The sequence below is a fragment of the Mobula hypostoma genome, chromosome 13, assembly GCF_963921235.1.
Source record: "Mobula hypostoma chromosome 13, sMobHyp1.1, whole genome shotgun sequence".
Taxonomy (NCBI): Eukaryota; Metazoa; Chordata; class Chondrichthyes; order Myliobatiformes; family Myliobatidae; genus Mobula; species Mobula hypostoma.
In genome coordinates, this window is record NC_086109.1 from 55037057 (window position 1) to 55613772 (window position 576716).

The following is a 576716-nucleotide window of genomic DNA, read 5'->3' on the forward strand; positions in this document are numbered from 1 at the left end:
CATAACTACAATTTCTCATGGTCAGTTCTCACCAGAGTCCAGTAACAAGCCCTGCAGTGCTCAGGACTAGTTATAGTGCTGAGGAAATGGCTTTTGGCCCATCTGACACTCTCTCCATCCGACAAAGTACTTCTTAAACAACTGCAGGTGCTAGGCATCTGAAAGAAAAACAGAAAATGCTAAAAATACTCAGTAGTCAGGCAGCACTTGTGGGGGGAGAAACAGTTTTAATCTTCCAAGTGAAAGACCCTTCATCAAAACTTCCACTTGAAACACTGATTGTTATTCCATCTTCCATGGATGTTGCCTGGCCTGCTGAATGCTATCAACATTCCCTTATGTTTCTACATTGGTGAGATCCGGCGCAGCTTGGAGTATGCATCATTAAGCACCTTCACTCTGTACACTGCAAATAGTGGGATTTCCCAGTGGCTACCCATTTCAACTGATTTCCTTTCCCATGTTTGTCCATGGCCACCTCCACTGCCACAATGAGACCAAATGCAGGTTGGAGACAACATGTCATATTTCATCTGGGTAGTCTTCAACTGGTGGTGCCGGTGATGGTGCAGCTGGTGCAGCAGGCTGGGCCAGTGCGTCTTCCGGCCGCCGCGGTGTGGGGAGGCGCGATGCTGCCTCTTGGTGAGGCCGGGGCCCGGCCCCGGGCCGCCTGCCGCCACCGCACCGTCAGCTGCCTGCAGCCAGTGTGATGCGGCGGCGGGTGGAGGGGGGCGAGGCCCGAGGCCTGGAGCTGGCCTGCCGCTCGTCGTGACCGCCGCCACCCGCCCCCACCGCCTAGTACGGCCAGCGCAGCGGCGAGCTGCAAGCCCACTTCCATAGGCCAGTAACCAAGGTGATCATCCCAACGGCGGAGCAGGCGGAAGAGGAGACATCTCCCAACGGCTGCAAAGGCGGATGAGGATGCCCAACAATGGGTAGGGAGGCTTGCGAGCACGCCGCAAGAACTGCCGTAGACCCACAACACTCAGGGCTTGTCTACCTAGCATGTGAAGCCCAGATATGGCGGACTGCGCGAAAGAAACCATCACTGGTTCAACGGGCAGAAAGGCGATTCTCAGCAATGTGTCGTGGAGCGCTAAGAGGGCACAGTGAGACACACAGAACACTGCTGGCCGTCCACTGCATCCTGACCTATCTCCAGCTGTTTCGACCATGTCTTGCCACTGGGTCCAGATAGGCCGGGACAAGAGAGTGAGGCTGACGACCTGCGCAACTCTCCCTCACTTTAATCCAAGTCAAGCGCAAGTCATGACTTCAAACGCAACGCGCAACCTAAAGTCCTGTGGCGATGGGGGAGTGGCGAAGCAGCAGGTACGGATACACTGGAAGCTGTAGTCACAAACCTGCACACAGGCGGCCCAGGGCATAGGGTCGCTCTCCACTGGACCGAGGCAACAGTTGAGTTCGGCAGCCCCCTGGGTATCTGAGCAGCCCTCTTTAGGATCGCTCTGCTCACCTCCATGGAGGAAGGGGCTGGAAAAGGTGACTCAAACATAGTCTGCTTCACTTCACCCTGGCCAGCTTACCGCGGCTGGTGGGAATCCCTCATAGCGGTCGACCTACAACAGTGAAGAAGAAAGTGATGGTGCTCAACCTTGGCACATGGAACGTGAGAACTCTGCGAGATAACATCAAGGCAGACAGACCAGAGAGAAGAACTGCACTGGTTGCAAAAGAGCTAGCTCACTACAACGTGGACATAGCAGCTCTCAGTGAAACGCGCCTAGCAGACAAGGGCCAGCTGACAGAACGTAGTGGTGGATACACATTCTTCTGGAGCGGTTGCAGCAGCGCTGAACGATGAGAAGCAGGCGTGGGATTTGCCATCAATTCTAACCTCGCCCGTAAACTCACCAAGCACCCAGAGAGCATCAACGACCGCCTGATGACACTTCAGCTCCCACTTGCAAACAAGAAGAGTGCTACGCTGATTAGTGCCTACGCTCCCACCATGACTAACCCAGATGACATTAAAGACAAGTTCTATGAAGAACTCGACGCCCTCATCTCAGCAATCCCACAGTCAGAGAAGCTCATGGTTCTTGGGGACTTCAATGCCAGAGTAGGGACAGACTACCAAACCTGGGAAGGGATCATTGGAAGACACGGCACTGGCAAGTGTAACAACAACGGCCTTCTGCTCCTCAAGACATGTGCCACACACGACCTTGTCATCACCAACACCCTGTTCCGCCTACCCACCCGTAAGAAGACGTCATGCATGCACCCACGCTCGAAGCACTGGCATCTGATTGACTACATCATCACCAGGAAGAGGGACAGGATGGATGTCAGAGTGACGAGAGCCATGTGTGGTGCCGACTGCTGGACCGACCACCGCCTCATTGTGTCCAAGTTCAGGCTTTGTATTCTGCCCATGAGAAGACCCCAAGGGCAGAAGACTGCAAAAAGGTTGAATGTCTCCAAGCTGAAAAGCAGCAGGGTTGCAGATGAATTCGTCGATGACCTTGAAGGCAGACTGCCAGACACACCACAGGATGACAGGACCAGCGTTGAGGAACAGTGGACGACCTTCAGAGACGCTGTCTACACTACCGCCCTCGAACATCTCGGACCACAACCTGAAGAAACCAAGACTGGTTCGGTGAGAATGATGAAGAAATACAGGTACTACTAATGGAGAAACATCAACATTACAGAGTGCATCAGAACGACCCCACGTCACTAACCAAGAAAGATGCCTTTACCAACGCAAGAAGAAAGGTGCAGAAAAAACTTCGCGAGATGCAGGACAGCTGGTTCAGCAAGAAGGCCGATGAAATCCAGGGCTATGCAGACAGCCACGACATTAAGCACTTCTACGATGCACTTAAGGCTGTATACGGACCCCAGTCCTCCGGCTCCTCACCCCTCCTCAACACAGATGAGACGCAGCTGCTGACAGAGAAGAAGCAGATTCTGCATTGGTGGGCTGAGCACTTTAACAATGTCCTTAACCGCCCTGCCGACATCAGCGACGAGGCCATTGCCCGCCTGCCCCAGGTGGAGATCAACAAGAATCTCGACACCCTCCCCACAGTAGATGAAGTCAGGAAGGCAGTGAAGCAACTCTCCTGTGGCAAAGCGCCAGGACCCGATGCAATTCCTGCTGAGGTATACAAAGCAGGAGGCCCTGTCATGATGCAAAAGCTGACTGTACTCTTCCGGTCCACGTGGAAAAAGGGACACGTCCCGCAACAGCTGAAAGATGCCAGCATAGTCCACATCTACAAGAGGAAAGGCAACCGCCAGTCTTGCGACAACCTCCGAGGTATCTCCCTCTTGTCCATTGCAGGGAAGATTCTGGCCCGCGTCCTGCTCAACCGCCTTCTCCAACATCTTGAGCAAGGTCTGCTCTCAGAAAGCCAGTGCGGCTTCCGTGCTGAACGTGGGACCACGGACATGATTTTTGCTGTGCGCCAACTCCAGGAAAAATGCCAGGAGCAACACAGCGACCTCTTCGTGACCTTTGTCGATCTAACCAAGGCTTTCGATACGGTCAGCAGAGAAGGCTTGTGGAAGATCATGGAGAAGTTTGGCTGCCCCAGCAAGTTCATCACAATCGTCCGGCAGTTCCACGATGGTATGATGGTGAAAGTTCTGGATGACGGCGATGAGTCGGAGGCCTTCCCGGTGACAAATGGAGTCAAACAAGGCTGCGTTCTTGCCCCGACTCTGTTCAGTATGGTATTCTGTGCCATGCTGACAGATGCCTTCCGTAACTACGAAGAAGGAATCCACGTCAGGTACAGGACTGATGGCAGGTTGTTCAACCTTAGGCAGTTACAAAGGTGCAAGAGACTGTCATCAGAGACTTCTTGTTTGCTGATGACTGTGCACTCAACGCCAGCACAGAGCAGGAGATGCAGCGTGAAATGGACTGCTTCTCACAAGCCTACGACAACTTCGGTCTCATTATCAGCACCAAAAAGACCGAAGTTATGTACCAGCCTGCCCCAGGAAAGCCATACCAGGAGCCGCGCATCACGGTGAAGGGCCAGAACCTCCAGGCAGTCGACAACTTCACCTACCTGGGCAACATACTCTCTCGCACAGTGAACATAGATGCTGAGGTGAACAACAGGATTGCCAAAGCCAGCGCCGCCTTTGGGAGACTCCGTGACAACGTCTGGGAGCGGAGAGGACTCAACCTTACCACCAAGCTGAAGGTCTACTGTGCAGTGGTCCTTACCACCCTCCTTTACGCCAGCGAGACCTGGACTGTCTACAGCAGACACGCCAAACAGCTCAACCACTTTCACCTGAGCTGTCTCCTCAGACTCCTCCACATCAGGTGGCAGGACAAAGTCCCCGACACGGAAATCCTGGAACAAGCTGGGCTCTACAGCGTCTACACCCTCCTGCTGAAAGCCCATGCCAGGTGGGCTGGACATGTGGTCAGAATGCCAGACAGCCGATTGCCTAAGCAGCTGCTATACGGAGAACTGTGTCAGGGCAAGCGCTCAGTCGGGGGGCAGAAGAAACGTTACAAAGACTGCCTGAAAGCGTCCCTCAAAGGCCTGGGTGTCGACATCAACACGTGGGAGACGCTTGCCCTTGACCGTCCAGCTTGGTGGAGCAAGATCACCACAGGAGCCCGTGCAGCTGAAGTCAGGCGCATCATCGAGGTGCAACGAAAGCGTGCTGTGCGCAAGGCCCGAGCAGCATCCACTGCCACGACAGCACCCACCCACTTCTGTCCCACATGTGGGCGAGCCTTCAGGGCCCGGATTGGCCTCATCAGTCACCTCCGGACCCACAGCCACCAATCTCCCATTTGACTTTGAAGCCATGGTCATCTTCGACTACGAAGGACGAACAACAACAACAACAACATGTCTGAAATGCAGTCACAGATGTCAGCTGACAACATGCGGGCCATATCGAAGGTGGTGACAAATCAGCATACAGGAGGGAGATTAAAGATTTGTTAAGAGGTGTCATAACAACAACCTCTCAGTCAATGTTGGCATTGTAACCAAAGAATTAACTGCAGACTTCAGGAGAGGGAAACCAGAGATCAATGAGCCAATCCTCATCGAAGGTAGAGTAGGTCAGTAACTTTAAATTACTGGGTGTCACTATCTCAGAGAATCTGTCCTGGACTCATCATATAAATGTAATTGCAAAGAAATCACAACAGCACCTCTGCTTCCTTAAAGGGCTACAGAGATTCGACATGACAACAAAATCCTTGAGAAACCTTTAGTGGAAAGTGTATTGACTAGCTGCATTACGGCTTGGTATGGGAGCATTTGAATGGAAAATCCTACAAAAGTAATGGATTTGGCCCAGTATATAACAGATAAAGCCCCCCCAACCATTGAGCACATCCATCATCAAAGATCCTCACTACCCAGGCCATACTCTTTTCTCACTGCTGCCATCAGGTAGAAGGAACAAGAGCCTCAGGACTTGCGCCAACAGGTTCAAGAACAGTTACTACCCCTCAACCATCAGGCTTTTGAACAAAAGAGGATGGCTGAACTCATCTATTGAGATGTTCCCACAACCAGTGATCTCACTTTAAGAACTCATTATTTTGTTATTTCATGCCCTCGTTATTTATTGCTATTTATTTATAGTTGCATTTCAAAGGTTAGATTATGATGACACGCAGTCCTCTTTTATTGTCATTTAGTAAGGCCTGCATTAAGAAATGATACAATATCTCCTCCGGTGTGATATCACAAAACACAGTTCAGACCAAGACTGAAAAAACTGACAAAACCACATAACTATAACATATAGTTACAACAGTGCAACAATACCATAACTTGATGAAGAAGTCCATGAGCACAGTAAAAGTTCAAAGGCTCTCAAATGTCCCACATTTCACGCAGACAGGAGAAGGAAGAACTCTCCCTGCCATGCCAACCACAGTCCGACTCTGAGTCATCCGAAAACTTCGAGCACTGATCAGCTCTCTGACACCAATTACTGAGCACCATCTCTGTCCGAACGATTCGACCTCAATCTCGGTTGCCAGCAGCAGGCAAAGCCGGGGATTTTGAGGCCTACCCTCCAAAAGATTCCCGACCATGCAGTAACAACAGCAGCAAACAAGCGTTTCAGAAATTTCTCCAGATGTTCCTCTGTATTTTCACGTCCCTCTCCATCAAATCAAAATTGTCCACGGCCCCTATTTAACAGATACGATATCATTTTTCACCGGAGGGCTGCGCATGCGTGGTACGCTGCTCTCTCTCCTCCCATTTGTTTTCTTCTATGTCCTTGCTCTTTCATTGATCCTATTTACAGTTACTATTTCTATAGATTTGCTGTGTATGCCCGCAGGAAAAAGAATCTCAGGATTGTATGTGGTGGCATGTGTGTATTCTGATAACAAGTTTTACTTTGAACAAACAGTGACGTGACATGGTTTTGATATTTTGTTTGAAGGATTCACATTGGCCCAGGAAATAGTTAAGACCACCCCACTTTCCAAAATAGTGCCATTGAATCTTTTCTGCTGTCAGATAGGCTTCAGTTTAACACCTCATCTGAAAGTTGTATTGCGATATCTAGAACATCTCACCCATTTCCACTTTCTGCCTTGCAGGGTTCAGATGAGTTGCATCTTTTAATTGAACATTTACTTTCTAGATGGTGATCTAAAAGTTGCTGGTTTTGTCTTGTCCTTAGTGTTACTCTGTGTCATTTTTAACCAATTTAGAATAGACACACATTGGATTTCTATAATGTGCTGATCTAGGTATGTTCTGCCAACAGTGGGGGATATAGTTAGACCGTGTTCTCACTGACCTCCACCTGATGACAACCAAAAACGGAATACAACACTTCAAAAACTCAGTTTAGCATAAAATTGGGTGAAATTGTGGTGCCTCTATTTGTTAATGATCTCTCCATCGCAGTCCCACTAATTTTCTTCAATTCTTTCTTATTGCCATCCATGCACTATTGCTTCCATTATCCTCTTTGAATATCGCAGTGCCAGTCATCACTGGTTGCGGTTCCATTCTTGCCGCTGCTTGTAAGGAGGTTGTACGTTGTCCCTGTGACCACATGCAAAAGGAGTTTGTATGTTCTCCCTGTGACCACATGCAAAAGGAGTTTGTACGTTCTCCCTGTGACCACATGTAAAAGGAGTTTGTACGTTGACCCTGTGACCACATGTAAAAGGAATTTGTACGTTCTCCCTGTGACCACATGTAAAAGGAGTTTGTACGTTGTCCCTGTGACCACATGTAAAAGGGGTTTGTACGTTCTCCCTGTGACCACATGTAAAAGGAGTTTGTACGTTGTCCCTGTGACCACATGTAAAAGGAGTTTGTACGTTGACCCTGTGACCACATGTAAAAGGAGTTTGTACGTTCTCCCTGTGACCACATGTAAAAGTTTGTACGTTCTCCCTGTGACCACATGGGTTTTCTCCGGGTGATCCGGTTTCCTCCCACAGTCCAGAGAGTACAGTCAGGGTTAGTGAGTTGCGGGCATCCTCTGTTGGCGACAGTTGCGGGCTGTGTAGCACAATTGACGCAGACGGCGCATTTTACGGTGTACACATGACAAATTAATCTTTATCATTTTGTTTACTGGATATTTGTCTGCGTAGGCATCTGAACACAGGAGAAGAGATACAAAACTAGTGGGGAAATGGAAAAAGAGGATGAAGGGTTCGTGGCAAAGGAACAAAGTCAGCCAAATGATCACAAATATAGCATAATGAAATACAATTAAAATACCAATAAAAAACATGAATTCAATTGCTCAGTTCATGTATTTGTGAACATTTGCAACCATTAAGGTTATCAGTGCTGGTAAGTGGTTCTCCTTTGAGCTATTCAGTGACAGGACCAGATCTTCCCGAGTGAAGTATTCTTTAGCTCGGTGGTATCGACTTAACCCCAGAAAGAACTTCCTACTCCAGACTTGTAAATTTTTACACTTTCTACACTAGCTATCCTTGTGATTTCTCCTGAGGGTGACAATTTGTGCCAAATTGCAGACAATTTTATAGTGTGGGTCTGCACCCAAAAGGAACCAGGTTGATTTTGCCCAGGATTTAGTAAACATAGAAGGTTCCATCCTATTACTGTTCAATAGGTAGAAACCCATGCTGTCCAGGGGTCAAAGTACAGCAGCCCAGTTACATCATTGATCAAAAAGAAAGAATAAAAGAATTGGATTGAAGTGTGGTTGTGTTGCAATTTTAATCCTGAAGTAGAAGCTAGTTACTTTTGGAATGGATTTAAATGCTGAGTATTGCTAGATAATTGGTAAGGTGCTTACTTATTGAGTTCATGTAGTCAGATAATAATACATACAGCCTCTCTAAGAAGTATTTGACGTTGACCACACCTTCAATCCGGTACGAAAAATGACAGTTGTAGAAATTTGGAGTGGAAAAGAATTACCAAGTAAGAAGATAGAACATATATTTCTTAGCAAGTGAAAAAATATCATGAAACTACAAGATTTATTGCATCAAAAAGCAATAAGTATAACGTTTGAATGGGGACATACATGGAAAAAACTGGCAAAAGATCCAAAGGCAACAGGGGAAGAAAATGAATTCTAATGCAAATTTACAGAAAATCTTCACTACTCAACAACTCCAAGATATAGGGAGCAGCTTTTCAGCTACTGGGAGGAGGTTGCTGAAACGAACTCTGGCAGATAAACCATAGGGAACCCCTGTGTAGTTATCACAGTTGGACAAGTCTCATTTCCTGAAGATGGACACAATTATGGCACTTTTCTAGTACTTGCTACACCCTCATATAGAAGAGTACGGCATGGCAAGTCTATTTGGCCACAATATCTGGGCTGGGCATTTTGCCAAAATAACTGAACTCAACAGTATTCAGGGATTCATCTTCAAGTCTGAATGAATATGCTACAGTTGTCAGTAACTTCATTAAAGCCTATGTGGATGAGTGTGTGCCTACAAAAGTATACCGTACATACTTAAATTAAAAACTGTACATGAACCAGGAGATTTGTAGTTTGCTGAGGGCTAGATCTGTGGCATTCAAGTCTGGTGATTGAGGACTGTACAAGAAGGCCAGGTACAACTTTCAGAGGGCTAGCTCAAGACCAAAAGCACAGTGACAAGTCTGGCAGGGTTTGCAGGCCATTGCTTCCTATAAAGCCAACTCTAACATCATGAATGACTGGGTTGTGTCACTCCCAGGTGAGTTTAACGCCTTTTATGCACGCTTTGAAAGGGAGAATAAAACTAGAGCTATGAGGATCCTAGCAGAATCCAGTGACTCTCTGATCTCCATCTCAGAGGCCGACATCAGAATGTCTTTCAATAGGGTGAACTCTCACAAGACGACAGACCCTGATGATATACCTGGTAGGGCTCTGAAAACCTGTGCCAACAACTGGCTGGGTTGTTCAAAGACATTTTCAATCTCTCGTTGCTACAGTCACAATTTCCAACCTGTTTCAAAAAGGCAAAATTCATACCAGTGTCCAAGAACAGTAGGGTAAGCTCCTTAACGACTCGTCCAGTAGCATTCACATCTACGGTGGTGAAATGCTTTGAGAGGGTGGTTATGGCTAGAATCAACTCCTGCCTAAGCAAGGACCTGGACTCACTTAATTTGCCCATCTTCACAATAAGTCTACAGTGAATGCGATCTCATTGGCTCTTCATACAGCCTGGACAATACTAATGCTTACGTCCAGCTGCTGTTTATTGACTAAAGCTCAGCATTTAACATAAAAAGCTCCAAAACCTGGGCCCCTGTACCTCCCTCTGCAACCAGATCCTTGACTTTTTCATCAGGAGGCCATAGTCTGTGAGAATTGGAAATAACATGCCCATCTTGCTGATGATCAACACCGGCGCACCTCCAGGACATGTGTTTTGCCCACTGGTCTATTCTTTCTACACCTATGACTGTGTGGTTAACAGCTCAATTTCCACCTATTAATTTTTCTGATGACCCATCTATTGTTGGCAGAATCTTAGGTGGTGACAAGAAGGCAGACAGGAGCGAGATAGATCAGCTAGTTGAGTGGTGTCACAGCAACAACCTTGCACTCAACATCAGTAAGACCAAAGAATTGATGATGGACTTCAGAAAGGGTAAAACAAGGGAACACACACCAGTCCTCACAAGGGAACAGAAGTGGAAAGGATGATAAATTTCAAGTTCCTGGGTGTCAACATCTCTGAGGGCCTGTTCTGAGCTCAGCATATCAATGCAGTTACAAGGAAGGCACAATTGCGGCTATTCTTCATTAGGAGTTTGAGCAGATTAGATTAGATTAGATTATGAGGACACTCAGCCTCGTTTATTGTCATTTAGAAATGCGTGCATTAAGAAATGATACAATGTTCCTCCAGTATGATATCACAGAAACACAGGACAGACCAAGACTAAAACTGACAAAAACTACATAATTATAACATATAGTTACAACAGTGCAAAGCAATGCCGTAGTTTGATAAAGAGCAGACCATGGGCACGGTAAAAAAAGTCTCAAAGTCCCGATATAGCCCATCATCTCACACAGACGGTAGAAGGGAGAAACTCTCCCTGCCATGAACCTCCAGTGCCGCAAACTTGCCGATGCAGCACCCTGGAAGCACCCGACCACAGCCAACTCTGAGTCCATCCGAAAACTTCGAGCCTCTGACACCGAGCACCATCTCTGCCAAGCGCTTCGATCCCGCCCTGGCTGCCAAGCAACAAGCAAAGCCGAGGACTCGGGGTCTTCCCCTCCGGAGATTCTGGATCACACAGTAGCAGTGGCAGCGAAACAGGCATTTCGGAAGTTTCACCAGATGTTTCTCGGTGCTCTCATGTCTACCTCCATCAAATCAGGATTGTGCATGGCACCCTACTTGACAAATAACAGATATTCATCACCGGCGTGGCCGCTGCGTGTTGCGTCACGCTGCCATCTTCTCCTCTCCTGGGATGTCACCAAAGACACTTGCAAATTTCTACACATGTGCCATGGAGAGCATCATCACCATATAGTATGGGGAGGAGGCACTGCACAGAATCGAAATTAGCTGCAGAAAGTTGTAAACTCACTCAGCTCCATCATGGGCACTAGCCTCCCCAGCATCCAGGATATCTTCAGGAAGCAATGCCTTAAAAAGGCCACATTTATCATTAAGGACCCTAATCACCTAGGGCGTGCTCTCTTCTCCAATCAGGAAGGAAGTACAGGAGTCTGAAGACATACATTCAATGACTCAGCAATAGATTCCATCAGATTTTTGAATGGATATTGAACCCATGAACAATACCTCATTACTTTCTTGTCTCTTTTTGCACTACTTAATTATATTTAACTTGTATATTACCTGTAATTTACTGTTTTTTATCATTATGTATTGCCTCATAACAACAAATTTCAGAACATATGCCAATGAGATTAAACCTGATTCTCATTCTGATTGATATACCTCCATTCCTGCATTTTAATGTGCTTATCTCAAAGCCTTTTCAACACCATCAGAGTACCTGCTTCCTCCACAATCTGTGACAGCACACTCTGGGAAAATAACTTGCCTTGAACATCTCCATTTTAAACTGGGATTTAGAAGGATGAGAGGGGATCTCATTGAAACATATAAGATTATTAAGGGATTGGACATGCTGGAGGCAGGAAGCATGTTCCCACTGACGGGTGAGTCCAGAACCAGAGGCCACAGTTTAAGAATAAGGGGTAGGCCATTTAGAACGGAGTTGAGGAAAAACTTTTTCACCCAGAGAGTGGTGGATATGTGGAATGCTCTGCCCCAGAAAACAGTGGAGGCCAAGTCTCTGGATGCTTTCAAGAAAGAGATGGATAGAGCTCTTAAAGATAGTGGAATGAAAGGTTATGGAGGTAAGGCAGGAACTGGATATTGATTGTGGACGATCAGCCATGATCACAGTGAATGGTGGTGCTGGCTCGAAGGGCTGAATGGCTTACTCCTGCACCTATTGTCTATAAACTTTCCCCCCTCACCTTAAATCTATGCCCTCTGGGATCTGACCTTTCTACTATGGGAAGAAGATTCTGGATTTCTACCCTATCTTAGACTCTCAATTTTATACTGCATATTTCTATCAGGTCTCCCTGCAGCCTCTGCCACCTCAGAGGAAACAATCCAAGTCCACCCTTCCCTTGTAGCTAGTACCTCTAATCCAGGGAGCATCCTGGTAAACCTTTTCTGAACTTCTCCAAAGCCTTAATATCCTTCCTGTAATGGGGTAACAAGAACGGCACACAATGCTCCCAAGTGCTGCCTAACCAAAGTTTCATATAACTGCAACATAACTTCCTTGCTGTAGTATTTTATGCCCCTAGCAATAAAGGCAAGCATGCCATATGCCTTCCTTACCTCTCTATCTACTTGTATTTCAGGGAGCTATGGACTGGGACCCCAAGATCCCTCTGTACATTATGCTGTTGAGGGTCCTGCTATTAATTAGAATCAGGTTTAATATCAGTATGTCATGAAATTTGTTGTTTTGTAACAGCACTACAGTGCAATATGTAGAAAATACTATAAATTACAAGTAGAAATATACTGTATATAAAAAATTAAATTAAGTAGTGCAAAAAGAGAGCAAAAAATAGTGAGTGAGGCAGTGTTAAAGGATTGGCTCATTTTCCATTCAGAAATCTGATGGCAGAGGGAAAATGTTGAGTATGTGTTTTCAAGCTCCCGTAGCTCCTCTCTGATAGTAGTAATAAAAGGAGAGCATGTCCTGGTTGACAGGGGTCCTTAATTATAGAGGCTGCCTTGTTGAGGTATCACCTTTTGAAGATGTCCTCGAAGCTGAGGAGACTAGTGCTGGTAATAGAACTGGATGAGTTTGCAACTCTCTGTACTTTTTTCCGAACCTTTGCAATGGCCCCTCCATACTAGGTGATGATGCAACCAGTTAGAATGCTCTCCATGGTACATCTACAGAAATTTGTTAGTGTCTTTGGTGACATACCAAATCTTCTTAAATTCCTAATGGAATATAGCCACTGATATAATTACATCAAATGTTGGGCTTGGGATCAATCTTCAGAAATGTTGACACCCAGGGTGTTCCCCCATTCCACTGCTGACACCTCGATGAGGACTGGTATATGTTTACTTCCTGAAATCCACAATCAATTGTCTTACTGATGTCGAGAGTAAGGTTGTTGTTGCAACACCACTCAACCAGCAAATCCATCTCACTCCTGTACACTTCCTCATCACCATCCGAGATTCTGCCAACAACAGTTGTGTCATTAGCAAATTTATAGATGGCGTTTGAGCTGTGCCTAGCCACACTGTCATGGGTATGGAGAGAGTAGAGCAGCAGGGTAAGCATGAATCCTTGAGACACATTGATGTTGTCAGTGAGGAAGAGATGCTGTTTCTGATCTGCACTGACTCTGATCTCCCGATGAGGAAGTCAAGGATCCAGGTACAGAGGCTCAGTTTTTGAAGCATGTTGATTAGTACTGTGGGTATGATGGTGTTGAACACTGAGCTGTCATCAATGAACAGTAGCCTCACGTAGGTATTGCTGTTGTCTAGTTGATCGAAGGCCAAGTCAAGAGCCAGTGAGATTGAATCTGCTGTAGACCTATTGTGGTGATAGGCAAATTGCAACAGGTCCAGGTCCTTGCTTAGGCAGGAGTTAATTCTAGACATGAATAAAATAGAAGAAATGGTACCAGGTATCTATAAAAAATGGTGAATATTTCCAAATGGGTTATTTAGGTGAATCGTTCCAGAAGGTTCTTCCATACAATTTCAATATAATAACTGTGTATATGTTTGAGCTAGGCGCTTATCAGATGTTTAACTTAGATCACTTTGGATAAAATCTGCAAAATTGACATTACTTAATGTATTTTTTTCTATTGGCAGTATTTTGGAGTAATGAGACATTGTCCTTGACCTAAGGAAGCCATGATGGAGCAGACACAATGCCTAATTCAGCTCCTGTGCCATATGGTCTTATGACAAAACTCTCAAAGCAATTCATCACAGTAGATATGAGTACATCTAGGGGATAATCATCGTGTAACTCACCCAGCTCTTCTTGGGCACTAGTATAATTGATGCCCTTTTGAAGCAGGTGGGAACCTCTGACTGCAGCAGCAAGAGATTGAAGATGTCTTGAGGCAAATCAGAGTAGATAAATCCCCAAGACCTGACAGGGTATTCCCTTGGACCTTGAAGGAGACTAGTGTTGAAATTGCAGGGGCCCTGGCAGATATATTTAAAATGCTGGTACCTACAGGTGAGGTGCCGGAGGATTGGAGGATAGCTCATGTTGTTCCGTTGTTTAAAAAAGGCTCTAAAAGTAATCTGGGAATTTATAGGCCGGTAAGTTTGACGTCGGTAGTAGGTAAATTATTGGAAGGAGTATTGGGAGATAGGATCTACAAGTATTTGGATAGACAGGGACTCATTAGGGAGAGTCAACATGGCTTTGTGTGTGGTAGGTCATGTTTAACCAATCTATTAGAGTTTTTCAAGGAGGTTACCAGGAAAGTGGATGAAAGGAAGGCAGTGGATGTTGCCTACATGGACTTCAGTAAGGCCTTTGACAAGGTCCTGCATGGGAGGTTAGTTAGGAAGATTCAGTCACTAGGTATACATGGAGAGGTAGTAAGCTGGATTAGATATTGGCTCAGTGGAAGAAGCCAGAGAGTGGTAGTGGAGGATTGGTTCTCTGAGTGGAGGCCTGTGACGAGTGGTGTGCCACAGGGATCAGTGCTGGGTCCATTGTTATTTGTCATCTATATCAATGATCTGGATGATAATGTGGTAAATTGGATCAGCAAATACGAAGATTGGAGGTATAGTAGACAGTGAGGAAGGTTTTCAAAGCCTGCAGAGGGATTTGGACCAGCTGGAAAAATGGGCTCAAAAATGGCAGATGGAGTTTAATACAGACAAGTGTGAGGTATTGCACTTTGGAAGGACAAACCAAGGTAGAACATACAGGGTAAATGGTAAGGCACTGAGGAGTGCAGTAGAGCAGAGGGATCTGGGAATACAGATACAAAATTCCCTAAAAGTGGTGTCACAGGTAGTTAGGATCATAAAGAGAGCTTTTGGTACATTGGCCTTTATAAATCAAAGTACTGAGTATAAGAGTTGGCATGTTATGGTGAGGTTGTATAAGGCATTGGTGAGGCTGGATCTGGAGTATTGTGTTCAGTTTTGGTCACCAAATTACAGGAAGGATATTAATAAGGTTGAAAGAGTGCCGAGAAGGTTTACAAGGATGTTGCCAGGACTTGAGAAATTCAGTTACAGAGAAAGGTTGAATAGGTTAGGACTTTATTCCCTGGAGTGTAGAAGAGTGAGGGGAGATTTGATAGAGGTATATAAAATTATGTGGGTATGGATAGAGTGAATGCAAGCAGGCTTTTTCCACTGAGGCTAGGGAAGAAAAAAACCAGAGGACATGGGTTAAGGGTGAAGGTGGAAAAGTTCAAAGGGAACATTGTGGGGGGGGGCTTCTTCACACAGAGAGTGGTGGGAGTGTGGAATGAGCTGCCAGATGAAGTGGTAAATGCGGGCTCACTTTTAACATTTAAGAAAAACTTGGACAGGTACATGGATGAGAGGTGTATGGAGGGATATGGTCCAGGTGCAGGTCAGTGGGACTAGGCAGAAATATGATTTGGCACAGCCAAGAAGGGCCAAAAGGCCTGTTTCTGTGCTGTAATGTTCTATGGTTCTATGGTTCCAAGTCCTTGAGCACTCCACTCCAGCTATAATGGCTGTATCCTTTATTGAACTTCTTGAGTGGGCCCAATTCCACTATTTTTGTATCACCTGCAAATTACTAAGCAAACCAGCTACATTTTCATCCGAGTCATTTATGTATGTCACAAATAACAGGTTCCAGCACTGATCCCTCCAGAACACCACTGCTCACAGGCTTCTAGCCAGAATCACACCCTTCCACCACTACCCTCTGTCTTCTGTGGGCAAGCCAATTATGAACCTAAGCTAACAATTTACCATAGATCCTGTGCAACTTATTCTTCCTGATCAACCTACCATAAAGGACCTAGTCAAACACCTTACTAAATTCCATGTAAACAACATCTACTGTCTTACCCTCATTAAATAGCTCCGCAAAAATCTCAATCAAGTTGGTAAGACATGACTTGCCTGACACAAAGCCATGCTGACTGTTCCTAATTAGACCATCTTCTTCCAAATGAAAGTGTCATAGTCAGGTCTGTGAAGTCTGCATTCCGGTTCACGGTGAAGTCCATCGTTCCTTATTCCGGGTTTTCCAGTTTTCCCTTGTCCTGTTGTGTGCCTTAATTGAGGCACATGGTTCCCATTTTGGGCTGGCTACATAAACAGCTCCTGGGTTCAGCTTCAGTTGCGGGACTGTTCCCTCCCCTACCCCTTCCTTATGAAGCCTCGCCTGCTACCTTCGCCTGAAGCCTTGCCTGCTACCTTCGCCTGAAGCCTCGCCTGCTACCTCCACCTGTGTCCTCGCCTGTAATGCCATCAGGTTCAACCACCAGGGCAAGATCGGGGCTTTGCTGTGTCTAGATAAGGAACTGTCTTTCATTGTTTGGAACTGTCTCTTTGTGTCCTCACCTTCGTTAGGTAGGTCCAGTCATTTACCGCTACCTTGAGTTGCGAACTGTCTCTGTGTCCATGTCTTCGCTAGGTAGGTCTGGCTGTTTGCCACTACCTTGAGTTGAGAACCGTCTCTGTGTCCATGTCTTCGCTAGGTAGGTCCGGCTGTTTGCCACTACCTTGTGTTGGGAACCGTCTCTTTGTGCCCTCGCCTCCGCTGGGTAGGTCTGGCCCTTTGCAGCTACCTTCAGTGGAGATCTGTCTCTCAGTGTTCTGTGTATGAGTCCCGGCCCTACGTCCTGCTCCCAAGGAGGGGTCCTGGCTCTGTGTTCCATGTTCCTGTTCTTGCTCGACCAAGGCTCTGCGTTCCTGTTCTCCCTGGACCAAGTCAAGGCTTCGTGTTCTCATCCTGTCCATGTGCCTCGCCCAGCCCAGTGCTGGGATTCCCTCGTCCTGTCCAGGAGTCTCACGTCCAGTCCTGTTGCCACTCCTTATCCTGTAGCCACGTCTTGTCCTCACCAAGATCCAGGGTCCGAGCCCAAGTCAAGACCCAGGTTCTGGGTCCTTGTCCAGTCTCTGGCTCGGAGTCCTTGTCCAGGTTCCAAGTTCCTTGTTCCTCATCCAGGTCCCACTTCCCTAGTCTAGTCCTAGCCCAAGCCCTGTATCCTAGCCTCGTCCATAGCCTGTGTCTTGTCCAGCATTGTTTCTTCCCCACTTCCCTTGCTTGCTTGACTCATCTCATCCTGTTCCTAGTACTTCAATATCTGTGTCTTGCATTTGGGTCCGCTCCCAGTGCCCCTCGTATGATAGAGAGAAAATCCTATTCCTAAGTGTCCTCTCTAATAGTTTCCCAAACTCTGATGTGAGGCTCACTGGTCTATAATTTCCTGGATTATCCCTATTTACCTTCTTACACAACATTAGCTTCTCTCCAATCCTCTGGAACAGGACCTGCCACTAGTATGGATACAAAGCCCTAGCAATCTCCTCCGTTTTCTGTCTCACTAATGTGGGATAAATCTCATCAGGCTCTGGGAAGCTATCTACCTTATGCTGTTTGAGAGACCCAAAACCATCTCCTTCATCACAAATGAGAGAAAGTCTGCAGATGTTGAAAATTGAGCAACACACACAAAAATGCTGGAGAAACTCAGCAGATTTTCAATCCCACCCCCACCCCCATATGCTGATTTGTAACCAACTTTGATTTTGCTAACAACAGTGGTGTCATCAGCAAACTTGAATATAACATTGGATCTGTGCTTGGCCACACAGTCATAAGTGTAAAGAGCAGCAGATTAATTGCATAGCCTCGCAGTGCACGTGCTGATGGAGATTGTGTAGGAGCTGTTGTTGCCAATTTGAACTGACTGAGGTCTGCAAGTGAGAAATTCAAGGATCCAGTTCCACAAGGAGGTATTGAGGCCAAGGTCTTGAAGCTTATTGATCAGTTTTGAGAGGGTGAATGCCAAGCTGTAGTCAATAAAGAGCATCTTGGCTGTCCAGAATTTCCAAGGCTGAGTGAAGAGCCAATGAGATGGCATTCGTTTTGGATCTGTTGTGCTGGTAGGCAAATTGGAGCAGATCCAAGTCACTTCTCAGTCAGGAGTTGATAGGTTTCATCACCAACCTCTCAAAGTACTTCATCATGGTGGATGTAAGTAACTACTGGATGATAATCATTGAGACAGGTTACCACAGTCTTCTTGGGCACCAGTGTAATTGAAGCCTGTTTGAAGCAGGTGGGTACCTCAGACTGCCGAAGCAAGAGTTTAAAGATCTCAGTGAACAATCCAGCCAGTTGATCGGCACCGGTCTTTAGTATTTGGCAAGATATACCATCTGGGCCGGATGCTTTTCATGGGTTCACCCTCATGATGGATGCTCACACATCAGTCTGAGACTGAAATCACAGGATCATCAGGGGCTGTAGGAGTTTGTGATGGTTCCGAAATGTTTTGATGATCAAGGCGAGCATTGAGTTAATCTGGAAGTAAAGACCTGTTGTCACCTACGTCACTTGATTTTACTTTATTACAGGTGATACTATTCAAGTCCTGTCACAATTATCGAGCATCCTTCATTGATTCAAATTTAGTTTGGATAGATCCTACCTGGACCTCCTGTAATTTTCTTGGTCACCAGGTGATAGGTGAATCTTGGAGGGGGTGGGATGAAGCAAAGAACTAGGAAGTTGATTGGTGAAGGCCATGGAAGAAAGATGAAAGGTGGGGGAGCACCAGAGGGAGGCGATGGGTGGGTAAGGAGATAACATGAGAGATGGACAAGGGGATGGGAAATGGTGAAGGGGGGTGGTGGAGGCATTACTGGAAGTTTGAGAAATCAATGTTTATGCCATTAGGTTGGAGGCTACCCAAAAGGTGTTGTTCCTCCAACCTAAGTGTGGCCTTATCCCTACAGTGGAGGAGGCCATGGATGGACATATGGGAATGGGAAGTGGAATTTAAATGGGTGACCACTGGGAGATCCCACTTGTTGTGGCAGACGGATTGTAGATGCTTGGTGAAGCGATCTCCCAAATGATGTCAGGTCTCACTGATATACAGGAGACCACACCAGGAGCACTGGACACAGTAAGTGACCCCAACAGATTCACAGATGAAGAGTCACCTCACCAGGAGGGTCTGTTTGGGGCCCTGAATGGTAGTGAGGAAGGAAGTGTGGGAGCAGGTGAAGCACTTATTCGGCTTGCAAGGGTAAGTGCCAGGAGGGAGATCAGTGGGGAGGAATGAATGTTCAAGGGAGTTGCATAGGGAGCGATCCCTGTGAAAACCAGAAAGGGGGAAGGAAAGATGAGTTTGGTGGTGGAATCCAGTTGAAGGTGGCGGAGGTTTCGGACAATTATATGCTAGATTCAGAGGCTGGTGGGGTGGTAGCTGAAAACAAGAGGAACCCTGTGGTGGGAGGATAGGGTAAGAGCAGACGTGCGTGAAATGAAAGAGATGTGGTTGAGGGCAGCGTTGATGGTGGAGGAAGGGAATCCTCTTTCTTTGAAAAAGAAAGAGAATTTTTTCATTCTAGAATGAAAAGCCTCATCCTGAAAGCAGATGCAGTGGAGATGGAGGAATTGAGAGAAGGGGATGGCATTTTTACAAATAGCAGGGTGGGACGAGGTATAGTCCAGGTATCTATACTGTCGTCTCAGGATGAGGCTTTTCTGTCATAAGGAGGTGGCTGGGAACGGACCCAAGTGCAAGACACAGACACTGAAGTACTAGGGACAGGACTAGGATACAGGGTGAGGGCAAGGACATGGACATGAAAACCGGGAACCAGCAACAGGACTGGACAAGAGAGCTAGGAGCCCAGGCTTCGTCTCTGAGCCAGAGACTGGACAAGGACCCAGTACCTGGGTCTTGCCTCTGGCTCGGACCCCAGAATTAGGCAAGGACGAGGCTTGGCTGGCAGGCAGGATGAGACTGGAGTCTTCAGGCTAGAGGCTAGAGACTTGAGGCGAGGCTTGGCAGGAGGCAGGAGGCTGGAGCTTTCAGGCTTGAGGCTAGATGCTAGAGACTTGAGGCGAGGCTTGGCAGGAGGCTGGAGTCTTCAGGCTTGAGGCTAGAGGCTAGAGACTTGAGGCGAGGCTTGGTAGGAGGCAGGAGGCTGGAGGCTGGAGACTTGAGGCGAGGCAAGGCTGGAGGCTGGAGGCAGGAGACTGGAAGCTCCTCCTGGGCAGGGCACGGTACTCCACCCGACAGAGGCAAGCGACAGGAAGGGACAGAACTAACCGTAGGTAACGGCAATACGGCCTGGCTTACCCAACGGAGGCAAGAGACAGGAAGGGACAGAACCAACCGCAGGGTAATGGCAAGACGGCCTGACTTACCCGGCGGAGGCAAGGGACAGGAAGGGAGCTAGGTACGGGGTGGCTCCAGGACAAGACTGCAGGCGAGACGAGGCGAGAGTTACCAGCAAGACAAGGCAAGGCTTCAGGCAATGCAAGGCGAAACGAGAACTTCAGGCAAGGCGAGAGTTACCAGCAAGATAAGGCAAGACTTCAGGCGAGGAAACAGAAGGCAGAGGAAGGGATACAAGGAGTAAAGACTGGAACAATCCAGCAGCCACGCCCTGGTCTCTGAAGGTATTTATGCAGCCAGCCCCAACGAGCATCAGCTGCCTTAGTTAGAGCTCAACAAGAACAGAAACAGGGTAGACAGGAAAACCTGGAGCAAGGGTCGATGGACCGGACCGTGAACCGGAATACGGACTTCATGGACCAGACCATGACATTTTCAGTATTTGTATACGTTGCGCCATCTCCTTCATGATGTCAAATTGGTCTAGCATATTAGAATACCTAACACTGATCTTGCTATCCTCTATATCTTTTTATTAATGAAAACTGATGCCAAGTACTCATTCAGTACTTTGCTGGCATCCTTAAACTCCAAGCATAAATTCCCTCTGTTATCCGTCAGTAAGCCTAGCTTATCCCTAGTTACTCTTTTGTTTTTAATGCATGTAAAACATCTTTAGGTTCTCTTTAATCCTACCAGCCAAGGGCATTTCGTGTCCCATTTTGGGCCTCCTGATTCCTTTCTTGATTTCTTTTTCAACACACACAAAATGCTGGAGAAACTCAGCAGGCCAGGCAGCATCTATGGAAAAAAGTACAGTCGAGGTTTTGGGCCGAAACCCTTCAGTAAGCATTTTGCGTGTGTTCCTCAGATTTCTAGTATCAGCAGATATCCTCTTGTTGGTGTTGATGATTTCTTTTTTGCTTTCTTTATATTCCTCAAAGGCCCCATCCTTTATTTCAGATTTCTAAACCTTACAAAAGCTTCCTTTTTCTTTTTCCTTCCTTTGCAAATCTTATCACAGATAGATCAGGAATGGTGTCTGCTTTAGTCCTGAAGAACTGCCAATAAAGAGAAGCCAAGAGGCAGCGTCCTGATGATACTGGTATTTATGTGCAGCCAGAGGCTGAAGTCCAAGCCATTGTTAATTAGTTTAATGAGGCTTAAATGTGGATATGTCTTTCACACATCAGAGTCTTCACCAACCAAAAGCCCTGGATGAACCATGAGATCCATAATCTGCTGAAGGCCAGATCAGAGGCAATCAAGTCTGGTGACCAAGAAAATTACAGGGGGTCCAGGTAGGATCTATCCAGACTAAATTTGAATCAATGAAGGATGCTCGATAATTGTGACAGGGCTTGAATAGTATCACCTCTGATAAAGTAAAATCAAGTGACATAGGTGACAACAGGTCTTCGCTTCCAAATTAGCTCAATGCCTTCTATGCTCGCTTTGATCATCAAAACATTTCGGAACCATCACAAACTCCTACAGCCCCTGATGATCCTGTGATCTCAGTCTCAGACTGATGTGTGAGCATGCATCATGAGGGTGAACCCATGAAAAGCATCCGGCCCAGATGGTGCATCTTGCCAAGTACTAAAGACCGGTGCCGATCAACTGGCTGGATTGTTCACTGAGATCTTTAAACTCTTGCTTCGGCAGTCTGAGGTACCCACCTGCTTCAAACAGGCTTCAATTACACCGGTGCCCAAGAAGACTGTGGTAACCTGTCTCAATGATTATCATCCAGTAGTTACTTACATCCACCATGATGAAGTACTTTGAGAGGTTGGTGATGAAACCTATCAACTCCTGACTGAGAAGTGACTTGGATCTGCTCCAATTTGCCTACCAGCACAACAGATCCAAAACGAATGCCATCTCATTGGCTCTTCACTCAGCCTTGGAAATTCTGGACAGCCAAGATGCTCTTTATTCTCGGCATTCAATACCATCATCCCCTCAAAACTAATCAATAAGCTTCAAGACCTTGGCCTCAATACCTCTTTGTGCAACTGGATCCTTGATTTTCTCACTTGAAGCCTCAGTCAGTTCGGATTGGCAACAACATCTCCTACACAATCTCCATCAGCACAGGCTATGCAATTAACCTCCTGCTCTACGCATTATACTGTGTGGCCAAGCACAGATCCAATGCCATATTCAAGTTTGCTGATGACACCACTGTTGTTAGCGGAATCAGAAGTGGTGACAAATCAGCATATGGGGGGGGGGTGTGGGATTGAAATTCTGACTGAGTCGTACAACAACAACAACAACAACCTCTCTCTCAATGTCAGCAAGACCAAGGAGCTGATTATTGATTAGGAGGAGGAAACCAGATATCCATGAGCCAGTCCTCATCAGGGGATCAGAGGTGGAGAGGGTCAGCAACTTTAAATTCCTTGGTGTTGTCATTAAAGGACCTTTTCTGGGGCCAGCACATAAGTGCAATTACGAAGAAAGCACAGCATTTTCTCTACTTCCTTAGGAATTTGCAAAATATCCGCATGACATGTAAAACTTTGGCAAACCTCTATAGACTTCTGGTGGAGAGTATATTGACTGGCTGCATCACAGTCAGGTATGGAAAAATCGATGTCCTTGAATGGAAAATCCTATAAAAATTAGTGGGTTCATCCCAATCCATCACGAATAAAGCCCACCCCACTGTTGAGCACATCTGCACGAGCGTTGTCCCAGGAAATTAGCATCCATCATCAAGGATTCCCACTATCCAGGCCATGCTCTCTTCTCATTGCTGCCATCAGGAAGAAGGTACAGGAGTCTCAGGACTCACACCACCAGGTTTAGAAACAGTCAGTCTCAACCATCAGGGTCTTGAACTAAAGGTGGTAACTTCACTCAGTTTTACTTGCCTTATCACTGAAATGTTCCCACAGCCTCTGGAGTCACCCTCAAGGACTCTTCATCTCATATTCTCGATATTTTATTGCTTATTTATTTATTATTATTTCTTTCATTAGTATTTGCACACTGGCTTTATGCGCTGTTGGTGTGGACTTTCAATGATTCTGTTATGGTTGTTGGATTTATTGAGAATGCCTGCAAGAAACTGAATCTCAGGGTTGTATATGGTGACATGTACGTCTTTCAGAATCAGAATCAGGTTTATTATCACTGGCATGTAACATGAAATTTGTTAACTTAGCAGCAGCAGTTCAGCGCAATACATAATCTAGCAGAGAAAAAAATAATAAACAAGTAAATTAATTGTGTATATTTAATAGATTTTAAAAAGTGCAAAAACAGAAATACTGTATATTTTTTAAAAAGTTAGATAGTGTCCAAGGATTCAATGTCCATTTAGGAATTGGATGGCGGAGGGGAAGAAGCTGTTCCTGAATCACTGAGTGTGTGCCTTCAGGCTTCTATACCTCCTACCTGATGGTAACAGTGAGAAGCATGTCCTGGGTGCTGGAGGTCCTTAATAATGGACATTGCCTTTCCTAGACATTGCTCCCTAAAGATGTCCTGGGTACTTTGCAGGCTAGTACCCAAGATGGAGCTGACTAGATTTACAACCTTCTGCAGCTTCTTTCGGTCCTGTGCAGTAGCCCCTCCATACCAGAGAGTGATACAGCCGGTCAGAATGCTCTCCACAGTACAACTATAGAAGTTTTTGAGTGTATTTGTTGTCATGGCAAATCTCTTCAAACTCCTAATAAAGAATAGTTACTGTCTTGCCTTCATTATAACTACATCTATATGTTGGGACCAGGTAAGATCCTCAGATATCTTGACACCAAGGAACTTGAAACTGCTCACTCTCTCCACTTCTGATCCCTCTATGAGGATTGGTATGTATTCCTTCATCTTACCCTTCCTGAACTCCACAATCAGCTCTTTCACCTTACTGATGTTGAGTGCCAGGTTGTTGCTGTGGTATCCCTCCACTAGTTGGCATATCTCACTCCTGTACGTCCTCTCGTCACCACCTGATATTCTACCAACAATGTTTGTATCATCAGCAAATTGACAGATGGTATTTGAGCTATGCCCAGCCACACAGTCATGTGTATATAGAGAGTAGAGCAGTGGGCTAAGCACACACCTGTGAGGTGCGCCAGTGTTGATCGTCAGTGAGGAGGGTATGTTATCACCGATCCGCACAGACTGGTCTTCCGGTTAGGAAGTTGAGGGTCCACTTACAGAGGGGGGTACAGAGGCCCAGGTTCTGCAACTTCTCAATCAGGGTTGTGGGAATGATGGTATTAAATGCTGAGCTGTAGTTGATGAACAGCATCCTGACATAGGTGTTGGTGTTGTCCAGGTGGTCTAAAGCCGTGTGGAGAGCCATGGAGATTCCATCTGCCATTGACCTATTGTGGTGATAGGCAAATTGCAATGGGTTCAGGTCTTTGCTGAGGCAGGAGTTCAGTCTAGTCATGACCAACCTCTCAAGGCATTTCATCACTGTTGATGTGAGAGCTACTGGGCAGAAGTCATTAAGGCAGTTTACACTATTCTTTTCAGGCACTGGTATAATTGTTGCCTTTTTGAAGCAAGTGGGAACTTCCGCCCACTGCAGTGAGAGGTTGAAAATGTCTTTGAATACTCCCGCTAGTTGGTTGGCCACAGGCTTTCAGAGCCTTACCAGGTACTCCATCGGGACCTCCTGCCTTGCAAGGGTTCACTCCCTTTAATGACAGCCTAACACCGGCCTCTGAGATGGAGGTCACAGGGTCATCAGGTGCAGCAGGATCTTCACAGCTGTAGTTGTGTTCTCCCTTTCAAAGCATGCATAGAAGGCATTGAGTTCATCTGGTAGTGAAACATCACTGCCATTCATACTAACATCAAAGTTGCTGGTGAACGCAGCAGGCCAGGCAGCATCTCTAGGAAGAGGTACAGTTAGGCCGAGACCCTTCGTCAGGACTTCTTCGTCTTCGACTGTAGTCCTGACAAAGGGTCTCGGCCTGAAACGTTGACTAGAGATGCTGCCTGGCCTGCTGCGTTCACCAGCAACTTTGATGTATGTTGCTTGAATTTCCAGCATCTGCAGAATTCCTGTTGTTGGCTGCGTTTCATACTATTGGGTTTCACTTTGTAGGAAGTAATGTCTTGAAGACCCTGCCAGAGTTGCCGTTCATTCGATGTCTCCTCCAACCTCATTCAAAATTGTCTCCTCACCCTTGAAATAACCCTCCGCAAATCATACCTGGTTTTTTGGTACAGGCCTATGTCGCCAAATTTGAATGCCACAGATCTAGCCTTCAGCAGACGACATACCTCCTGGTTTATCCACGGCTTTTGGTTTGGGATTGTACAGAAAGTCTTTGTGGGCACACACTCATCCACACAGGTTTTAATGAAGTCAGTAACAACTGCAGCATACTCATCCAGATTCAAAGATGAATCCCAGAATACAGTCCAGTCCACCAATTCAAAGCAGTCCTGTAGGTGCTCCTGTGGTTCCCTTGTCCAAACCTTCTTGGTCCTCACTGCTAGTGCTGCAGTCGTCAGTCTCAAGGGGTAGAAGTACAGCTAGGTGATCAGACTTCCCAAAGTGAGGGCATGGAATAGCACGGTAGGCATTCTTAATGCTGGTGTAGCAATGGTCCAGTGTGTTGTTTCCTCTGGTATTGAAAGTGATATGTTGATGGTAGCTGTTTACTGATTTTTTCAGACTGGCCTGGTTAAATCTCCCAAAGTGATTGTGAAGGTGTTAGGGTGCGCTGTTTTGTGCATGTTGATCCCATTACTCAGGTCATCAAAAGCCTGCCTGACATTGGCCTGACGTGGAACGTAAACTGCTACCAAAATGACCCCAGAGAACATCTGTGGTAGGTAAAAAGGACGGCACTTTACTGCTAGATATTCCAGGTCTGGTGAGCAGAATTGGGACAGCACTGATATATTTGTGCACCAAGAGCTGATCATGAGGCATACTCCTCCATCTCTGCTTTTGAGAGACTCTATAGATCTATCTGATCGTGTATAGTAAACCCGTCGATCTGAATTGCTGCATCCTGTATGGAAGGGGTTAACCAGGATTCCGTGAAACAAAGGACACACGTGGTCCTAATGTCCTTCTGATTCAGCACCCTAGCTCTGAGATCATCGATTTTATTCACCAGAGACTGCTGCAAGTTGGTAAAGGAAGTTTAAAACCCCATTTCCTTAAACGGACTTGTGACCCAGACCTACACCTGCGCTTCCTCTGAGATGTCCTACGTGGGCACTTCCGACCACAATCGGTGTTGTTTCCGTCGGTTTTAAGCAGCGAGAGTTCACTTAAACGCATTAAGACATCTTTGTTAACTGTACTGACCTTGGAAGCAGTAGTGTTTTTCAGCTGTCTCAGGCTGAAACAGGAATATTTAATCGTATTCATTGAGAATACTGCTGCTACTCAAGTCGCATCTAGACGCCAACTTACTTTGAACCTCTGCCAACCTCCATCCACTGCAACACACACCATGAAACTTTGGAAAACATGGACCCTCTTATTTCAGAAAAGCCATCAGCAGCAGCAGCCAGGCCAGTGGCACTGTGGCCAGGTCTGGGACTCATCAGGGAAGGGTAAAGTCAGGCAGTGTGGTAGTGATAGGAGACTTAATAGTTTGAGGGATGTAGTAAACCATATATATGTTGTAACTGGGTTAACTGTCTGGACATGCCCCTCTGCTGACTGCCCCGTGGCTCCTCCCACAGATCCCTGAATAAAGGTGATTTTGCCTTGCCCCTTCCCCTCAGTCCGGGGGCAGACACTCACCATGGAAGTCGTATTGTACAGCGAATAAAAGCCTTTCAGTATTTACTCTACTTCAGTCTTTTGGAGTTATTGAAGGGGCTTCAGGGGACAGACAGGAGATTCTGTGGCTGCAAAAGAGACACCAGGATGGTTTGTTGCTTCCTGGGTGCTAGGGTCCAGGATGTATCGGAGCAGCTGCAGGATATTCTCAAGGGAGAGGGGGAACAGGCAGAGGTAATGATGCATATTGGTATCAATGACGTAGGCTAAAAAGGGGAAGAGATCTTACGCAGCGAGTATATAGGGTTCGGAAAGAGGCTGAAGAGAAGGACCTCCAAGGTAGTATCTCTGGATTACTCCCTGTGCCAGGGGCAAGTGCAGGTAGGAATGGGATGATAGCACGGATGAATGAGTGGCTGAAGAGATGGTGCAGGGGGCAGGGATTTAAGTTCTTGGATCATTGGAACCTTTTCCTGGAAGGGGTGACTCATACAAGAAGGACGGGCTGCACCTGAACTGGAGGGGAACCAATATCCTGGCCGAAAGCTTTGCTGATGCTGCTCGGGAGGGTTTAAACTAGTTTTCCAGGGGGCTGGGAACCAGAACACCAAATCAGTAAGTGAAGGATTGGACAGGAAGGTAGATATCAGGGAAAGTATTGAAAGGCAAAATCAAAATAACAGGTATGATGGGTTGGATAGATTGAAGTGTGTATATTTTAGCACTATGAGTATTATGGGTAAAGGTGATCAACTTAGGGCATGGATCAGGACATGGAACTATGATGTTGTGGCCATTAATGAAACTTGGTTGAGAGGGGGCAGGAATGGATGGTTAATGTACCAGGTTTTCAAAGTTCGAGACAAAAAAGAAAAGGAGGTAAATGGGGTTTGGGGGAGTTGCACTACTAATCAGGGACAATATCACAGCTGCTCATGATGGAGCTTTTAGACACTGAGCCCATTTGAGTGGAAATCAGGAATAGGAAGGGTGCAAAAGCACTGATGGGATTGTACTACAACCCTATCCCCCCAATAGCCACTGGGAAATTGAGGAACAGATGTGTAAACAGATTAAGAAAATGTGTAAAAATAATATGGTTGTTGTCATGGGAGATTTCAACTTCCCTAATAGAAACTGAGACCCTCTTCGTGCAGGGTGTTTAGATGGGGCAGAATTTGTTAAGTGTATTAAGGAAGATTTATTAAATTATATGTGGACAGTCCAACGAGAGGGAGGGCTATAGTGGATCTGGTGTTGGGTGATGAGCCTGGCCAGGTGACTGACCTTTCAGTGGCTGAACAGTTACAGAACAGATATGGTCCTTGCAGGAGAGCTTTACATTGGAGCAGGGCAAATTGCGAGGTTATTAGGCACCAGCGAAGAAGGGTTAATTGGGAACACTTTTTTTCAAGCATCTTCAATATCAGACATGTGGAAGATATTTAAAGACCAATTGCACAGAGTACAGGAAAGTTATGTTCCTGTTAGAAGGAAGGATAAGGGTGGAAAGATTAGAGAAACTTGGATGTCCAGCAAGGTGATGAATGATGAATTTAGTCAAGAAGAAAAAGGAAGGTATGGAAAGCTTCCAAAGTTAGGATCAAAAGTGGCATGTGAAGAATATAAAGAAGCCAGAAAAGAGCTAAAGAATGGAATGAGGAAAGCCAGGAGGGGCCATGAAAAATCCTTAGCAAGTAGGATTAAGGTGAATCCCAAGGCATTCTATAGACACATCAAGAGTAAGGGGTAACTATTGAGAGGGTGGAACCACTCAAGGATAAAGTGGGGGGAACATTGCTTGGAGCAGAGAATATGAGTGAGGTACTTAATGAGTATTTTGCTTCAGTATTTAGCAAGGAAAAGGACATGGAGGACCAAGAGATCTGTGCTGAGTTTATAAATATTTTAGGGTGTTTAGTGGTCAAGGAAGAGGAATTTTTGGGCCACCTAATGAGTATTAAGGTGATAGTCCCCAGGGCTTGATGGGATTTATTGAAGGGGGCAAGAGATGAGATTGCTGGGTCCTTAACTAGTATCTTCATGTCCTCTCTAGGCACAGGCCAGGTCCCGGAGGAGTGGCGACTGACTAATGTTGCACCTCTACTTAAGAAGGGAGCAAGGGAAAATCCTTGGAACCACAGACAGCTGGGGCTCATGTCAGTTGTAGGGAAATTGCTGGAAAAAATTCTTAGGGACAGGATATATGATTATTTGGAAATCCATGGCCTTGAGAGCCAGCATGGCTTTGTGGGGGGAAGCTCATGTCCTACCAAGTTGATTGAGTTTTTTGACAAGGTGACAAGAGAGATTGATGAGGGTAGGGCAGTAGATGTTGTCTACGTGGACTTCAGTAAGGTGTTTGACAAAGTCCTTTATGGGAGGCTAATCCAGAAGATTAAGATGCATGGGGTCTGTGGCAAATTGTCTGTTTGGATTCAGAACTGGCTTGCACATGGAAGACAGAGGGTAGTGGTCATGGAGACTTATTCGAGCAGGAGGTCTGTAATTAGTGGAGTTTTGCAGGGATCTGTGTTGGGACCTCTGCTGTTTGTGATGTATATAAATGACCTGGATGAAAATGTACTGTAGATGGGTGGGTTAGTAAGTTTGCGGATAATACCAAAATTGTTGGAGTTGTGGATAGTGTAGAAGACTGGTAAAGAATACAGTGCAATATAAATGCAGATATGGGCAGAGAAGTAGCAGATGGAGGTTAATCCAGATAATTGTGAGGTGCTGCACCTAGGTAGGGCAAATGCAAGCAGACACTTAGCAGTTTTGTGGAGCAGACAGCTCTTGGGAACCAAGTTCATGGCTCCATGAATGTGGCTGCACAAGTCGATAGGGTGGTTAAGAAGGCTTATAGGATGCTTACTTTTATTAGTTGAGGCATTGAGTTCGAAAGTCAAGAGGTTATATTGCAACTTTATAAAACTCTGGTCAGGCCACATCTGGAATATTGCATGCAGTTCTGGGTGCCTCACTATAGGAAGGAGAGAGGGCAGAAGAGGTTTATCAGGATGCTACCTGGTTTAAAGAGCATGTGCTATTATGAGAGTCTGGACAAACCTGGGATGTTTTCTTTGGAATGGTGGAGGTTGAGGGGAGATCTCATAGATGTTTATAAGATTTAAGATTTATAAGGTTTATAAGAACTACAATCAATTGGATTGCTTCACTGAAGAACTGGCATTGGCATGATAGGTTAAATAGCCGCCTTCTTCCTGTTTCATTCTATGACAAATGAAGACATTTTAAAACATAAGTTAACTTTGTTATTGCTGAATAGCAAAATAATATTTTAAGATTCACTTGATCAAGTAATTTCTGTTTTGAAGGAATTAGTTATTAAATCCTTTAATTAACTAATTCTACTCCTATATCTCATGGCCTTATTATGGTCTACTACCTGGCACATTGTTTATCTTCAACTACAATGAGTGTGTGAGTTCATTTTAACAATTTAAAAAATTATTTGACAAAGTGTCATGAAGTTCTGCACTGTATTTCTTTGGCTCCCAAAACATTAACTGTTTCTCTTCCCACAGATACTGCCCATCAATGAGTTTTTCAAAGATTTTTTGTTTTTATTTCAGATTTCCAACATTTGCAGCTTTTTTGTCATTTCTTTATGTGTAATGATGTAGAATTTGTCTCCTGTTTTGCTTTAGTTTCAGATTTAGAAGCAAAACTTTCATAATCCAGCACATTTAGGACTTTAGTGATGCCAGACTATCAGATTTTCTGGATGTTATTCCCATTAATACCGCAACACATCTTTAGCAACATACACAAATCCCTGGAGGACCTCAGCAAATGCTGAAGGAACACTTCTTTATTTTGTTTTATTAGATTTTACATGATATTATAATAATTTTCCAGTGCAAGTGGTAGGGTTACAAGGAGCAAGGAAACAGGACACTGATCATTTTAAAGACAGTGTTCTACTAATGCCCTGGTGAGTGCAGAGAATATCACCTGATTAACCAGATATTGAACCACAGGGATTTCTAAGTAGTCGGATAATGGATTATCATTTACTCTATTTTACTTTTGATTTGTAGGATTCCCATTGGTACTTTGGCCGAGCAGTTAACATACACCAGTGAGGGACTTGGAACCTCTAGATTTAAAAGGATTGGTAGTTCTCTATTACTGAAGGCAAATGAAAAACAAATATGCTGGAAGATCCCAGCAGATCAGGCTGCATCTGTGGAGGGAGAAATGTGGATTACTTTTCAGGTCAATAAAGAGGTGGAAGGAACAAACGGGAAGCTGGATGAGGGCCAGGAGAGAATGAACCCTGCAAGAGGGGGTGGTGCCTACTGAAAGAGGAATAAAGGCTCACGAAGAACAAGCATTTGTCTGCAAGTGGTGTACTAAGAAATCTGAAAATACCAGTAGAGAAAAAAACTCAAGTTTGGAGATAAGACCATAAGATATAGGAGCAGAATTAGGTCATTTGACCCATCGAGTCTACTCTGCCATTTTTCATCATGGCTGATCCATTTTTCCTCTCAGCCCCAATCTCCTGTCTTCTGTGCCCCCCCCCCCCGTATCCCTTCATGCCCTGACCAATCAAGAATCTATCAATCTCTGCCTTAAATGTACATAAAAACCTGGCCTCCACAGCAGCCTGTTGCAACGAAATCCACAGATTCACCACTCTCTATAGCTAAAGGAATTCCTCCTCTTCTCATTCTAAAGGATGCCGCTCTATTCTGAGGCTGTCCTCTGGTCTTAGACTCTCCCCCCACAGGAATCATCCTCTCCACATCCATTCCATCAAGGACTTTCACCATTTGGTAGGTTTCTATTAGGTCACTGCTCATTCTTCTAAATTCCAGCAAGTACAGGCCCAGAGCCATCAAACGCTCTTCATATGACAAACCATTCAATTTTGGAATCATTTTTATGAACCTCCTTTTAATCCTCTCCAGTTTTACCACATGCTTTCTAAGAGGTGGAGCCCAAAACTGCTGACAGTACTCCAAGTGAGGCCTCACCAGTGCTTTATAAAGTCTCAACATTATATCCTTGCTTTTATATACTCTAGTCCTCTTGAAATGAATGCTAACATCATATTTGCCTTTTTCACCACAGACTCGACATGCATATTAACCTTTGGGGAATCCTGCACAAGAACTCCCAAATCCCCTTGTGCCTCAGATGTTTGTATTTTCTCCCCATTTAGAAAACAGTCAAACTTTTCATTTCTTCTACCAAAGTGCATGACACTACTCTTCCTGACTATATTCCATCTGTCACTTCTTTGCCCATTCTCCTAATCTAAATCCTTCTGTAGCCTCCCTATTTCTTCAAGACTACTCCCCCCCAACCTATCTTTGTATTGTCTGAAAACTTTGCAACAAAGCCATCAGTTCCATCATCCAATTCATTGACATTTAACATAAGAAGAATCAGGCCCCACATAGACCCCTATGGAACACCGCTAGCCAGCGGCAACCAACCAGAAAAAGCTCCCTTTATTTGCACTGTTTGCTTCCTGCCAATCAGCCACTACTTTGTCCATGCCAGAATCTTTCCCGTAATACCATGGGTTCATAGCTTATTAAGCAGCCTTATGTGTGGCAACTTGTCAAAGGCCTTTTGAAAATCCAAGTACACAACATCAAGTGATTCTCCTTTGTCTATCCCGCTTGTTATTTCTTTAAAGAATTCCAACAGATCGTTAGGCAAGATTTGTCCTTGAGGAAACCATGCTGACAAACAAATTTTTAGAGTTCCAGAGTCCCACAAATTGATCGTTCTCGACAGTCCAGCCTGTAATTATACCGATTTACCTCGGGAGAGGTCACTGCTAACTGAGCCCGGACGCCATGCCTCAATGCAAGCCTGAACACTGAGGCCCGGTCCTAGCTTCAGCTGTTGCACCACCAAACAAGGGAAGTAGGCCTGCAGCAATCAATGTCCGATGGGGTTTTGTGATTGCAAAAGAAACGTCCAGGACAGTCACTCATGGTTTCACTACACACCGCCTTTGTGCCACCTTGAAGGCACCGACTGCGGAGCCTCCGAGTAGCAGGCAGCAGCATGGTCTGCACCCAGGTTAACTCTTCTGAACCCAGCCCGGCAGCCCAGCTCGAATTCCCCAGTCCAACCGCCCGGCTCAACATCCTCAGATCCGACGGCCCAATGGCCCAATAGCCCAATAGCCCACTAGCCCAATTGGACATCCCTGGCCTGACAGGCCAACTCACCTTGTCTGAACTGCCGGCTGGCTCTTACGATACCTCGGCCAGCTATCCAAACAATGAACAGCTTACTGGTGCAATGGACCTACTGTACAGGTAGTTATTGGAGTAAAGAATAGTCTCACTATCTATAAAAACTCAGACAACAGACTTTAGCTTCTCCTTCTCAACTTTCAGGGTGAATTCAATATTACGATCACTTTTCCCTAAGGGCTCTTTTATCTTCAACTCTCCAATCAATTCTAGTTCATTTCACAACATCCAATCCAGAATAGCCGATCCCCTAGTGGGCTCAACCATGAGCTGCTCTAAAAAGCCACCTCGTAGGCACTCTAAAAGATACCCCTCTTGGAATCCCGCATCAACCTGATTTTCCCAATTTACCCTTATATTGAAATCCCCCATGACTATTGTAATATTGCCCTATGGGCATTCATGTTCTATCTCTCATTGTAACTTGTAGACCACATCCTTACTACTGTTTGGGGATCTGTATATAACTTCCATCAGCGTCTTTTTACCATTGCAGTTCCTTAGCTGTATCCACAATGATTCAACACCTTCTGACACTACGTCACCTCTTTCTAATGATTTAATTTTATATTTTACCAACAGAGCCATGGCACCCCCTCTGCCTTCCTGCCTATGCTTTCAATATGATGTGCAACAACACACACAAAATGCTGGTGGAACTCAGCAGGCCAGGCAGCATCCATGGAAAATAGTACAGTCAACGTTTCAGTCCTGCCGAAGGGTCTCGGCCCGAAATGTCAACTGCACTTTTTTCCATAGATGCTGCCTATCCTGCTGAGTTCCTCCAGCATTTTGTGCGTGTTGCTTGGATTTCCAGCACCTGCAGATTTTCTCTTGTTTGTACTACGATGTGTATCCTTGGGCATTAAGCTCCCAGCTAAAATCTTCTTTCAGGCATGATTCATTGATACCTACAACATCACACATGCCAATCTGTAACTGTGCTACAAGTTTATCGACCTTATTCCGTATACTGCGCACTGTGTAAGTATAACACCTCTAGTCCTGTATTCACCTTTTTCGATTTTATCTGCCTTTTATATTGCGAATCATCCTGTTGATTGAAATTTTGACCCATCATCAGCATCTCCTTGCTAGGAGTCTCACTAAACATTGCCTCTGTTTCTCTGTTTGTAAACCAACTACCTCATCTTTACCACAATCACTCTGGTTCCCATCCCCCTGCCAAATTAGTTAAAACCCATCTGAACAACTCTAGCCAATTTGCCCATAAGGATATTGGACCCAGTTGGGTTCATCCCTTTCGTACAGATCATACCTTTCCCAGAAGAGATCTCAATGATCCATAAATTTGAACCCCCGCCCCCCTGCACCAGTTCCTCAGCCAGGCATTCACCTGCCAAATCATCCTATTCTTACCCTCACTGGCACATGGCACAGGCAGCAATCCTGAAATTACTACCCTGGAAGTCCTGTTTCTCTACTTTCTACCTAGCTCCTTAAAATCTCCCTTTTCAGGACTGCCCCACCTTGTCATTGTCACTGGTGCCAATATATACCAAGACTACTTCTGCTCACCCTTGCCCTTAAGAATGCCACGGACATGATCCAAGACATCCCTCATCCTGGCACCAGGAAGGCAACATACCATCTGGGTATCTCTATCGTGCCCACAGAACCTCATCTCTGTTCCTCTGACTAAGGAATCTGCTATCAACACTGCTGTCCTCTTCATCTCTCTGCTGAGCCGCAGCACCAGATTCGATGCCAGAGACCTGGTCACCGTGGTTCCCCCGATAGATCATCCCCCTCAATATTATCTAAAGTTGTATACTGTACTTATTATTGAGGGGAATGGCCACAGGTGTACTCTGCACAGGCTGTGCACTTCCCCTCCTTCTCCTGACAGTCATCCAGTTACCTTCTCCTGGAACCTAGGGGTGACTACCTCCCTGTAACTCCTGTCTATCACCTCCTCATTCTCCCATATGAGTCAAAGATCATCGAGCTGCAGTGCCAGTTCCTTAATATGTTCTCTCAGGAGCTGCAGCAAGCAGACTTCCCACATCCCACACACAGTACAGAACACTGCCCCAGGAGCCATTCTCACTATTCTAGGCACTAATAGATGAGGAATGAACAAATAAGAACAGAGAGAGAGTAACTTACAAGACAATTTACCTCACCCAAGCCTGATGAACCGAAGCCGCTCTAAAGACTGGCACACTCAAAATAATGGCCGCTCAAAGAATGTGAGGTGTGAGATACAAGGTTAGGAAAGCTGAATATCTGAAGTTGCCGAATTCAGTATTAAGGGTGTAAGATTTGAATTGCAGGACAAACAGGAATCCTACGATTGGCAGTGATGGTCTTGAGATCTTGCTCCTAAACATTGCACAGGGGCTACTGTTAGAAAAATCATCCATGGGGTTTTCAGGCTTGGGGCAATCGATGGAAGCTTCCTCATGAGGGAACTATTACTGTGTGTAATATTTTGTGTTAATCACAAAGCAATTTCACTCAAAATATATTGCTTCTAACAGCAAAGGTACTGTAGGAAAAAAATTGAACTAAAATTCTCACAATATTTATACTCTGTTAGAAAAATTACTAATAACCTACCAAGGAAAATTAAGAGCAAGTTTTTAGTGAAAAGGTCAACATTTTGATTCACTATTAGAATGAAAACATGTTTGTGAAATTGGTGACTTGCATCTTAAAACGCCAAGTAGCCTCGCCATTTTTAAAAACGCAAACAACAGGAATTCTGCAGATGCTGGAAATTCAAGCAACACACATCAAAGTTGCTGGTGAACACAGTAGGCCAGGCAGCATCTCTAGGAAGAGGTACAGTCAACGTTTCAGGCCGAGACCCTTCGTCAGGACTAACTGAAGGAAGAGTTAGTAAGAGATTTGAAAGTGGAAGGGGGAGGGGGAGATCCAAAATGATAGGAGAAGACAGGAGGGGGAGGGATGGAGCCAAGAGCTGGACAGGTGATTGGCAAAGGGGATATGAGAGGATCATGAGACAGGAGGCCCAGGGAGAAGGAGAAGTGGGGCATTAGCAGAAGTTAGAGAAGTCAATGTTCATGCCATCAGGTTGGAGGTGACCCAGATGGAATATAAGGTGTTGTTCCTCCAACCTGAGTGTGGCTTCAACTTCATCTGAAGATGCCCCACCTCCCCCTCGTACCCCATCTGTTATTTATTTTTATACACACATTCTTTCTCTCACTCTCCTTTTTCTCCCTCTGTCCCTCTGACTATACCCCTTGCCCATCCTCTGGGTTCCCCCCCCCTTGTCTTTCTCCCCGGACCTCCTGTCCCATGATCCTCTCATATCCCCCTTGCCAATCACCTGTCCAGCTCTTGGCTCCATCCCTCCCCCTCCTGTCTTCTCCTATCATTTTGGATCTCCCCCTCCCCCTCCCACTTTCAAATCTCTTACTAACTCTTCCTTCAGTTAGTCCTGATGAAGGGTCTCGGCCTGAAATGTCGACTGTACCTCTTCCTAGAGATGCTGCCTGGCCTGCTGCGTTCATCAGCAACTTTGATGTGTGTTGCTCGCCATTTTTATGTGGTTTTGGAGCTAGCAAAATTGTTGAGAAACCCACTAATGATATTTCCTGACTTTGCTGAGGTTTGTGTTGATTACCAACAAAGCCTCCAAAAGCAAGCAAGGCTAAACTGTTGTTTAATAGGTTGAAGTATCTGAAGTGGATCAAATGTCCTGCAGAAGAATGCATACAAAGTTCCAGGGACTCTGTCTATTCTTTGAGTCAGACTCAAATTACAGCAATATAAAATTAGCTTGATTTATTTTCACGCCAATTTCTGCAGAAGCTTGTCCTCAAACGAAAAGTAAATGCAATCTCTTAGGCCAGTACAAATCCTCAGATTCTCTGCTGTTCAAATCAACATTTCTGTAGCACATCCCAGACAAACTGCACAAAACCAGTGACATAGATATCCAATTAATGGACCAAGCATTACTGATAGAATAGTAACAGCCCAAATGTTCTTACAAGAGATAAAAACTATTCACACACCTTTTCTGTATCTACAACAATGCTTAGAGAATGATAAGGTTGTTTTCTGTTTAAAAAAGACCAATCAGATCAAGGAAATCCGCACTGATTTTGTAACAATGGTACAGTCTGATATTATGTATATGTGGAGAGAGAAAAACATCTTAGATCTTTCCAGATGAACGTTTTCATTTTATTAAACTTCTGAATTTGCTCTAACATCCCTGAGATAAACAACTTTAATACTATTCTTAGTTTTACAGTATTTACCTGTCATCATGTTGTGTCTTCAACCAGTCTTGTCGTTTCTTTAAGACTGAAGATAAAGAATACATGCTGGAAATGCATAGCAAATCAATTAGCATCAGCCAAAGTAACAAATAAAGCGTGCTTCAGATACGCACCCTTTCATTGCTTCTTTTTCTCTTTTCTCAACAAATGCTGATTGATTTACCATGTGACTTTTGTTTATGTTTAGGGTAATCCACGTTTCCAGTTTTTTTGATTTTCAATAGTTTATGATATAAGCTGATTATTCCTTGTTCAGCAATTAAGAGCACACTGCTCATAGCCTATCAGCTTACAGAACGACATAAAAGATGCATTATTACTGATAGGTGAAAATATACTGTATATGGAGTGTGTGGGTTGACCACTGACACCTTGCCCCTCAAAATCCATTTAGATAATAAGTATTCACAATCCTGACATAATAGATGAACCAGGTGTTGTCTTCACCCAGAATTAAGATACATATTTCCCAGAATGAATCACTGGATAACAACAACATCAACAACTTTTCTTTAAGTAGTATCTCTAATATAGCAAAATATTTCAAAACACCTCACAAGGACACAGGAGTTTAAGGAATAAGAACAATGAGGTTAGTTAGACTCTCAAGCATGTTTCATTCAGTAGAAGCATGGGTGATCCAATCTTGGCTGTATCACCTTCGTAACCCTGTCCCTGTTGGATCCTGATGTCTTTGATTCAAGGTTTTTTGGAAATCAAGACTGAGGCATGAAACTTGTTACTTACAATCATTTATTAAGTGTTACAAGAACAAAGAAGAAACGAGGTAAGGACAGATAGCAGGGAACATAAAAACCTTAGCAGCAGAGAAAGGAACAAAGACAAAAGACAAAGAGACCGATCCAATGTGATCTGCTCTTCTTAAAAACATGAGAAAGTCTGCAGATGTTAGAAATCCAAAGCAATACACACAACATGCTGGAGGAAGTCAGCACCTATGCAAATGAATAAACAGTTGACAGTTCGGGTGAGACCCTCACACCAGTTTGCTTATTCCATTGAATTTCCACAGTTAACAGTTAACCAATTCAAGTAACATGATGATACTAACCACGAAAACCAAGACATTTCCAGGGAAAAAAATACAGAGTAACTGTAACCACTAGAAAACCTACTGAACAATTACATAGGTAACTATATAAAAATACAAACAAGCATTAGTCAATTCATGTCAAATCAAGCTTATTGTCATTTAAACATGTACACGTACACCATCAAATGGGGCAACATTTCTCTGAACCAGGGTGTAAAGCACAGTTGTACACATAATATATATATATAACACACAATAATGTATGAAACTAAGGTTAAAATAAACAGATGAATTACACAAAGCTAAACAAAGTAAAGTACATAAATTAAATATTGTAGGATAAGGAACAGATTAACCGGTGACACTTAGAATGCGATGCGGCAGGGAGTTCAGAAGCCTAAAGGCCTGAGGGAAGAAACTGTTTCTCAAGGAAAATAACAATTATATATTCCAATCCAACAGCCCTCAAATCCCTTGTATGTTAAATGTCTGTCTGTCTCTGCCACAACCTCACATCTACAAACTCCAAAGGTTCTTAGAAGAGAAATTTCCCTTCATTTCCATGAGATATCTTATTTCCTATTCCAAAACAATGCCTGTTGTTAGATTTCCTCACTGAGGAAAACCTCTTCTGAGCATTCACCCTTTCAATCCTCTTCAGAATCTTATATGCTTCGATATGATTGCCGCTCATCCTTCTGTCCTCCAATGAGTATAGACCAATCCTGCTCACTCTTTCTTCATACACGTGTCACTTTATTCTAAGAATCAATCCAGTGGAACCTGTCTCCTCTACCTCTAATCCAAGTACATGCATCTCCAAGTGTGAAGACCAAAACTATGCTCAATCCCTTGGGTAAAGTCATAGAGTTATACAGCACAGAAACAGGCTCTTCCATACCTGCTCAAGCACATCAGAGATTATTGTGTTGCAAGACTCTCACTTCCTGATTCCTAAATCCTTATCTTGATCCTCAAGGCATATCAGGTGTGTGACAGAATATTTCCCACTGGCCTGGAGGAGTACAATTGCAACAACATTGAAAAAACTCAATACCTAAAGCAAATACAACCCAGCTCACTGTTTCCACCAAATATTAACATCTCTCTCCCTCAGTCTCCTGGGTGTTGTAGATGACCTAGAAGAAAGTAGGCTAAGACTTTTTGAACACATAGCAAACCTGAAATGTCTATAGCAGTAACTGCATGGATACACATCAACTACAAAATTGCTGGCAAAGCATACACCATTGCAACATTGCAAGATACCTCTGCCTTCTTTATCTCTATCAAAACTTTGCAGTTCCTGACCAAACAAAACTGTGAGAGTAGCTAGGCCTGATGCATTAGAAAAGGTGAAGAAGGAAGTTCTCTGACTGTTTTTAAGGTGAATTAGGGAAGACCAGTAAGTGCTAACTTGCCACCAGCACCCCATTCCATGACTAAGTACCAAGAGCTGTAAAATTCCCCCGACAACGTTAAATCCATCTTATTTTGGTTTCATCGCCAATCATACAAGTTTTCACTTGAGGGACACACACACACACACACACACACACACACACACACACACACACACGAGGGGTGATTGATAAATTTGTGAGTTTGTGGCCTCGGGTAGAAGGAGTCAACTTTAGAAAACCTAGCACATTTATTTTTCAACATAGTCCCCTCCTACATGTACACACTTAGTCCAGCGATCGTGGATCGATGAGCTATACAGCTCTCGTTATATGCACATGCAGTTCAACTCTTTGAGTGAAAATGCAGAAAGTTTGAAATTAATAATTCATCTCCTTCTGCCTTAGGCCATGAACTTATCAATCACCCCTGCTGTGGACCACTTCTGGAGGTCCAAGACGCCGACTTCTACAAAGAAGGGATCCGTATGCTCCACGACCGCTGGCCTAAGTGTGTAAATGTAGGAAAAATAAATGTGCTAGGTTTTCTAAAATTGACTCCTTCTACCTTAGTCCATGAACTTATCAATCACCCCTCATAGGTGAACATTGGGGTCACAAGCCAGACCAATAAGAATGAATAATGTTTGTGCTTACCCTTTGTGCCTGATTTCCACATACCATTGCCTGTTCCACTGCTCCTACACAGTGCTCCCCAAGGGACTGACAATAAGCCATGGAAAGACGGTTCCTTTAGAATGCGCATCTGCTATGGCTTAGGGTATCAGTGCTTAGATGGCAGAACTCACCATTAGTGGCTGTAATATAGTAAGAACTGAATGACAGGAAGAGCAAGAAGAATGCCATTGTTCAAAGAGAGGACAGCAGATTGGCTGGTCTTGTTTTCCATAGAAAGCAGGAGGCTGAGTGGTGACTTCCATAAGACAAAGGAGCAGAAGTTGGCCATTTGGCCCATCGAGTCTGTTCCGCTATTTTATCATGAGCTGATCCATTCTCCCATTTATCCCACTACCCCACTTTCTCACCATAACCTTTGATGCCCTGGCTACTCAGACACCTATCAATCTCTGCTTTAAATACACCCAATGACTTGACCTCCACTGCCACCCATTGCAACAAATTCCACAGATTCACCACCCTCTGGCAAAAAAAAATTCTTCGCATCTCTGTTCTGAATGGACACCTTTCAATCCTTAAGTCATGCCCTCTTGTACGAGACACCCCCACTATGGGAAACAACTTTGCCACATCCACTCTGTCTATGCCTTTCAACATTCAAAATGTTTCTATGAGGTCCCCCCTCATTCTTCTAAACTCCAAGGACTACAGTCCAAGAGCAGTCAGTGCGTGAGTGGGCCAGTAAAGGAGTAGCACTTTGAGGCTTTGACTCGAGAGATTCTGGCAGTTTTGGCAGTTGGACTGTGCAATCAAGTCAATCAAGATTTGAATAGCTCAGACTCAGCAGAAAGCCGTTGATTAGACAATCAAGATTTGAATAGCTCAGACTCAGCAGAAAGCAGCTGATTGGGCAGTCGGTCGAGGTCATGTGACCAAGTAGTTTGAAAAGCTCAAACAAATAAATAGAGGGGTAGCTCAAGCAGAGCAGCCTGTGAAGGAGTGGAGCTGTGAGTTGTGAGGCTTTGATGAGAAGAGGTGGAGAATGAGTTTATTCCCAGTTAGTCTTTACAATGCCTCCTGAGACGGTGATGTGCCTCTCATGTGAGATGTGGTGGTCTTGGGAGAATCTCCCCTCTCCCGCAGAGTCACATCTGCCAGAAGTGCATATGGCTGGGCGATCTGGAAGACCGTGTAAGGAATCTGGAGCAGCAGCTGGATGACCTTTGACTCATAAGGGAGAATGAGGCAGTCATAGATGAGAGCTACAGGGAGGTCGTCACACCTAGGCTGTCGGAAGCAGGTTGTTGGGTGACAGTCAGAGGGGGGAAAGCGAAGGTAAGCAGACAGGTAGTGTAGAGCACCCCTGTAGCCATTCCCCTGAATAATAAGTTTACTGTCCTGGATACTGTTGGTGGGGACAACTGACCAGGTGTGAGCCACGGTGGCAGGACCTCCGGCACTGAGTCTGACCCGGTGGTGCAGAAGGGTGGGACAGAGAAGAGGAGAGCCGTTGTCATTGGAGACTATAGTCAGGGAAGCAGACAGGAGATTTTCCGGATGTGAGAAGGACACCCGCATGATTTGTTGCCTCCTGGGTGCCAGGGTCTGGGATGTCTCTGACTGGGTGCACGACATCCTGGTACGAGAGGGAAAGCATCCAGAAGTCGTGATACATGTCGGCACCAATGACATAGGCAGGAAGAGGAATGAGGTCCTGAAGTGTGAGTTTTGGGAACTAGGCAGAAGGCTGAAGAACAGGACCTCAAGGGTGGCGTTCTCAGGATTGCTGCCAGTGCTACGTGATAGTGATGGTAAGAATTGGAAGAGATGGCAGTTGAATGTGTGGCTAAGGAGTTGGTGCAGGGAGCAGGGTTTTAGATTTTTGGATCATTGGGATCTCTTCTGGGAAGGTGGGACCTGTACAGATTGGATGGGTTGCACCTGAACTCGAGGGGGAGTAATATCCTTGCAGGTAGGTTTGCTAGCATGGTTTGGGAAGGTTTAAACTAATTTGCAAGGGGGATGGGACCCAGAGCGATAGAGCAGTGAAAGAAGTGCTTGGACTAAAGCCAGATCTAACATATAGAGAGGCTTTGAGGAAAGAGAAGCAGAATAAATGATGTAAAGGTAGTAAGGTAGAAGGGCTAAAGTGTGTGTACTTCAATGCAAGAAGTATCAGGAACAAAGGTGATGAACTGAGAGCTTGGATACATACATGGAATTGTGATGTAGTGGCCATTACAGAGAATTGGCTGGCACCAGGGCTGGAATGGATTCTCAATATTCCTGGATTTCAGTGCTTTAAAAGGGATTGGGGGGGGGGAACGGGGAGGGGGCTGGTCAGGGATACTATTACAGCTACAGAAAGGGTGGTAATGTAGCAGGATCCTCTTTTGAGTCAGTATGGACCTCTTTTGAAGTCCAGAACAGGAAGGGAGCAGTTACTCTATTGGGGGTATTCTATAGGCCCCCTGGTAGCAGCAGAGATACTGAGGAGCAAATTGGGAGGCAGATTTTGGAAAGGTGCAAAAATAACAGGGTTGTTATCATGGGTGACTTTAACTTCCCTAATATTGATTGGCACCTGATTAGTTCCAATGGTTTAGATGGGGCAGGGTTTAAGTGTGTCCAGCACGGATTCCTGTCACAGTATGTTGACAGACCGACTAGGGGGAATACCATACCAGATCTAGTATTAGGTAACAAACCTGGTCAGGTCACAGATCTCTCAGTGGGTGAGCATCTGGGGGACAGTGACCACTACTCCCTGGCCTTCTCCATTGTCATGGAAAAGGATAGAATCAGAGAGGACAGGAAAATTTAGTTGGGGAAGGGCAAATTATGAGGCTATAAGGCTAGAACTTGCTGGTGTGAATTGGGATGATGTTTTTGCAGGGAAATGTACTATGGACATGTGGTTGATGTTTAGCGATCTCTTGCAGGATGTTAGGGATACATTTGGCTCAGTGAGGAAGATAAAGAATGGTAGGGTGAAGGAACCATGGGTGACAAGTGAGGTGGAAAATCTAGTCAGGTGGAAGAAGGCAGCATACATGAGGTTTAGGAAGCAAGGATCAGATGGGTCTATTGAGGAATATAGGGTAGCAAGAAAGGAGCTTAAGAAGGGGCTGAGGAGAGCAAGAAGGGGGCATGAGAAAGCCTTAGTGAGTAGTGTAAAGGAAAACTCCAAGCCATTCTTCAATTATGTGAAGAACAAAAGGATGACAGGAGTGAAGATAGGACCGATTAGAGTTAAGATGGGAAGATGTGCCTGTAGGCTGTGGAAGTGAGCGAGGTCCTCAATGAATACTTCTCTTTGATATTCACTAATGAGCGGGAACTTGATGGTGGCGAGGACAATATGAGTGAGGTTGATGTTCTGGAGCATGTTGATATTAAGGGAGAGGAGGTGTTGGAGTTGTTAAAATACATTAGGACAGATAAGTCCCTGGGGCCTGAAGGAATATTCCCCAGGCTGCTCCACGAAGTGAGGGAAGAGATTGCTGAGCCTCTGGCTAGGATCTTTATACCCTCGTTGTCCACGGGAATGGTACCGGAGGATTGGAGGGAGGCGAATGTTGTCCCTTTGTTCAAAAAAGGTAGTAGGGATAGTCTGGTAATTATAGACCAGAGAGCCTTATGTCTGTGATGGGAAAGCTGTTGGAAAAGATCCTTAGAGATAGGATCTATAGGCGTTTAGAGAATCATGGTCTGATCAGGGACAATCAGCATGGCTTTGTGAAGGGCAGATCGTGTCTAACAAGCCTGATAGAGTTCTTTGAGGAGGTGACCAGGCATATAGATGAGGGTAGAGCAGTGGATGTGATCTATATGGATTTTAGTAAGGCATTTGACAAGGTTCCACATGGTAGGCTTATTCAGAAAGTCAGAAGGCATGGGATCCAGGGAAGTTTGGCCAGATGGATTCTGAATTGGCTTGCCTGCAGAAGGCAGAGGGTCGTGGTGGAGGGAGTACATTCGGATTGGAGAGTTGTGACTAGTGGTGTCCCACAAGGATCTGTTCTGGGACCTCTACTTCTCATGATTTTTATTAACAACCTGGATGTGGGGATAGAAGGGTGGGTTGGCAAGTTTGCAGACGACACAAAGGTTGACCGTGTTGTAAATAGTGTAGAGGATTGTCGAAGATTGCAGAGAGACATTGATAAGATGCAGAAGTGGGCTGAGAAGTGGCAGATGGAGTTCAACCCGGAGAAGTGTGAGGTGGTACGCTTTGGAAGGACAAATTCCAAGGCAGAGTACAAAGTAAATGGCAAGATACTTGGTAGTGTGGAGGAGCAGAGGGATCTGGGAGTGCATGTCTACAAATCCCTGAAAGTTGTCTCACAGCTACATAGGGTAGTTAAGAAAGCTTAAAGGGTGTTAGCTTTCGTAAGTCGAGGGATAGAGTTTAAGAGTTGCGAGGTAATGATGCAGCTCTATAAAACTCTGGTTAGGCCACACTTGGAGTATTATGTCCAGTTCTGGTCGCCTCACTATAGGAAGGATGTGGAAGCATTGGAAAGGTGACAGAGGAGATTTACCCGGATGCTGCCTGGTTTAGAGAGTATGCATTATGATCAGAGATTAAGGGAGCTAGGGCTTTACTCTTTGGAGAGAAGGAGGATGAGAGGAGACCTGATAGAGGTGTACAAGATATTAAGAGGAATAGATAGAGTGGATAGCCAGCGCCTCTTCCCCAGGGCACCACTGCTCAATACAAGAGGACATGGCTTTAAGGTAAGGGGTGGGAAGTTCAAGGAGGATATTAGAGGAAGGTTTTTTACTCAGAGTGGTTGGTGTGTGGAATGCACTGGCTGAGTCAGCGGTGGAGGCAGATACACTAGTGAAATTTAAGAGACTACTAGACAGGTATATGGAGGAATTTAAGGTGGGGGCTTATATGGGAGGCAGGGTTTGAGGGTTGGCACAACATAGTGGGCCAAAGGGCCTGTACAGTGCTGTACTATTGTATGTTCTAAGAGCGGTCAAATGGTCCTCATATGTTAACCCTCTCATTCCTGGATTCATTCTAGTGAATCTTCTCTGAACCCTCCCCAATGTCAGCACAACCTTTCTTAAATACGGAGCCCAAAACTGCACCCCTTCTTAGGGGTATATATAGTTATAAGAGGTGTAATAAGAATTATCTTAAAATTTGTTATGTATTTTTTTATTCAGCTGAGGATATTCACGTATTCATTCACAAACAAAGGAGACCCTGCATATGCATTCAAGGCCACAGGAAAACACTTTATTGGAAGGAACACAATTGCAATACAGAAAGAAAAGCAAAAGCTCAACTTTGGTTTCATCAGACCATAGAACCTTCTTCCAACTGACTTCAGAGTCTCCCACATGCCTTCTGGCTAACTCTAGGCAAGATTTCATGTGAGCTTTTTTCATCAGTGGCTTTCTCTATGCCACTCTTCCATAAAGCTGTGACTGGTAAAGCACCTGGGCAACAGTGGTTATATGCACAGTCTCTCCCATCTCAGCCACTGAAGCTTGTAACTCCTCCAGAGTTGTCATAGGTCTCTTGGTGGCCTCCCTCACTGGACCCCTTCTAGCATAGTCACTCAGTTTTTGAGGATGGCCTGCTCTAGGCAGATTTACAGCTGTTCCATATTCCTTCCAGTTCTTGATGATTGACTTGACTGTATTCCAGGGGATATTCAGTGACTTGTTTCTTGTATCCATTTCCTGACTTGTGTTTTTCAGTAAGCTTTTCGCAGAGTTGCTTGAAGTGTTCATTTGTCTTCATGGTATAATTTTTGCCAGGATACTGATTCGCCAGCAGTTGGACCTTCCAGATACAAGTATTTTTTTACCATAATCAATTGAAACACCTTGACTGCACACAGGTGATCTCCAGTTTACTAATTATGTGACTTCTAAAACCAATTGGCTGCACCAGTGATGATTTAGTGTGTCATATTAAAGGAGGTGAATACTTATGCAGTCAATCATTTTGTGTTTTATATTTGTAATTAATTTAGATCACTTCGTAGAGATCTGTTTTCACTTTGACACACATTAAATCCACTGTGATTCAATATTGTAAAACAATAAAATGTGAACACTTCCGGGGGGGAGGGGGTGAATACTTTTTATAAGGCACTGTATCATCCACTGGACAAGCCAATCTCAGTAATGTCAGAGGAGAGCCACAAATCCGACAATCTTACGCACAGCCTGTTTTCTCTCTCTCTATTTGGCTTGACATACTATAACTCTCTCGATATACTTGTCCCTATCTTCTGAGCGCTAACACCAGACCAAGCCCAAGACCAAAAATCTCCTACTGCACAGAGAAAGTGTTCCTTTTGATACCCATTTTATTCTGGCATGTACCAAGGAGGAATCGGTTAACTCTTTCCTTACAATAGGGTAGATAAAATTTCATCCAAGTAAGCTTCTAGTCAGCGATGACATCTCCCCAGCTCCAGGATGTTTATAGCATTAAAGCATTGGCTGTGGAAATTATTAGACTTCCACTTGTTACAGATGGATATTGCTTGGCACTTGTGTAATGCAGATGTCAGTTGACACGGGTAGACCAGGTGAAGCATGCTTATCTTCACCAGAGCACAAGAGTTCAGGCATCAGTACAAGATGTTGGTGAGAGCACAACTGGAATCTTTTGTTGCTGTACTACAGGAAGGATGTGATTAAGCTCAGGACTGTGCAGAAAAGGCTCAACAGAAGTTGCAGTAACTCAAGGACTTGAGTGATCAGGAGAGACTGGAAAGGCTGGAATTCTTTCCCAGGAGTGGAGGGTGCTAAGGGGTGACTTCAGAGGGGTTTATAAAATCATGCAGGACATAGATAAAGTGAATGGCCCTTTTCTCAGAACAGGGTATATAAAACTGGAAGGCATAGGTTTGGGGTGAAAGGGGAAAGATTTAGAAAGGAACTAAAGCGCAACTTTTTCTCACAATGGGTAAGGGTATGGCGGGGGAGGTGGGGAGACACATGGGATGAGTTACCAGAGGAAATGGTAGAGGCAGGTACATTTCAGAACCAGATCCAGCCCCCTCCCCACCCCCTGCAGCTGGCTCCTGACCGCCCAGGATGATCAGAATGGTGCAGGTGAAAATCTTCTTTCAAGGTGGAGTACAGGATGTCCCGTGAAAGAATCCAGCTTCTTCCTTCTGGGCCATATCTTCTCTCAATCTGCGAAGTAATGCTTTTTACCTCGGACAATGCGGATGTCCAAAAGTCACCAGAGGTATTCCCTCAACAATTCTGGGAGGTGGAGGAGGTTTGGGAACTGGAGCCAAGAGGTTGGCACTCACGGGAACGTGGGGAGAATCGGCACGGTCCTCGGGAAAAGTTAAGTATCTGGGTTGACACGTTGCAGGATTTTGAATTGACCAATGTAACAAGGGACCGGTTTTCTGGATTCAACCTGCATGGGGAAATTTCTGGTCGAGAGTCAGACCCACTGGCTGGGGAATAAAAAGTGCTGATCCCTGTCTTCTCCAGCAGTTGGCCAGGTTTCGTTGCTGCGAATTGGCCAACATCATCTCTTGCTTTAACCTATTTTTGGTGACATCTCTGCACCAGTTAGTCCACTGACAGAGCCCCCACCTCCATTTCTTGTTCTTGGAATGGCAGAGGATGTTACCCAAATTGGCATTCCAATAGACAAATGTTGAAGTGTGTTGTGAGCAAGACCTTCCCAGATCAGGTTGTCACCCTAGGTGGTAGGATTCCCCAAAGCTAGACATCTGAGTGTTCCCTAGGTCCTGGTTGACCCTCTCCATTTGCCCATCGGTCTGTGGATGGAACTCTGACAACAGAAGAACAGAGGCCCCAGAAGAGCTCACAAAAAGTCTTCAGAAACCTAGAGGCAAGCCAGGGGCCACAATTTGAGACGATATCCTGGGAAAAAGAGTGAATCCTGAAGACATGCTGTCACATGAGCTTGACGGTCTCTGAAGCCAGTAGTAGTTTGGGAATGGTTACGACATGACAGGCCTTGGAGAATCAGTCTACAACACCAGGGTTACTGAATTACCTCAAAATGCTGAAAGACGAGAGAAAAAATCCATAGAACTGTGGGACCAAGGGTGAGTGGGAGTGGGGAGAGGCTGAAGCAGACCCAGGCTCTGCTTAAGGTTCTTTATTCTGTGCACAGACATCACGTGCTAAGACATATTCATGGACACCTTTCATCATGCCTGACCACCAGTAACATCTCTTGATAAGCTCTGGGGTGCGAGCCACCCCAGATGCCCAGCCAGGTTTGAAGCATGTCCCCGGTTGAGCACCTCTGAACAAACTCGGGAATAAAGATACACCTGGCGTCATGGTCCGGTCCGTGAAGTCTGCATTCCGGTTCACGGTCCGGTCCGTGGTTCTAGGACTCCGGGTCTTCCAGCTGTCCCTTGTTTGAGTTAATCATAGTCACCTGATTCCCATTCTTTGGGCTTGCAATATAAGTAGCCTTGGGATTGGGTATGGGCTGCTGGTTTGTCTTGTCAGTCCCCCTTGGAGCAACTTGCTGATGGAAGGCTAGTGAAACCATTTGTGATCTCTAGATGTGGTTGTAGGACCACTGCTTCATGGAGCCTTGTTGCCACTCATTGGAGTAGTCTTTGTGGTATGGATTTGGCTGTTTCCTGGGCCAGCTGAGTGGCTGTCAGCCACTCTGAGCTAGGTGGGGATCTGGCTGTTTCTGTAGCCAGTGGAGGTTGCTGGTTGTAACTGTGACTCTGAGCAACCCGGAAGCAGAGATGGATCTGTCTGTCGTTCTTTGGTGTTTGTCTCTTGTCCTTGCCTCTGTGGGTAAGTCAGGCCATTTTGCTGTTGCCCTGTGGGGGGGGGGGGGTCATGTCTTGTCTTGTCCTCACCTCCATGGGGTAAGTCAGGATGTCTTGCTATTACCCTGCAGGGGGACATGTCTTGTCTTTGCCTCTGTTGGGTAAATCTGGCTGTCCTGCCTTTACCCAACAGGTGGACCTGTACCACCTTGGTGTGGAGAAGTTGAGTCCTGGCTTGTCTTAGGATAAGTCCCAGCTCTATGTCTCTGTTCTGTCCTGTCTCATGTTAGTGTCATGTTAAAGATGAGTCCCAGCTTGTCGAAGGATAAGTCCTGGCTCTATGTTGATGTTTGGTTCCCAGTCTCTGATCCCCAAGAACCCCAGCCTGGACGATCCCGCGGCCGAGCCCCAAGAACCCCAGCCTGGACGATCCCGCGGCCGAGCCCCAAGAACCCCAGCCTAGACGATCCCGTGGCCGAGCCCCAGACTCAAGAACCCAAGCCTCAAGAGCAAAGACCCCAGCCTGTCTCCAAGCTCAGGCCTCTGGACCCCAGCCACGTCCTGTCCTGAAGCCATGTCATGTCCTTGCCTGGTTCTGGGGTCCAAGCCTGAGGCAAGACCCAGGTTCTGGGTCCTTGTCCAGTCTTGGGCTCTGAGTCCGAGCCTTGTCTCCTAGTCCATGGTTCCTAGTCCTGGTCCCGCTTTCCCTAGCCCAAGTCTGTGTTCTTGTCCCTGCTCCTTGCCTGAATCCTGTCACGTCCCTACTCTAGTCAAGTCCTGTTCCTTGTACTTCAGTGTCTGTGTCTTGCATTTGGGTCCATTTCCAGCACCCCATTGTGACACCCAGGGGGATCATTACCCAGATCTGCCCCTTGTTACTCTTGGGCTCAGCCTACTATCAAGTCTATTTTGCAGTGGATGTGCCACCACTTTGGAGCTGGGAATTATAGTTGAAAGGTTCCCTTCCCCTTTAGGTGCTTCAATTGGTTGAGAGGCAGTATCTGGTTTTTGATTCTTTGATCCTGGGCAGAAAGGCACAAGGAAGTTGAACCCATTAAAGAATAAGGACCAACATGCCGCCTTAGAATTCAGCTTCATTGCATCCTGGATGTAGGCTCAGTTTTCAGGATCAGTCCATACCATAATTGGATTTTTGGACCCCTCCAACCACTGCCTCCTCTCCTCCAGTGCCAATCTAACAGCCAACAATTCCTGATGTCATAGGTTGTTTTGCAGGAGAAAGACATCTTGAATAGAAGGCACAGGGATGCAGTTTGTGGTCCAAGACAGGTCATTGGGACAAAATGTTCTCTACTCACATTTTCTACACATCAGCCTCCACTATGAAAGCCAAGTCCAATTCTAGTGGAACTAGTATAGGTGCAGATGTGAACCTTTGTTTTAGACTTGTACAAAAGCAGCCTTGGCTTCCAGTGTCCAGCAGAAGGGCCTGGTAGATTTCAAACAAAGATGTGGAGATATTTCTTCAGCTGGAGGGCGGTGAATTTGTGGAATTTATTGCCACAGGCAGCTGTGGAGGCCAGGTCACTGGGTGTATTTAAGGCAGAGATTGATAGGCTCTTGATTGGACACAGCATCAAAGGTTACAGGGAAAAGGCCAGGAACTGGCGCTAAGGATGGGGGAAAGAAAAAGGATCAGCCATGATTGAATAGCGAAGCAGCCTCGATGGCCCAAATGGCCTAATTCTGCTCCTATATCTTATGGTCTAATTATCTAGATTTCTTGGAAAGATTGAGTGGCACCAACACTGAACTCAATTTATGGATGAACCACCTGTAGAAGTTGGCAAAACCTAGAAACTGCTGGAATTGTTTCATGGAGGTGGGTTATGACCAATCCTGCATGGTCTGGGTCTTATCAGGGTCCATTTGTAGGGTGCCATTAGATATAACACACCCAAGGGAGGAGACTGTGGATACATGGAATTCTTTCTTCAAGCTTGACAGATGGTTTATTCTTGAGAAGCTGCCGAACATGGTGCATGTGTTGTTGAGTGGCCAAAGAGAAAACGAATACATCATCTAAATAGACAAAGGTGAACTGGTATAGCATCTCCCAGAACATGCCATTGATGAAGGCTTGAAATACCATTGGAGCATTTGCCAACCAGAAAGGGATGACCCATATTCATAGTAGCACATAGATATGTTAAATGCTTTTTCCAATCATCTCCCTCATAAATGCAGATTATGTTGTAGGCAATACAGAAATCTAATTTGGTAAATATTGTAGCTCCCTGGAAGATCTCAAAGACCATGTTCACGAGAAGAAGTGGGTACTGGCTTTTTAACAGTGATCTTATTTAGCCCCCTATAGTCAATGCAAGGCCTTAGTTCACCATACTACTTTGTGGCAAAGAAGAACCCAGCCCCAGTGGGAGATGTGGCCAGAGCTCTGTGGATGTAGTCCTCCATGGCACAAGCTGAGGAACTTTATCACAGATTCATGTCCTTCAGAGGGGTGATAGAACACCCCCAAAGTCTCTGAAAAGAGATCTGTATTGGCAAAACAGTTGAATTGTTCTCCCAGAGTGCAGTGGCCCAGGTAAGGGCTTGACCAATAAGGAGTGAGATGATAAAGGCTACCTTACTGCATTCCCATAAAAACGTAGATGGCTGTAACAGAGGCCAAGGAGCACTGTACCAGGAATCCTCAGCATACTTTGTGGTTACTCTCATACCATTCAGGAGCCAGTAACTGCAGCAATCCCTCATGAGTATTGACAGACTCCACAGCTTGAACATACCCAGAACTGCCAGCCACTCTGGCCAAACTCAGATCCTGTCTACCAGACACAGCAAGTTTCTGGAGAGTGGTGAGGATTTCCTGAAGCATATTGTCATGTCTGCCAGAGTTGGTTCCTTGTAAGCCAATGCAGTTTCCAGATCCATACTCTGCTGGGTTCAGATTGGCTCAATCATGCTGTAACATGCCACTAGTCGGCACATCTCACTCCTGTACACCCTCTCGTCACCACCTGAGATTCTACCAACAATGGTTGTATCATCAGCAAATTTGTAAATGGATGTGGATGTTTTCCTATTATTAGAATACTAAAAATGTGAAACCTTTTTGAGTTCCTTTGTGGAACATAAAAAAAAACACATGCATGGTCTGAATCATATATTCAGCCTGTTATAGTTGTTAAAATTACATGCCCATTTTGCTTCCTGCCCTCTACTCTAAGAAATTCCCTTGGGTCCCCTCCCTTCTCTTCTGGTTTACTGCAGTCTGGGAAGTATGGCAGGATGGAGATAAATTATGGTCCATTGTTACCTGAATTATTTCAGGGAAGTCCCATTGGTGAACTTTAGCTGGTGTATCTAATGCTCCTCAAATTGGATCTGTGCTCCTTGTATATTTGAGGATGACAGGATGTTGACCAGTGTCCTCCTACTTTTCGCATTCTGTTGTTGTAGCTAGGTCTTCAGAAGCATGAAAAAGATTGCCATACATGTTCCTGTTTCTTCGACAAAGGGCTTCCATGAGCTTAGGATCTCAGCTTCTTTAAGCACTCAGACAGCACAGTGTTCACACACATGGCAACATTTTAATCAGTCTCCACCTGTCCCACTAGGTATGCCACTAAACAGCAATAGGTGGAACATAAGGGTTGGGAATTGGGTCCTTCCTGCTGACCAGTCCAAACTTCCCAGGTGTGATTAACACAGTGTGTTATCTAGATCATCACAACAACTTAGCTGCATTGTTGCACAAGGATTGGTAACACTAACTGCTTACTCTTCACACTTCCTATGCTATGGTGCTAAACAATTTAGCCACTAGCCCATCACACTAGAAATATGTCTAGCTCCAAAAACATACTAGTGGTCCAATTTTGAAGCCACATTCCTTTTACGAAATCAGACAGTGAACCATAGGCAGAGTGTTTTTATTTCCATTAGTATCTTAAATGCCATTGATTATTGTGTGTGTATGTATATGTGCGCGCGCACACACACACACACACACACACACACACACACACACACACACACACACACACACACACACACACAGTACTTCTTTGATTCTATGTAGATCCACTGTGGCAAATCAAGCTTCCTAATGGAGGGAATTGGAACCAATGATATATGTCCTCATGAGTAATCTATCCACTTTAATCATGCTTTTTGAACAGGAGAACATTTAGCCCCACCAAGCTCCTCTTCCACTTTGATATACTGCCTAAATCAAGTGCCCCAACCTTTTACTGTGCCATGGACCACTACCATTAACCAAAGGGTCTGTGTTCCTCAGGTTGGGACTCCCTGGCCTAAACCTATCATTATCTTTTCCCCAATTTCTTCAAAGTTCAAAAGTTCACCACATACAATGTGGGCATACTTAGCAAATCTACAGAACAATAACTGTAAACAGGAATAATGAACAACAAACTGTGCAAATGCAGATATAAATAAAAATCAATAAATAATGAGTGTGAAATAACAAGATAGAGTTCTTAAAGTGAGACCAGTGGTTGTGGGAACACACAACTGAAAGTCATTGTTTAACAAAAATATAGGTATTTTATGTTTGAACTAAGCAGCTTGTTTAACATCAATTGTCATTTGTGATAGAGTTCCGAACTTCTAACCGCATTTGGCTGAAGCTGTGCTTCACACAGTTCTGATCGCCTCACTACAGGAAGGATGTTGAGGCTTTGGAGAGGGTGCAGAAGAGGTTTATCAGGCTGTTGCTGGGTTTAGGAGGCATGTGCTATCACGAAAGGCTGGATAAACTTGGGTTGTTTTCTCTGGAGCGTCGGAGGCTGAGTGAAGATCTAATTGAGCTTTACAAGATTATGAGAGCCATAGAGTAGACAGAGAGTATCTGTTTCCCAGGGTTGAAATGTCTAATACCAGGTGGCATGCACTGAAGGTGAGAGGAGGTAGTTTCAAGGGGGATGTGAGGGGTGAGTTCTTTACTCAGAGTGGTGGATGCCTGGAATGCACTGCCTGTTGTGGTGGTAGAGGCAAATATATTAGAGGCTTTTAAGAGATATTTGGATAGGCATACGGATGAAAGAAGGTGGAGGGATATGGACATGCTGTAGGCTGGAGTCTTGGTCCAAAACATTGACTGTACTCTTTTCCATAGATGCTCTCTAGCCTCCTGAGTTCCTGCAGAGTTTTGTGTGTGTTGCTTGGATTTCCAGCTTCTGTAGATTTTCTCTTGTTTGTGTGGGAAGGAGGAATTATTGTTTGGGTGTTTTTGATTTGTTTTTTAGCTGGTTTGGTGCCACATCGTGGGCTGACTGGCCTGTTCCTGTGCTGTACTCTTCTGTGTTCTATCTTCATAATTTCATTATTGAGTAGATTGGTTCTAATTTTTAAACTATGGTCCTATTCTTAAACTCACAGATTGGAGCAAATGGGTTTTTATTTGATCAATTATCTATCGTTAATTTAATTGATCCTCTAACCTTCTGTATTTATCACTGAGGCTTCAGCCTCAGGAAGAATCTGGACCCATTGCAATTTGCCTGTTGCCACAACAGGTTAACAGCAGATGCAATCGCAAAGGCTTCTTGCATGGCCTTAGACCCCCTGGACAACACAAGCACCTATGTCAGGATGCCGTCCATCGACTATAGCTCAGCATTTAACACCATCATTCCCACAATCCTGATTGAGAAGTTGCAGAATCTGGGCCTCTGTACCTCCCTCTGCAATCAGTTCCTCGACTTCCTAACCAGAAGACCACAATCTGTGTGGATCGATTATAATATCTCCTCCTCGCTGACGATCAACACTGGTACACCTCAGGGGTGTGTGCTTAGCCCACTGCTCTACTCTCTCTATACCCATGACTGTGTGGCTAGGCATAGCTCAAGTACCATCTATAAATTTGTTGATGATACAGCCATTGTTGGTAGAATCTCAGAGGGTGTACAGGAGTGAGATATGCCAACTAGTGGAGTGATGTCACAGCAACAACTTTGCACTCAACGTCGGTAAGATGAAAGAGCTGATTGTGGAGTTCAGGAAGGGTAAGATGAAGGAACACATACCAATCCTCATAGAGGGATCAGAAGTGGAGAGAGTGAGCAGCTTCAAGTTCCTGGGTGTCAAGATCTCTGAGGACCTAACCTGGTCCCAATATATCGATGCAGCTATAAAGAAGGCAAGACAGTGACTATACTTCATTAGCAGTTTGAAGAGATTTGGTATGTCAACAAATACACTCAAAAACTTCTGTAGATGTACCGTGGACAGCATTCTGACAGGCTGCATCACTGACTGGGGGTGGGGGGGCTACTGCACAGGACAGAAAGAAGCTACAGAGAGTTGTAAATTTAGTCAGCTCCATCTTGGGTACTAGCCAAAGTACCCAGGACATCTTCAAGGAGCGGTGTGTCAGAAAGGCAGTGTCCATTATTAAGGACCTCCAGCACCCAGAGCATGCCTTTTTCTCACTGTTACCATCACGTTGGAGGTACAGAAGCCTGAAAGCACACACTCAATGATTCAGAAACAGCTTCTTCCCCTCTGCCATCCGATTCCTAAATGGACACTGAACCCATGAACACTACCTCAGTTTTTAAATATATTATTTCTGTTTTTTGCACATTTAGTTTATTCAATATATGTATACTGTTATTTATTTATTGTTTTTTTCTTCTCTTTCTATAAAAATTATGAAAAATAGCACATTATCACAGGAATATTTAAATTATTATACAAATTGCTTAAACACAATAGAACTGTATTCAATGCTAGTGAAAAATACTGATTTCAGAATCAGAATCAGGTTTAATATCACTGGAGTAGGTCATGAAATGTGTTGATTTTGCAGCAGCAGTACAATGCAATACATGATAATATAACAAGAAGCTGCAAATTACCGTAAGTATATAGATATGAATATCATTGTTAAATTAAATAAGTAGTTCAAAAGCAGGAATAAAAATGTAGCGAGGCAGTGTTCATGGGTTCAATGTCCATTTAGAAATCGGATGGCTGAGAAGAAACTTCCTGAATCACTGAGTGTTTGCTTTCAACTTCCGTACCTCCTTCCTGACGTAACAGTGATGAAACAGCATGTCCTGGTAGGTGAGGTCCGCCTTTCTGAGGCATCACTCCTTGAAAATGTCTTGGACACCACGGAGGCAAGTACCCATGACTGAGCTGACTGACTTTACCACTCTCTGCAGCTTGCTTCGATCCTGTGTAGCCATCCCCATCTCCCCATACCAGATGGTGATGCAGCCAGCCAGAATGCTCTCCATGGTATATCTGTAGAAATTTTCATGTGTTTTTGGTGGCATTCCAAATCTCCTCAAGCTCCAGGTTAGGTGTTCAGAGATATTGACACCCAGGAACTTGAAATTGCTCAGTCTTTCCACTTCTCCCTCTGTTAAGGACTGGTGTCCGTTCCCTCGTCTTACCCTTTTTGAAGTCCACAATCAGCTCTTTGGTCTTACTGGCGTTGAGTGCAAGGTGGTTGCGACACCACTCCACTAGCTGGTACATCTTGCTCCTGTACACCCTCCCGTCACCATCAGAGATTCTGCCAACTATTATCAACAAATTTATAGGTGGCATTTGAGCTGTGCCTAGCCACATAGTCATGGGTTAGAGAGAATAGAGCAGTGGGTGAAGCACACATCCCTGAGGTGTGCAATTGTTGATTGTCAGCGAGATGGAGATGTTATTACCAATCCGCACAGATCATGGTCTTCCAGTAGGAAGTTGAGGATCCAATTGCAGAAGGAGGTAGAGCGCCCCAGGTTCTGTAGCTTTTCGATCAGGACTGTCGGAATGATTGTGTCCAATGCTGAGCTATTTTCCTTACATATTTCCTTCTTTGGCCTGACTTGTGGACCAAGTACCTCCTCCACATCCCCTTCCTGGAAATTGTCATGTTCTCAAACGGTCCCATTGTTGTCACTTTAGCATTTCTTTTTGCCCTACTGTCTTTGCTCTATTTCATTGTTTTATGTTCACCATTGTATTTATTGTTACCGTGCGTACCATTTACTCTGAGCTTAGAGTAAACAAGGAATTTCATTGCACCTTAATGTACAGATTATGCAGATAAACTTATCTGAATAGTACAGTCACATTTTAATTTTTTTTGGGATCAGGTACTGTATTTTGAAGCATACTAAGATGACTAGTGAAATGAGTTTGGACTGTCATATTGTGACCATCTTCTGACACCAGCTAGGTTGTGGATTTCATTCAGAAATAGTTCAATAGTCCAATAGTTTCACCTAATATCAGAGAACGCATGCTACGTACAACCTGAAGTTCTTGCTCTTTGCACTCATCCATGAAAACAGAAGATTGCTGACAGTAAAAACATTAGAACCTGAAAGCCCCCCCACTCTCCCCTCCTCCCCCGCACAAGCAGCAGCAAGGCATCAACCCTCCCCCTCCCCCACTTACTTCAGCAAAAAGCATCAGCACCCACCACCCACCAAAGCCCCCAAAGAGAGATCATGTCTGCAGTCCAACAAAAACTAATCGTTCACTCAACGATTCAACATGCCACAGACTCCATCTCTCCCAAACAGGGGAGACCAACAAAAACAGAACAACTCACTGATTGCGGTGTTAAAGTCTGCCACATCGCATTCTTACAAGTTCTACGACTTGAGAATCAACAGCAAAATCTTCCCCACCAACAAGAGAAAGGGGGGGGGGGGAAGAGAGAGAGAGAAAGCGATTCACCGAGTACTGAGACCTCCAACAGCTGATCCATTACTGATACTCCGTTTCCTCCCACAACGCTTCAGTCAGCGACACCGGCCAGGAATCGCTTGTCCACAGGGCCACAAAGCCTCAGCAAGGCGCACTTGTCTTCCAGGCCACGCCCTTGGGATGCCGAAAAACAGGTGGTGGCTGAGCCCCGGGAACAAGAACCATCACCGTAAAGAGCCACAGTTTGATTGCAGCTGCAGGTCAAGGGTGGATAGAATAGGGTCTTTTATCAGACTCTTAGGTGGGTATGTGGAGCTTAGAAAATGGAGGGCTATGTGGCAGGGTAATTATAGGCAGTTTCTAGAGTAGGTTACATGGTCGGCACAGCATTGTGGGCTGAAGGGCCTGTAATGTGCTGTAGATTTCTATGTTCTCTAAGGGCACTGACAGAACCCATCCACCTTGAAAAGGGAAAAAAAAAGAGACATTAAAGGTAGAAATTAAGCTGTTTCCACAGATGACCTCTCTAGTGCCATTGTAGCTCTGTCACTGTTGACTATTTGACTTGAATGCTAGAAATACCCCATTATATCACCTTCTTCTCTAAACTGAATTCTAATTTTTGACTAATTGTGTAAGCTATCAGTGCTTCAAGGGCACTCCCACAGATATCCCTTTGTCACATTACTTTCCACCAATGTGCCCACTGTCCAGGAGGTGCTAGATAGACAGCAGAGGCACATCATCCAGTTGGGTTATATCGATGGAACAAACAGTGCAGCCGATGGATATAAAACATATCCTTAGATTGCCTTTTCAAACAGCCTTGTGAACTGGCTCATTGTGAACATTATTCAATATGTGCCCCAAAGGAAATGCTTAAACACATGTTCAATAATACTAGAATCCCAAGATCATTTATTTAAATTTTCACAAAATTGGATAACATTTGTGGACTATGAAGTTTCCTAATGTGATTTACGGACTGGGTTACGTATTGTTTTAAATGCATGACCTTTTAATGGGCTTTTGATTAAAATATTGCATTCCACATTAGAGGGGTTGACATCACTGGTATCTTAAAACTTGTGTTATCCAACATCTCTCATGCAGCAACACGAAGGAGGATGTATTTCTATTGCATCCTTAAAAATTAAAAGCATTCCAAAGTGCTTCAAAGGGGAATAATCAGACAGAATTGTTATGAATATATATGCATGCTGTATGAAATGTTGAGCTCAAGGAGGGTCAGGACTTATGAATGGAGATTTTTCCATCCTTGGCTCTTAATAGCATTATGATTAATCCCAGGTCAGCTCCCTCTTCTCCAATTCAACAAATTAGCCTCATTCAAAAATTCAAAAAAAAATCTCCTTTGGTATGTTGCTGCAAATTGTTTTCATTCCTACAGCAGAGATTTGTTTTGTTCTTCCGAGTTAGATTGCCACAATTGGTTTGACTTAAATTTGCTTCGCATAGCAGCTAAACAGCCAGCAGAGAGAGGAGAGGTTTGGTAATTTCAGTCTAGGTTGGATCTGCTCATAGGTCACAGAGGTGAAAGGCCTGTGTGTTAACTTGCTGCATCAAGCGTTCATTAATTCTTTGCTACTTTGTATAATTTCCTTCTGGATCTGATGTATATTTTAGCATAAATTCTGGTGACACTGAAGATGATAATAGATAATGAATAGTTAGGTCAAAATTAAGCCCTTTAACTTAATTTGTTTCTCCACAAGTTAAGTAGTGTCTTGGTGTCCTGGTGACCAGAACTAATTCCCTCATCAGTAAGCCCTCACGCCTGCCCACAGAAAAATTCCATTGCAACTGTTTCCACAGACGCAGGTTATAATTACACTGCCTGCCACACCACTTAATCAACCAAGCATAGCGGCTTCAAAGTTGACTGGACAATTAAAGTGGAAACTTTAGAAACCACTCTGCACAGGTTTCAGGATTTTTAATTAACATTTGATAATTAACAATAAAAACATGCAGCAGCTGCACAATAACCTACAGCATTTAAAAGAGAACCCATTCAGGCTTTAAAGCTGATGTGTTCCCTTAAGTGACCATATGCAGTGTTGTTTCCTGGTGCCTTCAAGAGGCAGGTGGCTGAATAAGAATAAATGTTATTCTATTTTGAATAAGTTCTGGTAGCCCCACCACTTCAGAATTGTACATTTATTGTTTGCACTTAAGTGGAGTAGAATGTAGTTTGCTATTGAATTAAATCAGGGAAAAAGTCAGTGGAAACAGCTGTCCACTGCAGCAGGCTGCATTCAATGAACAGAAACTTTAACATTATCAATATATACAACTACTTTTCTCAAGTAACATTTCATTTAAAATACATATTCAGTGAAATCAATTCAAAGATTCAAATACATTGATGTTAAATACTACACAATATTTTAATAGGATTTTAGGTGTATTGAAAACAAAGATCTTACCTTAAATAGAATATTTAACTTTTTAAAGTTACAAATTAGAAGTATAGAATGACCTTTATTAAATACTGGGGTTATTTTACATCATTAATTATAGCTTTCAATTAATATATCCCTTCAGTTCTGCATGTCTTAAAACGGATGCAAGGAGCTTGAATCAAAAGTAATTTTAGTGTCAACATATGATTAAGTAGCTTGGACATCTGCAGAAGATATAGTGACAGAAGCTGCAGTTGGTTGAAGAGCCCCAGGAAATATTTAAGTGGAGTAATTTAAATGCTTTGTCCACTACTACTAGATTTAGCCATTTTAGGGTTATTACGGTTGAAGAGATTGAAGAGCACGTATTTTGCAACATTACTTCACTCTGTAAAATATATCTAGTTTCCACTTAATTACAAGATGAGGTATTTTTTCACATGAGGTGCTTTGTGTTAGAGTGATGGTGCTGTTTCTACAGGAACAGTCTAGGGCTTGAGATTTACAATGTGATTTTTTCCCCCCATTCCCTCTACCTCCAAGCTGTTCTCCTCAGAATCTTATCGTTAAAGCTAATAGCTAAAAGCATAATTTTAAGGTGTTTGAGGAAAGTATAGGAGGATAGCAGAAGTAAGTTTTTTTTTACACAGAGAGTGGTGGGTGTGTGGAACGCCCTGCCAGGGGTGGTGATAGAGGCAGATATATTAGGGACATTTAAGCAACTCTCAGATAGGCACAAAAAAAAAGGAGGGAAAGTTTAGATTGATCTTAGAGCAGGTCAAAAGGTCAGCACAACATGCTGTACTGTTCCCTATTCTAAAATTATGGCAAATCCTCTCACTTGACACAGATACTATAATACCACATTTTAGTACGTTATATAAGATGGTTCCTGTTGCCATTCTAACCACGAAGAATAAAAATTGAATATGAAAAAAGGTTAGTATTTACATGTCATTCTGTCATTTTATAGGCATCAAAATACTACCATCACTGTTGTAGAAAACAATTTTGCACATAGAAAGGACCACAAGCAGCAGTGTGATAACAACTAAATTATATATCTTATGATGTTGATAGAGGGATGAACGTTGGCTGGGACACTCCCCAATTTTTTACAACTGCGCTCTAAATTTTTTTTTGATCACTTTAGGGTCTCACATTAGGACATTAGTGAAGACTGAAGAGGGACTTGAACCCATAACCTTCAGAGCAGAGGAGAACTCGAAATCCACAACACCCAGTAAAACACTGGTCAGATAGTTGCAAGGAGTTGTATGGAGAGTCAGCTCAAACAATAGCTTGTGAATTTGTAGGATGTGCATCACAAGTTAGGGTCACTGCATTGAAATTGGATCACTAAACACACTTCACTTCAGCACTGCTTGATCCAAAAATCAATTGTAAGAAATTGCATAAACCATGAAACTGAATCAGGTACTGTCATGCAAGTTAGCACGCCAGTTGCTATCCTCACAACAGGTACATTCACAATTACATCAATAATCATACACTCCACATTTCAACCCAGAGAACTGCCAACATGTAACAGTATCAGGACAACTAAATTCTCATTTTCTTGACTGTAGAAGATCTCACCGAGTGCTTTGTGAAATGATTAAAAATTATTGAAACCATCAAAGTGTGTCTGTATCACTGCTTAGCTGCTGCATACTCATTCAAATAATACCCTAGATGTAACACCCGGGCCATGTCTTCTCCTGCTGAACAAGGCTGTGACAGTAGTTGATTTTATATTGACTGGGACTCCCATACTGTAAAAGGACTAGATGGGACAGGGTTTGTTAAGTGTGTTCAGGAAAGTTTCCTTAGTCGTACATAGAAGTCCCAATGAGAGACTGTGCAATACTTGATCTCCTATTAGGGAATGAGACAGGGCAGATGACAAAAGTTAATGTAGGGGAACTCTTTGCAATTAGTCCTTATGGAAAAGGATGGGTGTGGTCCTCTAAATTGGAGAAAGGCCTACTTTGATGGTATTAGAAACAATCAGGCAAGTGTGTATTGGGACAGTTTGCTGCCTTAAGGCAAATTAGGGCGGACAAATCCCCAGGGTCTGACAGATCCAGTGGGAGGCAAATGCTGAAAGTACAGGGGCCCAGGAGAGATATTTAAATCATCCTTAGCAGCAGGTGAGGTACTGGAAGATTGGAGTATAGCCAATGTTCTTCCACTTTTTAAGAAAGGCTCTAAGAATAAACCAGGAAATTATGGCCAGTGAACTTGACATCACTATTAGGGACTGGATTTATGAGTATTTAGATAGACAGGGATGGTCAGCATAGCTTTGTGCATAGTAGGTCACATCTAACCAATCTTACAGAGATTTTTGAGGAAGTTACCAGGAACGTTGATGATGTCAAGACAGTGAATGTTGTCTGCGTGGACTTCAGCAAGGCCTTTGACAAGGTCCTGCATGGAAGGGTAGTCAAGGAGATTCAGTAGCTTGGCATTCAAGGTGAGGTAGTTATTGAACTGAATTGACCTTATTACATGAGGAGTAAAAATCTTTACATATGTCTCCGTTTAAATGTGCAATTTATAGTAATTTGTAATAAATAGTATGTACAACAGGAAGTCAATAACATAGAAATACAATTGTATCAGCATGAATTAATCAGTCTGACAGCCTGGTGGAAGAAGCTGTTCCGGAGCCTGTTGGTCCTAGCTTTTATGCTGCCGTACCATTTCCCAGATGGTAGTAGTTGGAACAATTTGTGATTGAGGTGACTCGGGTCCCCAATGATCCTTCAGGCCCTTTTTACACACCTGTCTTTGTAAATGTCCTGAATAGTGGGAAGTTCACATCTACAGATGCACTGGGCTGTCCGCACCACTTTCTGCAGAGTCCTGCAATTGAGGGAAGTACAGTTCCCATACCAGGCAGTGATGCAGCCAATCAGGGTGCTCTCGATCGTGTCCCTGTAGAGAAAGTTCTTAGGATTTGGGGGTCTATACCAAACTTCAACCGTCTGAGGTGAGAGAGGCACTGTTGTGCTATTTTCACCACACAGCCATTATGTACAGACCACGTGAAATCCTCGATGATATTTATGCCGAGGAACCTAATCCCAGATCCATTGATATCAATAGGGGCTAGCCTGTCTCCATTCCTCCTGTAGTCCACAACCAGCTCCTTTGTTTTTGTGACATTGAGGGAGAGGTTGTTTTCTTGACACCACTGTGTCAGGGTGATGACTTCTTCTCTGTAGGCGGCCTCATTACTATTTGAGATTAGGCCAATTAATATAGTATGATCAGTGAATTTAATTAGCAGATTGGAGCTGTGAGTGATGACACAGTCATAGGTATACAGAGAGTAAAGGAGGGGGCTTAGGACAGAGCCCTGAGGGGCACCGGTGTTGAGAGTCAGAGGAGTAGAGGTGAGGGAGCCCACTCTTACCACCTGCTGACAATCTGACAGGATGTCCAGGATCCAGCTACACAAGGCAGGGTGAAGGCTGAGGTCTCAGCTTCTTGTCGAGCCTGGAGGGAATTATGGTGTTGAATGCTGAACTGTAGTCCAAGAACAACATGCTTACATAAGCATCCTTCTTCTCCAGATGTGTAAGGATGGTATGTAGAGCAGTGGCTACTGTGTCATCTGTTGATCAATTGTGTCAGTAGGTGAATTGTAGGGGGTCCAAACTGGATTAGACATTGGCTTTGTGGGAGAAGGCAGAGAGTGGTAGTAGAGGGTTGCCTCTCTGAATAGAGGCTTGTGACTAGTGGTGTGCCGCAGGGATCAGTGCTGGGTCCAATGTTGTAGGTCATCTATATCAACAATTGGATGATAATATGGTTAACTGGATCAGCAAATTTGCAGATGACACCAAGATTGGGGATAATGGATAGTGAAGAAGACTATCAAAGCTTGCAGTGGGATCTGAATCAGCTGGAAAAATGGGCTGGAAAATGGCAGATGGAATTTAATGCAGAGAACTGTGAGGTGTTGCACTTTGGGAGGACCGACCAGGGTAGGTTTTATGCAGTGAACAATAGGGCACTGAAGAGTATGGTAGAACAAAGGGATCTGGGAATACAGATCCATAATTCATTAAGAGTTGTGTCACAGGTTGTTTGGGTTGTAAAGAAAGCTTTTAGCACATTGGTCTTAAAAAATCAAAGTACTGAGTACAGGAGTTGAAATGTTATGTTGAAGTTGTATAAGACATTGATGAGGCCTGATTTGGAGTATTGTTTGTGCAGTTTTAGTCACTTATCTATAGGAAAGGTATAAATAAGATTGAAATAATACAGAGAAAATTTACGAGGATATTGCCAGGACTGGGGGACCTGAGTTATAAGGAAAGACTGAATAAGTTAGAACTTTATTCCCTGGAATGTAGAAGATTGAGAGGAGATTTGATAGAGATTTACAAAATAATGAGGGTATAAATAGAGTAAATGCAAGCAGGCTTTTTTTCCACTGAGGTTGGGCGAGACTATGACTAGAAGTTATGGGTTAAGGGTGAAAGGTGACATAATACCAGAGGGCATGCATTTGAGGTCAGAGGGGATAAGTTCAAAGGAGATGCGAGGAGTAAGTTTTTTTTTACACAGAGAGTGGTGGGTGCTTGGAAAGCACTGCCTGGGCTAGTGGTAAATGTAGATCCCTCTATCCCCCACCCACACACCTTCCCCTTACCTGGTTTCACTTATCAATCTCCTGCCAGCTTGCACTCCTTTCCCTCCCCCCCTCCCCCTCCTCCCCCCTCTCCCCTCCCCTCCCTCCCCCTATCATTTTATTCTGGTTTCTTCCCCCTTCCTTGGTCTCATCCCAAAATACTGATTCCCCTGGATGCTTCCTGACCTGCTGAGTTTCTCCAGCATTTTGTGTGTGTTGCTCTTGACAAATTGCTAATCCTCTACTGAAGTGTTCGTTTAGCCTCTTTGACACCTCAGCTGACAAGGAGTACCCTTTCCTCCAGCCTGCTGAAACATTACACTCAAGAAGCTCCCTTCCCATCCAGTTGGGCCTTCTCCTGTTCAGTGGTGTCTTTGCCTAAATGAAGAAGACAAAAAACAATGAGTCACCCTTTCATTATCCAATATTTGGCAGAGGGCTTGGGAAGGACAATGTAGGGGATAGATTGAGCAGAGCAGGCAGAGGCAGGTTAGAGAACTTGAGTGAGAGGGCTGGTAGGTTCAAATGCATTTACTTAATGCAAGGAACCCCATAGGTCAGTTAGGTGAAAAAGTAATAAAAATAAAAGACTAACACCCAATGCGCAAGGAAAGGGAAAAAACACAAATGGTTCAATTGTTTGCATGATTTGTGTTCTTCTTCTTTCTCTTGCAAATTGGGTGTGGTCTTTTATTTTAATTATTTTTTCTTTAATTGGGTCCTTTCAGGATTCCTGTTTTGTGGCTACCTGTAAGCAAACAAATCTCAAGATTGTAAAATTTATAGATTGTTTGATAATAAATGTACTGTACTTTGAATCTTTGAGATGAGTTTAGAGCATCATTTGCACGTAAGATTATATTTCAATCACACTGATATTGAGCCTAGGGTAGGGGTGGACCATCAGCTTAATGTTCCAGGGAATAGATGTTTCAGACATGACAGAGAGAAATGCAAAAGAGGAAGGAGAGTCACACTGCTGATTAGGAAGAACATAACAGCAGTACTTAGGAAATATTCTGGATGGATGATCCGTTGAAGCCATATGGAATAAGAGATCATTTTGCTGGGGTCATACAATAGCTTCCCACCAGTTAGCAGGAATTAGTAGAATAAATATGGAAGCAAATCACAGAAAGATTTCAGGGCAATAGGGTTATAACACAGGGGGATTTTAACTTTCCCAATATTGAGAAATCGGCGGAAGCAAAAGATTGGCTGTAGGATTGACTTCAACGGCACAAAACTACTGTGCCATGCCAATGGCTTTTGGGACTGCCTGGTGAAGGAAGCATTGAAATAAAACTGGAGAAAAAGAATTTTAATGAAGACGCTCTGATTAAGAACTGGAATTCAATTGGATGAGGACTAACCAATCAGGAGGGACAGATGTCAGGGGTATATATATATATATATATATACACACACATGTGTATGTGTGTGTGTGTGTATGTATGTATGTATGTATGTGTGTGTGTGTATATATATACACCACCAGACTAGACATGACCAGGCATCAACCCTGATGAAAGTGGCAGAGTTTGTCATTGAAACGTAAGTTAAAATCAATACCTGTGCATGGCTGGAAGCCCGGAAAGCACTAGATCCTTTTTCAAAATGTAGAGAGTTCTACTGGAATTGGAATTGAAATTGATTTATTATTGTCACATGTGCTAAAATACAATAAAAAGCTGGTCTTTATATTGCATACTGTTCACCTGATCAAATCATTACATAGTGCATTGCAGAGGTACAAGGTAAAACCAGAATCAGGTTTATTATCACCGTCATGTGTGATGAAATTTGCTAACTTAGCAGCAGCAGTTCAATGCAATACATGATAATATAGAGAGATAAAAAAATAAGTAAATCAATTGCAGTATGTAAATATATGTATATTGAATAGATTAAAATAGTGCAAAAACAAAAAAGTGAAGTAGTGTTCATCGGTACCAATGACATAGCAAGGAGAAGTGAGGAGGTCCTGGAGAGTGAGTATAGAGAGCTTGGTAGGAAGTTGAAAAGCAGGACCTCGAGGGTGGTAATCTCAGGATTGCTACCTGTGCTAGGTGCCAGTGAGGGTAGGAATAGGATGCTCTGGAGGATGAACAAATGGCTGAGGAACTGGTGTAGGGGGCAGGGTTTCAGATTTCAGGATCATTGGGACCTCTTCAGGGGCAGGTGGGACCTGTACAAGAGAGACGGGTTACCCTTGAACTACAGGGGGACCAATATCCTTTCAGGGAGGTTTGTTAGTGCTATTGGGGAGGCTTTAAACTAGATTTGCAGGGGGATGGGAACCAGAATGCCAGAGCTGACAGTGTGGCTGGGGTGAAAATAAATGATGTTAAAAGTTCAAGAAATCTGCTAATAGAAAGGTTGTGAGTGGTGGTAAAATCTTCAAAGGTGTATATATTTCAATGCTAGGAGTATTACGGGGAAGGCGGATGAGTTGAGGGCGTGGATTGAAACGTGGAATTGTTACGTTATAGCAATTAGTGAAACTTGGCTACAGGACGGGCAGGACTGGCAGCTTAATATTCCAGGGTTCTGATGTTTCAGATGTGATCGAGGCAGAGGAATGAAAGGTGGGGGAGTAGGGAAAATATTACAGCAGTGTTCAGGCAGGACAGATTAGAGGGCTTGTCTACTTGAGTCCTTATGGGTGGAGCTGAGAAACAGGAAAGGTATGGCCACATTAGTGGGATTGTATTACAGACCACCCAATAGAAAACGAGACTTGGAAGAGCAAATCTGCAGAGAGATAGCAGGCAACTGCAGGAAACATAAAGTTGTGGTGGTAGGGGATTTTAATTTTCCATATATTGATTGGGACTCCCATACTGTTAGGGGTCTAGATGGTTTAGAGTTTGTAAAATGTGTTCAGGAAGGTTTTCTAAATCAATATATAGAGGGACCAACTAGAGGGGATGCAATATTGGATCTCCTGTTAGGAAACGAGATAGGACAAGGATTGGAAGTCTGTGTAGGGGAGCACTTTGGTTCCAGTGATCGTAACACCATTAGTTTCAACTTGATCATGGACAAGGATAGATCTGGTCCTAGGGTTGAGGTTCTGAACTGGAAGAAGGCCAAATTTGGAGAAATGAGAAAGGATCTAAAGAGCGTGGATTGGGACAGGTTGTTCTCCGGCAAAGATGTGATTGGTAGGTGGGAAGCCTTCAAAGGAGAAATTTTGAGAGTGCAGAGTTTGTATGTTCCTGTCAGGATTAAAGGCAAGATGAATAGGAATAAGGAACCTTGGTTCTCAAGGGATATTGCAACTCTGATAAAGAAGAAGAGGGAGATGTATGAAATGTATAGGAAACAGGGAGTAAATCAGGTGCTTGAGGAGTATAAGAAGTGCAAGAAAATACTTAAGAAAGAAATCAGGAGGGCTAAAAGAAGACATGAGGTTGCCTTGGCAGTCAAAGTGAAGGATAATCCAAAGAGCTTTTACAGGTATATTAAGAGCAAAAGGATTGTAAGGGATAAAATTGGTCCTCTTGAAGATCAGAGTGGTCAGCTATGTGCGGAACCAAAGGAAATGGGGGAGATCTTAAATAGGTTTTTTGCATCTGTATTTACTAAGGAAACTGACATGAAGTCTATGGAATTAAGGGAATCAAGTAGTGAGATCATGGAAACTGTACAGATTGAAAAGGAGGAAGTGCTTGCTGTCTTAAGGAAAATTGAAGTGGATAAATCCCTGGGACCTGACAGGGTGTTCCCTCGGACCTTGAAGGAGACTAGTGTTGAAATTGCGGGGGCCCTGGCAGAAATATTTAAAATGTCGCTGTCTACAGGTGAGGTGCCGGAGGATTGGAGAGTGGCTCATGTTGTTCCATTGTTTAAAAAAGGATCGAAAAGTAATCCGGGAAATTATAGGCCAGTAAGTTTAATATCGATAGTAGGTAAGTTATTGGAGGGAGTACTAAGAGACAGAATCTACAAGCATTTGGATAGACAGGGACTTATTAGGGAGAGTCAACATGGCTTTGTGCGTGGTAGGTCATGTTTGACCAATCTATTGGAGTTTTTCGAGGAGGTTACCAGGAAAGTGGATGAAGGGAAGGCAGTGGATATTGTCTACATGGACTTCAGTAAGGCCTTTGACAAGGTCCCGCATGGGAGGTTAGTTAGGAAAATTCAGTCGCTAGGTATACATGGAGAGGTGGTAAATTGGATTAGACATTGGCTCAATGGAAGAAACCAAAGAGTGGTAGTAGAGAATTGCTTCTCTGAGTGGAGGCCTGTGACTAGTGGTGTGCCACAGGGATCAGTGCTGGGTCCATTGTTATTTGTCATCTATATCAATGATCTGGATGATAATGTGGTAAATTGGATCAGCAAATTTGCTGATGATACAAAGATTGGAGGTGTAGTAGACAGTGAGGAAGGTTTTCAAAGCCTGCAGAGGGACTTGGACCAGCTGGAAAAATGGGCTGAAAAATGGCAGATGGAGTTTAATACAGACAAGTGTGAGGTATTGCACGTTGGAAGGACAAACCAAGGTAGAACATACAGGGTTAATGGTAAGGCACTGAGGAGTGCAGTGGAACAGAGGGACCTGGGAGTACAGATACAAAATTCCCTAAAAGTGGCGTCACAGGTAGATAGGATCATAAAGAGAGCTTTTGGTACATTGGCCTTTATTAATCGAAGTATTGAGTATAAGAGCTGGAATGTTAGAATGAGGTTGTATAAAGCATTGGTGAGGCCGAATCTGGAGTATTGTGTTCAGTTTTGGTCACCAAATTACAGGAAGGATATAAATAAGGTTGGAAGAGTGCAGAGAATGTTTACAAGGATGTTGCCAGGACTTGAGAAACTCAGTTACAGAGAAAGGTTGAATAGGTTAGGACTTTATTCCCTGGAGCGTAGAAGAATGAGGGGAGATTTGATAGAGGTATATAAAATTATGATGGGTATAGACAGAGTGAATGCAAGCAGGCATTTTCCACTGAGGCAAGGGGAGAAAAAAACCAGAGGACATGGGTTAAGGGTGAGGGGGGAAAAGTTTAAAGGGAACATTGGGGGGGGCTTCTTCACACAGAGAGTGGTGGGAGTATGGAATGAGCTGCCAGATGAGGTGGTAAATGTGGGTTCTTTTTTAACATTTAAGAATAAATTGGACAGATACATGGATGGGAGGTGTATGGAGGGATATGGTCCGTGTGCAGGTCAGTGGGACTAGGCAGAAAATGGTTCGGCACAGCCAAGAAGGGCCAAAAGGCCTATTTCTGTGCTGTAGTTTCTATGGTTCTATGGTTCTATGGGTTCAATGTCCATTTGGGAATCATATGGCAGAGGGGAAGAAGCTGCTCCTCACAAGAGTGGATGAGTGGAACTACGATGGCACTCGACAGCAACTTCTTCAAGCTCATCTGCAGAAACAGCTTAATTTCTGGTTTTAATGTCTCTCTTTTTGCTTTTCAGGGTGGTTGGGGTTTTGTCCAAGACCCTGACCTAGAACCATACTCAAACTTCGGTTCTTTGAGACAGTGGGACCCGCTCCTGGGGATCATTGACCGGTTGTTTTTTGATATCCCAGGACGAGCACACCTTCGGGGTTCCAAGGTTTTGCAGCCGATTCTACGCTGATTGAAGCATCACGGGAGAAATCAAAACATCGGGAACAGCAGATCAGCTGTCGGGGGCTCTGTACTCAGTGAATCATGTGCTCTCTCTCTCTCTCTCTCTCTCTCTCATTGACCGGGGAAGAGTTTGTTGCTGATTCTCAAGTCGGAGAACTCAGAAAAAAAAGTGACACAGTAGACTTTAACACTGTTAATGAGTGAGTTAGTATCTCCTTGTACCGTGAAAGGGCGTTGCTTTATTAGGGGGAGAGAGAGAGAGGGAGTGAGAGAGAGAGAGAGAGAGAGAGAGAGAGAGTGAGCCTGTGGTATGTTGAATTGTCGGGTAAATGATTAGTTCTTGTCCTGCAGATTCTGGTCTTTCTTGGGGACTGTTATTGTTTGCTTGGTGGGTGGAGAGTGCTGATGCTTCTTTTTGCTGAAGTAAGTGGGGGAGGGGAAGGGTTGTTGTGTTGCTGCTGTTTGTGCATGGGAGAGAGAGTAGGAGGGCTTTGGGGTTCTAACATTTTTACTGTCACTTATTCTTTGGGGCACTTTTCTGTTTTTGTGGATGTCTGTGAAGAAGAAGAATGTTAGGTTGTATGCTATGTACATTTTCTGATATTAAATGGAAGTATTGAACTCTTGGTTGGACCAGGACAATGTATTGGCGAGGTCCACTCCTAGGAACTTGAAGTTCTCAACCTTCACAAGTTCAGTACCATTGACGTAGACAGGAGCATATGTACCACCCTCTTTCCTGAAGTCAATGACCATCTCTTTTGTTCTTCTGAAATTGTTGTGATGACACCATGTTACTTAGCTCTCAATCTCCTTTCTGTATTGCAACTCATTGTTATTGGAGATACGGATCACTACATTGGCATCGTCTGCAAATTTTAGAAGGAGTTAGAGCAGAATCTGACCACACAGTCATGAGTGTCTAGGGAGTAGAGTAAGGGGCTGACGATGCAAACTTGCAGAGCACCAGTGTTTAGAATGATAGTGGCAGGGGTGTTGCTGCTTATCCTCACTGACTGAGGTCAGGAAGTTGAGGGTCCAGTTGCAGAGGGAGGTGGCGACTTCCAGGTCTCGGGCCTTGGCGGAGTTTGCTTGGAAGAATAGTATTCAAGCAGAGCTCTAATGGATAAATAATAGTCTTATGTAGGTGTCTTTACTGTCCAGATGATCCAGAGGCAAGCGGTTCCAGAGGTGATGTTTCAGGTCGAAGGCCCTTTGTCAGAACTGGGAAGGAGACGAAAAGAAACTTGTGGTGGGTGAAAGAGAGTGAAACAAGGGTCTGACCTCCTGAGTACTTCCAGTAATTTCTGTTGTCATTTTAGATTTCCAGCATCTTCAGGTTTTTAAATCTGTAGCCTCTTCCATGTGGGAGGAGCAGAGGGTATACTGAGATAGTTTGCTGAGTAAGGCTCTCAGCTCTCGATCTGCGTTTCGGTGTGTGACTCAGGACTCCAGTCATCATCCAGCCTGTGCATCTCCAGAGGACTTTCAGGGAGGACACGGCCAACTGGAAGATGCATGTGCATGAGTTTTGTTAGGTAGGATGCCACTGTGCACTGCCAACCACATGATTTGAGGCTGGAGAATGAATCTGAATGTGCTGGTAGGGACACACCAAGACAACCAGGTGTTCATCCTCCTTTGCAGCCAGTGTGAAATGAGTATCTTCATCCACCTGTTCTGCTGTGGAGTGCTTGGGCCTGGATATCTGTCTGTTTGGTACATCCCTTTGAAGTGGTGTGAGGGGCACTGCATGAAGTGCTAGACTCCAAACTATATCTCAAGGATGTGATGCTCAGAGATGGTGAATAAGTGTTTCCGTACAAGACAGGCACACCTATATTTAGTTTTCTGCATCTTACCTTTCTATGAGGATATTCCTTGCAATACTGAGCTGTGATCTTCCCTCCTGGAGGAGACAACCAGATCCACCTTCAAGGCTCTTCCTGTGGTGGTCCTGGCAGTTCTCCTGGTGATCTTCCACATGCTTCCTCCGCTCCTGCTAAGGACACGGGACCTCGCTTCTTCGTATCTCACTCATGAGCTGTCCCCTGTCTCTCAATGTGAATTGCTGAGCTCTTTCTCTCTGTCTACAGCCTCTCTCTCCCCATGGCAGCCAATCTGCACTGATGCTGCCCAGCTGTCCCACGGCATGAGACTTTAAGGGATGATGCCTTTCTCTGATAGCTGTGTGAATGTACCACGGTCTTGTTGGGGTTGCACAGGGTGCACTTTAGCATTGTTTTTGTGGTTCTGAAACACACCGACATTTGTATGTGACCAATTTCAGATTCGGATATGGCATCTACACTAAACACATTTTAAACCTGACAGTGCAAACTTCAGTAGCCCACCAATAGGTGCAAGTCATGTCTTACCACACTTGGGCTGAAGTACAAACCCAGCTGTTTACATCAGACACGTTTTTACTAACATAAGCAATTCTGGAAATCCAGAGCAATACACACACAATGCTGGAGGAACTCAACAGGTCAGGCAGTATCCACGGAGAGGAAAAAGCTGAAAACATTTTGGGCTGAGATGTTTTGGTTGCAATGGTAATATTAAGAATTTGCACAAGATTATACACAAAATGTGATATTCAAGCCGAATTAACCTCAGTGGATATTGAAAGCTTCATTATCTATTTCACTTATTCACTTTTAAGATTTCTCCCATAGTGACTTAGAAGTCTAGAAGTGAGATTAATCTGTGTCCTTTTTTGTCTTATTTCTCACATTCCTGCCAGAAGTTAATTAGAGATTTAATCATGGGGTCATGGAGAGATACAGGACAGAAACAGGCCCTTCACCCGATTCCTCTTTGATAATCAACTACCTATTGCACTAATCCTATTTTAACCCATCTGATTCTCCCTGCATTCCCATCAACTACCCCCACCCCCGAGTCACCTGGGCTCAGGGCTCGGCCTCTCCATGTTTGTTGTGGTGCCCTGCTAGAACTTTAATCCTCCATTGCTCATGTGTTCTCTGACACCTAGTCTTGTAGAAGCAGCAGTTTCATACGCCTGAAAATTAGGAGCACCATTTCTAACATCAGGGATACATAAACCCCACTATCACAAACCTTGGTTGGTCTGTTTCTTGGACAGTACGAGAATGAGTTTCAGCCCATATTTTCACCAGTACAAATAGTGCCATTTCCATCTTCATAACACTGCCTGCCTCTTCTCTGCCCAGCCCATTTAAATTGAATTCTTTCTTCATCAACTTGTTTGTTACATCTGTGCACCCATTGCAGACCTGTCTGTCCAGACTTCTATCATCCACCTCAGATCAGTAACAATAGTTATTCAGAACACTGCTGTCCAGACTCACAATCAGCTTTATTATCACTGACATATGTCATGAAATTTGAAATTTGTTGTTTTCGGGGTGGCACAGAAGTGTAGAGGCTTTACAGAGCCAATGATCATCGATCGGGGTTTGATTGCCCTCACTATCTGTATATTCTCCCTGTGACCACATGGGACACGATCACACTTGTGAGCTGCTCTAGCAGAGTCCTCGGATTGTGTTGGTCATTGATGCAAAGCCTTGCATTTCACTATATAGTTTTGATGTACATGTGACAAATAAAATTACTGTTTTGTAGCAGCTGTACAGTAAAGATGTAAATGATTCCTTTAAGTTACAATAAAAATAACTAGATAAATAAAAGCAAACACGAGGAAATCTGCAGATGCTGGAATTTCAAGCAACACACATAAAAGTTGCTGGTGAACGCAGTAGGCCAGGCAGCATCTCTAGGAAGAGGTACAGTCGACGTTTCAGGCCGAGACCCTTCGTCAGGACTAACTGAAAGAAAAGCTAGTAAGAGATTTGAAAGTGGGAGGGGGGAGGGAAAAAATTTTCGGATCTCCCCCTCTGACTTTCAAATCTCTTATTAACTCTTCTTTCAGTTAGTCCTGACGAAGGGTCTTGGCCCGAAACATCGACTGTACCTCTTCCTAGAGATGCTGCCTGGCCTGCTGCATTCACCAGCAACTTTTGTGTGTGTTGCTAGATAAATAAATACTGTAAAAGAGGAATAATGAGCTAGTGTTCACAGGTTCATGGACCATTTAGAAATCTGACGATAACAGAGAAGAAAAAAACCATGCTTGAAACATTGAGTGTGGGTCTTCAAGCTCCTTCACTGCTTCCCTGTTGATAGTAACAGACATAACCCAAATGGTGAGGGTTTTTAATGATACATGCCACACCTTGGGACACTGCCTTTTGAAGATTTCCTTGATGGTGGGGTAGGTTGTGCCTGTGATGGAACTGACTGGGAACTTCTCAGTCAGTTCTGATCCTGTGCATTGCCACTTCCATAACAGATGGCAAGGAGACCAGTCACAATGCTCTCTATGGTACATCTCTCAAAACTCGCTAGAACCTTTTGTGACATATCAAATCTCCTCAAACTCCTAAAGAAATGAAGCAGCAAGAAGCATCGATATGTTAGGCTCAGGATAGATCCTTGAGATGTTGTTGCAAATTTGAAGCCTTTCCATCCTGAACTCAATGAAGACTGGTGTGTGTTCTCTTGATTTCTCCTCCCTGAGATCAATTCCTTGCGCTTGCTGATGTTGAATGCAAGTTTGTTACCATGACACCACTCAACCTGCTGATTTATCTTGCTCCTGCACGCCACCTCGTCACCATCTGAGATTCTGCTAACGGCAATGGCGTCATTGGCGAATTTATAGAGGATGTTTGAATTATGCCTAGTTACACAGTCATGAATGCAGAAAGACTAGAGCGTTGGGCAAACCATATATCCTTGAGGTGCGCCTGTGTTGTCAGTGAGGAGGAAATGTATTACTGATCCACAATCTTGCTTGTAAATCAATGTTATTCTCAGCAACCTACTTTGTCTACCACTTAGCCAATCAAATTTAAACAGTCACCATTTTGTGAGTCCATCCTCCCAATATCTATTAGTTTCCCCAGCTGTCCAATCTTACTCAAACGTTAGGCATTTCTTCATCTCAATTCATTGTGGCTATTTGTGCCTTCATCCTTCATGCCCCTGCATTTCTGAAACGTCTTCTCTCGAGTCCCGAGGCCTCTCCTCCTCTATGTAGTTCCTTCAGCCTAGCAACTATTCAATCATCCTATTAGGGCACAGAATCCGCTTTTAGTTTACGTCGCTGTGACATGTTTTGGTAAGTTTTCTTAACGTTAACTGCATTACATAAATGCACATTGTTGCTGAGGAAACTGTCAGTTACAAATGTTAATGAAGCTAATGACTCACATAGCTGGATGCCTGCCAGCTCCATCCATTTGAAATGCCTAAAACTATTTACACAAATGCCATGCCAACAGATTCAGTTGTATGAGGAAACTAAAAAGCTTTTCAGCAGAACAAGCCAAAGTGAACTCTGCAATAATAAAAAATAATAATTTGTCTCTGAAACCTTTCCTCCAACAGTCAGATCAGAACCACTGTGGACATTACAAAGACAATGTTTGACTATAATTTCTTGAAAATTTGCATTTAGGCTGCTTGGCAAAACATGAAGATAATTGTTCTTCTTGTGTCCTTTCTGAATGGATGTTTTCATTTGCAGATGAATTAACATGTAGTCACACTGGTGGATATTTCTTAAGCTCATTGAATGTTAGCAAAGAAAAAAGTTATTTACATTTCATGGCTGAGAGTGCTCCATAGCAATTTACCGTCATTGTAGGACTTCGGAATGTGATCATATTTACAAAAAAAAAGGAACACAAATGCCATTTTATACACGGTGTGGGTCTTTAATGAGAAAATGACCAACTAATCAAACTTTAGTGATGATAGTCGTGTAATAATTACCAGTCTAAAAACTGGGAAGAACTCACTGCTCTCTCATTTGTAGTATAACAGATTTCAAGAAGGTAGAAGCTGTATTGATTTAACATCTCACTCTGTAGAGGGCTCTCCGAGTTCTGTACTGAAAGGACAAACTCATTCATGTGCTGGATTTGAACACGTAGGCCACTGATTCCCTTCTGAGGAATGATATCACCATAGAGCCAAGGGTGACATCTCTTGTAGGTTTGAATGGGAGACAAATGGAATACAATTATCACCCATTTCCTTATGTAGCAGCATAATCATTCCTAATTTTGAGAAACAAATTACATTTATGTTGTTCCTTACATCATCTCTGTCCTTCACAGCCAATAAGAAACACTGAATGAAAACCAGAGGTGCTGGACAAACTCAGCAAATGTAGAAAGAGAAACCAGTTAACATTTATGCAATGATCTTTCCCCAGTGCTGAGGAGGGGGATCATTGATTCAAAATATTAGCTGGCTTCTACTTCCACAGATTCAGCTTGACTGGCTGACTTTCTCCAGCATTTCCTGTCTTTGTTTAAGATTCTAACATCTGCAGTTTTATTTCCCTTCAATAACTTGAATTATCATTACTTAAATCTGGAAAATTCAGAAACCAATTTACACACAGAAAGATCCCAAAATTACAGCATTGGTGACCGAATTTTCTTAGTCCTTTACAATCCCTGATTCAGATTGACCCACCTACCCCTTCTGTGCAATTTATTCTGCAGCCCTGCCTTAACCAGCCCCCTCTGGCAAACTTTCTGGCTCAGAGTTTCCAACCATTCAACACTAGCTGGGCAGTTAGGGGTAGACAATAAATGCACCGGCCAAAGTTGCTCATATACAAAGAAAGAACAAAATGAAGTGAGAATTATGCCTTGACATAATTGGACAATGCAGTGAATACCAATTTAATTGGTTAATCAGGGCAGCCACTTATTTGGGAACAAGAAACCAAAAACTAATTCAGAAAATAGCTGCGATTACCTTCATTTATTTGGGGCACTGTGCTGCCTAATTGGGACAGGAGGCTGGGCCCAGTTTCTAACTAGTGACAATCATGTGCACTTGTGTGGGCATTAGACACTACACTGTGCTTAGAACGAACAGTTTTTAAATAGCATCTCGTGCTTTTGTGTTCAAAATGCCATGATTTTTGTCACTGATATTTGGAGATAAATAAGCTGTATGACAATTCAGAGCTGTTTGATCACTATGGTTTCAAGCATTCAAGCTTGGTATGCCAATAATGTCTGAGAGTGCAGATGAAACTATTAAACTACCTCAGCAAGTTAGAAACTATGGAAAATTTGTAGGTTTCAACAATCATCTTGAATGTTACAATGAAAATGAAGATTTGTGTGATGCAGTCATTGAAAGCATTGTATGAAGGCTGTCCATTATCTGTACTGGGTGTCTGCACTGATTTTGTTCATTTACAGTCAATCAAAAGAACACGTACACTGGATGAATTCCTCTGTCAATAACTATTAGGAACTAATACACAGTTTGAGAGTACTGTATTGTAATGTTCTAATTTGTTCAGTGTTTCATTTAAATACATAATTTGTTACTCAGTTAACCTGTAGTTTATCTTTCTTATTCCCTTTTAACTATTTCCAGGAAACTTCGGCAAGTTGGGGCAGCCGCTTAATTAGACCAAAAAGTGTACTGGTCCTGATGTGGCCCAATTAACCGGAATCCACTGTAATTGTAATTATCTCTTCTTGATTGACGTGTGTCGACACAGGTGCACTGGTTCAGTCAGTCTAAGAATAGGAGAGTCTCAATGGCTCTCCCATGAACATTGTGGCAGGTTTTCCATCTGAGGGTCTGCAATTAGGAAAGTGGGGGGCGGGGGGGCATCTTTACTATAACACCTGGGTTGCAGTCCTGAGCCAGGCTATGAGATTTTTTGTCCTTAATAAGCTATTTAAGAAGTCTGGACTGTCAGGTTATACACTTATTTTGATTTGTAATTATTGCACAATAACTTCTGCTAATTGCTAATCTTTCTTTGTAAAATGGGGATATCTGAACATCCCTCGTGCTCAAAAAAGCCCTGTCTGAAATTACCATTTGTTAGCTGAATGAAAATATTTGGATAGGTACCTAGTCAGGATTCGAAAATTGGTGCTTGAGGAGAGGACACAATTGGATTTGACTCCAAAGCTGCAGCTTAGTTATAAGGTAACTTTTAAAAATATAATGTTTCAGTCTGTAAATTAAATTACTGTGGGGAAGCAGGAGTTGGCATGGAGGTAAAAATCAAAATGTAATTAATGTCAATTATCTGGATTACAAAATAGCTCCTGTGTTACTTATTCATGCCAAAAATTTTGAAAATATAGACTTCGTTTTCTTTGCAGGTATATAGGTTGCATTTCACTAATGAATCCTTTTTAAAAACTTTTTCCCTAACATACTGCAGAAGTTCAGCGACCTAGACTCGTCATTAAAAAGTTTCTGTACAAGTGCACTAGTGTGAGGGGATAAAAGCCAAGTCTATCCCTCAGCCAAAGCATGGGTTATTCCACAGGTGGAATCAGGAAATGGGAAGTCTCTAAAACCAAGGGGGTATATCATCAGGAATAAAGATCAGTCAGTTACAACTGAGAACAGGAGAAACATCTTTATGCAAAGGATTCTCTAACCCTGAGCATATTCAAAATTGAAGCAGAGGACTGTCGGTGATCTTTCTGAATGCCAAAGTTGACTCAATGACCATATATAAGATCTGTTCCTGATTCTTATTTAGCTGCTATCCTGTAAGGTTTTTCCTTTTCCTACTCTGGAAGATTCAATGATAGTTGTCACTGTGCTAGTCACTGCAGGCTCTGTGATCTGCTGGTGTGTAGAACTTAATCTCACTCTAAATGATATATTTGCCCTTTTAGTCACGGGGACACTTAGTAATTAAACACTTCTTAATGGCATTCTTTCTCATTCACGGTGATCCAATAGAATTTTTGAATAATGTATGGCTTCTTGTATGTTTTAAACAATTCAAAGCAGGCAATGGACTGCTTTACCATCTTTCATGCAATTAGACAGATCCCACATTCTGGCTGCTAATTTTGGGTCAATTAACAATTGAGCCTTCTATACAAACTGGAACTCCAATAAGAAACAGGTTTTAGAAAAGTTGTCCCTTTTTTCCAACACAAACAGGAATGGATTTAATCTTCCGCCTAAATATATACATTGATTGATGAGGTGTCAACATGGGATGGTATTGCTGTTTAACTTTAATACAGATGCCCTGTAAACCAACGAATGCCTCGTGTAATTTTATTGTTCATTTATAATAACCTGCTCCTGCCTTAACTATGTAATATGTAAAGCTTTTTGTACACTGGTCTGAATGGATTCCTGCTTTTCACAGAGTATAGAAGTGCCTTTGTTTTTATTTATAGATTGCCACTTCACTTGGCTTCTTCTGGTTTTGAGTGGCTCCTGCTGGCCACTTCTATTTTTGGACTTAAACTAAAAGTCTATTCATTCTTAATAAAAGTCCGTTTGTTGGTGACAGATCCCTTTTTCGACCAGCTGCAGATGAATATCTCTAGGGCTTTTCACAAATACGACACAAGAATAACTGAGTAAAGGCATTTAACATATTGATGTGAAAAACAATAGGTAACATAAAATGCAAATTTGAAGTATGCACTCACTCAAGCCAGTGCTCAAATTCTGACAATTACCTCAACTGTGTCTGCTTGTCCGTCAGGAAAAGGGCTCCCACGCTGATTAAATGCTCTAGGTTCAGAAGCCACGCCATTTAATCAAAGTGCAAACACAGCTGATTTAATGGAGAGGCTCATGAAATTAGTAAAATTATATCTAGCTTTCTTAAGTTTATAAAGAAATCTACAAACTATATTTAGAGGCCTTAAATCTTTCTGTTTCTTTATCAACAATAGACCCCACCAGTTCCTTTCTTGACAACAGACCCCACCAGTTCCTTTCTAACACCAGCCTCCTCCATCTGGCAGGAAGGAAGGAAGGAACGTCGACTCAGACCATGAGAGGATTGCATTGGGCATCTTCATGCCTTACAAGGAGCAGATTGGAAGTCTGTGTGGGGCGCCACTCCTCGCACAGACTAGAGCAATGTGTGGTTAAGTGCCTTGCTCAAGGACACAAACATACTGCCACAGCTGAGGCTCGAACCAGTGACCTTGAGATCACTAGACGAACGCCTTAACCACTTGGCCACTTGGCCACGTGCCCATCTGGCAGATTCAACCTCAAAAATTTCTCTTTTGGCTCCTTGCACTTTCTCCAAACTCCAAATCAAAACGTGTAGCCACAGGCACAGGTAACAATCCCCAACCCTTTCTCTGATACATTGACAGCTGCATTGGTGCTGCTTCCTGCACCCATGCTGTGCTCATTAATTTCCTCAACTTTGCCTCCAACTTCCATTCTGACCTCAACTTCATTTAGACCATCTGTAGAACTCTCTCCCGTTACTCAATCTCTCTGTCTCCATCTCCAGAGACAGATTATTCACCAACATTAACAGATTTGACATTGTGACCCCTGCCCATCCCCCACATGAGTCATCTGTTGTCAGCCCCCAACCAACACATATTCCACTTTCCCCTCCTACCCCTCCTCACAGTCCCCCACCCTGCTCTCATGACTATACCCCTCCCCCACACAAAACCACCACGGTGGGCTTCACGGCTGAACAGGTGAGAAGACAGCTGAAACGTCTCAACCCAAGCAAGGCTGCAGGACCGGATGGTGTCAATACCAAGGTGCTCAAAGCCTGTGCCCCTCAGCTATGTGGAGTACTTCGCCAGGCATTCAACCTGAGCCTGAGGCTCCAGAGGGTTCCTGTACTGTCCTGCCTCGTCCCTGTGCCGAAGACGCCGCGCCCCAGCGGCCTCAATGACTGCAGACCGGTGGCATTGACCTCCCACATCATGAAGACCCGGGAGAGACTTGTTCTGGAGCTGCTCCGGCCTATGGTCAGGCCACACTTAGTTCCCCTCCAGTTCGCCTACCAGCCCCAACTAGGAGTTGAGGATGCCATCGTCTACCTGCTGAACCGTGTCTACGCCCACCTGGACAAGCCAGCGAGCACTGTGAGGGTCATGTTTTTTGACTTCTCCAGTGCGTTCAACACCATCCGCCCTGCTCTGCTGGGGGAGAAGCTGACAGCGATGCAGGTGGATGCTTCCCTGGTATAATGGATTCTTGATTACCTGACTGAAAGACCACAGTATGTGTGCTTGCAACACTGTGTGTCCGACAGAGTGATCAGCAGCACTGGGGCTCCACAGGGGACTGTCTTGTCTCCCTTCCTCTTCGCCATTTACACCTCGGACTTCAACTACTGCACAGAGTCTTGTCATCTTCGAAAGTTTTTGGATGACTCTGCCATAGTTGGATGCATCAGCAAGGGAGATGAGGCTGAGTACAGGGCTACGGTAGGAAACTTTGTCACATGGTGTGAGCAGAATTATCTGCAGCTTCATGTGAAAAAGACTAAAGAGCTGGTGGTAGACCTGAGGAGAGCTAAGGTACCGGTGACTCCTGTTTCCATCCAGGGGGTCAGTATGGACATGGTAGATGATTACAGATACCTGGGGATACGAATTGACAATAAACTGGACTGGTCTAAGAACACTGAGGCTGTCTACAAGAAGGGTCAGAGCCGTCTCTATTTCCTGAGGAGACTGAGGTCCTTTAACATCTGCCGGTCGATGCTGAGGATGTTCTACGTGTCTGTGGTGACCAGTGCTATCATGTTTGCTGTTGTGTGCTGGGGCAGCAGGCTGAGGGTAGCAGACACCAACAGAATCAACAAACTCATTTGTAAGGCCAGTGATGTTGTGGGGATGGAACTGGACTCTCTCACGGTGGTGTCTGAAAAGAGGATGCTGTCTAAGTTGCATGCCATCTTGGACAATGTCTCCCATCCACTACATAATGTACTGGGTGGGCACAGGAGTACATTCAGTCAGAGACTCATTCCTCCGAGATGCAGCACAGAGCGTCATGGGAAGTCATTCCTGCCTGTGACCATCAAACTTTACAACTCCTCCCTTGGAGGGTCAGACACCCTGAGCCAATAGGCTGGTCCTGGACTTATTTCATAATTTATTGATGTAATTTACATATTACTATTTAACTATTTGTGGTTCTATTACTATTTATTATTTATGGTGCAACTGTAACGAAAACCAATTTCCCCCGGGATTAATAAAGTATGACTATGACTATCTTTTACAAACCCATTGACTCCCACAGCTAACTTGACTACACCTCTTGTCACTCTGTCACTTGTAAGGATAATACTCTGTTTTATCTTTTGTCGGGATGGGGCTTGCCACTCCAGGACACCCGAGATTAGGAGTATGGATAAAGTAAATGCAAGCAGGTTTTTTCCATTGAGGTTGAGTGAGACTAGAACAAGAGGTCATGGGTTAAAGGTAAAAGGTGAAATGTTTAAGGGAACATGGGGGGATCTTCACTGAGAGAATGGTGAGAGTGTGGAATGAGTATGGATGGAAGGATATGGAGGGCTATGGTTGAGGTGCAGGTCGATGGGACTAGGTAGAACGGCATTCTTTCATGGACTAACTGGGTCAAAAGGCCTATTTCGGAGCTGTAGTGATCTAAGACTCTATGGCCCTATGTCCTCATTTTTCAGAAGACATCCCCAGCCCTCAGCTGCATCTCCTCCATTTTCCACATATGTGCCCTCACCCCCTCCCCCTCCCCCTCCCACCGACATAACAGAGATAGGGTTCCTCTTGTCCTCAGCCTATAAACCTTCGCATGCAATGTATCATTATCTTCAATTTCCACCATCTAAAACAGGATCCCACCGCCAGGCACATCTTTCCCTCCGCTCTCACTTCCACTTTCTGCAGGGTTTACTCTTTCTATGACTCCCTCACCTGCTCATCTCTCCCCACCAATAGCCCTTTGGACACTCACCACAGCAACTGTGCTAAGTGTACGCCTGCCCCTATACCTCCTTCTTCACTGCCCTCAGGCCATATGGCTCATTAAGCTTGCTCCACCATTCCATCAAAGCCGATATATTATCCCTCTCAACCCCATGGTCCTGGCTTTTCCCCATAAATTTTGATGGCCTGACTAACCAAGACCTATCAAGCTCCGCTTTAAATATTCTTAATGACTAGGCCTCTACAGCTAACTGTGTCAATGAATTCCACAGAATCACTCCCTTAGCTGGCTAAAGAAATTCCTCCTCATCTCTATTGTAAATGTATGTCCCTCTTTTCTGAGGCTGTGCCCTCTGGTCCTAGACTCATCCACTATCGGGACCATTCTCCCCACATTCACTCCATCCAGACCTTTCAGTATTTGACAGGTTTCAAAGTGATTCCCCCTCATTCTTCTAAGCTCCAGTGAGTACACACCCAGAGTCATCAAACACTCCTCATATGTTAACTCTTTCATTCCTGGAATCATTCTCGTGAAATTCCTCTGGACCCTCTCCAATGCCAGAACATCCTTTCTTAGATAAGGGGCCCAAAACTGCTCACAATACTCCAAGTGCAGTCTGACCAATGTCTTATAAAGCCTCTGCATTACATCTTTGCTCTTATATTCTAGTTGTCTCAAAATGAATGCTAACATTGCATTTGCCTTCCTCACCAGCTGTTCAACCTGCAAATTAACCATTAGGGAATCCTGTTCAAGGACTCCCAAGTCTCCTAGCACCCCCGGTTTTTGAATTTTCTCCCCATTTAGAAAATACTCTACAACTTTACTCCTTCTACCAAAATGCATGACCATACACTTCCCTACACTATATTCCATCTGCCACTTCTTCACCCATTCTCCAAATCTAAGTCTTTCTGCAGTCTACCTGCCCCTCCACCTACCTTCATATCAGCCACAAACCTGGCCACAAAGCCATTAATTCCATTATCCAAATCATTGATATATAATGTGAAAAGATGTGGTTGTAACACCAGCCACTGCAAAACATCACTCGTCACCAGCAGCCAACCAGCAAAGGACTACTTTATTCCCACTCGCTGCCTCCTGCCAGTCAGCCAATCTTCTCTCCATTCTGGCATCTCTCCTGTAATATCATTGGCTCTTATGTTGTTAAGCAGTTTCATGTACAGCACCTTGTCGAAAGATTTCTGAAATTCCAAGTAAACGACATCCACTGACTCTCCTCTGTCGATCTTTCCTAATATTTCCTCAATGAATTCCAACAGATTTGTCAGGCAACTTTCCCTTAAGGAAACCATGCTGACTTTGGCCTTTTTTATCATGTACCTTCAAGTACCTCGAAACTTCAACCTTAATAATGGACTCTAATCTTCCCAACCACTGAAGTCAGGCTAACTTACTCCCTTCTTCTGTTTCCCTCCCCGCCCTTCTTAAAGAGTGGAAAGACATTTGCAATTTTCTAGTTACCTGAAACCTTTCTGGAATCTAGTGATTCTTGAAAGATCATTACCAATGTCTTCACAATCTCTTCAGCTACCTCTTTCAGAACCCTGAGGTGTAAACCATCTGGTCCAGGTGACTTATCTACCTTCAGACCTTTCAGCTTCCCAAGCACCCTATCCTTAGTAATAGCAACTACACTCACTTCTGCCCTCTGACACTCTCGAATTTCTGACATACTGCTAGTGTCTTCCACATTGAAACTGATGGAAAATACTTATTAAGTTCATCTGCCATTTCTTTGTCTCTCAATACTACTTCTACAGCATCATTTTCCAGTGGTTTGATATCCACTCTTGCCTCTATTTTAATCTTTACATATTTGAAAAAAATTTTTAGTATCCTCTTTTAAATTATTGACTAGCTTACCTTCATATTTAAACTCTTCTCTCCCTATGGCTTTTTAATTGCCTTCTTTTGGTTTTTTAAAGCTTCCCAATCCTTTAGCCATTTTTAGGATGTATCTATCCTGTACCTTCCAAATTACCCCCAGAAACTCTAGCCATTGTTGTTCTGAGACATCCCCACTAATGTCCCCTTTCAATCAACTTTGGCCAGCCCCTCTCTTGTGTCTTTCACTCCACTGTTACACTGATACATCTAACTTTATCTTATCCCTTTCTGACTGCATGGTGAATAATATCATACTATGATTACTGCCTTCTAACGTTCTTTTACCATAAGCTCCCGAATTAAATCTGGTTCATTACACAACACCCAATCCAGAAGTGCCTTTCCCCTAATGGACTCAACCACAAGCTGCTCTGAAAAGCATCTCATAGGCATTCTACAAATTCCTTCCCTTGAGATCCAGCACCAACCTGATTTTCCCAATCTACCTGCATATTGCATTCCCCTATTACTATCATAACACTGCTCTTTTTACATGTCTTTTCTACCTCCTGTTATAATTTGTACCCCACATCCTGGCTACTATTTGGAAGCCTGTGTATAACTTCCAATAGTGTCTACCCACAAGGATTCTACATCTTCTATGTCACCCCTTTCTAAGGATTTGATTACACTTTTTACCAGCAGAGCCACACCACCCTCACACCCCCCAAGCCTACCCGGTGTCCTTTCAATACACTGTGTAACCTTGGATGTTAAGCTCCTAACTATAACCATTAATCAATCACAACTCAGTGATGCCCACAACGTCATACCTACCAATTTCTAACTTCGCTACAAGATGATCTACCTTATTCCATAAACTGCGTGCATTCAAATAGAGCACCTTTAGTTCTGTATTCACAATTCTTTTTGATTTTCCCTCCATGTTATACTGCAACTCATCCCACTGACTGCAATTTTGCCCTTTCATACAGTGTCACTTCACAGTGCATCTACTTGTATAGCAACTGTCCATCTTCAGCCTTGTCACTCTGGTTCCCATCCCCCTGCCAAATTAGTTTAATCCTTCCCAAGAGCTCTAACAAACAAGGATATTGGTCCTCCTTGGGTTCATGTGCAATCTGTCCTTTTTGTACAGGCCATACCTTTTTCAGAAGAAGGTGATGAATGATCACTAATGATCGAGAATTTGAAACCCTGCCCCCTGAACTAAGTCCCCAGCCATGCATTCAACTGCCAAATCATCCTAGTCTTACCCTCACTGGTGTGTGGCACAGGCAGCATTCCAGAGATTACTACTCTGGAGGTCCTGCTTTTCAGCTTTCTTCTTAATTCCTTATATCATAGCAGAGATATCAAAATCACCCTTAGCAACAGGAGAGGTACCAGGGGATTGGAGTATAGCCAATGTTGTTCTGCTGTTTAAAAAAGGCTCTAAATATAAAGCAGGAAATTACAAGCCGGAGAGTCTGACATCAGCTGTGGGAAAGTTATTAGAAGGTATTCTAAGGGACCAGATATATAAATATTTGGATAGATGTGCACTGATTAAGGAAAGTCAGCATGGCATTATGCATGGTAGGTCATGTCTAACCAAACTTACAGAGATTTTTGAGGAAGTTAGCTGGAAAATGGATGAAGGCAAGGGGTTGGATGTTGTCTACATGGACTTTAGCAAGGCATTTGACAAGGTCCCACATGGGAGATTGGTCAAAAAGGCTCAGTCACTCGGCATTCAAGATGAGGTAGCAAATTGGATAAGACGTTGGCTTTGTTGGAGAAGCCAGAGAGTGGTAGTAGAGGGTTGCCTCTCTTATTGGAGGCTTGTGACTAGTGGTGTGTCACTAGGATCGATGCTGAGTCTATTGTTGTTTGTCATCGATATCAATGATTTGAGTGATAATATGATCAACTGGATAAGCAAATTTGTGAATGGCACCAAGATCGGGAGGTCTAGTGAACAACGAGATCGGCCATCATGGCTTACAGAGGGATCTGCATCAGCTGGAAAATTGGGCTGAAAAATGACAGCTAGAATCTAATGCAGACAAGTGGGAAATTTTGCACTTCAGTAGCAACAACCAGGGTAGGTCTTACACAGTGAAAGGTCGGGCACTTAAGAGTGTGGCAGAACACAAGGATCTGGGAATGCAGGTCCATAATTCATTGCAAATGGTATCACAGGCAGATAGGATTGTAAAGAAAGCTTTGGTACATTGGCCTTCATAAATCAAACTAGAATTGCTGGGGGTGGGGGTGGGAACCGAACTGAAGTGACAGAGGAAGAGGTGGTTGGCTCACAAATAGAGAAAGCTTGGAGACAGTGCGAGAGGGAGGATAGGCAGATGATAGAGAAGGGACGTACTCAGACTGATGATTTGAGATGTGTCTATTTTAACGCAAGGAGTATTATGAACAAAGCTTACAGTGTGGATCAGTACTTGGAGCTGTGATGTTGTGACCATTACAGAGACTTCGATGGCTCAGGGGCAGGAATAGCTACTTTGAGTGCCAGGCTTTAGATGTTTCAGAAAGGTGGGGGCGTGGCACTGTTGATCAGAGATAGTGACATGGCTGCAGAAAAGGAGGACATCATGGAGGGATTGTCTATGGAGTCTCTGTGGGTGGAAGCTAGGAACACGAAGGGGTCAATAACTCTACTAGGTGTTTTTTAAAGATCACCTAATAGTAACAGGGACATCGAGGAGCAGATAGGGAGGCATATTCTGGAAAGGTGTAATAATAACAGGATTGTTGTGGTGGGAGATTTTAATTTCCCAAATATTGACTGGCATCTCCCTAGAGTGAGGGGTTTAGATGGGGTAGAGTTTGTTCAGGAAGGTTTCTTGATGCAATATGTAGATAAGCCTAGAACAGGAGAGGCCGTACTTGATCTGGTATTGGGAAATGAACCTGGTCAGGTGTCAGATCTCTCAGTGGGAGAGCATTTTGGAGATAGTGATCACAATTCTATTTCCTTTACCATAGCATTGGAGAGGGATAGGAACAGACAAGTTAGGAAAGCGTTTAATTGGATTCAGGGGAAATATCAGGCTATCAGGCAGGAACTTGGAGCATAAATTGGAAACAGATGTTCTCAGGAAAATGTTTGGAAGAAATGTGGCAAATGTTCAGCGGATATTTGAGTGGGGTTCTGCGGAGATACGTTCTAATGAGACAGGGAAAGAATGGTAGGGTACTGGAGCCGTGGTGTACAAAGGCTGCTGTAGATCTAATCAAGAAGAAAAGAAGAGCTTATGAAAGGTCCTAAAAATCAGGTAATATAGAGATCTAGAAGATTATAAGGCTAGCAGGAAGGAGCTTAAGAATGAAATTAGGAGAGCCAGAAGGGGCCATGAGAAGGCCTTGGCGGACAGGATTAAGGAAAACCCCAAGGCATTCTACAAGTATGTGAAGAGCAAGAGTATAAGACATGAGAGAATAGGACCAATCAAGTGTGACAGTGGAAAAGTGTGTATGGAACCAGAGGAGATAGCAGAGGTACTTAATGAATACTTTGCTTCAGTATTCACTGTGGAAAGGGATCTTGGTGATTGTAGGAGTGGCTTACAGTTGACTGAAAAGCTTGAGCATGTAGATATTAAAGAAATGGATCTGCTGGAGCTTTTGGAAAGCATCAAGTTGGATAAGTCACCAGGACCAGAGGAGATGTACCCCAGGCTATTGTGGGAGGCAAGGGAGGAGATTTCTGAGCCTCTGGCGATGATCTTGGCATCATCAATGGGGGCAGGAGAGGTTCCAGAGGATAGGAAGGTTGCAGACGTTGTTCCCTTATTCAAAAAAGGGAGTAGATATAGCCCAGGAAATTATAGACTAGTGAGTCTTACTTCAGTGGTTGGTAAGTTGATGCAGAAGATCCTGAGAGACAGGATTTATGAACTTTTGGAGAGGCATAATATGATTAGGAATAGTCCACGTGGCTTTGTCAAAGGCAAGTCATGCCTTACGAGCCTGATTGAATTTTTTGAGGATGTGACTAAACACATTGATTGAAGGTAGAGCAGTAGATGTAGTGTATATGGACTTCAGCAAGGCATTTGATAAGGTACCCCATGCAAGGTCTAGTGAGAAAGTAAGGGGGCGTGGGATCCAAGGGGACATTGCTTTGTGGATCCAGAATTGGCTTGCCCACAGAGGGAAAACAGTGGTTGTAGATGGGTCATATTCTGCATGGAGGTTGGTAACCAGTGGTGTGCCTTAGGGATCTGTTCTGGGACCCCTTCACTTCGTGATTTTTATAACTGACCTGGATGAGGAAGTGAAGGAATGGGTTAGTAAATTTGCTGATGACACAAAGGTTGTGGGTGTTGTGGATAGTGTGGAGGGCTGTCAGAGGTTACAGCGGAACATTGATAGGATGCAAAACTGGGCTGAGAAGTGGCAGATGGAGTTCAACCAGATAAGTGTGAGGTGGTTCACTTTGGTAGGTCAAATATGATGGCAGAATATAGTACTAATGGTAAGACTCTTGGCAGTGTGGAGGATCAGAGGGATCTTGGGGTCCGAGTCCATTGGACACTCAAATCTGCTGTGCAGGTTGACTCTGTGGTTAAGAAGGCATACAGTGCATTAGCCTTCGTCAATTGTGAGGTAGAATTTAAGAGTTGAGAGGTAATGTTGCAGCTCTATAGGACCCTGGTCAGACCCCACCTGGAGTACTATGCTCAGTTCTGCTCACCTCACTACAGGAAGGATGTGGAAAGTAAAGGGTGCAGAGGAGATTTACAAGGATGTTGCCTGGATTTGGGAGACATTCCTCATGAGAATAGGTTGAGTGAACTCGGCCTTTTCTCCTTGGAGCAACAGAGGATGAGAGGTGACCTGATAGAGGTGTACAAGATGATGAGAGGCATTGACTGTGTGGATAGTCAGAGGCTTTTTCCCAGGGCTGAAATGGCTAGCAGGAGAGGGCACAGTTTTAAGGTGATTGGAAGTAGGTACAGAGGAGATGTCAGGGGTAGGTTTTTTACACAGACAGTAGTGAGTGCATAGAATGGGCTCCCAGTGATGGTGGTGGAGGTGGATACGATAGAGTCTTTTAAGAGACTCCTGGATAGGTACATAGAGCTTAGAAAAATAGAGGGCTATGGGTAACCCTAAGTAGTTTCTAAGGTAAGGACACGTTTGACACAGCATTGTGGGCCAAAGAGCCTGTATTGTGCTGTAAGTTTTCTATGTTTCTATTGAGTACAGGAAATGGGATGTTATGTTGTATAAAGTATTGATGAAACCTAATTTGGAGTATTGTGTGTCTAGTTTCGGTCACCTGCCTACAGGAAAGATGTAAACAAGGTTGAAAGAGTACAGAGAAAATTTACAAGGACCTGAGTTATAAGAAAAGATTGAAAGGGTTAGGACTGTATTCCTTTGAACGTAGGAGATTGAGAGGAAATTTGACAGAGGTATATAAAATTATGAAGGGTAAAGATAGGGTTATTGCGAGCAGGCTTTTTTCACTGAGGTTGGGTGGGATTACAACAAGAGGTCATGGGTTAAGGGTGAAAGGTGAAAAGTTTAAGGAGAACATGAGGGGAAACTTCATTGAGAGGGTCGTGAGAGTGTGGAATGAGCTGTCAGAACAGGTGGTGCATGTGAGCTCGATTTCAATGTTGAAGAGAAGTGTGCATACGTACATGGATTGTAGGGATATGGAGGCTGTGGTCCGGGTGCAGGTCGATTTGAGTAGGCAGTTTAAATGGTTTTGACATGGACTACATGGGCCAATGGGCCTGTTTCTGTGCTGGCCTTCTCTATGACTCTATTCCCTCCGCAAGAACTCCTCTCATTTCCTACCTATGTCATTGGTGCCAAAATGGACTCTACCTTCTGGCTGCACACCCACTCCCTTTAGAAAGCTGTGGACCTGATCTGAGAAATCCCTGGCCCTGGCCCTGGCACTTGGGAGGCGAAATACTAGCTGGGTGTCTCTTTTACATCCACAGAATCTCCTGTTAGTTCCTCTAACTATGACATCCCTTATGACTACTGTACTCCTCTTCTCCCCTCTTCCCTTCTGAGCCACAGAGCTAATTCTGCATTAGAGACCTGCTCAAGGCAGCTTCTTCCTGATAAGTCGTCTCATCCGTCCCCCCACCCTAACAGTATCGAAAGCAGTATAGTTATTATTGAGGGGACGGCTGCTGGGGTACTCTGCACTGACTGCCTATTCACTTTCCTTCTCCTGACAGTCACCCAGCTACTTGCCTCTTGTAACTCCGGGGTGACAACTTCCCTGTAGTTATCTATCACCTCCTCATTCACACAAAGGTCATCCAGCTACAGCCCCAGTTCCTTACCATGGTCTCTAGGGAGCTGCCACTTAATGCACTTCATGCACATATATTTATGAGGGAGACCTGGAATGTCTCAGAATTCCCACATCTCACACAATGCCACGAACTGTGGATACATTCTCAGTGAATTAACTATGTACTAATAGACAAAGAAAGAGAGAAAAAAGCATACTAGAAAACTTAGAACCTCCGCCTGTGCTTGTCCAGGCCTGTTTTTGCCCAAGATAAAGAGGAGAAGGCAGGAGAATGAGATTGAGAGTGATAATGCTACTTGTAATGCTATCGTGATACAGTAATTTCCTCTGGGATCAATAAAGTATTCATCACTTTATCTATCTATCTATCTAATAAATGGGATATGATAGACTTGATGTGCCACGTGGACTGTATCTGCTCCTTTGATTTATGGCCCCATCATCCATCAGTATCACTTATTGCACCCGGTGCTTCCGTTGTAGCTTTCTCTATATTGGTGACCTGCCACAGATTTGGGGACTGTTTCATCGAGCAGCTTCACTCCACCTGCCAAACTGCCAAGATCTCTCCGAAATCAACATCGATTTCTTTGACTTCCAAAAACCACTCAGCTCTGTTCTATTCCCCCCCCCTTTGTTTCCTTACCCCTCCTCTTTCTCCTCCCCCACCCTAACAACCTGCTTATCACCCACACTTGCCTTCTTCTGGTTCACCATCTCCTGCCCTTTATTCCATGCTCCACTGTCCTCTGCTATCAGATCCCAGATTCTTCAGCCTTTTGTCTCTTCCACCTGTCACCTCCCAGCTTCTCACATCATTTCCACTTTCCTTCTTCCCCTTTCTACCTACCTTCCCCCCTCACCTGAATTTACCTTTCACCTGCCAGCTTGTAATCCTCCCCCATCTTCCTTATCATTTTACTCTGGCTTCCGTCCCTGATGGGTCTAGGCCCAGAACATCGACTGTGCAATTCAATCCATAGATGCTGCCTGACCTGAGTTCTCCAGCTCCTTTTTTGTATTGCTCCTAATCTTAAATTGTTAATGTTAACCATTTATGGTCCATCTATGTCTACATGGATATAAGGTCCTTTAGCCCAAGTAGCCCAACATGAACCAGGTCCTTTAACCCAAATGGTCCATGTCAATCTAGATTTGCATCCAAGCCAGTCCCCTTTGTCCATTTGCTCCCTCAGCATTTGAGTGTGATGCTTTCTTTGTTTTTAACATTAAGGAAATAAATATCCAGATAATAACAGATAAGCATTAAATTCTGTTGTGGGTATAGCAAGTCCTATAAGGCAATCCACCTCCAGTCCAGTACTGTGGGTGTTGATGGGGCTAATGTGATATCTGAGAATGCTGCAGAGGAAGAAACTGGACAGAGAGGTGGGAGGAAGTGCACTCCTTTTAGCTGTACTCCTACATGTTTCTATCATTGCAAGTAGTCAATAACTTCCTAGAAGTCTGAAAGGGAGTTGCTTTTCACTCCCCAAAAAGCCTTTAAGAACATCTGAGCCCCTCCTCTGTCTGTTGCTGAGAACCTCTTCCTGTGATAGAGCTTGGGTTGTGTGCCTGACAGGAATCTGGTATGGGTCATGCTCACAATCTGATCCACCCATTAGAAACAGAGGTAAGTTTCAAAGTTTCAAAGTACATTTATTATCAAAGTATGTATTCGGTGTACAATCCATGTAATTGGAGCTTTACCTCTAGAAATGTTGTCCTGGTAAAAGACACTGAAGTTGACTTGCCAGTGGATTTGGAAGGTTTTGCAGAGAAAAATTTAGTGGCAACTCTTCAGTGCACTGAGGCGTGCTCATGTCTTTGAAGCACATCGGAGAGCAGGGCTTATTGCTGCCAGCACAGCCATGAGCTGTAATGGGTCTATGGATCTGATCTCCAATCATTCTTTTCTCCATACTGCCGTAAGTTGTGCTGAGGCACCAGTTCAGTTTCCATTATCATCACACTAATCTTCAGGCAAATGAGGTAACATTACAACTCTTCCCTTGACAGCCACTGTACAGGTAACATTACAACTCTTCCCATGACAACCACTGTACAGGTGCAGAAAAGGCCCCTGTTGTGAAGGAAAGCACTGGCCAGTCTGTATATACTCCAGCACTCAGCAAGCAGTTGTGTGGGCCAATCAGCTGTCAAGAGTCAATTGATATGTAATGAATAGGAAAAGGAGACATGACAATGTAGAGGAAAATTGGTAAAGACATTAGATTTCTGAGAACTTTCAGTGAAAATGTCTTAAAGTTGTTAGACTAGCTGCTCTGATTTGTCACCATTCTCTGTTTCTGAATGTGACAAACTCAGAGAGCTGCTTGGGAAGGTAGCCAGTTTGCTGGCATCCTGATATGTACATTCTTCTATCAGCCCTTGTTGGAGGAGGCAGCCAGTTCATTATCTGAATAGTTTTGGGAGGTGGCAATTGGAGAGAAATTTGGGCATGAGCGGAATTATGAAAGGATTTTGGCCTGAGGGCACAGAACAGGTGGTGCTCAAAGGGAGAGGTAGAAAGAGCTTTATTTAATATGGGAGCATTCATTAAATAATAGGTCATCTAACAGTGATGACCGGATTGAAGGGGAACAGATCAAAAACATTAACGGTGTCTCTCTCCATAGATGCTGCCTGACCTGTTGAGTTTACCAGCTTTTCCAGTTTTGTTGCGGGTGTCCAGCATCTGCAGTTTCTTCTGATTTTCATCCCTCGGTGATGTAGTCCTTCAAGAAACGACAGCCCACCCACACTGCAGACAAAGATCAGCAACAAACGTTTGTGATAAGTTTGCCATTGGGAGAGTCAAAGTAGCCTGTTCTCTGAAACATGCCAACCACTCAGGGTGCAGAGACAAGATGGGCACGGCAGATCATTAGGGTTGCAGGGGAATCAGTCAGGCACTTTCCAAGCAACACGTCAGTAGAAACAAAATCACTTTTTCAGAAAAAATCTCAAGAGAAGAAATAAAATGTTACTTTTGGAAAGATTTGCACACCAGCAGGAGACTGGTATAACTTGCGTATGTATATAATGCATCCCACTTCCTTATGTGATTCTAAGCTCCACCTTCCTTTCCTATCAGATTCCATCACCTGCAGTCCATTATCACCTCTCAACTTTGATCACTCTTCACTCCTCCATCTGCCTGTCACTTCTCTTCACCAACTGAATCCTATCTTTTTCTCCCCCACTTCCCTTTACCATTTTATACTGGACATCTCCCCTTATTTCTTGGTCTAGATGAAGAGTCTCAACCTGAAACGTCAGCAAACAACAGGAATTCTGCAGATGCTGGAAATTCAAGCAACATACATCAAAGTTGCTGGTGAACGCAGCAGGCCAAGCAGCATCTATAGGAAGAGACGCAGTCGACGTTTCAGGCCGAGACCCTTCGTCAGGACTAACTGAAGGAAGAGTGAGTAAGGGATTTGAAAGTTGGAGTGGGAGGGGGAGATGCAAAATGATAGGAGAAGACAGGAGGGGGAGGGATAGAGCCAAGAGCTGGACAGGTGATAGGCAAAAGGGGATACGAGAGGATCATGGGACAGGAGGTCCGGGAAGAAAGACAAGGGGGGGGGTGACCCAGAGGATGGGCAAGAGGTATATTCAGAGGGACAGAGGGAGAAAAAGGAGAGTGAGAGAAAGAATGTGTGCATAAAAATGAGTAACAGATGGGGTACGAGGGGGAGGTGGGGCCTTAGCGGAAGTTAGAGAAGTCAATGTTCATGCCATCAGTTTGGAGGCTACCCAGACGGAATATAAGGTGTTGTTCCTCCAACCTGAGTGTGGCTTCATCTTTACAGTAGAGGAGGCCGTGGATAGACATGTCAGAATGGGAATGGGATGTGGAATTAAAATGTGTGGCCACTGGGAGATCCTGCTTTCTCTGGCGGACAGAGCGTAGATGTTCAGCAAAGCGGTCTCCCAGTCTGCGTCGGGTCTCACCAATATATAAAAGGCCACATCGGGAGCACCAGACGCAGTATATCACCCCAGTCGACTCACAGGTGAAGTGATGCCTCACCTGGAAGGACTGTTTGGGGCCCTGAATGGTGGTAAGGGAGGAAGTGTAAGGGCATGTGTAGCACTTGTTCCGCTTACACGGATAAGTGCCAGGAGGGAGATCAGTGGGGAGGGATGGGGGGGACGAATGGACAAGGGAGTTGTGTAGGGAGCGATCCCTGCGGAATGCAGAGAGAGGGGGGAGGGAAAGATGTGCTTAGTGGTGGGATCCCGTTGGAGGTGGCGGAAGTTACGGAGAATAATATGTTGGACCCGGAGGCTGGTGGGGTGGTAGGTGAGCACCAGGGGAACCCTATTCCTAGTGGGGTGGTGGGAGGATGGAGTGAGAGCAGATGTACGTGAAATGGGGGAGATGCGTTTAAGAGCAGAGTTGACAGTGGAGGAAGGGAAGCCCCTTTCTTTAAAAAATGAAGACATCTCCCTCGTCCTAGAATGAAAAGCCTCATCCTGAGAGCAGATGCGGCGGAGACGGAGGAATTGCGAGAAGGGGATGGCGTTTTTGCAAGAGACAGGGTGAGAAGAGGAATAGTCCAGATAGCTGTGAGAGTCAGTAGGCTTATAGTAGACATCAGTGGATAAGCTGTCTCCAGAGACAGAGACAGAAAGATCTAGAAAGGGGAGGGAGGTGTCAGAAATGGACCAGGTAAACTTGAGGGCAGGGTGAAAGTTCCACAATCCAAGATCCACAAACCTGCCTGTCCTGGCCAACCTATTGTCTCAGCTTGCTGCTGCCCCACCGAACTCGTTTCTGCATACCTCGACACTGTTTTATCACCCCTTGTTCAATCCCTTCCGACCTATGTTCGTGACACTTCTCACGCTCTTAAACTTTTCGATGATTTTAAGTTCCCTGGCCCCCACCGCTTTATTTTCACCATGGATGTCCAGTCCTTATATACTTCCATCCCCCATCAGGAAGGTCTCAAAGCTCTACGCTTCTTTTTGGATTCCAGACCTAATCAGTTCCCCTCTACCACCACTCTGCTCCGTCTAGCGGAATTAGTCCTTACTCTTAATAATTTCTCCTTTTGCTCCTCCCATTTCCTCCAAACTAAAGGTGTAGCTATGGGCACCCGTATGGGTCCTAGCTATGCCTGCCTTTTTGTTGGGTTTGTGGAACAATCTATGTTCCGTGCCTATTCTGGTATCTGTCCCCCACTTTTCCTTCGCTACATCGACGACTGCATTGGCGCTGTTTCCTGCACGCATGCTGTACTCGTTGACTTTATTAACTTTGCCTCCAACTTTCACCCTGCCCTCAAGTTTACCTGGTCCATTTCCGACACCTCCCTCCCCTTTCTAGATCTTTCTGTCTCTGTCTCTGCAGACAGCTTATCCACTGATGTCTACTATAAGCCTACTGACTCTCACAGCTATCTGGACTATTCCTCTTCTCACCCTGTCTCTTGCAAAAACGCCATCCCCTTCTCGCAATTCCTCTGTCTCCACCGCATCTGCTCTCAGGATGAGGCTTTTCATTCTAGGACGAGGGAGATGTCTTCATTTTTTAAAGAAAGGGGCTTCCCTTCCTCCACTATCAACTCTGCTCTTAAACGCATCTCCCCCATTTCACGTACATCTGCTCTCACTCCATCCTCCCACCACCCCACTAGGAATAGGGTTCCCCTGGTGCTCACCTACCACCCCACCAGCCTCCGGGTCCAACATATTATTCTCCGTAACTTCCGCCACCTCCAACGGGATCCCACCACTAAGCACATCTTTCCCTCCCCCCCTCTCTCTGCATTCCGCAGGGATCGCTCCCTACACAACTCCCTTGTCCATTCGTCCCCCCCATCCCTCCCCACTGATCTCCCTCCTGGCACTTATCCGTGTAAGCGGAACAAGTGCTACACATGCCCTTACACTTCCTCCCTTACCACCATTCAGGGCCCCAAACAGTCCTTCCAGGTGAGGCATCACTTCACCTGTGAGTCGACTGGGGTGATATACTGCGTCTGGTGCTCCCGATGTGGCCTTTTATATATTGGTGAGACCCGACGCAGACTGGGAGACCGCTTTGCTGAACATCTACGCTCTGTCCGCCAGAGAAAGCAGGATCTCCCAGTGGCCACACATTTTAATTCCACATCCCATTCCCATTCTGACATGTCTATCCACGGCCTCCTCTACTGTAAAGATGAAGCCACACTCAGGTTGGAGGAACAACACCTTATATTCCGTCTGGGTAGCCTCCAACCTGATGGCATGAACATTGACTTCTCTAACTTCCGCTAAGGCCCCACCTCCCCCTCGTACCCCATCTGTTACTCATTTTTATGCACACATTCTTTCTCTCACTCTCCTTTTTCTCCCTCTGTCCCTCTGAATATACCTCTTGCCCATCCTCTGGGTCACCCCCCCCACCTTGTCTTTCTTCCCGGACCTCCTGTCTCATGATCCTCTCATATCCCCTTTTGCCTATCACCTGTCCAGCTCTCGGCTCTATCCCTCCCCCTCCTGTCTTCTCCTATCATTTTGCATCTCCCCCTCCCCCTCCAGCTTTCAAATCCCTTACTCACTCTTCCTTCAGTTAGTCCTGACGAAGGGTCTCGGCTTGAAACGTCGACTGCGCCTCTTCCTATAGATGCTGCTTGGCCTGCTGCGTTCACCAGCAACTTTGCTGAAACGTCAGCAGTCCATTTCCCTCCTCAGATGCTCACTGACCCACTGTTTCTTTAACATCTCTTTTTGCTTTGGATTCCAGCATCAGCTGACACTATTTAAAACCTCGCTCTTTCACCAAGTCTGGGCCACCTGCTCTAAAACCACTTTAAGTGGCTGGATTCCAGTTTTGTTTGATAATCTCTCTTGGATATTATCTTAAAGTACTACAGAAATGCCAGTGTTGTTGATTCTCCCCATAATGGATTATCTACCTGCCACATTATTATTGCAGTGATAATCCTTCACCTGCCAATCTCCATTCTGTCTTTTGATCTCCTAAACTGGAGTGCTTGAGAGTTTAGTATTCTCTGCAAGTGTGCCCAGTGATTTCGTGTTATTTACTCTGTCAAAGAGCTCTGAACAAAACCGGGTTACACAGGTTGGTATCATTTGGCTATCAAGATCACTGATAGAAGAAAAAAACAATATTTGTTTTCAGAATGAAAATTTTATATTCACATAATTCCTCTCAATTTCCAACTACTTGAATTTCTTTTCCTTGGAGCTGAGGCGATTGAGAGGGGATCTCACAAAGATACACAAAAATTTGAAGGACAAGGATAGTGGATAAAAGGAAACATTTCCCCATACCAGAGGGCGTAGAGTTGGGAAGGGGTAAGAAGTTTGCAGGGAATTTGAGGAATATTTTTTTTTATTCAGAGGGTTTTAAAAGTTAGAATGCTCTGCTTGGGTGGTAGGCATACTCCTAACATTGAAGAGTATCTAGACAAGACTTAAATCACTGAAGTTACAGACCATGTCCTGGTAAATAGAACAAATGTCCATACATTTTCATTGTAAAGGGCCTGTTTCTGACAAGTTCAGATATCCAAAACAGCTGAACACCACTTCAGAAAGATTAGATTCACCGTTCTGACAGTAAACAATTTCTCCAAAAAATGAGAAGTTGGTCAGTGTCCAGTGGAGAATATTAAATGAAGACCACCACCTTGTGGACATTTGAATTTGGTGCATCCTGAATGAATTATTTATATTCTGCTTTTGTTATAAAATTAAACTGATGATTTTTGAAAGCACTAAATTCCTAATTACATATGTATTTATTCTTTTACTCATTGTGTACCGTTCATTATTCTGCAGTTTTCATGCAAGACGATAAAATTTCACGGCACGTCCTGATACATTGCAGAAACAGGCCCTTCCACCTGCCGTGCCCCTGCTTTCTGCCGGCCTCTCAGACTCCTACACATGAAGGAATAATCCTAGCTTCTCCAGCCTCTCCCTATAACTCAATCCCTCTGGCAGCCTCCTTGTAAATCCTTTCTGCACTCTTTCCAGTTCAATAATGCTTTTCCTATAGCAGTTGAAAGCAAAACAGAACACAATACTCCAAGTGCAGCCTCACCATCTTCCTATGCAACTGCACCATGACCTCCCAATTTTATGCTCAAGCCCTGACTTACGAAGGCCAGTATGTCAAAAGCCTTCTTCACCACCCTGTCCACATGTAACTCCACTTTCATGAACCATGTACTTATACTCCAAGGTCCCTCTGTTCTATAACACTCCTCAGGACCTTATCATTCACGGTGAAAGTCCTACCCAGACTTTGCTTTCCATAATGCAACACCTCACATTTATTCGAATTAAACTCAACTTGCCTTTCCTTGGCCCACATACTCAGCTGATCAAGATCCCCTGTAATTTTTCATACCTTTTCATTGTCCACTATGCGAAATTTTTTAGTGTTACCTGCAAAGTTACTGACAATGTGTAACCCAGGTTAATTAAACCCAAAGTTGTAGTGTTAGAAAGTTCCCCCTGTGGAGAATGAAAACAAGGTTTACCAATTTAAAAAAAAGAGAATTTGAAAAAAAATGCTATGCGAGGGCGGGGCAGGCTGGACACAGGATGGACAAGAAGAGAAATGCAGCAACGACTGTTAAGAGTGGAATTAGTAGTGAGTATCTTTACCCTACTAACTTGAAACCCTCAGGGTGAAACCCCTGGAGGAGAGACAATAGTGATAAAAGATTTATTGAAGCTACGGCTATAACGAGACAATATCGGCAGAGACCAGTGTTCAAAATCCCTACCGTGTAGTCGGGATTAGTTCTGCAAAATCATACCAAGGCATTTGGTCAAGTTTTGTACAAGTTTGTGAATTGACTTTCCATGGATAATCAAGTATTTCATTCCAGTGAACCAAGATGGCAAGCCACCCAAGATGAAGAACCAGCGCGGGAACGAAATGTGCAATGACGCAGAGGACTTAATACAGTTGGATGGACAAGTTTATCTTCATTGGAAGAATCCGAATTTGATTTTCTGCAAGAACTGATTATTTTTGCAAAGACTTTGATGTTATTGAATGAGATTTACTTTGTTTAAGTGTTGTGATGTTGGAGAATTGTCGTGAAAGGTGTTAAAGTGTGTATATATCATTTTTGAATTTGAATATAAACTTGTAGATATACTGTCTGGAGCTGAAACTGAAGTTAACTCTAATACTTGAGAATAGGATTTATGTTTGGTTTTCTAACTAACTAGGGATAAGTAAAAAGGGAAGTTTAGTCTGTAAACTTTTAAATAGGGAATAACACTAGATCTAATTAGTTAGAGAAATTGGAGTAACAAAGGTTATTCTAATGAATATCACTGATACTAATTAAACAGGAATTTGGCTTTTGTTGAAGTCTAAGATTTGGAACCTAAACAGAATGTTTGAATTTTGAATTTTTCTTGTTCATGGAAATATGTTGTACATACTGCTTTTCTTATAAACAAAACCTTATTTCCAGAAGTGTGTGGTTTCATTGCCTCCTTCCAATACCTGGATTCTCCTGATGACCTATTAGCACCAAGTGTTATTTGATTTTCTCAAAACAGTGCAACGACTAGTTTCACACAATAAGACTGGTGCTACACAGGTGTTTTACTGGCCCTGTGCATTTTTATCGAACCCATAGATATCGACGACAAACAACAATGGGCTCAACACAGACTCCTGAAGCACACCATAAGTCACAGGCCTCCCATCTGAGAAATAACCTTCTACCATCAACATTTACTTTCAACCATTAAGCCAATTGTTGATCCAATTCATCAGTTCTCTCTACAGTAAATTCCATGCAACCTAACCTAAAAAAGGTAACGAAGCAAGGAAAAAGGAGATACAAGATGAAATATGAAGGTAAGCTATCCAATAATACAAAAGAGGATTCCAAAGTTTTTATCAGATATAAAGAGTAAAAGAGAGGTGAGAGTGGTCATTAGGCTGTTGAAAAATGATGCTGGAGAGATAGTAATGGGGAACAAAGAAATGGCAGATGAGTTAACGAAGTACTCTGCATCAGTCTTCACAGCGGAAGACACCATCAGCATGCCAGAAATTCAAGAGTGTCTAAGGAAGCTCCAAGATGGTGCCAAGCTGTGACTTCTGTTAAATCACAGCTCAGATTTACTTGTTTTTTAAAAAAATATGTAATTGTTTATTTCTAAATTGTTTTTCAGGTTCTTAAGAATGATTTTGGGGACAGGGAGGGTAGTTAGGGGCCAGGTTAGGGTTTAGGGATAGGGATGTGAGGGAGTTAAAGGTCACACCAGAGTACAAGTCTCCAGTTCGCATTCAAAAATATGTGGCTCCAACGTGGGACATCCGTGGTCGCATGTCAGTTGCCGGACCAGTAGAGTGTGGACGAGAGTTGTCGGCAGGTTTTGGAGTCAGAATTCCATCAGGCAGGAGGAACGCTTTCTGTTCATTTGGTGAGTCTCGAGTTCCAGGCCCAGTGTTTAGTAACTGGCAGGTCCTGGGACTGATGCCAAGGATTGTGGCCTGCAGGGTGAATCAGAAATATGGAAGTTGAGGCCCGTTGGACAGAGCTGAGTCTGCAGTTGACTGGGGAGGTCAAAGCCCAGTGTTTGTAGAACCAGGTCTGATGGAGGCTGGAGGCCTGCCTTGGGGTGAAAAGACTGTGAATTTGCGTAGGCAGAAGGGAAGAATGGAGCTTGTCTTTGCTGTTGTTGTTCTGTTATTTGTTGTTTTATGTTGGCAATGGTATGTGTGGGAGACATTTGTGGGCTGCTGCCAGCACACCCTCGGGTGTTTGTTGTTATGGTGAGCAATGCATTTCACTGTATGTCTCAACGTACATGTAAAAAATCATCCTGAATCTCCGGAGAAAGTAGTGTATTCTTTGAATCTTTGAATTAATTGCTATCATTAAGGAAAAGGTGCTTGAGAAGCTGAAAGGTCTGAAGGTAGATAAGTCAACTGGATCAGATGGACTATACATTGTGAAGGCTTTGGTAGTGATCTTGCAAGAATCATTAGGTTCATTTGTAATTTTCCAGTCCTCTTGAACCATTCAGGAATCGCTAGATTCTCGAGTGGCTCAGGAGCACTGGAAAATTGCAAATGTCACTCCACTCTTTGAGAAGGGAAGAGGCAAAAGAGGAATATATTGGCCAGTTAGCCTAAACTCAGTGGCTGGCAAAATGCTAGACTCCATTATTAAGGATAAGATTTTGGTGTACTTGGAGGCACACTATAAAATAGGCTGAAGACCACATATAAAAACCACATACTTAAGGGGAAATCTTGTCTGACAAGTCTGTTGGAATTTTTTGAGGAAATTCTTTGTGGAGGATCAGAGGGATCCTGGGGCCCAAGTCCATAGGACACTCAAAGCTGCTGCACAGGTTGACTCTGTGGTTAAGAAAGCAAACGGTGCATTGGCCTTCATTAATTGTGGGATTGAGTTTAGGAACAGAGAGGTAATGATGCAGCTATATAGGACCCTGGTCAGACCCCACTTGGGGTACTGTGCTCAGTTCTGGTCACCTCACTACAGGAAAGATGTAGAAACCAAAAAAAGAGTGCAGAGGAGATTTACAAGGATGCTGCCTGGATTGGGGAGCATGCCTTATGAGAATAGGTTAAGTGAACTCGGCCTTTTTTTCCTTGGAGTGGCGGAGGATGAGAGGTGACCTGATAGAGGTGTATAAGATGATGAGAGGCATTGTAAACCCAAAATAATCTGCAGATGCTGGAGTCAAAGCAACACTCACAACACGCTGGAGGAACTCAGCAGGTCGGGCAGCATCCGTGGAAAAGATCGGTCGACGTTTCGGGGTGGAACCCTTCGTCAGGACTGTAGAGGGAAGGGGCAGAGCCTTATAAAGAAGGTGGGGGGAGGGTGGGAAGGAGAAGGCTGGTAGGTTCCAGGTGAAAAACCAGTAAGAGGGAAGATAAAGGGGTGGGGGAGGGGAAGCAGCGGGGGGGGGGGATAGGCAGGAAAGGTGAAGAAAGAATAGGGGAAAACACAATGGGTAGTAGAAGGAGGCGGAACCAAGAGGGAGGTGGTAGGCAGCTGGGGGAGGGGACAGAGTGACATAGGGATAGAGGAAGGGAGGGGGAGGGAATTACCGGAAGTTGGAGGACTCTATGTTCATACCAAGGAGCTGGAGACTACCTAGACAGTATATGAGGTGTTCCTCCTCCAACCTGAGTTTAGCCTCATCATGGCAGTAGAGGAGGCCATATATGGACATATCTGAATGGGAGTGGGAAGCAGAGTTGAAGTGGGTGGCTACCGGGAGATCCTGTCTGTTGTGGCGGATGGAGTGGAGGTGCTCGATGAAGCGGTCCCCCAATCTGCGTTGGGTTTCACCGATGTAGAGGAGGCCGCACCGGGAGCACCGGATGCAATAAATGACCCCAACAGACTCACAAGTGAAGTGTTGCCTCACTTGGAAGTACTGTTTGGGGCTCTGAATAGTGACAAGAGAGGAGGTGTAGGGACAAGTGTAGCACTTGCGCTTACAGGGATAAGTGCCAGGTGGGAGATCCATGGGGGGGGGACGTGTGGACCCGGGAGTCGCGGAGGGACCGATCCCTGTGGAAGGCGGAGAGGGGTGGAAAGGGAAAGATGTGCTTAGTGGTGGGGTCCTGTTGAAGGTGGCGGAAGTTGCGGAGGATAATGTGTTGGATACGGAGGCTGGTGGGGTGGTAGGTAAGGACAAGGGGAACTCTGTCCCTGTTGTGGTGGCAGGAGGATGGGGTGAGGGCCGAAGTGCGGGAAATGGAGGAGATGCGGGTGAGGGCATCATTGATGACAGCAGAAGGGAAACCATGATCCTTAAAGAAAGAGGACATTTGAGATGTCCTGGAACGGAAAGCCTCATCCTCAGAGCAGATGCGGCGGAGACGGAGGAACTGAGAATAGGGAATGGCATTTTTGCATGTGGCGGGGTGGGAAGAGGTATAGTTGAGGTAGTTATGAGAGTCAGTGGGCTTGTAGAAGATGTCAGTGGACAGTCTGTCTCCAGAGATGGAGACCGAGAGATGAGAAAGGGGAGAGAAGTGTCCGAGATAGACCAAGTGAATTTGAGGGCTGGATGGAAGTTAGAAGTAAAGTCAATGAAATTGACGAGCTCAGCATGGGTGCAGGAAGCAGCACCAATATAGTCATCAATGTACCAAAGGAAAAGTTGGGGAGCAGTACCAGAATAGGTTTGGAGCACAGACTGTTCAACATAACCGACGAAGAGGCAGGCATAGCTGGGGCCCATGCGAGTTCCCACAGCTACACCCTTGGTCTGAAGAAAGTGGGAAGAGCCAAAAGAGAAGTTATTGAGTGTGAGAGCCAGTTCCACCAGCCGGAGGAGGGTAGCGGTGGTGGGGAACTGGTGAGGTCTATTATCCAGAAAGTAGCGGAGGGCTTTGAGGCCTTCTTCATGAGGAATGGAGGCATTGATTGTGTGGATAGTCAGAGGCTTTTTCCCAGGGCTGAAATGGCTAGCACGAGAGGGCACAGTTTTAAGGTGCTTGGAAGTAGATACAGAGGAGATGTCAGGCGAAAGTATTTTACGCAGAGAGTGGTGAGTGCATGGAATGGGCTGCTGGCGATGGTGGTGGAGGTGGATACAATAGGGTCTTTTAAGAGACTCCTGGACAAAGAGACAAGGAGCTCAGGAAAATAGAGGGCTGTGGGTAACCCTAGGTAATTTCTCAGGTAAGGGCATGTTCGGCACAGCTTTGTGGGCTGAAGGGCCTGCATTGTGTTGTAGGTTTTCTATATTTCTATGTTGTAAATAACAGGCAGGATAGATAGAGGAAAGTCAGTGGATGTTGTTTACTTGGATTTTCATTAGGCCTTTCATAAGCAAAACAAGAGCCTTAGTATATTTTCCATTCCAGAAAAGACACTAGCATGGACAGAAGATTGGCTGGCTGGCAGGAGGCAAAGAATGGAAACACAGTGGAGCTTCTCTGTCCACTAGTTTCACATTATGTAGTAATCGTCTAGAAGACAGAATTAATGGTTTTGTGGCCAAGTTTGAGGATGAATCAGAGATGAGTGGAGAAGCAGGCAGGATTGAGGGAGAAGTTCTCTGCAGGAGTACTTGGACAGATCAGGAGAATGGGCAAAGTGGCACATGGAATACAGTATAGAGAAATGTAAGGTCATGTACTTTGGTAGGAGGAATAAAGGCGCAGACTATTTCTAAGCAGGGAGAGGGTTCAGAAATTGGAAGTGCAAAGGGACTAGGGAGTCCTAATGCAAGATTCATAGAATATAAGCATAGAACATAGAACATTGAACAGTTCAGCCCAGTGACAGGCCCCTCAACTCACAATCTGGTGCCGAACCAGCAAAAAAGCAAATCAAAAACACCCAAACACCAATCCCTCCTACCTACACCATGTCCATATCCCTCCATCTTCTTTACATCTTTGTGCCTTTTGAACGTTCCTTAAGAGCCTCTAATGTGTTTGCCTCTACCACCACACCAGGCAGTACATTCCAGGCATCCACCATTCTCTGAGATAAAAACTTACCCCTCACATCCCCTTTGAACCTACCCCCTCTCACCTTCAATGCGTGCCAGTTCTACTCTGAAATAAGATACTCTCTGTCTTCTCTATCTCTGGCTCTCATAATCTTATAAACCTTCATCAGATCTCCCTTTAGCATCAATCACTCCAGAGAAAACAACCCAAGTTTATCCAGCCTCTTATGGCAGTACATGTCCTCTAAACCAGACAGCATCCTGGTGAACCTCTTCTGCACCCTCTCCAAAGCCTCAACATCCTTCCTATAGTTGGGCGACCAGAACTGTATGCAGTACTCCAGATGTTACAATGCCTTTAACTTGCCCTTAACAGTGTACTGTCTCTTTGCATCTTCCCTACTGAGGTGCAACATTTCACATTTATCTCAGTTAAACTCTATCTGCCATCTCTCTGCCAGTATCTTCAAATGATCTATATCATGCTGTATTCTTTGCCAGTCGTCTACACTATCCACACCTCCACCAATCTTGATATCATCTGCAAATTTACTAACCCATCCATCTACATTTTCATCCAGGTCATTTATATACAACACAAACAGCAGAGGTCCCAGCACAGATCCCTGTGGAACTCCACTAATTACAGACCTCCAGCTTGAATAAGTCCCTTCAACCAGTACCCTCTGTTTTCTATGAGACAGCCAGTTCTGAATCCAAACAGCCAACTGACCATGTATGTTAATCTTTTCTTGCTTCTTTATACTCCTCCTGAGCTTCGCTTGATCCTAACTTCCAAAACTTTACATACTTTCCCTTTATCTTCCTGACTGAATTCATCACCTCTCTGGACATCTAAGGTTCTCTTATCATGCCATCCCTGTCCTTCCTTCTACTCTGTGCAATTGATCTTTAAACAACCTCCACATGTCTGACATGGACTTGCCAGAAAATAAGTGTTCCAAATTAACACTTCTTAGTTCCTGCCTCATGCTGTTATAATTTGCTACTTTAATTTAAAACTCTCCATGAGGACCATATAGTCCTCAAGTATAACTAACCTAAAAGATAAAGCATTCTGGTCACTGCCTCTTAACTGTTCACCCACTGAAAGGTCAGTGACCCGACCAGGCTCATCACCCAACACCAGGTCCAGTACAGCCCCTCCTCTCATTAGACTGTCCACATATTGAATTAAGCAACCCTTCTGGATACACATAACAAATTTTGCCCCATCTAAATCCCCCAGTTCATTTTTGGGAATTTGAAATCCCCCATATTATTTTACACATTTCCTTAATCTATTTACCTATCTGTTTCTCAATGTCCCAGTGGCTGTTGGTGGGGGTGGGGGATTGGGGTCTATAGTACAATCCCATCAGTGTGCTTGCACCTGTCTTATTCCTGATCTCCACTCAAATGGACTCGGTGTCTGACCCCTCCACTATGTCTGTCCAAGTGCAGCTGTGATATTATCCTGATTAGTAGCAACTCCACCCCCTCTTTTACCTCCTCCTCTATCTCTTCTAAAACATTGAAAACCTGGTACATTAACCATCCATTCCTGCCCCCTCTCAACGAAGTTCCAGTAATGGCCACAGCATCATAGTTCTGTGTACTGATCCATGCTCTAAGTTCATCACCCTTGCCCATAATTCTCCTAGCATGAAAATATACACACTTGGAACTATTCGACCCAATGTACCTGTTATTTTGATTTTGCCTTTCAATACTTTCCCTGACATCTACCATCTGGTCTGATCCTTCCCTTACTGACCTGGGGCTCCAGTTCCCAGCCCTCTGCAAAACTATTTTAAACTCTCCAGAGTAACATCAGCAAACCTCTTGGCCCAGATATTGGTTCCCCTCCAGTTCAGGTGCAACCCATCCTTCTTGTATGGGTCACCCCTTCCCCAACAAAGGTTCCAAAAATCTAAGAACTTGAACCCCTGCCCCCTGTACCATCTCTGCAGCCATGCATTCATCCATGCTATCATTCCATTCCCATCTGCACCAGCCTGTGGTACAGCCTGCACGCAGCGATAAAGTGACGCCCTTTGGCCCAGAATCTTGTGCTGATGTTTTAACTTACTGCAAGATCAATCTATTTTGTCTATCATCCATGTGCCTGTTTATGATCTTAAATGTCCCTAATTAAATGGAATACACCACCAACCATGACAGCACTTTCCACGTACCCACCACTCCCTGTAAGAACCTACCTCTGACATCCCCTCTATACTTCTCTCCAGTCACCTTAAAATTACACCCTCTTGTATTAGTCATTTTTGACATGGGAAAAGTCACTTGCAGCCACTCTATCTCTGCCTCTTATCATCGTATACATTCTATCAAGTAACCTCTTATCACCCTTCACTCCTAAGAGAATATTCCTAGCTCGATCAACCTGGTAAATCTCCTTTGCACCCTCTCTAAGACTTCTGCATCCTTCCTATAATGAAGCAACCAGAACTGAACAGAATACAGTGTCTTTTGGTGTATAGAACCATGGGTTATTTGGGGCATCACCTTATTTGGGACAACTCTTAAAGATCAAAAACTAATTGACAAAATAGCCAGGATTCCATTCATTTACTTGGGACACTACGCCACTTAATTGGGACAGGAGGCTGGTGCCAAACAGTTGTGTGCACTTGTGTGGCCATTAGTCACGACACGATGCTTAGAGCAAACAATTTTTAAATAGCATCTGTTGTGAATTCTTGTGTTCAAAAGCAGAGAATTTTGTCACTGATTGTTGGCAAGAAATAAACAGTAAGACAATTGAGAACCATTTTGTTCACTGTAGTTTCAAGCATTCAGGCTTGGAGATGCCAGAAATGGCTGGGAGTGAAAGTGAAACAATTTCACTACTTCAGCAAGTTAGAAGCTATTAAGAATTTGAAGGTATAGACAAATATTTTGGATGTTACAATGATAATGAAGATTTGGAGGATACAATTGTTGAAAGCATTGTTTGAAAATGGTCTATTATCTGCACTGGGAATCTGCGCTGATTTTGTTCATTTATAGTCAATCAAAAGAACGTAGCAGCATACATTGGATTGAATTCCTCTGTAGATAACCATTAGGAACACAGTTTCATAGTACTATAGGAGTATTTGTAGTGTTCTGATTTTTTCTGTATTCAATTTAAATACATAATTTGTTACTCAGTTAACAGTAGTTAACTCGCGGATACCAACTCTTATTTACCCCTTGATCGTGACCCCACTAAGGAGTACCAGGCCATTGTCTCCAACACCATCACTGACTTTAATCGCTCAGGGGATCTCCCATCCATTGCTACCAACCTTATAGTTCCCACACCCTGCACTTTCCGTTTCTACCTCATACCCAAGATCCACAAACCTGCCTGTCCTGGCAGACCCATTGTCTCAGCTTGCTCCTGCCCCACCGAATTCATTTCTGCATACCTCAACACTGTTTTATCCCTTCCTACCTATGTTCATGACACTTCTCACGCTCTGAAACTTTTCGATGATTTTAAGTTCCCTGGCCCCCACCGCTTTATTTTCACCATGGATGTCCAGTCCCTATATACTTCCACCCCCATCAGGAACGTCTCAAAGCTCTCCGCTTCTTTTTGGATTCCAGATCTAATCAGTTCCCCTCTGCCATCACTCTGCTCCGTCTAGTGGAATTAGTCCTTACTCTTAATAATTTCTCCTTTGGCTCCTCCCACTTCCTCCAAACTAAAGGTGTAGCTATGGGCACCCGTATGGGTCCCAGCTATGCCTGCCTTTTTGTTGGCTTTGTGGAACAATCTATGTTCCAAACCTATTCTGGTATCTGACCCCACTTTTCCTTCGCTACATCGATGACTACATTGGCGCTGTTTTCTGCACGCATGCTGAGCTCGTTGACTTCATTAACTTTGCCTCCAGCTTTCACTCTGCCCTCAAGTTTACCTGGTCCATTTCCGACACCTCCCTCCCCTTTCTAGATCTTTCTGTCTCTATCTCTGGAGACAGCTTATCTACTGATGTCTACTATACGCCTACTGACTCTCACAGCTATCTGGACTATTCCTCTTCTCACCCTGTCTCTTGCAAAAATGCCATCCCCTTCTCGCAATTCCTCCGTCTCCACCGCATCTGCTCTTAGGATGAGGCTTTTCATTCCAGGATGAGGGAGATGTCCTACTTTTTTAAAGAAAGGGGCTTCCCTTCCTCCACTGTCAACTCCGCTCTCAAACGCATTTCCCCCATTTCACGCACATCTGCTCTCACTCCATCCTCCCTCCACCCCTTGTCCTCACCTACCACCCCACCAGCCTCCGGGTCCAACATATAATTTTCCGGAACTTCCGCCACCTCCAATGGGATCCCACCACTAGGCGCATCTTTCCCTCCCCCCCGCTTTCCGCAGGGATCGCTCCCTACGCGACTCCCTTGTCCATTTGTCCCCCCATCCCTCCCCACCGATCTCCCTCCTGGCACTTATCCTTGTAAGGGGAACAAGTGCTACACATGCCCTTACACTTCCTCCCTTACCACCATTCAGGGCCCGAGACAGTCCTTCCAGGTGAGGCGACACTTCACCTGTGAGTCGGCTGGGGTGATATACTGCGTCCGGTGCTCCCGATGTGGCCTTCTATATATTGGCGGGACCCGACGCAGACTGGGAGATAATTTCACTGAAAATCTATGCTCTGTCCACCAGAGAAAGCAGGATCTCCCAGTGGCCACATATTTTAATTCCACATCCCATTCCCATTCTGATATGTCTATTCATGGCCTCCTCTACTGTAAAGATGAAGCCACACTCAGGTTGGAGGAACAACACCTTATATTCCGTCTGGGTAGCCTCCAACCTGATGGCATGAACATTGACTTCTCTAACTTCCGCTAATGCCCCACCTCCCCCTCGTACCCCATTTGTTATTTATTTATTCATATACACACATTCTTTCTCTCTCTCTCCTTTTTCTCCCTCTGTCCCTCTCACTATACCCCTTGCCCATCCTCTGGGCTCCCCGCCCCCCTTTTCCTTCTCTCTGGGCCTCCTGTCCCATGATCCTCTCATATCCCTTTTGCCAATCACCTGTCCAGCTCTTGGCTCCATCCCTCCCCCTCCTGTCTTCTCCTATCAGACCCATGCACTTGCAGCTCGTAAACTCAGTTCTTTGAGTAATGAAGGTCAATACACTGTATGCATTTTTTAAAACTCTATCAACTTGTGTGGCAACTTTGAGGTATCTATGGACGTGGACCCCCCGGTTCCCTCTTTCCTCCACACTGCTAAGAATCCTGCCAATAACCTTGTACTTTGCCTTCAAATTCAACTTTTCAAAGTGAATCACTTCACACTTCAACAGGTTGAGCTCCATCTGCCACTTCTTAGTCCAGCTTTGCTTTTGTCAATGTCCCGTTATAACCTATGACAACCTTGTACACTATCCACAACTCTTCCAACCTTCATATCATCTGCAAACTTACTAGCTCACCCAAGCAATTCCTCATCTAAGTGATTTATAAAAGGCACAAAGAGCAGGGGTCTCAAAACAGATCCTTGCAGAACATCACTGCTCACTGACCACCAGGCAGGATATGATCCATCTACTACCACCCTCTGCCTTCTGTGACAATTTACACAGCCAAATTTTCCTGGATCCCATGCTTCCTGGCTTTCTGAATGAGCCTACTGTTGGGAATCTTATCAAATGCGTTACTAAAATCCATACACCCACTTCTCTACTTTCATCCATGTGCTTTGTCACCTCCTCAAATAATTCAATCAACTTGTGAGGCATGACCTGCCCTCACCAAGCTATGTTGACTATTCCTAATCTATGCTTCTCCCAATGCTCATAAATCCTGTCTCTAAGAATCCTCTACAATAGTTTGCCCACCACTAATGTAAAACTCACTGGTCGACATGAGTCATGTTGGGGCAGCCGCATTGCCTCGGTTGTGGCGAGAACTAAGCCTAGGGCAATACTGTGGGAAGGGTCTTGGCCTGAAACGTCAACTGCACCTCGTCCTAGAGATGCTGCCTGGCCTGCTGCGTTCACCAGCAACCTTGATGTGTGTTGCTTGAATTTCCAGCATCTGTAGAATTCCTGTTGTTGGGGTTACCCGTGGCAGTCACCCAGTTGAGGAGACACCGATGCAGTGCTGCCCTTCAGTGTTCACTTGGTGGAAGAACAAGCTGGACCAGATAACACATTAAGCCAGATATACCACACAGGGTTACATTTATTTTTCTCTTTGCGACTGCATGTTTCTTTCTGAAATTGTAACTATATGTGCTAATTGTGCTACGTGCAGAGTGCAGTGTGCTGTTGGTACTGTTTCATACCTTGACCCTGGAGGAATGCTGTTTCGTTTGGCTGTATTCATGTATGGTTGAATTAAAATTAAACTTGAACTTGCCTATAATTCCCATGATTATATTATCCCTATACTTTTCTCGAACAAAGGAAAAGCACTTTTTCTCTTGATTAGATGTTCCACATCTCTTGTCAACCATGGTTCTTTCACCCTACCTAACATCCTTATCCTGCCTCAATGGAACAAACCTATCCAGAAACCCATGCAAGTGCTCCTAAAGAACTTCCAGATTTCTGTTGTGCATCTCCCTGAGTACATCCATTCCCAATTTACACTCCCAAGCTCCTGCCTAATAGCATCATAAATCCTCCTCCCCCAATTAAATATTTTTCCATAACCTCTGCTCCTACAGCCATCCAAGGCAATGGTAAAGATCAAGTAGTTGTGGTCACTGTCTCTGAAATGCTCACTCACAAAATGCCCACTTGACCAGGTTCATTGGCTACTACCTGAATTTGTTTGGACACTCCTAACAAATTCTGCCCCATTAAGATTTTTGCATTAAGGAGGTGCCAATCAATATTAGTGAAGTTGAATTCACCCATGACAATGACCCTGTTACTTTTGTACTTTTCCACAATCCATCCCCTGATCTGCTCCTGGGTGTCTCTGTTATAATACTCCCAATAGAATGATTTTCCCTTCCGTTTTCTGACTTCCACACAGTTTCAGTGTCTCCACAATGTCCTCCCTTTCTGCAGCTGTAATAAAATCCCTAATTAGCAATGCCATTCCCCCACCTCTTTTACTTCCCTCCCTATCCCTTTTGAAACATCTAAAGCTTGACGCATCCAGCAGCCATTCCTGACCTTGTGACTGTCAAGTCTCTGTAATGGACACAAACGTCATGGTTCCACGTACTGACACATGCTCTAAATTCATCACTTTTGTTCCTGATACTTCTTGCATTGAAATACATTTTGACCCATCCAACTCACTGCATTTCAGGCCTATTCACTGTCTATCCTGCCTCACAGCAGACTGAGTCGGTAGTAAGGAAGGCAATTAGCATTTATTTTGTCAGGACTGGAATATAAAAAGAAGGATGTAATGTTGAGGATCTATAAGGCACTGGTCAGATCACATTTGCAGTATTGTAAACAGTGTTGGGTCTCATATCTAAGAAAGGATGTGCTGGCATTGGAGAGAGTTCAGAGGAGGTTCATGAGAATGATTCTGGAACCTGAACATGGAACGATGATGTTTTAGCCATTACTGAGACTTAGTTGAGAGAAGGACAGGATTGGATGCTTAATGTTTCAGGGTTTTAATGTTTTAGAAATGAAAGAGGGGGAGATAGAAAAGTTGGGAGCAGGACTGCTTCACTATTAATCAGGTACAAAATCCCAACTGCAATCAAAGGGGGCATAATGAGGGCTCATCCACTGAGTCTATATGGGCAGAAATTTAAAAGAAGGTGTTATCACTGATGGTGTTATACCAGTTCCCCCAATAGCCACCAGGACTTTGAGGAATAGATAAGTAGGCAGATTAGGCAAAGGTGTAAAAAGAACAAGGTGATTGTTATGAGTGACTTCAACTTTCTTAAGTGCAAGAGATTTAGAATTTGTTAGGTGCATCCAGGAGAGTTTCTTAAATCAGTAGTCCAATGAAAGGAGGGGCCATTCTGGACCAGGTGCTGCGTAAAGAGCCTGGCTGGGTAACTGACCTTTCAGTGGAAAACTACTCAGTGACCATAACTACATGTTCTACTGACTCCTCTTCCTGACATTCCTCACACAATCCTGTCTGGTGTTTCCCTATCATTTTCAATGTTTTGTTTAATGCACAGTGCCCCAGCCTTAACCTAGTCCACACAATTTCCTCTCTTCTGTTTCCATTACCTACCCTAGTACCTGCAACGCTCTTTTGTATTTGATATAAATGCCTCTCTTTCCCCTCCCTGTCCCATCTTTCTTGCCACATTTGGTTGATTTTTTCCCAGATTACACACTTAACCTCTGCTTTACATTTCTATATTTTCTTTAACACCCTCTTTGCCAACTCATCCACCCTCTCATTCCCCTTCACCCCTAAATGTGCTGGAACCCATAGAAATTTTACCTGACCTCCCTGATTTGCAATTCTTGTGACTGACTGAAGGACTTCATAAAGTATATCTTGCCGACTGTTTGAGTGAAAAGACCTTAAACTTGCTAGAACTGAGGATGAATCTGAGCATATCAACACTTTGACTTGTCTAGCTTTCTCCACCCATTGCAACGCAACCAACACTGCCCGCATCTCCACTGTAAACACCCTAACTTATCAGATGTTCTTCTGCTGATTCCAATTTCTTTTGCTGGTATAGCCACCCCAACCCCTATCACTCCTGTTTCAGGTTCCTTAGCACCATCCGTATAAATCTGAGTATACTCACTATACTTTTCCATCACATGACAGTTAAATGTACTTACCAAATCAGTTTTATATTTTCCTTTCCTTTTTACCTCTAACAAATGCCAGTCTATGTCAGGTCATACAAGCTTCCATGGAGCTACAACCGGATAAACTACTGAAGGACTTATCCTTAGAAGAAACTCTCCACATTCTTTAGCAATATCATTCCCTACCCGACTAAAGTTATCCCTCTGAAACCTCCCATTTTCCAAGCACTCCTGCAACATTCCTCCAGCAGGGTGAGAATCATTGTGCTCCTGCAAATTAGCCCAGTAGTTTGCCATTAATCGCATCCTTCTTAGTTCTAAAGGCATTACTCCTATTTCTACCTGTAGGGCTGATGCTGGTGATGTTTTAAAAGCCCCACTGCACACTCACAAAGCCTGAGCCTGAATCACATCCAGTTTCCTTATAAGAGACCTAGCTGCTGATCCATATGCTATATTTCCATGGTCCAACACAAATCTTACTAAAGCCACATACATTCTCTTCAATGCTGAACTACTTGCTCGCCATTCCCTACCAAACATCTCATCACACTTATTACTTTTTTACATTTCTCCTCAACTTTCCTGATATGATCTGCCCATGTTAATTGTGAATCAAATATAACACCCAGAAATTTAAATAATCCAACCCTTTCTAAATCAATCCCATACATCCTTAACTTCTTCCCTACCTCAATTCTTTTCCTGGTGAAAAATACAGTTTTGAGCTTTTTCTACTGAAAATCTATACCCAATCATAACCCCACTCCACCACTTCATCAATTGCTCCTTGTAGTTTCCTGATTATATGCTCCATGTTCCTGCCTCTTTTCCACAAGGCCCCATCATTGACATACATCATAAAAAGCAGCGGTCCCAACTCTGACCCCTGTGGAACTCCACTGGTAACCGGTACCCAGCCAGAATAGGATCCCTTTACTCCCAAACTCTGTTTTCTGCCGATAAGTCAATGCTCCACCCATGCTAGTCACTTCCCTGTAATTCCATGGCTCTTATCTTGCTAAACAGCTTCATGTGCGGCACCTTGTCAAAGGTCTTCTGAAAATCTAAGTACACCATATCTACTGCATCTCATTCGTCTACTCTGCTTGTAATTTCCTCAAAAAATTGCAGTAAGTTAGTCAGACAGGATTTTCCTTTCAGGAAACCATGCTGGTTTTGGCCTATCTTGTAATGTGCCTCCAGGTAATCCGTAATCTCATCCCTAACAAGCGATTCCAACAACTTCCCAACCACTGATGTCAGGCTAACAGCTCTATAGTTTCCTTTCTGCTGCCTCCCATTCTTCTTAAATAGCGGAGTAAAATTTGTAATTTTCCAGTCATCCGGTACAATGCCAGAATCTATCGATTCTTGAAAGATCATTGTTAATGCCTCCACAATCTCTCCAGCTACTTCCTTCAGAACCCAAGGGTGCATTCCATCAGGTCCAGGAGATTTATCCACCCTCAGACCATTAAGCTTCCTGAGCACCTTCTCAGTCGTAATTTTCACTGCACATACTTCACTTCCCTGACACTCTTGAATGTCCAGTATACTGTAGATGTCTTCCACTGTGAAGACTGATGTAAAATACGCATTCAGTTCCTCTGCCATCTCTGTGTCTCTCATTACAATATCTCCAGCATCATTTTCTATTGGTCTTATATCTACCCTCAACTCTCATTTACCCTTTATATACTTACGTTGTAAAAAAAATCACTCCTTATTTTGTACATAGTTTTCTTCTTTTGATTGTTCTTTCTTTCCATTGCTTTCTATAAGTGTATGCCTCAGATAAATATTATGTAGAGATTTGTATGATATATGATTATATGATATATATGTACAGTATTTGAAATACATCTTGTGGAAATTTTTGTTTGATGATGAACTTCAATAAAAGATAAATTACAAAAAAAGCTTTCAGTATCTCCTTTGATATTAGTTTCCAGCTTCCTTTCATAATTCATCTTTTCCTTCCTAATGACCTTCTTAGTTTCCTTCTGCAAGTTTTTAAAAGCTACCCACTAGCTTTGGCTTCCTTATATGCCCTCTCTTTTGCTTTTACTTTGGCTCTGACTTCACTTGTCAGCCACGATAGTGTCCTTCTTCTATTCGAAGATTTCTTCTTATTTGGAATATATCTGTCTTGCACTTCCCTCATTTTTTACAGAAACTCCAGCCATTGCTGCTCTGCTGTCCTTCCTGCTAATGTCCCTTTCCATTTCCCCTCTCAAGCCATTGTAATTTCCTTTATTCCACTGAAAGACCGACACATTGGAATTTAGTTTCTCCTTCTCACGTTTCAAAGTGAACTGGATCATATTGTGATCACTATTCCCTAAGGATTCCCTAGCTCTCTTATCACCTCTGGATCATTGCACAGCACCCAATCCAGCACAGCCGATCCCCTAGTGGGCTCAACAACAAGCTGTTCTAAAAAGTCATCCCTTAGACATTCTACAGGTTCTCTCTCTTGAGGTCGATCCTGGTCTGGTTTTCCCAATCCACTTTCATGTTAAAATCCGCAATGATTATCATGACATGGCCCTACTTGACACACCTTTTCTACATCCTGCTGTAATTTGTAATCCATATCCCAGCTGCTGTTTGGAGGCCTGTATACAACCAGTATTAGGGTCCTTTTACCCTTGTATTTCTTAACTCAACCCACAGCATCTCTATACCTCTCGATCCTATGTCATCCTTTTCTAATGATTTAACATTATTTCTTATACACAGAGCCACACCACCCCCTGTCAACTAACCTATCTTTCCGATACACCGTTTATCCTTTTGGATGTTCAACTCCCAATGGCAGCCACCCTTTAGCCAAGTTTCAGAGATGGCCACAACGTCATACTTGCCAATCTGTAGCTGAATTTCAAGATTGTCCTTTTTATTTCTTATGCTGCATGCATTCAAATATAACACTTTCAGTCCAATATTTGTTGTTTTCTGTTTTAACTGCACCACGCCTCTATTGCCCTGTAAATCATCCTACTGGCTATGATTATGCCTCATCTCCTGCCTGTCCTTCCTATCATCTCTGTTGCACCTAATTGAGTACCTTGCATCAGTGTTTACCGAGAAGGATGTGGAGGACAGTGATTATTAGCGTGGAATGCGGAATATCCTACAGCATTTTGAGTTAAAGGAAGAGGTAGTGTTGGGTTGGGTCGCTTAACGAAGATCAAGCTGGTTAAGTCCCAGGGCCTGATGGGATTTATGGGACTCATGGGATCCCAGGTTATTGAGAGAGGCATGTCTAGCCACACAGTCAAGTTCGTAGAGAGAGTAGAGAAGTGGGCTAAGCATGCATTTTTGAGGTGCACCAGTGTTAATTGTCACATTACGGGGAAGGCCATTCCAAAATTTTCACACTGTGGAGAAGGTCATTCCAAAGCTTCACATTATGGGGAAGGTTATTCCAAAGCTTTGCACTATGGGTAAGGTTCATGTTGGGTAAGTTGTAACCAAGTTGAAAGACTGATTGCAGCATCCTGTCCACAGGAAACTTCTGTTATGCAAACACAAGGATGATAAAGGGCAAACTAGATGAACCTTTCTCCCTTTTTTTTGGTAAAGGAATTCCTGTGTTTCAAATGCCTTTGATGGGGTTCCAGTGATGTCATCGTTCAGAATGGCAGCTTAAATCAACAGCTCCTCTGGAAAAATGCATATTTTGCCCTGTTAATCCATCAAGTATAAGATCTTTTGAAAATATCTGAATTGATAAGGGGGGCAAGAATGAGGAGAAAGAATGGAGATATAAAAAGCACCACTGCGGAGCCTATGGAAGAGAGAGGTACAGCGTGCGGCTCTCCTACACGTGCACGTGGCGGCGAGGCTGACGATGGGCCTCGTGCAGGCAAAGCGGCAAATATGATAAGGATTTTGGAAGAGATAAGGGAAGTCCAAAAAGATATAACTCAAAGATATAAAATCAGAGCTTGCCAACATCAATCAGAAAATAGCAGTGGCGGAGACTCGAATTGAGAAGGTGGAAGATCGTGTGCAAAACGTGGAACAGATACTAAGTAAGACGATAAAAATATTAGATCACCAGGGACGTAAATTGCTCGACCAGGAGGGAAGATCGTGACAGAAACATATCAGGATTTATAATGTTCCCAAAGGAGAACAGGGATTGTCAATGATGGACTTTGTAGACAAGCTGCTGGGGAAAGCGCTGGAGATACCCCAGACTATGGAGATTGAAACTGAGGGCACATCGTTCACTCGTCCCACAGCCTCCCGGAGACAGAGAAAGTAAACCGCGCTCAATAGTACTCAAATTCCTTCGATTCAAGAGCAAGACGGAGATTCTACGAAGGGCCTGGGGTAAGAAGAGGGTTTTTTGGAACGGAAAGTTAATATACTTCGATCATGATTACCCCCCGGCGGTCCTACAGAAACGGAAGGAATATTCTGAAGGAAAATGAATATTAAAGCAAGAAAAGATTAAATTCCAAATCCTGTACCCTGCTAAACTGAGGGTATTTTACCAAGAAGGGATGCGACTGTACCAGTTGGTGGAGGAGGCAACTACAGACATGAACAACAGAGAACTGCCCATTAGTGTGGTCAAACCAAGGGAAAGTCTGGCTGAGCAGTTGTCCCGAGCTGCTTGGGAAATAGTAAGAGAACCTAGAAAGCAAGGGACGGGAGCAGGACGAAAGAAGGATATTAGGAAGAGACTGTCAGTTCTCCGAGGGCAGCCCTCACCTCCTCCAGGAGAGCCATAAGGTTTGGCTAACTTTAAAAGTGCTGATAAACTAAACAGAAGCAAAAATAGACAGTGATATACCTAACGAAGGGTCTCGGCCTGAAACGTCAACTGCACCTCTTCCTAGAGATGCTGCCTGGCCTGCTGCGTTCACCAGCAACTTTCATGTGTGTTGAGTGATATACCTATCTCGAGAAATACGTGTTATAATGTGGATTTTATATTACTCAATTTTTAAAAATTCATTTATTCATTCCTTTTTCCGCACCTAAATGAGAATATATACATGGGAGGAATACACAGGGAACTCATTTCTGTGTAACACACATAGTTTTTTTTACTTACTTTTATGGGTACTGCAACGGGGGCCCTCAATCCACAGGTAGGAGGGGCTATCCCCCACGGCTAGACTTTTCTTCTAGCCCAACCCAGGGTCATCTAGAGACCCCAGCCTTGGAATCACACCTTCGTTACCTTTTTTTTATTATTCATGTTTCTTGGCTCTTATTTGTTCAGGGAGTAGATCGATTAAGTTATATTCTGCAAATTTCAATGATATACTAACAGATAAATGCACATGGCTAAGGACAAAGTAAAATTCATTTCTTTTAATATCAATGGGCTGTTGAATCCAGTCAAGCGCAGTAAAATTCTATCAAAAATGAAAAAAGACCAATCCCATGTAGTATATTTGCAGGAAACTCACTTAAGTGATAATGAGCATGGAAAATTAAAGAGAATAGGCTTCACTAGTTTGTTTTTCTCCTCATATAAATCAGGACATAGAAGAGGAGTTGATATTCTCATCCCAAGCAAGCTAAATTTTGAAAAAGTATTCGAAATGGGAGATAAGGAGGGCAGATATATTCTGGTAAGGGGGAATATAGATGGAAATCCAGTTACTTTATTGATACACGCACCCCCGGTAAGTGATAATACTTTCTTCCAGAAAATTACTAATATTATGGTAACGAAAACAGAAGATCTCTTGATATGTGGGGGAGACTTAAATTTACAATTACAACCAAAGTTAGACTCTTCCAATAGAAAAACTTATGAAAAAAAGTCCTTACATAAGAAGGTTAACTCTCTTTTTGAGGATGCTGGTCTAATTGATATATGGAGGGACCTTTTCCCCGACAGAAGGGATTACACTCATTATTCTCCCCCCCCCCCCCCATTCCGTATATACAAGAATAGACTATTTCATAACATTTGGAAAAGATAGGGAGACAAAATAATCACCTGTGGAATTGGGACAATAGATGTAAGTGACCATGCACCTATATATTTATCTATTGATTTTGACCTACAACCTAAGAATACTATTTGGAAACTAAATTCAAGTCTACTGAATGATCCCTATTTTAAGGAACAAATTAAAAAAGAAATTGGACTTTACTTAGAATTTAATGATAATGGAGCGGTTTCACCTCCCATTCTATGGGATACTCTGAAGGCTGTCTTAAGAGGGAAAATTATAGCGATATCTTCATATAAGAAAAAAATAAGGAATAGAACATTAGAGGAATTACAAAATAAGCTAAAGGAACAGAAAAAAACACAAATTGAGTTTGGCACAGGATACGCTAGAGGAAATTTAAAAAATTAGAAATGAATTAATAGTTTGGCTACACAAGAAATTAGAAAAAAATTAATGTTTCTGAAACAGAGACACTATGAAACTGGATCTAAATCTGTGAAAATACTGGTGCAGAAACTGAAACAGAAAATAGCAGAAAATACAATTCATAGAATAAGGGATCCAAGAACAAAAGTGATAAAAAAATAAGCGAAGTGAAATTCAAGAAGTTTTTGAAATGTTCTACAAAACTCTATATTCCAAAGTTCCAGGGGGAAGCATAACCCAAATTGACACCTTCCTGAATTCTTTAGTTACCCACTTTAAGCAAAGAACAAAATAGAACGATGACTGCTGACATAACTGAAGCTGAACTAAAAACTGCAATTAGTAGGCTTAAATTAAGCAAGTCACCAGGATCAGATGGATATACGGCAGAGTGGTATAAAGAGTTTAGAAGTGGGTTAATTCCTGTTTGACTCCCCACACTGAACTGGACCCTAAGAAAGCCACAAATGCCACCCAGCTGGAAGGAGGCGATAATCTCAGCTATACCGAAAGAAGACGAGGATAATATGGAATGTGGGTCATTTAGACCAATATCTATTTTTAATGTGGATTATAGAATATTTACATCCATCATGGCCAAACGATTAGAAGATTTTCTACCCACACTGATACATAATGATCAGACAGGTTTTATACAACACCAAACACTAGACAATATACGAAGGATACTTCACATTATGGATCATATTAAAAAAAATGAAATTGAAGCAATAGTGATAAGCGTGGACGCTGAAAAGGCATTTGATTCAGTTAATTGGAATTTTCTTTACGGAGTTTTACATAGATTTGGTCTACATGTCACAATTATTAAAACTATACAGGCACTATACGACAATCCTACTGCCAGGATTAAAATCAATGGATATTTATCTAATAGTTTTACCCTGGAAAGGGGCACGAGACAGGGTTGTGCATGGTCACCGCTACTCTTCGCATTATATCTGGAACCATTAGCTCAATACATCAGACAAAATGAAGATAACAGGGGAATTACTATTAGAGGGACAGAGCATAAATTGACCCGTTACACGGATGACATTTTGATCTATCTAGGGCAACCAACATACTCTTTACCTAAATTGATGCAATCCTTTGAACAATATGGCCAATTATCTGGATACAAGATCAACATAGATAAAACCCAACTACTTTCATATAACAACAGGAATTCTGCAGATGCTGGAAATTCAAGCAATACACATCAAAGTTGCTGGTGAACGCAGCAGGCCAGGCAGCATCTCTAGGAAGAGGTGCAGTTGACGTTTCAGGCCGAGACCCTTCGTCAGGACTTCCTGACGAAGGGTCTCGGCCTGAAACGTCGACTGCACCTCTTCCTACAGATGCTGCCTGGCCTGCTGCGTTCACCAGCAACTTTGATGTGTGTTACTTTCATATAACTATAGCCTACCAAGAGAAATTGAAAGTAGATATCCTTGGGCATGGCAAACACAGTCCGTCAAATACTTGGGCATCATTATGCCAAAAGATTTGGCAAAATTATCAAAATGCAATTATCAGCCTATATATAAAAAATTAAGGAAGATATAACAAGATGGAAACTAATTCCTTTTCTTAGTCTCAGTTCAAGGACTGAATCTATTAAAATGAATATACTGCCCAGACTACTATATCTCTTTTAGACCCTACCAATACAGATTAACCAAAATCAATTCAGTGAATGGAACAAGATGCTATCAAGATATATATGGCAGGGTAAAAGGCCTAGGGTTCGTCTCAAAACTTTGCAATTAGCCAAGGAAAAGGGGGGATGGGGCCTACCCTCTCTTAGAGATTATTTTGCAGCACAGTTGAGAGCTGTGATATGCTGGTGCAATCCATCATATGACGCTCAATGGAAAAACATTGAGGAGAGGATACTTTCCATCCCTATAAAGGCAATTTTGGCTGATAACAACCTACAAAGTTACATAAATAATATTGATAACCCGTGGGAGAAATGGACTCTTAAAATATGGAAAACTGTTATCAAAGAATATAGAGAGAGACATTGCAATTCTTAAACGCTGTGCATATGACTTGGATTTTATGCCAAATAAACTGGATGCTAGATTTAAGGACTGGACAGCTAAAGGAATAACAGCTATTGGCAATATACTGAAAGAAGGAACACTGTTCAGTTTTGAAATGCCTAAGGAGAAACACATTAAAAAAACAAGACTTTTACCGGTATTTACAGATGCACAGTATGTTAATAGGACGGTTAAAAATGTAACCAAGGCAAGTACATGTCTGATAGAGCTATTTAGAAAAGCATATAATTCAGACAATGGTAGCAGAATAATTTCAAGCGTTTATAAGGGTTTGTCAAATCTTAAAACACATTCGACTTCATACATTAAAACAAAATGGGAGAAGGAAGGAGGGATAATACTATCTGAGGAAGACTGGACAATAATATGGAGGTATCAATGGAAGTGTACCAGTTCACAGAAATAGAGGGAGTTCGGGTGGAAAAACTTGATAATAAATTTTATTACACCCTTTCAGAAATCCCATTATAATAGTAACTCCCCTGCTTGCTGGAGAAATTGTGGAAATCAAAATGCAAACCATTATAATATTTTCTGGGAATGCCCCGCTATCAAAGACTATTGGAGTGGGATACATAATGCCCTACAAGACATCATTAAATGTGAAATTCCCTTCGACAGTAAGACCATATATTTTGGGTATATACCTCAAGAATGGTTGAAAAGAGATAAATATTTAATGAATGTACTACTGGTGGCTGGTAAGAAGACCCTTACCAGGAAATGGTTATCACAGGAGAGCCCAACTTTAAATGTATGGATGGAAATTACAACGGATATTTACAAAATGGAGAAGGTAACAGTATCTGTAAATCATAAGTTGGAACAATTTTATTCATACTGGAAAAAAATGGTTTAACTACAGAACAACACCTCATAGGCCTGATTTTATTCTCACAAGTCAATGAATATGTTGTAAAAAAAAAATCACTCCCTACTCTGTACATAGTTTTCTTCTTTCGATTGTTCTTTCTTTCCTCTCCTTTCTATAAGTGTATACCTCAGATAAATATTATGTGGAGGTTTGTGACAAATATGATTATATGATATATATGTGTAGTATGTGAAATACATCTTATGAAAATGTTTGTTTGATGATGAAATTCAATAAAAAATAAATTACAAAAAAAAATCAAATGCCTTTGATGCATTAGTGGAAAGGATTCTCACTTTGCACTAACCTGGCTTCTGCATCATTCAGAAACATTCAAAAACAAAAAGAATGCAAGGAAATGGAAAGACATTTTCTCCAACCGTTAACATGATGAATACACGAATAGGGGAATGGGCTTCCTTCCCCCTAGTCCCTAAGACACCAAGTTTGAATACATCACCTCCATTACTACACAGATTTGGATTGAGTGTATTGGCTCTGCTTTTGTTTCCTTCTGTCCCCAAAAGTGTGATCCTGGAGTCCACTAGCAGTCACGTATGGCTGTACTCTGGTGGGGCACAGTCTATCATTGAGACATCGTTTCATGGCAGTATAGCACAGTTGAGGAATAGACCTACTAGGATTTGGTTCTGTAGAGATATGGACTGTTATAGTATAATTCTAATGGAGTGGGCACTGTTGAAGCACAGTTTTGAGGAGCTTGTAAGAAATCCTGCCCAAAAGACAATTCTTGCCAAACAAGTAATCCACATTTCTGCAGATTTCTAAAGTCACTTGTGTTTTCTTGTCAGCCTTAAAGGCATATCACAATGGTTAGAAGAGTATGACATTTTTTACATGAGCACTGAGCAGTCATGTGGTTTCTGGTAGTGATGCGGCCACAGTCACACAGGTTTAACAAGCTGCAGTTAGCATGCAAGTTGAGAAGTGTATCAGCAATGAGGGTTTGGTTGTCCTGTTGCTGAAGACTGAGGTGATTTGGACTCCAGTGTACAGAGAGAAGTATTCAAACAGAGCCCAGCACATGAGGATCCTTTAATGTTATAAACTGAAAAACTAGCTTCTACCTCCAATGACTTGAAAGACCGCATGATGAAAAGAATTTAAAAGTGTTTTATTATAAATAGACTTCATACATCAACTTCCACAGTGTTGTGCACAAAATCCATTTCCAACTGAATTCATTTCTTCGTAAGTACACAATGTATTTACAAAATTATTTCCATCAACTCTTCTTTCTTGTTTCAAATTCTACTCTAAATTCCAACCTTAAATACGAAAGATAATAATGCATGCATCATCTTTTTAATACAACTATAAAAGTTAGTGTATTATTTCCATAAGATATTTACAAATCGTAAGTGAATATATATTGTGCAGAACATAAATATAATTTATGTTAGATGTACAATCCGGAATCACTATGGTTTGTAATATATACACACATCCTATAATAAATGTCTTATACTCAAAAATTATAATTAAGAAGGGTAGCTTTAATAGTCATTGGTTATACCTGATGAAGAAATCTCTTCCATAAAGTCCACATTTAAGACAAGTTGTTAAACTATTCAATTAAATTTCCTGCATCCTGAAATGGCAGAAACAACATCTTTGTCATGATATCAGTGGTGAAACCAGCATTCCTCAAGAATTCTGATTGCCAACATCAATACTCTACCCTGTAATCAGCCTGATTTAGACACATTAATCCATGTAAAAAAATTCAAGTCCAGGCAATGGATCTGTACACCACTATACATCAGTACTTGCTTTTCTAAAAGTGAAGACTTGATTTGTCTTTTCATTCACAGGGATTATGCTTCATGCTTTTTCGATTTCAAGCATATTTTGTTTCAGCATAAACACAGGTTGCCTTTATCGACAAAGTCCAATTTACCGGCTGTAATCTGCACTGTTTAAAAGCAGCACAGAACACCACTTTCATGCATCGAACAATTTAGAGATTTCAACTTGGAGTCCTAAAACAGCCCTTCACTGAAATTTGTAAAACAGTAAGAGGGGGAAATTTAGAGAAGTGTTGAGTATGTTCCACTGAGTAAACATAGCACACCAGCAAATCTTCAGCTTCCTTCCTCTGCATACCAATAGAGACGAGCCACCAGAATTAAGTAAGCTTGCAAGCAGACGCTCTGCAAGCAACATCTGTTAAGTATTAAGTACAGCATCTGGAATCCTCAGAAAGGAAGATTAATGGTCAAGTGGAAAATACAAGATTGTTTTAGAAAGCATCAATAATTATACTCATATTAATCATAATCACATTTTCTGAAGGTACTATCAGAAGGATCAAAACAGGTTTCAGAAATAAACAGAGTTCAACCAAATCCATGTAGTGTCTGATCAAATTACACACCAAAACCTAAATTTGGCACCAGAGCTTCAACTATCCAACCTCCTTTCAGACTGAGGTTTACCTTTAGTATTCACAGTAATTTGCCCATTTATTTGGAGAGTTAAGGTTTCAGCTGTTTTTGCAGCTGTGTGACTAAAGGTCAGCAACTTTCAACTTACACAAAATTATCACTGGGCAAACTTAACATTAATGCTACATGTGTTAACTAAAGCTATGAGGTACCAAATCACATTTGGCACCACAGTGACCAAATTGTAATTACTAAACACTGCAACCATAGTAACGAAGACTGGGGAAAAGGTACATTTAACTGTAGGGGAGTAATTGACACTAACATAGGTTATTGAATCTTAATGAGTGCTGTACAGAATTAATCCTGAACATCATCAAGTGCCAGACACTACAGTGATTTGGACTATCATATCCTCACAAGTCTGTCAAAGCATCATTCAACAGTTAACAAAAAAAATCATAATTTCCAAGACAAAAGTTCAGGAAAGTGATGTCAATGCTTAGTAAACACTTAATCTGTTTGTTATTTATTAGTTTAATAAAAAGACATCTTTTCCTACATACATGAATTAACCTGGCAATTCCAGTGCTGGTTAATTAGCTTCACATTCCAGTCCATTTGTTGTATGATGTGACCAACCTATACCGACAGCTGTGGTCACTCAGTCCACACCGTCAAAACCCTCAGTGTTTTCTATCGCCAGGTGAAGCTTCTCTCGTAATTCCTCAAATGATTCATAAGGTGGCAGATCCAGGCGATTGAAACTGGAAGAAAGTTTAACAATCTGTATTTAATGTCATCTTAGACAATGAGGATTTTTTTTGTTAACCTTCATTGTTCTAGAGAGCGACACACACACACACACACACACACACACACACACACACCCACCCACCCACCCACCCACTTACCCTTGTCATTCTGCTGAGTGTGCACACTTCAATGCCTTCCCATTAATTCTAGTGATGGGTCCTAGAGGGTTTGGCTTCAGGGAGACATACATGGTGGAACATTTCATTTTTTTGGTAAGGGGGATGTGTAAGTGTGTATATATTGCTTGTATACCGAATTTAAGATGGGTAATTTTGTTTATTTCGTAATATATTTGTAACTGCATTGTGGGGTTCTAATTCATGTATAGTGTTGTTAACTTTGTGGGTAATTAAAAATGGTATGTCTTGGTGCCTAAAAAACACAGGGGGTGAGAGAGGGGGGGAGAGAGAGGGGGGAGAGAGAGGGGGGAGAGAGATAGATATGTCAGTAGTTCACACTGGACATAGTATGAAGCTATAATTGTGCTTTCTGGTAGATACCTTTTTGTAAATATAGGAAATTTTCTTTTCACTAATTTTGTAATTTTGATTTCACAGCAAATAAACACCTTTGCACAAAAGTGCTAAGTGACTCGAGCTATTTTTCTTCTATTGCAACCCACGATCTAACATGTGTGGCAGCGGTGGGATGGCTGGTTTCAGACGGCTGTTTAACTCGGAGAAAAGTGGAGTTGCAGTCTCAAATCAGGAAACTTCCTGAAGGAGGGAATGGTGCAGATGCTGGGACCTCAGAGGAGGAAGAACTTCAGCCCAGAGACAAACTCTCTGAACTCTCACTGGAAAATCTGTCCTGAAGCTTTGTTCGCTTTTAGGTAGGAACTCCAAAGTCTATGGAAGGGTCCCAAGATGTCGTATTATCAACAAGGTGACAGTGTTGTGAACTATCTCCCCAGGTTCAAGAGGATGGCCTGGGTATGGCAAAGGCTGGAGGAATAGTGCCACTACTGATGGGTAAAGCTCTCAAAGCCTACACAGCAATGAACGAAGAGAGGTCCAATGACTATCGTGAGGCCTTGCTGGCTAAATTTGATAGCTCAACAGAAACCTATCATCAACGTTTATAGTACAGTGTTCCACCACCAGGGAGTCATGGAGATGTATCATTCCATAAGGGATCTCTACCAGCAATGGATTTGACCAGAGCAGAAGTCCAAAGAGGAGATTGGTGAGGCCATTGTTCTGGAGTAGCTGCTGCAGGTTCTTCCCCGAGACACCAGAACATGACTTTGAGAGCTTGAGCCAGTGGATGGACTGACTCTAACCCAACTTGCCCTGCAGTACCTCAATGACCGCAAGGCCGTGCTCTCACGGCCATTATCCCAAAGCAACACAGACCCCAACCCTACAAGGGACTCTCAGGGTATCTCTGTGGAATTGGGGAGTGGGAGAAACAACAGCAAAGAACCTGTAGTAGTTTCTTGTAAGTCTTTTATTTGTTACCATTGTCAGCAGCCAGGTCATAAGTAATCTGGGTGTCCTCTCAAGAAGCCCAAACTGTCAGGTATGTGGTATGTACCAAGAATGGGGGAAAGTGATGATGGTGATAATGACTGTAATGATGCTAATAAAAAGCAAGCAAAATGTGAGGAGAAAAAGTCTATGTTTATAATAGTCAAGGTTAATGGAAAACTTGTTGAGGCTCTTTTAGATTCTGGTAGCTCACTGTCTTTTATTAAGAAAAGTTTTGCCCTTGCGGTTGGTGTTGACTCCACTCACCAAACACCTATCCAATGGGTCCATTGTTAATGGAAGTCTGAGTCACTGGCCAAATTCACTACTGAGCTGGATGACCACAAGTACTTGATGAAGATAGAGGTGCTGGAGAAACTGCCATTTGACATGATTCCGGGGAGAGATCTGCCTGTGTTACTGAGGAAGGGAAATAGCTAATCACATCCATCTATTAATCCAGGAATAGGTAATGCTGTTTCGTATTTTGGCATGACTCCTGCGACCAGGGCAATGGCCGGGTTAGAACTGAATGCTAGTCTTGCCTGACTTGAATGCTCGTCTGTACGATGGAGGAACCAAAAGGCTTAGGAAGTCATGCTGGTAACGGTGCTGTGGGAAATATGCTGGTTCTCCTGCTTCTGTTGATACTTGTACAGATGATGTGCCCTTTGATGATTACATTAAGGGACCTGGGAAGGTTGAGCTCTCCCATCTCGAGGGCTGCCAACCAGTAACTTTACACAGCTGTTGCAGCAGAGACCAGGACTGACAAAGGTCCTAAAGCATTCCATCAGGATCAGACCCAACTAGGGTTCAGTATGCCAACACTGCTACAGAGAGTCAGAGCGACTTGTGGGAGTCCTGAAGGATGAGATTCGGACTATGCTGGAGCTGGGAATCACTGAGCTTTCAAATAGTGAGTGAAGCAGTCCTATCATTATCGTCCCCAAGAAGGATGGCACCCTAAGGGTATGTATTGATTTCCAGAAGTTGAGTACCATTTCTTTTTTGATGCTTATTCTATGCCCCGTATTGATGACCTACTAGAAAGGATTGGACGGGCAACACTACTACATTACTACACTGGACCTCTGTAAAGGCTTATGGCAGGTTCCCCTGGATGACCAATCAAAGCACTCACTGCCTTCCACATACCCCTGGGTCTGTTTCAGTTCACCATGATGCCCTTTGTTCTTCCTGCTGCACCAGCAACCTTCCAGCAGCTGATGGACTGGGTGCTCCAAGGCTGTGAGGACTGCACTAGCTGATGTGGTCATCTACAGCCAGACATGGTCAGAGCACCTGGAACATCTGCGCAGGCTCCTGGGGAATACTCACCCTCAATCTACAAAATTCTGAGTGGGCAAAAAGGGAAACCAGATACCTTGGCTACCAGCTGGGACATGGAAATGTTCAATCACAGGTGGACAACGTGGAAGCGATCCACAACAGTCCCAGACCTTGCACCAAGAAGGAAGTGAAGTCTCTTCCAGGTCTGGTAGGGTGGTATCGCAGATTCATTCCCCAATACGCCACTTCTGCTGCACCTTTAACTAATCTTACTGGGAAGTTTGTAAGCAATCCAGTGACGTGGATGCGAGTGTGAGAACACTTCTCAAGCCCTTAAAGCCTACATGTGCTCTTCACCTAACCTTCAGAGCCCAGACTCTGACAAACAGTTCCTTGTCCAGGTGGATGCCTCGGGAACAGGCACTGGAGCAGTGCTGGCTCAAGGAGAACCTGAAGAAGAGTGATTTGTCCTTTACCTGAGCCAAAAGCACTTCCCAAGGGACACCAGGTATTTCACCGGTGAAAAGGAGTGTCTGCCCATTAAATGGGTCTTGACAGCCTCCGGTAGTACCTCCTCGGCAGAGAGTTTGACCTTTACACAGACCACAGAGCACTGACGTGGATTCAGACAATGAAGGACTGTAATGCCAGAGTGGCACGGTGGTACCTGGAGCTCCAACCCTTCAAATTCTGTGCCCACCATAACGCAGGGAAAGAAAATGTTACTGTAGACTACAGGTCTCGGCTGCCAAGCATCATTCATCATTGCTGCAGGACAGGAGGGTGGTAATGTGTGTGTAAATACATGTGTATTTACACACACACACACACACACACACACACTTGTCATTCTGCTGTTGTGCCAATTCATTGACTTCCCCCTGGTATATTCTAGTGATGGGTCCTAAAGGGTTTGGCTTTATGGTGCCTTCCCTGCCATACAAGGTGGAACATTCCATTTCTTTAGTAATGGGGATGTGTAAATGTGTACATACTGCTTGAATATTGTATTTAAGATAGATACTTCTGTTTATTTTGTAATATGATTGAAACTACATTGTGGGGTGTATCAAATTCTAATTCATGTGTAGTCTTAAGTTAACTTTGTGGGTAATTAAAAATGGTGTGTCCTGGTGCCCAGAAATAACAGGGCAGATTGCTCTCAGTAGGGGAGAGAGATCGTGCTGCCAGTAGTTCACACCGGACATACTATGAAGGTATAACTGTATTTTCTGCTAGATATCTTTTTGTAAATGTAACACCCTGGGAAAGGCTTCACTGCTAATGTAATGTTTTTTCTGTAGCAGCACTGTTTGGGTTGTGCCTAGAGATAACGGGGGCTTTGGAATGTGCGCCGTCCAGTGAAGGGAGTGTTTTTTTCTTCTTGTGTGTCTGCAACCGAGGTGATCTGGGTCTTTTGTTCAGCAGAGATGGAGAGAAAAGATGCCAGAACGGAGAGGTCGTAGACACCAGAAAGGAGTGGAACTGGAGTGGGGCCGGGAGATGACAAAGCCCGGGGAAATCGATGGAAGGGAAACCGTGAGCTCCAACATGTGCACATTAGACTGTTTCATTAAAATGGGCCCTTTTCTTTTTGTTTTACTTTACTAACCCTTTCGTCGAATTAAGAATTATAAAGCTAAATCGTCCAATTGCAGATGGTGTACTGTTTGTTATTTCATGGTGCTGATTTGTAACAGGGTGACACATCACACAGTATCCACACAAACTGGAGGTTTTGCACCTCAATCTCAGACGTCTGGTGGGGCCAGAGGTTGTCTTCCTTACTTACACAGCCAGCAGAACCGGAGGGTTACATAAATATTGGCAGTTGTCTTTTTACTATTTTCACTAATTTTTGCAAGTTTGATGCACTGTATAAACACCCTTACACAAAAGTGCTAAGCCGCTCCAGCCATTTTTCTTTGATTGTAACCCACAATCTAACGTTCATGTTCTTCAGCATCTCAGAATCAGCCAGTTTTCTGACACACATTTATAAAAGAAGATGCAAAGAAAGTTACCATGTATGAGCTCTTGGTAATTTCTCAGGAGTTCCCCACTGCTCAATGGTAAATAACTGTGGTCCATTTGATCCTAGAATAAAAAGACAAGAATGTAGCATTCCAAAATACAAACAAATCATTCACCCATTGAAAATTAATAACAGAATCAGACTTCTGGATTTATTCACCTTGGATCTTTGATAGCAAAAAAGTAACAAACTCACTCTGGAAAAGATACATTTTCATGCTCAACACTCTTACCATACAGTTCAGCAAATCCATTCATGGGCACTCGTGAGGTGCCAGTCACAAACTGCAGCAATCTAATGCGCTTCTCTGAATCCATCAACAGCACAGCCTGAAGACAAGAATTAAATATTTTTAATATAGGTTTCACTTCTGTTCCAAGTACATATTCTACATACTATGATCACATTTCTCCTCCTTTTCTTTTCTCTCCCTATTTTCTTGTCTAACACAATTATCAGAATACCCTTTAAGTATTTCTTTTAATTGCTTTTTTTACAAACACACAGCAATATTGTTGTTTAAAGTGGCTGAGCTAGGCACCTGACTGTATGTTGACAACATTAAAACTAGACAGATACTAGGCATAGACCAGGACACCCACTTCAGGAATGGTAGAAACTGTTCTGTCACAGTCAACCTAGCAAAGTTCTTCTCAATAACGAAGAAGGATTGGTGATTAAGTTGCGAGAGCTGTCCCAAAGTCCAAGGATCAACCTGACATGAAAGCACACCAGACAGTCAATGTTTACACTCTAATGTTACAGTCCTGGCTCTATCCTGACCCATCAGTAGGACAGACCCACCAGAGCTACGATGGAGTACAGGTGGGATGGAGTGGCCCTGGAAATCCTCAACATCCATTCCAGATCCCTGGAAATGTACTCCAGCCCAACCAATAATCTTAAAGCCATGTTTACTAGAAGGAGATCACCCAAATCCAGAAGATTAATCTTGGCCCAATGGGAAGTGCAGATGGCCATGATCATAATGTATGGCGGTGCAGGCTCGAAGGGCTGAATGGCCTACTCCTGCACCTATTTTCTATGTTTCTATGACAGAAGCAACAGCAAGCCTTGGAAAGGGGGTGCCAATCTGGCACAGTTGCACCACAGGACTGAATGCATGCTGAACAACAAACACAGCACATAACAGAGAGAGCCACAACCTCCAAACTTATTCAATGGTCTGCAGTACTGCCATATGGTAGGGGACCACTCCAAGGCCAACCAAGTGGGTGCAAAAAATGAGGATCACCTTCAGATTGCCTAATGGAGTATGGAAAATTTATAATGCAGGGAACCATTCAACCCATCATGCCCGAGAAAGAGTTACCCAACTTGCTCCAACCTCTTGGCACCAATTCCGGAGTACTCTGGGTCACAGCTCTTTAAACACAAACACTCAATAGTTCATTTAATATCAAGGAATGTATACAATATACAACTTGAAATTCTTACTCTCTATTGTAGCCATCACTGAGACCTGGCTAAAGGATGCATGTCTCTGGGAGCTGAACGTCCAAGGATACACGGTGTATCGGAAGGATAGGAAGGTAGTCAGAGCGGGAGGCATGGCTTTATTGGTAAGAAATGATATTAAATCATTAGAAAGAGGTGATATAGGATCAGAAGGTGTAGAATCTTTATGGGTTGAGCTAAGAAATTGCAGGGGTAAAAGGACCCTGATGGCAGTTATTTATAGGCCTCCAAATAGCTGCAGTGACGTGGACTACAAATTACAACAGGAAATAGAAAAGGCTTGTCAGAAGGGTAGTGTTATGATAATTGTGGGGGATTTTAACATGTGAGTGGATTGGGAAAATCAGGTTGGCACTGGATCTCAAGAGAGAGAATTTGTAGAATGTTTGCGAGATGGCTGTTTAGAGCAGCTTGTTGTTGAGCCCACTAGGGGATCGGCTGTACTGGATTCAGTATTGTGTAATGAACCAGAGGTGATTAGAGAGATTGAGGTGAAGGAACCCTTAGGAGGCAGTAATCATAACATGATTGAGTTCACTGTGAAATTTGAAAAAGAGAAGCCAAAATCTGATGTGTTGGTATTTCAGGGGAGTAAAGGAAATTACAGTGGCATGAGAGAGGAACTGGCCAAAGTTGACTGGAAAGGGACACTGGCGGGAAAGACGGCAGAGCAGCAGTGGCTGGAGTTTAGGCGAAAAGTGAGGAAGGTGCAAGGCAGGTATATTCCAAAAAAAAAAGAAATTTTCGAATAGAAAAAGGATGTAACCGTGGTTGACAAGAGAAGTCAAAGCCAGTTAAAGTAAAGGAGAGGGCATACAAGGAAGCAAAAACTAGTGGGAAGACAGAGGATTGGGAGGTTTTTAAAAGCTTACAAAAGGAAACTAAGAAGGTCATTAAGAGGGAAAAGATGAACTATGAAAGGAAGCTAGCAAATAATATCAAAGAGGATACTAAAAGCTTTTTCAAGTATATAAAGAGTAAAAGACAGGTGAGAGTAGATATAGGACCGATAGAAAATGATGTTAGAGAAATTGTAATGGGAGATAAGGAGATGGCGGAGGAACTGAACGAGTATTTTACATCAGTTTTCACTGAGGAAGGCATCAGCGTATACCAGACACTCAAGGGTGGCAGGGAAGAGAAGTGTGCGCAGTCACAATTACGACAGAGAAAGTACTCAGGAAGCTGAATAGTCTAAAGGTAGATCAATCTCCCGGACCAGATGGAATGCACCCTCATGTTCTGAAGGAAGTAGCTGTGGAGATTGCGGAGGCATTAGCGATGATCTTTCAAAAGTCGATAGATTCTGGCATGGTTCCGGAGGACTGGAAGATTGCAAATGTCACTCCACTATTTAAGAAGGGGGCAAGGAAGCAAAAAGGAAATTATAGACCTGTTAGCTTGACATCAGTGGTTGGGAAGTTGTTGGAGTCGATTGTCAAGGATGAGGTTACAGAGTACCTGGAGGCATATGACAAGATAGGCAGAACTCAGCATGGATTCCTTAAAGGAAAATCCTGCCTGACAAACCTATTACAATTTTTTGAGGAAATTACAAGTAGGCTAGACAAGGGAGATGCAGTGGATGTTGTATATTTGGATTTTCAGAAGGCCTTTGACAAGGTGCCACACATGAGACCACTTAACAAGATAAGAGCCCGTGGAATTATGGGAAAGTTACATACGTGGATAGAGCGTTGGCTGATTGGCAGGAAACAGAGAGTGGGAATAAAGGGATCCTATTCTGGTTGGCTGCCGGTACCAGTGGTATTCCACATGGGTCCGTGTTGGGGCCGCTTCTTTTTACATTGTATATCAATGATTTGGATTATGGAATAGATGGCTTTGTGGCTAAGTTTGCTGACGATACGAAGGTAGGTGGACGGGCCAGTAGTGCTGAGGAAACAGAGAGTCTGCAGAGAGACTTGGATAGATTGGAAGAACGGGCAAAGAAGTGGCAAATGAAATACTATGTTGGAAAGTGTATGGTTATGCACTTTGGCAGAAGAAATAAATGGGCAGACTATTATTTAAATGGGGAAAGAATTCAAAGTTCTGAGATGCAACGGGACTTGGGAGTCCTCGTACAGGATACCCTTAAAGTTAACCTTCAGGTTGAGTCGGTGGTGAAGAAAGCGAATGCAATGTTGGCATTCATTTCTAGAGGAATAGAGTATAGGAGCAGGGATGTGATGTTGAGGCTCTATAAGGCACTGGTAAGACCTCACTTGGAGTACTGTGGGCAGTTCTGGTCTCCTTATTTAAGAAAGGATGTGCTGACATTGGAGAGGGTACAGAGAAGATTCACTAGAATGATTCCGGGAATGAGAGGGTTAACATATGAGGAACGTTTGTCCGCTCTTGGACTGTATTCCTTGGAGTTTAGAAGAATGAGGGGAGACCTCATAGAAACATTTCAAATGTTGAAAGGCATGGACAGAGTGGATGTGGCAAAGTTGTTTCCCATGATGGGGGAGTCTAGTATGAGAGGGCATGACTTAAGGATGGAAGGGCGCCCATTCAGAACAGAAATGCAAAGAAATTTTTTTAGTCAGAGGGTGGTGAATCTATGGAATTTGTTGCCTCGGGCAGCAGTGGAGGCCAAGTCATTGGGTGTATTTAAGGCAGAGATTTAGGTATCTGAGTAGCCAGGGCATCAAAGGTTATGGTGAGAAGGTGGGGGAGTGGGACTAAATGGGAGAATGGATCAGCTCTTGATAAAATGGTGGAGCAGACTCGATGGGCCGAATGGCCAACTTCTGCTCCTTTGTCTTATGGTTCTTATGGAAACAGAAGAAAAACCCCCAAGAACGAATGACAGAAAGAAGATCTCCAAAGCCGCCTGCCCCCTCCCATGCACAAGCAGCAGCTGCATCAACCCTCTAATCAAACACTCATCCAAGTTTTAAATACAATGAGGGCTTTTACTTCAACCACCTTTTCAAATCAGATCCCTACCACCATTGTATGGGAAGAAACCATCTCTCTTCTAATCCCCTAAATTGATGTCCTCTATCACCAACCTTTTTGCCAAGGTAAGATTCATATTTATGCAGAACCAATCAAATCTCCTTGACGTTGCTTTGCTCAGAGACCAATTTATCTTAAGGTAGCTGTGTCTCGTTCATTGTTGCTAAATCTCATCTCCTTCTAGTAAAATTGGCCTTGGCAAAATTTAAAACCTTTACTCCTACAGTATTTTATCCTTGTCTTATAATGAAATCTAATTGAATTATAATGATATACCCTGAACCACCACTTCTGCCACCAACTCCTCTTATTGGGATTGCTATGTACTAGCAAAAATGCTTATGGAATGCAAGTTATAAATTCCATGTCCTGTAAGACCATATGACATTGGAGCAGAATTAGGCCATTCAGCCCATAGAGTTTGATCCACCAGTACATCTCAACCCCATTCTCCTGCTTTCTCTCCGTAACCTTTGATGCCTTTACTAATCAAGAACCTATGAACCTCTGCTTTAAATATACCCAATGACTTGGTCTCTACAGCTGTCTGTGGCAATGAATTCCACAGATTCACCACCCTTTGGCTAAAGAAATTCCTCTTCATTTCTCTTCTGAAGGGAAGTCCTTCTATTCTGAGGCTGTGGCCTCCGATCCTAGACTATACCACTATAGGAAACATCCTTTCCACATACACTCTAACCAGGCCTTTCAGCATTCAGTTGTTTTTAATGAGATGCCCCCCACCCCATCTTTCTAAACTCCAGTGAGTAAAGGCCCAGAGGTATCAAATGTTCCTCAGACATTAACCCTTTTATTCTTGGGATCATTCTTGTGAAACTCTTCTGGACCCTCTCCAATGCTAGCATATCCTTTCTTAGATAAGGTGCCCAAAATTGCTCACATTACTCCAAGTGTGGTCTGGCCAATGCCTTATAAAGCCTCATTTTTGCTTTTATATTCTAGTCCTTAGTCTAGTAAGTGGAAGGCCTTCAAAGGCGAAATTTTGAGAGTGCAGAGTTTGCATGTTCCTGCCAGGATTAAAGGCGAAGTTAACAGGCATACGGAACCTTGGTTTTCAAGGGATATTGGCGATCTGGTGAAGAAAAAGAGAGAGGTGTGTAGCAGTATAGGCAACTAGGAACAAATGAGGTACTCGAAGAGTATAGAAAATGTAAGAAAATACTAAAGAAGGAAATCAGGAAGGCAAAAAGAAGACATGAGGTTGCTTTGGCAGATAATGTGAAGGTAAACCTGAAGGGTTTCTACAAGTATATTAAAAGGATAGTGAGGGACAAAATTGGTCCCCTAGAAGATCAGGGTGGTTGTCTATGTGTGGAGCCTCACAAGATGGGGGAGATCTTAAACAGTTTTTTTTCATTAGTATTTACTCAGGAAACTGGCAGAGTGTATATGGAAGGAAGGGAAACAAGCAGTGGTGTTATGGAACATACAGAGATTAAAGAGGAGGAGGTGCTTGCTGCCTTACAGCGAATAAAGGTAGATATATCCCCCGGGCCTGACAGGATATTTCCTCAGACATTGAGAGAGACTAGTGTAGAAATTGCAGGGGCCCTGGCAGAAATATTTAAAATGTCCTTAGCCACTGGTGCGGTGCCGGAGGATTGGAGGGTGGCTCATGTTGTTCCATTGTTTAAAAAAGGCTCTAAAAGTAAACCAGGCAATTACAGACCAGTGAGCCTAACGTCAGTAGTAGGTGAATTATTGGAAGGTGTTCTGAGAGATCGGATATACAAGTATTTGGACAGCCAAGGGCTGATTAAGGGTAGTCAGCATGGCTTTGTGCGTGGCAGATCGTGTTTAATGAATCTTGTGGAGTTTTTTGAGGAGGTTACAAAGAAAGTAGATGAGGGACAGGTTGTGGATGTTGTCTACATAGACTTTAGTAAGGCCTTTGACAAGGTCCCACATGGGAGGTTAGTTCAGAAGGTTCAGACACTAGGTATCCTTGGAGAGGTTGTAAACTGGATTCGAAATTGGCTGTGTGGGAGAAGACAGAGAGTGGTAGTGGATGATTGCTTCTCAGACTGGAGGCCTGTGACTAGTGGTGTGCCTCAGGGATCTGTGCTGGGACTGTGCTAGACTGTGCATTGTCTATATCAATGATCAAGATGAAAATGTGGAAAATTGGATCAGCAAGTTTGCTGATGATACTAAGATTGGAGGCATTGTGGATGGTGAGGAAGGCTTTCAAGGCTTGCTGAGGGATCTGGGCCAGCTGGAAAACTGGGCTAGAAAATGGCAGATGGAATTTAATGCAGATAAGTGTGAGGTGTTGCATTTTGGAAGGACAAATCAAGGTAGAACATGCACAGTAAATGGCAGGGCTCTGAGGAGTGCGGAGGAACAAAGGGATCTGGGAGTTCAGACACATAATTCCCTGAAAGTGGCGTCACAGGTGGACAGGGTGGTAAAGAAGGCTTTTGGCATCCTGGCATTCATAAATCAAAGTATTGAGTATAGGAGTTGGGATGTTCTGGTGAGGTTGTATAAGACATTGGTGAGGTCAAATTTGGGATATTGTGTGCAGTTCTGGTCACCTAACTATAGGAAGGATATCAGTAAGATTGAAAGTATGCAGAGAAGATTTACTAGGATGTACAAGCCCACCTAGCCTCTCCCTGGAGCTCATGCACTCCCGCACCCCACTGATCACAGACCTCCAGTGCCACTCTGCAATTCCTTCCACTAAGCCAATTTTGTATCTAATTGGTTAGTTCATCTTGGATCCCATGTGCCTTAACTTTCCGATTAGTCAATTCTTGATCAGTAAGGGCTTAAGAGCTACAGGGAGAAGGCAGGAGAATGGGGTTGAAACAAAAAATAAATCAGCCATGACTGAATGCTGAAGCAGACACAATGGACTGAATGCTCTAATTCTGCTCCTATGATCCTCCACTCTAGCCTAATATGTGGACCCTTGTTAGGGTTCTTGCTAAAGTCCATGTTCTCAAGTTATGTTCCAAATTCATGTTTGATTATTTATTTCTCTGGGATCACAAGGGTTGGACAATAAGTGGTCAACTGCCACTGGCACCTATATCAAGAAAATATATCAACAAACCAAAGGATAAAGAGATTAATATTAGGAAAATTTCACACCAACAGTTAAGCGGCCAAGTGGCAGTGATATCTATTGGCCTGATTTAAATGTCTGCAGTTGTACATGATTTTCAGGTGCTGCACTACCTTCCAAAACCACTGGATGACAGGATGGTTTGCATTGTAGCCATTTTTGTACTTGGTGTTCTCCTTCCAGTCATTCACATCCACATCTCCAAGTCCACACATCAAAAGCTGAAAGACAATGGTCAAATGTCATCAAAGCAAGGAACAAAGTGTAGTATAACCTAGACTGGTAATCAAAGTAGGCAGGCTGCAAAAGGTTACCTCCAATTCGTTCTCATCAAATATCCTTATCAGATCTTGTGGAATCAGTTCAAAGAATCCCTGGGAAAAAACATCAGGATTCTGTCATGAGCATTTACAGCAAAAGTAGCACCATTTCATGCTTCTCATCTATGTTGTCTTGATAAAACATGACTTTTAAAACTTGCCATAACAGCCTTTGTTACTCTGAAGACCACATATATTGGAACCCTGTATCATGACTGCTAGAACAGGTACATTACTATTTTGCTGTGCTCCTCAAAGAATTTATAAAGTGCTAATATGCACTAGTTTATGGCCAAACATTGCCTTAATTTTAAATTTTCTTTCAGAAGAATCTCACCTTATAAAATGTGTGATCCCTCCAGCCTCTACATGTCCCTGGAATATTTATGCTTCTCCCATTTCCAGTCTCATGAGGATCCCCTGCATTGGTCTCCTTGTTTTCACCTCCCTTTTATTGTCTCTAAGGCATTGCCCTAAAGCTCTCTCTCATCTACTGTAAAATCTGATGTGGCCCAGTGTCACATTTGCATCATCTTAGGACATTTTACTATTTTCTTTCTTTTTTTTTAAATTTTATTTTTATTTGGATAAGGAGTTCACAATTATCATGTACCTTTTTCACACATATAACCTTTTCCATTTTTTTATATGTATAAAACTACAATTATTTATACATTCTTAAGTACACATTGAGATCAAATATGCAGGCTATTATTGTTGAATGCTGATATTTTCCTGTCTAGAATCTAACTTTTAAATAATTTAGTTACAGTTGTGATTTTAAATTTTATTCTTTAATTTTTCTATTTTTCCTCCTTTAATTCTATCTTTTGTTCTCTCTTATCTTTTAGCAAATAATTTAACATTAAGTTAAAAATTCAACCTGACCTTTTGTGGATCAGTCTCACTTTGTCTAATTAACAATGCTGCAATCTGATTAGTTAAAGATACACATGAGTGCTTGACCTGATCACCCAGGTTCTCATCCCCTAAAAGGAATGCACCAAAAATGACTTTGCAATCGTCAATCTCCTGCGCAAAACTTCACTTAGAAAGTCTGCAACAAAGACAAGTGTAACTGTCTGTGTACAGGTGGCTATGAAATTTGGTCACATAGAGGAGAGAGTCTATTGTTTTTCTAACATTTTACACAATATTGGGCTTAATTCAGATGAGATACAGTCCAAACTATGGCTTTGGTTTGGTGGCAGTACAGGACATGCTTTTCTTTCTAATTTGTTGTAACTCTGAAAGAGTAGACTAGCAAAGGTTTTCAGTACTAGCGTTAACCTTGCTAATCATCATTATAATCCAACAGAACAACTTATTTAACAGAGATTTTTTGTCCTCTTATTACCTCTTTAAAAGCATTCATTTGCTCCTGGATTCGATTGACAAACCTCCACTGCATCACAAGGCTAGGGAAAAAAAAAAGCAGAAAGTCCACAAAATGCTTCATTTACAGATCCCACACCACAGGTTTCCATAATTAGCACACAATAATTCTGTCTAATTAATTTGTTCTTCCTGGTCGCAATCTATACTTCCTCCATCCTCTGGGTCGGAGATATACAGCATAGAAACAGGCCCTTCAGCCCAATTCACCCATGTCTATCTATGCTAGCCCCAGTTGCCAGTGCTTGGTCTATAACCCTCTAAACTTTTCCCATCCATCCTAAACAACTTTAAAACGTTGGAATTATACTCACCTTCACATCTTCCTCCAGCAGCTCACTTCAATATACTCACTGTCTACTGCATGGAAATGTTCCCTCTTATGTCTCTTTTAAATCTTTCCCCTATCACCTTTAGTCTACATCCTCTAGGTTTACACTGCCCTACTGAAGGATCCTGTTGTTCAGAAATCCCTCCAGTATCTTTCCTACCATTGATGTCAGCTCACCAGCCTGTAAATCCCTTGCTTGTCCTTGCAGACACTATCTAGTTAAATAAACTGTACAGTTCCAACCCAGTTATCAGTTGCATCCTCTTCCTAGCACTAAGTTGCCTGTATTCCAGCAATGGTTGGGCATTACATATCATCTCACTCAGAAAAAGCACAGAGATAAGGAGAAATTGATGGACAGGAGTTTACAATTGGAGAAAATTTAAACGAGATTCACTCTGCAGCTGCCTCATGCTCCCTGCCAGTAGAACAAGCAAAGCACTGATAAAGGTATTTTAAACTAGAAGTTAGAATATCTAACTTCGCACATCTATGAAAAAAAACTGTGCACAAATAGAGCATATAATCCCAGAAATTCCAAAACTTACTGAATGTACTCCTTCTTGTTTTTGTTTGTAACCAAAATTTCTGATCCATTAGGTTTCAGCTCATGTTGTTGGGTCTGGTGGAAGGAAAAAATAATTCCAAGATTTATCCAAAACTGCAGAACCAGCAGAGGGCAGTTAGGACCATTGTTGGTCCGTATGTTGTACCACGTGTACTTCTGGACAATCCCATCAGTAAGTTGCTCGATAGTGACGGAGCTGGACTTATTGTGCTGTCACCTGGACTTGTTGCATACTGTTGTGCTGTGATTGTGTGCGGTGTGAATGATCACCTTTGATATTTTTATTAGGATCACAAGACCTTGTTGGACCTTTGTAATGTAGTATACTGCAAGTCTGGTTCACTGGTTCATTGGTGAGACCGATGGCAGGGTAGCTGTGCTGGTTTGGCTGTACCGAGGACAAGATTTAAGCTGTGGGCTTGCCTGTTGCAACTGTCCAGGTGAGGAGACACCAAGATTGTGTGAGAATCCTCTGTGGGGCATGCTAGAATCTGTATTCCAAAACTAATGAGCTGTCCTCCTTTGTCAAAGAAAGAGGCTTTCCTTCCTCCACCATCAATGCTGCCCCCACCCACATCTCTTCCATTTCATGCACGTCTACCCTCACCCCGTACTCCTGCCATCCCACCATGGATAGGGTTCCTCTTGTCCAAACCTACCCCACTAACCTCCATGTCTAGCACATAATTCTCTGTAACTTCCACCATCTCCAATGACATCCCACCACTATGCACATCTTTCCCTCCACCCACATTCTACTTTCCACAGGGATTGCTCCCTACGTGACTCCCTTGTCCCTTCATCCCTCCCCACTTATATTACCCTTCTGGTACTTATCCTTGCAAGCAGAACAAGTGCTACACCTGCCGTAACACCTCCTCCCTCACTACCATTCAAGGCCCAAACAGACCTTCCAGGTGAGGCAACACTTCAGCTGCAAGTCTATTGGAGTCATCTACTGTGTCCGGTGCTCCTGGTGTGGCCTCCTGTACATTGGTGAGACCCGACATAGATTGGGAGTCTGCACCTATGCTCTGTCCACCAGAAAAAATGCAATCTCCCGGTGGCCACCCATTTCAATTCTACGTCCCATTCCCATTCTGACATGTCAGTCCATGGCTTCCTCTACTGTCGCGATGAGGCCACACTCAGGTTAGAGGAGCAAAACCTTATATTCCATCTGGGTAGCCTCCAACCTGATGTCATGAACGTTGATTTCTTGAAGTTCTGGTAATTACCCCCTTCCTTTCTCCATTTCTGTTTCACTCTCTCACCTTATCTCCTTACCTGCCCATCACCTCCCTCTGGTGCTCCTACTCCTTCCCTTTCTTCCATGGTCTTCTGCCCTCTCCTATCAGATTCCCCCTTCTCCAGCCCCTTATTTCTTTCACCAATCAACTGCCCAGCTCTTTACTTCACCCCACTCACTTTCCCAGTTTCACCTATCACCTTGTACTTCATCCTCCCTTACACCGCCCCCCCCCCAACCTTCTTGCTCTAACTTCATCTTTTTCCCAGTCCTGATGAAGGGTCTTAGCCTGAAACGTCAACTGTTCACTCTTTTCCATAGATGCTGCCTGGCCTGCTGAGATCCTCCAGCATTTTGTGTGTGTTGCTTGGACTTCCAGCATCTGCAGATTTTCTCATCTTTATGCTGCAATAGGTCTTGGGTTGGGGCTGGGGCCTGGCCCCTCCCATCAGCACTGACCTTCCTTGGCAGAAGAACAAGATGGACCAGGACTACATATATGCCACACAGGGACTTGGGCTATATATATTTTTTTCTTTGTGATTAAGTTTTTCTGAAATTGTATGTGTATGTGCTATGTGCTGTTGGTAATGTGTGTTGCTCTTTGTCTCTGGAGGAAAACTGTTTTGTTTGGCTATATTCATGTATAGTTTAATGATAATTAAACTTGAACTTAATGTAAAACACTGCCAATGTGGCCAAAATAACTCTCTCTTTTTGCTTTTCAGTAAAATAAACCATTGTCACAATAATGCAAATTAAACACATGTAACAAATTTTATTTTCTGTAATAAACTGCAAGCTTAACTGTCTTATAATGCATTTCCCTAAGCAAATGAAATGAAATCTTAGCAGACTGATAAAACTGCATCATGCGTATTTTGTTTTTGGACCAAGTTGGGTGGAGGTTACAAAGGAATGCTAAGATTACGAGCCCACACCTCCACTAGTAAAGTTCAACATTCTTTCAAGCAACACATCTGATGCCAGGTCCTGATAAGGCCCACTTCTAAGAATTAATTATGTTACTGAGTACCTTCTATCATTTATATAATCATGCTTTAAAAAGGCCATTTCATACCTGTGTCAACCAGATAGACAAAAATCTTCTGTTAATTTACCCACTTATTTGCAAAAGTAGTAAATGATATTTAAACAATAAGGCCTTTTTTTTTGAAATCACCAAGGTCAAATGGTTCAGAAATTTCAATCTTCATATCTAATGGAGCATGAAGTATTATCTGTCAGCCACACCTTGATTTCAGACTTGCTGCCGCGTTAACTGGATTACTTGTTGTGTAACTAATAGAGGAATTTACTAATTCCCTAAGAAGGTGAACAAGGAAAGCAGAAATACATTTAAGTGTTCAGAAATGTTGGGTGGTAAAAACTCAGCTGTATTATTTGTCAAACAACAGAACGGTTGTCATGACCGCAGTATTGTAAATACACTAAGACAGTCGATTACTGCAATGAAAACACTGAGGGAAGGTGCTGAAATTAAACACTGGTTCCAGTACCATCAACAAAAAGTATCACACCAATAGGGACACTAAATATGGCATGGCTGCTACAACTTAACACAAAGGATATCAGTTTTAACTCATACTCTGCACTAACAAGATACAGAATGCAAAGTGAAAATCACTTTGCAGATGAATATATAAATGGAGCCACTGGAAGTCGATGTCGGAAGTTAACAAAATACGAGCTGGTGCTGAATATTGCTGTACTGCACTCAAAAGGTGGCTTTATTAAAGCTTATTTGGGGTCAATAAATTATAAATGTGGGTGGATTAAAACAATCAGCAAGCCATAGTATCTGTTAGCTACAATTTACTGATAACGTGCATGCATATGCATACCGACCTGACCAAATAGCTCTTCATCAACCACGAATCGAAGATCCAAATCAGTCGGATCATTTTCAAGAATCCACATCAGTGAATTGTAATACTCGCTGTCCTGAAATATTGAAAGTTAAAATTGACCTTATCCAGTTTTGGCCTCCCCTTTATAAATCTTATTGCAATGGCAAAGCTGACTCAGAGGTGTTGGAATCATTTCTGTTTTACAAACTGCTAATGCTGGAAAAAATACGAGGAACTTTTCCCAAATTACTTCAAAATTTACACTGAGGGGGAAAAAAAGTATGCTAGCATTTAAAACTTGGTTCCATTCCATCTCCTGTGTTCCAGTTTCTAGCAGACTAATACTGGATTCAGAACTATTTTGATTTTTTTTTTCTGGTCGAGGTTTTGACTGTTTTTATAAATCAGTTTGTTGAATGGGTTAGCCTAACTGAGCTCCATCCAATATCAAATGTGCTTGGCCATAATCAGAGTAAGCCAAGGACAAAACTGGGAGAAAAGCAGGGTTCTGGCTGGACCCATACACATGCTGAAAAGCTGAGGTTGCTTTTAAAAGGGCAAGTATTTGTAAAGAATGAGATTTTGGAAGTGCGAAAGGAAATTTCTTTGCTTGAACTACAGCAGTAGGATTATTGAAAATAGCTTTCTTTTTTGGCTGAAAATTTGCAGAGAGAAGGGCTGAATTGGGAATTTATGGCAGATCAGCTGGGAAAGTGAAAGACGCAGTTGCTTGTTTTTTTTTAAATGAGAAAAAGAAATATGATAACTTAATTTTGGTATACATAATATATTGTTATGATAACAGACATTCAGAATGTACAGCACACACAATCTTTTACAGAAATATATAACTCAGTTCTAGCTGAAGTAGCTGTTCTACGCGAAGAGTGCCTCCCTGTACAAGACAAAGCTGCTGATACACTCCCTGATTAAAAATATTTCCATGCTTCCAGACCGCTAGGTAGAATATTTATTGGCCTATTCCCCATCCTACAAAAGGTTCCTAGGATATAGGCTTCTTTCACTTTTCAGTTGCTGCTGTAATATTAAAATAATTCCTGGTCACTGCATTGATATTTTACCGTGTTCAATGAACTTTATAAATATTCCTTTTGCTTTAGCTATGCCTTGCAAACGTTCCTAGTGTCTCACCTGGCAGTTATTTACTTTGCCTCTGTTGCTACTGCATCCACTTATTCCCCAACCCCCCACATTTGTAAGTGATGTGGAAAGCTAAATTCCAAGGATGCAACTGAAGCTTTAAATGCACAAAATAATTTTCCTTAGCTAACCTCAATATAATAAACACCTTGTCATTTCTCATCTCTAAACCACCATCTGACATGAACCTGGTCATTTATTTAACTGCTATATGTTCAAGCTTGTTGCGTACAAAATGGTGTACATTGGCTGAACAAAACAAGCCCTGGAATATCCTGAAGCTACATCAATTTCATATGTTCGCCAAAAAATACACAAATGTTCATAAACCTTCATAAGCTATAACACTCCCATCCATCTAATTTTTGCAAGGATTTGCAATATGTTTTGTTCTTGAGGTCTCCAGCTTGATCTCATCCTCAAGGTTTGCGGAAAATTACATCATTTAATTAATCTGGAACACGATCTGTTGGCAAGAAATTAAGGCCACCTGCTCAAGCTAATGGAGAGGTTGTTAACAAGAGGATGATCTGGATTAGACTTCAAAGTTCTAATGTACTAATTTGAACAAGTAACCAGCATCACTATTAGAGTATCAGAGAAGCCTTTGTAGCTAATTTTATGGCTAAATTTTCAAGTGCATTTTCTCAGGTTTGTGATTAATCAGCTATTTATTCATCATGGGCATCACTCTGTGCTCTCTGCATTGAAATATTGGCATTCCCCAGTGCTAACAACTGAAAAGTGAACAGAGGATGGTCTATCAGATGATCTTCCCAATGTGCAGTTAAAAGCTGAAACACACTGCCTGAAGAGTTGGTGGAGGCAAGGATTCTCACAACATTTAGTATCTAGACATGCACTTGGATCACCATGGCATAGAAGGCTATGGGTCAGGTGTCCCTAGATGGATATTTGTTGGTTGGCACAGATAGGGAATGCAGAGGGGCCCGTTTCTGTGCTGTATAACTTTGTACTGTCCTTGCCTTTCATACAACACAGTAATCTGAACAAATCTACTCTGTTTAATTACAATATGGAAAACTTACCACTGACTCCATATCTTGCAGTGTTATTGGCTTCTGAAGCATCATCTTGTACAAAGGTCTGATAAAGAATCCTATATAATAAACAAATCTCATTTTGTTTATATGATCATAGAAATATTTTATCATCTGCAATTACACAGAATTTCTATCTTTGTGAAGGTTACAAAAATAATTTTATTTAAAATACAATAAATTGTATTCTAACAATGTCAGATCCATGTACCTACCGTCTAACAATTTCCCATGAAACACTGCCATCCCAGCTACGCGACCTATGAACTTGAAGTAAGATACATGCTCCTCATTGCATAGTCCAGAATTTGGGTTTATCTGTAAAGTGTAATTGTCCCTATAGGAGAAAGAAGATTATCTGATCAGGTTAGGCAATTAGCAGAATGACCAGAGTTAACATGTCACTAATGCAAAAGAATGCAATATCTATTCTACAAGTATTAAAATCCGACAGAAAATGGTTCTGATCAACATTGATCCAAGGGAATGATGGTTCCCTAGCAATGGGAATGCAGACAATGCTGAAGGACTCATGGAGAAACTGTGTAATGGTGGCTTTGTTAGACTATTGATATGCACTGGGTGGAGGTCGGCTGAAGGGAAACAGACAGGAGATGTGGTGGGCTAAAGGTCAGCAAACTAATATTGGCATTTAAGAGTTTGAAATATGAATTAAATGCTGGGGGGGTACTCAGGAAGCTGGTAAGTGGGTACGCAATAAAAAACAAAGATTCAGAACATCTCAAGAGAAGCAGTGGACAATCTGATTGCATCTTCATTAGCTCCATTTCACAGAGACACAGCAACAAAAATCCATTGCCTTTATACTGTTGGAAATAATGCAATGAAACAAGAATGCAACAGTAGTACAATTGTCAAAACTCCAATCATTTCAAACTTGAGCATTGTCATAAAAGTAGTTTTCTGAAGGTGAAAAGCATTGACATACGTGGCAGAATATTCAAACAACCCATAATATGGATTGAACATCTCCTTGGAAAGCAGGAAAAACCATTCCCTGGCAACACCACCATAATCCAATCCTTTCTCAGAATCAAACTCAATCCAGAGTCTGGCTTTGAGGAATTCTACTCTCTTTACAGACATTATTTTCCTGTAAGAGTCTTCCAAGATTGTGTTCCGACGTAACTTCATTTCAAATCGATTTGGACCATCAGTCTGCAAAGCAAAAAAAAAAGTTTGAGGATGCTATTTTGCTTACAATTTAATGATTTGATTTTAATTAATGTTCATACAGGCAGAAACAGAGAAGAATCACTAAATGGAACATAATTCTATCTACTTAACACTGCCTCGTTAAAGCAGCCCAGCCATTCTCTCTTCTCCCCTCTACCATTGGACAGAAGATACAAAGCATGTACCACCAGGCTCAAAGATAGCTTCTGCACTTTATTCTGCATTGTTACTATTTTACCTTGCTCTACCAAAATACATTGTGTCATGATCTGATCTGTATGTATAGTATGCAAGAGCAGCTTTCACTGTATCTTGGTACAAAAATAAACCATTTCCAATTTCACACTCAGAATATCACACAAATGCACGATTAGGACAGGTGACATTGAATCAACTCTCCTCCACACCCTGTAACGGAAGTTCTCTAATCCAGGTAACATCCTGGTGAATCTCCACTGCACTCTTCCATTGCAATTACATCCTTCCTATAGCATGCTGACCAGATCTGCATACCACACCTCAAGTGCAGTTGAACCAGTGTTTTGTAAAGTTGTAACATACGGTCCAAACTTTTATATTCTGTGCCATGATCTACAAAGGAAAGCATGCTATATGAATTCTACAGCACTCTATCTACAGGTATCTGTGATAGGGAACTCCAAGGTTCCTGTTCATTAGATTCTATCATTTACTTCATATGTCCTATTTGTATTCGACTTTACAAAGTACATCACCTTACACTTGCTGGGATTAATTGAATCAGCCGATATTCTGTCCAACCGTCTAACTATATCCTATTGTAGTTTTCGACAACCTTGCTTGATAATTCTCAACACCAAAAACATTTGAGTTATCAACAAAATTACTAATCATATCATTTGCATACATACCCAAGTTGTAAATATATATCATAAACACAAGTGTGGCAGCTCAGATTCTCGTGGTACACATTGGCTATAGACTTCCAATAGAAAAACATCCTACCACTGCTACTTTATGCTTCCTCTTACCAAGGCAATTTTAGATACAATGAGCCACCTCATCTTGGATCCCATGTGCCTTTACCTTATGAACCAGCCTATCTTCTAAGACATTGTCCAATACATTACTAAAGTACTTCAAGGCATAATTGATCACTTCCCTTCACTAACTTTCTCAATTACCTTCTCAAAACACTCAATCAAATTAATGAGACAGTATACTCTCCACGCAAAGCCTCACGGACCATCTTGGATCAGTCTGACCATACATTAATCATACCCCTTCAGGTATTGTTAAATGATTTCCCTACCATTGACACAAGTGTCTTACTGGCTTGTAGTTACCTGTACATCCCTCCTGTGCTTCTTAAATAAAGGAACATTAGCTATCCTCCATCTTTCTGCACATCATCTGTGGCTAATGAAGATATAAAAATCTGATTCAGCTCCCTAGCAATCTCCTCCCCCATATGGCCCTATGTCCCTATGTGTCTCATACATCTAACACCTCCTCCTCCTTAATTCTGACCTGTTCCAGATTAGCCATGTACCCCTTTCTTGAATTCACATGTCTCTTGTCCCTGTTGTTGGTGAATACAGATGAAAAGTATTTATTTTGGAGGTCACCCACATCATCTTGCTCTGTACACAGAGGAACCAAAGGGTTAATGGGGCCCCAATCTTTCCTAGCTACATACTGGGTCTTGATATACTTAGAAACTCCTGAGATTCTCCCTCATCTTATTTGCCAAGGATGTTTCATGGCCCTGTTTTACCCTATTAATTGTTTTAAGTTCTTTTCTACACATTATATTTCTCAAGAGACTCTCTCAATCTCAATCACCTTTTTTCGATTTAACCTGTAATTTCCTTCAGCATCCAAGGTGGACTATTCTTGCCATCTTTTCCTTTCACACTTTCCAGATTACACTGGCCATGAACTTTTATCAACTCACTTTTGAAAAAACTTGTCAAGCTGCTGCTTCATTTGTAAGCATCCATTCCCAATCTACTGTCACCAGATCCTCCCATGCTATTGAGATTAGTCTTCCTCGCAGTTCAAGAACTTAACTTTTCATAGCTACCTTGAAACAGATAACTATGGCCGTTTTTCCCAAAATATTCGCCCAGTTTACTACCTGCCCAGTTTCAATTACCAATATAAGGACTGGTACTACTCTTTCCCTTGTGGGGCAATTTACATTTTGTCTCAAAATGGACTGATCAAATTCCACCTCATCCAAGCCCCTTGCACTATGGCAATCCAGTTCAATACTGATAAAGTTAAGAACCCCTATCACTAAAACACTGTTGCTTCTTTCAGTGATTTGCTTTTATAGCTGTTCTTCTAATTCACACTTTCTAGAGTGAAACTGATAGTATAACCCCAATAAAGTAATTGCTTCTCTCTTATTCCTAAACTCTACCCATATCATCTCATTGGATCATCCCTGAAGATATCCCCTCCTAGTACTGCCGTGCTGTTCTCCCTGATCCGTAATACAACTCGCACCTCTTTTGCATTTTCCCTTATCACATTGGAAACTTCTAAAGCCCTGAATGTTAAGCTGCAGCTCCTGCCCTTCCCGCAATCATATTTCTGTAATTACACTAATATCATTCCATATGCCAACCCACGCTCTCAGCTCATCCTATTTGCCAACGAGGTTCCTTAGGTTAAAGTAAATGAAGTTGAGCCAACCCGCCTCTGTCAGCTCTGCCCACTGGTCAATTTAACCTCAACATTGTTCTTCCTTGATGCTGCACAGGGATTGTGCTTCCCAATCCCGCTGCCAAATTAGTTTCGGCCCTCCTGAGTAACCTGGGCAAACTTCCTTGCAAGGATTTTAATCTCCCTCCAGTGAGGATACAACATGCCCTTCAGGTATAGATTCCATCTAAACCAGAAGGTTCAATAGGCTCAACAGGTACATTTAATGTCAGAGAAATGTATACAATATACATCCTGAAATTCTTTTTCTTCGCAAACATCCACAAAAAACAGAGGAGTGCCACAAAGAATGAATGACAGTTAAACGTTAGAACCCCAAAGCACCAGCCCCCCGCTCCCCCTCCCACGCATAAGCAGCAGCAAGCAATGACCCCACTACCAGCGAAAAAGTATCGATGCCCTCCGCCAAGCACTCAAGCGTGCAGCAAGCATTAATAAAGACACAGACTTGCAGTACGCCAAAGACTACTCATTCACCCAGTAATTCAAAATAATCTGCAGATGCTGGGGTCAAAGCAACACTCACAACACACTAGAGGAACTCAGCAGCTCGGGCAGCATCCGTGGAAACGATCAGTCACCTGGAACCTACCAGCCTTCTCCTTCCCACCCTCCCCCCACCTTCTTTATGGGGCCTCTGCCCCTTCCCTCTACAGTCCTGACGGAGGGTTCCGGCTCAAAACGTCGACCGATCTTTTCCACGGATGCTGCCTGAGCTGCTGAGTTCCTCCAGCCTGTTGTGAGTGTTGCTTTCACCCGGTAATTCGACATACCACAGGCTCTCTCTCTCCCTAATATGGGGAAAAGAGGTGTCCCCGTTTCACAGTGCGAGGGAAGGCATAACAAACAACTTGCTGATTTATGATGTTAAAACTCTATTGTGTCGCTTTTTCCGAGTTCTGCACCCAGAGAGCTCAGTTCTCTGGACATACAGACAGCAGCTAACCCGCTGCTCCCGATGTTCCGTGTTCTCCTGCGACGCCTCAGTCAGGGGCACTGGCCTTGAATCAGCCCGTCTCCAGAGCCACGAAAATCCGGCACCCTAAAGTCCTCCAGTCCACGTCCTTGGGTTACAAGGGTGCCGAAAGATCCAAGTACCTCGTCCTTTCTCCTGCACTAATCACAATTCATCTCTCCTATTTCTACCCTCAACCATCATGTGGTACAGGGAGTAATTCTAAGATCATGGCCCTACAGTGCAAATATTTTCCTCTTATATCTCATCATTATACTGGCCCTTATATTTCAGTTATCAACAACTTATTTAATATTTATGTAAATGTGCTATCAGCACTGGAAATGAAACCAGTGGTGCTACGGAGGAAAATATTCCCCATTGTTTGATTTTATTACTCACCGGCTTCCGCAGCTTTTTCCTGAAGTAATCATACTTCTGTTTGTAGTCTCTTGAGTAAGGCACAGCCTGTAATTCAAAACAAGATGAAGATCACCACTTGTGTATATACTTTTGATCAATAACAGCTTCATATACTATTTATCACAGTCCTCAAAACATTGTAACATGGTTCTTCCAAGGTTAAACACAATTCAAAGACCGAAATGAAAATTTATCTTCCGATTGTAGATATTTACTCACAGGCCCAGTAATGGCTACATTCTGGAAACGAGGGTCCTCCCACTGGGTAGCTTTGGTATCTGTCCAAAAACAATTGACATGTTTCCTATATTTATGGCCATGAAACCCAATGTAGGGAACAGTAATAGGTAATGTTTATAATTGTGGAGATTCTAATAAAGTTGTTCCTGGCTGTATAAAACGTGATACTCACTGTGGTCTATGTAGAAAACTCGACCGTCGGAGTGGACACGTTCCTCCCAACCAGGCTGTAATAAAAAGGTAATTTTTAAAAAGCAGCTTTGAGACAAAACTTCAAAAATTTTCTCTCATTTATTTATTTCTCACAACCTGGGCATTTATTTCCCATCCCTGGTTCTTTAATGGCTGCACACCTACTGGTGAAAGTACTCCCACAGGAGGAAGTCCCAGGATTTGGACAAAGAGGGATCAGAGGTATATTTCTGAAGCAGGATGGTGTCTAACTTGGAGAGATAAACAGTTGCTGGTATTTTTGGCACTTTCTGTTCTTGTCTTTCTTGGTGGTGGAGGCTGCAGGTTTTGGAGGCACTATCAGGGTAGCCTAGGTGAGTAACTCCAGTGCACGTTGTAGATGGTACTGTACACTGATGTTGGTGGGCATGAATGATTAGGATGGTGGATGTGTATCAGTGAGTGAGCTGCTTTGTCCTCTATGTCAATGGTCCCCAACCACTGGGCCGCGGACCGGCACTGGGACGAAAAGCATGTGCCACCGGTCCGCGAGGAAACGATATGAGTCAGCTGCACCTTTCCTCATTCCCTGTCACTCACTGTTGAACTTGAACATAGGATTGCCAACTGTCCCGTATTTGCCAGGACATCCCATATATCGGGCTAAATTGGTTTGCCCCATACGGGACCACCCTTGTCCTGTATTTCCCCCGCTAAGGTAGATCGTTCCTATGAAACCTTTCGTGCCGAAATGACGTAAAGCAAAGAAGCAATTACCATTAATTTATATGGGAAACATGTTTGAGCGTTCCCAGACCCAAAAAATAACCTACCAAATCATACCAAATAACACATAAAACCTAAAATAACTCTAACATACAGTAAAAGCAGGAATGATATAATAAGTACACAGCCTATAAAAAGAAGAAATAATGTAGCACAGTGTAGTCCGGAAGATTAAGCCAAAACTGATTTGTGGGAAAAAATCATCACGTACGCACATGCGCACATCATGGATGCGCACATAGGTGCCCGCGCAAGGCTTCATGGTCACAGTAGTCTTTCCTGGGGAAAACTCAAGTGTCCCGGGATTTGACTGCTACTTTTGTCCCTTATCTGGGAGTGAGAAAGTTGGCAACCCTAACTGTAAAAGACATGTTCGGGTGATTTTCACCCTACTTGAACAACACCACCCTCCCCCCTCCCCACACCCCGGTCGGCCAGTCCGCAAGAATATTGTCAATATTAAACTGGTCTGCAGTGCAAAAAGGTTGGGGACCCCTGCCCTACAGAACTTGAATGCAACCATCAATTCCCAATGGTATATGTACAACAGAGCTGAAATTCAGCACTTCAGACAAACTTTCTCACACAGCGGCTCCATACTGAAGGATTTCCGGATTTTACTGCGCCCAGCTGTGCTCCAGAATTATAAGAACTAATTTTCCATTCTGCAAACAAACATGACGAGCTGGGCAAAAAGTGAAGTAAGTCCCTACCCGGGACCAAGAACAGCTCAGCGCGCCCTCCTCACACAGAGCAACTGGTGGGCCAGGGTACAGTTGATCTCAGTGTAAAACAGTTGTACCAGATAGAGAGGAGAAAATGAAAATACGATCACAGGAAGAAGCTTAATAACAAGCAGATCCGCGCTTCTAAAACCTTCTACAGCGCAGTTAAAGACATTCAGTAAGCTAAAGTCGGACTGGAGTCTCACTGAATACAAAGATAGCAGAAAATTGTTTAAACAGGTGATTAGAAAAGCCAAAAAGGGGACATAAAACGTCCTTGGTGAGCAGGATCATGGATAATCTCAAGGCATTTTACCCTTATTCCATGGAGCGTATGAGAATGAGGGGAGGTTTGATAGAGTTATGCAAAATTTTGAAGGGTATAGATAGGGTGAATGAATGCAGATATTGTATTGTGAGAAACGTGTTTGATCTTACAACTAACACAGGGAGATGGTTGCAGGCTGACCGGGAGAGGGACCCCAGTATTCGAACATTTTCAATGTTCCAGCACTGTCCCATGGACAGTCTGAAGACCGGATGCAAATGGAGGGGAGTTGGACATTCCAACACCAGCAACCCAATCCCACAAAAAAACCCAGAGCTACAGGAGCTCCAAAGACCTCATGATGTATCCACTATGAAGACTGGCTGCACCTGGAGAGAGCTAGAAAGACTGGTACAGGACGGAGGACTCGCGTCAGTGGTCTGTGCCCCAGTGAGCGTGATGTGCGAAACTGACCATCATCTGACTGAAACACATAGTCCATCAGATTCCTATTTCATCTCTGCCCGGTCACCATCTGGTGCCCTCTAGTTCCTGTTTCCACATTGCTGTTAAAAAGTCTTTGTGCATTCACACTATCTGTGACCTTTGTTGTTTCATACACCTCTATAATATTGCCTCTAATTCTCCCACATTCCAAGGAAAACAACCCTAAACTGCTCATGACTCAGTCATTTGTATCCCAACATTGACCTTGCCAATTTCCCTGCCTTATTTCCAGCTTAATAGCATCTTTTCCGTAACAGTGTGACAAATACTGAACACGATATTTCAATGTGACCCCACATCTTGTACAACTGCAACAGAACACCCCAACCTCTATCCTCAGGTGCCCGCGCAAGGCTTCATGGTCACAGTAGTCTTTACTGGGGTAAACACAAGTGTCCCGGGATTTGACTGCTACTTTTGTCCCTTATTTGGGAGTGAGCAAGTTGGCAACCCTAACTGTAAAAGACATGTTCGGGTGATTTTCACCCTACTTGAACAACACCATCCTCCCCCCCACCCCCAGTCAGCCAGTCCGCAAGAACATTGTCAAAATTAAACTGGTCCGCGGTGCGAGAAAGGTTGGAGACCCCTGCTCTATGTTGATCTTCTTCAAAACTGGAGCTGTGCTTAGCCAGCTGGAAACTATTCCATTATATTCCTGAACAACAGGAATTATGCAGATGCTGGAAATTCAAGCAACACACATCAAAGTTGCTGGTGAACGCAGAAAGCCAGGCAGCATCTGTAGGAAGAGGTGCAGTCGACGTTTCAGGCCGAGACCCTTCGTCTAACTGAAGGAAGAGTGAGTAAGGGATTTGAAAGTTGGAGGGGGAGGGGGAGATCCAAAATGATAGGAGAAGACAGGAGGGGGAGGGATAGAGCCAAGAGCTGGACAGGTGATAGGCAAAAGGGGATACGAGACTGGGAGACCGCTTTGCTGAACATCTACGCTCTGTCCGCCAGAGAAAGCAGGATCTCCCAGTGGCCACACATTTTAATTCCACATCCCATTCCCATTCTGACATGTCTATCCACGGCCTCCTCTACTGTAAAGATGAAGCCACACTCAGGTTGGAGGAACAACACCTTATATTCCGTCTGGGTAGCCTCCAACCTGATGGCATGAACATTGACTTCTCTAACTTCCGCTAGGCCCCACCTTCCCCTCGTACCCCATCTGTTACTTATTTTTATGCACACATTCTTTCTCTCACTCTCCTTTTTCTCCCTCTGTCCCTCTGAATATACCTCTTGCCCATCCTCTGGGTCCCCCCCCCCTTGTCTTTCTTCCCGGACCTCCTGTCCCATGATCCTCTCGTATCCTCTTTTGCCATCACCTGTCCAGCTCTCGGCTCCATCCCTCCCCCTCCTGTCTTCTCCTATCATTTTGCATCTCCCCCTCCCCCTCCAACTTTCAAATCCCTTACTCACTCTTCCTTCAGTTAGTCCTGACGAAGGGTCTCGGCCTGAAACGTCGACTGCACCTCTTCCTACAGATGCTGCCTGGCCTGCTGCGTTCACCAGCAACTTTGATGTGTGTTGCCATTATATTCCTGACCCTGTTTCTTGCAGATGGCAGAAAGGTGCTGGACTGTGAGGAGGTTAATCACTTGCTACAGGACACCCAGCTTCTGGCCTCCTCTTGCAGTCATAGCTTTCATGTAACGTTGAGTTTCTGGTCAAGAGTACCCCCATGATACTGATTTTGGGGGATTAGTTGGTCATATTGAATGTCAAGAACAGGAGCTTCTATTCTTATTGGAGATCAAGTGTTACTTCCCACTTAGTCCGTGCCTAAGTCACATCTTGGTCTTGCTGTATGTAAGCATAACGCTCCATTTTCTTAAGTGACAGTTAGTATTCTCAGTTCTGAACATGGAAGGAAAACAATCAATGATGCAATTGAAAATGGTAGGGATAAGGACACGGCCCAAACGAATTCTTTCAGTGATTCACTAGTGCTGAGATGATTAACTCCCAACTATTAAAACCTATTTCCTTTCTGTGAGGTATGATGGCAAACATTGTAAAAAGTCTCCCCTTTGATACCTACTGAACTGCCAAACCACACCAAATGCTATCTTGACATGCTACTCTTTGGTCTGTGGTTGACCCAAAATCACCTTGAGGTCTGGAGCTGAGTTCTCTCAGACTCAGCATCAGCGAGCAAGTTATTGGGAAATAAGCACTGTTGATGAAAACCTCTATCATTTTGCTGGTGATTGAAGGCCTGATTGGTTCATAATCAGCTGGATTGCAATTTTGAGTAATTCCCCATAGTTTCAGGTAAAGACAAAGATTAGCTTTATTTGTCACAACATACTAACCTTAACCTGTATGCCCTTGGAATGTGAGAGGACACTGAAGCACCTGGAGAAAGCCCACATGGTCACAGGGGGAACATACAAACTCTGATGGACAGCAGCGGGAACTGAACCTGGATCACTGGCACTGTAAAGCATTGTGCTAACCACTAAGTTACCATGCTGCCCCTTGTAGATACCAGCGGTGTAACTGTACTGAAACAGTTTACAAAGGCACAGCTAGTTCTTCAATACTAGAGCTGAGATACTGGTTCTATCATCTTTGTTCATCCAGTGCTCTTAATGTCACATGGAGTCAATCTGTTTGGCTGAAGACTTTTGACTTCTGTGACAGTGAGGACTTCAGCAGGAAGCTGAAATGAATCACATTTGTTACGTCTGTCTAAACATAGTTGAGAATGCCTCAGCCTTGTATTTAGCACTCAATTACTGGGCATAGCAATGGTCAAGACTGGGGATGTTTCTGGAGCATCTCCTACTAGCCATTTCATTGTCTACTATTTATGATCACATTTGGAAGGACTGTATAGGTTCAGCCGCAAGATTATTTCACTCCAATGATCAGCATGCACAGTTGCAAGAAAATGTTTGTGAACCTTTTGCAATTACACGTTCTTCTGCATTAATCACTCATAAAAAGTGGTCTGATCTTCATCTAAGTCATAGTAATAAACAAACACGATATGCCTCAACTAATAAGTCACAAACAGTTGTACTGCTTCTCATCGATACTGAATACACCACAGTCTAGGTTCAAAAAAGAATGTGAACCTTTGGGGTAATGCCTTCTACAAAAGCTATCTGGAGTCAGGCATTCTAATCAATGAAATGAGATAGGAGGTGTGGGCTGTAGAGGTAGCCCGCCCTATAAAAAAGACACAAAGTCAGGTAACTTTTCTCAAGAGAGATCTGTTTATGTGCTCCGTGCCTCAATCAAAACAACTTTCAGAGGAGCTCAGAAGAAGAATTGTAGAGATGCATGAAGCTGGAAAAGGCTACAAAAGCATTTCTAAAGACCTGAGTGTTCATTAGACCACAGTAAGAGAAATTGTCTACAAATGGATGAAATTCAGTACCGTTGCTCCTCTCCCTAGGAGTGGGCATCCTGCAAAGATCACACCAAAAGCACAACGTGCAATGCTAAAGGAAGTGAAAAAGAACCCAAGGGTAACAGCAGAAGACCTGCAAGAATCCCTTTGTTGTTTGCTCAGTCATTAAGTCGAGTCTGACTCTTCGTGACTTCAAGCCTTCTTGTTGGAAACTGCCTCTCTAAGATCCCCCAAGGTCATATGCATTGTCTGAGTAATACTATGTGTCCATTGTAGCCTCTGTCGTCCTCTCCTTCTTTTACCTTCTGTTTTACCTAACATGAGAGTCTTCTCCAAGGAATCCTGTCTTCTCATGATGTGGCCAAAATATTTGAGCTTTCGTCTCATAATCAAGCCTCCTAGTGAGCAGTCTGATCGTATTTCTTCAAGTATTGACTTGTTGGATCTTCTTACAGTCCAACGAACTCTTAACACTTTCCTTCAGCATCCAAGTTCAAAGGCGTTGACTCTTTTGTATTCTGCCTTACTAGTAGTCCAGCTCTCACAGCCGTACATCACAACTGGAAATACCATAGACCTGACTATACAGATCTTTGTAGACAATGTTATGTCTCTGCTCTTCAGTATTTTTGCCGTTGCTGCCTCCCCAGAAGTAAGTGCTGTTATTTTTGTGGCTGCAGTTACCATCTACAGAAATCTTTGAATCGAGGAAGACAAAGTCCGTCATTGCTTCCACTTTCTTTCCAGTTATTACCACGGAGATATTAGGGCTGGTCGACATAATCTTGGTTTTTTCTAATCTTGAGTAACAGGCCAGTTTTTGCACTTTCTTCTTTCACTTTGATTAGGAGCTTCCTCAGATCCTCCTCACTTTCAGCCATCAGAGTAGTATCATCTGCATATCTGAGGTTGTTAATCTTTCGTCCAGCAATTTTGATTCCAATATTTGAGTCAGCTAGACCGGCATTCCTCATGATGTGTTCAGCATAGAGATTAAATAAGTCAGGTGACAGTATGCAGCCTTGTCATACCCCTTTCCCAATCTTGGACCAGTTTGTTGTTCCGTGTTCAGTTCTAACTGTTGCTTCTTGATCTTTGTACAAGTTTCTCATAAAGTAGATCAGATGTCCATGTATCCCCATTTCTTTAAGGATTTGCCATAGTATATTATGGTCCACACTGTCGAAGGCTTTAGAGCAGTCAATAAAACATAGATAAATACTTTTCTGGAATTCCCTCGATGTCTCCGTTATCCGGTGTAGGTCAGCAATTTGGTCTCTGGTGCCCCTGCCTCTTCTAAAACCAGCTTGTACATCTGGCAGTTCTTGTTCCATATATTACTAGAGTCTTGCTTGCATGATCTTTAGCATTACCCTACTAGCATGTGAAATTAGTGAAGTTGTTTGGTAATTTGAATATTCCTTTACATTTCCCTTCTTGGGAACTGGAATATAAACTGATCTCTTCCAGTCTAAAGGCCATTGTTGGGTTTTCCACATCTGCTGGCAAATTGCATGCAACACTTTTACAGCATCACCTTTTAAACAATTCAACTGGAATCCTGTCACATCCTGCAGCCATATTAATGGCAATGTTTTCTATTGCCCATTCGACTTCACTTTCCAGAATGTCCAGCTCTAGATCGGTGGGGGAGTCAATGCAGGTGCCTTTGCTGTTGGGTCTTTCCTGGACAATTCTTCTACGCATTCTTGCCATCTCTTTTTGATGTCTTCTGCTTCTGTAAGGTCCTTCCCTTCTTTATCTTTTACTATACTCATTTTTGAATGAAATGTTCCTTTGATTTCTCTAATCTTCTTGAATAGATCTCTTGTTTTTCCTATTCTGTTGGCTTCTTCAGCTTTTTTGCATCGCTCTTTAAGTAAGTTTCCTTATCTTTCTTTGCTATCTTCTTGAACTTTGTGTTCAGTTGGGGGAACTTGCTAAAGTCTCTGTTCATGTGTCCATTATAAGAAAAACACTGAACAAGAATGGTGTTCATGGATGGACATCATGGAGGAAACCATTGCTCTCCGGAAAAAAAAATCATTGCTGCACACTTTAAGTTCGCAAAAGACCACCTGGATGTTCCACAATGCTTCTGGGACCAGGTTCTGTGGATAGATGAGACAAAAGTTGAACTTTTTGGCAGAAATGTATGCCACTATGTTTGGAGGGAAAAGGGCATTGCACACCTTTATCAAAACTTCTTCCCAACTGTGAAGTATGGTGGAATGTTTTGGGGCTGCTTTGCTACCTCAGGACCTGGACAGCTTGCAGTCACTGATGGGAACATGAATATAAAATTGTATGACATTTTACAGGAGAATGCCAGGCTAGGAATCCATCACCTGAAACTTGGATGATGCAACAAGACAATGATCTACAATACAAGAGTAAGTCAACAACAGAATGGTTTAAAAAGAAGAAAATTTGTGTTTTGAAATGGCTGAGATGCTGTGGCATGACCTGAAGAGGGCTGTTCATGCAAGAAACTCAGGAAACATTGATGAACTGAAACAGTTTTGTACAGAGGTTTGGTCTAAGATTCCTCCTCGCCACTGTGCAAGTCTGATCAGCAACTATAGGAAATGTTGGGTGGAGGTTATTGCTGCAAAAGGAGTTCTACCAGTTATTAGATACAAGAGTTCACACACTTTTTCCATCCTGAAATGGGAATGACTAAACAAAGTGTTCAATGAAAGCACAAAAAGTACAATTATTTGTGTGTTACTAGTTTAGGCAGATTGTGTTTGTCTATTATTGTGACTTAGATGAAGATCAGACCACATTTTATGTGATTAATATGAAGATAGAACATTGCTTCCACAAGAACAAGGAGTGACCACTTCTACAGTGGAAGAATACATCTGTCACAGATAAACTGATGAGGATGAGGTCCCGTAGACTTAGCCTTACTATGGGTTCACTCACTATCTCCTGCAAATAGGTCTGGCAGCTGTGTCCTTCAGGACACGGGCAGCTGTGTCCTTCAGGACACGGTCAGCTTGGTCAGTAGTCACCCTGGGCAAAGGTCATTGCAATCCCCACCAGTGGCCGTCCTGAGCCTTTCCTGCTTTCACTACTATTCGACGTGGTGTAGGACAGATTCATCAACTGAGCGAGCACAGTACATAATAATTAGGTGGAAGTTTCTTTAAATATACCAAGGGAAAACATAAGTCATTTACCCCCTAAGACACTGAACTGCCAAAGTAAGAAACAGGAGCTTAACTTACAGGAAGTGGTCCAAGATCTGAAGGATCTAATGGTGGTCGTTGCCTCATATGAACGGGAATCTTCAATCTTGGGTCCTCCTGGTTACGAAATTAAAGGACAGAATCGCTAAACAATACGCAACTAAATTAGAAGTTGTAAGAAATAGTTCCTTCACAAGTCTCACTTAAATCAAGTGATAAATTGACAAGTATACGTTTCTAACTTTAGTTCTCTGATTATACTTATAACCATATAACCATATAACAATTACAGCATGGAAACAGGCCATCTCAGCCCTTCTAGTCTGTGCTGAACTCTTACTCTCACCTAGTCCCACCGACCTGCACTCAGCCCATAACCCTCCATTCCTTTCCTGTCCATATAGCTATCCAATTTAACTTTAACCGACAACATTGAACCTGCCTCAACCACTTCTGCTGGAAGCTCGTTCCACACAGCTCTCTCGGAGTAAAGAAGTTCCCCCTCATGTTACCCCTAAACTTTTGCCCTTTAACTCTCAACTCATGTCCTCGTGTTTGAATCTCCCCTACTTTCAATGGAAAAAGCCTATCCACGTCAACTCTATCTATCCTCCTCATAATTTTAAACACCTCTATCAAGTCCCCTCTCAATCTTCTACGCTCCAAAGAATAAAGACCTAACTTGTTCAACCTTCCTCTGTAACTTAGGAGATGAAACCCAGGCAACATTTTAGTAAACCTCCTCTGTACTCTCTCAATTTTATTGACATCTTTCCTATAATTCGGTGACCAGAACTGTACACAATACTCCAAATTTGGCCTTACCAATGCCTTATACAATTTCAACATTACATCCCAACTCCTATACTCAATGCTCTGATTAATAAAGGCCAGCATACCAAAAGCTTTCTTTGAGGAAAAAGCTTTCTTTTATACTTATTTGAGAAATTAATACATGCTTGATCTGCAGCATGTAAAAGGAACATTTTTTTAAGAGGATCTACCCTCAAGCTCAAGATCATCCCTCAAGTCAATCTCTTTGACCAAGCTGTTGGTAATCCCTCAGCACCTCCGGTTCCCTAGTTCAGTTCTCCCTATCACAGCTCATTAGGAAAGCCCATGTTGCTTTGGTCATATTTTGTCATTTAATTCTTCACTTTACCTACTAATTTGGTAAAGCACCCCATTTCCTTGTCAGATATACATTTAAATTGGAGCAACAAACGGAATGCTGGAGGAATTCAGTGAGCCAGGCAGCAAAGACAAGTCTTCTCATTCTATGGTCACAGAGTATGTCAGTAGAAGCTGGTTTACTTGCAAAGATTTGAACCAGTGTAGATTTTAGGAACTGGTATTCAAATATCCTGTTGTGAGATGGCCATTAAAGCACATACAAATCCTAAACTCTGGAACTATGGGGATGAGAAACCATAGGGCCTTTGTATCCTGAAGCAGATCCAGTATATCACGTTGAGTTGCATTTTAAGTTCCTGCTATATTCAGATACAGATTTAATGTACATCTGTAAGTCATAGTGGCACTGCTTATAGTCAACTTGTATATGAAGGTATTTCAATATATGGATTATTAAACACACATTATCCACAACCCCAACAAAAGCCATAACTTACTCTTGACACACAAAAAAAGTCTCCTTACCCACGTTGTAGTTTTAGCGTTATGATCAATGAAGAATGGTCTACCATTGGCACCAGATCGGATTTCCCATCCAGGAGGCAGAAAGCCCACCTCGTTTTTTCGTTGATGGCCTGGAGAGTTTTCTGGAGAATCCTGAGGGGACGCTGAGTGAGGAACGTAAACACTGGGGTTTCGACTGGGTTTTGGCTGCACTGCTTCCCTGGTGGTCTGCACAGAAAGCACACAAAGACACTTACTGCTGTTGATTCAAATGCTGTTAAATGGGGACACAAGGCAGACTATTTCAAAAGAAACCCATGAAAGAGTGAAAGGGAAGAAATGCACAGTTACTTCAGTTTTTAGGCTTTGGTCTATTTTTGTAGAAAACTCATAAAATTGTGAGGTTTATAGGTATAAAGGAAAAGTTCTATCATCTATATCAAATATAGTTCTCTGAATCAATAGAGGTCTGATTCAAACCCTCAATCTACATCTAAATTTTACACAAAAACTGGATAATACTGTCTTGGCCAATATGTACAAAACGTTAGTAAAAAAGTGGGTAGTGGCAAGACAATTTTATTTGCTTATGCAATGACCCACTGAGCACTCAGGCATGATAAACTAATATAGGTGAAGGAAGCTTGAAGCAATTCGTTATGTCAAGCACTATTTAATTATATACCAGAATGAACCATGACACTCTGAAAAAAAAGTCTAGTAGCTATGGCACTCACATTTTGATGAAACAAACATACAATCTCATCATGTGTTTTCTGCCATTTGGAATATCGGCAATGCAAGCGATAAAATATCTATTGGAACTGGAGTGTTGAGAGGGTAACTCTAGTCTCTTGCTCCACATATTTGTTTACAGTAATTTCTGCAAACAGAAAACCTAAAAGGCACCTATTCAAGCTTCACCCTGCATGTAGAGAGTCCGAATTCAATGAACCCGGTAATCTGTGAGCTGGTATTGGAAAACAAAGTCAAGAAAGCAGCCAGATTGCTTTTAGAATTAATGTTTATAACTAATAATATTCAAGGAATGAAATTTGCCAGCTTTGTACATTTGACTGGCAAATAATTCAGATCGATAATACATGCCAGTCTCAGATGGTCCTTACAAGTGCTCAAATCATCCACAAAGGTACAGACCAGGAGTTCTCAACCTGGGTTCCATGGACCCTTTGCATACTCCATGGTACCTTTATGGATGACTTTATGGATGGTATAGATCCATAGCAAACCCCTGTATAGGAAATTAAAGAAACAATCTTGCCAACATTACTCAAAGAGGCTTTCTCAACTGAGGTTCCGCGGAACCCTAGGGTTGTGTGAGAGGTCGCTAGGGGTTCTGCAAGAGATCACGATAAAAAAAGTAAACATTGTTTTCTGAACTTTGTGCTAGCACTCACAGTGGTGGGCAGAGACCGAGCAGCCCTGTTAGCAATCTCATTTGAGATCTCCCAGCCCATCACAGCAGTGTGCAGTAGGAGTGTCTTCATTTGGTTGAGTCCATTCTCAGTTTTTGAGGTGAGTTAGAGGAGGCTGTTGATGATTGGTGAGCACTGTACTGCACTGTACTGCACGGAGGGGATGATGGTAGGCTGATGAGGAGCCTGAATTGCATTTTCCAAGCATTGAATGGACTCACCCAACTTGGGCCTCACCCTGCGGAAGTTTTCGTATTTTTTTGGTTTTCTCATTTAGTCTTTTATTATGCTATTCTTTTTTATATTTATTGACTGCTGTGTTTTACAGACATGTCTGATGGCCCAATGTGGTGATTGTTGAAGGGGAGGATTCTAGCCCTAGGCCAATTCTGATAAGGTTAATGAATATGAATTACAATCTTCAAAAGTCATTTCACTGCACTAGCGCAAGAATGGACACAAAAATATGTCAGTTTTTAAAATGAAAGCTACTTATCAATGGGTTTTACATGGACTGGTGATCCAAGTTACCCTATTCCATTGCACCTAGTCTGTGACAAACAAATTACAGATGTAACAATGGCTCCAGCGAAATTGAAAAGGCACCTAACTAAAAATCACAGGCATATGACACGTAAAAGTGCTGATTATTTTAAATGGCCATTGGAATCTCAAAACAGAGTAAAGCTTTTGTTAATAACGTCACAGTCAGTAAAAGAATCAGGAAGCAAGTTGTTTAGTAGCAAAATTTATTACCCAGAAAAGGAAAAGTCACACAGTTGGCGAGAACCTAATAATGTCAGCATGTAAAATTATAGTGGATAAAATACTAGGACAAGATAGAGTATGATAAATTGAAAAGGTTTCACTGTCAAACAGTCTGGTAAGTCAAAGTATTGATGACATGTCACATGATGCTGAAGAGGTTTTCTGTAATAAACTAAAAAACAACAGCTTCTCTATCCAGGTTGATGAGTCAACAGATTTCACCAATAAATGTCATATTGTTGCATTTGTAAGAATTGTAAATGATGGTGAAATTCAAGAAGACTTTTTCTGTTGCAAAGAGCTGCCCAAAACAAGCAAAGGCCAAGATATATTAAAAGCATCAGAAATAGGAGCAGGAGTAGGACATCTGGCCCGTCGAGCCTGCCCCACTATTCAATAAGATCATGGCTGATCTGACCATGGACTCACCTCCACCTCCCTTCCTTTTCCCCATAACCCTTAATTCCCCCACTATGCAAAAATCTAACCACCTTGTCTTAAATATATTTACCCTGGTAGCCTCCACTGTTTCATTGGGCAGAGAATTCCACAGATTCACCACTCTCTGAAGGTGAGTATAGAAAGTATTTCCTCCTCATCTCTGTCCTAAATCTACTCCCCTGAATCCTGAGGTTATGTTCCCTAGTTCTAGACTCAACTAGCAGCGGAAACAACTTTCCTACCTCTATCTTATGTATCCCTTTTATAGTTTCATATGTTTCCAAAAGATCTCCTCTCATTCTTCTGAATTCCAGTGAGTACAGTCCCAGGTGACTTAATCTCTCCTCACAGTCGAATGCCCTCACTTCTGGAATCAACCTGGTGAACCTTCTCTGCACCACCTCGAAAGCCAGTATATACCTCCTCGAGTAAGAAGACCAGAACTACACACATTACTCCAGGTGCGGCCTCAACAGTACCCTGTACAATTGTAGCATAACCTCCCTGTTCTTAAATTCAATCCCTCTAGCAATGAAGGCCAACATTCCATCTGCATTTTTGATAGCCTGCTGCACCTGCAAACCAAACTTTTGTGATTTACACACAAACACTCCCGTACCCCTGCACAACAGCATGCTGCAATTTTTTACCAATTAAATAATTATCAGCTCTTCTATTTTTCCTTTCAAAGTGGATGACATCGTATTTACCAACATTGTACTCCATCTGCCAGAACCTTGCCCATTCACTTAACCTATCTATATCTCTATGCAGATTCTCCGTATCTTCCAATCAGCAAACTTAGATTCACTACACTCGGTCCCCTCTTCCAGATTGTTAATGTATATTGTGAACAGCTATGGGCCCAGCACTGACCCCTGTAGCACACCACTCACCACTAATTTCCAGCTAGAGTAACACCGTGTATCCCAACTCTCTGCTTTCTATTAGTTAACCAATCCTCTATCCATGCTAGTACATCACCCCCAACTCTAGAAACATAGAAACATAGAAAATAGGTGCAGGAGTAGGCCATTCGGCCCTTCGAGCCTGCACCACCATTTATTATGATCATGGCTGATCAACCAACTCAGAACCCCGCCCTAGCCTTCCCTCCATACCCCCTGATCCCCGTAGCCACAAGGGCCATATCTAACTCCCTCTTAAATATAGCCAATGAACTGGCCTCAACTGTTTCCTGTGGCAGAGAATTCCACAGATTCACCACTCTCTGTGTGAAGAAGATTTTCCCTAATCTCGGTCCTAAAAGGCTTCCCCTTTATCCTCAAACAGTGACCCCTTGTTCTGGACTTCCCCAACATCGGGAACAATCTTCCTGCATCTAGCCTGTCCAATCCCTTTAGGATTTTATACGTTTCAATCAGATCCCCCCTCAATCTTCTAAATTCCAACGAGTACAAGCCCAGTTCATCCAGTCTTTCTTCATATGAAAGTCCTGCCATCCCAGGAATCAATCTGGTGAACCTTCTTTGTACTCCCTCTATGGCAAGGATGTCTTTCCTCAGATTAGGGGACCAAAACTGCACACAATACTCCAGGTGTGGTCTCACCAAGGCCTTGTACAACTGCAGCAGTACCTCCCTGCTCCTGTACTCGAATCCTCTCGCTATAAATGCCAGCATACCATTCGCCTTTTTCACCGCCTGCTGTACCTGCATGCCCACTTTCAATGACTGGTGTATAATGACACCCAGGTCTCGTTGCACCTCCCCTTTTCCTAATCGGCCACCATTCAGATAATAATCTGTTTTCCTATTTTTGCCACCAGAAAGTGGTTAACTTCACATTTATCCACATTAAATTGCATCTGCCATGAATTTGCCCACTCACCCAACCTATCCAAGTCACTCTGCATCCTCTTAGCATCCTCCTCACAGCTAACACTGCCACCCAGTTTCGTGTCATCCGCAAACTTGGAGATGCTGCATTTAATTCCCTCATCCAAGTCATTAATATATATTGTAAACAACTGGGGTCCCAGCACTGAGCCTTGTGGTACCCCACTAGTCACCGCCTGCCATTCTGAAAAGGTCCCGTTTATTCCCACTCTTTGCTTCCTGTCTGCTAACCAATTCTCCACCCACACCAATACCTTACCCCCAATACCGTGTGCTTTTAGTTTGCACACTAATCTCCTGTGTGGGACCTTGTCAAAAGCCTTTTGAAAATCCAAATATACCACATCCACTGGTTCTCCCCTATCCACTCTACTAGTTACATCCTCAAAAAATTCTATGAGATTCGTCAGACATGATTTTCCTTTCACAAATCCATGCTGACTTTGTCCGATGATTTCACCGCTTTCCAAATGTGCTGTTATCACATCTTTGATAACTGACTCCAGCAGTTTCCCCACCACCGACGTTAGGCTAACCGGTCTATAATTCCCCGGTTTCTCTCTCCCTCCTTTTTTAAAAAGTGGGGTTACATTAGCCACCCTCCAAACCTCAGGAACTAGTCCAGAATCTAACGAGTTTTGAAAAATTACCACTATTTCTTGGGCTACTTCCTTAAGCACTCTAGGATGCAGACAATCTGGCCCTGGGGATTTATCTGCCTTCAATCCCTTCAATTTACCTAACACCACTTCCCTACTAACATGTATTTCGCTCAGTTCCTCCATCTCACTGGACCCTCTGTCCCCTACTATTTCTGGAAGATTATTTATGTCCTCCTTAGTGAAGACAGAACCAAAGTAATTATTCAATTGGTCTGCCATGTCCTTGCTCCCCATAATACGCATCCTTATCTTATGGATAAGTCTTTAATGCAACACCCTATTGAATGCCTTCTGGAAATCCAAGTAAATAAGGTCCATCTGTTCCCCTCTATCCACTGTGCTCATTATATCCTCAAAGAACTCCAGTAAGTTTGTCAAACAGGACCTGCCTTTGCTGAATCCATGCTGTGTCTGCCTGATGGATCCATTTCTTTCCAGGTGCCTCACTATGTTTAATGTTTTGCCTTCGTATCTGGAAATAAAAGGTCAGTCTTGGAGGAACAGTGTTGGCATCTGTACTGATGGTACCCTATCGGTGGTTGGCTCCATGAGAGGTTTTGATTCCTTTGTAAAAAAAAAGGAAATCCTGACCTTGTCACAACACATTACTTACTTCATAGAGCTAATGTCAAAAATGCTTGGAGATGAAATGAAAAATGTTCTGGATGATGTTATAAAAATGGTTAACTTAATATAAAAAAAGGACAAGTTCACTCAAGAATGTTTAAAAAACTATATGACCTAGAATATATAATTTTAAAATCTTCATCAGTGGAACCATGGCCAAAAAATCATGCAAAATCATAATCTAAATGCAATTCTAGAATTTTAGATAATGTGATTAAGATGCTTAATATTTTTGCTTATTCTGTTGGAAAAATACAATGCTAAATCATTTATGGACTCTTTGTCAGACTTCCTTGAGGCTGTGATTAACCTCAATGCACAGCCAAGGTTCAAATAACAATTGTTCTTACTGTAGCTCTCAAAAATGATTAAGTAACTAAATCTTTCAGGTTGCTTGAGTGTGCTGTACTTCCATACAATTTAATAATAAATACAACTTACCTGCATAACAGGTCTTGTCCAACTGGTGGTTCTGTTATTGTGGTTGACGTAGTAAGTTCTTCCTTTGTCATCTTTCTTTTCTTCCCAGCCTGGTGGTAACCCAACTGAAGTAGGTAAAATCTACCGGATGCAGCAGATCAAACACAATGAGTTAACGAAGACTACCAGAACAAGTCATCAATAGAGATAAAAAGTTCTGTTAAACTTAGTCACATAACAAAAATCTTGATTCCTTGATTTGAACATACACATGCTTTAAAATATCAGTGTCTGAAAACAATCTTGCTTAAAAAAGTTCGACAGGACTTCTTAACTGCTATGATACAATTGTACAAAGAATGAACAGAATGGAGAATTGAACCTAACTACCTGACTAGGCCCTCAGCACAGGTTGCAGATTTGGGCTTGAAGGCATTGTAAGCCCCTCACAGTTGGGCTGGGCCAGCTCTGCATTTTAACACTGGTAATTGTGGTGATAGTGAACATATGCTGGGCACCCAGGATCACCCCCTGGACAATAACATTTCGGGTGATTGTCAGAATAGCTCAGGTATTGAGAGAATTACGTATGATTGGGCTTGAGTCAGTTTCGGATCGGCTTTGGTTCAGTAAGAGAAGTTTCTGGAGAGTGGTGGTTCCAAAAGTGGGCAATATTGCGCGCACCCCCCCCCCCCCGCCAGGGGTGGTGGAGTCCTAAGTGAGTGGTAAAGGTAAAAGGGGTGGCGGAGGGTGCCTGGTAGCAAGGGGGATAGCTGAGGGATTACAAGCTTAATTTAAGAAATGAATCCCCAGTGCCTCATAATCAATTATAATGATTACATAATCACCTCATCTCTTGCTAACCCACCATTCCCTTAGACTTTGTTCAAAGTGCATTATAGTTGTAGAAAAGGAATGTGACACTTCTGTATTTGAAGCAACACACATAAAATGCTGGAGGAACTCAGCAGGCCAGGCAGCATCTATGAAAAAGAGTGAACAGTTGGTGTTTTAGGCCGAGACCCTTCATCAGGACTGGGAAAAAGATGAGACGTCAGAGTAAGAAGGTGGGGGGAGAGGAGGAAGAAACACAAGGTAGTAGGTGATAGGTGAAATAGGGAGAGGGGGAAGTAAAGGGCTGCGAAGTCGAGATGGTGAAAGAGATAAAGGGCCGGAGGAGGGGGAATCTGATAGGTGAGGACAGAACACCATGGAGGAAAGGGAAGAGGAAGAAGCACCAGGGAGAAGTGATGGGCAGGTAGGGAGATAAACTGGGAGAGGGAAATGGGAATGGGGAATGGTGAAGGGGGGCATTAGCAGAAGCTGAGAAATCGATGTCCATGCCAGCAGGTTGGAGGCTACCCAGACAGAATATAAGGTGTTGATCCTCTAACCTGAGTGTGGCCTCATCATGGCCATAGAGGAGGCCATGGACTGACATGTGTTTCATTCAATAGACTGAAGAAATGCTGCTTGTTTTTCTGGGCTCACTGTGAACATTATTGCCGTTCACTAGTTTAGTACAGCGATGGCTAGTACAACTTCCATAGCCTAATCACACAGTGATGTAGTTTCTGTGAATTAGGGTGTGGTATTCAATAGGGTAAAGTTCAGAATTTGCCCTTTCAAATGGTTTTGACTGCATTTCTCCAGCCCATGGCCTGACTGATTTAGTGCCGCCCCACTTTCTGTACCTTCAGGTTTTAACCTGAGCTATAATGACATCATATTTCTCCCCTTTATTGACTGTAACACTTGAGCTTGGACTTAAGCAATCAGCGATTGTAATTATTTGCTACTGTTTTGAATTTGCAGTTCCTATTTTCTTTCGCTGTGCATTGTAAGTCAGAATCTCTTATAGTTTTTATGTAATGGCTGGAAAGGGAGAGTGGGGTGCTGGAGATGACATCCCACCCTCTCTGTTGCTTTTCACTCTCCGCAAGCAGAAACTCAATTCAAAGATGTCACCTCTCCAACACTGCCCTATTCACCCATCACCCTTCAGCACATGGACCTGTACTGGATCCCATTCCAGCCCGACCCCAGCTTGCTGTTCAAAGTCCTTTTGTGCTTAGAATTTTTTGATCTTTTCAACAACTGATCTCCTATGCAGCTTTAATTTCCACTGCCACATTCAACCAGGTTCTATATTCTAGAAGTCTTCCCTAAATCCAGTCAGAGTTGTACAGCACAAAAACAGCCCACCACATCTGCTGCTTGTTTTACCTATCTACACTAATCCCATTTTGCCCATGGCCTCCTGTGCCTCGGCATTTCAAGTATCTGTCTAAAGCAGTGGTCCCCAACCTCCGGGCCATGGACTGATACCAGGCCGCGGCCCAGAGGTTGGGGACCACTGGCCTAAAGGTTTAGAAGCTGCTTAGTGGCTTATCACTTTAAGGCTGTGTTGCATACTTACAACAGGCAACACGGGCTGTTCCTCCAGAGCAGTCTGTGAACTCCCACGTCTACTGGAATGACTCTAAAGAAGGAACAGCAAACGTGTTATATTTCTAATGAACTCTACTGAGTTTAGAACTTTAGCAAGGGTATTACTTAGCACAGTAGAATCTCAGAGGGTCCAAGATAGGAGTGAAGATGAGAAAGAACAAATGTCTTTTTGAAGAAATCAATTCAAACCCTACCAACAGGGCACTAAATGAGCATGGATAAATTAATGCCTAATCATACTGATTCTGTCTCAGTCATGGAATATCTAACAGTCAAATGTCCCCCATTTTGTCTGCCACCATCCTGGTAGCAGTGTACATTCCACTGCAGGCCACCATCAGGCAGGGACTGTGATCAGCAGTCACAAAACAACGCCCCCAGATCCTTTTTCAATCACTGCAGGGGATTACAACCAGGTCAACGAAGAAGTCTTAACAACTACCTCCAACTTATCCCCTGTGGAACCAGAGGTGCCAACACACTTGACTGCTGTTATACCATCATCAAGAATGCTTACTGTGCCATCCTGTGCCGAAGTTTGGAAAATTCGATCACCTGGCTGTACTTCCACTGGCAGAGACTAAAGACCACAGCACAAGTGGTGAGGGCCAAGAAGGTGGAAGAGTGCTTACAGGATTGCTTTTAGTTGAACAACTAGACAATATTCAGGGATTCATCTTCGAGTCGGAATGAATACTCCATAGTTGGCACCGGCTTCATCAAGACCTGTGTGGATGAGTGTGTGCCTTCAGCAGCATACAGGACATACCCAAATCAGAAGCTGTGGGTGTGGGTATGATGAACCACCATCATAGCCTGCTGAGGACTAGATCAAGCTCAAGTCCAAGTTTAATTGTCATTCAGCCATACACAAATATAAATAAACAAAACAGTGTTAATCTGGGGCGGAGGTGCAAAACACAGTACCAGCAGTCATTCATAGCACAAGGCACACATAGCACATATAAGACAGCAGTAAAATACACAAAAAATATGAATAGTCCAAGACCCCGAGTCCAAGAATGTTGCAGCGGTCTGCAGTCCAACACAATACGGCTTGTCTTCTGCAAAGCGAACACTGGAGGGCAGCACCGATTCCATCATGGATGCTGCACCACACCTCCTCGGGTGGAGTGCACCGGCTCCTACGCCTCTGCTCTGGGCAGCTGTCAGCAAGTAACAGCGCGGTTTGAGGCCTAATCCTTGGTACGACTGAGGCCACATAGCTCCACTGCCGTTCGCCAGTAGAACAGTGAATCGAATTTGCAGCATTCCACATTAGCAATGTCCAACAGGATCTTGTGAACAATGACTTTCTGTTAGGCTGCACTCTGCCTTTGCGCACCAACACCGTCTGATACAGACAGCAGCACAATCCGTATCAAGTGTTTTGGCACCAGGGTATTTGTGGCATTCAAGATCAGTGACACAGAACTATACAAGAAGTCCAGGTATGATTTACAGAGGCTATTTTAAGAGTGAAAAAACAATTCCAATTTAATTTAGAGGCAGAATTGGATGCACGTCAGCTCTGGCAGCATTTGTATGCCATTACTTCCTACAAGACAAAACCTAACACCCTGAGTGGCTGTGATGCTTCACTCCCAGATGAGCTGAATGTATTTTATGCACGCTTTGAAAGGGAGAATAAAACTACACCTGTGCAAATCCCTGCAGCATCTAGTGATCCTGTGGTCTTTGTCTGGAAACATTTTCCAGAGGGTGAACCCTCACAAGGGATCATGCCTTGATGGCGTACCTGGTAGGGCACTGAAAACCTGTGTCAACAAACTGGCAGGAGTGCTCAAACTCATCTTCAATCTCTCACTGTTGCTGTCAGAGGTTCCCACCAGCTTCAACAGGGCTCCAATCATACCAGTGCCCAAGAAGTGCAGGGTGAGCTGCCTCAATGACTATCACCCAGTTGCACCCACATCTACTCCGGTGAAGTGCCGTGAGAGGTTGGTCATGGCTAAAACCATCACCTTCCTAAGCAAGGACCTGGACAGCGGCAATTTGCCAATCACCACACTAGGTCTACAGAAGATGCAATCTCACTGGTCTCCACTCAGCTGTGGATCACCTGGATAATACCTATACCTACATTAGACTGCTGACAGGGTCTGACCTATGTCAGACCCTATTATACAGGAAAACATGCACCTGAAATTTCTACAAAGCTGAAACCAAACATTACCATGGGATTAAATCACAATGCTATTTAAAAATTCATCACTCTTCTCACCGAGCTGGTACTACGATGGTCCACAGCTGTACACCCAGACGCCTGAAATCGCCGATTAAGTTCTTCTGCAAGTTGACTTTGCAAGTCTAAGGTTGAATTTTGTCCAATAGGTGTATGAGGTGGTGGGGGTGAATGGGGATTGCAGCTGTTAAATGCAGTTTCGTCTTCAGTAATCAATTCCCAGCCCTGCAAAAAAAAATATTTAAGCAAAACACTAACCAAATATTGTTTTAGTGCAGAGTAATATGTAATTGAATTTGTTGGTAACATTGCAAAGTTAAATCATTTTGCTTGAGAACTTTGAATTAGGTTGGGCTTTATAGAAGCATAGTACACTATAGCATAGAAACAGGCCCTTTGGCCCATCAAGTGTGTGCTGAGCCATGAATCTGCATATCCCATCAACCTGCAATTAGACCATACCACTCCATTTCAAGTACCTATCCAAATTTCTCTTAGATGTTGTAATCGACCCTGCATCCATCACGTGGACTGGCAGCTTGTCCCACTCTTGCCAACCTGAGCGAAGAAGATCCCACTCATGTTCCTCTTAAGCATTTCAATTATACAGTTATAATCGCATCCATGTCCCTAAAATATCATACATCTTAGCAAGTTCTTTATAAATAGACTTTACTTTTTATAAAGGTTAAAGTATTAAACTTACATCTGGAGAATCTCTATTTTCAGGAGTGTCTGTTTCTTCTGAAATCTGTCTGCGTGTACTATATATACGCTGTGCCTCCAGCTGGATATTAGTTCGACAATGATTCGTGTCGGATGCATAATCTCTGTTGAGGAATAATAATTAGTTCTGTGTCAGACAACTGATGTATTTTCTTCCTACGTACATTAGCCTTTTTAATTCTAAAACTTTCAGGAGCTTATCTTTTAATAGCTTGTCTGTGTGTAAAAGATGAGATAAAACTTTAAAAATTAAGAGTGCTAAAGATTCTTCAATCATTGGAAAACATCTTCTCCTTTAATTTGAAAGTCAGACCCACATGCCATTTAATTTTCTGTCTGCTAATGTCTGTGAGTGGCACATCTCTCTATGCAAACAATGCTTGTATCAGCTGGCCACAAAATGCAGGTTTGATCTTGTCATCTGATCTCTCATCCTTCCCTGCCAAATCTCAATGCAATATTTAGATTCATCAAGTAAAACAGCATGGCCCAAGCACTCCATGCTGAAGAGCTACAGAGATTATTTATCGTTACCTCGAAAGATTTTTTTTTATATTCCATCCTTTGTAGTTACTTCATTTAAGATGCACAATAAGATCTAGACTTACTGGGAACTTGGTCGAATCCACTGTGTTGTTCTTGTTTCATGATTGACATAATAAGTTCTTCCCAGATTATCCTGCTTCTCTTCCCAGCCACTGGGCAATGCAGGTGGTGGTTGATTATGGACAGTCACCTCCTGTTGGTCCAGAATTTCCCAGCCAGGCTAAAGGAGCAGCAACATTTAACCATTAGAAAGACTTTCTTCAGAGACCAGATTCCTATGTTGTTTCGTTTTCAAGATTCTGAATATGTGCACTAATTAATTGCAGGATTTAAGATTGTGATAAATCCGATCTTTTGGATATGTTGTACATTTTAAAATAGTAATAAATTGCATAATTTTAAGTATTTACAATTAGTAAACCTCTCTTTGCTAGGTCCTAAAAGCACACAGACGAAGAGCTTGCCATCTCATTTGCACAAAGTATTCTGAAGACAAAGTGCATAACATCAAGTCATTCTAATGTAATCTGTATTTTGTGCTGGTTTATTTTGCTTACTTTCACTTGAGACTGTGTGACAGAGTGGCAAGATTTCTCTACACTGTAGGGTTTTAATATAGGTTGTGTGTTGTATATTTAATATTTAAGTAATATTGGAGTAATCTTGTATAGGTTAATTCAGCATTCTTGTTCATTTAAATAATTCTTTACAGGTTATATTTATAAATACATTAACTGAATACATCATCACACTGCCATATGATACGTGCATGCCTCACTTAAAGTAAACTCAAAGTTACGCCGCATTCCCAGATTCCCATATCTTCCTTTGAGTTATTTAATGTTTTGAAGTTACAAAACATAACAATGGCGATGAGGTATTTTTAAAACTTACTGGAGGTCCTTAAAACTAATCTGGAGGTCCATTATTAAGGACCTCCAGCACCCAGGGCATGCCCCTTTCTCACTGTTACATTAGGTAGGAGGTACAGAAGCCTGAAGGCACACACTCAGTGATTCAGGAACAGCTTCTTCCCCTCTGCCATCCGATTCCTAAATGGACATTGAAGTTTTGGCCACTACCTCACTTTTTTTTAAAAATACAGAGTATTTCTGTTTTTACACATTTTTAAAATCTATTCAATACACGTAATTGATTTACTTGTTTATTTATTATTATTACATTTTATATTTTTTTTCTCTCTGCTGGATTATGTATTGCATTGAACTGCTGCTGCTAAGTTAACAAATTTCACGTCACATGCCGGTGATAATAAACCTGATTCCAATTCTGAGACAGTGGCTGGGCTGTGCAAGTGCACAAGTGCAGCAAGGAATGCCAAAACAGAGCAGCGCATGTTCTTCATAGGGGAAGACATGATCAAGCTATTTAAAAAAGGCAGAAAACAGGAGAATTCACATGTTCATAAAGAATGAGTAGCACAGGGTGAAAATAATCATAGAAAAGCAGAAATGGCTAGCTACATAGGAAAGACAGACATATGTATACTGAGCTAACTCAACGATATTTTGAAGCAAATGAAATAGCCAATGAGAAACAAGTATCAATTTTGCTGAGTGTATTTGGTTTAAAAGCACAAGGTTTGCTTCGAAGTTTAACTGCTTCAGCAAAACCAACAGAAATTAGCTTTCCTGATATTGATAATGCAGGAATACTTAACAACCAAAATTATTATTGATTGCAGAATGTTTAGGCTTCATAAGCGGAATCAAAGGGAAGGGGAGAACATTTCAGTGTACATGGATGAATTGAAGAGATTGTCTGAGCATTGTCAGTTCGGTAATGGGATTTATGGTGCACTGAAAGGTCATTTAGTTTGTGGAATCTTACAAGAAAGCATTCAAAAACTGCTTCTAACTGAAGCACAACTTACATTTAAAAGTACAGTTGAAATCACTGTTTCAATGGAAACCGTAGACAGAGATGCAATGGAGTTGCAGTCAGGCATGAAACTGAGTGTGAACAAAATTGCAAAGTCTAAACAGAAACTGGCCAGGCCAAAGAAATTGTGTTACTGTTGTGACGAGGACTCACATTCACCAAATAAATGTGGGGTTATAGGCAAAACATGTAGCCAAGGTGACAAAGTAAGATACTTACAAAGAGAATGCTGGGTAGCCAAAAATAAATTAACTGCTCTGGGAAGAGAAAAAGCTAAAATATCAAGTTGCCATTTCAAAAAGAGCACTAATCGACACAGTATTGATGAAAAATCTGGTATTGATGAGTGTGATACAGGATTGTGTAGCCTTGAGATTTACAGTGTGAAAATTAACAATAGAGAAGCAATATTGCATTACACCAGAAGTGAATGACAAATTAGTTAAAATGGAATTAGACATTGGTTCAGCTCTTTCAGTCATTCCACAAAATGAGTTTGAGAAGCATTTCAAAGATACTAAACAGAAGCCCGAAGATATCCAACTAAGATCTTATACTAAGGAAAACATAACTCCTGTAGAAATGACATGTGTAACAGTAAAATACAACAATCAAATCACATTGAGCTTGTATGTGGTAAAAACAGGATGACCAGCAATGTGGGGGTATGATTGGCTGAGACTACAACCTGATTGGAGAGCTTTCCACAATTTGCACATCACATCCCCTGCAATGAAGCCATATGAAAGCAATTTAAGAAAGATACTGCATTATGCCACACTCACAAAGGGTTTTCAAGGATGGCATTGAAAAACTCAAACACATCAAGGGTAAAATAGTGTTAAATGAAAATGCCACGCCCAAAGACCATCCCACTCCTTATACCACCCATGTTAAGGTAGCCAGTGAGCTCAAATGCATGGAGGCTGAAAGAATTCTTTCCAATGCCAGTGGTCCCAGTAGCCAAGAAGAATGGGTCAAGGGTGATTTTAAGGTTACCATCAACCCTGTACTGAAAGTAGATCAAAACCCTCTGCCTGGGACAGAGGATATCTTTGCAAATCTTTCTGGAGGAAAACACTTTAGCAAAGTGGACTTACCTAAGGGCTACTTGCAGATGGAGATGGACTTTAGCAAAGTGGACTTACCTAAGGGCTACTTGCAGATGGAGATGGAAGAAGTGTTTCTCGCCATAAACACTCACAAAGGGCTTTATTGCTATAATAAGCTTATTTTTGGAGTAGCATCTGCACCTGCTCTCCAACATTAAGCTACAGACCAGGAGCTGCAAGGATGCCCAGGCACTCAAGTGTTATCTGGATGACATCACCATTACTGGTAAGGATGACAAGGAACATCTTCAAAATCTCAAGACAGTGTTAAAAGGATTAGAAGGTTATGGGTTCAGAGCATGATGCTACAAGTGTGAATTGTTTAAACTAAGCATCACTTACTGTGGTCACACGATTGATGCACAAGCATTACACAAGTGTGCTGAGAAAATTCAAGGAGTGGTGGATGTCCCAAGGCCAAAGGACATGTCACAGTAGTTATCTAATGTTACAGATTGCTGCCAAACCTGGCTGCTGTGCTCCATCCTTTGAACTCATTACTACTGATCAGGAAGAAATGGCAATGGACAAAGCAGTGTGAGGTGGCTTCCCAAAAGGCAAAGGAAATGGTGACATCAGACACTGTACTCACACATTATGATCCACACAATCCAGTGAAGTTTGCCTATGAAGCCTTGCCTTATGGCAAAAGTGCAGTCATATCACATGTGATGAGAGATAGAAGTGAATGCCCCATAGCCTTTACATCACGTTCCCTTACCACTGCAGAGAAAAGTTACGCAGAGATTGACAGAGAGGCCTTGAGTCTGGTTTGCAGTGTAAAGTGTTTCAACCCGTACTTGTACAGGTGAGTTTACCATCATTACTGATCATCAGCTACCGGTGTCCATTTTCCATCCACAGAAGGCTGTTCCACTAACAGCTAAAGCACAAATGCAGAGATGGCAGAGATGGGGTCTGTTTCTTGGAGGACACAATTATAAGATTGAAATCAAAAGGACAATTAGTTTTGGAAATGATGATGGATTGTCCCATTTACCCTTGGAAAAGGAAGTCTGGGAGAATTTACACAAAACAACATTCCTCTTGACATAATTCCTCTTAATGCAAATCAGAAGTCTCCCTATTATGCCAAAGATGATCCAAAGGGAAAGCAGAAAAGACCCCACACTGTCTCAGGTCTGTATGGCCACTCAAAATGGCTGGAATGAGCAGCAGAAACTCCAGCTCCCCATTATTACTGGCACCAAGATAAAATTGCTCTTGATGTAGGTTGCCATATGTGGGGATTGAGAGTTGTTGCACCATCCAAGCTAAGAGCTAAAGTGTTGGAGGAACTGCATGCTGGTTACGTAGGCCTGGTTAAAATGAAAGAATTGGCGCGAAGCTTTGTCTGGTGGCCTGGGATAGATCAGCAGATCGAGCAGTTTGCTATGCAGCCACAAAGTGGCCAGAAGTGTTCCCAATAGCCTCCATTATGGCTTCGCACATTGTTGATATACTGACAAGCCTCTTCACAAGGACTGGTGTTCCAGAACACTTAGTCAGTGCCAATGGACCACAGTTTGTGGGGAATAGTTTCAGTCATCCCAAAAAATGAATGGAATAAAACATATTACATCTGCACCGTACCACCCAGCTACAAATGTCTTGGTGGAAAGGTTTGTCCAGAGTCTAAAGAATACACTGCAAGCAACGTCAGCAGAAATAGTTTACACTAACACTGAACCAGAAGCTTGTCAGTTTCCACCTTGCATATCACAATGCAACACGCTCCACAACCAACAACCCACCAGCTGTGCTGTTCCTGGGTTGTCCCTTGTGCTCACAGTTGGATCTCCTCAAACTGAATCTCAGAAGGAGTATGCAAGACAAACAACTGAAACAAATTGAGGGTTCCTCAAGCAAGGAGGTTTGAAGTTTCATTGCTGGACAAGCAGTCCTGGCAAGGGACTGTAGAGGTGATCAAAAGTGGGTACTCAGAACTGGACTATTCTCTGCACAGTGGAGATTGTGTCCGATGTCATCTGGAGATGACAACATCAATCAGTTGATGAAAGTAGAGTCAATTGTTAGAGAAGGAATTGGATAGTGCTATCAGAACCACTTACTGCGATTTCAGAGTTAATTCCTACAACCACCATGGAGGAGGCCCCAGAACCTGAGATTGTTTCACAGCCACAAGTTTCACCTGCCAAGCAGAGTGACCCCTTGGCAGGCAAGATATTTTCCCACGGTGATTAAATCTTCAGGCCTGAATGGGACATTTTAAAATTTAATATGCTGTGGATGTTTGTATATCGCTACTGCTGAGGCCTACATTGGTCAGACTTGACCATGGATATAATGTCCTGGCTGTCTAGATACACAAGCCTGGTCAGTACGATATGGAGAGCAACCTGTTGCCCACGTAGTAAGCTCCCCTTCTTCATGCAGCTAATGAACCCAAACAAACGCAGAGCCTAATACGGTTTGGTATCAGCAGCATCACAGGAGTTGCCACTTAACATTGAACTCCATATAGGGCTGCCTTAGTGAATCCAGCTCCAGATTTTTCCCACGGCGTTTACAATTGAAGCCTTCCCCATGAGTAGGTATAGCCACAGGGCAGTGGGCGGGGGGGGGGGAGGTGGTTTGAGATCAGAGTTTTCCTTTTAGATGAACTGCCAACCATGGCTGACAAGCCCCATCTATCTGCACATCTGGACACTGGAACTTTTCCCCATTCTTCTTTACAAAACTGCTCAAGCTCTGTCAGATTGCATGGGGGTTGTGAGTGAACAGCACTTTTCAAGTCCAGCCACAAATTCTCAATGGATTGAGATCTGGACTCTAATTTGGCCACTCCAGGACATTAACTTTGTTCTTTTTAAGCCATTCCTGTGTAGCTTTTGCTTATGCTTGGGGTCATTGTCTTGCTGGAAAACAAGTCTTCTCCCAAGTTGCAGAGGAAGATTTTTTACTCAGAAAGTGGTTGGTGCGTGGAATGCACTGCCTGAGTTAGTGGTGGAGGCAGATACACTAGTGAAATTTAAGAGACTACTAGACAGGTATATGGAGGAATTTAAGGTGGAGGGTTATATGGGAGGCAGGGTTTAAGGGTTGGCACAATATTTTGGGCCGAAGGGCCTGTACTGTGCTGTACTATTCTATGTTCTATGTTCTCTTGCAGATTGCATCAGGTTTTCCTCCAGGATTTCCCTGCATTCTACCCTCTACCTTCACAAGCCTTCCAGGGCCTGCTGCAGTGAAGCATCCCTACAGCATGATGCAGTCACCACCATGCTTCATGGTAGGAATGGTGTGTTTTTGTTTATGTGCGGAGTTTGGCCTTCAGAAAACATAGCAATAGTCTGATGGCTAAAAAGCTCAATTTTGCTTTCCTCAGATTGTAGAACCTTCTTCCAGCTGACTTCAGAGTCTCCCATATGCTTTCTGACAAACACTATGTGAGATTTCATGTGAATTATTTTTTCCAATAGTGGCTTTCTCTTAGCCACTCTCCCATAAAGCTGTGACTGGTGAAGCACCCGGGCAACAGTTGTTGTAGGTGCAGTCTCTCCCATCTCAGCCACCAAAACTTGTAACTTCTCCAGAATTGTCCTAGGTCTCTTAGTGGCCTCCCTCACTAGTCCCCTTCTTGCACAGTCACTCAGTTTTTGAGGACAGCCTGTTCGCGGCAGATTTACAGCTGTGCCATATTCTTTCCATTTCTTGATGATTGACTTAACTGTACTCCAAGGGATATTCAGTGACTTTGTGAATTTTCTTGAATTCATCTCCTGACTTGTGTTTTTCAATAACTTTTTTGTGTAGCTGCTTCGAGTGTTTTTTTGTCTTCATGGTGCAGTTTTTGCCAGGATACCGACTCACCAGCAGTTGCACCTTCCAGGTAGAAGTGTATTAAGCACCTTGACTGCACACAGGTGATCTCCAATTAACTAATTATGTGACTTCTAAGACCAAATGGCTGCACCAGTGATGGTTTGGTGTGTCATATTAAGGGGGAGGGGATGAATACTTAAGCAATGAATTTTTTTGTGTTTTATATTTGTAATTAATTTAGATCACATTGTGGAGATCCTTTATTCACTTTGACACGGAAGTGTCTTTTTCTGTTGATCAGTGTCAAAAAAGCCAAATTAAATCCACGATGATTCAATGTTGTAAAATAATAAAACATGAAAACTTCTGGGGGGTGTGGATGAATACTTTTTATCAGCAGTGTAATATACTGTGTATATAACTGAGATGCATTATCTATTTAGTTGGAGTTTACAGCTAAGCAGGGACGAGTGTTGTGTATTTAATATCAAAGGTTCAAAGGTTCATTTATTATCTAAGTATACAACTCTGAAATCCTCTTTGGGTATATGTATGTATAGAGGGTGATTAAACCTTCTTGTTCATTTAAATGATTCCTTGCAGGTTATATGCATAGATAAGCGAATTGCATAAGTCAACACGCTACCACGTGATACGCGCACGACCCGCTTAAGGTAAACCCAAAGTTAGACCCGCATTCCAGGACTCCCGTGTCTTCCTTTGAATTAATTTAATGTTTTGGAGTTACACAGTAACTCCAACAAAGGAAAGAGATTTGAGTGATACAGCTTCCAAACAAGTTCTTTGAACCACAAGTCGGAGCTAACTATCAAACATTAATTCAGAAATACCTTTTGTATTATCTACTTTCCCAATAACACCTCCAAAATCTGACCATTCACACAGATCAACTTACAGTTCTCAATTAATTTATTAATTTGCACATCTTAGGGACACTTAAGGATCTACCAGTATGCTGTCTGGATAAGAAAGCATGTCTGAAAGGTTAACGGTTAAGTGAGTTAGGGCTCAATTTGGAGCAAAAGAGGATGAGAGGTGACTTGTTAGAAGTGTACAAGATGATAAGAGGTAGAGATGGAGTGGACAGCCAGAAACTTTCTTCCAGACCCAAAATGACTAATACAAGGGGACACAATTTTAAGGTGATTGGAGAAAAGTATTGCTGGAAGGGGGTATGTCAGAGGTAGTTTTTGTTTTACACAGGGAGTGGTGTAAGTGTGTATCTGCCAGGGGTGGTGGTAGTGGCAGATATATCATGGATATTTAAGAAATCCTTAGGTAGGCACATGGCTGAAAGAAAGATGGAGGACTATGTAGGAGGAAAGGGTTAGATTGATCTAAGTGTAGGTTGAAAGTTTGGCACAACACTGTGGGCTGAAGGATCTGTACTGTGCTGCACTGTTCTGTGTTTTATGAAACCAGAGCAACCACAGAAACCTACTGTCACAGGGAGAACAGGGAGAACATGCAAAGTTCACCGGAGCTCAGGATCGAACCTGGTTTCTAGCTGTGCCACTGTGCTGGCCCAAAAACAAGAGATGTCAAAATGGGCCTCAATAGAATGCATAAAATGTAGAAGTGGGGATAATGCAAAGAGCAGTTCATTCCAAGCTTTGGCACTGCTCAAGCATAGCCTGTTCAGCTCTAGGCTTTTATTCTCAAACATGAATGAAAAAAAGGACTAAGTCTTAAATAAATAGCTTTCAGTGATAAAACATAAGTACTCCTTTATATCTGTGCACAAATTTAATGTTTTATTTTTTTTAAAATTGCCAAAAATAATCTATACTGCAACCAAAAACTTACTTATTACTTATAATAAAGGATGTATTATCCTTACCTCCATTTCATCAGTTTGCTCTGTAACATCATCCTCAGAGACATTACTTTTAGGCAGATAAGTCATCTTTAATCGAAGATGACCTTTAACCCTGGATTTATGGCTGGGGAAAACACAGTGATTAAAAGTAATGCAAGATCCTAAGATCTGCTATTTTTTCACCCCTCTTTTTTCTCCCACGATTAATTAAATAAATTAAAATAGAAGTATACATAGTAACCAATTTTAGTGGCTAGAGTTACGATAATGATTACAAACCATTGTAGGCAAGCACTGCAAAAATGGTGCAAACGGTAGGAAGGAAGATAAACAAATTAGAAGTGAACCGTAAGCTGACATCAATGTGAAAACTTCTGCAAAGGAACCAAGCCACTCTAGCTCAATGCCACATACAACCAGAAGAATGAAAGTTATTTTGTAGTGTTGGACCTTTTCACAAAGGCCGCAGAGATCCAATGGAACAGCCTGCACTGAGTCAGATTATCACACAGGAGGCAGTGCATGAAGCTGTCATTGAATTGACAGAACAAGCCTGGCTCCCGCTTTCACTGTTATACAGCAACTTCTACTGAATGAGGGATACAAACATAATACAAGCTAAAGTTCAACTGCAATTCACTCAAAGGAAATATAATCACAGGATCCAATCAATAACATTCGTGAGTTTGCACTATTCAGTTTAGTAACTAACCTTTATCCCCTCAATATGGATTTTTATACTAAAACCCTCAAATATTTTGATTAACATTATTACCCTTATAATTTAAAAATTAAAAACTTACTTAACGTCAACTAGAATTTAAGAAAGAGTTTCAAACTTCTAAAGACCTCTGTCATGTATGGGTTTCCAAACTTCACTCATGAAAGACTTGGTTCTACTCTTCTGAATATGATCCTTACATCAACATTTTCAAACCCACAGAAATGGTGTTTTTTCATTCTATTAGTCATAAAATGGTTTCAATAACTTTCATTAAATGACACATACACTTTTAATTTGAGGCAACACTTGTTTAGTTTGAGTAATTTCTCCCAAGGCTGCATAACCGGAACACCTCAGTGTGCTCCAGTTGTGATCTAACCAGGGCTGAGCATGACTGAGGCATAACTTCCATTTTCTTATATCCCTTAGCATTTAAATAGTAATATTTCATGGTATTGGGGATTTCAACTATCTCAGTCCATGGTATTGGGGATTTCAATGATCTCAAACCATGGTATTGAGGATCTCAATGATTTCAATCCATGGTGTTGGGGATTTCAGTGATTTCAATCCATGGTTTTGGGGATTTCAATGATTTCAATCCATGGCTTTGGGGATTTTAATTATCTCAGTCCATGGTTTTGGGGATTGCAATTATCTCACTCCATGGTTTTGGGGATTGCAATGATCTCACTCCATGGTTTTGGGATTGCAATGATCTCAGTCCATGGTTTTGGGGATTGCAATGATCTCACTCCATAGTTTGGGGGATTGCAATGATCTCAGTCCATGGTTTTGGGGATTGCAATGATCTCACTCCATAGTTTGGGGGATTGCAATGATCTCACTCCATGGTTTTGGGATTGCAATTATCTCACTCCATGGTTTTGGTGATTGCAATGATCTCACTCCATGGCTTTGGGATTGCAATTAACTCAGTCTATGGTTTTGGGGATTTCAATGATCTCAGTCCATGGTTTTGGAGATTGCAATGATTTCACTCCATGGTTTTGGGATTGCAATGATCTCAGTCCATGGTTTTGGGGATTGCAATGATCTCACTCCATAGTTTGGGGGATTGCAATGATCTCACTCCATGGTTTTGGGATTGCAATGATCTCACTCCATGGTTTTGGGATTGCAATGATCTCAGTCCATGGTTTTGGGGATTGCAATGATCTCACTCCATAGTTTGGGGGATTGCAATGATCTCACTCCATGGTTTTGGGATTGCAATTATCTCATTCCACAGTTTTGGGGGTTGCAATTATCTCACTCCATAGTTTTGGGGATTGCAATTATCTCAGTCCATGGTATTGGGGATTTCAATGATCTCAGTCCATAGTTTTGGAGATTGCAATTATCTCACTCCACGGTTTTGGTGATTGCAATGAGCTCAGTCCATGGTATTGGGGATTTCAATTATCTCAATCCATGGGCCCCTCATCCACTGGAAGCCTCCACTAGTTCCAACTTAGTAAGATTTAGAAACTCTTTTGGTCTATCTGTACTAAATCAGAATGACCTAACATTTTCATTCACTAAAGTCTATTTGCCATGCTTTTGTCATTTCACTTAATCTATTAGTTTTTCTTCATAACTTAGTCTTTCCTGTTTCATTGCTCCACACTTTCCAGCGCATATAATGTCACTTATCTTAGTGTCAAACCTGGATGTGTCTCCTCCTACCCCATCATCCATCATTAAAAATATTACACTAATATTTCACACTACTAGTTAAGAGAACTAGCCATTATTCCTAATCTCCAACTCCTGTTGGTCATCAATTCCACAACCAAGTCAAAAATATTTGTTGGATTTCATGATCTTTAATTTCAGCTAACACTGTTTTTTAGCCCTTTGGGAGACTCCACAGACTGCATTTTGAAAGCCCATACCAAAAAAAACATCCATAGGTATTTGATACAGTTGAACAGCTTGCTGTTACCACAGAAACCCACCCCATGAAAAAATAACCACTTAAATGAGGTATAAGTGGGTATCTGGTATCTCAAGGGGCACACGTCTGAAATAAGGTAACCTTTCAGGTTGAGAGCAGAGAAAGTGCCAGATTTCAAGTTTCTCATTCAAAGTCATTTAATTCAAGCTATCTGACATTTCATACTTCTAGTCATTAAAAGGTCACCATGTTTAATGTTGAACTGGTCATTAGGTCACTCAAATGTTTCAGTGCAAAGAGAGGAATTGAAATTAATTTCTTTAGCATTAGACAGTTTAAAACTCTGAAATACATTTTCCAGTGGACTATGAAGAGGGATCATATTTTCTGTTCTATTGATGGATAGCTGTTTAATGGTTAAGCACCAAGTATTCTTTAACCTCTCTGGCTAGACGACGTACTTGTGAAATTCAAATTGATTTGATTCAGCACTGAACACTGCTAACCCAATGATCCAAATCAATTGAATTTCTATAGATCAGCCTTTCATAATAGACATCGATACATTTGATGATGAGGGGCAAAACAGAAGAAATTAAAAATATACAAACAGGGATAATGGAAACGCAGTTCATTCTCAACAACACAATTCACCAAAACACTACTTGAGACATTTTTTAATGCTGTGGTATGACAAACTTTACAGAGAACCCAGTGAGTTTCAGAGGAGCCACATGCCGAAACATTGTTATTTACCGAAGTTTTACTGTATCTAGATAAATTGCTAGGCCCATGTGAAATTTATTTTAGAAATGAAGTGAGGAGGACATGCTTTTAAGGTTAGAGGGGTTAATTTCAAAGTTGATGTGAGGGGCACTATTTTTACACAGAGACTGGTGGGTGACTGCAATGTGCTCTCTGGGATGGTTGGAAGGGCAGATACATTACAGACTTTTAAACTTTACATTAGAGAGGTACATGGAAGGATCGGGACATTGTCTCGGCAGAAGAGATTAATTTAGTTGACCATTTGATTACTAATTTAATTGGTTTGGCACAGCACTGTGGGCCACGGGACCTGTTCCTGTGCTGTTCTGTACTGTTCTATGCCCTATGAATGGCGAAGAGCCTGAGGACCATTTTTCAGTCCTTTGTGAGTATTGACATGCTGCCAGAAGAACACATGTTTGGTACACTAATTTGTACCAAAGTTTCAAAGGAGAGAAGGAAAAGAATCTAATAATTATCTATCAGCCAATTGTAAGAAAATTCCTCTGAAGAATTGAGATGCAGTATAAATCCTCATTTAGAAAGGCGCTCGTTGGAAGGAGAGTATTCACATATAAAAACAGATAGGCAAGGATAGTCAGCAATAATCAATGCAAAAATAATTTTTGAGGAGGTAATAAAGTGGGTACCTATTTGATACATAGACTTTAAGTATGAGTTTGCCCAAGTCCCATATAGCAGATTAATCAGAAAAGTTCAGCCCTCATGGGATGTGTGCAAGTGTCCAAAATTGTCTCACCAGCATGTAGCAAAGGGCAGTGGTGATTTGTGATTGGATGGCTGTTACAGTGGGGTTTCATAAGGCTTAGTACTAGATTCCTTGCTTTTGAGATTTAAATATTAGTGGGCATTGGCAGATGACAAAAAATCTTGCAGTTGATAGCAAGGAAGCTAAACAGGTCAGGCAGGCAGAAAAAAGGCAAATGGCCAAAAGTGTAATGAAACAAATTCTGGGAGGGAAACTAATTGAGGGGAAGCCATACCAAATGGTTAGATGCTGTGAAGTGTGGAAGACAGAGGAGTCCTGCGATGTATATCCACACTTCCTTAAAAGGCACCAAGAGAGGTGGATAAGACAGCAGAAGGAATATTGATACAAAACAGAGTGAGAGAAGAGATAATACTCAACTACATGCAAGACTAGTTACGCCACAGATAAGAGTACTGAGTGCAGTTCTGGCCTCTGCATGACAAGATGGATGTGATCGCTAAAGGGAGCAGGATCAGAACATGGGAGTCTTAGGAAGATTGGCTAGGCTGAGGCTATTTTCCTTGGATCAGTAAAGACTGACTTTTTTTTTTCCCCACCCAAGAGTTTGAAACTGCTTTCTTGAAATGGATAAGTTGCAAAAACAGTCAGTGAATATGAAACAGTATTTAGATGAACACTTCATGTGCCAAAACTTACAAAACAACAGACCAAGTGAATTTAGTTTGGATAGCACTTTGTCGGTCAGCATGAAGATGATGATCCAAACGGCCTCCTTCCTGTGCTGTACATTTCTTTAATCCATTTGACCATATTTTCATAAACTTCCTATTCTTACTGAGTAGATAAATATACACACAGATGGCAGCTTTTCGATATCTTCCTTAATGTTGTTGCATATTCACTAATTGTTTCCAACAACTTAGAATGCAAGCACTAAAAGGAAGAGTAGCACAGTAGGTTTGATCTGGTACAAAAAGATAAATTGTGAGGCACTATTTTCATTGCCCCAGGAACTTAGTGAAAAAAAAATCCAAACAGAAGACTGGCATTCACATCAACTCCAGAGGAGAATCATAAACACAGGAGATGAAGGAAATCTGGAGCAACACACACAAAATGCTGGAGGAACTAATGGAGGAGTGCTGATGAAGGGTCTCAGAACAAAAAGTTGACTCTTTATTCCCCTCCATAGATGCTGTCTGATTTACACAAGTTCCTCCAGAACTTTGTGCATGTAACTCCAGAAGAGGAAATGGCTACAACCCACTGTACTTGTTCACCTGGATAGTTTCAATTACCTTCTAGGACGAAGAATAAAATCCTTGAACGTATAAGGTCTGTCTAAGTTTGGATTTTCAGTCTGCAATTAAAAAGTAGCCATTAATTCCAATATATTTACTTATATGTCAATTACATTTTTTTAACATAGGCTTTAATTATTTTTCCACCAGTTATCTATTTACACACATTTTTTCAGTCAAAAGAGACTTGCTTGCTTCCACACAATATCGGCCAATGTGCTTACAACTATGAGTTACTTGCTTTGTAATTACTGCTCTATTTGTACCTCAGCTGAGAACAGTTAAGCAGAGTTAACATCAGTTTACGTGGAATATTACAGTAATAAGTTGCAAAACGTCTTCATTCAGTCCAAAAGGATGTCTCCACCCTTATGGAGACTGTCACATTGGCTCTCAGCCCACTCTAATCTCTACTCCCGGGTTCAATAAGATCCCCTCATTTTCCAACCCAGCTTATTGCACATTTCCAGACGCAACATCAACTCCAATGATTTCAGGAAATCAGTTATTCCATTCTTATAATTTTCCACCATTCAGGTTCTTTTTCTCTTATGGCATTTCAGATTTTATTCAATGTATACCTCAAAGCAGAATCAATGTTAATTACAGACTAGCCTTTATCACCTCACTTTAAGCAGCCACCATGTATCAATCAATTATCTCCAACCCATTCCCTTAAACACAGAGACTGTTACTTTTTAAATTTTGCTTAGTTCTAATGAAAGGTTGCTGATCTGAAACAGTGTCTATTTCTCTCTCTCCCTCTCTCCACAGATGCAACATGGCACACTGAGTATTTGACAGCATTTTACCTCAGACATTTTGCTTGTCTGAACAGTGACAAACCACCTTAAGCAGCTGCAAGGATTTTCCCTGTGGAACAAATGGATGCATGGTGAAGGAGAAAAGTAGACCTCTCTCAATTTAGTGTGTGTGTCGCTGTGTGTGTGTGTGTGTGTGTGTGTGTGTGTGTGTGTGTGTGTGTGTGTGTGTCTGTGTGTGTGTGTGTATATGTGTGTGTGTGTGTCTCTCTGTGTCTGTGTGTGTGTGTGTGTGTGTGTATGTGTGTGTGTATATGTGTGTGTGTGTCTGTGTGTGTGTGTCTGTGTGTGTATGTGTGTGTGTATATGTGTGTGTGTGTGTCTGTGTGTGTGTATATATGTGTGTGTGTGTGTGTGTATGAGTGTGTGTGTGTCTGTGTGTGTGTGTGTGTGTGTGTGTGTGTGTGTGTGCACCCTTAACTCCTGGTGGAGTCGTTGGTGCGCCGTCATGACAAGTTTTTGCACCGATCTTTGTGGTTTGCTCATTGTACTGTGCTCATTGTACTGTGCTCATTGTGCTGCGCTCATCATACTGTGCTCATCGTACTGTGCTCATCGTACTGTGCTCATCGTACTGTGCTCATCGTACTGTGCTCATCGTACTGTGCTCATCGTACTGTGCTCATTGTACTGCCTGTCTTGGGCACCTGAAACCTGGCAGAGCCCATCCCTCTCCAGGTTTTTTTTAAACAAGGTCTGTTAGCTCGGACACTCAACCCAGGCACGGATGGAGAGCGTGCAAGGGAGCCGGGCGGATTCGAACTCAGGACCTGTCGCCCCGAAGTCCAGCGCTGACGCCACTGCGCCACCAGCTGGCTATCTCTCATGTTAATTCAAAATGTTTTATTTTTATGTTTATTTCAGATAAAAGTTAGAACACAGAGTGATCGGTTTACATTTCAACAATCCTCTAGTCATGAAACTTAAAAAAGATTTTGTACTTCATCAGTTTCCAAGCTTGCAACTGCATACCAGCCCTCAGACCTGAGAACTTCTCTCTATCTCATATCAAATGTGGTTGGAACCTGCTCAATTTCAAGAGAGGCCAGAGTAAAGAACGAAGAATTGGAAAGTTGTCATCACTTCACCCTACAGAAAGGTCTTGTTGACGTGCTCCTTTCACACAATCCAGACAGAATCTGCTGTACTCAGAAAATCACTTCATGTGACAGCACTGGGCTATCTGCTAAATTAACAAGAACATTTCTTTGAAATAATGATCTAAGCAATTTCTGCGAAGAAGCAGTGCTCTATTTAGTCTCCCAGTCGCCCATTCTTGTCGAACATGTTCAGATGATATGCCAGGTTTCATTATGTCTCTCCTAATCCTAAACATAACCCAACCAAGGGTTTCTCTCCAGAGTCAGAGTCAATTGTTGCATTTCCTGTGTTTCTGACAAAACAAAACCTTTCCTCCTACGGACCTGATTGTAGACTCAAATCCACTTTCCTACCTACCTTCAGTAACCTTGTTTCAGAAACATTCCACCTACATCAGTATTAAGATTATAAAAATATATTTTTCCATACACTCTACCAATGTATCAAAAATTCTCACCCTCAGGGAACAAAATATCACCTCATTTGTCTTAATTTAGCATGTTACCCCCCCCCCCACTCTGAAACGGACCTAATTCTAAGTATTCTAACGGGTAGAAACATTCTTTCCACATCTGTCATTGGGATCTTATTTGTTTCAATTAAGTTATCTCTTGCCCTTCTGAACACCAGAAGATGCAAACATGGCCGGTCCAACCTTCCCTGATAGGACAACCTACCCATTTCAAATATTAACTCGAGAAAATCCTCTCTGAACCGCTTCCAATGCACCCTTCCATAAATAAGATCAAGGCAGTACTGTGTACACACTAATGCCAAGTATAATTGAAGCATAACCTCCCTAGTTTTATATTCAATTGCCTTCATAATAAGAATAATTTTCCTTGTTACTTGCTTTACCTGCATACTAGCTGTTAGCATATCATTTATAAGGGCACCCAGATAGCTCTGCATTTCAGAGCTCTGAAATCTCTCATTGTAAATACACTCTGTTTATTCAGTAAATATACTTCAATGTTTTGATTTTTCTGTCAAAACAGACAAATTTCCTACACTATCTTCTATTTCTCACTATCTTGCCCACTCCCAACCTATCAATATCCCTTGGCAGCCTCTTTAAAGGCTTTTTCGCAACCTGCTTTCCTACCCATGTAGTATCAGCAAAATGTCACTGTCATATCCATGGTGCAACCAGCCAAGTGTTCCATATACATTGTGAAATTTCTTGGACACCAACACTGATCTCTGTGTTCCCCTGTTAACCTCTGCCTTTTCCAATGCTTCTAGACTCAAGCAACCATCCCCTTCTCGCAATTCCTCCGTCTCCACCGCATCTGCTCTCAGGATGAGGCTTCTCATTCCAGGACTAGGGAGATGTCCTCCTTTTTTAAAGAAAGGGGCTTCCCTTCCTCCACCATCAACTCTGCTCTCAAACGCATCTTCCCCATTTCACGCACATCTGCTCTCACTCCATCCTCCCGCCACCCCACTAGGAATAGGGTTCCCCTGGTCCTCACCTACCACCCCACCAGCATCTGGGTCCAACATATTATTCTCCGTAACTTCCACCACCTCCAACGGGATCCCACCACTAAGCACATCTTTCCCTCCCCCGCCTCTCTGCTTTCCACAGGGCTTGCTCCCTACGCGACTCCCTTGTCCATTTGTCCCCCCCATCCCTCCCCACTGATTTCCCTCCTGGCACTTATCCGTGTAAGCGGAACAAGTGCTACACATGCCCTTACACTTCCTCCCTTACCACCATTCAGGGCCCCAAACAGTCCTTCCAGGTGAGGCGACACTTCACCTGTGAGTCGACTGGGGTGATATACTGCGTCCGGTGCTCCCGATGTGGCCTTTTATATATTGGTGAGACCCGACGCAGACTGGGAGACCACTTTGCTGAACACTTACGCTCTGTCCGCCAGAGAAAGCAGGATCTCCCAGTGGCCACACATTTTAATTCCACATCCCATTCCCATTCTGACATGTCTATCCACAGCCTCCTCTACTGTAAAGATGAAGCCACACTCAGGTTGGAGGAGCAACACCTTATATTCCGTCTGGGTAGCCTCCAACCTGATGGCATGAACATCGACTTCTCTAACTTCTGCTAATGCCCCACCTCCCCCTCGTACCCCATCTGTTATTTATTTTTATACTTTCTCTCACTCTCCTTTTTCTCTCTCTGTCCCTCTGAATATACCCCTTGCCCATCCTCTGGGTCACCCCCTCCTTCCTTGTCTTTCTTCCCGGACCTCCTGTCCCATGATCCTCTTGTATCCCTTTTGCCTATCACCTGTCCAGCTCTCGGCTCCATCCCTCCCCCTCCTGTCTTCTCCTAACATTTTGGATCTCCCCCTCCCCCTCCAACTTTCAAATCTCTTACTCACTCTTCCTTCAGTTAGTCCTGACGAAGGGTCTCGGCCTGAAACGTGGACTGTACCTCTTCCTAGAGATGCTGCCTGGCCTGCTGCGTTCACCAGCAACTTTGATGTGTGTTACTTATAGAGAATCCACATTTATACTTTTCTCCCAATGTGCTAAAGCAACTTTACTTCACAAGAAGAGGAACTTCTCACAAGTGGCAGAGTACAGTGAACAGTCATATCCACAATGTAACTAGCAGAAATACCAGAGTCAGGGTGACACAATATTGAGCTATCAGAAGGAAGTTAATAGAAGTAGTAACATGGACAACACCAATATAACCCTAAACAAGTGTGCAATGGTCTCTCTGGTGCAATTACAACTTACCGGGATATGATGAAGAGGAATATGCACCAGGCCCAGAAAATCATCCCTGGTCTAAGAAAGGCAGAGAGAAAGGAGAGTGAAGAGGTTGGGTAGGAATGGGGATGACAGGGAAAGGAAAACAAAAACAAAGAAATTAGTCATTTGGTTTAAAGTAGGATCATACACAACCTTATTATTAACATAACCATGTTTACTTTTAGGTTCTTTGAGAAGTGGGCATTACTAGCAAGGCAGGTACTTGTTGCCCAATTCTTGATTGATCTCAAGGACACGTCAACAAACGTTATGAACTTCTGCCGTCATTGTGATAGAAGTTTTCCCAGTGTGATCACACAGCATTCGCTATATTGACCTGGCAACCATTAAGGGTTGATGGCAAAAAGGCTTGGGGAATCAGGAGGCAAATCATGAAGTGTGGGATGCACAGCACCTGACCATTCACAGGTGAATGCTCAAGTTTAGATTCTGGACAAGGATTACCTGAACATTTAGCACTGTGGACTTGCCAATAATAAAGCCCGCTCTCTCTTTTAGAGATTGCAATTGTATAGCATTTATGCAGTACAATTACTTGCCTATACCTGTCCTTTGGCCAAATATTGCTGCATGCGGGCAGGGAACTCCTTCAGTATCTGAGGAGTTAGGAGTAGTACTCTGTAGAAGATTCACAGTCATTAGCAGATGCTTTCTGATGGGATAGTCATCGATGGGGGCACTACAGTATGGTTCTCCGTGCATGGAGACAATCCTGATGCGTCATCCTGAGGCAGAGATGAATTGCCAATCTTTGAATGAGCCCACCATGGGGAACTTTGTCAAACCCCTTACTAAAATCCATATATACCACATTTATCACTCTACCTTTATAATGTTTCACATGAATCAGAATCAGAATCAGGTTTAATATCACTGGCAAGTCCTGAAGTATATTGTTTTTTGGCAGCAGTACGTTACAATACAAAAACTGCAACTTATCATAGAAATATATATAATTAAATAAGTAGTGCAAAAAGAGAGCAAAAAAAAGGGAGATAGTGTACAAAACTTCATTGTCCATTCAGAAACCTAACAGTGGATGGGAAGCAGTTGTTCCCTGAAATGTTGAGTGTATGTCTTCAAGTTATAGAAACATAGAAACATAGAAAATAGGTGCAGGAGTAGGCCATTCGGCCCTTCAAGCCTGCACCACCATTTATTATGATCATGGCAGATCATCCAACTCAGAACCCCGCCCCAGCCTTCCCTCCATACCCCCTGACCCCCGTAGCCACAAGGGCCATATCTAACTCCCTCTTAAACATAGCCAATGAACTGGCCTCAACAGTTTCCTGTGGCAGAGAATTCCACAGAAGTTCTTGTACTTCCTCCTTGATGGTAGCAATGAGAAGAAGCATCACCATTTGAAGATATCCTTGATGCTGGGGAGGCTGGTGCCCATGATGGAGCTGACTGAGTTGACAACTTTCTGCAGCTTTTTTGGACCCTGTACATGGCCCCTCTATAGAATGCGCTCCAGGTACATCTGTAGAAACTTGCAACAATCTTCGCTGACATACCAAATCTCGTCAAATTTCTAATGAAACAGAACTGCTGTCTTTGTAATTGTATCAATATATTGAGGCCAGGACAGATCCCCAGAGATGCTGATCCAGGATCTTGAAAATGCTCACCCTTTCCACTTCTGATCCCTCGACTTCCCCCTTTCTGAAGTCCACAATAAACTCCTTGGTCTTACTGACGTTGGGTGCAAGGCTGTTGTTGCAATAGCACTCAACTAGCTGATCTACCTCACTCCTGTACACCTCCTCATCACTATTTGAAACTCTGCTAACAGTATCGTCGGCAAATTTATAGATGGCATTTGAGCTGTGCCTAGCCACACAGTCATGGGTGTAGAGAGAGTAAAGCAGTGGGCTAAGCACACAACCTTGATGTGTACCAGCATTGATTGTCAGCAAGGGGATGTTATTTCTGACCCACACTGAATGTGGTCTCATGATGAAAAAGTCATGGATCCAGTTGCAGCCGGAGATGCAGAGGATCAGGCTCTCCAAACATCGATGACAGTCATCTCCTCCCCGGAACTCAGCTCTGATGTTACTGGTTAGAGCACAGCTGTTCTAGAGCCAACAGACAAACCTCAGAATGAACAGCAGTAAACTGGTGACTTAAAAGTGTCACATGCATTGGCCAGAAAGAACTCCAATCTTGCAAATCAACAAATAAAAATGAGGCAAGGGCAGTGGAAACAGACAAATCAAAAGATTTTGTTCTGGGCATGTGGTTGCAGAAATGGAGCTGCCATTTTGTGAGACTGTTCTTCACACATCCCACCTCTCCCGGAAGTTCCGGGAGTCTCCTGCATATTGATAGCGGCTCCCTGACGTCCACAATTTATATACAATATCCCAGAAATCGATTTTTTTGAGAGGGAGAGAGAGAGGGGGGGAGAGAGAGAGAGAGAGAGAGAGAGAGAGAGAGAGAGAGAGACAGACACACAGTAAGTGACAGAGGGAGCATCCTGATTGGTCTGTCTTTGTGCTCTCTTTTCTCTGTGGTCGGGCTTTAGTCGACCTCTCTCTCTCTCTCTCTCTTTCATTGTCCATCAGTTCAGTTTAGTGTCCTGCAGCACCATGGCAGAGTGTTCCAAAAAAAGAAAATATAAAACGTACTTCACCCCAGACTACACTAAAGTGTACCCCTGCCTAATAGGGGTCAAAAATAATGACAGTCCTGCTCGCTGCACTGTTTGCAACAGTGACTTTTCTATTGCCCATGGTGGGTTAAATGGCTGTAAAAGACATGATGAGGTCAGTTTAACAGGTGTCATTCATTCATTAGCATAGCTAACATTATTTAAACTAGCTGGCTAGCTGCTAAGGAGCTACTCTATTGATGTCCTACGTGATGAGGCCAAACTCCCTGTAGACTTGCTTAAAGTTGTAATAGAATAAAAAAACAACTCCATGATATTACAAACGTTTGTATAAAGGTATGGAGAGAACAGAACATTCAGGAGATAGATGTGAGCAACCCTGAAATTCACCGCCCAGATGAAGAGCTTTTTACTGGGTACCTGGCAAGGAGGCAGTTACTAAGCGAGGAAGCACAAGAGATCCCCCCTTACAAGACAAAGCAGTTCTCCAAAGATGCCAGAGCATTCTATGTCAGCTGCTTTAAAAAAATCTTGGAGAAGTTCCCAATGAGAGGCCAAATCTTGAAATATCTGTCAGTGGTCAATACAGAGACCCAAGATGAGGTGAATCCAGAGCAGATTTTGACTTTGGCAGAGAGATTTCCAAATGTGATCAAGGCAGATGCAAGAGAACAGCTCCACTCGGAAGTCCTGGATTATGTCTCAACTAACCTTGAAGGACTGGTGCCAAACTATGAAAGTTTGCCAGTTGATGAGTTCTGGGGGAAGCTGTCCTAAGTAAAAACTCTGAGCACAGGGCAGTTGAGATTCAAAGAGCTCCGCCAGTTGATGAAGCTGCTTTTGGTGCTGCCAAATTCTAATTGTGATGTAGGAAGGGCATTCAGCATGGTGCTTCACATTAGAGGCTGATTTATACCTGTGCATACGGGCTATGCCGTAGGCCTGATTTTTCGTAGCCCTACGCCACAGCGAGCATGCGTACTTGTGTCTGCATCGCTCTGCAATTCACCGCCAAAATGCTAGTTGGCCAACGGGGGAGGGGGGGTGTGGTTTCTAAGCCACTGTGTTGAGTTTCTTCGTGAGAGACATGGACGAGGAAATGCATTTCAAATCTTTTCAGATGTCGGCAGGTAGATTTGACGATTTGCTTCATCGTCTCCAATCATTTACTTTGCATCAGTGTACAGACATGGCGGAAAAAGCAACTGGAAATGCGTTATGAGGAAACGCGATGCTACCAAGCGGACCAATCACAGTTACTGTGGTCTGCGTCGCTGCGACGTGTGAGTTACATTTTTGGGGAGGTGCACGTCACCATACGGCGTAGGGTACGCGGTACCTACGGCGTACATTTGACGCACAAGTATAAATCAGCCTTAAGACAGAATTCAGAAGTCAGCTGTCTCACAAAACACTTGTGAATCTGATGTCTTGCAAAATTATCAAATTTATTGACACAGACTGCTGTGTTTGAGACTTCCGGCAAAATGCTCAAATCTGCCAAGCAAGCCACATCACAGTACCAAGAAAGTTTGCAAAGGAAATAGAAAAGCTATTTGCATTAGCATTTAACTATAAGCATTGAGACTGCCAACAAAATACTCAACAAGGAATATATGTGTGTGTGTGTGTGTGTATGTGTGTGTAAATAGTTTCAATATGTGATCAAATAAATTGTTGTGTTCTTTCATAATCAAGTGTCCTGTATATGTACACCCTTGGAGGTCGACCGGGGTGGGGGGTGGGGAAGGAGGAATATGGAGTTGTGGGGGGCAGGGATGGTGGTGCTACCTCCCTGAAATGAGTTTTTGCAGGATGGGACGTCTGGTTCTTGTAGCCGCCATTTTGTGAAAAGTTCAGTGAGTTGGTTCTTGCTGAGGGATATCTTAATTAGAGCAACTGAACATGGACACAGTGAGTTTTCTGTTGATGATCTGTTAAATCCGAGACCATTTTCCTCACCACAGCAGAAGAGCAGATCATGGACCAACAAGTCAGAAGAGGAGTGGGGATACAGTAGATGACCCCAACAGATTTTCAGGTGAAGTGTTGCCTCAGCTGGAAGGACTGTTTGGGGCCCTGAATGGAAGTGAGGGAGGAGGTTAATTGGCAGGTGTAGCACTTCTTTCTCTTGTAGGGATAAGAGCCAGGAGGGGGATTAGTGGAGAGGGACGAATGGACAAGGGAATCACAAAGGGATCAATCCCTGCATAAAGTGGAGAATGGGTCGGGGAGGGGAGGTAAAGATGTGTTTGGTGGTAAGGTCTGGTTGAAGATGTCAGAAGTTGTGGAGAATGATGCGTTGGATGTGGAGGCTCATGTGGTGGTAGGTGAAGACGAGGAACTCTATAGCTGTTAAGGTAGCAGGAAGATGGGGTAAGTGCGGATGTCTGGGAAATGGAGGAGATGTGGGTGAGGAATCAATGGTGGAGGAAGGGAAACTCCATTTTTGAAGGAGGACATCTCTGATGCCCTCGAAAGGAAAAGCTCATTCTGGAAACAGATTTGGCAGAGATGAGGAAATGAGAGAAGGGAATGGCATTTTAACAGGAGAAAGGATGGGAAGAAGTGTAGTCAAGATAGCCCTAGGAATTGGTAGGTTTATAAAAGATATTGGTAGAGAGTTTGCCTCCAGAGATGGAGACAAACCAATTGAGAAAGGGGAGGGAGGTGTCAGAAATGGACCAAGTGAATTTAATCGTTGGGTGTAAGTTATAGGCTAAGCTGATGAAATTGACAAGCTCAGCATGGGTGCATGAAGCAGCACCACTGCCTTCGTTAATATTGTGCAGAAACAATGGGCTTACCTGGACAGGTTTGTGGATTTTGGGTAGGAGGTAGAAATGAGCAGTGTGGGGAAAGGGAACCATGAGATTGGATGCAGTGAATGGGAGATCCTGAAATGGAAATATCACATATTGATCTGATAAGGAAAAAGATAAGAATGGAGGATTTCAGGTGTTCAGGCAGCGACAACTCTGTGAAGACCAACCATTGCATAAGTGTATGATCCCCACGTCAAAAATGTGGCGATTACATCAGGATCAAAAGGAATACCTGGCTAGTGTAGACTCCTTTTCCAGGGTATTACCTGTTCAATTCTTTGACTGTACATGGAGGTCAGGGAAACCAGCAGAGTGTTCACCCAGATATTTAGTTTTGTAAATTCATATATTTGTTAACTCAGCCAAGAAAGGTACTTGTCAGCAAATACATAATCTCACTGTTCCTAACTGATAATTATTGTGGAGGGTTAAAATTTATAGCAGAGTTGGCATCCCTTTTGGGGCTCGAGGATAAATTTCTCCGTAGAGTCAGCAGGTGACTGGAGTCAGACCATGTTGGTAAGGTACAGAAAGATCTGCGGCTGGGTAGTTAGCTGTTACTAACCCAGGATGAAGAATTCAGGGAACTCTGCAAGTCTGGAGAACTTGGGCTGTTTTGATTGGCAGGGACTCCTCCAGAAATTCATAATGGGCAAATGGCCAAAATACAGAGAGTATACTGATCACACTGGCGGTGAAGGGAAAACTGCTAGGGAAGCTCTTTGGAAGATTACTCAAGGGAAATTGTCAGACAAGGGATTTAAACTATTACAGAAGCCAGTAGCTTTTGGCTGTCTAATTGAGAATTGAATAGAATGTCGGCAGGAGCTAAAATAGAGAGGGACAGATGAGAAGGAGAAAACAGAGTATTGGCAAAGAGCTGAAGTAGTGCGGGACAGAATGGAACAGGAAATCAAAAGGCTCCACAAAGAAGTAGTACACCTTAAAGAGAAGTTTACTAATTTACAGGAGCAGAGGAATGTGGAGATGATGCATATGTACCAGTTTCAGTTACAGTGTGAATAACTGGTTAAAGAAAAGAGTAAATATGAAGAAGCCTAAGCAGTGAAGAATGTGTGGAGGGATTGAGGAAGCAATGCCATGATTTAAAGAAGGCTTTGAGCGTGATACAGAAATCAGCTCAATGTAAAGGAACCCTTAGGATGCAGTGATTGTAATGTGATTGAAGTCATACAGCACTTTGAGAGTGAGAAGCATAACTCACATGTAACTGTATCACAACGGAATTAAAGGGAATTACAGAAGCATGAGAGAGGAGCTTGCCCAGGTGGATTGGAGGAGGATACAGGCGGGGATGATGGCAGAGGGAGATGGCTGAAGTTTCTGGTAATAGTTCACAAGGTGCAGGATAGATATTGTTCCACAGAATAAGTAGTTCTCAAATGACAGGGGTAGGCAACTGTGGCTGACAAGGGAAGTTAAGGACTGCTTAAAGCCAAGGGTATACAAAGTAGCAAAAGTGAGTGGGAAGTTGGATGGTTGCAAAAATCCAACAAAAGGCAACTAAAAAAAACTATAAGAAGGGTAAAGATGAACTACGAGGGCAAACTAGCCAATAATATAAAGCAGGATACTAAAAGTTTTTTTCAGTTATATAAAGAGTTGAAGGGAGGTGAGAGTTGATATTGGATCACTGGAAAATGATGTTAGTGAGATAGTAAAGGGGAAACAAAGAAATAGCAGCTGAACTTAATAAGTACTTTGCATCTGTCTTCACTGTGGAAGATACTAGCAGTGTGCCAGAGGTTCGTGAGTGTCTAGGAGCAGGAGTGAGTGCCATTGCTATTACAAAGGAAAAGGTGCTTGGCAAACTCAAAGGTCTTAAGGTGGATAAGTCACCTGGACCAGATGGACTACATCCCAGAGTCCTGAGAGAGGTTGCTGAAGAATAATGGATGCATTGGTCATGATCTTTCAAGAATCACTTGATTCTGGCATGGTCCCAGAGCAGTGGAAGATTGCAAATGTCACTCCACTCTTTAAGAAGGGAGGAAGGCAAAAGAAAGGAAATTAAAGGACAATCAGCCGAATCTCAGCAGTTGGGAAAGTGTTGGAGTCTATTATTAAGGATGAGGTTTCAGGGTACTTGGAGACTAATGATAAAATAAGTCAAAGTCAACATGGTTTCTGTAAACATAGAACATACAGCACAGTACAGGCCCTTTGGCCCACAATGTTGTGCCGACCTCAAACCCTGCCTCCCATATAAGTCCTCACCTTAAATTCCTCCATATACCTGTCTAGTAGTCTCTTAAACTTCACTAGTGTACCTGCCTCCACCACTGACTCAGGCAGTGCATTCCATGCACCAACCACTCTCTGAGTGAAAAACCTTCTTCTAATATCCCCCTTGAACTCCCCCCCCTTACCTTAAAGCCATGTCCTCTTGTATTAAAGGGAAATCCTGCCTGACAAATCTATTAGAGTTCTTTGAGGGAGTAGCAGGCAGGGTAGAGGCAAAGGAGAGGCAGTGGATGCCATTTACTTGGATTTTCAGAAGGCATTTGATAAGGTGCCATATGTGAGGTGCTTAACAAGATAAGCTCCTGTGGCATTACAGGAAAGATACTGGCATGGATAGAGGAATGGCTGACAGGCAGGAGACAGTGAGTGGGAATGAAAGGGGCCTTTTCTGGTTGGCTGCCAATGCTCAGTGGTGTTCCTCAGGGGTCAATATCGGGACCACTACTTTTCATATTGTTTGTCAATGATTAGGATAATGGAATTGATGGCTTTGTGGTAAAGTTTGTGGATGATATGAAGATAGGTGGAGGGGTAGGTAGTGCTGAGGAAGCAATGTGATGGCAGCAGGACTTAGACAAATTGGAAGAACGGGCAAAAAAGTGGCAGATGGAATACAGTGTTGGGAAGTGTAGAATATTGCATTTTGATAAAAGGAACTATGATGATGATGACGACGACGACAATGATGATGTCGACTCAGACCTGAGAGGCCATTGTCAGGCATTTTCATGCCTTACAAGGTGCAGTTCGAAAGGCTGTGTGGGGCGCCACTCCTCACACAAACATTTCGCAGTATTATTTTACAAAAATAATATTGCGACCTGAGAGGCCTCTCAGGTCTGAGTCGATATCATCAACTATAGTGCGAACTATTATTTAAGTGGAGAGAAGGTTCAAACATCAAAGGTGTAGAAGGACTTAGGAGTCCTCGTGCAAGACTCTTAGAAGGTTAATTTACAGAGAGTCTGTGGTAAAGAAGACAAATGCAATGTTGGCATTTATTTCAAGGGGAATAGCATATAAAAGCAAGGAGAAAATTCTGAGCCTTTATAAGACACTAGTCAGGCCACACTTGGAGTACTGTCAACAGTTTTGGATCACACATCTCAGAAAGGATGTGCTGTCATTGGAGAGATTCCAGAGGAGGTTCAGGAGGATGATTCCGGGAATGAATGGGGTTAACATATGAGTCACATTTGGCAGCATTGGGCCCGTACTCACTGGAATTTAGAAGAATGCGGGGGGGGGGGGAGGAGGATCTCATTGAAACCTACCAAATGTTGAAAGGTGGATGTGGAGAGGATGTTTCCTATGCTGGGGGTATCCAGAACTAGAGGGCACAGCCTCAAAATTGAGGGCCGACCTCTTAGAACAGAGGTAAGGAGGAATTTTTTAGCCAGAAAGCAGAGAATCTGTGGAATGTTCTGCCACAGACTGCGGTGGAGACCAAGTCCGTGGGTATATCTAATGCAGAAGTTGATCATTTCCCGATCGGTCGGGGCATCAAAGGATATGGCAAGAAGGCAGGTTTATGGGGTTGAGTGGGATCCGGGATCAGCCAAGATGGAATGGTGGAGCAGACTCGATGGGCAGAATGGCTTAATTCTGCTCCTATGTCCTATGGTCTTATACATGGAATAGAGAAGCAACATTGGAGATCATACAAACTGTTTAAATCAGATACATGAGCTGCAGTGCCAACTTGCTGCTCTGAAAGGAACAATGTGTGCTTTTGGATCTGAAAGAGGGGAGGAAAGGGAATATGCAGATACAGATTGGAGCGATTTCGCAGATACGGTGACCAGATATGTTTACAATGAGGAGCCTCCTCCTGAGGAACCCCGACAAATGTACATCCAAAAGGAGCAGGTGCTACCATCAGCACAACTGGATCCCCAGCTACTATCAGAGAGGGGGAAGCCGGATCAGGGTATCAGAATCTGAATATAACCTGTTCGGGGTACAGCAGCTGAGGGATATTGTTAAGGTTATAGAACATACCTGCCATAGGAAGCTGTTCAGGTAATCAGTCACCAGACAGCAACACACAGTCTAGATTATGCCAAGGAAAGGTGAGTAGTTATAATATACTTGCATCTGAACATATCCTGCGATTTGCCAGAAGCACAGCGATATGCTGGGAGAACATAAGAGGAGTTCAAGATGCGATACTGACTGTAATGGATGGTAACAGAGGGGACCCAGTAAATGAGCTAAGCAAATATTACCAGAGGAAAGGAGAACACCCCACTGTATTTGTGACCTATTGATGGTGCTGCAAGGGTATATGGATTAACCCTAGATCAAAATAAGTCAGAACCAGAATCTACAACTAGATGGCTAAGAACATTAGTGTCTCATAGCACTGACAAATCTAGAAAGATGTTGGAACTGTCTGACCAATGACCTTACACATACTGAGGCATAGGTATTTAGGAAAATGTTTAAAGCACGGGAGAAGGAAGTGCAGGAGTTAGATTCTAACTTTAGGAATACAGTGGATTCTAGTTAATTGGGACACATTGAGACTAGTACATTTTGGCCCAATTATGTGGCTGGCCCAATTAACCAAAGTTTCATGGAAATAGTTACAAAGGTATAAAAAGGGCAAACTAAGTAACAAATTATGTATTTAAAAGAAATTATACAGAACAAATTATAACCCTACCAATATGACAACAGTACTATAAAACTGTAGTAATTCCCAACACTTATCAACGGAAGTATTCATCCGCATCATGTTCTTTTGACTGTAATTGAACAAAATCAGCATACTGCAGATAATGGACTGCCTTTATACAATGCTTTTGACAATTGCATCCTCCAAATCCTCTTTTTCCTTGTAACATTCAAGATGATTGTCGATACCTTCAAATTCTTTGTAGTTCTTAACTAGTTGAAGTAGTGAAATCATATCATTTTCACTCCTGGCTGTTGCTGGGATCTTTAAGGCTGAACGCTTGAAATTGTAATGAGCAAAACAGTTCTGAATTGTCTTACTGCTTATTTCTCATCAACTATTAATGTCAAAAATCAGTGCTTTTTGAAGGCAAACACATGCAAGTGATGCTATTTAAAACCTGTTCACTCAAAGTGTAGTGTCTAAAAGTCGTGCAAGTGTACGCATCTGACGCAAGTTAGAAACTGCTCAGCAACAGTTTTTTGCCCCAATTAAGCAGCATAGTGGTCCAAATAAACAAAGGAAATCCTGATTAATTTTCTCAAATTGTTCTTTTTCCTTTAAGATTTCTCCCAAATAAGTCGTTGCCTCAATTAACTGATGGACCAATTAACTGGAATCTACTGCACTTCAGAAGCAGCTAAAACATTTTACTTTCAAGAAAATACACAGGGCATCATACAGAGAAATGCAGGTCAGGGTAGAAACCAACAGAGATTGTAAAAGCAAAGCAACACAGTGCTGGAGTGCACCTTCACCAGTCAGGGAAGCGTGTGGGAGGCAAACACCCCAGTTATGCTCAGATTTGCTGTTTCATCTGTGGTAATGTAGGTCATTATGCCCGGAACTCTATAGCAAACAGTGAATTCTAATAATGATCAGAGATTGGAGTTACAGGAAGGTGAGAAGATGTTGAAATTTTGGTTGATGTGGGGACGTCATGCTTTAAACTAGTTGAGTGTTTACTTGCGCTTGATGAATAACTTCCAATATGTTTAAATGTCTTAAAATAACATATTTCCTCAATTTTGTCTGTTGTAACTTAGTATTTTGTTCATGGTTTAACCCTTAAGAGCAAGTCAATTTCTGAGATGGTTTAAAGTGTGAATGGTTTGTATTTTTCAAATGTTCCGTGAGGTGGGGCAAAATGTGCATTAGAGAGATAGAGAAATATCTATACAGGCAGAGAAAGAGAGAAACAGAAATAGAGAGACAGAAAGATAAACAGAGACAGAGAGAGAGAGAAAGAGAGTCAGAGCAATTTAGAGAGACAGAGATAGAGAGGGAGACAGACAGAAACAAAGAGAGACAAGTGAGAGAGACAGATACAGCATCAGAGACATCGAGAGATGGAGAGAGACAGAGAGAGGGGGAGAGAGACAGAGAGATAATACCTTTCCTATTCTTTGTCATTCATGGAGGGTCAGGGATACCTACTGGAGAAAACAGATATTTATTTTTGTAAATTGATACGTTTGTAAACTGAGCCAATAAAGGTACTTGTCAGTAAATACAGATTCTCTCTGTGCCTAACTGATTATTATTGTTGAGGATTAAAACACGTGGATTAGTAATTTGATTTGTGCTGCTTTCTATCAACAGAGTGAACCTTGGCTGTATTCCACACTCTGAACCAGTGATCCAGACCCAGTTAGTTTGCCCTGAGTGAGACGCTTCTGGACACACTCACAAAACTCCCTTCCCCCTTAAACAGGGTTACCTCAGTCCCCAGATGCTGCTGTGCACAGTGGTGATTTAAAGAGTTGCATTGCTATAGGTGGAGTTCACAAAGTGATTAACTTTCTTCTTGATAGTGAATTATCTTGTCATTTACCCACCAACACCAAGGATGCAATCTTGCCCCCATCCTGTGCAGCAGATGGTGAACTGCTGGAAAAGCAGAACATTGGACTACCAATGCTTGGCAGAACACATCAGAGGAACACATTATATGGTCCATTTGTATCGTTACTAATGTTAACGAATATTGAACTTTAAAGAAAGTGAAGAGCTTTGAAAATAACTAGTTGTTTGCTGTCCTCTCTCCGTAGTGACCCTAGCCAAAAAATAATTGCTTTCTTTTCTGCATTCATTTGTTAACCAGAAGATCCTGTGATGCCTCCCAATGGATTCTCAGTCATTGCATAGCCATGTTCCAGTATGTATAGAATAGGAGGCTAAAGAGTTTCTCAAAGAAATCTGGAGCAGCAACAAACTGCTGCATTCTTGCAATCCTGGTCACAATCCCAACGACATATCACACCTAGTCAGAATATTGACTGGCTTCGGGGTCTTCAGTGAAACTTTTAGGGAGTCCTCATACTTTCTACAGATTAAAAGTGATTCTAACACTGAGCCACCCCTGAAAGTATACTGTTTGCTCCTCTATTCCAGTAGTTTGCTATATACACACACATTAGATCGGTATGCAAAAACACAAGAGGCAATGTTTACTTGCAATCCTGTCACTAACCAACAGATGATGCTAGTGCACTTCAAAAATTAATATTGAAAAATAATGACAAAAATAAATAATTGTGCCAGTAAAATACTGGATAAACAACAATTCCAATATTTTATAGAACTCACCTGAGCAAGAAGAAAATAACTGAGATTGTGGGAATGATTCCTGGATTGTGACAGGCAATTGCCATGCCATGCCAAAGTATCAGTGTGATAAGCCTTGGCTTAGAACATATTCACAATTCATTCTAACATAAAAGTCACATCTTAGCCAACATTTCCTCGCCTTATGCATTCCTGTATTTTTGGAAAGCGAACAAAAGAAATGCCTGTCATCAACTCAGGAAAATTTCTGAGCTGTTTGAGTGTAAGCCAATGCCTTCACTCTGCAGGCACAGAGCTACATAGAACACACAGCAGAGAAACAACCTGTGCCCACTCAGTCCTGCTCGAGCCGGGCCCCAGGCTCTTGTGTATGATGCTGTGTTCTCACCCAAACCTTAACAATTCCTCCACCGCCCCCCCACCCAACAAATGCTGCTTGACCCCCGAATTCCTACAGCGAATTGTTTCTCACTCCAATATCCAACATCTGCAGACCCTGGTCTGATTATCAATACAGTCCTCATTCACGTTTTGCTCCTTCAGATGCTCATCTGCCTTCTTCTTACATACATCAATGCTTTTGTCGTAATTGTAAATAGTGATCTCATGCTTCATATTCTCATTACCCTCAGTTTGTTCATATTAACCTCAGAATAAAGAAGCTTCTTTGGAATTCATGGGGTTCATTTATTAGTGAATTTCTTATTTTGATTGCCTCTAGTTTTGCTCTTCATTAAAAATGAAAACTCCTCCTAGAACCATCGATAAATATTGAAACCTTGAATTCTTCATCTCAGTCTTCTCTTTACAGAGATAAAAGACCCAGCTGTTTATAACAGAAGTAATTCTTGTAAAGATTCTTCTACCCTGTTCAGAAACTCAAATTATTTTTATCTCTAATGTGACAACTAGAACTGCACCTGCTTCTATTTAACACCTATTGTCATCTGACTCACTCTCCAAAACTCCATTTGCTTTCTCAGATGGATGCAGAAGATCCAATGGAATTTTTTCAAAGAAAACCTGAAGATTTATCCTCCGTGCCTTGTCTAAGCTCATCAGCCCAACATTCAACCAGAGTTTACCATACATAATCCTGTATTTTACAATTCTACTCATTATGGTCTTATTTTAATCATTTGCTTTTCTTCGGTGAAATTTCAGATTGCTTTGCTTGATCTCAATTTAGTTTCCCATTTTCCAAGTTGCTTTATTATCATCAACAATCATGCTGTGCCAGGATTTTTAGTCACACTTAAGAAACTGTGCATTGGACGGTACAGAGAAGCATTGGGTTTAAATAAAACCATATTGTGATGTACCTTACACAATAATCTTTTCATCTATTATTACATTTCTGGCACATCACAGTGATGGCAAATGGCAGCAAGTTATTTAAAAAAATAAGCAAACAATTTGCTCCTTGGTTGCCAACAGATATACTTATCAGAATAAAACGGCCCTTTCTTGGTGCATTTTATTTATTTCAAATTCTGTGTGGAATTCCCACTAGTATAGGATTTGGCAAGTACCCTACACAAACTTAGTGTTGAATTAACTTGGTCACTATCCCCAATTTACAAAATATTTTCAAAAGATCTTTTGTAACTTGTCACTTGCCAGTTTCAACTTGACAAAACTGAGAAAGAGCACCAGTAATTCCATCCCACCCCTCAACAGCCCCACCCCCCCACCTCCGGCTCACAGTGTTTGCTCCAAGTATCCACACATTATACAAAAGTTTCTTAACCAATTGTTGTTTAATTTTGCCACTTTCTCCTCATCAGTTTAAGTGGGACTGTCCTCCTTTTCTAATCTCTTCTGTTCTGTCTGATACAAGCTGGTCTTCTTTCCCTCATTCACTCTCAAGTACCAGCAGGCTGGAGTTTTACCCCTCAACCCTACATGTGTGCATTCCTTCCTTCATCATAAAAGATGAATAACCTTTTCAGCTTTCTCTTTAACCACTTTACTTTCACTCGCCAACCCACCAAGCCCTTCTGACAGACTCACCATCTTAATTCAGCTGCCAAGTTACTATTTGTTCAAGTGGATTTGCAGGGCAGCACAGTAGAGTAACACTATTACAACACCGGAGACCTGGATTCAATACCCGTAACTATCTGTAAGGAGTTTGTACGTTCTCCCTGTGACCACATGGGTTTTCTCCAGTACTCCTGTTTCCCAAAGAGCATGAGCTTATTGGTCTGGAAGGGCCTGTTTCTCTAAATCTAAAGTTCATGCGGAGAAAAGAACACAGGAGAAACAATCCTGACATCCTGACTATTAATTATACTACCTTGTTATTATCAGATTGTGGGATGTTGTCGTGGACAGACTGATTACTGCATTTCCTGCTTTACAACTGTGTAAAAAATATCATTAACTGTAAAATATCTTGGGAACATCCTGAGAATTAAGTTGAATATCTCTGAATTGAAGAACTACTGTAAATGAAAATCTTCCTTCTGAATACTTCCTTCATTCTCTTGTCACACTGCGCTGTATATCTGAATTCTACTGTGAAGCAATCCATATGCATGCTGTGTGGAGTTATTCTTACATGAATTGCTTTGCACACAGCAGGAAGCAGAATTATTTTCATTTGCAACAGGGAGGGGTTGCGTTGAGAAGTGAGATTTGGCTCCTGCTAGGCATAAATCTGTTAAAGCTCAAGTGGAATAAAACCATCTCAAAGATTAGTTTGAAAGTCTGATAACTGGCATAGTACAAACAGACAGACTTGAATTAACACAGAATGTTATCGTACCCCAGAATGATGTGAGTGCACAGATGAGGTATTGGGAAGAGAACAATCAATTCAATGGAATTAACTACATTTAACATCTTTAACATCTGCCAGACAATGCTGAGGATGTTCTACGAGTCTGTGGTTGCCAGTGCTATCATGTTTGCTGTTGTGTGCAGCAGGCTGAGGGTGGCAGACACCAACAGAATCAACACATTCATAAGGCCAGTGATGTTGTGGGGATGGAACTGGACTCTTTCACGGTGTGTCTGAAAAGAGGATGCTGTCTAAGTTGCATGCCATTTTGGTCAATGTCTCCCATCCACTACATAATGTACTGGGTGGGCACAGGAGTACATTCAGCCAGAGACTCATTCCACCGGGATGCAACACAGAGCGTCATAGGAAGTCATTCCTGCCCGTGGCCATCAAACTTTACAACTCCTCCCTTGGAGGGTCAGACACCCTGAGCCAATAGGCTGGTCCTGGACTTATTTCATAATTTACTGGCATAATTTACATATTACTATTTAACTATTTATGGTTCTATTACTATTTATTATCTATGGTGCAACTGTAACGAAAACCAATTTTCCCTGGGATCAATAAAGTATGACTATGACTATTTGATCATCCTGTTTATCATAGTACAGGCAAACTTGAGAACACCCAGACTACAAAGAACAGGTTAGTTAATATGATCAAAATTCATAGCAGATTTAATTATGTGAACTGATTTTGGGTTGCCTTAGTAGTTGTAATATTGGATTCAGCATAAATCAGGAAATTAGAAGACCTGATGGATAAAAGCAATAAACAGGGCAATTTAACCTACACATGGATGTGACATAGGAATTAAGAGTAATAACGTGGGAGGACAAACTCAGAATATGGACACAAAATGGCTTTCTGGATTGATATATTGAAGAACCAAATAGGGAAAAAGTCATTTTAAATCTCAATTTGTGCCATGGGAAAGGGGCCTTTAGGGATATGATAGAATTTTATACTGAGTTTGAAAATGATTAGTTCAATTAGAAACTAGGATATTAAATCAAAACTGAACAGAAAGAGTTGGTTGCAGTCAATTGGGAAAACAGTTTGAAAGGTATAACACGAGGAAATCTGCAGATGTTGGAAATTCATGCAACACACATCAAAGTTGCTGGTGAATGCAGCAGGCCAGGCAGCATCTCTAGGAAGAGGTACAGTCGACGTTTCCGGCCGAGACCCTTCGTCAGGACTAACTGAAAGAAGAGATAGTAAGAGAGCTAGTTCTTACTAGCTCTTCTTTCAGTTAGTCCTGACGAAGGGTCGCGGCCCGAAACATCAACTGTACCTCTTCCAAGAGATGCTGCCTGGCCTGCTGCGTTGAAAGGTATAATGCAGGAAAAAGAATCTCAGGGTTTATTGTGGTGACACACATGTATTCTCATTATAAATTTTACTTTGACTTTGGCAGATAAACAATGACTATCATTTAAAGAAATATGGCCCAATTTACAGAAAAGTGCATCCCTTTAAGACACACAAGCCCAACAAGAGAAGTGCACCATTCTTGGGTCAATGGATGATGCATGTAAAGCTGTCAGAAATAATTGTAGGTCTAAACATCGAGATCTTTTAGAACTTAATAGAGGAAGACCAGGAAATTGTTAAAGAAAGGCAAAATAAAGTGAGTGTAAATGGCAAGAATCATGAAGAAGGATTGTAGGAGCTTTTCTTTGGATGTAAAAAATAAATAACTAACAACAGCAAATGTGAATACCTTGCATTAGGAGTTGGAGGAATTAAAATAGGGAATGAAAAAATGGCAGAAGAATTGAATAACTTAATGATGTACTTTGAGTTTGTGTTTGTAGAGAAGCTGAAGGCACCAAAAGCCAGTAAGTGCCAATGGTACGATAAGCTACATCCCTGAGTTTCTAAAGTGGTGGCAATAAGAGAGAGCAAACACACAGGTGATGGCCTTCTAAAGTTCATTACATTCTGGAATGATTCTTAAGGATTGGAAAATAAAAGTTGTGTCCTCACTCTTTGAGAAAGGATGGAGAGAAGAAACAGCAATTGTTAGCCTGACATCAGCAGTTGATGAAAAACCTACAATCTACAAACCTACAAAGGACATTTTACCAGTTCTCTAAAAAATTAATATGATTGAATCAATTCAATATAAATTCATGGAAGGGAGATTATGTTTATCTATTCTACTGAAACTCATTGAGGATGAAACTAGTAAATAGATCAAGAAGGAACCTTGAATTTGTCAGGAGACTTTCAAGGCAATTAATTGATCAATAGTTTAGTAAAGAATGTTTATAACTGGGTCTTCCTTGGGCTGGGAGGCTGTACTTGGTGAGGTATCAGAGAGACGTGTCCCAACTACTCATGTCCATATCAACAATTTGGTTGGCGGTACCAACTGGTATATTTCCAAGTTTGTTAATGACACTAAAACAGGTGGATCAGCTGGAACGGGTAGAAATGCTGAGTGAGGGTAAAGCCTGGTTTACACTTGTGCGTCAACGCGTCGCCACAAACCCTACGCCAGATCCTGTGTTGCTGCGACGTGCACTTCTCCCAAAATGTAACCGCACGTCATGGCAATGCAGAACGCAACAGCTGTGATTGGTCTGCTTGGTAGCATCGCATTTCATCCTCCGCTGCAATAGCTTACCATTGGGCGACTGAAGGGCAGGGAAGGAACTCTGGCTGCAATGCTTTCCATAAAGCTTTACAGACCTCCGAAATTATGGAGGACACATTTTGCTTTGACGAAAAAAGACGCTCGCGTCTTGTTTACCCGGAGAAAGACTACCATGACCATGAAGCCTTGCGCGGGCAGGTGAGTGCGCATGCGTGACGTGCGCAAATTGCAGAGCGGTGCAGACACATACAACGCACAAGTATAAATGCTCATATGCTCATAACGTACGCAAGTCGCTTGCATAGGGTACGGTGTCCAGTTAACGCAGATTGCACTGCTCCTGAGAAACGCTGTTTCATTCTGCCCTGCAGAGCTGATGTACGGTTAGAATGACAATAAAGTTTTTTGAATCTTGAAGTATAAATCAGGCTTAAGCATGAAGCCTATACAACTTAATGTGAAAAACATTTGAAGCTATCTTCTTAGCAATTGGATAACGTTATTGAATAAAGAGTCCTTGGTATCCTAATGCACATCACTGAATGACAACTGCAGCAAGCAATTAGAAAGACAAATGACCTGTTGGACCTATTATGAGAGGACTTGAGTGCAGCAGAAAGGATGTTTTATGCCAATTATATTTGGCCAGTTGAGGTCACCACTGGAGTACTGTGTTAAGTTTTGGTTCTCATTCTTAAAAAAAGTCCATTCTTACAGGAGACAAAGTGTAGTAAAGGTTGACTAGACTGTTACCAAGGATAATATATTTGCTGTTTGTTGAAAGATTGAATAGGCGAAGAATCTAAACTTGAGATCAGAAGAACGAGAGAAGATCCCTTTGAATATTAAAATTCTTACATGTAACGAACCAGGAAAAAGCTGCAGGTGCTGGAGATTGAAATAAAAACAGAAAATTCTGGAAACACCAGTTGGTCAGATAGAACCCATGAAAAGAGAGACAGCTACAGTTTTAGATTGAAGACTGTTCATCAGAACTGAGGATTGTTTCTGCAGATGCTATCCCACTTGCCGATGGTTTGTAAATTCTTACAGGGTTTGAAAGACTGAAATCAGGAAGTATGTAACCTTGGCTGAGGGTGTCTACAGAAAGGGAGACACAATGTCAGAATAAGGGGTGGGTTTCTGAGGCCAGAGATGAGGATGGTTCTTCTAGCAGTGGAGGCAAACCTTTGACATTCCCTACCCCATAGGCTCAGTCATCAAGTTCATTCAAAACAGGTAGTGCCAGACTTCTAAATCTATGGGGATATCGGGATAATCTGAGGGATGTCAAGGCATTATAAATTATTACAAATTACTATGATTGCACATTGCACATTTAGACAGAGAAGTAATGTAAAGACTTTTACTCATGTATGTAAAGGATGTAAGAAATAAAGTCAATTCAATTCATTGAAGTCAATCAGTCACAATCTTGAAGAATTGCAAAGCATGTCCAAAGAACAATGATCTACAACTACTCTTCATCGTCTTAGCCTTTACATTGACAGAAGATGTCATTTTGTGTCAGCACACCACAAGAAGCAAAGTTCAAAATCTAAACTAAAATTTATTATCAGAGTACATACATGTCACCACATACAACCCTAAGATTCCTTTTCTGCAGGCATACTTAGGAAATCTATAGAACAGTAACTGTAAACATCAGGAACAGTTAACAGTAAATGAACTATGCAAAAGCAGATATAAATAAAAAGCAATAAATAACAAGCATGGAATAACAATATCACAGAGTCCTGAAATGAGTGTAGCTATCCCCTTTCGTTCAAGAGCCTGATGGTTGAGGTGTAGTAACTGTTCTTGAACCTGCAGGTGCAAGTCCTGAGGCAACTGTATCTTCTACCTGATGGCAGCAGCGAGAAAAGAGCATGGCCTGGGTGGTGAGGATCTTCGCTAATGGACACTGCTTTTCACTGGCAATGTTTCATTTAGATATGCTCAATGGTTGGGAGGGATTTACCCGTGGCCAAATCCATTACCTTTTGTAGGATTTTCCACTCAAAGGCATTGGTGTTCCCATACCAGGCCATAATGCAGCCAGTCAGCACACTTTCCACCACACATCTATAGAGGTTTTCCAAGGTTTCTGATGACATGCCAAATATCCACAGACTCCTGAGAAAGCAGAGGCGCTGTCGTGCTTTCTTCGCAATAATATTTATATGATAGGTCCAGGACAGGTCCTCTGGGGTAGTGACACTCAGGAATGTAAAGCTACCGATCCTCTCCACCTCTGATCCTCTGATGATTACTGGCTCATGGACCTCTGGTTTCCCTCTCCTAAAGTCTACAATCAGTTCCTTGGTCTTATCGACAGAGTTTGTTGTAATTACGTCAAGTTTTCAATTTCCCTCCTGTATGCTGATTCATCACCCCCTTTGATACAGGCCACAACAGTGGTATCATCAGCTAACTTGTATATGATGTAGGAGCTGTACTTAGCCACACCCAGCGGTGCTCCTGTGCTGATGGAGATTGTGGAGGTGTTTTTGCCAATCTGAACTGACTGGGTTTACAGGTGAGGAAGTCCAGGATCCAGTTGCAGAAAGGGGTATTGAGGCCCAGGACTTGAAGTTTACTGATTAGCTTTGAGAGGATGATGGTGTTAAATGTTGAGCTGTAATCGATAAAGATCACCCTGATGTATGTATCTTTCCTGTCCAGATGTTCCAGGGATGTGTAAAGAGCCAATGAGATGGCAACCATTGTAGGGATGTTGTTTCAGTAAGCAAATTGGAGTGGATTCAAGTCACCATTCAGACAGAAGCTGATATGTTTCAACACCAGCCTCTCAAAACACTTCATCACTGTGGATGTAAGTGCCACTGGGCGTAGTCATTTAGACAGGTCACCATGCTCTTCTTAGGCACTGGTACGATTGAAGCCTGCTTGAAACAGGTGGGTACCAAACACTGCTGGAGCAAGAGGTTGAAGACATCTGTGAATACACCAGCCAGTTGGTCAGCTCAGGTCTTCAGTTCTCAGTCAGGTCCAGACTGAATGCTTTTCTTGGATTCACTCTCTTGAAGGCAGCCCACACATCATCTTCAGATACTGAGACCAAAGGATCATCGGGAGATATGGGGGTGCGCAATGGTTCACCTCTGTTCTGGAGGTCAAAGTGAGCATAGAAGGCATTGAGCTCATCCAGAAGTGAAGCTCTGCTGTCTACTATGTCGCAAAATTTAACTTTATAGGAGGTAATGGCATTCAAACCCTGCCACAGCTGTCGAGCATCTCTCTTTCTTCTCTGTCTATATTTCTCACTGCCTTGGTGAAACAGTCGGCATAGTCAACACCCACCCCAACTTTCCAACCGGCTCGATAAACTAATTAGAAAAGCTGGCTCTGTTATAGGAGTCAAATTGGACACACTGGAGTCTGTGGTAGAACAAAGAACCCTAAGGAAAATCCTGGCAATTCTGGACAATGCTTCTCACCCTCTGCATGCCACCTTGGCCCAACAGAGGAGCACTTTTAGGAATAGACTAAGACAACTATGCTACTCCAAAGAGCGTTATATAGATCATTCTTACCCTCGGCCATTAGACTCTATAATGAGTTAACCTGGAGCAGGGGAAGTGATGAGTTCTTCCTGTTCCACTGTTGGTGGTAACTTATTTCTTTAATCCTTCTACTTACATAGAATACTACAGCATAGTACAGACCCTTCGGCCCACAATGTTGTGCCGGCCCTCAAACCCTGCCTCCCATATAAGCCCCCCACCTTAAATTCCTCCATATACCTGTCTAGTACTCTCTTAAACTTCACTAATGTATCTGCCTCCACCACTGACTCAGACAGTGCATTCCACGCACCAACCATTCTCTGAGTAAAAAACCTTCCTCTAATATCCCCCTTGAACTTCCCACCCCTTACCTTAAAGCCGTCCCCTCTTGTATTAAGCAGTGGTGCCCTGGGGAAGAGGCGCTGGCTATCCACTCTATCATTCCTCTTATTATCTTGTACACCTCTATCATGTCTCCTCTCATCCTCCTTCTCTCCAAAGAGTAAAGCCCTAGCTCCCTTAATCTCTGATCATAATGCATACTCTCTAAACCAGGCAGCATCCTGGTAAATCTCCTCTGTACCCTTTCCAATGCTTCCACATACCTCCTACAGTGAGGTGACCAGAACTGGACACAGTACTCCAAGTGTGGCCTAACCAGAGTTTTACAGAGCTGCATCATTACCTCGCGACTCTTAAACTCTGTCCCTCGACTTAGGAAAGCTAACACCCCATAAGCTTTCTTAACCACCCTATCCACCTATGAGGCAACTTTCAGGGATCCGTGGACATGTACCCCCAGATCCCTCTGCTCCTTCACACTATCAAGTATCCTGCCATTTACTTTGTACTCTGCCTTGGAGTTTGTCCTTCCAAAGTACTTCTCTTCTAATATTTCCATCTGTACACTTGTAATGCCACGGTGGCACTGTAATTTCCTCTGGGATCAATAAAGTATCTATCTATCTTCTCCCCTCTCCCATCGGGTAGAAATTACAAAAGCCTGAAAAAGCACATGCTACCAGAATCAAGGGCAGCTTCTGTTCTATGTCACCAGTCTCTTGACCAGATCTCGTCTGATACGATGAACTCTTAGCCTCAGAATGTACCTTGTTATGATCTTGCACTTTCTCATTTACCTACACTGCACTTTTTCAGTAGATTTTACACTTCATTCTGCATTGTTATTGTTATTGCCTTAGTCTAGCTTAATGCACCGGGTAATGATTTGATCTGTTTAAACAGTATGCTAGACGAAGTTTTCACTCTCTCAGTACATGTGACAATAATAATAAACAAATAATAAAACAAAACTAAAAGCAGTCTTCTTCTTAGGCTGACCCTTCTTCAACAGCAGCTTTGTGGGTTCTGAAATTAGTAATGTGACCAAGACAGGAACTAAGGACTGTTTCACAGACAGGCATGTGGTGGAGAAACGGTTTGAGGCACTTTGCTACTTCCACTAGGTTTCTTTGAGCTCCCAATCACATAGCGTGAGATTCTCAACACTTTCCTGAGTGCTTCTTCTCCAGTCTGAGCAGCAAAGGGCCGGAGAGGCTGAAGGACCAGTGAAGATGCTGCACCTTTTCTGAAGCAACTCTGAGCACATCACTGTCTCTCTGGCAATCTCCGAACTGAGCATATTTCAGGAATCTAGTGCCGGGCTTGCCTCCCTGATGGATTGGTCAGAACGCTGCTTGTACCTCAGTACTGGGAATACTGTCCTGGGAAGAGGATGTGATGCTGGTTCACTCAACCTTTCAGTAGATTCGGGGGGTTTGGTAGTGACAGCTTGGTGGCACTTCTCCAGAGTGTTGAGACACCTGCTATAGGTATGGTTACGTAGGGTGAGGGTTTTTGCAGCACATCAAGGCAGAGAGCACTGCTGCCTAGCAGACCATGAACTGTGTCATGTCTACAATCTTAAACTTCAAGCACTACTTTCCTCAGTTGCATTAGGCTGTGCTGGCTCTTACTGTATACGGCAAGAAGGGAAAGCAGGTGATATCGATCATGGGATGTGCAAGGCAAGAATACATTACCCGTCCTCAGTTGCCATCTAAAAAAGTGCAGTGAGCCGCTAGTTAGAACTTGTACAGCTTGTGTTGATATCAATCCCTGTGCTTGTTGGTAAGTAACTGCAGAGTATTGACCCAACAAAGCTGAAGGAGCAGTAAGCTTTTTCATAGAGGATAGCATACAAAGTGCAGGTGCTGGTATACCACACACCAAATGTCCTCATCCTCCTGTTATGTATGCACGGAGCAAGAACTACAGGAATAGTGTAACTAAACATTTTTTGGCTGGGTCATGTTTGCAATAGCACATTCTGGGCAACTTAGAATGTGGAAGCCTATAAATGTTATGGTGAGCGGTTATGGCAGTCAATGGTTTAGGTGGTGGAATGGCTGCCAACAAAGTGGGCCTTCTTGTTCTAGACAGTATTGAACTCAAGCATCACTGAAGCCTCACTCAGCCAAGCAAATGGAGAACATGTCCTTAACCTCCTGACTTGTCCTGTTGGCTTTCTATTGTACCTTTGTGCCACTCAATGTGTCCAAAATTCTCACACCTCCACACAAATAGACAAAATCCTAGAATGCTGTGCATCAGGACAAGATCAAGTAGATTACAGACATTTATAGCTTGATTAAGAGACCTTTAATAAAGCCAGCAAAATCAGTATCAAAACCTCCTTACCAGATGTACAGATTCAGTATTACAGGATACTATAGTTAGTGAAATCATCATCATCAGCAGCAGCTTTTGAACATTGATCGTGAGGAAATTGTTACAAAGAGTGACTGAAGTGAACCCCAGTGCAGGACACAGGCACGGAGATAAGGTTGAGCGGTGCATGCACAATCACGAATGTGGAACAGATAACCAGGAGGAATCTTGACACTGAGCTCTGATATAGAGTCTTGACACGGAGATGGGGTTTTCATAGAATAACTTGAAACTAGAGCTGAACTTAGAACTAACGGTTCTAAGCGGTCAGGAAACAAAGTTATCACACGGGACTAGACCAGTGAACAGGCGACCCGTGGTTGTGATGCCAGAATTCTTATCTTGCAGTATCTGATGGAAACCAGGTGTGCTGTAATTAAGTGAACTAGCAGCAATTGGGAATCTAATGACTGGAATTAAGGCATAATCAAGGAGATAGGAGCAAGACGGGGGACAGCCAGATGGGACCATGACAGTAACCCCCCCCCCCCCCACAACGGGAGCCTCCAGGCGATCCCCCAGGCTTGTCCGGATGGTCCCAATGGAAGTCACAGATGAGGGAAGTGTCCAGAATGAAGGAGTGGGGAATCCAGGAACGTTCCTCCGGGCCGTATCATTCCCAGTCAACCAGGTACTGGAGGCCCCTGCCCCGACGGCACACATCCAATAACCGCTGGACGATGTACGCTGGGTGGTTGTCGATGATCTGGACAGGTGGAGGGGGTTTGGTCAGAGGACACAAGGGGCTGACGGAAACTGGTTTTAATTGGGAAACGTGAAATGTAGGATGGATGTGCATAGACCTAGGCAGTTTGAGTCAAACCGCCGTGGGGTTGATAATACTCTCAATCTCGAAAGGTCTCAGGAAGCAGCGGGGTGAGCTTCATGGGCTCGTTCTTGAGAAGAATGTCTTTAGATGAGAGCCACATCATCTGCCCAGTTCGATACTCAGGTGCAGGAGTCCGATGGTGACCGGCAATCCTTCGGTTGCAGTCAGCTGAGCGGAGCAGGGCTGTGCGTGTGTCTTCCCAGACCTTGCAGCACCAGCGGATATGGGCCTGAACAGAAGGCACCGCAATATCCTCTTCCTGAGCGGAAAACAGCGGGGGCTGGTAACCAAGAGAGCATTCAAAAGGAGAACTTCCGGTGGCGGTGCTGACCAGACAGTTGTGGGCGTACTCTACCCACACAAGGTGGTTGATCCAGGTAGATGGGTTGTTGGCTATTATGCAATGTAGCGCTGCCTCCAAATCCTGGTCGACCCTTTCCGTTTGTCCGTTCGTCTGTGGATGAAAGCCGGACGACAGGCTCACTGAGGCACCTAGGGCTTGACAAAAGGACTTCCAGACTTGCAAAATGAATTGGGGGCCCCAGCCAGAGATAATGTCCGAAGGAATTCCATGAATGTGGAAGACGTGGTGACGAGAAGTTCTGTGGTCTCCCGGCAGAAGGGAGTTTAGGGAGGGCTACAAAGTGCAGAGTCTTGGAAAAACAGTCCCCCACGTGTGTACGGCAGTTTTCCCATGTGAAGGGGGTAATTCCATGACAAAATCCAGAGCTATGTGTTTGACCAAGGACAACTAGGGACAGGTAGGGGATGAAGTAATCCAGCAGGTGGCTGGTGGGAGACTCCACGGGCACCGACGGAACATGCAGAGACAAAGGAACGGGTATCAGCATCCATGGAAGGCCACCAAAAGTGTCTTTTCAGAAGAGACAGCGTCCAATCACTCCCGGGATGGCAGGCAAAACGAGACATGTGCCCCCACTGGAGAAACTGAGATCGAATGGAATTGGGCACAAAAAGGCAATTGGCGGGTCTGTTGCTGGGGTCAGATTCAGCCGTATTTTAGTTCAGCGAGGGACAGCCGGCAAGAAAAGGCGGCACAGGGATGAAGTTTCTGATCAGGACCTGAACGTTGGGACAGGACCGCTCCCACCCCGGAGTTGGAGGCATTGACCTCCACAATGAATTGACAGGAGGGGTCCGGTTGGACCAGGATGGAAGCGGACATGAAATGTCTCTTCAGTTCAGTGAATGCTGAGTCAGCCTTGGAGTCCCAAAGAAAAGGTGTTGTAGGTGAGGTAAGTCGGGTAAGGGGCGCCGCCACCCGACTGTAATTCCTGATCAACTGGCGATAGAAGTTCGCAAACCCCAGAAATCACTGGAGTTGCTTGTGGGTCATGGGTCTGGACCACTCCACCACCGGCCAGATCTTCTCGGGATCTGCTCTCACTTGTCTGTTCTCGATTATGTAACCTAAGAAGCTGACCGAGGGGACGTGGAATTCACACTTCTCAGCCTTCACGAATAATTTGTTCTCCCACAGCCTCTGTAGGACTTGACGGACATGATGAATGTGTTTCTGGACACTGCTGGAGAAGATCAGGATCTCATCCAGATAGACAAACACAAAGTGGTTAATAATGTCTCTCAGCACGTCGTTAATCAGGGCTTGAAAAACAGTGGGGGCGTTGGTGAGGCCAAATGGCTTGACCAAGTATTCGAAGTGGCCTAGAGTGGTATTAAATGCCGTCTTCCACTTGTCCCCCTCCCTTATTCTGACCAGATGGTAGGTGCTTTGCAGGTCCAACTTCGAGAAGATGGTGGCTCAATGAAGATATTCAAACGCTGAATTTATGAGGGGCAGCGGGTACTTGTTTTTAACGGTTATGTTGCTAAGGCCTCGGTAATCGATGCAGGGATATAGTGATCTATCCTTCTTCCCCACAAAGAAGAACCCTGCACCCACCAGGGAAGATGAGGGCCAAATAATGCCCGCCGCGAGAGACTCACTGATGTACTTCTCCATGGCTTCGCTCTCTGGCTGGGACAAAGTTATGCAACCAACTGGTGGGTAACAAGGCCCCAGGGAAAAGGTCAATAGCATATTCGTATGGTCGGTGTGGAGGCAGGGAAAGAGCCTGTTGTTTACTAAATACCTGCCCCAGGTCGTGGTACTCTGCTGGAACCCTGGACAAGTCGGCGGTGGGGGGTTCCACGACAGACGTGGTCGTGGTGACCTCCCCAGGGGGCAGGGCCGACTGAACACAGATGGAGTGACAAAATGGGCTCCAGCTGGCTACCCTCCCAGTAGACCAGTGAATGTGGCTCAACCAGGGATTTCCCAGAACTATAGGGGTTAGAGGAGAATGGATCAGATTAAATCGTACCTTCTCTCGATGCTTTCCAGACAGAATCAAAGTCAGGGGTGGCATACAGTGGCTGACCCGGGCCAGAAGTCTTCCGTCTAGCGCTCGGGCTTCCAGAGGGGTACTTAACGGTTCCCGAGGAATTCCGGCCTGGGAGGCTATGTCCTCATCCAACAGATTTCCCTCGGCACCAGAGTCCACCAAGGCAGATAGGGACAGGGACTGTTGGTGATAGTTCACAGTAGCTTGGATCTGCATCTGGGTTTGGGAGACTGAAGGGAGTGTCGCCTGGCTCACCAGGGTAGTGGGAACGGTCAGAGCGGGAGCTATGCTAGGAGCGGAAGGGGGACAGAGGTTAGGGCTGGTCGAAGAGGGTAAAACAGGCCATGGGGTGACCCAAGGAGTGGGGCGACCGGTTTTCTCTCTCTGACGTTCTCCAAGTCGGTTATCTAGCCTGGTGGTTAGAGAGACCAAAGACTCCAAGCTGTTTGCGTCATCCCTCGCCGCCAATTCGTCTTTTATCCTGTCACACAGGCCTTGTCGAAACACTCCCTGGAGTGTCTCGTCATTCCACCCCAAGTCGGCCACTAGTATCCCAAACTCTATGGAGTATTCAGCTACACGTCCTGAGTCCTGACGGAAAGTACGTAGGCGCTTAGCGGCGTCCTTACCGCGAATGGGATGTTCAAAAATCTTCTTCATTTCAAAGACGAAGGTGGGAAAAGAAGAGCAGGTCTCTGGCTGGTTATCCCAAATCGTGGTGGCCTATGCTAAGTATTCCCTCGCAACAACCCCATGATGTACGCTATCTTAGATCTGTCCGTGGCGTACGTACATGGCTGCTGCTCAAAATCCAAGGAGCATTGCAGTAAGAAAGCCGGGCACTTCCCTAGGTCCCCAGCGTAGGGTTCCGGTTCGGGAACATGCAGCTCTCTTGGTGATCGTGTTGCCGACCCATCGGGCGTTGCCATCCCTGGCAGGTTCTCGGAAGGGAGGGAGTAAGAGGAGCGGATACTCGGTTGACCTGCTCACTGACCTTCTTTACATACTTGGACAGGGCACAGAGATTCTCCATGATGTCTCTGAGCAGTTGATCGTGTAGGCCCAGTAGGGTACCCTGGCTGGCGAGGGCCTGTTGCAGGGGGTTTGTGTCCGCTGGGTTCATTCTTTGGCCAGTTCTTTCTGTGGTCGTGACAGAGAATCCAGGATGATTTGTTGCCTCCTGAGTGCCAGGGTCAAGGATGTCTCTGATCGCTTGCATGACATTCTGAAGTGGGAGGGTGATCAGCCAGATGCCGTGGTGCACATCAGTACCAATGACATAGCAAGAAAGAGTGAGGAGGTCCTGGAGAGTGAGTATAGGGAGCTTGGTAGGAAGTTGAAAAGCAGGACCTCGAGGGTGGTAATCTCAGGATTGCTACCTGTCCTACGTGCCAGTGAGGGTAAGAATAGAATGCTCTGGAGGATGAACAAATGGCTGAGGAACTGGTGTAGGGGGAAGGGTTTCAAATTTCAGGATCATTGGGACCTCTTCCAGGGCAGGTGGAATCTGTACAAGAGAGATGGGTTACACTTGAACTACAAGGGGACCAATATCCTTTCAGAGAGGATTGTTAGTGCTGTTGGGGAGGCTTTAAACTAGATTTGCAGGAGGATGGGAACCAGGGTGCCAGAGCTGATAGTGTGGCTGGGGTGAAAATAAATGATGTTAAAAATTCAAGCAAAGCTGCAAATACAAATGTTTGTAGAAAGGTTGTGAGTGGTGGTAAAAATCTTCTGAGGTGTATATATTTCAATGCTAGAAGTATTGCAGGGAAGGCAGACAAGTTGAGGGCGTGGATTGACACGTGGAATTACGACGTTATAGCAATTAGTGAAACTTGGCTACAGGACGGGCAGGACTGGCAGCTTAATATTCCAGGGTTCCGATGTTTCAGATGTGATCGAGGCAGAGGAATGAAAGGTGGGGGAGTAGCATTGCTTGTCAGGGAAAATGTTACAGCAGTGCTCAGGCAGGACAGATTAGAGGGCTTGTCTACTGAGTCCTTATGGGTGGAGCTGAGAAACAGGAAGGGGATGGCCACATTAGTGGGATTGTATTACAGACCACCCAATAGTCAGCGAGAATTGGAGGAGCAAATCTGCAGAGAGATAGCAGGCAACTGCAGGAAACAAAGTTGTGGGGGTAGGGGATTTTAATTTTCCACATATAGATTGGGACCCCCATACTGTTAGGGGTCTAGATGGTTTAGAGTTTGTAAAATGTGATCAGGAAAGTTTTCTAAATCAATATATAGAGGTACCAACTAGAGGGGATGCAATATTGGATCTCCTGTTAGGAAATGAGTTAGGACAAGGATTGGAAGTGTGTGTAGGGGAGCACTTTGGTTCCAGTGATCATAACGCCATTAGTTTCAACTTGATCATGGACAAGGATAGATCTGGTCCTAGGTTTGAGGTTCTGAACTGGAAGAAGGCCAAATTTGAAGAAATGAGAAAGGATCTAAAAAGCGTGGATTGGGACAGGTTGTTCTCTGGCAAGGATGTGATCGGTAAGTGGGAAGCCTTCAAAGGAGAAATTTTGAGAGTGCAGAGCTTGTATGTTCCTGTCAGGATTAAAGGCAAAGTGAATAGGAATAAGGAACCTTGGTTCTCAAGGGATATTGCAACTCTGATAAAGAAGAAGAGAGAGTTTATTGACATGTATAGGAAACAGGGAGTAAATAAGGTGCTTGAGGAGTATAAAAAGTGCAAGAAAATACTTAAGAAGGAAATCAGGAGGGCTAAACGAAGACGTGAGTTTGCCTTGGCAGTCAAAGTGAAGGATAATCCAAAGATCTTTTATAGGTATATTAAGAGCAAAAGGATTGTAAGGGATAATATTGGTCCTCTTGAAGATCAGAGTGGTCGGCTATGTGCAGAACCAGAAGAAATGGGGGAGATCTTAAATAGGTTTTTTGCGTCTGTATTTACTAAGGAAACTGACATGAAGTCTATGGAATTGAGGGAATCAAGTAGTGAGATCATGGAAACTGTACAGATTGAAAAGGAGGAGGTGCTTGCTATCTTGAGGCAAATTAAAGTGGATAAATCCCCAGGACCTGACAGGGTATTCCCTCGGACCGTGAAGGACACTAGTGTTGAAATTACAGGTTCCCTGGCAGATATATTTAAAATGTCGGTGTCTACGGGTGAGGTGCCAGAGGATTGGAGAATGGCTCATATTGTTCCATTGTTTAAAAAAGATTGAAAAGTAACCCAGGAAATAACAGGCCGGTAAATTTGACGTCGGTAGTGGTAAAGTTATTGGAGGGAGTACTAAGAGACAGAATCTACAAGCATTTGGACAGACAGCAACTTATTAGGGAGAGTCAACATGGCTTTGTGCGTGGTAGGTCATGTTTGACCAATCTATTGGAGTTTTTCGAGGAGTTTACCAGGAAAGTGGATGAAGGGAAGGCAGTGGATGTTGTCTACATGGACTTCAGTAAGGCCTTTGACAAGGTCCCGCATGGGAGGTTAGTTAGGAAAATTCAGTCGCTAGGTATACATGGAGAGGTGGTAAATTGGATTAGACATTGGCTCAATGGAAGAAGCCAAAGAGTGGTGGTAGAGAATTGCTCTCAGAGTGGAGGCTGAGACTAGTGGTGTGCCACAGGGATCAGTGCTGGGTCCATTGTTATTTGTCATCTATATCAATGATCTGGATGATAATGTGGTAAACTGAATCAGCAAATTTGCTGATGATACAAAGATTGGAGGTGTAGTGGACAGTGAGGAAGGTTTTCAAAGCTTGCAGAGGGATTTGGACCAGCTGGAAAAATGGGCTGAAAAAATGGGCTGAAAAATGGCAGATGGAGTTTAATACAGACAAGTGTGAGGTATTGCACTTTGGAAGGACAAACCAAGGTAGAACACACAAGGTAAATGGTAAGGCACTGAAGACTGCAGTAGAACAGAGGGATCTGGGAATACAGATACAAAATTCCCTAAAAGTGGCGTCACAGGTAGATAGGGTCATAAAGAGAGCTTTTGGTACATTGGCCTTTATTAATCAAAGTATTGAGTATAAGAGCTGGAATGTTATAATGAGGTTGTATAAGGCATTGGTGAGGCCGAATCTGGAGTATTGTGTTCAGTTTTGGTCACCAAATTACAGGAAGGATATTAATAAGGTTGAAAGAGTGCAGAGAAGGTTTACAAGGATGTTGCCGGGACTTGAAAAACTCAGTTACAGAGAAAGGTTGAATAGGTTAGGACTTTATTCCCCGGAGCGTAGAAGAATGAGGGAGATTTGATAGAGGTATATAAAATTATGATGGGTATAGATAGAGTGAATGCAAGCAGGCTTTTCCACTGAGGCAAGGGGAGAAAAAAACCCAGAGGACATGGGTTAAGGGTGAGGGGGGAAAAGTTTAAAGGGAATATTAGGGGGGGCTTCTTCACACAGAGAGTGGTGGGAGTGTGGAATGAGCTGCCAGACGAGGTGGTAAACGCGGGTTCCTTTTTAATATTTAAGAATAAAATGGACAGATACATGGATGGGAGGTTTATGTAGGGATATGGTCCGTGTGCATGTCAGTGGAACTAGGCAGAAAATGGTTCGGCACAGCCAAGAAGGACCAAAAGGCCTGTTTCTGTGATGTAGTTTTTCTATGGTTTCTATGGTTACAAGGAGCGACTGAAGCGACCCCAAGTGCAGGACACAGGCACGGAGATAGGGTTGAGAGGTGCTTGCACAATCGCAAACGTGGAACAGATAACCAGGAGGAATCTTGACACGGAGCTCTGATATAGAGTCTTGACACGGAGACCGGGTTTCCATAGAATAACTTGAAACTAGAGCTGAACTTAGAACTAATGGTTCTAAGTGGTCGAGAAACAAAGTTATCTCACGGGAATAGACCAGCGAACTGGCGACCCATGGTTGTGACGCCAGAGTTCTTATCTTGCAGTGTCTGATCGAAACCAGGTGTGCTGTAATTAAGTGAACTAGCAGCAATTGGGAATCTAACGACTGGAATTAAGGCATAATCAAGGAGATAGGAGCGAGATGGGGAACAGCCAGACGGGACCATGACAGGAAATAACATCAGTCTTAGGGTTCTCTGAGTTTTAAATTAGCTGGCTGAGTCGGCTATTTTAAAGTGATCATAAGACACGATAATGAGATAGTACTCAGTTCCAGACAACAGGACGCAAGTCACGGTCTCATTTGTGCCACCAGGGAGATTCCAGGAAAAGTATGAAGAACTTCTCATACAAGGACCAAATAAGTGATCTTGGCTGTGCACCACACAATGTTGTACTTGTGCGTGCTCCTCAGGTGTCCACTAACAGTACAGTTCAGTTTGGAAGTACGGCAGATTGAACATAGGACAGTGCAGCACAGGAACAGGCCATTCGGCCCACAATGTTGTACTGACCCCCAGTCAGGCTGCATCCGGAGTACCGCTTTCAATTCTGGTCACCCCATTATAAGAAGGATGTGGAGGCTTTGGAAAAGGTGCAGACGAGGTTTACCAGGATGTTGTCTGGATTAGAGGGCATGAGTTATAATAAATTAGTAATTAAATGGCCAACTAAACTAATCTCTTATGCTTACACTTTGTCCATATTCTTCCAGTGTCCTCATTTTCATCTGCCTACCTAAATGCCTCTTAGAAGTCCCTAATGTTTCTGCTTCTACACTCCAGGCACCTACCACTCTCTGTGTAAAATACGTGCCCATCACATTTATTTTGAAATTATTCCCTCTCACCTTAAATGCAAACTTTCTGGTATTAGACATTTTAACCCTGGAAAATAAGATAGCATCTGTCTATTGTATCTATGCTCTGATAATCTTATGAACCTCTGTTAGATCTCCCCTCCGTCCCCACTGCTCCAGAGAAAACAGCCTAAGTGTGTCCTACCTCTCATTATATCTCATGCCCACTAATCCACAGATTCTGCCCCATCTAAATCCTTGGCACTAAGAAAGTCCCACTCTGCATTAGGGAAGTTAAAAGTCCCCTCGTGACAACAACTCTACTGTTTTTGCACCTTTCCTTAATCTGCCTGCATATCTGTCCCTCAATATTCCAGTGGGTTTTGGAGGGTCTGTGGTATGATCCATCAGGGTGATTGTACCCTTCCTATTCCTGAGGTCATTTGTTGATTGATTGAGATACAGGGCAGAATAGGCCCTTCAAGCCACACCGCCTTGCAATCCCCCAATTTAATCTGAGCCTAATCATGGGACAATTAACCTACCAACCAGCACGCTTTTGGACTGTGAGAGGAAACCAGAGCACCCAGAGGAAACCAACATGGTCATGGGGAGAATGTACAAACTCTTAACAAGCAGCAGCGGGAATTGAACCCAGTTCATCTGTACTGTAAACGTTGTACTAACCACCACACTACCGTGCTGCCCAGCAACCCCCATTCTACCCAGAAAGACTCAGATAGACTTCATTATGTCCACTCTGAGTACATCTGAAACCTTCCTGGCTGTTCAAGGGACAGACTCCCCAAACACTGGCTGTTCAAGGGACAGACTCCCCAAACACCGGCTGTTCAAGGGACAGACTCTCCAAACACTGTATGTACATTGCAACAAAGCTCTGGAAAGCTGTATGTCATTCTATAAGTACAAGGCTGGCAATTAAGCAAAGAAAAACTTTAAGAAGATAAAAATTGGGAGAAAAATAGTCTATCAACATTAAGGTGCTAAGTATACCAATGAATGCTCTCCTCCCCCACCCCCCAGCTTCCCATTTCACCTCTTATTAAATTCGCAATCATGTACAAGATGCCGGTAAACTATACTAATAGGACATCTTGGTGACCTGGAGATGTGTTCTACTGTTCCTTTAGATCGCAGACTTCAGTCTCAACTGCTGGAACGATAGGCCAGTTCTTTAACAAAACAGAGAAATTCCAAGTGCCAACATCCAAAGTAGAAAGGTACAATATTTTTAAAACTCACATTCTTCAGCTAAACTGAGGCAGCCAACTCTTGTGCATAACTTCTATTCAGCATAAAGGGCGTATTGTCTTCCCGACAGAGTTTGGCACACATCTCATCCCGAAGTGTTGACAGTTTTGTAACTCATTATATCCTGAGAAATCTTACTGTGGAAAATGTGGTGTACTGGTCTCTGCCCCTGAGTCAAGTGACTTACAAGTCTAAATTATTTTAGAGCTGACTATGTGCATTTGAGGTGCCGCTGACAAAATTTTCACCGTGACAATGGCCAGGCCATCCGTGCAGCAACGTTTGTGGCCTGCTCTCCTCGGACATGGCGTTGTGTATTCACGTAGCTCCACCTGAAGGGAGTGGCAGTTTTTGGGTTTGATGCCTTCACTACAATTCACTCAAAACTCTAGATTGAGTGGACGTGAGAGGACAGTTTCATTAGTGCGAGAGTCTGGGATTAGAGGGCACAGCCTCAGAATAGGAGGACAGCCATTTAGAACAGAGATGAAGAGTTCTTTCTTTAGCCAGAGGTTAGTGAATGTGTGGGATTTATTGCCATGGATGGCCATGGAGGCCAGGTTATTTAGTATATTTCAAGCGGTGGTTGATAGTTTTTTTATTAGTGAGGATGTATAAGGGTACAGGAAAAAAGCAGGAGAATGGGATTGGGAGGGAAAATAAATGGGCTATAATCAATTGAAAGAGCAGATTCTATGAGCTGAATTGCCCAATTCTGTTCCTATTTCTTATTGTCTTAATATCCAAGTGCAGGTATGAATACCTATCCAATTAATTGGCTTTGATAAATCAAACTCCGGAACAAATGAACTGTGGAGGAACTTCTGATGTTCCGGTATCCATCTAGTTATCTAAGGCATGCTCTTTCAAAGTAGCAACATGGAAAACCTCCTTTCTCTCCTGTATTTGTCTGAAACCATAATTTGCCCCACACAAAATCCCAAGTCCTTGTCTACAGCACAGAAAGCACGCTGTCATCATAAGAGGCAGGCAGGAGAACTTGACTTGGAAATGTAGTCTAGTGCCAACTGGTAAAGCCAGACAGCCCAGCACACTGGACCTGAAGTCGACAATTTAGTCCCATATCCCTATTCATGAGACAGTGGCCTATTCGTGACCTAGTTTCCTACCTCCGCATTTGCCTAATAAGCATAAATATGTCTACTTAAAAAATAACATCTACTACTTAATATCAACAATTGACCTTGTAGGATCTGCCATTTGTGGAAGGTTTCCAAACTTCTATCACCTTCTGGAAGTGTTTCCTAATTCCCAAGATGCTTGAAATTAATTTTAGGCCAAATGCCCTACTCCTAGAATTAAAAAAAAATGAAATATTTTAACTCTATCTATCCTGTCAGCCACTCCTAATGCAACGAAAGCTTCAAAACAAGACGTCTCTTAATCTTCTAACTTCTTAGGGATTGCATCCCTATTCTCAACTCATTATTTAAATACTGGACAACTTGATCATATTGTCATACCCCTGCCAAGATTGATATATCCTATTTAAGATGGGGTATATAGAACTGGTTCCTTGAATTTGTCATAGTTGGGGGTGGTAATGGGGACAAACCCCACTACCTATTAAATGCTCCCAATGATGTGCACCTGAAATAGCCTCTGACAACCACGTCTATCTCCTGGTCTTCACTCGTGGCTGACCACTAAGCCTGATGAAACCGTTTCTACTGACAGGAAAGGGTGCAAAAGCGGTTTAGTGGCACCTTAAAACCAGTTGCTTCAGGCAGATGGGGCTCATCAGCCGTGGTTGGCAGCTTATCTAGGAGAAGGAAAACTCTGATCTCAAACCTGCACTGCCTTGTGGCTATACCCACTAATGGGGAAGGATTCTGGAGTAAACCCAGAGAGAGAAATCTGGAGCTAGAGTCCTAAGGCAGTCCTACATAGAGTTCAACACTGGCTACATTTGTGACGCTGCTGGTGCCAAACTATAGCAGTTTCTGCTGTTCCTTTGGGTTCATTAGATGCATGGAGAGGGGGAGCTTGCTACATGGACATCAGCTTGCTCTCCATATTGTACTGCCCAGGCTTTGCATAGACAGCAAGGATGCAGCATCCATGGCTGACCCTGACCGATGAAGGCCTCAGAGGGATATAGAACTGCTACCTCTTTTTGAACTGTAGTCTAAATGCGACTTTGTATGATAATAACCAAGCATCTACAATTTGGAATTCTTTCTCTGCTTCATCTGTTCCACTTCTTTCTTCAACTAAACTTGGGAGCTGAATTCTCCATTTGAAAGTTAAATCCAAAGTCACAGTTTGCTAGCAATAACCTGATTCAAATTTCATCCTGCTCCTAAATGGAGAGGACTGACACTGCAGGGCACCAAGTGATGCAATGTTGGCAAGTGAACAGACAAGAATAAGTCCTGCTGCAAAATAGCTGTAAAATCCCTGACCACTGATTGCCACACAAATAGTTTAGCACTGAACGACTTTGAACTTCAGCAAAACAATCACAAGTAAATGAATCAGCTAAATGTTAAAGAAATAAAATACTTTAAACCACCTTTGAACAATTAAAGTGTTGAAATAAATGTCATTAAATAAATACAATGGACCAATAAGCTTTCTCTCTTGCTGCTGATCCTCTCCACTGGGATGAATTAATTCACGGCTCCTCTTCCAGCAACTTTGCATTCCACCACGAACTTCACCAATTGTGCAACATCAGAGCACAGTCAAGTCATCACAAGCTAAATGAGGCTTCTAGTTTACTTTTAAATCACATTTAAATTAACTGTATTTGGATGTCAAAATATCTGCAAAAGAAAAACATTCCCTTTTCACTTTCTTTGCCTTGTAACACAAATTCTGCTCAGCTTTTCCATCATAGTGGACAGACACTTGACTACATCAAAACTCACCCCTTCTTCTTCCTAGGCAGAAATTGCTCAGCCCTTATCTTCTAGCCCACTAGCTTGTGCTCAACAGATCATCTTTCACAATTTGTACCAGTTCCAACAAGATTTCACTACCACAGACATATTCCACACCCTCTCCTTCCATTACTTCAGCGATTGCTCCCCTTGCAGCCCCTTGTCCTCTTTTTCACCACCACCTACCACTCATTGCCTGTTCACTTCTTCCACTCCCACCATCCAGGAACTACAGAGTCTTTACTGGTCAATACTGTACACTAGTCTTCTATCTAGCGTATTGCATTCAGCTTTCACTATGTGGCCTCCTATACACTGGGGATACCAAAAGCAAGTTAGTTTATCACTTTGTAGTTAATCTCTGCTGAGTTCACAGAAGTAACTGAGCACTTGATACCTGATACCTCAATTTACTATCCCATTCCCATTCTGATCTTCTGCACTATTGCAAGACTTAAGGATCAATGCCTCATCCTCTCTCTGGGCATGTTGCAGTCAGAACAACCTGGTACTAAATTCTCCAACTTCACACAACTCATTCTGCCTTCTTCTTTCAATAAGAATGGCCATTTTTGCCTACCATAACTTTGGCTCCTGTTTTTGTGATATTCTGTCCTACTGCACGTGCCCCATAGTCTTACTATTAACAACACACACACACACACCAAAGCTTAATCTAATTTTAACTGCCGTATTAAGTCATTCAGTCTGAGCCTATCAGTGAAATTCTCCTTTGCACCACCCAACTCCCACCCCTATCCCTATGCTCTAAAGAGAGGGGTGGTGAACATTTCTGAGAGTGTGTGCCCAAATTGGTGATAACCTTCTAAAAAAATACTCTTACGTGCCATGGTTATTTTGAGCCAAGATTATCACTGATTAATGAATTACAGACTTTTTAAAGAAAAATGATGAGTTCTGTTGCTTACTTATGTCTGATTAATCATTGTTTTACTATTAATAGAAGTGCATCACAGTTGGAAATAAAGGAAGCATTTTAGAAAACACGCTCAAAAATGCAACAGTAATTTTATAAAAAGATTGAAAAATAACACTATAGTATTGTTATTGTAACTGTTTACTATCCAAATACTGATGTATACACAAAGTCTGTGAGGATTTTAAAATGTATCATCCAGCATCACATGCTCTCTCCTCTACTGCCACAATGAAGCCACACTCAGGTTGGAGGAGCAAAACCTTATGTTCCATCTGGGTAGTCTCCAATCTGATGGCATCAACATCAATTTCTCAAAGTTCCAGTAATTCCACCTCCCCGCCCATTCACGTTTCCCCTTTTCACCTTAACTCCTTACCTGCCCATCACCTCCCTCTGGTGCTTGTCCCCCTTCTCTTTCTTCAATGGTCTTCTACCTACTATCAGATTCCCCCTTCCCCAGCCCTTTATCTCTTTCACCGATCAATGTCCCAGCTCTTTACTTCACCCCTCCCCCTTTCCCGGTTTCACCTATCACCTACCATCTTGTACTTCTTCCTCCCCTTCCCCTCCTTACTCTAACTTCTCTCTTTTATTTCCAGACCTGATGAAGGGTCTCAGCCTGGAATGTCAACTATACTCTTTTCTGTAGGTGCTGCCCGGCTTACAGAGTTCCTCCAGCATCTTGTGTGTTCCTGGGATTTCCAGCACCTGCAGATTTTATTGTCACGTAGTCTCACAACTGTCTAGCTGGAGTTAAGCTGGCATGAGGCGTTTCCTGTGAAAACACCTCATTGCTCTTGAGTTGTAGAAACTCATTTGCTACTTCATTAGGGAGCAAAGGTAACTATTATGCATCTTTCTATTACAGGTGGGGTTTAAAGAATCAAGGAGTGCCACTGTATGACACGTGCCAACAAAACCTTTCCTGTACTATCTTGGGCACGTATGCTATAGGTTTGCCATCCCTAATTAGCCTAGACTAAATTGCTTCACTCTTTCCCAGTTTTGACAAAGGGTCCCAGAGCCAATAGATTACTTGCTTTCCTTTCCACAGATGCGGCCTGACCCTGGGTGCTTCCAGCATTTTCTGTTTTGATTTCAGATTTCCAGTATCTGCAGTGCTATAGTTGTCATGTGTCACCCTTTCTGTACCTGAAGACAGGGAATCACACTGTGCTGTAACTCTAGGGGCACCAACAATCTCCCATTGTCTCATTCCAGTCCCCATTATTTATGCAAGTCCAAACACCAAGTATTGGCAGACAACTCAATCGTCTTCCACTGCATATCCCAAGTTTCTTTCTATGCTTGCCTACAGTGGTTTACTTTCTTTATAGAGCCATCAAAATTCAAGAAAAATGTCAGCTACCCAAAGGAAACAATTGCTACTGTTGCAGAGAATATCTTAATCAATGAAAATGAGATCTTCTGCAATTTATAAAACTACAGTAATAGCTAAGAATGTGGACACTCTGCTCTCCACTCAAGAATAGATCAGAGAACAGATTGAACATAATGACCTGTAGCATTCATGATCTGGTGATCAGAAGTGGGAACCTTCACAGTTTAAGGTTGTCTCCATCCTGTTGTGCTTCCCAGACCATTACCCAGTTAACTCTGCAGAGTATGTGGACCAGAACCTCCAGATCTGTACAATTCCTACCAGGCCAGGTGATATATTCACTGACTTGGGCCCTAAAGGATAGGTAGAGAAAGAGTGCTTTGTTTACAGCAATAACAATTTACAAGGATTTATTGCCTGTGCCAGCTTTTCGTCAATATACCACTAGCTTAATTTTCAAAAACATACAGAGTACTCCATGTAATTTTCAATATTGACACCATTACCCAATTTGTCTCAAATGAAACCTATTAAAACACTAAGCCCCCTTTCAGTTTATCCACATACAATTCAGGTTTTTTTGGCATTAATGAAAAGAACCTTCATGCTGCGAGAAACATTTAAAAAATATTTCTTTAAATTCTCAGAAATATGCATTAGTAACATCCAGCTTACTAATGGTGGCACATGAGTTAGCTCACATAATTGAAAAATGCATCATTTAATTATTCCATCATGTGCTCAATCCACAAAACTTTGCATGGTACAGTGGATTCCTGTTAATTGGGACACACTGGGACCAGTATATTTTGGCCCAATTAAGCAGCTGACCCAATCAGCCAAAGTTTTATGGAAGTAGTTAAAAAGGTTTAAAAAAGACAAACTACCAAACAAACTATGTACTTAAATGAAATTCAGAACAAATAAGAACACTAGCAATACTACTACATTACTATAAAACTTTGTGTTAGTTCTTAATAGTTATCAACGGATGCATTCATCTGAGTTGCGTTTGTTTGACTGTAAATGAACAAAATCACCATAGACACCTAGTGCAGATAATGGACTGTCTTCATACAATGCTTTTGATGATTGCATCTTCCAAATCTTCATTTTCATTGTAGCATTCAAGGTGATTGCTAATACCTTCAAATTCTTTGAAGTTCTTAACTTGTTGAAGTGGTGAAATCATTTCATATTTCCTCTGGCCTTCTTGGCATCTCCAAGCCTAAATGCTTGAAATCACAGTCAGCAAAATAGTTGCCTTACTGCTTATTTTTCGTCAACTATCAATGACAAAAATCATTGCTTTTTGAAGACAAACACACTCAACTGAAGCTATTTAAAATCTTCACTCAAAGCACCATGTCATGTCTAGTGGCTACGCAAGTGCACATGACTGATTCTAATTAAAAACTGTTCAGCAACAGTCTCTTGCCCTAATTAAGTGGCATTGTATTCCAAACAAACAAAGGGAACCCCAGCTATTTGCTTGATTATTTTTTGTTCTTTAAGTTGTTCCAATTAACCGATGGCCTAATTAACTGGAATTCACTGTATTCAGTGCACACAGTAAAAATTATAAAATAATGAAGTATTTGAGCACTTTAAAGTCAAGCTTTTTTTTCCTATGGTGTCAGTGAGAAATCAGACTAAAAGATGAAATTCCTACAGAAAGTGAAGCCTTAGTTTGCTTCATTACAACAAACAACTTAAAAAAATACAATATTTTTTCTCTGAAACCAAAACCATACTGAGGATTTGTTTATGGGTCTGATGTGGCAAAACACAGCAGTGAGGTCAGGAAACGATCTGTACTTTCTGCTCTCTTTTTCTTACCACAAGGGTGCGCTGTTGAAGGCAACCATTTGTATTCCTCCTGCCACTCCCATGCTATAATTAGAAACCAGGAGATACAGAAGCAATGTCAGCATTCTTCCAAGCCCTCCTAAAAGTGAGTAAACACTACATATGGAAAGATATACTGTTGACAGGTTTGCAGGACAAACATCTCTGACATTCCAACCTGCAACTCTTGGGTAGAGTTAGCTCTCTGATTGAACTGCAAGGCAGCAAGCTCTCTTGCCTTTGCATTACGCAAATACTGTCTGCTGCCAATTCAAAAGAACTTCTCCAAGGTTATTGCTCATTTTCCTCTGGCAAAATTCATCTTTTATCCATGTTTTTTCAAAATATTGTCTAGACTATGTGTTTGTTTACTAAAGTCACATACTGTAAGCTTGTTAAAGTATCTTTGAAAGTTGTCAAATTCATTGTTGAAGCGGATGACAAAATCTCTAATCACTGGAATTAAACACAGTATGTGACAGTGCTAAATTGGAACCAACAGTGACACTTGGTGACCAGCAGAGTCAAGAGTACTTCTAAATGGATCAGTCTTCCATTATTTTCAAAATTATAATTATTTATATCAAATATTCCTGCACAGTATAAAGTCACCCTTTCAAAACATTAATATGCTACCACTACATAATTTTTTCCAAATATTAAAATTTAGGCTAAGAGCAGCTTCCAAACATTTGGCCATATCAATCACTGTATCATGGACTGTATGACAGCATTCCCACTATAAATGTTTAGCATGAATAAAGACCATTTCACAGCAAAGCAAATCAATTGTACAACAGATGGAAGGTCTCACCATCAAAAATGTTTGAATCCACACTGCAACCTGCTCTTACACTTGCAATAATGCATCAAACTTTGACAAACCATTCTTTCATAACTGACCACCTGTAGCCTTAAGAAAAATAAATCTGTACTCATATTGCATTCCAATTTGACCACTTAAAGGAAGCCAGTAATAGAAAAAACAAACAGTACTTCTCTTCAGTGGTACAATGGACTACTTTGTGGTTTCCACAAGTATGGGTAGAAATTTTACAAGCATGCTTGGCAGACGTTGTTACTCATTCCTCAACACCTCATTGTTGGTTTTGAGGGAAATGAAGAACAGTCACTGAAATGTCAAGTATGGTCTTGACTTTCTACTGATCTTTGACAGAAAAGCACGGTGTGTGCTACATGATTGAAAGAAAACACATTATCCGTTCAACACTGGACCCTCAATGCATGAGCTGTATCACACTCAACAAACTAGACCCTTGAGGTAATCTCCCATCTTACTGCATTCTTCTGGGTTACACCGTTACTTTAGTTGACGTGTACCCTATCACTTCTCCAAATCGTGAATGAGCTTTCAATGAAAAAGATGCAAAGGCACTGGAGAACACAGTAAAAATATCCAAACTGAATGCAAACAACAGGAATTCTGCAGATGCTGGAAATTCAAGCAACACACATCAAAGTTGCTGGTGAACGCAGCAGGCCAGACAGCATCTCTAGGAAGAGGTACAGTCAACGTTTCAGGCCGAGACCAGGTCCTGACGAAAGGTCTCGGCCTGAAACGTCGACTGTACCTCTTCCTAGAGATGCTGCCTGGCCTGCTGCGTTCATCAGCAACTTTGATGTGTGTTGTCCAAACTGAATGGTTGGTTTCTGTGCTATACCCAACTTTTAAGATACAGATGAACTCAATATTTCTTCGATAGTCTTCAGTCCTCTCCTATCAGATTCTCCCTTCTCCAGCCCTTTATCAATTTCACAAATCAACTTCCCAGCTCTTTATTTCATCCGCTTCCCCTCTCCTGGTTTCACCTATCACCTGCCACCTTGTACTTCCTCATCTCCCCCACCCCCCACCTTCTTACGCTGACTTCTCCCTTTCCTTTCCAGTCCTGAAGAAGAGTCTCGGCCCAAAACGTCGACTGTTTATTCATTCCATGGATGACGCCTGACCTGCTGAATTACCCCAGCATCGTGTGTGTGTGTGTGTGTGTGTGTGTGTGTGTGTGTGTGTGTCTGAGAGAGTGAATGTGTGTGTGTTGCTTTGAATATTTCATCCAGGCTGGATTGAAAGATGCTACTCAGAAGCTGAAAACGAATTATCAGCCCAAATAAAAGCTATGCAAAATGGGATTGTCCTCTGTAGCTGCCCAACCCTTTTCCATTTAGCCTGTACTCCTGCGGCCTTCTGTATATTGGCGAGACCCGACGCAGACTGGGAGACCGTTTCGCTGAACACCTACGCTCTGTCCGCCAGAGAAAGCAGGATCTCCCAGTAGCCACACATTTTAATTCCACATCCCATTCCCATTCTGATATGTCTATCCACGGCCTCCTCTACTGTAAAGATGAAGCCACACTCAGGTTGGAGGAACAACACCTTATATTCCGTCTGGGTAGCCTTCAACCTGATGGCATGAACATTGACTTCTCTAACTTCCGTTAATGCCCTACCTGCCCCTCGTACCCCATCCCTTATTGCCCATCCTCTGGGCTCCCCCCCCCCGTCTTTCTCCCTGGGCCTCCTGTTCCATGATCCTCTCATATCCCTTTTGCCAATCACCTGTCCAGCTCTTGGCTCCATCCCTCCCCCTTCTGTCTTCTCCTATCATTTTGGATCTCCCCCTCCCCCTCCCACTTTCAAATCTCTTACTAACTCTTCCTTCAGTTAGTCCTGACGAAGGGTCTCAGCCTGAAATGTCGACTGTACCTCTTCCTAGAGATGCTGCCTGGCCTGCTGCGTTCACCAGCAACTTTGATGTGCGTTGCTTGTATTAAGTAGATTATTTGTTGAAACTTTTCTATCATTCTGCTTCACCGCATATTTTAATTTGGTTCGATTTCTGCAGGTATTCCCCTGTTTAACCAAAGATGATGAGGTGATTTTATGGAGAGAGCAACTTTATGTTTCTAAAATATTTTAACAGCTGTTGGTTCTTGTAAGGTGCTAAGTTTCAGGCCACCATCATGACTAAAGATCCTATGTCAGAGTTATAGAGTCCTACAGCACAGAAACAGGCCCTTCAGATGTCGGATTTCAGGACAATCAGAAACACAGGTGCCAGAAACCTTCACAATCCTAACAAGAATGCTGAGCTGTTTGATCTACTTCACTTTGCAGCAGAATGTTACAGAATTGAATTGACTTTATTTCTTGCATCCTTCACATACATGAGGAGTAAAAATCTTTACGTTACATCTCCATCACAATCATAGTCATTTATAATAATTTATAACAAATAGAACAGTCAACGTAACATAGAAATACACTCAAATCAGCATGAGTTAATCAGTCTGGTGGCCTGGTGAAAGAAGCTGGTCCTGGCTTTTATGCTGCGGTACCATTCCCAGATGGTAAATATGAGATTGCTTTGGCAAGTAAGGTGAAGATAAATCCAAAAGGTTTCTACAGTTATATTAATAGCAAAAGGATAGTGAGGGATAAAATTGGTCCCTTACAGAATCAGAGTGGACGGCTATGTGCGGAGCCAAAAGAGATGGGGGAGATTTTGAACAATTTCTTTTCTTCGGTATTCACTAAGGAGAAAGATATTGAATTGTGTAACGTCAGGGAAACAAGTAGGGTAGTTATGGAAACTATGATTAAAGAAGAGATTACTGGCGCTTTTAAGGAATATAAAAGTGGATAAGTCTCCGGGTCCTGACAGGATATTCCCTAGGACCTTGAGGGAAGTTAGTGTAGAAATAGCAGGGGCTCTGACAGAAATATTTCAAATGTCATTAGAAACGGGGATGGTGCCGGAGGTTTGGCGTATTGCTCATGTTGTTCCATTCTTTAAGAAGGGTTCTAAGAGTAAACCTAGCAATTATCGGCCTGTGAGCTTGATGTCAGTGGTAGGTAAATTGATGGAAATTATTCTTAAAGATGGTATATATAATTATCTGGATAAACAGTCTGATTAGAAACAGTCAACACGGATTTGTGCATGGAAAGTCATGTTTGACAAAACTTACTGAATTTTTTTGAAGTGGTTACTAGGAAAGTTGACAAGGGTAAAGCGGTGGATGTTGTCTATATGAATTTCATTAAGGCCTTTGACAAGGTTCCACGAGGAAGTTTAGTTAGGAAGGTTCAATTGTTAGGTATTGATATTGAAGTAGTAAAATGGATTCAGCAGTGGCTGAGTGGGAGACGCCAGAGAGTAGTGGTGGATAACTGTGTGTCAGATTGGAGGCCGGTGACTAGTGGTGAGCCTCAGGGATTTGTACTGGGTCCAGTGTTGTTCGTCATATATATTAATGATCTGGATGATGGGGTGGTAAATTGGATTAGTGAGTACACAGATGATACTAAGATAGGTGGAGTTGTGGGTAGTGAAGTAGGTTTACAAAGCTTGCAGAGAGATTTAGGCCAGTTAGAAGAGTGGGCTGAAAGATGGCAGATGGAGTTTAATGCTGAAAAATGTGAGGTGGTACATTTTGGTAGGACTAATCAAAATAGGACATACATGGTAAATGGTAGGGCATTGAAGAATGCAGTAGAACAGAGGGAAGGTGGAATCTCACTTGGATAGGGTGGTGAAGAAAGCTTTTGGTATGCTGGTCTTTATAAATCAGAGCATTGAGTATAGGAGTTGGGATGTAATGGTGAAATTGTACAAGGCATTGGTAAGGCCAAATTTAGAGTATTGTGTACAGTTCTGGTCACCGAATTATAGGAAAGATGTCAACAACATTGAGAGAGTACAGAGAAGATTTACTAGAATGTTACCTAGGTTTCATCTCCTAAGTTACAGAGAAAGGTTGAGCAAGTTGGGTCTTTATTCTTTGGAGTATAGAAGGTTGAGGGGGGACTTGATAGAGGTATTTAAAATTATGAGGGGTATAGATAAGAGTTGACGTGGATAGGCTTTTTCTATTGAGAGTTGGGGAGATTCAAACAAAAGGACCTGAGTTGAGAGTTAAAGGGCAAAAGTTTAGGGGTAACATAAGGGGGAACATAAGGGGGAACTTCTTTACTCAGAGAGTGGTAGCTGTGTGGAACGAGCTTCCAGCAGAAGTGGTTGAGGCAGGTTCGATGTTGTCATTTAAAGTTAAATTGGATAAATATATGGACAGGAAAGGAATGGAGGGTTATGGGCTGAGTGCAGGTTGGTGGGACTAGGTGAGAGTAAGAGTTCGGCACAGACTAGAAGGGCCAAGATGGCCTGTTTCCGTGCTGTAATTGTTATATGGTTATATGTTATATGGTAGCAGCTGGAATAGATTGTGGTTGGGATGGCTTGGGTCCCCAATGATCCTACGGGCCCTTTTTACACACCTGTCCTTTGTAAATGTCCTGAATCATGGGAAGTTCACAACTACAGATGTGCTGGGCTGTCTGCACCACTCTCTGCAGAATCCTGCGATTAACGGAGGTACAGTTCCCATACCAGGCAGTGATGCAGCCAGTCAGGATGCTCTCAGTTGTGCCCCTGTAGAAAGTTCTTAGGATTTGGGGGCCCAGACCAAACATCCTCAACTGTCTAAGGTGAAAGAGGTGCTGTTGTGCTTTCTTCAGCACACAGCTGGTATGTACAGACCACATGAGGTCCTCGGTGATGTGGATGCTGAGGAACTTGAAGCTGTTTACCCTCTCAACCCCAGATGCATTGATGTCAATAGGGGTTAGCCAGTCTCCATTCTTCCTGTAATCCACAACCAGCTCCCTTGTTTTTGCGACATTGAGGGAGACGTTGTTTTCTTGACACCACTGCGTCAGAGAGATGACAATGTTGAAGTAACTCCGACAACCATAAGACATACAAGCAGAATTAGGCTCTTCCGCCCACAGAGTCTGCTCTGCCATTCCATCACGGTTAATTTATTTTTCCTCTCAACAGAATTCTCCTGCTTTCACCCCATTACCTTTGACACCCTTCCTAATTAAGAACATGTAAACCTCCACTTTAAACACACCCAGTCACTTGCTCCATTTTGTATTAAGATTCTTTGATATCCAAAATATTCAGCAGTTGGTTTGAAGTGTTTGCATCCACAGTAGAACGCGAGATCTACAGCATGTTGTATTTCGAAGCTTTGGCCAGGGTTTACATTTCACCTGAACAACAATAATCACATGGATACAAATGAAACTTCTGAACTCATTATTTCATCAGTTAATGATTCAAAGTATATAATAAATTTTTACGAACGGGTTTAGTATTTTTTCTCTTTTAAGTAGCACTGGCCAAAAGTAAACTTCAGATCACCAACTCCAAGCCTTGCTTTGGTTTTTAATAAGAGCACACATTTATTTTCACTTTGATGAAGCCATTAGATCTGATGGGAGCTCTGTACTCTGTGTACTTGGTTTCAAACAGCAAAGGCTGCTTGGAATGCTTCACTTTTCCAAGTTGGCAAACCATCTTTGCGCTTTGCGCAACAATTGCCAATTCTTGCAACGTGTACACAACAATAAATGCAGCAATCCAGAGGGTGTCATAGATGGTGATCCTAAAGGAAACCTGCAACTTCATGTCATATAATACATTACTTTCTATGAAATGTGTGTCTAATGAAGCTGGCATTAGGACAAATTCTGCTGTTATGCACATGAAAATCACTGATTGCATTCCACCTTAGTTTCAGTGTGAAATATCTGGAGAGAGAGTTACATATTAATAGATTTTGTGTGCCATTCAATAGCTCGATTTGCAGTCACTGACCACAATGAACCTTTAACACACCTTTTACTCTCAAAGTTTACAAGTCATCAACAAGCCTGTTCCTCCCACTTCCTTCAAGCATTTATTTGTTATAGTTCCACTCAAGTATTCTTTTCTAACCAACTCCAGCAAAGTAACACAACTCCCAATAACCTGGTCCACCTTACATGCTGCACACTGAAAGATTGTATTCCTTGAAACAGACCTGATTATAATAATTCTTATATCTTGAGAAATTTTAAAGCTAATTGCCAAATCAAACATTTATCTACATTCTTGCCTTAATGGAGCATGAGTTTGAAGAGAAAATAATGTGGAAATTTTAATCAGTTTTCACTACTTTTGATCAGAAAACACAAGAATGTTAGGGTAGGCAAAAGAACAGCCCTACACTCCTCCTCCTCCTCCTAATGGCCCTACATTCCTCCTCCTCCTCCCTCCTAATGGCCCTACACTCCTCCCCCTCCTCTGAACAACGCTATACTCCGCCTCCTAAAGGACCTACACTCTTCCTCCTCCTCCTAATAGTCCTATACTCCTCCTCCACCTCCTCCTAATGGCCTGACACTCCTCCTCTGAACGGCCCTATACTCCTCCTCCTGAAGGCCCTACACTCCTCCTACTAACGGCCCTATACTCGTCCTCCTCTGAATGTCCCTACTCTCCTCCTCCTAACAGTTCTACGCTCCTCCTACTACTAATGGCACATGCTCCTGACTAGATGAACAGTGACAAGGTCAAGAGTCCCTAGGAGTGAATCTCACTGGTAGCCTATCCTACTCCAGCCACATAGATGCCATGGTAAAGAAAGCTCACCAATATCTCTACTCTCTCAGGATGCTAAAGTATTTAGCATATCGCCTTTGACCGTCATCAATTTTTCTTGATGGCCCAAAGAAAGCTGGGTCTGAATGCATCATGGCTTGGTGTGGCTACTGCTCTGCCTGTGACTTCAGGGAACTGCAGAGTATTGTGGACACAGGGCAGAATGTCACAGAAACCAGCTACCCCTCTGTCTACACTTCTTTTAGCTGTAGTAGTCCTAAACAGGAATATTTGATGATTCCCATCCAAGCTGCATGCAAAGCAATGCCACTTATTGGTGCCATCTTGATCAGTTGCCTATAATTATAATAAAATCAACATGATCTCAGTCATTGTGTCCTACCACATACATACACTTCAACACATCCATGCCAACCATCATACACCTAAATACATTAATCCCATCTTTTCTCTCACATCCGCATGAACTCACTCCCTTTCCCCATTCTGATGCCACCAGAATAGTGGGAAGCAGTGGCCTTCAAACCTTGCCAGAGCTGGTGTGCATCCAATTCTGTCTCTAACCTGTTTTTTTCCACTCTTAAAATAGCCTTCCATAAGTTGTACTTCTTTGTATAGAAGTCCACCGAGGCTGTGTACTAGAAGGTCCAGAGTCACCTCTACTTTCCGAGGAGACTGAGGTTCTTTGGAGTATGCTGGCCTCTCCTTCACATGTTCTGCCAGTCTGTTGTGGCCAGTACAAACTTCTATGTGGTGGTGTGCTGGGGCAATGACATCAACATGGGTGATGCCAACAGGCTCAATGAACTGATTAGAAAGGCTGGCTCTGTTGCAGGGGTCAAACTGGACACACTGGAGGCTGTGGTAGAACAAAGGACCCTACAGAAAATACTGGCAATGGTGAACAATGTTTCTCACCCTCTGTATGCCACCTTGGCTGAACAGAGGAGCACTTTGAGTAACAGACTAAGACAACTGCACTGCTCCAAAGAGTGCTATATGAGGTCATTCTTACCCTCAGCCATTAGGCTCTATAATGAATCAACCTATAGCCAGGGAAGTGATGACTCCCTCAACTTATTTTTTTATTCTTTCTTACTTCTCTTCTACTATTGATATATTTGAATATCTGTGCACTTGTGATGCTATTGTAACGCTGTAACTTCCTTTGGGATCAATAAAGTATCTTTCTATCTTCTGCATCACTGATTTTGAATGCCATAGATCTAACAGATTACGAATCCTCCGGTTCATCCATGAGTTGCATATGCCTGGTTTGTTCTTGCAGGTACACAGGCATCCACACTTCACACCATGTCACTCTTTACGGAAGGACCGAGTTCGTGCAGCTGCTCTCTTCGTATACTGGCAGAAGGATGTTTTCAAAATCCTGAGATTTATGTGATTATTGGACTGTTCTTTATATTGGCCACCTTCAGTTTTTTGGCATTTTCTTTCTTGTGGCCAATCGGTGGGTGGGTGATCGGTTAGTTTATTGTGTGTGGGGGTTTTGATGCTGCTGTCACTGTTCTTAGTTGCGAGGGGGTCAAGGATTGTTATCGTTACTGTCTTATTTCTGTGGTGGAGGGGCTGGGGATTTGTTGCTATTGTCACTTTTTTATCCTGTGGGGGATTTTGGAGTTTGCAAGTTTTGTTTGTTTTTCCTTTTCATGCCTGTTGGGTGGGGGAGTTGATGTCTTTTCTTTCATCAACTCCTATCGTCTTTCTGTATTTCATGGCTATCTGGAGATGACAAATACCAGTACTGTATTATACATACATACTTCCACAACAAAATGAACCTTTGAACACAGGTCTTAATGAAGTCAGTGACAACTGAGAAATACTCATTCAGATTCAAAGATCCTGAAGAAGGGTCTTGGCCCGAAATGTCAACTGTTTATTCTTTTCCATAGATGCTGCCTGACCTGCTGAGATCCTCCAGTGTGTGTGTGTTGCTTTGAATTCCTGAATATTGTCCCGTCCAGTGACTTAAAGCAGTCCTGTAAATGCTCCTAAGGCATCCCTTGACCACATCTCTTGACGCTCAGCACTAGTGCTGAGGTCCTCAGTCTCTGCCCATACACAGGTATTGCCAGGTGATCAGACATTCCAACACGCAGGCATGGGATGGCACGGTAAGTGATGGTGGTGCAACAGTGATCAAGTGCATTGGCTCCTCTAGTTCCACAGACAATATGTTGATGGTAGTTGGTCAGAGGTTTCTTCAAGGTTAATGACTGGGAAGGCATCACGGTGTAGCTGTTTCATGACTGCTGATCAGTGCTCAGCTCCTCCAGTGTCTGCCTGACATTGGCTAGGGGTGGAACATGCACTGCTATCAGGATGACAGTGGAAAACCCCCTTGGCAAATAAAATTATTGACACTTGACCACTAGAGCAGGACTGAGAGAGAACTGCCACGTCTGTGCACCATGGTGAGCTCATCATGAACCATACTCTGCCTCCTCTACCTTTAAAAGACTAGCTGTGTTGTCTTTGTGATGGATGATGAATACCTTGGACTGCAGCACTGAGTTTGAAATGGTGGGGGTGAGCCATGTTTCCATTAAGTTCAGTGCACAGCAGTCTCTGATGTCCCTCTGGTACAGCAATCTTGCTTTGAGGTCTTCAATTTCATTTTCCAGAGACTGTACATTCAGCAGCAGGATAATAGGGAGTGGGGGGGGGGGGAAATCAAAGGGTTCTGCTCTTCAATCTTAACTGCAGCCCAGCATGCATTCCTCCCTTCCCTTTCCTTAAAGGGAAACTGCACTCGTGACCAGAATCTGCAATTTTCATGGTTGATAGATTCTTTTAAACATCTTAAAGCATTGCTGTTTACTGAAGCCATGCAATCATGGAAATATAGGGAATTAGGGGGCTAAAGGCGCAGTCTTGTGGGTCAACAGTGTGGAGAATAATTGTGGCAAAGGAGCAGACAGATGTGTTATGACTGATCTTTTGGGTCAGCATAACATTGTGGGCCAAAGGGCCTGTACTGTGCTGTACTATTCTATGTTCTATTATAAGAATGTGAGAAATAGGAGCAGGAATTGGCCATCTGGCCTGTCAAGCCTGCTCTGCCATAACATATGTTCATGGCTGTTCTGACCATGGACTAAGCTCCACCTACCTACCTTTTCCACATAACCCTTAATCCCCCTTCTATGAAAGGTAGGTGTCTTAAGTATATTTAATGAGATAGCCTCTACTGCTTCCCTGGGAAGAGAATTCCACAGAATCACTACTCTCTGGGAAAAGCAATTTCTCCTCATCTCCATCCTACACCTGTTCCCCCAAAATCTTGAGACTATGTCCCCTAGTTCTAGTCCCTAGCTCTATGATTTTAGTATGTGAGCAATGAACACTGAGGAAAGAGTTTCCCACCTGCCAAACTAAGCACTAGGAGAACTCAAAATCCCCCTAAGAAGCAGTACCAAAAAATTCAAATCAGCTACTTCAGTGGCAGACAAGCTTGAAGAAGTAGCACATTACTGCAGTGATTTAAAGTAATTAGGTTAATATTTCACTGGATAATACAAAACATCACTGATAACAGAGCTACATGCAGTGCTACAGACTACCTGGATTTGAATTAAGAGAAATTTAGTTTCTCATACTTTGAGGATACAGACTCAAAAACAGTAGCAAGAGGCACAGAAAGCTGGAACTCCACACTACTAAAATTTTGCAAATCTGATTTGAAGTCTTTACCTGACCAAGAGAGTACATACTGAGGCATATTCGCCTTTTAAAGCAACTTGCTACGATTGCACGCCATGAATTTGTGTTAGTGTAGACTTAGAGATACAATGGCCTACTTCACACCACAGTACTTTGCCGCATTGATGCTGCGCCAATAGCTGAAAAAGGAAAATTATAACTGTTTAAGTCCTTTCTTTGTATCTTACAATTAAATCTGAAATCCTATTTATAAAAATACTCTCTCAGGCAAATTATATTTTGTGTCCATGGTTTATTTTCTTGATCTGTTAGAGAAATGAGTTAATCCCACAAGAAGCCCAAACACTCTCTTGAGACAGGATTACATGACAAGGAATGCAGTATAAATCCACCTTCAAATCCACTGTTTTTATTTTTAAACATAAAACATATGTATACTGTCTTTATTTATATTACATAATATAAATGGCAACCTACAGCAATTTGCAGTATGGAGTCTAGAGTTACTACAACACCATGATAGAGAACGGACTGGAAAGGTGTAATAAGCTGACAAGCTAAGATAGTTGTGGACAGTGGAAATTTTGGTCTAACTGCAACCAGCAAATGGAGAGAAATTTTTTCATACATTTTAGATCAAGTACTGATTATTCCCTATTCATTCAGGGGATCTAAGCATCATTGTCAGTTTAGTATTTCTGTCTGAACGGTCCACTCAGCCTACTCAAAAGAAACTGAAAAATCAGCACCATTCTTTTGAAATGGAGCAAGACTTAGGCCAGAGCCAGGAAAAAAAAACATACCAGCTTTTTACTGATTTTTAAATCCAGATTTATTTAATTAGCTGAATTTAAAATTCCCAGCGGTTGCAATGATTTAACTCAACATTCTGGGCCTCTGGATTACCAGACCAATCACATACATGTTATGCTACCTTACCCGAGAATACCTACAAACATATCAATGGGACAAACTAATACATAACTGCTACCATGATCAATGTGTTGGACTAATTAGAATGTGTATTACAGCCATATTTTCCAAAGACAAATTATAACCCACTGTTTATCAATGGTACATAGAAGTTCAGATGTAGCACAGCAGCAGATTTTTATCCCAGCCCTTAAAAAGAAAACAAATGGTTAAAACTTTGCCATCAAACTAATGAAATATGAAGGAAAAAAGATGTGCTGGCATAACCGGAATATTTACAAAAAGAATGAATTAAGTTTAAATCATTGCAAATAAAAAACAGTAGTTAATCTGAATCAAAATAATCTATTCTTTTATATTATACAGATGTTCAAATTTCTCAGTTCATTTATAATCTTTCCATACGGACAGTGAAGCAAAATTTAAAAGTATTGGATTCTGACAAGGATTAATTCACCCCAAATAGCCTTAAATGTAATAAAACAGCCAAAGATACTTGACATAAACATTCAGATGTTCTGCATGCTGGGTCAAGTTGAGGAGATTCAGGAACAAGTGACCAAGAGCTTGATCGAAGAGGTAGGTTTAAAGATGAGAAAGGTAGAGACCGGAAGAAGATTATAGAGCTTGGTCATCTGTTGTAGAATGGTGAAAAACTGCAGTGAACAAGCCTCCAAGAAAAAAGGCACATTAAGAGCAGCAAGGACTTGGAAGGGCTCGAATGTGGTGATGAATTTAATTCTAAAGATCGAATCTTCTCCAATGCAAGCAAACGAGCCCAAGGTAAGAAGTGACTGGGACCAAGTTTGAGATAAGATACAGGCAGCAGAGTTTGCAAATGAAGGGAGAACAGAGGGGAGGGCACTGGAGGAAGGCAATGTGCAGGAGTTAACAAAAGCCTGGTTAGATGCTTGTGTAAAATATGATCAATTGTTCCCTCCTACCATTTCTGATTACACTTCATGTTCTCAATAAATAAAATAGAGCACCCAGTGTACCAAAAATAACAACAGGATGCAGTGATAACCTACAAAGAACAGTGTTTCCAGTTCAAGAATTAAATACTATTGCCAATTTTAAGTGGATAAAAAAATACAATTTATGAATTTGCAACTTTCATACAAGCATGTATTTGAGACTATTTTTGCAAATTTAGCACCTTTTTCTCATCACAGATGTTTATGATGCGTACCACTGTAAACATAATAAATGTTCAAAGAAGCCTACGTTGTTCATGATTCCGTAACTGTTTTCAAAATCATGGGCTTCACTGCAATGTCATAATATCTCAGATATATCAATAGCTCAGTTTTTGAGGGGGGGGGCCTAGAAACCCTACAAGTTAGACAGTTAATTATGGATTAAGATAATATTCTCTCAGCCAGTAATGTATTATAACTGACTCTATTGGGAAACGTAGGAACAGCAGTCTCTTCCACTGATGGGGCAGGCTGCAACAAGCCATTTCTTGTGTTTACAATGGGAGACCTGGGTGGGTAGCATGGGAAGTGAGCTTGGCCTCGAAGCTCTGAATATCATCACACATGCTCCCTTTCACCCTGAGGCACCTAAGATTCAGTGAGGGTATTGCATTTTAAGTGTGCTTTGAATATTTTTCTCTATCCAGCTGGTAATCCTCATCTTTAATGCTAGGAACAGAACAGTCTGATGTTTGGGCAACCAGGGCCTCAGTACTGCAGGCACTAGCCTCAGGGAAAGTACTGATGTTCACTTATCCTTCCAGGATTTAATTGCCACCTTCTACACAGCATCAACTACAGAATCCAACAGCAAAACACTACCAAGCTGTCCCAAGTCTTCGACTGAGCTTGAATTTAAACTCTTGAGTCAGTGGCAAGTAATACTGCACAAATCATAGCACATGCAGGAAAGGAACTGCAAATTTTAGGAAGGGAGCCTAAACAGTTTTATTTTTGCATGACAAGTTCATATTATTTACTTATGTAATTTACATAGCTGGCTGATATCCATACCTTCAATTCTCGTTAAATTTTACTGGTTATTCCAACCTCTGACTCAATTTTCAAGTTCTGTTTAATTGCTAAAGATAGAATCCCAGCAGTTTACAGAACTGGAGAAGGCCATTTGCCCCATCAGGCCACTGCTGGCTAAATATGTTGCAGCATTCCATTTATTTCTAAGATTAACTCTGCCACATCCCACTTTTCACCTGGTTGCTAGTATTTCTTTTAAAATGGAAATTGTTTTCTTTGACCTGTATACTTATTGACAAGAGGGCAGTGCACATTCGATGTGATTAACTTTTCCTTACAGTTCCATAAAGCAGGAAACAAGAAGTTAAGGGAATGAATGTTAATGACCAAATCTGAAAGCAATGAATTGAAAATGGTGAATTGAACAGGTAAATTAGGTGTGATTTGGTCAGAGGAGATTCCAACTAAAGCTTTACAGGACACATGACTCTTCTTGGGGGAAAAATAAACTTTTAGAAGACTGAACAAATAACTTTAAAAAATAAGATCACCAAGAAAATACTCAAAGTATTCAGCAGGTCAGGTCCATGTATGAAAAGAGAAAGAGAATTAAAGTTTCAGGTCAAAGACACTTTCCTTTAGAGAAAAACCTAAGAGACGCATGCTTAGCCCACTACTCTACTGACTCTACACCCATGACTGTGTGGCCAGGCACAGCTCAAAATTAATTTGCCAATGACACAACTATTATTGGCAGAATTTCAGATGGTGGATGAGGAAGAGCACAGGAGCGAGATTTATCAGCTGGTTGAGTGGAGTCGCAACAACAACCTTGCACTCAACGTCAGTAAGACCAAGGAATTGATTGTAGACTTCCAAAAAGTGAAATCGAGGGAACACACATCAGTCTTCATCAAAAAATCAGCAATGAAAAGTGTGAGCAGTTTCAAGTTCCTTGTTAACATCTCTGAAGATCTATCCTGGGTCCAATATATTGATGCAATTATAAAGAAGGCACACCAGTGGCTATACTTCATTAGCAGTTTAAGGAGACTTGGTATAACACCAAAGATTCATGCAAGTTACCACAGAAGTATCATGGAGAGAATTCCAAGTGGTTTCATTACCATCTAGGATCGGAAAAGGCTGCAGAATGTTGTAAACTTAGCCAGCTTCATCATGGGCACTAGCATCGAGAACACCTTCAAAAGGTGATGCCTCAAAAAGGCAGCATCCATCATAAAGGACTCCCGTCACCCAAGACGGGCCCTCTTCTCATTGCTACCATCAGGGAGCTGGTACTTCCCTTCCACCATTAGATTTCTGAATGGACAATAAACCCACATACGCTACGTCACTACTTTTCCCTTTTCGCACTACTTATTTAATTCTAATATACATTTCATATTGTACTTCATAGTTTTCTATTATGTATCATAATGCACTGTTGCCGCAAAGCACCAAATTACAAGACATATGCTTGTGTTATTAAACTTGATTCGGATTCTGATTCAGGTCTTCTCAAAAGCCAGGCTTCAGTCATTTTCAAGTCACAGAAGATCTTTGCATGGCCGAACTGCATCAAAGAGTATCAGGTTTCTTAAGCCTGAGGTGGCAAAGATAATGTTATAATGTTAAACAATTTCTTAGCTAAGACTTTGCTGCTAATTTTATACGCAGTAATATAAAACCCACAGCAGAATGTTTTCCTACTTACACACATTGTCAAGCTTGAGAAAAAATAAAGACCATAGGACATAGGAGCAGAATTAGGCCATTTGGCCCATCAAGCCTGCTCCGCCATTTGACCATGGCTGATTCATTTTTCCTCTCAATCTCATTCCCCTGCCTTCTCTCCAAAACCTTTGACATTGTTACTATCCAGAAATATATGTCCAGTAGGCGTGTTTTCTTTACTGTATAAAGGTTCACAATAAAAAGAGCAAACAATTACAGACCAGTGAAAGGAAAAATGCCAGAGTTGATTAAGAAGGTGAAAACAAGGTATTTGAAAGTGATCAATAGGATTGGGCAGAGAGAATATGGATTTATGAAAGGGAAATGATATATGACATACCTGTGAGTTTTTTTTCAGGTTGAAAAAGGTAAGAGGGAACAAGCACACTGTCATTGAGTCTCTGTACTGAGATACAGTGGAAAACATTCTGCCTGCATACAAAGGCACATCATGCCATATACTGAGGGAATAAAAGAAAGCAGGTGCTGAATATAGTGGGCAGCCATAGGGAGAGAGCAGTGCAGCTGAACAAATAAAGTACACAGGCCACAGCAAGGTAGAATGGGAGAACGGCGAATTCATCTTTAGCATATGAGAGCTTTGTCAAGCAGGAATGAAACTGTCCTCGAGTCTGATGGTACACGCATTCAAGCTTTTCTATCATCTGCCGAACACAGGAGAGGCTAGAAGTGGTGTATTCAAACTCTGAGGGCCTTTGATATAGAGATCCACAAGTGACTGAGATACAGCTCAGAAACACTGGGAATGTTCTGACCATCAAGCTCCTATTCAGAGGTCAAACTATATTTATCATGAAAGTTATTCAATAATAACCTACATTAACCCAAATGTCTCATTATCCCCAGATTCTGCATTCACCCTCACAGCTTATTAAACTGAAGCACATGAAATTAGGGGAAATACACTGAACTATGGATTAATTTATGGTTAGAAAACAGATGAGGAGCAAACAAGCCCATTTTCAAGTTGAGAGGGTGTCACCAGCTTTCACAGTTTAAACTGGTGATTCATTGAGAAAATCAAGTGTAATATATTCAAGATTGCTGAGTGAGAAAATACAGAGTCTGCTAGAGAAAATAGTGAATGGACAAAAACATGGTTAAAAAAATAGTAAAAGCAGAATATCAGAATCAGGATCAGGTTTAATATCACCAGTATATGTTGTGAAATTTGTTGTCTTTGTGGCACTAGTATAATACTAACCCTCATAATAAAGGAAGAGAACGTGAATTAAGTAAGTAGTGCAAAAATAGAAACAAAAAAAAGTGAGGCGGTGTCCATGAGTTCAATGTCCATTCAGAAATCTCCAACGGGATCCCGCCACCAAGCACATCTTTCCGTCCCCCCACTTTCTGCTCTTCACAGAGATCCTTCCTACGCGACTGCCATTCGTAATCCCCATGATCTCCCTCCTGGCACCTATCCTTGCAAGCGGTACAGGTGCTACACCTGCCCCTATACCTCCTCCCTCACCATCATTCAGGGCCACAAACAGTTCTTCCAGGTGAGGCTACACTTTATCTGTGAGTCTGTTGTGTCCAGTGCTCCCGGTATGGCCTCCTGTATATTCGCCAAGCACCTACGCTCTGTCCACCAGAAGATGCGGGATCTTCCAGTGGCCATTCATTTTAATTCCACTTCCCATTCCCATATATCAATCCACGGCCTCCTGTTGTGATGAGGCCACACGCAGGTTGGAGGAACACCACCTTATATTCCACCTGGGTAGCCTCCGACCTGATGGCATGAACATCAATTTCTCAAACTTCTGGTAATTCCGCCCCCCCCCACCCCTCCGTCACCATTCCCCATCCCCTTTTCCGTCTCTCATCTGATCTCCTTGCCCGCCCAAACAAGAGAAAATCTGCAAATGCTGGAAATCCAAGCAACACACACAAAATATTGGAGAACTCAGCAGTTGACGTTTTTCCACAGATGCTGCCTGGCCTGCCGAGTTCCTCCAGCATTTTGTGTGTGTTGCTCCTTGCCTGCCCATCGCTTCCCTCTGGTGCTCCTCCCCCCTTTTCTTTCTTCCATGGCCTTCTGTCCTCTCCTGTCAGGCTCCCCCTTCCCCAGCCCTTTATCTCTTTCACCAATCAACTTCCCAGCTCTTCACCATCCCTCCCCAGTCAGGTTTCACCCATCACCTTCTGCTTCGCTCTCCTCTCCCCACCCCCACCTTTTAAATCTACCCCTCAACTTTTTTCTCCAGTCCTGCTGAAGGGTCTCAGCCGGAAACATCAACTGTACTCTTTTCCATAGATGCTGCCTGACCTGCTGAGTTCCTCCAGCATTTTGTGTGTGTTGCTTGGATTTCCAGCATCTGCAGATTTTCTCTTGGTTGTGATTCCATTCAGGAATCATATGGTGGAGGGGAAGAAGCTGTTCCTGAATTGTTGAGTATATGCCTTCAGTCTTCTGTACTTGTTCCCTGATGGTAGCAATGAGAACAGGGCATGACCTGGGTGATGGGGGTCCTCAGTAATGGATGCCACCTTTCTGAGGCATCGCTCCTTGAAAATGTCCTGGGCACTGTGGAGGCTAGTGCCTATGATGGAGCTGACTAAGTTTACAACTCTCTGCAGCTTACTTCAATCCTGCCCCCTCATGATACAATGATGCAGTTAGTTATAATGGCTCCACAGTACATCTGTAGGAATTTGAGACTGTCCTTGGTGACACACTAAATCTCCTCAAACTCCAAATGAAATATAGCCACTATCATGTCTTTTTTTGTAGCTGCCATGATTTGTTGGGCCCAGAATAGATCCTTAGAAATATTGACACCCAAGAATTTCAAATTGTTCACTCTTTCCACTTCTGATCCCTCTACGACGGCTGGTGTGCATTCCCTCATCTTACCCTTCCTGAAGTCCACAATCAGTTCTTTGATCTTACTGACGTTCAGTGCAAGGTTGTTGCTGCAACATCACTCAACCAGCTGATATACCTCACTCCTGTACGCCCTCTCGTCACCAGCTGGTACACCTCACTCCTTTACGCCCTCTCGTCACCAGCTGACACACCTCACTTCTGTACGCCCTCTCGTCACCAGCTGGTACACCTCACTCCTGTACGCCCTCTCGTCACCAGCTGGTACACCTCACTCCTGTACACCCTCTCGTCACCAGCTGACACACCTCACTCCTGTACGCCCTCTCGTCACCAGCTGGTACACCTCACTCCTGTACGCCCTCTCGTCACCAGCTGACACACCTCACTCCTGTACGCCCTCCCGTCACCAGCTGAAATTCTGCCAACAATAGTTGTATCATCAGCAAATTTATAGATAGCATTTGAGCTGTGTATCTAGCCACATAGTCTAGAGGTGCAGTGGGCTAAGCATGCACCCCTGAGGTGCGCCAGTGTTGATTGTCAGCAAGGTGGCAACGTTACTTCCAATCCGCACAGATTGTGGTCTTCCAGTTAGGAGGCCGAGGTTCTGGTTGCAGAAGGAGGTACAGAGGCCCAGGTTCTGGAGCTTTTTGATCAGAACTGTAGGAATGATTGTGTTAAACACTGAGCTGTAGTCAATACTCAGCATCCTGACATGCGTATTAGTGTTGTCCAGGTGATCCAAGGCCCCATGAAGAGCCAATGAGATCACATCTGCAGTAGACCTACTGTGGTGATAGGCAAATTGAGTGGGTCCAGGTTCTTGCTGAGGCAGCAGTTAGTTCTAGCCATAAGCTGCCTCTCAAAGTATTTCATCACCATTTGTTTTTAAACAAGCAATTGACAAATATTGGCGCTGAGCAGCAGCTGGATATCCCTGTATATGAGTCACTGAGAGTTGGTATAGCAAGGCATTAAGATGGTAAATAATCCAACAACTTCTTTTGCAAGAGGGTTTGAGCACATTTGTCTTACTACAATTATACAGAGCATTGGGGAAATCACATCTACACTAATTTTGAACTGATCTGGGCTTTCTTCCAAAGGAAGGACATGAATGCAGTCACACTGCCACAAATGTTCTACAAGTCGATGTCTGGGGCAACATGGACTGTTCTACAGGGAGAGATTAAGCAGACTGAGCCTATGCACTCTAGTATACAGAGGAGTGAGAAGTAATCTAATAAAACATAACAATTATTGCGGTGCTTGACAGGGGAGTTGTTTCACCTGCCCAGAGTTATCATTTCATACTATGGGTTGCCCAGTTAGGGTGGAGATGAGAAGATTTCTTCACCAGGGTCTGGTAAATCTTTGTAATTCTCCTCCTTCCCCCTCTCCCAAGAGGGCTTAGTCATTGAGTGCTTTCAGCGCAAGGATCAGTAGATTTTTGGATACCAACAGAACCAAAGGACGTGTGGTTGGTGCTGGCAAATGCTGCTGAGGAAATAATCAGCCATGATCTTATTGAATGTGCAGCAATTGCAAGGGGCCAAAGGACCAAACAATGCTTGTGTCTTTGATGTTCTTGTAACTTTGTTCACATTGCTGGTAAGTAATCAAGGACTGCAGCTTTTCTTTATTCAACAGTGGTTACCTTTTAATTATTAAATCTGATTATACTCAAAACAGCAGTGAAGAAGACAGCATTCAAAAACATTCCTTATCCACTTGGAAAAAAATGAATCACACATCATTGTCAAAAAAGAAGAAAGTTATTTTGTCCACAAATCTGTTTTACTTTTAGCGGAGCCTGAAATGTTTCCAATATTCCCAGATCTCTCTAATCATTTCATTACTCACTTGGAGTTTGATTTGCTAAAAATCAGTTTAGAAGACCAAGGCACTAATTGACGCTCTTTAAATACTAACTAGATCCTCTGGAATGAGCAATAGATTAACTTTTTAAGAAAGAAACTTCTAAACAGATTTTGTTTGTATTTTTTTTAGAATTGCTGCTACCGTATTGGTTTTGTAGATTTTGTTTTACTTATTTTCATACCGCAAAGGTGCCCAAGGGTGTGGACCGAAATTGGGCTGAGATTTTTTAACTTCATTTTGTCAATTTTATTTTCATACCCTCTTTCTGCATTAAAACATCTAAAACAGATAAAGGAATTAAAGACCCAAAAAAGTGTTTGTTGTCCTGCGCATGTATTTTACCCCAGGCTACAAAATAACAATTTACAAGAATGATGCATTTAGTTGTTCATTAATGTTGCTTACCCTGAACAAAAACTGGAACATCGCATCATGTACTGGTGCTGAAAATGCAGAAAAACTGTTGCTATTGGAGATTACAATTTATATTCTGCACCAATGGTGATCTATAATACACCATTTTTTGTTAAAGCCATTTATTACCAGGACCTTAAATCTAATCTACTAAACTCCTCTATCCCACCTGCAGACAGAAAGTAATAAGATCGTGCATAGAAAAACTGAATCTTTAAGCAACACTCATCACCAAAGGATTGAATAGGCCAGAAGATGAGCACACATGCTTAAAGGGCAAGGCTTACCATGTCAAAGTGAAGCTCAGTGAAGGGCTATGAGAAATCCAAAACGTTAAAAAAAAATGAGAATTCACACTAGAAAAACCTGAACAAACAGCCATCTTATCACACTATTTCTGATAGGTTGAATACACCTGAAGCAATCTGTAATGTACATGATGGGCTGTAAACTTAGGTGGCTCCGGAAACACAGAGACCCAAAAGGATGCTCAGCAATCTATTCTTTGCTCTTCCTTTGAGATGGAATGCCATCAGTGGCCAGAACTCTGGGGCTCTATAGTAATAATAACCCAAAGACAATGCCAGGTATTGCCCTTTCTCAGCTCTGTCACCCTTCACACCAAATTTTAATCTGGCCTATTTATACAAAGCCTACACAAGAGTATTGTAGATCAGTTGCAGGCATATCTTATAAACAGAAATCTAATGTCGGCCAACAGCCAATGAAGTGAGGAAACACCTAATGGAGAAACTGCAGAAAGCTACTAAATGTGCTTTGCACAATGCAACAGGACAACCACATCTTCATTACATGGACCTTCAAACAAAAGGAAATTCCTGTGATCAACACTCAAATGTTAACAAAAGCGAAAAAGCAACAGTTGAAAATATTTTGCTGATACTGGATAAATTTCCCAAAGATCCAGAATATGACCCAAGAGCATGGTAGAAGAAGATGACAAAGAAACCTTTTTTTTTGCCTTGGGTGTGAATATCTTGAAGGCCATTTGTCATGGAGGCTTTCCTGCATACTAATGACAATATAGAATTATCTGCAGAGTTTGAAGGATTAAAGTTACACTGCCAATCTTCAAAAAGCTTTATCTTCGAAATTTAAAAAATTAACCATGTTGCAAATCTCTTCAGAATTTTATCATTTTCTGTTACTGTTTTAGAAGTGTTACTGGATATCCATAGTAATTAGAGTGTCTCAATGTAATAACCTGTCACAAAACAGTAGTCAAACCTTTCTGCCTGGATTTGAAAAATAGCCTTTAACAAGCTGTTAATTATAGACAGCAGGTCATCTGATAGTTTGTTGCTGAAATCTATTGCCCAAGTGATAGAGCAGTGTGTGGACTTTTTACGTCTGTAAGCACAACAGAACTCTACCATGGTGCTGATCCAATTTCATGGCTGCTCTGTACAGATGGCTGACAGTGACCACCGCTACTCCAATATCAAGTTGTTATATTTGAACTCAGACCTTCCATATAAGTGTGCTAGGCCAGACTATCTGGAGTCTGAGAAATATTCTGGCAGCAATATTTTTAAATCAGGTCTACGCTCTACTATATTTAGCAAATCTAATATTGATCCAGTTTATAAAACAAAGGGATAACCTAACTGTCTATTTATTTTAAAAACCCTAATAATCTCTTCAATGCAAAGCCAACACATACAGATTTGATTCAGGAGGATAAATTTATGTTCAACTTAATAAGTGAAATAGAAAAGATGAAATATATTCTGGGTTTTAAAAAAGATACAATCTAGAAATAAAGGTCTGTTTATCCAAACAGGCACAAGTCCACAGCTAATTAAAGATTGTATGTTAGGAGGAGGGAACCAAGTTGCTCAATGGGAAATCATTAATATATGGTACTAAGATTAACTAAACTACAAGTAGAAATATTTTAAATAGTAGGAAGTGGATTTTCATATCCAAATTTAACTTGCAAGACACATCTTTACTACCTAACACTTACTTACTCAAAGGAAAAAAGGTATTTAAAATTTGTGAAAGAGCAGATTGTTCAGAGAACATCAATGATGCAAATTCAAAGACTGCAATATGATGTTCTTTGTCAAGCATAACGAGATGTTTACAATGCTGGATTAAGACAGCAGCATTAGTTGCGAGTTCATGATAAGCTGTTCTGTCAAAAGGCTTTCACATATGCTGTTCTGCAAGTGCCAAAGCCAGAGTATTTTTAATTTGCTTGTGCTTTTCTGGATAAATAACAGTTTCTTCTTCTAGGATGAAGCTTATCAGCAGAAAACAGAATTCTGACTGATTGTAGACATTTAGTAGCAATTTATTTTGTGGTTAATTAATAGTGCAGAACATTAATTTACAGTTCACTTCACACATTTAATTTAAATTAATTTCCTAACAGGGAGATCCATTAAAATCTTTCCTCGAGAACTCAAATAATTGATTAATTATCAGCGTAACAATTGGCCTAAAGACTATTTTAAATTAGAATATCTATACAATGGACAATGTGCTTTGACAATTCTTTTAACATCCATACAGTCTACGTCAACAAATATAACCAGAATACTGACACCATTACAACAAATCAATACAAGACTAGAGTCTATCATCATTATGATAAATGTTAATATTATTGAACTAAATAGTTTGATGATTTTAATTTCAGAACCACCTACATTTGCCACTCTCCACAAACAGCTCAAAATAATACAAATAAACACTACCCACATAATGATATGAAAAGTAGTAAGAAAAACAGAATACTTTTCTTCTATTTTAAAATTTGTCTTTGAGACACATTTACATACTCTAGCATAACCTGCACTTTTGTAAGCCTGACATTATAATTTCTTTGACCAACTTATTGAATTAGCTTACCTTATACTCTTGTCCCCAAACATTTGCATTGGGTTCCTTGTTGCAGCTTCCAGTTATTTTCTCCTCTGAAACAAAGATTTTGTGTTCTGGTCTCGGGGCTACATGGATTTGTAGTTGAGGGTTCACAACTTTTGAACAGTAATGTCTCAGTCTCAAGTGATTACTAGAGACCATCTGGCAGGGAACCTCAAGTGAGTGGCTTCTTTGAAAGATGGGGCGTCTGCTTTGTCCATGTACATTTTCCCCCTCGATAACTCCATTATCATTTATTTGGCACTCCGAGTGTTTGAATGAAGGCAAACATACTGACGTGCTCCTTATTAATTTGATATCTTGATATCGTGTACACCCAGTATTTAAAGAGCTCTGTTTAAATTCCTTTACAAATGATTCATGGTATATCTGTCCTTCCTTGGTCTCTGTTCCCAATACAAGAGCTTTTTGGCAATTCAAATGCAGAATGTGATTCAAAGGTCTGTGCAGTTTCTTCACTTTTCCCTGGCACTCAGAATCTTCTTCACCACAATCTAGTGCTCGACTTTTACCAGACTGATGCCCGTTGCAGTAAAGTGGTTTAATGTCTCTAACTTCACTAGAATAGGTTGGATTCGACAGTCGCAGCCCATTAACTGCTGTTGCAACACAACAGGTACTTGCTTCTTTGGATTTTGAAACAATCCGATCTTCACTTTGAATTGGTTCTTGGGAGCAAGGAAGAAATCTACTTAGTGTGGAATTGCCACTTCGACCTGCAAAAGGATCTGGGCTGGTCAGTGTGGCTGGAGGAGTGTTGCAAGGACTCTGAGGAAATATCACCAGTGATGAGCAGCGCCTCAGTGGCACCTTTGATTTCCTCAACTTTGCTGATGTTTTGGCAGGCACCACCGTATGATCTAAGAGTTGTTGGTGAAAAGGTATATTGGTGCTACACAAAGCGCGTTCACAGCTGACACTGTTACCAGACTCACCGTGCCTACTCGACTGTTTGGACTGTAGTGATATCTGCAAAGTGGAACTCTTTCTGCGCAGTTGATCATTATTACTAACCTGCGGTATGAACAATGAAGAGCTACGTTGCAGTATGCATTCAGCCTGTGATACTGTTGGCATCACTACAGGCTCAGGCGTAGTCAATTGATTAACATTCTTTCTTGATAGAGTCTCAACTGTCATACAAATGTTACTCTCCAAGCTCTCCCCCGAAGCTTCAGACAGTGGGTCCGTGTTGCTCCTCCTGGTCGCAAAATGCAATCGCAAGTGGCGGGCCATTTTTTTAAAAATATAAAACAAATGTGGTCCTAGTTTGGAATGGATCCGAGCTGGTTAAAATCTCATAGTTTGCAGGAAAAGCTGAAGGCGAACATAGCAAGCACCACAACTTGGGATACAGTCACCATCAGTAGCTGTAGATAGGCAGAAATAGCTGATGTGACAAGCAGCATTCCAATCATTATTGAACCATAACTAGTAAGCCCAGGAAGTTAGAAATATAAAACAACAAAATCCTTGATCGTAGGAATACCTCCAAGAAGTCTGAAAATCCATGAATGTCTGCAAAGTGCAAGGAATAAAGGCACAGTCCTTTCCACAGCGCTGAAAATTCAGCAACCTTTACAAGGAGCTCAGCTGCTGCAGAGTTTGAATTCCAGCCAACCTTGCTTCAATTAAACTTCCTTGACTTGCATGAATGACTGAATCTGACCCAAAATAAACAATCTTCTTGCATGTCTGTCTCACATATTATATCTCATCCTCACCAAGCAGGGCAAGAATGTGGCACCACTCTAGACACTGTAGCTTTTACTGTTTCCCTTGCACTGAACCAACATCATATTTTTACCCCATAGTATTGCATTACAGGAAATTTCAGAGCGACATCCAGTACACTTCAGTACTGAAGGGGTTTCTGAGCACTACCACAATATTAAACTGCAGGGATATGGTAAATACACTGGAAACCTCTACTAACAACTGCGAGAGACTCCATAGCTATGCATTAATAGTTGAACACAATCTGCTTTTGTCAGTTCTTCAATGCAAGAATTGGCTCGTGATAGATATTAGACTCACATTTTCAGTTCTGTTAAAGCAGGACACATTGAAACCCAATCATCAAGAATAGATATGATTTTAAGTAAATCTTGTCAGGAAAAAAAACAAAAACAGAACTATTATTAGAATCCCTCTGGAGTGAAATGCTGCTGATAGTGGACTGCGAGTACTTTTCAAGCCTGTTCAGTGCAGCTAACTATGAAAAACCTTTCTCTTCACACACAGAAATGCCACATCCTGACATTTGAAACTCATGGCTGTGCCAAAAGAACTACATTCTTTTCTTCCTGTAGCTTTCTGATCAGCTGCAGAGATTTGAAAGCACTGAATAAGTAATTTATTTTTATGTAGAAGCATTTTTCAAATGCTCTGCCCTGCATGTAATAATCATGAAAAATAAGAACAATTATAACCCCAGAAATTATTCCTTTGGCACATATTCTTTATATGAACACTTCAGGCGAAGACCACAAATAGTTTGCAATAGGAAGGTAAAGCACAATTCTAAGATCAAAGTTTTACAAGAAAAAAAATACTGAGTAAGAACGTTACCTTGGGTTTAATGCGTGCAATTAGAATATAAATTTAGACACTTTCCATAATACCTTATTAACAGTATTCCAAAGCCCATAAGTTGCTATACAAAATAATAGTTTATTCAGCAAAGTTATCGAAATAAAATGTCAAACTTTTTTCAAAAAACAAAAACAAAGTGTTTGGTAATTCTATAATGACTATCCGAATATCCTTTGGGGATAAAAGTGGCTACACAAAGGAAAATGTGCTGCTTATAATCAAGCTGTAACAACTACACCATTTTAAACAGATGCCTTTTTATAAAGGTTTTCTACTACTGCACAGAAGTAGAACAGCCTGAATTGCAAATAAAAGTAAAAGTGGTCCTGTGAGCTTTTTATTTTGTACTCAGTCAGAAGGCACCAGCCTGACTGAATACAGCATGTGCTGCAGACAGAGGTTATTTCTTTAAAGGAAGGAATACTTGCTTAAATACTATTTTTTAATAGAAATATTCTGGCTGCAAAAAATACAGATGTTTGGAAAGAGCAAAACCTTCCCTAGAAAAGGACCTACAAATCCAGAATCGTCTCAGGTTTATTTTCCTGGAATTCTAGCCAGCCAAGCAGACTCAAATTTCTACGACAGACTAGCACAATTCTCTGATCATCAGACTGACAGAAAATATGAACAGCCTTCACTGTTTTTCTGTATTGCTTAACATTGCATTGTCCACGGCAAGGCATGCTTTTTTAAAAATGCCAACATGATTATTCATTAATATCCTTATTTAAGTACCAATTGCTAAAATTAAAAGTGATTCAAATGGAACAGCACTCCTACGATTATTGTCACCATTTTGAGAACTGACAGCTGAACAACTGCTTTGAAAGCAACAGAAATCCTAGATATAGGCAATTTTCAATTTCTAACAAGTTCATAGACAATGATGAGCATAAAACTCACATAAATTCAACATTGATAGTTGAATAATCAATGAGAATGTCTCAATTGTGATGTAGTTCCAAACCGAGTAAAGGAAAATAGATCTAATATTTCATTTATTAAAAAAAACTGGAGTTCAAGTCACCCAGTCCAATTAGCATCTCACTCAGCTAGCACAGGTGAAGATCTTCAGCATACTTTCGACCTGAGCAGGTAACCAGCACAGGAACACTGACTGAAACTTAAACTATATAATGGGTTAGCATTGCCTTTATCACTAATCAAAGGTATTTAACTGTAAAAATAGAAAGTGCTGGAAACACTTAGTAGACCGAGGACACCTCTGGAAAGAGAAATGGAATGAATATTTCATTAGAACTGAGCTATTGAGTGTTTCCAGCATTTTTAGTTCATGTTCAGCAACAACAGAGAACTGGAGAACCATCTTCTCTATAGCAAACCTACTGCTATGAGACAACGCAGGACTGACAATGTTCCACTCCATTTTAAAGCAAACTACCATTATGGCTTATACTCATAGTAAGTAGACACCATAGCAAACTTTCGTATTTGACTCAAGCCTGAAAAGAAACCTTTTATTGCTTCTTTTTCCAAACATTTCATGTAAAAGTGAAACAAGATTTTCTTCAGACATGAACTGCATTGGAACTGGTTTATTATTGTCACATGTACCAAGATACAGTGAAAAGCTTGTCTTGCAAAATGTTTATACAGATGAAATCATTACACAGTGCATTGAGCTCGAATAAGGTTAAACAATAACAATGCATAATGAAGTATAAAATCAACCAAAACAGAGCAGTACAGATAAACAATGAAGTGCAAGATCATAACAAGGTAGAAACCAAGCGTCCATCTTATCGTACAAGAGATCCATTCAAGGCAACATTGAAAATGAAAGCCGGTTTTATCTACATTACATATGGCAACATTTATGTTACTGTGGAGCAATTATTCCTGGTCGATACGGATTGTAAGAACTCACCAAGCGGTTTTCATCAAACACTTCAAAGAGAATCCGATGCTGTCTTGGCTGAACCTAGCAAATGGTACAAGTATAAAAATAATACACTCATTAAAAAGTACAGGAGTTTTTTTTATATAACATTGTCTGCCCAAATGACAATATAAAATAAACACGATGGCTTCTCAGGTTTTGCTACTCAAAACGGCATTCATGCGCTTTCTCTATTGTTCAGAAAACATGCAAAGTATATACAGCAAAAAGAGTGCTTTACCCCCCAGTAACCACCAACACAGCCCACCAGGCACCCCCGTCCCACATGGAGGGAAGTCTGCAGATCTGACATTGGCCTGGTCAGTCACTGCAGAACTTACAGCATTGAGCAGTCACCTCAATCACAAGGGGATATGAAGCAGAAGGTGGCAACAAGGACCTTCTCAATTTCTGCCTCATGCCAAACTACTGCAATATCATGAGAACACTGCTAAAAATACTTCATCTATTCTTCAGAAAGTAGAAGGCTCAATAAATTATATTATTACAAGGCATTTTCAGTAACTAATTGATTTAAAGCAAAGCAACAGTAACACCAATAAGAAAACAATTATCTTCAACCACATCAGATATAATGTGCTCTTGACATCATTCTCAGAAAGGTTGAAGATGACAACAGATTCATAAAATCATTCCAGAAGTATCGAACACTTAAGCAATTAAAGATGAAAGGAACTGCAATTGTACTTGACTATTGGTAGTCTTAACAAACTCTTCTCAAATTGTCAGTCATAACTTTTAACTGGAAATCTGTTCTTCAAGCTTCCATGTACTCTTCCCCAAAATACAGACTTCCTTGTAATTAACTTTGCAGTTACGTTGGCACCAAAAATGTGTGGCAACACTTATAGGCTTTTATTTTTAATGTTGCCTCGAATGGACCCCAGCACATCTTCAAATTGCGTTGGTTGTTAATGCAAACGACATATTTTACAGTATGTTTCAATGCACATCTGTAGTAAGTGTCCATCTTACCTATTCATAGAAAGCCGCTCCCCCATGCTTACTAGGGATTGGCCCGTTTAAGGCGCACTGCAGACCCCCACTGACTGCTGTTTGATACCTGCACCAGCTGATGACATTGCGGCACAGGTAGAGTATAAATCTAGTGTGCTGAAAACACCTGGTCTCTTTTACTCTCTGGGCACTGTGGACCAGGTGCCATGGAAACAGCGGAAGTGTGCTGCAGTAAGAAGGCGCCTGGGCACACACTTCACTAAGTGTTTGCAACTGAAACCTGAATGGTTTACTGAACACTTAGTGGTTGTCTTGTTCTATAAATAAATGGGTAACTTACTCGTAGTGAGTGTCTTTTATCCCCACTCACTGAACCCGCGAACCTGATTTCACACAATTGGTGCTGTGAGCAAGATTCGGTGATTGAACAGAAGATTAATGTGTAAAAGGAAATATAAGAGGGGGAACCCCTATGTGAGAAGTGCTGAGTTTCGGGGTGGACCGACAACAGTGCAGGATTTGGAAGCTTAGCAATCTACTGGCGGGCCACAGGATGCTAGTAGACTGGTCAGACAAGCTAGACTCCCATGGGAGAAAAATGGGACACCATATTGTGTCTACATTTAATGAGGTAGGGTTTCCTGAGAGAAAGGGAAGCCAGAGGGATGCTTTCTGGTTGCCTGGCAGCCACAGCAAAGGAGAAGTACAAGACAATCTCACAGAAGAAGAAAGAGATATACAACTTGAGAAACCAAGTGGAACTGTGATATCAGCATGGTTTCATCATGGGGGAGGCTGCCCAGTCAGCTTAGACTCAGGCTAGAGAGTTAGAGGATGGGAGTACAGAGATGGCCTGTTGGCTAGTAAAAGTGCAGCAGTTAGAAGGTGCCCACAGGGATAACTGGCAACTGGAAGCCGTTAAAGTCTAAGCCTGGATGTTGAGCGCAGGTGACCCCAGCATTGATGGGGTGATGGAGACAATTGGTTAGATAGTAAGGATGGGGAAGAGAGTTTAGAAGAGAGCCTGGGGGTTCCCCCTCCAACTGAGTGCATTTCCCCCTATGCAGCCATGGTCACACAGTCCCAGAGCTGACAAAGCCCCCCCCCCAACCTCCATGGAACAGGAGGCTGGGGGAGAAGAGCTGCATGAGGGAGAGGGACCTGGGAAGGATTACGTAATGTATCTCACTGAAACAATTATCATCAGGCAGCTCTCTGCTAAGGAACTGGCAGATTTGGGAGACAGGTATAGGCTGAAGAAGAGGAACCTCTGCCCATGTGGTTGCTGAGGATCTGGTATGTAGGGAGGGGGTGCCAGAGTGAGTTTATCCAGCTGGGAGGTGGATGTTCATGGGGAGGGGGCACTGTTGGCCTAAAACAATGCCCTGATAACGCTGCCCACTTCCCTCAGTGGTGATGAATGGCTATGGGTATGAACGATAGCCTTGTAAGGAATGGAGCACAGGGGAAGAAGGGACCAGAACCCTTCGCCACTGGACTCTGATCACAGGGATCTATCATAACAGCGCCAACCCACTGGATAGTCATAGGTTAACTTTGACCATAGTGGGATATTAGTTAAAGCAGCAGTTTCCCACTTAAAGAGAGTGGCGCTGCCGCCATTGAGACCAGCGATTGAGGACACCGCCATCAAACTACTGTAGGGATTAGATACATGGGGAAAGGTTCTCATAAGTAGGTGCACAAATTAAACAAACAGGCTGGGGATGGATGGCCATGTGTGACCCATATGGAAAAGATTTTGGCATTGTTCACCTCGGGACACCTCGGAGTCCTGAGGGAATAGGGAAATGGGGTTCCTACTCATCTATACCACATGAAGGGTGCACTACCAGGGAAAGAGAGACAAGGAGGCCATTAAGGAAGAAGGGCCATTCTCCAAGACCTCCCCCAATTAGGGGTCCTTCTGTCCCTCAGAGGATTCCTCACATTCCACTCAGGGTTCCCTATATCCCTCAGTGGAAACTCCACTAAAGGTACTGGCACATCTTCAACAGCAGCAGTGGTTGGGCAATGGGTGATGCCTTCCACTCCACCCCTGTAGGGAGGGAGTCATTCACTCTGCACCCCCTATAATAAACAGTGAATGGTTTGAGTTAAAAAATTGTTATGTGAGGTGTGGCCACATATGAATTCAGTTGAGTGAGAGTGTGTATGCGTGTACTGTATAATGAGTAAGCACAAAGTCTGCCATGTGTTTGTTACCTCTGTAGTGGAAGGGTGTTTGAATTAATCTAAGAGGAAGATTTTCTTACTTTATGTAAAATAAATTTACAGAATGGCGTAGCTTAAGAAGTCCAAGAAATTGTGTAAGTGTGCATGCGTGGGAGGCCCCATCCTCTTCTTTCCTTTTCTTCTTTTCTGTGGAACGCATTTATTGTGTATTAAATATTTGTTCCAAGTATTTTTCAGTTTATTTGTGAAGTATCAGAAGGAAGAAAGGAGTAAGCATAGATTATTGTTTTGTCTTATCTGTGTTTTAAGTTTGTGTATACTTATTTCTTTGCTTTGGAATAGGTATTGGAGAGAGAGAGAAACCCAGATTTCACACTAGCCATGTGGAATCCAGGTTAACGTGATGGAAATGTGAATGTCTCTATTTCAGATATGAGATTCCCACATTCTAGAAAGAAATCAGCATTTTGGGAAATTGGTGATTTGTGTATACTCAAATTAAGAATTTGAAATATATCTTTTTGGAGGGAGATTGGAACACTTGGGGAGTGAATTGAAACATTTCTTTTCTTAAGAATAATGTTCCATAGGACAAAATATATATTGGGTAGTGTCAATGCACTGATTAAGTTTTAGTTCTTTCAGAAAGAACTTTGCAAAGTTGAGACAGAGTCACAGTGTATCTCATAAAATGCAAATGAGTAGCTAGGATTCAGGTCATTCCTGTCTCCTAGAATGCAGATATAGAATATAGTCCAGCATGTGTCGGGTAAAATACAAATCAGAGTTCACCACTGCTGACCAGAGAGAACCAGAGGGAGAAGGCAGACCAAGTGAGTCAACCCACTAACAACCCCATTACTGGAAATTAAACACTCACCATCAAGCTCCTGAATGAAGCAAACGTGCAATAGAAAAGGAATGGAAGTGGGAGTTCAGAAGACACAGAGAGCATGACGGCAAGCCATGAATGACCCATTAACATACAATGGTAATGGTACTTGGTAATGAAGGCTCGTTCTGAAAGGTAGATGATTAGTTACAGATTAGAATAGAAAGACATTGGAAAAATACATGGGAGATTTCCGAGTTGCAGCAGAAACATCAAGTTCCACAGCTTCGATGGCATGGCAACTGAAAAATAAACGAAATTGCAGACAGCATCTGAAGGCAGCCATCCCAGCCTGAATGGCAAGTGAACACAAATGAGCTGGGCCCTTTCAGTGATCGGGCCAGTGATCAGACTGGGGCGGGGGGGAGGGGGAGAGGGTGTCACCCGGGTGAGGTCCTTGGAGCCATTCAAGTAGAGACCACCCAAACCCTCCAGCAGATCGATCAAAGAGACAGAGAGATCGGTTGTCAAGATTATTCTGATAATAATAATGAATTGTGAACTTCTGCCTGTGAACCTGAAACAAAGTTACCTTGCTGTGACCCTGCCCACAGAGTAATTACTGAAAGCCACTAACGATAGGTTTAGCTATCAGAGATTGAGGGGAAGAAGAGAATATAATCAAATTTCTGCAATGTTCTATTGCCATCTCTGCTCAGTCTTGTAGATAGTCAATTAGGAATGTTAGATATCATAAATGTAGGTACACATAGGAACATGTTAGGTTAGTAATTGGGGAAGGAGTCCAAAGCGGAGGGCATTTTCACTGTCCTACTTAATTAGGTCCAAGAGGAGGGTATGTTACAGAGTATTACGAGTTATGTGAATGCAGCAGATATTAATTCAAGCAAGAACCAGACTCCAGTTTTCAATGTAGATTATAAATTGCAAGCAGTAAATTGAAGTTAAAAGTGCACCTTTCCAAAATGGTGACCATGTGCTTCACATATGCATCAGCCAAATGTTAAGACAATGGGGCACTGGGAGGTTGGTGGACTCTGTAACCCAGTGGGTACCAGCTGGTGGGCTGATATTTCTGGGTATCATTGTGTTATGTTTTGTATGTATAAACATAGCATAGTGGGGTGTCCATGGGGATTATACAAGCTTGTAGACTGGGTGTCACTGTGCCACGTCTATCATGGGGTGGTCTGTTGCAGTAAAGTGACCATTTTACCCGTTTATCAAAGGCCCGTGCAAGCTGGGGATTGGCCTGTTTAAGAAACATTACAGTCCTCCCACTGGCTGCCGTCTGGCTGATAATATCAAGGTGCAGGTAAAGTATAAAGCTAATTGGCTAAAACACCTGGTCTTAGTCACTGTGAACCAGGTCACAGATGATGCCATGGAAACAGTAAAAGTGAACTGTGGTAAGACTTTAGATAAGTACTTATAACTAAATGTAACTTGAATGGTTTATTGAATGTTTAGTGTTTGGCTTGTTCTCAAAATAAATGGGTAACCAGTAGTAAACGTCTTCTGTCCCCACTCACCGAATATCAGTGCTGATAGCAACACTGTCTTAGGCCAAATCAAAGGTGGTCCATTGCATAGTCTCCATAGCTTCTACATCCTTCCTATAATGAGGCAACCAGAAATGAAAGCAGTACTCCAAGTGTGGTTGTCCCAGAGTTTTATAATGCTGCAACACGACCTCATAGCTCTTGAACACAATTCGCACGAGTAATGAAGGACCACACCACACAGCTTCCTAACGAACTCATCAACTGCATGGCAACTTTGAGGGATTTACGTACATGATCCAAAGACCCCTCTATTCCTCCACACTGCTAAGAATCTTTGTAATAAGCTTTCAAGTTTGACCTTCCAAAGTGAAACACTTTACACTTCTCCAGACTGAACTCCATCTGCCCCTTCTTAACGCAGTTCTGCAATTTGTCTATATCCTGTTGTAACCTACAACAACCTTGCACACTTTTCACAACACCACCAAACTTCAAGTCATCTGCAAACTTACTAATTCACCTCTCCACTTCCTCAATCAGGTAATTTACTAAAAAAAACACAAAGAGTAGGGGTACCAGAACAGATCCCTGTTGAACACCACTAGTCACTTATATCCAGGCACAACATGCTCTATCTACTACCGCCCTCCGCTTTCTGTGGGCAAGCCAATTCTGAATCCACACTGCCAGGTTTCCATGGATCCCGTGCCTCATGGCTTTCCAGAGGAGCCTTCCATCAAAGGTCTTCATGTATACCACACTGCCTTCATCAATTTATTTTGTCACCTCCTCAAGGTTCATAAGGCATATTCTGTACTTCACAAATGCTGACTGTCCCTAATAAGACTCGCTTCTCCAAATGCTTGTAAATCCTGTCCCTGAGAATTCTCTCCATTAATTTGCCCACCACTGACATAAGACTTAAGGCTGATTTATACTTGTGCGTCAAATGTACGCCGTAGGTGCGGCATAGCTGCATACCCTATGCTGTACTCTACGTTAACCCTACGCTGTAGCCTACAGTGCACCTCTCCCAAAATGTAACTATGCGACGCAGACCTCAACAACTGTGATTGGTCCGCTTGGTAGCATCACATTTCCTCCTACACTGCAATACCTTACCATTGGGCGACTGAAGGGCAGAGAAGGAACTCTGGCTGCAATGCTTTCCATAAAGCTTTACAGACCTCCAAAATTATGGAGGACCCTGTGCTTGACGCCAGTTTGTAGCTAGCTGCTACAGCCTGTTGACTTCCACCTAAAGCTAAAACTCGAAAAGTGATTGCCAGTCTCTGAATATACTGTGTGTACACTGATGCGATATTAACGGTTGAAGACAATGAACCAAATTGTCAAATCTACCTGCCGACATCCGAAAGTATTTGAAATGCATTTCCTCATCCATGTCTCTCAGTGGCCGGACAAGCACAGAAAATTCACCCTCCTTCAGTTTCAGTTGCCATTGTTTGAAGTTTGAGTTTCTTCGTGTTGAGTTTCAACAGGAAGAAACTCAACACAGTGGCATAGAAACCCCACCGCCAACTAGCATTTTGGTGGTGAATTGCAGAGCAAAGGAACACACCACACGCACAAGTATAAATGCTAACAACAGCGTAGCCCACTTGCATAAGCTATGGCGCAAGCTAGTACACACAGGTATAAATCAGCCTTTACGGGTCTATAATTCTCAGTTATCCCTATTATTTTTTGAACATTTCAAGGCATTCATTTCAAGGGGAATAGAATATAAAAACAAGGAGATAATACTGAGGCTTTATAAGACACTAGTCAGGCCACACTTGGAGTATTGTCAACAGTTTTGGACTCCATAAGTCAGAAAGGATGTGTTGTCATTGGAGAGAGTCCGGAGGAGGTTCATTAGCATGAAGGGGTTAACATATGAGAACCATGTGGCAGCAATGAGCCTGTACTCACTGGAACTTAGAAGAATGCAGGGGGATCTCACTGAAACCTACTGAATGTTGTAAGGACTAGATAAGGTGGATGTGGAGAGGATGTTTCCTGTGGTGGGAGAACTAGAGGACACAGCCTCAAAATTGAGGGCTGACCCTTTGAAACAGAGGTAAGGAGAAATTGTTTTAGCCAGAGAGTAATGAATCTGTGAAATGTTCTGCCACAGACAGCTGTGGAGGCCAAGACCGTCAGTATATTTAATGTGGAAATTGATCACTTCCTGATTAGTCGGGGCATCAAGGATTATGGCGAAAAAGCAGGTGTATGGAGTTGAATGGGATCTGGGATCAGCCATAATGAGATGGCAGCGCAGACTCTATGAGATGAATGGCCTAATTTTCTTCCTATGTCTTGGTCTTATCATCTAACAAAGGTGTATTTGCCATCCTCCAATCGCCTGGAACTACACTTGTGGCCAATGAGGACAGAAAGATCACCTTAACTGCCTCAGCAATTTCTTCCTTCACTTTCTGTAGTATGCTGGAGTATACCTCATTCAGCCTATCTATCTTAATATTTTAATAAAGCTCCAACACTGCCTCTTCCTTCATGTTAACTGATGGAATGCAGGGTAGGGAAGTGTAGGGTCATGCACTTTGGGAGAAGGAATAAATGTGTAGACTATTTTCTAAACAGGAAGCACGTTCAAAATTGAAGGTGCAAAGGGAGCACAATTCCCAAAAAATTAAATTGCAGGTCAATGCTGTAGTAAGGAGGGCAAATGCAGTGTTAGCATTCACTTCAAGAGGACTAGTATTGCCAAGGCTTTATCTGAACACATCTGGAATATTGTGAGCACTTTGGGGACCCATATCAAAGCAAAGATGTATTAGCATTGGAGAGGGTCCAAAGGAGATTCACAAGAATGATCCCAGAAATCAAAGGGTTAACTTATGAGTGTTTGAGGGCTCTTGACTTGTTCTCACTGGAGTTTAGAAGAATAAAGGGGGATCTCATTGAAACCTATCAAATAGTGAAAGCAATGGATAGAGTGGATGTGGAGAGGATGTTTCCAATAGTAGGAGAATCTGACACCAGAGGGCACAGCCTCAAAATACAAGACATCGATTTAGAACAGAGATGAGGTGGAATTTCTTTAGGCAGAGGGTGGTAAATATGTGGAATTCACTGCTCCAGGCATCTGTGGAGACTAAGTCATTAGATATATTTAAAGCAGAAGCTGATAGATTATTAATAGGTAAGGGTGTCAAAGAGAAGGCAGAAGAATGGGGTTGAGAGAGGAAATAAATCAACCATGATCAAATGGCTGAGCAGACTCGATGAGCCGAATGACATTATTCTGCCCCTGTATCTGGTCTACCTCCTCTGATTCCAGGCATATGAATCGAGATGTAAACAGAACGGCCATTGTGCAAGAAGTGGGTAACCCTGGTTAGAGTGGTCCAGCATTGGCTCAACATGCTTAGGTGAGAATAGGCTTCAGCAAGCACAGACAGAGGTTCTAAATAAGTTTCTAGTAATTTTACTTTCCTGTGAGTACAGAGTTAATATGCTGAAAATGTGTCCGGAGGTAGTGGTATGTTCTTCGTGTAATACGTGGGATCTTTGGGAGACCTCCAGTCTCCCTTAAAACTATGTTGGCATTAAGTGCATCAAGCTGAAGCTCTTTAGAGACCACATTCAGGAACTGGAGCTGCAGCTCGGTGATCATTAGCTTATATAGGAAATTGAGGAGATGAACGATAGGAGCTGCAGGGATGTAGTCACCTCTAAGTTGCAAGAGGCAAGTATATGGGTGAGAGGGAAAGGGAATAGGCTGCCTGTGCAGAACATTCCTGTGGCCATACTGCTTTGGATACTGTTGGGTGGATAACCTACCAGGAGGAAGCCACAGTGACCAGGTCTCTGGCACTGAGTCTGGCTCTGTGGCTCAGAAGGGAAGTGGGGAGGAGTGCAATGGTGATAGGGGATTCAGTAGTTGGAGGAGCAGAAACAAGATTCTATGGATGTGAAAGAGAAACCCGGATGGTATGTTGTCTCCCAGGTGCCAGGGTCAGGGATGTCTTGAATTGGGTCAATGCATTCTAGAGGGGGAGGGTGAACAGCCAGAAATCATGGTACATATTGGTACCAATGACATAGGTAGGAAAAGGAATAAGGTTGTGAGGGAGTTAGGCAGAAAGCTGAAGAGCAGGATCTCCAGGGTAGTAATCTCTGCCTGTGCCATGTGTCAATGAGGGCAAGATTAGGATGATTTGGCAGATGAATGTATGGCTGAAGAAATGGTGCAGGATGCAGGGTTTCAGATTTCTGGATCTCTTCTGCAGAATGTATGAACTGCACAAAAAGGACAGGTTACAGATGAACCTGAAGGGAACCAATACCCTTGCAGGCAGGCTTGATAGAGCTGTTGGGGAGTGTTTAATCTAATTTGACAGGGAATGGGAACCACAGTGATAGGGCTGAGGATAGGGCAGTTGGTTTACAAGTAGGTGCAGTGTTTAGTGAGACTGGGGGAAGGGACAGGCAGGTAGGCAGAGAGGTTGGTGTGGCTCAGTTGGTAAAAAATGAAATCAAGTCCTTAGAAAGAAATGACATCGGATCGGAAGATGTAGTATCATTTTGGGTGGAGTTAAGAAATTGCAAAGCTGAGAAAAACCCTGTTGGGAGTTAAATACAGGCCTCCAAACAGTAGCCAAGATGTGGACTACAAATTACAACAGGAGATAGAAAAGGCATGTCAAAGGGCAATGTTATGATGATCAGGGGGGATTTCGATATGCAGGTAGATTGAGAAAATCAGCCAATGTCCACATTTCTGCTGTGTACATTCCCTGAGGGGATCCAATCATGCATCATTAAAAGGAAGACATCGACTGCAGATAGTGAAACCTGAAGCAAAAATGAGCTGCTGAAGGAACCCAGTGGTTCAGATTGCATTGGCGGAGGAACTCAGTCGCTCAGTTTGTGTTGGCAGAGGAACTGAGTGGTGCAGATTGTGTTGGCGGAGGAACTGAGTGGTGCAGATTGTGTTGGCGGAGGAACTGAGTGGTGCAGATTGTGTTGGCGGAGGAAATGAGTGGTGCAGATTGCATTAGTGCATTGGCGGAGGAACTCAGTCGCTCAGTTTGTATTGGCAGAGGAACTGAGTGGTGCAGATTGTGTTGGCGGAGGAAATGAGTGGTGCAGATTGTGTTGGCGGAGGAAATGAGTGGTGCAGATTGTGTTGGCGGAGGAACTGAGTGGTTCAGATTGCATTAGTGCATTGGCGGAGGAACTCAGTCGCTCAGATTGCATTGGTGGAGGAAACCTGACCAGTCAACTGCTCAGGTAGAAACCCTTCAACGGGACTGAAAGAACAGATGAGAGATCGCCAACATAATGATATGAGAGAGCAGAGTGGCACAAGAGATTTCAAGAAATAGGTGTATCCAGCTGAGGAGGGACTGTCTGGCGCAAGTCAGGTGGAAATAGCGATAGGTGATGGATGGAGGCAAAGGGCTATAGATGATGGAATCTGACAGAAAAGGAATGTGGAATATGGAACCAAATAAGTGAGTTGGATAAATATCTGACAGGAAAGAATTTGTAGGACAGGGGTGTGAACTAACTAAGTCATGTAAAACTTGAGTTGTTAAGAGTTCAAAAGCTAAACAACCTCTTTGTAGGCTGAAACCATTCTGTAAAAGGTAGTCAGTCATACCTCCAAAAATACTTCCACTTTGCATACATCACTGCATTTCTCTGTCAAATATCCTCCCTGGGATCCAACAACAGCCTTTCCTCTAAGAAGCATTTCTATTCATTCCACATCTAGAATCCCCTGGCATCTTTGGAGCTTGTCAGTGTATCCAACATTAAATACCTGTCAGCATCACTGTTCTACTTAGACAATCCTGCCCACTATTTCACTCCTCAAATAGCAACATCGCAAATTTGATGCTTATTTAGTATTTGTGAGTTCTTTAGTGAAATCACTTTTACTGAAAGCAGCAACTAAACTGAAGTTTCTCTTCACCAATGTGTCAAAGTCATACTACATGGTGCATACTCCATGCAGGCACCTTCTCAGTGACAGTCAACAAAATTCTCACTGCATCTGTCTTTCTAAGAGCCTTCAGAATCTTAATTGCTTCATTACAATCAGAATTCATTCTTACAAAATTTTGTACTGTCTTTCTCCCTGCATCCAAGCAACCTTCACTGCATTGCTTCTTGAGTTTTCTTCCTAAAATATAGACCACAGCCTCCCAAATGCAATCACACCAAAATTTCCTCCAGTCCTCCCTCCACACTGCAGAAAAGGCAACACTCCATCACTCCTGCTATTTACCCTGTGATGGACCCCTGTGCTACCGCTGCTGCCTGCAAGGAGTTTGTGCGTTCTGCCCATGACCGCATAGGTTTCCTCCGGGTGCTCTGGTTTCCACCCACAGTCCAAAGCAGTACCGGCTGGTAGATTAATTGGTCATTATATGTTGTCCTGTGATTAAATTGGGGGCTTGCTGAGCAGCACAGCTCAAGAGCCAGAAGACCTACTCTGCGTTTTAGCTCAATGAATAAAATAAACAAATAAATATTCCTTCAACTGCAATACATATATAAGATTTTGGTTATCTATTCTTCTTACTAAAGTGGATATCTTCCCATTCTCCCTGTTACATTCCAATGACCATCTTTTTTGTCCGCTCACAAGCAGTCAAATCTCGTTGAAGGACTGTGTACAGATTACTTTCACACTTACCTTTGCCTTTGAACTAACTGTCATTGATCTTAAACACGAGGAATTCTGCAGATGCTGGAAATTCAAGCAGCACACATCAAAGTTGCTGGTGAACGCAGCAGGCCAGGCAGCATCTCTAGGAAGAGGCACTCTTGCTATCCCTTCAGTTAGTCCTGACAAAGGGTCTCGGCCCAAAACGTTGACTGTACCTCTTCCTAGAGATGCTGCCTGGCCTACTGCGTTCACCAGCAACTTTGATGTGTGTTGCTTGTCATTGATCTTTTCCAATTATCATGCTTAACTTTTAAGTGTTCTGCTGGAATTACTTTCATATACTTCTATCAAGTCTGTGTGGTTATATTATCTCAACACAGAAAACACAAATCTCTATGGCCTTTGCTCTGTGTTCAGAAGATCCAGATATCCATTAGATGGCAATCCTTGTAATAGCTTTGCTAGGTCCCTACAATCTCTTTAGCCAGAACTGGCACTCTATTCCAAGTATGATTGTTCTGAATTGAACTTCCCACAATCTACAATCTGACCAAATAACTCAGTGGTCTTAAACTTAAAATTTCTCTTTGGCAGTGATGTGTAAACATTATGCACATATTTTGCAATAATAGATATTGAAGTAGCTGAAAATTGCAATCCTAACACCTTTCATATTCCTCTGCAGTTATACCAACTTTCAGTTCATTAGCCTGAAACTGCCAATGTCTCACTATCTTCTCACAGTTGATAGAAATGTATTGAGGATAACTCTGTACTTATACTTCCCCCATCTGGCAATGCCTGTAACTTCTATTTTGGGCACATAACCTGCTCCTTGAATCGAGCCATAAGAGACCACAGATGCTGGAATCTAGAGCAAAGGAACCCAGCAGATCAGGAGACATCTGTAGAAGGAAATGGACAGCTAATGTTTTGGAGTAGAAAACAGAGCGGAGGAGGTCAGTATAAAGGGGTGATGGGAACCACAGCACCCTTCTGCAGGCTATGTACAATACTTCTAAATATACCTCTTTTGAATTACTCCCCCTGCAATCTGCAGCGTATTATTTCCCTTTAAGCAATGTACTTTTAAATCGACTTAATGCACTACAGATTTCACAATCTTCTGAAGGACTTTGGGGATCAAGCAAGTAAGGCACCTTAAGTGGATGAAAGTGCATTGCCATGGCTGGAAGCAAGGCAGGAGGGGGGAGGAACTCCAAACCAGAATGAAACGCAGAGAGATGAGGCCCTCTCCACCCAGCATCTTGTTAGCAGATGTGCAGTCGCTGGAGAACAAAACTAACGACCTGAGGGAAGATTGCTGTATCAGAGGGAAATGAGAGATTGTTGTGTTCTACATCTGAGCGAGATGTGGCTTTCTATGGCATACCAGGTACAGCAGTCAGACCTAAAGGGCTCTCAAGTTACAGAATGGACCGAACTGCTGAATCGGAAAAGGCGAAAGGTGGCAGAGTGTGTTCCATGAAAAACTCTCAGTGGTGCTCCCATGTGGTGGCTTTGTTAAATTTGTGTACCACTGACCTTGAACACCTAATGATCAAATGCCATCCTTTCCTTTACATAGGGAGTTCTCCTCTAAAACCTGACCACAGTTTACATACCACCAACGGCCAACTATAATCAAGCGCTTCAGATGCTTCAAGATGCCGTCTCCAAACAAGAAATAGTCCATCCTGACACATTTCAAATCATAGTCAGTGACTGTAACCAGGCTTGTTTGAAAAAAACACTGCCCAATTACCATCAGCCCACACTAGACCACTGTTATACTATGATAAGGAGTGCCTACCGCTCCATGCCCAGACCACATTTCGGGAAATTAAATCACTTGGCTGTCCTTCTACTGCATACAGGCAGAGGCTAAAGAGCAAAGCTCCAGAGATTAGGACAATAAAGAGGTGGTCGCAGGAGGCAGGGGAGCTACAGAATTGCTTCGAGCCATGTTCAAGGACTCATTTGTGGACCTGAATGAATACACCATGTTTGTCAGCAATTTTATTAAAATAGATGAGTGTGTCCCCACAATATCTTTCAGAACCTTCCCCAACCAGAAGCCCAGGATGAACCATGAGATCTGCAATCAGCTGAGAGCCAGATTAGAGGCATTCAGGTGCAGTGACCAAGAAAGTTACAAGAGGTCCAGGTACGATCTCTGGAAGGCCATCTCACGGGCGAAGTGACAATTCTGGACTAAACTTGAAGCAACGAAGATGAGAAAATCTGCAGATGCTGGAAATCCAAAGCAACACACACAAAATGCTGAAGGAACTCAGCAAGGTAGGCAGCATCTATGGAAAAGAGTAAACAGTCAAATGTTTTGGACTGAGCCCCTTTATCAGGAGACTTCATCCAAAAGCCCTGGATGAACTATGGGATCCGCTATTTGCTGAGGACCAGATGAAGGGTCTTGGACCAAAACTTCGACCGTTTATTCTTTTCCATAGATGCTACCTGGCCTGCTGAATTCCTCCAGCATTTTGTACGCGCTGAATCAATAAAGGATCCTTGACAACTGTGGCAGGGTTTGAATACCATCACCCCTTTTAAAGTTAAATCAAGAAACATAGGTGACAACAGGCTTCAGTTCCAGATGAGCACAATCCCCTCTGTGCTCGCTTTGACCATCAAAGCATGAAGGAACCACCACAACTTCCAGCAACTCCCGATGATCCTGTGATTTCAGTCACTGAAGGCTGACACCTAAGCAGCCTTCAGGAGGGTAAACCCTCAAAAAGCATCTGGCACAGACACAATATCTGGCCAAATACTAAAAACGTGTGTTAATCAACTGGCTGGAGTGTTGACTGAGATCTTTAACCTCTCACTTCAGCAGTCTGAGATACCTGCCTGCTTCAAGCGGGCTTCAATTATAACAGTGCCGAGGAAGAACATGGTGGCCTGCCTCAATGACTATTATCCAGCAGCACCTACATCCACAATGATGAAATGTTTTTAGGGGGTGGCGATGAGCCGTATCAACTCCTGCCTGAGAAATGACTTGGATCCGCTCCAATTTGCCTAGCAAAGCAACAGGTCCAGAGCAAATGCCATTTCATTGGCTCCTCACTCAACCCTGGAACATCTGGACAACAAAGATGCATACATCAGGATGCTCTTTATCAACTATAGCTCACATTCATTACCATCATCTCCTCAAATCTAATCAATAAGCTTCAAGACCTTGGCCTCAGTCCCTCCTTGTGCAACTGGATCCTTGATTTCCTCACTTGCAGACCCCAATCAGTTTGGATTGGCAACAACATCTCCTCCACAATCACCATAAGAACAGATGCACCAAAAGGCTGTGTGCTTAGCCCCCTGCTCTACTCACTTTACACCTATGACTGTGTGGCTAAGCAAGCTCCAAAGCCATATTCAAGTCGGCTGACAACACTACCGTCGTAGGCCGAATCAAAGGTGGTGATGAATCAGCATATAGGAGGGAGATTGAAAATCTGGTTGAGTGATGGCACAACAACAACCTCTTACTCAATGTCAGCAACAACTAAGAGCTGATTATTGACTTTAGGAGAAAGAAACTGATGGTCCATGAGCTCAGCATGCAAGTGCAATTACGAAGAAAGCATTGCAGTGCCTCTACTTCCTTAGGAGTTTGTGCAGATTTGACATGACATCTACAACTTTGATAAACTTCTATAGATGTGTAGTGAAGAATTAATTGACTGACTGCATCACAACCTGGTGAGAAAACACCAATGCCCTTGAACGGAAAATTCTACAAAAAAATAATGGATACGTCCCAGCCCATCACGGGTATAAACTCTCCCCACCACTGAGCACATCTATACAAAATATCACAGGAAAGCAGCGTACATCATCAGGAACCCCCACCACCCAGGGCATGCTCTCTTCTCGCTACAGCCATCAGGAAGGAGGTATAGGAGCTTCAGAACTCACACCACCAGGTTCAGGAATAGTTATTATCCCTCAATCATCAGGCTCTTGATTCAAACGGGATAACTTCACTCGCCCCATCATTGAACCATTCCCATATCATATGAACTCACCTTTAAAGGACTCTTCACCTTATGTTCTCCATATGCTTATTTATTTATTATTTCTTTCTTTTTGTATTTTGCGAGTTCGCTGTCTTTGCACACTGGCTGAATCCCAGGTTGGTGCGGTCTTTCATTGAGTCCATTATGGTCATTTTTCTATTAAGGATTTATTGAGTATGCCCATAAAAAAATGAATCCCAGGGCTGTATATGGTGACATATATGTACTTTAATAACAAATTTACTTTGGAAGGCACAGAACAAGAGCTGCTGGCGGTAGGTGAACCCAGGTGATGATGAAAAGGAAAGCAATGATGGACTGGAATCTGATAGAAGGGGAAGGTGATGCAGGGAACCAAGTAAGGGAGGTGGGGTAGGCAGGTAGGGATAGAAGTGGGACTTGGTTTGATCTTTGTATATGATTCTAAGCTAAAATTATGTTCTCACAAATAACCTTCCATAACACTGGACAACAAAGATTTTGCTTCCTGAATACCTTTAGGTGTATCTTGTGAATTTTGTGCTGCTGATCATGAAAATCATGAAATTTCTCTATCACACACCATTTTTTAAAAACATGCTTATTATTCCAATTCATAATTCAAGTCAATTAAAATGTTGCCTACAATGTAAGCTGGAAAGTTTCCTATCTTGTCCAGGCATGCTTGGGCATGCTTAGGCAGCACGGCTGCTGCATGGCAGGACAGGTTTTAGTAACAATTATTGGGTTCAGGACTGTAAGGATGGAATTTGCTATCACCAGGCACAAAAATTTCAATGAAGGATTTTGATATTTGAGACAGATGCTTCCCAGAATAACTGATGCCAAGATTAAGGAAAGCAGTTTTGTTGGTCCATAAATCAAACAGGTCATCAATGACAGGCAATTTGAAGAATTTCTAGTGGGACCGGAGAAAATCACATGGAAGGCATTCAAGGAAGCTGTTGAAATTTTTCTCGGCATCTACAGAGCACCAAACTACATGCAGCTGGTTGAAAGCATGCTTCAAGCATATAAAACCATGAAATGCAACATGTGACTAAAGATTCATTTTCTGCATTCCCATTTAGACTTCTTCCCTACAAATCTTGGTGCTGTTAGTGACGAGCATGGTGAAAGGTTTCACCAGGACATTGCGGTCATGGAGAAAAGATACCAGGGCAACTGGAATCCATCAATGCTGGCGACTTATTGTTGGACACTTAAGTGAGAAGCCTCAGACACTGAGTACAAATGAAAATCATTAACAAAGTATTTTTAACTTAGTTGAATTATTGCAAAGCATCAGCACCATTATGCAATTAAACTCATTATATTCAATAAAAGTTAATTTGTTGTTTCTCCAAATTCCTACGTGATACAAGTAATCTTAAATTATATTTGAGTTCATCTTCAAGCAGTCTATCATAAACAAAAAAAAATTCTAGGGAAGCAACACTTCTGAAAAAATTTGTTGTCCAGTGCTACATTTTGCAATGATTTTACGGGAATCACTGATTTTTATTCAGTTTAATCAGTTCTATAAAAATATTCATAAATCTGAACTTAGTTATTTAAATAATTCTCCTCCTGTTCATTGTTTTGATGCATTTACAACAAGAGGAACATCAACAGGTTTAAAGCTGCTTTTGTATTGGGTTAAATGTCATCAGCTACCAACAAGTGGGATTCAAATCAGATAGCCACAAGCTCACAGAAATTGAGCCCAAATTGCCCAACCAGCCAGTCAGAGGTACGCCTGCCTTTAAAACAAGCCCCCTTTGGCAGTTTGCCAAATCTGATAGATTCCTTAAGATTGCTCCCACCTGGGAAAAGTGAACAGAACTAGGCTTATCTATAATACTTTCCTGCACTCAAATCATCTACTGATGCTTACTTCAGAGTTCACATAAGAACAACATTTCATGAAATCATATTCCATGAGTACTGATTGCCATCTACAGAAGAGATAAAAATTTACACGGGAGCACACAGAAAAAAAATGGAGGCTCTCCATGAGCAACTCTAAGAGGCAGCCTCTTCAATTTCAAGGTGTTCTGCATTAATTGCTCGTAAAATGTTGTCTGTTCTTCACCTAAGTCACAATAATAGACAAACACTATCTGCCTGAACTAATAACACTTAAGCAATTGTACTTTTCATGTCTTTATTGAACATAAAGGGGTAGGAAGTTCAAGGGGGATATTAGAGGAGAGTGGTTGGTGCGTGGAATGCACTGCCTGAGTCAGTGGTGGAGGCAGATACACTAGTGAAATTTAAGAGACTACTAGACAGGTATATGGAGGAATTTAAAGTGGAGGTTATATGGGAGGCAGGGTTTAAGGGTTGGCACAACATTGTGGGCCGAAGTGCTGTACTATTCTATGTTCTATGTTCGATACTGTTTAATCATTCATAGTTCAGGCTGGAAAATGTATATGGATCCTTGTATTTAATATCTGGTAGAACCTCCTTTAGCCTCCATCAAACACTTCCTGTACCTGCTTATCAGACTTGCACAATAGCGAAGAATTTTAGACTATTCCTCCATACAAAACTGTTTCAGTTCATCAATATTGCTGGGATACCTTACACGAACAGCCTTTTACAGGTCATGCCACAGCATTTCAATTGGGTCTGGACTCTGACTTGGCCATTCCAAAACACAATCTTTTTTCTTTTTAAATCATTCTGTTGTTGATTTACTCGTATTTCAAGCCATTGTCTTGATACATCTATTAAGCTTCAGGTGATGGATCGCAACCTTGATATTCTCCCATAAAATGTCTTGATAGTATTTTGAATTCATTGTTCCCTCAATGATTGCAAGCTGACCAGGCCCTGAGGCAACAAAGCAGCCCCAAACCATGTTGTTCCTTCTACCATGCTTCACTGTTAGGATGAGGTTTTAGTGTTAGTGTGCTGTGCCCTTTTTCCTCCCAAGATAGAAGTGTGCATTTCTACCAAAATATACAAAATCACAGAACATTGTCCCAGAAGCATTCTGGAACATCCAGGTGGTCTTTTGCAAACTTAAGATGATCAACAACTTATTTTGATGAGCAGTGGTTTCCTCCATGATGTCCTTCCATGAACACCATTCTTGTTCAGTGTTTTTCTCATAGTGGACACATGAACAGAGACTTTAGCAAGTTCTAGAGATTTCTGTAGGTCTTTTGCTGTTACCCTTGGGTTCTTTTTCACTTCCTTTAGCATTGCACATTGTGCTGTTGGTGTGATCTTTACAGGATGCCCGTTCCTAAGGATAGTAGCAACAGTACTGAGTTTCCTCCATTTGCAGACAGTTGTTTCTCTTACTGGTTTCTTACTGTGGACTGATGAACATTCAGGTCTTTAAAATGCTTTTGTAGCCTTTTCCAGCTTCGTGCATCTCTACAATTCTTCCTCTAACGTCATCTGAAAGTTGTTTTGATTGAGGCATGGAGTATCTTTCTTGAGAAGAGCAGGCTCTGAGAGTAACCTGACTATGTGTCCTTTCTTTTCTATAGGGCAGGACACCTCTACAACCCACACCTCCAATCTCATCTCATTGATTGGAACACCTGACTCCAAATAGCTTTTGCAAGGCATTACCCCAAAGGTTCACATACATTTTTGAACCCAGACGGTGATTGTTTACATGGTGTACTCAATATTGATGTGAGGAAGTATAATTGTTTGTGTTTTATTATTTTAGGTAGATTGTGTTTGTCTATTATTGTGACTTAGATGAAGATCAGACCACATTTTATGAGTAATTAATGCAGAAAACCAGGTAATTGCAAAGGGTTCACAAACTTCTTCTTGCAACTGTTGCAAAAAGCTTCATTCACAAAGGAAAACCGTTCTTTAATTCATAACTACGCTCATAATCGGGTTCAACGTTTTATCAGAAGGGAGTGAGCTCTGATGTATAAATTGTCCAAAGAAGGAAAATGCAGGTATCAAAATGCAAGACAGACTTGACTCTACTATCACTTTAGCAGTAATAAAATGCATGTTCCTCTTCAATTTCAGAATTCTCCCAGCCCCAGACCTCCCGGAAGATTCAAACAACACACACAAAATGCTGGTGGAATGCAGCAGGCCAGACAGCATCCATAGGAAGAGGTACAGTCGACGTTTCAGGTCGAGACCCTTCATCAGGACTAACTGAAAGAAGAGATAGTAAGAGATTTGAAAGTGGGAGGGGGAGGGGGAGATCCGAAATGATAGGAGAAGACAGGAGGGGGAGGGATGAAGCCAAGAGCTGGACAGGTGATTGTCAAAAGGGATACAAGGCTGGAGAAGGGGGAGTATCATGGGACGGAAGGCCTTGGAAGAAAGAAAGGGGGAGGGGTGCACCAGAGGAAGATGGAGAATAGGCAAGGAGTAATTGTGAGAGGGAAAGAGAGAGAGAAATAAATAAATAAATAGGGATGGGGTAAGAAGGGTAGGAGGGGCATTAACGGAAGTTAGAGAAATCAATGTTCATGCCATCAGGTTGGAGGCTACCCAGATGGAATACAAGGTATGAAGACAAGAGGAACCCTATCCCTAGTGGGGTGGCGGGAGGATCAGGTGAGAGCAGGTGTGCGTGAAATGAGAGAGATATGTTTGAGGGCAGAGTTGATGGTGGAGGAAGGGAAGCCCCTTTCTTTAAAAAAGGAAGACATCTCCTTTGCCCTGGAATGAAAAGCCTCATTCTGCGAGCAGATGCAGCAGAGACGGAGGAACTGAGAGAAGGGTTTGGCATTTTTACAAGTAACAAGGTGGGAAGTGGAATAGTCCAGGTAGCTGTGAGAGTCCGTGGGCTTAGAGTAGACATCAGTAGATAAGCTGCTTCCAGAGATAGAGACAGAGAGATCAAGGAATTAGCTTTCTCAATGAAGCATGTTTCTCAAAATGAACATTCATTAATCTTAACTCACTGAATCCTTTCGGAGGCCTATAAGTCAAAAGGTGGAACACTGGCAAATACCATAATGGCCCTAGTCATCAGGATCTTTGTGATCTGACCTATCACTGACAATTGACTGGGGGCAGGGCTATACTAGTCAGGTAGCTTCCTTTCCTTATGCATGCCTTCTTTTCCTTTTGTGTGAAATATTTCCCATCAAACAAGCATCCCTCACAAAACACCATGCAAATGCAAGTTTCATTCTACAGAGATTGGTTTATTTGGACAGATGGTGGAACTCCAATATTTGTGTTGTGCCACTTGAAAAAACTTTAATTCTTGTTCACACTTTGCATAAGAATAAACACAAGAAAAAGGAGCAGATGGAACCACAATAACATTTTCCTGTTTTCATCACATACCTCTCCATTCCTGTTAAATGTCTGTCAATTGCTACCTCAAGTATATTCAATGCCTCCGCTGCTTCCTGGGGTCAAAAGATTTCCCATATGAAAATGTCACTCTCTGTTTAGACATTACCTGATCCATGCCAATGTATTACCCACACCCTCTTGCATAGTACCATTTTGTGGGTATCTTAGCAAAGGCTACCAGGAAATATCTAATATCTCAGACTCCAGTAATTTTGTCAAATACTATTTCCTTTTCATCCTCCTGTACATCCTCCATGATGGTAGCAATGAGAAGAGGGCATGTCTTGGGTGATAGGGGATTTTAATGATTGATGCTGCCTTTTTGAGGCATCGCTCATTGAAGTTGTCCGGGATGCTGGGGAGGCTAGTGCCCACGATGGAGCTGACTAAGTTTACAACTCTCTGCAGCTTATTTCAACCTTGTGCGGTAACCACCCCCCCCCACTCCCCCTCTTACAGCACGGTGATACAGCCAGTTAGAGTGCTCTCCGTGGCAGATCTGTAGAAATCAGTGAGTATCTGTGGTAACATACAAAATCTCCCCAAACTCCTAATGAAGTATAGCTGCTGTCATGCCTTCTTTTTAACTGCATCGATATGATAGGCCCAGGATAGATCCTCAGAGATGTTGACACCCAGATACTTGAAATTGCTCACTTTCTCCACTTCTGAGCCTCTATGAAGACTGATGTGTGTTCTCTTGTCTTACCCTTTCTTAAGTCTACAATCAACTCTGGGATCTTACTGACGTTGAGTGCCAGGTTGTTGCTGCAACACCACTCAACCAGCTGACATAGCTCACTCCTGTACACCCGCTCGTCACCATCTGAAATCCTGCCAACAATAGTTATGTCGTCACATAGAGGCCGAGCGTGGAAAAATGGAACTAGCTTTAATGGGTATTTTGGTTGACGTAGACTAGTTGGGCAAATGGCCTGTTTCTGTTCTGTACAGCTCTATGACTGTACAGAGCAGACCAGTTAAAATTGGTTGAATTAAAATTAGCACAAACGATTAGCATTGGGAATAATTCATTCACAAGATGAAACTTCTGTTACAATATGCAGTATGTCCTGGTTGTGTGGAAGCTAGATTCCGGATGATAAAACTGAATACAACATGGCCAAAATTAAAATCTTGCATTAAATTATCAAAATAGCAACCTTAACACACAACATGAAAGCAACACGCACAAAATGCTGGAGGAACTCAGCAGGCTGGGCAGCACCGATGGGAATGAGTAAACAGTTGAAGTTTCAGTCCAAACCTTTCCTGAAGACTGGAAAAAAGGATTAGAAGTCAAGAGTAAGAAGGTGGGGGAAGGAGAGGAGGAAGAAGTACAAGCCATCGGTGATGGGTGGAACCGGGAGAAGAGGAGGGGTGAAGTAAAGAGCTAGGAAGCCAATTGGTGAAACAGATAAAGGGCTGGAGAAGGGGTCATCTGACAGGACAGGACAGAAGGTCATGGAAGAAAGGGAAGGGGGAGGAACACCAAAGGGAAGTGATGGGTAGATAAGGAGATAACATGAGAGGGGGAAATGGGAATGGGAAATTAAGGGGTGGGGGGAGCAATTACTGCAGGCGGTGAAAAAGGCGAATGGTATGCTGGCATTTATAGCAAGAGGATTCGAGTACAGGAGCAGGGAGGTACTACTACAGTTGTACAAGGCCTTGGTGAGACCACACCTGGAATATTGTGTGCAGTTTTGGTCCCCTAATCTGAGGAAAGACATCCTTGCCATAGAGGGAGTACAAAGAAGGTTCACCAGATTGATTCCTGGGATGGCAGGATATGATGAAAGACTGGATAAACTAGGCTTACACTCGTTGGAATTTAGAAGATTGAGGGGGGATCTGATTGAAACGTATAAAATCCTGAGGATGGGCAAGAGGTATATTCAGAGGGACAGAGGGAGAAAAAGGAGAGTGAGAGAAAGAATGTGTGCATAAAAATAAGTAACAGATGGGGTACGAGGGGGAGGTGGGGCCTAGCGGAAGTTAGAGAAGTCTATGTTCATGCCATCAGGTTGGAGGCTACCTAGACGGAATATAAGGTGTTGTTCCTCCAACCTGAGTGTGGCTTCATCTTTACAGTAGAGGAGGCCGTGGATAGACATGTCAGAATGGGAATGGGATGTGGAATTAAAATGTGTGGCCACTGGGAGATCCTGCTTTCTCTGGCGGACAGAGCGTAGATGTTCAGCAAAGCAGTCTCCCAGTCTGCGTCGGGTCTCGCCAATATATAAAAGGCCACATCGGGAGCACCGGACGCAGTATATCACCCCAGTCGATTCACAGGTGAAGTGTTGCCTCACCTGGAAGGTCTGTTTGGGGCCCTGAATGGTGGTAAGGGAGGAAGTGTAAGGGCATGTGTAGCACTTGTTCTGCTTACACGGATAAGTGCCAGGAGGGAGATCAGTGGGGAGGGATGGGGGGGACGAATGGACAAGGGAGTTGTGTAGGGAGCGATCCCTGCGGAATGCAGAGAGAGGGGGGGAGGGAAAGATGTGCTTAGTGGTGGGATCCCGTTGGAGGTGGTGGAAGTTACGGAGAATAATATGTTGGACCCGGAGGCTGGTGGGGTGGTAGGTGAGGACCAGGGGAACCCTATTCCTAGTGGGGTGGCGGGAGGATGGAGTGAGAGCAGATGTATGTAAAATGGGGGAGATGCGTTTAAGAGCAGAGTTGATAGTGGAGGAAGGGAAGCCCCTTTCTTTAAAAAAGGAAGACATCTCCCTCGTCCTAGAATGAAAAGCCTCATCCTGAGAGCAGATGCGGCAGAGACGGAGGAATTGCGAGAAGGGGTTGGCGTTTTTGCAAGAGACAGGGTGAGAAGAGGAATAGTCCAGATAGCTGTGAGAGTCAGTAGGCTTATAGTAGACATCAGCGGATAAGCTGTCTCCAGAGACAGAGACAGAAAGATCTAGAAAGGGGAGGGAGGTGTCGGAAATGGACCAGGTAAACTTGAGGGCAGGGTGAAAGTTGGAGGCAAAGTTAATAAAGTCAACGAGTTCTGCATGCGTGCAGGAAGCAGCGCCAATGCAGTCGTCGATGTAGCGAAGGAAAAGTGGGGGACAGATACCAGAATAGGCACAGAACATAGATTGTTCCACAAACCCAACAAAAAGGCAGGTGTAGCTATGGGCACCCGTATGGTGCCCATAGCTTGGAGGAAGTGGGAGGAGCCAAAGGAGAAATTATTAAGAGCAAGGACTAATTCCGCTAGACAGAGCAGAGTGGTGGTAGAGGGGAACTGATTAGGTCTGGAATCCAAAAAGAAGCATAGAGCTTTGAGACCTTTCTGATGGGGGAAGTCCAAATCGTATAATAGTATAAAAATAGTATAAAATCCTAAAGGGATTGGACAGGCTAGATGCAAGAAGATTGTTCCTGATGTTGGGGAAGTCCAGAACGAGGGGTCACAGTTTGAGGATAAAGGGGAAGTCTTTTAGGACCGAGATTAGAAAAAACTTCTTCACACAGAGAGTGGTGAATCTGTGGAATTCTCTGCCACAGGAAACAGTTGAGGCCAGTTCATTGGCTATATTTAAGAGGGAGTTAGATATGGCCTTTGTGGCTGAAGGGATCAGGGGATATGGAGGGAAAGCTGGTACAGGGTTCTGAGTTGGATGATCAGCCATGATCATACTGAATGGCGGTGCAGGCTCGAAGGGCCGAATGGCCTACTCCTGCACCTATTTTCTATGTTTCTATGTAAGTTTGAGAAATCAGGTTGGAGGCTACCCAGACGGAATACAGGGTGTTGCTCCTCCAACCTGAGTGTGACCTCATCATGGCAGTAGAGGAGGCCATGGGCTGACATGTTGTAATGGGAATGGGAAGAAATGAAATGGGTGGCCACCAGGAGATCCCACCTTTTCCAGCAGATGAAGCTTATGTGCTCAGTGGTGCGGTCTCCCAATCTATGTCAGGTCTCACCGATATACAGGAGGCCAAATTGGGAGCGTCAGATAGAGTAGATAACCTCAACAAACTCACAGGTGAAGTGTTGCCTCACCTAGAAGGACTGTTTGGGACCCTGAATGGTCGTGAGGGAGGTGGTATAGGGGCAGGCGTGTTAGTGTTCCACAAGCAAGGATAAGTACCAGGAACAAGATCAGTAGAGAGGGACCAACAGACAAGAGAGTCGCATAGGGAGAGATCCCTGCAGAAAGTTGGGGGGGGGGGAGGGAAAGATAGTGGTGGGATCCCATTGGGGACGGCAGAAGTTATGGAGAATTACATGCTGAATGCAGACATGGATGGGTGATTGGTGATGAATACCCAGTTGATATTTTCTCTCCACAAAAACTCTGGTAAACAACAGCTTTGGATGTATTCAAAATGAAAAGTTTTGGGATCTTATTAACAATGACAAGCTTTCCTGAATTTCTCATGGTACCAACTGTACAAAATAGTCTCATTGTTTTCGGTTATAGTATTTTTTCATAAGGTTTTCCATGAGACAGTTAATTTATTCCCCAGTTTATAACAAACCATTTACTACTTTTTATTTGTAAGTCACAATTCTCTAGCAGGGACTTCGTTGTGGAAATGTTTCCTCTTTTCACAAAAATCCTTCAACAAAATTAAGAAGATGGGACTTGTACATATTAACTAGAGCCCTTTATGGACAACCATACCAGAGGGCATTTTTGGAACATGCTTGGTCAGAGAATTCCTTCCTCGCAGTGCTTCAGGACTGCCTTGGCAAAAGATTACTTTTAAATGGTGAAACGGAATGTTTTAACACTATATGGAATACGCCATTAATTTGTACTTTAGCACAATCCAGCCTCAAAATGTACTATTGTTCACGTATGACTACTTAAATTTCATTAACTTTGTTTACTGCACTTTCACTGCACAAGAATATAGCCATATTATGGGGCTTTATATGAACCTTGGTCTATTAAGCACTCACAACTAATTTTCATTTCATTATTTTTCACTAATTAATTTTAAATAAATTGTAGGCAGTCAACTAAGTCACTGATTTGGAAACACACACACACAAAATTCAATATCCATCTGCTTTAAGCTGCTATGCAAGTTATTTACCATACATCATGCCAAACCATTTCATTCCAAAATGGTGCATTATTTTCTAGTTCAGTTTACACAAGTTCATATTTACACAGTGGAAAGTCTACTGAAAGTCTTCAGAAAAATAGGCGGCCAGATAGTTAGAAGATCCACACAAAGTTTGTCAACTCAGTGAAATATGAGTCTGTATCCCCACTAACTACAGCTAAAAACAACACATCACCACCCAAAAGCAAAATATTGCAGATGCTGAAATCTAAAATTAAAATAAAATACTAGGAATACTCTACAGGCATGGAGAAAGGCAGAGCTAGCTTGGAGAGAAGGAGAGTTAGTTCTTCGAGGAAGGGACATCAATATGAAACCAGAATATCTTTGAGGTAAAAATTACTAATGGTCAGAAGCAGGGGTGAGAAGGGAAGTCGAGAATTCTTAAAACTTCGACATTTATTTCAAATGTTCTGCTCAAAGACAAGGGATGAAGATCCTTTCGGGCAATAGCCAAATAATATCACTCAAATCAACCTCAGGAGGCACTTCTTTTGTATTAGAGCAAAACATTCTTTGTTAAATTATATTTAATCACATTTACATTCCTTCCTTCCAATCTTCAAAAAAATCAATTAGATCCTTCTATAATTTTTGTTATTTTCAATGAACATTTGTATTAATTCTACTAAAGGGATAATTTCCAATACCTTTAAAATAATTGAATGACATCTCCGTACACAAATCAATTATCTAATGTTTAGTAAAAGAATCTCTTATCTATTTGTCTGTCAATGGAGAATTAGCTGCAGCCAATTGTCGAGGCATCTTGAAATATGCACAAGAACAAAGCTTACTCTACAGAATTGTAGGGGATATCTCAAACAGGTATTTTATATAAACACTTTCTATTCATTTTCTAAACCAAGAAAGGCTTTTAAACCTAATTATTTCAGCTACTTACTTAAAGCAAAATAATAGATTCATTTTTAAATACAAAATTGCAGACATTCGGCAATCCATTAACTTGACCTCAGTTAATTGGAGCATCAATTTTTAAAACCCCTTACACATTTTAGAGTTTCTGTGTTTTAACTTTTAAGGATTTTATTTTTATGATTTGATTTATTTTAAACAGATTTTCAATGTTGCTAATGATCATAGACATCAGAGAAAAAGAACATCAATGAATATAAAGTAACTTCAGATGCTGGGATCTGGAGCTAACAAACTACTGGAGAAACTCAGCAGATCAGGCAGTATCTGTGAAGGGAAATGGGCAGTTCAGATGAAGGGTCTCAACCTGAAACATTGACCATCCATTTCAGGCATGAGAAACAACCCATGGTTTTTTTATAACCAGTTCTAACAGGCAGCAGAGTAGGGCAAACATAGTTTAGCCAACGTCAATTGCCTTACAGCATTTCTAGGATGCTGTAAAAGAGAGGTGAGAGTGGATATTGGCCCGCTGGAAAATGATTCTCGAGAGGTAGTGATGGGGGAGAAGAAAATGGCAGATGAACTGAAAAAGTATTTTGCATCAGTGCTCACTGTGGAAGACACTAACAGTGCAGTGGAAGTTCCAGGTGTCAGGGGTCATGAAGTATGGGAAGTTTATATTACTAGGGAGAAGGTTCTTGGGAAATTGAAAGGTCTGAAGGGAGACATGGTGCAGGCATTAGAAATGATCTTTCAAGAATCACTAGATTCTGGAATGGTTCTAGAAGACTGGAAAACTGCAAACGTCACTGCATTCTTCAAGAAGGGAGAGAGGCAGAAGACAGGAAACTATAGGCCAGATAGTCTGACCTTAGTGGTTGGGAAGAGGTTGGTGTCAATTATTAAGGATGAAGTCTCAGGATACTTGGAGCACATGATAAAATAGGCCACATTCAGCATGGTTTTCTCAAGGGAAAATTTTGTCTGACAAATCTGTTGGAATTCTTTGAAGAAATAACAAGCAGAATAGAAAAAGGAAAATTAGTTAATGTGTGTACTTGGATTTTCTGAAGGCCTTTGACAAGGTACCACGCATAAGGCTGCTTAAAAAATTAAGAGCCTGTGGTATTACAGGAAAGATAAAGTAGTAGCTGATTGGCAGGAGGCAAAAAGTGGGAATAAAGAGAGCCTTTTCAGGTTGGTTTCTGGTGACTAATGGTGCTCCATAAGGGTCTGTGTTGGGATTGATTTTTTTTATGTTATATGTTAATTAATATGGATTAAGGAATTGATGGCTTTGTTGCAATATTTGCAGACAATATAAAGATAAGCAGAGGGGCAGGTTGTTTTGAGGAAGTAGAGAGGCTATAGAAGGACTTAGCAGATTAGAAGAATGGGTAAAGAAGTGGCAGATGGAATACAGTGTCAGGAAGTGTATGGTCATGCACTTTGGCAGAAAAAATAAAAGGGTTGACTATTTTCTGAATGGAGAGAAAATACAAATAAACTGAGGTGTAAGGGGACTTGGGAGTCCTTGTGCGGGATTCCCTGAAGGTTAATTTGCAGGTCGAGTCTGCAGTGAGGAAAGCAAATGCAATGTTTGCATTCATTTCAAGAGGATCAGAATATAAAAGCAAGGATGTAACATTGAGACTTGATAAAGCACTGGTGAGCCCTCACTTGGAGTATTGTGAGCATGTCTCAATCCCTTACCTTAGAAAGGATGTGCTGAAACTGGAGAGGGTTCAAAGGAGATTCATGAAAATGATTCTAAGTTTGAACAGCTTGTCATATGAACAGCATTTGATGACTCTGGGCCTGTATTCACTGGAATTCAGAAGAATAAGGGGGTAACCTCATTGAAATCTATCAAATGGTGAAAGGCCTTGATAGAGTGGATGTGGAGAGGATGTTTCCTATGGTGAGAGAGTCTAAGACCAAAGGACTTAGAGGAGTGTCCTTTTTAGAATATAGTTGAAGAGGAATTTCTTTAGCCAGGGAGTGGTGAATCTATGGAACTTGTTGCCATTTATGTGGAAGCAGAGGTTGATAGATTCTTGATTAGTCAGGGCATGAAGGGCAGGAGAGAAGGCAAGAGATTGGGGCTGCGAGGAAAAACAGATCAGCAATGATAAAATGGTGGAGCAGACTCGATGGGCCAAAGAGCCTAATTCTGCTCGTATATCTTATGGTCTTATTTCTGTAGGTGGGTGTACGCTGGTCTATCAGATGATAGAATTTGCATCCTGGAAGGTCCTCTGTTAACCAGGACTCCAGTTATGATAACCAAGATATCTTCTGCAAAGAAATTCTTGGTAGAGTATTCATGTAAGCCAAAGATGGACTTAGCAATTATATGGGTGGTGAGCAGTTTGACATTCCCTCCCAGTGCCAACTAATTCTGAGATTTTAAAGTTTTTGACAAGGATCTGCATTATTCATTATATATCCACAAAATACTAAGAAATACCCAGGCTGGAGACTGATCATAGAATATATATAGCAGGTTTGGATTATATCAGTATTTTTTACCTTTGCCTTAAGAACTTTGTCTTGATCCTAAGGACTTTCTACAGGGGCACAAATGAGAGCATCCTGACAGTCTGCATCACTGCCTGGTATGAGAACTGTATCTCCCTCGATCGTAGGATTCCTCAGAGAGTGGTGTGGATAGCCCAGCGCATCTATAGTTGTGAACTTCCCATGATTCAGGACATTTACAAAGACAGGTGTGTAGAAAGGGCCTGAAGGATCATGGAGACCCCAGTCACCCAAACCACAATCTATTCCAGCTGCTACCATCCGGGAAACGGTATCGCAGTATAAAAGCCAGGACCAAGGGGCTCTGGGACAGCTTCTTCCACCAGGACATCAGACTGATTAACTCACACTGATTTGAGTGTACTTCACATTATGTTACATTAACTGTTCTATTTATTATAAATTACTATGATGGCACATTGCATATTTAGACGGAGACATAACGTAAAGATTTTTACTCCTCATGTATGTGAAGGATGCAAGAAATAAAGTCAATTCAATTCAATATATTTAACTGCTTCAAATGGGCAGCAAATTATACCAGTGCCCAAGAAGAGCCGAGTGAGCTGCCCCGATGACCGTCATCCAGTAGTACTCACAACTACGGTGACAAAGTGCTTTTTCAGGTTGGTCACAGCTGGAATTATCTCCAGTCTCAGCAAAGACCTGGACCCAATGCAATTTGCCACAATAAGTCTAAGGCGATCGCAATTTCATTGGCCTTCACTTGGCCTTGGTTCTCCTAGACAATGCAAATACCCATGTCAGGACGCTGTTCATTGACTACAGCTCAGCATTTAACACCATCATTCCCACAGTTCTGATCTAAAAGCTCCACAACCTGGACTTCTGTACCTCTCTCTCTGCAACTGGATCCTCAACTTCCTAACCAGCAGAGTGCAATCTGTGCGGATCGGAAAGAGCATCGCCACCCTGCTGACAATCAACACTAGTGCATCTCAGCCCACTGCTCTTCTCACTCTACACCCATGACTGTGTGGCTAGGCACAGCTCAAATGCCATCTCTGACAATATAACCATGGTTGGCAGAATTTCAGATGGTACAGGAGTGAGATATATCAGCTGGTTGAGTGGTGTCGCAGCAAGAACCTTGCATTCAACGTCAGTAAAACCAAAGGACTGATTGTGGACTTCAGAAAGGGTAAGACGAAGGAAGTCTGGGTTCTGATGAAGGGTCTCGGTCCCAAACGTCAACTGTTTACCCTTTTCCATAGATGCTGCCTGGCCTGCTGAATTCCTCCAGCATTTTGTGTGTGTTACTTTGACTTCCAGCATCTGCAGATTTTCATTTGTTTGAAATACTTGATGCTATTAACTTAGAAGTTACAAATCTCAACTGGATTTTCACATCCAAGGTAAAGCATTAATAATTTACAGAGTATGGTACACTCCTTTCATTCAACTTGGCAAACTCAATAATATGCCAGATCGTAAAGATCGATGGGGGGTGGGGGGGGTCAGGGCCAGAGGCAAGGGACAGGCTGGTTCAGCTCACTGCTCAGCGATCTGTCGCCTGCAACAACAGACTCCTGAATTGGCTGCAGTGATCCCTCGCTTCATGTCTGCAACTCACTTTCATGAATTTCAGTTCTGAATACTATTTGCTTACTTTTATTGCTTGCGCGATTTGTTCCTTTTCTGCACATTGGGTGTTTTAACAGCCTTCTTTTTTAATGGGTTCTATTGGGTTTCTTTGTTTTGGGGCTACCTGTAAGGAGATAAATCTCAAGGTTGCATAAAGTATACAAACTTTGACAATAAATGTACCTGTACTTTGAACTTTGATGAAATTCAAGATAGCACCAGTTAAAGAAATTACATTAAATTAATTTTAGTTTAACAAAACATTTAATCCAGTCATATTTTAAAGGTATTAAAATCTCACCAGAACAAAATAGTCTTTTTAATTGATGGAAACTCCAGGAAATAAATATTGCTCAAAGGTTACACCACTTAAGATTTTCCCAAGATAATATCAATACTAGATGAAAAAGTAGACCAGAGAATTGTTATATTGTGTAGAACAGGAAGGGAGAAATTGCCCACAATGCTCTTGCATTCTAATTGAAAAATGCATCCTTTTAGTTGAACCTACTATGTATTTTGTTTCCTAATGCTACAACAGAACCACATTGTTAGTAATAAAAAAAAAATCACAGGTTGTGAAGAGCTTTGCTATTTCCTGAGGTTACATTAAGAACATTTTTCCCTCCCTTTTCTCCCCACCCTTTGTTTCTCTGTACAAGTTTCTCATGGAGGGATTTGACAGCAACAGCTCTATGAGTGAAATCACAGTGTCTTGTGTTAGAGGTTACGATAGAATCGCCGTTGATCCAAAGTGAGCATATGGGCCATCACAGACTGAAGTGGCATTAAATGTTACGACATAGAATTGATTCAGTGGCATTGAACTAGATTCTCCTTTAATTGTTCTTACAGTTGTAGTTCATCAGCTTGGACAGGCTTTTGCTCCCACTGTAAAAACAGCATGAAAACTAAAATACAGATCAAAGTTCTGCTCTTTGCACTCAAAACCTGAAAGCATTTTCAAAACTCATGTTTCACAACCTGCAGCAATTCATCACACCACCTTTAATTATGTGTTTCAATAAACAGACACCAAATTGTTGAAAGTGTACAATGCCAAGGACAAAACCCAATTGTAATCATTTGTACCAGGCACGCATCACTTTGAGAAGAGTTCCAAAGATTACTTGCACTATTTCAAATGCAGTCTTATTAGTTATTAGTTCACCAAATACCTTCCAATAAATGAGTAACTGAGCCCTTTACATTTGCTAGCAAATAACAGCTCATTTCCAATATATTATTCTTGGCATTTATTCAAGTTTAAGACCTTAGTGTGTTCAACTTTGCAATATTCCCTTTGAGCATCAGTGCCAAGATTTGTAGCATCTTTAAAGCTTTAGAAAAACCAGACTGATAGCCCCTTTATCAGGGAGTTAATGAATAACATTAAGGGTGGCACCGTAGTGTAGTGGTTAGCACAACACTTTACGGTACAGGCAACCTGGGTTCAATTCCCACTGCTGCCTGTAGGGGAATTTATACATTCTCCCTGTGACTGCATGCATTTCCCCCAGGTGCTCCACATTTTAAAGACATACCAATTGGTACATTAAATGGTCATTGTAAATTGTCCCATGATTAGGTCAGAATTAAAAACAGGGAAAATTGCAGGGCAGCAAAAGCCTAGTCTGCACTGTATCCCAAAACCTCATTCTTAATAATGAACTCCAACATCTTCCCAACCACTGAAGTTAGGCTAACTGGTCTAAAATTTCTATTCTTCTGCTTCCTTCCCTTCTTAATGAATAGAACAACATTTGGAAATTTTCATTCCTCCAGAACCATTCCAGAATCTAGTGATTCTTAAAAAAATTATTTCTCATGCCTCTACATTTCCTTCAGCCACCTCTTTTAGAACCCTGGGGTGCAGTCCGTCAGGTCCAGGTGACTTATCTACCTTCAGACCTTCCAGCTTCCCAAGCACCTTCTCCTTAGTAAAAGCACTACACTAACTTTTCAAAACTCTCAAGATCCTGGCATATGCTGGTGCTTTCTACAATGATGCAAAATCCTGATTAAGTTTGTCCACCATTTCTCTGTCCCCCATTACTACCTCTCCAGCATCGTTTTCCAGCGGTCCAATATCCGCTCTCACCTCTCTTTTACTCTCTATTTATCTGATAAAACCATTTGTATCCTCTTTTATATTATTGGCTAGCTTACCTTCACATTTCATCCTTTCTCTTCTAAAGGCTTTTTAGTCGCCTTCTGTTGGCTTTTAAAAGCTTCCCAATCCTCTAAGTTCCCACTAATTTTTGCTCTATGATACGTCGTCTGCTTTTATGCTGCCTTTGACTTCACTTGTCAGCCACGATTGTGTCACCCTGCCTGAAGCCTGCAGTTCTGGTCACCACACACCACAGGAATGATGTGATTGTGCTGTCGATGGCGCAAAGGAGATTCACCAGGATGTTTCCTGGACAATTACGAAACAGTACAGGCTGGATTTGTTTTTCTTGGAGTGGAGGAGCTGGAGGGATCACCTGATAGATAAATATAAAATTAACTGAGGGATTCATAGGGTAGACAGTAAAAATATTTCCCCCGATGGAGGTGCCCAAAACAAGGGGGGACAGATCCTGACGAAGGGTCCCGGCCTGAAACATCGACTGTACCTCTTCCTAGAGATGCTGCCTGGCCTGCTGCATTCACCAGCAACTTTCATGTGTGTTGCGGGGACAGATTTAAGCTGAGAGGTAGAGGCACCAAAGGGAATATTTTCCACACAAGAGGGTAGTTGTAGTCTGAAGTCTGTTATCTGAAGGTGGTAGAGGCAGCAAGTCACTGATTTATTAAGTACCTAGCCAAATACTCAAAGACTAAGGCCTAAGGCAGCAAGGTTCCCTCTAATTTGTAAAGACCAGTGTGCACAAAAATCTTGTGCTGTGCAATTTTTTGCCTAGTGACAACAAGATGTGCACACTGAATAATTTCTTCAATAAAAACACTATAAATAAGCCAGTTCTAAAATCTGCAGGCAAATCTTTGCAAAGTTCACGGTGCCAACACCATCCACATCAGAAACTGGAAAAGGAAACATGATTGTGTACAATCATGAAATATAATTAACATGCTGATGAGGTAGAGGGTGACAACCTTTTGTGCACAGCTTAAATTCCTTTGTGTGAGTAGCAAAAGATGTGTGCATCCACACATCCACACACCTTAGAGGGAACATTGTAATGCAGGTAAATAGGATTAGTGCAGGTAAGTAGGTGGAATACGAATCAACATGGCTTCCACTGCTATATTTCCAAATCTGATTATTCATCTGAAAAAGTATACTCATCTAAAAACAAGCTCTATTGAGCAATGTACTTAGTCTTTCCACTGACGAAAGCTCACCTACAAATGCCTTTTCAAAAAAAGTTTTATAATTAATGGACATATAAATGGATAGTGAGAGAATAATAAAAATTCACCCACAATTCTAAAAGATTTTGCTGTCCAAATATCAAAACACTACTGGTGAGTTCGGAGACCTTTCCAATGCCAATGAAACAAAAGGTCACCCACTCCTCAAAATCCCAAATCCAAAACAAATGGCAGCCCCAAAAAATTAATCACACCAGACAAAAGTCTTGCAAGAACAATCATGATGCAAGTGAAGAGCAAAATGTCACTGACATTACTTTCAGGACTTGCCGAGCATTGCTTTATTGCACAGAGTGGCAAAAGGGATACAAGGCTGGAGAAGGGAGAGGATCATGGGATGGGAGGCCTAGGGCGAAAGAAAGGGGGAGGGGAGCATCACAGGAAGATATAGTGAGAGGGACAGAGGGAGGAAAAAAAGAGAAAGAAAGGGGAAATACCACATCCCTTATTTATTTATTATTTTTTCCCCTTTCTTTCTCTTTTTTCTCCCTCTGTCCCTCTCACTATATCTTCCTCTGATGCTCCCCTCCCCCTTTCTTTCTTCCTGGGCCTCCCGTTCCCATGATCCTCTCATATCCCTTTTGCCAATCAACTGTCCAGCTCTTAGCTCCATCCCACCCCCTCCTGTCTTCCTGTCTTCTCCTATCATTTCGGATCTCCCCCTCCCCCTCTCAAATCTCTTACTAGCTCTTCTTTCAGTTAGTCCTGACGAAGAGTCCCGGCCTGAAATGTCATCTGTACCTCTTCCTAGAGATGCTGCCTTGTCTGCTGCGTTCCACCAGCATTTTGTGTGTGTAACCTGATTCTGATATGGGTCTCTATTGTGGATTGAGAGTGGGAAAGGGGCAGGAAGAGGGGAACCATGGGTGGGAAAAGATGAAGGGAGAGGGGAGAGAGCAGGAAGCACCAGAGAGACATTCTATAATGATCAATAAACCAATTGTTTGGAATCTAATGACCTTGCCTGGTGTCTCAGGGCTGGGTGTGTCTGCAGCCAGGCCACCCCCTGCCCCTGGCACTCCTTCTCTGCCACCTGCCCCACAAATCTCCTGCGACACTCCACCCTCACCACTCCAAACGTCCTTTGCTCATGCCAGACTTACAAACTCGCTCTCTGCTGACAAATACAGTATTGTGCAAACGTCTCAGGCACTCTAGCTATATATACCTACCTAGGACATATGTACAGTTCTGTACATTTTTAAGTTTGGAGTGTATTATTTGCTTCTTGACGGGCTCATTGCCTCCAGTATCAAAAAAAACAGATTTCAAGACTACCTTCAATATTACTGTTTCCATTAGTTTTCTCCATTGGTGAACCTGTTAACAGCATCGCAAGTTAATAAGCGATTCGGATTAACTTTCCTCTCTTTGATTGTAATCAATCAGGAGTCATTGAAAACAGTATGTTTAATAATCATTAATTTAATCCTAACTTAATTCAGTTTATTATGAGGGCTAAAATGGGAGGTCAAATAGAATGAAAATGTGAAATGCTTTGCTCCTGGAAATCTATAATTAAATACTGCTAGACAGAAGCAGGCGGCACTCAGTACTGGAGTAATGTACAGTGCAGAAATTACAATGAAACATCAAACAACTGGTTTATGACAACATTCTTGTTCAGCAACAGTGTTAAAAATAATCCAACGCTGTGACTGGGGACCTGATGTTTTGATTTCTGGCTACAAGCACGTATGACACTGCAGAAATAAACAGGTAAAGCATTTTATGGTAAAATTGCGAGAACTCTCAGTGGACATGTAATCGATTGCAAGTGTAACCCTTCATATTTAATGGACTAGCAACCCAACAATCTGAAGTAAATAACTTTAACCTCCCTACATACAAGCATCTTCCTTCTGCTCTCTCCAACGCAAAGAGAATGTGTGCTCTTTGAGGTTTTAAATTTCTAATCTACAAAAGTGAAACAAATAAATATACTCACTCTGAAATAAAATTCTTCATTCCACTTGGGATCTAAAGTCTGAAAGAAGAAAGCATTTGGTAGGTGAATATGATGATTTTCTTTTCCAAAAAAAAAAATCACAGCATTTCCCAAACAATATAAAAATAGTGTGCTTTCCAAAAGTCAGAGAAAATGTCAAAAGCATTCAGGAAGGTCAAGCAGCACCCTTGGACAGAGGAAACATTTCAGATTAAGGGAACTTGATGGTGCTTTATTACAGTGGTTCTCATTGTGACTCTCCCCCCAGGGGCCAGGAAACTGGGGGCCATAGGAGCTTCTGAATGGGTACTGTTCTAATGAAATATTACTAAATCATACAAAATAAGAAAAAAATGAATGTGTGTAATTTAATTAGAACCCTAAATGAAATGAATGGAAAAATAAGCTAAATGAGGCAGCAAACAGCTTAGCGGGTGTGTGTATCAGGCCGGTGGTGGGGGCTGGGGGTGGCACATCAGTCGTTATCTCTGCTCCTGCTACCTGAGCCCCGCACCACACCTGCCCCCAAATCAGTGATGACACAGTGAGCAGGTGGGCATGACCCAGCAGGATACACTGCAACATGCTCCACCAGCTACAGGCACACACACAAAATGCTGGAGGAACCCAGCAGGCCAGGCAGAATCTATGGAAAATAATTGCAGTCAGCAAGACCGAAGGGTCACGGCCCAAAACATCGACTGTTTACTCTTTTCCATAGATGCTGCCTGGCCTGCTGAGTTCCTCCGGCATTTTGTGTGTGTGTTGCTTTGGATTTCCAGCATCTGCAGATTTTCTCATGTTTGCCACCAGCTGTAACTCACTTTGTTATAGATAATTACTTGTTTATCGAGAACGATCCGCATCTAACTCCAACTCAAAGACTGTCAGAAGTTGCACACATCAAAGTTGCTGGTGAACGCAGCAGGCCAGGCAGCATCTCTAGGAAGACGTACAGTCGACCTTTCAGGCCAAGACCCTTCGTCAGAAGTTGCCTCGTTTTCCAAATCAAAACCCTTATCAGAAGGGGATTAACATGGAGAGCCTTGCATGGCCTGTGTTCTAGTAATCTAATTAAACTGGTTATGAGTATCCCAAACAAACGGGAGACTGGGCAGGAGGGTCAATCAGCAAGCAGGAAGCTGGTTCTGTATTCGAGCCATCCTCCTGATCAACCCATCGGTATCAATTCGTACTGATAAAATTTCTGATGACTTGGAATCAGAATCAGATTTAATATCACTGGCATATTGTGAAATTTGTTAACTTTGTAGTAGCAGTACAATGGAATACATGATAGAGAGAAAAAAAAACTGAATTACAGTAAGTATATACACATATTAAATAGTTAAATTAAATAACTAGTGCAAAAAATAGGAATTTTTTTCAAGTAGGGGATCGTGCACAATTCTGATTTGATGGAGACAGAGGTGAGAGCATGGAGGAACATCTGGAAAACTTCTGAAATGCCCACTTTGGGGCCACTGCTACTGTGTGGTAACCGGAATCTCTGGAGCTGAAGGCCCCAAAATCCTCGGCTTTATGTGTTTCAGCAGCCAGGGAGAGGTCGAAGGCGCTCGGCAGAGGATGGCGCTCAGCAGGCTGTATCGGAGAGGCTGGTCGGAAGCTCGAAGTTTTCAGACAGTGTCAGCTGTGGTCGGCTGCTTCCAAGGCATCCGCAAGTTGACGATGCCTGGAGGTTTATGGCAGGGAGTTTCTCCCTTTTGCCGCCTGCTGTCAGGGACTCGGGAGTCGATCGCCTCAGGACTTTGAGACTTTTTTTTTTACTGTGCCCATGGTCTGTTCTTCATCAAATTACGGTATTGCTTTGCACTGATGTAACTATATGTTATAATTATGTGGTTCTGTCAGTGTTAGTCTTTGGTTTGTCCTGTTTTCTGTGATATCACTCCGGAGAAACATTGAATCATTTCTTAATGCATGTATGCATTTCTAAATGACAATAAAAGGAGGAGTGAGTATTCTCATAATCTAAACTAAAAATTAAAAAAATAGTGAGGTAGTGTTCATGGATTCAATGTCCTATCAGAATTCGATGGCAGAGAGGAAGAAGCTGTTCCTGAATCGCTGAGTGTGTGTCTTCTGGTTTCTGTACCTCCGACCTCATGGTTGCAATGAGAACAGGGCATGTCCTGGGTGGTGGTGAAGGTCCTTAATGATAGACGCCACATCTCTGAGGCACTGTTCCTTAAAGATGACCTGGAAACTATGGAGGCTAGTACAGTACCCATGATGGAAGCTGGCTTATTCTACATCTCTCAGCAGTTTACTTCAAATGCTGTGCAGTAGCCCACCAACACCTCTCCCCACACCAGATGGTAATGCAGCCAGTAAGAATGCTCTCCACAGTATATCTGCAGAAATTTGCAAGTGTTTTTGGAGACATACTAAATCTCAAACTTCCAATGAAATGTAGCTGCTGTCATGCCTTCTTAATAGCTCAATTGATACGTTGGGTCCATGTTAGGTCCTCAGAGATATTGACATGCAAGATCTTGAAATTGCTCACTTCTGATCCCTCTATGAGGACTGCTGTCAGTTCCCTCATCTTACCCTTCCTGAAGTCCACAATCAGTTCTTTGATCTTACTGACGTTCAGTGCAAGGTTGTTGCTGCAACATCACTCAACCAGCTGATACACCTCACTCCTGTACGCCCTCTCGTCACCAGCTGATACACCTCACTCCTGTACGCCCTCTCGTCACCAGCTGATACACCTCACTCCTGTACGCCCACTCGTCACCAGCTGATATACCTCACTCCTGTACACCCTCTCGTCACCATCTGAAATTCTACTAACTATAGTTGTATCATCAGTAAATTTACAGATGGCAATTGAGCTGTGCCTAGACACAAAGTCGTGGATATAGAGGTAGAGCAGTAGGCCAAGCACATATCCCTGAGGATTGACAATGTTGATTGCCAGCGAGATGTTGATGTTATTTCCAATCTGCACCGATAGTGGTCTTCCAGTTAAGAAGTTGAGGGTCCAGTTGCAGAGGGAGGTACAGAGGTCCAGTTTTTGATCAGAATTGGAGGAATGATGGTGTTAAGTGCTCAGCTATAGTCAATAAACAGCTTCATGACATAGGTATGGGGAAAATCAATGAGTTGCACAACTGCATGTTTTAGAAGTTTGATCTGTAAATTGATGAAAGCACATTATGATATTGAAATCCTTCTGATGATGTACAATTCCAAGAAAAAGTTTGTGAATCCTTTGCAATTTCCTGGTTTTCTACATTAATTACTCATAAAATGTGGTTTAACCTTCATCTGAGTCACAATAATAGACAAACACAATCTGCCTAAACTAATAAAACACAAATAATTTTACTTCGCATGTCTTTATTGAACACATCGCTTAATCATTCACAGTCCAGGCTAAGAAAAGTACATGAACCCTTGTATTTAATAACTGGTAGAACCTTCTTTATCAGCAATAACCTTCACCAAACATTTCCTGTAGTTGTGATCAGACTTACACAATAGCAAGGAGGAATTTTAGACTGTTCCTCCATGCAAAACTGTTCCAGTTTATCAATATTTCTGCGATACCTTGCATGAACAGCCCTCTTCAGGTCGTGCCACAGCATTTCAATTATGCTAATGTTAGGACTCTGACTCCGCCATTCCAAAGCACGAGTTTTCTTCTTTTTAAACCATTCTATGTTGATTTACTCTTGTGTTTCGGATCATTGTCTTGTTGCATCATCCAACATCTATTAAGCTTCAGGCAATGCTCCGCATTGCAGGAGACATTCTCCTGTAAAATGTCTTGATACAATTTTGAATTCATTGTTCCCTCAATGATTGCAAGCTATCCAGACCCTGAGGCAGCAAAGCAGCCACAAGCCATGATGCTCCTTCCACCATGCTTCAGAGTTGGGATGAGGTTTTGATGTTAGTGTGTAGTGCCTTTTTTCCTCCAAACATAGCAGTGTGCATCTCTGCCAAAAAGTTCAACTTCTGCCTCATCTGTCCACAGAACATTGTCCTGGAAGTGTTGTGGAACATCCAGGTGGCCTTTTGCAAACTTGAGACGTGCAGCATTTTTGTTTTTTGGGGAGCACTGAATCCTTCCGTGGTATCCTTCCACGAATACTATTCTTGTTCAGTGTTTTTCATATAGTGGACACATGAACAGAGACTTTAGCAAGTTGTAGAGATTTCTGCAGGTCTTTTGCTGTTACCCTTGGGTTCTTTTTCACCTCCTTCAACATTGCACAATGTGCTCTTGGTGTAATCTTTGCAGGATGCCATCTCCAAAGGGGAGTAGCAACAGTACTGAGTTTCCACCATTTGTAGACAATTTCTCTTTCTGTGGACTGTTGAACACTCAGATCTTTAGAAATGCTTTTGTAGGCTTTTCCAGCTTCATGCTTCTCTACAATTCTTCTTCTAAGGACCTCTGAAAACTGAATTAATCAAGGCATGGCGCACATAAACAGACCTTTCTGGAGAAGAGCAGGCTCTGAAAGTAACCCGATTTCGTGTGTCTTTTTTATAGGGCAGAGCACCTCTACAACCCACATGTCCACTTTCGTCTCATTGATTGGAACACCTGACTCTAAATCACTTTTGTAGAAGGTATTACCCCAGAGGTTCACATACTTTCTTGAATCCAGACTGTGATTGTAAGTGGAGTACTCAGTACTGATGAGAAGTAGTACAATTGTTTGTGTGTTAATAGTTGAGGAAGATTGTGTTTAGTCTATTACTGTGACTTAGATGAAGATCACACCACATTTTATAAGTAATTGATTCAGAAAAACAGGTAGCATTCACAAACTTTTTCTTGCAACTGTATGTTAGGTTTTTGAATGATGATCAGGCCAGTGAGGAAATGATTTTTGCCAAAAGCTTAAGACAGATGTGAAAGGTGAAACTACTTTTTTTGAAGAAATCGAGTCCTATTTCTTGGAAAACAAAATTCCACTGGAAAATTTAATGGCTTTTGCAAAAGATGGCGGTGCTTTGATGATAGGAAGAACGAGGATTCATTGCTCATTTAAATAATCATGTGCCTGACATTTTTTGCACACACTGTGCCATCCAGCATCAACTTTTGGTTGCAAAAAATTTGGGAGGACATTTGCATGACACCTTGCTGCTGTAATAATGGCTGTCAACGTTATCAAATCAAAAGCACTCCAAGATAGTCCTTTTCAAGAACTTTGCGGGGAAAACAAAGATGATTCAGAGGTCCACACATAAAAGTTGCTGGTGAACGCAGCAGGCCAGGCAGCATCTCTAGGAAGAGGTCTTCCTAGAGATGCTGCCTGGCCTGCTGCGTTCACCAGCAACTTTTATGTGTGTTGCTTGAATTTCCAGCATCTGCAGAATTCCTGTTGATACAGAGGTCCGATGGTTATCATAAGGTAATTGTCTTCATCGCTTTGTTGCACTTTGGGATAGTATCATAGCACTTCTAGGTGATAAGCAGCTTGGTGAACAATTTGCCACTGCTAAGTCTGATATATTTTACCCGTCAGATATATTTGAAAAACTGAATTTATTAAACAAACTGATACAAGGAAAAAAACCTGCAATCTCACATCATGCAAGAAAGGCTATTGCCACTTCCCTTGGAAAAGTCAAACTTTTTAGCAGCAGTATTGGACATTGTGAGTTTATGCAGTTACCATCAGAATCAGATTTAATATCACCAGCACGTGTCATGAAATTCATTAACTTTACAGCAGCAGTACATGGAAAAGGCTTTAAGTAAATATAGAGCAAAAATGAATTACAATAGGTACAATATGCACCTATTAAACAGTTAAGTTAAAATTAGTAGTACAAAAAAAGCAGATGAAAAGGAAGTGAGGTGGTGTTCATGAGCTCAATGTCCATTTAGAAATCGGGTGGCAGAGGTTAAGAAACCGTTCCTGAATTGTTGAGTGTGTACCTTCTCAATTGCAACAATGAAAAAAAGGGCATGTCCTGAGAGGTGGGGGTCCACAATGATGGCCACCACCTTCCTAAGTTCCTCTAGAGGTTAGTATCCATGATGGAGCTGACTAATTTTATGTTTCTGCAAATTTCTTCAATCTTGTGCAGGGGTCCCCCATAAGAGATAATAAGAATGCTGTCCATGCTATATTGTTGAAATGTTTAATGTTTTAGTTGACAAACCAAATCTTCTCAATCTCTGATTGAAATGTTGCCACTGTCTTCCCTTCTTTATAGCTGCATCAATATGTTGCATCCAGGTTAGATCCTCAGAGATATTGACACCTTGGAACTTGAAACTGCTCACTCTCTCCACTTCTGATTCCTCTAGGAAGATTGGTTTGTTCCCTCGTCTTACCCTTCCTGAAGTCCACAATCAGCTGTTTGGTTTTGTTGACTTTGAATAGAAAGTTGTTGTTGTAACACCACTCAGCTAGTTTGGTATATCTCACTCCTGTACACCCTTTCGTCACCAGCTGAAATTCTGCCAACAATGGTTGTATCATCAGCAAATTTATAGATGGCATCTGAGTTGTGCCTAGCCACACAGTCATGGGTATATAGAGAATAGAGCAATGGGCTAAGCACACACTCTGTGAAGATGTTATTTCCAATCTGCACAGATTTCGGACTTCCAGTTATGAAGTTGAGGATTCAGTCGTAGAGGGAGTACAATGGCCTATGTTCTGTAGCCTTTCAATCAGGACAGTAGGACTCTTAAAATAGAATTGTAAGATAATGATCTAATTGTATATCTTGATCATTTGAAACAGCTCCACACTGATATGGAATTTCGGTTCAGAGATCTGCTGGAGATGCATAATTCAGATTGGGTGATGGATCCATTTGGAGTGAATAGGAACAATACTGGCACCACATTGCAAAGATGTCTTATTGAGCTGCAGAATGATAAAACAACTCAAGCAAAATTCAAACAGAGCAGGCAAAATTTCTTTATAACTAATGATATTCAAAATAAGTTTCCCCAGCTCAAAGAAATCTAATTGCTTTCAATTGCATTTCCCACCTCTTATCTAATTGAATATGGTTTTAGTCAAGCTTGTCACCTGCTATCAAAAGTCTGTAACCATCTTGATGTTGTGAAAAGAGGTGATCTTTGATTATCTTTAACCAAGTTGCAACCAGATACTCAAAAACTCACCAGCTTGCATCAGTCACAAGGATTTCACTAAATACCCAAAATAAAATACATTGCGCTTGTTCATTACTGGTTGGAAGAATATTAGATATACTGTAACTAAATATCCAATTCAGAGCTTAGAAATAGTTTTTTTTATTTTATTTTTATTTGGATAAGGAATTCACAAGTATCATGTACTTTTTCCACACTTACAATCTTTTCCATTTTTTTGTATGTATAAAACTATAATTATTTATACATTCTTAAGAACACATTGAGATGATATAAAAGGAAATTAGACACTTAAATAGATAATTATGTACAGTGGTAATTCTAATCTATTAGGCTAAGTAATGGTATTAGTTGTTAAGAAACGTAGTAACAATAGTTTCCATAAATCTCTTCTGGACTATTTCTTTGGTCCAAAATGTTGTATGTAAGCCTATGTAACAACCATTATAGGTGTTTATATCCTAACTTGTTCATGCTTGCTCCTGCCCCCAGACATAATTATCCAATCCCTATGTACTTATTTACTTAATTTTATCATTTTTTATCCCTTTCCCAAATCTTTTCCTTTACTTGTATTAATTCTCTATTTTCCAAAAGAAAACAATAACAGTAAACATTTAGACTAGGGGTGCTTACGTTAGCAATATTACTGTGTTGATGAGAAGAGCAGTATAAATCATTAGGAGAGTCATCTAAAGTCTGCTCGCATTGGGGTTATATATTCGATCCATTTATTCCAGATTTGATAAAATTTTTCTTTTTGAATTCTCAGGGAGTAAGTCAACTTTTCCATTTTAAACATTTCCAAGATAATTTTGTACCAATCTTCTAATGTAGGTGGTATTGGATTTAGCCACTTTCTAGTGATTGATTTCTTACTTGCCGCTAAGAGGGCCTGCAGCAACTTTATATCTTCCTTCTGTTCAAGAAACAATACATGCCCCAAATAGAGCGTCTCAAAGTTCAGAGGTATCTGGGACCTAAGTACCTTAACTAATGTTCTATGAATACTTTCCCAATATATACTTAATTTAGGGCAATCCCAGAAAATATGAAAATGATTTGCCTCCTTGGAGCCGCACCTTCTCCAACACGTCACATTTGTATCTTTATATTTTTCCTGATATGGGGTCTTGAAGTATCTTATAATATTTTTCCAACAGTGTTCTCTCCAAGTCAAAGAATTAGTCGAGGACCACTGAAAGCTGCATATTTTCCCCCAAGCCTCCTCTGAAAGTACTAACCCCGCTTTTTTCTCCCACTTCTCTTTCATATACAATGTGTTTACATTTTTAGCATGGGAGAGTGCATTATATAATCGAGAAACTGATTTACTAGGTATTGAACTGCAAGCCGAATTCAGGATCTTGAAAAATTCTAATTCTACTGTTGATAGGTCTGTATATCTACAACTCTGGTTAACCTAGTGTCGTACTTGAAGGTACCTAAAAAAGTCATTGTGTTCCAGGCCATGTTTGTCCTGCAGGATTTGGAAACTTTGTAATACTCTTTTATCTATAAATGAGAGGTAGGTTGTAAGACCTTTCTTTATCCATAATTTAAATCTTTTATCTCCTCTGTTGGGAAGGGATTCGGTATCATATGCACACCATCTGAAGAGTTTTAACATGTTATTAATTCCACACGAATTAATCACCTTCTGCCATACTTTTAATGTAAGATTTATCCAGCTGTTTCTAAATTTTTCCAATTGGGCCATCAATCCTTTGTCAGCTATTGAGGCCTATAGAGGAAAACTGTCAACTAATCCAAATTCTATTTCCTTCCATCTAGCCTTATATTCCCTATTACACCAATATAATAGAGGGGTTATCTGTGAGGCATAAAAATAATTTCTCAGGCAAGGAAGAACCATATCTCCTCCTTCTTTCCCTAACTGTAATGTGTTATATCAAATTCTAGGTTTCTTTCCTTGCCAAATGAAGCGGGAAATCCATTTGTCCCATTCCCTGAATTGATTATCATCCACCTCCACAGGTAAAGTACAGAAAAGGTACAGTAACCGAGGAAGAATATTCATTTTTATAGTATTTATCCTTGAATTTAAACTTAAAAAGGGGATAAGATTCCATCTATGCATATCTGCTTTTATCTCTGAGATTGATGGCCCATAATTTACCTGTGACAGCGTTGAAAGATCCTTCGGCAGGGTTATTCCTAAATATTTTAATGATTTAGCTTCCCACTTAAGATCGTATCTATCCTGCAATTTTTTGGATGGTGTATAACTTAGGGACATAACCTGCGTTTTCTTTACATTTATTTTATAACCTGATATTTTCCCAAAGTCATCCAACAGTGTAAACAATCCTATAAATGATTTTTCTGGTTCACCCAGATAAACCAAAACATCATCTGCGAATAACGCCACTTTCTGTTCAATCCCTGCCACCTTGATACCCTTTACGATTTCGCTCTGTCTTATTAGTTGGGCAAGCGGTTCAATATATAGCGCAAAAAGGAGAGGAGAAATTGGGCATCCCTGTCTAGTGCCTCTCTCTAAGATGAAAGAGTCAGAGAGGTCCCCATTTATCTCAATTCGGGCTGTAGGGCTGTCATATAGGAGTCTGTATTACTTTAGTAAACTTTTCTTGAAAGCCGAATCTTCCCAACACTCTGTATAGGAATGCCCAACTAACCGAATCAAAAGCTTTCTCAGCATCTAATCCTACTACCATTGTCTCTGTCTCGTTCTTATTAACCTGTTCTAATATGTGTAGAGTTGTCCTTATGTTGTCCTGTGTTTGTCTTTGTTGAATAAATCCAGTCTGGTCTAAATGGATTAGGCCAGGTAAAAGCTTTTCCAATCTGCGCGCTAATATAGATGTAAATAGTTTGTAATCTAAATTAAGAACACTAATTGGCCGATAATTGCCACATTCTAGTTTATCTTTACCCTCTTTAGGAATAACTGAAATAATCGCTTCTCTCCAGGAAGGTGGAGTTTCTCCTCTCTGCAAGATCCAATTAAAGGTGTTAAGTAGTAATGGGGCTAACTGTGACTTCAGGGATTTGTACCACTCTGAGGTAAACCCATCTGAACCAGGGGACTTTCCAGCCTTTAACCTAGAGATGGCCACGTTCAGTTCTTTGGCAGTTACTGGTTCTAATAAACTTTCATTTTGTAAATCTGTAAATTTAGGTAGATCTAAAGAATTCAATAAACTGTCTATATAGGGCTCATTGGGGGCCCGGGGTTGGGAGTACAGCTCTCGATAATATGTTTCAAAACTCTCTTGAATTTTCCCTATTGTACTCTCCGCAAACTTTGTCTTTGGATTCTTTATCTTATGAATTGTATTGTCTGCTTGTTGTTTTCGTAATTTATATGCTAATAATCTAGCTGATTTACCTCCTACTTCATAATTCTTTTGTCTCAGGTAAAGAAAATTTCTTTGAGTTTCCACTGTATAAATATCGTCAATTTCACTTTGCAATTTCCTAATTTCCTGTTTTAGATTTGAATTACTTTTGTTGCTATCTACAACTTGAAGTTGTTTTAATTTCCCTTGAAGGTCTGCTAATTTTTGTGCATTGATTTTTTTCATGTGAGTGGTAATGGAAATAATTTTCCCTCTCAGTACAGCTTTCAATGTATCCCATAAGATCACTGGTGATGTTTCTCCCGTGTCATTAAGGTCTAGATATTCTTTGATTTTCTCCCCTTAATCTCTCCATTACTTTTTGGGTTATTGAGTATATGTGAGTTCAGCCTCCATAGTGTTTTCCTCATTTTCCTTTCCAGTATTAGAGACATAGAGACTGGGCTATGATCCGACAGATCAATTGTTGCAATATTACAGTTTTTTATCCTGAGTCTATCTGTATTAAAGATAAAGAAATAGTCTATCCTTGAATAGGCTGAATGAGGGAAAGAGTCATGTGTATAATCTTTACTAGTGGGGTGTAATTCCCTCCACACATCTATAACTCCCAACTCCTCCATCAATAAATTCATTTTCCGAGTCAGAAGTTTATTCTGAGTAACTATTCTTGAAGAATCTAATACAGGATTTAATCTAATATTAAAATCCCCTCCACAAATTACTACCCGTTGAGAACTGACCATTATGTCAAAAATATGTCTATAAAATGACCATTCACTACCTGGAGGAGCATAAACATTCAGCAATGTTATTTCTGTACCATCTATTCTTCCTGTAATTTTTACAAACCATCCATCTTTGTCTTTAGTCTCTGAGATATGTTCATATTTAAGAGTACTTGATATTAAAGTAGCTACCCCTCTTTTGTGACTCAATTTATATGATGAATAAAATACATGCTTAAAGCCCATTCTTTTTAATTTTCCATGTTCAGATTGGCTCATGTGTGTTTCCTGGAGGAAAGCTATTTGTGCCCTCTCTTTTTTCAATTTAGACATAATCTTATTTCTTTTAATTGTATTCAAAACCCCATTAACATTATAGGAAATTATTTTTACCAATTCAGTTTGCATTTTTCTCTGGTAGAAAAAAACTCTCCTTTTCTAACCAAACAGTAAGCAATCCCTTCTCAACAGTAAACCAAAATATATAACCACACCCTAGACATTTTTGAACGTATAACATTTGAAAATTTTTCCCGACTTCCCACAGTGAGGCCTGAGCACCGACCCGCCTCAGTTCAGAGGGATAACCTCTATCTTCACCCTGTGTTAGAGGGCCCTCGGCAGTTTGAATAATCATAGAGAATTTTCTCCTATTTATGTCTTGACCATATTGCTATCATTCAAGTTATTCCACCTAGTTTATTTTCAGATACCAGCTTTCATTTTACCTTTAAGTCCGAATTGCTCTTTTCAGTCATTTCTCTTAATTAATCTGTGTTCTCTGTACATTCGCGTCTGAATATTTGCAGCTTTTCCTTGTAGTTTGACACTCTGGTTCGAGTGGAGCGTCCTCACCCCACTAACTGCCACGACTTCTGTTGAATCCTCTCCAGTAGCGACTCCGGTTGGGTGATAACTTTAATAGGTAGTCACCGGTCCGCCAGGTCCAACGTTGCCTCCTCCACTGTAGAGTAAGTTTTTGTCCCTTCGTCGTAAAAGACTCTCAGCCGAGCTGGATACAGGGTCTGGAATCTGATGTTGTTTTCCTTCAGGACCCTCCGTGTTTCCGCATATTCCTTCCATCTGGCAAGGATCCCCGGTGCGTAATCGTGGTCTAAACTGATTTTACAGTTGCTCCACATGAAACCTTTCTTTTGCCATGCCCGTTTAAGCACCTGTTCCTTCGTTCTGTAACTGAGAAATCTGACCAGAATCGATCTGGGCTGGGTGCCTGCCGGAGGCTGTGGTGCCAACGTGCGGTGAACCCTTTCTATCTGTAGGTCTTTTGCGGCCGGTATATCAAGGTTCTCTCTAAGCAACTTCTCCACGAAGGGAATCATTAACCCGGGTTTACCTTCAGTTCCTTCAGGAACTCCGTAGATCCTCACATTTTCCCTTCTCAAGCGGCCTTCTTGATCTATTAGTTTCCACTGGAGATGGTCTTGCAGCTTCAGCATTTCTGCTATCACTTCCTCGGCATTTTGTAGCTTCTCTTCAATTCCAACAATCCTCGCTTCGGCTTCATCTATCCGCGAGTTAGTTTTTACTATTTCTCCTTTAATATCTTCCAGCTGTTTGCTGTTATCTTGTCGGAACTTGCAAATCTCTTCGAGAATCAAAGACAGAGTCACCGATTCCCCCTCATTCTCTCCGTCCTGGCTTGCCGTGGGGGAGCTAGGCCCGCCGCCTTGCTGTATCTCTTTGTGTTTATCAGCCTTCGGAGCGGACTTTTTAATCTTGTTCTTAGACATCATCCTTGCCCCTTTTATTAATATAGTTAGCAATACTAAGTATTTGTCTAAATTCGATTTTGGGGCAGTTTACCTTCTTTTTTGTTGAAGAACCTTTTCCTTATGCCGCCATTCCCTTGATGACCCGGAAGTCCACCCCAGAATTAGTTTTTTTTATATGCACCTGTAACATTATACTTAACATATAATATCTATAACCCATTAAATGCATAAATATTGACTGTATATTAGAATGATTAGTACAGTTGACCAAAATAAACATTGACAACGAACAGAGGCTATAGAGGGTGGGGACCAGAGGTAAGTAAAAGTCAGAAGTGGGATATAAGCAGAGAAAGGTTGCGAACTACTGCTTTATTATAACCAGGAAATAATCATTTTCTTCAGTTTCAGGTAATCATCATACCCAAAGTCAGAGCCTGTTCTAGTTAATAGCACATTATTTTCCAAATTTTTCAAGAAATTGAATCTTATTTTCCTATCATTTCAGTTCATATTCAATAGTAAAGTCCCATGGTCAATTGGACTGCAGATTAGTTGTTGGAGTTCCTCTATCCAAGCTGGGAGGTGTTAAAATGAGTTATGTCATGAAAAGATAAATTATACCATGGTTTGTGTATAGTTTGTGTAGACCGTTACCATTGTAATGTGCTCACAGGAAAATTTAGGGAAAAATGAAACAGGCAAGTATACACAAATATAAAATAAAAATATACAAAACAATCATTAATTTCCAATAATCAAAAATTTTTAGTCAAGTACCTTCCCTTATGTTCACAAAGTGAATGTAATGCTTTCTTGCAAACATTGTTAATGATGGAAACATTAATACATTCACTTTATTGACTAAGTTTTCAGCAGCTGTTCAAAAAAACTAAACATGTTCTCAATGAATCATTAAACTGCTAAACTTCAAGCTCAGTCAGACCAGGACTCATGAAAACTAGTCTTTTACACATAGAATTTTATTAGACCATAAGGCATAGGAGTAGAATTAGGCATTTGGCCCATTGAGCCTGCTCTGCCATTCCGTCATGGCTGATTTATTATACCCCTCAATCCCATTCTCCTGCCATCTCTCCATAACCTTCGATGCGCTGACTATTTAAGAACCTATCGACCTCCATGTTAAATATACTCAATAACTTGACCTGTGGCAATGAATTACACAAATTCACCATCCTCTGTGAAGTTCCTCCACATCTCTGGACATCCCACTATTCTCAGGCTGAGCCCTCTGGTCGTAGCCTCATCCACTATAGGAAACATTTCCCCACATCCACTCTACTCAGGCCTTTCAATATTGGATAAGTTTCAACGAGATTCCCCCTCATTCTTCTGAACTCCAGTGAGTACAGGCCCAGAGCATCAAATTTTCCTCATAGTTAACCAGAAATCATTCACATGAACCTCTTCTGGACCCTCTCCAATGCCAGCACATCTTTTCTTAGATATGGGGTCCAAAACTGCTCACAATTCTCCAAGTACGGTTTGTCTATTGGTTTATGAGCCACAGCATCATATCCTTGTTCTTATATTCTAATCCTATTCTGGAAAAATGAATGCTAACATTGCATTTGCCTTCCTTACCACTGACTCAACCTGCAAGTTAACCTTTAAGGTATCTACACAAGGACTCCCAAATCCCTTTGCAACTCAGCTTTTTGAGTTTTCTCCCCATTTAGAAATTGACTACACCTTTATTCCTTCTACCATACACTTCCCTACACTCTATTCCATCTGCCACTTCTTTGCTCATTCTTCCAGTTTAAGTGCTTCTGCAGTCCTGCCCCTCCTCCCATCTTCATATCTTTTGTAAACTCAGCCACAAAGCCACGAATTCCATCACCTAAATCATTGATATATAATGTGAAAAGAAGTAGTTCTAACACTGACCCCTGCAGACCATCACTAGTCAACAGCAGCAAACCAGAGAAGGCTTCCTTTATTCCCACTCTTTACCTCCTACCAGTCAGCTAAACTTCTATTCATGCTAGTACCTTTTCTGTAATACTAAGGGCTCTTAGCATGTTAAGCAGGTCAAATGTGGCACCTTGTCAAAGGTCTTCTGAAATTCCAAGTAAACAACATCCACTAACTCTCCTTAGTCTTGCCTGCTTGTTATTTTCTCAAAGAATTCCAACAGATCTGTCAGGCAAAATTTCCTCTTAAGGAACCATGCTGACTTTTGCCTATTTTATCATGTGCCTCAAAGTACCTCAAAACCTCATCCTTAATGGACTGCAACATCACTGAGGTCCTTTCCTTTCCTCCCACTGATGCTATTCAGTGTGCTAATTTCCTCAAACAGGTTGTTGATCCACAAACATCTAGAGTAACAGATCAAAAATTTTGGGATGCTGATCAGTAATGAGGAATCTGACAAACCTCCCCCATCTTGAGCGAGGAACTTCGACGCATCTTAAACAGTCAGATAACTTTTGGGAAATCAAAGTCCAGGAAAGATTATGGATCACCCTCACTTCAATAGGCACTTTAAGCATGTTATATCTTTATTTTGCACATGCGTAAAGACATTCTGCACATACAGTATACACCAGAACAGTGGACAACTGTCCTTAAGTGTTTGATCCACTGGGCAACATTATCAGATGCATACTCAGCTAATTTTAGTAGTACTATCATTTTTTGGTAGCGAGTTTAAACTTTAGGTAGAATATACAGGGTAAATGGTAAGGCACTGAGGAGCGCATTAGAACAGAGGGATCTGGGAATACAAATACAAAATTTCCTAAAAGTGGCGTCGCAGGTAGATAGGGTCGTAAAGAGAGCTTTTGATACATTGGCCTTTATTAATCAAAGTATTGAGTATAAGAGCTGGAGTGTTATGATGAGGTTGTATAAGGCATTGGTGAGGCCGAATCTGGAGTATTGTGTTCAGTTTTGGTCACCAAATTACAGGAAGGATATTAATAAGGTTGAAAGAGTGTAGAAGGTTTACAAGGATGTCGCCGGGACTTGAGAAACTCAGTTACAGAGGAAGGTTGAATAGGTTAGGACTTTATTCCCCGGAGCGTAGAGGAATGAGGGGAGATTTGATAGAGGTATATAAAATTATGATGGGTATAGATAGAGTGAATGCAAGCAGGCTTCTTTCACTGAGGCAAGAGGAGAAAAAAACCAGAGGACATGGGTTAAGGGTGAGGGGGGAAAAGTTTAAAGGGAACAATAGTGGGGGCTTCTTCACACAGAGAGTGGTGGGAGTATGGAATGAGCTGCCAGACGAGGTGGTAAATGCTGGTTCATTTTTAACATTTAGGAATAAATTGGACAGATACATGGATGGGAGGTGTATGGAGGGATATGGTCCGTGTGCAGGTCAGTGGGACTAGGCAGAAAATAGTTTGGCACAGTCAAGAAGGACCAAAAGGCCTGTTTCTGTGCTGTAGTTTTTCTATGGTTTCTATCACATTTTGCACCCACTCACCTTCTTTATGGTTTTGGTTTGGAGACTGTTGAGTTCTCCTTTTACTGGATCGTACAGAGTCACTTTAGCATACGGATCACTGCAAGAAAGTGAAAAAAGTGAATATTTCTCATGCACTAGCAACAGATTACATAGTTCTTTGTGCCGCAGATAATCAATTTCTGCTCTGTACTAAAGTACCAGCTCTAGAGTGATCTTAGCCCAAAGCATGCTGAACGTTTTGTACAAGTAATTACAGTGACATGGAGAATTCAATACACAGAGTACAATAAACATTCATTCTTCCATGCTGTAAATGGTGGACATGCTGTAAATAATACTGTTCTCCATCACACTATAAGCACCTCAATTACTTAACTGAATCATATAATTAAACTCTTGTGTGTCCTAATTACACAAGAAAAACATATGATACAGGAGCGGGATTAAACCATCTGGCCTGTTAGGCCTGCTCTAATATTTATTAAAATCGTGGCTGATCTGACCATGAACTCAGCTCCACTTACCAGACTTTTCCTCGTCACCCTTCATGGACCTATTATGACACAATTGTGTCATAGAGTCCCAGAGAACTACAGCATAGAAACAGGCCCCTTGGCCAAAATGTTTTTCAGCCCCATTGACGTGCACCAGGAAAATAGCCCTGCGCACCCTTCCCATCCTTGTACTTACCCAAACAATTTGTAAGCGTTGAAATTGAACCCACTTCCACCATTTCTGCTGGCACCCTTATCACATACTTGCACCACCCTCTGAGTAAAGAGATGTCTCCTCAGGTTCTCCTTAAATATTCCAGCTTTTACCCTCAACTTATGACCTCTAACTCTAGTCTCAACCAACTTCAGCGGAAAAGTCTGCTGCCTTCGTGACCTTCATAATTTTGTACACTTCTGTTAAATCTCCCCTCATTCTCCTACACTCCAGGGAATAAATTACTAACCTATTCAATCTTAATGAGATAGCTTCTACTGTTTCCTGGCAGAGAATTCAGCAGAAATATAACTCTCTGGGATAAACAGTTCCGCCTCACCTCTGCCCTAAGTTTACTACCTTGAATCCTGAAGTCATACCCTTCATTTCTAGTCTCATCTACCATTCAAAATAACTTTCCTGCCTTCATCTTATATGTCCCTTTCATAATTTTATACGTTTCTACAAGATCCGGTCTCATTCTTCTAAATTTCAGTAGGTACAATCCCAAGCAACTCAATCTCTCCTCACAGGCTAATCTCCTCTTCCTTGAACCTCCCCTACACCACCTCTAGAGTTAGTCTGGCTTATCTTAAGTAAGGACCAGAACTGCACTCACTAGTTCAGGTGCAGCCTCACCAGTACTGTCTACATTTGCAGCATATCCTCCCTGCTCTAAAATTTAATTGCTCTAGCAATTAAGGCCAATATCAATAGGATGCAAAACTGAGCTGAGAAGTGGCAGATGGAGTTCAACCCAGATAAGTGTGAGATGGTTCATTTTGGTAGGTCAAATATGATGGCAGGATATAGTACTAACGGTAAGACTCTTGGCAGTGTGGAGGATCAGAGGGATCCTGGGGCCCAAGTCCATAGGACACTCAAAGCTGCTGCGCAGGTTGACTCTGTGGTTAAGAAAGCAAACGGTGCATTGGCCTTCATCAATCGTGGGATTGAGTTTAGGAGCCCAGAGGTAATGTCACAGCTATATAGGACCCTGGTCAAACCCCACTTGGAGTACTGTGCTCAGCTCTGGTTGCCTCACTACAAGAAGGATGTGGAAACCATAGAAAGGGTGCAGAGGAGATTTACAAGGATGTTGCCTGGATTGGGGAGCATGCCTTATGAGAATAGGTTGAGTGAACTCGGCCTTCTTTCCTTGGAGTGACAGAGGATGAGCGGTGACCTGATAGAGGTGTATAAGATGATGAGAGGCATTGATTGTGTGGATAGTCAGAGGCTTTTTCCCAGGGCTGAAATGGCTAGCATGAGAGGGCATAGTTTTAGGGTGCTTGGAAGTAGGTACAGAGATGTCAGGGGTAAGTTGTTTTTTTTTTACGTACAGAGTGTGAGTGTGTGGAATGGGCTGCCGGCAGCGGTGGTGGAGGTGGATACGATAGGGTCTTTTAAGAGACTCCTGGACAAGTACATGGAACTTAGAAAAATAGAGGGCTATGGGTAACCCTCTATGGTAATTTCTATGGTAAGGCTATGTTCAGCACAGCTTTGTGGGCCGAAGGGCCTGTATTGTGCAGTAGGTTTTCTATGCTTCTATTCCACTTGCCTCCTTGATAACTAGTTGCACATCTAAACCAGCCTCTTTCAATTTACACACTACACAAGTCCCTCTGCACAAAAGCATGCTGCAATAATTTGATGCATGTTGCATCATTTAAATAATTTGTTCTACTTATCCTTCCTAAGTGGATGATCTTGCATATATTGTGATATATCGTAAGTATATTGTGAACACTTTTGCAGCTCTCCTCTCTGATTGCCAGCTAGAGAAAAAAAAACATTTATTCCAACTCTCTGCCTTCTATTGGTTAACTAATCTTCTATCCATGCCAATACATAACCCCCAAATCAATGCATCCTTATTTCATGGATGTCTCTTATGCATCACAGTATCAAACACCTTCTTGAAATCCAAGTATAAAACATGACCTGTTCCTTTCTACCTACTGCACTTATTTTATTCTCAAAGACTTCAATATCTTTGTGAGACAGGACCTGCCATTCCTGAATCCATGGTGGCATAAACATCGATTCTCAAACTTCCATTAATTGCTCCCATCCCCACCATTCTCGTTTCCCTCTCTTGCCTCACCACCTGCCATCACCTCTCTCTGGTGCTCCTCCCCCCTCCCTTTCTCCCATGGTCTTTTACCCTCTCCTATCAGATTCTCCCTTCTCCAGCCTTCATCTCTTTCACCTATTAGCTTCTCAGGTCTTTACTTCACCCCTCCCCCTCTCCCTCTCCCAGTTTCACCTATCACCTACCACCTTGCTTGGATTTCCAGCATCTTCCTGCTGTGTCTACCTCATTGAATCATTTCCATCCAGATGTCTCCCTATTTCTTCTTTAATGATTTGAGAATATTCCTAACTACAGACATTAAACTAACTGGTCTTAGTTACCCATCTTCAGCTTACATCAATTTTTTTAAATGGTGCAATATTTGCTGTCTTCCAGCCAGCTGGGATCTGCCCAGAGTCTGGAGAATTTTGGGAAATTATCACAAAAAGTCTTATTATTAACTTAGGCTGGAGAAATAACAACGGGGGGCAAGGAGATGGCAAATAAACTAAGTTAGTATTTTGCATCAGCCTTCACTGTGGAAGACACTAGCAGTGTGCCAGATGTTGAAGGATGCAAGGGAAGAGATGTGAGTGCAGTTAATATTACAAGGGAGAAGGTGGTCAAAAAGCTGAAAGACCTAAGGGTCAGATGTACTGCACCCTCGGGTTCTGAAAGAGGTAGCAGTAGAGATTGTGGAGGCATTAGTAAATGTCTTCCAAAAATCATTGGACACTGGTATGGTGCCAGAGGACTGGAAAATTGCAAATGTCACTCCACTCTTTAAGAAAGGAGGAAAGCAGCAGAAAGAAAATCAATAGACCAATTAGCCTGACATCAGTGATTGGGAAGATGTTGGAGTCAATTGTTAAGGATGATGTTAAGGAATATTTGGTGACACAGGACAAAGTCAGCATGGTTTCCTTCAGGGAAAAACTTGCCTGATAAACCTGTTGGAATTCTTTGAGGAGATTACAAGTAGGATAGATAAAGGGGATGCAGTGGATGTTGTATATTTGGACTTTCAGAAGGCCTTTATCAAGCTGTCACTCATGAGGCTGCTTACCAAGTTAAGTATTACAGGAAAGTTACTGACATGGTTAGAGCATTGGCTGAATGGTAAGAGGCAGCAAATGGGAATATAAGGATCCTTTTCTGGGTGGCTGCCAGTGACTAATGGTGTTCCGCAGGGGTTGGTGTTGGAACCACTTCTTTTTATGCTGTATATCAATGATTTAGATGATGGAATAGATGGCTTTGTTGCCAAGTTTGCAGATGATACAAAGATTGGTGGACCGGCAGGTAGTGTTGAGGAAACAGGTAAGCTGCAGAAGGACTTGGACAGATTAGGAGAACAGGCAAGAAAGTGGCAAATGTTGAAAAATCCATGAAAAATTCATGATTGAATGGTGGAGCAGACTTCATGGACCAAAGGGCCTAATTCTGCTCCTATATCTTACGGTCTGATTATGATCTAACATAGTGCATCAAAGCCTTGGCGATTTCTGTATTTCCCAATATCAATACCATTTCTCATCTTCCATGGGAACTATTGTTTACTTTAACCATATTTTTCTGCTTTATATAAAAACCTTTACCATCTGTTTACTCTCAATCCACCTTCCATTTTTTACTCCTTGCTTAGTGTTTCCTTTCTGCTTTTTCAATTTTCCCAAGCTTCTAGTTTCCTGGTATTTTTGGGTGAGTTTTTATGCATGTACTTTGAGCTTGATACTTCCTTTGTTTCCCTAGTTATTAAAGGCTGGATCTCCCCACTTTTACTGCCTATGCTTTTAACTTTTGTTGAGCAGTGAAAAATTTCTTTGGAAGTCTTCCATCGCTCCTTAACTGTCCCACCATGGAGCCCGTGTTCCCAGTCTATGTTAGCCAGCTTCTCCCTCATCCCGTTGTAGTCTCCCTTGTTTACGCATAATACACTAGTCTTAGGTGGAACTGTTGTACCAGCTATTTGTTTGAGAAATTCAATCATCCTGCGACCACCATTCCAAGAGGATCTCTAACTACCAGATGGTTAATTTTACTTGTCCCTTGGCACAAGATCGGATCTAAGATAGCATACTCCCTTATAGACTCAGTAACATGTTATTTAATAAAACTATCATGGATACATTCTCTGAAGTCCCCTTTGAGAGTTTCTTGACCATTTTGATTTGGCCAATCTATGTGCAAGTTAAAGTCCCCCATGACAACTGCCATTCCATCCTTACATGCATCAGATATTTCTTGTTTTATCACCTGTGCTATAATATTTAGTAACCTAGGGACAACTTACACTAGTGATTTTTTTCCTTTGACTATTTTTATATTCTTCCCAGATGGAATCAACACTCTTTAGATATTATACAATCTCTTGCTTTCACCATGCTCTCATCCTTAACTAGTGCTAGCCCCTCTCCCTTACCTTCCTACCCATCCTTCCTTATAATCTGATCACGCAGATATTTATTCCCAATCACCCGCATCCTGCACCCACGTTTCTGTAACAGCCACTAAATCACACCCAGTTGTACTGACCTGTGCCACAAGTTCACTGACCTTGTTTTGAGCACTACAGGCATTGATAAAGAGTGCCCTTAAACTCATTGTTCTTTTAGAATCTAGTAATCTTTGTATCCTTTGCATTTGACTAACTCCTCACTTACTTCTTTCTAACTTTTGCTTGGGTCTCCACAGCGCTTCCCTCGGTCTCTCTTCACGGATTCCCAAACCAGTGCCATAAGCAATTCACTGAATGCATTGGAGTGCTATGTACAGTTTTGGCCACCTTGTTACAGAAAGGATGTGGTTAAACTACAGAGAGCAGAAAGGATTTGAGAGGATGTAGCCAGAACTCCAGAGTATGAATTATAGGGCAAGATTGTCAAGGCTAGGTCTCAGTTCCTCGGAACATAAGAGAATGTGGGACAACCTTAGAGAAAGGCTTATTAGAGGCATAGATAAAGTGGGTGGAAACAATCTTTGCTCCAGGGTAGGGGACACTAAAACTAGGGCATGAAGGGAAAGATTTAAAAGGAATCTGAGGGGCAAGTTTTTCCACACAGAGGGTGGTGAGTATATGGAACAAGCTGCCAGAGGAAGTGGCTGAAGAAGGTGCAAAAGTATCATTTAAGAAGCACTTGGTTATGTACAGGGAGGGGAGGGACTTAGAGGGATAAGGACTGAATGTAAGAAATGGAGAAGCAGCAGGCAATGTGGTCGGTAGGGAATAACTGAGCCGAGACCCCGTGCCCATGCTGCATTGCTCTCTCGCTCTATAGTATAAGCAAACACTGTAGCTGACACTGGACAGGTGATCGCTGGCAGTTTCCTATGGAACCGCTAAATGATAATCTATTCCTTTCATAGTCATACTTTATTGATCCCGGGGAAATGGTGCAACTGTAACGAAAACCAATTTCTCCCGGGATCAATAAAGTAGGACTATGACTATGACTATGAAAGAAATAGATTATCATTTAGCGGTTCCATAGGAAACTGCCAGCGATCACCTGTCCAGTGTCAGCTACAGGATTGGCACATTCCATTTATTTTGGACTTGCGCGCTCTCGACTAAACACAGATATCCAAAACAACTCAAGGAGTAGATAACAGCTCATCAAACAGAAGTTCTGCCAAACATCTCAACATTGTGACAGCTGTGAAGCACTGGTATACAAAGAGAATATACCACTGCAGACGGTACTTAACCTTACAGCAGGTCTAGCTGGTAAATGTTACTAAGGGAAAAAGCTAAATGTGAGTCTGAATTACTCAAAAATTTCTTTTACATTTTAAGCATTTTGTGTTTATTTTAAATTAAAAGTTAATTTAGAAGCTACTCAGAAGCCTTTGACACCAATGACCTTTCATAGAGCAGAGCCTCAACAGTACATCAGCTGAAATCTACATGCCTCTCAGAACACCCTCCCCTACGATTCAATTCAATGCAAGTTTAATTGTCATTCAACCATACATGAATACCCACGAGTACAACCAAATGAGACAGTGTTACTCCAGGGCCAAGGTGCAAAACACAGTACCAACAGTCACACACAGCACGAAGCACACATAACACATACAAGGTAGCAAACACATGCAAGATATCAGTAAAATACAGCCACAAAAAAGTAGTCCAAACCCTGAGTCAATAAATGCCACAGGAATCTGCAGACAACCACAATACACAATGAACGAACACAGACTCCAGCCTGGACTCCGCACCACACCGCCCCTGGTGGAGCGCACCGGCTTCAACACCTCTCTCCTAAACAGGGGACATGGCAGCTTGAGGCCTAGTCCTCGCCATGCCCGAGACCTCACAGCTCCCCCGCCGTCTGCGCCACTGTCTACCAATAAATCAGCCAATTGGACTTGCAGCATTCCACATTAATAAAGTCCAAGAGGGTCAAGAAGAGTGACTAAAACAGTCACTCGGTATACACTGCATGCCTCCTTCGTGCACCTTCTCCTCCGAAGCCTCTCTGACACAGGCAGCAGCACGATCTTCAGCCAGTCCAGCTCCTTCCGTTTCCTCGCCAATGAGCAACTCACTGACGGGGTGGACCTGCAGCATTTCATGTTCTTAGTGTCCAGCAGCATCTTGCGATCAAAAAAACTACAAATACAGGTTGTGTGCTCAATTGACCTCCTGCATCCACAAAATGCAAGTGCTAGCAGGCAGACAGCTTGGGTGGTCAGACCAATGTGATCTAACCCCATGCATTAGGAAGGCTTCCCATTTTTGGGAAATGAGATACATTGAGGCCCTCTTCATTACTGCAGGTGACTTAAACCAAGCCAATTTCAAGAGTGTGTTACTAAAATACCACCTGCAGGTCTCATGTTCCATCAGGGCTCAAACACTCTTTACTATGGCGATAAAGCCAATGATGCCTTCTGAGCCATCCTCACATTCACAATTCAGTAAACCAGATAACTGGACTGTGCTCCTTCTCCCCTGCATAGAAACAGAAACTGAAACGGGAAGATTAAGTACAGAAAGTTGCACAGTGCTGGTCTGAGGAGATAGGTGAGCAACTGCTTTGAGTTGGTAGACTGGTCAAAGTTCAAACACTCGCACAATCTCGGCACAGCTATTAAGAGATGCCAAGAGACAATACCAGTCCAAAATAGAGTCCCAGAATAGCTGTCTGCATGGCAGGGCTTACAAAGTACAAAGTACATTTATTATTGAAGTATATATACTATATACAATGCCGATAAAAAGTATTCACCCGCCTTGGAAGTTTTCATGTTTTATTGTTTTACCACACTGAATCACAGTGATTTAATTTGGACTTTTCACTTAGATCAACAGAAAAATACTCTTTCATGTCAAAGTGCAAACAGATCTCTACGAAGTGATCTAAATTAATTACAAAATAATTGATTACATAAGTATTCACACCCCCTCCCTTTAATATGACACACCAAATCATCACTGGTGCAGCCAATTGGTTTTAGAAATCACACACTCAGTTAAATGGAGATCTCTTTTTGGAGACCTGTGTGCAGTCAAGGTGCTTCAATTGATTGTAGTAAAAATACATCTGTATCTGGAAGCTCCAACTTCTGGTCAGTCAGTATCCTGGCAAAAACTACACCGTGAAGGCAAAAGAAAACTCCAAACAACTCCATGAAAAGGTTATTGAAAAGCACAAGTCAGGTGATGGACACAAGAAAATTTCCAAGTCACTGAATATCCCTCGGAGTACAGTTAAGTCAATCATCAAGAAATGGGAAAAATATGGCACAGCTGTAAATCTGCCTAGAGCAGGTTGTCCTCAAACACTGAGTGACTGTGCAGGAAGGGGACTAAGTGAGGAAACCTATGACAACTCTGGAGGAGTTACAAGCTTCACTGGCATAGATGGGAGAGATAAGCATACAACAACTGTTGCCCAAAAGCTTCACCTTTATAAGAAAATGGTAAAGAGAAAACCACTGTTGAAAAAAACTCTCATGAAATCTTGGCTAGAGTTTGCCAGAAGGTCTGTGAGAGACTCTGAAGTCAGCTTGAAGAAGGTTCTACGGTCTGATGAAAACAAAATTGAGCATTTTTTGCCATCAGACTAAACGCTATGCACATCATCAAAATCACACCATCCCTATCGTGAAGCTGGTGCTGGCTACATCATGCTGTGGGGATGCTTCACTGCAGCAGGCCCTGGAAGGCTTGTGAATGTTGAGGGCAAAATAAATGCAGCAAAATACAGGGAAGTCCTGGAAGAAAACCTGATGCAGTCTACAAGAGAACTGCGACTTTGAGAAAGTTTGTTTTCCAGCAAGACAATGACCCCAAGCATAAGCAAAAGCTACACAGGAATGGCTTAAAAAGAACAAAGTTAACATCGTGGAGTGACCAAGTCAGAGTCCAGACCTCAATCCAATTGAGAATTTGTGGCTGTTGTCTTATGATCTTCCTGTGATCTGAGAGAGCTTAAGCAGTTTTGTAAAGAAGAATGGGGAAGAATTGCAGTGTCCAGATGAGACCTATTGACAGAGTCAAGGCTGTAATTGCTGCCAAAGGGGCATCTACTAAGCACTGACTTGAGGGAGTGAATACTTATACAATCAATTATTTTATGATTGTAACTAATTTAGATCTCTTTGTAGAGATCTGTTTTTATTATTTTATTTTAAATTTTTTTTAATTAATTATTATTGAAGATCAACAAAAAAATTAAAGTAATCAAGTCAACATGTCAATATGTACAATGAGGAATTAATTACAAAGCTAAACAATATATCAATAATAATAATCAATAATAATAAAAAATAAAGCATTAAAACTATTTTTGGAAAAAAAGGAAAAAAGAACCCCTACTAAGTAAAACAAAAAAAACCTAACAAAAACAAAACTGAAAAAAAAACCCATTGGGAACAAATCTGTTTTCACTTTGACATGAAAGGCTCTTTTTCTGTTGACCAGTGTCAAAAAAAATCAAATTAAATCCACTGTAATTCAATGTTGTGAAACAATAAAGCAGGAGAACAGAAGTGGGGTAAATACTTTTTATAGGCACTGTACAACCTTGAGAACTGTCACGTTGCAGGCAGCCACAAAACAAAGAAACCCAACAGAACCCATCATAAAGAAGACTGCACACTGGGTGTTCGACAAAAATCAGAACAAATCATGCGAGCAATAAAAAGTAAGCAAATATCATTCAGAGCTAAAATTTACAGAAGTGAGTTGACAGCTCCGAGGCCAGTCGCCACTGCAGTTGATCCAGGAACCCGCTAGTTGCAGGCCACAGCCTCGGTTCAGTGCAGAGACAGGTAAAACTTGCCAAGCAGCAATCTGAACACCGGCCCATCCCCTGCCTCCAGCCCCAACCTTCTAAATATGGCCTAGTGCTTAAGTCAGTCAAGCATTGGCTTGCTCCTCACTCTCGGATTCTGCCTTGCCTCAGTTCCACTACTTCGAATCGGCTCCAAGTCCATTCCAGAAATGGCCAAACATTGGCTTGCTCCCTGCTCTCAGGGGGCACAGGACCCACCACCTTGATTCGATCTGTACCTGCAGTTCATGCTGCAAAAATGCCAGGTCACAGAGATGGTTCAAAAGCTCAACTCTGAAAGAGTTACGTGCTGTAATGGGTTACAAAATGAAATTATGCAGCATCACCAACAGTAGCACATCATTTTTCAGTAAGCTTAAGGACCTCCATGCATGCCTTGAACAGAAGAGATTTGGAATATCACAACCCACTCCAGAAGCTTCCTGTGCCCCTAAACCACTGTCACTATTGCGGATGCAAGATCAGCTTTCCGGAGAGCGAACCCACTGAAGGCATCCGGCCCAGACAGTATCCTTGGCTGTGTTGTTAGGTCCTGTGCAGAGCAACTGGCAGGGTTATTTGCAGATAACCTCCCCCTGCTTCAGTCTGAGGTTCCCTCGGGCTTGATGAAGACCACCATCAAAGTTATACTTTAATGATTATGGCCCAGTGGCTCTGACATCCATCATCATGAAGTGCTTTGAAGGGCTGGTCATGGCATGCATTAACTCCAGCCTCCCAGAAAACCACAATCTACTGCAATTCACTAACCACCAAAACCTGTCTAAGGCAGATGCCACCCCCTTGGCCCTTGACTCATCTCTGAACATCGGGACAGTAGATGCACCTATGATAAACCACTTTTCATTGACTACAGCTCCATATTTAATATTATCACTCTAAGCCAGCTTAAAACCAAACTCTGCCACCTGAGATTCACCAGATCCCACCGCGACTGGATCCTGACCAGCAGGCCGCAATTGGTAGATACCACTGTAGAGGGTTGCGTCTCAAACAATGAACTGGAGTATAAGAAAGAGAGCGAGATCACTAACTACGGGAAGTGAGGAGGTGCACATGCTCCTGTCTTTAGCAACAGTAACAAGGTTGAGAGGATTGAGAGCTTTAAGTTCCTGGGAGCAAACATCACCAAAAGCCTGTCCAATCGACCCTCACCAAATTTTAAATCACTGCACTGTCGACAAGAATTGTTCTATCAATAGCATCCTATCTGAATAAATCATAGCATGATACGACAATTGTTCTGCCTGTGATCGCAAGGATCTGCAGTAAGTTGTGGATGCAGATCAGTAAGTACATCATGGAAACCAGCCTCTGTTTCATGGTCTCTGTTTACACTGCTCACCACCTCAGTAAAACAGCCAACATAATCAAAGGCCCCACCCCCAGCTCCCCCTTCCATCGGGCAGAAGATACAAAAGCCTGAAACCATGTACTGCCAGACTCGAGGACAACTTCTGCTCACAGTTATAAAACTATTGAATGGCTCTCTAATATGATAATCTACACTCCTGACCTCCCAATCTACCTTGCCATGATCTTTCATCTTACTGTTTACTTGCACTGCACTTACTCTGTAGCTGTTACACTTTATTCTATATTGTTATTCTTTTACTTGTCTGCCACATATGGTACACCACATGAGACCAGGCAAAATAATATACTCGTAAACCCAGTGGTATTTCCATTAAACTAATAAGAATTGAAATAATCCCCATCTCACCAGACTGTCGCACAATTAAAAACAACTGGCTCATTGTTCAAAGGTTTTACATAAGTTGCAAAATCAGACTAATTCTTATCACTACAGTATGAACACAGTACTTCACAATTTAAATCATTTATAAAGAAACATAGTGACATTCCGGGATTAATGAGCAACCACAGAATATTCACAGGAAGAGAGAAATGGCAGCTTGATGCCTTTACAGGAGGATGAGGCATTCACCATGTACTCAGCTCTTCAACCAATCAACACCAAACCCTGGAAGACCCTCTTGATTCTAATTTTGCACAATAAAATTGGTCATAGATTTGGTCAGGTAATTTATTTTGCTCATGGTTACTCATTTTGCCAGGCTTGTGGTCTGCAGAGATTGATTTCATTGTTTAGCAGTTTGGCAGTCATTGTTCTGTCACATGACGGGTGGTGAATAAGCTCCAGCCATCACAATGTTTCATCATTTTCCTGTGCATCAAAATTCCATAATGAGCTCAATGGCTGAAAGAGAACATTTGCCAAAAAAATTGCTTAACTTTAAATAAGGATGCACTATTGTACGTTACGTTTGTGTACTAAAGAGGGAGTAGTTTATGGTGACCATGACACTGGGGAGTGCTGTTATACAAGTCTGAAACAGAATACCATTGTGGTGTTCATTAATTGCTTACAACTCTTTTAACCCTAAATGAGTAGAAACACAAGTAAATAAATAGCAACTTCCAGGTTTCTGCTCCTCATGCAGGGATCACTCATATTGATGTTGTTTGTGACTTACTCCATGAATCCAAACTAGATCCCAGATCACATTTACCATTATATCGAGAAACCCCAACCAGTGGAGTGAGATTGAAGATAGTACATAAAATCAGACAAGTGGCAAGTGTTGCATTTTGGCAATTTAAACCAGGGTAGACTTTGCACATTACATCGCAGTTGTAGAACAGAGACACCTGAAAGCGGCGACAGAGGTAGACGCAATGGTGAAGGCCGCATGTGCCAGGGCAAGAGTTGGGATGCAATGTCACGCTGTACAAGACATTGGTGAGATGGCACTTGGGGTATTTTGTGTAGTTCTAGTTGAATTGCTCTCAGAAGGAGTGTTATGATTAAAGTTGAAAAAGTGTAGAAAACATTCGCAAGGATATTAATAAGACTGCAGGTTTTCAGCTCTAAGGAGAAGCAGAAAAGCTTGTTTTTTTCTCCCCCCGAACCAAGGAGGCTGGGATTGGGAGTACACTTGCAGAAATATACAGCATCATGAGGAGTATAGACAAGATAAATGGTCATCGTCTTTTTCCCCCAGAGTGCAGCGTCTTAGACAAGAGGACATAGGTTAAAGGTAAGAGAGAACTTGAGAGGCAACCTCTTCCATACAGAGGGTGATGTGTATGTGGAAAAAGCTGCTAGAGGAGTGATGGAGGCAGGTACAATTACGATATTTAAAAGATGTTTAGACATGTACATGGACAGGAAAGGTGGAGTGGAATAATGCAGATAAATGTGTTTAGCTCAGGTAAGCAACTCGGATGGTATTAACAAGTTGGGCCAAAAGGCTTCTTTCTGTTTGTATAACTCTCTAACTTTGACCACTCATGCTCCCAGTTCCCAGTCAGATTGTGATAGTCAGAACTATAATACTGAATGCTGCACTGCTGAATCTATGATAGTAACAAGGGACATTATTTAAATCAGGCACATACAACAATATCTGAACAGACATCTCTGGAACTCTTAAATGAGAGGGTTAGTGGAGTAAAACTGAGCAACACAGTCAGATCAGGAACAGGCAGTCGGAGAAAAAGCCACGTTACTTCAATCTCCAATGATAACACACCTGAGTCAACCTTATGTTTTCATGTAAGCTTGCCATCTTTAACTGCTCAAGCAGCCTCATTTTATCCTGCTGGCTATTTTAAGACCTCATTCAAGACCCATGGCTAGATACTCCACAAGATCAATTAACTGCTGCTGCTCAGAGAACTTGGGCAAATATCTGTAAATTTCCACTTCCACCTTTTGGGAAGAAGCCAAGATTACACAATTGGAAGGCAGTCATTGTCTTTCACTTTTTAAAAAAATTATGCAATTACATGTTGCAATCTGGTGACGAATTACTTCTCTCAGGGGTTAGTGAAACTCTGGTTTTCTACCCCAAGAGGGAGTGGTGAATGCCACAGAATCGGATATACCTAAGGTGCAGAAAGATTTTAAAAATATATTGGTGAATTATCCTGACGAAGGGTCGCGGCCTGAAGCGTCGACTGCGCCTCTTCCTATGGATGCTGCTTGGCCTGCTGCGTTCACCAGCAACTTTGATGTGTGTTGCTTGAATTTCCAGCATCTGCAGAATTCCTGTTGTTTATATTGGTGAATTGCTGGTTTTGGGGAACTACCATTGAGGAGTCGAGGAAAGTGTTGTTCAAACTGAACAGGGGGAGGCTTATGGCCTATTCCTGCTCCTATTTTCTTGTAAAGGTATAAATTACTGAAGCAAAAAGTTTTATCCCAAAGCACTCAAGGGTATCAGTGTTTGTATGCCTTTTAACCAAGTGATTAATAGGAAGTTTAATCTGAACTCCCAAGATAGAGAGCAAATCCTGCAATTATATTTCCTAAAGGCAGAATATACAGTAATAAAGAAATTGTACCCAAATCTGCTGGAAACATGAATGAGACGCTGAACAAAGTTTATTCAGCTTCCACAAGTTTGATTCACTAAAAGAAAAAGCCCAGATAGGATGAGTCAGGCAGAAGAAACCCTTTTTATTTAGCAAGCAGGGAAAGGCAAAATAAATGAAGTTTCAAGAGTTCATCAGATGCCCAAAAGAAATCTGGTGAGTTCAAATGCTCAGCTACAGATTTCAGAAGCTTGGGAAGAAATAGTGTACAGTTTGGGGTATTGTTCAATTGATAAACGGGCCCTTTGCCCACCTCAGTGTCTGCATAGACCAATGCCCCTCCATATACATCCTAAGTGCCTGTCCAACCACACTTGAAACTTTGCAGTTGTATTCACTTTTACCATTTCTTCTGGCAGCTCATTTCACATCACCATCACCCTGTGAGAAAAACCTCCCCATCAAATCTTCTTTAAATTTCTCCCCTCTGACCTTGAACCCTTGCTCTCTTGTTCTGGACTCCCCTGCCCCTTGGAAAAAGATTCTGATTTTTGCTGCTATCTATCCCCTACATAATTTTATAGACCTCCAAGGCCACCCTCAACTTGTTGAGAATAAATCCAATCTATCCAACCTCTCCTTATAACTATTCCAGGTAACATCTTGGTGAATCTATTCTGCATTCACTTGATAGGCATCCACTTTCTAGGGTGGTAACCAGAAATGTACACAATTACATCAAATGCAATCTAAAACACGTCACATACAGCTGCAATAAAACATTCTAACTCAATGCCAAATGCCTTTTCACTACCCTAACCACCTGTGTCGCCACTTTCAGGGAGTTACGGACTTGCACGCAAAGATCTCACCCAGGTCCTTGGTATCTATCAGTATCTGACTTCCACAGGTTAAAATAAAATTGCTGGTTCACTGTCACGTTGATCCCCAGGTTTTCGCTCCAACTGCAGAACGGAAACCAGTTTACCCATTATGACATTTCTGTCAAACTTCTGAAATGGACTGACAGAGAAAGATCCCTTCCAGCTTCTGTTGTGGTCCCAAATTAAAAATCGAATTTAGACAAGAATCTCATGGTCAGTACAATAAGCCAGTGCAAAGACTCAGATTCCTAAACATCTTTTCACAACACAGTGAAAGAGCAAGTCTACAGCTCCCCACACTGGGGTTCCCTGGAATCGAGACACAGAACATTTCAAAAAAATCTTAAAACACGTTTTGTATTTTTTTAATTGCCTTTATAAAGTTCCTTCACTGAGTATTAATTCTTTCCCCAAAAGAAAGACACTAATAACCCTTGAATCATTCAAGCAAGAAACAAAACCGATGAAATTAAGCACAAGCATTGCAGCTGCGAGTCAAAAATGGGTCAATCACAGTTCTCCGCAAAATATTTACTTTTATATCAGTAATTAATGCAGACCCCATATTTTTAAGTGTAGCCCCCCTGGCCAACCTCAGGGTCGCTCGGCTCACTGCTGTCTAGGGAAACAGCCCTCGGCCCTGCCAAACTGGGTAATCAGTTTGTGTGGATGCTGTGTGATGCACCCCACCCCGCCCAAATAACAGCCAATACACCAGATACGATTAAATGATTTACAGTTTATAGAGATTACTGGAACCTTATAATTAATAGAGAATAAAATATAAAAGGAAAATAAAAGGCGCCACACTTATCAAAGTTCAATTTCTTCGTGCACAAACATTTGGAGCTCAGGACCCTTCTTCTTCACCCTGCGATCCCCTCAGACCACCTCGACCGGCTGCCTGGGACCAACTACGGTAGTCGACCAGATGCTCCACATGAGTCCGTCTCCGTCTCCGTCTCCTCTCCTCACCCTGGACCATGGACTCCTGCTCAGGGGTCCGACCCCGTTAGCGGACTCACAGCACCTGATCTATCCTCTGTCTCTCTCTTCTGCCTTCTGCCCAAAACCCCGCGCATACAATATCTTACAGACACACCAAAACCATAACAACTATCCCAATTGGCTCGTAACACCTTCTTATCAGTAACGTGATCCAAACAAACTGCTAGCGGGAGGACTTTCTCAGCAGTTAACATAACAAAGAAGCCCTTTCAATTATAACATAACAAAGAAGCCATTTTAGTTAGACTACGCAGTGACATAAAAAAAGAAACCCCTTACACTCTCCCTCCACCAAATAAAGTCATGTCCTCATGACTTCTAAATAACTCACCAACCAGTCCTACAGACACAGAAATCCATCCAGATATACACAGTGACATTGCTCCCCAAACAGTGGACCTGCCGTCCGTCCACGGGCACGACATAAACCAACCTATCTGAGCTTCCTAATTCTCTGAGACCTCCGTACCCCTTCACCTAAACCCTAAAGGCTCAGACACTACTAGGGATACCTTGGGCCTGTGTGCCAACTCCTCTCTCACTCAGGCCACCATTACAACTCAGAGCCCCCTGTCCCGTGTCCGGGGCCCCCGCCTCTCCTCCTTCCTGGTCCTGCTGTAACCCAGGCTGCCCACAGCCAGCCCTCCCCACTATACCTGACTCAGTGGGAGAAGGGCCAAAGTTCTCTTCCTCAATGACAGGGAAGTTAGCGAAAGGCAGCACGTACCACATGTGCAGCACATCATCCTTCGAATCCGTATTCTTCCTCATTCCCTCGATTGGTAGCTGCTGTTTGAGTTTCTCCAAACTGAAACATTTAGCTGGGGCTACCCCTTCAGCCTCCTGCAGTCGAGACGTCAGCTTCTTCAGGGACTCCTTCAACTCTCGCCACAGCCTCTGCAGTTCTGACTCACGGTTCTTGGCCATCTCAATCTGGGACACAGTTACCCCACCGGCATCTTCCACCCTGACCTGAAAAGCAGCAGTTAAAGAATGTTCAGCCTCCGGTTGTTTCTTCCTGATGATGTCTTCCAGGTCAACTTTCAGTTTTTCCACTTCATTTAAACTGTCGATAGTCATCTTCAGGTTCCTTTCAAGCGTCCACCTCCCTTTTCCGAGATCTGTCCTCCATTTCTTCACCTCCTCGGGAGTGTAGTCAAACTCCCCTCCCTGGGCTCTCGGTTTTCTGTTGGCCTTAGTCAGAACACTTCGTTGATCTTCCCCAACTTGTAAGTCTTCCGATCTTTTCTGGATCGATGTCTTGAGTTTCTACAGATCCCTTCGAAGGTGGGTCATTGTTTCTTCTCGCTGGATTAATTCATCAGTACATGACCGCAGTGTCGGCTTGGAATTCCATTGCTCCTTCTCCACGTTGACGAGCGTGAATTCCAAGTCTGCAATGGTCGTCCCACAAGTGTGGCACTCAGTCTCCGGCTGGCATTTCTGAGCACTCAGTTCAGCGGTGCAAATCCCCTCTCTCCCCTGTGTCTCATTCCGATTGACGACCTGGGTTTCCATCCCCAGGTCCACCACCGTCTGTCCCAACACCAGGAAGTTCAACTGGTATGTCGGGTCATTTTTCTCACATTGCACCAAACTCCTCCGGCCAAAAACTCCTCCACATTTGACACTTCACTTCTGTCGCCCAGGCTCAGCCACTCGCCTCGCCTCATAGTCCCCCCAGGCGAGTCCAAGTTCTAGGCGGTCATCCACATACGCCGAAACTCCACACACCTTCACTTCCCCCATGGTCTTCCTCATGCCCCGCGGGAAGGATGCAGGGGCTCCGGATATGCCCTTGGGCATCTTTTCGGATCAGAAGAATCCTAGGGAACTAGTAACGGCCGTCTTCAGCTCAACAGCCGCACTCCTCGGGATCTGGCAACATCCACTCCTCAGATCCAGCACATTAAACCACGTTGCATAATCCACACACACGCTGCCTACATCTTCCATGGCGCCAGGGTCCAGTTGCCGCAACCTCTCTCTCACGGAGGTGTCTTCAGCAGTCAACTCCCCTCCCTCGTGGCAGTTCGGAGTGTCTACTAAGAGGGTCTCACCCTCAGCTACTTTCCCCAAGCCGTACCACCGCTGGGTCTCGTTTAAATTCGGTACCGGCTCAAGGCTGCTACACACAGCCTCAGAAGCAACTCGACACGCTGGGTGCCCAGAAAATGCCCCCATGAACTCCAGGGTCACTAACCAATCATAGTCTTCTGGATAACTACTGGCACTGGTACCCAAAGTCTCCGGTGCCCTTGCAGTTGTCAAGGATAAATGCTTCAGAAACCGGTTGTAAAACGAACTGTACAACAACTTGACCTGCGCCCCAGGGTCGAGGATCACTTTAGCATCGCTTCCCTGTATCCGTAACGACACCCTGGGCCGTGGTTCCTCTAAGCCTTCAGGAAAAGGATCTTTTCCTTTCGGAAGTTCATCGATACATTGCTGGGAACGTGCTTCCCCAGAGATCCCACGCTGTTCCCCCCACTGGACCTCCACTAAGTTTTCGGACACCTCTCTGATCAGCTGAACAACTGAAGGAGGGGCTGATCCCCTGAAATGATCCCCCTGGCACTGCAAGCAATTTAGCTGCCCTCCTAGCCAGAGAAGACACACTGAAAACTTTCCCCCCCTTTCAAATAACTGACAGCTGTCACTATGGTGTAAGTGAACCTGACAGCTCTAACACCGTCACCAGCCGTCTACTTAAACTTTCAACCAATCCCTGCCGCTCTCCCTCAACCGAGCACTGCCACTCATCTAACAACTGAGAGATCCGCTCCGCCCACGTCTCGCACGTCTCCGCCCCTCTTGGGGTGGACACTATCCCAAACACCAAGCAGAGCCTGCCAGAGCTAGAACATTTATTCGTGGACACTACCTCCACATCAGACCACTCTTTCCTCTCTCTCCCAACAGCATGGACAGCCCCGAGTTCCACCCCCAACTCGTCAATGCTAGTCTGAACTCGAACACCACGCTTTCGGCAATCACCAGCAAATAACCCACAGAGACACACATTACTGATTTAAACAGGGCCACCACACAGCATACCAGTAGATCCAATCCCGGACAAAAGCCTACACAATGTAGCCCCCCCCCCCCCCCCGGCCAGCCTCAGGATCGCTCGGCTAGCTGTCATCTAGGGAAACAGCCCTCGGCCCCACCAAACTGGGTAATACATTTGTGTGGATGCTGTGTGATGTACCCCACCCCGCCCAAATAGCAGACAATACACCAGATACGATTAAATGATTTACAGTTTATAGATATTACTGGAACCTTATAATTAATAGAGAATAAAATATAAAAGGAAAACAAAAGGTGCCACACTTATCAAAGTTCAATCTCTTCATGCAGAAGTATAAAAATAAAAGAGAAGAAGTATAACATAGCAAAGACATGTGGGAAGCCGGAGGATTGGGAAACTTTTAAAGAGCAACAGAAGGTAACTAAAAAAGCAATACGCGGAGAAAAAATGAGGCACGAAGGAAAACTAGTCAAGAATATAAAGGAGGATAGTAAAAGCTTCCTTAGGTATGTGAAAAGGAAAAAAATAGTTAAGAACAAAATTGGGCCCTTGAAGACAGAAGCGGGTGAATTTATTATGGGGAACAAGGAAATGGCAGACGAGTTGAACAGGTACTTTGGATCTGTCTTCACTAGGGAAGACATAAACAATCTCCCAGATGTAATAGTGGCCAAAGGACCTAGGGCAATGGATGAACTGAAGGAAATTTATATTAGGCAGGAAATGGTGTTGGACAGGCTATTGAGTCTGAAGACTGATAAGCCCCCAGGACCTGATGGTCTGCATCCCAAGGTACTTAAGGATGTGGCTTTAGAAATCATGGACGCATTGGTAATCATTTTCCAATGTTCTATAGATTCAGGATCAGTTCCTGTGGATTGGAGGGTGGCTGATGTTGTCCCTCTCTTCAAGAAGGGAGGAAGAGAGAAAACAGGGAATTGCAGACCGGTTAGCCTGACGTCGGTGGTTGGAAAGATGCTGGAGTCAATTATAAAAGATGAAATTATGACACATCTGGATAGTAGTAACAGGATTGGTCTGAGTCAGCATGGATTTACGAAGGGGAAATCGTGCTTGACTAATCTTCTGGAATTTTTTGAGGATGTAACTGTGAAAATGGACAACGGAGAGTCAGTGGATGTAGTGTACCTGGACTTTCAGAAAGCCTTTGATAAAGTCCCACATAGGAGATTAGTGAGTAAAATTAGGGCACATGGTATTGGGGGCAGAGTACTGACATGGATTGAAAATTGGCTGGCTGACAGGAAACAAAGAGTAGCGATTAACGGGTCCCTTTTGGAATGGCAGGCAGTGACCAGTGGGGTACCGCAGGGTTCAGTGCTGGGTCCGCAGCTGTTTACAATCTATATTAATAATTTAGATGCAGGAATTAAAATTAACACTAGCAAATTTGCCGATGACAGAAAGCTAGGTGGCAGTGTGAAATGTGAGGAGGATGTTATGAGAATGCAGGGTGACTTGGACAGGATGGGTGAGTGGGCAGATGCATGGCAGATGCAGTTTAATGTGGATAAATGTGAGGTTATCCACTTTGGTGGTAAGAACGGGAAGGCAGATTATTATCTAAATGGAGTCAAGTTAGGAAAAGGGGAAACACAATGAGATCTAGGTGTTCTTGTACATCAGTCACTGAAAGCAAGCATGTAAGTACAGCAGGCAGTGAAGAAAGTTAATGGCATGCTGGCCTTCATAACAAGGGGAATTGAGTATAAGAGCAAAGAGGTCCTTCTGCAGCTGTACAGGGCCCTGGTGAGACCACACCTGGAGTACTGTGTGCAGTTTTGGTCTCCAAATTTGAGGAAGGACAGTCTTGCTATTTAGAGAGTGCAGCGTAGGTTCACAAGGTTAATTCCCAGGACAGCGGGACTGTCATATGTCGAAAGATTGGAGCATCTGGGCTTGTATACTCTGGAATTTAGAAGGCTGAGAGGGGATCTTATTGAAACATTTAAGATTATTAAGGGATTGGACACACTGGAGGCAGGAAGCACGTTCCCACTGATGGGTGAGTCCAGAACCAGAGGCCACAGTTTAAGAATTAGGGGTAGGCCATTTAGAATGGAGTTGAGGAAAAACTTTTTCACCCAGAGAGTGGTGGATATACGGAATGCTCTGCCCCAGAAGGCTGTGGAGGCCAAGTCTCTGGATGCTTTCAAAAAAGAGATGGATAGAGCGCTTAAAGATAGCGGAATCAAAGGTTATGGGGATAAGGCAGGAACTGGATACTGATTGTGGATGATCAGCCATGATCACAGTGAATGGCGGTGCTGGCTCGAAGGGCCGAATGGCCTACCTCTGCACCTATTGTCTTTTGTCTATTGTCAAACAGTTGGAGCTCAGGACCCTTCTTCTTCACCCTGCAACCTCTCGGACCACCTCGACCGGCCGCCTGGGACCAACAACGGTGGTCGACCAGACGCTCCACAAGAGTCCGTCTCCGTCTCCTCTCCTCACCCTGGACCATGGACTCCTGCTCAGGGGTCCGACCCCAATAGCGGACTCACAGCAGCTGGTCCATCCTCTCTCTCCTGCCTTCTGCCCAAAACCCCGCACATACAATATCTTACAGACACACCAAAAGCATAACAACTATCCCAAATGGTTCATAACACCTTATCAGTAACGTGATCCAAACAAACTGCTAGCGGGAGGACTTACTCAGCAGTTAACATACAAAGAATCCCTTTCAATTATAACATAACAAAGAAGCCATTTTAATTAGACTACACAGTGACATAAAAAAAAAGAAACCCCTTACATAAGTATTTACCACCCCCACATAATCAACACTTCCTCAAGAAAGAAAACGTTTTTAGTGATGGTCAAAGCATGTTTTATTTTAACAGAGGTTCTATGCTCCCCCCTTGCACTGGATTAATCGATAGGAATCAGGAACTATATTTAAATCAGTCAAAAAAGTGCTATACCAATACAACTTTTCATTTCTATTCAAATATATGGAAGGGGAAATGTGGCTTTTGCCCCAATGGATACATTTATAAATAGGCAAACCAAGAATCAATATTAAATTTCTCCTGCACATAGCTCGTTTCAAATCTTTTTATTATTATTATATTATTCAAAAATAACACGAGTACTTCGAAGTAAGCAACACTTACAATGTCTCAAGGGAAAAAAAGCATTATTTTAAGGATTGAAAAATTTTTAGTGATAATAAAAAAAGCCCTACTAAGCAGAAAAAGTGGGGGGGGAACCCCATTAGGTGTACAACCCAGAGCCATGCGTCATACAAAAAGGTTCTAAACATCAAACAGCCAGCAAGAGAAAAAATACCAAAAATTTACAATTAGATCATGGAGGAAATCTATCGATTAACTCAAATGATAATAACGAGCAAATGAACCCCATCTTTTCTCAAAATCAAATAAAGGTTCAAAGGTTCAACTTCTAATTTTCTCCAAACTAAGACATAGCATCACTTGAGAGAACCATTGTGACAAAGTGGGAGCTGATGTGTCCTTCCACTTCAACAAAATGGCCCTCCTAGCTATCAATGTAACAAATGCAATAACATGTTGGTCAGGCACAGAAATACCACGGATATTTTGAGGAATTATTCCAAAGAGCACAGTTAATTTGTTAGGTTGTAAATTAACTTGAAGTGCTTTAGAAATTGTCGAAAAAACTGACTTCCAGAACTGTTCTAGTATAGAACAAGACCAAAACATGTGAGTCAGTGTAGCTGTCTCAGTTTTACATCTATCACAATAACTATCAACATTAGGAAATATTTTAGACAGTCTCTCCTTCGTCAAATGGTAACAATGTACAATTTTAAATTGAATCAGTGAATGACTAGCACAGATTGAAGATGAGTTAACCAGCTTCAGAATCTGTGTCCAATCCTCCGTCATAAAAGTCAAAGTGAGTTCCTTTTCCCAATTTTGTTTAATCGTAAATAAAGGACACTTATCCCATTGTAATAATAAATTATAAATTCTTCCAATAGAACCCTTCATCGAAGGGTTTGTACTCATAATAGTATCCAACAGGTCAGCCTCCAATATATAAGGAAAATTACTTAAATATTTTTGTAAGAAATGTCTAACTTGAAGCTATTGTAAAAAGAGTGAGTATGAGAGAGAATATTTATCAACTAATTGTTCAAAAGACATCAATCTATCTTCTTTAAATTTTACCAGCATTTTTATATTTATTTCAGAATACCCCTTTTATTGACTAAGAAGTTTTTTGATTGGATTAATTCTATTATTTTATCTTTTATTTGGAATAATAAAAGACCAGGAACTAGTAAATGTCACTTACAAAAGTTGAAAAAGGATGGAGGTCTTGCTTTGCCTAATTTAAGAATGTATTACTGGGCTGTTAATGTGTGATACATGTCCTTTTGGTTATATTGGATTGATAAGAACGATTGGCCAATTTGGGTAGACCTGGAATTGAAAGCTTTGAAACAGTTTTATTTAACCTCATTATTGGGAGTTGCTTTACCTATACAACAAGCTAAAGTTAATAATTTAAACCTATATCCTGTGATTAAGCATTCTTTACAAATTTGGCTCCAGTTCCGCAATTTTTTTAATCTTATAAAATTTAAACTTTGTAGTTTAATTTATCGAAATTACCCTTTTTAAGCCTTCTTTGAGTGATCCAATTTTTTTACTTTGGAAAAATAAAGGTATTAATTCTTCTTTGGATTTATTTAAAGAAGATAGGTTGATGTCTTCTGCATATAACTTCATTCAATTATAATGTTTTGATTTGGAGAAAACTGTAACAATGGAAAATTAAACAACCATTACCATCGAAGTACAACTAAGTAGTTTTTCTTCATAAACATTAGCATTAATAAACGGTTTTCATCATGACTGGTTTATTTCTGTGCTATTTTACCAACAGATGCACTCATTTACTGCAATCATCCACTTAACCAATTATAGGCAAATTATTTACAAACTTGATTTCATCCTTAAACAGCTGCACAATTTCAGCTTTGTAGTGGAGAGATCACAGGGGGATGTAGACAGAGGCAGCTCTCATCCGAATCTGATATCATTGTCAGAACCTGATTCTTTTTCCAGTGTTTCCCAGTCACATCAGCTGATTTGTACCTACTGGCTTTATGTCAACTCAAAACATTCAACATTGGAATCTAAATTTTGCTTCTTACATGAATTTTAGTTTCCATACAAATTTCCTGGCAATCTTCATTGTTTATTGTGGCAACTGATGCCACACTAAAATCTGGACAACAATTGACATGAGCACATCAATAACGCTACACATCCCATTCAAATACCATTCACTTTATTGAGTTCAGTTAAATTTAATGCATTAGTCAACCTCCTACAGCTTTGCAAATGGAGGACTGTTGTCAAGTTTTAGCTGGACGTTGGTTTCAGGATGTGCTTTATCTCACATTTTGTCAGAGTTTAATGTTTGAAAGGGATTTGCCTTTTACTGGTGGTTCAGAAGAGAACTTGTGGGGCCCTCTTCAGAGATCAGCACACTCCTGACTTTTAACACCCAAGTGTTGTGGTGCAGAAGTCTTGAACACACTGGAGGTTACACACCAGGACATCCAGCCTTTCTCTCTGTCCAGAGGGACAGGTGAATGATGCCAAGCTAAGGGGTTGGATTCACTTTATGTCTGGGATCTCAGTTATAAGGCCTGACCCCATTTAACTGGTTTGATAAGGTAAATGAATTGTGATTACACTTTACATAGAGCAGTACAGTGTAGCCCTTTGGCCCACAATGTTGTGCTAACCTATGTGAACCTGTTCTATGATCAATCTAACGCCTCCCTCCTACACAGTTCCTGAAATCAATCCCTGATAACGAAGACCAGCACACCATACACCAACCTTTTCAATTTGCATAGCAACTTTGAAGGATCCATGCAGTGGATCTCAAGCCCAAAATTCCTGCTAATAACCTTGTACTCTGCCTTCAAGTTCAATCTTCCAAAATGTATCACTTCACTCTGGATTGAACTCCATCTGCCACTTCAGCTGCCAGCTCTACATCCTGTCTATGTCACATTGTAACCACCAACAAGCTGCTACAAAACCTCCAACTTTCCTGTCATATTGCAGCGTACTAACACACCACTACACTTCCTTATCCAAGTCATTTATAAAAAATCACAAAGATACAGGGTTGCAGAACTCACCTCTGAAGAGCACTGTTAGTCACAACCTCTAGCCAGAACATGCCCCACCTACAACCAGTCTCTCTGCCTTCTGTGGGCAAGTCAATTCTAATCCACACAGCCCGTTTTCCATGAATCCCATGCCTCCTGACTTTCTGGATGAGCCTTCTGTTCGGAACCTTGTTAAATGCCCTAATACATTCCACATACACCACATTCACTGCTCTACTTTCATCAATTTGTTTTGTCACTTCCTCAAAAAACTCAGTCAGGCTCACGAGCTACAACCTGCCCCTCACAAAACTATTACGACTGTCCCTAACAAGACCGTTTCTCCAAATGGTCGTAACTCTCCAGTAGTTTGCCCACCACTGATGTAAAGCTCACTGGTCTGTAATTCCCAGGATTATTTCTATTAACTTTCTTGAACAACAGAACAACATTTGCCAATCCTCCATCCTCTGGCACTACTCTTGTGGCCAGGGAAGATGCAAGGGTTATTGTCCATGCCCCAGCAATCGCTTCTCTCGCTTCCCACAGTAACCAGAAGTATATGCCATCTGGTCCCAGGGACTTGTCTATCTTAAAGTGTTTCAGAAGCTCCAACACTGAATCAGAATCAGAATTACCTTTACTCTCATTGGCATGTCGTGAAATTTGTTGTTTTGCTGCAGCAGTACACTGCACTACATAATAATAAAAACTATAAATTACAATAAAAGAATATTTTAAATAAACTAAAAAGAGAGCAAAGAAAGAAAAATAATATACTGAGGCACTGTACATAAGTTCATTGTCCATTCAGAAATCAGATGGTGGTGGGGAAGAAGTTGTTCCCAAAACATTAGTGTGTATTCAGGTTCCTGTAACTCCTCCTTGATGGTAGCAATTAGAAGAGAGCATGCTGAGGGTTCTTAATGATGGATGCTACCTTCTTGAGACATTGCTTTTTGATGCTGGGGAGGTTAGTGCCCATGATGGAGCTGGCTGAGTTAACAACTGTCTGTAGCTTTTTTCAATCCTGTGCAATGGCCCCTCCACACCACACAGTTAGAATTCTCTCCACAGTACATCTGTGGAAATCTGCGCAAGTCTTTGGTGCCATAACAAATCTCCTTATGAAATATGGCCACTGTCGTGCCTTCTTTGTTATTGCATCAATATGTTGGCTCTCCACAGATGTTGAAACTTCAGGAACCTGAAACTGCTCACCGTTTTCAGTGCTGATCACTCGAGGAGGACTGGTGTGCGTTCCCTTGACTTCCCCTTTGCAAAATCCTTAGGCACACTAGATTTTTTAATGTGGTTCAGATGGAATGGCCTCCACAGATCTCAACATCATCGAGACTTTCTGGGATTAGCTAGAGACAGAAGTAGCAAGACAGCCAAAGTCTTCAAAAGAACTGTGGAAAAATCTCCAAGATGCTTGGAACAGCCTACCAGAGATTTTCTTATAAAACTGCACGACAGTATACCTAAGAGAATTTATGTAGTTTTAAATGCAAAGGGTGGTCACACCAAATATTGATTGATTTCATTTTTTTACTGTTTACTATCCTTTATAGTAAGTTTTCTGATATTTAGAAATGTTTCATTATTTTTGAAAGCATCATTTTACAGAATTTTTTAACATGTGCCCAAGAACTTTTGCGCAGTACTGTATCTCATTCCTATACACCTCCTTGTCAGCATCAGAAAATCTGCCAACAGTGGTTGAATCATCAGCAAATTTATAGATGGTATTTGAGCTGTGCCTAGCCAGAGGACTGTGGGTGTAGAAAGAGTGCAGCAGTGGGTTAAGCATGTATTCTTGAGGGGCACCAGTAGTAATTTCAGCAAGGTGTTATTTCCGATCTGCACTGACTATGGGCTCCTGATAAGGAAGTCAAGGATCCAGTTGCCAAAGCAGGTACACTGCTTCTCCCTTAACCTCAACATGCTCCAGCACATTAGCCCGTTGTACACTCACCCACAACCAAAGTCCTTCTCCCTGATGAACACTGATGAAGGGCCTCAGCCAGAAATGTCCTACCCTTTATTCCTTTCCATAAATGTTGCCTGAACTGCTGAGTTCCTCTAGCATTTTGTATGTGTTAATCCACACTTTTCTATGTATTTCCCCAAGACCATCTATTCCCAATTTACATTCCCAAGTTCCTGCCTAATGCCATCATAATTAGCCCCACAATTAATTACTTTGCCATATCATCTGCTCCGATTCTTGACCCCTGATATGTTATAGGACAGGGAGTTATGGTCACAATCTCTGAAATGCTCTCCCATAGACAGATCTGTCATCTGCCCAGGTTTATTACCCAGTACAAATTCCAGTATGGCCTCTCCTCGAGTCAGCTTGTCCACATATTGGGAATCCTTCCTGGATACACCTGACAAATTCTGCCCTGTCAAAATGTTTTGCACCAAGAATTTCAACCATTGTTATATATTGGTACTAATCAGATGAGTACCAATTAGATGAGTATTAGATGAGTACAGGTGTCCTCCGCTTTTCAAACGTTCGCTTTACGAAACCTCACTGTTACGAAAGACCTACATTAGTTCCCTGTTTTCGCTAACAGAAGGTGTTTTCACTGTTACGAAAAAAATCAGCGCGCGCCCTAAGCAGCCGCTCTCCCCGGATGCAGAACGGCATTCTCGCCGGCATTGCTTAAACACGTGTCTGTGAGCAGCCGTTAGCAAGATGAGTTCTAAGGTGTCGGAAAAGCCTGAAAGAGCTCGTAAGGGTGTTACACTTAGCGTAAAACTAGACATAATTAAGTGTTTTGATCGTGGTGAACGAAGTAAGGACAACGTGAGTTTGGCTTGTGGAAACTGACGAAGATGATGTTGAAGAGGTGTTGGCATCCCATGACCAAGAACTGATAGATGAAGAGCTGATGCAATTGGAAGAGGAAAGGATAACAATTGAAACCAAATGCAGTAGCGAACTGAACGTGAAGCAACTACGTAAGATTTTTCGCTGCAATGATAAAGTACGACTTTAATTTTAAAAGGGTACGTTGGTTTAGGGGATATTTGCAAGATGGTTTGAGTGCTTACAAAGAACTGTATGATAGAAAAATGCGCGAGGCTCAGCAGTCAAGCAAGCCTTCCACATCAGACGATGGACCTCCACCTTCGACATCGAGGTGGGCAGTCATAGGAGAAGATGAGCTGCCTGCTTTAATGGAAACAGACGACGATGAGATGACACCCCAGTGTCCCACCACACCAACCCCCAGGCCGTGGACAGATACTGATTCGCGGAGAATGCAGCGGTAGCCGGATGCAATCGGCAATCGCCTCTGATCTGGGCTGACATTTACGTGCCGGGCGGCACCTAATTAATTAGCTTGTTTATTTCGGCTTTTTCCTTAAAGATGTGCTGTGTGCCTCCCGGCTACCGCTGCACGCCTCGCGGACCGGTATCGGGTCGTTGCCCGGAGGGTGGGGGCCACTGCACCACCCAAACTCCGACGACTCAGTCTAAGACACCATCATCAGTGTGCTCAGAAAGCTGTCTTCCCGATTCCCATAAGTGATACTACACTGTACATACATTATTTCTACTTTATATAGGCTGTGTATTTTTATGTGTTATTTGGTATGATTTGGCAGCTTCATAGCTTAAAGGTTACTGGAGAGAGTGTTTTTGCCAACAGCGCTTGCATGAGATTTTCTGCCGAGAGCGCTTGTGCCGTGTTTTTGCCAATGGCGCTTGTGTGAGATTTTCGCTACGGAGAACAGTGCAGGCAATGATTGTGGAAAAGTATTTCTACTTTATTTACACTGTGTATTTATCATATCATTCCTGCTTTTACTATATGTTACTGTTATTTTAGGTTTTATGTGTTATTTGGCATGATTTGGTAGGTTACTTTTGGGTCTGTGAATGCTCACAAAATTTTCCCATATAAGTAAATGATAATTGTTTCTTCGCTTTACGACATTCCGGCTTACGAACTGTTTCATAGGAACGCTCTACCTTCGGATGGCAGGGGAAACCTGTTATTAGATGAGTTGGAAGAATGAAATCTTCCAACATGAGTTTAGCAAGTAGGTAGCCATTTAAAGAGTAGAACCTCGAAGTTGTTCTGATGAGTACAGGATAGAGTCATAGAAAAGTACAGGCCCTTTAGCCCATCTAATCCATGTCAAGCCATTTAAACTGCCTACTCCCATCTACCTTCACTGGGACCATAGCCCTCCATAACACTACTATCCATGTACCTATCCAAACTCCTCTCAAACATTGAAATTAAGTTCACATGCACCACCTGTGCTGGCAGCTTATTCCACACTCTCGCAACACTCTAAGTGAAGAAGTTTCCCCTCATGCTCCCCTTAAACTTTTCACCTTTCACCCTTAACCCATGACCTCTAATTGTAGTCCCAACAAATCTCAGTAGAAAAAGCCTGCTTGCATTTATCCTATCTATACCACTCACAATTTTGTATAACTCTATCCTCTCAATCGTCTCTGTTCCAAGGAATAAGGTCTTAATCTAGATAGATAGATAGACAGACAGATAGATGGATAGATAGATATACTTTATTGATCCCGAGAGAAATTGGGTTTCGTTACAGCCGCACCAACCACGAATAGAGCATAAATATAGCAATACAAAAACCACAAACAATCAAACAACAAATGCAAACTATGCCAGATGGAAAATAAGTCCAGGACCAGTCTATTGGCTCAGGGTGTCTGACCCTCCACGGGAGGAGCTGCAAGTTCAATGGCCACAGGCAGTGCCGCCCAGTGTTGTGTCTTGGTGGAATATAGCCGAAGTCCAACAGTAAAAGTTCAATATCTAGTCTACAAACACGTTCCTCGATCGTAATATGACCCGGATTGCACCATCTGTTGTTAACCAGAACGGTAAGTACCCAACTCCTCAGTGCACTTACCGTTCTCAGTGCACTTCCGGTCAGCCCGAACGGTCTGGAAGCCGTCCATGGAAAAGTTTTGATCAGGTATGTCCTCATGCAGCCCCGTTCCAGTAAAACACATAACACTGCACTCCCAAAATGTTCTTTGACGCCTGGCTAGCGCCATGAACTCGTCCATTTTATTATCCACCGAACTCCTCTTCTCCATAAGTCTCTGTTGTCTCGATCCGGTCCTCTTTCCTCGACTTTGTGATCCCCCTCTGCATCCTCTGTGTGTTTTCCTCCAGATTTCAGCAGGGGTGTCCACCGCTCTGCTCGCTAAACCGGCCGGCATAAGCGCAAGCAGCTGGTCCCTGGAATAAACAATGCAACCATGCTTCTGTCCCGCTAATGAGACGTGTCGGAATGTAACTATTTCCAGCGCTAAAAACCCAAATAAAACTCTCTCTACCAGCATGTTAGAGAGGGTGCAGCTTCGACATGTTACCATGATAAAAAAAAATACAAAAAATAATGTAAGTTAGAAAGTAAGAAGAAAAAAGTAAGAATACTGATCGGAACGGCTGTAACAGACTGCATGCACGACGGGCGCATGCACACTTGTCTATTCCTCATAACTCAGATCCTCTAGGCTCAGTAATGTTCTTGTAATTTTTCTCTGTACTCTTCCAATCTTTCCTGTTGGTAGGTAATCAAAACTGCACATAATACTCCAAATGAAGCCTCACCAAAGTCTTATACAACTTCAGCATAACATCCCATCTCCTGCAGTCAGTACATTGATTTATGGCCAATGTGCCAAAAGCTTTCTTTACCCATGATACCACTTTCAATTAATTATGGACCCTTCGGGTGGATTCAGGCCGAAACGTTGACTGTACTTTCTTTCCACAGATGCTGCCTGACCTGCTGAGCTCCTCCAGCATTTTGTGTGTGTTGCTAAGAACTCATGACCATCACATTCCTGTGAGGATGAAAGCTGAGCGTAACAAGAAACGATTTCCAGTAAGGATGCCAGCACGTTTGGTCACAGCGGCCTCTCTAGATCCAACCAATTGTTTAATTGTTCATCCTTTATGTCTTTCATATGATCACAAGACACTGCTGGATATCCAGAACACCAAGTACTGTGAGTCTACCTCACCAGTGAGTTGCTGGATAGTGATGGAGCTTTGCAGCATGGGTTTGTTGAGTACTGTGTCATCACCTACTTCAGCCTCCTGGGAAGAAGGCAACCGAGACGGTGTGCAGTCGAACAGACGCTGCCAGTGATGTTGTACTTGTCATTGCAAGACCCTGTTGGGCATTGGTAATGTAGAATACTGCAAGGCTAGTTCACTGGTGAGACCAACGGCGAGGGAGCTGCATGGTCTCGACTGTTGCTCGGATCAAGCCCTCATGTCCCGCCATCTTCTATAGCAGGCACCCGGGGAGGAGATACCAATGGCAGTGTGGGAGGGAACAGAGACACGGTGGGCTCGCAGGAATCCATGCTGTGTTGTGGGTTGGCCCCTCCCGTCTGTGTTTGCTCAGTGAAAGACAAGACGGAGTGCGCTCGTTTGTGGAGCACGAGCGTGTGATGAGGAACAGCTGCATACTTGTTCTCGCAGAAACCTAGCTCCTGGATGACATCCCATGCACCATCAATCGTCAGGCCATGCCGCTCAGGGACCTGGGCTAATATTATCATTTATGTTTTATGGCTATATAGATACATTTGTAGATACTTTATTCATCACAAAGAAAATTAACAGTGCTACAATAGCATTACACATGCACAGATATACAAACACCAGAATAGAAGTAAGGAAGAATAAAAAATAAGTTACCTCAAACAGTCTAACAGGAGGGATTATCACTTCCCTGGCTATAGGTTGACTCATTATAAAGCCTAATGGCCGAGGATAAGAATGACCTCATATAGCACTCTTTAGAGCAGCGCAGTTGTCTTAGTCTATGACTGAAAGTGTTCCTCTGTTCAGCCAAGGTGGCATACAGAGGGTGAGAAACACTGTCCAGAGTTACCAGGATTTTCTGTAGGGCCCTTTGATCTAGCACAGCCTCCAGTGTGTCCAGTTTGACTCCTATAATGGAACCAGCCTTTCTAATCAGTTTATTGAGCTTGTTGGCATCACCCATACTGATGCCATTGGCCCAGCACACCACTGCATAAAAGATTGTACTGGCGACAACAGACTGGTAGAACATGTGATGGAGAGGCCTGCATACTCCAAAGGACCTCAGTCTCCTCAGGAAGTAGAGGTGACTCTGGCCCTTCTCGTACACAGACTCTGAGTTGGTGCTCCACTCAAGTCTGTCATTCAGGTGCACCCCCAGGTACTTGTAGGTCCTCACCATCAACAATAACAGTATGTTCTCTATCTTGCACTTTGGCCCCGAAGGAACACTGATTTGTTTAGCTGTAACATTAACATTGAACTTGAACCACAGGGAACCCTGAATGCTAAACCATTCAACAGCTGGATAATGAGCAAAGGAGAAGAATACAAGACAATAGACAATAGACAATAGGTGCAGAAGTAGGCCATTCGGCCCTTTGAGCCAGCACCGCCATTCACTGTGATCATGGCTGATCACCCACTATCGGTATCCAGTTCCTGCCCTTTCCCCATTTCCAAGACCATAAAATATAGGAGCAGAATTAGGGTACCAGTCTGCTCTGCCATTCAGTCACGGCTGATTTATTATCCCTTTCAACCCCATTCTCCGCCTTCTCCTCAATAACCTTTGAAGCCCTAAAGGCTGATTTGTACTTCTGCATCAACTTGACGCCGTACGTACAAACCCTACGCAGATCCCTACGCTGTAGCCTGACGTGCAGCTCTCCCAAAATGTAACTATGCGTCATCGCAACGCAGACTGCAATGACTGTAATTGGCCCGCTTGGTAGCATCGTATTTCATCCTCCGCTGCAATAGCTTCCCATTGGGCAACTGAAGGGCAGGGGAGGAACTCTGGCTGCAATGCTTTCCATAAAGCTTTACAGACCTCCGAAATTATGGAGGACACATTTCTCTTTTACAAAAAAAGACGCTCGCTTCTCGTTTACCCCGAGGAAGACTACCATGACCATGAAGCCTTGCACGGGCAGGTGACGTGCGCGAATTGTCATCCCCACCAGACACACCATCGCACAAGTATAAATGCTCACAATGCGCTTAGGTCACTTGCGTAGATTACAGCGTCGAGTTAACGCACAAGTATAAATCAGCCTTTACTAATCAACCTCCACTTTAAATATACGCAATGACTTGACTTTGACAGCCGTCAGTGGCAATAAATTCCAGAGGTTCACCACCCTCTGGATAAAGAAATTCTTCCTCATCTCTTGTCCAAAGGGGCGTCCCTCTATTCTGAGGTTCTGCCCACTGATCCTAGACTTCCCCACTACAGGAAACATCCTCTCGACACCCACTCTGTCTCGGCCTTTCGATATTCGATAGGTTTCAATGAGATCGTCCTCATTCTTCTAAATTCCAGTGAGTACAGGCCCAGAGCCATCAAATGCTCCTCATATGTTAACCTTTCCATTCCTAGAATTGTTCTCATGAACCTCCTCTGGACCATCTCCAATGCAAGCACATCTTTTCTCAGAAAAGGGGCTCAAAACTGCTCACAATACATCAAGTGCCATCTGACCAATGCCTTATAAAGTCTCTGAATTACATCCTTGCTATTAGAGTGTCTTGAAAAAGTATTCAGCCCCCACAACTGTTTTAACATTTTACAGTCTCATTTTCTAAACTTAAAACATATTGAAATAGGATTTTTGAGCTAATCTACAAAGCATTGTGCATCATGTCAAATCAAAAAAAATTCTAAAACCTGTCAACAATTTACTCAAAATTAAAAACCTAAATTGTGAGGCTGAAAAAGTATTCATCCCCTTTGTAATTACTGTACTAGCTTTCCTCAGGTGCAATAATGTATGTTACCTTACCAACTCGCCCTGTTTTCTATGAATTCATAATTATGGTATGGTATCCTCTCTCTGCAAGGTGCAACAGTACGGTAGATTTTCAACAGACCAAACCAAAGTGTAGACAGAGGACCACTCAGGATAAGTCAGGGAAATGATAATAGAGAAGCATAAAACCTGGGAAGGGTATAAAACCATCTCAAAGACACTGAACATACCTCGGAGATCGCAGTCCATTGTGAAAAAGTGTAAAAAATATGAAACCACTGCCGAGGTCAGGTCACCCCTCTAAACTTAGTCTCCACAGAAGAATGGCACTTGTAACAGAAGGTATGTGATGACATCAGTCACTCTGGGTGAGCTGCCGAAGTCAGTGGCTGCAACTGGAGATGAAGTTCATGGCTCCACAATCTCTAAGGCCTTGCACAAAATTGGTATTTATGGAAGAGTGGCAAGGACGAAGCCCTGGCTAAACAAAACATATCGTGGCTATCCCTCAAGGTTGAGGATGATGGTCTTCGTTCTGAAGAAGTGGCCCACAGAGCGAAGACGCCTGTGCATGTATTTGTTTAACATGTACTTGATGTTGCACTCCACGAAGCACACGATACTTCACAAATCAACCATCTGATTCCAATGGCGTGGAAACCACGACGATTGGAGCTGATGGATTTGTCGCAGCCTTCATCCGCCTTCACAGCCGTTGAGTTCGAAGTAACTTCGTCCGCCTCTTCCACTGTTGAGGTCTTGGTTGGATTGTTCTTTGTCAGGAACCTCACCCTCGACCTTACCGCCATGGGTGACCCTACCAGGAGCATAGCTCCAGACGGCATTGCTCTCGGAATCACAGGTCACGACTGATGGGAAGACGAATGCTGCTAAATACACAGAGATCCTGGATAAAAACCTGCTTGCCTCTGCCAGAAAGCTTAAACTGGGGAGGAAGTTCATCTTTCAGCAGGACAACAACCCAAAGCACATTGTCAGAGCAACCATAGGGAGCTTCAAACGAAGAAAGTTGATGTCCTTGAGTGGACCAGTCCGAGCCCTGACCTTAACCCGATCGAACAACTCTGGCAAGACCTCAAAATTGCTCTCCATTGACACTCCCCAGCTACCCTGGCACAGCTTGAGCAATTTTGCAAGGAGGAATGGGCAAATCTTACTCCATCACATTATCCAAAACTAATGAAGACTTATCCAAAAAGATTACCGGCTATAATAGCTGCAAGAGCTGGTTCAACTGAGTACTGAACAAAGAGGAATGTATACTTTTGAACTGTTGACATCGCTCAGAGAACACAGAAACATAGAAAATCTAAGGCACATTACAGGCCCTTCGGCCCACAACATTGTGCCGACCATGTAACCTACTCTAGAAACTGTCTAGAATTTCCCTACTGTATATCCCACTATCTTTCTAAACTCCATGTACCTATCTAAGAGTCTCTTAAAATACCCTATTGTATCGGCCTCCACCACCGCCATTGGCAGTGCATTTCATATACCCACCACTCAGTTTTTTGAATGTTTAGATTATCCTGCTTTACATTTTTCTTTTTTTTTTGAGGGGGGGTCTACAGTGATTAAAAGAGCATGTGATTCACAAATACAAATTCTCAGTTGTATTGATCAAAATCCCTGGCTGCAATACTCCCTTATGTGAACAAAGGGTTGGGGGCTGAATACTTCTTCAAGTACTGTATATTCTAGCCCTCATAAAATGAATTCTAACACTGTATTTGCTTTTCTTGCCACTGACTCAATCTGCAGATTACCCTTTAGGGAATCCTGCACAAGGGCACCCAAGTTCAAAGTTCAAAGTACATTTATTTTTAAAGAATGCATACATTATACAACCTTGTGATGAACATTCTTATAGGTCGCCACAGAACAAAGAAACCCAAAAGAATCTATTAAAAAAAGACCGACAAACACGCAATGTGCAGAGGAAAAGATAAAAAGATTTTTAAAATGCAGAAGATAAAAGTATGCAAATAACATTCAGAACAAAAGTGAGTACACAGACACGACACCCAGAGCCAGATGGAGCAGGCCTCAGCGCAGAGCCCTCAGACAGAGAGCCTGGAGCAGGCCTCAGCGCAGAACCCTCAAACACAGAGCCTGGAACAGGCCTCAGCGCAGAACCCTCAAACACAGAGCCTGGAGCAGGCCTCAGCGCAGAACCGAGTAAACGTCACAGAGCCCTCAGACACAGAGCCTGGAGCAGACCACAGCACAGAGCCTGGAACAGGCCTCAGTGCAGAGCCCTCAGACACAGAGCCTGGAACAGGCATCAGCACAGAACCCTCAGACACAGAGCCTGGAACAGGCCTCAGCGCAGAACCCTCAGACACAGAGCCTGGAGCAGGCCTCAGCACAGAACCCTCAAACACAGAGCCTGGAGCAGGCCTCAGCGCAGAACGGAGTAAACGTCACAGAGCCCTCAGACACAGAGCCTGGAGCAGACCACAGCACAGAGCCTGGAACAGGCCTCAGCGCAGAACCCTCAAACACAGAGCCTGGAGCAGGCCTCAGCGCAGAACCGAGTAAACGTCACAGAGCCCTCAGACACAGAGCCTGGAGCAGACCACAGCACAGAGCCTGGAACAGGCCTCAGTGCAGAGCCCTCAGACACAGAGCCTGGAGCAGACCACAGCACAGAGCCTGGAACAGGCCTCAGTGCAGAGCCCTCAGACACAGAGGCTGGAGCAGGCCTCAGCGCAGAGCCCTCAGGCACAGAGCCTGGAACAGGCATCAGCACAGAACCCTCAGACACAGAGCCTGGAGCAGGCATCAGCGCAGAACCCTCAGACACAGAGCCTGGAGCAGGCATCAGCGCAGAACCCTCAGACACAGAGCCTGGAGCAGGCCTCAGCGCAGAACCGAGTAAACGTCACAGAGCCCTCAGACACAGAGCCTGGAGCAGACCACAGCACAGAGCCTGGAACAGGCCTCAGTGCAGAGCCCTCAGACACAGAGCCTGGAGCAGGCCTCAGCACAGAACCCTCAGACACAGAGCCTGGAGCAGACCACAGCACAGAGCCTGGAACAGGCCTCAGTGCAGAGCCCTCAGACACAGAGCCTGGAACAAGCATCAGCGCAGAACCCTCAGACACAGAGCCTGGAACAGGCCTCAGCGCAGAACCCTCAGACACAGAGCCTGGAGCAGGCCTCAGTGCAGAGCATGTCGTAGGTCGAGGTTCGTCGTTTGCTGTGGCTGATGTGGAAGGCTTGCTTGACTGCTTAGCCTCACGCATTTCTCTATCATACAGTTCTTTGTAAGCACTCAAACCATCCTGCAAATATGCCCTAAAGCTACGTACCTTTCAAAATTAAAGTCGTACTTTATCATTGCAGCAAAAATCTCACGCAGTTGCTTTACATTCAGTTCCTGGAGGACTTCACTTTTGGTCCGTTCGCTACTGCATTCGGTTTCGATTGTTATCCTTTCCTCTTCCAATTACATCAGCTCTTCATCTATCAGTTCTTGGTCATGGGATGCCAAAACCTCTTCAACATCATCTTCGTCAACTTCCACAAGCCACACTCACTTTGTCCTTACTTCATTCACCATGATCGAAACACTTAATTATGTCTAGTTTTACGCTAAGTGTAACACCCTTACAAGCTCTTTTAGGCTTTTCCAATACCTTAGAATTCATCTTGCAAACGGCTGCTCACAGGCACGTGTTTAAGCAATGCCGGCTAGAATGCAGTTCTGTGGGAGGAGCTTGGCTGCTCAGGGCACGCTCTGCCTTTTATCGCGCACTGCCTTTTTTCATAACAGTGAAAACACCTTCTGTTAGCGAAAACAGGGAACTAATGTAGGTCCTCCATAACAGTGAGGTTTCGTAAAGCAAACATTCGAAAAGCGGAGGACACCTATACAAGTTTTCAAAAATAAGAAGGCACTCAATACCTTTGCTAACTTACGGGTGGATAAAATCCTTGGGATGGCATTTATGAGAGGCGAAAGAATGCAGTGGTTCTGACTGAGGCTTTGAAATCTTCACTGGCCATAAATGAGATACCAGATATTAAGAAAACGGTAAATGTGGTCCCCCGTTTAAAGAATGGCAGTAGAGAAAAGCTTGGTAATTATTGACTTGTGAGCCCCATATCTGCAATGGGGAAGTTATTGGAAACAATTCTGGAGGGACAGGCCTAATAATTTGGAAAGGCAGGGAATGATCAAAGACAGTCAGCATTGCGAACTGTTTCCAGTAGGAGACAGTGGGTGATGGAGGTGGGTTGTTTGGGTAATTGACGTTCCTCAGGGATCAGTGCTGAGATTCTCACTGTTTGTAATAAACGCGAACGACGTGTATGTAGGAAGCACAATCAGTAAGTTCACAGATGATACAAAGATTGATCAAGTTCTTGAGTGTGAAGGGTAGTCTTGGTCTATAATGTGATATCAATGTGTTGAAGTGGACTGAAAAGTAGTAGATGAAGTTTAATCCAGATAAATGTGAGGTGATGCATCTTGAGAGTACTAACAAAGCTACAACATACACCATGGATGGTAAGTTCCTGCCACGTTATAAAAACATTGTTCAGACCTACGCTGGAGTACTGCATGCAGTTCGAGTCAGCACATGATAGGAAAGATATGATAGTGCAGGGGAGGGTGCAGAAGAGATTCACCAGGATGGAGCTGTTCAGTTATGAGGAGAGACTGGATCTGTTTTCACTTAAGTTGAAAAGGTTAAGGGTTCACATGACTGAGCCATATAAAATTATGGGGGTATAAATCAAATACACCACAGCAAACCTTTCCCCTTATCAGAGGTGAATAAAACTGGAAGACTTGTGCCAAAGGCAATAGATGTGGGGGTATTGGTTAGGGATTCTTTTCACCCAGATAGTGGCAAATACCTGTCGGAGAGAGTAGTGGAAGCAAAGTCACTGACAACATTTTAGAAGTGCCGAGACGAGCACAGAAATCACTTTGGAATAGTATGCTAAGGACGAAGTGCTGGAATGTAGGATAAATACAAATGATGGCCATGGGTTGGTATAGAAATGATGGGCCAAATGACCTCTTCCCGTGACCTATGACTCTTATATTTTACAATAGAGGAAAGAGGAAATTCACCAAACAGATCTGCCTAAGGTGTCACAATTCTATGAAATCCTGGTTCAAACACAAAACTATTTCATGGCATCTTCTGGTTTCTTTGAGCTCCGTCACAGGAATTTGCTGCAACTTTTTTTTTATTATAAGCACCCCCAGGGCATCAAATGGTACAGATGCAATACACACACCCAGAGAATCAGACAGCAGCACTAAAGATGTTGGCATCTCATGGAAACGCTGTTAGCAAGCTCCTGGAAAGCTAGCTGCAACTTGCACCAAATTTCTTGGTGTTCACCTGGCGGAGAATCTCACCTGGTCCCTCAACACCAGCTCCATAGCCAAGAAAGCCCAGCAGCATCTCTACTTTCTGCAAAGGCTGAAAAAAAGTCCATCTTCCACCCCCCATCCTCACCACATTCTACAGAGGATGTATCGAGAGTATCCTGAGTGGCTGCATTACAGCTTGGTTCGGAAATTGCACCCTGTCGGATCGCAAGACCCTGCAGCGGATAGTGAGGTCAGCTAAAGGGATCATCGGCGTCTCTCTTCCCGCCATTACAGACATTTACACCACACACTACATCCGCAAAGCTAACAGCATTGTGAAGGACTCCACGCACCCCTCATACAAACTCTTCTCCCTCCTACCATCTGGCAAAAGGTACTGAAGTATTCAGGCTCTAACGACCAGGCTATGTAACAGTTTCTTCCCCCACGCCATCAGACTCCTCAATACCCAGAGTCTAGTCTGACACCAACCTACCTACCTACACACACACACACTCAACTGAACACCACTCCACTCCCTTTGCAATTTTTGCTCATTTGTTTCTCAATTCCTGTTAAAACATTGTTTACATTTACATCAATTATATTGTAATTTGTTCTTTACTGTGCCTATTGTCTTGTTTATTAATTATTGTACTGTCTTGCACTGTTTTGTGCACTTTATGTAGTCCCATGTAGGCCCAAAGTCTAATATAGTTTTGTGTTGTTTCAGGTAGCACCATGGTCCTGGAGGAATGTTGTTTCATTTTTACTGTGTTATGGTTGAAATGACAATAAAAGCGACTTGCCTTGACTTGCAGTCCAATAAAGGTCAAACTGAGTGACTTGCTTGTCTTTCATAAACACAGATGTAATAGGAAGAGTTAAGAAGGTGGAAGTAATCCCTTCAGCCTGCTCTATCAGTACAAGCAGGGCGTGTTCCGTAATGTTGTTTACCAAAAGTTCACTTTCCCTGTCAACCCACTTTCTTGATCCCTTTAATGTCCAAAATTCTATAAAAGTTCACAGAACAAAAAAAATTGAGAAAGAAATGTACTGATTAATTTATATAATCCCTTGGAACTTTTTAAAATGTGTTTAGCCAAACCCATTTCTAGTTGGAATATTTAATAAATTTCTACAATGAACTATTCCACATTTAAAAATCATTAGAAACCTCTGAATGCCAGAAAGAGTGAGAGATCTATTCAAACATTAATGTTTGTCAAAGCTGATTGAATCCTGCCAGTCAGCCAAGGGCATTCTGCGTAGGGCTCCTTCAGTACACTGCTGGAGATTCTGCCACACCAAGGACTCACCAGCAGGGCCTGTGTAGACTAGCTAGACTGAGCTTGTGCCGAGATTTTATTTTACATTCTAGGGCCATGCACAACACTGTCCAGCACGTATCACCAACTCCAAACCACTCCTGACGCACTTCAATGGGCATTTACCTGTTATCTACATTGTCATGGATTTCAAATCACATTTAGGCGAGTCTTCAGGTAGGACACGGAATTTTCATGACATGTCAGCTTTATAGCTACTATTACCAATACAAGCATTTTATTCCCGATCCATGTAATTGCTTCATATTAAATTGCCCAGTCATCGTTCATCGTGCCAGGATTACAACCTGTATTTCATGCCTCTCAACAATAGTGTCTGTAACCACTAACCCACTGCACCCTATTGTGGCTTTGATCCTACTGTGATATTAGAAGCTCTTTTTCATTTGTAACTTGGTATCAGACAAGCAGTAGCGGTAAATCAGGAGGATGAGAAGTTCCAAGGACCTAGTAGTAAGGACAGCAGAGCTGGAATACAGTGTTACTGTGCTGAATAGGAGGGAAACCTATGAAACATGTTTTAACTTTGCACTTGTTAATATATGTTTGTTTTCTCATTGGTTGGAAGCAAATCCAACTCATAGAAATGACGCTGTAATAGTTCCTGAACTTTTACTGTGGGATTTTTTTCTAGGTTGGAATCGCTAAGAAGATCTCATATGATGGTGGTCCTCACCTTATCGGTAAAGTGACGCCTTACAGTACAAGCATCACTTACCCTGCCCGTACCCATGCACTCGGTAGGTACTCCTCGCCTTTTGGTTAAATAAATAGACGTCCATGAGTGAAAGCATGCTAAAGTATTACGCAGTGCTAACACAACACTTAAACATTTCCAAAACGCAAACAACAGGAATTCTGCAGATGCTGGAAATTCAAGCAACACACATCAAAGTTGCTGGTGAACGCAGCAGGCCAGGCAGCATCTCTAGTTACTAACTCTTCCTTCAGTTAGTCCTGACGAAGAGTCTCGGCCTGAAACATCGACTGTACCTCTTCCTACAGATGCTGCCTGGCCTGCTGCGTTCACCAGCAACTTTGATGTGTGTTACTTAAACATTTCCAGCAACATTTCCAGTTTGAAGTCCAAGAAGATCATTACGACTCCAGAGTGCCATACTTTCTAGTGGGAGGTTGGGTATTCGTGAAGTCCTATCAACAGAGAAATTGCTCAGAGTGCTGGTGGGAAGGTTCACACCAAGTGTTACTGACTACACATACTGCATTAAAGGTCCAGGGGAAGCTGCCTTGGATACACGCATCACATGTCAAACCTGCCGCGCCTCCAGACCAGGGAACTGGCAAATAAGATCTTGAAGATAAGGATTAACCCACTGCCTTTGAAGCCTTAAGCAGTTAATAATGCGTTTTGGATTGTGGATACACCGTGTGATTTTCCTTCACTCAAGTGAACCATTACGACACCTTTTACATCTTAGTTATGGATATGGTCTGCATTCCAATGAATTAAGTTGTCAGCAGACTCACACATTCAGGAGGAGGTGCTCACGTAGTTCCATCCCTTTAGCTTTCCCAGCAATGGAAGCTTACAGCCCTTCAACAAGACTAAAAAGGCACTAAACTACTTAGTGATCGGGAGGGAAATACAGGTATCCCTCGCTTTTCGAACGTTCGCTTTACGAAACTTCAGTTACGAAAGACCTACATTAGTACCCTGCTTTCGCTTTCAGGTGTTTTCACTGTTACGAAAAAAAAAGCAGCGCGCGATAAAAGGCAGTGCACGCCCCTAGCAGCCGCTCTCCCCCGGATTCTCGCCGGCATTGCTTAAACATGAGCCTGTGAGCAGCCGTTTGCAAGATGAGTTCTAAGGTATCAGAAAAGCCTGAACGAGCTCGTAAGGGTGTTACACTTAGCATAAAACTAAACATAATTAAGCGTTTTGATCGTGGTGAACGAAGTAAGGACAACGTGAGGTTGGCTTGTGGAAGCTGACGAAGATGATGTTGAAGAGGTTTTGGCATCCCATGACCAAGAACTGACAGATGAAGAGCTGATGCAATTGGAAGAAAAAAGGATAACAATCGAAACCGAATGAGTAATGATAAAGCACAACTTTAATTTTGAAAGGGTACGTCGGTTTAGGAGATATTTGCAGGATGGTTTGAGTCCTTACAAAGAACTGTGTGATAGAAAAATGCGCGAGGCTCAGCAGTCAAGCAAGCCTTCCACATCAGCCACAGCAGATGACAAACCTCGACCTTCGACATCGAGGCGGGCAGAGATAGAAGATGAGCTGCCTGCTCTAATGGAAACAAACGATGACGAGATGATACCCAGTGTCCCACCACCCCAACCCCCAGGCCACGGACAGATACTGATTCGCGGAGAATGCAATGGTAGCTGGGAGGCACACAGCACATCTTTAAGAAAAAAGCCAAAATAAACATGCTAACTAATTAGGTGCCACCGACACGTAATTGTCGGCCCAGATCAGAGACGACGCAATCGGAAATTGGCACTGATCTGGGCCGACAATTAAGTGTCGGGCGGCACCTAATTAATTAGTTTGTTTATTTCGGCTTTTTTTTAAAAGATGTGCTGTGTGTCTCCCGGCTACCGCTGCATTGCTGCGTGCTTTGCAGCAATGTATCGCTCGGCGGCCTGGAGGGTGGAGGCCACTGCACTACCCAACCTGCGACGACTCAGTCTAACACACCATCATCAGTGTGCTTGGCAAGCTATCTTCCCAATTCCTGTAAGTGATACTACACTGTACATACATTATTTCTACTTTATACAGGCTGTGTATTTTTGTGTGTTATTTGGTATGATTTGGCAGCTTCATAGCTTAAAGGTTACTGGACAGAGTGTTCTTGCCAACAGCGCTTGCGTGAGATTTTCTGCCGACGGCACTTGCGTGAGATTTTCGCTACGGAGAACAGTTCAGTAATGATCGTGGAAAAGTATTTCTACTTTATATAGGCTGTGTATTTATCATATCATTCCTGCTTTTACTATATGTTACTGTTATTTTAGGTTTTATGTGTTATTTGGCATGATTTGGTAGGTTATTCTTTGGTCTGCGAACGCTCACAAAATTTTCCCATATAAATAAATGGTAATTGCTTCTTCACTTTACGACATTTCGGCTTACGAACCGTTTCATAGGAACGTTCTACCTTCGGATGGCGGGGGAAACCTGTACAGTGCTGCCGAAAACTGATGGTTTTAGAGAGCAAGGCAAGGGGATTGAATTACATTCTGAAGGGGATATACACCATGTTGGCAGTGGCTTCAATGGATGGTATTTACCCTCATATAACTGCACCTTGTTACCACCCTCCCCACCTTTGATAGGGTGATGGAGTGGTGAAGAATATATCTTCCAACAGATTGGTACCATTCATTTGTTATGTGCTGTTGTATGACGTAGGCAACCATGGTCTTTCCACGACCATGATTGTTCTTGGCAAATTTATCTACAGAAGTGATTTGCTATTGCCTTCTTCTGGGCAGTGTCTTTACAAGATGGGTGTCCACAGCCATTATCAATACTCTTCAGAGACTGTTTGCCAGGCGTCAGTGGTCAAATAACCAGGACTTGTGAGAAGCACCACCATCCACCACCTGCTCCCTTGGCTTCATGCGACCCAGATCAGAGGGCTAAGCAGGTGCTACACCTTGCCAAAGAGAGAACTGTAGGCAGGCGGAGGGAAGGAGTGCCTTTCACCTCCTTTGGTAGAGATGTATCTCCATCCACCACCCTCAGAAAGATACCACATTGGGGAAACAGCACAGTAGATTTAATAACACAAAAGCTACTACACCACCCCTTACACTTACTGGGACATAGTGTGCAGAATCAAGGCACACCCATGGTTGCCTACAGAATGGAAAGCTGTTGCTATTTGTCTATGTAATACCACATATGCACCATCTATGGTCAATTTCTCCACACCCAGCTGTACAGAGCTACCACTGAAGGGCTATTACAGAGGCTGAAAGCTTTTGGATTATTGCAACCCCCTTTTGGAGACTTGCAAGAAAGTATTAATATGGCTTCTGCCATGGAAAGATTGACCAATGAGATGGCCCAGGCATTACATGAAATAAGCCAGGCCATTGAGAGTATAACAGTTGAGATGGAGACAGTTTGTACTGTGGCACTTCGGAGCTAGTCGGCATTGGAATAAGGAGGTTGGTACTTGCTCCATCATCAGCTAGGAATGTTGGAACCAAATCCCTGATCCAGCTACAAGCCAATAAGGTCAAAAAGATTGTGCAGGAGTTACATTGGACCTGGTCACTGCCTGGCTCTATTCCCTTATGGGAGGTTGGGGTAGTTCCATTGTACAGTGGGCAATGGCGGGGGGGGGGGCTATGTTCTTGATAACTGTGATATTCATTTTAGTCTGTTGCCTGAGATCACTTTGTGGTGTGGACATGGAATAAAGAGAAGGAGGCGAGGAACCGGAGGGAGGTGATAGGCAGGTCATGAGGATGGGGGAAGGAATGAGAAGGGATGAGAGGACTACCAGAATGAAGGAAAACAAGGGAGTGGGGAGAATATGGGGAGAATAGAGGGAAGTGGTTGCCAGAAGCCTGAGAAATCAATGTTCATTACATCAGGTTGGAGATCACACAGACAGAATAGGTTGCCCCTCCAACCTGCATTTAGCCATGAACAGACACGTCAGTGTGGGAATGGGAAGTTGAGTTGCCCTAAACAGTCCTTCCAGGTGAGATGGTGCATACGCTGTAGGTCTGTCAGGAACATTTCCTGTATCCGGTACTGCTGGTGCAGCCTCCTCTGTAATCGGTGAGATCTGACACAGATGGGGAAACCACTTCGTCCAGCACCTTTGCTCTGTTTCCACAGCAGTCAGGATCTCCCAGTGGCCACCCATTTCATCTGACTCCCCATTCCTCTATTCCAGCATCTGTGGAATCTCTTGTAACTCTAGGATAGATCTGGATGATCCAAAGTCTGTGTTCATCTGAAGTGGTCAGATCTGACAGAAGCATATTCAGCTTACAATTTACTCCGCATTAAGACACAGGGAATGACCAGCCAATATAAAAATCACTAACAAATATGGTTCACATATTAAGATTAGCTAAGAGACTGAACCAGCCCACTATTTCCAGTGCAGTAAAACTCCAATATTCTGGTATTCCCAGGACTTTTGTGGTGTCAGTCTGGCAGATTTTCCAGATGATTGGTTATTATTCACACATGCCAACACACTTCCAATTCACTTTTTTTATCTACAAGTTACACAGCAGAATAACAAATTGTCCATGTAGCCAGGCACATTGAAAGAGTCACACACAAAATGCTGGAGGAACTCAGCAGGCAAGGCAACATCTATATGGAAAAGAGTAAACAGTTGAAAGAGTCTGCTGGAATTTGCACCTGGTGAACCAAATGCCAAATCATCAGCTTTTCTGAACAGTTGGGTAGTGGATATCAACACCTTAGTGTTAATTTTTATAAGGATAAAATGACAAAGGAGTCAATGAAAGAATTTCTAAAAAATCATATTCAAATATACAATCTGGTAATTTCTTCACTTGATTCAGCTCTGGAATGTAGAGAACAGAAAGCCTTTCTCAATAAATATAAAAGGAACAGTTCAGATGTTTGCTTCCAATTTAATAACAAATCATTCAATTATTACTGCACTGAATCAGGGCAATCAGGTTATACCAGTTCCTCTCTAACATCAGGCAGGCTATATTCACATACAACCCTGTAGTACTGGAACGGACAATGTGGAGGGGAGTTTCAATCCCAGGAATCTGCTGAGCATCATGTAGTCTAGGTCCCTTTGATTGAAAAACATAGCTGAAGCTTCACTGTATTTACATCTGCACAATGCCAGTCTAGAATGAGTTTAAGAAAGCATCCATCTCTATCTATGGCATCTAGAATAGCTTAAAATATAATGAGTTGTTCTTTTCTTTAATGTTTCCGGCAAACTTGCCAGTAAACGATGGCTCACAATGACTAATCAAATGAACTGGCTCACCCACATATTTAAAAAATGTTGTGCCTCAGATTCTCACAGAATAGGAAGAGACATATAGAGTCAATGCTGTGATATTAATGTGTTATCAAAATATTGTGGAATAATAATGTTTATAGCTAATTCTAATACTCAAAGGGCAACAATCAAAAATGGCCCAAAATTTTTATTTAAAAAAAACTTTTCAAGGTCTGGTTGTTGCTGGCAAAGTCAGAATTATCTACCTAGTATTTACTTAAGAAAGTAGTGTTGAGCTGTTTTATTGAATTACCATAGCCCTAGTGAAGATACAGTGTTGAAGAAGCGTATGGAATGCCAGGATTAAGATTGTGCAATGACAGGGGACTAGTATTTGATGGAAGGAAAGCTAACGAGAAAACAGCTGAAGAGAGTCAAGACAGTGAAACTCCAAGTCAAAGTGGAGTTTATTGCCACTGACACAAGTACAGGTGTACACTGGTGCAACAAAAAGCTTATGTACAGCAGCATCACATAAGCAGCATTCACAAGGAAAACAAGTTATACCCAGTTTTTCCAAGAAAGAACAATTAGAACAAAAAATATGCTAAGACTGGGTGATTACCATCTGGAGCATAACTATTTTATTTTCTCCAGAGTATTACTCCAGACATCAGAGTGTTCTCCATTTCATACCCATTTACTTTTATTCCACAAGGCAGCTTTATGCCACATTGTGTTATCTTGATGTTTAGGATGGTAACTCTCACCTCATCTACCATATTCAGCCCTTGCTCTATGGTTGAACCACAGTTTGATGAGATCAGAAACCAAGCAGTTCCAGCAAAGCCCAAACTGGGGATCAGAAAAGAGCTTACTGGTGAGAAAGTGCTACTTACTGCACTGCTGCAGAAACATTCCCCCATTTTGTTGATGAATAAGAGTGGACTGACTGGGTATTAATCACCTGGAATAAATTCGCCCTGCATTTTGTAGGGCACATCTAGGTATTTTTCGCACTACCAGTGTTCTAACTGGACTGGAATAGACTCAAAAGTACAGCTGGTTATGAAACTTTCTGCTCTGCACTGACTGTGCCTTTGTTCTATACATTTCTTGTGTCTTAGTATCATTTGCTGAGAATCACATTAGATAGAGATAAGCTTCTGTGATAGTCAGGATATTTAGGTGGATACTGAGGTACTCAGCACAACTAGCTGAACATGGCTACAAATTCGTCTGCTCTGGTCCCCATCATTGTTAAGGATGGGAAAGCATCATAAGCCCCCTCCACTCCCATTAGATGTTTAATTGTCCATCATTATTCATGATTGGATGAGGTAAGACTGCACAATTTCTATTTGTGTCATTAGTTGCAAGATCACTCTATTTTGTGCTGCCTAGCACACTCAGTTATCTACTGCAGTTGCTCTAGGCTGGCACAGATCACTGGGTATGCCTGGTACTGTTTCATTCAGCTGGCACCCATCAATTTGGGTATGCCTGGTACTGCTCCCAATATGCATTCTAGTGTATACATTTCATTGAATTCATATTGATCCTATGGCTTAAGAATCGAGTGAGAGAAGAGTCTGGTACATTGTCTCTAACAATGACCACGTCAGGATGTTACTGACTAGTTCACGGCAGAGCTCTTCCACTTTAGACACCAGCCCCTAGATGTTTGCAAGACGGAATAAGCTAGGAGGAATATAGCGTAGCTGAATTCAGTGGCTGGGTCGAGGCCAGATGGTCCATCAAGTTTAACATCAACAGTAATGATGCAACTGAGTGAATTACTGGGCCACTTCAGAGTAAAGCACGTGGGATGGGTCTGGACTCATACATCAGCTAGTCTTCGATTTCCTCCTCAGGATATTAGCAAAGCAGAGGAGGCTTTATCACAATCCAAAGGTTTTTATCATCACCATTTCTGAAAGAATCACACCACCCCAAACCCCCATAAACACACACACACACACACTCACACTCACTCAACATTATCAACTGAATACAAGTTCCACAACTGTTATCGTAGAATTTAAATCAGGGACTCTGGACCATCAATAAGAAATGGGAACAACTACTCTCTCAGTCCACTTCTCTAATCTTGGCATGTTTCCCTTGTTTTAAAATGACAAGGGTTTACTAGTTCTATGGTTTCATTTTCAGAAACACCTTGCCCCAGTTTTTCATCACAGAGAAATTAAATGCGGAGTTTTCAGCTGCTTGGCCCCAGTCATAAAACGGGTTCCAGTGCCCTAAATACACCTACCTGGCTCCCAAAATATCCTTCTTCGCCAGGCCAATTCCAGCTAAAATCTTCACTCGTAGAATCCGAGATCCGTCCTGCAAACCACAATCACGCGGGTTAGTAAGCGAACGTGAGGGAGGTGGGCGGCGGCGGTCGCGCTACATCGGGTAGTGGGGCGTTCGCTGTGGGTCTAAAACTGTCTAACCTCAGTACGGAGGAGGTGATAAACATGTCATCTCGTGTAGGCCTAAACCCGCTGTCCCTCCCATCTCCACAGGAGAGAGATCGGGCTCCGGTCCCTGTCGCCACACTGACCCCAGAACAAGCAGTTCCCACGGGGGTCAGCCAGGGGCTTCCACTCTCCCGGCGTGGCCGGCAATGTGACAAACTTACCACCATCTCCCGGCTCTCTGTGGCGTTCAACTAACAGAAAGTGGGAATACCTCATCGGTGGGTAGACCTCGTACTTCAGGAAACGCTGCCATCCGTGAGTGGCTGTATTATTGACAGCTCCCGTGCTCAGACACCTTCCTCAGTAACAGAGCCGCGGCGGTGCCACATCCCGGCCTCAGATCCCGGCTCCCAGCTCCGCTCTCCGCTCACCGAAAACTTCCCGAGTGGAGCCCACCCAGGCAGCAGAAGCGCTGACGTCGTGCCCCTCCAGCCACTCAGAAGGCTCGCCCAAATCACGTGATCGCACTTTGATGAGACCGAACCTGAAATACTGTAACCAAAATAAGCAAGTCAGTAGCCAAAACGGAGGCGTCTCTTGTCCGCATTGTAGCTCGTACTGTATATCCCCGTGGACAGTGTAGAATAGAGACCTGAAATGGGATCAGAGTGCCATCAACAAGAATCTTCCCAATGGAGCCACAAGTTCCGAGTGTGAACTGTGGGAAATCTGACACTGAAACAGCACTGAGTTCGGCTGCAACATTTACGAAATCAAAATCTGATAAACTCACTTGCTTGAAATGTTATGTTTATATTTTACATTTTTAAATTTTAATCCAGAACCCGCGTGAAGCTGGGCACTGTTTTGTGGTTCTTGTGTTGTAGGTAACAGTGGCATTTGTGTGTGTGTGTGTGTGTGTGTGTGTGTGTGTGTGTGTGTGTGATTGTCCTGGTTACAGCAGGGTCTGTGTCGAGCAATCTCCAGCTTTCAGGAAAGGAAGCATGCCCGTCTCACCGAGCCCCAGACAGATGCTGAGAAAAATCCAGGTCAACGCAGTGAAAGGCGGCCCTTTAGTCTGCTGATATAGTATTGGTGGGGTGGTCCTCCAGTGCAGGATAGCTGCACCCAAACGCGAGGGCAGGGGCACGTGTCGTGGGCGCCCTGAAGCTCGGGGCACCCGCCACACATCAATGGGAAAGGGCCGCAGCCCAGAGCGTTGTCACCACTGGACACTCTCTCAAGCACTTCACTAGCGCTAATGTTAAGCATGAAATATTAGTGATCTCGATGTATTGAACTCTTTGGCCTAGTGGTTTTTTGTCAATATGTATATTTTATTTGCTGTATTTATTATTAATCAAGTACACTTGGGGGAGGGGGGTCGCGGATATTTTTCATCTGAATGGGAAAATGTGTCTGGTGATAGCGAATCACAAACAAAAGAAAATCTGCAGATGCTGGAAATCCAAGCAACACACATCTGATCAGATGCAGCAAAACTAAACAGTAAGATAACACAATAAAAAAAGCACAATAACTGTAAACAGGTACAATAAACATGAGAAAGTCTGAAGATGCGGGAATCCAAAGCAACACACAGCAGGAGCTCCTCCTTCCCCTTCTGGGATGGCCCACTCTCCTCTCCCATCAGATTCCATCTTCTCCAGCCCTTGACCTTTCCCACCCACCTTGCTTGACCTACAATTTTCCAGCTAGCCTCTTTCCCCTCCCCCACCTTCCGATTCTGGCATCTTCCCCCTTCCTTCTCAGTCCAGCAGAGTCTCAGCCTAAAACGTCACTCTTTTCCATAGATGCTGCCCAACCTGCTGCATTCCTCCAGGACTTTGTGTGTGTTGCTTATATATTAGATTGACTGTATGCCCATAAAGTGACTCTAGGCATAGGAGTACATAAAGTGAGTCTCAAAGGAAATGATAAAGTAGTGTTGGTGGGGAAGATAAGTGAAAGGGTGAGTTAGTGGCTGAAGGTATTGATCAGCCTCACTGCTTGGGGAAAGTAACTGTTTTTGATTCAGGAGGGCCTGGTGTGAATGTTACATAGCCTCCTCCTTAATGGGAGTAGGACAAACACTCCATCAGCAGGGTGGGTGGGATCCTTCATGACATTACTGATCCTTTTTTTGGCACCTTTCTGTCTGTATGTATTTGATGGCAGGTCGGCTGATGCCTATGATGCGCTGAGCAGATTTGTAGAGCTTTCCTGTCTCTGCAGTGCCTAAAACTATTCACAACCAGTGTTGTATATGGCACGTTACCCATCAATAAATGTATGCAATTCTTCATCTTGTCTTCAGTTAGGTTCAATCGTGTAGCCTGTCATAGTTCAGCATTTACCTGAGCCTTCTGGTTCGTCACAAACAAATACTGGAGAAACTCAACTTATGTTACACAAAAACATAAACAATTCCCTCTGGATTTCTGTGTTTTCTATTTTACTATTATTCAAAATCTTATCTACAAAACAGAACATGCTGGAATTGGAGAGGATCCCAAGGAGGGTCACGAGAATGATCACAGGAATGAAAGGGCTAATGTATGATGACTATTTGATGGCTCCAGGCCTGTACTTGCTGGAATTTAGAAGAATGGGGGAGGATCTCATTGAAACCTATTGAATATTGAAAGGCTTAGATAGGGTGGATGTGGAGAGGATGTTTCCTATAGTGGGGGAGTCTAGGACCAGAGGGCACAGACTCTGAATAGAGGGATGTCTGTTTGGAATGAAGATGAGGAGGAATTTCGTTAGCCAGAGGGTGATGAACTTGCAGGATCATTGTCACAAAAGGCTGTGGAGATCAAGTCACTGAGTATATTTAAAGCGGAGGTTGATAGGTTCTTGATTAGTAAAGGCATCAAAGGTTACAGGAAGAAGGCAAAAAAATGGAGTTGAGAGGGATAATTAATCAGCCAAGATAAAATGATAGAGCAGGTTCAATAGGCTGAATGGCCTGATTCTGCTCCTATAGCCTTAAAAGTATCAAATTTGGTTTGAATTTAAATACAAATGAGAAGAGTTTCTTCCTGTTTTTCTGAGAAGTGAAATATGAAGTGTGGACAGGAAATGGACAGCTGAGAGAGGGAAGAACCCTAGGCACATAAACCTGGCATGGTCTTATTCGTGAAAACAAGACTGAAGGTGCACACAGACACACTGGGAAGGAGTGACTGGAAAAATAAGTTCTCAAAAATGATAAGGACATATCATTTTTTAATAAGTTTAAATTTTCCACTAAATATATGCTGATATTTTGATATCTTGAAAGAAATGTCTTCTTGTATATACCCTGCTTTATCACAGTGTTTCCTCTCAACAATCAATGTTTCCATTATAATCAAATTCCATTTTTGTTATGTCAGGAAAGGACTTTAATGAGGAAAATGGCCAGGCTTGTCCCCACACTAGTAAAAATCAAATAAGATCATTAATATTAGGATGGATTCTATGAAACAACAGCACCATGAACAAACACACCACACCACTATTTGCTTCATTTACATCAAGTTGCTCCAAAATTTTGCAGATAGACATTTACCATTGTGATACTTTATTTTAGAAACTTTTGCTGCTCTTGCAGGATGTGGGAAGGCAGGGAGACCTCCAGTGTCCCTGATGACTACACCTGCGAAAAGTACATCCAGCTGCAGCTTTGAACACTCCACATTAAGCGGTTGGAGCTGGAACTGGATGAACTCCGGATCATTCGGGAGGCTGAGGGGGCGATAAATAGGACATAAAGAGAGGGAGTTAAACACAAGGTGCAGGACACAGGAAAGGGAAAGGGGTTAAGAAGCCACTGCAGGGTACTCCGATGGCCATCCCCCTCAACAACAGGTTTATCATTTTGGATACTGTTGGGGGGATAGCCTAGCAGAGGAAAGTCACAGTGGTCAGGTCTCTGGCACTGAGTGACTCTGTGACTCAGAAGGGAAGGAGGAAGAAGATGTGAGTTGTGGTGATAGGGGAATCAATAGTTAGGGGACCAGAAAGGAGGTTCTGTGGATGAGAACGAGATTCCAGGATGGTATAGAAACATAGAAACATAGAAAATAGGTGCAGGAGTAGGCCATTCGGCCCTTCGAGCCTGCACCGCCATTTATTATGATCATGGCTGATCATCCAACTCAGAACCCAGCCTTCCCTCCATACCCCCTGACCCCTGTAGCCACAAGGGCCATATCTAACTTCCTTTTAAACATAGCTAATGAACTGGCCTCAACAGTTTGCTGTGGCAGAGAATTCCACAGATTCACCACTCTCTGTGTGAAGAAGTTTTTCCTAACCTCGGTCCTAAAAGGCTTCCCCTCTATCCTCAAACTGTGACCCCTCGTTCTAGACCTCCCCAACATCGGGAACAATCTTCCCACATCTAGCCTGTCCAATCCCTTTAGGATCTTATACGTTTCAATCAGATCCCCCCTCAATCTTCTAAATTCCAACGAGTACAAGCCCAGTTCATCCAGTCTTTCTTCATATGAAAGACCTGCCATCCCAGGAATCAATCTGGTGAACCTTCTTTGTACTCCCTCTATGGCAAAGATGTCTTTCCTCAGATTAGGGGACCAAAACTGCACACAATACTCCAGGTGTGGTCTCACCAAGGCCTTGTACAACTGCAGTAGTACCTCCCTGCTCCTGTACTCGAATCCTCTCGCTATAAATGCCGGCATACCGTTCGCCTTTTTCACCGCCTGCTGTACCTGCATGCCCACTTTCAATGACTGGTGTATAATGACACCCAGGTCTCATTGCACCTCCCCTTTTCCTAATCGGCCACCATTCAGATAATAATCTGTTTTCCTATTTTTGCCACCAAAGTGGATAACTTCACATTTATCCACATTAAATTGCATCTGCCATGAGTTTGCCCACTCACCCAACCTATCCAAGTCACCCTGCATCCTCTTAGCATCCTCCTCACTGCTAACACTGCCACCCAGCTTCGTGTCATCTGCAAACTTGGAGATGCTGCATTTAACATGGTATGTTACTTCCCAGGTGCTGGGGCCCAGGACATCTTGGATCAAGGCCTTAGAATTCTTAAGTGGAAGGATAAACAGCCAGAAGTTGTGGTCCATGTGGGTACCAATGACATAGGTAGGAAGAGTGACGAAGTTCTGCAAAGTGAGTTCAAGGAATTGGGTGCTAAATTAAAAGACAGGAGCTCCAGGGCAGTGACCTGAGGATTCTTATCTGTGTCATGTGCCAGTGAGGCCAGAACTAGGAAGATTATATGGTTTAATATGTATCTAAGGAGTTGGTGTAGGAGGGAGGGCATCAGATTGTTAGATCATTAGGCTGTCTTCTAGAGAAGGTGGGATCTGTGCAGAAGAGATGGTTTGCACCTGAACTGGAGAGGGACAATTATCCTAGAGGGAAGATTTGCTAGTGCTGCATAAAAGGGGTTTAAACTCCAGTTGCAGGGGGATGGGAACCAGAATGCCAGAACAGATAGTGCAGAGGTTGTGGAGACGGATGATGTTAGGACCCCAGACAAAGTCAGGAATCAAATGGTTGAGCATGGTGCGACTAGCATCCTGAGCTGTGTATATTTTGATGTGAAAAGTATCATTGGAAAGGCAGATGAGCCCAGGTCATGGATCAACACGTGGAATTGTGATATTGTCACCGTTAGTGACACTTGGTTGCAGGAGGGGTGGAGCTGGCAGCTCAATATTCCAGGGTTTCATTGTTTTAGATGCGACAGAGCAGATGGATTAAAGGGGCATTACTAGTCAGGGAAAACGTCACAGCGGTGCTTGGTCACGACAGACTGGAAAACTCTTCTAGTGAGGCGCCATGGGTGAAACTGAATAATGAAAGGTATGACCATGTTAATGGGGCTATATTGTAAACCACCCAACAGTCTGAGGGATTTAGAGGATCAAGTTTTAACATAGAAACATAGAAACATAGAAAATAGGTGCAGGAGTAGGCCATTCGGCCCTTCGAGCCTGCACCGCCATTTATTATGATCATGGCTGATCATCCAACTCAGAACCCAGCCTTCCCTCCATACCCCCTGACCCCTGTAGCCACAAGGGCCATATCTAACTTCCTTTTAAACATAGCTAATGAACTGGCCTCAACAGTTTGCTGTGGCAGAGAATTCCACAGATTCACCACTCTCTGTGTGAAGAAGTTTTTCCTAACCTCGGTCCTAAAAGGCTTCCCCTCTATCCTCAAACTGTGACCCCTCGTTCTAGACCTTCCCAACATCGGGAACAATCTTCCTGCATCTAGCCTGTCCAATCCCTTTAGGATCTTATACGTTTCAATCAGATCCCCCCTCAATCTTCTAAATTCCAACGAGTACAAGCCCAGTTCATCCAGTCTTTCTTCATATGAAAGACCTGCCATCCCAGGAATCAATCTGGTGAACCTTCTTTGTACTCCCTCTATGGCAAAGATGTCTTTCCTCAGATTAGGGGACCAAAACTGCACACAATACTCCAGGTGTGGTCTCACCAAGGCCTTGTACAACTGCAGTAGTACCTCCCTGCTCCTGTACTCGAATCCTCTCGCTATAAATGCCAGCATACCGTTCGCCTTTTTCACCGCCTGCTGTACCTGCATGCCCACTTTCAATGACTGGTGTATAATGACACCCAGGTCTCGTTGCACCTCCCCTTTTCCTAATCGGCCACCATTCAGATAATAATCTGTTTTCCTATTTTTGCCACCAAAGTGGATAACTTCACATTTATCCACATTAAATTGCATCTGCCATGAGTTTGCCCACTCACCCAACCTATCCAAGTCACCCTGCATCCTCTTAGCATCCTCCTCACTGCTAACACTGCCACCCAGCTTCGTGTCATCCGCAAACTTGGAGATGCTGCATTTAATTCCCTCATCCAAGTCATTAATATATATTGTAAACAACTGGGGTCCCAGCACTGAGCCTTGCGGTACCCCACTAGTCACCGCCTGCCATTCTGAAAAGGTCCCGTTTATTCCCACTCTTTGCTTCCTGTCTGCTAACCAATTCTCCACCCACACCAATACCTTACCCCCAATACCGTGTGCTTTAAGTTTGCACACTAATCTCCTGTGTGGGACCTTGTCAAAAGCCTTTTGAAAATCCAAATATACCACATCCACTGGTTCTCCCCTATCCACTCTACTAGTTACATCCTCAAAAAATTCTATGAGATTCGTCAGACATGATTTTCCTTTCACAAATCCATGCTGACTTTGTCCGATCATTTCACCGCTTTCCAAATGTGCTGTTATCACATCCTTGATAACTGACTCCAGCAGTTTCCCCACCACTGACGTTAGGCTAACCGGCCTATAATTCCCCGGTTTCTCTCTCCCTCCTTTTTTAAAAAGTGGGGTTACATTAGCCACCCTCCAATCCTCAGGAACTAGTCCAGAATCTAACGAGTTTTGAAAAATTATCACTAATGCATCCACTATTTCTTGGGCCACTTCCTTAAGCACTCTGGGATGCAGACCATCTGGCCCTGGGGATTTATCTGCCTTCAATCCCTTCAATTTACCTAACACCACTTCCCTACTAACATGTATTTCGCTCAGTTCCTCCATCTCACTGGACCCTCTGTCCCTTACTATTTCTGGAAGATTATTTATGTCCTCCTTAGTGAAGACAGAACCAAAGTAATTATTCAATTGGTCTGCCATGTCCTTGCTCCCCATAATCAATTCACCTGTTTCTGTTTGCAGGGGACCTACATTTGTCTTTATCAGTCTTTTCCTTTTTACATATCTATAAAAGCTTTTACAGTCCGTTTTTATGTTCTCTGCCAGTTTTCTCTCATAATCTTTTTTCCCCTTCCTAATTAAGCCCTTTGTCCTCCTCTGCTGAACTCTGAATTTCTCCCAGTCCTCAGGTGAGCCACTTTCTCTGGCTAATTTGTATGCTACTTCTTTGGAATTGATGCTATCCCTAATTTCTCTTGTCAGCCACGGGTGCACTACCTTCCTTGATTTATTCTTTTGCCAAACTGGGATGAACAATTGTTGTAGTTCATCCATGCAACCTTTAAATGCCTGCCATTGCATATCCACCGTCAATCCTTGAAGTGTCATTTGCCAGTCTATCTTAGCTAATTCATGTCTCATACCTTCAAAGTTACCCCTCTTTAAGTTCAGAACCTTTGTTTCTGAATTAACTACGTCACTCTCCATGTTAATGAAGAATTCCACCATATTATGGTCACTCTTACCCAAGGGGCCTCTCACGACAAGATCGCTAATTAACCCTTCCTCATTGCTCAAAACCCAGTCCAGAATAGCCTGCTCTCTAGTCGGTTCCTCGACATGTTGGTTCAAAAAACCATCCCGCATACATTCCAAGAAATCCTCTTCCTCAGCACCTTTACCAATTTGGTTCACCCAGTCTACATGTAGATTGAAGTCACCCATTATAACTGTAGAGAGACTACAGACTGTTGCAAGAAACATAAGATTGTTATAGTAGGTGATTTTAATTTTCCACATATTGACTGAAACCAGATGGATATAGTTTGTCAAATGTGTTCAGGAAAGTTTTCTTAACCAGTACTTAGAAATTCCAGCTAAAGAGTGTGCGATATCTGATATGCTATTACAAAATGAGACAGGGCACGTGACAGAAATTTGTTTAGGGGAACACTTTGCATCTAGTGATCGTAATGCCATTACTTTCAAAGTAACTATGCAAAAAGATAGGTCTGTTTCGCAATTCTAAACTGGAGAAAGCCCAATTTTGATGGTATCAGAAAGAATCTGGCAACTGTGAATTGGAACAGGCTGCTTTCTGACAAAGGTGTACTTGATAAGTGGCAAGCCTTCAAAAGTGAAATTTTAAGAGTACATAATCATAGTCATAGTCATAGTCATAGTCATACTTTATTGATCCCGGGGGAAATTGGTTTTTGTTACAGTTGCACCATAAATAATAAATAGTAATCGAACCATAAATAGTTAAATAGTAATATGTAAATTATGCCAGTAAATTATGAAATAAGTCCAGGACCAGCCTATTGGCTCAGGGTGTCTGACCCTCCAAGGGAGGAGTTGTAAAGTTTGATGGCCACAGGCAGGAATGACTTCCTATGACGCTCTGTGCTGCATCTCGGTGGAATGAGTCTCTGGCTGAATGTACTCCTGTGCCCACCCAGTACATTATGTAGTGGATGGGAGACATTGACCAAGATGGCATGCAACTTAGACAGCATCCTCTTTTCAGACACCATCGTCAGAGAGTCCAGTTCCATCCCCACAACATCACTGGCCTTACGGTTGATTCTGTTGGTGTCTGCTACCCTCAGCCTGCGGTCCCAGCACACAACAGCAAACATGATAGCACTGGCCACCCCAGACTCGTAGAACATCCTCAGCATCGTCCGGCAGATGTTAAAGGACCTCAGTCTCCTCAGGAAATAGAGTCGGCTCTGACCCTTCTTGTAGACAGCCTCAGTGTTCTTTAACCAGTCCAGTTTATTGTCAATTCATATCCCCAGGTATTTGTAATCCTCCACCATGTCCACACTGACCCCCTGGATGGAAACAGGGGTCGCCAGTACCTTAGCTCTCCTCAGGTCTACCACCAGCTCCTTAGACTTTTTCACATGAAGCTGCAGATAATTCTGCTCACACCATGTGACAAAGTTTCCTACCGTAGCCCTGTACTCAGCCTCATCTCCCTTGCTGATGCATCCAACTATGGCAGAGTCATCCAAAAACAAAGCTTGTATGTGCCTGTCAGAATAAAATATAAAGTTTACAGGTTTAGGGAACTTTGGTTTTCAAGAAATCAAGAAACCAGAGGCCCTGGTTAAGAAAAAAAATGAAGGTGCATTGCAGGTATAGGCAGGTAGGGACCAATGAGGGGCTTATGGAGTATAAGAAATGTAAGAGATCACTTAAGAAAAAATCAGGAGGGCTAAAAAGAAGGCCTTAGCAGACAAAGTGAAGGAGAATCCTAAGGGATGATACAGATGTGTTAAAAGCAAAAGGATTGAAGGGACAAAATTGGTCCTATGGAAGATCAGAAAAGTAATTTATACATGGAGCCAAAGGAGATGGGGGAGATCTTAAATGGAATTTTTGCATCTGTATTTACTCAGCAGACGGACACAGAGACTATAGGAGTGAGGCAAAGTGGCACCAACTTCATGGACCCTATACAGACTACAGAGGAGGAGGTATTTGCTTTCTTGAGGCAAATTAGGGTGGATAAATTCCCAGAGCCTGTCAAAGTGATCTGTCACATCCCATGGGAGGCAAGAGCAGGAATTGCCGGTACCCTTGCAGAGATATTTAATCATTCTAACCAACAGATGAAGTTCCAGAGGATTGGAGGATAGCCAATATTATTCTGCTATTTAAGAAAGACTCTAAAAATTAAACCAGGAAATTACAGGCCAGTGAGCCTGACATTGGTTCTGGGAAAGTTATTAGAAAATAATCTAAGGGACCAGATATATGAGTATTTGCATAAACATGCACTGATTAAGATTGGCGAGCTTGGCAGGGTGTATCTAACCAACCTTATAGATTTTTTTTTTGAGGAAGTTACTGGGAACGTGGATCAAGGCAAGGCAGTGGATGTTATGCACATGGAAGGCATTTGACAAGGTCCCACATAGGAAGTTGGTCAAGAAGAATCAGTTGCTCAGCATTCAAGATGAGGTAGTAAATTGGATTAGACATTGGCTTTGTAGGAGAAATCGGAGAGTGGTAGTAGATGGTTGCCTCTCTGACTGGAGGCTTGTGACTAGTGGTGTGCCACGTGAATCGGTGTGGAGTCCGTTGTTGTTTGTCATCTATATCAATGATCTGGATGATAATGTGGCTAACGTGATCAGCAAATTTGCGGATGACACCATGATTGGGGGTGTCGTGGACGAGAAGGAAGGCCATCATGGTTTTCAGTGGGATCTGGACCAGCTGGAAAAGTAGGCTGGAAATGGCGTATGGAATTTAATGCAGACAAGCACGAGGTTTTGCACAGTGAATGTTAGGGCACTGAGGAGTGCAGTGGAACAAAGAGATCTGGGAATACAGGTCCATAATTCATTGAAAGTGGTGTCACAGGTAGATAGGGTCATAAAGAAAGCTTTTGGCACACTGGCCTTCATAAATCAATGTATTGAGTACAGGAAATGGGATGTTATGTTGAAGTTGTATAAGACATTGGTGAGGCCTGATTTGGAGTATTGTATACAGTTTTGATCACCCAACTACGGGGAAAATGTAAACAAGGTTGAAGGAGTACAGAGAAAATTTAGAAGGATGTTGCTGGGTCTGGAGGACCTGAGTTATAAGGAAAAATTGTATAGGTTTGGACTTTATTCCTTGGAATGTAGAAGATTGAGAGGAGATTTGACAGAGGTATACAAAATTATGAGGGGTATAGATAGGGTAAATGCATGTAGGCTTTTTCCACTGAGTTTGGGTGGGATGACAACCAGAGGTCATGGGTTAAGAGTGAAAGCTGAAAAGTTTAAGGGGGGGAGAGTGGAATGATCTGCCAGCACATGTGATGCATGTAAGCTCGATTTCACCATTTAAGAGAGGTTTGGATAGGTACTTGAATGGGAGGGGTATGGAGAGCTATGGTCCTGGTGCAGGTGGATGAGAATAGACAATTTAAATGGCTCAGCTCAGACAATTGTGCTGAAGGGCATGTACTTTTCTATGACTACGTATACATTTTCAGGCATCTTTATCAATCCTTTTGGGCATGCCGAAGAATAGTGGGTCCTTTCTTAAATTGCAACCATCCATGTAAAGTTAGAATTACAATTCTTTGTAATGACTCATGTCAGGGATGACAACTGCAGCCTACTTTGTTCATGGGGTTACTATAGTGCGGTTTTGGTTTGCTTCCTTAATTGACCTTCATTTGGCAATTAGGTTTACAACAACCCAGTTTCTGCTATATCTACTATGAGTTCTCTGGAAGACGAACTCAGCTTCTCAAAATGCTACAGGTTGAGGGTTCCATTCACTCAATTAATTCTGGCCTCTGAATACAGTCATGGTGTTGTATTATGAGCAGGTTCTGGCAAACCCTGTAAATGATCCTGAGAATGAGTTTTATTTATGCACTGTAAAGGAAAATTGAGCCTGCACACCTTCCATGATTGATGGGAGCAACAGTTACACAAGCAGATCATAACATTTACAGATAAATAGCCAATGACTGCCTACCAACTAATTCATGCTTTGTCAACACAATGCCCAGCTCGCTAGGCAAAACTAGACGCAGAGAAAATACTGTATTTCCTGGAGACTTACCAGATGCACAAGACTTTCTTTTGTATCAACATTATTTTAATCCATAAATTTCAATCAGAGTAAGTACATGGTGGTTCAAATCTGTCACAGCATTTGTGAAATGATTTGGTAGTTTAAAGTTTCTTTCTCAAAAAATAATACACTGCCTTCTGGTTTCCTCAATGGTTCCTCAAAGATAGTACCTCTGCTGGTAGCTCTGCTAGTGGTACACATTAAGAAGTACCCAACCACTGAACGCAAAATGAAAGACAATAAGGAAGTGACATCAACGGAAAATGAATCTGCTAAGTTGAGTAGGATTCAGAAGTGTTCAACTGGGGGCTGGAAAGAAATTAGAACAGTAAATTCTATCTTAGAAGTGTACCTGCAAAGTGATTTCACTGCCCATTTAGGAAACAGGAAAGCAAAGGAATATAAATATAAACGATTCTGCAGATGCTGAAAATCCACACAAATTGCCAGAGGGACTCAGCAGGTCAGACAGCATCATAGGAAACAAACAGCTGATGTTTCAGGCAAGCGTTGCCTCACCTGGAAGGACTGTTTGGGGCCCTAAATGGAGGTGAGGGAGGAGGTGAATTGGCAGGTGTAGCACTTCAGCTGCTTTCAGGGATAAGTGCCAGGAGGGAGATCAGTGGGGCGGGACAAGCAGACAAGGGAATCAAGGAGGGAGTGATCCCTGTGGAAACCATAGAAACCATAGAAAAACTACAGCACAGAAACAGGCCTTTTGGCCCTTCTTGGCTGTGCCGAACCATTTTCTGCCTAGTACCACTGACCTGCACACGGACCATATCCCTCCATACACCTCCCATCCATGTATCTGTCCAATTTATTCTTAAATGTTAAAAAAGAACCCACATTTACCACCTCATCTGGCAGCTCATTCCATACTCCCACCACTCTCTGTGTGAAGAAGCCCCCCCTAATGTTCCCTTTAAACTTTTCCCCCCTCACCCTTAACCCATGTCCTCTGGTTTTTTTCTCCTCTTGCCTCAGTGGAAAAAGCCTGCTTGCATTCACTCTATCTATACCCATCATAATTTTATATACCTCGATCTAATCTCCCCTCATTCTTCTATGCTCCAGGGAATAAAGTCCTAACCTATTCAACCTTTCTCTATAACTGAATTTCTCAAGTCCTGGCAACATCCTTGTAAACCTTCTCTGCACTCTTTCAACCTTATTAATATCCTTCCTGTAATTTGGTGATCAAACCTGAACACAATACTCCAGATTCGGCCTCACCAATGCCTTATACAACCTCATCATAACATTCCAGCTCTTATACTCAATACTTTGATTAATAAAGGCCAATGTACCAAAAGCTCTCTTTACGACCCTATCTACCTGTGACGCCACTTTTAGGGAATTTTGTATCTGTATTCCCAGATCCCTCTGTTCTACTGCACTCCCCAGTGCCCTACCATTTACCCTGTATGTTCTACGTTGGTTTGTCCTTCCAACGTGCAATACCTCACACTTGTCTGTATTAAACTCCATCTGCCATTTTTCAGCCCATTTTTCCAGCTGGTCCAAATCCCTCTGCAAGCTTTGAAAACCTTCCTCACTGTCCAGTACACCTCCAATCTTTGTATCATCAGCAAATTTGCTGATCCAATTTACCACATTATCATCCAGATCATTGATATAGATGACAAATAACAATGGACCCAGCACTGATCCCTGTGGCACACCATTAGTCACAGGCCTCCACTCAGAGAAGCAATTCTCTACCACCACTCTCTGGCTTCTTCCATTGAGCCAATGTCTAATCCAATTTACCACCTCTCCATGTATACCTAGCGACTGAATTTTCCTAATTAACCCCCAATGCAGGACCTTGTCAAAGGCCTTACTGAAGTCCATGTAGACAACATCCACTGCCTTCCCTTCATCCACTTTCCTGGTAACCTCCTCGAAAAACTCCAGTAGATTGGTCAAACATAACTTACCACGCACAAAGCCATGTTGACTCTCCCTAATAAGTCCCTGTCTATCCAAATGCTTGTAGATTCTGTCTCTTAGTACCCCTCCAATAACTTACCCACTACTGACGTCAAATTTACAGGCCTATAATTTCCCGGATTACTTTTCAGTCCTTTTTTAAACAACGGAACAACATGAGCAATTCTCCAATCCTCTGGCACCTCACCCGTAGACACTGACATTTTAAATATATCTGCCAAGGCCCCTGCAATTTCAACACTAGTCTCCTTCAAGGTCTGAGGGAATACCCTATCAGGTCCTGGGGATTTATCCACTTTAATTTGCCTCAAGATAGCAAGCACCTCCTCCTTTTCAATCTGTATAATTTCCATGATCTCACTACTTGTTTCCCTTAATTCCATAGACTTCATGCCAGTTTCCTTAGTAAATACAGATGCAAAAAACCCATTTAAGATCTCCTCCATTTCTTTTGGTTCCGCACATAGCCGACCACTCTGATCTTCAAGAGGACCAATTTTATCCCTTACAATCCTTTTACTCTTAATATACCTGTAAAAGCTCTTTGGATTATCTTTCACTTCGACTGCCAAGGCAACCTCATGTCTTCTTTTAGCCCTCCTGATTTCCTTCTTAAGTATTTTCTTGCACTTTTTATGCTCCTTAAGCACCTTATTTACTCCCTGTTTCCTATACATGTCATACAACTCCATCTTCTTCTTTATCAGAGTTGCAATATCCCTTGAGAACCAAGGTTCCTTATTCCTATTCACTTTGCCTTTAATCCTGACAGGAACATACAAGTTCTGCACTCTCAAAATTTCTCCTTTGAAGGCTTCCCACTTATCGATCACATTCTTGCCAGAGAACAACCTGTCCCAATCCACGCTTTTTAGATCCTTTCTCATTTCTTCAAATTTGGCCTTCTTCCAGTTTAGAACCTCAACCCTAGGACCAGATCTATTTTTATCCATGATCAAGTTGAAACTAATGGTGTTATGATCACTAGAACCAAAGTGCTCCCCTACACACACTGCCGTCACTTGTCCTAACTTGTTTCCTAATAGGAAATCTAATATTGCATCCTCTCTAGTTGGTACCTCGATATATTGATTTAGAAAACTTTCCTGAACACATTTTACAAACTCTAACCCATCTAGATCCCTAACAGTATGGGAGTCCCAATCAGTATGTGTAAAATTAAAATCCCCTACCACTACAACTTTATGTTTCCTGCAGTTGCCTGCTATCTCTCTGCAGATTTGCTCCTCCAATTCTCGCTGACTATTGGGTCGTCTATAATACAACCCCACTAATGTGGCCATACCTTTCCTGTTTCTCAGCTCCACCCATAAGGACTCAGTAGACAAGCCCTCTAATCTGTCCTGCATGAGCACTGCTGTAACATTTTCCCTGACAAGCAATGCTACTCCCCCACCTTTCATTCCTCTGCCTCGATCACATCTGAAACATCGGAACCCTGGAATATTAAGCTGCCAGTCCTGCCCCTCCTGTAGCCAAGTTTCACTAATTGCTATAACGTCATAATTCCACGTGTCAATCCACACCCTCAACTCGTCTGCCTTCCCCACAATACTCCTAGCATTGAAATATATACACCTCAGAAGATTTTTACCACCACTCACAACTTTTCTATCAGCAGATTTGCTTGAACCTTTAACATCATTTATTTTCACCCCAGCCACAGTGTCAGCTCCAGCAGATCTAGTTTAAAGCCTCCCCAATTGCACCAAGTGGAGAGTTGCGGGGAGGTAAAGATGTATTTGATGGTAGTGTCCCTTTGAAGATGGCAGCAATTGCAGAGAATGATGTGTCAGATGTGAAGGCTCATGGGCTGGTGGGTGAGAACAAGAGCAACTCTATCACTATTAAGGCAGTGGGAAGATGGGGTGAGTGCGATATTCAGGAAATGGAGGAGATGCAGATGAGAGCAGCATGGTAGAGAAATGGTGCAGAAAGGGAAATCCTGTTCTTGGGAGAAGGAGGACACCTCTGATGTCCTGGAATGGAAGGCCTCAGCCTGGGAACAGGTGTGGCAGAGAAAAAGAGAATGGCATTTTTACGGGTGACATGGTGGAAAGAGGTATAGTTAAGATATATCCCTAAAATGGCAATGTAGGATAGATTCCTTCAATAAATCCTCCTCCTTTCTAATCACTTTGACCACTCACCAGCCAGAGGACTAAATTACTGCCTGGCTTGTAGACCTGTGGTAAGGGCTAGCAGTCCATGGAGACTTCAACTCCATTGTGAAGGACCTGAACTTCTGCAGCCAGTGCTCAGATCAAAATGTTTGTTAAATAGAAATAACTACTTGTCCAGAAAGATACTAACTTACAGGTCAAAGCTCAAAACCAGTTTCATTCAGAATAGATCTGGGCAGAGTAAAGATGTGCTTGTAATTATTCATATTCTAGAAACTTCACTATGGAGAATTTAACATTTTCCATTTAAGGAATCAGATGATGAGTTTTATGTTTGGGATTTCCCATGTTAGAGAGTCTTCATCGACTTTAATTGCCCATTCCACTGAAAGCCGTCTATAGAGAAATACAGGTTTCCCCGCCATCCGAAGGTAGAGCGTTCCTATGAAATGGTTCGTAAGCCGAAATGTCGTAAAGCGAAGAAGCAATTACCATTTATTTATATAGGAAAATTTTGTGAGTGTTCGCAGACCCAAAAAATAACCTACCAAATCACGCCAAATAACACATAAAACCTAAAATAACAGTAACATATAGTAAAACCAGGAATGATATGATAAATACACAGCCTATATAAAGTAGAAATACTTTTCCACAATCATTACTGAACTGTTCTCCGTAGCAAAAATCTCACGCAAGCGCCGTCGGCAGAAAATCTCACACAAGCGCTGTTGGCAAGAGCACTCTCTCCAGTAACCTTTAAGCTATGAAGCTGCCAAATCATACCAAATAACACATAAAAATACACAGCCTATATAAAGTAGAAATAATGTATGTGCAGTGTAGTATCACTTACCAGAATCGGGAAGATAGCTTGCCAAGCACACTGATGATGGTGTGTTAGACTGAGTCGTTGCAGGTTGGGATGGTGCAGTGGCCTCCACCCTCCAGGCCGCCGAGCGATACATTGCTGCAAAGCACGCAGGGGTCCAGCGGTAGCCGGAAGGTACACAGCACATCTTTAAGAAAAAAGCCGAAATAAACAAGCTAATTAATTAGGTGCCGCCCGACACGTAACTGTCGGCCCAGATCAGTGCCGATTTCCGATTGCATCGTCTCTGATCTGAGCCGACAATTACAGGCGGCACCTAATTAATTGGCATGTTTATTTCAGCTTTTTTCTTAAAGATGTGCTGTGTGCCTCCCGGCTACTGTTGCATTCTCCACGAATCGGTACAGTATCTATTTGTGGCCTGGGGGTTGGAGTGGTGGGACACTGGGGTGTCATCTCGCCGTCTGTTTCCATTAGAGCAGGCAGCTCATCTTCTCCTATGACTGCCTGCCTCGATGTGGAAGGTCGAGGTTCGTCATCTGCTGTGGCTGATGTGGAAGGTTTGCTTGACTGCTGAGCCTGGCGCATTTTTCTATCACACAGTTCTTTGTAAGAACTCAAACCATCCTGCAAATATCTCCTAAACCGACATACCCTTTCAAAACTAAAGTCGTACTTTATCGTTACTCATTCGGTTTCGATTGTTATCCTTTTTTCTTCCAATTGCATCAGCTCTTCATCTGTCAGTTCTTGGTCATGGGATACCAAAACCTCTTCAACATCATCTTCGTCAGCTTCCACAAGCCAAACTCACTTAGTCCTTACTTCGTTCACCACGATCGAAACGCTTAATTATGTCTAGTTTTACCGTAAGTGTAACACCCCTACGAGCTCTTTCAGGCTTTTCCGATACCTTAGAACTCATCTTGCAAATGGCTGCTCACAGGCACGTGTTAAAGCGAAGCAGTTCCCAATCCGGGGGAGAGCGGCTGCTTGGGGTGCGCGCTGCCTTTTATGGTGCGCTGAATTTTTTTTCATAACAGTGAAAACACCTTCTGAAAGCGAAAACAGGGTACTAATGTAGGTCTTTCATAACAGTGAGGTTTTGTAAAGCGAACGTTCGAAAAGCCGGGGACACCTGTATAGAATTATATTCTGAATATAAGAATACAGAAGAGGAATGTCCCGCTCCCTCCGGATGAACTGGACTAGGTGGCATCGAGATTCATCGTCACCGAGGAGGACATTAGAGGGACCTTCCTAAAGATAAATCCAAGGAAGGCGACGGGCCCAGATGACGTCCCAGGACGGGTTCTCCGGGCCTGTGCAAGCGAGCTAGCTGGAGTGTTTGTTGACATCGTCAACTGCTCCTTGCTTCAGTCTAAGATCCCCACGTGTTTTAAGACGGCAACTATAATCCCAGTGCCGAAGAAGAGCAAGGTGGCATGCCTGAATGACTATCGACCTGTGGCTCTGACATCAATTGCTATGAAGTGCTTCGAGAGATTGGTTATGGCACACATCAACCACAGCCTACCGGTCAAACTCGACACTTTGCAATTTGCCTACTGGAGCAACAGGTCAACAGCAGATGCCATCTCTCTGGCCCTACATTCCTCCTTAGAACACCTGGAGAATAAAGATGCATATGTAAGGCTCCTTTTCATTGACTACAGCTCTGCCTTTAATACCATCATTCCAAATAAACTGATTCCTAAGCTCCGGAACCTGGGCCTCAGCACTCAGATCTGCAGCTGGATCTTCAACTTCCTCACAGACAGGACCCAGGCTGTAAAAATAGGGGACAAGCTCTCCTCTACAATCACTCTCAGCACTGGTGCCCCACAAGACTGTGTACTCAGCCCCCTGCTGTACTCACTGTACACCCATGATTGTGTAGCCAAGTTTCCATCAAACTCAATATATAAGTTTGCTGATGACACAACAATTGTAGGCCGTATCTCGGGTAATGATGAGTTTGAGTAAAGAGAGGAAATTAAGAACCTGGTGGCATGGTGCGAAGACAATAACCTGTCCCTCAACGTCAGCAAGACGAAGGAATTGGTTGTTGACTTCAGAAGGAGTAGCGGACCGCATGACCCAATTTACATCGGTGGTGCGCAAGTGGAACAGGTCAAAAGCTTTAACTTCCTCAGGGTCAATATCACAAATGACCTGACTTGGTCCAACCAAGCAGAGTTCACTGCCAAGAAGGCCCAACAGCGCCTTTACTTTCTGAGAAAACTAAAGAAATTTGGCCTGTCCCCTAAAACCCTCACTAATTTTTATAGATGCACCGTAGAAAGCATTCTTCTAGGGTGCATCACAACCTGGTATGGAAGTTGTCCTGTCCAAGACCGTAAGAAGCTGCAGAAGATCATGAACACGGTGCAGCACATCACACAAACCAATCTTCTGTCCGTGGACTCACTTTACACCGCACGCTGTCGGAGCAGTGCTGCCAGGATAATCAAGGACACAACCCACCCAGCCAACACACTTTTCATCACTCTTCCCTCCGGGAGAAGGCTCAGGAGCTTGAAGACTCGTACGGCCAGATTTGGGAACAGCTTCTTTCCAACTGTGATAAGACTACTGAACGAATCCTGACCCGGATCTGGGCCGTACCCTCCAAATATCCGGACCTGACTCTCGGTTTTTTTGCACTACCTTACTTTCTATTTTTCTATTTTCTATTTATGATTTATAATTTAAATTTTTAATATTTACTAATTGTTACTACTTTTAACATTTTTAATATTTAATATTTGTAATCCAGAGAGTGGGAAGCGCAGAATCAAATATCGCTGTGATGATTGTACGTTCTAGTATCAATTGTTTGGCAACAATAAAGTATCAAGTATTGAAAATATTAAAGTATTGAAAGTATTGAATTACGCTCTAGTTGTTGATGGATGTAATTGACCTCAGGTTTCACCCAGTTTGCAGTAATTATAGTATCCTCATAAATTAATTCTCCAAGCTACTGAACATGAATAAATGTGGTACATTTGGATTTTCAAAAGGCTTCTGACAAGGTCCCACACAGGAGATTAGTGTGCAAACTTAAAGCACACGGTATTGGGGGTAAGGTACTGTCGGTTGGCAGACAGGAAGCAAAGAGTGGGAATAAACGGGACCTTTTCAGAATGGCAGGCAGTGACTAGTGGGGTACAGTAAGGCTCAGTGCTGGGACCCCAGTTGTTTACAATATATGTTAATGACTTAGACAAGGGAATTAAATGCAGCATCTCCAAGTTTGCAGGTGACGTGAAGCTGGGCAGCAGTGTTAGCTGTGAGGAGGATGCTAAGAGGATGCAGGGTGACTTGGATAGGTTAGGTGAGTGGGCAAATTCATGGCAGATGCAATTTAATGTGGATAAATGTGAGGTTATCCACTTGGGTGGCAAGAACAGGAAAACAGATTATTATCTGAATGGTGGCCGATTAGGAAAAGGGGAGGTGCATCGAGACCTGGGTGTCATTATACACCAGTCATTGAAAGTGGGCATGCAGGTACAGCAGGCAGTGAAAAAGGCGAATGGTATGCTGGCATTTATAGCGAGAGGATTCGAGTACAGGAGCAGGGAGGTTCTACTGCAGTTGTACAAGGCCTTGGTGAGACCACACCTGGAGTATTGTGTGCAGTTTTGGTCCCCTAATCTGAGGAAAGACATTCTTGCTATAGAGGAAGTACAAAGAAGGTTCACCAGATTGATTCCTGGGATGGTAGGACTTTCACATGAAGAAAGACTGGATCGACTAGGCTTATACTCGTTGGAATTTAGAAGATTGAGGGGGATTTTATTGAAACGTATAAAATTCTAAAGGGATTGGACAGGCTAGATGCAGGAAGATTGTTCCCGATGTCGGGGAAGTCCAGAACGAGGGGTCACAGTTTAAGGATAAAGGGAAAGCCTTTTAGGACCAAGATGAGGAAAAACTTCTCCACGAAGAGAGTGGTGAATCTGTGGAATTCTCTGCCACAGGAAACAGTTGAGGTCATTGGCTATATTTAAGAGGGAGTTAGATATGGCCCCTGTGACTAAAGGGATCAGGGGGTATGGAGAAAAAGCAGGTACGGGGTTCTGAGTTGGATGATCAGCCATGATCATACTGAATGGCGGTGCAGGCTCGAAGGGCTGAATGGCCTACTCCTGCACCTATTTTCTATGTTTCTAAATGTATTGTATGAAAGAACTTTCCTTTCATAGAACATAATAGTGCAGTACAGGCCCTTCAGCACAGAATGTTGTATTGACCTTTTAACCTACTTTAAGATTTATCTAACCCTTTCCCTTTCCTCCTACATAGACCTCCATTTTTCTATCAAATATGCACCTGTCTAAGAAGTTCTTAAATGCCCCTAATTTATCTGCCTCTACCACCACCCCTGGCAAGGTGTTCCACACACCCACCAAACTTTGTGTAAAAAAAACCTCTGACATCCACCCTATTCTTTCCTCCAATCATCTTAAAATTATGCCCCTCTTATTAGCCATTTCTGCACTGGAAAAATGTTTGACTATCTACTCAATCTATGCCTCTTATCATCTTGTACACCTCTATCAAGTCAGCTCTTATCCTTTTTTGAAATGCCCTCACAGAAAGTGGAAAAGTGGGAGGTGGGGAAGATGTCTTTGGTAGTGGGATTACATTGGAGATGGTCGCTATTATGGGGAATTACTTGCTGGACATGGAGGCTAGTGGAGTGTTAGGTGAGGACAAGAGGAACCCTATCCCTGAGGAACAGGCTATAAGACATGGGAGAAGAACTTGAGAATGAAATGAATGATAACATTGCATTTGCTTTCCTTACCACTGTCTCAACCTGCAAATTAACCTTTAGGGAATCCTGCAGAAGGACTCCCAAGTCCCTTTGCACCTCTGATTTCAAATTTGGAAAATAGTCCATGTCTTTTATTCCTTCTGCAAAAGTACATGACCATACATTTCCCCACTTCTTTGCCCATTCTCCTAATCTATCTATGTCCTTCTGTAGACTCGATGCTTCCTCAACACTACCTGCACCTCCGCTTATCTTTATATCATTCACAAACTTGGCCACCAAGCCTTCAGTGCTGCCATCCAAATCATTGACACATAACTTGAAAAGAAGCAGTTCCAACACTGTGAAACATCACTAGTCAGTGGCAGCCAACCAGAAAAGGCCTCCTTTATTCTCACTCGCTGCCTCCTGCCAGTCAGCCAATCTTCTATCCATGCTAGCATCTCTCCTGTAATACTGAGGTCTCTCATCTTGTTTAGCAGCCTCACATGTAACACCTTGTCAAAGGCCTTTTGAAAACGAAAAAGACTACAGAGACGATTCTGCACTTCAGGAAGGCACAGGTGAAGCACGCTCCATTGCACAGCAATGGCTCTGCCGTGGAGACAGTGAAGGGCACATGGTTCCTTGGTGCGCACGTAATGGATGACCTAACCTGGACCCACAACACCTCCTCACTAGTCAATAAGGCACAGCAGTGTCTACTCTCTGAGGAGATTAAGGCATGCAAGGCTCCCCACACCTTTCCAACAACTTTGTACGGGAGTACCGTCAAGAGTGTACTGGCTAGATGCATCATTGTGTGAATAGGAAACTCAAGGCATTACACCTCCAGACCATACACAGGACAGTAAAACCCACCCAGAGGATCACTGGGGTCACACTCCCCCCTATTCATGACATTTACCAGGAGTGTTGCAAACGAAGAGCCCAATGCTTTGTTGAGGATCTCTACCAACCATCCCACAATCTCTTTGACACACTACTGTCAGGAAGGAAGTACAGAAGCGTCAGGACTTGGACTGTCAGACTGGGTAACAACCTCTTCCCTCAGGCTGTGAGACTAACGAATACCCTGCCACCACTGAGGACTTGTCACTAGAACATGGAACTGTCTACTGTTTACCTGTGCACTGCATGCATTTTGAATTATATATATTGTAACTTACTTATGGTAATATTTTGATTTATGTGTTGTGGCAGCATCTACAGGAAAGAGTAAAGAGTCGACATTTTGTGCTAAGCCTCTTCATCAGGACTGGAAAAGAAGATGAGAAGTTAGAGCAAGAAGGTGAGGGGAGAGGAGGAAGAAGTACAAGGTGGTAAGTGATAGGTGAAACCGGGGGGGGGGGGTGAGGTAAAGAGCTGGGAAGCTGATAAGTGAGAGAAATAAAGGGCTAGAGAAGGGCAATCTGATAGGAGATGGTAGAAGACATTGGAAGAAAGGGAAGGAAGGAGCACCAGAGGGAGGTGATGGGTAGATAAGGAGTTGAGAGGAGAGAGGGAATGAGAATGATGAACAGGGTAAATACTGGAAGATCAAGAAATCAAAGTTCATGCCTTCAGGTTGGAAGCTATCCAGATGGAATATAAGGTGTTGCTCCTCCAATTGCTGCAGTAGAGGAGGCCATTGACTGACATGTTGGAATGGGTGGCCACCAGGAAATACCATTTTTTGTGGCACATGGAGCGAAGGTGCTTGATGAAGCAATCTCATCAATATACAGGAAGCACAGACACAGTAGGTGACCCCAACAGACTCACAGGTGAAGTGTTGCCTCACCTGCAAGGATCATTTGGGGCCCTGAAAGGTAGTGAGGGAGGATATATAGGAGCAAGTATGGAAATTGTTCCTCAGGGATAGGGTTCCTCTTGTCCTCACCTACCACTTCACTAGCCTCCATGTCCACCAAATACAGTAATTCTCCAAAGTAGTCACCATCTCCAATGTGATCCCACTACCAAACACATCTTTCCCACCTCGCACTTTCCACTTTCTGCAGGGATCAATCCTTACGTGACTCCCTTGTCCCTGGCACTTCAAGCACCTCCTCTCTCACTATCATTCAGGGCTTTAAACAGTCAATAGACAAAAGACAATAGACAATAGGTGCAGGAGAAGGCCATTCGGCCCTTCGAGCCAGCACCGCTATTCACTGTGATCATGGCTGATCATCCACAATCAGTATCCAGTTCCTGCCTTATCCCCATAACCTTTGATTCTGCTATCTTTAAGAGCTCTATCCATCTCTTTCTTGAAGGCATCCAGAGACTTGGCCTCCACTGCCTTCTGGGGCAGAGCATTCCATATATCCGCCACTCTCTGGGTGAAAAAGCTTTTCCTCAACTCTGTTCTAAATGGCCTACCCCTTATTCTTAAACTGTGGCATCTGGTTCTGGACTCACCCATCAGCGGGAACATGCTTCCTGCCTCCAGCATGTCCAATCTCTTAATAATCTTATATGTTTCAATCAGATCCCCTCTCATCCTTCTAAATTCCAGTGTATACAAGCCCAGTCGCTCCAATCCTTCAACATATGACAGTCCCACCATCCCGGGAATTAACCTTGTGAACCTACGCTGCACTCCCTCGATAGCAAGAATGTCCTTCCTCAAATTTGGAAACCAAAACTGCACACAATACTCCAGGTGTGGTCTCACCAGGGCCCTGTACAGCTGCAGAAGGACCTCTTTGCTCTTATACTCAATTCCCCTTGCTATGAAGGCCAGCATGACATTAGCTTTCTTCACTGTCTGCTGTACCTGCATGCTTGCTTTCAGTGACTGATGTACAAGAACATCTAGATCTCATTGTACTTCCCCTTTTCCTAACTTGACTCCATTTAGATAATAATCTGCCTTCCTGTTATTACCACCAAAGTGGATAACCTCACATTTATCCACATTAAACTGCATCTGCCATGCATCTGCCCACTCACCCAGCCTGCCCAAGTCACTCTGCATTCTCATAACATCTTCCTCACATTTCACACTGCCACCCAGCTTTGTGTTGTTACGTACCCCGTAACTGGGTTGCCAAACCAGCAGAAATGGATCACTCAGTTGGAGTCTGGAGTACTAGAACTAAGAAAGTTTTATTAAAGAAACAAGCAACACAGTAATCGAAAGGATAATAAATGCAACAGTTCAGTGATGATAAACACACATGTGCACAGAATTAAGATAACAGCATCAATCAAGCTCTATCGTTGTCTAGGGGTAAATGACCAATTTCAAAATGACTCAAAGTTCAGTCCAGTTTAGTAGTTCAGTTCGCAGTAATCGTTGTCATGGCGGTGGACAACGTGGGGGAAGAGAGAGATAGAATAGGAACAACTCATCATTCAGCACAGCTTCACTCACAGACCAGCGAGATGGCTCACAAACAGCATTTGGGCGGGTCCTTGGTGATGTCACCTGAGGTCACCGACTGTGACCCCTCCTCCAGATGCGGTCGATCCTCTGCAGTGAACCCGGCACCCAGGCAAGGGCGGACACACACCGGGTTCCCGCTGATCGTACCTTTCCACCCTGGTCGTTGTCTGGCACTTCTCACCCACTCGTGAGAAGCGTACCGCTTCCAGGGTCTCGTTACCTCGGGTGGCGTGTGTCTGTCTTAGCGAACCTGTCCCTTTTTATCCCCCTGCTGGGGTATCGCCTGTCCATCACTTCAAACAGTTCAGGGTTCAAAGGGGGGAGCCGCTCCAGACAGCTCTTCCTCCCACATCCCTTCATTACACATCTCCAGACGCTGCTCCATTGTTCCTTATCTCTCCTTCCCCTGAGGGCAGGTGGCAGACCAACTGCTGATGCCACTGATGCTAGCCCAGGCCAGCAAACATCTTAATTTTATGTGTATTCTCGTAACACTTCCCCCCTTTAAGGATTTTTACCGGGAGGTAAAAATTACAAACATGACTACATTATCTGATACATACACAATATACATCTTTAACAGTTATTTAGCTAATACGGAGAATTTGAAGCTGTCAACACCTTGACAGACAGTCATCACATTTTCTGTTCCTTTTACACGTGTTATTAATAATCCCTTAGACCAGGCTCCAACTCAGCAAACTTCATAGTGGCCAAAAACACTGATAAATTGCGACCAATGTAACCTCTCATTTGGTTTTGTCCCGGACCACAATAACAAGGGTCGTCCCATTCCGACTCAGTTTTCTCTCGCAAGGGCTTAGTAGGAGGGGGACGGGTATTGACCGCAGAGTTATTGCAAAACTTCCTGCAGTACCCCACCATCTCCAAGAGCCTTCTGAGGGCCCTCTTGTCTGTCGGGGTTGGGAGGTCAGCGATAGCCTGCACTGTAGCTTGCATCACTGCCAGCTGCCCCTGTGTCACCACAATTCCCAGGTAAGTGACTCTCGTGTGGCCGAATTCATTTTTTGCGAGGTTCACTGTCAGGCTGGCTTCAGACAGCCGTATTAAATTGCCAATACACACCTCTGTGTTCATCAGCCCTTTAGTCACTGAATTACTCGAAAAATATGGGTGTTGTTTGCTTGGCTGCCCTATTGTAACAGACATAACCCAACGTCCCAGTTCTTTGCATTTCCTCGGGACAATCAAACACATAGGTGCGAGTCGTTTAATTACTCCTTCGGGGATTAAGGGAGAGACCTTATCAGTAGACCTGGCCAAAACAATAGCCTTCTCCCATCTGACCGATCCCATCCTAATCTTTTCAAAATGGTTCTTTTCTCTTATCAGGGGGCCCCTAGCTTCATTGATTTCCACGCTAACACCGACTAGGTTTGTTAGCATATCAAAAGCCGGTGACCGTCTCAGTTCGCGTCGGTCATGATCAATAACATTCTTCCCCCTGGGCAGCCGGTAAATCTCTTTCATGATTCCACCAACTGTTTCCTCCAGCACCGCAAAATGTCCACCGGGGGGTACCTCGTGGGCCATGTTAAAAACCTCATCCCCATAACTCTTTTGCACCACCCCCCATTCCTCATCTGCGGGTACTGTACTTGATTTCCCTTTCTTCCTTAGCACTTCCTCCTCCGCACAATAGCTTGTCAAGGCTGTGTCAGAGAGAGCGGTCTCGGCAAAAACCATCAGCCCCTCGTCTCGCTCCTGCGTCTGCACAAATTCTTTCCTGGCTACTGCTACGTCCGTCCCAGCTCCCTCACTACCTCTTATCTCACTACACCCTGTCTCATACAAGGTTGGCAGAAATGTTTCAGCCAAATTCACCATCGCGGGCGGGGCCTCCATGCTGGCAGGCTGACCCGTCAATCTCACGACTGGGAACACGATTCCTCCGGCGATGTCATTACCGAGCAAGACTTCCACGTCTTTCATCGGTAATTCGGACCTCACCCCGATCGTGACTAGTCCAGAGACCAGGTTGCTCTGTAAATGTATCTGGTGCAAAGGGACTGACTCTGTCCCTTCCCCAACACCTTTGACCTCTACCTCCCCAATCTGGGTCTCTGAGCTAAACTCTAATACACTCTTCAGTATTAGTGACTGACACGCTCCCGTGTCTTTCCAGATCCGCACTGAAACTGGTTTTAACCTCTCCTTCACTGACACCAGTCCGGCCGAGATAAACCTCTCGCGCCCTTCCTGGACTTTTTCAGACCTGTCCTTCCCTAGCGATTCGCTTAACAGCTCAATACAGCCATTCAAAATTTCCGCTTTTCCTTTCCCCGTCTCCTTCCTTGGGGCAAAGCACCTGGACGCAAAGTGTCCGACTTTCCCACAATTATAACAGACGACCCCAGGAGACTTCCTACCAGACTGCTCCCGGTCTGCCTTATCCTTTTCACTAGTCCCCGGCTTACTTTCTGACTTTTCCGGCGGACTCTCCCCGCCGTCCTGACTACCCTTCTGGTAGCCTTTACTCGGGGCAACCTTCATTTTATGCGTCAACGCATACTCATCCGCTAACTTAGCAGTTGCGGCTAACGTGGCTGCCTCTTTCTCATCGAGGTAGGGTCTCATACCCTCAGGGACACAACCTTTAAACTGCTCAATCAGAATCAGCTGCAGCAGTCTGTCATAATCCCCCTCTACCCCTTTCGAGGCGCACCAACGCTCACAATATGTTTGCATCTCGCGAGCAAACTCCAAATACGTGCGGTCCCACCGCTTCCTCGCATTTCGGAACCTCTGCCGGTATGCCTCCGGGACCAACTCATAAATCCTGAGGATGGCCTCCTTCACCACCTCATACTTCTGGGCATCTTCCGCGGATAAAGCGGAGTAAGCTTGTTGGGCTTTCCCTTTCAGTACACTCTGAAGTAAAACAACCCACTTATCCCTCGGCCAGTCCTGACTTATAGCTACTTTTTCGAAGTGGAGAAAGTACCGATCCACATCGGTATCGTCAAATGGGGGAACCAGCCTAACCTCCTGGGTCGCCCGGAACCCTCCACCTTGGTTCAGCACGGGCCCCTGCTCGGCCCTTATCTTTAACTTCTCCAGCTCAAATTCCCTTTCCCTCTGTTTCTCCTCTCTCTCCAACTGTCTGTCCCTCTCTCTCTCTTCTCTCTCCAACTGTCTTTCTCTCTCTTGCCTTTCTACCTCTTTCTCTCTCTCTCGCCTTTCTAACTGCTTCTCTTCGTGTTCTAACTGCCGTACCCGGAACTCGTGCTCGAGTCTCAGTTTTTCAAGCTGTACCTGTACCGCGTCTCCAGCAGGTTTTTCAATAGACACCTCCCCCAGCTCACCTTGGGGAAACACACCTTTAGATACATAGTGCTCTACAATAGCTCTGTGTATCTCCTCTCTCCTCATTGTCGACTTCACCTTAGCAAGATTCACCCGTTTTGCCACAGCTATCAATTCCGATTTCCTGGCATCCTCTAATGCCTCCAAGGTCGGCGCCTTTATAAATTCCTCAACCTCCATTTCTGCTGTTTGTCTTTTCTTTCTTTCGGGAATTTTAACCCAATCAATTTACTCCGTCCCAAATTTAGCGTTCAAAATCCCGGACGAGCCCCCACTTATGTTACGTACCCCGTAACTGGGTTGCCAAACCAGCAGAAATGGATCACTCAGTTGGAGTCTGGAGTACTAGAACTAAGAAAGTTTTATTAAAGAAACAAGCAACACAGTAATCGAAAGGATAATAAATGCAACAGTTCAGTGATGATAAACACACATGTGCACAGAATTAAGATAACAGCATCAATCAAGCTCTATCGTTGTCTAGGGGTAAATGACCAATTTCAAAATGACTCAAAGTTCAGTCCAGTTTAGTAGTTCAGTTCGCAGTAATCGTTGTCATGGCGATGGACAAGGTGGGGAAGAGAGACATAGAATAGGAACAACTCATCATTCAGCACAGCTTCACTCACAGACCAGCGAGATGGCTCACAAACAGCATTTGGGTGGGTCCTTGGTGATGTCACCTGAGGTCACCGACTGTGACCCCTCCTCCAGATGCGGTCGATCCTCTGCAGTGAACCCGGCACCCAGGCAAGGGCGGACACACACCGGGTTCCCGCTGATCGTACCTTTCCACCCTGGTCGTTGTCTGGCACTTCTCACCCACTCGTGAGAAGCGTACCGCTTCCAGGGTCTCGTTACCTCGGGTGGCGTGTGTCTGTCTTAGCGAACCTGTCCCTTTTTATCCCCCTGCTGGGGTATCGCCTGTCCATCACTTCAAACAGTTCAGGGTTCAAAGGGGGGAGCCGCTCCAGACAGCTCTCCCTCCCACATCCCTTCATTACACATCTCCAGACGCTGCTCCATTGTTCCTTATCTCTCCTTCCCCTGAGGGCAGGTGGCAGACCAACTGCTGATGCCACTGATGCTAGCCCAGGCCAGCAAACATCTTAATTTTATGTGTATTCTCGTAACAGTGTCATCGGCAAATTTGCTAATGTTACTTTTAATCTCTTCATCTAAATCATTAATGTATATTGTAAACAGCTGTGGTCCCAGCACTGAACCCTGCGGTACCCCACTGGTCACTGCCTGCCATTCCAAAAGGGACCCGTTAATCGCTAGTCTTTGTTTCCTGTCAGCCAGCCAATCTTCAATCCATGTCAGTACTCTGCCCCCAATACCATGTGCCCTAATTTTACTCACTAATCTCCTAAGTGGGACTTTATCAAAGGCTTTCTGAAAGTCCAGGTACACTACATCCACTGACTCTCCCTTGTCCATTTTCATAGTTACATCCTCAAAAAATTCCAGAAGATTAGTCAAGCATGATTTCCCCTTCGTAAATCCATGCTGACTCGGACCTATCCTGTTACTTCTATCCAAATGTGTCGTAATTTTATCTTTTATAATTGACTCCAGCATCTTTCCCACCACCGACGTCAGGCTAACCGGTCTATAATTCCCTGTTTTCTCTCTCTCTCCTTTCTTGAAAAGTGGGACAACATTAGCCACCCTCCAATCCACAGGAACTGACCCTGAACCTATAGAACATTGGAAAATGATTACCAATGCATCCACGATTTCTAAAGCCACCTCCTTAAGTACCCTGGGATGCAGACCATCAGGTCCCGGGGACTTATCAGCCTTCAGACCCAACAGTCTATCCAACACCATTTCCTGCCCAATATAAATTTCCGTCAGTTCATCCATTACCCTAGGTCCTTTGGCCACTATTATATCTGGGAAATTGTTTGTGTCTTCCCTAGTGAAGACAGATCCAAAGTACCTGTTCAACTCCTCTGCCATTTCCTTGTTCCCCATAATAAATTCACCCGTTTCTGTCTTCAAGGGCCCAATTTTGTTCTTAACTATTTTTTTCCTTTTCACATACCTAAAGAAGCTTTTACTATCCTCCTTTATATTCTTGACTAGTTTTCCTTCGTACCGCATTTTTTCTCCGCGTATTGCCTTTTTAGTTATCTTCTGTTGCTCTTTAAAATTTTCCCAATCCTCTGGTTTCCCACTCGTCTTTGCTATGTTATACTTCTCTTTTATTTTAATACTGTCCTTTACTTCCCTTGTCAGTCATGGCCTCCTCTTACTCCCCTTAGGATCTTTCTTTCTCTTTGGAATGAAATGATCCTGCACCTTCTGCATTATTCCCAGAAATACCTGCCATTGTTGTTCCACTGTCATCCCTGCTAGGGTACTGTTCCCATTGAACTTTGGCCAGCCCCTCCCTCATAGCACCATAGTTCCCTTTATTCAACTGTAATATTGACATTTCCAATTTTCCCTTCTCCCTCTCAATTTGTAGATTAAAACTTATCATATTATGGTCACTACCTCCTAATGGCTCCTTTACCTCGAGGTCCCTGATCAAATCGGGTTCATTGCACAACACTAAATCTAGAATTGCCTTCTCTCTGGTAGGCTCCAGTACAAGCTGTTCTAAGAATCCATCTTGGAGGGACTCCAGAAACTCCCTTTCTTGGGGTCCAGTACCAACCTGATTCCTCCAGTCTACCTGCATGTTGAAATCCCCCATAACAACTGTAGCATTAGTTTTCGACATGCCAATTTTAACTCTTGATTTAACTTACACCCTACATCCAGTCTACTGTTTGGGGGCCTGTAGATAAACCCCATCAGGGTCTTTCTACCCTTAGAATTTCTCAGTTCTATCCATACTGACTCTACGTCTCCTGATTCTATGTCCCCACTCACAAGGGACTGAATATCATTCCTCACCAACAGAGCCACCCCACCCCCTCTGCCCATCAGTCTGTCCTTTCAATAGGACGTATACCCTTGAATATTCATTTCCCAGGCCCTGTCCACTTGAAGCCATCCTCTGTTATTCCCACAACATCATACTTGCCAATTTCCAACTGTGCCTTAAGCTCATCCACTTTATTTCTAATACTCCGTGCATTCATATATAATACTTTAAATTCCTTCCATGTGAGGCGACACTTCACTTGTGAGTCTATTGGAGTCAGTGCAGCTCCTGTATATCGGTGAGACCCAACATACAGTAGATTGGGAGACCACTTCGCTAAGCACCTATGCTCCTTCCGCCAGAAAAAGTGAGATATCCCGTGGCCACCAACCTCAGTTCTACTTCCCATTCCTATTCTGACATGTCAGTCTGTGGCCTCCTCTACTGTCGTGATGAGACCACACTCAGGTTAGAGGAGCAACCTTCATATTCCAGCTGGGTAGCCTCCAACCTGATGGCATGAAGATCGACTTGTTGACTTGTTACTTGCTGTAGCCTCCAACTTGATGGCATGAACATCGATTTCTCAAACTTCCAGTAATTGCTTCCCCCCACCCTTCACCTTTTGTGTTTCTGTTTTCCTCTCTCACCTCATTGCCTTACCTCATCACCTCATCACCTCTCTCCCGTGCTCTTTCCCCTTCCCTTTCTTCCACGGTCTTCTGCCCTCCCCTAGCAGATTCCCCCTTCTCCAGCCCTTTATCTCTCTTACCTATTGTTGTAATATGAGCATTATTAAAAGTAAGTTAATACTAATTAGGATAATGGGGGGTTTTTACTTCTGTTCTTTTTACTTCCGGTGTGTTCTGTATATAGTGTTCCTGCCATGCTGTACGGGTTGTAAAAGCCTCTCTATATATACCTAGCGGTTTTGACGTTCGAGATAAAGTTGTTTCTTTGGGCATGAAGTTGCCAAGAGTGCCTTTTTCAAAGTAGAAGTTACCACATATTTTTGGCGACGAGGTAAACTGGTTTTGTGGACGTGTCAGCACGTTTCAAACTGGAGCAGTAGCGGCGATAAGGAGCCTCATGCTCATGTAAGGGGGTTTCGTCTTTTATGTCACTGCGTAGGCTAATTAAAATGGCTTCTTTGTTATGTTATACTTGGGAATGCTTCTTTGTTATGTTAAACGCTGAGAAAGTTCTTGCGCTAGCAGCTTGTTTTGGGTTAGACTGTGATAAGAAGATTTACGAACCAATTGGGATAGTTGTTATGTTTTTGGTGTATCTGAAGATATTGTATGCTTGGGGTTTTGGGGCAGAAGGCAAGAGAGAGAGACAGAGGATGGTCCAGGTGCTGTGAGTCCGCTAACAGGGTCGGACTCCGAGCGGGGCATTCGGCGAGAAGAGGGGACGGAGATGGACTCGTGTGGAGCGTCTGGTTGACCACTGTTGTTGTTCCCAGGCGGCCGGTCGAGGTGGTCCAAGGGGTCACAGGGTGAAGAAGAAGGGTCCTGAGCTCCAACTGTTTGTGCACGAAGAACTTGAATTTTGATAAGTGTGGCGCCCTTTATTTTCCTTTTATATTTTATTCTCTATTAATTATATTGTTCCAGTAATATCTATAAACTGTACATCATTTAATCGTATCTGGTGTATTGTCTGTTATTTGGGTGGGGTGGGGTACATCACAAACTATTACACAGTTTGGCGGGGCTGAGGGCTGTTTGCCTAGACGACAGTGAGCCGAGCGACCCTGAGGCTGGCGAAGGGGTTACACTCAGATGGCTACGTTTGGGACTATCGTTGAATTTGTGGAATTAACGGAGGACTGGCCGGAGTAAGAGGAAAGGTTGGAACACTTTTTCTGTGTTAATGCAATTACTGAGGAGGCTAAGAAGCGCTGTATTCTCCTGAGTGTGTGTGGGGCGAAGACATACAAGCTAATAAGGAATTTAGCCACACCGTGGAAACCGGGGGACATTCCATATGATGAACTGGTCAAGCTTGTGGGGAACCACTACAATCCGAAACCTTCTGTGATGGTCCAACAGTGTAAGTTTCACAGCCATTTCAGGAAGCCAGGTCAGTCTGTGGCCAATTTTGTGGCCGAGCTTCGGCAGCTGTCAGAGCATTGTGATTTCGGGTGTTGGATGACATTCTCTGTGATTGATTGGGATGCGACATTAATAATGACGGCATACAATGCCGCCTGTTAGGGGAAACCCCACTGGCGACTTTCAAGAAAGCCTTAGAGATTCTCCAAGGCATGGTGATGGCTACCAATAATGTCAAGGATATCCAGAAAGGACATGGGGGGTCGCAGTCAGCGGCAGTGCACCTAGTCAGGAGGGAGACTGGTAAACAGGCAAAGAGTGTGGAATGTTTCCGATGTGAAGGGACGTACTTTGCAAATGATTGCAAATTCAAAGACACTGTCTGCCATGCTTGTAGCAAAAAGGGACATTTAGCTAAAAAATACAGAAGTTCAAAGGGTAAGATTAAGCCTGGGCAGGGGAAAACTCAACAGGCTCAGGCAGCCACACACCATCTAGAAGAAGCAGATGAAGAGGCAGCGTACGCCTACAACATGTTTGCAGTGGAAACAGATGAGGAACCATATGAACCATATTATGCCACAGTCACTGTCAGGGGAAAGGACATGAAGTTTGAGGTTGATTCAGGGGCTTCTGCATCGGTCATTAGTGAGGAGACCTACAGGAGGACATGGGGGTCCAACCTGCCTCCCATTAGACCGTCAAAGCTCAAACTCAGGACCTCAACGGGGCAGCCCATACCTCATTTAGGGGTGTTATATGTGGACATTTCAGCCAGGGGTCAGAAGGCTGAAGCCAGGCTAGTGATAGATAAGGGCAGGGGTCTTTTGGGTCACGATTGGCCTCACAAAATCCGGCTAAGCTGGCGTGAAATTAAGTATGTGCACACAACGGAGGACATTCTGCAGTGGTACAGTGACGTTTTCAGGGACGAGTTAGGAACACTGAAGGGTGTGATAGTGAAACTCCATGTTGACCCTGAGGCTACACCACGTTTTTTTAAGCCCAGGTCGGTGCCCTATGCCATGAAAGGCAAAGTCGAGGAGGAGCTGGAACGTTTACAGAGGCTGGGCATTATCGAGCCCATCAAGGTGGGTGGCTCCCATTGTTCCAGTTTTGAAGGCAGACAAAACAGTGAGGATATGTGGAGATTATAAACTTACAGTGAATCAGGTCTCTAGGCTGGAGGAGTACCCATTGCCACGGGCGGATGACCTGTTTGTGACCCTGTCAGGGGCTAAGCTGTTCACAAAGCTGGACATGAGCCACCCCTACCAACAGCTGCTGCTCGACGAGGATTCAAAGGAGTACGTCACAATTAATACGCACAAGGGATTATTCAAGTACAATTGCCTGGTGTTTGGAGTGACGTCCAGCCCTGCCATTTTCCAAAGGACAATGGACACTTTGCTGCAGGGGATTCTGCACGTAGCAGTGTACCTTGATGATATTTTGATCACGGGGGCTACAGAGGTGGAGCATCTGGCTAATTTAGAACGGGTGCTGTAGAGGCTCTCAGACGCAGGGCTGTAGTTGAAATGCAGGAAATGCAATTTCCTGGCATCGAGTGTGACTTACCTGGGACACAAGATCACAGCTGAGGGGCTTTGCCCTGTGGAGGACAAAGTGTGAGCTATTAAGGAGGCCCCAAGCCCTAAGACCGTCACAGAACTCAGATCATTTTTGGGCATGGTGAATTATTATGGCAAGTTTCTTCCTGACCTCTCAAGGGTTTTGACCCCACTGTATAAGCTGCTTCACAATGACACAAAGTGGCAGTGGGGTGAAGAGCAGGAGAAAGCTTTCAAGGAAGTGAAAGAACTCCTCCACTCAGCAAAGCTGCTTGTTCACTATGACCCAGACAAGGAGATCACCCTTGCATGCGATGCCTCGCCCTATGGAGTTGGGGCAGTTCTCTCACATGTAATGGAGGACCGTTCAGAGGAGCCTATTGGTTTTGCCTCACGTACCCTGACAGCTGCTGAGAAGGGATATTCACAGCTAGATAAAGAAGGTTTGGCCATTGTTTTTGCGGTCAAACGCTTTCATCAGTACCTTTATGGACGCGTATTTACAATTTATACGGATCATAAACCACTGATGAGCCTGTTCAGTGAGACGAGATGCATCCCACCACTAGCCTCAGCCAGGATACAGCGTTGGGCTCTTGTCAGCCTACTAGTATACTATAGTGTACAGAGCGGGTGGGAATAATGCAAATGCCAATGCACTGAGCCGACTACCTTTACCTGAGACACCTGTTACTACATATGTGCCTCCAGAGACCATGTTTTCATTGGAGAGGCTGTCAGAGACACCTGTAAAGGCGACCCAGATCAAGCAGTGGACAGGGAGGGACCCAGTCATGTCCCAAGTCAAGACTTTTCTTTTACAAGGTTGGCCCAGAGTCATGGAAGGAGAGGAACTGAGGCCTTATGCCAAACACAAGACAGAACTCAGTCTGCAGGATGACTGCATTTTCTGGGGGGTGAGGGTCACCGTGCCTCTCCCTGACCATTCACAGATTGTGGAGGAAATTCATGAGACTCATCCAGGGGTGTCTCGAATGAAAAGCCTTGTAAGATCCTACGTTTGGTGGCCAAAAATTGATCAGGACCTGGAGAACAAGGTAAAATCATGCAGGCAATGTCAGACTAATCAGAATATGCCAACACCAGCTCCTTTGCACCCATGGGAGTGGCCAGACCACCCCTGGTCTAGGCTACATTTGGACTTTGCTGGCCCTTTTATGGGGCAGACGTTTCTTGTAATGGTAGATGCGCATTCTAAATGGATTGAAGCTCACACCATGAGCAACGTCACAGCCCCCTCAACCATAGACAAACTCAGGCAAGTGTTTGCAGTCCACGGGTTGCCTGACACTCTGGTCACTGATAATGGCCCGATGTTCACCAGTGAGCTGTTCAGTGAGTTCATGCAGCAGAATGGCATTCATCACATTCGGACGGCCCCTTTCCACCCAGCCTCCAATGGTTTGGCTGAGCGGGCTGTTCAGTCAGTGAAGGAAGGCTGAAGCAGATGTCAGGGGACCCTCTTAGCATTCGGCTTTTATGTTTCCTGTTTAAATACCGCCTCACGCCACAGACTACAACTGCCCGCATTCCAGCAGAGAAGCTGATGGGGCATAGGCCCAAGTCAGGATTGGACCTGCTGCACCCGGACATGAAGGTGAAAGTGGAGAGAAAGCAGGAAAAGCAGAAGGAGGGACATGATCAACATGCACGAGAGAGACAGTTAAAACCGGATGACAATGTCTATGTGAGAAACAATCGGCAATGGCTGCCTGGGGTTATTCTTAAGCAGAGTGGTCCCGTCTCCTCTGTTGTTAAGCTGACTGATGGGTGTGTTTTCCACAGACATCAGGACCATGTGCGCCTGCGTCATGATACCGGCTCAGAGACAGACAGTTCCATGGAGTTTCCATTTGTCAGCCAGACTACATTGGAAGCGCATGTCCACCAGTGACTTTGCCAGAGGGCGAGACGCTGGCAGAGGGGTCGGAGTCCCCTGAAGAGGATAGACATTCTCACGCAGACACACAGACCCCTCTCATGCCCCTAACACCAGATCCACCCAAAACACCATCACAGTGGTGCCTGATGAGTCACCGGGGGTAATTCGCAGATCACAGTGCACTCATAAACTTCTGGACAGACTGAATCTTTGACGAGACAGTTTTTTATGTTGTTGTTAGACTGAATGTTGAATCTGTCATGTTTTCCAGATGTTTTGTATTAATAAACGATTGCTGAGATACTAGCATAAGTTTTCAGGGATACGCAAGTTAATAACACCACTGTTTTTATTTCCTAGGTTTTACATTTGGGGAATGTTGGATTTTAAAGGGGGAGAAGTATTGTAATGTGAGTATTATTAAAAGTAAGTTAATACTAATTAGGATAATGGGGGGTTTTACTTCCATTCTTTTTACTTCCAGTGGGTTTTGTATATAGTGTTCCTGCCATGCCGTACAGGTTGTAAAAGCCTGTCTATATACATAACGGTTTTGACGTTCGAGATAAAGTTGTTTCTTTGGGCATAAAGTCGTCGAGTGTGCCTTTTTCAAAGTAGAAGTACTATTAGCTTCCCAGTTCCTTACTTCATCCCTCCCCCTCTCCCGGTTTCACCTATCACCTGCCACCTTGTACTTCTTCCTCATCTCCCCCACCTTCTTTCTCTAACTTCTCATCTTTTTTCTAGTTCTGAAGAAGGATTTCAGCCCAAAACATCAACTGATTACTCTTTCCCATAGATGCTGCCTGGCCTGCTAAGTTGTATGTATATATAGCCAGGTGACAACAAACATGAACTTGAACATGAAAATCCAAGTAAACAACATCTACTGACACTCCTTTGTCTATTCTGTCTGTTACTTCCTTATAGAATTCCAACAGTTTTGCCAAGTAAGGTTTTCCCTTAAGGAAACTATGCTGACGTCAGCCTATTTTATCATGTCCCTCAAAGTATCCTTAAAACATATCCTTAATAATGGACTCAGGCAGCTTACCAATCATGAGGTCAGACCAACTGGCCTATAATTTCCTGTCTTCTGCCTCTCTCCCTTCTTGAAGAGTGAAGTGACATTTGCAAATTTCCTGTCCTCTGGAACCATTCCAGAAACTAGTGACACTTGAAAGGTTACTACTAATGCTTCCATAATCTCTTTGGCTACCTCTTTCAGAACCCTAGGATGTAGTCCATCTTCTAATTCCTCATCCATCATTTATAAAAATCACAAAGAGCAGGGGTCCCAGAACAGATCCCTGCAGAAAACCACTGGTTATCAACCACCAGATAGAATATGCTCCTTTTACTACCTTCTATGGGCAAGCCAATTCTGTATCAATACAGCCAAATTTCCCTCAGTCTCATGTCTCCTGACTTTCTGAATGTGTCTACCATGGGGAACCTTATCAAACACCTTACTAAAATCCATGTACATCTTATCAAACACCTTGCTAAAATCCATGTACATCTTATCAAACACCTTGCTAAAATCCATGTACATCTTATCCACGATTCTGCTTTCATCATGTGCTTTGTCACATCTTCGAAGAATTCAATCAGACTCATGACAAAGTCATGCTGACTATCTCTAATCAAACTACGTTTCTCCAAATGCTCATAAACCATGTCTCTTAAGGATCTTCTCCAATATGTTGCCTTCCACTGAAGTAAGACTCACTGGTCTATAATTCCTAAGGTTATCCCTACTCCCTTTCTTGAACAAAGCAATAACATTTGCCACCTTCCAATCACCTGGTACTCCTCCTGTGACCAGTGAGGACATAAAGATCATCGCTAAAGGGCGCAGCAATCTCTCTGCTCATTTCCCATAGTAACTCCTGTCTTGTCCTGAGAACTTATCTATCCTAATGTTTTTCAAAAAGATCAGCACATCTTTCACAATGTTGACATGTTCAATCATATCAGACTGATTTTCCTTTTAAAAGGCCATATCATTCAATTTTGCCTGAAAAAATTTTAATATTTGTCAAAAATTTTATTTTGTAAACTATGGCAATTTATGCCAAAGCTATTGTTTATTTTTACAGCATTAGTGTAACAAAATCATCGGTTTTATAAAATACTCAGAGCAACAGAGGTTCTGCATATTTGTTAATGCTTCCCTATAGTTAGAGATGATTGAATTTTGAATTTCTACAGCTGTACGGTTATGGCATTCACTCCCTATCTTGGTGAATATTTTCTTTGCAATGTAATGTAATTCTATTTCAGCTCCACTTATCTTTTCCCTGATATTACTGTAATCCATTCAATAGGGTCACAATAATGCTTTTGACAATTGGACTACAGTGTAGACACAAATTGAATGATTAGGTACTAGGCTGGTATTCATTTTAAAAGTTCAGAGATTGGCTTGCCCATTTGTGGTTATAGATTTAAAAGCTTGTTTCTGGTCATGCAAATAGATTTAAGGCTTTAAAAACTCCAGATTATCTGGGCATCAGAGGTAATGCCCTTCTCATAACTTTACAGGAATTGTTCGACAGGAAAGCTTTCCCGTGCACCTGCTCTCTTTGTCCTTTGCTGTAGAGGTATTAGGTTTTGAAATTGCCTTGACAAGGAAACAGCAGTTTAATCTGAGTTCTATCAGCATAGTTTAACAAAGTAGAACTGTTCTAAGTCCACAATATCTTGCCAAATATTTCTTTACTGTTAGCTTATTGGGAATGAAGGAACCATTGTTTCTATGGACAGAATGAACGAGGGAAAATAATGTTGCCCATGAACTTTGGAGTTGGGTTACAATGTGTCCAGAACAAAGCAGCGGCCAGGAAATATCACTGCAGACACGACCCGCCCAGCAAACTGCTGTTTCCAAAAGCTCCCTTCTGGTAAGTGCTATATGGCCATTGAAACAAAAACTTCATGCCATCGTAAAATGTTCTTCCCCAGGCAGTTAATCTGTTCAACCATTCAAGTTAGACTCCACCCCTTCTATTTTCTCAGTCACGGCACAGTAAGCTTTTTAAACCACAGTTTATAAAGCTGCTTACAGTGTAAATACATGCTGGTATTGATGCACATTTTATTCCAAATCTATACAGTACTTTGCTTGTCTTTTATACAATTCTTTATAATTGTTGAAATTTGTTTTTAGTTGCATGTCACACCAACAACCCACAGCAAATTCCCAATACACGTCAACAAACAAATCTTTCAGTAAGATGGCGGCACTCTTGGACGCAATGGCTTCCATGGGATCAACCTAAGGTGTTTTTTTTAATGTATTTTTTTACGATCAAAAGACCCTGCTGGACATTAAGAACTCAAAGTACTGCAGTTCTACCCCATCAGTGAGTTGGTCGTTGGCAGCGAACCTGAAGGAGCTGGATGGTGCGGATCATACAGCTGCTTGTGCCAGGAGTTGCTGCACGAAAGTGGTGTGCGATCTATCAGCAAGCAATCGTCTCAGTCACTTTTAGAACCTCAAGACTCTGTTGGACATTGTTAATATGGAGAGCTGCAAGTCTGACTCACTGATTTATTGTCAGATGGCGGGGGAGCTGCACGGCCTCACGGGCAGCAAGGACTAGACCTCAAGCCTGTTTACAGCCACCCAGGAGAGAGGTGTTGGAGTCGGTGTGCTTCACCTGAATCCTGGGGCATCCAAACTGGAGCTGGTGCTGCCCCCCAGTGTTGGCTCAGCAAAAGACAAGCTATTGTGCACAGACTGCAAACTGCTGTAACGTTCATTGACTCTGGTCCTAGACTGTACTTTACTGATATGTACTTGCTCTCTTATATGTGCTTTTTTGCCTTGTGCTGTGCACGACCTTTGGTACTGTGTTTTGCATCTTGGCACTGGAGTAATGCTGTTTTGTCTAGTCTCCCTACTCAAGAATGACAGAATCAGAATCAGGTTTAATTATTAATGCAAACAACAGGAATACTGCAGATGCTGGAAATTCAAGCAACACACATCAAAGTTGCTGGTGAACGCAGCATCTGTAGGAAGAGGTGCAGTCGACGTTTCAGGCCGAGACCCCCTGAAATGTCGACTGCACCTCCTCCTACAGATGCTGCCTGGCCTGCTGCGTTCACCAGCAACTTTGATGTGTGTTGCAGGTTTAATTATTACTGGTATGCGTCATGAAATTTGCTAATTTAGCAGCAGCAGTTCAATGCAACACATGATAATATAGAAAGAAAAAAAATAACTAAATTACAGCAAGTGTATATATGTATATTGAATAGATTAAAACAGTGCAAAAACAGAAATAATATATATTAAAAAAGTGAAGTCATGTTCAAGGGTTCAATGTGCATTTAGGAATTGGATGGCAGAGGGGAAGAAACTGTTCCTGAATTGCTGAGTGTGTGTCTTCAGGCTTCTGTACCTCTTTCCTTATGGTAACAATGAGAAGAGGGCATGTCCTGGGTGATGGGGTCCTTAATGATGGATGCCACCTTTCTGAGGCACCGCTCCTTGAAGATGTCTTGGACAGTACGAAAGCCAGTACCCAAGATGGAGCTGACTACTTTTACAACTTTCTGCAACTTCTTTTGGTCCTGCGCAGTAGTACATTGTACATTGTAGAAGTTTTTGAGTGTCTTAGTTGACAAACCAAATCTCTTCAAACTCCTAATGAAATATAGCTGCTGTCTCACCTTCTTTATAGCTACATTGATATGTTAGAACCTGGTTAGATCCTCAGAGTTCTTGACACCCAGGAAATCATTCTCTCCACTTCTGATCCCTCTATGAGGATGTACATGCAGGAATGCAACAGACAGGTAACGGACTAATCCCATGAATGAGATGAAATGTGCAAGATTAACTAAGTTAAGTCTTTTATTTTCAAGATTTTCAAAGGATGAGGGTTTCTTACAGGTTGACAGGATGGGCGCAGGGATGATGTTTCCTCTTGCTGGCTGAGATGTCAAAAACCAGAGATCAGAGAATTGTTCTAATTATGTGCCCAAAAGGGTGGAAATCTTCAATCAACATTTAGGTGATGGAGTTTCAGGAATCAGGGAATGTAGAGGAAACTGGAGTTGAGGCAAAAGATGATTTAGGAGTCATAAAAGGTAGAATGAGTTTGGATCTAGTTCTCATTTTAAATGCAATGAAGTAACTTACATCTCTTCAGTGCTTTAACCCTGAACTTTGCCCCTTGTTCTACTCACTTTATACTTTATACTTTATTGTTCCCAAACAATTGGTACTAGAATGTACAATCATCACAGCGATATTTGATTCTGCGCTTCACACTCCCTGGATTACAAATATTAAATATTAAAAATAGTAAAAATAGTTAAAATTAGTAAATATTAAAAATTTAAATAAATCATAAATAGAAAATAGAAAAATGGAAAGTAAGGTAGTGCAAAAAAACCGAGAGGCAGGTCCAGATATTTGGAGAGTACGGCCCAGATCTGGGTCAGGATCTGTTCAGCAGTCTTATCACAGTTGGAAAGAAGCTGTTCCCAAATCTGGCCATACGAGTCTTCAAGCTCCTCAGCCTTCTCCCGGAGGGAAGAGGGACAAAAAGTCTATTGGCTGGGTGGGTTGTGTCCTTGATTATACTGGCAGCACTGCTCCGACAGCGTGCGGTGTAAAGTGAGTCCACGGACAGAAGATTGGTTTGTGTGATGTGCTGCGCCGTGTTCACGATCTTCTGCAGCTTCTTTCGGTCTTGGACAGGACAACTTCCATACCAGGTTGTGATGCACCTTCGAAGAATACTTTCTACAGTACATCTATAAAAATTAGTGAGGGTTTTAGAGGACAGGCCAAATTTCTTTAGTTTTCTCAGGAAGTAAAGGCGCTGGTGGGCCATCTTGGCAGTGGACTCTGCTTGTTTGGACCAAGTCAGGTCATTTGTGATATTGACCCCGAGGAACTTAAAGCTTTTGACCTGTTCCACTTGCGCACCACCTATGTAAATTGGGTCGTGTGGTCCGCTACTCCTTCTGCAGTTAACAACCAATTCCTTCGTCTTGCTGACGTTGAGGGATAGGTTATTGTCTTCGCACCATGCCACCAGGTTCTTAATTTCCTTTCTGTACGCAAACTCATCATTACCTGAGATACGGCCTACAATTGTTGTGTCATCAGCAAACTTACATATTGAGTTTGATGGAAACTTGGCTACACAATCATGGGTGTACAGTGAGTACAGCAGGGGGCTGAGTACACAGCCTTGTGGGGCACCGGTGCTCAGAGTGATTGTAGAGGAGAGCTTGCCCCCTATTTTTACAGCCTGTGTCCTGTCTGTGAGGAAGTTGAAGATCCAGCTGCAGATCTGAGTGCTAAGGCCCAGGTTCCGGAGCTTAGGAATCAGTTTATTTGGAATGATGGTATTAAAGGCAGAGCTGTAGTCAATGAAAAGGAGCCTTACGTACGCATCTTTACTCTCCAGGTGTTCTAAGGAGGAATGTAGGGCCAGAGAGATGGCATCTGCCGTTGACCAGTTGCTCCGGTAGGCGAATTGCAAAGCGTCAAGGTTGACTGGTAGGCTGTGGTTGATGTGTGCCATAACCAGTCTCTCGAAGCACTTCATAGCAATTGACATCAGAGCCACAGGTCGATAGTCATTCAGGCATGCCACCTTGCTCTTCTTCGGCACTGGGATTATCGTTGCCTTCTTAAAACACAAGGGGATCTTAGACTGAAGCAAGGAGCAGTTGAAGATGTCAGCAAACACTCCAGCTAGCTCGCTTGCACAGGCCCGGAGAACCCATCCCGGGATACCATCTGGGCCCGTTGCCTTCCTTGGATTTATCTTCAGGAAGGCCCTTCGAACATCCTCCTTGGTGACGATGAATCTCGATGCCACCAGGTCCGGTTCATCCGGAGGGAGCGGGACGCTCCTCTTCTGTTCGAATCTTGTGTAGAATACGTTAAGTTCGTCAGGAAGAGAAGTGCCACAGTTATTGATATTCCCAGCCTTTTCTTTGCGCCCAGTGATCTCATTTAGACCCTGCCGTAGTCTACTGGCAACCCTTTGGTTAGCCTGGGCTTCCAACTTGGCTCGATATTGCTTCTTGGCACCCTCAATGGCTTTCCGGAGTTCATGCCTGGATTCCGTGTAGCGACTGGTATCCCCGGACCTAAAATCCGCAGCTCTAGCCTTTAAAAGGGACTTGACCTCATAATTCATCCAAGGTTTCAGGTTAGGGAATACCCGGATCGTCTTGCAAGACACACAGTCCTCCATGCATTTCCAAATAAAGTCCGTGACAGCTGAGGCATACTCATCGAGGTTAGCTGCCGAGTCCTTGAATACTAACCAGTCCACCGATTCAAAGCAGTTATGGAGGACCTCATCCGTTTCCTCGGTCCAACGCGACACTACTTTTGACACCGTGACCTCCCGCTTCAGTTTCTGTTTGTAAGCCGGGAGGAGGAGTATGGCCTGATGGTCCGATTTTCCAAAGTGAAGTCGTGGGACGGAACGGTAGGCATCCTTGACTGCTGTGTAGCAGTGGTCAAGTATATTCGGACCTCTAGTGGGGCAGGAGACATGTTGGTATAACTTTGGCAGCGCCTTTCTGAGGTTAGCCTGGTTAAAGTCCCTGGCTGCAATGAGCAAAGCCTCCAGATACCTGGTCTCAAGTTCGCTGATGTTGGCATACAGTATGTTCAGAGCACACTCCACATCTGCCTGGGGAGGAATATAGACCGCTGTCAGTATGACCGAGGTGAATTCCCGTAGCAGATAGTAGGGACGACACTTCACTGACAGGTGTTCCAGGTCCGGGCTGCAGGAGCTTGTCAGTGCCACTGTGTCCGAGCACCACCCAGTGTTGATCAGTAGGCAGACACCACCTCCCCTCGTCTTGCCCGAAGACGCCATGTGGTCCATCCGATGGATCGAAAATCCCTCCGTTCGGATGGCACAGTCGGGGGTGGCAGGGGAGAGCCAGGTCTCGATGAAACAGCAAACACAGCAGTTCTGCATCTCCCTGCAGTAGGTAGGTCCCTTTAAGATCATCCACCTTGTTCTCTATGGCTTTGCACATTAGCTAGTAGGATGGTGGGCATAGGGACCCTGAAGCCCCTCAGCTTCAATCTGACCAGCAGCCCAGCTCTTTTCCCATGCTTCCTTGGTAAATAGTGCATCTTCCACGTTTCCATCGATGCAGTGTTTTGTTGTCAGCTCTTTGATGTTGGTGGACGTGTCCCGCGGGAATCGATCGGCCGGTCGCGTTGTCGTGCGCTCCGGGTCGGGCCGAGTAACGGGGGCCCGGGCTGTCGATTGGGTCGGGCCCCGAAGCCGACACTTATCCAGGATGGCCGGGCTCCTTCCTTAAGCCGAGTCACGGTTGCGGAGGCCTCCGCTCCAGTCGAGCCTCGGGCTCGATTTCCGAGGTCGGCGGCGGAGGCTCACTTCCGGCAGCTGTGGATGGCCACCAACGGGGCTTTAAGATGGTCGCTCCAGGAGAACATCTGGGGCACCTTGAGGTCTCCGCCGTCACTTCTGTGTGGTCGTCTGCTCCGGAGAGGTGCTGGTCGGAAGGGGCTGTGTCTCCGAGCGCTCCGGCACGGTAGCAGACCGCGGGTCTCCGGGAAGGTGGTGGGCCTCGCTGGTCGGGTCCAGGTGCGGTCCGGAGTTTAAGAAGCAGTTCTGGCGCAGTGGTCTCCAGCTGGGTCGGTAGCTTCGCCAGGGTGTTGTTGATCTTGATGTTGCCAGATTGGAGGTTTAGAAGGGTTTCTCGGGTGGAGAGGGCAGTTTGCTCGGGAGAGCACGGGAAAAGCCCTCAGTTACCGGCGCCATTTTAACGGGATTTGTGATTATTTACTGTACGCCTTTGACTGTATGGCTAAGCACAGCTCCAACACCGTATACGAGTTTGCTGATGACACCACTCTTGCGGGCTGTATCGAAGGTGGGGATGAATCATACAGGAGGGAGATTGAAAATTTGACTGAATGGTGTAATAACATTCTCTCACTCAATGTCAGCAAGACTAAGGAACTGATTGTAGACTTAAGGAGAGGGAAACCAGAGATCCATGAGCCGCAGTCATCAGAGGATTAGAGGTGGAGAGGGTCAGTAACTTTGAATTCCAGGGTGTCACTATCTCACAGCGCCTGTCTTGGACCCATCATATAAATATTATTGCAAAGAAAGCACAACAGCACCTCTACTTCCTCAGGAGTCTGTGGAGATTTGGCATGTCGTCAAAAACCTTGCCAAACTTCATTCTGGAGGCTGAAAGGGGCGACAGATAAGTAGTTACGCCCAAGGTGCAGGACACGGGAAACTGGGTGACAGTCAGGAAGGGGAAAGGGGTTAAGGAGCCATTTCCCTCAACGACAGGTATGTCACTTTGGATACTCTGGGGGGGGGTGGAAATCACCTAACAGTGGTTGGGTCTCTAGCACAGGGTCTGCCTCTGTGACTCAGAAGGGAAGGGGGAGGAAGAGGCATGCTCTGGTGATAGGGGATTCATTAGTTAATGGAAAAGACAGGAGGATCTGTGGGTGAGAACAAGATTCCTGGATGATATGTTGTCTCCTGGGTGACAGGGTCTGGGATACCTTGGATCAAGTTCTCAGACTTCTTAAAGTGCGAGGGTGAACAACCAGAATTCATGGTCCATGTACATGGATAGGATGAGTGATGAGGTTCTTCACAGGGAAGGCAGGACCTCCAGGGTTGTAATCTCTGGATTGCTACCTGTGCCACGTGCCAGTGAGGCTAGAACTAGGAAGATTATACAGTTTAATATGTGGCTAAGGAGTTGGTGTAGGAGTTAGGGCATAAGATTTTTGGATCATTGGGCTCTCTTCCAGGTAAGGTGGGATCTGTACAGAAGGGGTGGCTTGAACCTGAACTAGAGGGGGTCCAAGATCCTAGTGGGAAGGTTCGTTCATACTGCACAGTGGGGTTAAACTAGAGTTACAGGGAGATGGGAACCTGATTGCCAGAACAGTTAGTGGAGATGTTGTGGAGGCAGATGTTGGTAAGGCCTCAGACAAAGTTAGGAATCAAAAGGTTGAGCATGGTGTGACAAAATCAAAATGGGTTAGTACAGGACTGAAGGTTGTATCTGAATGCGTGCAGTATAACGAATAAGGTATATGGACTGGCAGCACAGTTGCAGACATGCAGGTATGATGTTATTGACATCACTGAATCATTGCTGAAATATTATAGCTGGCAGCTTAACACCAAGGATACACATTGTACTGAAAGGATAGGCAGGAAGGCAGAGGGGGTGGTGTTGCTCTGTTTAGAAAAAATGAAATCAAATCATTAGGAAGAGGTGACATAGAATTTGGAAGGTGTTGAATCATTGTGGATGGAGTTAAGGATCTGCAAGGGTAAAAAGATGCTGATGGGAGTTATATACAGACCACCAAACAGTAGTAAGGATGTGGCCCACAAATTACAACAGGTGATAGAAAATGTATGCCAAAAGGGCAATGTTACAGTCATCATGGGGGACTTCAATATGCAGGTAGATTGAGAAAATCAGGCTGGTGCTAGATTATGGGGATGAAATGCCTACAAAATGGCTTTTTGAGCCCACTAGAGGACCACTTATTCTGGATTGGGTGTTGTACAATGAACCAGAATTAAAGATCTTTAGGTAAAAGAACTCTTAGGGTAAGAGATCATAGTATGATTAAACTCACTCTGAAATTTGAGAAGGAAAAGCTGAAGTCAGATGTATCAATATTACAGAGAGGAGTTGGCCAGAATTGATTGGAAAAGAACACTGGCAGGGATGATGGTAGAGCAGCAGTGGCTGGAATTTCTGGAAGCAATTCGGAAGGCACAGGATATATACATCCTGAAGAGGAAGAAGTATTCCAGAGGATAGATGACACCACCATGGCTAACAAGAGAAGTCTGAGCCAACATAAAAACCAAAGAGAGGGCATATGATAGAGCAAAACTTAGTGGGAAGTTAAAGATTCTGAAGCTTTTAAAAACCAACAGAAGGCAATGAAAGTAAAGATAGAATACAAAAGCAAGCTAGCCAATAATTAAAGAGGGTAGATACCAAAAGCTTCTTCATATACGTAAAGTATAAAAGAGAAGTGAGAATGGATATTGGACTGCAGGAAAATGGGGACAAGGAAATGACAAATGAACTGAATAAGTATTTTGCATCAGTCTTGTCTGTAGAAGACACTAACAGTATGGTGGAAGTTCCAGGAATCAGAGGTCATGAAGTGTGTGAAATTAGCATTACTGGACAGAAGGTTCTTGGGAAATTGAAAGGTGTGAAGGTTGGTAAGACACCTGGCAGATGATATGCACCCCAGAGTTCTGGAAAAGGTAGCTGAAGAGATTGTGGAGGTGTTACTAATGATCCTTCAAGAATAATTAGATTCTGAATGGTTCCAGAAGACTGGAAAATTGCAAATGTCACTGCATTCTTCAAGAAGGGACAGAGGCAGAAGGCAGGAAACTATAGGCCTGTTAATCTGACCTCAGTGGTTGGGAAAATGTTGGAGTCAATTACTAAGAATAAGATCTCCAGGTACTTGGAGGCACGTGATAAAATAGGCCAAAGTTAGCATCATTTTTTCAAGGGAAAATCTTGCCTGACAAATCTGTTGGAATTCTTTGAAGACATAACAAGCAGGATGGATAAAGGAGTATCACTTGATGTTGATTTTCAGAAGGCCTTTGACAAGGTGCCTCACATGGGACTGCTTAACAAGCTACAAGCCCATGGTATTACAGGAAAGATTCTAGCATGGACAAAGCAGTGGTTGATTGGCAGGAGGCAAAGAGTGGGAATAAAGGGAGCCTTTTCTGACTCTGCCAGTAACTAGTGGTGTCTGTATAGGGACTGATGTTATAATATCAGTAATTTAGATGATGGAATTGATGCCTTTGTTGCAAAGTTTGCAGAGGATATGAAGATAGGTGGAGGGGCAGGTAGTTTTGAGGAAGTACTGAGGCTACAGAAGGACTTAGACAGATTAGGAGAAAGGACAAAGAAATGGTAGATGGAAAAGTGTTAGGATGCATATGGTCATGAATTTTGGTAGAAGAAATGAAATATAAAAATTGAGTTGCATAGGGACTTCGGAGTCCTTATGCAGGATTCCCTGAAGGTTAACTTGCAGGTTGAGTCTATGGTGAGGAAGGCAAATGCAACGTTAGCATTCATTTAAAGAGTACTAGAATATAAAAGCAAAGATGTGATGTTGAAACTTTATAAAGCACTGGTGAGGCCTCACTTGGAGTATTGTGAGCAGGTCTGTGCCCCTTAAGGATGTGTTGACACTGGGTTCAAAGGAGGTTCATGAAAATGATTCCAGGATTGAATGGCTTGTCATATGAAGAGTGTTTGATGGCTCTGGGCCTGTATTCACTAGAATTCAGAAGAATGAAGGGTGACCTCATTGAAACCTAGCGAATGTTGAACGGCCTTGACAGTGGATGTGAAGAGGATGTTTCCTATGGTGGGAGAGTCTAAGACCAGAGGACACAGCCTCAGTGTAGAGGGGCATCTTTTTAGAAAGGAGCAGGAATCTCTTTAACCAGAGTGGTGAATCTGTGGAATTGTTTGTCACAGGCAGCTGCGGAGGCCAGGTCTTTATGTATACTTAAGGAGGAGGTCGATAAATTCTTGATTGGTCAGGGCATGAAGGGATGCAGGGAGAAGGTAGGAGCTTGGGGCTGAGAGGAAAATTGGACCAGCCCTGATGAAATGGCGGAGCAGATGCAATAGGCCAAATGGCCTAGTTCTGCTCCTATATCTTATAGATGTGTGGTGGAAAGTGTGCTGACATGCTGCACTACAGCCTGGTATGGGAACACTAATGCCACCAAGCAGAAAATCCTACAAAAGGTAGTGGATTTGGCCTAGTACATCATGGTAAAACCCTCCCAACCATTGATCACACCTAAATGAAATGTTGCCATAGTAAAGCAGCACCCGTCATCAAAGATCTTCACCACCCAGGGCATGCTCTTTTCTTGTGCTGCCATCAGGTAAGTACCTCAGGACTTGCACCTCCAGGTTCAAGAAGTTAGTACCCCTGAACCATCAGGCTCTTGAACAAAAGGGGATAACTACACTCACTTGAGGACTCTTATCTTGTATTTTAATGCTAATTATTTATTGCTATTTACTTACAAATTTGGGCACCCATGGTCAAAATTTTTGTTACTGTGAATAGTTAAGTGAGTAGATGAACTGATCTCCAAAGGTTATAAAGTTAAAGATGAAACATTCTTTTCAACATTTTAAGCAAGATTAGTGTATTATTTTTGTTTTGTACAATTTTAGAGTGGGAAAAAAGGAAAGGAGCACCATGCAAAAGTTTGGGCACCCCAGATATTTGAGCTCTCAGATAACTTTTACCAAGATCTAAGACCTTAATTAGCTTGTTAGGGCTATGGCTTGTTCACAGTCATCGTTCGGAAAGGCCACGTGATGCAAATTTCAAAGCTTTATAAATACCCTGGCTCCTTAAACCTTGTCCCAACAATCAGCAGCCATGGGCTCCTCTCAGCAGCAGCCGAGCACTCTGAAAATTAAAATAAATGATGTCCACAAAGCAGGAGAAGGTTATAAGAAGATAGCAAAGCGTTTTTAGGTAGCCGGTGGCGGTCAAGTTGAGGACTGGAAGACCAAGAAAACCTTACAAGAGAACTGCTCGTAGGATTGCTAGAAAGGCAATTCAAAACCCCCATTTGACAGCAAAAGATCTTCAGGAAGATTTAGCAGACTCTGGAGTGGAGGTGCACTGTTCTACTGTGCAGTAACACCTGCACAAATATGACCTTCATGGAAGAGTCATCAGAAGAAAACCTTTCCTGCGTCCTCACCACAAAATTCAGCATCAGAAGTTTGCAAAGGAACATCTAAACAAGCCTGATGCGTTTTGGAAATAAGTCCTGCGGACTGATGAAGTTAAAATAGAACTTTTTGGCCGCAATGAGCCATATGTTTGGAGAAAAAAGGGTGCAGAATTTCATGAAAAGAACACCTCTCCAACTGTTAAGCACAGGGGTGGATCGATCATGCTTTGGGCTTGTGTTGCAGCCAGTGGCACGGGGAACACTTACTGGTAGAAGGAAGAATGAATTCAATTAAATATCAGCACATTCTGGAAGCAAACATCACACCGTTTGTAAAAAAGCTGAAGATGAAAAGAGGATGGCTTCTACAACAGGATAATGATCCTAAACACACCTCAAAATCCATAATGGACTACCTCGAGGTGCAAGCTGAAGGTTTTGCCACGGCCCTCACAGTCCCCCAACTAAACATCATCAAAAATCTGTGGATAGACCTCAAAAGAGCAGTGCATGCAAGACAGCCCAAGAATCTCACAGAACTAGATGCCTTTTGCAAGGAAGAATGGGCGAAAATCCCACAAACAAGAATTGAAAGACTCTTAGCTGGCTACAGAAAGCGTTTACAAGCTGTGATACTTGCCAAAGGGGGTGTTACTAAGTACTGCCATGCAGGGTGCCCAAACTTTTGCTTCGGGCCCGTTTCCTTTTTTGTTATTTTGAAACTGTAAAAGATGGAAATAAAGAAATAATTTGCTTAAAATATTAAAGAAATGTGCCATCTTTAACTTTATGCATTTTGGAAATCAGGTCATCTTTTACTCGCTTAGCTATTCCCAGTAACAGAAATTTTGACCAGGGGTGCCCAAACTTTTGCATGCCTCTGTATGTCTGCCTTTGCAGAGTTTGTTGTCCATTGATAATGTTTGCAGTTACTGTTCTGTAAGTCTGCTAAATATGCCACAGAAAATTAATCTCAGGGTTGTATGTGGTGACATGTATGTACTCTGATAATAAAGTTTATCTTGAACTGTTTTGAATTTCACAATAAAAAAGTATTGCGTGCTCATTTGAAACAGAAACGATCAAAGCAGTAATATCTTTGGACTGGAAACATAGTAACCTATCACTGGGTTATCAGTTCTTTAGTTACTGCCTCTGGTGATCAAGTGCACATTTAAATGCAAAACAGTGCTTCCAGTGGAGATATCTGCGAGGGTAATTGACTGCTGTTAAAACAAAGCACACAAGGACATTTTCCAGATCAGATTGTGGTACAAAATGGGTTTTTTTTTATTGGCTTTTGAAACCATTTACAAAACTTTAACAATATCTGTGAGCACTTTCATCAATAAGAAAAAAAAAGCTAATCTGAAATGCTATTTCAACATTATTGCACTACTGATTTTATTTTTCAGCAGTTCCACACACAAATACCATTAAAAAAATTCTACACTAAATAAAAATTATGGTACAGGCCAGCATTACGTTGTGATGTCATAAGGAGTTGGGATTCATTGTTTGTAGTTTCATTTGATGTGTATTAGTTATGGTTGCTGAAACCAAATTCTCAATCAGCTCACATGAATGGCAATTTATTTTGCAAAAATATATGTATAGCAAATTACTGTAGCATCTTCTTCCACAATAGTTTACCAAATATTAATTCCCTAAATCAACGGAACAAAATTGATAACATATTCAACATTTCCAAGATAAATCAGTAAACTTCAGAAAAGATACGCAACTTGTAATGTGTTAATTGAGTATCCCTGGTCATTAAAGATCCAGATTCATATCAGCAAAAAGTGGTTACTGGAATATAACTAGCACTGTACAATATAATTCAATAACATACATGCACACTTGTGATCATTTATTAACATGGTGAAGAAAAATTGAACTTTAAATTTTCGTTTTAATATTCTCCTACAAGAGAATTAAGTAAAACAATTATCTCATTGAGATCAATATACATTGCTACATAAAACAATCAAAATGTCATTTCACAATGACATTTCACCTTGTATGTGAACACACTTTCTAAAATCAATTCCAATGAAAACTTACTTTGCGTAACAATTACCATTTGTACTAAGAGATGTGCCAGGCCAGAAGCTCCCTTTAGATATCTAGTGCAAATGTCCACTAAGCTCCAAATTGACAACATACCTATATTAAAAGCATCCCCAATTACATTTGAGGTGCAAATCTATGTATGAATCTTTTGCTGCAAACTATGCAATGTTAAGTTCAGTGCTGTTTCAGCTAGACTAAGTCTACCTGTGCTCTGTTGATTGTTTCTGGGCCAGTGGTCCAGAATCCCCAGAACAATGTGACAAGTACTATGTCAGAATTAAAATAACAAATCCAAAGGATCAAACTTGAGAGACTACTACATGAAAAGCTCAAAATTTTTAAGTGCATTTATTAAAAGCAATCGTAAAAATAATTATAGAAAAGAGACAGATATATGAATGAAAAATGTCAAACGTTTTCATAAGCTTTTCAATTCACCCACTTGTTAAACCACACATGCAGGCCACTTTTAGAATGCTCTCGAAAACACTATTGTCTGAAAAAATTGGACAGAATTAAAATAAAACACTGCTATATCTGAACCCCTCCCTTCAACTGGCTACCTAGCTCATCATTTTCAAAGTCCAATGATCATCATCTTCATTATTTTTTTCAAAGTAAAGGATTTCCTTATTAATTTCTGTTCAAGAGAGTTCAACATCAAATCCATTGATGCACTGGCCATTTTAAGTACTTTAAGGACTTCTAAGAAAAACTTCCCATTGTTAAACGAGAAATACTTAAGTCCCTGTAAAATTTTTCCTCTATATTCATGAGAAGTCTGATTTTCTTTCTTAACAACACAATGTAAAAAATATTCTCATCCTGAGATGCAAAACATTACAGAAAATACATTTAATATAACATGGTTGCCCTTGGTTACTAGTTTTGTTTATTTCTTTATATTAAAAATCATCAATAGTTTTTCCTTATAGAAATTCATGAAACTAGAGTCTGCAAATTTTGGTTAAATGGTACCAGCATATTTAAATAAATTTGTTCATTATTTTAGTTAATTGTTTCTGTTGGAATATCAACCAACAATTCTGTTTAAATATCAAAGTAGTATCATTTGGATATGGTACAGGCATTTTGACAGATAAATTTTTATATACATTGATGAAATTTAAAATTCTAGAACTGTGATTTTATTGTATACACATTTGATGCATTTATTGGCCATCCTACAAAGCATTTTTTGACCCTCAAGGCAAATGATCTGGCCCACTTAAAATAGCAATGCAATATTGGGATATGAATAACTAGGGCCCATAGGTTGACTGTACACCTGACAGACAAGAGGATAAGGGAAGGGACAAAAACTCTCAAAAATAAATGTAAATTAATATAAAATAGAAATACGACTTTTAAGACATTGAAATATTGACAACCTGGGAATTTTGAGCAGCGCAGACAGAAAAGAAATTTTGAGAAAGTAATGCAAAGAAAATCTGCTGATCCATTAAGAAGAATAAGTAGTTTCCACAAATTGTGTATACAATAGCAATTCATTCTTTTTCAATCCATTATTTTAAAGATGAAATTACAGCAAAAATACAATTAAGGTCCTTCCCCCCCTCCCCCTTCAGAAGTACACCAGTGAATGGTTAAATGCAAGGTATTTCAGGTTCTACATCATGAGAAACTGGCTGTAGATTTAAAACCAGATTCTCTTCTCAGCTTTCCAGTTAGCATGAGAAGTGTTATGCCTGACTTGGTTGGAGAAGTATATCTGGGAATGCAGAAGGCAATGATGCACAGTAATAGGAAACAAAAAGACGATTTTTACATTTCTTTCACTGCTTCTGAAATTTAAATTACGTCTATTTGTCCCTGGGATGCAGACAATTTAGATCGCTAACTTTTAATGATGCAAAAATTACATGTTGCTGTGTTAATTTGAAGACCATTAGTAAACCAAACAAGTTTTTAATGTTAATCCAGCAGTCTCAAGGTTACTATTCTTGAAACCAATTTTAATTCCAGATTTATTTTGTTACTGAATGTAAGTTCCCAGTTGCTGTAATGGAATTAAAACTCACATTTGTGAATCAATAGTCAAGAAACCCGGCAGCTGATCTAAAACTTAATTGCTGCACTGCCGGACCCTATAACTTATTAAAAAGGACATTTTACTTCTTGATTCCAACCATATAGATGAAGAAAAAGCTTCAGAGCTAGAATTGCAATGTGCTTATAATCCCAATTATAATCCCAAAAGACAAAGACTCCTTTGCTACAATACACCTACCCTTGCAAACTAGCTGTCCAAACTTTTAAAATGGAGGCTTGAAATGCACTGGAAGTATGATACTTATACACTGGTTAATATTTCTGACATCAACAGGCATATGCTTCATGATCAACAATTTAACTGTGACTTGAATGAGTATCAATATATTCAAGAGGGTTTGTTTACATTTGTAAATGAAGAATATAGCATGTACATTATCAGACAATTCAGTTACTAAAAATGGGGAAAATAAAGCAATAACAAACAGTTCATGACAATACAATTATAACTGTACTTTGATGATGAAGTAAACAGACAAATTCCAGTGACAACATGGATATTATGTCAGACTATCAATATGGTTACTCTCAACAGTCAAAGGAGACACAATTCAGTTTAAGCCATCTTTGACATCATTGATTTTTGGAATTATAATTGCATTTCCTATAATTCATAATTATCTTGGAAGGCTTCACTTGGAACATAAACTTGAAAAGTTAAGTCAGCATAAAAGGTTGCACCCTCTAGTGGTCACAGGTACGTAAATTGTGGATGAGTGAACTTAACTAGGGATGTGTCACTAATTTGTAGGAATCAAGTAAACTTTGGGTTCACAGTATTTGTGCTGAAACAGCCATTTTCAATTTTGTTGATAAGAACACTGAAAAATATTCAGTTCTTCAGTGGGAGTCAATGATACCCTGCACATAATTCAGGGAATCTGAAACTAATTCAAATACACCCAATAGAACCACAACATTTTACATCAGCTGAGACCATTATGCCAATTGTACCTGCACCAGCTAACTAAAAGAGCAATCCACAAAACCAATTTCTATATTGTTTCACACTTCCATCTGAAATGTTTTCGTGATTACATATTTTCATCCAGGTTGCCTTTAAAAATTCCATCACTTTCCAGATAAGAAGTTCCAAACTCTTCAATGAATTGCATAACTTTCAATAAACCATGCCATTCACATTGCATGAGCTGGTTTGCTCCTTATTTAAATCAAAATTTGTCCCTCCCTTCTGTGTTTTGATGATAAGCTATATAAGAAAAGCCTGCCAAAAGTTACTAGCATTTCATTTGGTCCGAATGGCCAAAACAAAATTAAAAGTGGAATCTATTTAAGTTTGCTTCCAGATCACATCGTTTAGTGGTTAAGCGCAACTTGAAGAGGTGTATAGTCTTTAAAAGAATGGCCCCTATGGAAGATAGTAAATATAAAGACAAGAAAGTAGCAATAGGGGTCAGTTAAAAACCAATCCTATTAGATTAAAAATTAATCAAAGTTGAAGAAATATAATCCATTTAGGAAGAAGTTTTTGAATCAGCACCCTTCCATTTTCCAACCTGTTTCTTTTGTTTGTTGTGGACCGCCCAAAATGTCTTTTCTGTTGGCATGCCATATTTGGGACAAAAGGAAGGTACCTCTGGATATTTTCGTATCTTATTTTCTATAGGGAACCATCTTAAATCAACCTAGTAAAAGTTAAATTATGTAGACACCTTTTTCTTAAATAACTACCACTATTAATTGTTTTACCATCAGGAGGTAGCTACTGATTTTCCCTCCAAATACAGTATACTCTTTAGTAATAATACAAAGGATACAAGATCTATCTAACCTAGTTCATGTTTAATTCTTGCGTGTACTTTGTTGACATTGTTGTTAACCTGCTTACATAGCATGAATTCAACATGAAGAGATTATATAATAAAAATGTCTCAAAGGAGTAAATAACTAGCATGATATACTAACATGCTGACTTTACCAAAGTTATGGAAGTGCTGAATGCTTTATGTTAAAAGGCAAACATCATACTGCTGACAGCAGAAGAGTATACAATTTGCCAGATAATTCTGCAATCGCATTGCTGTTTAAGATTCTGCTATTATTTTATCCTTTATAGACACCTTCAGGCATCAGATTTAGAGTACAATGCCAGATAGTTTGAATAATAGCATGAATAAGGATTATATCTCACACTTCCTACTGATATTAGAGGGTTTTTTTAAAGTACTGTTTGCAATGCCTAGTTCTATATGATTCCAATGAAAAATACTGGGCAAAAGAATATTAGCAAATGTGGTTGAGACAACAATGGGTCTATGTATATTGCTGCTTGTTACAGAAAATTCATCATTTTAATATGCAACCACCATTCACAGTGACTAGTTTTAAAGAAAAGCCACAATGAAGCAGTAGGATAAATTATGCTGCACCTTAGAAAATGATGATGGGCTCAAATTATAGACAAATAACTCAAAACGGTTGAAGTACAGACTAATACACCTGAATTGAGTAGACCTCTTCTTACCATTATTTATCTAGTGCTGTTGATTTCAGAGGCTCTACTGCATTTAGAGTTTACTGTAGTAATCTATCTATTGACAGCAGCCTAGCTTGTAAGTATACCTAATTCCATAAATGGATGGTACACATATACATGCACTTGCAATAAACCATGCAGAATTATGTCAAATGCTGGCACTTAAAATGAAATTATGGACACAAGGTTAATAGAACTTAAATATGGAAAACAGTTATTTTTTTTTCCTCCTGGAATACACTTGTTTAGGAACAAATGTTTTTTCTTAAGGCAGGCACATCTATTAGGCCAAATATAATGACTCAGAAAATGAAATGTGTGCTATATATTTAACAGTACTCTTTGATTTAACCCAACATTTCAACTGTAGGGTGATCTTTATTTTCCATCCAGTCAAAACCTGAAGACTGCATGGGATTCATGGACTCATTACAAATCTGCTGGAATACTGCATCATCATTTAGTTCCCCCAGTGTCGTATCAACATCTTGCCCCTGTTGTTTACTTGGGTCAAACAGCAGATTTGTGTCTAAAGTGCTCAGATCATTTATGCTGCCCGAAAGCTCAGCAGGTAACCTGAGATCACTGGAGAAATCAGAGGCAACATTTAGATCTGATGATACTTGACCAACCACTTGCTGGTTTGGCTGCAGGCCATCTTCAGCCAAAAAATCTTTGACTGTACTGGTGAAGTCCAATGATTGCACTCTGGATTCTGTTTGTGCTTGATTATCTTCAGAAATATAACCCATCTGATCATTATTGATGTGTTTTGCTACATAACTGGGCTTTTGGAATTCAAAGACAGAAGAGCTTGGGTTAATCACTGGTTGCTGGTTGGCACTACCAAAAGAAGCTGTTGTCTCTAATATTTGAGTAAGATTCATTCTTGCTGTATAATTGGAGGGCAAGTTGTTTATTCCCAAGCCTCTCACTGCATCATCACCTTCAGAATCAAGTTTACTTAACAAAACATTTGTAATCTTTTTAGTGTTAGTTTGCTTCTGGGAAGATGGGAAAGTAGTCTGCATCATCACAGACAAAGGGACAGATTGGCTTCGTTGAGCAATGCTGTTGGCACTATTATCCGAAATATTATTAATAAATGTGTTGTGAACCTCAGGTGTCACTGGGCTTCCAAAAGGTGCCAAACTTGTTCTTGGCAGATTAATCAGTGGACCAACTGTGCTTCCACTAAGATTACGTTGACGAACAGCAGGACTGACACTGCGACACCTAAAATTATTGATCAATGAATGCATTCCTTTGTTGTCAAGAGGTGCTGGAACTGCAAATCCCTCCTGCTTACTGCCATTAGCCACTGAAGTTGCCTGGTGTGGTATGGGTGAAACTGGAGTAACACGGCCCAAATGAGTATCATGATGTCTGGACTGTAATTGCGCAGCATTATGGTGATACGACTGCATTGTCTGTCCAGGAACTGCAAAGGCATGTGGTTTTCTAAAGTGATCCTCTGTGAGCTTCTGATAACTAGGAAGAATACCAACAGCATTGGTCGATGATGCTGAACTGCTTATTCCAGTGTTGTATCCATTATTCATCCATTCAATTTTTGTTTTGTCTGGGTGAGTGGCCATTGGTCTTTGCATTGGTTTAACAGGGCTGCTAGAAATTACACTGGCATCCTGGTAGGCCAGGCTGGAGCTTATTGGAGTAAAAGCAAAAGGATTCCGGCACTCAACAGGGCTTGGGGGCACACTACTACTACAGTTTGAATGAGGTGTTCCAATTGGTGTATGTCTGCTGCTGCCAAGAGCACTATCAACTGGAGTAGTTTGAGCCATTCTGGAGCTAGGACTAGAACATGTTTGGGAGCCAATCATTTCTGATGTAGGCGTTGGATTAGGTGTTGGAGTTGGCGTTGGAGTGGGAGTTGGGGTTGGAGTGCCACTGCTATGGATTGGATGATAGAACTGACTGGCTGGATGGGATGACATTAGTGTATTCTGACTTCCTGCAGAATGACCATGAGCAGGAAATCCCAACCCAGATCCATAATCAACATTCAGGGACATTTGCTCTTCAAATAACACTAGCTCTTCTACAATACTGTCCTGTGTGAGGTCATCATCAAACCGAAGGTAGTTCTCATTGGTTTGTGAACTTGAAGCAGTGAGATCCATCAAATTATCTGGGAGGGGTAACTGGTTTGACAATTGTATTTGATTTTGTCCTTGCAGCTGAACCAAAGTAGAACTTTCAAGCTGGTTTTGAACGTGCATTTGTTGATCATACAACTGCTGATCCAACCCATTACATTGTGTTGGCTCCCATGCAGATTCTTGAAAATCAACAGTCCCTGAATTCCCTATTACCCCAGCATTTAATGCTGGCTGTCTTTCTGCATCAGTTAAAAAGCATTGGTGATTCTTCTTGATAAGCTGGATGTCAGTATTATCAATCGTCAGCTTTGTACTTGAATTGTTTCCCTGTAACGTCAACAAGCTCCTTTCCAAGTCTTCAGTCTTATTTTCCTGAAAAGTGGACGTTTGCTCTGTAGCAGTCCGAATGCAATCCAGGGTGAATACTTGAGTATCAGATGTAGGGTTGGCTAATATACGAGTTATACCTGTTGTATTCAGTTTAACAGTAATTTTGCTAGGTGTCTGAACCACTGCTGGTGCTTTCTCATTTTTCACTAGTACCCCTGTAGAAGGTTTTGGAGGTGTCACTGCTGGAGTAGCAGGGCAGGGCTTCTGATGTTCTGCATTATCCAAAGTAGGTTCTAAAACCAGTGCTTTTTTCACAGGTGGCACCAGTGGTTCAGACACAGAATTTGAAGGAGACCGTTTCCTTGGACTTTTTGGGCACATCCCATTGTCTTTATGAGACCTGGCAATATCAGCATTGGATTTTGAAATAATGCTGGTGCTTGTCAAAGTTGAAGTAGAGGAAACAACAAAAGCATTTTGGTTACTTCCTGCTACTGAAATAGCCAGATTTTCATTGGGTAAAAACTTGCCTTCAGTTTTGCTTTTTTTTCCTTCAGTTTTTTGACCATTACAGACTTTAGCTGCCTTCTCAGTAGATATTTTCCCATTTGACATCTTCACTTTTGCTGCACCTTCACTATTACTTTTTTGCCCAGATGGAGAAGAACCAGCAACTCTTCTAGGATCCTTCAAGCTTCTTGATTGGTCTTGGCACTGAAGCTGCTTTTCATCATTTGCTATTGCTTCCTGTTCAGATTTGATGACTTCAGCAGTAGGTGTAGTTGTTACACTACTTGTTTTGGATCCAACTGCAGAAAGAGAAGTTGACCCAACTCTCACAGCTGATGCAGATTTTAGTTTTTCTGTTGTTCCACTACTATTACTTACTGATGACGTAGACTTGGGAGATGCACCAGTATTGGGAGGGAGAGATATTGTCGTCATCTTTACCATATTCAAAGAGCTCGCATGGGACGCTCCAGACACAACAGTTTTAATTGGACTACTACTAGCCAAAAGTACCCTAGTTGGAGAGGTGAGAGTAAGCGTGTTGGTGGAGGGTGGCTTAGGCAAGATTTGATGATATCGAGGTCTTGAGCGATCATTATGTGGGCTTGCAGGGATGTTCTGTATAGTCTTCTGCTGCTGTTTGACTGATTGCATATGTTGAGCAACAACTTGAACATTCAAAGGAAGGACCTTGCTCTCTGATGGACCCAGTGGACTTGGTGATGTCATCATCTGTCGGCTTCTCTGCATCTAAAGCAATACCATAACAGTTATAAAAGAACTATGTTTAAAGAATTAAACCCAAAGGTTTTCCTTACATACATTAAAAGGTAAATGAATTTCCAAGCTTGTTCTATATTACACAGCAATAATATGGTGAAAAAGAGAAAAAAAATCCAACTAACCCAACAATTTTACTTCCTTCATAATTCGTTTCAAAGATAAAAGCATTGCATGCTTAATTGTTCAAGTATCTTAATAAAACCACATGCACAGATCTCCCTTGGTGGCACAAAAAACATCCACTATTGATAATTTTATTAATTTGCACAATGAACTCAAGCTGAAATTGCATAGCCTATATTACGAGTAGCAGTATAACACAAGGAAATGCTAACACTTTAGTTAAGTTACCTAACTAGAGGCAATTTTAATGGACATGTGACTTTGAATTTTAGGAATGTAAATTCAAGAAATTAATAAATCTTGAATAAAATCTACTACCTGTAATGGTAGCCATTAGGAGAATAGTCACACAGAAGAGAACTCAGGTTAAGAGGACATGTACAGCATACACTCAAACATTGAAGGTTGTAGAATGAAGCATTAACCCATGCCAATTAGTACAAAGTTCTTTGTGTGAATCAAGACCAGTACTACAGAGTACTACACAGACACACACACCAACTACATTGCTGTACATGTTAGCAAACAAGAAATAAAGCAGACTTCTACCAAAGTAATGCAGTAACCATAAACAATTGTGACTCAAGTTTTCAGATCGATTGGCCACTGGACAAATCCATGGAATACCTGAATTTACAACAGCAGTACCTTGTGGACCAAACAGGGAATAACTGTTTTATATCTAATTATGAATAATAAGATGAGAATAACTTAGTAATCTTGTGGTAAGGATCCTTTGGGAAGAGATCATGGTATCACAGACCTTCATACTTAGTCAGAGAGTGACAAAACCCAAGCGTGAAATTAGGATCCAAATCTGAAATAAAGGTAATTCCATAGACAAGGGGGAATGGACTGAAGTGGATTGTGAAATTTCAGTGCCTGTAAAAAGTATTCACCACCCCCCTCCTCCCCCGGAGGTTTTCATGTTTTATTGTTCTACCACACTGAATCACAGTGGATTTAAATTGGCTCTTTAGACACTGATCAACAGAAAAAGACCTTTTCATATCAAAGTGAAAACAGACCTCTACAAAGTGATCTCAATTAATTACAAATATCAAACACAAAATCATTGATTGCATAAGTATTCGCCCCCTTCAAGTCAGTATTTAGCAGCAATTACAGCCTTGAGTCTGTGTGGATAGCTGTCTATCAGCTTTGCACAGCTGCACACTGCAATTTTTCCCCATTCCTCTTTACAAAACTTCTCAAGCTGTCAGATTGCACGGGGATCGTAAGTGAACAGCCCTTTTCAAGACCAGCCACAAATTCTCAATTAGATTGAGGTCTGAACTCTGACTTGGACATTAACTTTGTTGTTTTTAAGCCATTTGGCTTTATGCTTGAGGTCACTGTCTTGCTGGAAAACAAATCTTCTCTCAAGTTGCAGTTCGCTTGCAGACTGCATCAGGTTTTCCTCCAGGACTTCCCTTTACTTTGATGAATTCATTTTACCTCCTACCTTCACAATCCTTCCAGGGCTCGCTGTAGTGAAGCATCCCTACAGCCACCACCTGCTTCACGGTAGGGATGGTGTGTTTTTGATGATGTGCGCTGATGGCCAAAAAGCTCAATTTTGGTTTCATCAGACCACAGAACCTTCTTCCAGCTGACTTCAGAGTCTCCCACATGCCTTCTGGCAACTCTAGCTGAGATTTCATGAGTTTTTTTCCCCAACAGTGGCTTTCTCTTTGTCACTCTCCCTGCGACTGGTGAATCACCTGGGCAACAACTGTTCTATGTGCAGTCTCTCCCATCTCAGCCACTGAAGCTTGTAACTCCTCCAGAGTTCTCATAGGTCTCTTGATGGCCTCTCTCACTAGTCCCCTTCTTGCAAGGTCACTCAGTTTTTGGGGACAACCTGCTCTAGGCAGATTTACAGCTGTGCCATATTCTTCCCATTTCTTGATGATTGATTTACTCATTTTACTGGGATATTTAATAACTTGGAAATTTTCTTGTATCCATCTCCTGACTTTTGCTTTTCAATAACCTTTTCACGGAATTGCTTGGAGTGTTCTTTTATTGTCATGGTGTAGTTTTTGCCAGAAAACTGTTTCACCAGCAGTTGGACCTTCCAGATACAGATGTAATTTTACTACAATCAATTGAAGCACCTTGACAGGTCTCTAAAGAGATCTCCATTTAACTAATCACGTGACTTCTAAAACCAGTTGGCTGCACCAGTGATGATTTGGTATGTCATAATAAAGGGGGTGTTTTATATTTGTAATTAATTTAGATCACTTTGTAGAGATCTGTTTTCATTTTGACCCAAAAGAGTCTCTTCTGTCGAACAATGTCAAAAAAGCCAAATTAAATCCTCTGTGATTCTATATTGTGAAACTATAAAACCAGGGGGGCGGAGAGAGGGGGATACTTTTTATATGTACTGTACTTTAACAGAAGAGCTTTTTCCCCCAATACCTCCCATTGGAAAGATACGTTACTATGTACAAATGACACAGGGAAACAGCAGCCAAGGAAATGAAGCTGCATCAGACCACATTCAGATTAGTACTCAGGAAATTTTAGTCAAACTGTGATTTTGAAACTGGATTTACAGTGCTGAAGCAATTAAACTTCCAGTTATCACAAGTACTTACTTGTCACTTTGCAATTGAAAACAGACATAATACATTTCTATTTTAGATCTTTGATTCCTCCCCACAATCCTATTCGTTACCAGCATTACACCCCAAAAGCCCTCACTTTGTTATTCTTGACTTTTCAATCTTAAAGATGAACTATGAGTAACTTACTTGGATAGGACTGGGTACAGTTGCCACCACTATGCCAATGGTAGGCTGTGGTGAAAGCAAAGCAGGGCTTCCATTGGGAATGCTAGCTACTCCTCCAACAGCCGGGCCCTCTATCTTCTTCACTTGTTGTTCACCTGGAAGTGGAGACTGAAGTTTCTGTTCTTGCTGTTTCTTTAACGTATTTTGCTGAATTTTACGTTGTAATTGTTGTTTGGCATCTATTGATGGCGAAAGCAAAGTCTTCACCTGGGGCTGAAAAGCATTGCTTTCAGCCATAGGCACAAAAGCAGACGGTTGTTTCCCTCCTGTAACAAAGAAAGTTATGAACAGAGAAGCAGATGTTCAATAAACATAATTAACAAGGATATGCAGTTCTGAAATGTGTGGTTTCTGATTTGGATAACTGTTTATTAATATATTCTTCATGATTGTCATTTTACCATCTAAGCTTTCAACTCCATCTTTTGTCCTCTGACTTGAAATCTGCTGTAATAATTGGTGAAAATTGGCACAGTGGTGGAAACTGCAAGCAGTTTCAAACACCTGAGGGTACACATCACACACATCCCCTCATGGGTCCAGAACACATGCTATACAATCAGTAAAGCTCAACAACACCCCAACATCCTGAAGAGAGCTGGACTGTGCACATCTACACTCACATCCTTCTATAGATGCACAGTAGACAGCATCCTAACATGCTGCATCACTGCATGGTATGGAAACTGCACTGCAATGAACAGGAAGGCTCTACAATGGGTAGTCAAAAGGCCCACCAAAGATATACACATAAAAAGGTGTTGAAAAATGGCCAGTAACGTTATGAAGGATCCCACCCATTCTGTCTGTCCCACTCCCATCAGGGAGGAGGCTATGTAGTACTCATGCCAGACTCAAAAACAGGTACTTTCCCAAGTAGTAAGCCTGATCAACACCTCCACCCTCCACACCCCCAACCACCACTACTTTATCATTTCCAACACCTCCACACCCCCAACCACCATTACTTTATCTATCATTTCCTGTCAGAGTCACCTTATGTAGACACTCCTGTGCCTAGCTTCACTTTATATATTTACAAACAATGTATATAAGCAATCTAATATATTTATATTTATTGTGTTTTTTAAGATTATTTTGTTATCTTGCTGTGTTTTTTGTGTTCTTTTGGTGCTGCATTGGATCCCGAGTAACAATTATTTTGCTCTCCTTTACAATTGTGTACTGAAAATGACATCAAACAGTCTTGAATCTTAAAAAGTGCTGCACATTTGTGTCTCCAATCTTTTCTGCAACTCAGCTGAAGTACCAGTTCTATGGAGAAACACATTAATCTACCTTGCTATTTTTAAAATAAGCAATTGTCAGGAAATAAAAGCATAGGCTTCTGAATATTAAATTCAATAATTATCCAGGATAAATAATAATCTAGGAACCAGGACACAACAAGTTTTTGCCTGTTGTAGTTATTAGTTACTTCTTATATCTGCACCCCTTTACAGGCAAAATATTCAAGTGTAATTTGGCTCGTCAAGTTATTTTAATAAGATGTAACAAACAAGAAGCTGCTCCAAGCTGGTCAATTAGAAGGTCAGTGCCAGCAATGGGGAACTGTCCAAATTCTGCAACTCATCAACACCAGCAACATTCTTGCCTATACAGGCTAAACAGCATCAGCTAAGCTTTGAAATCTCAATATCCCCTCTAGAGTAGAATGACACCAACATTTTTACAGAGATGTCAAAACAAAATCTCTTGCTATATTAAAAGCCAATTGGCCCATCAAGTCTGAAGTAGCTCTCAGAGCAGTCCCATCCTCCACTTTTCTCCCCTGTAACCCATTCCCAAATTAATGATCACATCAACTCCCTGTTTTCTCTAACACACATTTCAGTTTACAATAGCTAATTCACCTTACAATCAGCATTCCTCGGGGATGTGGAAGAGAACTGAGCACTTGTGTGAAAAGTACACACGGCTACAGGGAGAGCATGCAAACTCTGCTGGAGGTCAGAGCTGAACCTGGGTCACTGGTGCTGAGAGGCAACTGCACTACATACAGTGCCATGCAAAAGTTTGGGCAACCCCTTGTCAAAATTTCTGTTACTGTGAATAGCTAAGCGAGTAAAAGATGAACTGATTTCCAAAGGCATAAAGTTAAAGATGACACATTTGTTTAATATTTAATGCAAGAAGACTTTTTTTATTTCCGTCTTTTACAGTTTCAAAATAACAAAAAAGGAAAAGGGCCTAAAGCAAAAGTTTGGGCACCCTGCATGGCAGCAACACCTCCTTTGGCAAGTATCACAGCATGTAAGCACTTTCTGTAGCCAGCTAACAGTCTTTCAATTCTTGTTTGGGGGATTTTCGCCCATTCTTCCTTGCAAAACCTTCTAGTTCTGTGAGATTCTTGGGCCATCTTGCATGCACTGCTCTTTTGAGGTCTATCCACAGATTCTCGATGATGTTTAGGTCAGGGGACTGGCAAAACCTTCAGCTTGCGCCTCTTGAGGTAGTCCATTGTGGATTTTTAGGTGTGTTTAGGCTCATAATCCTGTTGTAGAAGCCATCCTCTTTTCATCTTCGGTTTTTTTACAGACTGTGTGATGTTTGCTTCCAGAATTTGCTGGTATTTAATTGAATTCATTCTTCCCTCTACCAGTAAATGATCCCCGTGCCACTGGCTGCAACACAAGCACAAAGCATGAATGATCCACCCCTGTGCTTAACAGTTGGAGAGGGGTTCTTTCCATGAAATTCTGCATCCTTTTTTCTCCAAACATACCTTTGCTCATTGGGGCTAAAAGGTTCTATTCAAAAGGTTCATAGGAACATCTAAACAAGCCTGATGCATTTTGGAAACAAGTCTTGTGGACTGATGAAGTTAAGATAGAACTTTTTGCAATACATAATATTAAAAAAACACAAAATAAAATAATAATAATCAATTACAGTATACGTATATTGAATAGATTAAAAATCGTGCAAAAAAGTGAGGTAGTGTCCAAGGGTTCAATGTCCATTTCGGAATTGGATGGCAGAGGGGAAGAAGCTGTTCCTGAATTGCTGGGTGTGTGCCTTCAGGGTTCTGTATCTCCTACCTGATGGTAACAGTGAGAAAATGGCATGCCCTCGGTGCTGGTGGTCCTTAATAATGTACGCTGCCTTTCTGAGACACCACTCCTTGAAGATGTCCTGGGTACTTTGTAGGCTAGCGCGCAAGATGAAGCCGACTAAATTTACAACCCTCTGCAGCTTCTTCTGGTCCTGTGCAGTAGCTGCCCCCCCCCCACACCAGACAATGATGCAGCCTGTCAGAATGCTCTCCACAGTAGATCTATAGAAGTTTTTGAGTGTATTTGTTGACATATCAAATCTCTTCAAACTCCTAATGAAGTATAGCCGCTGTCACAACAAGCTACTCAGTTCTACGGAAAGGATAGTATGGAGTCAAAGAGCAAATAATTGGAAGTTTTATTTTAAAAAATTATCTTGTGAATTAGACTCATTTTCATTTTTAAGTTAATTCAATTCATTTTTCAGTGTTTGAAAATATCCAAATGTCAGATGTACTATTACAAGTTTCTGAGAACTGCCTAAAGCTGGGGTTACAGCTTTGCTGTTAGTCAACATTTCCTTTCCAGCTGTTTTGCAGATAGGATGTATTCTCACCTTCCAAGTGATGACATTCCATCACACAAGGTCTGACCCTCTTAAGGCCTTTTCTAGCAAATTCTGGCCTGATACCTTCTGAATATTGCATGTCTCTTTTTAAGTAGGTCAAATTGAGGAAATCTCTTGTCTAGAAAGATCTACATATATTCAACCTGAACTTTAATTTTAAGGAGATAAGTATCTCAAGCAGAAGCCAGTTGTATATTTAAAAGAAAATGTAACCAGTATAAAATAAAAACGTCTAAATAAGATCATAAGCCATAGGAGCAGAATTAGGTCATTCAGCCTATCGAGTTTATTCTGTCATTACATCATGGCTGATTTATTACACCACTCAACCCCATTCTCTTGCCTTGTCTCCATAATCTTTGATGCCTTTACTAATCAAGAACCTATCAACCTCCACTTTAAATATACCCAATGACTTGGCCTCCACAACCAACTGTGGCAATGAATTCCACAGATTTACTGCCCTCTGGTTAAAGAAATTCCACCTCAACTCTGTTCTAAAGGGATGTCCTTGTTTTCTGAGGCTGTGCCCTCTGGTCCTAGACTCCCCCACTGCAGGAAACATCCGTCCCAACCACACTCCATTCAGGCTTTTCAAGATTCAATGGGTTTCAATGAGATCATTCCTCCCCCCCAATCTTTCTAAACTCTAACAAGCATAGGCCCAGAGCCATTAAACTCCTCACAATACTCAAAGTGCGGTCGGACCAGTGCTTTATAAAGCCTCAGTATTACACCCTTTATTTTATATTCTAGTCCCCTCGAAATGAATGCTGACTTTGCATTTGCCTTCCTTACTAACTCAACTTGCAAGTTAACCTTTAAGGAATCCTGCACAAAGACCCCCAAGTCCGATTTCTGAATTTGCTTCCTGTTTAGAAAATAGTCTACACCATTATTCTATCAAAGCGTATTACCATACACTTCCCTACATTGTATTCCATCTGCATTTCTTTGCCAATTCTTCTAATCTGTCTTAAGTCATTCTACAGACTCCCGTCTTCCTCAACACTATCTGCTCCTCCACTTATCTTTGTATTGTCCAAAAACCATCAATTCCGTTATCCAAATCATTGACATATAACATGAAAAGAAGTAGTCCCAACGCCAACCAGAAAAGGCACCTCTTATTTGGACATTATGTCTCCTCCCAGTCTCCAATCATCAATCCATGTATATTTCCTGTAGTTTCATGGGCCTTAGCTTGTTTAGCAACCTCATGACTGGCACCTTATCAAAGGCCTTCTGAAAATCCAAGTAAACAACATCCACTGACTCTTCTTTGTCAATCATGCCTGTTATTTCTTCAAAGAATTCTAACAAATTTGTTAAGCAAGATTTCCCCTCAAGGAAACGATACTGACTTTGGCCTATTTTATCATGTGCTTCCAAGAAACCCGAAAACTCATCCTAAATAATGGATTCCAACATCTGCCGAACTACTGATGTTAGGCTTCTTAAATAGTTAAGATAGGTGTGCATTTTTTGTTTCAACATATGTCTACAATCATCATGTGCCAAGCCCAGTTTGAGCTTGGCATTGCCATGGCAGACATACTCCTGTTTTGGGTCAAGTGGATCAATTCATTGGTATTCATTTCCAGTTCTCTAGCTGCTGTCTCTATCATCATTTGTCTTTGTCTTCCTCTTGCTTTCTTCCCTTCAATCTTTCCCACAATTACCATGCATTCTAACTCCTCTTTCCTGATCACATGTCCAATGAAGTCACATTGCCTTTTCATGATCTCATACATTATTTCTCTTCTGTGCTTGCTCTGTTCATGATATCCTCAGTAGATATTCATTTCATCCATGATATTCTTTGCCTCCTCCTCAAAAGCCACATTTCTGCTGCTTCAATTCGTTTCCTCATGTTACTAGATATTGTCCAACATTCTGAGCATAACTGGATAAACGTAACATTTCAGTACTCTGAGGCGGGTTGTCATGCCTAGTTTAGTGCTGGTCAGTATACTCTTCATTCTCGTAAAATCATACTCTCCATTTTAGAAAACAATTCTACTCCTGGTTATCAACTATACTGGAGTTGCATTAAAATACAGAATGTGCAGCAGCAGCCCCTACTGATGGAATTAAAGACATACAAACGAGCAAATGCCATCAGTTCTCTGTGAAATACGTCAGAAATGTCAGTATTTATACAGTGAGTGAATGAACATTGCTGATAATCATTTCCAAATAATCTTGAGGCCTGTAATTTTAATTTTACAAAGCATTGAGTCCTGTTTCTTCAAAAAAATACTACTTGAAATTTTATAAATTAGTATTTAACATACTTATCTTTCATTAATCCCAGTTTTTCTTCTCAATCTTAATTTCATTCCCTTCGTGTAAATTAATAACTATATGAAAATTCCTGAGTATGGTTGGTTGACAGCCTGGTTTTCTTATACTAACTGATCTCCCAGATGCTCTGAAAACACCCTGCTGGATCAGTCAATTGGCATGAGTCATTCTCTGCTGTAAACCCTTTAGGAATTTAGTAAACATACTGCAGGTGGCACAGTGGCTCAGCAGGTAGCGCTGCTGCCTTACAGCTCCAAGGACTAGGGGGTTCAGTCCTGATGTGTCCAGCGTGGAGCTCATACATTCCCCGTGATCAGGGAGTTGGGCTTTCCACTCTGTACTCCAGTTTTCTCTCAAAGATGGATTGGTAGGAGTGTGACAACTGCAAATTATGTCTTAATATGGGCAACTGGCAAAATAAAAAAGTCAAAGGTGAGTGGGTGGGTAGGTGTGATTGAATTGCAGGGCTATAGAGAAACAAGGAGAACAGGAATCAATCTGATGATTTTGCTGTCTGGTAGCTAAGGTGGACTTGATGGATTCATTGGACTATTCTTGTGTTAAAGTAACTAAGTCAAGGCAGCTATTAATGAGGTGAAGAATGCACTGATCTTTTACAGACAATCATAAATAGTGGGAAAGGAGAAGAGCAACTTCTCACGAAGGACTAGATCATATACTTGATCTCCTTGGAGACTAAATAATGCAAGGAACCTGCTTACTTTATCCACCCTAATTCGCCAAATGGTAAACAGTAGTAATATATTTTAAGATACTTAAATGGAGAAAAGCTGAAGAAATGTTTTACACACGTGGTTACTCACCTGATGGTGCACCGGCCATCACAGACAATGCAGCCACGGATTTAGTGCCAATATAGTGGCTGGTAACAAGGAAGCGAGCTAGATCGACCACAGAATCGAATTTGCGGATTAATACTTTCTGGGCCCACTCACACACTAGACTGCAAGCTGCAGATCTGACCTCTTCATCAATACTTTGTAAGTGGCCTGCACAGTCTATTCCTTCAGACTAGAAAACAATACAATCAAACATTAAACTGCAATTGTTAGCATAATAAAAAATGTACTCACTCTAAAAAAAAATCAGGGCTACTGCTTGGACTATACTCTTTCAAAAACTATTTGAGATTTGTTCAACCTAGTGACAGAAGTTCAAGTACTTTAACAAGTTAAAAATAAAATTGAGATCAAGGCTGAACTAGCAACAACAGGAATTCTGCAGATGCTGGAAATTCAAGCAACACACATCAGAGTTGCTGGTGAACGTAGCAGGCCAGGCAGCATCTCTAGGAAGAGATACAGTCGACGTTTCAGGCCGAGACCCTTCGTCAGGACTAACTGAAGGAAGAGTAAGAGATTTGAAAGTTGGAGGGGGAGGGGGAGATCCAAAATGATAGGAGAAGACAGGAGGGGGAGGGATGGAGCCAAGAGCTGGACAGGTGATTGGCAAAAGGGATACGAGAGGATCATGGGACAGGAGGTCCGGGAAGAAAAGACGGGGGGGGGGGGACCCAGAGGATGGGCAAGAGGTATATTCAGAGGGACAGAGGGAGAAAAAGGAGAGTGAGAGAAAGAATGTGTGTATAAAAATAAATAACAGATGGGGTATGAGGGGGAGGTGGGGCATTAGCGGAAGTTAGAGAAGTCGATGTTCATGCCATCAGGTTGGAGGCTACCCAGACGGAATATAAGGTGTTGTTCCTCCAACCTGAGTGTGGCTTCATCTTAACAGTAGAGGAGGCCGTGGATAGACATGTCAGAATGAGAATGGGATGTAGAATTAAAATGTGTGGCCACTGGGAGATCCTGCTTTCTCTGGCGGACAGAGAAAGCAGGCAACAAATAATTTAATGTAAACTGTTCAGTATGTAAAAGAAATACTCCCTCAAAAAAAAAGCACAACCTACATTTAATCTTGGGATAGACATACCCAATTTTAAGTGCTAAATTACACAGACTATGGAAGTTTGCTGTGCAAAATGCCAAATAGAGACATTTATTTAAATGCATAAGCAAGAAGTGGTAGCCCATGCTTTCCCTAAAAACACATACATCCAAATTTCCTTCAGCAAACAAGTTCAATCACTTTATTTTTTTTTCCTGACTTTACTACATGTGCAAATACTACAGCAACCAGCTAACTGGCTGGTGGTTAACAGGGTGAAGATAGTTAAGATGGCATTTCACATCAGTTCTGACAGCATGAAGGCTTTGGGAAGCTAAGAAATGGTACCAAATGATAATCTGGAGTGAGGGAGTCGACAAAAATTAGCCTGTCTAAAAAGATGACTCAAAACTTATCCTATATGAAGAATCCAATATACCATTTGACACACATTATCATGCAAAGTCTAAATTACTTTCACCTCATTTCCTAAACAAATAACATTACAACAGCAATATAATGGGACTTTATTCACTGGAGTATAGGAGAATGAGGGGTGATTTTAAAGGTCTATAAATAAGGTTGAGTGAATGCAATATTTTTCTTAGGGTACGAGAGTCTAAAACTTAAGATGCCAGAGATTTAAAGTAAGAGATTTAATACAAACCCAAGTGACAACATTTTATTTACAGCAGTTTATGGAATTAGCAGCCAGATGAAGTGATTGAGGAAGGCACAGTTAACAGGAATTTGGGTGAGTACGTGGATAGGATATGGGCCAAATGGAACTAGTTTAGATGGGAATCTTGGTCAGCATACACCAGTTGAGCCGAAGAGCCTGTTCTGTGATGCAAGGCTCTATGAACAATTCTACATTAATCTGAATCTAAAATAAATCTCACAGTTGTGTTAGATATAATTTCCTATTTTGAAAATCATTTGACATGAAAAATTTTGATTGCAACAATTCACCTTGGATTTAATATTCAGAATCAAAATCTAATTTCCTTCCTCTGTAAGATAAATTAGCATTTAAGTAGAATCTATCAAGCAAAAAAAAATGTCCCCAGCTATTTCTTGTACAGAACAATCTGTGGCCTCATCATAGAAACAGAGGAAGCCATGGGCAAACATGTTAGAATGTAAATGGGAAGTTAATGGAAATGGATGGCCAACAGGAAATCCCACTTTTGTGGCAGATGGCATGAAGGTGCACGATGCAATGGCCCCCCATATACGTCAGGTCTAACCGATGTAAAGGAGGCTGCAGAAGTACCAGATACAGTAGATGACTCCAACAGACTCGCAGGTGAAGTTTTGCCTCACTTGGATGGACTGTTTGGGTCCTGAATGGTGGTGAGGGTAGAGGTATAGGGACAGGTGTAGCACTTGTCTTGCTTGCAGGGATAAGTGCCAGGATGGAGTTGAGTTGACAAGAGAGCGAACCCTGCACAAAGCAGAGAGAATGGGAAGGGAAAGATGTGCTGGACAGAGGGGTTCCTGTATTGGTAGGTAAGATCAAGATTTATTGCAGTGGGAAGATGGGGTGAGAACATCTCACATTATATTCCATTTGCTTTTCTTCCACTTCTTTTCCCACCGATCATTATTTGCTTCAAGGCCATCATATCAGAGCAGAAGCATGGAGAGACAGAAAAGTTTTGGTAAGGAATTTCAGAGTTCAGAACCACAGAACTGAAATAAAGGATATTTCCAGTTATTGACTTAAAAACCTTTGAAAAATGTATTAGGTCCCTCCCATTTGATGGTTGCTGGTGATGGCATCTTAAAACAATGTCAGGGTATCATTGTCTCTCAACACTCTTCTGTTGAGGTGGGATTATTACAGAGATTGCAGATATGCAAGGTGCCACAAATAGGAATGTAATACCTTGACACTTAAAGGATAAAATGAGTACAGTGATGAATGATTTGAATGAAAAGTCAGAAATTAAAAATGATGCCAATACATGACTGGTAACCACAGGGGTGATGGGAAAATAAGACGTGGACCATGTTGAAACAGGTTGGAGCTTTGGATGAGCACAAATGTATGTGAGAGTAAAATATTATAGCCACAGGAGCATTTGACAAGTGTATGGGAGGGTTTCAGAAGGTCATAGTTTTAGGGACATTACGGAAGACCGAGTATTTATCCTTGGTGATGGAATAGTTATAGTTATGTAGTTGGATGAACACCTCCGGGTTTAAACACCAAGCTTCTGAACAATCTAGGTCAATTTAACAAGGTTGTTAAGGCAAGGGATGAAATTAGTAAATTATGTAGCAAAGTTGGCAAAGTACAGAGCAAGGATTTTGCCCTTCAAAATCTGTAGGTTAAGAAAAATGTGGTTCATTCCGTGAAAGTTGGATAAACAATACAACAAATCAATGAAAGAAAGAAGTTGAAAAACAGCAATGAAAAATATCCAAATGGAACCTGAGACTACATTTTTGGGTGGCAATGGAAGTGAAAAGGGGGCCAAACATAGTCTTTGGAAACTTTAAGTTAACGGTGCATAAGTGGAAAAAGAAATTACTGAATATCCTCTGGCTTCAGGCCAAAAGGTGAAAAAGGAACCAGGTGTGGGTAACCCCATTCAGAGAAATAACCGAAGTGGCTTTAGAAAAGCACCTGAAAGACAGCTGAGCACAGCTCTGGTTCAAACTGCAGTTATAATCAATGCATAACACTGAATTCAATGAAGGATGGTTACCATTGAGAGCCTTCATGATTTACGAGGAAAACCTAACCACTAAGCTTTCCTGTGGCAAGCTTTGCAGAGTAACCACCCTAGGCATGGTCTCCAAGTCTTGAATACCTTTCTCCTGTGCCGGATAATTCTTTGATGCAATGAGGGATTTCAAAAGGCAACACATGATGCAGTGGAGGTCATTTAGGAAAACAAAAACAACTTGCTTTCGAGATGTGCCACTGAGGTGCCTTTGTTAGATTAAGAATCCCAAAATGAAAATAGTGATCTTTGAAGTTCATGGAAAGTGCCTTGTTCTCTTGCATTGCTATTTCATCAACTAACATACCTCTTGAAATATGGGCAAGTCTAACACAATGGGAAAAAATGCTTCCCCAATGTTCTGTCCAGATAAATTAAAGTCTTCAAAGATCAAAACATCCACTATACTAACAATAAGACTTCACTAAAAATATAATTTGCAGGAGTTCTCGTGCATATATCATCAAGCTTGGATTATACTTGTAATTAAGGCAACTTACAGCTATGTGGAGGCTGGTTAAGATGGATGATACAAGTCTGTGCCATAAGAATATTGAGAATATTGGGAATATTGGAAAAAAGAGAACCTGGCAGACAGATCTGGAGAAAATCAAATGTGAATGAGGAGTGTGTTAATGGTGGATACCAACATGACCTTCAGGTGGTAAAATGGAAATTCACACACAACACTTTCCAACAGTGGAAGAGACATAGTCAAAGGAATACCTTACCCCTTCAGAAGTTTTGTGAAAATCCAGGCTTGGTAGTGATGGCATGTGAACAAAGGCCTTTTTCCTCAGACCACTATAGCAATATGTTTCAAGTAGTTAAGGCTATTTTTGTTTATTTTATAAATAAACAGCCTGCAGGATTCAAATTTTAAAAAATACATAAACTATAAGCTTATCCAAGTAAAGCTTTATATCTATGAGGAAGTTCATATAATAACCATAAGTTAGAAATGTTGCACAGCAACCTTTCCTAAACTATATCAATTCTTTACACACCCACACAAGAAGTTAACTTGGAGACTTATTACACATCTTCAGAGAGAATTTTTAAAAAATCAAAATTTTGTAACTTTATAAACCAAAAGAAAATATGCAACCATGCCTCTAAGTTACCAGAATTTGAAATAGTGTTAAACGCTGATTTTCAACAGTATATTTCATCTTCTTCTCAAAAACTTAGGCTATAACTGCAAGAAAAAGTTTGTGAACCCTTTGCAATTACCTGGTCTTCTGCATTAATTATTCATAAAATGTGGTCTGATCTTCATCTAAGTCATGATAATAGATAAATATAATCTGCCTAAATTAATGAAACCCCTTTTTACAGGGCATCTCTAGAAATGTGGCTGATTAGCCCCTTGCTAGCAAACCAACGGACTCAGTAGTGAGAAAACCACCTTTTTCAAACTCCATATATCCAGGTTCGATACGACTTGGGCTCCGCCAGACCAGGGAAACCAGGATGTTGTTTCAACCAACCGCAACCCAAACTGAGCGAATACTGTGTAAATGCTGCCCACTTGCAATTACCTGTCAGCAAGAAATAACAGTTCGTATACTGCATACAATTATAAAGAAAGTACATTTTAAAATTTCAGCTTTATTGAACAGTTAGTAGGAAAAAGAAAAGGAAAAAAATTAAAAAAAAGATCCATTACAGTTAACCCAGTCCAAATGTGTACACAAGTTGGAGTTCATCTTGTAGTTGTCTTTAACTCACACATTGGATTCATGGTCTGCGGGAAGACATACACCACAAGGGTCTCGGCCTTAAACGTCGACTATACCTCTTCCTAGAGATGCTGCCTGGACTGCTGCGTTCACCAGCAACTTTGATGTGTGTCGCTTGAATTTCCAGCATCTGCAGAATTCCTGTTGTTTTCATTTTTACTGTGTACAGTACCAGCAGTGATGGTCGAAATGACAATAAAAAGTGACTTGACTCGACTGAAGGGCGTTGGCCCGAATCATCAACTGTACATTTTTCTATAGATGCTGCATGCCCTGTTGAGTTCCTCCAGCATTTTGTGTGTGTTGCTTAGATTTCCAGCATCTGCAGAGTTTCTTGTTTGTGATTGGACCACTTTCCGAATGTTACTCGAAATTCATCTCAAACAAATGATCTCCCCCACAAGAGAACTGGTCCTTCCTCCTTGAAGCCATTCATCTGCACAAAGCACTTTATGCAACAGGGATGGTATCCTCAGCCATCTTCCTTCCCATCATCTCCCAGCTCCTGCCAAAAAGACCTCGACCTACACCAGTGACTGTCATTAAAACCCCTCCTCCCAGCATGCTCTAGAACCTTCTCCCAATTCCAGAATCATGACTGGCCGACACAACATTCCTAAGTTGAAAAACACAGCCCGTCATCTTTAGCTCAAACTCAAAACGTGCTAAAAGCAGAACAGACTACCCTTACAGAACTGCTAAAATGAAATACCTACAGCATAGCAGTAAACATCTTAACCAGGGTGTTACACTAACAACACACAAACACTTGTACTTCTTGTCAATACCGAGAATACCATTTAAACAAACAGTCTAGGTTCAACAAAATAAGTGAACCTCTGGGGTAATTCCTTCTATAAAAGGTATTTGGAGTGAGGTGTTCCAATCAATGAGATGAGATTGGAGGTGTGGATCATAGAGGTACCCTGCCCTATAAAAAAAAGACACACAAAGTCAGGTTACTGATAGAGCCTGCTCTTCTCAAGAAAGATCTGTTTATGAGCACTATGTCTCAATCAAAACAAGGACCTTAGAAGAATAATTGTAGGGATGCATGAAGCTGGAGAAGGCTACAAAAGCATTTCTCAAGATCTGAGCATTCATCAGTATGCAGTAAGAGAAATTGTCTACAAATGGAGGAAACTGTTGCTATTTTTTCAGGCGTGAGTGTCCTGCAAAGATCACACATAGAGCACAATGTGCAATGCTGAAGGACATGAAAGAGAACTCAAGGGTAACAGCAAAGACCCACAGAAATCTCTAGAACTTGCTGAAGTCTCTGCTCATGTGTCTACTATTAGAAAAATGTTGAACAAGAATAGTATTCATAGAAGGACACCATGGATGAAACCACTGTTCTCCATAAAAAAAAGAACAACATTGCTACATGTCTCAAGTTTGCAAAACACCACTTGGATATTCCACAATGCTTCTGGGACAATATTCTGTGGACAGACGAGACAAAAGTTGAACTTCTTGGCAGAAATACACACCGCTACGTTTGGAGGAAAAAGGGTATTACACACCAACACCAAAACCTCCTCCTAACATTGAAGCATGGTGGAAGGAGATTCATGGTTTGTGGCTGCTTTGTTGCCTCAGGGTCTGGACAGTTTGCAATTATTGATGGAACAATGAATTCAAAATTGTATCAAGACATCTTACAGGAGAATGTCAGGGCAGCAGTCCATCACCTCAAGCTTAATAGAAGTTGGATGATGCAACAAGACAATGGTCTGAAACACAAGAGTATATCACAACAAAATGGTTTAAAAAGAAGAAAATTTGTGTTTTGGAATGACCATGTCAGAGTCCAGACATTAACCCAATTGAAATGCTGTGGCACGACCTGAAGAGGGCTGTTAATGCAAGGTATCGCAGAAATATAAATGAACTGAAACAGTTTTGTATGGGGGAATAGTCTAAAATTCCTCCTTGCAGTTGTGCAAATCTGATCAGCAGCTATAGGAAACGATCGAAAGAGGTTATTGCTGCTAAAGGAGGTTCTACCAGTTATTAAATACAAGGGTTCATATACTTTTTCCAGCCTGGACTGTGAATAATTAAACAATGTGTTCATTGTACAGGTGAAGAGGCTCCTAATAAAGAAGTTAAGTAAAATTGTTTCACAGCTTTCAATTCCAAATCAACACAAGGTGGTCGCCCATTTTTATCAGTCCAATATAACCAAGAACACACATAAAGTAAATTAACAGCCCAATAATACATTCTTAAATTAGGCAGAGCAAGACCTCCATCCTTTTTTGATTTTTGTAAATGATATTTTCCAATTCTTGGTCTTTTATTATTCCAAACAAAAGAAATAATAGAATCAACCTGATCAAAAAACTTTAAAAAAAAGGAATATTTTGAAATACATATAAAAATTTTAGTAAAATCATCATTTTAACTGCATGAATTCGGCCAGCTAATGAAAGTGTAAGTGGATTCCATCTACAAAATATTTGCTTCAGAAAATCCACTAGGGGGACCAAATTAGCTCTATAAAGGTCTACATAATTTTTAGTAATGATAATACCTAAATATTTGAAAGGGTCCGTAACCTTAAAAGGAAAGTCATCATATATAGAAGTAGAATCATTTAGAGAAAATAATTCACTTTTATTGAGGTTTAATTTATATCCCGAAAACTTTCCAAATTCATTTAATAATTTCAATAAACTAGGAATGGATTCTTCAGGATTTGAAACACAAACTAAGAGATCATCAGCATAAAGGGAGATCTTATGAGTAGTCCCATTTATGGCAATTCCTTGAATATCTTTAGCTTCACGAAGTGCAATAGCCAAAGGTTCTAACATCAAATTAAATAACAGGGGACTTAACGGACATCCTTGTCTCGTACCCCACGAAAGTAAAAAAAAAGATCTGCAATTATTATTAATAACAGTGGCAACAGGGCTTTTATATATCATTCTAATCCACTTATTAAAATTAGTACCAATGTTGAATTTCTCTAAAACATTAAATAAGTATTTCCATTCAACGCTATCAAATGCCTTTTCAGCATCAAGAGAAACAACACATTGGGGAGTCTTTGAAAGGGATGAGTATATACCATTTAACAGACTCTGAGTATAAGAGAAGGAATAATGGCCTTTTATAAGACCTGTTTGGTCCTAAGAAATAATTTTAGCTAGAACATTCTCCAGTCGATTAGCCATTATTTTTGAAAGGATTTTAACATCCACATTTAACAGTGAAATAGGTCTATATGAAGCGCAGTCAACAGGGTCTTTATCTTTCTTAAGAATTAAAGAAATAGAAGCTTCATAAAATGTGGGAGGTAACTCTCCTAACAAAAAAGAATCTTTGAGCATTTCCAACATATACAGAGAAAGCAATTCTTCAATTTTTTTTAATATAAAATCCTACAGAAAAACCATCCAATCCAGGAGCTTTACCAGATTGCGTTGAAAGAATAGCTTTCTGAATTTGCTTTTCAGTAATAGGAGTATCAAAAGTTTGTTGATCTTCAACAGATATTCTAGGAAAATCAATCTTTTGTAAAAAGGCATTCATTTTAGAAGGATCAGCTGGAAACTGAGATTTACAGAGTTCACTGTAAAAGTCTTGAAAAATTTTATTAATGTCTTCATAATTACAAGCTAAACTACCATCTCCCTTACAAATTTTTAAAATTTGTCTTTTAGCTCCATCTGCCTTTAATTAGGATGCTAATAGCTTATTATTTTTATCTCCAAACATAAAATTGACTTGTTAATTTAAGCAAATTTCTTTCAATAGGATAAGTTAATAGTAAATTAAATTGTGATTGAAGTTCAACCCTTTGTTTAAATAAATCCATGTTAGGAGAGACTGCATAAATATTATCCCTCTTTAATTTGTTTTGAAATCCTATCTAACTCTATTTTTGTCTGTTTCTTAAACTGAGCCAAATAGGAGATTATCTGACCTCGCAAATATGCTTTAAGTGTATCCTGTATAATCAATTTCGACACATCTCCCGTACTATTAAAAGAGAAAAAAAATCTTTTATCTGAGTCTCAATAAATTTGACAAAGTCCGAACTTTGTAATAAATTTTCTGGAAAACGCCAAGGCAAATTTACAATACCGACATCATTCAATTCAAAACCTAAGCTTAAAGGCGCATGATCCGAAACAGCGATAGCGTCATATTCACATTTCTGGACTTTGGATAAAAATCGGAAATCAGCTATAAAATAATCAATTCTCGATTTTTTTTAATGGACATGTGAATAAAAAGAATAATCTCTATCATTAGGACGTAAATTTCTCCAGATTTTGATCAAACCATAATCAATTAAAAAAATTAATAAGTGATGCTGAACAACTCGGAAGTTGCTGATTAGTTGAACTTTGTCAATCAAAGGATTTAAACAACAGTTAAAATCACCACCCATTAATAACAAATATTCATTTAAATCTGGCAATAAACCAAATACATTTTTTTAAAAAAGTATCATCTACATTAGGTCTATATAGATTAACCAAGACAATTTTTCTATTACAAATTGTTCCTCTGACAATTAAAAATCTACCATAAATCTACCATCTGACACGATATCTTCTTAGATAAAAAAATACTGGATTTAATAAAAACAGATATAAAAATAGATGTTTTATTTTGACAAGTGGCATGATATTGAAGGCCCTTCCACGTTTTAAAAAATCTATTTTGATTGCCTGTTCTGATATGCGTTTCTTGAGCAAAAATTATATCGGGCTGGAATCTATTAATAATTTTAAGTGTCTTCTTTCGCTTAATAGGGTGATTCCAGCCACGTACGTTCCAACTAATAACGTTTATCTGTTTAACTGCCATAAAATGTATTTTTTACCACGAAAATACACACATACCAATGCGGGCTAATCAAAAATGGCAGTGAAGAGTATAACCATAAAGATAACACGCATGCTCCAGAACTCCGTAATGGGAAAAAATATGAGAAGAGAAAAAAACTGGAAAAAATCAAATTAATCCAACAATAAGACCTATAATTCAAAACTACCCCCAATCCTCCCACCATCCCAAAAGATAGAAATCCAGCAAAAAGAAAAAATAAGCCAGAATGCATCCCCATAGAAAAAGAAAACAGAAACAGAACTCCGCGAGCTGCTCAATTTAGATAGTGATTTTAAAAGTTTTCCTTAATTCCCCCCCTTTACAAAAAAAACACAGCCCTAAGATACGACAGCCCGACAGAGAAAAAAAATGTTTATACTTAATCATTAAAAGTAAACTAGGGAATGCAAAAACAATCTCCAGAGACATCAAAGCAATAAAATTAAACCTAAACAATATAATCTCTAACGAAAAACAACGGCGCCATTATCCCTTTGACTTACTGCCTGATGAAAAAGCACTGTTTTGATAGAAAAACTAAAACTAATAATCTATTCACTAAGCACTTCGCTCTCTCTCTCTAATATATATATATATATAAGAAAAAGTCTATATAAACTATAAAAACTATCAATTAATGAAAAGGAAAAAATAAAAACAGATAATCAAACCAGTTAACAATCTATCCGTTGTGTTAATTCACTCAGTATACCAAACAGACTTCAGAAAAGTCATCCATCAGTCAAATCAAGAAGTTCACTTATTCTTTAAATAGTCCATCAATCAAAGGATATCTTCAACATATCAGAAATCTTCAAAGCCTGTTTTCTCTTGGAAAATTATTCAGCAGACCTAATACCATTCACACCTCGGCCACCTCCAAAATAGAATTAACATAGTCCAATGCCACTTGGGGATCCAAAAAAACACATGGAGTCGAATCTTTAGGAAATAACTTTAACCTGGCTGGATAACGAAGTGATAGGAATAAACTCTTAGCATGGGCTATCTTCATAGCTGGAACAAATTTGATCCGCTGTTCCATAACTTCCCGTGGATAGTCTTCATAAAAATGAATCTCGGAGTCGTTAAATTTAAAAACTGTTTCCTTGCACATTTTATGATTTGGTATTTAACTTTAAGACTAAGAAAACTGACCAAAATTGCCTGTGATTTAGTTGAATCTTGAGATATCGAAGTGAAAATTCTGTGCTCTTTCAACAGCGGGAGGCTGAGGTAGAATATCCGGAAACAGCGATTGAAACAAATTAGCAAAAAAATCCAATAAATTCCCACTCTCAGATCCTTCCTTCGGTCCAACAATTCGAATGTTATTCTGACGAGACTTTGCTTCCAAATCGATTATCCTGCGTTGAGCCTGTTACAACCAAGCTGAAATATCCGCTGTCTGATGCTTCAACTCTTTAAGCTTAGTATTCAAGGAAATAATATTTTCCTCTACAAACTGAAAAATCTGTCAGAACGACTTCACAGAAGTGTTATCGTCTATTTTCTTGTCAAGAGCCATCAACGCACAGTCTAAACGCTCAGCCCAGACAGGCATATCTTCTGATTTTTCTTTCAAAGTTTTTCCCGTTCCATTGCTGGATTCAGAAAGCTGCTTTCCACTTCTTAATGAGTGTGCCATAATGACAACTATTCCCCTCCAAGATCCGACAAATAAAAGTTAAAAATTCAAAGTTTAAACTGGGGAAAAGGAGGAATTAAAGGCAGCCACAAAATTTGTGTAGTACTCCATTGAGCTGAAGGCAGAAGGCAGATTGTGCTTGTCTAAGATTAGACCACATTTTATGAGTAATTAATGCAGAAAGGCAGGTTAATTGCAAAGGGTTCACAAACCTCTTCTTGCAACTGTATTTTTATGAATCCCAATCAAAGTACTTCAACTCTTCTGCTTTTAAGAATCTAATTTTGTGCCTCATTCTTCAGACATACCCAAATTTAAACGCAAATGCATGATGTTAATTTTTTCCATTATCAATATCAAAAGAACAGTAATCTGTTTTCCACAAATGGCTTACTAGTCTTTAATAAAAAGTAGCAACCTATTAAGAAACGTGCCAAAATTTCTTAGGTTCATCTCATACAGCTCTGTTCAGACAGGATTTTGATATGACACAATCTTAGAGTGAATTTGACTAGCAATTGCAATTCAAAGATTCAAAGGCTCATTTTATTGTCCAACACAACAGTGATATGCATCTTTAGATATAAATGCTAAGCCTACAGTACCAACCCCTTTACATAACTGTAAATGGATATAGAAACCTGGCAAGGATACCATATTCAATGATAAAATTTTGTTAATAACACTTAGTCGAATTCAAAGAGAGGATTGCTAAATCAAACCTCTTAAATTTTATGTATTGTATTGTGAGAGCATTTAGCATCATTGTGCTCTTCTTGTCCATTTGCACACAAGATGTAACCTCACTGTTCCAAGGCTGATGAGGTTACCTGCAGGAATTTAGTTTAGATTAGTTTTTCAAAGCTGCAACTATGGATGCCAAAAGCCAATTAAAACTAACTGGTTTTGAGGAGGCACCGAAACAGATACATACATGCACACACTTACATTACTTAATGATCATTTGAGGTAGCAGGGATATCTGTGCTCCCGCTAGTTCCCCTTACCCCATGCGTAACCTATTATGACACATTTTGTGTGAAAGAATCAATTCCTAAAGTTAGAATTAATCCAAGTACATCTCTATCAAGTAATGACTTTTTCCCCAGGGTGGAAGTGGCTAATACTGGGGGGGGGGGGAAGGGGAGGGAGGAAGGGTGGGCATAATTTTAAGGTGACTGGAGGAAAGATGTCAGAGGTAAGTCCTTTACACAGAGAGTGATGAGTGCAGGGGAGGTGCTAGAGACAGATACATTAGAGGCATTTAAGATGCTCTAAGAAAGGCACATGGATGACAAAACAATGTAGAGGGAAGGGATAAATTGATCTTAGAACAGGTTAAAAGGTTAGCACATTTTTGTACCATACTATGCCGTAGTGTCCTATGGTTTACCAACTTCATTTGCAAATTTAGTACAAATTAAATTTTATATTAACATGGTAGGAAATAAGCACCTACATTTAAAACAGCTTATACCTGATGTACAACTGATTAGATTGAAAGAAAAAGTCTGTTTAGATAAATGATCTGCATTTAATAAAACTGCAAGTAAGTAAAATACTCCAATATCAGAGTTTAATCCTAGATGAATGTTATTGTAGGTGCTACTTGTGATAAAATAATTACTATATTCAAAAGTGTCTTTCCTTTATAAAAGTTTATCTATATGAAGACATTGCAAATCAAAATGAACAATGCATTTTAAAACTTCAAAGCAACAATAAAGGATATTTAGATTTGCCTCTTGTGCCTAGACGCCGGGCCTTCATGTTTGGAAAGACATTCTTCATGATCTTTCCAAAATCAGCTGCACTTAAAGAGTTATATCCAAGATTGTCGCAATAACCTCTGGAAAACAAAAAAGGATTATTTCGTTACAGTACAATCTTAGAACCTGCTTTCTTACTCCTTCAGATATTATTAAATAACTTTCCCTCTTCAGTAATTGCTACTCCTCTGTGTGGCTCAGGCAAAAACACCCAAGAAGTCAATAACAGACTCATGAATTGTCGTTCCCTTTTTTAAAACAAAAGGCTTAAACTCATTATAAGCCATGCTCATTGATTCATAAGCAACCATGGCAAATAATATAAACACACTGAAACACACCACCAGAATGAAATATAATTCACAGTCTAAAGAAAAACATTAAAATGAAAAGAGACCTCTTGCATCAAAAGGACCAAGCAATTGTTTTTAATAGGTTACATTTTGCTTTAGGTAGTTTTGGAAACATGTCACCAAAAGCAATGTGTCATTAAGGCAGTAGGGACTGAACTTGCTTCCAGATACAACAGTGGACTTCAGCTCCAACTGCAATGCATGAGATCTAACAAGTGAAATTTGCTGATATTAGTTGCTGGCTCATTACAGTTCAAACAGCCACACCAATTTTTGTTCACTTGTACTATTGCATTCAAGTTAGAACAAAAAAAAACTGACTTCCAGCATTTACTGTCTTCCTTTTAAATAAAGGAAAATGGAAGTCTGTAACATAGCAAGCATTTCACTTTAACAAGAGCTAACTGCAGAAATATTGAAGTGACAGGTGTCCAGTTTTGTTTTTACTCAAGATTTTGCCCACTCAATTTTAATACAAAATCCACTATCTGGCCATTAATTCAAGCAGTCCTCAAATTTAAGTATCATTTGTTGCATTATAACTCAAGTGCAGAAAATACATCAAAACATTACTTAAATTAAAAGCCAGTGATCTTAAAGGGAAAATTATTAATTCCATGATTTTCTTTTGAAAGTGATCAGCATTAAAGCTGATTCACGAGCACGTTAATGAGAAATAGAAAAGTTAACTGATGTGAAAGACCACTTGAACATTTCTTAAATGCAAACCATATAAGAAAGTTAGAATGTTTAAAAAAGTCCTCAATGATGAAATAATGTAAAAATTTAACATAATTCATACTAACACATTGTCATCTCCAAATTTAAAGTACTAGATGTGTAATGAAATTCTTAAAAACTAGTTTACAATATATTTAATTTATTAATTTTACAGGAAAAAATAAAATGAGAGTTCTTTACTAAAGTACCATAGAGTCACACAATTTGGTAAACTTGGACTCACTTATTCACAACACACATAACAATTAGGAGAAGCAAAACACAAAGTAAAGCAAGGCATGTTTCACTGGTGCTGATTATCCATCATTCACAACAAAACCAATTCAAATAGCCAGAATCAGAGTCTGCAGTGCATGTACTTTTCCTGTCTTTCACCTAGCTGGGTTCACTGGAAAAATTACACTACATGTTAAAGAAGTGAAATAAAAGTGTGCTTGAATATAATAGCAGTGACACCCAATACTCCAGAAAATCTGCTTGTACAACACTACCAAAAGGTCTCAAGAGTGTTGGATATCAGCCTTTTATTATACTGCAATCTGCTTTGTCTTGCCCAAATCTAATGTGGCTACAAATAATAAACACAAGAGATTCTGTAGATGCTGGAAATCCAGAGCAACACACAAAATGCTGAAGGAACTTCGCAAGTCAGGTAGTACCTACGGAAACAAATAAACGTTTGACGCTTCGGGCTGAGACTCTTTTTCAGGATTAGAAAGGAAAGCAGAAGACTTTAGAATATTATAATTAATGTCTTGTTACTAGTTTGTACTTTATTATCAATTATAGAACAATGTGAATGTTCAGCATATACAAATGGTGAAATGTACACGTTTGATAACTTGGTCTTAATTACAGTCTAAGTACACATCGAAGGAACTGCAGATTAAAATAGTACGAAAATAATACAAAATAAAAACAAGAAATGCTAGAAATAGTCATCAGGTGAGCAGCATCTGCAGGAAGAGAAACAGCTCATGTTTCCAGGCTGAAGGAGGCAAAAGAAGCAGAGAGGGTCAGGGAGGGGAGACATCTCTGATAGGATGAAACCAGGGTAACCATGAAGAAAAGCTGTAAGAAGGTTATCTGGTCAATGCAGCCTATTTCATTTTTCTTTAGAACAAAATTTTAGTTCCTAAAATTTACCAACATCCAAACACCACGTTTAACACATTTATTTTAAATAACATTACATTCTGCCTCTAGGCAAAGCCTTGTTAAATGCCCATATCTGAATTCCAACCATTAATTCTTCAACGGGTAAGAATAAACTTGAAGTTCATACAAAAAAAAATTGTATTTGACCATTTGGAAATCTTGACTGCTTGGCATCACCAGATAAAGATGTAACAGTACATTCTAACCCTGCTGGGCCCAGATCCCACATTCTCTCCAAACTGACCAGTGTCCACCTTCCCAAGCTCCCTTTAAACTTACTGGATTCAGTGAAATTTATTTTAAGAGTGTAATATCTAAAAAGGAAATTTAAAAATGCTTTGATTATTAATAGGAACTACCATTCAACAATGAGAATAATCAAGCAACACACATCAAAGTTGCTGGTGAACGCAGCAGGCCAAGCAGCATCTATAGGAAGAGGCGCAGTCGACGTTTCAGGCCGAGACCCTTCGTCAGGACTAACTGAAGGAAGAGTGAGTAAGGGATTTGAAAGCTGGAGGGGGAGGGGGAGATGCAAAATGATAGGAGAAGACAGGAGGGGGAGGGATAGAGCCGAGAGCTGGACAGGTGATAGGCAAAAGGGGATACGAGAGGATCATGGGACAGGAGGTCCGGGAAGAAAGACGGGGGGGGGGTGACCCAGAGGATGGGCAAGAGGTATATTCAGAGGGACAGAGGGAGAAAAAGGAGAGTGAGAGAAAGAATGTGTGCATAAAAATGAGTAACAGATGGGGTACGAGGGGGAGGTGGGGCCTAGCGGAAGTTAGAGAAGTCAATGTTCATGCCATCAGGTTGGAGGCTACCCAGACGGAATATAAGGTGTTGTTCCTCCAACCTGAGTGTGGCTTCATCTTTACAGTAGAGGAGGCCGTGGATAGACATGTCAGAATGGGAATGGGATGTGGAATTAAAATGTGTGGCCACTGGGAGATCCTGCTTTCTCTGGCGGACAGAGCGTAGATGTTCAGCAAAGCGGTCTCCCAGTCTGCGTCGGGTCTCACCAATATATAAAAGGCCACATCGGGAGCACCGGACGCAGTATATCACCCCAGTCGACTCACAGGTGAAGTGATGCCTCACCTGGAAGGACTGTTTGGGGCCCTGAATGGTGGTAAGGGAGGAAGTGTAAGGGCATGTGTAGCACTTGTTCCGCTTACACGGATAAGTGCCAGGAGGGAGATCAGTGGGGAGGGATGGGGGGGACGAATGGACAAGGGAGTTGTGTAGGGAGCGATCCCTGCGGAATGCAGGGAGAGTAATCTCTGAGAATAATCTCTTAGTTCCAAGCACGAGAGTTCCAACCAAGTTCCAAGCATACCAGATCATAGATGTTTTACCATAGTACATTTTGTGCACATGAAATACCCTCAAGCATTTAACAGCCAATGAATTGCTAAAACGTGTCATCTAAGACCATGATATGTTGCACCTGATTATTAACCTATGTAGGTTATTAACCAATTTGCATGTGCAACCAACGTATTAACTATCATGTTCACTAATGCCAGCAGTCGAAGGACGTTAACAGAACAGATTAACATGTGATAGCCTTTATTCTCTCAACCGAGAATACATAAACAGAAAGACAATGGGAAAAAAATTAAAAATCAGGAACATAATGTGGGCAGTTATGATAATTATATGAATACATATAATTTCAAATTCCATTTGCCTCAACAAAGGGACCTTTTAAAATTACATTTAACATAGATATTTAAATGTTCTTGATGACCATCGTAGTTATCAGACACCCTTCTACGGTTATTTGGGGGTTATGACAATATATAACATTTGGGAATATTTTACATTTTAATTTACAATCAGTTATCAAAGCAAGATAAGTTGATGAAGTTGCATCCAGGTAGCTGCTTTCACTATATTAGAAAAATCCATTGCATTTTGGCACAAAATGGTCCTGACATTAGCAGAAAATACCAATGTTCACTTTCTATATCTGTGAAGACAAATACTCAAACTCTTATCAGTTAAAGAAATGCAAAGTTCAAAGTAAATTTATTAACGAAGTATATACATGTCACCAAATACAACCCTGACATTCTCTTGCAGGCATGCATAGTAAATCCAAGAATCAGAATAGGATCAATGAAAAGACCACACCCAACAGGACAAACAACCAATGTGCAAAAGTCAACAAGCTGTGCAAATACAAAACAGAAAATAATAAATAAATATAAATAGTTGCAAATATGAACATGAATATGAACATGAGATGAAAAGTCCTTGAAAGTGAGTCCAGTTCAGTGAGAACAGTTTAGTGATGGGGTGAGAGTGAAGTTATCCCCTCTGGTTCAAGAGCCTGATGGTTGAGGTATAGGAATCCTGAGGCTCTTGTACCTTCTGCTTGATGGCAGCAATGAGAAAAGAGCATGGCCTGGATGGTAGGGATCCTTGATGATGGATGCTGGTTTCCTGCGACAGCGCTCCATGTAGGCACACTCAGTGGTGGGGAGGATTGTATCTACTGCTTGTAGTAGTATTTTCTATTCAAGGGCATTAGTGTTTCCATACCAGACTGTGAAGTTACCAGTCAATATACTCTTCACTACACATCGATAGAAGTTTGTCAAAGTTTTAGATGTCATGCCAAATCTTCACCAACTTCTAAAGAAGCAGTGGCACTGCCAAACTTTCTTTGTAATTGCACTGACGTGCCGGGCTCAGAACAGATCCTATGAAATGAGAGCACCAAGGAATTTGAAGTTGCTGGCCCTCTCCACTTCTGATCCCTGATGATGACTGACTCATGGACCTCCAGCTCCCTCCTCCTGAAATCAACAGCCAGCTCTTTGGTCTTGCTGACACTGAGCGAGAGGTCATTGTTATGGTACCACTCAGCCTCTCCCTCCTCTCTGCTGATTCGTCACCACCTTTGATGCAAGGTGACAAATAAAATTTCAGTTCTACAAACTAAACCAAACATCCACCAAAACAAATTGTGTTCTTGTACTTAGATTGTACTCCAAACAGGATCTTGTGGGTCAAATAAAGCCATCATCACCCAGATTCTCCCCATTGAAATTAGAGCAAAATTAATTAAGTTCAAATTGCTGCCCTGAGCTCCAGTATCATTGTTATTATAACTAAATACCAGACTATACTGAACAAACACTGACATTCTAGGATTCTTTCATGAATAGAAACAGCAATGGCTCTTTGTGCAACAAGGACTCTAAATAAACTTGCTAAATAACTTGCAGCCAATCAGTTACAATGCTACTTAGCAGATACAATGCAGCTGGAACCATTTCATTTGAACAATTTATAGTTGCGCTTTAGGCACTTCTGGACAAGTCTTTCCCATGTTTAATGACCAAAAATTTTAAACCTCAAAAGTTATCACATCAAAAGAATGCCTGCAAATCTTGTGATTAATAAAGTCCTTATTGAAACCATTCATTGCAATGTTCTCCAGTCGAGTGCAAGTGGTAATCAAAAGACCTTGCACAAAAGTTTTTACAACTATTATCAATTCGTTAGGTACTGTTGTTGCTGTTTAAATAAATAAATAATATGGCAGAGGTCATGTTACAGAACAAATATGATGACACAAGAGAAGGAACAGAGATATTCGAAGACGGTGCCTTTAGTGGATAATTGCAGCAGGGACTAAAAGAGAGATTGGCAGAGGTTATTTTCATTGGAAATGAGGCTGAGGGCAGGAGATTAAAAAATAAATGGCTTAGATAGAATAGTAGGAATTACCTACTTCAAAGTTTCATGTTATTGTTAAAGTATGCATGTATAATACTACGTTGATATTTGTCTACTCCAGATAGTCATTTAATACAGAAAGACCATGGGTGATGAAAGAATAGACATCAACTCCTCCCCCCACCAACCAGCATGAAAAAGAAAATAAATAAAACTAAAGACCTCCAAATCACCCCCTCATCTGCAGCAAAAAGCTTCCTTCATCAGTTTATCAGCCAAATACTTTCTTCATCAGTTTGGACAAAAAATCAGAGTGCAGATTTAAGGCAGCTGGCAGAGGGAGGAGAGGGGAAATGAAGATTTTATCCATCACCCAGAGAGTGGTAGGGTGCTGAAAGGGCAGAACAGATAAAAATCTAATTAAATTTAAACAATACTTGAAGAGCCATGACCTGCAGTGTTATGGAGCAAGGAGAACTTTTTTTTTGACAATTGTCACCTTCTATATTCTAAATTTTATATTTTACTAATTATTTAAATAATTTCACAAAACATTGCTGTAAGTGGACAGATAGCCATTAACAAATTCATCTACCTTCAGACACAGACACACCTACCTTGAACAGATTGAGCGGTATTTTGAAGCAAATGAAATAGCCAATAACTGCCAGTTTTGCTGAGTGCATTGGATTGAAAGTTTGCTTAGAAGTTTGACTGCTCCAACCACACCAGCTGAAATGAGCTTTGCAGATATCATGAAAGTAATGCATGAATACTTAGAACTGAGACCAGTGTTGATTGCAGAAAGCTTTAAGTTTCATAAGTGAAATCAAAAGGAAATCAAAAGCTTACATGGCTGAATTGAAGAGATTTTCCGAGCATTGTCAGTTCAACGAAAGGGTAAATGATGCACTGAGAGATTGTTTAGTTTGTAAAACCTCACAAGAAAGCAATCAAAAATAGTACCCTACTGAAGCAACATTCACATTTAATACAGCAGTTGAAATAGCTATCAATGTAAACAACAGCCAGAGATGCAACTAGGTTGCAGTCAGGATGAAAGTGTGCATGAACAAAACTGTAACGTCTAAACAGAAACATGCTTGGCCAACCAAATTGTGTTATCATTGTGGTAGGGACTCACATACACCAGACTAATGCAGATTTAAAAGCAAAACTTCCAGAAAATGCAACAGTGTAGGACACATTCAAAAAAGCATGTCAGGCAGGCAAAAATGGACTGCACAGGGAAGAGAAAAAGTTAAAAAGTCAAACTGTAGTTTCAGAAACAGCACTAATCTGCATGCTGTTGATGTGAAATCTGATAATGATGCGAGTCACATAGGACCAGTTAGCCTTGAGATTTACAAACTGAAAACTACCATCCAAAGACTCAAAGTATATTTATTATCAAAGTATGTATGCAATATGCAACCCTGAGCTGTCTTCCCCACACACAACCACAGAACAAAGAAAACCACGGAACCCCTTCAAAGAAAAACATCAATCCACTCCCCTCCCAACAAAAAAAATTGCACAAATGGCAACAAAAGAGCAAAAACACAGAATATAAAATGCAAAATGGAAAAGAGTCCAGACATACCCATTTCAGTTCAGTTCATAGAAACCTAGAAAATAGGCGCAGGAGTAGGCCATTCGGCCCCTCGAGCCTGCACCACCATTCAGTATGATCATAGCTGATCATCCAACTCAGAACCTTGTACCTGCCTTCTCTCCAGACTCCCGATCCCTTTAGCCACAAGGGCCATATCTAACTCCCTCTTAAATATCGCCAATGAACTGGCCTCAACTGTTTCCTGTGGCAGAGAATTTCACAGATTCACCACTCTCTGTGTGAAGTAGTTTTTCCTAATCTCAGTCCTAAAAGGCTTCCCTTTTATCCTCAAACTGTGACCCCTCGTTCTGGACTTCCCAAACATCGGGAACAATCTTCCTGCATCTAGCCTGTCCAATTCCTTTAGGACTTTATATGTTTCAATAAGATCCCCGCTCAATCTTCTAAATTCCAACGAGTATAAGCCTAGTCGATCCAGTCTTTCATCATATGAAAGTCCTGCCATCCCAGGAATCAATCTGGTGAACCTTCTTTGTACTCCCTCTATGGCAAGGATGTCTTTCCTCAGATTAGGGGACCAAAGCTGCACACAATACTCCAGGTGTGGTCTCACCATGGCCTTGTACAACTGCAGTAGTACCTCCCTGCTCCTGTACTCGAATCCTCTTGCTATGAACGCCAGCATACCATTCGCCTTTTTCACCGCCTGCTGTACCTGCATGCCCACTTTCAACGACTGGTGTATAATGACACCCAGGCCTCATTGCACCTCCCCTTTTCCTAATCGGCCACCATTCAAATAATAATCTGTTTTCCTGTTTTTGCCACCAAAGTGGATAACCTCACATTTATCCACATTAAATTGCATCTGCCATGAATTTGCCCACTCACCTAACCTATCCAAGTCACCCTGCATCCTCTTAGCATCCTCCTCACAGCTAACACTGCCGCCCAGCTTCGTGTCATCCGCAAACTTGGAGATGCTGCATTTAATTCCCTCATCTAAGTCATTAATATATATTGTAAACAACTGGGGTCCCAGCACTGAGCCTTGCAGTACCCCACTAGTCACGGCCTGCCATTCTGAAAAGGTCCCGTTTATTCCCACTCTTTGCTTCCTGTCTGCCACCCAATTCTCTATCCACATCAATACCATACCCCCAATATCGTGTGCTTTAAGTTTACACACTAATCTCCTGCATGGGAACTTGTCAAAAGCCTTTTGAAAATCCAAATATACCACATCCACTGGTTCACCCCATCTACTCTATTAGTTACATCCTCAAAAAATTCTATGAGATTCGTCAGACATGATTTTCCTTTCACAAATCCATGCTGACTTTGTCCGATGATTTCACCGCTTTCCAAATGTGCTGTTATCACATCTCTGATAACTGACTCTAGCATTTTCCCCACCACCAATGCCAGGCTTACCGGTCCATAATTCCCCAGTTTCTCTCTCCCTCCTTTTTTAAAAAGTGGGGTTACATTAGCCACCCTCCAATCCTCAGGAACTAGTCCAGAATCTAAAGAGTTTTGAAAAATTATCACTAATGCATCCACTATTTCTTGAGCTACTTCCTTAAGCACTCTGGGATGCAGACCATCTGGCCCTGGGGATTTATCTGCCTTTAATCCCTTCAATTTACCTAACATCACTTCCCTACTAACATGTATTTCCCTCATTTCCTCTATCTCACTAGACCCTCAGTCCCCTACTATTTCCGGAAGATTATTTATGTCCTCCTTAGTGAAGACAGAACCAAAATAGTTATTCAATTGGTCTGCCATGTCCTTGCTCCCCATGATCAATTCACCTGTTTCTGACTGTAACTACATTTGCCTTAACCAATCTTTTTCTTTTCACATATCTATAAAAGCTTTTACAGTCAGTTTTTATGTTCCCTGCCAGCTTTCTCTCATAATCTTTTTTCCCTTTCCTAATTAAGCCCTTTGTCCTCCTCTGCTGGACTCTGAATTTCTCCCAGTCCTCAGGTGTGCCGCCTTTTCTGGCTAATTTGTATGTTTCTTCTTTGGAATTGATACTATCCCTAATTCCCCTTGTCAGCCACGGGTGCACTACCTTCCCTGGTCTACTCTTTTGCCAAACTGGGCTGAACAATTGTTGTAGTTCATCCATGTGATCTTTAAATGCTTGCCATTTCATATCTACCGTCAACCCTTTAAGTATCATTTGCCAGTCTATCTTAGCTAATTCACGTCTCATACCTTCAAAGTTACCCTTCTTTAAGTTCAGAACCTTTGTTACTGAATTAACTGTATCACTCTCCATTTTAATGAAGAATTCCACCATATTATGGTCACTCTTACCCAAGGGGCCTCGCATGACAAGATTGCTAGCTAACCCTTCCTCATTGCTCAATACCCAGTCTAGAATGGCCTGCTCTCTAGTTGGTTCCTCAACATGTTGGTTCAGAAAACCATCCCGCATACATTCCAAGAAATCCTCTTCCTCAGCACCCTTACCAATTTGGTTCACCCAATCTATATGTAGATTGAAGTCACCCATTATAATTGCTGTTCCCTTATTGCGCACCATTTCTAATTTCCTGTTTAATGCCATCCCCAACCTCACTACTATTGTTAGGTGGCCTGTACACAACACCCACCAGCGTTTTCTGCCACTTAGTGTTATGCAGCTCTACCCATATCAATTCCACATCCTCCCAGCTAATGTCCTTTCTTTCTATTGCATTAATCTCCTCTCTAACCAGCAATGCCACCCCACCTCTTTTCTTTCATGTCTATGCCTCCTGAATATTGAATATCCCTGAATGTTGAGCTCCCATCCTTGGTCACCCTGGAGCCATGTCTCTATGATCCCAACTATATCATATTCATTAATAAGTATCTGCACATTCAATTCATCCACCTTGTTACGAATGCTCCTTGCATTGACACACAAAGCCTTCAGGCTTGCTTTTACAACACTCTTAGCCCTTATACCATTATGTTGAAAAGTTCGTGATCTGCAGAGTCCCGATCAAAAATTGCCCAAAATAGCAACAAAAGAGGAAGTGACCAGAAATCAAAAACACATCATAATGTGAGCTACAGAGTCCAATCCACAAGCCTCATTGATTAAACCTTGCCCAAGACTCAGAACTCTGGCATCATCCTTTGACAGCATCGAACACAAGTACCTTCCTTCGGAAGCAGCGAGCAAGAGGTTGGTAGATGACACTGAACACCTACTTGCCTTGATAATGTGTTCATGCTCTGTCTCCAAGCTTCTCGGCCTCACGGAACCCTCTCAGAGACAGCAAAGCGCCAGATCACTCAAGTGGTCTGAAAACACACTATCTAAATGTATATCACAACAGGCTCCAGCAATAGCAGAAGAAAAAGATGTAAAATAAGCGAAAGAAATAGTTTCAGGATGTCACCCTTGGTCGCATTGTTTGCTGGTGCCATCTTCTTCACGAGACAAGCAATAGGACCTATACCAGAAGTGACCAGCAAATTAATTAAAATGGAACTGAGAGTGGCTCGGCTGTTTCAGTCATTCCACAAAATGCGTCTGAATGGCATTTTGAAGATACTGAACTGAAGCCTGCAGATATCTAAGCAGAACATATACTGCAAAAAGATAACTCATGAGGGAATGCCATTTGAAACAGTGAAACACAACAACCAACAAGCCACAATGGACTTGAATATGGTAAATGCAGAAGGATCAGCATTGCATAGCATAATTAACAGAAACAACTACAACTTGATTAGAAATCCATCTAGTACTTGCATGCCAAATCCCCTGAAATAAAGTCAACTGAAAGTGAATTAAGAAAGGTATTGCCAGGAACTGATACCAGAAGAAACATGCTGCTCACAGGAATCGCAAAAATGATGAAAACAGTGGTCCAACCACAATAGCTTTTGTAGGCAGCATATCTGAGAAAGATTCTGATACGTTAATTGGGCATTTACTTGCAAAATGTGGCTTGGTTTGAAGCAGGAAGAGAATTCAAGGAGCTTCAGGAAAATTGCAAGTATTCAGCTTTTGTGAGAAGATGACCCAGAATCTATTCTGCATGCATTAAGATTATTGCATGAACTTCAAGTGGGAGACGAAAAGCTGTTTGTAAAAGTAGATGCAAAGACAAAAACATGAAGAATTCTGCAGATGCTGGAAATTCAAGCAACACACATCAAAGTTGCTGGTGAACGCAGCAGGCCAGGCAGCATCTCCAGGAAGAGGTACAGTCAACGTTTCAGGCCGAGACCCTTTGTCAGGACGAAGAGTTACAGCTACAAGTTTCACCTGCCAAGCATAGTGACCTTCCTTGTCAGGAAAGATGTTATCCCACAAGAGTAAGAAATCCTCTGCAGCGATTAAATCTTTAGGCCTGAATGGGATAATTTAAAATTTACTATGTTTTGGATGTCTTATTAGTATAATACATATATAGTGGATGTATATAAATTGAGGTGCATTCTACAATGCCTTGAACAAATATTCAGCCCCCAACACTTGGTTCACATAAATGAGTATTACATCCAGAGATTTTTGATCAATTTCACTGATAATTTTTATTTTTGAATCAGCAGTTCAAAAGTATTCACCGCTCTTTGCTCAGCACTTCTTGCAGCTATTATAGACAGTAGTCTTTTAATGATTGAGAGAGATTTGCTTATTCCTCTTTGCAAAATTGCTTGAGCTGTGCTAGTTTAATTGGGGAGTGGCAATGGACAGCAATCTTGAGGTCTTGCCAAAGATGCGCAATTGATCGTGTTAAGGTCAGGACTCTGACTGGACAACTCAAGGACATCAATTTTCTTAATTTGAAACCACTTCATGGTTGCTCTGGCAGCATGTTCTGGGTCGTTGTCCTGCTGAAAGACTAAATTCATCCCCAGTTTAAGATCTCTGGCAGAGGCGAGCAGATTTTTACCCAGGATCTCCGTGTTTATAGCAGCATTCATTTTCCCATCAGCTCTGACCAGATTTCCAGTCTCTGCTGATGAAAAGCATCCCCATTGCATTACACTTCCACTTTAGTCCCATCCGACCACAAGATCTTCTTCCACAACTTTACAGTCTCTTCTAAGTGACACTTTACAAAGTCTTTACCGGTAAGGAGATGCTTTTTATTTTGTCACCACTTCTCCATAGATACTCTTTTTGTTCAGGGCCTTAGAGATTGTGGAGCCTTGAACTGCAGCTCCAGTTGCAGCCACTGACTTCTGCAGCTCAATCAGGGTGACTGTTGGCATCACAGTAGCCTTTCTTATAATATCCATTCTTCTCCAGCAATTGAGTTCAGAGGAACGGCCTGACCTAGGCAGTGTGGCTGTGGTTTCAAATTTTTTTCCACTTTTTCACAGTAGACTGCACTGAGCGCCAAGATAGTTCAGAGTCATTGAGATGGCCTTATACCCTTCCCCAGATTTGTGCTTCTCTATTATCCCTTCCCTGACTTACTTTGAATGCTCTTTTGTCTTCATTTTGATTTGGTCTGTTGAACATCTACCATGCCATTGGACCTTACAGAGAAAGGGGATATTTATTCTTATGAATTCATTGAGATCAGGTAATCCTCCAATTTTGTACAAATTGTGAGAGTTGGTATGGTAATACTGTCTATTTCACCCAAGGAAAGTTAATGTAGTAATTAAAGGAATTTCAGCCTCACAATTTTGGTTTTTAATTTTTAGTTAATTGCTGACAGATCTTGGAATTTTTCTTTTGAGTTGACACGATGCCCAATGTTTCGTAGATTAGCTCAGAAAATCGTTCTTCAATGTATTGTAAATTCAGAAAATGAGATCGTAAAATGTGAAAATATTTGTGGGAGCTGAAAGGCACTGTATATTGAGTTAGAGTTCATGGCGAAGAAGGGAGAGTGTTATGTATTTAATATATCAGTAATATTTGAGTAATATTGTAAATATATTGTTTGATAAGCATTCTTTGCTTAACTAATTTACTATGGTTATATGTTCTAAGTCTATGAATGACACACACTATTATGCTGCCATGTCGTATGCATGCACCTCGCTTTAAGTAAAAAAAAAAATCAGTTGGACACACATCTCCTTTCAATTGGTTTTATGTTTTTGAGTGACAAAATGTAACAGTTCCTACCAGCTGAATTTCTACTTTCATAACCATGATTAGATTAACAAATAAATTATATTTGCCAAAAAGGAAGAAACAGGAATATAGGTTGTTACGGTTCTGATCAATTATGTTAAAGAATATAATGTCAGAGAGAAATAAAGGTTGAAGAAGAAGGTGGAAGTTCAAATTGGCACAGGTTAATTTCAAAATATTCAACTTACCTCAATTTAGTTATTTTTTTCTACAAACAAGATCTATTTAAAAATTTGGAACATTTATATAGAGCTAAAATGGCACATACTGCAAATAAAAAAATTAAATCATTTAAAAATTAAAACTCAGGCTTCAATTATGCTTGTAGCTATACAATTTTCATGGTTATTTAGGGTTTCTAATGCAATACCTACTTGTATTCATCATAAACTTCTTGCTTGGGCAGTGAAGTATCTGGGTGGTCCTCCAAGTGATTTCGGATCCAGTTACATGCATGCATTTGTTGGGTGCGACTGGATGACAAAGAGCTCGGATTGCTGCAAACAATGAGAAATATTAACCGGTCACATGAAAATTAAACAAGCTATACAGTGGAGGTTTTCTTGTTTTAATGGATTATTACACAAAGGATTACTAGTAAATTTATCATTTTGTAATTTGTGATGTTAACTAATGAATAAATTAATTAGGCAATTTTCCATTATATAATTTCAATCATTTCTGACAATAAAGGTTATGTTAATAGTTCAAACATTTTAATTTCTTTTTCCTCGCTCCAAATAAAAATTGGGTAATTTTTTTTTAAAAGTTACCTATTGTAAATATATATAATGCTCCATAAAGCCAGTATATTGTTAAGCAGCTAGTTAAATTGCTGGAAATACATGAAAACGCAACAAAAAAAAAGATTTTTGAACTCTAACAAGAATGAGAGGAAAATTATACTGAATGTTTCCAGCTGCAATGAAAACTTTGAAAACTGATAGAATAAATCTGGTGTACCTACAGTAAAGCTTGCTTCATATCTGTGTAAAAATGTGCAATTAGCTTTCCTGCTACATATGTAACTGTCCAGCTCAGAGAAATAGACTAATTGACCAAATTAAATTTATTTGGAACCTCATACAGTCTTTCTTCAGCTAACATAATGTATCCCTCATTCATACTCCTTCAAATGTATTTGGCTTCCTCTTCAAATGCAGCATTATTTGCCTCAGTGACACCTAGATGTGACAAGTTTCACATTCTAAGCTGCATTAAATAATAGTTCCTGAGTTCTCTTGTAGATTAATTGTGATGGTCGTTTATTTATTACCTCTAGCTCCATAGTATTCTTGTTCCTGTAGTAAAACGCCTCCTATCAAACTCTCTCAAATCCACTTTTAATGGGATGTGTTGTATTATGGAAAATATATAACAAATCCCACTTAAATTGCGTTACTGATGATTATTTTAGACTAACAACTTACACATTTCAATTCTAGCTACCACCTGGAGCCAAGCCAGATCTATAGGAGGACAGCAAACTGTAAGTATCTTGCCATTTAAAATAATCAAGCTAACAGGCTTCCAAACTGCCACTTACAGCTCCATTATTTGTAAAAGGAAGCCAGCAATGAACTGCTTATGATAAAATTGCTCAACAGGCTAACTGATAGAAAGTTGACATGGCGATGAGGTGTAGAATAAAACAGGAGGATGTGCCTCTTCAGTCTGCCCATTACTCCTCATGCATATTGTCACCTGGGCAAACAACACAAGTGGAGAATGAACATTTTCTTCCATCATTTTGGTCTCCAGAACTGTCTGGCACCACAAAGAGGAAGCCACTCTAAAATTTTCAATACTATTTTCAAGCAAACTCTCAGATCATGAAGGCTTCCCATCTAATATAATTTCCCTTTCTTCCTGCTGCAACAGGAATAAGGTTAGAAACTTAGAGTGAATTTTCTATTAATTAATGACACCAAGGGTGCTTCAACCTGTGGTATCGTGCTGAATTCCCCTTTGTCCGAGAAACTGGCTCAGTGTACAACACTTCAAAAATGTTCACAGATAGACTGCAAAGTTAACATATAGCATGAAACTCCATAAACAAGCTTCTTTCATAATGAGCAGAGCAGTAAAAGGTTAAGTCATTCGCTTGTAGATCCAGCAAAATAACTTGATAAATATAGACTGCTAAAATTAAGCTTCTAAGGTACTATTCCAACATGCCTCGGACCATGTGACATTTAGTTGTCAAACAAAACAAAGTGATTAAATGATGTACTACTTTTGACTGGTATTTCAAAAGTTCATGCTGTGATGCTTATAACAAAATCATCTATGTTTCTTCGTGTTTAATTAACTTGATAGCATTTGTTGCTGCTGATTTTTTCCACAATTAGTTACTATTTATAAACATGTAGTTCTTTGAAAAGCTAAATAAAGAGCAATAGAATATCCATGTTGGCTTTACCTTTTGTTCCCATGTGACATTTACTTGTCAAACAAAACAAAATCATTAAATGGTGTACTACTTTTGACTGGTACTTCAAAACTTTATGCTGTCATGTTTATAACAAAATCATGTATTTCTCTTCAAGTTTAATTAACTTGATACATTTGTTGCTGCTCATCTTTACACAATTAATTACTATTATAAACATGCAGTTCCTTGAAAATGTAAATAAAGAGCAACAGAATATCTATGTTGGCTTTACCTTTTGTTTCCATTGCTGGGACCAGAAGGCAACTGAAGGTAGAGGTAGAGTTTTTCTAGATCTGTAAACTTCATCACTTCTTGCTAAAAGCAAAAATAAAGATTGGTTGTACATACAAATATCCTTTAGAAAGTTAGCAGCAGAGACAAGTGAAGTACAAATCTTTCACTTCCAATCTAAGTGTTACATTAAACTGGTGTCAATCACAGCTTCATTGGAAAACACCAAGCCAAAAATGAACAATGTGATATTGTGGCATCTCCCTCTCTGAAAACAGTGCATCCCAAATCACTACTCAGAATATAATTCCACCCCCTCTCCTACCCAGACTCCTCATTTCCCGGTTTCTATTACCAAACATCATAAATATGTGTATTCTGGTTACCAACTCTCCTTGTCAATGGAAATTGCTCCTCTTTATCAAATCTGTCGACTTTGTTATTGAGGTGTTTCAAAATTATATTATCCCCTCACCCTAGCACATGAATTTCTTTGCTCTAAAAGGAAACAACCGGGGGCAATATCTTCAGCTCAATGCTGATAAAATTTTGTCCGTACCATTTCCAAACACAACATTTCTAAAATACAGTGCCTAGAGCTAAACAAAATGTTCAATGTAAAGTCTAACCTCTAATTTACAAAGCTTTAAGTACAAAATCAAGAATATTTCATTAATTTATAAAGCTAAGAATTCTGTATTTTATCATTGTTAATTCTACATTCAGAACCCTTAGAATTCACTCAAATTCATCTCTGCTGTTAGCAGATCCTGCTCATCAAATGTTCCTGTACTGAAGTTTAAATTATATGATTAAATTCCAGTATTACATTTGTCAAAGACCAGAGTCATGTAATTTGTAAAGCATCTGGGAGATGCACATATCCCAGTTGGAGATCATGGGTTTGATGAGTCAGTGTCAACAAATACAAATTGCAAGGAAAATGACAAAAACAGGGATGGACTTGTTTTTGGAAAAACAAATAGTATAGACAAGGCTAAAAAATGTGAAAAGAACTTAAAAGGAAAACAATAAAAAGTTTTTAAGTATTGTTGGTCTTTTAGGTAACAGTTCTGCACTCCATCACCATTAAATCTAGGACAAATAAATAAGAAACTAAAACTTAAGCCATAAACTTTATCGCTGCTATCACATCTGAGAGATAGGCTCCAGACACTTGCAACCTGATACCCACCCTACCCACTCTTCAACATTCATACTTACACTGGGAACTCACGGCACAAATGAAATTCAGTGAACACTGAAGCCTTCAAATATAACAATACCAGCAGCTTAAGTATAGTATACTGTAGAATTCAACCGCAAGGAATGGAGTGTAAAATTCAACAGCAGAATAATAGGAAGAAAAAGAAAATAAATAAGGTAGAATAAATAAGAGCAAGACAAAAACAGAGAAAGTAACCTTTGATCAAAAAAGATGAGCAAAGTTACTTGTACAAGATGCCAATTACATTATTTTCCACAATACGATGCTATTGCAGAAAATGTGCTTTTGAACTCTACGTTACAACCAAAAGTACAGATGATGAACTTCTATAAGGCTACCACTTCGAAATATCTTCTCCATGATTAACGTGCATTTCATTCAGTTTAACAAATTAATCTCTACCATGGGTAATCTGCTTAAAATGTCCACTTACACTGAAATAGCTGCCTATTCTTATTTTATTTACCCAAGTCTATGGTTGAATGAATTTTGAAACAGTGTTTAAAAAATGAAACATATCTAATCACAAAACAAAGAGGAGAAAAAAACTGGAATTTATATAATGCATTTCATAATCTCCAGATGTCGAAAAGCCATCTACAATAAATGAAATCATTCTTAAAAATGTGAGGTCACTGCTGTAGTTTATGAAACACAGCAGCCAATCTGCATGTAGCTGATACCATTAAAAGCAGTATGGTAATAACCAGATAATCACTTTTAATTGGCTAGCTTATTAAATAAGGTCACCTATCATTTTTGTAAATACCAAGGAATACAAGCCCAAACGCCTAAACCATTTGTTCTCCCTTGGTAGGACACCCTCTCACTTCAGGAGAACAGGTGAGTCTCCTTCATAATACCATTTTTTTTAGGTTAGGGGACTAAAATTGTACATAGTATTCAAGATGAAGCCTTATTAACACCCTGTATAATTTTTTTTAAATATTCCTATTTTTAGTTTTCATTCCATCAAAGGCTAAAATGCCACATGCTTTCTTTGTTGGACCCGCCTGCTAGCTTTTTCTGACTCATGAATTCAAAACAATTAGATCCTTTGTACTTCACTCCCTTGCATTCTAAATCTAATTACATAATAATCTGTTTTTTGATTTCTGTTACCGAAGTGCATGACCTCACACTACATTAACCTCCATGTGCCCACTCACTCAATCTGTATCGAGTTGCAGAATCATAGCAGCACCCTTACTGCAACATCCTTTTGCTTATTTTTGTATTTATCTGCAAATTTGAAAACTTTAATAAACTGGGAGGAATATGATGTAATGTAAATAGTAAACAACTTCTTGTTGATTCCTGCCATCATTACCACCTTCCAGTCTATGAAAAGGACCCATTTATTCCAACTGTTTTCTCTGAGACAGCCACTTTTCAATCCATTCCAACACTCCCTCTGATATGCACCAGATACCCAGAGGTCCAACTCAATTGTTCCTGAAAGTTGTAACACAGATACACAACACTCACATAGTGAAGGTGTCATGTGGTATGCTTGCCTTCATGGGTCAGGGCACAGAATATAAGAGTTGGAACATCATGTTGCAACTGTACAAAACACTGGCTTGACAGTTTTTGGATTATTGCATGCGGTTCTGGTTGCCACATTAGTAGGAAGGATCCAATCGCACTGGAGAAGGTAAAGAGGAGATTCACCAGGATATTGCCTCGACTAGAGAACTTCAGTAATGGGAGGAAATTCCATAAACTAGGCTTCCCTGGAGCGAAGGAGGTGACCCACTTGATGTGTAAAAGATTATGAGGCACAGAAAGAATAGACAAGTCAAAATCTTTTTTCCCCATATTAAGGGAATCATAACAAGTGGGCATAGGTTTAAGGAGCGAGAAATGAATTTCAAAGGAAATCTGAGGGGCAAGTTCTTTTACTGAGACAGTGATTGGTATTTGAAATGTGCTGCCAGAAGGTGAGGTGGAATGAACTACTGTTACTATGTTTAAGATGCAGCGATACAAATACCTAAACAGACAAGGATGTGCTGAGCTAAAGGGCATGTTTCTGTGATGCATGACTATAAATCAAAACCAACTGGGGTGAGCAAACCACAAGAGTCACAATTACCACCTTTTTTCAATATACACACCCATAATGCTAACCCCAGCAAAACCTACTCATCCCACCTTTGCATAACCTCTACATCTGAACATAAGCCTTCAAGCCTTGGTTCACAACAAAATATCAAGGCAGCAATGCAGTTGGTTTGACAATTTTTTAAAAAAATCACTTGCTGATTTAAATAACATTGGTGTTCAATGAAATCAGCTGGCAACTCTATCCACAATCTACCAACATGTGGGTAGGGCAGATGCTAAAAAAGATTATGCTATTTGCATGAGTGAGTAATCAGATTCCCTTAAGGGAACAGTAGTAATTTCCATTGTCAGACATAGTTAAGGAAGGGTGAAGTTGATATCAAGTAGAAACCTTAATAAAGTGACTTCAGCAAAGCCAATGGCCCATTATTGTAATACAATTTCTCTCTCAATTCATTTGCCTTGATCATAATCTCTAGTAATTATGTAAAACGTAGATAAGTATTACTTACAAGGAAAGATTAGATAGGTTGAGTTTAATTCTCTCTGGAACACAGGAAGCTGAGGAGAGATCTTATAGAGATTCATAAATTTTCAGGGGCAGAATAGTCAAATCCACAAATCAGTCTGCTGTGGCTAAATCTGTGGCATTTAGGACCAGTGACCCAGAACTCTACAAGTACAGGTAAGACCTACAGAAGGCTATCTTACGAGTGAAAAAACAATTAAAATGAGTTAGATGGAATAGGATGCATGTCAGTTCTGGCGGGGCTTGCAGGACATTATTTCTTACAAGGCAAAACCTAACATTATAAATGACTATGATGCCTCACTCCCCGGTGAGCTGAACACCTTTTATGTACACTTTGGAAGGGAGAATCAACTGATACCTGTACAAATACTTGCAGCACCTGGCAACCCTGTGATCTGTTATAGAGGGAAACGTCAGACCATCTTTCAAGATGTGAACCCTTGAAAGGCATCAGGACTTGATGGTGTACCTTGCAAGGCACTGAAAACCTGTGCCAATCAACTGTCTGGAGTGTTCAAGTACACCTTCTATCTCTCACTGAAGTCAGAGATTCCCATCTACTTCAAAGGGACATCAATCGTACCACTTTCCAAGAAGAACAGGGTGAGCAGCCTCAATGACTATTACCCAGTAGCACTCACATCTAATGAGATGAAGTACTTTAAGAGGTTGGCCATGGCTAGAATAAACTCCTTCTTGAGCAAGATCTTGTGTCTATCACCAATAGGTCTACAGTGGATGCAATCTCAATGGCTCTCCACTCTGCCTTAAACCACCTGAACAACAGCTAATGTTCATTAACTACAGCTCAACACCATCATCCTCTCTTATTAGTAAAAAGTTTCAAAACCTGGGCCTTTCTGTACCTCTCTCTGCAAGGCTAGAGTCAATGTGGATTGGAAATAACATTTCCTCACTGACAATCAACACTAGCACACATCAAGGATGCATGCTTTGTCAAATTTCTACAGATGTACCACGAAGAGAATTCTGACTGGTTGCACCAATGCCTGGTATGGAGGGGCCACTGCACAAGTTCAGAAAAGGCTGCAGAGGATTGTAAACTCAGCCAGCTCCATCATGAGCATAGCCTTCCCAGCACTGAGGACATCCTCAAGGTAGTATCCATCATGAAGGACCCTCACCGTTCAGGACATGTCCTCTTCTCAATGAGAAGTTACAGGAGCCTGAAGACACACTCAACATTTTAGAAACAGCCTTTTCCACTCCACCATCAGATTTCTGAATGATTTATGAACCAATGAACACCACCTTAACATTTTCCTCTCTTTTTGCACTATTTCTTTATTTTATATATTCTTATTGCAATTTATGGTAACATATGTATTGCACTGTACTGCTGCTGCATAACAACAAATTTTATGACAAATGTCAGTGATAATAAATCTGATTCTGATTCAGAGAGAAAGCACGAGAACAAAAAAGTCTAAAAGACATAAGATGTACAACTTTTCATGTGTTTTCTAGTTACAAATATTAGGCTCAACCTGAAGAAATGTGTTTTGTATGTATTGTTTATTAGAGGTTATTTTTGAATATATTGCATTGCTTGCATTGCAACATTTTTAAAATGAAAGGATGAGAAATGAAGATGGGCAGATTGAACATACACTTAGCATTTTCTTGTCATATAAATTGTATCTTAAATAAAGACCCTAATCTAATCTCAACATTAAACTGAATTACATTGCATAGTTGGGGTTATCATCCTTCTATTAAGATTGCAAATCTAATTGCACGCTAATTGTAGAGAAGATTCATATCAGAGTTAATAATCCCACTTCAATACTAGAAAAAGACCAAAGATTTCTCAATATTCTGATCCATTTTCTATCCTGAATATGTATACACATATGTATATATACAAGTGCACTTGAAAACAGTTACTTGTATTTGAATTATTTGAGATTATTTCAAAAGTAAAGAGGCACAACACCAATGTCTTTTTTACATATGAACAGAGAAAAATCTTGCATCAAAGCCATGCAACCAAATAATGCTATGCATGAAAAGTCAGCATAGACAGCAACTGTAAAAAACTTCACAATGCACTCACCAAAATGCAGTCCACTTTTGATTGTACAGTTTTGCTGTGGAGAAAGAAAATTAATACTATATTTAAAAATAAATAAGATCACTTGTAATATTTCTACACAGACATTTTGCTTAGAGATTTTTACGACATTTTATCAGTTTATAATATAGAAACAACTTTGGATTTAGATACATAACTGTTTAGAGATTTCTGAAGACCATGCAAAATATGCAAATTGAGTAAATGTAAGAAAGGAATTACACCTACAACTTAAAAGACATACATTTAAAAAAAAATGTTTATCCTAGAGTACAGTCAAGGTTTATTTGTTAAAGTTATTTAAAAGGAGCGATCAATAGATTTCAGCATACTAAAGGATATGGGAGTAGTTCAGAAAAATTATTCTGAGGTAGTAGATCAACCATAAAATTTATGAATGGCAAAATAGACTGGTGGGACGAGATGGCCTACACCTGCTACTATTTCTTATCTTTGTATGTAAAGCTAACCTTGGCAAATGGTTAAAACAAATTGTTGCAACATACATCAAAGCTGCTGGTGAACGCAGCAGGCCAAGCAGCATCTATAGGAAGAGGCGCAGTCGACGTTTCAGGCCGAGACCCTTCGTTAGGACCTGACGAAGGGTCTCGGCCTGAAACGTCAACTGCGCCTCTTCCTATAGATGCTGCTTGGCCTGCTGCGTTCACCAGCAACTTTGATGTATGTTGCTTGAATTTCCAGCATCTGCAGAATTCCTGTTGTTTGCGTTTAAAAACAAATTGTTGACAGGTTTGATGATATCAGGATTGCTTCTTAGTGAACATAACTGCAATTGAACTATCATTGATATAATCATCAAATCTACCAACAACAATGGTGGTGCTGTAATCAGGTGAACTGACCTCTGTTCTGCAATGACCAAACATTAGCTTTTGGATTCATCCTCAATTCTCTGGACCATAGCCTCTAAACTGAAGCTTGGGCCATTGTTTTTCACCATGCAGAGCACACCTGCTTCTACCTCGAGGCCAACATTGACAACAGGAACTACCTGGGAAAACGTATTATTTCAGCATGCTCATCCCACCAACCTGACTACTTCCTACTGTGACTCCATCCTTTCTCATCTGGCCCAATCCCTTTCTATATATTTTCTTGACACTGTTGTTGCCAATCACCATTTCAATTAGCTGCCAGTTTCCAGGTCCCAACCAGCTCATATTCACCATGGACATATTATACCTCCATACATCCATCCCACAAGAGGAAGGTCTGAAGACCTTCCACATATTCCTTGAACAGAGGCACATCCACTTTGCTTCCATTAACACATTCATTTATTTACCTGCTGAACTCATCCTCACATTCAACATTATGTTCAACTCTTCTCGTTTACTCTAGATCAAAGTGCGGCAATTGACATCAACATGGGCCCAAGGTACATCTGTCTTTTTGTGGGGCATGAAACAGTCCTATTTGGCTACTCCTTTAACCTTTTTTCTCTCCTGGTATGCTGACAACTGCACTGGTTTCCTTCCTGCACCCACAAAGAACTCAAAAATGTTAACACTTTTTGCGGCCATTTCCATCCAGCCTTCAGCTCTGTATGATCCATTCTGAATCTTCCCTTCCCAGTTTCCCCATCTGTCATATTTGCTCTGATTATAAGATGCTTCTAAGACCTCTTCCTGGTTCCTATAAGAAATCCAGGTATGACCTACAGAAGGCCATCATGAAAACGAAAAAGGCAAATTGCATTTGAAATTAGACACAATTGGATATACAACAGCTATGGCACAGTTGGCATGCCATTACTTCCAATAGGCAAAACTTAACCTTCCCGTTAAGATGTCACTATTGAATAGGCACGACAGCTTCCTGGAAGTCAAAAGGCTTAGAAGTCCATCTAAAAAAAAATCACTAAAAAACCTTTTCTGAGGTAAACTGTGTTAAATAATTGCCCCAAATAGTGAAAAGGATGAATCAATGCAGCTGGAGATACTGATGCCCGTACAGCTGTCCTGGAAGCAAGGATGGATCACTCTGGGCACTATAAGGAGAAGTCAGGGACCGGGCAAAGGAGATTTGATTTCAATGCTCATGCAACTGGCTCAGGTGCGAGGTTGGATTGCTCTGGGCTCCGAGCTGATTTGAAGAGATTGAGAGCAGCTTGGGGTAGGGCAACAAAAATCTGGGTCCGGAGCCTTTCGCAGCAGCAGTGCCTGGGTCCTAGTGTGAGGTACATTGCGTTGTTTAGACAATTTAAATGCCAGCCCAGACTGGAGGCAAGAGCAAATTCCGCTCGTTCTCTGTGATCTTCACCCCCTCTCTCCAGGAGCAGAGTGTTCCACTGTTCTGTCATTGAGTTAATTTAAATGTCATCGCAGAGAGACTGAAAAGACCGTGTATCAGTCGGGATGAGAGCTGATTTGGCTTGTTCTCCACGATGGTCATCTCCATGGCACTGAGGCTATGAAAACTGCCCCTGCTGCTGCGCTGTGCTGCTAATATGATGAACTGGTAAGCGAGACTTTGGGCCTACTCAGGGCTGCTCTTGGGTTCAGATATGAGGATTCATTTTTAGTTAGGAATGCTGTTGTTCACTTCAATTGTTTGCATGACTTGCACCTTTTCTTCCTCTTACACATTGAATGTTGGTCTTCTTCTTTAAATTGAGTTCTTTTCAGTTTTCTTGCACTGTGGCTACCTGTGAGCAAGCAAATCTCAAATTTGTACAGTTTATACATTCTTTGATAATAAATGTACTTGAATCTTGAATATTGGATATTATAAATGAAGGTGACGGTTCATTCCCTGAAAAGCTCATGACTTTTTTTTAAAATGCAGTTTGAAAGGGAGAATAACACTGTACCTATACAACCATAAGACAAAGAAGCAGAAAAAGGCCACTCAGTCCATCAAGTCTACTCCACCATTCCATCATAGCTGATTTACTATCCATCTCAACCCTATTCTCCTGCCATCTCCACTGAACTTTTGACAACATGACTAACCAAGAACCTTTCAAGTTTCGCTTTATACTCAATGATTAGGCCTCCACAGCCATCCATGGCAATAAATGCCAAAGATTCACCACCCTCTGGCTAAAGAAATTCTTCCTCATCTCCGTTCTAAATGGATGTCCCTCTATTCTGAGGTTGTGCTCCCTGGACCCAGACTCGCCACATCTACTCTGTCCAGGTCCTTCAATATTCAATATGTTTCAATGAGATCCTCTTTCTTCTAAACTCCAGTGAGTACAGACCCAGAGCCATCAAGCACCCTTCATAAATTAACCCTTTTATTCCAGAATCGTTCTTGTGAAACGGCCCTGGACCCACTCCAATGCCAGCATATCTTTTCTTAAATAAGGGACCCAAAATTGCTCATAATACTCCAAATACGGTCTGACCAATGCCTTATAATGTCTAAGCATCACATGCTTTCTCTTATATTCTAGCTCTCTCGAAATGAATGCTAACATTGCATTTGCCTTCTACCACCAATTCAACCTGCAAGTTAACCTTTAGGGAATTCTGCATAACTCTCAAGTCTCTTTGCACCTCTGATTAGAAAGCATTTTGTTTAAAAAAATAGTTCACACTTTTATTCCTTGCACCATACACTTCCCTACACTGTTATCCATCTGTCACTGCTTTGCCTATTTTCCCAATGTGGACAAGTCCTTCTGCAGATTCTCTATCTGATCCCTCCACCTATCTTTGTATTGTCTACAAACTTGGCCACAAAGCCATCAATTCCATCATCAAAATCAGTGACATTTAACATGAAAGTAGTCCCAATAACAACCGCTGTGCAACACCACAAGTCACAGGCAGCCAACCAGAATAAGCCCTCTTTATTCCTAGTCTTTGCCTCCTGCCAGTCAGACAATCTCTATCCATGCTGGTATCTTTCCTGTTATACCACGGGTTCATGGGTTCTTATCAGCCTTATGTGTGACACCTTGTCAAAGGGCTTCAGAAAATCTAAGACAATATCCACTGACACTCCTTTATCTATGCTGCTTGTTATTTTCTCAAAGAATTCCAACAGATTTCTCTGGCAAGATTTTCCCTGAAAGAAACAATGTTGACTTTGGCTTACTTTATTATGTGCCCCCAAGTACCCTGAAACATCATCTTTAATACTGGACTACAACATCTTCCCAACCATTGAAGTCAGGCTAACTGGTCTATCCCAAGATGGTGCCCGTGAACCCTGGAAACGTTCTGTGGACAATGTACAACACTTCTAAATATACCTCTTTTGGATTACTCTCACTGTAATCTGCAGAATGTAATTTCCTTTTAAGTAATGTACTTTCAAACTGACTTAATAAACTACAAATTTCGCTACCTTCTGAAGAGCTCAGCAGACTTAAGTCTCAAGCAATCAAATATCGCACAGTTAAATGGCCAAAGGTTCATCACCATTGCTAGAAGCAAGGTGGGGTGAGGGACTCCAAGGCAGGCTGATAGCAAGAGGCAGGAGGTTCCCTCTATCAAGCATCTTTTTAGCAAATGTTCAGTTGCTGTAGAACAAAATTGAGGACTTGAGGGTAAGATTGTTGTATTGAAGGGAAACAAAAGATTATTATGTTCTATGTTCAAATGAGACACAACTAACTCCCAAAAAGCCAGATATGGCGATCAGACCGGAAGGCTTCTCGATGCACAGGATGGACCAAACTGTTGATTCGCAAAAGACAAAAGGTAGAGATGTGCGTTTCATATAAACACTCAATGGTGCTCCAATCTTGAACACCTAATGATCAACCGTCATACAGTCTACTTACCCAAGGAGCTCTCATTCATGATTCTCACTGGAGCTTACATACTACTGACTATAACCAGGCATTTGAGATACTGCATGATGCTGTCACCAAACAAGAAACAGTTCAATCTAATGCATTTCAAATCACAGAGACTTCAACTAGGCGTATTTAAAGAAATCCCTTCCCAATTACAGGTGTCCCCTGCTTTTCAAACATTCACTTTACGAAACCTCACTGTTACGAAAGACCTACATTAGTACCCTGTTTTCGCTTTCAGAAGGTGTTTTCACTGTTACGAAAAAAAATTCAGCCGCTCTCCCCAGATTCGGAACGGCATTGCTTAAACACGTGCCTGTGAGCAGCCGTTTGCAAGATGAGTTCTAAGGTATCAGAAAAGCCTAAAAGAGCTCGTAAGGGTGTTATACTTAGCGTAAAACTAAACATAATTAAGCATTTTGATCGTGGTGAATGAAGTAAGGACTAAGTGAGTTTGGCTTGTGGAAGCTGACGAAGAAGATGTTGAAGAGGTTTTGGCATCCCATGACCAAGAACTGATAGATGAAAGGGTACGTCGGTTTAGGGGATATTTGTAGAATGGTTTCAGTCCTTATTAAAGAACTGTGTGATAGAAAAATGCGCCAGGCTCAGCAGTCAAGGAAGCCTTCCACATCAGCCACAGCAGACGACGAACCGCGACCTTCCACATCGAGGCGGGCAGTCATAGGAGAAGATGAGCTGCCTGCTCTAATGGAAACAGACGACGAGATGTCACCCCAGTGTCCCACCACCCCAACACCCAGGCCGCGGACAGATACTGCACCGATTCGCAGGGAATGCAGCAGTAGCCGGGAGGCACACAGCACATCTTTAAGAAAAAAGCCGAAATCAACATGCTAATTAATTAGGTGCCGCCCCACACGTAAATGTCGGCCCAGATCAAAGGCAATGCAATCGGCAATCGGCACTGATCTGGGCCGACAATTACGTGCCGGGCAGCACCTAATTAATTAGCATGTTTATTTCGGCCTTTTTCTTAAAGATGTGCTGTTTGCCTCCCGACTACCGCCGGACCCCTGTGTGCCTCGCGGCAATGTATCGGTTGGTGGCCCGGAGGGTGGGGACCACTGTACCACCCAAACTCCGACTCAGCCTAACACACCATCATCAGTGTGCTCTGCACTGTCCCAATTCGAGTAAGTGATACTACACTGTACATACATTATTCCTACTTTATATAGACTGTGTATTTTTACATGTTATTTGGTATGATTTGGCAGCTTCATAGCTTTAAGGTTACTGGAGAGAGTGTTTTTGCCAACAGCGCTTGCGTGAGACTTTCTGCCGACAGCACTTGCGTGAGATTTTTGCTTCGGCAAACAGTGCAGTAATGATTGTGGAAAGGTATTTTTACTTTATATAGGCTGTGTATTTATCATATCATTCCTGCTTTTACTATATCTTACTGTTATTTTAGGTTTTATGTGTTAGAAACCATAGAAAAACTACAGCACAGAAACAGGCCTTTTGGCCCTTCTTGGCTGTGCCAAACCCTTTTCTGCCTAGTCCCACTGACCTGCAGACGGACCATATCTCTCCATACTCCTCCCATCCATGTATATGTCCAATTTATTCTCAAATGTTAAAAAAGAACCTGCATTTTATTTGGCATGATTTGGTAGGTTATTTTTGGGTCTGCGAATGCTCACAAAATTTTCTCATATAAATAAATGGCAATTGCTTCTTTGCTTTACGACATTTCGGCTTACGAACCGTTTCATAGGAATGCTCTACCTTCGGATGGCAGGGGAAACCTGTACTATCTGCATATAACCTGTAGCACCAAAGGTCCCATCACACCAAAAACTGGTCTACTAAGATAAGGAATGCTTACCGTTCCATGCTCAGACCGCATTTCGGGAAATCTGATTACTTGGCTGTCCTTCTCCTACCTACGTACAGACAGAGGCTAAAGAGTAAGGCTCCAGAGATTAAAACAACAAAGGGTTGGTTGCCAGAGGCAGAGGAAAGGCTATACAGGATTGCTTCGAGTCGGTGGACTGGGCTAGGTTGAAGGAGTCATCTGTGGATATGAATGAATGTCATGGACTTCATAAAAATAGTTGCAGACGAGTGTATCCCCACTAAATCATCCAGAGTGTTCCCCAACCAGAAGCCCTGGATGAACAATGAGACATACAATCTGCAAGGACGAGATCAGAAGCATTTAAGTCTGGCTACCAATAAATTTACATGAGGTCCAGGCACAATCTCCGGAATGCCATCTCGTGGGTAAAATGGCAATTCTGGACTAAACTTAAATAAACGAAGGATGCTCAACAGTTCTTATAAAAGTGATAGCATTCAAGACTTAGTGACAACAGAGCTTCACTTCCAGGTGAGCTCAAAAGCCTTCTATGCTTGCTTTGACCATTAAAAACACGGAGGAACCAACACAAATTTCCACAGCTCCCAAACTGAGATATCAATCTCTGAGGCTGACACGCAATCATCCTACAGGAGGGTAAACACATGAAAAGCATTCAGCCCAGATGGGGTAGCTACCAAATACTAAAGACCTGTGTTGATCAAATGGCTGGAGAGCTTACTGAGATTTTTAATCTCTGCTTCAGCAGTCTGAGGTACCTACCTGTTTAAATAATTGTACCTGTGCATGGTATGGTAACCTGCTTCAATAGCTATCATCCAGTAGCACTTACATCCACAGTAATGAAGTGTTTCGAGAGGTTGGTGATGAAACATATCAACTCCTGCCTGACAAGTAAATTGAATTTGCTCCAATTTGTCTAGCGGTGCAACAGATCCACAGCAGATGCCATCTCATTGACTCTTCACCCAACTCTGGAACATCTGGATAGCAAAGAGGCATACATCAGGATGCTCTTTATTGAATACAGCTTGGCATTAAATACCATCATCCCCTCAAAACTAATCAAAAAGCTTCAAGACCGTGGCGTAGATACTTCCTTGCGCAACTGAATCCTCGATTTCCTTACTTGACCCTAGTCAGTTCAGATTGACACCACCACCTCCACAATCTCCATCAGCACAGGTGCACCACAAGGCTGTGTGCTCAGCCTTCAATCTACTCGCATTACACATGACTGTGTGGCCAAGCACAGCTCCAATGCCATTTTCAAGTTTGCTGGTAATAGGCTGAATCAAAGGTAGTAACAAATCAGCATATATGAAAGAGGTTGAAAATCTGGCTGACTGCCACCACAACAACCTCTTATTCAATGCCAGCAAGACAAAGGAGCTGATTATTGAACTCAAGAGGAGGAAACCAGAGATCCTTGAACCAGTCTTCATCGAAGGATCAGAGGTGAAGAGGGTTAGCGACTTTAAATTCCTCAAAGTTATCATTTCAAAGGACCTTTCCCGGGCCCAGCACACAAGTATAAATGGAAAGAAAGTATGTCAGTGCCTCTACTTCCTTAGGAGTTTGTGAAGATTTGGCATGACATCTGAAACTTAAGACAAATTTTTATAGATGTGCGGTCGGAGAGTATATTGATAGGCTGCCCCACAGCTTGGTATGGAAACACCAATGCCCTTGAACAGAAAATCCTACAGAAAGTAGTGGATATTGATCAGATTTAAGGGAATAGGGGATTCTCAGATTCCTGTAAACAATGGATTCAGTACTGACTATGTCTGTGACTGCAGTGTGTTTGAATAATGTCTCATAGCTGCTTTCTTTGGAGCAAGATAATTAAAGTTTGCCCAGATCCACATAAGATGTCTCTGGGCTTTTCACATCTTTTGATTTTGACAAAAAGCAGTACCTGATGAAAATTAGACAGAATATTCCTTTAATTAAAGCACAAATCTGATGGATGTTCCTACCTTTGTAATTAAGTTGTGGCTCCAGCAAACCAGGTAGGACATTCTCTTCTTTAATTAAGGTGGCTGGAGTGTCTAACAAATTGATTGTACTTTTGTATCAATAATCCATTGACTTGACCGGAATGGTTATCAAACTGATTGTTCTTTTGTATCGGTGGCCTTATAACTTCTGACAATTCTGACATCGGGCAGTGAACTTGTAGAACCGCCGGGGAGATGAGAAAGGGTCTCTCCCTGATGTCGGGTCCAAGTTCACTCACCGGCTGAGCTCGAAGAAATAAACGGGTGAAAAGATAAGTAATGATCTTTTTGTGCTGTCGTTATTTGATCCAGCAAAGTTACGTTTACATTTGGTGCCGTGACTCGGATCCCAAAATAGGGAACGTCTCTCTGGGCTGCGTAAGTGACAGCGAGCTTGAATCGAACACAATTTGAGTGGCAGGCACCCCGAGGTAGTTTACCTCGTGTCCGACCAAGCATTTTTGCCTCTCGTCCACTGGGACTGGTACCTTGACGGGATCGGATGACCTGTTTGGATACAGAATTTAAGGTAAGCAGTTGTCTCTTTTACATTGCTGACAGGATATGGCCGGTTGAAATTTGATGAATTGGAAAGGGGGTTGCGCATGTCTCAAGAGATGGCCGGTTGAAATTGTAAGTAATACGAGACTGGTAGCCCGGTAAAATTCTCACCTTAGCAGCAGAAATATGGGAAGTTGAAATTTAATGAGACAAGTTCAGGATAAAGGAGGAAAGGCCTCCAGAGTACGTGAGAGTTGGTTTTTTTTGCGAGTATTAGCGGAAAACAGGCTAGCAGCTTTTGTGAGAATTAAAGGCTGCGGGTGACATTGGGTATGCTGTATTGTTCCTAAGGAAAGAGTCGGGACTGAGGACCCCGGTCAGGAGAGGCGGCCACCGCTACCTGACGGATTTGACCATATCAGCTGCCTTCTGATAATATGGCTGGTTGAAATTGATTAAGAGGGAGGCAGGCTGGCTAAATTTCTCACCCAGTGACTTGTGCCTAGGCCCTTGGGTCGTGTATTTTGTGTCTATAAGCTGTTTGTCTCATTGGTTTGTCTGTGTTTTGTATATTTGTGATTTTGGCTACTTGCTTTACTTTGTACAGCACTTTGGTCAACGTGGGTTGTTTTTAAATGTGCTATATACTTGACTTGACTTGATAAATAAGACAACTGATAAGGGCAATAATGGCACAGGCCCTTGATACAGCTATGTGTGAACGAATACCGGATAAGAAAAGGACCTCGGGATGTTAAGTGCAGCACTAACAAAGAAACTAGGGAAACAGTGTGGCCACCAGGGGAAACAAGCAGTAAATTTAATTTGGGAAAAGAATTGCAGTAAAAAGTGGAAATTATTGATTAAAGAATGGAAAGGTAGAACCTATACTAAATGGAATGGTACCTTACTGGCCAGCTGGAGGAATAATGCATGTGATAAAGAGATAGAGGTATGTACGGCAGAGGGGACTCCCAAGAGTTGGGAGACACTGCAGGCGGAGTGGAGTGCTAATGAGTAGAAGGGAGAAAAAAAGAGAGAACGAGAAACAAAGAAAACAGGCAAAAGCAGATATGGACAGACAGGAAGGTTTAAAATCGGCAGTGCCATATGCAAAGATCTAGATCCCGAACCCATATCTGGCATACTGACCCTGTTTAAGGACAGTGACCACGATGAGGATTGGGCACCCACCTCATCCCCCACCTTACCAGAGGCCAAGTGCACCCAGTGCTTCCGAACCCCAATCCTCCCGGTACTCAAATACGGTAGCCGCCCGGGTAAAACAGCAGTGGCAGGGAAGAGAAGGCTCTCTATACCCTGAGAATCAGAAAGGGAAAAGGATTATTCTGAGACGGAGAGAAGAATCCAATAAAACCCCAGAGTTAAGGGCTCCACAGAGACAATTGCCTACCCAAATGCTGCCCAGTCCACGAGCAGCCGAGGAGGGACAGCCCTCAGTAACTCTTGTATGCACCCTGGAAGCCTCAAAAGATGGTAACGATCATGAATCAGGCTCCCAATGGAAAAGAAAAAACAGCACAGTTTGCTTGGTATGTCCGCAGTACTATACAAATGTATAGTACTGCGACCCCGCAAGATTTATTTAGTCTTTGCTGCATGATTCTCTCATCTGATGAGGGGTGGAAATGGAAGGCAGAATTAAGACAGCAAACTTATCAGGAGTTACCAGTGGGAATCCATAATGAGAATGAACAGACAGACCGGATTATTCAAGCCTTGGAAAAGGCTCTCCAACAACCTGTAAATATCACTAAAGTACTTGAATGCAAACCTAAGCCTGGGAAATTGGGACCAGGCTATTGGGAGCGATTTATGGCCTGCAACGGCACTTTCGCAGGAAACCAAGACTTTAATAATGGGAATCTGTTCCCCCAGTTTAATCCCCTACTGCTCAAGTGTTTACCAACTAAATTAGCCAACAGGATTAAAACTAATAATATGGATTGGCCTGACAATGACCGAAATCAAATGCGATGAGCTTTGACATATTACTGGGACCCAGCTTTCGAATCCCGATCAACCCCGAAGGGAACTAACATTAAAGGTGAATATGTTCAGCAGGAAGAAGGATGTTTCCTACCGTGAGTACCACCCCTCAGGAAGAGCCCAATATAATATTGCAAGATGCTGCAATTCTAATTCCGTTTATAATGGTATAAGAAAAGGGACCGGCTGTCAGACGCTACAATCACTCTGGGTTCGAAGGCACAGAACGTATGTATTCACGTACCCAGCCACTGCAGGTGAAATTCCAAGGGGACCCAGTGTGAGGTTTAATTTACAGTCACCACCAGTCTGGGGTGTAATCTAGCAGAGTGAGATTTGCTCTGTCCATTGGAAATCGAGATTCTATGCATGGACAAGGGTATCACCCTGGGACTAGCGAACAACCAACCCTCCAGTGGTGGGCACTTAATTTGGACTCCGCTACATTTGAACCCCCTCTGCCAGAGGCAGACCCTCATGTGACTCTGTGCTATGATCCTACAGGGTGCTCCACTGAGGAAAACCAGTATTATGCACCCCGAGGGACAGAAGTTCCCAGTCACGGTGATTGGAAAGGTTAAAGGAAGAGGGGGCAGTGCATTAATTTTTAATATTTACTAATTTTTACCATTTTTAATATTTAATATTTGTAATCCAGGGAGCGGGAAGTGCAGAATCAAATATCGCTGTGATGATTGTACGTTCTAGTATCAATTGTTTGGCGACAATAAAGTATAAAGTATTACTGGCTGAAGTTCCAGATTTCCTTTGGCGACAGACAGGACTGGTGGTTCCCCATACCACCGTCAGGCTTTGCCCTGGGTTCAAGCCAAAGAGCCTGAGTTCCTTGCCTACACCCTGACGAAACAAACCTCCAGCACCGAGGGGGACTGGTGGGACTTGGCCGTGGGCCAACTCCGATACTGGAGGGAGTCAAAGGTAAAGACAGGACATCTGGTAAGACACTCTTTTAATACTGACCGAACCCAAGACGTTGTACCCCATCTCTGGGCAATTTCAGGCCATGAAGTCGGTCACACCAACTGCAAACCCCCCCCCCCCCCACCATGAAAGAAGGACAGACTCTCCCATCCCTTCTGCAATACCCCCTCAAGCCTGGGGCAACGTTTTATGAGGATGGAAGCTCTTTTGTGGATCCAGCAGGAAAACGATGTTCTGGCTATGCGGTAAGTGACGACAGTGAAGTAATTGAGCAAGTCTCCTTTGCAGCAGCAGCTGTCTCCACCCAGAATGCTGAGCTACTTGCTCTGACTCATTCCTGAATCTTAGCAACAGACTAGTCTAACAGCATCACACATAAAAGTTGCTGGTGAACACAGCAGGCCAGGCAGCATCTCTAGGAAGAGGTGCAGTCGACGTTTCAGGCCGAGACCCTTCGTCAGGACTAACTGAAGGAAGAGTGAGTAAGGGATTTGAAAGTTGGAGCGGGAGGGGGAGATCCAAAATGATAGGAGAAGACAGGAGGGGGAGGGATGGAGCCAAGAGCTGGACAGCATACTCAGTTCTGATTTTGAAGAATCCACTACAGAACCAATTCTTTGTAGAAGACCTTAAAAAACAATACCAAGTCATAAATGAAGATGACTTTGAAGAGGGAGTCCACAACTATTTGGAACAAAATAAAAAGGGCCTGAACGAGGGCTTCATTGGAGGAGGCAAAAATACAAGCGTAAGCTGGAATCCTCTTTGATTAACGTTTCGAATTTTAAAATGAAAAGGCCTGTGGAAAAGAAATCTCAAACAGATTAAAGTGCGGACTTTTACATAAACTCCCGTTATGCCCTGACTACAGAACTCTGATGATTCCTGACTTCCTCTGCACCCCCCATTAGTAATGCTACCTTTGTAAACAACTTACTCACCGCTCTACAGCTACCTCGAGTTTTGGCTATTATTAGTTGGGCAGCCCATACTGGGGAATCTGATGAGATATTTAAGGGTAATGCTTGGGCTGGTGCAGCAGCAAAACAGACAGCCTTGGACCCCACACTTTTAGTCCCCTCAGGAGCCTCACAAGTTCTTATCAGACAAAACCTAAGGACGGGTATGCCAGATATGGGGGAAAATACGTAAATTGCAGGGGGACGTCCCTGAAGGAGAGGGCAAACTACAGTCCCAAATGGGTTGCCACCTTGAACCTCGGACCAATTTATGGGTGACCCCCGCGGGACAGGTTTGTGTTCCCTCTGTGTTCTTATCTATCTTGATAGATCATGTAAATAATTGTACACACTTGGGCAAGGAGGGAATGGTTAATATCTTGGTGGCGGTGGTGCCCTGATTTCCAGCAAGCAGTTGAAAAGCGAGCCACAGCATGTGAAAAAAAACAAATGCTGGAAAGGGAATGCCTTGTGTTTCTGGAACTACCCCCTTGCCTGGTGGACCTTTTTCTTGTCTGCAACTTGATCTTACAGAACTACCTAGAGTACATCGTTGAAGATATTGCTTGGTAATAGTAGATGTATTTAGCAGATAGAGGCTCTACCCACTACTGATAATAGAAACATAGAAAATAGGTGCAGGAGTAGGCCATTCGGCCCTTCGAGCCTGCACCGCCATTTATTATGATCATGGCTGATCGTCCAACTCAGAACCCCGCCCCAGCCTTCCCTCCATACCCCCGACCCCCGTAGCCACAAGGGCCATATCTAACTCCCTCTTAAATATAGCCAATGAACTGGCCTCAACAGTTTCCTGTGGCAGAGAATTCCACAGATTCACCACTCTCTGTGTGAAGAAGTTTTTCCTAATCTCGGTCCTAAAAGGCTTCCCCTCAATCCTCAAACTGTGACCCCTCGTTCTGGACTTCCCCAACATCGGGAACAATCTTCCTGCATCTAGCCTGTCCAATCCCTTTAGGATCTTATACGTTTCAATCAGATTCCCCCTCAATCTTCTAAATTCCAACGAGTACAAGCCCAATTCATCCAGTCTTTCTTCATATGAAAGTCCTGCCATCCCAGGAATCAATCTGGTGAACCTTCTTTGTACTCCCTCTATGGCAAAGATGTCTTTCCTCAGATTAGGGGACCAAAACTGCACACAATACTCCAGGTGTGGTCTCACCAAGGCCTTGTACAACTGCAGTAGTACCTCCCTGCTCCTGTACTCGAATCCTCTCGCTATAAATGCCAGCATACCATTCGCCTTTTTCACCGCCTGCTGTACCTGCATGCCCACTTTCAATGACTGGTGTATAATGACACCCAGGTCTCGTTGCACCTCCCCTTTTCCTAATCGGCCACCATTCAGATAATAATCTGTTTTCCTATTTTTGCCACCAAAGTGGATAACTTCACATTTATCCACATTAAATTGCATCTGCCATGCATTTGCCCACTCACCCAACCTATCCAAGTCACCCTGCATCCTCTTAGCATCCTCCTCACTGCTAACACTGCCACCCAGCTTCGTGTCATCCGCAAACTTGGAGATGTTGCATTTAATTCCCTCATCCAAGTCATTAATATATATTGTAAACAACTGGGGTCCCAGCACTGAGCCTTGCGGTACTGTTGTAAAAATATTATTAAGAGAAGTGATTCCCCCTTATGGATTACCTGAATCAATAAGCTCAGACAATGGACCTCATTTTATTGCTAAGATAAATGAGAAAATCTGTAAAAGAACTAGCAATAAAACAGCAATTTCACTGTGCTCACCATCCAAGAGCAGCTGGTATAGTGGAACGAGCAAATGGAACCTTAAGGAATAAGCTAACTAAGCTTATGCAAGAAACTGGCTAACCTGGCTTCAGGTTTTACCTCTGGCCTTGTTCCACATGAGAATCACACATTCGGCTAAAACGGAGTTATCCCCCGTCGAGATTATCTATGGGAAGCCCATGCAAACCCCATGGGGGTCGGAACTGGCCCGACCTCCCCTTCCTGAAAGGATGGACATGCATACCTTAGGAGAGGAGATGGGAAAATATTTATACAAGTTAACTAAAACTCTCCAAAGCTTGCATTCACAGGTTCACCAGGCCCACCAAGAGGACGAGGATCAAGCTAAAGGGGACTATCGCACTGTCAATCCTGGAGACTTTGTCTTGATAAAAAATTGGGACAGAAAGAAATTGGACACTCGGTGGAAAGGACCCTATCAGGTGCTGCTGACCATACCCATGGCCATGAAGGTGGAAGGGCAATCAAGGTGGATTCATCGAACTGACTGTGAACCCGTCGTTAAGGAAGTAAGAGGAATGAAGAGGAATAATATCATGATGACTGGACTAATGTTACTTTTTGTACTATGCACCCCAAGTCTCCAAAGGAATACTTTCCTTTCTCTATGCCACACATACGCAGAACAAATAAGGCAGTCGGCTTGTTGCATATGTGCCAGGTTACCCCAGCATGCGGAGTCAGGAATGCCCTTGGAAGGAGTACCTTTGAATAGTAGTGAGATGTCATCTGTGAGATTTATGAATACTCTGAGTAAATCCTCAGACCCATTTTTGGATCAATGGTGGATATCAGGATGTAAAACAACCCAGAATTGTGGGTGCCTCTGTTTTAAGGGATGGCATTTACGAATACCTACAGAAGTGGTTGAGAGACCTTCTATAGCAGCGGTCCCCAACTACCGGGCCATGGACTGGTACTGGGCCGCAAAGCATGCGCTACCCGGCCGCGAGGAAACGATATGATTTGGCGATAGGAGTCAGCTTCACCTTTCCTCATTCCCTGTCACACCCACTGTTGAGCTTGAATACATGCGAGGTCATTACGCACGCATCATCCACGTCAGCGCGGGAAAGAGATAACTCCTCGAGCTTGTAAATGACAGCGGGCTGAAAAGTATGTTTGACATAACATCTCTGCCGGCATTCTGGATCAAAGTCAAGGCTAAATATCCTGAGATAGCCACAAAAGCACTGAAAACGTTGCTTCTATTTCCAACATATCTCTGCAATGAATGCAACGAAAACTAAATTGCGGAATAGACTGGACATAAGGAACCTCCTTTGAGTATCGCTGTCTCCCATCACCCCTTGATAGGACTGTCTTGTTGCAGGAAAACAAGCCCAGGGCTCCCACTGATTCAGCGATATTGGTGTGTTGCAATGATTTTACATGTTCATACGGGTTACATGTTCATGCTGTGTGTTTGAATATCCAAACTTTACTTAAAATATTATGATGCTATTGACTTATATAACCATATAACAATTACAGCACGGAAACGGGCAATCTCTGCCCTTCTAGTCCGTGCCGAACGCTACTCTCACCTAGTCCCACCGACTTGCACTCAGCCCATAACCCGCCATTCCTTTCCTGTCTATATACCTATCCAATTTTTCTTTAAATTATAATACCGAACCTGCCTCTACCACTTCTACTGGAAGTTCGTTCAACACTTACTTCAAGCTCCCCTGATAATTGACTTATCGCTATATTCATGCGAGGAAAATATGCGCTGTGTGTTTAATATTATATTTGTTAGATAAACCCTTTTAGAAACGAAATTGAGTGTATTAGCCACTTATCACCTATATTGTATTCGTGATTAACACCCCCCCGAACAGAATCACCAAAAACGATTTGTAGAAAAAAACTGGCACGTACACACATGCGCAAATCACGCATGCGCACTGGTGCCTGTGCAAGGCTTCATGGTCATTGTAGTCTTTCTTGGGGTAAACCCAACATATTCGACTGCTACTCTTGTTCGTTTGGCAACCCTACCACCCACCCACTGCCCCCCCCGCCGCAAGAATATTGTCAATATGAAACCGGTCCGCAGTGCGAAAAAGGTTGGGGACCCCTGTTCTATATAACTTGCCCATACCCTAAGTAAGGTAAATGGGATCTGTTATTGCCGTACTGGAGGAAAGGAGGAAACTTTTTTGGGAAATAGCTCTTGTACAGATATTAGGACTGATCCCCCTCTGTACGCTGTTAATGGAACTTATTGGGTATGTGGTAAGAAGGCATATCCATGGCTCTCAGGGACTTATAATGACAAGGGAATTATCACGGTGAGAAATTGGACGGGATGTTGCTACCTAGCTTATGTAGTACCCTCTATATATTCATTAGCCAACATTTCTCATCACTCAGCTAGAATGGAGTAGGAGAGGAATTACAGAAAGTGAGAGAATTTGGATGATAGCTTTTCCACTCTATGGGACAGCCCAAAATTCGCGAGAAGTAATCAAGTTGGCAGTCGCACTGGAGGAGTTGGCGAATAGTACCACTAAGGTTTTAACTGATGTCCAGACCCAGATTAAGGATTTAACTACTGAAATAGTAGCACTAAGGATAGTAGTTTTACAGAATAGGATGGCATTGGATTTATTGCTTGCAAAGGAGGAACATGTGCTGTCATAGGAAAGGAATGCTGTACTTATACTCCAGATGAAGCTTCTAATATTACAGATCTATCTCAGCATATTACTCAGGAAATCCAGAAAATTAAGGGAACTGGAAAGAAGACTCATGGGTTCACCAATGGTAAGGGAACCTGGTCATGGCCTTCTAATATTTTTGAGATGTCTCTGGGCTTTTCACATCTTTTGATTTTGACAAAAAGCAGTACCTGATGGAAATTAGACAGCACATTCCTTTAATTAAAGCACAAATTTGACGGATGTTCCTATCTTTGTAATTAAGTTGTGGCTCCAGCAAACCAGGTAGGACATTCTCTTCTTTAATTAAGGTGGCTGGAGTGTCTAACAAATTGATTGTACTTTTGTATCAATAATCCATTGACTTGACCGGAGTGGTTATCAAACTGATTGTTCTTTTGTATCGGTGGCCTTATAACTTCTGACAATTCTGACATCGGGCAGTGAACTTGTAGAACCGCCAGGGAGATGAGAAAGGGTCTCTCCCTGATGTTGGGTCCAAGTTCACTCGCCGGCTGAGCTCAAAGAAATAAACGGGTGAAAAGAAAAGTAACGATCTTTTTGTGCTGTCGTTATTTGATCCAGCAAAGTTACGTTTACAAACGGCCCAGTCCATCACAGGTAAATCCTCTCCCACCACTGAGCACATCTTCATGGAGCATTGTCACAGGAAAGCAACATCTATTATCAGGACCTCCAGCACCCAAGCCATGCTTTCGTCTCGCTGCTGCCACCAGGAAGGTGGTACAGCAGCCTTAGAACACAGACCACTAGGTTTAGGAATAGTTATTACCCTCAACCAACCAACAGGCTCTTGAACCAAAGGAGACAACTTCACTCAATTTCACTTGCCCCAACACTGAAATGTTCCCACAACCTATGGACTACTTTCAAGTACACTTTATCTCATGATCCTGAAAGTTATTGCTCATTTATTATTTCTTTCTTATTGTATTTACACAACAGTTTGTTGTCTTCTGCACTGGTTGAACACCCAAGTTGGTGCAATCTTTCATTGATTCTATTATAATTGCTAGTCTATATTAAATTATTGAATATACCCATGAGAAAATGAATCTCAGGGTTGTATATGGTGACATATATGTACTTTGATAATAAATTTATTTTGAACGAAAATTTCTTTCTTCTGCCTCCCTCCCTTCTTAAAGAGTGGAGTGACATTTGCAAATTTCCATTCCTTCAGAACCGGTCCAGAACCTAGCAATTCTTGAAAGATCATTCCTAAGGCCTCCACCATCTCTTCAACTACCTGTTTCAGAACCATCTACATTCCATCTGTCAGATTATAGTCCATCTGGTCCAGATGACATCTACTTTCAGACTTCTCAGTTTTCCAAGCACCTTCTCCTTAATATTAACAACTACACTCACTCCTGCCCCCAATACTCTTGAATTTCTGGCACGCTGCTGTTGTTTTCTATAGTGAAGACCGACACAAAATACTAATTGAGCTCACCCGGCATTTCTCTGTCCCCCATTACTACCTCTCCAATATCATTTTCCAGTGTTCCAATATCCACTCTCACCTCTCTTTTACTCCTTATGTACCTGAAAAAATCTTTTGGTGGCCTCCTTGACACAATTGGCTCGCTTACGTCCATATTTCATCTTTCATCTCCTTATGGTTCTTTTAGTTGCCTTCTGTTGGTTTTTTTTTTAAAAAAAGCTTCCCAATCTTCAAACTTCCCACTAATTTTTGGGAAATTACATGTCCTCCCTTTTGCTTTGACTTAGCATTAGACTTCCTTTGTCAACCAAGTTTGTCTCATGCTTTCATTATAATACTTCTTCATCTTTGGGATGTATCCATCCTGTGCCTTCTGAAATGCTCCCAGAAACTCCAGTCATTGCAGTTCGACAGTCATTCCTGCTACTGTCCCCTTCCAATCAACTTTGTTCGTCCTCTGCTCTTCCCCCCTCCCTCCACCACATCTTGTCTACTGTTCAACGGCCTGTATACAACACCAGTCAGGGTCTCTATACCCTTGCAGCTTCTTAACTCCACATCTTTTGATCCTACGTCACCTCTTTCTAAGGATTTGATTTTATTTTTTTTACCGACAGAGCCACCCACTCTCTCCGCCTGCTTGCCTGTCCTTTTGATACAAGGTGTATCCTTGGATATTAAGCTCCCAACTTTGATCTTCTTTCCGTCATGAATCAGTGATGGCCACATCATACCTGACATACTATCGTACCTTGTAGCTGTACTACAAGATCTACTTTATTCTTTACACGGCGTGCATTGAGATATAACACCTCAGTATTGTATTCATCACCCTTTTTGATTTTGCCCCCATGTGACACTTCACATTACGCAGCTGACTGCAATTTTGCCCTATCATCTGTGTGTCCTCCCTCACAGTCTCATTACACACTGCATCTACTTGTAGACCAACTGTCTCATCCTCATCTCTATCACTTCAGTTCCCATCCCCCTGCTAAATTTAAATCCTACCCAACAGCTCTACAATGATATCGCACCTCCTCCCCCGCTTGTGTTCAGGTATAACCCATCCTTTTTGTACAGGTCATACCCAGAAGAGATCCTAATGATCCAGAAATCTGCAACCCTATCCCCTGCATCTCTTCCTCAGCTATTCATTCATCTGTACTTTCATCCCATTCCCGCCAACTGGCATGTGGTACTGGGACTAATCCAGAGATTACTACCTTGGAGGTACCTCTTCAACTCCCTATGCAGGATCTCTTCCCCCTTTCTACCTATGTCATTGGTGCCAATGTGCACCACAACCTCTGGCTACTTACTCTCCTCTTGAGAATCTTCTGCAGCTGCTCTGAGACATTCTGGATCCTAGCACCTGGGAGGCAACACATCACCCTGGCTTCTCTTTCACAGCCACAGAATCTGCTGTCCATTCCTCAAACTATCAAGTGTCCTATCACCTCAACTCTGCCTGACTTTGCCCTTCCCTGCTGAGCCTCAAAGCTGGCTACAGTGCTGCAGGCCTTGCTACTGCTACTGTGCTCATCTTCAAAACCCCGCCCCCCCACCCACCCCAGCAGTGACCAGTAGAGTGTACTTGTTGCTGAGGGGGAATAGCCACACGTGAACTCTGCACTGACTGCTTATTTCCCTTACTTTTCCTAGTGGCCACCTATTTACTATATGAAACCCTGCTCTCTGGGTCTGACCACCTCAGTAAAAGTCTCATCTTAAGTTTTCAGCTTACCAGATGGTCCTGGGTACATCCAGCTCCTGTTCCAGTTCCTTGGCCTTGTCAGTCTTGAGCTGAAGTTGGGTGCACTTCCTACAGGTATCGTCATCAAGGAGAACATTAGGTACCCTGAAGTCCCACATCTCTCAGGAGGAGCATTCTAAAGCCTAAATTACCATCCTGCCTAGACTTGTTATACCTTTAATGATTCGAGCTTAAGTTCTAGCCTGCACCTATTAAGCCAAAGCCTGTCCACCATAACACTGCCCACTCACACAATGGTTACTCCACTTACATCCTGCTTCCTTTATTGGCCCTTGCTAAGTTAGTATTAACCCAAGCAATCACCCACTCCACAGACAAGTCCCAACAAGTCCAGCTTACTTTTTAAAACTGGCGCAGAAAGTCCACAAAGAATTGTCTCCAAATCACTCCGTGATCTTCCACTCCACAGACAAGTCCCAACAGGTTGTACTCACTTCTTAGAACTGGCGCATAAAGTCCACTAGGAACTGTCTCCAACTCACTCTGCAAATTCCTGCTCCTGCTTGAACCTACATAACATCTGGTGACCCTGTGCTCTGTCTTGACGACTTCTGTCAGAACATCTTTCAAGAAAGTGACACTTTGTAAGGCATCAGACACCAACAGTACACCAGACTAAGAGAACCTGTGCTAACCAAATGACTGGACATCTATTCACTTCTGCTATCTGAGGCTCCCACCTGCTTTAAAGGGGCAGCAATCATTTGGGTGCCCAAGAAGAGCAAGGTGAGCTGTCTCAATGACCATCAATGGAAAGCACTCACATCCACCATAATGAAGTGTTTCAAGAGATTGGTTATGGCTAGAATTAACTCCTATCTGGACCGTCTGCAATCGCTTACCGGCACAACAGGTTTTACAGCAGGCACAATCTCCCTGGTTCTCTGCTCTGGAGCACCTAGACAACAGCAAAACATATGTCAGGCTATTTATCAACTATACTCAGAGTTCAGCACCATCATCCCTTCAGTATTAGTCACCAAAATTCAGAAACTGGGGTCTCATACCTCCCTCTGCAACTGGATCCTCAACTTCAACAGGGGACCACAGTCAACATAGATTGGTGACATCCTTCTTCACTGAACGCACCTCAAGGATGTGTGCTTAGCCCACTGCTCTACTGTCTCTACACTAAAGACTGTGTGGCTAAACACAGCTTAAATACCATTTATTAATAAGGACATGACAAGATGTTGAGAGTAGCATCTCAGGTGGCAATGAAGTTCAAAGTAAGTTTTACTACCGAAGTACATATATGTCATCATATACATATATCAGGGTATATATATCATATACCCTGAGAATTCATTTTCCTGTAGGAATTCTCAGCAAATCTATAGAATAGTAGGGATGTGTAAAAAAGTGAGAGGCCAGTTAGTCCAACTTTAGTGCTTGGGAAGATGCTGGAGTCCATTATCAAGGCTAAGGTTTTGGGGTACTTGGAAGCACCTGACAAAATAGGCCAAAGTTAACAAGGGGAAATCATGCCTGACAAGTGTATTGGAATTTTTTGAGAAAGTAGCAGAAATATGTGGGCCAAATGGCCTGTTCCTGCACTGTCTTCTTGTATGTTCTATAGACAAGAAAGAGTTAATGGAATTTATTTACTTGGGTTTTCAGAAAGCCTTTGACAAGGTAAGAGCCCATGGTATTACAGAAAAGATACTAGCATGGGTAGAAGATTGGCTGACTGGCAGAAGGTCAAGAGTGAGAGTAAAAGGGGCCTTTTCTGGTTGGCGCTAGTGACTAGTGGTGTTTGGACTACTTCCTCTGGATGATGGAACTGATGGATTTGTGGCCAAGTTTGAAAACAATACCAAAATACGGCGGGGCAGGTAGTGTTGTGGAAGCAGGGAGTCTGTAGGAGGACTTAAAAGATTTGGAATTTGGGTAAAGCAATGGCGGATAGAATATAGTGCAGGGAAGTGTACGGTCATGCACTTTGGTAGAAGGAATAAAGGCATATACTGTTTTGTAAATGGGGAGGAAAATTCAAAAATCAGAGGTGCAAAGGGACTCGTGAGTCCATGTGCAGGTTTCCTTCAAGGTTAACTTGCAGGTTGAGTTGGAAGGCAAATGCGATGTTAGCGTTCATTTCAAGAGGACTAGAATATAAGAGCAAGGATGTAATGCTGAAGCTTTATAAAGCATTGATCAGACATCACTTGGAGTATATTGAGCAGTTTTAGGTCCCTTATCAAAAAAAGTGTTGGCACTGGAGAGGGTCCAGAGGAGTTTCATGAGAATGAATCCAAGAATGAAAGGGTTAACATATGAGGAGCATTTGAAGGCTCAGTGCCTATACTTGCTGGAGTTTAGAAGAATGAGGGATATCTCATCGAAACCCATCAAATATTGAAAGGCCTAGATAGAATAGATGTGGAGAGGATGCTTCTTATAGTGGGTCACTTTAGGACCAGAGGGACATTTATTTAGAACAGAGATGAGGAGGAATTCCTTTAACCAGAGGGTAGTGAGGTCAAGTTATTGAGTGTATTTAAAGTGGAGGTTGATATATTAGAACATAGAAATTTACAGCACATTACAGGCCCTTCGGCCCACAATGTTGTACCGACCATATAACCTCCTCTAGAGACTGCCTAGAATTTCCCTAGCGCATAGCTCTCTATTTTTCTAAGCTCCATGTACCTATCTAAGAGGGCCTTAAGAGACCCTATTGTATCCACTTCCACCACCACCGCCGCTGGCAGCGTACTCACCACTCTGTGTGAAAAACTTACCCCTGACATCCCCTTGGTACCTTATTTCCAAGCACCTTAAAACTATGCCACCTTGTGTTAGCCATGTTCTTGATTAGTCAAGCATCAAAGACTACAAGGAGAAAGCAGGAGAATGGGATTGACAGGGATAATAAATTAGCCATTATGGAATGGCGGTGCAGACTCAATGGGCCGAATGGCCAAACTCTGGTCCTATGTCTTAGTTGGTTGTGTGGTGCCACAACAACAATCTCACACTCAGTGAGTTGACTCTGGACATCGGGGTGGTGAAGTCAGAAGAACACGAACCAGTCCTCATTGGAGAGGTCAATGAAAGAGTGAGAGCTTGAAGATCCTGTGTGTCAATTTCTCCGAAGATCTGACATGGGCCCAATACATTCATACAATCACAAAGACGGTATGCCAGCAGTTCTACTTCAATCAGAGTTAGGACTCTTGCAAATTTCTGTAGATGTATGGTGAAGAGCAGTGTGGAGGCCTCAATGCACAGGATCGCAAGAGGTTGCAGAGGGCTGTAAACTCAGCCAGTTCCATCATGGATACAACTCTCACCACACTGAGGACATCTTCAGCACTGTTACAAAAAGCCCAATTTAAGACCAAGGAACACCTTATCTTCCAACAGGCAAGTTGCAGCCTTCAGGACTCAGTATCAACTCTACAAATTTAAATGGCTCAGTCTTCCTTCCTTTCTGTATCAGAACTGGTGGTCATTTCTGCAAGTCATCATGTTTGCTCAGTTTCTTAAATTCTATTTATGTCATCTGTCATGTCCCAGATAAAGAAACTTGATTGTGGTGGCAAAAAAAACCACTAACCTTTTTGCACTCGCCCTATCAGATATTTTCCTTTTGATCTACACATCCTTCCTCAATCAAAAACTAAATTGTTTTCCCTCTTTCCCAGATGTAAAACATTAACTGTTTCTCCTTCCACAAAAGCTGCCTAACCTGCTGAGTGTTTGCAGTATTTTCTACTTTTGTTCAAAATAAACTGCTATATTAATTTCATGAACTTAGATTTTTTTCTCTGCTTACCCTTACTCTAAAGCAGAACTTCCCAACCTGGAATCCACTGACCCCTTGGTTATTGGTAGGGGTCTACAGCATAAAAAAACATTGGGAACCCTGCTAAAGTCTTAAAAAAATTACCAGCAGGCTGTGGTTTCTGACTGTCCGTGATACGTAGCTGCTCTCACAACCCTATGAATTATGCCACCTTGAAAATAATTCCTGAAGCTCCTGAGGTTTGGTTATAAATACAGTTCATAAGTTTGTTGAGGTTTTAACAGATAACCTGTTCAAAAATCTGAGGAAAATTTTAGCCATGTGCATATAAAAGATAATACTTTGGAAGTGTTCCACTGGAAAGAAAGAGAATGGCACTTTCTAGAATTTAGTAATGGAAAACAACACTTTTCCAATATAATAAATTGTGAAGATTCAAATATTGGATATTTTCATTCCCGGGATTAACTCTGCAGGCTACGAAATGTTTTCATTTAATATTAACACAGTCAATGCTGGAGAAAAATAAAATGCTGTTCACAAAGACAGCCACAGTAGACAGAAGTTGTTCTACCACAAAACCAACAACAAAATCCACCAACTTTTTTTTCTTTGAAATATGGAGCAATACACAGCTTTGCAGGAAGGTTTCCAACACACTTCATAAAACATTCAAACTGAACTCTACTACTCCGATAACACAGAATTGCCATGGTCATAGCCATTTCCATACAAATAGGTTAAGAGCCAAAGTTACACAAAGAGTAAGTCACGCGAAGAAAGAAACAGTACCCTCATCAGAGGACATTTTCAAGAGGTGGTGCCTCATGAATGCAGCATCCATCTTTAAGGACCCTCACCATCCAGGACATATCCTTTTCTCATTACTACTATCAACAAGGTGACAGAACAGAAGCCTAAAGACTCAGTTAATGATTCAGGAACAGCTACCATTCCTCTGCATCAGATTTCTGAATGAATCAGAACCAGAATCAGGTTTATTATCACTGACATACACAGAGTAGTCACTTGATTAAGTACTTCCAAGTGTATGATTATGATCTTCTGCTGATATAGCCCATCCAGTTCAAGGTTCGATGTGTTGTGCATTGAGGCACGCCACTGTTGTAATGTGTGGATATTTCAGTTAATGTCACCTTCCTGTCAATTCTGACCTCTCTCATTAACAAGGGATTTTTCGCCCACAGAACTGCCGCTCACTGGATGTTTTTTTTTGATTTTCGTACCATTCTCCGTAAACTCTAGATTGTTGTGTGTGAAAATCCCAGGAGATCTGCAATTTCTGAGAGATTCAAACCACACTGCCTGGAACCAACAATTTATTTCCCATTCTGACATTTGGTCTGAACAACAAATGAATCTTTTGACCATGTCTGCATGCTTTTATGTATTGAGTTCCTGCTGATTGGCTGATTAGATATTTGCATTAATGAGTACATACAGGTGTTGCTAAAAAGTGGCCACAGAGTGCATGTCATAAAATTTGTTTTGCAGTAGTACAGTCTGATACATAAATATACCATAAATTATAAGAACTTATAAGTACATAAAAACTTAAATTAGTGAGCAAAAAAAATAGTAAGTTCATTGTTCATTCAGAAATCTTTCAACAGAGGGCAAGAGGCGGTTTCTAAAAGGTTAAGTGTCCGCCTTCAGGCTCACGCACCTCCCCTCTGACGGTAGTAATGAGAATAGGGCAGGGTGGTGGGGGTTCTTGATGACCAATGCCACCTTTTTGAGGCACTACCTTTTGAATGTGTCCTCACTGGTGGGAAGGCGAGTGCCAATGATGGAACTGGCTTAGGTTACAAACTTTGTAAACTTCTCTGATCCTCTGCAGTGGTCCCTCCATACTAGACAGTGATACAGTGATACAACCAGTAAGAACGCTCCTCATGGTATGACTGTAGAAAATCACTGGAGTTTTTGGGGACATAGCAAATCTTCTCAAACCCCTAATGAAATAATAGCTGCTGGTCTGCTGCCTTCATAATTGCACAGATATGTTAGGCCCAGGATAGACCTTGAGAGATGTTGCTGCTCAAGAACATGAAACTTCTTACCCTTTCCTTACTGCTGAGCCCTTGACAAGGGCAGGTGTGTGTTCCCTCAACTTCCCCTTCCTGAAGTCACCAATCAATTTAGTGGTCTTACTGTTGTTGAGTGCAAGGTTGTTGTTGTTGAGACACCACTCAACCAGCCAACCTCACGCCTGTACACCTCCTTGTCACAATCTGAGATTCTGCCAACAACAAGCTGTATCATCAGCCAATGTATAGGTGGTGTTTGTGCTGTGCCAAGCCATACAGTCATGGGTGTAAACAGCAGTGGGCTAAACACAGAAATCGGTGTGTCATGGGAGACAAAGATCTCTGGCTGTCTGCCCAGAGACCTGAGATCTTTGGGCACAGAGCTCAAAAAAAGCGATGCAATGGACTTTTAACAGTGCAAATCGGTGAGCTGTTTGTTAAGTCTCCCCTCTCGCTGTGAAACGTTAACACCTCTTTCCTCCTTATTAGGGAGAGAGAGAGCCTGTGGTATGTCAAATACTGGGGGAACAAGTAGTCTTTGGGGTACTGCAAGTCTGTGTCTTTGCTGTTGCTTTGCTGCACGCTTGAGTTCTCGGTGGTGGGTGCCAATGGTTTTCTTTTGCTGGTGGGGGAGGGGGATCTTTGCTTTGCTGCTGCTTACACATGGAGGGGAGCTAGGGGGGGAATTTGGAGTTCTAACATTTAACTGCCATTCATTCTTTGTGGGCACTCCTCTGCTTTCGTGGATGGTTGCGAAGAAAAAGCATTTCAGGATGTATATTGTATACATTTTCCTGACATTAAACGTACCTTTGAAACCTTCCTTGAGGTGCACTGGTGTTGACTATCAGTGAGGACACATTATGTCCAATTCACACTGAATCCGGTCTCCTGATAAGGAAGACACGGACCCAGATGCAGAGGGAGATAGAGACCCAGGTTTTGAAATTTATTGATTAGTAGTGAGAGGATGGTGTTGAATGCTGAGCTGTAATCAATAAGCAGTAGCCTGATGTAGGTATTGCCATTGTCCAAAACCTGGAAAAAAGGACTAGAAAATGGCAGATGGAATTTAATGCAGACAAGTGTGAGGTGTTGCATTTTGGAAGGACAAATCCAAGGTAGGACATACACAGTAAATGGTAGGGCACTGAGGAGTGCAGAGGAACAAAGGGATCTGGGAGTTCAGACACATAATTCCCTGAAAGTGGCGTCACAGGTAGACAGGGTCGTAAAGAAAGCTTTTGGCATCCTGGCATTCATAAATCAAAGCACTGAGTATAGGAGTTGGGATGTTATAGTGAGGTTGTATAAGACATTGGTGAGGCCAAATTTGGAGTGTTGTGTGCAGTTCTGGTCACCTAACTACAGGAAGGATATCAGTAAGATTGAAAGAGTGCAGAGAAGATTTACTAGGACGTTGCCAGGTCTTCAGGAGTTGAGTTACAGGGCAAGATTGAACAAGTTAGGACTTTATTCCTTGGAGCGTAGAAGAATGAGGGGAGATTTGATAGATGTTTACAAAATTATGAGGGGTATAGACAGAGTAAATGTGAATAGGCTCTTTCCACTTAGATTAGGAGAGATAAATACGAGAGGACATGGCTTTAAGGTGAAAGGGGAAAGGTTTTGGGGGAACATTAGGGGGAACTTCTTCACTCAGAGAGTGGTAGGAGTGTGGAATGAGCTGCCATCTGACGTGGTAAATGCGGGCTCACTCTTAAGTTTTAAGAATAAATTGGATAGATACATGGTTGGGAGACGTCTGGAGGGTTATGGACTGGGTGCAGGTCAGTGGGACTAGCGGAATAAAGTTTTGGCGCAGACTAGAAAGGCCAAATGACCAGTTTTCTGTGCTGTAGTGTTCTATGCTCCTATGCGCAGAGCCAGTGAGATCGCATCCGCTGTAAACCTGTAGGCAAATTGCAGCAGTCCAGGTTCTTGCTTTGGCAGGAGTTAACCTAGCTATGACCAACCTCTCAAAGCACTTCATCACAGTAAATGTGAGTACAACTGAATAGTTGCTGAAGCAATCACCCTGCTCTTCTTGGGCACTGGTATGATTGATGGCCTTTTGAAGTAGGTGGGAAGTCCGACTGCAGTGATGAGAGACTGAAGACGTCTTTGGAACAACAGGCACAAGTTTTCAGTGCTCTAACAGGTACGCCATCAGAGCCTGACAACTTGCAGGGGTACACCTTCCTGAAAGATGCTCTGGCTACAGCCTCAGACACAGATATCACAGGGTCACCAGATGATGCAGGGATTCATAGATGTAGTCTTATTCTCCCTTTCAACCTGTGCATAAAAAGCAATAAGTTCCTAGGAGTGAAGCATCACAGCCATTCATGATTTTAGATTTTACCTAACTGTGATTGTAGGAAGTGTTGACCTGCAAATCCTGCAGAGCCGTTGGACATCCAATTCTATCTCCAACTTCATTTGGAATTGCATTTTCACTATTAAAATAGCCTTTTATAGGTCGTATCTGGACTTCTTGTAGTTTTGGATCACTAATTTTGAATGCTACAGATCTAGTGCTTTTGGTTCATCTGCAGCTTCTGCCTTGGGTATGTGCAGTATGTTCTTGAAGGCCATGAACACTACCTGGTTCTTCCTTTTTCTTTTGCACTATTTCTTTGAAATTTATAGTTTTTATGTCTTTGTACAGTATTGCTGCTGCAAAATAACACATTTCACATATGTCAGTGTTAAAAAATGATTCTAATAACAGAGAAATCTTCACTGATGAGAACCTGAAATTCTTATACTTCTAAGATCTTTCATGTATTGCACCCAACTATCCTCAGCACCATTCTCTTCAATTTGCATTTCACCTCCTCTTACCAAGTTAAGATTTGTTGATACATGGTGCCCAAATCTACATAAGTAATAACTGATACAGCCCAGGAAAAAAAAACAGTTCAGAGTGGCAGATGTAAAATCTGTTGTGTTCTGGATCTGAAACATAACTTCACACCTACTGCAATGTGCCCCTTTATTCAGGCCATAGCTCTTTATAATGTCTTAATCTCATTTACACATCATTGTTGTAAATCCAAGCTAACCCCATTACAACTTCCCTTTATCCAAGATTTGATTAAAAAGCAGTTTTTTACACAGATCTCCAAGTTGCCACATTCTAACAAAGAAAATTGTGCCCTTATTGCTCCTTTGTCACTACTCTTTCTCTCATCTTCCATTCAGTCAACACTCGTATTCCCAAAACTAAAAGCTGCTTTCAGAAAATGTTTTACACAATGGAATACCAATCCAAACATGGAATTGGACTCAAACCTTTCTGATGCATTCCAGTTAAACACGGAGGTTAATCATTTCTCTGATTTTGCTGGATAATGTATTGCGAGGCATCTGGAAAGAAATGGATCCATCAGGCAGACGCAGCATGGATTTAGCAAAGGCAGGTCCTGTTTGACAAACTTACTGGAGTTTTTTTGAGGATATAACATGCGCAGTGTATAGAAGGGAACAGATGTACATTATTTACTTGGATTTCCAGAAGGCATTCGATAAGGTGCCACTTAAAAGATTTATCCATAAGATAAGGATGCATAGAGTTGGGGGTGATGTACTAGCATGTATAGAGGATTGGTTAGCTAATAGAAAGCAGAGAGTTGGCATACATAGGTGTTACCCTGGTTGGCAATCAGTGGTTGAGTAGTGTACTGCAGGGGTCGGTGCTGGGCCTACAACCGTTCACAATATGCATTAACGATCTAGAAGAGGGGATCGAGTGTAGTGTATCTAAGTTTGCTGATGATACCAAATTGAGTGGAAAAGCAAATTGTGCATTAGATACAGAGAATCTGCAGAGAGATATAGATAGGTTAAGTGAGTGGGCAAGGGTCTGGTAGATGGAGTACAATGTTGGTAAAAGCGAGGTCATCCACTTTGGAAGGAAAAATGAGGCTATTGTTTCAATGGCAAAAAATTGCAGCGTGCTGCTGTGCTGAGGGGCTTGGGAATGCTGGTGCATGAATCACAAATATTTGGTTTGCAGGTGCAGTAGGCTATCAAGAATGTAAATGGAACGCTGGCCTTCTTTGCTAAAGGGATTGAATTTAAGATCAGGGCGGTTGTGCTGCAACTGTACAGTATACTGGTGAGGCAACACCTAGAGTACTGTGTGCAGTTCTGGTCTCCTTGAGGAAGGATATACTGGCTTTGGAGACAGTGCAGAGGAGGTTCACCAGGTTGATTCCAGAGATGAAGGGGTTAGACTATGAGAGACTGAGTCGCCTGGGACTGTACTCGCTGGAATTCAGAAGAATGAGACGAGATCTTATAAAAACATAAAATTATGAAAGGGATAAATGACAGAGACAGGAAAGTTGTTTCCACTAGTAGGTGAGACTAGAACTACGGGACTTAGCCTCAAGATTCGGGGGGGGGGGGGGAAGAGTAGATTTAAGATGGAGATGAGGAGGAACTGCTTTCTCCCCAGATAGTGGTGAATCTGTTGAACTCTCTGCCTAATGAAGCAGTGGAGGCTAGCTCAGTAAATATCTTTAAGTCAAGGTTGGATATATTTTTGCACAGCAGGGGAATTAAGGGTTATGGGGCAAAGGGAAGTAAGTGGAGATGAGTCCATGGCCAGATCAGCCATAATCGGAATGGCGGAGCAGGCTTGATGGGGCAGATAGCCTACTCCTGCTCCTATTTCTTATGTTCTCATGTGTGATGAAAACAGATGATTACATAACAGGTACACAAAATTATCATTTGATCTGACATTACACGGAAATCATAGTCTGAAGAACACCAAGGCCTACCCTTGTTCCTTTTCCTCATATTCTAAGACAAATTAGAGATGACTATATGGCTGTGCAATCTATACTCTTTCAATTTTTCTTAGTGAGACTTATCCCTTAGGTGCGTTAATGGCAATCTTTGATATCTGAACAAGATACAGCATGCAGCCCCAATGACCAAATCCATATTCTCCCACACACATACTTCTTCCTCCTACATTTATCTTCTCTTGTAACCATGTTGTGCAGCTACCCAACCAAGATCAGATAATAAAGTTCCAATTTCTCTGCATCTTTTATCTAATTTATAAAAAACTTCTCTAATAACATTTGCAGAATACATTTAGCTATCCCAAAGCAATTTAATTTGGTGCTAAAGAGGCCCTGTCAGAGGTACATGCAATTATGAGTTCTACCTATTACATAACAAACAGGCAAAACTGATATTCCAGGAATGATTATTGGAAGTTTCAACTCCTTGTGACCTATCTTTTATGTTGCATTGCACATATTTTTGTTTTGCATCATCTCTAATCATTCCTACTTTCAGAATCTACCATGGACCTGCCTTTGTTCTAGCTTAAAACGCATTACACCTGCAACATTTAGGATGCAATTAATAGTCAATAACTTGGAACATTGGGCTAAAGCCTGAATGTTAGTAGCTGCAAAGGAAATTGGTCACCAGCCATGTGTATCTCAGGAAGTCTTAAACTTCAGCACATGCTCAAATGAGGAAATCTGAGAGTACCTGATAGTCAGTTGTGTCTACATCTGATCTTTACTCCATTGTGGGACTCACCAGAGAAGCAGTGGAACAATAACTCACTGAAGAAAGCAGCATCATTCACTTAACATCTAGCTCATAAGGATTGCCAATAGTGAATACATTCATTTAAACCAATCACAGCCCCATGGGAAAAATAAGATGCGTACTTAGTGATTTTAACATTATCAATTATTTGTTAGTGCTTAATATGCTTTCATTAGATTTTAGAAGAAAATCACGCCATTAAGATAAATCTCTTGAGAAATGTTACCTGACTTAGAGGTTTCTCCTAAATGTTTGTGTTAAATATTTTAAAGCAGGTTCTTTGTCAGTCCTCTCTTGAAAAGCCTCCCACACTCAAGTTCAATCCTGATCCTAAGTGCTGTTTGTATGGAATGTGCAATTTCTTCCTGCAACCATGTAGGTTTTTACCCAGCCTCTCTCATTTCTTCCCACATCCCAAAGATGTGCTAAATGGTGGGAAAACTGACTACTACAAGTTGTTCCTATGACGGATGGATGAGAAGCTGATGGCATACAAGAGAGAATAAGTCTCGGGAAATGGGTCTGAATGGAGGATCTTGTCTATCTGTATAAGCATTCCTTAGATGTAGTGAGGAGAAGTCTCTAGACGTTAGGAACTTCATACACTTTACATATGATATCCTACAGCCCGAAGAATTTATAAACTTGCGCTATCATACTTTTGACTCTTTGGAGTATGTCACCTTCAATGTAAGTCTTTTTACCCTAATAAATGGTGCATTATTCTCCATACATAGAATTGCACTGTACCCTAAATGCATTTCTCTCAGTCTTTTTGGTTTATGCAATTTATCTTAATGACGTGATTTTCCAGGAATGAATTCCTATGCTAAATTAAGGTTAAATTGAAAAAAAATAAAGGCATCCGTTGGTCTTGTGAGACCATGGAAAGTCTTCACTCTCCAGGGTGCAGGCCTGGGCAAGGTTGTATGGAAGACCAGCAGTTGCCCATGCTGCAAGTCTCCCCTCTCCACAACACCAATATTGTCCAAGGGAAGGGCAGTAGGACCCATACAGCTTGGCACCAGTGTCGTCGCAGAGCAATGTGTGATTAAGTGCCTTGCTCAAGGACACAACACATGTTGCCTCAGCTGGGGCTCAAACTCACAACCTTCAGGTCGCTAGTCCAATGCCTTAACTACTTGGCCACGTGCCCATACTAAGGTTAACTATCAGCAACAGTATTACATCTGCTCCACTGAGATGCAAGAGGTTCTGCAGATCCTGGAAATGTTGAGCAACCTACACAAAAGGAGCTCAGCAGGTAAGGTAACACTTTGGAAGGGAAGTGAAGAGTTGACGGTTCAGCTGAGAACCTTCATCAGTATTAAAAAGGAAGGGACAGATGCCAGAATGACCGCATCTGCTCTGCTGTTGGGCTAACCGGCATGCAGTAAGAGGAAAAAGTTATTCCCGAAAAATTTAACTGAGTTGTAAATAAAGGCCTATTAGTTGGGGGAAATTCCTGCCATATTCCATTTATAGCCATTTAACAGGAAAAAATGCTCCCCAAGTATTTTGTTCATGTACTCATTGGTATTGGAGTTGTGGAATAAAACTACAAGATTGATTTTAGCATTTATAGCAAATGGCCCTTAATATTCTTTGTCAGGGTGTAAACAAACCTTCTTGGGGTCTATTGGATCAATAAGGGTAGATTTGCTGGAAGGACCAGAAAGTTGATTCAGGACCTAACCTGCATTAATTATTTGGGATGAAAGGTCATACTCCAAGCCAGTTACAAAATCCATACTACAATTTACCACAAGCTGCTTCACACTGCAGAGAAGAGTAAAGTGATCTTAAGTATGAGGTCTCCAAACAATTACCCCAGATGGACACCAGAAAACGAGCATTTCTGCAAACCCCCCCCCCCCACCTCTACCCCCAAAATCTGGTGATGAGGGCAAGGAAAATAGTCAAAAAATATTTAAATTTTTCCTTCCATTTTACACTGTAAATTCTAAGCTGTAAGAATCCATTAGAAAGTGAACATTTCTTTCAACGCTTAGGCAAAAACACATTGATTCAGTCACAATTTACTGTACTGCCAGTTTTGTTTTTACATAAACCATGTAACCATAGCAAGCCAACTTTGGGATCCTTCTCACTGTAAATGCACTGGAAATGAGGGAACTTGTTACACCAAGCAGAGGAAAATGGACAAGTACACAATGTTGCAAACTCTGTTTTCTGTAAAATAACCATCACTGTGCATCACATCCAAAGTGGTAATTTCAGGGTCTAATAAAACCAAGACATAATTATGCTGAAGGATGATAGAAAGCCATTAAGCCTGCCTGAATTCCCCAGAACATTGGTTATAGAGCGAGAATGCCTAAATATATGAAAGGGTGAACCCCTGCCACCTTTGTGAAATTGGTCAAGTGGTTTTCTACACAAGCTCAACTTAGCAATCAAAACTGCCCACCATCAGACAAATGTGAGATAAATTATTTTTATCAACAGTAAACTATAATGCAAAAACTAGCAAATTCATTCTTTTATCAACATCACTGTTAAAATCCTAGAATTCTTTAAACAGTGCTTCACAAAAACCACAACAGATCAAGTCAGCTCGCCAAGTTTTATTTGGAGCAGTATCATCTACTTCCTGTTAATAAGAATCAATGTGAATATTTTCTTTGTAAAACACAGGGACAATCATGTGCAGAATCATTGCAAACGTTCCATGGAGATGTACATCAACCAAATTACTAGAGGACCCTGAAATAGGTACAGGAGGGTTTCTTTATGAAAGTATTATTGAACCATTTCAAAAAGATCAACGAAGTTGTTACTTTGTGCTAAAATACTAGCTAGTTTCTTCACAAACTAGAAATCTGGCTTGTGCTGCCCAGCTAGCATCGCGCACAATCTGAGTAATCCCAGCACTGGGGTGGCGAACCTTTTTGAAAGAATGCGTCCAAATTGGCAATAATCTTCCAAAAAAAATTATCTCATGTGTCATGGTAATTTTGAGCAGAGATTATCATTAACAAATTAGTAACAATGATTATGGACTTTTAAGTCCTTTTGCTTATTTATGTGTGATCGTTGTTTTACTATTAATAGACAGAGACAGTTTGAAATAAACGAATGATTTTAGAAAACCTGTTCAAAAATTAATCTTGTAAAAAGACAATTGAAAAATAACAAATTCCTAAATATTACTGTGCTGCATCTCCAAATAAGGAAATACTTAAAGCCAAGGTTTAAAAAGAGAAATTTTCAACGGTTTTTGTTTCAGTCGAAGCTGAAGAAATAAGTGAAGAAACCGGGTAGAAAAAGTCGTTTTTTTTTAAACACTGCTCGGGGAGCAGGGTCTGCACTGCGCAGGCGCGTGACGTAGTGTGCCAAGGTTTAAAAGCAGACCACCATATACAGCGGCCATCGTCGGAGCGGACTGAGTCAGAGTGGGACGGCTTTGGCTCAACAGGCTTCGGCAAGAACAGGCAGAGGCCAGGGTAGGTTCCGGTAAGTTTTTTGTTCAGATTGTTTAGAGTAGAGAGAATGCCAAGCAGGATGTTGGAATGCTCCTCTTGCAGGATGTGGGAAGTCAGGGAGCCCTCCGGTGTCCCTGACAACGACACCTGCAAGAAGTGCATCCAGCTGCAGCTCCTAACAAACCGCGTTAGGGAACTGGAGCAGGAGCTGGATGACCTCTGGATCATTCAGGAGAATGAGGAGGTTATAGATAGTAGCTACAGGGAGGTAGTTACGCCAAAGGAGCAGAGCACAGGAAATTGGGTCACTGTCAGGCAAGGGAAGAGGAATGGGCAGGCAGAGCAGGGTTCCCCTGTGGCCATTCCCCTCAACAACAAGTATACTGCATTGGATACTGTTGGGGGGGGGGGATGACTTACCTGGGACAAGCTGCAGTAGCCAGATCTCTGCCACTGAGTCTGGCTCTGCAGTGCAGAAGGGAGGGTGGAAAAAGAGGAGAGCGGTAGTGATAGGGGACTCGATAGTTAGAGGTACAGATAGGAGGTTCTGTGGTCGTGACAGAGAATCCAGGATGGTTTGTTGCCTCCTGGGTGCCAGGGTCAAGGATGTCTCTGATCGATTGCATGACATTCTGAAGTGGGAGGGTGATCAGCCAGATGTCGTGGTGCACATTGGTACCAATGACATAGCAAGGAAGAGTGAGGAGGTCCTGGAGAGTGAGTATAGAGAGCTTGGAAGGAAGTTGAAAAGCAGGACCTCGAGGATGGTAATCTCAGGATTGCTACCTGTGCTACGTGCCAGTGAGGGTAGGAATAGGATGCTCTGGAGGATGAACAAATGGCTGAGGAACTGGTGTAGGGGGCAGGGTTTCAGATTTCAGGATCATTGAGACCTCTTCTGGGGCAGGTGGGACCTGTACAAGAGAGACGGGTTACACTTGAACTACAGGGGGACCACTATCCTTTCAGGGAGGTTTGTTAGTGCTGTTGGGGAGGCTTCAAACTAGATTTGCAGGGGGATGCGAATCAGAGTGCCAGAGCTGACAGTGTGGCTGGGGTGAAAATAAATGATGTTAAAAGCTCAAACAAATCCACTAATAGAAAGGTTGTGAGTGGTGGTAAAAATCTTCTGAGGTGTATATATTTCAATGCTAGGCGTATTACAGGGAAGGTGGATGAGTTGAGGGCGTGGATTGACACGTGGAATTATGACGTTATAGCAATTAGTGAAACTTGGCTACAGGACGGGCAGGACTGGCAGCTTAATATTCCAGGGTTCTGATGTTTCAGATGTGATCAAGGCAGAGGAATGAAAGGTGGGGGAGTAGCAATGCTTGTTAGGGAAAATATTACAGCAGTGCTCAGGCAGGACAGATTAGAGGGCTTGTCTACTGAGTTCTTATGGGTGGAGCTGAGAAACAGGAAAGGTATGGCCACATTAGTAGGATTGTATTACAGACCACCTAATAGTCAACAAGACTTGGAAGAGCAAATCTGCAGAGAGATAGCAGGTAACTGCAGGAAACATAAAGTTGTGGTGGTAGAGGATTTTAATTTTCCATATATTGATTGGGATTCCCATACTATTAGGGGTCTAGATGGTTTAGAGTTTGTAAAATGTGTTCAGGAAAGTTTTCTAAATCAATATATAGAGGGACCAACTACAGGGGATGCAATATTGGATCTCCTGTTAGGAAACGAGTTAGGACGTGACGGAAGTCTGTGTAGGGGAGCACTTTGGTTCCAGTGATCATAACACCATTAGTTTCAATTTGATCATGGACAAGGATAGATCTGGTCCTAGGGTTGAGGTTCTGAACTGGAAGGCGGCCAAATTTGAAGAAATAAGAAAGGATCTAAAAAGCGTGGATTGGGACAGGTTGTTCTCTGGCAAAGATGTGATCGGTAGGTGGGAAGCCGTCAAAGGAGAAATTTTGAGAGTGCAGAGTTTGTATGTTCCTGTCCGGATTAAAGGCAAAGTGAATAGGAATAAGGAACCTTGGTTCTCAAGGGATATTGCAACTCTGATAAAGAAGAAGAGGGAGTTGTATGAAGTGTATAGGAAACAGGGAGTAAATCAGGTGCTTGAGGAGTATAAGAAGTGCAAGAAAATACTTAAGAAAGAAATCAGGAGGGCTAAAAGAAGACATGAGGTTGCCTTGGCAGTCAAAGTGAAGGATAATCCAAAGAGCTTTTACAGGTATATTAAGAGCAAAAGGATTGTAAGAGATAAAATTGGTCCTCTTGAAGATCAGAGTGGTCGGCTATGTGCGGAACCAAAGGAAATGGGGGAGATCTTAAATAGGTTTTTTGCGTCTGTATTTACTAGGGAAACTGGCATGAAGTCTATGGAATTAAGGGAATCAAGTAGTGAGATCATGGAAACTGTACAGATTGAAAGGGAGGAGGTACTTGCTGTCTTGAGGAAAATTAAAGTGGATAAATCCCCGGGACCTGACAGGGTGTTCCCTCGGACCTTGAAGGAGACTCATGTTGAAATTGCGGGGGCCCTGGCAGAAATATTTAAAATGTCACTGTCTACGGGTGAGGTGCCGGAGGATTGGAGAGTGGCTCATGTTGTTCCGTTGTTTAAAAAAGGATCAAAAAGTAATCCGGGAAATTATAGGCTGGTAAGTTTAACGCTGGTAGTAGGTAAGTTATTGGAGGGAGTACTAAGAGACAGAATCTACAAGCATTTGAATAGACAGGGACTTATTAGGGAGAGTCAACATGGCTTTGTGCGTGGTAGGTCATGTTTGACCAATCTATTGGAGTTTTTCAAGGAGGTTACCAGGAAAGTGGATGAAGGGAAAGCAGTGGATGTTGTCTACATGGACTTCAGTAAGGCCTTTGACGAAGTCCCGCATGGGAGGTTAGTTAGGAAAATTCAGTCGCTAGGTATACATGGAGAGGTGGTAAATTGGATTAGACATTGGCTCAATGGAAGAAGCCAAAGAGTGGTAGTAGAGAATTGCTTCTCTGAGTGGAAGCCTGTGACTAGTGGTGCGCCACAGGGATCACTGCTAGGTCCATTGTTATTTGTCACCTATATCAATGATCTGGATGATAATGTGGTAAATTGGATCAGCAAATTTGCTGATGATACGAAGATTAGAGGTGTAGTAGATAGTGAGGAAGGTTTTCAGAGCCTGCAGAGGGACTTGGACCAGCTGGAAAAATGGGCTGAAAAATGGCAGATGGAGTTTAATACAGACAAGTGTGAGGTATTGCACGTTGGAAGGACAAACAAAGGTAGAACATACAGGGTTAATGGTAAGGTACTGAGGAGAGCAGTAGAACAGAGGGATCTGGGAATACAGATACAAAATTCCCTAAAAGTGGCGTCACAGGTAGATAGGGTCGTAAAGAGAGCTTTTGGCCTTTATTAATCAAAGTATTGAGTATGAGCTGGAATGTTATGATGAGGTTGTATAAGGCATTGGCGAGGCTGAATCTGGAGTACTGTGCTCAGTTTTGGTCACCAAATTACAGGAAGGATACAAATAAGGCTGAAAGAGTGCAGAGAAGGTTTACAAGGATGTTGCCAGGACTTGAGAAACTCAGTTACAGAGAAAGGTTGAATAGGTTAGGACTTTATTCCCTGGAGCATAGAAGAATGAGGGGAGATTTGATAGAGGTATATAAAATTATGATGGGTGCAGATAGTGTGAATGCAAGCAGGCTTTTTCCACTGAAGCAAGGGAAGAAAGAAACCAGAGGACATGGGTTAAGGGTGAGGGGGGAAAAGTTTAAAAGGAACATTGGGGGGGCTTCTTCACACAGAGAGTGGTGGGAGTATGGAATGAGCTGCCAGATGAGGTGGTAAATGCAGGTTCTTTTTTAACATTTAAGAATAAATTGGACAGATACATGGATGGGAGGTGTATGGAGGGATATGGTCCATGTGCAGGTCAGTGGGACTAGGCAGAAAATGGTTCAGCACAGCCAAGAAGGGCCAAAAGGCCTGTTTCTGTGCTGTAGTTTTCTATGGTTTCTATAAAATGAGTAATATTGTTAGAACTGTTTACTATCCAAATACAGATGTGTACACCAGGTCCGTGTGGATTTCAAAACATATCTAATGTCATGAGCTCTCGCAATCGTCCAGCTCTCGCCAAGCCTGCGTGAGACATTTCCTGTGAAAACATCTCACTACTCTCGGGTTGTAAAAAAATCATCTGCTGCTTCATTTAGCAGTAGGGATAATTGTGCATATTGTGTATTTTAATACTATGCGTGAGCACCATCCTGGGCACTCGTGCCATGAGTTCACCACCACTGCCCTAGCAAGAATAGGGAAAGTAGGTGCAGAGACAAGAAAAAATAGATTTCAGATTTATGGAAAATGATTAAGAGAATTCCTCAGAGATCTTGGTCTTCCTACTAGGTTTAAAAGGAATGTAAACTTTTATATTAAATTTAAACAACATGAAAAACATGACATGACAAGCCTTTAAGAGGATACAGAAGACATTACAAGAGTCGACAAATGCAGGGAGAGAAATCCAAAGATTTTTAAAACCGGCAGGTGTAAATTGAATAAGTTAATTAGGATTCAGGATGAAGTACATAGAGACAAAACAATTTCAAACGTGCTAATGAATTTGGATAAGAGTCTAACGGATAGTTGTGTATTCCATTATTGGAAGGATTTTATATGGTCAGGAAGAGCAAGAAACAGTTCACTAGAAAGTTACTAAGAAAGGGAGGCGGGGTTATCATGTTAAAAACAAAAGCTTAACATATTCAGATATCAACAATGGGTCCTGGACCTCAAGGTTACCCTGTTCCTCATTCTACAAACATTGCCTGAATCACTGAGCATCTTCTAGCACTGTGTTTTTTAAATTCAGATTTATAGCACCTGCAGTTTTTAAAAAAAAATAAAACAGCCTCATTTTAAAGGAAAAAAGTATAACAGAAATTAAACAGGCTTTCAAAATGATGAATTGCTCAATACTCAAACGGTCAGGCAGCATCTTTGGAAATATGTGGATTTTATCAGTCATGTTGATGGGTCATTGATTCAGAAACACTTGTCCTTCTATACAGATGAAGCTTTAACTCAATTTTTTAAAATTATTTTCTGTCCTTAAAAATCATACTTCTATTATCCATAATCTCAAATATAAAAGTACATTGCTTTGTTCTGAAATTAAATGACCCATGGAAAATTGCCTCTTATAAAATACAAGAGGTCCAGGTACAACCTTTGGAAAGTTATCTCACATGCGACATGACAATGCCAGACCAAACTGGAATCACAGAAGGATGTTCAACAGCTGTGGCTATCACCTCCTACAAAAGGAAGTGACATTTGTGACAACAAGGTTTTGCTCCCAGTGCATTTACTGCTGACTTTGACTGACAAAACATGGACGCACCTTCACAAACTCCCACAGACCCTGACAACCCAATGATTTTAATCTCTGAGGCTGACGTGAGAGCATCAGTCTGGAGGGTGAACACACACAATGCATCTGGCCCAGACAGGGCTCCAGGCCAAGAACTAAAAACCCACCCTGATAAACTGGCTGGAGTGTTCACTGATATCTCCAACCTCTTGCTTCAGCAGTATGAGGTACCCACCTGTTTCAGGTAGGCTTCAATTATACCGGCGCCCAAGCAACCTGCCTTAATGACTATCATCCAGTAGCGCTTATATCCACTATGATGAAGTGCTTTGAGAGGTTGGTGATGAAACATGTCAACTCCTGTCTGAGAAGCTACTAAGATCCACTCCAATTTGCCTGCTGTCACAACAGATGCCATTTTACTGGCTCTTCACTCAACCCTGGAAAATCTGGAGAGTGAAGATCCATACGTTAATATGCTCTTCATTGACCACAGCTCGGAATTCAAAACTATCATCCCCTCAAAACATATCAATAAACTCCAAGACCTAGGTCTCAATACCTCCTTGTGCAAATGAATCCCCAGCATTACCATTTCGGAGGATCTGTCTTAGGGCCAGCACACAAGAGCTATTACAAGTTTTCAAAGATTAGGCATGTCATCTAAAACTCTGACAAACTTCTGTAGATGTGGAGTGAAGAGTATATTCACTGGTTGCATCATGGCCTGGTATGGAAACACCAAATATTTTTGGAAGAAAAATCTTACAGAATAGGTATATGTCCCAATCTATCATGGGTAAAGCCCTCCCCACCATTGACCACGTTTATACAAAGTGTTGTCACAGAAAAGCAGCAACCATTATCGAGGACCCCCACTATGCTCTTTTCTCACTGCTGCCATCAGGAAAGAGGTACAGGAGCCTAAGAACTCGTCACCAGGTTCAGGATTCACTTTCAAGGATTCTTCGTCTCATGTCATTGATATTTACAGCTTATTTATTTATGTCTGTCTCAGTGCTGGGTGTATAAAATGTTAGGGTGTTTTGAGGTCGAGGAAAAGGTACTGCCAGGCCTCCTAATGAGTATTAAGGTGGATGAGTCCCCAGGGCCTGATAGGATTTACCCCAGGTTATTGGAGGCAAGAAGTGAAATTGATGGGGCCTTGATCAGAATTTTTGTGTCTCCTCTCGGTACACGTGAGGTCCCAGAGGACTGGCAAGTGGCTAATATTGTACCTCTATTTAAAAAAGAGAACAAGAGAAAATCCTGAGAACTATAGACTGGTGAGTCTCACGTTAGTCGTAGGGAAACTGCTGTAGAAAGTTCTTTGGGATAAGATGAAAGCCAAGGCCTAATTAGACAGAGCCAGCATGGTTTTATGCATGGCAGGTCGTGCCTTACCAACTTGATTGAGTTTTATGACAAGGTGACGAGAGAGATTTACAAGGGTAGAGCAGTGGATGTTGTGCCCAAGGATTTTAGTAAGGCGTTTGACAAAATCCTTCACTGGAGGCTAATCCAGAAGATTCAGGTGCATGGAATCCATGGCGAATTGTCTGTTTGGATTCAGAACTGGATTGTGCATAGAAAACAGAGGGTTGTGGTTGAAGAGACTTATTCAAGCTGGAGGTCTATAATTAGTGGAGTTCCACAGGGATCTGTGCAGAGACCTCTGCTGTTTGTGATGTATATAAATGACCTGGGATGAAAATGTAGATGGGTAGATTAGTAAATTTGTGGATGATACCAAGATTGGTGGAGTTCTGAATAGTGTAGAAGACTGCAAAGATCACAGCATGACATAGATGAGTTGCAGATATGGGCAAAGAAATGACAGATGGAGTTTAACCCAGATAAATGTGAGGTATTGCACCTTGGTCAGGAAAATGCAAGGAGATAGTACACTGTCATGGGCAAGACCCTTAGAAGTGTTGCTGAGCAGAGAGATCTTGGGGTCCAAATTCATAGCTCCATGAAAGTGGCTACACAAGTTGATAGGGTGGTTAAGACTTACGGAATGCTTGCTTTTATTAGTCCGTAAGACATAGGAGCAGAATCAGGCCATTCAGCCCATTGAGTCTGCTCCACCATTCAATCATGGCTGATTCCAGATCCCACTCAACCCAATACACCTGCCTTCTTGCCATAACCTTTGATGCACTGACAAATCAGGAAACTATCAATTTTCACTTTAAATATAGCCACGGTCTTGGCCTCCACAGCTATCTGTGGCAGAGCATTCCACAGATTCAACACTCTCTGGCTAAACAAATTTCTCCTTACCTCTGTTCCAAAAGGTCACCCCTAAATTTTGAGGCTGTGCTTCTAATCTGGACACCACCACAAAAACTTTTCAAATTGTTTTTATTGTCATGTTCAGTGAGGTACAGGTTCGATGAACCTCTCCACATCCACCCTATCTAGTCCCTTCAACATTCAGTTGGTTTCAATGAGATCCCCCTGCATTCATCTAAATTCCAATGAATATAGGCCTAAAGCTGCCAAATGCTTCTCACAATGTTAAGCCCTTCATTCCTGGAATCATCCCCGTGAACCTCTGCTGGACTCTATTCTATCCTCCTACATGAGGACTCCCAAGTCCCTTTGCACTTCTGATATTTCAGTTTTCTCCCCATTTAGATAGTTGGCATTTTTGTTCCTTTTGCCAAAATGCATCATCATACATTTCCCAACAATGTATTCCATCTGCCACTAGTTTGTCCACACTTCCAATTTGTCTAAGTCCTTCTGCAATTGCATTGCTTCCTCAGCACTACCTACCCCTCCAACTATATTCATATCATCCTTGAACTTTGCCACAAAGCCATCAATTCCATTATCTAAGTCCATGACAATGTGGAAAGAATCGGTCCTGAGGAACGCCACTAATCACTGGCAGCCAACCAGAAAAGGTCCCCTTTATAAAACACATATAAAAGTTGCTGGTGAACACAGCAGGCCAGGCAGCAACTCTAGGAAGAAGTACAGTCGACGTTTCGGGCCAAGACCCCTATTCCCACTCACTGCCTCCTGCTTGTCAGCCATTCCTCCATCCATGCCAGAATCTGTCCTGTAATGCCATAGGATTTTATCTTGTTAAGCAGCCTCATGCGTGGCACCTTATCAAATGCTTCTGAAAATCCAATTTAATGACATCCACTGCCTCTCCGTTGTCCACTCTGCTTGTTACTTCCTCAGAGAGCTCCAACAGATTTGTCAGGCAAGATTTCCCTTTACAGAAATAATGCTGGCTTTGACTTATTTTATCAATAGTCTCCAAGTACCCCAAAACCTCATCCTCTTAGTCGAGGCATTGAGTTCAAAAGTCCAGAGGTTATGTTGCAATTTTATAAAAACCCTGGTTAGGCCACATCTGGAGTATTGCATACAGTTCTGGTCACCACACTGTAGAAAGGATGTTGAGGCTTTGGGGAGGGCATAGAAGAGGTCTACCAGGATGCTGCCTGGTTTAGAGGGCATGTGTTATCATGAGAGGCTGGACGATCTTGGGTCGTTTCCTTTGGCGTGTCAGAGGCTGAGGGAAGATCTGATAAAGATTTGTTAGAGGCAGAGATAGGGTAGACAGGGAGCATCTTTTTCCCAGGGTAAAAATGTCTAATGCCAGAGGGCATGCATTGAAGCTGAGAGGGTAAGTTCGAAAGGGATGGAAAGGGCAAGTTTTTTCTACTCAGAGTGGAAGATGCCTGGAATGCACTGCCTGGTACAGTGGTAAAGCAATTACATTGGAAGATTTTATGAAGTATTTAGCTAGGCACATGAATGCAAGGAAGAAATTTGGAGAAATATGGACATTATGCAGACAGGAGGGATTAGTTTTTAGGGGGTTGGCACAACATTGTGGGTTGAAGGACCTGTTCCTGTGCTGTACTCTTCAATGCTCTATGTCCAGCTCATCACACCTGCCTTGCCATTCACTGAAATCCCAGATGATCTTCTATTGCACAGCCACTCTCCCGCATGTTCCATTCAATTCTACCAAGTCTCATCTAAACCACCTATCCCACCTGGTGTTGAAACCTATCTTTCCACAAGCAAGGACAACAGAAAAATTATTAACAAATTTAAGGATTTTAATAGAAAAGAGAGAAACATATATATTATTTTAAAAAATCACACCACACAATGTTGCAAGGAAGCAATTTATTTTTGTAGTGAAGGCAGTCATAAAGAGATAGAGGGTCAGATCTTTTTAAGCAACTAAGAACCCAAGTCAGCATACAAGATAAACACTGTATCCTAGCAGATACAAATGTGTTCTGTTTGCAACTTAAATTACCATATCAGAATCAAGAAAAACATTTGTTGTGTTGCAAGGATGACATCATAAAATTTCCAAAGTCAAGAGAGTAGTACGGCGTAAATAATGAAATCACTGGGGGAAAGCAGGTCAGGCTATGGGTTGAAACAGGAGCTGCTTGCACATGAAATCAAAACAAAGATTACTGTGACCAGACTACCAATGAAATTGACAACTCCACAAGTACACCAGTTAAAGGCACATAACATGGGACTTACAAAAATTGTCAGCCACATATACAAAAAGCAGTATCAAATTTAGTTATTTTCATAGCACCCATAATTAAAACCCATTGTTTATAAAACAAGATATGAAAACATTTTTCCTTAAAAATAAAAACACCTGTGAGATTGGAATCAAAAAGATATTGCTGAGTAAACCATCCCCTTGAATCAAACAGGGACAATGCAAATATTCTCAATGGTTGTAAAGTTACATAAAAGATATAATCATATGACATCTTTGCACTCCTCATCAATCAATAACGCTGCTGCCCTTGCACCTTGGAATGCTCCCCAAATCCACTCTGTGATTTTATCCCATATTCTATTACTATATCACAAAATTATATATATGGCTAAGTTTTTTTTAAATAATTCTATATAGATTTGCCAATTTCTTCCAGTAATTTATACTTGTTGAATATTCAAGGTCCTTATTGACAACTGACGATGCAAAGAATGTTTACAAAGTACCACACATTTCCCTGCAGCTTTTTTCTACATGCTATTAATATAAAAATGGCTAAGAATTATTATTTCAGAGAAAACAATGATAAATTGGTTTCATATAAGTAATTCATACAGGTCAGAAATAGAGAATATCTTACACCGCACACACTTTCATATTATTAATAAAAACCACCCATGTAAGCCTGTCACATTGCAATTATACCTTTCACTTGTTGAACTATTGCAGTTATCAATAATAGGACTACATAATAATCAATGTACTAATTGAGTATTCAATTTGAAATCAGGACAAGGGCATGACTTAACCAAAAAAAATTATTAATTACATCTCATTTTCCAATTAACTCCATCATGACCAAACTTAGTTCTGATTCTCTCTATAGAGTGCCAAAATGGATCAACCAACAATTGCTGAAATTTCCTCAGCATGTTGTGCACTCTGTATTTGGCAATCACCTTCCTGTGAAAAGCAACTGCAGCTGCAGGTGCACACCTACCATCAATGGGACTTCAGAAGCTCCAGAATCATTCACTCCTATACATGGTGCCATAGCATCAGCGAAGGGGGGGGGGGGGGAGAGAAGATTCTTTGTCTGGAGTTTGGATAATGCCTCAGAAGAATCACTACTATTTCACGCAGAAGATTAAAGTGTTCCATCCACCCTAACTATGCAATCAAATGATTTTAAGTCTACAGCTCAGGATCATACCAGCTGCTTAATGTTTCTCAACCTTTTTCTCTTGTCCTTAAAATTTCACCCTTACTTTCCTTATTTAAGTTGCATCATGCACTTGGGTTGACCATTTTCTTTTATAACCCTTATAACTGAATTGATGAGATTGCACTACAAAATTATTGGGACCCCATAATGCAAACAGCTAAACACTTTGCATTTAAAGAAATCACCTCTCAATGTTCAAGAGCCCCAGTGCTTGTCAAGCTCCCTTCAAGTTCAATGCCTCCACTCCAGAATTATTAACAGGCCCTTTCCCATCAAACAATACCATGAAAATGAGGCATCTAAAATCCATAAAATGTGCAGAATAATCAAGACCTCTATGCTTGGTAGCTACATCCATAGCATTTCTGTGTATGCCATACTTCCTTTTAATTTTTTGGTATTAGCTCATAATGATAATTGTCTGCAAATTCGGACATTCTAAAACAACCTATTATCCAACTGAGCCTAAACAAAAGGAAGTTAGTTGAATGCTAATTCTTGCTAATGACAATATGCTGAAATTCTTTACTCACCATTTCAGGCTGCTGTCTAAACGACAAGCCAATTGCCTTCAATCTCAATACATTTGATGGCATCCTTCAACACAATGTCATAGTTCATATTCATTTAAACAAAAATACTGCACTATAATTTGACAGCTGAAAAATGCAAATTTTGAGGCTATAGAAACATTTTCTTTCAAAATTGGAGAACACTATTCAGACCACCAAGTCTGTGATGGCTCTCAATGCATTGCCATCAGCCTTATTCTACCTTCCCTGAATATTCGACAAAAGGTAACCCATGGTCAGTATGGAATTTGTAAAGTATTCCAGTGCATATTAATTTATTCACAATCTTTGTAAGAACAATGAACAGATAAATATCACTAACATTTAACACAAATTTGATATAAAGGCTTGAAGTACTGTAATTAGCCTGAATAATGTATGTCATAGTGCTGGAGATACAAAGTAACAAGTAAAATAAGTTTTGAAACTAGCTTTTCTTGGAACAGTTCATTTTATAAGAGCAAGGTAGACTAGAAACAGCATCAAAATTTAGCAATGCTCTACTATAATCAGCCACTAGGTGCATTTTCAAGCAAGATGATTCCTAGGCCAAGAACCATCCATTTCACGTCTGCTACATCTGGCAACCCATCTTAGAACTAGGGAAAAAACTTATTTCAAGTTCAGATGAAACCGCTTTGACAATCAAACCCTTAAGAAACCAGATTACAGCCTTATCATCTTCACAAACAAAATCCAATATACACTACATAGAAAATGTTAATCAATCAACTATGAAACAGGTTTTCCTGGAATTTAGATTCATGCACATTAGATACTGATCACAAATCAATAGATTATTGTAAGATTAATGTTCTCACAATCATAAATATGACACACTAAAAATTATATGAGTGGAATTTCTTATGTTGTTTAAGACTGTTGGATGACCAAGAAATGTGTAACAGCAAATCTTGGTGGGATACATAAAATATTAGAGTACCTTATTTGCATAGTGTATTATCAGTCAAACTTTGACACTGACCTCCACAAGGTGATAATAAAACAGCTGTCAGAGTACATTTCAACAAGAGGCGAGATGGATAGGATTCGGATGGGAACAGCTATAGGCCTAAATAGGGTAAGGATAGATATTAACTGAGCATTGGAAATTGGTGAGATAATACTGATTTTGTGGACTGCTGGAGGTCAGACCAAGAGGAGCAAAGAAAGGATCTAACACAAAACTGTGTTTTTCCTTGGGAAAAAAAGGATGCACTTTTCCCCCCAAAGGATACAAGCCCAAGGAGGGTACTAACCACACAGGGTGACCATATTTTTGGCAAACAACAATTGATAGAGTGCATTACAATAACTGGTCATAGCATATTCAACATACATTATAGTCTTGCATCTTGCATTTTAACTCAATATCAAACATTGGAAGAACAAATCCATTAAACAGATTTTGCCTGTAAATAACTAATCTGTTGCGATTAGAAGTGTCCAGACATCTGTTAACATTTTCCAGATTAATCCAGTTTTTCTATACAAGGACATTGTTATAAAAATGTAATTTCTACACGAATAAGTGATCTCGGCGCATTTTCCTTTATACGCCCTTTGACACTGAATTGGGGGAGGTGTAAAAAATATCACCAATAATGCCTGAACGTCTTTTACAAAAATGCAAAGATAAAACTTGCGTGATCTTTCACATTTAAACATAAACACCAGGATGCCAATGTCTTTAAATAAAGTACTAAAAATATTCACACCTCTCCTCCAAAACCCCAGAAATATATTAAAACATGTACGGAACAAAAACACATTAAAGTAAGATCTATACACGAACGAACAAGAAGCAAAATGTGGAGTGTGATAGATTAGCTTGCAGTTTAATATTTTATTATATCCGGCTAAGGGGCAGGCAGGGACTTGTTTATGCAGAAGGCCCTAGTTGCGCTCACTCACCAGATGGAGTTCTTCAGTTTCTGCTGCAGTGCACTCGCTTCCGACTCCGCCAGCCCTGCCACCAGGCTGGGCAAAGCGCCGCTGCCCTCCGCACGGCGGGTTTGCTGCTGGGGCTCCCGCTCCGGCGGCGGCGGCGGCTGCTCCTCTGCCATGACGGTGATGGTGGTGCGGAGGGAGGGAGGGAGAGACGGAGCGGGGAGGGTCTCCGTGGGCTGAACGTGAGGGCGGGAGGGGGGGCTGGACACGTACGGCGACTAGGCCGCAGCCGCTCTAGGGCCGAGCAGCGCCTCCCCGTACCCTCCCTCCCCCCTCCTCCTACTCCACACGCCGATGCCGAGAGAACTCTCCTCGGTGTCTGTTCAGTACTGCAACGCGGCCCCGACCTGTGCACAGCACTCTCCCCGGCTCTGGTGCATCCTTGACCTGCTCTGAGCCGCTCACTAAAAGACTTCACAAACACACGGGTATGATTACTGAAGAGAGTCGGGGTGAATGTTGGGGTGATTTGTGTATCTCCCGTGCGTTAGAGCCCGAGTCCGGAGACGGTGCCATGCACACGGCCTTCACACTGAACCTCAACGACAGGAGAGCCGACAGGAGCTGAGCTGAATGAGTGGCGGCGGCAGGGCGCAGGCGCAGTCCCACCGAGGGGCAGGGGCTGGCAGCACGGAGAACGGGAGGCGGGGATGCAACTACGGAGGGGAAAGATTAGGGTGGGGGGGAGAATGGGGTAGGGGTGGAGGGGGAGTGTGTGGGGGAAGGGAGGGGAAGAGTGGGGGAGTGGGTGGAGGAAGAATGGGGCAGGGTGGGACGGGGAAGAATTGGGCAGGAGTGGAAGGGGTAAGAATGGGGCAGGGGTGGAGGGGGAGTGGGTGCGGGAGGGGAGGGGAAGAATGGGGCAGGGGTGGGAGGGGGAAGATTGGGGTGGGATGGAGGTGGAAGAATTGGGTAGGGGCAGGAGTGGAGGGGGAAGAATGGGGCAGTGGTGGGAGGGGGAGATTGGGACGGGGTGGAGGGGGAGTGGGTGGGGGAAGGGAGGGGAAGAATGGTGCAGTGGGGGAGGGGGAAGAATGGGGCAGGGGTGGGAGGGGGAAGATTGGGGTGGAATGGAGGTGGAAGAATGGGGTAGGGGCAGGAGTGGAGGGGGAAGAATGGGGCAGGGGTGGGAGGGGGAGATTGGGACGGGGTGGAGGGGGAGTGGGTGGGGGAAGGGAGGGGAAGAATGGGGCAGGGGTGGGAGGGGGAAGATTGGGGTGGGGTGGAGGGGGAAGAATGGCACAGGAGTGGGAAAGGGGAAGAATGGGGTACGGGCAGGGGTGGGATGGGGAGTGGGTGGGGGAAGGGAGGGGGAAGACTGGGGAGTGGGTGGGAGAAGGCAGGGGGAAGAATGGGGAGTGGGTGGGGGAATGCAGGGGGAAGATTGGGGAGTGGGAGGGGGAAGAATGGGGAGTGGGTGGGGGAAGGGAGGGGGAAGAATGGGGAGTGGGTGGGGGAAGGGAGAAGGAAGAATGGGGAGTGGGTGGGGGAAAGAATGGGGTAGGGGTGGAGGGTTTGTGGGTAGGGGAGGGGTACAAAGGGGAGTAGGAGGGGGGAAGAATGGGGTGTGGGTGGGGGAAGGGAGGGAGAGGGGTAGTGGGAAGGAAAAGAATGGGGGAAGTGAAGGGGTTGGGAAGGAGAGAGAGGGATAGGGAAGAATGTAGGAGGGGGAGGTGAAGAGAAGAAGGGGTGGGAGGAAGGAGGGAGAGGGGCGAAGGGCAGAAGGGGTAGAATGGGGAGGTTGCAGAGGGAAGAAGAAGGGGAAGGGAGCGAAGGGGAAGAAGTGGGTGTGAGAGGAAGAAGGGATTGGTGAAGGATGGGTTGGGAGGAAGAGGGCGTAGGGCAGAAGGGGAAGAAGAGGGTAGGGTGTGAAGGGGAAGGGTAGAGAGGGGGAAAGGCAGAGGAGAGAGGGAAGAAGACTGTAGGGAGGGAGGGGAGAAGTGGTTGAAAACGGAGGAGAAAGGAGAACTCGAAAGGGAGGGGCAAGAAGAGGTTGGGGAGAAGGAGGGAGGGGGAGGTGGGAAGGTGGTAGGGGGTAAATGGAAGAAGGGGTAGAGCGGTAGGGTGGAAGAAGGGGATGGGGCAGTGGGAAGAAGGGAGTGGGGGAGGGGCAAGAAGGGCGTAGGAGCGGGTGGCAGAAGAGAGTGGGATGTGAGAGACGAAGGGGTGACGGTGTGAGGTGTGGAGGGGTACTTCAGGTAGTTGGGGAAGGGGGAGAGAGAGGGAAGGGAAGAGTAGGAGGTACAGAGGAGGAGGGGGGAATTGGAGTGGTCCAGGGTGTGGGGATCATGAGTTGTTGTCCAGGGAATTGGTCAGGGGGAAAGAGGAGGAAGGGATGAAAACACGTGAGATGGGATGCATGAAATGAATCTGGGGGAGTCGTCAGGGTCTGGTGTCTGGGGAGTGGGAGTTGATTTCTGGGCATGAAGGACAGAGGAAGGAGTTGACGAATTATAGGGTGCGGAAGCGGGGCAGTTGTGTAGGTGTTGGGAGAAGGGCGTGTTGAGGAGCAGGGATGTTGATGGGAGAGGTTGTCTCGGGTTGGACCAGAGGGGGAGGGATGTTGATGGGGGAGTTTGTCTTGGGTTGGGGTTGAAGGGGAGGGATGTTGATGGGAGAGGTTGTCTCGGGTTGGGGCCGACAGGGAGAGATGTTGATGGGAGAGGATGTCTCATGTTGGGCCTGAGAGGGAGGGATGTTGATGGGGGAGGTTGTCTCGGGTTGGGGCTGAGGGAGAGGGATGTTGATGGGAGAGGTTGTCTCGGGTTGGGCCTGAGGGGGAGGGATGTTGATGGGAAGGGTTCTCGCGGGTTGGGCCTGAGGGGGAGGGATGTTGATGGGAGAGGTTGTCTCGGGTTGGGGCTGAGGGGGAAAGATGTTGATGGGAGCAGTTGTCTCGGGTTGGGCCAGAGGGGGAGGGATGTTGATGGGGGAGTTTGTCTCGGGTTGGGGTTGAAGGGGAGGGATGTTGATGGGAGAGGTTGTCTCGGGTTGGGGCTGACGGGGAGAGATGTTGATGGGAGAGGATGTCTCGGGTTGGGCCTGAGAGGGAGGGATGTTGATGGGGAAGGTTGTCTCGGGTTGGGGCTGAGGGAGAGGGATGTTGATGGGAGAGGTTGTCTCGGGTTGGGCCTGAGGGGGAGGGATGTTGATGGGAAGGGTTGTCGCGGGTTGGGCCTGAGGGGGAGGGATGTTGATGGGAGAACATGACGCAGGTTAGGGCTGAGGGGGAGGGATGTTGATGGGAGAGGTTGTCTCGGGTTGGGGCTGAGGGGGAAGGATGTTGATGGGAGCAGTTGTCTCGGGTTGGGTCTGAGGGGCAGGGATGTTGATGGGAGAGGTTGTCTCGGGTTGGGGCTGATGGGGAAGATGTTGATGGGAGAGGTTGTCTTGGGTTAGGTCTGAGGGGGAGGGATGTACATGGGGGATGTCGTCTCAGGTTGGGGCTGAAAGGGAGGGATATTGATGGGAGAACTTGTCTCAGGTTGGGTCTGAGGGGCAAGGATGTTGATGGCAGAGGTTGTCTCAGGTTGGGTCTGAGGGGCAGGGATGTTGATGGGAGAGGTTGTCTCCGGTTGGGGCTGACGGGGAGGGATGTTGATCGGAGAAATTGTCTCGGGTTGGGGCTGAAAGGGAGGGATGTTGATGGGAGAACTTGTCTCAAGTTGGGTGAAGGAGAGGGATGTTGATTGGAGAGGTTGACTCGGGTTGGGTCTGAGGGGGAGGGATGTTGATGGGAGAGGTTGTCTCGGGTTGTGGCAGAGGGGCAGGGATGTCGATGGGAGAGGTTGTCTCGGGTTGGGGATGAGGGGGAGGGATGTTGATGAGTATGTTGTCTCGGGTTGGGCTGAGGGGGAGGGATGTCGATGGGAGAGGTTGTCTCGGGTTGGAGCTGACGGGGAGGGATGTTGATCGGAGAAATTGTCTCGGGTTGGGGCTGAAGAGGAGGGATGTTGATGGGAGAACTTGTCTCAGGTTGAGTCTGAGGGGCAGGGATGTTGATGGGAGAGGTTGGCTCTGAGGGGGAGGATGTTGATGGGAGAAGTTGTCTTGGGTTGTGTCTGAGGGGCAGGGATGTTGATGGGAGAGGTTGTCTCGGGTTGGGGCTGATGGGGAGGATGTTGATGGGAGAGGTTGTCTTGGGTTAGGTCTGAGGGGGAGGGATGTACATGGGAGATGTCGTCTCAGGTTGGGGCTGAAAGGGAGGGATATTGATGGGAGAACTTGTCTCAGGTTGGGTCTGAGGGGCAGGGATGTTGATGGCAGAGGTTGTCTCAGGTTGGGTCTGAGGGGCAGGGATGTTTATGGGAGAGGTTGTCTCAGGTTGGGGCTGAGGCGGAGGGATGTCGATGGGAGATGTTGTCTCGGGTTGGGGCTGAGGGGGAGGGATGTTGATGGGAGAGGTTGTCTCGGGTTGGGGCTGAGGGGCAGGGATGTCGATGGGAGAGGTTGTCTCGGGTTGGGGCTGAGTGGGAGGGATGTCGATGGGTATGTTGTCTCGGGTTGGGCTGAGGGGGAGGGATGTCGATGGGAGAGGTTGTCTCCGGTTGGGGCTGACGGGGAGGGATGTTCATCGGAGAAATTGTCTCGGGTTGGGGCTGAAAGGGAGGGATGTTGATGGGAGAACTTGTCTCAAGTTGGGTGAAGGAGAGGGATGTTATTGGGAGAGGTTGACTCGGGTTGGGTCTGAGGGGGAGGGATGTTGATGGGAGAGGTTGTCTCGGGTTGGGGCAGAGGGGCAGGGATGTCGCTGGGAGAGGTTGTCTCGGGTTGGGGCTGAGGGGGAGGGATGTTGATGGGAGAGGTTTTCTCGGGTTGGGGCTGACGGGGAGGGATGTTGATCGGAGAAATTGTCTCGGGTTGGGGCTGACGGGGAGGGATGTTGATGGGAGAACTTGTCTCAGGTTGGGTCTGAGGGGCAGGGATGTTGATGGGAGAGGTTGACTCGGGTTGGGTCTGAGGGGGAGGGATGTTGATGGGAGAGGTTGTCTCAGGTTGTTGCTGAGGCGGAGGGATGTCGATGGGAGATGTTGTCTCGGGTTGGGGCTGAGGGGGAGGGATGTTGATGGGAGAGGTTGTCTCGGGTTGGGGCTGACGGGGAGGGATGTTGATCGGAGAAATTGTCTCGGGTTGGGGCTGAAAGGGAGGGATGTTGATGGGAGAACTTGTCTCAAGTTGGGTGAAGGAGAGGGATGTTGATGGGAGAGGTTGTCTTGGGTTAGGTCTGAGGGGGAGGGATATACATTGGGAGATGTCGTCTCAGGTTGGGGCTGAAAGGGAGGGATATTGATGGGAGAACTTGTCTCAGGTTGGGTCTGAGGGGCAGGGATGTTGATGGCAGAGGTTGTCTCAGGTTGGGTCTGAGGGGCAGGGATGTTGATGGCAGAGGTTGTCTCAGGTTGCGTCTGAGGGGCAGGGATGTCGATGGGAGAGGTTGTCTCAGGTTGTTGCTGAGGCGGAGGGATGTCGATGGGAGATGTTGTCTCGGGTTGGGCTGAGGGGGAGGGATGTCGATGGGAGAGGTTGTCTCGGGTTGGAGCTGACGGGGAGGGATGTTGATCGGAGAAATTGTCTCGGGTTGGGGCTGAAGGGGAGGGATGTTGATGGGAGAACTTGTCTCAGGTTGGGTCTGAGGGGCAGGGATGTTGATGGGAGAGGATGTCTCGGGTTGGGCCTGAGGGAGAGAGTTGTTGATGTGGGAGGTTGTCTCTGGTTTGGGGCTGAGGGGCAGGAATGTTAATGGGAGAGGTTGGCTCTGAGGGGGAGGATGTTGATGGGAGAGGTTGTCTACGGTTGGGGCTGAGGGGAAGCGATGTTGATGGGAGAGGTTGTATTGGGTTGGGCCTGAGGGGAAGGGATGTTGATGTGAGAACTTGTCTCCAGTTGGGGCTGATTGGCAGGGATCTCGATGGGAGAGGTTCTCTCGGGTTGGTTCTGAGGGGGAGGGATGTTGATGGGAGAGGTTGTCTCGGGTTGGTTCTGAGGGGGAGGGATGTTGATTGGAGAGGTTGTCTCGGGTTGGTTCTGAGGGGGAGGGATGTTGATGGGTGAGGTTGTCTCGGGTTGGGGCTGAGGGGCAGGGCTGTCGATGGGAGAGTTTGTCTCGGGTTGGGGCTGAGGGGCAGGGATGTTGATGGGAGAACTTGTCTCAGGTTGGGGCTGAGGGGCAGGGATGTCGATGGGAGAGGTTGTCACGGGTTGGGCCTGAGGGGGAGAGATGTCGATGGGAGATGATGTCTCGGGTTGGGGCTGAGGGGGAGGGATGTTGATGGGAGCGGTTGTCTCGGGTTGGGTCTGAGGGGGAGTGATGGTGATGGGAGAGATTGTATCGGGTTGGGGCTGAGTGGGAGGGATGTTAATTGGAGAAGTTGTTTCGGGTTGGGGCTGAAGGGGAGGGATGTTGATGGGAGAGGTTGTCTCGGATTTGGGCTGAGGGGAAGGGATGTTGGTGGGAGAACGTCTCAGGTTGGGGCTGAGAGGCAGGGATGTTGATGGGAGAGGTTGTCTCAGGTTAGACCTGAGGGAGAGAGTTGTTGATGTGGGAGGTTGTCTCTGGTTTGGGGCTGAGGGGCAGGGATGTTGATGGGAGAGGTTGGCTCTGAGGGGGAGGATGTTGATGGGAGAGGTTGTCTGGGGTTGGGGCTGAGGGGAAGCGATGTTGATGGGAGAGGTTGTGTTGGGTTGGGCCTGAGGGGAAGGGATGTTGATGTGAGAACTTGTCTCCAGTTGGGGCTGATTGGCAGGGATCTCGATGGGAGAGGTTCTCTCGGGTTGGTTCTGAGAGGGAGGGATGTTGATGGGAGAGGTTGTCTCGGGTTGGGGCTGAGGCGGAGGGATGTTGATGGGAGATGTTCTCTCAGGTTGGGGCTGAGAGGGAGGGATGTTCATGGGAGGTGTGTTGTCTCGGGTTGGCTCTGAACGGGAGGGATGTTCATCGGAGAGGTTGTCTCGGGTTGGGGCTGATGGGCAGGGATGTTGATGGGAGAGGTTGTTTTGGGTTGGGGCTGACGGGCAGGGATGTTGATGGGAGAAGTTTTCTCGGGTTGGGGCTGACGGGGAGGGATATTGATGGGAGAGGTTGTCTCGTGTTGGGTCTGAGGCGGAGGGATGTTGATGGCAGTGGTTGTCTCAGGTTGGGTCTGAGGGGCAGGGATGTTGATGGGAGAGGTTGTCTCGGGTTGGGGCTGAGTGGGAGGGATGTCGATGGGTATGTTGTCTCGGGTTGGGCTGAGGGGGAGGGATGTCGATGGGAGAGGTTGTCTCGGGTTGGAGCTGACGGGGAGGGATGTTGATCGGAGAAATTGTCTCGGGTTGGGGCTGAAGGGGAGGGATGTTGATGGGAGAACTTGTCTCAGGTTGGGTCTGAGGGGCAGGGATGTTGATGGGAGAGGTTGTCTCGGGTTGGGCCTGAGGGAGAGAGTTGTTGATGTGGGAGGTTGTCTCTGGTTTGGGGCTGAGGGGCAGGGATGTTAATGGGAGAGGTTGGCTCTGAGGGGGAGGATGTTGATGGGAGAGGTTGTCTCAGGTTGCGTCTGAGGGGCAGGGATGTCGATGGGAGAGGTTGTCTCAGGTTGTTGCTGAGGCGGAGGGATGTCGATGGGAGATGTTGTCTCGGGTTGGGCTGAGGGGGAGGGATGTCGATGGGAGAGGTTGTCTCGGGTTGGAGCTGACGGGGAGGGATGTTGATCGGAGAAATTGTCTCGGGTTGGGGCTGAAGGGGAGGGATGTTGATGGGAGAACTTGTCTCAGGTTGGGTCTGAGAGGCAGGGATGTTGATGGGAGAGGTTGTCTCGGGTTGGGCCTGAGGGAGAGAGTTGTTGATGTGGGAGGTTGTCTCTGGTTTGGGGCTGAGGGGCAGGAATGTTAATGGGAGAGGTTGGCTCTGAGGGGGAGGATGTTGATGGGAGAGGTTGTCTACGGTTGGGGCTGAGGGGAAGCGATGTTGATGGGAGAGGTTGTATTGGGTTGGGCCTGAGGGGAAGGGATGTTGATGTGAGAACTTGTCTCCAGTTGGGGCTGATTGGCAGGGATCTCGATGGGAGAGGTTCTCTCGGGTTGGTTCTGAGGGGGAGGGATGTTGATGGGAGAGGTTGTCTCGGGTTGGTTCTGAGGGGGAGGGATGTTGATTGGAGAGGTTGTCTCGGGTTGGTTCTGAGGGGGAGGGATGTTGATGGGTGAGGTTGTCTCGGGTTGGGGCTGAGGGGCAGGGCTGTCGATGGGAGAGTTTGTCTCGGGTTGGGGCTGAGGGGCAGGGATGTTGATGGGAGAACTTGTCTCAGGTTGGGGCTGAGGGGCAGGGATGTCGATGGGAGAGGTTGTCACGGGTTGGGCCTGAGGGGGAGAGATGTCGATGGGAGATGATGTCTCGGGTTGGGGCTGAGGGGGAGGGATGTTGATGGGAGCGGTTGTCTCGGGTTGGGTCTGAGGGGGAGTGATGGTGATGGGAGAGATTGTATCGGGTTGGGGCTGAGTGGGAGGGATGTTAATTGGAGAAGTTGTTTCGGGTTGGGGCTGAAGGGGAGGGATGTTGATGGGAGAGGTTGTCTCGGATTTGGGCTGAGGGGAAGGGATGTTGGTGGGAGAACGTCTCAGGTTGGGGCTGAGAGGCAGGGATGTTGATGGGAGAGGTTGTCTCAGGTTAGACCTGAGGGAGAGAGTTGTTGATGTGGGAGGTTGTCTCTGGTTTGGGGCTGAGGGGCAGGGATGTTGATGGGAGAGGTTGGCTCTGAGGGGGAGGATGTTGATGGGAGAGGTTGTCTGGGGTTGGGGCTGAGGGGAAGCGATGTTGATGGGAGAGGTTGTGTTGGGTTGGGCCTGAGGGGAAGGGATGTTGATGTGAGAACTTGTCTCCAGTTGGGGCTGATTGGCAGGGATCTCGATGGGAGAGGTTCTCTCGGGTTGGTTCTGAGAGGGAGGGATGTTGATGGGAGAGGTTGTCTCGGGTTGGGGCTGAGGCGGAGGGATGTTGATGGGAGATGTTCTCTCAGGTTGGGGCTGAGAGGGAGGGATGTTCATGGGAGGTGTGTTGTCTCGGGTTGGCTCTGAACGGGAGGGATGTTCATCGGAGAGGTTGTCTCGGGTTGGGGCTGATGGGCAGGGATGTTGATGGGAGAGGTTGTTTTGGGTTGGGGCTGACGGGCAGGGATGTTGATGGGAGAAGTTTTCTCGGGTTGGGGCTGACGGGGAGGGATATTGATGGGAGAGGTTGTCTCGTGTTGGGTCTGAGGCGGAGGGATGTTGATGGCAGTGGTTGTCTCAGGTTGGGTCTGAGGGGCAGGGATGTTGATGGGAGAGGTTGTCTCGGGTTGGGGCTGAGTGGGAGGGATGTCGATGGGTATGTTGTCTCGGGTTGGGCTGAGGGGGAGGGATGTCGATGGGAGAGGTTGTCTCGGGTTGGAGCTGACGGGGAGGGATGTTGATCGGAGAAATTGTCTCGGGTTGGGGCTGAAGGGGAGGGATGTTGATGGGAGAACTTGTCTCAGGTTGGGTCTGAGGGGCAGGGATGTTGATGGGAGAGGTTGTCTCGGGTTGGGCCTGAGGGAGAGAGTTGTTGATGTGGGAGGTTGTCTCTGGTTTGGGGCTGAGGGGCAGGGATGTTAATGGGAGAGGTTGGCTCTGAGGGGGAGGATGTTGATGGGAGAGGTTGTCTACGGTTGGGGCTGAGGGGAAGCGATGTTGATGGGAGAGGTTGTATTGGGTTGGGCCTGAGGGGAAGGGATGTTGATGTGAGAACTTGTCTCCAGTTGGGGCTGATTGGCAGGGATCTCGATGGGAGCGGTTCTCTCGGGTTGGTTCTGAGGGGGAGGGATGTTGATGGGAGAGGTTGTCTCGGGTTGGTTCTGAGGGGGAGGGATGTTGATGGGAGAGGTTCTCTCGGGTTGGTTCTGAGGGGGAGGGATGTTGATGGGTGAGGTTGTCTCGGGTTGCGGCTGAGGGGCAGGGCTGTCGATGGGAGAGTTTGTCTCGGGTTGGGGCTGAGGGGCAAGGATGTTGATGGGAGAACTTGTCTCAGGTTGGGGCTGAGGGGCAGGGATGTCGATGGGAGAGGTTGTCACGGGTTGGGCCTGAGGTGGAGAGATGTCGATGGGAGATGATGTCTCGGGTTGGGGCTGAGGGGGAGGGATGTTGATGGGAGCGGTTCTCTCGGGTTGGGTCTGAGGCGGAGGGATGTTGATGGGAGATGTTCTCTCAGGTTGGGGCTGAGAGGGAGGGATGTTCATGGGAGGTGTGTTGTCTCGGGTTGGCTCTGAACGGGAGGGATGTTGATGGGAGAGGTTGTCTCGGGTTGGGGCTGACGGGCAGGGATGTTGATGGGAGAGGTTGTTTTGGGTTGGGGCTGACGGGCAGGGATGTTGATGGGAGAAGTTTTCTCGGGTTGGGGCTGACGGGGAGGGATATTGATGGGAGAGGTTGTCTCGTGTTGGGTCTGAGGCGGAGGGATGTTGATGGCAGTGGTTGTCTCAGGTTGGGTCTGAGGGGCAGGGATGTTGATGGGAGAGGTTGTCTCGGGTTGGGGCTGAGGGGAAGGGATGTTGATGGGAGAACTTGTCTCAGGTTGGGGCTGAGGGGCAGGGATTTTGATGGGAGAGGTTGTCTCGGGTTGGGGCTGAAGGGGCAGGGATGTTGATGGGAGAGGTTGTCTCGGGTTGGGGCTGAGGGGAAGGGATGTTGATTGGGGAGGTTGTCTCGGAATGGGCCTGAGGGGGAGGGATGTTGTTGGGGGAGGTTGTCTCGGATTGGGGTTGAGGGGGAGGAATGTTAATGGGAGAAGTTGTCTTTGGTTGGGGCTGAGGGAGAGGGATGTTGATGGGAGAGGTTGTCTCGGGTTGGGCCTGATGGGGAGGGATGTTGATGGGACAGGTTGTCTCGGGTTGGGTCTGATGGGCAGGGATGTTGATGGGAGAACATGTCTCAGGTTACGGCTGGGGGGAGGAATGTTGATGGGAGCAGTTGTCTCGGGTTGGGTCTGAGGGGGAGGTATGTTAATGGGAGAGATTGTATCGGGTTGGGGCTGAGCGGGAGGGATGTTAATTGGAGAAGTTGTTTCGGGTTGGGGCTGAAGGGGAGGGATGTTGATGGGAGAACTTGTCTCAGGTTGGGTCTGAGGGGCAGGGATGTTGATGGGAGAGGTTGTCTCGGATTGGGGCTGAGGGGAAGGGATGTTGGTGGGAGAACGTCTCAGGTTGGGGCTGAGGGGCAGGGATGTTGATGGGAGAGGTTGTCTCGGGTTGGACCTGAGGGAGAGAGTTGTTGATGTGGGAGGTTGTCTCTGGTTTGGGGCTGAGGGGCAGGGATGTTGATGGGAGAGGTTGGCTCTGAGGGGGAGGATGTTGATGGGAGAGGTTGTCTGGGGTTGGGGCTGAGGGGAAGCGATGTTGATGGGAGAGGTTGTGTTGGGTTGGGCCTGAGGGGAAGGGATATTGATGTGAGAACTTGTCTCCAGTTGGGGCTGATTGGCAGGGATCTCGATGGGAGAGGTTCTCTCGGGGTGGTTCTGAGAGGGAGGGATGTTGATGGGAGAGGTTGTCTCGGGTTGGGGCTGAGGCGGAGGGATGATGATGGGAGATGTTCTCTCAGGTTGGGGCTGAGAGGGAGGGATGTTCATGGGAGGTGTGTTGTCTCGGGTTGGCTCTGAACGGGAGGGATTTTCATGGGAGAGGTTGTCTCGGGTTGGGGCTGATGGGCAGGGATGTTGAAGGGAGAGGTTGTTTTGGGTTGGGGCTGACGGGCAGGGATGTTGATGGGAGAAGTTTTCTCGGGTTGGGGCTGACGGGGAGGGATATTGATGGGAGAGGTTGTCTCGTGTTGGGTCTGAGGGGGGAGTGATGGTGATGGGAGAGATTGTATCGGGTTGGGGCTGAGCGGGAGGGATGTTAATTGGAGAAGTTGTCTCGGATTGAGTCTGAGGGGCAGGGATGTTGATGGGAGAGGTTGTCTCAGGTTGGGTCTGAGGTGGAGGCATGTTCTTGGGAGAGGTTCTCTCGGGTTGGGCCTGAAGGGGAGTGTTGTTGATGGAAGAGGTTGTCTCGGGTTGGGCCTGAGGGGGAGTGTTGTTGATGGAAGAAGTTGTCTCGTGTTGGGGCTGAGGGGCAGGGCTGTCCATGGGAGAGGTTGTCTCAGGTTGGGGCTTAGGGGCAGGGATGTTGATGGCAGAACTTGTCTCAGGTTGGGGCTGAGGGGCAGGCATGTCGATGGGAGAGGTTGTCTCGGGTTGGGGCTGAGGGCCAGGGATGTTCATGGGAGAGGTTGTCTCGGGTTGGAGCTCAGGGGCAGGGCTGTCGATGGGAGAGTTTGTCTCGGGTTGGGGCTGAGGGGCAGGGATGTTGATGGGAGAGTTTGTCACGGGGTGGGCCTGCGGGGGAGAGATGTCGATGGGAGATGTTGTCTCGGGTTGGGGCTGACGGGGAGGGATGTTGATGGGAGATGTTCTCTCAGGTTGGGGCTGAGAGGGAGGGATGTACATGGGAGAAGTTGTCTCGGGTTAGCTCTGAACGGAAGGTATGTTGATGGGAGAGGTTGTCTCGGGTTGGGGCTGATGGGCAGGGATGTTGATGGGAGAGGTTGTTTTGGGTTGGGGCTGAGGGGGAGGGATGATGATGGGAGAAATTGTCTCAGGTTGGGTCTGAGGGGGATTGATGCTGATGGGAGAACTTGTCTCAGGTTGGGTCTGAGTGGCAGGGATGTTGATGGGAGAGTTTGTCTCGGGTTGGGGCAGAGAGGAAGGGATGTTGATGGGAAAACTTGTCTCAGGTTGGGGCTGAGGGGCATGGATGTCGATGCGAGAGGTTGTCTCGGGTTGGAGCTGAGGGGCAGGGATGTTGATGGGAGAGGTTGTCTCGGGTTGGGTCTGAGGGCAGGATGTTGATGGGAGAGGTTGTCTCGGGTTGGGACTGAGGGGAAGGGATGTTGATTGGAGAGGTTGTCTCGGGTTGGGCCTGAGGGGGATGGATGTTGTTGGGGGAGGTTGTCTCGGGTTGGGCCTGAGGGAGAGAGTTGTTGATGTGGGAGGTTGTCTCTGGTTTGGGGCTGAGGGGCAGGGATGTGAATGGGAGAGGTTGTCTCTGAGGGGGAGGATGTTGATGGGAGAGGTTGTCTACGGTTGGGGCTGAGGGGAAGCGATGTTGATGGGAGAGGTTGTATTGGGTTGGGCCTGAGGGGAAGGGATGTTGATGTGAGAACTTGTCTCCAGTTGGGGCTGATTGGCAGGGATCTCGATGGGAGAGGTTCTCTCGGGTTGGTTCTGAGGGGGAGGGATGTTGATGGGAGAGGTTCTCTCGGGTTGGTTCTGAGGGGGAGGGATGTTGATGGGTGAGGTTGTCTCGGGTTGGGGCTGAGGGGCAGGGCTGTCGATGGGAGAGTTTGTCTCAGGTTGGGGCTGAGGGGCAGGGATGTTGATGGGAGAACTTGTCTCAGGTTGGGGCTGAAGGGCAGGGATGTCGATGGGAGAGGTTGTCACGGGTTGGGCCTGAGGGGGAGAGATGTCGATGGGAGATGATGTCTCGGGTTGGGGCTGAGGGGGAGGGATGTTGATGGGAGCGGTTGTCTCGGGTTGGGTCTGAGGCGGAGGGATGTTGATGGGAGATGTTCTCTCAGGTTGGGGCTGAGAGGGAGGGATGTTCATGGGAGGTGTGTTGTCTCGGGTTGGCTCTGAACGGGAGGGATGTTGATAGGAGAGGTTGACTCGGGTTGGGGCTGACGGGCAGGGATGTTGATGGGAGAGGTTTTCTCGGGTTGGGGCTGAGGGGGAGTGATGGTGATGGGAGAGATTGTATCGGGTTGGGGCTGAGCGGGAGGGATGTTAATTGGAGAAGTTGTTTCGGGTTGGGGCTGAAGGGGAGGAATGTTGATGGGAGAACTTGTCTCAGGTTGGGTCTGAGGGGCAGGGATGTTGATGGGAGAGGTTGTCTCGGATTGGGGTTGAGGGGAAGGGATGTTGGTGGGAGAACGTCTCAGGTTGGGGCTGAGGGGCAGGGATGTTGATGGGAGAGGTTGGCTCTGAGGGGGTGGATGTTGATGGGAGAGGTTGTCTGGGGTTGGGGCTGAGGGGAAGCGATGTTGATGGGAGAGGTTGTGTTGGGTTGGGCCTGAGGGGAAGGGATGTTGATGTGAGAACTTGTCTCGTGTTGGGGCTGATTGGCAGGGATCTCGATGGGAGAGGTTCTCTCGGGCTGGTTCTGAGAGGGAGGGATGTTGATGGGAGAGGTTGTCTCGGGTTGGGTCTGAGGCGGAGGGATGTTGATGGGAGATGTTCTCTCAGGTTGGGGCTGAGAGGGAGGGATGTTCATGGGAGGTGTGTTGTCTCGGGTTGGCTCTGAACGGGAGGGATGTTCATGGGAGAGGTTGTTTTGGGTTGGGGCTGACGGGCAGGGATGTTGATGGGAGAAGTTTTCTCGGGTTGGGGCTGATGGGGAGGGATATTGATGGGAGAGGTTGTCTCGTGTTGGGTCTGAGGCGGAGGGATGTTGATGGCAGTGGTTGTCTCAGGTTGGGTCTGAGGGGCAGGGATGTTGATGGGAGAGGTTGTCTCGGGTTGGGGCTGAGGGGAAGGGATGTTGATGGGAGAACTTGTCTCAGGTTGGGGCTGAGGGGCAGGGATGTTGATGGGAGAGGTTGTCTCGGGTTGGGGCTGAAGGGGCAGGGATGTTGATGGGAGAGGTTGTCTCGGGTTGGGGCTGAGGGGAAGGGATGTTGATTGTGGAGGTTGTCTCGGGATGGGCCTGGGGGGAGGAATGTTGTTGGGGGAGGTTGTCTTGGATTGGGGTTGAGGGGGAGGAATGTTAATGGGAGAAGTTGTCTTTGGTTGGGGCTGAGGGAGAGGGATGTTGATGGGAGAGGTTGTCTCGGGTTGGGCCTGATGGGGAGGGATGTTGATGGGACAGGTTGTCTCGGGTTGGGTCTGATGGGCAGGGATGTTGATGGGAGAACATGTCTCAGGTTACGGCTGGGGGGAGGGATGTTGATGGGAGCAGTTGTCTCGGGTTGGGTCTGAGGGGGAGGGATGTTAATGGGAGAGGTTTTCTCGGGTTGTGGCTGAGGGGGAGGGATGTTGATGGGTGAGGTTTTCTCGGGTTGGGGCTGAGGGGGAGTGATGGTGATGGGAGAGATTGTATCGGGTTGGGGCTGAGTGGGAGGGATGTTAATTGGAGAAGTTGTTTCGGGTTGGGGCTGAAGGGGAGGGATGTTGATGGGAGAGGTTGTCTCGGATTTGGGCTGAGGGGAAGGGATGTTGGTGGGAGAGGTTGTCTCTGGTTGGGGCTGAGTGGGAGGGATGTTGATGGGAGAGGTTGTCTCAGGTTAGACCTGAGGGAGAGAGTTGTTGATGTGGGAGGTTGTCTCTGGTTTGGGGCTGAGGGGCAGGGATGTTGATGGGAGAGGTTGGCTCTGAGGGGGAGGATGTTGATGGGAGAGGTTGTCTGGGGTTGGGGCTGAGGGGAAGCGATGTTGATGGGAGAGGTTGTGTTGGGTTGGGCCTGAGGGGAAGGGATGTTGATGTGAGAACTTGTCTCCAGTTGGGGCTGATTGGCAGGGATCTCGATGGGAGAGGTTCTCTCGGGTTGGTTCTGAGAGGGAGGGATGTTGATGGGAGAGGTTGTCTCGGGTTGGGTCTGAGGCGGAGGGATGTTGATGGGAGATGTTCTCTCAGGTTGGGGCTGAGAGGGAGGGATGTTCATGGGAGGTGTGTTGTCTCGGGTTGGCTCTGAACGGGAGGGATGTTCATGGGAGAGGTTGTCTCGGGTTGGGGCTGATGGGCAGGGATGTTGATGGGAGAGGTTGTTTTGGGTTGGGGCTGACGGGCAGGGATGTTGATGGGAGAAGTTTTCTCGGGTTGGGGCTGATGGGGAGGGATATTGATGGGAGAGGTTGTCTCGTGTTGGGTCTGAGGCGGAGGGATGTTGATGGCAGTGGTTGTCTCAGGTTGGGTCTGAGGGGCAGGGATGTTGATGGGAGAGGTTGTCTCGGGTTGGGGCTGAGTGGGAGGGATGTCGATGGGTATGTTGTCTCGGGTTGGGCTGAGGGGGAGGGATGTCGATGGGAGAGGTTGTCTCGGGTTGGAGCTGACGGGGAGGGATGTTGATCGGAGAAATTGTCTCGGGTTGTGGCTGAAGGGGAGGGATGTTGATGGGAGAACTTGTCTCAGGTTGGGTCTGAGGGGCAGGGATGTTGATGGGAGAGGATTTCTCGGGTTGGGCCTGAGGGAGAGAGTTGTTGATGTGGGAGGTTGTCTCTGGTTTGGGGTTGAGGGGCAGGGATGTTAATGGGAGAGGTTGGCTCTGAGGGGGAGGATGTTGATGGGAGAGGTTGTCTACGGTTGGGGCTGAGGGGAAGCGATGTTGATGGGAGAGGTTGTATTGGGTTGGGCCTGAGGGGAAGGGATGTTGATGTGAGAACTTGTCTCCAGTTGGGGCTGATTGGCAGGGATCTCGATGGGAGAGGTTCTCTCGGGTTGGTTCTGAGGGGGAGGGATGTTGATGGGAGAGGTTGTCTCGGGTTGGTTCTGAGGGGGAGGGATGTTGATGGGAGAGGTTCTCTCGGGTTGGTTCTGAGGGGGAGGGATGTTGATGGGTGAGGTTGTCTCGGGTTGCGGCTGAGGGGCAGGGCTGTCGATGGGAGAGTTTGTCTCGGGTTGGGGCTGAGGGGCAAGGATGTTGATGGGAGAACTTGTCTCAGGTTGGGGCTGAGGGGCAGGGATGTCGATGGGAGAGGTTGTCACGGGTTGGGCCTGAGGTGGAGAGATGTCGATGGGAGATGATGTCTCGGGTTGGGGCTGAGGGGGAGGGATGTTGATGGGAGCGGTTGTCTCGGGTTGGGTCTGAGGCGGAGGGATGTTGATGGGAGATGTTCTCTCAGGTTGGGGCTGAGAGGGAGGGATGTTCATGGGAGGTGTGTTGTCTCGGGTTGGCTCTGAACGGGAGGGATGTTGATGGGAGAGGTTGTCTCGGGTTGGGGCTGACGGGCAGGGATGTTGATGGGAGAGGTTGTTTTGGGTTGGGGCTGACGGGCAGGGATGTTGATGGGAGAAGTTTTCTCGGGTTGGGGCTGACGGGGAGGGATATTGATGGGAGAGGTTGTCTCGTGTTGGGTCTGAGGCGGAGGGATGTTGATGGCAGTGGTTGTCTCAGGTTGGGTCTGAGGGGCAGGGATGTTGATGGGAGAGGTTGTCTCGGGTTGGGGCTGAGGGGAAGGGATGTTGATGGGAGAACTTGTCTCAGGTTGGGGCTGAGGGGCAGGGATGTTGATGGGAGAGGTTGTCTCGGGTTGGGCCTGATGGGGAGGGATGTTGATGGGACAGGTTGTCTCGGGTTGGGTCTGATGGGCAGGGATGTTGATGGGAGAACATGTCTCAGGTTACGGCTGGGGGGAGGAATGTTGATGGGAGCAGTTGTCTCGGGTTGGGTCTGAGGGGGAGGTATGTTAATGGGAGAGATTGTATCGGGTTGGGGCTGAGCGGGAGGGATGTTAATTGGAGAAGTTGTTTCGGGTTGGGGCTGAAGGGGAGGGATGTTGATGGGAGAACTTGTCTCAGGTTGGGTCTGAGGGGCAGGGATGTTGATGGGAGAGGTTGTCTCGGGTTGGGGCTGAGGGGAAGGGATGTTGGTGGGAGAACTTGTCTCAGGTTGGGGCTGAGGGGCAGGGATGTTGATGGGAGAGGTTGTCTCGGGTTGGACCTGAGGGAGAGAGTTGTTGATGTGGGAGGTTGTCTCTGGTTTGGGGCTGAGGGGCAGGGATGTTGATGGGAGAGGTTGGCTCTGAGGGGGAGGATGTTGATGGGAGAGGTTGTCTGGGGTTGGGGCTGAGGGGAAGGGATGTTGATGGGAGAGGTTGTGTTGGGTTGGGCCTGAGGGGAAGGGATATTGATGTGAGAACTTGTCTCCAGTTGGGGCTGATTGGCAGGGATCTCGATGGGAGAGGTTCTCTCGGGGTGGTTCTGAGAGGGAGGGATGTTGATGGGAGAGGTTGTCTCGGGTTGGGGCTGAGGCGGAGGGATGATGATGGGAGATGTTCTCTCAGGTTGGGGCTGAGAGGGAGGGATGTTCATGGGAGGTGTGTTGTCTCGGGTTGGCTCTGAACGGGAGGGATGTTGATGGGAGAGGTTGTCTCGGGTTGGGGCTGACGGGCAGGGATGTTGATGGGAGAGGTTGTCTCGGGTTGGGGCTGAGGGGGAGGGATGTTGATGGGAGAGGTTGTCTCGGGTTGGGGCTGAGGGGGAGGGATGTTGATGGGTGAGGTTTTCTCGTGTTGGGGCTGAGGGGGGAGTGATGGTGATGGGAGAGATTGTATCGGGTTGGGGCTGAGCGGGAGGGATGTTAATTGGAGAAGTTGTCTCGGATTGAGTCTGAGGGGCAGGGATGTTGATGGGAGAGGTTGTTTCAGGTTGGGTCTGAGGTGGAGGCATGTTCATGGGAGAGGTTCTCTCGGGTTGGGCCTGAAGGGGAGTGTTGTTGATGGGAGAGGTTGTCTCGGGTTGGGCCTGAGGGGGAGTGTTGTTGATGGGAGACGTTGTCTCGTGTTGGGGCTGAGGGGCAGGGCTGTCCATGGGAGAGGTTGTCTCAGGTTGGGGCTTAGGGGCAGGGATGTTGATGGCAGAACTTGTCTCAGGTTGGGGCTGAGGGGCAGGCATGTCGATGGGAGAGGTTGTCTCGGGTTGGGGCTGAGGGCCAGGGATGTTGATGGGAGAGGTTGTCTCGGGTTGGAGCTCAGGGGCAGGGCTGTCGATGGGAGAGTTTGTCTCGGGTTGGGGCTGAGGGGCAGGGATGTTGATGGGAGAGTTTGTCACGGGGTGGGCCTGAGGGGGAGAGATGTCGATGGGAGATGTTGTCTCGGGTTGGGGCTGACGGGGAGGGATGTTGATGGGAGATGTCCTCTCAGGTTGGGGCTGAGAGGGAGGGATGTACATGGGAGAAGTTGTCTAGGGTTAGCTCTGAACGGGAGGGATGTTGATGGGAGAGGTTGTCTCGGGTTGGGGCTGATGGGCAGGGATGTTGATGGGAGAGGTTGTTTTGGGTTGGGGCTGAGGGGGAGGGATGATGATGGGAGAAATTGTCTCAGGTTGGGTCTGAGGGGGATTGATGCTGATGGGAGAACTTGTCTCAGGTTGGGTCTGAGTGGCAGGGATGTTGATGGGAGAGTTTGTCTCGGGTTGGGGCAGAGAGGAAGGGATGTTGATGGGAAAACTTGTCTCAGGTTGGGGCTGAGGGGCATGGATGTCGATGCGAGAGGTTGTCTCGGGTTGGGGCTGAGGGGCAGGGATGTTGATGGGAGAGGTTGTCTCGGGTTGGGTCTGAGGGCAGGGATATTGATGGGAGAGGTTGTCTCGGGTTGGGACTGAGGGGAAGGGATGTTGATTGGAGAGGTTGTCTCGGGTTGGGCCTGAGGGGGAGGGATGTTGTTGGGGGAGGTTGTCTCGGGTTGGGCCTGAGGGAGAGAGTTGTTGATGTGGGAGGTTGTCTCTGGTTTGGGGCTGAGGGGCAGGGATGTGAATGGGAGAGGTTGTCTCTGAGGGGGAGGATGTTGATGGGAGAGGTTGTCTACGGTTGGGGCTGAGGGGAAGCGATGTTGATGGGAGAGGTTGTATTGGGTTGGGCCTGAGGGGAAGGGATGTTGATGTGAGAACTTGTCTCCAGTTGGGGCTGAGGGGCAGGGATCTCGATGGGAGAGGTTGTCTCGGGTTGGGGCTGAGGGGGAGGGATGTTGATGGGAGAGGTTCTCTCGGGTTGGTTCTGAGGGGGAGGGATGTTGATGGGTGAGGTTGTCTCGGGTTGGGGCTGAGGGGCAGGGCTGTCGATGGGAGAGTTTGTCTCAGGTTGGGGCTGAGGGGCAGGGATGTTGATGGGAGAACTTGTCTCAGGTTGGGGCTGAGGGGCAGGGATGTCGATGGGAGAGGTTGTCACGGGTTGGGCCTGAGGTGGAGAGATGTCGATGGGAGATGATGTCTCGGGTTGGGGCTGAGGGGGAGGGATGTTGATGGGAGCGGTTGTCTCGGGTTGGGTCTGAGGCGGAGGGATGTTGATGGGAGATGTTCTCTCAGGTTGGGGCTGAGAGGGAGGGATGTTCATGGGAGGTGTGTTGTCTCGGGTTGGCTCTGAACGGGAGGGATGTTGATGGGAGAGGTTGTCTCGGGTTGGGGCTGACGGGCAGGGATGTTGATGGGAGAGGTTTTCTCGGGTTGGGGCTGAGGGGGAGGGATGGTGATGGGAGAGATTGTCTCGGGTTGGGGCTGAGCGGGAGGGATGTTAATTGGAGAAGTTGTCTCGGGTTGGGGCTGAAGGGGAGGGATGTTGATGGGAGAACTTGTCTCAGGTTGGGTCTGAGGGGCAGGGATGTTGATGGGAGAGGTTGTCTCGGATTGGGGTTGAGGGGAAGGGATGTTGGTGGGAGAACGTCTCAGGTTGGGGCTGAGGGGCAGGGATGTTGATGGGAGAGGTTGGCTCTGAGGGGGTGGATGTTGATGGGAGAGGTTGTCTGGGGTTGGGGCTGAGGGGAAGCGATGTTGATGGGAGAGGTTGTGTTGGGTTGGGCCTGAGGGGAAGGGATGTTGATGTGAGAACTTGTCTCGTGTTGGGGCTGATTGGCAGGGATCTCGATGGGAGAGGTTCTCTCGGGCTGGTTCTGAGAGGGAGGGATGTTGATGGGAGAGGTTGTCTCGGGTTGGGTCTGAGGCGGAGGGATGTTGATGGGAGATGTTCTCTCAGGTTGGGGCTGAGAGGGAGGGATGTTCATGGGAGGTGTGTTGTCTCGGGTTGGCTCTGAACGGGAGGGATGTTGATGGGAGAGGTTGTCTCGGGTTGGGGCTGACGGGCAGGGATGTTGATGGGAGAGGTTGTCTCGGGTTGGGGCTGAGGGGGAGGGATATTGATGGGAGAGGTTGTCTCGTGTTGGGTCTGAGGCGGAGGGATGTTGATGGCAGTGGTTGTCTCAGGTTGGGTCTGAGGGGCAGGGATGTTGATGGGAGAGGTTGTCTCGGGTTGGGGCTGAGGGGAAGGGATGTTGATGGGAGAACTTGTCTCAGGTTGGGGCTGAGGGGCAGGGATGTCGATGGGAGAGGTTGTCTCGGGTTGGGGCTGAAGGGGCAGGGATGTTGATGGGAGAGGTTGTCTCGGGTTGGGGCTGAGGGGAAGGGATGTTGATTGGGGAGGTTGTCTCGGGATGGGCCTGGGGGGAGGGATGTTGTTGGGGGAGGTTGTCTCGGATTGGGGTTGAGGGGGAGGAATGTTAATGGGAGAAGTTGTCTTTGGTTGGGGCTGAGGGAGAGGGATGTTGATGGGAGAGGTTGTCTCGGGTTGGGCCTGATGGGGAGGGATGTTGATGGGACAGGTTGTCTCGGGTTGGGTCTGATGGGCAGGGATGTTGATGGGAGAACATGTCTCAGGTTACGGCTGGGGAGAGGGATGTTGATGGGAGCAGTTGTCTCGGGTTGGGTCTGAGGGGGAGGGATGTTAATGGGAGAGGTTTTGTCGGGTTGTGGCTGAGGGGGAGGGATGTTGATGGGTGAGGTTTTCTCGGGTTGGGGCTGAGGGGGAGTGATGGTGATGGGAGAGATTGTATCGGGTTGGGGCTGAGCGGGAGGGATGTTAATTGGAGAAGTTGTTTCGGGTTGGGGCTGAAGGGGAGGGATGTTGATGGGAGAACTTGTCTCAGGTTGGGTCTGAGGGGCAGGGATGTTGATGGGAGAGGTTGTCTCGGATTGGGGCTGAGGGGAAGGGATGTTGGTGGGAGAACTTGTCTCAGGTTGGGGCTGAGGGGCAGGGATGTTGATGGGAGAGGTTGTCTCGGGTTGGGCCTGAGGGAGAGAGTTGTTGATGTGGGAGGTTGTCTCTGGTTTGGGGCTGAGGGGCAGGGATGTTGATGGGAGAGGTTGGCTCTGAGGGGGAGGATGTTAATGGGAGAGGTTGTCTGGGGTTGGGGCTGAGGGGAAGCGATGTTGATGGGAGAGGTTGTGTTGGGTTGGGCCTGAGGGGAAGGGATGTTGATGTGAGAACTTGTCTCCAGTTGGGGCTGGTTGGCAGGGATCTCGATGGGAGAGGTTCTCTCGGGTTGGTTCTGAGAGGGAGGGATGTTGATGGGAGAGGTTGTCTCAGGTTGGGGCTGAGGGGCAGGGATGTTGATGGGAGAGGTTGTCTCGGGTTGGGTCTGAGGGCAGGGATGTTGATGGGAGAGATTGTCTCGTGTTGGGTCTGAGGCGGAGGGATGTTGATGGCAGTGGTTGTCTCAGGTTGGGTCTGAGGGGCAGGGATGTTGATGGGAGAGGTTGTCTCGGGTTGGGGCTGAGGGGAAGGGATGTTGATGGGAGAACTTGTCTCAGGTTGGGGCTGAGGGGCAGGGATGTTGATGGGAGAGGTTGTCTCGGGTTGGGGCTGAAGGGGCAGGGATGTTGATGGGAGAGGTTGTCTCGGGTTGGGGCTGAGGGGAAGGGATGTTGATTGGGGCGGTTGTCTCGGGATGGGCCTCAGGGGGAGGGATGTTGTTGGGGGAGGTTGTCTCGGATTGGGGTTGAGGGGGAGGAATGTTAATAGGAGAAGTTGTCTTTGGTTGGGGCTGAGGGAGAGGGATGTTGATGGGAGAGGTTGTCTCGGGTTGGGCCTGATGGGGAGGGATGTTGATGGGACAGGTTGTCTCTGGTTGGGTCTGATGGGCAGGGATGTTGATGGGAGAACATGTCTCAGGTTACGGCTGCGGGGAGGGATGTTGATGGGAGCAGTTGTCTCGGGTTGGGTCTGAGGGGGAGGGATGTTAATGGGAGAGGTATTGTCGGGTTGTGGCTGAGGGGGAGGGATGTTGATGGGTGAGGTTTTCTCGGGTTGGGGCTGAGGGGGAGGGATGGTGATGGGAGAGGTTGTCTCGGATTGGGGCTGAAGGGGAGGGATGTTGATGGGAGAACTTGTCTCAGGTTGGGTCTGAGGGGCAGGGATGTTGATGGGAGAGGTTGTCTCGGATTGGGGTTGAGGGGAAGGGATGTTGGTGGGAGAACGTCTCAGGTTGGGGCTGAGGGGCAGGGATGTTGATGGGAGAGGTTGGCTCTGAGGGGGAGGATGTTGATGGGAGAGGTTGTCTGGGGCTGGGGCTGAGGGGAAGCGATGTTGATGGGAGAGGCTGTCTCAGGTTGGGGCTGAGGGGCAGGGATGTTGATGGTAGAGGTTGTCTCGGGTTGGGGCTGAGGGGGAGGGATGTTGATGGGACAGGTTGTCTCGGGTTGGGTCTGATGGGCAGGGATGTTGATGGGAGAACATGTCTCAGGTTACGGCTTGGGGGAGGGATGTTGATGGGAGCAGTTGTCTCGGGTTGGGTCTGAGGGGGAGGGATGTTAATGGGAGAGGTTTTGTCTGGTTGTGGCTGAGGGGGAGGGATGTTGATGGGTGAGGTTTTCTCGGGTTGGGGCTGAGGGGGAGTGATGGTGATGGGAGAGATTGTATCGGGTTGGGGCTGAGCGGGAGGGATGTTAATTGGAGAAATTGTCTCGGGTTGGGGCTGAAGGGGAGGGATGTTGATGGGAGAACTTGTCTCAGGTTGGGTCTGAGGGGCAGGGATGTTGATGGGAGAGGTTGTCTCGGGTTGGGGCTGAGGGGAAGGGATGTTGATGGGAGAACTTGTCTCAGGTTGGGGCTGAGGGGCAGGGATGTTGATGGGAGAGGTTGTCTCGGGTTGGGCCTGAGGGAGAGAGTTGTTGATGTGGGAGGTTGTCTCTGGTTTGGGGATGAGGGGCAGGGATGTTGATGGGAGAGGTTGTCTCGGGTTGGGTCTGAGGGGGAGGGATGTTGATGGGAGAGGTTGTCTGGGGTTGGGGCTGAGGGGAAGCGATGTTGATGGGAGAGGTTGTGTTGGGTTGGGCCTGAGGGGAAGGGATGTTGATGTGAGAACTTGTCTCCAGTTGGGGCTGATTGGCAGGGATCTCGATGGGAGAGGTTCTCTCGGGTTGGTTCTGAGAGGGAGGGATGTTGATGGGAGAGGTTGTCTCAGGTTGGGGCTGAGGGGCATGGATGTCGATGCGAGAGGTTGTCTCGGGTTGGGGCTGAGGGGCAGGGATGTTGATGGGAGAGGTTGTCTCGGGTTGGGTCTGAGGGCAGGGATGTTGATGGGAGAGATTGTCTCGGGTTGGGACTGAGGGGAAGGGATGTTGATTGGAGAGGTTGTCTCGGGTTGGGCCTGAGGGGGAGGGATGTTGTTGGGGGAGGTTGTCTCGGATTGGGGTTGAGGGAGAGGGATGTTGATGGGAGAGGTTGTCTCGGGTTGGGCCTGATAGGGAGGGTTGTTGATGGGAGCAGTTGTCTCGGGTTGGGTCTGAGGGGGAGGGATCTTGATGGGAGAGGTTGTTTCGGGTTGGGGCTGAGGGAGAGGGATGTTGATGGGAGAGGTTGTCTCGGGTTGGGGCTGAGGGGCAGGGCTGTCGATGGGAGAGTTTGTCTCAGGTTGGGGCTGAGGGGCCGGGATGTTGATGGGAGAACTTGTCTCAGGTTGGGGCTGAGGGGCAGGGATGTCGATGGGAGAGGTTGTCACGGGTTGGGCCTGAGGTGGAGAGATGTCGATGGGAGATAATGTCTCGGGTTGGGGCTGAGGGGGAGGGATGTTGATGGGAGAAGTGTTCTCGAGTTGGGGCTGACGGGGAGGGATATTGATGGGAGAGGTTGTCTCGTGTTGGGTCTGAGGCGGAGGGATGTTGATGGCAGTGGTTGTCTCAGGTTGGGTCTGATGGGCAGGGATGTTGATGGGAGAGGTTCTCTCGAGTTGGGTCTGAGGGGGAGGGATGTCGACGGGAGATGTTGCCTCGGGTTGGGGCTGAGGTGGAGGGATGTTGATGGGGGAGGTTGTCACGGGTTGGGCCTGAGGGGGAGAGATGTCGATGGGAGATGTTGTCTCGGGTTGGGGCTGACGGGGAGGGATGTTGATGGGAGATGTTCTCTCAGTTTGGGGCTGAGAGGGAGGGATGTTCATGGGAGAAGTTGTCTCGGGTTAGCTCTGAAAGGGAGGGATGTTGATGGGAGAGGTTGTCTTGGGTTGGGGCTGACGGGCAGGGATGTTGATGGGAGAGGTTGTTTTGGGTTGGGGCCGAGGGGGAGGGATGTTGATGGGAGAAATTGTCTCAGGTTGGGTCTGAGGGGGATTGATGCTGATGGGAGAACTTGTCTCAGGTTGGGTCTGAGGGGCAGGGATGTTGATGGGAGAGGTTGTCTCGGGTTGGGGCTGAGAGGAAGGGATGTTGATGGGAGAACTTGTCTCAGGTTGGGGCTGAGGGGCAGGGATCTCGATGGGAGAGGTTGTCTCGGGTTGGGGCTGAGGGGGAGGGATGTTGATGGGAGAGGTTGTCTCGGGTTGGGTCTGAGGGGCAGGGATGTTGATGGGAGAGGTTGTCTCGGGTTGGGGCTGAGGGGAAGGGATGTTGATTGGGGAGGTTGTCTCGCGTTGGGCCTGAGGGGGAGGGATGTTGTTGGTGGATGTTGTCTCGGATTGGGGTTGAGGGGGAGGGATATCGACGGGAAATGTTGTCTCGGGTTGGGGCTGAGGGGGAGGGATGGTGATTGGGGAGGTTGTCTCGGGTTGGGCCTGAGGGGGAGGGATGTTGTTGGGGGCTGTTGTCTCGGATTGGGGTTGAGGGGGAGGGATGTTAATGGGAGAAGTTGTCTCGGGTTGTGGCTGAGGGAGAGGGATGTTGATGGGAGAGGTTGTCTAGGGTTGGGCCTGAGGGGGACGGATGTTGATGGGACAGGTTGTCTCGGGTTGGGTCTGAGGGGCAGGGATATTGATGGGAGAGGTTGTCTCGGGTTGGAGCTGAGGGGGAGGGATGTTGATAGGAGAGGTGTCTCGGGTTGGAGCTGAGGGGGAGGGATGTTGATGGGAGCAGTTGTCTCGGGTTGGGTCTGAGGGGGAGGGATGTTGATGGGAGAGGTTTTGTCGGGTTCGTGCTGATGGGGAGGGATGTTGATGGGTGAGGTTTTCTCGGGTTGGGGCTGAGGGGGAGGGATGTTGATGGGAGAGATTGTATCGGGTTGTGGCTGAGTGGGAGGGATGTTAATTGGAGAAGTTGTCTCGGGTTGAGTCTGAGGGGCAGGGATGTTGATGGGAGAGGTTGTCTCAGGTTGGGTCTTAGGGGGAGGGATGTTGATGGGAGAACTTGTCTCGGGTTGGGGCTCAGGGGGAGGGATGTTAATGGGAGAAATTGTCTCGATTTGGGGCTGAGGGGGAGGGATGTTGATTGGAGAAATTGTCTCGGATTGGGGCTGAGGGGGAGTGAAGTTGATCGGAGAGGTTGTGTTCGGTTGGGTCTGAGGGGCAGGGATGTTGATGGGAGAGGTTGTCGGGTTGGGGCTGAGGGGGAGGGATGTTGATGAGGGAGGTTGTCTCAGGTTGGGTCTGAGGGGCAGGGATGTTGATGGGAGAGGTTGTCTCGGGTTGGGGCTGAGGGGGAGTGAAGTTGATCGGAGAGGTTGTGTTCTGTTGGGTCTGAGGGGCAGGGATGTTGATGGCAGTGGTTGTCTCAGGTTGGGTCTGAGGGGCAGGGATGTTGATGGGAGAGGTTGTCTCGGGTTGGGGCTGATGGGCAGGGATGTTGATGGGAGAGGTTCTCTCGAGTTGGGTCTGAGGGGGAGAGATGTCGACGGGAGATGTTGCCTCGGGTTGGGGCTGATGGGCAGGGATGTTGATGGGAGAGGTTGTCTCGTGTTGGGTCTGAGGGGGAGGGATGTCGATGGGAGATGTTGTCTCGGGTTGGGGCTGAGGGGGAGGGATGTTGATGGGAGAGGTTGTCACGGGTTGGGCCTGAGGGGGAGAGATGTCGATGGGAGATGTTGTCTCGGGTTGGGGCTGACGGGGAGGGATGTTGATGGGAGCGGTTGTCTCGGGTTGGGTCTGAGGCGGAGGGATGTTGATGGGAGATGTTCTCTCAGTTTGGGGCTGAGAGGGAGGGATGTTCATGGGAGAAGTTGTCTCGGGTTAGCTCTGAACGGGAGGGATGTTGATGGGAGAGGTTGTCTCGGGTTGGGGCTGACGGGCAGGGATGTTGATGGGAGAGGTTGTTTTGGGTTGGGGCCGAGGGGGAGGGATGTTGATGGGAGAAATTGTCTCAGGTTGGGTCTGAGGGGGATTGATGCTGATGGGAGAACTTGTCTCAGGTTGGGTCTGAGGGGCAGGGATGTTGATGGGAGAGGTTGTCTCGGGTTGGGTCTGAGGGCAGGGATGTTGATGGGAGAGGTTGTCTCGGGTTGGGGCTGAGGGGCAGGGATGTTGATGGGAGAGGTTGTCTCGGGTTGGGGTTGAGGGGAAGGGATGTTGATTGGGGAGGTTGTCTCGCGTTGGGCCTGAGGGGGAGGGATGTTGTTGGCGGATGTTTTCTTCGATTGGGGTTCAGGGGGAGGGATATCGACGGGAAATGTTGTCTCGGGTTGGGGCTGAGGGGGAGGGATGGTGATGGGAGAGGTTGTCTCAGGTTGGGGCTGAAGGGGAGGGATGTTGATCGGAAGATTGTCTCGGATTGGGGCTGAAGGGGAGGGATGTTGATGGGAGAACTTGTCTCAGGTTGGGTCTGAGGGGCAGGGATGTTGATGGGAGAGATTGTCTCGGGTTGGGGCTGAGGGGAAGGGATGTTGATGGGAGAACTTGTCTCAGGTTGGGGCTGAGGAGCAGGGATGTCGATGGGAGAGGTTGTCTCGGGTTGGGGCTGTGGGGCACGGATGTTGATTGGGGATGTTGTCTCGGGTTGGGCCTGAGGGGGAGGGATGTTGATGGGAGAGGTTGTCTCGGGTTGGGGCTGAGGGGGAGGGATGTTGATGGGAGAGGTTCTCTCGAGTTGGGTCTGAGGGGGAGGGATGCTGATGGGAGAACTTGTCTCAGGTTGGGGCTGAGGGGCAGGGATCTCGATGGGAGAGGTTGTCTCGGGTTGGGTCTGAGGGGCAGGGATGTTGATGGGAGAGGTTGTCTCGGGTTGGGCCTGATGGGGAGGGATGTTGATGGGAGAGGTTGTCTCGGGTTGGGTCTGAGGGCAGGGATGTTGATGGGAGAGGTTGTCTCGGGTTGGGGCTGAGGGGAAGGGATGTTGATTGGGGAGGTTGTCTCGCGTTGGGCCTGAGGGGGAGGGATGTTGTTGGTGGATGTTGTCTCGGATTGGGGTTGAGGGGGAGGGATATCGACGGGAAATGTTGTCTCGGGTTGGGGCTGAGGGGGAGGGATGGTGATGGGAGAGGTTGTCTCAGGTTGGGGCTGAAGGGGAGGGATGTTGATCGGAGATAATGTCTCGGATTGGGGCTGAAGGGGAGGGATGTTGATTGGGGAGGTTGTCTCGGGTTGGGCCTGAGGGGGAGGGATGTTGTTGGGGGCTGTTGTCTCGGATTGGGGTTGAGGGGGAGGGATGTTAATGGGAGAAGTTGTCTCGGGTTGTGGCTGAGGGAGAGGGATGTTGATGGGAGAGGTTGTCTAGGGTTGGGCCTGAGGGGGACGGATGTTGATGGGACAGGTTGTCTCGGGTTGGGTCTGAGGGGCAGGGATATTGATGGGAGAGGTTGTCTCGGGTTGGAGCTGAGGGGGTGGGATGTTGATAGGAGAGGTGTCTCGGGTTGGAGCTGAGGGGGAGGGATGTTGATGGGAGCAGTTGTCTCGGGTTGGGTCTGAGGGGGAGGGATGTTGATGGGAGAGGTTTTGTCGGGTTCGTGCTGATGGGGAGGGATGTTGATGGGTGAGGTTTTCTTGGGTTGGGGCTGAGGGGGAGGGATGTTGATGGGAGAGATTGTATCGGGTTCTGGCTGAGTGGGAGGGATGTTAATTGGAGAAGTTGTCTTGGGTTGAGTCCTAGGGGCAGGGATGTTGATGGGAGAGATTGTCTCAGGTTGGGTCTGAGGGGGAGGGATGTTGATGGGAGAACTTGTCTCGGGTTGGGGCTCAGGGGGAGGGATGTTAATGGGAGAAATTGTCTCGATTTGGGGCTGAGGGGGAGGGATGTTGATCGGAGAAATTGTCTCGGATTGGGGCTGAGGGGGAGTGAAGTTGATCGGAGAGGTTGTGTTCGGTTGGGTCTGAGGGGCAGGGATGTTGATGGGAGAGGTTGTCGGGTTGGGGCTGAGGGGGAGGGATGTTGATGAGGGAGGTTGTCTCAGGTTGGGTCTGAGGGGCAGGGATGTTGATGGGAGAGGTTGTCTCGGGTTGGGGCTGAGGGGGAGGGATGTTGATGGGAGAGGTTGTCTCGTGTTGGGTCTGAGGCGGAGGGATGTTGATGGCAGTGGTTGTCTCAGGTTGGGTCTGAGGGGCAGGGATGTTGATGGGAGAGGTTGTCTCGGGTTGGGGCTGATGGGCAGGGATGTTGATGGGAGAGGTTCTCTCGAGTTGGGTCTGAGGGGGAGGGATGTCGACGGGAGATGTTGCCTCGGGTTGGTGCTGAGGTGGAGGGATGTTGATGGGAGAGGTTGTCACGGGTTTGGCCTGAGGGGGAGAGATGTCGATGGGAGATGTTGTCTCGAGTTGGGGCTGACGGGGAGGGATGTTGATGGGAGCGGTTGTCTCGGGTTGGGTCTGAGGGGGAGGGATGTTAATGGGAGAGGTTTTGTCGGGTTGTGGCTGAGGGGGAGGGATGTTGATGGGTGAGGTTTTCTCGGGTTGGGGCTGAGGGGGAGTGATGGTAATGGGAGAGATTGTATCGGGTTGGGGCTGAGCAGGAGGGATGTTAATTGGAGAAGTTGTTTCGGGTTGGGGCTGAAGGGGAGGGATGTTGATGGGAGAACTTGTCTCAGGTTGGGTCTGAGGGGCAGGGATGTTGATGGGAGAGGTTGTCTCGGATTGGGGTTGAGGGGAAGGGATGTTGGTGGGAGAACGTCTCAGGTTGGGGCTGAGGGGCAGGGATGTTGATGGGAGAGGTTGTCTCGGGTTGGACCTGAGGGAGAGAGTTGTTGATGTGGGAGGTTGTCTCTGGTTTGGGGCTGAGGGGCAGGGATGTTGATGGGAGAGGTTGGCTCTGAAGGGGAGGATGTTGATGGGAGAGGTTGTCTGGGGTTGGGGCTGACGGGAAGCGATGTTGATGGGAGAGGTTGTGTTGGGTTGGGCCTGAGGGGAAGGGATGTTGATGTGAGAACTTGTCTCGTGTTGGGGCTGATTGGCAGGGATCTCGATGGGAGAGGTTCTCTCGGGCTGGTTCTGAGAGGGAGGGATGTTGATGGGAGAGGTTGTCTCGGGTTGGGTCTGAGGCGGAGGGATGTTGATGGGAGATGTTCTCTCAGGTTGGGGCTGAGAGGGAGGGATGTTCATGGGAGGTGTTGTCTCGGGTTGGCTCTGAACGGGAGGGATGTTCATGGGAGAGGTTGTCTCGGGTTGGGGCTGATGGGCAGGGATGTTGATGGGAGAGGTTGTTTTGGGTTGGGGCTGACGGGCAGGGATGTTGATGGGAGAAGTTTTCTCGGGTTGGGGCTGATGGGGAGGGATATTGATGGGAGAGGTTGTCTCGTGTTGGGTCTGAGGCGGAGGGATGTTGATGGCAGTTGTTGTCTCAGGTTGGGTCTGAGGGGCAGGGATGTTGATGGGAGAGGTTGTCTCGGGTTGGGGCTGAGGGGAAGGGATGTTGATGGGAGAACTTGTCTCAGGTTGGGGCTGAGGGGCAGGGATGTTGATGGGAGAGGTTGTCTCGGGTTGGGGCTGAGGGGCAGGGATGTTGATGGGAGAGGTTGTCTCGGGTTGGGGCTGAGGGGAAGGGATGTTGATTGGGGAGGTTGTCTCGGGATGGGCCTGAGGGGGAGGGATGTTGTTGGGGGAGGTTGTCTCGGATTGGGGTTGAGGGGGAGGGATGTTAATGGGAGAAGTTGTCTCGGGTTGGGGCTGAGGGGGAGGGATGTTGATGGGAGAGGTTGTCTCGGGTTGGGCCTGATGGGGAGGGATGTTGATGGGACAGGTTGTCTCGGGTTGGGTCTGAGGGGCAGGGATGTTGATGGGAGAGGTTGTCTCGGGTTGTGGCTGAGGGAGAGGGATGTTGATGGGAGCAGTTGTCTCGGGTTGGGTCTGAGGGGGAGGGATGTTAATGGGAGAGGTTTTGTCGGGTTGTGGCTGAGGGGGAGGGATGTTGATGGGTGAGGTTTTCTCGTGTTGGGGCTGAGGGGGGAGTGATGGTGATGGGAGAGATTGTATCGGGTTGGGGCTGAGCGGGAGGGATGTTAATTGGAGAAGTTGTCTCGGGTTGGGGCTGAAGGGGAGGGATGTTGATGGGAGAACTTGTCTCAGGTTGGGTCTGAGGGGCAGGGATGTTGATGGGAGAGGTTGTCTCGGATTGGGGCTGAGGGGAAGGGATGTTGGTGGGAGAACTTGTCTCAGGTTGGGGCTGAGGGGCAGGGATGTTGATGGGAGAGGTTGTCTCGGGTTGGGCCTGAGGGGGAGTGTTGTTGATGGGAGAGGTTGTCTCGGGTTGGGGCTGAGGGGGAGGGATGTCGATGGGAGAGGTTGTCTCAGGTTGGGGCTGAGGGGCAGGGATGTTGATGGGAGAACTTGTCTCAGGTTGGGGCTGAGGGGCAGGGATGTCGATGGGAGAGGTTGTCTCGGGTTGGGGCTGAGGGGCAGGGATGTTGATGGGAGAGGTTGTCTCGGGTTGGGGCTGAGGGGGAGGGATGTTGATGGGAGCGGTTGTCTCGGGTTGGGGCTGACGGGGAGGGATGTTGATGGGAGATGTTCTCTCAGTTTGGGGCTGAGAGGGAGGGATGTTCATGGGAGAAGTTGTCTCGGGTTGGCTCTGAACGGGAGGGATGTTGATGGGAGAGGTTGTCTCGGGTTGGGGCTGATGGGCAGGGATGTTGATGGGAGAGGTTGTTTTGGGTTGGGGCCGAGGGGGAGGGATGTTGATGGGAGAAATTGTCTCAGGTTGGGTCTGAGGGGGATTGATGCTGATGGGAGAACTTGTCTCAGGTTGGGTCTGAGGGGCAGGGATGTTGATGGGAGAGGTTGTCTCGGGTTGGGGCTGAGAGGAAGGGATGTTGATGGGAGAACTTGTCTCAGGTTGGGGCTGAGGGGCAGGGATCTCGATGGGAGAGGTTGTCTCGGGTTGGGGCTGAGGGGAAGGGATGTTGATTGGGGAGGTTGTCTCGCGTTGGGCCTGAGGGGGAGGGATGTTGTTGGTGGATGTTGTCTCGGATTGGGGTTGAGGGGGAGGGATATCGACGGGAAATGTTGTCTTGGGTTGGGGCTGAGGGGGAGGGATGTCGATGGGAGAGGTTGTCTCGTATTGGGGCTGAGGGGAAGGGATGCTGATGGGAGAACTTGTCTCAGGTTGGGTCTGAGGGGGAGGGATGTTGATGGGAGAGGTTGTCTCGGGTTGGGTCTGAGGGCAGGGATGTTGATGGGAGAGGTTGTCTCGGGTTGGGGCTGAGGGGAAGGGATGTTGATTGGAGAGGTTGTCTCGGGTTGGGCCTGAGGGGGAGGGATGTTGTTGGGGGAGGTTGTCTCGGATTGGGGTTGAGGGGGAGGGATGTCGATGGGAGATGTTGTCTCGGGTTGGGGCTGAGGGGGAGGGATGGTGATGGGAGAGGTTGTCTCAGGTTGGGGCTGAAGGGGAGGGATGTTGATCGGAGATATTGTCTCGGATTGGGGCTGAAGGGGAGGGATGTTGATTGGGGAGGTTGTCTCGGGTTGGGCCTGAGGGGGAGGGATGTTGTTGGGGGCTGTTGTCTCGGATTGGGGTTGAGGGGGAGGGATGTTAATGGGAGAAGTTGTCTCGGGTTGTGGCTGAGGGAGAGGGATGTTGATGGGAGAGGTTGTCTAGGGTTGGGCCTGAGGGGGACGGATGTTGATGGGACAGGTTGTCTCGGGTTGGGTCTGAGGGGCAGGGATATTGATGGGAGAGGTTGTCTCGGGTTGGAGCTGAGGGGGAGGGATGTTGATAGGAGAGGTGTCTCGGGTTGGAGCTGAGGGGGAGGGATGTTGATGGGAGCAGTTGTCTCGGGTTGGGTCTGAGGGGGAGGGATGTTGATGGGAGAGGTTTTGTCGGGTTCGTGCTGATGGGGAGGGATGTTGATGGGTGAGGTTTTCTTGGGTTGGGGCTGAGGGGGAGGGATGTTGATGGGAGAGATTGTATCGGGTTCTGGCTGAGTGGGAGGGATGTTAATTGGAGAAGTTGTCTTGGGTTGAGTCCTAGGGGCAGGGATGTTGATGGGAGAGGTTGTCTCGGGTTGGGTCTGAGGGGGAGGGATGTTGATGGGAGAACTTGTCTCGGGTTGGGGCTCAGGGGGAGGGATGTTAATGGGAGAAATTGTCTCGATTTGGGGCTGAGGGGGAGGGATGTTGATCGGAGAAATTGTCTCGGATTGGGGCTGAGGGGGAGTGAAGTTGATCGGAGAGGTTGTGTTCGGTTGGGTCTGAGGGGCAGGGATGTTGATGGGAGAGGTTGTCTCGGGTTGGGGCTGAGGGGGAGGGATGTTGATGGGAGAGGTTGTCTCGGGTTGGGTCTGAGGGGGAGGGATGTTGATGGGAGAGGTTGTCTCGGGTTGGGGCTGAGGGGGAGGGATATTGATGGGAGAGGTTGTCTCGTGTTGGGTCTGAGGCGGAGGGATGTTGATGGCAGTGGTTGTCTCAGGTTGGGTCTGAGGGGCAGGGATGTTGATGGGAGAGGTTGTCTCGGGTTGGGGCTGATGGGCAGGGATGTTGATGGGAGAGGTTCTCTCGAGTTGGGTCTGAGGGGGAGGGATGTCGACGGGAGATGTTGCCTCGGGTTGGGGCTGAGGTGGAGGGATGTTGATGGGAGAGGTTGTCACGGGTTGGGCCTGAGGGGGAGAGATGTCGATGGGAGATGTTGTCTCAGGTTGGGGCTGACGGGGAGGGATGTTGATGGGAGATGTTCTCTCAGTTTGGGGCTGAGAGGGAGGGATGTTCATGGGAGAAGTTGTCTCGGGTTAGCTCTGAAAGGGAGGGATGTTGATGGGAGAGGTTGTCTCGGGTTGGGGCTGAGGGGGAGTGATGTTGATGGGAGAGATTGTATCGGGTTGGGGCTGAGGGGGAGGGATGTTGATGGGAGAGGTTGTTTTGGGTTGGGGCCGAGGGGGAGGGATGTTGATGGGAGAAATTGTCTCAGGTTGGGTCTGAGGGGGATTGATGCTGATGGGAGAACTTGTCTCAGGTTGGGTCTGAGGGGCAGGGATGTTGATGGGAGAGGTTGTCTCGGGTTGGGTCTGTGGGCAGGGATGTTGATGGGAGAGGTTGTCTCGGGTTGGGGCTGAGGGGAAGGGATGTTGATTGGGGAGGTTGTCTCGCGTTGGGCCTGAGGGGGAGGGATGTTGTTGGTGGATGTTGTCTCGGATTGGGATTGAGCGGGAGGGATATCGACGGGAAATGTTGTCTCGGGTTGGGGCTGAGGGGGATTGATGCTGATGGGAGAGGTTGTCTCAGGTTGGGGCTGAAGGGGAGGGATGTTGATCGGTGAAATTGTCTCGGATTGGGGCTGAAGGGGAGGGATGTTGATTGGGGAGGTTGTCTCGGGTTGTGGCTGAGGGAGAGGGATGTTGATGGGAGAGGTTGTCTAGGGTTGGGCCTGAGGGGGAGGGATGTTAATGGGAGAGGTTTTGTCGGGTTGTGGCTGAGGGGGAGGGATGTTGATGGGTGAGGTTTTCTCGTGTTGGGGCTGAGGGGGGAGTGATGGTGATGGGAGAGGTTGTCTCGGGTTGGGCCTGAGGGGGAGTGTTGTTGATGGGAGACGTTGTCTCGTGTTGGGGCTGAGGAGCAGGGCTGTCCATGGGAGAGGTTGTCTCAGGTTGGGGCTTAGGGGCAGGGATGTTGATGGCAGAACTTGTCTCAGGTTGGGGCTGAGGGGCAGGCATGTCGATGGGAGAGGTTGTCTCGGGTTGGGGCTGAGGGCCAGGGATGTTGATGGGAGAGGTTGTCTCGGGTTGGAGCTCAGGGGCAGGCATGTCGATGGGAGAGGTTGTCTCGGGTTGGGGCTGAGGGCCAGGGATGTTGATGGGAGAGGTTGTCTCAGGTTGGGGCTGAGGGGCAGGGATGTTGATGGGAGAGTTTGTCACGGGGTGGGCCTGAGGGGGAGAGATGTCGATGGGAGATGTTGTCTCGGGTTGGGGCTGAGGGCCAGGGATGTTGATGGGAGAGGTTGTCTCAGGTTGGGGCTGAGGGGCAGGCATGTCGATGGGAGAGGTTGTCTCGGGTTGGGGCTGAGGGCCAGGGATGTTGATGGGAGAGTTTGTCACGGGGTGGGCCTGAGGGGGAGAGATGTCGATGGGAGATGTTGTCTCGGGTTGGGGCTGACGGGGATTGATGTTGATGGGAGATGTTCTCTCAGGTTGGGGCTGAGAGGGAGGGATGTACATGGCAGAAGTTGTCTCGGGTTAGCTCTGAAGGGGAGGGATGTTGATGGGAGAGGTTGTCTCGGGTTGGGGCTGATGGGCAGGGATGTTGATGGGAGTGGTTGTTTTGGGTTGGGGCTGAGGGGGAGGGATGATGATGGGAGAAATTGTCTCAGGTTGGGTCTGAGGGGGATTGATGCAGATGGGAGAACTTGTCTCAGGTTCGGTCTGAGTGGCAGGGATGTTGATGGGAGAGTTTCTCTCGGGTTGGGGCAGAGAGGAAGGGATGTTGATGGGAAAACTTGTCTCAGGTTGGGGCTGAGGGGCAGGGATGTTGATGGGAGAGGTTGTCTCGGGTTGGGTCTGAGGGCAGGGATATTGATGGGAGAGGTTGTGTCGGGTTGGGACTGAGGGGAAGGGATGTTGATTGGAGAGGTTATCTCGGGTTGGGCCTGAGTGGGAGGGATGTTGTTGGGGGAGGTTGTCTCGGATTGGGGTTGAGGGAGAGGGATGTCGATGGGAGATAATGTCTCGGGTTGGGGCTGAGGGGGAGGGATGTTGATGGGAGCGGTTGTCTCGGGTTGGGGCTGAGGGGGAGGGATGTTGATGGGAGCGGTTGTCTCGGGTTGGGTCTGAGGAGGAGGAATGTTGATGGGAGATGTTCTCTCAGGTTGGGGCTGAGAGGGAGGGATGTTCATGGGAGGTGTTGTCTCGGGTTGGCTCTGAACGGGAGGGATGTTGATGGGAGAGGTTGTCTCGGGTTGGGGCTGACGGGCAGGGATGTTGATGGGAGAGGTTGTTTTGGGTTGGGGCTGAGGGGGAGGGATGTTGATGGGAGAAATTGTCTCAGGTAGGGTCCGAGGGGGATTGATGTTGATGGGAGAAGTTTTCTCGAGTTGGGGCTGACGGGGAGGGATATTGATGGGAGAGGTTGTCTCGTGTTGGGTCTGAGGCGGAGGGATGTTGATGGCAGTGGTTGTCTCAGGTTGGGTCTGAGGGGCAGGGATGTTGATGGGAGAGGTTGTCTCGGGTTGGGGCTGATGGGCAGGGATGTTGATGGGAGAGGTTCTCTCGAGTTGGGTCTGAGGGGGAGGGATGTCGACGGGAGATGTTGCCTCGGGTTGGGGCTGAGGTGGAGGGATGTTGATGGGGGAGGTTGTCACGGGTTGGGCCTGAGGGGGAGAGATGTCGATGGGAGATGTTGTCTCGGGTTGGGGCTGACGGGGAGGGATGTTGATGGGAGATGTTCTCTCAGTTTGGGGCTGAGAGGGAGGGATGTTCGTGGGAGAAGTTGTCTCGGGTTAGCTCTGAAAGGGAGGGATGTTGATGGGAGAGGTTGTCTCGGGTTGGGGCTGACGGGCAGGGATGTTGATGGGAGAGGTTGTTTTGGGTTGGGGCCGAGGGAGAGGGATGTTGATGGGAGAAATTGTCTCAGGTTGGGTCTGAGGGGGATTGATGCTGATGGGAGAACTTGTCTCAGGTTGGGTCTGAGGGGCAGGGATGTTGATGGGAGAGGTTGTCTCGGGTTGGGGCTGAGAGGAAGGGATGTTGATGGGAGAACTTGTCTCAGGTTGGGGCTGAGGGGCAGGGATCTCGATGGGAGAGGTTGTCTCGGGTTGGGGCTGAGGGGCAGGGATGTTGATGGGAGAGGTTGTCTCGGGTTGGGGCTGAGGGGAAGGGATGTTGATTGGGGAGGTTGTCCTGCATTGGGCCTGAGGGGGAGGGATGTTGTTGGTGGATGTTGTCTCGGATTGGGGTTGAGGGGGAGGGATATCGACGGGAAATGTTGTCTCGGGTTGGGGCTGAGGGGGAGGGATGGTGATGGGAGAGGTTGTCTCAGGTTGGGGCTGAAGGGGAGGGATGTTGATCGGAGAAATTGTCTCGGATTGGGGCTGAAGGGGAGGGATGTTGATTGGGGAGGTTTTCTCGGGTTGGGCCTGAGGGGGAGGGATGTAGTTGGGGGCTGTTGTCTCGGATTGGGGTTGAGGGGGAGGGATGTTAATGGGAGAAGTTGTCTCGGGTTGGATCTGAGGGGGAGGGATGTTGATAGGAGAGGTGTCTCGGGTTGGAGCTGAGGGGGAGGGATGTTGATGGGAGCAGTTGTCTCGGGTTGGGTCTGAGGGGGAGTGATGTTGATGGGAGTGGTTTTGTCGGGTTCGTGCTGATGGGGAGGGATGTTGATGGGTGAGGTTTTCTCGGGTTGGGGCTGAGGGGGAGGGATGTTGATAGGAGAGGTGTCTCGGGTTGGAGCTGAGGTGGAGGGATGTTGTTGGGGGCTGTTGTCTCGGATTGGGGTTGAGGGGGAGGGATGTTAATGGGAGAAGTTGTCTCGGGTTGGAGCTGAGGGGGAGGGATGTTGATAGGAGAGGTGTCTCGGGTTGCAGCTGAGGAGGAGGGATGTTGATGGGAGCAGTTGTCTCGGGTTGGGTCTGAGGGGGAGGGATGTTGATGGGAGAGGTTTTGTCGGGTTCCTGCTGATGGGGAGGGATGTTGATGGGTGAGGTTTTCTCGGGTTGGGGCTGAGGGGGAGGGATGTTGATGGGAGAGATTGTATCGGGTTGTGGCTGAGTGGGAGGGATGTTAATTGGAGAAGTTGTCTCGGGTTGAGTCTGAGGGGCAGGGATGTTGATGGGAGCGGTTGTCTCGGGTTGGGTCTGAGGCGGATGGGATGTTGATGGGAGATGTTCTCTCAGTTTGGGGCTGAGAGGGAGGGATGTTCATGGGAGAAGTTGTCTCGGGTTAGCTCTGAACGGGAGGGATGTTGATGGGAGAGGTTGTCTCGGGTTGGGGCTGACGGGCAGGGATGTTGATGGGAGAGGTTGTTTTGGGTTTGGGCCGAGGGGGAGGGATGTTGATGGGAGCAATTGTCTCAGGTTGGGTCTGAGGGGGATTGATGCTGATGGGAGAACTTGTCTCAGGTTGGGTCTGAGGGGCAGGGATGTTGATGGGAGAGGTTGTCTCGGGTTAGGGCTGAGCGGAAGGGATGTTGATGGGAGAACTTGTCTCAGGTTGGGGCTGAGGGGCAGGGATCTCGATGGGAGAGGTTGTCTCGGGTTGGGGCTGAGGGGCACGGATGTTGATGGGAGAGGTTGTCTCGGGTTGGGGCTGAGGGGAAGGGATGTTGATTGGGGAGGTTGTCTCGCGTTGGGCCTGAGGGGGAGGGATGTTGTTGGCGGATGTTTTCTCGGATTGGGGTTGAGGGGGAGGGATATCGACGGGAAATGTTGTCTCGGGTTGGGGCTGAGGGGGAGGGATGGTGATGGGAGAGGTTGTCTCAGGTTGGGGCTGAAGGGGAGGGATGTTGATCGGAAGATTGTCTCGGATTGGGGCTGAAGGGGAGGGATGTTGATGGGAGAACTTGTCTCAGGTTGGGTCTGAGGGGCAGGGATGTTGATGGGAGAGATTGTCTCAGGTTGGGGCTGAGGGGAAGGGATGTTGGTGGGAGAACTTGGCTCAGGTTGGGGCTGAGGAGCAGGGATGTCGATGGGAGAGGTTGTCTCGGGTTGGGGCTGAGGGGCACGGATGTTGATGGGAGAGGTTGTGTCGGGTTGGGTCTGAGGGAAGGGATGTTGATGGGTGAGGTTGTCTCGGGTTGGGGCTGAGGGGAAGGGATGTTGATTGGGGAGGTTGTCTCGGGTTGGGCCTGAGGGGGAGGGATGTTGTTGGGGGATGTTGTCTCGGATTGGGGTTGAGGGGGAGGGATGTTAATGGGAGAAGTTGTCTCGGGTTGTGGCTGAGGGAGAGGGATGTTGATGGGAGAGGTTGTCTAGGGTTGGGCCTGAGGGGGAGGGATGTTGATGGGACAGGTTGTCTCGGGTTGGGTCTGAGGGGCAGGGATATTGATGGGAGAGGTTGTCTCGGGTTGGAGCTGAGGGGGAGGGATGTTGATGGGAGAGGTTCTCTCGGGTTGGAGCTGAGGGGGAGGGATGTTGATGGGAGAGGTTGTCTCAGGTTGGGGCTTAGGGGCAGGGATGTTGATGGCAGAACTTGTCTCAGGTTGGGGCTGAGGGGCAGGCATGTCGATGGGAGAGGTTGTCTCGGGTTGGGGCTGAGGGCCAGGGATGTTCATGGGAGAGGTTGTCTCGGGTTGGAGCTCAGGGGCAGGGCTGTCGATGGGAGAGTTTGTCTCGGGTTGGGGCTGAGGGGCAGGGATGTTGATGGGAGAGTTTGTCACGGGGTGGGCCTGAGGGGGAGAGATGTCGATGGGAGATGTTGTCTCGGGTTGGGGCTGACGGGGAGGGATGTTGATGGGACATGTTCTCTCAGGTTGGGGCTGAGAGGGAGGGATGTACATGGGAGAAGTTGTCTCGGGTTAGCTCTGAACGGGAGGGATGTTGATGGGAGAGGTTGTCTCGGGTTGGGGCTGATGGGCAGGGATGTTGATGGGAGAGGTTGTTTTGGGTTGGGGCTGAGGGGGAGGGATGATGATGGGAGAAATTGTCTCAGGTTGGGTCTGAGGGGGATTGATGCTGATGGGAGAACTTGTCTCAGGTTGGGTCTGAGTGGCAGGGATGTTGAAGGGAGAGTTTGTCTCGGGTTGGGGCAGAGAGGATGGGATGTTGATGGGAAAACTTGTCTCAGGTTGGGGCTGAGGGGCATGGATGTCAATGCGAGGTTGTCTCAGGTTGGGGCTGAGGGGCAGGGATGTTGATGGGAGAGGTTGTCTCGGGTTGGGTATGAGGGCAGGGATATTGATGGGAGAGGTTGTCTCGGGTTGGGACTGAGGGGAAGGGATGTTGATTGGAGAGGTTATCTCGGGTTGGGCCTGAGTGGGAGGGATGTTGTTGGGGGAGGTTGTCTCGGATTGTGGTTGAGGGAGAGGGATGTCGATGGGATATAATGTCTCGGGTTGGGGCTGAGGGGGAGGGATGTTGATGGGAGCGGTTATCTCGGGTTGGGGCTGAGGGGGAGGGATGTTGATGGGAGCGGTTGTCTCGGATTGGGTCTGAGGAGGAGGAATGTTGATGGGAGATGTTCTCTCAGGTTGGGGCTGAGAGGGAGGGATGCTCATGGGAGGTGTTGTCTCGGGTTGGCTCTGAACGGGAGGGATGTTGATGGGAGAGGTTGTCTCGGGTTGGGGCTGACGGGCAGGGATGTTGATGGGAGAGGTTGTTTTGGGTTGGGGCTGAGGGGGAGGGATGTTGATGGGAGAAATTGTCTCAGGTAGGGTCCGAGGGGGATTGATGTTGATGGGAGAAGTTTTCTCGAGTTGGGGCTGACGGGGAGGGATATTGATCGGAGAGGTTGTCTCGTGTTGGGTCTGAGGCGGAGGGATGTTGATGGCAGTGGTTGTCTCAGGTTGGGTCTGAGGGGCAGGGATGTTGATGGGAGAGTTTGTCTCGGGTTGGGGCTGATGGGCAGGGATGTTGATGGGAGAGGTTCTCTCGAGTTGGGTCTGAGGGGGAGGGATGTCGACGGGAGATGTTGCCTCGGGTTGGGGCTGAGGTGGATGGATGTTGATGGGGGAGGTTGTCATGGGTTGGGCCTGAGGGGGAGAGATGTCGATGGGAGATGTTGTCTCGGGTTGGGGCTCACGGGGAGGGATGTTGATGGGAGATGTTCTCTCAGTTTGGGGCTGAGAGGGAGGGATGTTCATGGGAGAAGTTGTCTCGGGTTAGCTCTGAAAGGGAGGGATGTTGATGGGAGAGGTTGTCTCGGGTTGGGGCTGACGGGCAGGGATGTTGATGGGAGAGGTTGTTTTGGGTTGGGGCCGAGGGGGAGGGATGTTGATGGGAGAAATTGTCTCAGGTTGGGTCTGAGGGGGATTGATGCTGATTGGAGAACTTGTCTCAGGTTGGGTCTGAGGGGCAGGGATGTTGATGGGAGAGGTTGTCTCGGGTTGGGGCTGAGAGGAAGGGATGTTGATGGGAGAACTTGTCTCAGGTTGGGGCTGAGGGGCAGGGATCTCGATGGGAGAGGTTGTCTCGGGTTGGGGCTGAGGGGCAGGGATGTTGATGGGAGAGGTTGTCTCGGGTTGGGGCTGAGGGGAAGGGATGTTGATTGGGGAGGTTGTCCTGCATTGGGCCTGAGGGGGAGGGATGTTGTTGGTGGATGTTGTCTCGGATTGGGGTTGAGGGGGAGGGATATCGACGGGAAATGTTGTCTCGGGTTGGGGCTGAGGGGGAGGGATGGTGATGGGAGAGGTTGTCTCAGGTTGGGGCTGAAGGGGAGGGATGTTGATCGGAGAAATTGTCTCGGATTGGGGCTGAAGGGGAGGGATGTTGATTGGGGAGGTTGTCTCGGGTTGGGCCTGAGGGGGAGGGATGTTGTTGGGGGCTGTTGTCTCGGATTGGGGTTGAGGGGGAGGGAAGTTAATGGGAGAAGTTGTCTCGGGTTGTGGCTGAGGGAGAGGGATGTTGATGGGAGAGGTTGTCTAGGGTTGGGCCTGAGGGGGAGGGATGTTGATGGGACAGGTTGTCTCGGGTTGGGTCTGAGGGGCAGGGATATTGATGGGAGCGGTTGTCTCGGGTTGGGTCTGAGGGGGAGGGATGTTGTTGGGGGCTGTTGTCTCGGATTGGGGTTGAGGGGGAGGGATGTTAATGGGAGAAGTTGTCTCGGGTTGGAGCTGAGGGGGAGGGATGTTGATAGGAGAGGTGTCTCGGGTTGGAGCTGAGGGGGAGGGATGTTGATGGGAGCAGTTGTCTCGGGTTGGGGCTGAGAGGAAGGGATGTTGATGGGAGAACTTGTCTCAGGTTGGGGCTGAGGGGCAGGGATCTCGATGGGAGAGGTTGTCTCGGGTTGGGGCTGAGGGGCACGGATGTTGATGGGAGAGGTTGTCTCGGGTTGGGTCTGAGGGCAGGGATGTTGATGGGAGAGGTTGTCTCGGGTTGGGGCTGAGGGGAAGGGATGTTGATTGGGGAGGTTGTCTCGCGTTGGGCCTGAGGGGGAGGGATGTTGTTGGCGGATGTTTTCTCGGATTGGGGTTGAGGGGGAGGGATATCGACGGGAAATGTTGTCTCGGGTTGGGGCTGAGGGGGAGGGATGGTGATGGGAGAGGTTGTCTCAGGTTGGGGCTGAAGAGGAGGGATGTTGATCGGAAGATTGCCTCGGATTGGGGCTGATGGGGAGGGATGTTGATGGGAGAACTTGTCTTAGGTTGGGTCTGAGGGGCAGGGATGTTGATGGGAGAGATTGTCTCGGATTGAGTCTGAGGGGCAGGGATGTTGATTGGGGAGGTTGTTTTGGGTTGGGGCTGAGCGGGAGGGATGTTAATTGGAGAAGTTGTCTCGGATTGAGTCTGAGGTGCAGGGATGTTATTGGGAGAGGATGTCTCAGGTTGGGTCTGAGGTGGAGGCATGTTCATGGGAGAGGTTCCTATCGGGTTGGGCCTGAGGGGGAGTGTTGTTGATGGGAGAGGTTGTCTCGGGTTGGGCCTGAGGGGGAGTGTTGTTGATGGGAGACGTTGTCTCGTGTTGGGGCTGAGGACCAGGGATGTTGATGGGAGAGGTTGTCTTGGGTTGGAGCTCAGGGGCAGGGATGTTGATGGGAGAGTTTGTCACGGGGTGGGCCTGAGGGGGAGAAATGTCGATGGGAGATGTTGTCTCCGGTTGGGGCTGACGGGGAGGGATGTTGATGGGAGATGTTCTCTCAGGTTGGGGCTGAGAGGGAGGGATGTTCATGGGAGAAGTTGTCTCGGGTTAGCTCTGAACGGGAGGGATGTTGATGGGAGAGGTTGTGCCGGGTTGGGGCTGATGGGCAGGGATGTTGATGGGAGAGGTTGTTTTGGGTTGGGGCTGAGGGGGAGGGATGATGATGGGAGAAATTGTCTCAGGTTGGGTCTGAGGGGGATTGATGCTGATGGGAGAACTTGTCTCAGGTTGGGTCTGAGTGGCAGGGATGTTGATGGGAGAGTTTGTCTCGGGTTGGGGCAGAGAGGAAGGGATGTTGATGGGAGAACTTGTCTCAGGTTGGGGCTGAAGGGCATGGATGTCGATGGGAGAGGTTGTCTCGGGTTGGGGCTGAGGGGAAGGGATGTTGATTGGAGAGGTTGTCTCGGGTTGGGCCTGAGGGGGAGGGATGTTGTTGGGGGAGGTTGTCTCGGATTGGGGTTGAGGGAGAGGGATGTTGATGGGAGAGGTTGTCTCGGGTTGGGCCTGATAGGGAGGGATGTTGATGGGACAGGTTGTATCGGGTTGGGTCTGAGGGGCAGGGATGTTGATGGGAGAACGTGTCTCAGGTTAGGGCTGAGGGGGAGGGATGTTGATGGGAGCAGTTGTCTCGGGTTGGGTCTGAGGGGGAGGGATCTTGATGGGAGAGGTTATTTCGGGTTGGTGCTGCCGGGGAGGGATCTTGATGGGAGAGGTTGTCTCGGGTTGGGGCTGAGGGGGAGGGATGTTGATCGGAGAGGTTGTCTCGGGTTGGGTCTGAGGGGGAGGGATGTTGATGGGTGAGGTTGTCTTGTGTTAGGTCTGAGGGGGAGGGATGTTGATGGGAGAACTTGTCTCAGGTTGGGTCTCAGTGGCAGGGATGTTGATGGGAGAGTTTGTCTCGGGTTGGGGCAGAGAGGAAGGGATGTTGATGGGAGGACTTGTCTCAGATTGGGGCTGAGGGGCATGGATGTCGATGGGAGAGGTTGTCTCGGGTTGGGGCTGAGGGGCAGGGATGTTGATGGGAGAGGTTGTCTCGGGTTGGGTCTGAGGGCAGGGATGTTGATGGGAGAGGTTGTCTCGGGTTGGGGCTGACGCGAAGGGATGTTGATTGGAGAGGTTGTCTCGGGTTGGGCCTGAGGGGGAGAGATGTTGTTGAGGGAGGTTGTCTCGGATTGGGGTTGAGGGAGAGGGATGTTGATGGGAGAGGTTGTCTCGGGTTGGGCCTGATAGGGAGGGATGTTGATGGGACAGGTTGTCTCGGGTTGGGTCTGAGGGGCAGGGATGTTGATGGGAGAATGTGTCTCAGGGTAGGGCTGAGGGGGAGGGATGTTGATGGGAGCAGTTGTCTCGGGTTGGGTCTGAGGGGGAGGGATGTTGTTGGGGGACGTTGTCTAGGATTGGGGTTGAGGGGGAGGGATGTTAATGGGAGAAGTTGTCTCGGGTTGTGGCTGAGGGAGAGGGATGTTGATGGGAGAGGTTGTCTCTAGTTGGGCCTGAGGGGGAGGGATGTTGATGGGACAGGTTGTCTCGGGTTGGGTCTGAGGGGCAGGGATATTGATGGGAGAGGTTGTCTCGGGTTGGAGCTGAGGGGGAGGGATGTTGATGGGAGAGGTTGTCTCGGGTTGGAGCTGAGGGGGAGGGATGTTGATGGAGCAGTTGTCTTGGGTTGGGGCTGAGGGGAAGGGATGTTGATTGGGGAGGTTGTCTCGGGTTGGGCCTGCGGGGGAGGGATGTTGTTGGGGGAGGTTGTCTCGGATTGGGGTTGAGGGACAAGGATGTTGATGGGAGAGGTTGTCTCGGGTTGGGCCTGATGGGGAGGGATGTTGATGGGACAGGTTGTCTCGGGTTGGGTCTGAGTGGCAGGGATGTTGATGGGAGAACGTGTCTCAGGTTAGGGCTGAGGGGGAGGGAAGTTGATGGGAGCAGTTGTCTCGGGTTGGGTCTGAGGGGGAGGGATCTTGATGGGAGATGTTGTTTCGGGTTGGGGCTGAGGGGAAGCGATGTTGATGGGAGAACTTGTCTCAGGTTGGGGCTGAGGGGCAGGGATGTCGATGGGAGAGGTGGTATCAGGTTGGGGCTGAGGGGGATTGATGTTGATGGGAGAAGTTGTCTCGGGTGGGGCTGAGGGGGAGGAATATTGATGGGAGAGGTTGTCTCGTGTTGGGTCTGAGGCGGAGGGATGTTGATGGCAGAGGTTGTCTCCGGTTGGGTCTGAGGGGCAGGGATGTTGATGAGAGAGGTTGTGTTATGTTGGGGCTGAGGGGGAGGGATGTTGATGTGGGAACTTGTCTCCAGTTGGGGCTGAGGGGCAGGGATCTCGATGGGAGAGGTTCTTTCGGGTTGGTTCTGAGGGGGAGGGATGTTGATGGGAGAGGTTGTCTCGGGTTGGGGCTGAAGGGCAGGGCTGTCGATGGGAGAACTTGGCTCAGGTTGGTGCTGAGGAGCAGGGATGTCGATGGGAGAGGTTGTCTCGGGTTGGGGCTGAGGGGCAGGGATGTTGATGGGCGAGGTTGTGTCGGGTTGGGTCTGAGGGAAGGGATGTTGATGGGAGAGGTTGTCTCGGGTTGGGGCTGAGGGGAAGGGATGTTGATTGGGGAGGTTGTCTCGGGTTGGGCCTGAGGGGGAGGGATGTTGTTGGGGGATGTTGTATCGGATTGGGGTTGAGGGGGAGGGATGTTAATGGGAGAAGTTGTCTCGGGTTGTGGCTGAGGGAGAGGGATGTTGATGGGAGAGGTTGTCTCTGGTTGGGCCTGAGGGGGAGGGATGTTGATGGGACAGGTTGTCTCGGGTTGGGTCTGAGGGGCAGGGATTTTGATGGGAGAGGTTGTCTCGGGTTGGAGCTGAGGGGGAGGGATGTTGATGTTGGCACTTGTCTCCAGTTGGGGCTGAGGGGCAGGGATGTCGATGGGAGAGGTTCTTTCGGGTTGGGGCTGAGGGGCAGGGATGTTGATGGGACAGGTTGTCTCGGGTTGGGGCTGAAGGGCAGGGCTGTCGATGGGAGAACTTGGCTCAGGTTGGTGCTGAGGAGCAGGGATGTCGATGGGAGAGGTTGTCTCGGGTTGGGGCTGAGGGGCAGGGATGTTGATGGGCGAGGTTGTGTCGGGTTGGGTCTGAGGGAAGGGATGTTGATGGGAGAGGTTGTCTCGGGTTGGGGCTGAGGGGAAGGGATGTTGATTGGGGAGGTTGTCTCGGGTTGGGCCTGAGGGGGAGGGATGTTGTTGGGGGATGTTGTCTCGGATTGGGGTTGAGGGGGAGGGATGTTAATGGGAGAAGTTGTCTCGGGTTGTGGCTGAGGGAGAGGGATGTTGATGGGAGAGGTTGTCTCTGGTTGGGCCTGAGGGGGAGGGATGTTGATGGGACAGGTTGTCTCGGGTTGGGTCTGAGGGGCAGGGATATTGATGGGAGAGGTTGTCTCGGGTTGGAGCTGAGGGGGAGGGATGTTGATGGGAGCAGTTGTCTTGGGTTGGGGCTGAGGGGAAGGGATGTTGATTGGGGAGGTTGTCTCGGGTTGGGCCTGCGGGGGAGGGATGTTGTTGGGGGAGGTTGTCTCGGATTGGGGTTGAGGGAGAAGGATGTTGATGGGAGAGGTTGTCTCGGGTTGGGCCTGATGGGGAGGGATGTTGATGGGACAGGTTGTCTCGGGTTGGGTCTGAGGGGCAGGGATGTTGATGGGAGAACGTGTCTCAGGTTAGGGCTGAGGGGGAGGGATGTTGATGGGAGCAGTTGTCTCGGGTTGGGTCTGAGGGGGAGGGATCTTGATGGGAGAGGTTATTTCGGGTTGGTGCTGCCGGGGAGGGATCTTGATGGGAGAGGTTGTCTCGGGTTGGGGCTGAGGGGGAGGGATGTTGATCGGAGAGGTTGTCTCGGGTTGGGTCTGAGGGGGAGGGATGTTGATGGGTGAGGTTGTCTTGTGTTAGGTCTGAGGGGGAGGGATGTTGATGGGAGAACTTGTCTCAGGTTGGGTCTGAGTGGCAGGGATGTTGATGGGAGAGTTTGTCTCGGGTTGGGGCAGAGAGGAAGGGATGTTGATGGGAGGACTTGTCTCAGGTTGGGGCTGAGGGGCATGGATGTCGATGGGAGAGGTTGTCTCGGGTTGGGGCTGAGGGGCAGGGATGTTGATGGGAGAGGTTGTCTCGGGTTGGGTCTGAGGGCAGGGATGTTGATGGGAGAGGTTGTCTCGGGTTGGGGCTGAGGCGAAGGGATGTTGATTGGAGAGGTTGTCTCGGGTTGGGCCTGAGGGGGAGAGATGTTGTTGAGGGAGGTTGTCTCGGATTGGGGTTGAGGGAGAGGGATGTTGATGGGAGAGGTTGTCTCGGGTTGGGCCTGATAGGGAGGGATGTTGATGGGACAGGTTGTCTCGGGTTGGGTCTGAGGGGCAGGGATGTTGATGGGAGAATGTGTCTCAGGGTAGGGCTGAGGGGGAGGGATGTTGATGGGAGCAGTTGTCTCGGGTTGGGTCTGAGGGGGAGGGATGTTGTTGGGGGACGTTGTCTAGGATTGGGGTTGAGGGGGAGGGATGTTAATGGGAGAAGTTGTCTCGGGTTGTGGCTGAGGGAGAGGGATGTTGATGGGAGAGGTTGTCTCTAGTTGGGCCTGAGGGGGAGGGATGTTGATGGGACAGGTTGTCTCGGGTTGGGTCTGAGGGGCAGGGATATTGATGGGAGAGGTTGTCTCGGGTTGGAGCTGAGGGGGAGGGATGTTGATGGGAGAGGTTGTCTCGGGTTGGAGCTGAGGGGGAGGGATGTTGATGGGAGCAGTTGTCTTGGGTTGGGGCTGAGGGGAAGGGATGTTGATTGGGGAGGTTGTCTCGGGTTGGGCCTGCGGGGGAGGGATGTTGTTGGGGGAGGTTGTCTCGGATTGGGGTTGAGGGACAAGGATGTTGATGGGAGAGGTTGTCTCGGGTTGGGCCTGATGGGGAGGGATGTTGATGGGACAGGTTGTCTCGGGTTGGGTCTGAGGGGCAGGGATGTTGATGGGAGAACGTGTCTCAGGTTAGGGCTGAGGGGGAGGGAAGTTGATGGGAGCAGTTGTCTCGGGTTGGGTCTGAGGGGGAGGGATCTTGATGGGAGATGTTGTTTCGGGTTGGGGCTGAGGGGAAGCGATGTTGATGGGAGAACTTGTCTCAGGTTGGGGCTGAGGGGCAGGGATGTCGATGGGAGAGGTGGTATCAGGTTGGGGCTGAGGGGGATTGATGTTGATGGGAGAAGTTGTCTCGGGTGGGGCTGAGGGGGAGGAATATTGATGGGAGAGGTTGTCTCGTGTTGGGTCTGAGGCGGAGGGATGTTGATGGCAGAGGTTGTCTCCGGTTGGGTCTGAGGGGCAGGGATGTTGATGAGAGAGGTTGTGTTGGGTTGGGGCTGAGGGGGAGGGATGTTGATGTGGGAACTTGTCTCCAGTTGGGGCTGAGGGGCAGGGATCTCGATGGGAGAGGTTCTTTCGGGTTGGTTCTGAGGGGGAGGGATGTTGATGGGAGAGGTTGTCTCGGGTTGGGGCTGAAGGGCAGGGCTGTCGATGGGAGAACTTGGCTCAGGTTGGTGCTGAGGAGCAGGGATGTCGATGGGAGAGGTTGTCTCGGGTTGGGGCTGAGGGGCAGGGATGTTGATGGGCGAGGTTGTCTCGGGTTGGGTCTGAGGGGAGGGATGTTGATGGGAGAGGTTGTCTCGGGTTGGGGCTGAGGGGAAGGGATGTTGATTGGGGAGGTTGTCTCGGGTTGGGCCTGAGGGGGAGGGATGTTGTTGGGGGATGTTGTATCGGATTGGGGTTGAGGGGGAGGGATGTTAATGGGAGAAGTTGTCTCGGGTTGTGGCTGAGGGAGAGGGATGTTGATGGGAGAGGTTGTCTCTGGTTGGGCCTGAGGGGGAGGGATGTTGATGGGACAGGTTGTCTCGGGTTGGGTCTGAGGGGCAGGGATATTGATGGGAGAGGTTGTCTCGGGTTGGAGCTGAGGGGGAGGGATGTTGATGTTGGCACTTGTCTCCAGTTGGGGCTGAGGGGCAGGGATCTCGATGGGAGAGGTTCTTTCGGGTTGGTTCTGAGGGGGAGGGATGTTGATGGGACAGGTTGTCTCGGGTTGGGGCTGAAGGGCAGGGCTGTCGATGGGAGAACTTGGCTCAGGTTGGTGCTGAGGAGCAGGGATGTCGATGGGAGAGGTTGTCTCGGGTTGGGGCTGAGGGGCAGGGATGTTGATGGGCGAGGTTGTGTCGGGTTGGGTCTGAGGGAAGGGATGTTGATGGGAGAGGTTGTCTCGGGTTGGGGCTGAGGGGAAGGGATGTTGATTGGGGAGGTTGTCTCGGGTTGGGCCTGAGGGGGAGGGATGTTGTTGGGGGATGTTGTCTCGGATTGGGGTTGAGGGGGAGGGATGTTAATGGGAGAAGTTGTCTCGGGTTGTGGCTGAGGGAGAGGGATGTTGATGGGAGAGGTTGTCTCGGGTTGGGCCTCAGGGGGAGGGATGTTGATGGGACAGGTTGTCTCGGGTTGGGTCTGAGGGGCAGGGATATTGATGGGAGAGGTTGTCTCGGGTTGGAGCTGAGGGGGAGGGATGTTGATGGGAGCAGTTGTCTTGGGTTGGGGCTGAGGGGAAGGGATGTTGATTGGGGAGGTTGTCTCGGGTTGGGCCTGCGGGGGAGGGATGTTGTTGGGGGAGGTTGTCTCGGATTGGGGTTGAGGGAGAAGGATGTTGATGGGAGAGGTTGTCTCGGGTTGGGCCTGATGGGGAGGGATGTTGATGGGACAGGTTGTCTCGGGTTGGGTCTGAGGGGCAGGGATGTTGATGGGAGAACGTGTCTCAGGTTAGGGCTGAGGGGGAGGGATGTTGATGGGAGCAGTTGTCTCGGGTTGGGTCTGAGGGGGAGGGATGTTGATGGGAGAGGTTGTCTCGGGTTGGGGCTGAGGGGGAGGGATGTTGATGGGAGAGGTTGTCTCGGGTTGGGGCTGAGGGGGAGGGATGTTGATGGGAGAGGTTGTCTCGGGTTGGGTCTGAGGGGGAGGGATGTTGATGGGAGAGGTTGTCTCGGGTTGGGTCTGAGGGGGAGGGATGTTGATGGGAGAACTTGTCTCAGGTTGGGGCTGAGGGGCAGGGATGTTGATGGGAGAGGTTGTCTCGGGTTGGGGCTGAGAGGAAGGGATGTTGATGGGAGAACTTGTCTCAGGTTGGGGCTGAGGGGCAGGGATGTCGATGGGAGAGGTTGTCTCGGGTTGGGGCTGAGGGGCAGGGATGTCGATGCGAGAGGTTGTCTCGGGTTGGGTCTGAGGGCAGGGATATTGATGGGAGAGGTTGTCTCGGGTTGGGACTGAGGGGAAGGGATGTTGATTGGAGAGGTTGTCTCGGGTTGGGCCTGAGGGGGAGGGATGTTGTTGGGGGAGGTTGTCTCGGATTGGGGTTGAGGGAGAGGGATGTTGATGGGAGAGGTTGTCTCGGGTTGGGCCTGATAGGGAGGGATGTTGATGGGAGAGGTTTTCTCGGATTGGGTCTGAGGGGGAAGGATGTTGATGGGAGAATGTGTCTCAGGGTAGGGCTGAGGGGGAGGGATGTTGATGGGAGCAGTTGTCTCGGGTTGGGTCTGAGGGGGAGGGATGTTGATGGGGGAAGATGTCTCAGTATTGGGGTTGAGGGGGAGGGATGTTAATGGGAGAAGTTGTCTCGGGTTGTGGCTGAGGGAGAGGGATGTTGATGGGAGAGGTTGTCTCTAGTTGGGCCTGAGGGGGAGGGATGTTGATGGGAGAGGTTGTCTCGGGTTGGGTCTGAGGGGCAGGGATGTTGATGGGAGAGGTTGTCTCGGGTTGGAGCTGAGGGGGAGGGATGTTGATGGGAGAGGTTGTCTCGGGTTGGAGCTGAGGGGGAGGGATGTTGATGGGAGCAGTTGTCTTGGGTTGGGGCTGAGGGGAAGGGATGTTGATTGGGGAGGTTGTCTCGGGTTGGGCCTGCGGGGGAGGGATGTTGTTGGGGGAGGTTGTCTCGGATTGGGGTTGAGGGAGAAGGATGTTGATGGGAGAGGTTGTCTCGGGTTGGGCCTGATGGGGAGGGATGTTGATGGGAGAGGTTGTCTCGGGTTGGGTCTGAGGGGCAGGGATGTTGATGGGAGAACGTGTCTCAGGTTGGGGCTGAGGGGGAGGGATGTTGATGGGAGCAGTTGTCTCGGGTTGGGTCTGAGGGGGAGGGATGTTGATGGGAGAGGTTGTCTAGGGTTGGGGCTGAGGGGAAGCGATGTTGATGGGAGAACTTGTCTCAGGTTGGGGCTGAGGGGCAGGGATGTCGATGGGAGAGGTTGTATCAGGTTGGGGCTGAGGGGGATTGATGTTGATGGGAGAGGTTGTCTTGGGTGGGGCTGAGGGGGAGGAATGTTGATGGGAGAGGTTGTCTCGTGTTGGGTCTGAGGCGGAGGGATGTTGATGGCAGAGGTTGTCTCCGGTTGGGTCTGAGGGGCAGGGATGTTGATGAGAGAGGTTGTGTTATGTTGGGGCTGAGGGGGAGGGATGTTGATGTGGGAACTTGTCTCCAGTTGGGGCTGAGGAGCAGGGATGTCGATGGGAGAGGTTGTCTCAGGTTGGGTCTGAGGGAAGGGATGTTGATGGGAGAGGTTGTCTCGGGTTGGGGCTGAGGGGAAGGGATGTTGATTGGGGAGGTTGTCTCGGGTTGGGCCTGAGGGGGAGGGATGTTGTTGGGGGATGTTGTCTCGGATTGGGGTTGAGGGGGAGGGATGTTAATGGGAGAAGTTGTCTCGGGTTGTGGCTGAGGGAGAGGGATGTTGATGGGAGAGGTTGTCTCTGGTTGGGCCTGAGGGGGAGGGATGTTGATGGGAGAGGTTGTCTCGGGTTGGGTCTGAGGGGCAGGGATTTTGATGGGAGAGGTTGTCTCGGGTTGGAGCTGAGGGGGAGGGATGTTGATGTTGGCACTTGTCTCCAGTTGGGGCTGAGGGGCAGGGATCTCGATGGGAGAGGTTCTTTCGGGTTGGTTCTGAGGGGGAGGGATGTTGATGGGACAGGTTGTCTCGGGTTGGGGCTGAAGGGCAGGGCTGTCGATGGGAGAACTTGTCTCAGGTTGGGGCTGAGGGGCAGGGATGTCGATGGGAGAGGTTGTCTCGGGTTGGGGCTGAGGGGCACGGATGTTGATGGGAGAGGTTGTGTCGGGTTGGGTCTGAGGGAAGGGATGTTGATGGGAGAGGTTGTCTCGGGTTGGGGCTGAGGGGAAGGGATGTTGATTGGGGAGGTTGTCTCGGGTTGGGCCTGAGGGGGAGGGATGTTGTTGGGGGATGTTGTCTCGGATTGGGGTTGAGGGGGAGGGATGTTAATGGGAGAAGTTGTCTCGGGTTGGGGCTGAGGGAGAGGGATGTTGATGGGAGAGGTTGTCTCTGGTTGGGCCTGAGGGGGAGGGATGTTGATGGGACAGGTTGTCTCGGGTTGGGTCTGAGGGGCAGGGATGTTGATGGGAGAGGTTGTCTCGGGTTGGAGCTGAGGGGGAGGGATGTTGATGGGAGCAGTTGTCTCGGGTTGGGGCTGAGGGGAAGGGATGTTGATTGGAGAGGTTGTCTCGGGTTGGGCCTGAGGGGGAGGGATGTTGATGGGGGAGGTTGTCTCGGATTGGGGTTGAGGGAGAGGGATGTTGATGGGAGAGGTTGTCTCGGGTTGGGCCTGATGGGGAGGGATGTTGATGGGACAGGTTGTCTCGGGTTGGGTCTGAGGGGCAGGGATGTTGATGGGAGAACGTGTCTCAGGTTGGGGCTGAGGGGGAGGGATGTTGATGGGAGCAGTTGTCTCGGGTTGGGTCTGAGGGGGAGGGATCTTGATGGGAGAGGTTGTTTCGGGTTGGGGCTGAGGGGAAGCGATGTTGATGGGAGAACTTGTCTCAGGTTGGGGCTGAG

The 576716-nt window shown here is 43.8% G+C and overlaps 3 protein-coding genes across 5 annotated transcripts; all 3 read right to left on the bottom strand.

Moving 5' to 3' along the window:
• Positions 1-125398: 125398 nt before the first annotated feature.
• On the bottom strand, positions 125399-368223 carry nedd4a (NEDD4 E3 ubiquitin protein ligase a). 2 transcript variants are annotated; one of them, XM_063065708.1, is made up of 29 exons: positions 368047-368223; positions 367625-367698; positions 318372-318450; positions 301972-302010; positions 264993-265046; positions 194837-194887; positions 190197-190258; positions 184795-184897; positions 176196-176353; positions 175568-175691; positions 174901-175086; positions 172624-172686; positions 170226-170345; positions 164013-164219; positions 162393-162470; positions 153499-153553; positions 153306-153364; positions 153066-153131; positions 148749-148978; positions 148015-148136; positions 147788-147858; positions 145576-145671; positions 142438-142511; positions 141521-141581; positions 140158-140217; positions 139957-140064; positions 132533-132629; positions 132290-132362; positions 125399-127454 (listed from the first exon to the last, which is right to left on the bottom strand). In XM_063065708.1, exons 1-29 carry the CDS (start codon positions 368086-368088, stop codon positions 127352-127354), a joined length of 2715 nt encoding a protein of 904 aa, XP_062921778.1. In that variant the 5' UTR covers positions 368089-368223; the 3' UTR covers positions 125399-127351. The 2 variants fall into 2 exon arrangements, with proteins under 2 accessions (XP_062921778.1, XP_062921779.1); XM_063065709.1 differs by lacking the exons at positions 264993-265046; positions 301972-302010; positions 318372-318450; positions 367625-367698; positions 368047-368223 and adding an exon at positions 206657-206673 and having other exon boundaries at positions 125400-127454.
• LOC134355598 (E3 ubiquitin-protein ligase NEDD4-like) lies at positions 260058-263076 on the bottom strand. The gene has a single exon (XM_063065710.1). It carries the CDS (start codon positions 261740-261742, stop codon positions 260465-260467), a length of 1278 nt encoding a protein of 425 aa, XP_062921780.1. The 5' UTR covers positions 261743-263076; the 3' UTR covers positions 260058-260464.
• Positions 368224-419912: 51689 nt separating the features above from the next.
• Positions 419913-524596, bottom strand: LOC134355599 (DNA-binding protein RFX7-like). Of its 2 annotated transcripts, XM_063065712.1 has the most exons (9): positions 524007-524596; positions 474828-474861; positions 468922-469004; positions 466630-466752; positions 452579-452699; positions 443341-443421; positions 438791-438998; positions 431976-432280; positions 419913-429054 (listed from the first exon to the last, which is right to left on the bottom strand). In XM_063065712.1, exons 1-9 carry the CDS (start codon positions 524156-524158, stop codon positions 425689-425691), a joined length of 4473 nt encoding a protein of 1490 aa, XP_062921782.1. In that variant the 5' UTR covers positions 524159-524596; the 3' UTR covers positions 419913-425688. The 2 variants fall into 2 exon arrangements, with proteins under 2 accessions (XP_062921782.1, XP_062921783.1); XM_063065713.1 differs by lacking the exons at positions 419913-429054; positions 431976-432280 and adding an exon at positions 433104-434659.
• Positions 524597-576716: the final 52120 nt, after the last annotated feature.

Coding starts and splice junctions, on each gene's coding strand:
- nedd4a (XM_063065708.1), bottom strand. CDS start 368,088: ATGGCAGCGTTTCCTGAAGTACGAGGTCTACCCACCGATGAG. Junction 175,692..176,195: donor TGGATTCGACCAAGTTCCCA/GTAAGTCTAGAT, acceptor ATTCCTCAACAG/AGATTATGCATCCGACACGA. Junction 162,471..164,012: donor ACGCTAAAACTACAACGTGG/GTAAGGAGACTT, acceptor TTTCGTAACCAG/GAGGACCCAAGATTGAAGAT.
- LOC134355599 (XM_063065712.1), bottom strand. CDS start 524,158: ATGGCAGAGGAGCAGCCGCCGCCGCCGCCGGAGCGGGAGCCCCAGCAG. Junction 452,700..466,629: donor GAAGTTTATGATGAATACAA/GTAGGTATTGCA, acceptor TTTGTTTTCCAG/AGGTTATTGCGACAATCTTG. Junction 429,055..431,975: donor CTGTACCCAGTCCTATCCAA/GTAAGTTACTCA, acceptor GTATTGCTTTAG/ATGCAGAGAAGCCGACAGAT.
- LOC134355598 (XM_063065710.1), bottom strand. CDS start 261,742: ATGGCCCGCCACTTGCGATTGCATTTTGCGACCAGGAGGAGCAACACG.